This window comes from Acomys minous, assembly GCF_964271855.1.
Source record: "Acomys minous genome assembly, chromosome: 14".
Taxonomy (NCBI): Eukaryota; Metazoa; Chordata; class Mammalia; order Rodentia; family Muridae; genus Acomys; species Acomys minous.
The window spans coordinates 66,757,798-67,334,513 of NC_140496.1; the positions used below are offsets into that span (position 1 = coordinate 66,757,798).

At 39.3% G+C, this 576,716-nt stretch overlaps 3 protein-coding genes and 1 pseudogene across 16 annotated transcripts; 1 reads left to right on the forward strand and 3 right to left on the reverse strand.

The window, feature by feature from the left end:
• Window positions 1-46,012: 46,012 nt before the first annotated feature.
• Window positions 46,013-401,710, reverse strand: NTNG1 (netrin G1). 7 transcript variants are annotated; one of them, XM_084756029.1, is made up of 8 exons: window positions 400,136-401,710; window positions 392,594-393,339; window positions 198,300-198,940; window positions 133,545-133,717; window positions 118,590-118,616; window positions 98,885-99,052; window positions 94,151-94,285; window positions 46,013-47,289 (listed from the first exon to the last, which is right to left on the reverse strand). In XM_084756029.1, exons 2-8 carry the CDS (start codon window positions 392,837-392,839, stop codon window positions 47,060-47,062), a joined length of 1,620 nt encoding a protein of 539 aa, XP_084612155.1. In that variant the 5' UTR covers window positions 392,840-393,339; window positions 400,136-401,710; the 3' UTR covers window positions 46,013-47,059. The 7 variants fall into 7 exon arrangements, with proteins under 7 accessions (XP_084612155.1, XP_084612156.1, XP_084612159.1 ...); XM_084756030.1 differs by lacking the exon at window positions 98,885-99,052 and adding an exon at window positions 108,401-108,466 and having other exon boundaries at window positions 400,136-401,702; XM_084756033.1 differs by lacking the exons at window positions 94,151-94,285; window positions 98,885-99,052 and adding exons at window positions 105,751-105,810; window positions 108,401-108,466 and having other exon boundaries at window positions 400,136-401,697.
• On the forward strand, window positions 49,823-74,057 carry LOC311582781 (uncharacterized protein). 5 transcript variants are annotated; one of them, XM_084756036.1, is made up of 10 exons: window positions 49,823-50,214; window positions 50,663-50,733; window positions 51,463-52,176; window positions 53,724-53,842; window positions 54,776-54,958; window positions 62,477-62,576; window positions 67,276-67,366; window positions 69,971-70,052; window positions 70,633-70,696; window positions 72,426-74,057. In XM_084756036.1, exons 6-10 carry the CDS (start codon window positions 62,558-62,560, stop codon window positions 72,548-72,550), a joined length of 381 nt encoding a protein of 126 aa, XP_084612162.1. In that variant the 5' UTR covers window positions 49,823-50,214; window positions 50,663-50,733; window positions 51,463-52,176; window positions 53,724-53,842; window positions 54,776-54,958; window positions 62,477-62,557; the 3' UTR covers window positions 72,551-74,057. The 5 variants fall into 5 exon arrangements, 1 of the variants encoding a protein (XP_084612162.1); XR_014774231.1 differs by lacking the exons at window positions 50,663-50,733; window positions 51,463-52,176; window positions 53,724-53,842; window positions 62,477-62,576 and having other exon boundaries at window positions 67,276-70,054; XR_014774232.1 differs by lacking the exons at window positions 50,663-50,733; window positions 51,463-52,176; window positions 53,724-53,842; window positions 62,477-62,576 and having other exon boundaries at window positions 67,276-67,434; window positions 69,971-70,696.
• LOC311583072 (Y-box-binding protein 1-like) lies at window positions 138,877-140,789 on the reverse strand (annotated as a pseudogene). The gene is made up of 3 exons: window positions 140,741-140,789; window positions 139,253-139,852; window positions 138,877-139,075 (listed from the first exon to the last, which is right to left on the reverse strand). The product of its transcript is annotated as a Y-box-binding protein 1-like (transcript).
• A 73,192-nt stretch (window positions 401,711-474,902) lies between the features above and the next one.
• PRMT6 (protein arginine methyltransferase 6) lies at window positions 474,903-480,017 on the reverse strand. 3 transcript variants are annotated; one of them, XR_014774566.1, is made up of 2 exons: window positions 478,797-480,017; window positions 474,903-476,776 (listed from the first exon to the last, which is right to left on the reverse strand). XR_014774566.1 is itself a non-coding variant. In XM_084757258.1 (2 exons), exon 1 carries the CDS (start codon window positions 479,985-479,987, stop codon window positions 478,860-478,862), a length of 1,128 nt encoding a protein of 375 aa, XP_084613384.1. In that variant the 5' UTR covers window positions 479,988-480,017; the 3' UTR covers window positions 474,903-476,776; window positions 478,825-478,859. The 3 variants fall into 3 exon arrangements, 1 of the variants encoding a protein (XP_084613384.1); XR_014774567.1 differs by having other exon boundaries at window positions 478,697-480,017; XM_084757258.1 differs by having other exon boundaries at window positions 478,825-480,017.
• Window positions 480,018-576,716: the final 96,699 nt, after the last annotated feature.

A 576,716-nucleotide genomic window follows, 5' to 3' on the forward strand; every position in this document is an offset into this window, starting at 1 on the left:
GGAGGAATTGATTTTTTTTTTTTTGGTGAATTGCTTCATCAGAGTTGCTTTCCAGAGCAGGTGATTCAGGGCGCTCTCATGTTTCCCTTTGATTCAATGTATTTATTTGTCAGTTCTTATATAGAGCTGACAGAAACTCACGATGGCTTTAAAAAAAAAGACCATTAATTTACTAGAAGTTATGAAAAGCCCCTATGTTATTGAGGGAAGGCTCCAGCAACCATGCAGCACAATTCAAACTACAGTGGGTTCACAAGAGCTGCTGGCACCCTACTAAAGGGGTGCCCATCCTTGCTTTTCTCACAGCAGACACAGATAGGTCCTCAGCCCCACATCCCACAGTCCTCCACATAGGACAGGAATTGATTATGACTATTAGTTTAAAATGTTCAGAGAGCTGCTCAAATTGACCAGCCTCAAGACAGTTCACAAGAACTGCTTGGAGACAGTTTCCAAATGAAGAGTTTGCTCTGGCTTGACAAAACAGATACCCTTCCAAGATTTTGTGAGGAGCTAGAAATGTTCTCTTCTTGTATCCACAACATAGTTTTTGTTGAGATCTAAGGGCAAAAGTATCTACTTTCCAAGTGAAGACACCTTCAAATGTCTTCTTCCCACCTACCAGCTTAACAGGGGTGCCCTCTCTGCTTTTAACCCAGAGGATGCATGAGTGCATCTTGCCTTAATGGACAGTAGATTCATATTACTGGTAGGAGCACAAAACCTACTGGCCAGATTGGACCCTACTTTGAACACAGTGATGGCTGCTAATAAATCCCTTGGGGACTTCTCATGAGGAGGAAGAAGAGAGAGTCTGGACCAAGAATCCTGCCGAGGAGCCCCATGGTGCTCTGTAAGAATCAAGGCTGCCTAACCTGACCTTGGGGGTGGGCAGGTGGGCTGCCTGCATAATGCTCTTGATCTCTCAGAGGAGGAGTGAAGAGCTAATGAGGGGGTAGCCCCTGCCAGTCCCAATCAGCTGGTTGGCGGCTGCTTCTGAAGTGCTGGCTGCCGGCTGAGCTCTCACTCCCTCGCTCTTGCGGGACAGATGGGCCAGGCAGGGATCAACAAGGGAACATCTGGCGTAGCAGTGACTCAAACAGTCCCAATGACTAATTTAGGACTGTCACCTCTCCATTGTTCTTTTCTCAGCCCCATGCAAAGGTCACGCAGTGCAGCAGGTACAGAGGATCTGCCACCCTGCTTTCGGCGCATCTCAGGATCCAACATATTTTCCTAAAAGGGAGTCAATAGCTTCTTTGAGGGTAGACAGCGCAGCTCCCTGTCAGACCACTCTGCATTCTCTGTGCATGGTTAGTGCTTCCTTGCTAGCCCCTAGACACCCCGACTCCTTATTAGCCATTTATCATGTTGCTTCTGAAGTTTCTCTTTTTTAAAAAATCTACTAAATTCAAGTGCAACGTGTTCTATTTTCTGCAAGTGAGCCTTTTCTCCTTCTGCTTCGAATAAAAGAAATAGAAAATATTAAAGAGCATGAGAGAAAAGGCACAAATGCCTAGACCATTAACAGGCAAGATTGCCTGTGGTTCTGATTTTTGGTAGTTTATATAATAGCTTCAAATGCTGGTGAAGAAGGCTCAGTCTTGCCAGAAATGGTCTTCAATTAAGTTTCCATTTTCTTTTAAATTATCTATAATGGGACAGTAGAACCACATCATTTTCAGCCTAAAATGAGGGTTTTCAGGGATATTGGGTCCCCCTCATTTCCACTTTGGGGGTCAGGAGCTCATATAACATACGTTATTCCTGAAGCTCTCCACTGGAAATGACCCATCTTTCCTAGAGGACTTATTCTAAGGTGTTAAAGAGGCCCCATGGGGGTGGGTCAGGGCATCTGTGTTTAATGGTCTGCATCCTTGCTTGCTGATAACACACAGCTGGCTGCCATGATGCCTGCTCCACCACCTCGTTTGATGTCTCACACCGATGATGCTATGAGTGCCCCCAAATAATGGGATGAAAGGGGTGACATCTTACTACATCCTACTCCTGGCCAGTCAGAATGGTCTGTTCTTCAGAGACAACTAGGAATAGGTTCCCAGTTACTCCTGGAGTGAAGAGAATGTATTCTATCCTCTGCCCATTAGACTTGCAAAAGAAACATTACTCTTGCTTTTTGTGCAGCTGTGCCCTTAGATCCTAGAAGTGGTTCTGGCCTGCCTTCTACATTATCATGCCCAGATTTCTTCAGGATGGAGTTAGAGTATGCTGTCCTCCTTCACTAGCATGGGTGACATCCTTTAAAATACAGGCACCCTGGGCATCCAGGTAATCATTGGAATTATAGGAGACATGGCTTCTGGTCCTAGAATGGGCATAAATTTACTGCATGGTCGGCAGTGACCAACCCTCTGGCCCTCAGTATTGGTGCCAACTGTTAGAAGAGTGGGGACCAGACTCAGGGAAAAGGGAAATAGGGGGAAAGCCAGCCTCCCCATGCAGGGTCCTCACCATGATCCAGTGTGTGTTTGGAGACCTGTGAAACCAGTATGGAGAATATCCTCATGGCTCTTGCATAGAGTAAGCTTACTCATTCACATTTATGAATCGAGACTTCTGAAGAACTCCTGTGCAACCTGGCAAGAAGACAATGCAAAGAGATGGCTGGAGCCTGCTCTCTCTGCTTGCTTGAGTAACTAGCCATTCGGGCTGTCTCACAATGTGACCGTCCCTCTAGTAATTACAAAGCACTCTCGTTTTCTGCATCTTTTAATGTTCCAGTAACACTATGGAGTAAGTGTTTCCAAAGCTTTGTGGCTCGTGAGACAGTTGTGAGGTGATAAGCTAAGACGTCTAACTTCAGATATAACAGTTTGGGCTGCTGTGTCCTCAAAGCCAGAGTTTGGAGGACATATCATAGAAAGGGAAGGGAAGGTGAGCCACGGGAACTCAGCTCCCCTGCCTCACTCAAAGCACCTTTGTCCACCTTTCATTTTATACTTATGTGTTTCTATGCTAAATCTGGTTTTGAATAAAATGGGTTTGGTTCTAAAAGGGATTTTTTGAGCCATAACACTATTCCATAGCAATGGTGAAAGTGAGATTTTTTTTTTTCATCAGCCCCTCTGTCAAGACTGTGTCCCTACTCATTGTCCCAGCATTCCCTGCTAGAAACCACTGCTCTGAGCAGCTGCCCACAAATGCTCTTTCCTTGCTTGTTCCAGAATCTTTTTTGGGGGGTGGGTAGGGCCTTCACAAGATTGGTGTTCAGCAGCTAAGGTACCTGGAACTAAGCCAGATGCCATTCATCCCAGATCAAGGCCCTTCTTTTCTTTACAAGAATTGAACCACATGTTCCAACTTGTCTCATAAATATAAAAAGAAAAAGGCTAGCTTCCATTTTAATGAGTGGAAATAATTACATGTCACACACCACCTAAGCAGTTCTGTGTTTGCTCTGACTGTAATGCTGACATTAGCATTCAAAGACGCTGCCCACCCTGTGTACAGATGTGGGGTTCATAGGCTGTCATGTTCCTTGCGGCCACAAGATGTCAGGCAAATATGGTTATGGATTGTAGGTGCAGGAAGGTGTCTTGGCTCCTGAATGCCATTGATGAGTTCATTAGCTGATTAAAATCCTTCCAATAAGCTTGTTTGGAAGAGCCTAGGGAAAGTCTATGAAATGTGTCATATTGTTATCCTGTTGATGGAGACACTGAATACCACTAGCTGGTAATCAGATTAACATCAACAAATATTGATTGTACATGCTTGCACGATTAAATCTTGAATAATTAAAGGCCACTGAGTTTCTCAGATCTCATGCTAGTGTGTGTTACCATAAGCAACATGAGCTGTTTAGAGAGTGCTGGGCTCACTCACAGAAGCAGAGGTACCCTTGGAAGTCACTGCTTGAAAAGCTGATAAAATAAAGAAACGCAATTTAAGTTGACAACTATCATGTAAGGATGAGAATTTCTATCAGCTGGCATACATTCCAATAACAGAGCCACGGATCTAAACATGGGAGTGTACGTAATGCAGATTCAGTTACTCCGTGGTTAGGAAGACCTCGCAGTTGACAGTTGATGTGCCTTGCCATCCCTTGCTATGCCTTTTGTCTCCAGAATGACTTCCTATGGCAGCAGTTTCCTTGGGGGTCTGCTGGATGGAAGCAATAATGACAAGCAAAGGTTGGAGTCAATCAATACGTGGTTATTGAGTTCCTACAGAAGGCTGGGTGCTGGTGACAACCCAGCAGACCTGGAGGGCAAGGTCTCTGCCTGCCTCTTCCTTCCTCCTCATTTGTCTTCCTTTCCTGATTTTTTTTTGTTCTTCTTATTCTGTTTTTTAACCCTTCAAATCCTGCTTACTGCTAAGCTAGACAGTGAAGGTGGAGCTGTCATTCATTTGCACCTCAGAACACTTTGACCTCCCTTGGCTTGAAGATTCAAAGACAGAGTTAAAAAGATTGCTCATGTTTGTCAGGGACATTGTGGTTGTAGAGAACACAATCAAATATTCCACTTTTAAGATTATGTGTTGGTGACATAATCAGCTGTGCCATGGAGGGATTGAGTTTGCTCGGGACTGAGAACGTTGTGTGCTTTCCACAAGCCGGGAGGTAGAATCCACTAAGTGAATGGTAGAGGAGAAGTTTGTAGAGTTAGCATGTACGATGGTGAGTCTGTTAACACAAGGCAGCTCTACTGTACCAAATGCATATACAGTGCAGAAATAGTCAGGATAGATGCTTGTCTTACATACAACAATAAAAGGTGGACAGCTAGTCTGGATGGATGTTACCCTCTGTAAGGCTATTCAGGGATCACTTTCCCCAAAATTTATATTCCCAAGATCCTCTAGGCACTTATTTACATGGGTGGACCATTAGCTGGCTTGCTGCTATATGCAAGATTCAATCATTTTGAGATAGAGGTCCAGGGCACAGTTTAACATCTTGGTCAATTGACACAGAATATGCCCATTTCTCATATTCCATTTGATCTGAGAATAGACTCGTGGCCACATCTAGCTACAAAGCAGACAAAGAATCGTGTTTTGTTTTAAATAAGGTGGCTGTGTATTCATGGCAAAGGGATGACTGTACCGTGGGAAATAATGAGCAACTAGCTTTAGCAAAGGTTCATGGAAGGGGAAAGCCTGTGGCAGAACTTACATGCAGCACAGTGCAGCTGGATCACAGTTCCCAGGACTTGCAAAGCAGGGTAAGGGTGTGGATAAGTTTGAGTGTAACATTACTGAAAGAATTCAAATAAGGTTGGTGAGCTGAGCTTTGTGCTTGGAGTACCTGGAGTTGAGTTATAGTGGAATAACCACTCCACTACATAGGATAAACAGATGGTGGTGTGGCTCCAGGCGAGACAGCATGAGGTCACTTCTCAAAAGCGGAAGGGGGTCAAAGGTAAGAGTCATGTAGATCTGAGAGACATTTCTCTCATAATCAAGACTGAAATGGCTCGGGTCCCACTGGTCGCTTCAGCTGAAAACTGTTTACAAAGCACACTGACAGGGAATCTGCTTTCAGTGGCAGCTCGTCAACAGAAAACAACTACTTTCTCTGTCTTTGTTAAAGGTGCCACTCTTTAGAAACCACATTTACAGACTGAATCTTTTTTATTGTTGACCGTGGTTTGTTCTCATTCACTTTTTATGTAATTCTCCTGACAACTGTGTGTGTTCAAACCCAGGCTGGGTTGGTACATGGAAGGCAGGCTTCTAGTGATGGAAGCACACACAGCAAGTTCACAGAGACTGACATGAACCTAGAACCGTGTAGCCATCTGCAATGAGAAACAATATTGGCAAGCAGACAAATTCTAACTTTGGCTGGTATATAGAGGCACTCTACTCAGGAAGACAGATACAATATCACATTAAGAGTTGGGAATTGAGCGAGGGCTAATATGTATTTGGATACCACGTGGTTTTAAGCACTAATGCTTTGATACCTTCATTTCTAAGGTAGGAAAGTAGTGATCATGCGCACTGACTTCTTTGGTTGAACCTAGCAGGCAGCCTGCCCATGACAAATCTTGGCAGGATTTTCTAATCTTAGAAACTTTGGCTTTTCTATCAGTGTAACCACATTAGAAGACATTTGTAATTAAATGCTTCTTATGGAGTTTTTGATGATAAACAAGGGCCTCAGCTTCATCTGATGTACTGATGAGAATGTATTTTATCTTACAGATGAGCCAGGAATAATTAATGACTCATCAGTGGATAGCAAAGGGAAAGGCCTGGTAGCACATGCTTTGCACATTGTGGGTCAAAGGATTGCATCATAACAAATACCTGTCATTGTAGTGTGAAAACATGCATAGACAAGATGTAAGTATTCCTGGAAGCCAGTTGTGTTTCTTTCCATGATTGATAGTAGCACTTTTCTACCCATCTAATAGATGAGCAGCACCAGGGTGAGGCTAGTCCGTGGCACAGCTGAGATGAGAGACCAAATGGTCTAACTTCATGCTCAGCATTCTTCCATCCCTATCAGACTTGTGGAGTTGGGGACAAATGCATTGAGCTCCATATAGAGATTACAGGGCATGTGGTAACATGGCTATGGAAGATAGGACTGAAATGTAAGCCTTAGTTTGTTGCCTTGCATCGTTTTTATATCTACAGCAAATAATACTCATTTCAGAACAAAGAGTATGATTTAGTCATTGAAGCTGAAGCAGGTTCATGTTTCTGAGTGTGAGAATTTAATCTCTGCACTTAGTTACATTTACAGCAGCGAGCAGTGCCCCCTATTATACTGCTGAGGGGGTTGCAAGCAGAACCAGTCCGCAACTTGCTGCCGGTGGCATTTCCATGCTGCCAGGTCCAGTGCACAGGGTTCTGAACTGTTGGTTTCTATGTCCCTCATTGTTGCTGAAGTTGCATTTTCAATCACTGAACAATAGTCTGTTGTACTTCAAAGATATTCTTTGTGACCTTGAACCATACTCTGGTAGAAACCAAGTGCTCACTCTTGCCTGCCAATCTTGCTCTAAGGCTTACAACTCTTTATGGGCTTGTCTATTTATATGACTCACCCTCTATTTCCTTTGAAGGCAAAAACTAGGTTGACTCTCTGTGTTTGGAACAAGGTCTGGGCCTTAACAGTTGTTCTATAAATATTTGATAAGAGAAAAGGGTTTCTGATGCAGCCTTTTTTCCATGCATCCTCTAAATGATGGGTGTGTGGAAGAGCTTGCCTTCTCTTTCCTCCCCTCCTCTTGTGGCTTTCCTCTCTGCATGGATAGGATAGTTCTACCCTAGGATAGAACACATTTTAAGTGCTTTGTATGTCATAACTCTGTGCTGATGTTTACTGTAGGGTGCACTCACTGTATAGAAACTTTAGGTTAACTTGACTTGGATTCTGGGTTCTTCGCTACTCAGGAATGTAACTTCTTGTCTGATTCCCTCAATTCCTGTGTCCTTAGTCTGTGACATCATCACAAAACATGATGGTACTTAAGTTGGAGGCCTTATGGATTTTAAGCGAGTTGCTTAGTACAGTCCCATGTAAGGAAACAGAGCTGCATTAACATAAGCTGTTAGCTCTAGGCTCAGAAGATAGCATACTTATGTATGTATATATATGTATATATATTTATGTAGGTGTATGTGTGTGTTTGTGTACACATGTTTCTCTATGTGTGACAGCACATAAGTAGAAGTCAGAGGACAACCTACAGAAGTGGATTCTTTCCTTTTATCACATGAGTCTCTGGGATGAAACTTGGGTAAGTATCTTTACCTGCTTAGCCAACTCTGTGGCTGCTAAGATGGTACTAATAAGTAAGCATATTTCTCTTTTCAATGTGTCATAAAATATAATAATTATTTAATTATTTACCTTCACTAATTATTCACAATGGAGCCAGAACTGCGTCTAACCATCTTATATAATAAAGGGCCTCAGGTAGGTGGAGCTAGGTCCACAGGACACAGAGACATAAACAAAAAAAGGAAAGAATACGAATAATAGAAGATGCTCCACCATACGACAAGGGCACTTGCTCAGCTATGTTCATAGCAGCTTTATTCATAATAGCCAGAATCTGGAAACAACCTAGATGTCCTTCAACCACAGAACGGATAAAGAAACTGTGGGACATTTACACAATGGAACATTACTCAGCTATTAAAAACAAAGAAATCATGAAATTTGTAGGCAAATGGATGGAACTAGAAAATATCATCTGAGTAAAGTAACCCAGACCCAGAAAGAAAAACGTGGTATATATTCACTTATAAGTGAATTTTAGTCATGTAATACAGGATAAACATACAACAATGAACAGATCCAAGGGAGGATGCTTAAATCTCACTCAGGGAACACGGTAGGATAAGAGACAGAGAGATATGAGGGTGGATGCCAGACCTGAGGAGAGCAGGGGTGGGACGACAAAAGGAATGCAGAGAAAAGAGAAACTGTGGGTGGGGCATCTCTGTGACAAGCTGGAGACCTAAGTCAGGCTCCTGGGGGGGATATGAGAGCGACTCTAGCAGAGAGTCCTAGCAGTAGGGGTCATAAAGACTGAGGATACCCTTCTACTCAAAATTCACCTTGCCTGTAAGATGTGCAGGGAAAGGATAGAGTAGAGACCGAGGGAATGCCCAGCCAGTACCTGGCCCAACCCAAGACAAACCCTCTGAGAGAGAACCACACCCTGACACTATTAACAATATTCTGCTACGCTTGAAGACAGGGGCCTAACAGAGTGGTCCTCTGAGAGGCTCCACTCAGTAGTGCCTCAAAACAGATGCTGAGATTCAGAGCCAAACATTGGGCAAAGCATAAGGAGCCTAGTAGAAAAGTGGGGGGGAAGGAGAAAAGGACCCGCAGGTGACAGGAGCGTCACAAGAAGACCAACAGAGCCAACTGACCAGGGCTCAGAGGGCTTGCTGAGACTGAAGCACCAACCAAGGGCCTTCATGGACTGGACCTAGGCCTCCCACACAGATATAGCCAATGAATATCTGTAGCTCAGGCTTCATGTGAGTCCTCTATTGAGGGAAGCAGGGGCTTTCTCTCTCTCTGGAATGGATACTTTTGACAGTTTTCCAATTACTTCCCCCTGCTCGGACTGCCTTGCCAGGCCACAGGGGAAGAGGATGTGTTCAGTCCTGATGTGACTTGATAGGCTGGGGTCGTGGGTGGGGCCCCCCTTTTCTGTGGAGTAAGGGGAGTGAAGGGAGGGAGGGTGGGAATGGGAGCTAAGGAGGGATGAGGCTACCACCAGAATGTAAAAGTAATTAATAAATAATAGTATGAGCGGGACCCCTGGGCCCAAATCTGCCTATCATAATGTTCTACTTGTAAGTTTCTAGGACCCTCTGGATCCATCTACTTTGCTATTCTCCCATGCTTCTCTCATCTAGAGTCCCAATAGAATGTCCTCCCCTCTGTCCCAGTTTCCTGGTAAGTGAAGGCTTTCATGGGACATGCCCCTTGGGCTAATATGCAGATATAAATGAGTATATACCATTTGAGTCTTTCTGCTTCTGGGTTAACTCACTCATTATGATCATTTCTAGCTCAATCCATTTGTCCACAAATTTCAGGAATTCCTTGTTTTTAATAGCTGAATAGTATTCCATAGTGTATATGTACCACAGTTTCTTTATCCATTCTTTTACTGAGGGACACTTAGGCTGTTTCCATGCTCTGGCTAGACAGAACATTCTCCACAGTAGAGTGGAGAGTGGGGTATGACTTTCACATGTACTCTGGTGCCTCATATTTGACCATGTCTCCTGGAGGGGGAGACCTGGTGGCACTCAGAGGAAGGATAGCAGACTACCAAGAAGAGACTTGATACCCTATGAGCATATACAGGGGGAGGAAATCCCACTCAGTCACAGTCATAGGGGAGGGGAATAAGGGGAAAGTGGGAGGGAGGGAAGAATGGGAGGATACAAGGGATGGGATAACCATTGAGATGTAACAAGAATAAATTAATAAAAATTAAAAAAAAATAGTAGTAGTAGTAGCAGCAGCAGCAGCAGTAGTACTTCTTCTTGGAATTCAAAGGAGACCAACTTCTCCCATTTTCTGGACTCTAAACACGCATGTGACTGCCTAAGAGTGAAATTGGGTTCTCCCAGGTAATGGATGCTGTGGCCTTCCAGACACCGCACAACATAATGGCAAGATTACAAATGTCTTACTTAGTTGGTGAAGCAGTTGATCAATAATTATTTATTGGGTGCCTAGAAAATCATTGTCTTGAAGGACTATAGCCTCATCCCTTAAAAAAAAATGGTCACGCAACAGCTGTGCTATAAGGCTAACAAAAATGGACTAGGAAGTGCTTTCTGGCAGTGGAAGAAAGGACGCCTTCTTGCCAGAGTGACTCCAAGGTGTAGTTCACGGGCATGAGGCAGAGTGTGGAGAGAAAATGATGACAAGGGTAGGACATTTTACCACATGAAGGTCTACTGACACATACCATTCAAATGGAAATGAAAACCATGACTAATTAAAGAAAATTAAAGGCTCATCTTGCTCCTTCCCACTGTGGGATAAGTTCTGCCGTGCATGGCCCAGTCAGGCAGATCAGAGAGGTCAGCGTTTTCCAATTCCAAATATACATCAGAGTCACATTAAGAAGGAAGCATGCTGAGTGCCTTTAGGAGCCGAGGTGTGCTGAGCAGGCTCCACCAGGATATGGTTTAGCAACTACATCCTGATGGTGGGGCCTCCCCACCACCTTTTTGTCTGTTGCTCCCAGCTCTGCTTCCTGCAGAACACATTCCTTTCCTAGCTTGTGTCTTGCAAGTAGTAAAATCACCCTTAATATCATACGTGGGTATTGTTATAAAGAAGCGTTCTCCCCTCTTGGCTGTACAGTTGTCAGTTACAATATGCTATAAATAAATAATGTTTCTAAAAGAGCGATGAAGAGGGGAGGGCAATGTATATCAGCTAGAATCCCTGCCAGTTAGAAGAATCTGGATCAGAATGTTAACATGGATTAACCAGGAAAACATGCTGCTGGCAAGGAATGCTCAGGCGTAACCAGCTCGGAAGGGTTGCGGAAGGGGGCGTCTGCTAGGCAGGCTGCCTGTAGATTGAAGGTGTGTGCTGTGTCTGGCAGGGCTATGAACAAGCTCCAAATTAGCCCAACGCCTGCCCCCTTGCTGCTTTGACAATGCAGGTGGCCCTATCAGGAAATGTCTCCTGCAGGGAGACAACACAGGATTGAGGGAACTCTAGATATTACTGAAACTTACCCACAAGAGAAAAGAACAAGACATGTTTAGATAACATCTTTCACATCTCATAATAGTTTGAGAGATTTAGATCTTTGCACTTTTTTTCACTATAGAAACAAATCTACTCTGTCCTTATTTTTAAATCAGCTCTTGGTTTCTATTCAGAACTGTGTTCCTTCCTTAATTTGAGAAAAATATTAATATTTTTGTATTCCATTAGAAGTCTTTAAGGAAGACTGGCAAAATTTAAGGGGTGATGATAAGTAAAACACACATTAATAAGTATATACTCAAAAAATAAGCATTATGATAGAAATCAATAATGGAAGAATTGAAGTTATGGAACAGAAATGCAGGCACAGCTTATATTTTTAATATAGTGGATAGAAAAGGCCTGGTGGAAGAAGTGACATTTAATCAAGAATGTAAAGGCAATGTGAAGGTCAGACATGAAGCTATGTATAGAAAGAATATGCCAGGTATAGCAAGGCCTGGGAATGGAGGTACCTTGTTCTTAACACTGTACTGGACGTCTAAGATAATCCGTTTATAAGGAAAGTTTGACTTTGGTTCATAGCGTGGTAGGTTCCAAGCCCAGTGGTTCCACCGCTTTAGGCCTGTGCCAAGGCAACATCACTGTAAAAGAACTAGGTAGAGTAAAGCTTCTCACTTCACAGCCGGGAAGCCAGAAAGACAGCCATAGCCCACTTTAATGACATCTCAACTAATCTCCTTCATTCCTTCAAGCCCTTCTTCTTCTTCTTCTTCTTCTTCTTCTTCTTCTTCTTCTTCTTCTTCTTCTTCTTCTTCTTCTTCTGCTCCTCCTTCTCTTCCTCCTCCTTCTTCTCCTACTACTCATTTCTTCTTCTCTCATATGTATATCCTGATCAGAGTTTGCCCTTCCTCCACATCTCCCAGTCCCCCTCCCACACTTTCTCTCTCCCAGATCCACTTCTCCATTTCTCTTCAGAAAAGAGCAGACCGCCCAGGGTTGTCCACCAGACATGGCGTAACAAGTTTACAATAAGGCTAGGTAAAAACCCTTATATTAAGCCTAGATAAGGCAACAGGGTAGGAGGAAGAGGGTCCTAAGAGCAGGCAAAAGAGTCAGAGACAACTCCCACTCCCACTGTTAAGGAGTCCCACAGAACACCAAGCTACACAACCATAGTGTATATGCAGAAGACCTACCTTAGACCCATACAGGCTCTGTGACTGTTGTTTCAGTCTCTGTGAGCACCTATGAGCCCTGCTTAGTAGATGCTATTCGGCCCCACTTCTTAAAGTTTCCACAATGTTCTAACACCATGAAAATAGAAATTAAGCCTTTAGTGCCAAGTACTTTGGGGGTTGTTTAAGATGCAAATCATAGGGTCAGCGTGGCTACAGAGGGAGTGAGGGTATAGCAACATGGTAGAAGGTAGAGAGTTTGCTCACTTCTCCTTCTATGGGCTCTTAAGATGATAGGATGAAGATGACAGGAGTCAATGATTCTGTCAAGCACCCAACTAGCCAATATTCCTACGACTTCTGTAGTGGAAGAATCTGCTTGCTGCAGAGATCAAGGTCAATGTGAATTGGCAATGGTTGGCTATATTTTTTTTAAAGATTTATTTATTGTATATGAGTGCTCTATCTGCAGAAGAGGGCATCAGATAACATTATAGATGGTTGTGAGCCACCATGTGGTTGCTGGGGATTGAACTCAGGACCTCCTGAAGAGCAGGCGGTACCCTTAACCACTGAGCCATCTCTCCAACCTGGTTGACTATCTTTAAGTAGTTTTGGCAAAACCGCTAAGATGTGGCAATTTCTAGCTGACAAACTCCAAAATAATAATTTTCTTTTAAATTTAATTTTATGTGTATAATTTTATGTGTTGAGTATAAAGAATAGAAAAAAAACTGATTTAGGATAGATTAAGAGACATTTAGATGTATGATATCCAAAAGAACTGGTTAGATATGTCAGAATCAGTAGAAAATAAAAATTCATTGATATTTCTTGGAAGATGCAATAGGTCAATAATTTTTTTAAAAAGGTATTAGGAAGGGAGACAGAGGATAAAATGGTGGAAGAAGAAATAAAAGAGAAAGTGTGTTCAGGAACTCCTTAATGTCCTGTTGGGTTTTCCATGTTGTATTTCCCCCCTACCCTAAAAGCATATTAACACACTGTTCCAAACAAAGGACTGTCATCAACAGTTTGAAATATCATTATCTTCTCATTGGTGTCCACTTGACCTCAGCAATCTTAATTGCTTGGAGCAAAAGCTCTGTGAGACAACAGTGAGATTAAAGAATGCAGTTGTATGTTCCAATGTTAAGTATATTGGCTTTAGGGTAATTTGTACAATTTTAAGACACGTTGATTTATGAACTAATTAATGGCACACAATGAAAATACCTATAGAATTTATTCGGCTTCTAGCCTTGAAAACCTCCAAACAACAGGAAAATCGGTTTTGCATGTTAGAAAATTAAATTCAATATATATTTATGAGGCCATTCAAAATGTGGAGTCCTTTCCTCCTAAGTCCCGAGTAAGCAGAAACGTCCATGTATCAAAACCTAATTGTGCCAGAGAGCAAGGCTTGGGGAATAAATTAAGTCTTAAGCTACAAAAGACATTGGATATTAATTTTAAGGCTTATTATAGCTCTGATGATATGGGCATTAATAAATCCAGTGGGAAGAAAGAATACAGCAAAACAACAAATAAGACATACCTATTGGCTTTCCTTGGCAAATGCTGATTGTTGATAATTTATTTAAACTGACATAGATATTTCTATACTCTAGGGTCATTGTTCCAGCAGCTTGTTAATGGGGACGGAATGGGGTGCTGAATATTTCATGGAATCTTAGAAGTCCATTTCTTGTTTCTGAGGTGGGGAGGGAACGGAGAGAATTTGAGGCTATGCAAAACATTCAGTGTTCATCGTGCTAAGCTTTGTTGAGCACTTTGGATGATAAAGTATTATTGTAGGCCGTGGATGAAGCCTGGAGAGTAGAAGGACAGTTGTCTTCAGAACCAGCCTTTGAAATCTGTGTAGATCTTTGAAAAGTCTGTAGGACTTACAGATCGAAAACTGTAGTTACATAGGAATCCAGGGTAAGGATGAAATGAGAATAAGTGCAGAAGGATGGAAAAATGAACATGTAGTGATTACGATAATGTGGTTTTCTAATAAGGCACATAATAGGACTTAAAGCCGAGAGAGTGGTGTGCCTGAAATATTGTGAAACTTGAACTTCAAGCTGTAGACAATTATTGAATTTTTTTTTAATGAGCACATATTTTATTAGTGGCTTTTGAATAATACATTCTGTTTATCCTCCAAAATTTCTATTTTTTGGAGGGGGGGGGAGTACTATCTATCATAACTTAAAGAGCAATCTCATCTCCGAAAGAAAAGGATATCATTAAAAATATAAATTAAGTCTCTATGCAAACTCACTGTCAGGGATCAAAAAATATTTGTGAGCTGGTTATGGCTCTGCACACCTTTAATCCCAGTACTCAGGAGATGAAGGCAGGCTGATCTCTATGAGTTTGAAACCAGCATGTTGTGGAAAGTGAGTCCACGACAGTCATGCCTGTTACAAAGAGAAATTCTATCTCAAAAACAAAAACAAAAACAAAAACAAAACATAAAAACAAAAAACAAACAAAAAATGAACAAAACAAAAAAAGATATGTGGAATAGATAACCTTTGTTTTGAAGTCTGAGAATTTGAAAAAGACAATACAGAACCAAATGATCCTCTGTTTGTTAAATATAGAATTATCTCTAGTAGTATTTAGATTATAAAGTGGAGGTGAAAGTATCTAAAGATGAGTTTGGCTAAGTGAACAGGAAACAGACTAGACAGCTAGCAAGCATAGCAAACCTTAGCACCACTGTGTTGGTGTCTTTTAAGTACATGATAGGGGTCATATCTCCATACCCTTTGACACTGGACATAACCTTGGGATTTCTTTTGCCCAGCAAATATCTGTAAGAAGAAGTCTTTATCTGCTGCTATTCAACTTTACATTTGGAACCTCTATTGTCTTGAGATCAGGAAAACAGGAAATAAAATCAAGAAATATAAATCCAAGCCTTTGCATTTTGGAGAGTCATTGTGTCCCTCATTAAACTTTGGAGTTTTCATGAAAATTGAATGCATTTCTAGGACATTATGAGTTTTTAAAAATTGATTGTTACAATCCTTATCCTGTCCCAAATGAGACCCAAGCTGTGGTGAAGAATCTAGATTTTGCTACAGAGTTTGACTTTTTCAATAGTCATGCAATGAACTGTCCAACTAGCCTTCTGCACTTTCAGAATCTGCATCCAGATATTCAAATAGCCACAGACAAAAATACTAGGCAAACAAACTTAACTCTGTGTTAAACACGTAAAACATTTTTTGTCATCCCTAGGCAAAACAGTGTAACAACAATTTACATGTTCTTACGTTTCTTTGGGTATTAAATATGACTTAGACTAAATTGGGAGATGACACATACAGTTTACATGCCGATAATACATAATTTAATGTAAAGGACTTCAGCTTCTGTGGGTTTTGCTGTTCACTGGAAGGCAAGGTTGTGGTGTCCTAGAAACTTTGTCTTGCACAGATATCAGCGATCAGCTTATCTTACACTTAGAAATATTGCTCTCATATCAGTTTAAAGAAAAAAATAGAAAGATATGTTCAATAATAATGGTCAAGAGGCAATGAGAGTAAGGATTGGGTCAGTGCCAGTAAAATAAAAGAGAGTTGATACTTATGAGAAATAGTGTCATGAATGCATCAAAAAGAATCTTTAAAGGACTCAGCTAGGAAAGATGAAGAAAATGTCTAAGATGACTGTATTCCCAGCATTGAGTACTAGAACTCTCTTGTGATTGATATAAATAAAGAATGTAGTAGCACAAATGAGAAAATATGCATTTGGTCTATGAACCAAGTAGAAATTAAGAGTCCACTTGTAGTTTAGGTACAGGGATCACTCACACAAGGAGTTAAATAACACATCTTGGAGACACACATCTTGGAAGGAAGAGAGGTCAGAAAAGGTACAATAGATGGTCAAGGTCTGGAGAAGAAACTTTGTGGGAAGAAATGGCATATATTCAGTGGAGACACTGAAAATAATGACAACTAAGAAAAAACATCTTTAGAATTGAAAGTCAATATAACAACAGCACTGGGCCCCTTTGGGGAGACCTTATGAAATAAGTGTTGAAAAAGAACAAGCTGGTTGTCAGAGAGTGATAGGATGAAGAGAACGAAAGAATGGAAGTGTCAGGGTATAGGGTAATCTTTTAACAATTTTGCATATGTATGAAGAAGGGAAAAAAATTAGACTGAAAATAATGAGAATAAAATAAAAATAAAACAATGAAAGTTATTTAGCACATCACATATATCTCTAAGAATGCAATTAAGGAAGCATTATTATTGTTAAGAGTTTGGATGCTTGTCCTTGTGGGGTTTTTGTTTGTTTGATTGATTGATTTTTGTTTTGTTTTTTATTTTTTATTTTGTTGTTTTTGTTGTTGTTCTGCTCTACAAAAGCTAGAATCATCTGGGAAGAGGAACTTCACTTGTGAAAATGATTTTTTTGGTTGCCTGTAGGAAAATCTAAAGTCATTAAAATTTTTATTTATTGATTGATGTCGGGGCTCACTGGGAGCTTTGCCACTTTGGGGCATGGGGTTCCAGGTTGTATAATAAAATAGGCTGACCAAGGCAGGGGCATAAGGCTGTGAGCAACAGCATTTCTCCATGGTCTCTATTTCAGTTCCTGCCTCCATATTCCCCTCTTCAGTTCCTGCCTTGGCTTTCCATGACGACGGCAGGCTAAATAAACCCTTCGAGATTTGTTTTTTATCATGGTGCTTATGACAACAATAGAAACTTAACTAGGACATCACTGCCTTAGATGGCCTTAGATTCAGGCCCAGCTTCTACCTGTGACAAGCTCTGTGTTCTGTTGCAAGAAGACCTCGTGCTAGTCACACATCCTCTTCCTAAGTTTTCCTGCTGGAAAGCTTGTCTCCCTATTTGATATTATCTGACTCTTCGCTCACCTATTTAATAGAATTAGACCATGGGCAAATAAGAGAGGGCTCAGCAATCAGAGTTAACATCGCCTAGATGCCTTAAGAGTAAGTCAGGCGAGGGTTGGAGAATTCCCGTCCTTAGATTTCAAGGAAGCTGTGGAATTCTGAATTGCAGTTGATAACATACATGTGAGATGATGATGATGATGGGTGAAGAAGCACCAAGGATGCAGGAAGTCTTTCTCAAGATGAGGCTCTGTGTTAGTTACCATTGCACCTCTCCAGTAAAATACCTGACATAAATAACTTAAGGGAGGAAGGAATTACTTTGGCTCACAGTGTCAGAGGTCCCTTGACTCCATGTGTCTGGGCGTCTGGTGAAGCTGTACATCATGGGTTCAGGGCTGAAACCATGTCAGAGGCTGGTCACTTCATGGCGACCAGGTCACAGGCTTTCTTCTCTTTCTTTTTCTTCCCTGTGTGTTTCAACTATTCACGTTCATGGTGGGCATCCTGTTTAGTTAATCCTTCCCAGGAATGTCTTTACAGACACACTTTCCTGTTGTCCTGGGCATCTCTCAATTTTATTTGTTTGACAATCAAGACTAACAACTACTGGCTTGGGCATGGCCTGGGGGGCTGGGCTTTAGGACTGGCTTGCTCATGGGGAAAGGGTGAGCTCAGGTGACTAAATGTGTGCCGCCTCTCTCTTTATGGCTAGATAGAGTGCCATCCCATTCCCCTTATTTCCCAGCCTTGCCTGTGAGCACACAGAGGCCGTTCCCTGGTCAATGCTGGGCTTGCTAGGATTCCTTTCCAGCCGTGCGATTGATGAAAATACCTCCCAAAATTGAACCCGATTCGACTGGATTTAGAATCATGTGGGACATAAACCTTGGGTATATATATGAAGGTGCTTCCAGAGAGGTTCAACTGAGGCATGAAAACTCACCCTGAATATAGGCGTGGTATTACACAGACTAGACAAAAATGAGAAAGTGGCTCCAACAGCAGCATTCTGCTTTCTCTGTTCATGGTCTCTTCCTGTGGTGTGTGGGTACATTTTCATACTTTATTATGCGTCTAGGTTTGGGTCATACTGGGAATGGAGGGTCTCTTGTACTCCTCTGCACAAGACTCTTTGCTGAACCTCCTCCGTCCTCAGACAATCTGGAGAAACAGGAGAGATTTAGTGGTCATCAAAGCTGGATTGGGATAGAGCATAACCCTGGAAACGACCAGCTCATTACTCCTCTGATACATTCTCTCATTTACGTGTTTCACTGGGAAACATCTTTATATGAATGATTTGTAGGACATACGGGATAATGGCTTCAGGGCTCACTTCTTACTTATGTAAATCCTTAGTTCCATTTTTTTTTTTCCTGGGCAAAGGTGACTAGCTGGTGTCACTTTCACACTGTTTTTATCTTTATCATGTTGGAGCAGAGTGTGTAGTATTTGTGGCCTAAATATCACAAATGACTTCCCACAGGAACCCAGCTGTTACATTTTAAGACTCAGGCTTGCAGGCAAGGAGGAGGGAGATGTATGTGGTCATAGCAAGGACCTAATCGTCCGTGGAAGGACAGGATGTGTTGCTTGGAATCTCAATTTTGGACTCACAATGGTCCCCTCACAGAAGGGAAGGAGTTTATTTGACAAAAGGAAACATTGTTTTTCTTGTAGAAGTAGTCTTCTCTGGGAGCCTGAACAACTCTGCTTACAGATCTAGGCCTTTTCTGGAGTAACATGTGTACAGGGATTTGTAGTTACAGCCTATCTTGCTGTGCCTTCACAACACGAGGCCACACAGACGGCACATCTGCCGATTTACAGGTATTCACTCACAATATATCGAACACAAGAAAGAGAAGTGAAGGCGTGACATTTGCATTACAAACGGGGCACGAATGAGGGTTAAAAATTATGCTTTCGTGCACACATGCACACACACACACATATATACAGATTATGATAAATAACGATAAGTTCCATTAAGAAAAGGAAAACAAAGGGAAAATACAATGGCAAGTGGGGATGCACCTTGTTCAAGTCTCTTTAGGGAGATGGCCTAGCAGCAGAAACCTCAATGACGTGAGGAAGGAACCGTGAGAGCAGCTATGGAGAAAGTGCTCAAAACCGGGAAAACAGCAAATGTGAATGCAACGAGTCGAATGGCAAACAAGGAACCAGTGCAGAGGCCCGATTGACTGCAGAGAATAAGTGCAGGGCGAGAGCAGGGGGGAGGCACAGCTCTCAGTGGACCTGTTGTCCATGATTTTTGTCTTTGTTCCTTCTTCTCATCAATCTTCCCTCCAAAAGGCAGTGACTTTTCATTTTTTTTCCCCATCCCCTACATTGACTGTGACAATCACCATCCCAAGCACACAGTTAGGTCAAAACTGACAAAGAGTCAGAAAGTGGGTTGTTGTTGGTTTTTTGTTTGTTTGTTTGTTTTGTTTTGTTTTGTTTTCAAATGCTACCTTTCCACAGATCTGTTTCCCAGGCAAAGCATTAGGAACTTGTGTGGTGGTCTGAACAGAAATGACCCCCGTAGACTCAACGTGCTTGGCCCATAGAGAGTGGCACTATTCAGAGGTATAGTCTTCTTGGAGTAGGTGTGGCCTTGTTGGAGGAAGTGTGTCACTGTGGGTATGGGCCTTGGGGTCTCATATGCTCAAGCTATGCCAAGTGTGGCACACAGTCTCCTTCTACTGCCTGCAGATCAAGGTATAGAACTCCTCCTTCACCACCATGTCTGGACTCCGCCATGCTTCCCATCATGATGATAATGGACTAAGCCTCTGAAACTGTAAGCCAGCTCCAATGAAATATTTTCTTTATAAGAGCTGCAGGTCATGGAGTTTTCTCCCAGCAATAAAACCCAAACGAAGACAACTCCTTAGGCACTCATTTCCATATTTTTCACAGGACATTAAAAAGTCCCAACAAAAGGGATATCAAATGCATTAAATGTAGTACATCACATGAACTCCTTGGCTGGCCCAGAGCCAATTCATTGTAAATGCTTGATAAGTAGTGATTAAAGGTAGGTTGTAAATGGGTGGCAGGTTCCAGTCCCATGCATGCTTTCCTAGGGACAAGATTCTGATCTCTAACTCATATTGCTCAGAAAACCTCCTCAATCCTCAACAGCTGATTAAATTGGGAAGGCACTCTTCCTAGTTTACTGTGTTAAGCATCTAGCAAGACTCCATCACTAATTAGTTCCAATCTCTCCCTTGTTAGTAGCCACCATATGGATTATAAACTAAAATATTTCTCAACGTAGCATATAGCCTTTATAAAAGATCTTTTATCTGGTCCTAAAATGCTGGCTTGAGTGAACTGGAACTGGGTTTTACTGTTAATTAAACCAGTTCCTGCTTTGTGCCAAGACTGAGTGACATTGTCCTCTATGTGTTTCCATGGACAGTCCATATGCTTATCCTCTGTGTCAGCAAACAATTCATTGTGTGGCAGTTTCTGGTTTACTGGTTTGATTGAAAGCCATTTGACAGTAGAAACTGTCGGATGTTCCTTTTTACATCCCTGCTGCCTGGAGGGCATTTACCATAAAGCGGTCTGCCTCGCCGTGATTTTTGTCATCCTTACTTGGCAGGAAGTGGGAGATATTTAATAAAAGTCCACTCGGGTTCTTATTTTTTTGTGAAAATTGAATAAAAAAGTTGTTTTATTTTATTTTATTTTTATTAATTTATTCTTGTTACATCTCAATGGTTATCCCATCCCTTGTATCCTCCCATTCTTCCCTCCCTCCCATTTTCCCCTTATTCCCCTCCCCTATGACTGTTCCTGAGGGGGATTACCTCCCCCTGTATATGCTCATAGGGTATCAAGTCTCTCCTCGGTAACCTGCTGTCCTTCCTCTGAGTGCCACCAGATCTCCCTCTCCAGGGGACATGGTCAAATGTGAGGCACCAGAGTACGTGAGAAAGTCATATCCCACTCTCCACTCAATTGTGGAGACTGTTCTGACCATTGGCTAGATCTGGGTAGGGGTTTAAAGTTTACAACCTGTATTGTCCTTGGATTGTGCCTTAGTTTGAGCAGGACCCCTGGGCCCAAATCTGCCTACCATAATGTTCTACTTGTAGGTTTCTAGGACCCTCTGGATCCTTCTACTTTGCTATTCTCCCATGCTTCTCTCATGCAGAGTCTCAATGGGGTGTCCTCCCCTCTGTCCCAGTTTCCTGGTAAGTGAAGGCTCTCATGGGACATGCCCCTTGGGCTAGTATGCAGAATGGCTAAAATCAAAAAATTCAAGTGACACCACATGCTGGCGAGGATGTGGGGAGAGAGGAACACTCCTTCATTGCTGGTGGGAATGCAAACTAGTACAGCTACTTTGGAAATCTATCTGGTGCTGTCTCAGAAAACTGGGAATAGGGCTTCCTCAAGACCCAGCTATTCCACTCCTTGGAATATATCCAGAAGATGCTCCAGCACACAACAAGAAAATTTGCTCAACCATGTTCATAGCAGTCTTATTCATAATAGCCAGATTATGGAAACAGACTAAGTCCCTCAAGAGAAGAATGGATAAAGAAACTGTGGTACATATACACTATGGAATACTACTCAGCTATTAAAAACAAGGAATTCCCGAAATTTGTGGACAAATGGATTGAGCTAGAAATGAGCATAATGAGTGAGTTAAGCCAGAAGCAGAAAGACTCAAATGGTATACACTCACTTATATCTGCAAAAAAGTTATTTTAACTGCAACCAATTTAACTTTCTATACTTCATTCTCCTCTGTTGCAGTGTCCTTGTATTGAATCCTATGGGGATGACTTGTGGATCTAACTAAGAGAGGTATGGATGTTATACGGCACTCATGCTCATACACACACTCACACTCACGCTCATACGCACACTCACACTCATGCTCATACGCACACTCACACTCACTCTCATATGCACACTCACACTCACGCTCATAAGCACACTCACACTCACGCTCATATGCACACTCACACTCACTCTCATATGCACACTCACACTCACACTCATATGCACACTCACACTCACTCTCATACGCACACTCACACTCACGCTCATATGCACACTCACACTCACGCTCATATGCACACTCACACTCACGCTCATACGCACACTCACACTCATGCTCATACGCACACTTACACTCACTCTCATATGCACACTCACACTCATGCTCATAAGCACACTCACACTCACGCTCATATGCACACTCACACTCACGCTCATATGCACACTCACACTCACACTCATACGCACACTCACACTCACTCTCATACGCACACTCACACTCACGCTCATACGCGCATGCATGCATGCACACAATCACCTAAATTTATGTGGCTCATGGTTACAACTTGTAGTTAAGTTATTGTTGGCTGGTATAGTCCAAGCACAGGTTCCAGAAACAGCCCTTACTGCCTGTTTATCTTACATTAGGATGCAATAATGAAAGGCCGTTTGATGCAAATACATCACAATGGCTTCAGGCAAAGGAAATCCATGAACTTTCGAGAGGAGAAAGCATCTCAAGTGCTGTGGTGCTTGAAGTCAGCCCAGGGAAGACTCTTCCACTCATTAGCTATAGAAAAGTCACAGATGGTTTGGCTCTGTTGTGCTAACCAAACCCAAAGAGAGGGTCTTCTCTTGATAGTTTCCCAAAGCTTATGGGAATTGTCAAATTTATTTATTTTTTTCCTTTACTTTATATGGGTGCTCACTTTTGACCCATTGTTTTCATTAGGGTTTCTATTGTTATGAAGAATTACCATAATCATGGCAATCTTTTTGCCATTATGATTTTTATTATAATTTATTCACATTACATTTCAATTGTAATCCCTTTGCTTTTATCTTTCTGTTCCTACCCTCCCTCCATTTTCTACTCTATTCCCCTCCCCTAGACCTCTGACAGGTGGGGTCCTGTTCCCGCCCCCAACCCTGCCCCACCACTGTCTGACCACAGCCTTTCAGTTCTCTTCTGGATGACCTGCATCTCCTTCCTCTGGGTTCCCACAGGGGCAGTGATCACATCTATCACATTGCAGGCACCAGAGTTCATGTCAGAGGCAGCTCCCTACTCTCCCCTCCCCTTCTCCATGTGGAAAGTGAGCTGTTCATCAGCTACATCTGAACAGGGGAGTTTAGGTTCTCTGCTTGCAAAGTCAAGGAGACCCAGGGGGGCTGCACAAAATGATGCACCAATCATGACAACTCTTATAAAGGAAAACTCTTATGATTGGGGCTGCCTTACAGTTCAGAGGTTGAGTCCATTATCATCACCGTGGGAAGCATGGAGGCACGCAGGCAGACATAGTGCTGGAGAAGGGGCGGAGAGCTCTACATCTGGACTGTCAAGCAGCAGGAAGAGAGAAAGGCACTACGCCTGGCTTGAGCATCTGAAACCTCAAAGCCCAACCTCAGTGACACACTGTCAACAAAGGCACACCTACTCCAAGAAGGCCACACTTCCTAATTGTGTAACTCTCGGAGCCATTTTCATTCAAACCACCACAACCCTGTGCGTTCTTTTATATTTTTCTGAAAAAAATTTTTAACTGCAGAATCTGTAAACCAGGAGACACACACACACACACACACACACACACACACACACACACACACACTGTTTCACCCAATACAGGCTCATCATACAGGTTCATAAAATATTGACTGAAACTGTGACCAGGTATGTCTTTGGACTTGTTAGCTATATTTGCAAAATCATCTTGTCTCTACAGTGAGGGGATGGATAGGTGATGCTACAGCCTTTCCACCTGCACACATTCAGTGTTGATGTTTCTAACTGGGCTATTTTGACAGCTGGAGTCAAATCTCCATGTCCTAAATATTTTTAGTCTAGGCTTTGCCCTTGACTGAGTGTTGATGTGAATTTCAGCATTCCAACCTGACACCCAAATGACTTCTTTGTTGACTATATTCTATCAGTATTTGAATTACTACTGTACAGTGCAAGTAGAAAGGTCTCCTGCAGTCGCAGGATCAGATTGCAAGCTCTGTAATTCCCAGACACTTTTTTTTTTTTTGCACACCATTACCCTAGGACACTGCTTTATTTCCCGAAGGAGAATTTTAAAATAGCAACTGGCACCTCCCGTGTTATTCTCTTAAAGATGACCCCCAGGAACATGCTGGATGAATGAGGACTAACACGTCCATCCTATCCTATCTGCAATTGGCAAATTCAAAACAAAGACTCATTCTTCAGAGAAACTTGGCTGGAAGCTTTATTATTATTATTATTATTTTCAAGGATAGGATTTAAGTCACGGTGGAGGCCCTATAAGCAGAGCCTCCTACACACTCTGTTCAGAATATCTGTGGCAGTCTAAGATATTTTTTTCCTCCAGTGTTTAGCTTTATGGTTACTGTAAGTATCAGACACTTTCTCAGCTCCTGCGACGTCTCTTCACACAGTGTTAGGGGGTAGACGTAAGTTATGTGCGTATCCTGAATCGTGTCAATTGGAATTGAAAAGATGCCAGTTTTCTCACTACAGAGTACTTAATTCACAGGCAGATGGTGTCAATAAAGCTGCCCACTGGTTGTTCAAGAGGAAAAACTGAGAATATCTTCTTTTGCTACTTGTCTATAGTTTCTCTAGAACTAATTATCTCTCAAAGTAATTGAGAAATTCAAAAGGGGCGTGGACATGATTAAGTTTGGTCCTCACTATATAACTATTTTCCTTTTATTGATTTTAATTACATTAATTATTTATGGTAAAATTCTAGACAGTATTTGTCATTATCTGTATTCATGTCACACTTTCAGAAGGTAATGGTCAATTTTATTAGGAAATGTGGGGGGATGTAAAAATAGGGATCGGATCATGCTATGCCATATAATTTTAGACATATGTGTTCCCAAGAAAACTAGTATTTCTCTTAGTCTGACTTATTTAGAACATTATATGGCATTCATGGACTGATCTACAAAAACTTCCTTTGATACTAAACAAACTACAGAACTTTTAATCCAACATGCACTGAGCTGCAGTGGATCTTTCCCCTTGTCTGTTCCTTTCCTAATAACTTACCAAGCTTTGCCTAGTCTTCAGCCTAACTAGTGTACATTTGCCACAGGGGGAAAGGTAGGAAAAATGAGACAGCAGAAAGATATTTTGTCATTTAGCAAAGTAGAAACAGCAGGGACACATTGTATGAAGAACAACAACAAAGATGAAGTCCACACTTTAGTTAGATTGGAATAAACATTACAGGTCATTTGCTTTTACATAAAAAGTAAGAATGCTGCCTTGTCTACTGCCTCTTCTTTTCCTTCATTCTCCTGACTGGTGGTTTTATGGGGAGCATAGTGGAAGGCAGCACTGGCCACAAATACCAGTACCACAAATACCAGTACCACAAATACCAGTCTTGTTTATGGCTCTGTAAAATCAGCAAAGCAAGCATCAAATACATACCTATCTCCTAAGTATCTACAGAACACTTAGGTAGCAGTTTACATGGAGGATCAACAAAGGGTTGCATGAGCCAACAACATCCAGATATGCTTTCTTTTAAGTGGAATACTTGGCGAATATGCAGTAATATTTACTGAGTGAACCCACTGACTTAGAAATGGAGGTTAGAACTCTTTCTAGATGCTTGGTCACAGATATTTCCAACTACTCATGCTGAAACACATTTCTTAGAGTCTTTATTTTTTTCCTATGAGAAGGCCATGAACTCCCTTACTTCAAAATTTTATGATCAAATGATTCAAGCTGATTACTTCATGTGAATATAGAGATACTCTTCTTGTCCTGAGGAATGGTCATCCTTCTAACAGCTAATCTGTTTGACACATTTTCCTTTGGCTTTCTTTCTATCTCTCTGACAGTGGGTATATACGGTTCTGAGTCTTTGAGTCTTCTTTATGGGTTGAGGGGTAAAAACAGTAGCTCACAGGTGCTTCTAAACTTATCTTTTATGAGTATGAAGGATAGCAGATGTGTCTCATAGGTTCTGGGGACATCAGGCATGAAAGAGGGACTGAGTGTATATCATAAAAGTTGGGTTACAAAGATTTCTACTGTAGAGTTTTTGAAGGTCATAATTGATAAAGGAAGCTCCAAGTACTATCCAATTCCATAGCTTGAGCATATGTTTGGAATAAACACCTAATTCGTTTGTTGTGGTTAAACACCCAACCAGGGAGTCTCATTAGCAAACACATTAATTAGGATCCTGCTTACTTTTCTACTGTCAACGCCTGTTTGTTTGAGTTAACCTATTCTACCCCGCTTAAAGAAAAGTAGCTGTAGTTAGTGCATGAACCTGCACTTTAGTTTTACAAGAATTTTAGGATCCAGATAGGTTTTGTGTTTCTTTGTACACTTTTTGATCATCAAATATTTTAAAAATAAAACAAGTAAAAAAATAGGGTTCCATATATAAATAGTGGAACTAAAAATGGGAATGGGATTTAATGTAAAATGTAAAGCCAGGACATCCAGCCTATCATTTTCTGCATGCAAATGTCAGTATGATTATATGAATATCCTAAATCCAACACTCTAAGTAAGGGGTCCACAAACTACTACTAAAAGGTGGAATCCAGCCTGTCATGTGTGTTTATAAGACTTTATTGGAACACAGCCCCACCTATTTGCTTCCTTGGCCTCTGGTTATTTTTGTACTGCAGTGATAAAATTAAGTAGCTACAACAGAAGACACCAAAACCCATAAAGCCTAAAATATCAACTATGTGGCTCTTTATAGAAAATGTTTTCCTGAGCCTTATTCCCAAGTCTCCCGGATGCCTAGGATTTTCCTGTACTTCTGTCAGTTGTAGTCTTGGCTGAGGATTTCCCTGTTGAAGACCAGGGACTCCTTTGAGGCTAGGTTTACATACCAGACAACAATGGCCTCCCAACATAGGGCCACTACTACATCAGAACTATGGTGATTTGAATGAAAATGGCCCTCCTAGGTTCACATATTTAAATATTTGGTCCCCAACTGGTGGAATTATTTGGGAAAGATAGAGAGTTTGGCCTTGTTGGAGGAGGTGTGTTACCAGGAAGGGGATTTGAGATTTCAAGACTCATATGATTCCAGTGCATGTGCATGCATGCTCTCCTTCTGCCTTGGGAGATCAGTTGTTCCATCTCTCAGCCTTTGTGGACTCCACTTCTCTGAAACCATAAGCCAATTAAACTATTTCTTTTATAGGTTATCTTGGTCATTATGTCTTCTCATAGCAGTAGAAAAGTAGCTATGACTATCACTCCGGGTGGCTTTGGGTACCTTGAGGCCATAACTTTGCATTAAGTAGCAAAGCTTTTTTTTTTTTTTTTTTTTTTTTTTTTTTTTTTTTTGCCCTTTTGTGAAACAAGAAGCTTGCTAACATTTTAGGGTGCTTCCAGCCAAGAAAAAATAACTTGTGACAACCTCTCAAATATATTCCTAATCAAGCTATTTGGGTTGACTGTGGTGACAGCTCTCTGACTGACCCATTCAGCCAGTATCCAGGAGGAGAACGACATTTAATGATGCTACTCATTCTCTATTTGTCTCTGTGACTTGGCCAAACTTGTGCCCCTCTACCCCTGTCTTGGTTTACTTCTTGTGGCTCCTTAATAGATCATAAGCCTGGGCTCTTTGCCTTCTGGATCCCTCTGAGCTTGGCTTAGTGGCACAGATAAGAGCTGGAAGAGTGGAGGAGATTGGAGGTTATTCCCTAGGCTCTCTTCCTGCCAACATAAAGGCTGGCAGAGGCTGTCCCTGATGGATGCTCAGCTGCCTCATTCAGTTGCCAGACTCTTTTGTTTTATTGTGATGGCTGGCTCTTCCAGGCCTAGAGGATGAGGGTTGTTGCTCCAACCAAAAGATCTTAACATTTGTTTTTTGCCCATGTCTTTGAGCACAGCCCCTTCAAGTCATCATGGGCAGCATCTCCCTTTCAGACAGAGACCTGTCATTTCTTGCTGGAGTCCAGCTATCTCCTGCCTTATTTCACCAAGAACTCCCTCACAAGAGGACAACCATTTACATCCAAACTCTCCCCTGTGTCTTAGGCTGTAAGAATGTTTCCAAAGTCATTTCTGTCTTATGGCTCTTTAAAATCTTTCTTATAATTTGATTTTTGGTGTGAGCATCAACGCTGGTGTTCTTATAAGTCAGAGACTCAAAAAGAGATTGAGGATAAACAAATATGGAAAACATTGCCATCTTGCTATCCATGGTTTTGTATGAGCCCTGAGCAGTCTCAGTGAGTAGTTTCTATTCCAGTTCCAAGAGACACAAAGGGAGCCAGAGAGGAGGAGCTTACTGTTTTCCTGGGAACCTATGAGGGCCAGATCCCAGTTAGTCCTAATGTTGTATTTCAAAGTCAATATATCTGAGCATCATGCAGCTGTGAGCCTGTTTTATCTTTTCTCTTAACTCAGTGAATAGCTGGGAGGTACCTTCTAGGTACTGGTTCAGAGACAAAAACAAGCTGTAGTCACATTATCACATCACATCGCTGCATTTACAGAGACTCTGTGCAGAGGCAGAAGCATGAAGTAGAAGGGAAAGTTCAGTTGAGTAGCCACAGCCTGTCAGCAAGAGTTGACTTGGGGCAACTTGTGAATTCCTCTTCATTCCATGCTAACTGCTCTCTCAGGGGAACTTCAGTTCTGATAGATTTCCCAGACTCATCTTCTGGCCAGAGCCCCGGGTCTAACTCTGGAGGCAGCTCTTGAATTTCCTATATTGACTGATTTAATTTAAAGAATTTGTCTTCTTCACAAGGCAACAAAGGTCATGTGCCTTAACTCTTATATTCAGGAAACTTCTTCTTCTTCTCCTTCTCCTTCTCCTTCTCCTTCTTCTTCTTCTTCTTCTTGTTATTATTATTATTATCATCATCATCATCATCATCATCATAATCATCATCATCATAATCATCATCATGACCACCACCACCATTATTGATTTTACAGATCTGGTTCTTTTAATGTTGATTGAATTCTCCATTCTGCACTATATTTTCTTTTCTCTCTGATTCTTGGCCTTGTGATTATAACGCCTTACCAAATAGTTTACAGCCATATCTCAAAAGACAGTTCTTAAGTCTTTTAGTGCCAAAGGGGATAAGATTACAATAACTTATGTGCATAAGTCCACTCTTGTCTTTAGAGGCCAATTTCTTGTCAAAAGGGGTAGATCAGGTCTTGAACCACCCAGAGATGGAGACTTTGTGTAATCTACAGACAGCTGGACCAAAGGGAAAGACATCTTTATAAAAGAGGGGAAGGTTTGGAAATCAAAGAGCACAGGTGTCATTACTTATGACTTAGTGTCATTTACAAGAGTGAACTGCCTGTAACTGGGAAGTGAAAGCACTGTAGGAAACTCTCCTGCAGTCATGTTAAAGCTTTGTTTTGCCTTGTTTAATAGTATCCCTATGGGTCTAAGGTTTATCTAAATGGTAGAGATGGTAGAGTGCTTGCCTAGTATATACAAGGTCCTGGGTTCACCTCTCAGTTATACAAATGCATGTATACACACACACACACACACACACACACACACACACACACACACACACACACACACACACACTACACATAAGAAAAAGCAGATTCTACATTTGTGAATCCTAGGAGATGACATGTGGATTGTATATCAGCTTTCAAAGCAGAAGACCAGAGAATTTGAAGCACTGGTTAAAGACCCAGGACACCTTAGAGGAAGACCAGCTTAGATCAATAGATCTAATGGGCAGGTTAACAAAGGGCTTCCCTTGTGGCAACCCTGCACTCTTGAGCTGTTTGGTTTTTCAGAGTTTTGAAAGAAAATGGAATGTGGGTGATCTTAGGGAAGCTATGAAATCCTCATCCCACTTCTGGTCTTGCAACTGTGTGTCCACAGAAGGCATTTGAGTTCCTATTTCTCTGTCTTTCCTATACCCAACTTACTTATTCCCCATTACTTTTGGGTGGGATCTGCCCCCATCCACCAGATCACTTTTCTAATAGAGATTCAAATAAGTGCATGGAAGTGGGAATAACACACCTAGAGGATGTTCTCTTGCTCTGTTCTTTGGCAGCATCTGAATCTTCTTTCACGTGTATTCATGTAATTAGAGTAATCTTCTGATTAATGAAACTATCCAGCAACCATGGCATTTTAAATGAGAGTCCCTCTGTTAGCAAGCATTGCCTAATGATGTGTCTGAACAGGTTCTTTCCACCTGTTCCTGACACGTATTTCTTTTTGTCTCTGCTATGCTGTGACCAGAACTTAGTATTCACTATCTGCACGGTACTGCAACAGGGAGGCTGCTAAGTATAGGTTTATTTAGCCAATACCTAGACTTGCAGGTGGATATCAGGAAGTGGTAAGGCATATGGATTTCATTAAATATTAAAATGGGTATCTCCAAAGGTCTTCCTAAAAGGGCAGAATTGGCATTCGTAGAGCACAAAACATACATCTCCCCTGGCAGGAGGCAGCAGGGTGAACTGGTTATGGAAATTCCCAGAGGCAGGATTTTGTATCAGTTCAGGAGGTATGCAAAAAGATCCTGACACAAGTGAAATAGGTGCAGTAAGAGCTAAGGAGAGGAGGTCTAGACAAAACTATCCAATGGTGACCAAACCATTAGAAGGTGCTGATTGACAGCACCTGGGCAACTAACTGAGGGCAGGCAGCTAAAGGCACTGCTAATCTTGGAATCCCTGTGCCCAAGAACAAACCAAGCCCATTTGTGACATTCCCTCAGCCTCCCTTCTCCTTTCATAATCCCCTGTTATTTTGCATTTACTTGGCTCCCAAGTTTCTTTCTTTTTAAATTGTATTGGGTATTGTCTCATATTTAAACTCGAAAAGGGACATTTTCAGGACTACTTTGATTATTTGAAATGGTAAGATGAGGATGTGTGCACACCAATTTGCCTATTTGTGCTCCAGATTATATTGGAATTAGTCTGATTGACCTAATTCCTGCAGAGCCCTGGTCTCTGGCTCCTACCCAAACCTACTATTCCTGATATCTCTCAGGCAGGAGGTGGTTAAATAGACCAGAGAGATGGCAGGGTTCCCTGTAGAAGTAAGGTTAACACAATAGATGTAGGAACTGGAAAGATGGCTCATAGGTAAAGAGTAGTTACTGCTTTTGTAGAGGTCCTGGGTTCAGTTTTCAGAACCTACATGGTGGCTTATTGTCTGTCATTCCTATTCCAGGGCATCCAATACCTTCTTGTGGCTTCTGCTATCACAAGGAATGTGTGAACTATATAGACATACATGTATACAAAATACCTATACACCTAAAATAAAAACTAAAAAATAGCATTATTAGTAGATGAAGCCACTAAAGTAAGTTAATAGTAATATAAACAATAATTAGAATGCCCAATATTTATTAAGTGCTTCTGCAGTAATATGTTCAGTTCTTTTAAACAATATGAGCTAGATATTACTGAATTCATTTCAGTGTGAAGAAATTGAGGCACACTAAGGATAAATTGATAGCAACATGACATGCCTGTAACTAGAGAAACTGGGCTACAAATCAAGTCAGTTGGATCTTATACCATACAGATCCGACTTCTTCTCCAGAGAAGGATGAAAGCTTGGGACATTGAAGGGTAGTGGGAGCCTACTGGAATTGGGTGGGGCCATTATGTCTTTCCCTGGCATCTTCCTCTGACCTCACTAATGCCATGTCTCAAGCATACCCTGTGTATGTCTGGATAGATAAGGAATTGGAAATGCTAGAGGATGGAGATGTGTCCTGCCCTGGACTTGACAAAGTGCTGTGGGCCGGAGAAATAACATCAACTCTGAAGTTTAACTTCTAGCTCCTTCCTGCCTTAAGTCCCATTTCCTTCTTCTGCAAAGTGATGTGGGCTGGGGATGGAGATGCACACAGCACAGTGCCAGATGCATTCCTAGGACCCTGTAGACCTAGGGCCATGTTGGAACATATAGCCACTCTCTTACTTCCTCACAGTGACAGTGGTCATGAACGGCCTCCTCTGAGAGAAGAAATTCAAATCTGAAGGAAACTTCTTGTACTTGATATGATAGAGTGTTACCTTTTATTCCTCTCATGGGACGTGCCGATAATTTCATTGCATAAGTTGATGTTTCCAAATGTAACTCCATTTGGAAATTGTAACAGTCTAATACTAAAAAAAAAAAAAAAAAAAAAAAAAAAATCAAATGTTTCTCCCCTTTATGTAAAGTGAGGATAATAATTCCTCCTAATGTTTGGGTGGGGGCTCTAAGATCCTTGGCTGAAAGAGGTTCTGCAAATGCAGAGCCGGGCCCCTGTCTCCCCAGTCTCTGTTTAGCACCTACCCCAGCAGTGCCACTGGAGCACGGGACAGTACAGGAGGCTCTTGGGACCTGTCAGGCTCTCATGTCACTGGAGTGACTGCTAATTTTAGAAGACAGCAAATGTCAATTGTAAATTAAAGGCTCTTGTCACAAATACAGGCAAAAAAAAGATACTCTCTCCAAGAGTCTTGGGTAAGTACAGGCCAGAGCAAGCAGCCGTGTTACTTTAGGCCATCCTTCTGGAGGAGACGGGCAGAGGCTCCCCTGGTGTAGCTGGCTAATGTTGAGCCATGCCTTCCCTTTCCTTTCAAACCCTCAGAGGGGCCACAGAGGGCATAGGTGAGAACAGGGCGACTATTGAATGGAAATACTTTCAGAATGGAATTGAACCGCTGTACTGCTGCTTACTTCCACAAACCATGACCCTCACAGTCTTTCTCTACTTAAACTTGTCTGCTGAGCACAGGTTGAGCAAAGACTTGCCATACACATGTTTGTCCCAGACTTTCTCAGTTCATCTGACTAAGAGCACTACAAATGCTCTTTACTATAAAAACAATAAAAACCTTAGAGGCTTCCATAGTTTTGTGCAAAGATGGTATGCTGCTTTTGTTTTCTAGGTTGAAATAGTTTGAGACTGGTGATGGCCATGGGAACACAGCTTAGGAGGGGTCTCAAGGCCTCTTTCAGGTTCTGTAGGCAACTGCCCTGGCATCAAGGTCTCCTGGGCAAAAGTTCATATCCTTACTCTACAAGTATTTTGTATCTTCCATAATGCCAGATGTCATCCCAGCAGGAATAGAAAAGCCTTTCTAATGGAAAAGACAGACAACAAACAAACAAGCAGTGTAAAGTCAGTAGAGAGAAGGTGGTAGGAAAAAATGAAGATGAAACCAAACAAGACAAATAAGTAGAATATGGCTGGTGAGTAAGTGATATTTGAAGGAATTCCCAAATGAATTGCCAACATTTTCTAGGGACGAAGTCTCCAGGAATCAAGTGCAGAGCTCCAGTGCAGGGCATGCTGGAGAGACAGCAGGGAATGTGTCTGGATCCAAGGAGTGAGGGTTGGTTCACCAGGAAGACACGCTGAGATGTAGTAGACTGCCTTTTGACTTCACCTGTGAGGAGAAGAGACCAAGAAGATGCCGGTAGGGAAGCTACTACAACAGACCCCGTGGGAGATACAACTTTTAAAACTGAATGTGTGTGACAACAGATTTCAAACGCTGGGGGTGTGGGAAATAGGAAAACATGGGCTGAGATGGGAACAGAGGGAGTTTCGGGGAGCAGGCATATTGGTCTGGTGCATTAAGCATACTTGTTATTACTATTATTAGGCTCCTAGGTAAATGCCACAGAGGCCTTCCCACAAAGGAGACCGTATTCCAGGGAAAGGCCATATGTGTTGAGAGGAGGAGATTGCCAGGGACTCTCACAGCTCCGTGAAGGCTTGGGATTCTGCTGCATGAATGTTACACACTTCCTCAGGCATTTCCATGATTTGCACTTCTCCTTTAATTGCAGAATGCAGGCCAGCCTATAATATTTACTGGCCTTGTTTTCCCAGTTAAAACCTGGTATACTCTAATAGATATCAATTCTTCACAACTGAGACTATCTGGACACACTGTTACGGAATTGACTTATTCATGCATTTTTGAGTACATCTATTCTAGAAGCATCTATTGAACACTCCTTATTGCTACTTTTAGCATAATGTGGCACAGAAATAAGGTGAAAGAAGATGGACTCTCACAATGGGCTTACTTTCCTCATTTTCCCCAGAAACTTTCACTGCAATATTTGCATAAATTTCCATACCACTGTGAAGGACAGTGTGGACTCCCACTGTGTCGCCCTCATCTCCAGTCTTTCCTTTAGCTATCCTTCCTTCATCTTCTCCCTAAACCATATTCTTCTTTTCTGAATCCCCTCTTTGCTGTACTTCCCACCTTGGGAGTGCTCCCTCAAGATATCGGTAATATCAATATTTTCATTTAATTTTTTCAAAGATTTATTGATTAATTTAGTGTATGAATGGTTTATCTGCATGTACACTTGCAGGCCAGAAGAAGGCATCAGATCACATTATAGATGGTTGTGAGCCACCATGTGATTGCTGGGGACTGAACTCAGCCCCTCTGGAGGAACTGCCAGTGTTTTTTAACTGCTGAGCCACCACTCCAGCCCCATCTTCGTTTAATTTAATTTGTGTGCCCTCTGAAATGCTATTTTGTCATGAAATGATCTCAGTGCCATCTTAGATGGCATCATTACTCCCTGTCCACAGATTATGTGTCACTTTCCACATATTGTATCAATACTATGTCCATGCTTGTCTGGCACCCACAGATGTGCTAGGAACATAAATACAGAAGAGCTTTTCAGTATCTTTTGTTATATCTTGGCACTAGATTCTAAATCATATTGAATGCATATTCTCAAGTAGCCTTTTTTGATGAGACACATGGAACAGTCAGAAGAGAGTGTCATTAGAGATCACTGAATACAGTGGTGGGCAAAGAAGAAAGTATGGGAGGGTCAGTGGAGGAACACATTCCCCAAATTTTCCCCTTACAAGGAGAGGTAAAATGGACCGATCATGAATGTGGACTAACTCGGAACTTTGTTGAGCAGCAGAACATTACAGAAATACAACTATGAGTTCCAAAGCCAGATTGTAAAAGACATATTGGGTTGAGAGAGCTGGCAAGAGGGCTCAGCAGTTACAGAGGACACGAGTTCAGTTCTCAGCTGTAACTCTAGATCCAAGACTCTCTTCTGGTTTTCATGTACTAAACCCACATACAACTAATAAAAATTGATAGTTAAATGGAGTGTTGGTGTATAGATAAGATGCCTTTGGCCCTTTGCGCCAGTGAGACCATGTACAGACACTCTGGATGAGCTGTCGCTGCCTTCATCCACTTCTGTTAAGGCATGAATCATAAAAACAAAGTAATATGGAAGTGACTCCCGCAGTTGAAGCTATGTGCTGCTAGTCTTTGGGTCATCACAACTGAAAGAGCAGAGAGCGCAGTTGAGGGAAAAACCATCCTTGCTTGCTTAGTGTTATTCCATTTGACCTCTGAGTGATTTGTAATGCAGCAATTGTAATTAGAACAAAGACTCAAACTAAAGCATTTAAACTGGGTTTTCAGGGGTGAGAGCTTCAGATGGGCACAACCGGGGAGAGAACTATTGGGAAGAAGAGACGCAGATGCAGAATCGTCTCGTGCACCAAGGACTGCAGGATGAGGATGAAGAAATGCACAGCACCAGGAGATGAGGGAGTCTTTCATCCCTTGCAATAGCCCTCATGAAGCTTGTAGTTTGATGTATGCTAATCTAAACCAGCTGCTGTCCCCACACTTCCTGACAACTTGTCCATGTGCTGATGGCTTCTGAGTGAAGTAAGTGCTTGTTAAGCAATGGTCAGGATGCTGCCTATATTAGGAAAACTGTAAAAACTCTTTAGTACCAGTGTCTATGTCACTGACCATAGACAGCCAGCTTCACTGCATTAATTTTTTATATATGTGTTTTTTATTAATATATTCATATTACATCTCAATGGTTATCCCATCCTTTGTATCCTCCCATTCCTCCCTCTCTCCCATTTTCCCCTTACTCCCCTCCCCTATGACTGTGACTGAGGGGGATTACCTCCCCCTGTATATGCTCATAGGGTATCTAGTCTCTTCTTGGTAACCTGCTATCCTTCCTCTGAGTGCCACCAGGCCTCCCCATCCAGGGGTCAAATATGGGGCACCAGAGTTCGTGTGAAAGTCAGACCGCACTCTTCACTGCATTTCAACCAGGAGAATAAGCAGATAGCTGACCATATACATAATGTACAATATATTTGCCTCCAAAGAAAGAGAGGTGTTAGAGGTGTTGCCCTGCTGACCAGAGGACAGATGTAAGTGCCCTTTTACAATGTGTGTGTGTGTGTGTGTGTGTGTGTGTGTGTGTGTGTGTGTGTACACGCCCATACCTGTGAACTCTAGAAGAACACCATAAATGTCATTTATCGTGTGCTTGCTATCTATTTTTATCAGGACAGGGTCTCTCACTGGTCTGGCACTCATTGAGTTCTCCAGGCTGGCTGGCTAGCTATGCATCAGGGACCGGCCAGTTTCTGTGTCCTCAGACATGAGATTATAAGATCACAGCACCGTGATTTGGGGGAGGATCTGGCTTGGGCTTTCTAGCTTCCAAGCTTTACTGACTAAGCTTTCATCCCAGCCCCACACTTCTTTTTCCTATGCTTACCTTTATTTTTTTTTTGTGAGAAGAAGAGTCCTTTCCCTCCCTGGGAAAGGGGGCTCTAACTCCGTGCTCTTGTTGAGGCGAATTTAGAACTGCCATGCTCTGTGCCACAGGATATTGTAGTACGTTTTCACAACACACTTAAAGGCTCACTTCCTAAAATTGTCACGTCTGGAGAGCCCTAGATAAGTCGGCAAGGACAGAGACGTGATCACTCTCTCCTGCCCCTCGTATTTCAGGCAGCTATCAATTGCAGCTCATTTAGGCTGATCCATTCCCAGCACCAGAAGCCATTTTCATATTATTATACCAAACTGGAAATTACAGAGGCTGTGTATTTCTCTGCAAAGCCTCCAATTTGGGCTTGTAAGTTAGCACTGGATTATTGGTGACATGCGTCACTATTCTCAAGACACATTCTAGCTGCAGGATTTTGTCCTCAGATCCTCTGGAAGGCCCCGGCTCTGCAGATCAGCCCCCCTCCCCCCATAAGGCAGGAGGATGCTCAGTCCATGTTAATGTGCTCTTACCACAGGCTTTAAAATTAATTTTTGATCATTGATTCCTTGCATTAACAGCCCCCTGAGCCTTTCTAGTGGGTAGAGAAACTTCACAGAGTGAGGCCACAGAGTGAGTCAGTGGGCAAGCTGGAGTTAGAACGAACCAGGCTTTAATTAAGTGGGATCTCACAGGGCCTCAGAGAATCCGTGTGGAAGCTACAACCATGAGCTGACAAGAAAAATGAGAATTTGATTTCTCTTTTTCTTTTCTTTTCTTTTTTCCCCCCTCTCTGATGTAGTTTGTTCCAGTCAAATAATTCAATTTAGGAAAACTCAAATATTCAAGTTGAGGAATGGTACATGTAACCTGTTCGATTTTTCTGATTGCTTTATTGAATCAAAAAAGTAAACAAAAAGATTGGACTATTTACCTGTTCCAAAACATTAAACTTCTCACTCGGGGAACTCTCTAAGGTGTTGGCCAAGTGTATCATCCTATTTCATTGCTTCATCACTGAACATAGTTGAAAATTTAGAGACTCAAAATGTTAACAGGGAGCTAGAATTGCCTGAGTGGGAGGCTGGAGTGAAACGGATGGTGCAGCCACATCTTAGGGCTGCGGAGACACTGTCTGGTTGCAACCAACATTTTCTCAATGTGAAGCTTGGGTTGGAAGCTTCCATGTAAATTATCTCATTTTATTGTCACCTTCTCCTGTTGGATAAGAATCATGATGCCCGTTTTAATTTCAGGCAACTGAGCTTCAGGGGGCTTTGCATTTCATTGCAGTGAGGTTTTCTTAATTAGCTCATATTTAGGATCTTACTCCACAGTTTCATATTCTAATGTAAGTTTTCAACCCAAGGTCTCACTATAGTTTCTGAAGCTGGCCCCAGGGAAACGAGTCCAGTGGCTTCAAGGTTTTGAATGTGACAGGTGGCTTGAACCTGAAACTCATATTGGTTGCGGGCTCAACAAAGAAACTCTAATGGTGATGATACGAAAACTAATGGCAGGAAATGTGAAGACACAGCTAATGTTAGCTTAAGTCTTGGGATATGTACAATGTCAAGAATTTCCCCACTTTACAATTCACCAAGGCTTTCACACTTATTACCTTATTGTTATTTTCACATGAATTCTGGAGAATGAATATTATTAATCTCGTTTTACAGATAGGAAAATTTGTTGTTCGGAGCAATGCTGTTTAATAGAAATATAATGTTAGCCACTTGTGTAATTTAAAAGCTCCCAGGAGCCACATCAGAGGAGATAGGAACACAGTGAATTATAATAATATATTTATTTATCCAGTGTATCTAAAATATTATTACTCTAACATATCAATATAAAAATTATTTTTTAAAATGACTCATAAAATTCTTTGTTTTGCACTAAGATCCTGAAATCTGATGCTCTTAGTCATAGGACCTGCCAGATTGGACTAAGTATATTCATGTGCTCAATAGTTGTAGGCAGTTGTAACTATTGCTAGTGGTTAGTGCAGGTTTAGAGGAGTCAGTATGAAATAAGCGCTTTGTATATTCAGAGCACTGCCCGCACTCAAGGAAGTGTGAAGGTAATTAAGGAGACCTTTGCTCCTAATTTTATGCTTCTGAGCTAGAAGAACTATACAAATGGAACAAATTGGTCAAAAAGAAAATACCTTTGTGCTGTGCTATCCAAGTATGTTCTAGTGGCCCATGTGTTTTGTTTTTGTTTTTGTTTTTTTTTTTGTACATTTTATGTTGTTGAAGATCTTTCTAGTAAAATGTCTGCAACTAGAGCAAGTTGTAGTTTTCAGAGAACTGAACTGAAGCTGAACATATGTTATTTCAAGGCTTTTTTGAGCATGGTCATATTTCCAGAGACAGAATATGACCTAGAAAGAATTTTTTACATCTGCACGATATATTAGCATTCCTTGTGAGTGAGTCTCAGTTCAACTGAATACCATTTGCCTTTAGTTAAAGGTAGCCCTTAACACACAGGTTTGTAAATGTATATATGCCATGTGTATTAATGTGAGAACTTAACAAGAAAATGTACTTCTGTTGGGATTGGCTCAAGAATCTGATTGCTATAATCATTGTAAGAGATATGAGGGTCAGTGTGGGTTGTCAACCTGTCAGACTGTGAAGTCACCTAGGAGACACACATCTAAAAACACTTGCAGGGATTATCTTAATTGAGATGTGGACACCTACGATAAGGGAGGGTGGCAACATTCCTAGCATCTGGATCCTGGACTGTATAAAGAAAGAACCTGTCTAAGCATGGGCATTCATCCTTCTCTAGTTCCTGACAGCAGAAGGAATGTGACAATCTGCCAGAAATTCCTGCTGCCAAGGACTTCCCTGCTATGATGGCCTCTGTCATTGAACAATGAGCCAAAATTATCTTTCTCCTTTAAGTTGTTGTTGGCAGAATATTTTATCGCAGTAACAGGAAGAGAAACTAGGACAAGTGGCATGAAAATTTATTGATCAAATGTTAATGAGGTAGAGTATTCGTTTTCAACCTTCCTAATGCTGTGGCCCTTTAATTCAGTTCTTTTCTTGTGCTGTGATGACTATCAACCATAAAATTATTTTTATTTCTACTTAATAATTATAATCATGTTAATGTTACGAATTGTAATATAAAAGTCTGTGTTTTCTAATGGTCTTGGGCAATCCATGTGAAGGGGAGATTCAACCTCAAAGGGGGGGCTTAACTCACAGGTTGAGTACTGAAATAGAGCATATCTATCCCTCTTTAAATCCACCCATTTATTTTATTAAGTGTATAGTGATAAAGGGCAAATGGGCTGGGATGTAGGTAGAGTACCACCTGTGGGTCAAGATGAAGGGATGTCTTCCTATGCCGGGATGATGAAGTTTCTTCTTTTGTGAAGGAGGACAGTCAACCCATCAGTTGGTCCAAATGGGCTGGGGTATAGTTCTGTGGCTTTTATCTTCAAGAAGAAACTTCCTCCTGGCCTCCCTCCTGATTGCCTGGGGTGGTCAGTGGGCCCATCACACTTCCTTTTGTAGATATATTGCTCCATCTAGAAGTCAAGGTTGGTGCCATCTAAGTGGGTTCCTGAAGCAAGGAATTGAGAACATTCTCTTCCTTCATCAAGGGCTCTGGACATTGTGTGAGCTTCCCTTTCAGTTACAATAGGAATCAAGAACAACATCATATGGACCCATCCCTGGGCAGCGTGGAAAGTTGAAATGGAGCAGAGACTTGATACCCTATGAGCATATACAGGGGGAAGAGGCCCCCCTCAGTCACAGTCATAGGGGAGGGGAGTAAGGGGAAAATGGGAGGGAGGGAGGAATGGGAGGATACAAGGGATGGGACAACAACTGAGATGTAATATGAATAAATTAATAAAATATATTTTAAAAGAGTTCTATTTGAGACCTTTTGCTGAATCACATGCACAAACTCACAGAGTTTGTTAAAGAGAACTAGAAGATGTGACCCTCCATGTTCCCTACATGGTCCTATGAAAAATATACCAAACTTATTAAGATACTTACATATTTTAGTTAGTTGACCTCATACTGTAGTTCTCACCTGGACCATTTTTCATTTTAATTTATACTTGGCATCTAGAGTCATGAAATGAATATATATGAAAAGGAATTGGATAGGTGTAATAATTTAAAAAGGAGTTGACTGCTGGACCCTATTTTTTTTTCATGTGTCTCTATCATCCTCCCTTGTCAACAATGCATTATTTGATGGTACATATCTTCAAATGTCAGGGTGATTTGTAGCTCTTATACCAGTCCCATTTACATTTTATATCTTTTATTGTTTAGAGAAATATACTGTTTTAATTCCCAGAAAAAAAATCATTATATTTACATACAATCTAATTCACAATTTAAAACATTTTCCTGTTAAACCTCCCCCCTCCCCCTTCTTGAATTTATTTGAATTCTAGGTTTTAAAAGCCACTTGCTGTGCTGCGTTGTTGTGCTGGCTCTGCTTTGCAGCGTGAGAACCATCGATCAGAGTGCATTTAGATTTGACTGCTTTCCCAATTATGAATTGTAATTACACAGGATGTAAACACTAGTGTAAGTGGTTGTAAAGCTGCCTCAATATTTGTTACTCTATTAATTTAATAAACTGAATATTTAGCGGGGTCTTTTGTAATTACATATCAAAGGACAAATGTTCTTCACAAACCTTGTCACATCACATTGGGAGCCACCCGCTCCCCACAACACCTTTTCAAAGGGAGAGAAAAGGAGCTGGGGAGAGATGACAGTAATCTCTGCCTCTAGGCGTTTATCACACCAAGAAAGCCAAAACAATTACTCGGAGCTTCATGAGGGTAAATAGCAGAATGCTATTTCCTTGGAGGATGGTTTCTTGCAGTGTTCCTCATAGGCAGAGGGAAGACAGTCCCTCAACAGGAGAAGCCCTCCTTGGGAGCACAGATACAAACAAACAAAAAGGACATTATAGTGTTGCTTGCCTCAGGGCAGAAAAAAAAATCACCCATTTTTTAACAGGACTTCAGGTGTGTGCTTTTTTGTTGCTTTCTCTTATTCCATGAGGATGGCTGCTTTCCATGACAGCAAGCTCCACCATGGCACTCTCAGCATGGCATCAGGATGCATCCTTGGTGTATGGCATCAGGATGCATCCTTGGTGTATGCCTTTAAGGGACTTGACACATTTTTGCCACGAAGGAATTTCCATTTCCATTCACACAGGGGTAAGACATGTAGTAATTATTCTTTCCTCTTCTCAGTCAGTCTCCCCCCCCCCCCCCCCCCGTGAGAACATTTGAAATTCTAATTAAATAAAAATTAAAATGACACCTCTTTTAAAAAATGAAACTAAGTTAAGAAAATGGGGGTTATTTTTCACTTCGGATCCTCTATAGTTTGCCTCAGACAGTCTAGCTAAAGCTTTAGCACTAGCATAATTAGGTTTTGTAGACTAATGACTCATTTACCAGGTATCATTTTAGACTAATAAAAACATATAGCTTTAAATGTTACTGATCCATTTTAATTAATCAATCAATCAAAGGCAGCTTTTGGGTGATGGGAGAAGGCTGAGGGAAGTGGGATACCAGAAGTTACTAATGGTTCAAATGCTTTAAAGCCCCTTTCAAAATTATTTCAGAACACACTCTAAAACTGTAGTAAGGGTACCATTTTTCTTCTATAATAGAGCTTAAGTAACTATGTCTTAGTCAATATTTTTTTCACAATTTAAACTGTTTTTCACAGATGTTATTTTCCAATTTCTAGTTTAATGCATTAGTGTGACTTGTGCAAGGGGCGTGCCTGTGCCTTCTTTCCTTGGTTCTGCAAAGTGTAATGACGATGTCGCCTGTGAGTCACACGGCGCCAGGTGTTGAGAGGAGCTGAAGTTCTCTGTGTTCCGGAGACTGAGGAAAAATTCAAAATATGAAAGTTGGCATGCTTATGTCTTTTTTTGTCATCATCTTGTGTTTGTGTGCAGTTTATGTGAGGGGGTTGTTGGCATCTACTTTAGGTAACTAAAGAGAAAAGCTACTTTTAATGTAAGAAAGTAAAAATATAGTTTAAATAAAAAATGCTTTATGTGGAAATAACTCAGAACTTTTAGAATGTTTGCATCAGATGAATGTTTCATGTTCCTTAAAAAATAACAGCGAGAGGCTGGAGGGATGGCTCAGCGGTTAAGAGAACTGCTTGTTTTTGCAAAGGACCTGTGTTCAATTCCCAGAACCCACATGTTGGCTCACAACCATCAGTAACTGCAGCTTCATAGCATCTGATTGCCCCTCTGAGCCCTGGGGCACCAGTGTGGATGTGGTACATAGACACATCCAAGCACGGCATCCATACATAAAACAAGCAAATAAAGAGCATTGATTGCAATCTAGTATTGATTTCCTGAGACAAAAAGAATTTTTTATAATTAGACTTTTGTGTTAAAATCCCAGGGCTATATCTTATTTTTTTTTAATTCTTATATATAATAAACACTCCAGTTGGGTTTCCTTTACAAAACTTTCCCTGTTTAACCTGGAGGCCCCTTGTTGTCCCAACTCAAGGGTAAGTGGGAATCACCCCCTCCTTATCAATAAAGGCTGACAGTTAAGCAGGTAGGTAAAGAACTCACATTCAAATTTCTGAAGTGGAAATTTTAAATCATCCTGGATGTTAAATGCACGCAGACCGCTATATATGTTATGAATATACCACGTAACCCCAAGCTTCCTAGTGTCCTGTTCAGTGCTGTAAGCACAGAAACTGTTGTAGAGATATTTGACTTATAAATAAACCATAGGTGCGGTACAATAGACTATTTCGCAGGCCAAAGGACATCCCGTTTCAGAGCATGGGTTTTATATTCCCATATATTATTATTGGTGGTGGGGGACGTAGGTGGGGGATGTAGGAGATGGAAGTAAAGACTTGATTTCAGGACTTCCATCTAAAGATTCCTAGACTCTCGGAAAGTCACAGACCCCGGGCACAATAGAAACTAGTGGACTGTGGAATCTATGTCTTCTTCCAACTACGTGTTCAAGGGTGTGCACTGCCTTTGGGCTGCCTGCCTTCAGGAGCCCACTCTGTCCTGTGAGGACATCTAATTCAATTGGATGACTGAGGTGCACTCAGAGGAAGGTGAAAGTGGCCCTTAGGCTGTGTGATGCATCATTTCCACTTCCTGGTAGGTAAGACGGCTTACTTAACCTACCCTGAGCAGCAACACGTTCTGTATAGCTGACAGTTTAAGCCTCCCCCACCCTTTTGAGTTTTATACACATCAATAGTGGGAGGAAGGATGTTCCTACTTTGTAGGGCAGTTGACATGGCATGGAATAGCTTGTTAGTTCACATTAAGGAAGTTTCCAGGAAACAAATAAGAGCTCGAACCTCAGCCATGAGCACAAGTTTGTACACCCTATTTGCCTCAGGAGAGAGTATTACAGATTCAAAGAATTCTTCTAGAGAAAAATCCCGTAGGCTGACTTTTTTTTTTTCAAATGAATTGACTTTTTAAAGAACTCGAGAATCCAGATTAAAAAGAACATTTCATTTATATTTGTTATATACCTAAAAGTGAATTTTTATTAAAAGCAGATCACATCACTTCAAGAAATTCAGAGAACTATATCTAAATACACCGAATGCAAGATACTCCTCATCAATTTAGATTCTTATAGCCTCATAAAGATAAAATGCAGATGAGTTGATTTAAATCAGGCCTTCATTAAATTTCAGAATTAGCTTTTGGAATCCCACGTATTGAATTGTGCAGCGTCTGATTCCCGATCATTGTGACAAAGCTGTGAGTGGATAATGATAAAGTGCACCGTTGCCAGAAATAACACAGTCTGCCTTTGGTTTGTGCTAATAAACTATAAGACAACTTAAACTCCATTTTAATATCCGAAATCCACCTCATTAGAAGGAATCTCACACTCTGTATGCTATCTGAATTTTCATGTGTAGTCTTTGGTGAGCAGGAAATATAATTTTCTATTTATGCTTCTAATGTAAATCTGCCATTTCTGATTGGCCACTCTGGCACTAAGCCAAAGTGCTAATTTATTCCCATCTCCCCCTTTTTCTTATATCAAAAGAGGCTGTTGGTTTGAATAACAAACATTCAATCGACTTGGACGTGGGGTGGCAGGCAGAACAAGCATTACCTGCTTACCTTTTATTGCCTTCTTTGAATTGGCTTTTCTGGGAACAAAACCAATAAGACATGCTGTTCCTTCGTCTAGTTTTGACTCAGGTTATTTATCAGAAGACATTTCCTCCCCACCGGTTGAGCAAAGACAGGCAGTAGGGTGAAGAATTTAGCCTGCAAAGAAGCCTCTGACCTAATCCTGTCACAGGTTATTGTCCCAACAAGTCATGTAGGACTTCATTGTCCCTAAGCTTCTGGCTTAGTCTCATAATTATTTCTGATTTTGGGAGAGGTTGTTGTGGACACATTTGTCACCTGCAGGGTGGCAGTGTACTGGGACTGAATATGTGCCATTTCAATCCCTCCCAAACTTTGCAGTGTTCCTCCCCAGCCCAGCTCCCTTTGCTGTCTTGTGCAGTAATTGGCCTAATAAAAGGCAGAAACAAGAATTTATTACACCTTGGGCAGTACTTGAAACAGACTTTATTCTCAGGAACAGCAGTTATGTCTACTTGCTGCTGTATATTTTGATATTTCATTTAAATACTTAGAATATATTCAAAGTCAAATTGCTAATCACTCAGTTTCCCTGCTGCTGTTCTGGTTCCCCAGGTGGCCTCTTAGGATATTCCATGTAAACACTGTATTTGGAAGGATGCATAGATCTGCATCCCTAGAGTCACATGATCACCATAAATCTGTGAAAATAGCATGACTTAAAAATAAAAAGTCTCTTAGTACACTGCCAACAGGCTTTGGCATAATCTTGGCAATCACTTAGATTTTTCTTTCTTTCTGTTTTTGCGGTATAATTTTTTTCCCAGGTGGAAAATAGTCTCATATTTTGCAGACGTTGTCCAAGCTAGTGACCATCAACCCATCTTCCTGGGTTAAAGTTGTCAGCTGACTGTGGTCAGTCCACACAGAATCAGTGGAGTGAATGCGAAACTGTTGGGTGGTTGCTCCTTTCAGCTTAAGAAACGGCAATACAAATTCCTGATAGCATTTAGCAGGAATTTTTATTCTTTAAATCTTCCAGTGTTAAAGCAACAAGAAAACACTTAGAATGTCCTTTGGTGGAATCTTATTACACTTGCTATATATGTAAACTGATATTCTTTGATGCCAGCACGCTCCTTGCCCCTACAGAGAAGTCTCTGCACAATGAAACAAAACCAAACCGAAGAAGACACAAATCAAATGTCAGTCTTTGCTGATTCGAATTAGATACTTTAACAGATTGTCAGGTAACAGAAGTTGGCAATAATACAAAAAATCTACATATTACAGTATTTCAAGAAAAATAACTTCATTTGAATACAAAAGGATAGATACACTTTCTCTCTTCCTCTAGCCACTCACTCTCGTGAAGTGGGTGTGAGCTGGCACTGGGATCTCAGTGCTGCTGAAATATACAGGGGTATGACTGGCTTGCGCTTTGGAGGGGGCTGCTACACATGTATATCACTAACATCAGACAAAGAAATCTTTCAACCAACAAGGGTTACAGAGCAACGTTCACTAAAGCACAGGTTGGAAGGGATTCAGGGGGCTGAAGCAGGCCAATATGGCAGCTTGTACCAGATTTCCTTATACCCACAATGCACCTGACAGCAAAGAATGCTTCTATTTGGTTGGTCCACACACTGGGCAGAGCGGTACTAGGGTGCACCACGGTAGAGTAGCGAATGTTTTTAGGTTGGTTGACCAGTTTGTTTTCCGTCTTTCCTTTGGGGTGGGGGTGGGGGGGCGCTCTCACAGCCTTTCCAATCCGCAATCAGCTCTGCAGCTGGCAATGAGATTTGCAGTGATAATAGCAACAGCTGCCAATTCCTCTGGAGTCAGTGATAAACAGTCTTGACTCCCGTGTGTGATGATGCGCGATGTGCTGTCCGGGTCTGAGAGATATGGCTTAGTTCAGTTAGGCCCTCTTCCTTTGTACACTGTGTTGGAGTGGGTGTGCGTGTTTTCTATAGTAGTAGCAACTGCTTGGTTTGTGTTTGCTTCCCCCACAGCACAGGCCTGTCGGAGGGGCTGGGTGTGACCCCTAGAACACCATCGGACTGGCTATCCCCAGAAGCGCAGCCAGCAGCAGCAGAGCTGGGGAGCCCCGCGGGGGTGCTCCCTGGCCAGAGTCGGAGCCACAGCTGCCAGCCTCTTCGCATCGCAGCTTCTCACAGAGGATGCCGGTGTAGGCGGCCGGGCACAGGCAGCGCACGTTGTTGTAGCAGGTCCCTCCATTCTGGCAGTGCAGGAGCTCGTTGTCGCAGACATTAGCTGCAGAACGAGGGGAGGGGTGGGGAGGGGGAGAAGAGGCAGAATCAATTTAAGTTCATCTGGAACATCATGTTTTTCAGCTTTAAAAAGAAATTCTCTATCGATCCTGTGCTCCCCCCGCCCCCTTCCCCCCCGACAAACTAAGCACGTGACTCCAATTTCCAAACAAATGTAGTTGGCTGCCTTTGTTTTGATCATATTAGGCCTTTTCATATAGTTTCCCCCCTCCCCCCGCCCCGCGCCCGCCGCCCTTTCCCCTGCAATCTTGGATGTTCTCCAGGTCAAGCTATCTAATACTAAAAAATGCAATACTCCTGGTTTGGAAATTCTTCTGTACGTGGTGAGACCTGTTGTGACCTCCTAGGTTTTTAAAGGACAAAGTGCCTGATACAAGAACGCAGAACCTTGCAGCCAGATGAGTGCTGTTTAAGATGCAAAGCAGTGTTGCTAAAATGACCAGCAACCTCTAAGGTCAGGACATCCATTGTCTCTGCCGTTTAGTGCATGCAGAGAGGCCACAGGGAAGCGGGCGCGGGGTGGGGGTGGGGGTAGGTTGGGGGGTAGGGGTGCGGTGGGGTGCGGGCTTGGGATGTGAGGAAAGTAGCATGCTCCAGGCAGGCAACAGCCAGATGGGAAGAGGAAACGCTTGTTCCGTGGGAGGCATGTGAGGAAAAGCAGTCACATTTGTCCCTGACAGCCCATTAGAGTTTTTATCGCCTTGTAAATATGGGAAATAGAGCCCAAGGTTACCTTGATTTGGGAACAGTAATAAATGCAACGGTGAAACCCTGATTACCACAATTCCATTACATCCATCAAGGAATAGAATCAGGTTGGAAAATCAAGAAGCAGTTCCTGACTAAAATTCATTCGCAGCCTCTGTCACAGAACTTTCACCTCTAATAATTTCTCGTATCTTCAAAATTCCCGTTATCCTCATTAATTCAATGTCTTGTATTCTCTTAGATAATCAAGGTTTCACTGATTTAGCAGAATGTTAAATAGAACCCGGGGAAATTAACACAACAACAAAGAATAAGAGAGCCAGGAAGGAACGCTTTCCAGCAACAAATGCTGCTTAAGCACTTAACACACAGACCACTCTGGACAGGGGGCAGGTGGGCACAGAGCAGAAAAAGGAGCTTTTTATAAATTAGAACAGTTTCTCATTCAAAAAATGTCATGGCCCAATTTCTCCAAAGATGTCACATGGATTCACACACACACACACACACACACACACACACACACACACACACACCACAGCCTGGTTGTATTAAATACATATCATTTTTACAAACTAATCCCACCTTCCAAGTAATATCTCTAGATAACATTTACTTTGCCCATTAATCATGGTCAATCCTCATGTCACCTTCAAGAGGGGCTTTGTCCACACACACAAAGACAGGAGTTCTCTGGTGTGTGAATGGTTGAGGAAAGGGGAAAGGTGGCACTGGGCATCCTTGGAGCTAATAATAAAGTTTCCTAAACAAGGTCTAGTGTGACTATATTCCTCAACATTCCAGGGTGCCAGAGAAGACAGGTCCATTGATATAATTAGCATGAGTAAATCATTCATGTTCGAAATGCTGGTACACAAGGCAGTATCACATGGATTATGAACATCAACCGCACAAGCTGCCTCTTGGTGGGTGGCTTTGCTTGAATCCAAATTGTGGTATCTTGTCAGCCATTTTGTTTGTTTGTTTGTTTGTTTTTCATATGTCAAGACCTGTAGTTATGAAGCAAGGTTCCCAAGCACAGGATCATAGGGTAAAGCTCTGATGGGTTTTATTTTGTTTTGTTTTTGTCCATTTGAAAAGTATACATAGGTGTTTAGGATTTTGCTTTGCTTACACTTTAAGAAATATCTGTTTAATTGGGGCAGCATGGAATAAACAGATCCAAGTAAGCATTTCCATTCAAAGTTAAAGACTCTGAGCATTTCTTGTTTAAGGCAGCAGATTGCAGAATGGGATATTTCCTTGCATTTGGGCACTAGACACAGGGAAATATCTGCTCCATCAATATCGATGATTGCTTGCCTTGAATAATTGAGAAGAAATCAATAGTTAATTAAATATCACTCCCCTCTTTTTTTCAAAGCTATTTTTCTTCCTCTTGGACTTGAATGTAAAGCAGCTGTTCAGCAGAGGTTTCGTTTTTCTGAGAAGCCAGTGATTAAGTTAAAATTCAATACCTTTCCTACATGTAAATAATCTGCTAGTTAATTTGGATGGTTGTGAGAATTTAATAAATACACAAGGAACAGACGTAGCCCAGGATTAATTGTCTCATGGACTGGGGGGGAGGGGATATATCTTGGGTAATATATAAACAGGAAAAATTTGGAAACTAGCATACATTTTATTACTTTAGGATTCACTACAAAGCACATTACATTTGAGTTCCTGATGGTGCCCATCCTGTTAAAAGTCAACAAGTAGAGATTTTACCATGCATACAGTACCACCTAATGGCTGGAATCACATGCTAGAAACATACTTAAATCTACCTACTGTTCTTACCTGATGCTTATAACCTCATGATCCATCTTCATATCATTTAGTACCAAAATTCTGTTGGTTAATGAACAGACTAGATGGGTAAGTGCCAACAAGCTCTTCTTCATCATGTAAAACCTCGTACTAAACACCATGGAGACAGTAAGACAAATAGAAAGCACGGCCTCCTCTGTTTCCATAGAGTTCTAATTTACTTATGGAATGTATGAAACACATTCCAGAAGTGATCTACTGTTGCTCTTATTAGAATGTCCTTATCGGTTTCATCCCACTTAGCCAAGCATCCTGATACCGTTCATGGTTATCATTCTAGTTGTCACAGAGAAGCTCACAATTTTGTGGAAAATCAACAAACACCATCAGAGATATTCAGACAAGGTATAGAAAAGACCACAAAGTAAGTATTTGCAATGTTGGGCAAACACACATGGTGATATTCACGATTTAGAGATTAGGAAAACTTATAGAAAGTGAGTTGTTTTTGAACAAAGGTTGTATTTGGACAAAGGTGCATGAAAGGTAGATACTGGTCAAAGAGCATCATGGATGGGGAAACTGTGTGAGCCAAAGCAAAGAGATGCAAGGGGGCCATGAAGGTTACTTAAGAATTTATCTTTGAACACTGATCCCTGCTCTGAGGTTACACACTTCCTGCTGGATTCCACCAACAATTAATCCCAGAAGGAACAGAGAAAGAAGGAGGATGTGTATCAAGATATTTCCTTCTTCCTACTGCTTAATGGCTTGTGTTAACAGTACTGCCCTGCAATGGCCCTTTCTCTCAGCTTTGACATTTGGTCATCTTATCCAGTCTTATCCTTATTCCTTTCCCTGTCTTTACTCAGAACCAGGTTCTCACTGAGCCGTGGGGATCCCTTCATCATCCTGGTAGCATATCTTCAAAGGACAGCTACAGGTGTGTAGCCAGACATCATCCCTCCTCAGAGATTTGGTTTTAAGGTGAACTCTCTTCTTCACACTGTTAGTTTCTGGAACCTCCCTCTTCTTTCTTGTAATTTCTCAGCCCCGAGTGATAAGCCCTACCTCTATGAGTGTTTACTCTCCAGGAGTTACTTCAGTGCCCTGTTTTCATTTTCAGTCCCCAGATACCTATTATCCCATTTCCTTTAATAATGTTTATCTGTTGGAATACCTAAGATAGCTTGTTTTCTGACTGGAACCTGACTAGGAGACACTAAGATGGTCTCAGTGAATGATGAATCAGCTGTGGTTGGAAGGCTGGATGCAGAAAGGACAAAGGAGGCTAGAATGCTAGGGGACATTTCGTTTCTGGTTGTTTATATATACACTGCAAGAGTTTGGGAAACCGACAGTGCGAAACTGTCAAAGGTGAAGGAGTCAGCTAGAGTTCTAAAGGAAAAGGAAAGCTGAAGCTGGACAAAGATAGACTGGAGACAAGGACCAGGTACTCAACAGGACAGGCTAGGTTGTAGCAATGGAGAAGAGAAGGAAAGGCGCATACGAAAGCAGTTCACATAACAAGTGTGAATGATTTTAAGGTCGCATTTGAATATATGGATAAATCACAAAGATTTATTAAGAAAAGGAACTAAGAGAGGTATGAAGTCAGAAAAGCCAATGGATTGTTTTTGGACCTACTGACTTTGTTGGTAAATTCTCCTAGAAAGCTTTGTTACTACTTGGAGAAACTACTTCAAGGTTCAGGCGACGACGGTTCATTACGGAGATGCGGACATGGAACGTGGGTGGTGAAGGCCGTTGTTATCAAACACAAAGAACACAGTCTCACGGTGGGAGAATATCAGTCATGTCAAAATGAGGACTAGAAGCCTGAAGAGCACCAAGTCTCAGCCATATGCAGAGAGCGACCCCATGAAGAGTGGTTGGAAGAAGACCGTCAATGAAATGCAGTGGTCGTCATATGACAGTATGAAATCACTTTGGATTTATAGAAGACCATTTATGAATTAACACATGAAGTGGAAGAGTAGGAGAAGGATTGATTTGAATTAGACAGAGCAAATGTGTAATGTGAATCTCTACTGTCTGAATCAGCCAGATAGGGGTTTGGAATGATTAGAAAAACAAAACAAAACACTGGGGAAATTGGAGGAAATAACTTTTAGAATAGTTCAACATCAGCTGGTAGGAGTAAGTCCCAATATTTTGGAGATTATGACTCACAGAGGATATTAGGCAGTGGCTAGATTTATTTATTTATTTATTTATTTATTTATTTATTTATTTGTGTTTGGTTGTCACAACTGGGTAGGGATAGCATGCCATGGATGGGAAGTGGCCATGGATACTACCAAATGTCTTATCCTATCTGGGACAGCTTCCTCTTCCACCAAGAAGGAATTATTCTTCAATTAAGGTAAAGACTAAAATGATGATGTCTTGAGTCAGAGTGCAGTCATACCAACGAAAGTAAACAGCTGCCCCTAATGTACACTGGGACAAAGATCAGGAAGCAGGTTTGTCAGTTCTAGATCCAAACAACATCGAGTTCTCAGATGCACGGCCATTGGGATGAAAGAAAGCGGATGTAGGGAGCTCTAAAGCACTAGAGTGGATTGTCTCCTTAAAACTGCTTACAGTGGAAGAAAAGGACCCATACACATCCTTATCTTGTGATTTGCTCTTTACTCCCATTGAGGCAGTGACAGAGCACTACTGACCATGTTTCAAACCATTTAGACAAGATCTGGATTAGGGAACTCATATCAGTTTAGGGTAGAGCTTTGAATGGAAATCCAGGCACGTTGTACTTCCTGTGGAAGGGGGAAATCAGGAGTTCAGTGAATGGCATCAGACATCACAGTAGTCTGTGCTCTTAGATATGGCTGACATCAGGTCCAGGAGTTATAGAATCACTCCCTAGACAGTAAATTCCACACTACATGTCCTAACTAGTGTGATTTCAAATTGCACGGATGGGCGTGGAGATATCTGTTAATACTATTTTTGAATTGCTACAACTTCTTAGTGTTATACCGAAATAATGGAGGTCCAAGTGCAAATCAGCTGACATGAATATAAAAGTAGAAATTCCAAAGGTCTAAGCTGAGAGTGAGAAAAATGCTGACATCTCATTGTGTCATTGCTGTCTTCCCAGGCATAGGAGCCTGCTATGGTTTTGAAAGTTTGGCTTCTTAAAAACTCATGTTGAAGAGTAGCTCACAGTGTAACACTCTTAAAAAGTGAAAACTTTCAGAAGTATTATTAGGAATGAACAAAGTGCACATAATGGGATAATGGGAATTTCTGTCTGCCATGTAATACCTTCTAGTATTTTATGATAAAATACTGGGACTTTATGATAAAAACCCAGAGCTTTAGCTTATAAATAGCCATTTATTGTTATAAATTAGTCTGTGATGTCCTGTTATGATAACACAAAATTAACTAAAATGGAATGTTGCTGTTTAATAATGGAGCTCCTCTGCACTGAACTATAGACTTCCTTTCCATTGCAAAGTTCTAGGCATCCGTCATTAACTTGCGGTGCTGACATGAGGATGCGCACCTCAGTGCAATGTTCATGACCTTTCTGTTCTATACTGCACGAAGTCATGGATTAAAGAGATAGCAGGGATTTTCACCTAACATGTAACTTTCAGTCACATCTGTATTTGGTATTTTTCTGTATGGATCAGCTTCAAACCGGATTTAGTTGGTGACATTCATTTTTAAGTTTATCTAGACTTTATTGTTGTTGACTCTAAAGAGGCTTCTTAAGAAACAGGAATCTTCATTTTTAAATGTGAAGGGTTGGCTGTGAATAGTTACTTGGTAGCTACAACTCCTTTTGTTATGGTAAAGTCTAAGTCAGATGCAGGAGGGACTGATATTCCTTTGGTAGTAGACTGACTGTTTTTTGTAGGGTTCGCTTTATTGTATTTTCTTTTTCCTGCTGATAAGAATAATTTATTTATGCCATGGCCAATATAATACCATGTGACCGGCTACCTTCTGATGCTCTAGCACTTGGAATGCTTTCCAATAGTGTGCCTCCTAGGACATCCAGAAGACATCGGCAGGTGAGGTTATTGTATCAATGTGAGACTCAGGGTTGTGTGGCCGGAAGGTGAGGTGTGGAATCTTAGTGGAAAGACTGGAGTCAGCAGGGCATTAGGATAGCTCTGCTTCCAGCTTTGGTAGGCAAGCCACAAAAGAGGATAAAAAAGCTCTCAGAATTGCCATAATCTATAAAACTGAATTTCCCAGGGAGAAAGTCGGAATGAAGACTGCTTCCACTGTTACTTCTGTTTCTCTTGTACTGTGGATGAGGAAAACCAGAAGGACATCATGAAATTACACAGTCTTATTTTTTTTCCCTTTTTGTGGGGAATATCTGTTGTCTGTGTGTGTGTGTGTGTGTGTGTGTGTGTGTGTGTGTGTGTGTGTGTAGTTGTGCCTTGTATGTGTATTTGTGTGTAAATGCATGTGATGCATGTCTGTGTGTGCCTAAGTGTGTGATATGTAAGTTCATGTGATGTGTGTTTATGCATGCACATGTATGTGTGTATAAGTATGTGCATGTGTGTGTTAATGTGTGTATAGGTATGTGGGGGTTCTTAAACACATCTGTTCTTCTCAAATAACAAACTATTTTCAAGATACGAATTACAGAATCTTGATTTCTTTCCCTTCTATTAGTCTTGCCTGGAGCATGTCAAAAAGCAGACCTAGAAAATGCTCCCTTATATTCAAAGAGGGCAGCAAGCAGGACTTGGTGTCATGCCTTGTTCTATTCACGTTTCCCTCAGAAACTAAAAGGGTCACTTATTCCCACACGATCGCACTGATCCACCGCATTACTAAAGAGACTTTTCTCCCTCTATTTGTGTTTGGTTCAAAGCTATACATCTAGGCTGGCCCTGTCCATGAGCACTGCTATGCTTGAGCAATGCTGGGTCTGTATTTATAGACTTGAAAGTTTCTCTTTTTGGCTTTGTCTCCCGTACTTCAAGGAATTGATGCAACGTGTTACCATGACAGCTTTCCTTGATGGCTGTATTAATAAAGTGACCTCTACCTTCACCGCCTGAACCAAGCCCAGGATTGCTGAGGGAAAGATGTTCCAAATTGTTCCCATCCTTTGCAAAGAAACGTCAAAGAGCGAATAACCTCCACCAAACAGGGTAATAACAAAGGTATGCGAACCGCACTGAGGTCTCATTCAGGTGTTTGAGAGCTGGCAGCAGGGGACTGAAGACCCACGATTATGACCCATTTACACAGCCTTTGTGGCTGTTTTACTATATTGTGAGCAAGGCAGAAAATAGAGCATGCATTTAGATCCTGAGGTATGGAAAAAAACTTTACAGACTTTATAGACTGCAGTGGAGTTTGAGGGACAAGTTCTAGACACATCAACTATATTTCCCATTTTGTACCCACATGGGTTCCTGAGAGATGGTATGACATGGTAGGGAAATTGGTTAGGAGCCATTAATCCTGAATTCTGGTTCAGATTGTCACACTTTTACTTTGAGATGCTGACCTGATAATGAACTGGTTAGTGACATCTGTCCCTCTGTCTTTTGAATGACATACTGACTGTTTTGGAGGGAGGGAGGTTGTCGAGATAGGGTTATCTATGTAGCCATGGCTGTCCTGGACTCACTTTGTAGACCAGGCTGGCCTCAAACTCACAGAGATCCATCTGTCTCTGCCTCCCTGAGTGCTGGGATTACCGGCATATGCCACAGCGTTCAGCTCAAACACTTATTTTTCAGGTGGTGCGCATATATTGAGCCAGAGCAACAACGCTGATATATATGTGTTCGTGGCGTTTATTATTCGGTGACAACTATAACATTAGTAAGAAGTAGCTTTTCTACCACCCCCCCCCTTGGGTTTTATTTACATGATTAATTTTTAGATGTGTGTGTGTGTATGTGTGTGTGTGTGTGTGTGTGTGTGTGTGTGTGTGTGTGTGTGTGTACATGTATGCAGAGGATGGAGGAAAGCCTTGGCTGTTGTTGCTCAGGCATTATCCACAGTTTTTTTTTTTAAGATAGGGTCTCTCATTCTCCTGGAACTTTTCAAGTATGTACTGCTAATTGGCCAGGTAGCTCCAGGGTTATACTTGCCTCTGCCTTCCCAGCATCAATGTCAACAAGCATGTATCACCATGTCTGGCTCTTTTTTGGGGGTGGGGGTGGATTCTGGGGGTCATGGGTCATCAGGCAGGTAAAGCAAGCGCTTCATTAATGTATCCCTCTCCATAACCCTGCCTGACTATTATTAATAGAAAGGCTACCTCCACAAAAGAAAACAATTAAGAATTTCTTCCTCATTTGATAAGATATCTGAAGATGGCCAGACTTGTGTAATTCTATGAGGTTTTGTTGATAGATTTGGTAACCATTTTCATTTCATTTGTTTTGCCTGTCAGTCAAAGTTGGCATCCCAAGGAACAAGATAGTTTTTGTCTCCCACATGTACCACCAGCATAAAGTAGGATGAAGAGAATTAGACCCTGTGTCCGAGTCTCATCTCAGTAGTTAATGTGGTGGGTGACCTTGAGGAAGTCCCTTAACCTCTTGGTGTTCTCTTTCCTCACTCCTAAAGCAGAGATGTTAGCTCCTGTCCTGCTTTCCCATCTGGAGTTGCTGGGAGGTTTGAGATGGGTTATACAGAAATATTCTACAAAGGACCAAATATAACCCGAGTAGGCTTTGTTAGGGTTCAGGTCCTGCTTCAGTCTCCCGAAGGCAAGAAATTCGGGGTGGATGAGCAAGGTGCTCATTCTGCCAAGGTAACACGAGTCCCTTACATCTCCAACGCAGGAAACCTGAAGTGGGAAGGAACGTGGATGCCCTCCCTTGAAGGCAGCATCTGCATATGTTCTGTGGATATGAATCTTGAGAGAGCCTGGAGCCAAAGCATGTGGTTGGTGAACATTTGCATTCAACTGCTGTGTACTCCACGGAGTCTTGCAAGGTCACTTTGGAATGGCAGCGTCCTTTCTCTTAGAGGTGAAATTTATCCTCATTTAATGTGTGTTCATCTGTGTCTGCCAGCATACGGAAATGTGGTATGCTTCCAGAGGAGCAAGGGTGTGTGTGTGTGTGTGTGTGTGTGTGTTTGTGTGTGTGTGTGTGTGTGTGTGTGTGTGTTGGGGGTGGTGAGTGGGGAGTTACAAACCTGCTTCTCCTGCACCCCCCAACTCGCCGATGCCTTTTTACCATTGAAGGTTGGGGAGAATCAGGCGCAGACTCAAACAACAGACTGAACTCTGGAAGTCATCACGTGGACAGAATGCTGATTGCTCGCTTTTGACCTATGCTCCTGTCTGTGTCTGTACCCTTCAGGAACAGAGGTGGTGCAAGCGTGGCCATTCTGTGACAGCATCCAGTCTGCCCGATTTCAAAGTAACAAGCCCAGGGAACAGGGCTAGAGGGCCTGTCAGGAGCAGTGTGGAGGCTGTCGGCTCAGTGGTCAGATATGTCTCATCTCCTTAACCAGATGGAGCAGGTTCTGACCCAAGGGAGCAGCTATCCTATGGTTGTTCATCTGTTATCAAAGAACTTGTTATGAGAATGATGTTTTCTCTTGTGCAACCAAGGAAAATACTGCTTACAACATCATTTTTTAAAAAAGCCCTGTTTATTTTAAAGGAGTCACATCTACCCTCTGCAGTATCCCAGTAGGTGTGAAAGAAATGACAGGTGACTCCAATGTAGGAGGAAGAAGAACCATCCAAATCCCTTAAAGGGTTTGGCTTTACAACATATAAGAAGCCCCAACTGGTTTTGAGAAAGAATTAATTCACTGAAAATCCTACAAGCCTAAGACTGGGCACCATTCCCAAAGTGATCGTTAATGGTGTATTGAAATCCTATTTAGGCCAGCACCTTCAGACACAGATATAGGCAAGGTGCTCACAAAGACAGTACTGAGAAATCACAGATTTTCTCCTTTGGTATCACCAAAGACACTTTTCTCATTTATCGAAAAGGTGCAACCTCTACTCTGGGCTCAAGGTGAAAGATGGCTGTTATGGGAGGCATCTTCACACACAAGGGCAACACACATCCAGGAATAGATCATCCTTCCCAAGCACAAGTCATTATGTCAAGAGAAAAGCAGATGCGGGCTGTTTATCCACGATGAGAAGTTTCTCCATGACCGGCTCTATAAATGCAGATCCTGTGCCTTCCATGCCTTATATAATGAAAGCCTTAGCAAAGCCTTTGGGATAAATTGCAACCAAATAGGCCCTACGTTTATCTCTGGCTTGTTGAGAGTAGAATTGATTTTTATCAGCTTAAATTCTATCTTTACACTATATTTTTCTTTCCAAATTTCCCAGAAGAAATATACAATATTTTGAACATAAAAATGCACATGCGTGTTTCATCCATCTTTACAAATACAAAAGAATTTATTGCTTTTTGAGAAAAATATTTTTTACTGAAATGATAATACTGAAATGATAAAATCAATTAATTTCATAAATGAATCCCACCATCACATTCTACAAAATATTTGTTATATTAATATATACTTATAATAATGCTGCCAATTATCTTATATGTCCCAGAGCATCTCAGGAAATAAGTGATTCCAAAACTCATAACGAATATTGCAGACACTGGCTTCTTTTATCAAGCAGCATGCCACAGTATCTGGCAAGAAGGGAACCAGCACAACTTCCTGAATCCAATGGCATCTGAAGACAGACGTCCGTTTTTATTGGTAACTAGTGAAGGCAGAAGCAAATGCCTAGACTCTGTTGTCTTTGAAAATCAAGGCACAGTAATCCCCGCGATGGACTATTCCTCCCCTTTTCTGGGTAAAAAGAGTCACAGTTGAATATAAACCAACTTAAACTCCTTTTTATGAAGCTTGAGCCTAGAGGGTGTTAACCTTCTACCTTTATAAATGGTTTTTCTTTTTAACCACAGGTGAGCTCTTCCTGTTACCTGTCTCTTCCTCACTGGTTATATGAGGTTGTAGAGTTGTCTTCAAGCACTAACTTGATGCTCAATAAAAATTTATTAGCTAAAGGAGTAAAATTTGTCTAGTTTTTCTTCTGCCACTTTATGAATGGTGCATGCCTATCTGTTATTAGTAAACTCACAGCATGTTAGCTATTTGGACAGATAAGCAAGGAAGTGGACAGGTGCAGATTTCTGGATATGGAAAGCTTAAGGTTCAGAGGGCAGGAATTGGAAGGAATTTTTCCTTAAGGACATTATTTTAATTACCTAAAGTGAGAGTGAGGTGGTTTTGCTAAAGTAAGTGTGAGAAGGTAGTCCTTAGGTGTGTTTTGAAAGGAGGAACACGTGAAAGATTGAGAGGACATTGGAGGAGCAAACTAGTGGCACATGGGAAAATCACTTGGAGGTGTCTATCACTCCAGCTCAGGCTGGATACTGTGAAGTGATATAGGTTCCCGCCCATAGATTTTAAGGAGAAAACATTAACAAGGAGGGCAGAGATATGTATTAAAGTTTCCTCTTTAGAAAATTCAAAATATACCTGGGGAAAGGGTGGAAGAGAGACGAAGGAGCAAGGATGGCCAGTATTTAGAGACAAGGGACCAGAAGCGTTTCTCTCACTTTCTATTAAGCACATTTAGTTCTTATTATGTTCAGAGCATTATGAGTGAAAAGATGGGGAGAAGAGGTACCACTGAGGCCTCGAAGGGGTTTGGCAACACTTGTTTGTTTTTTTGTTTGTTTCAGTTGGGAAGGTGATTAGTTAAATTTGTAGCACAGGCTAAAAGTACAGATGGAGCAGCCTCATATTGGGGTAGGAGGGAGTTGCAGACCTCAGAAGCAGGAAGATTTCTGTATTAAAATGATGTAGGTATTATGCAAGGCAATCTATATAAGCCCATGCTGTGCTGAATACAAACTTGTAAGTTATTGTACATCCTGAGGAGGAGGCAGAGAACCTAGCATTAAGAAACGAAGTGTCTAGGACTGAAAGGAGATGCTGTGTCATTAGTTCCCGTGTGTGTGTGTGTGTGTGTGTGTGTGTGTGTGTGTGTGTGTGTGTGTGTGTGTGTGTTTGTGTGTGTGGTGTCATGTTTTAAAGACAGGTTTTCAATGCCTTTGATAACTTTATAAAGTAAAAAATATATTTTCATTTCCCATTTGTCAAGCTATAGCCAAATGTCTCCTTAGAGACTTAATTTCCCGATGTATACTTGGCAAGAGAGTTCTAAATATGGTCTAAGCCCTCTTAGGATTTATAAACAGCAGGGATATTTAAGTATGAAAAATAGTTACTGAAATCACACAGCAGTGCCTTTTCTTAATGATTTTTTTCCTCCAGGAATCACTGTAATACACTCTTGTCCACTTCCTGACAATGTCAACCTAAGTCTTGAGAGGTGATTTTATAATGTCAGGATGAAACAAAGCCATTTCCTTGTTAATGCCAATGTCAAAGCAAAATGAATTGGTGTCAATAAATTCAAGGTGAGGAAAACAACATCATGGAATCAAATGAATGTGCAAAATGATGACAGGACTCATTTAGGGACGCCTGACTCTGAGTGAAAATGATCGCTAATTTTCCAAAATGCATTCGCTGCTGAACTGGAGCTCCAACATCTAATTTTTATTTCTAAAATACTTTACTGAGGTTAAGAAAGGACAAAGAGGTGACAAGTATGGATGAGCCCAAAGCAAATCTCTCCAGTAATGTGAGTGGGGATCACGGCAGCTCACACTGTCGTTTTCCCATCTACAAATTCCAGTGACATTCAAAACTTGAAATGTAAAGTATAATATTTAATTGCTTATGTTGGTAGCATCCAGTGGTATAGGTTTAAATGTGAACATCATCACTTGGGGCTCTGTATTTGGGATTGCTGATGCCTCCTCCTTTCCAGCCACTTTGTATGGCTGTTGTGAATAGCAAGAGTCAATTAACTTGTGGCTGCCTGTAAGAACTTTGCAACCACCAGGCACAACTCTAAGACCTATCAGGAGAGACCCCAGAGCCTTAGGAACAGTGTGTGTTATGATTAGCGTGGGTCCTTCTGTCTAGGTATGTAAAGAAGCTTCATAGAGTACAGACTCTGTGCCTTCCAGCACACCTTTATCATTAATAAATTCTAGGTTCCTTGATGCCTGAGAAGTTCTTCCCAAATAGAAAAAAAAGAAAGAAAGAAAGAAAAGAAATTGCTTGTCACTCCTACAAGCCCTTCAGAGATAGAATAACTGTTTACCCACCGAAGATTGGGAGATTGTTCTTTTTTTTTCTCCCTGAGAGAGAACCTGACAAAAATCCCTCACTTAAAAAAAAAGTTTCATGGGATTTTAAACAAGTTGTGAGTCGTGCTACGACTTATTTCATGGAAGAGAACTTTCACAAAAACTGAGCTTCAAACAAGAAGTTGAAAAGCACGTAGCATCCTGTCCTGGTACCTACAGGAGAGGATTCTCAGCTGGGTAAGCAAAAGGTGTGTAAAGTATGACCTGAAAGGGGCAGCAAAGTCTCTGGCGGGTTCCAGAGCAGACATTTGAAAGCTCTTCCTAAGAAGAGCAAAGGTGTGGGGGTGTCAGGAGGTGGGGGAGATACTTCAGTGAAGAAAATGTGTCTGGCAAGAAGCGTGTAAAAACTGCGTCTTTCATGGACATCAGATCCAGATGTGCAGAGAGAAAGATCGAGGATTGTTTTGGATTCAATTGGGAGGCTGGGGGCGTTATTTAAAGTACAGAGAAAAGATGTTGCAGTTTTTGTCTAAAGCAGACGATGCTGTATCGAAGTTAGGTTAAGCATGAGTGAACAAAATTGGGTGGAGCCTGACAAGAGCCATCACAGGACATGTTTAAAATACCTTGTTCTACACCTTACACCTTATTCCTCATTTTTTTTTTAATGTTTTGGATTTATGCCCTTAATAAAACTAATGAGATTTTCCTAAACTGTGAACTGAATGAAGAAAAAGATTCTGCCTGTTTTGGGTTTTTGGTACGCAATGCCCAGAACAGCACTTTGTAACAGACTGTGCTCAATGAATATCTGAGTATTTTTGAGTGAATGAATAAATGAAATATATAGAAAAAAAATCACATATTCCATATCCATCGCTTCCTTTTTGCTTCTAAAATAGCTTCCCAACTGTGTCTGTTCTTTCGCCCCTAAATTAAATCTCACAGAAGTGCTATAGCCAGATTGCGTTTCTTCAGAAAGTGTTTTCACAGTACTCTCCACTCCTTCTCTCACTAGCAACCTTCAGTGGCCCCCCACTGCTAATTGGATAACAGTGTAGCCAGGGTCCCGCAGGACGTGATTAAAATCTTCCCATCATCTGCTTTGGCTCTACGAAACAGGCTTTCTTCTGCTAGCAAACACATATACACAGGCTTACACTGGTGTACGTATAACTAAAATTAAAGTATCAGAAAATTTACATACTCTATGTATGTCTTCTTTTTGAATACTCTAATATCCTGGACAAATAGGTATTATTAGTACTAATATTTATTAATATTATTATTGTTTCTACCTTATGGCAATCTATGAATCTTACCCAAGGATGCTGGAGGTAGAGCAAGCGATGCAAAACTAGTAGTAACACCTTTTTGAATCTTAAGCACTGTCCATGCTATTCTCCTGACCCTTTAGTGTCTCTAGTTTACCTGGACTTGGTGACTCTGCTATGGTGATGTTCCTTCCTAAATTTTTCTCCCATTCTTAAGGTCCAGTGTCCAGATCAGCTCCACCAAGAAAATTTCCCTGGCTGTCTCGACCCACAGATGTTACCCTGCCTTTGAAGCCACATGACAGATGGCCTAAATAGTGGGTGCTTATTGATTTGAATATAGATGGAGTTTGAACGGGCTGGATTATTCTTTGGGTCCTCCGAACACGAGCTGGATGGTTGTGTGTGTCATTCAACCAATGGTCGCTTAGTTCATAAAATGGTTAATTTCCTACCTGATGTCTACTGCAAAGGCTGTTATGTAGATTAAGTGAGTTAATGAGTATAACTAAAATAGAACATTTCCTGACATACAGTCAGTCTCCTGGGTTCTAAGCCTGTGACAAACATCCCTTCTCAATGGTCATTTCCTGTTTTCTCCATTACGGTACAGGCTATTAAAGCTAGGCTCTTGTTTTGCAGCTTTCATTGTCCACACTGGTGCCTGTCCCCAGGGAGGACATTAGCTGGCATTTTTCAGTGAGGGTGGTAGATATCTCTTTTATTATTTCTGTAATCTCAGGCCTATCTTTTACTTTTTGAAGCCTAAGCATCTATGTTTTTGTCTTGCACATCATAGGAAATTCTCAGTAACTTCTTCTGTTTCAAATCATGGTTTGTCAGACAACCTCTCCATTTCCAAGACTGTGGAGAGAAGACATCATTCCTGGAGCTTAAGAGAAGGTGACCTGAGTTTTCACTCCTGCCTCTGAGTGGTGTCTTCAGGGAAGTCTTTCCTTTGTGGCTTTCTATACATTTTGCTTCTATTTCTTGACTAGTGGGAAGAAGGAGAGTAGCTTAGAGGGAGGATTAGAGCAAACAGAGAAAGATTGGGGAAACAGGTTTGGGCTGAGTGACAGGGAATTACCCACTTGAAGCTGCCCAGAGTATGGTGTTTGTCTTACGGGGTAGGTGTCCCAGCTCTGTTTATCTGCAGATAGGAATCCTGTCCGCATGTTTACAAATTTTAAGGTCTTACACTGAATTGTATCTTGGATTTAGCCCCTATCTTGGCTACTGTACTCTAGGGATTAAAACCATGATTGACTGTCACATGATTCACAGGAAAAGGTACACAGGAAAAGAGAGGCAAATTCTCCACCTACTGTCCTTCCCCGAATGAGCATCTTGGCTTATTTTGGCAGCAGCTAAAGCCCAGCTCCCCACAGAACCAGACTGTGTTCTTGCCGTTGGAAGAACAGTTTCAGATTTGAGTGATCTCGTTCAGGTCTGCTTATCTGATTTCATCTTCCAGGACTCTGACTGTGCTTTTGCAGGGCCAGTGAGGGTAGGCCTCTTAGTTAATCTACAGCCCTCTGCTGCCATGCATCAGTATGTTCCTAGGGTGTCTGCCCTCATGGCTGCATCTGACCATGCACATGAATCCAGCTCATACCTTTCTGGACAGTGGTGCCTTTATACCCAGTGCTCCTAACTTGTTAATGATTTTGACTTTTCATTCTGGATTGAATCTGTTTGTGGTGTAAACCACGGTTTAAACAGGTGAACGAAGTTTCGGGTTAGAGCTCTATGCTCCTAAAGTCTACCTATAAAAAAAAAAAGAGTCTAAGCCATGGCTGCCTTGGATGGCTAGTTTATTTACTGACTGCAAAGAAAGGAAAGATTCCTATGAGCTTTAAAATTACTAGACTACTCGCAGCTCTCTGGCCAGAGTCCATCTGCAAGTCTCAGTACCTGTCCCAAACGCACAGTTCTCTCAGAAGACCTCTGTGTTGGCTTAATATCCACTTGTAAGTGAATATATACCGTGTGTATCTTTCTGGGTCAGGGTTACCTCACTCAGGATGATCTTTTTTAGTTCCATCTATTTGCCTACACATTTCAAGATTTCCTTGTGTTTTTTTTTTTGTTTTGTTTTGTTTTTTTGTTATGCTTTTTTTTCAAAACAGGGTCTCTCTGTGTAGCCTTGGCTGTCCTTGGCTTGCTTTGTAAACCAGGCTGGCCTCAAACTCACAGTGATCCACCTGCCTCTGCCTCCCAAGTGCTGGGATTAAAGGCATGCACCACCACGCCCGGCTTGATTTCTCTGTTTTTGATAACTGAATAGTATTCCACTGTGTAAACGTACCACAGTTTCATTATCCATTCTTCGGGTGAGGGATATCTAGGTTGTTTCCAGATTGAAAGAGTCGGGGGAGGGGATGAAAGGACCAGGAGCAGTCAGGAGCGCTACAGGGAGACCACCAAAGCCAGTGGACCTGGACCCAGGGGGAGGGGGCAGGCTTTCATAAACTGATGCACCAACCAAGGAGAATGCATGCAGAGTACCTAGACCCCTGTTCAGATGTAGCTGATGGACAGCTCATTTTCCGTGTGTGGAGAGGGGTCAAGAGGGGACTGCCTCTGACATGAACTGTGGAGCCTGCAATTTGATCACCCGCCTTTTGGCGGGGCAGCCTTGCAGGCACACAGAGAAAGGGGATGCAGGCTGCCCTGATGAGACTGTGATCAGACGGTGGGGGAGGAGAGCCTCCTTCCCAGTCAGAGGTCTAAGGGAGTGGAATAGGGCAGAAGAGACAGAGAGGGCGGAGCGGGAAGATAAGAGAAGGTCTTTCCTAAGCACTGAAACATTCCCTTATGGAGAGAAGGGAACGAGCTCTTGAAACTCACGAGAGTTATACAACTTACAAGACTCTCAAGACCCATTCCCAAGGTGTAGGCACTAAGCAATTGCTGCTAGGGAGGAGACTTCAGCGGAGCAGTCTGCAGGCTGGGCTTGGAATTCACGGATGCTGGTTTTGTGAGATGTTACCCATGTTGGCAGAGCTTTCATTGATGTGGGCCGAGTTTCCGTGATGTTGCCTTGTTGCCTCAAGCTTACGAAAGGAACCCTTCACCCACACTGGTCTAAGTAACCTCAGTCAATGCATTGGTTTATTGAACTAGACTGAAATGGAACCATACATTTGGTCTATCATTGGTGTCCTACAAGTGGCCAACAGGCATTTTGTTTTATCATCTCTGGAAATGTCATGCTACAGAAGCCACGGCTAGAGAGGTTACTTGTTACACGGGATCCTACAGTTTAAGGAGCCAAGGTATGCCTCTAGTTTGTGTGACTCTACAGCCAAAAAAAGTGCTCTAAAAGGCTATGTAAGAGGTTTCCCTGAACACAAAGCGGATGTTTCTAGTTGTGTTAATAAGGTAGAAAGAAAAATACACCTTAAAAGATAGTGAGTTGAGAGCAAGGCTACTGTGTAAACTGGAACATGGAAGTTTCACTTTGTCGACAATCATTTTGATTTTTAGAAAACCTTCTTGGAAGCTTCCTGTTTTGTAGTCTAACACAGTGGTTCTCAGCAATTGGGTCAAGACCCCTTTAGTTGTTCAAAGGACCCTTTAGTGGGGGTTTACTATGATCATCAGGAAACAAAGGTATTTACATTATGACTCATAACAGTAGAAAAATTCCAGTTATGAAGTACAATAAAAATAATTTTATAGCTGGGGGGTCACCACAACACAGGGAACTGTATTAAATAGTCACAGCATTAGGAAGGTTGAGAACCACTGGTCTAACAAGAAAAGTCCTTACTTTTAGAACTACTCCAAATCCAAACATAAAATTCTCCCCCATTATAGGTATCATTGCATTTTAGTCACTGATGATATGAATGATAAGGTTACCAACTTGATAAACATATGGCATTTACTCCCAACATTATCACCACGACCCTTGCTTGTCATGGACCAGGGAGTAAATTGTTTGAAAAATCAAGTCTTGCAAAATGCAAATGTATTTTTTTCACAACTTTCTGCTGAGAATCCTTGGATTTTGTTAGCTGTAATGCCTACACAGCTAAAACACTGTAATTAATATTATAGTTATCCACTTGCTATTTTAAATTCATCATCTTATTTGGAGGAGCAAGCAGAAAAAAAACAAAAGAATCATAAATTGAAATTGTGTCTTGTTCTTTCTAGAACTACATAACTCACACAACAAAACTTTATGACAAAGAATTCAGTCAGTAAAGAAGAATCATGCCCAAATTTCAAGATAAATGAATTTTTATGGCCAAGTGATAAACCATATAATATAGATTTAGCTTACAACGCTAACATCAATAGAGCCTAAACTACACTGCCAAGAGCAATAAAGTGAGAATAATGGGAAAAGATTGAATGACCATGTGAAAAAAAAAAAAGCTTTCCAGTGATTTCCAACCCATTTCAGTTTGTTTCTTGAGACGCCCGTAATGAATTCATATTGATGTGGGTGGCTTGACTAATGACATCAAAATGCATGATCAATACATGCTAACTAGGCTAAGAATTTAGCTCAGAACATTCTTAATTGGAAACTAGTCCAGACACAGTGAGAACTTGGGCTGGCATGGGGCTATGATAAGAGAGAAGTCTTTTTTTCCTGGTCGCTTTCATGATGGGTTTGAGAGTTGGAGGTAGCCTGGTGAAGCCTGCCTATTATCCACGATTAAGAAAAACTAGGAAAGATTGTGAGTCATACAGACCAAGAACCACATCCTAGATCACAAACTCACTAGCTTTGGATCTTGAGATAATAAGTGACCTTTCTGAGTCTTGGCTCCCAGGTGTGTGTAACGGGTACATCAGATTATTCCCTAGTATGATAGCTTTGGAGCTGAAAACAGATACCCATCTATTAAAAGTTGCCCACAGATGGTAACTATTTTGATTACAGAGATGCTTATAAGTGATAGAATTAAATATGATGCATCTAGCAAGTAACAAAGCTTAGTTCTTTCATTTAGAAGATGTATTTTAAAAATGATCTCCTTATATATTCCTTCTTAGGTTCAGTGATGAAAAGGAACCACGTTGATATATCACAATTCTGTCAAATGAAAAAGAACGTGAAAGCTGTCATTGGGTTTTGGATCACTTGGTCTGTACTAACCTTTATTCTAAGCACTTTTCATGCTTTGGTTTAGCTAATTCTGTTCATCTTATAAGGTAGGTACCCTCATCCTGGCAGTTTTATATGAAGAATCCAAAATTCAATGAAGGTTTATGAGCTGTCCCAGTTCACGTAGCTAATGAATGGCAGTGGTTGAGATCAATCTGCTCTGAGTAAATAGTCACTAGGTTCTTTTATCTGACTGACCACCACACTGGCTATCAATAAGGGATTCACAACTTTGAATGGTGTTGCCTGTGTCCCAATTCTCTCTTCATGAAGTAGAATCAGGTAGGAACAGTCAGGACAAAGTATCCACATGACAGGGGCAATACAAGCGAGCAAAAGCACACCTCTGTTCTAACCTACCAAGAAATTTAGATTTAGTACCGAGCACAAAGGCAGGCTCAGACTCCGGCAGTTCCTGGCACCTCCCACTTTCATTATCGGCTTTACCCCAAACACAGCACAAGCTGCTAATACCTTTTGCCTAGAAAACTGTGGTCTCACTACCTCTTATCTGGCCTTCCCACTGACACATGAAATCCACTGTTCACAGTGCCATAATTCTTATAATTATTATTTTTAAATGAAAATGCCCACGTCATGCCACTCCCCTGCTATATGCACTGGGATCAGAATCAAGGCCACACCTTTTACCCTGGCTTCATGGATATTGAGTGGTACCAATACCTGCCTCCCTCCTTCTCATTCCTGCCTCCCTTCATCACTCTCTAGCCATGACTGTTGCCTTCAGGAGGAGGTGAACACTATTTCTGGGATACTCATTTTCCAAAATCTTCTGGTCTATCTCTTTATAACTCCTTTGAATTCTCTGCTGAAGCAATACCCTGACACCAAATGATTCCCCACGTCCTCACACTGTCATATGAGTGGAGATCCTTGAGGATCTCAAGGTCTGAGTGTCTTTTTTTCTTACCATGCTAACTCCAGTATCTAGAACAGCGGCCAACACAGCTCGTGCTCCGTACATATTTACAGAATAAACAGAAGGTTTTTTTCCAATGCAGCACACATCCCTCATAGGCTTAAAAATAGCACAGAGATAATGGGCTTTGATGAGGCTCTTCTGATGGATTTTAATTGTGATTCTACCTCACACTTAGCTAAACTCTTCTGACCCTCTGGCTTTAAGACCTGATAGTAACTGGATGACACAATTAACACCCTGATGCATGGTGCTGCCCGGCCCTCTGGACTTAAACGTTTATCACAGAATGTGCCATAGTGGTGTTGCTGTATGAAGCCTTGCTCCAGGGGAATATTATGCACTTGGCAATCCAGCAGAAAATCCCCATTAGAGAAGAGATCATTCCTTGGTGATGGATGAACAACTTTCAGCACTCGTTTCTACATCTGAGCTGCCTCCTAATTTCTAGTTTGGCATAAAGTGGGGCTAAAGGGTGTTGTTATGGGGGCGGGGAGGGACTATCCAATAATCACAGCTATTATTTTCATACAGAGCTAAGTCTTCTCTCTCAGGCCTCATAGCTAAGATGCCAGGTATATAAATATTTGTAAGAAGTCAATATTATACCACTAGCCATGGAGAAAATAATTTCGTATTCCAAATAGGAAGCTATCTGATTTCTTTGTGTCATCTAATTGCTAAGCTTATTCCAAAGTGCAAAATTGGTCCTGGCTGCAGAAATTATCCCTTGGAAAGCAGATGTGAAGTCAGCTTGCTCTTCCCAAGATGAGAGCAGAGAAGCCATGTCTTATGGTAAACAAAGCTACTAATGACCCAAGTAGGTTGGGGACCAGAGTGAGGCCCTGGGGGCAAGAACGATGCAGTATCTTGGCACCAGACCACTCACACAGTCATGAAGCTTATGACAAGAACCCAAACTGACCATCTGTGAATTTGCAACCGCTTGCACTGGAAGCAGACTCTGCCGGCACCTGCCTGCAAGATCTTTGCACCGAGTATTGCTTTTAAAGGATTTTGTCTCCTGGCCTAGGACGGTGTTTTCTTCTCTTAATGTTCTAAAGCTATATAAAAGAACTGAGCAAAATCAGTGTGGAGGTGGCTGTGGCTGTGGCTGTGGAAGGTGTGCTAGGAGTTACACTTCTACTTCTTCCCAGCCATCATTTCACTTGACCTTCCCGAGTGTCCATCTGGATGTTTGGGGGGTGAGGGAGGTGTCTGATTTATGATTTTTCTTTTTTATGCCACCCCCAGGAGAAAACTCTTTAAGTAATGCATTTACTCTGCGAGGAGAAGCCAGCTGTTCAGCTCTGTGTTAAAATGCCACCCATCCAACCCCTGCCCTGGAACAGCTCTCTGTGCCACGTTCTTGGCTTCTGTCTCTTTTCCAGTGATGTTTTAACACTCACTTCCCTGTGAGAGTCACTGGATAATGGGTTTTGTCAGGAGCAATTGCTGGGGATGTTGCTGAGCCCCTCCCTCCACCTGTACAGAATCATTAATCTCGACTGTGAGTAATTCCCAACTACTTGACTGAATAGAAATGACCTCAAGCTAGAAATCCAGGTTTCTGTTTTCCGCTAGGCAACTTATTTTTTATCCTGCTTTGCTCCAAACTCAGCCCCTGCTCTCCTGTTTTTTAGGCTGACATCTCTGTTCGACAGCAAGGGTATTTTTGAAAGCCTCTCCAACAACTGTGGACTCAGAAAAGGAGACCTTCATAAAGTGTGTGTTCTATTTTGAGATTGAATAGCACAACCTGAAGCGAATGGCTTCTGTGTTAGGAAAGCAAAACACAAGACAACAGAACCTGGATTTTTTTTTTTTTTACAAAAGATATGTGAATAAAAGCCACCCTAAAGTAAAAGACTCAAATCAAATTAAAAGCATCTCCTGCTCTCTTTGAACAATACGCTTATGTCTTTGAAAAGTTGAAAAGGAAGACAAAGCAAAGAAACGGAACTTTTTCTTCTTTGATATGCTGCAGCAGTAAGAGGTAGCAGGAACACATATACAAAGGTCCAGTAATGACATTTCTCATATGTAGAAGAAAATAATAAATATAGAATAGGCATTGTGCATTGAAAAGGACTAAAAGAGCAGACACAAAGTTTGCTGTATTGTTTTGGTCCCTTCTAAGATGACAGACAGTAGAACAATATTAGGAAAAATTTAAACACTATTCCTCACTACCGAATAATGTTTCTAGTTTGAAAATAAAGTTTAAGGTTAAACATATAAAAACCAGAGAAAGTAGAATGATAACTCAGGTCCATAACTTTTTTTCCCCATTGGCTTTCAACAGTGTTATGCCATAAACCGTCATACAAAAACCAGTAACTATGGAAATGTGGCAATGATAATTAATGGTAAGACATGACATGTTCCTTTCTTTCTCCTCCGCCCCCACTCTCCCGAGTTATTCAGCTTCTAAAAGGCCATCGGGTCATTCCCGCCGCCCCCCGCCCCAGTAATTGCTTCATGAAGATTGTTAATATGTGAATTAACTGAATTTGCAGGACTTTAAAAAGGAAGCATTGGACACTGCTCATTTCTGTCCACGTCGCAAATGATACCTATTTTTTAGTCTTAAACCAGATGGCCAATGAAAGCAGTGACCTCAATAATAGCCAACATAATTACCTACTTTATTTTCACTGAAATTGAAACTTCATTGAAAATAATTTTCTCTCTCAGTTTATTTATGGTGAAAAGTGCTTTTTACCTTTTGAACTTCAAGACTACTGGGCTGAATACAATGGCTAGAAATCTCCTTTAATCACCTCTAACAGCTCCCGAGTAGGCTGGAGTTAAATTTAAAATGATATAGAGTTCTCCTGCTCCCCCTAGACTGGCAGTCCCTAATTTTAGAAGATTGCCACTGGAGAGATATAACAGTGGAACCAGTGTGTCGTCCCCATTAATCTGACTAATAGATTGAAAGTCGGGGGATTCTGAAACAGCTCTTTATTGTTTTATGTGTTTCACTCAAGACAGTGAGTGAAATAGATATATGGTGAAGAAAATTCCCAAAACATGTAGGAAAGAATACGCTGCAGTTGTGTAGACAAGCACTTGGGGTTTTTGAAAAACTGGATCTACTGTTAATAAGATAAAACCTATCCCACTGAGGATGCAGCCTTTTCAATAGATAAGGATTCTCTGATATAAAATGAAGAAGAAACTTCTTGAGAGAAAATTTCATCATAATACTTGTAACACACAAATGGCAGGAAAATAATGTTCTGCTTTTTGAGATATTATGGCAAAGTATGAGATTCATAATTTTCTAATACATTAGGAGGCAAACATATCTTTATGCAATAAAGTCATAAGTCTTCCAACATAAATAATTTATTCTGGCAGCTTATGTAAGATTCAAGCTGTAATAATTTTGAGAGAGTGTTGGGATTTTCTCACTGCAAAAGTTTTAATAAAAATAAATCATAAGAGGAAAAAATGAATAGCATTTTCTAGATCACTTGAAACAAGGAAACAAAATTTAGACAAATTCATGCTCTTATCAGATTATTACATGAATACCTTAGATACATGTGTATCTTATAGTTGATCATAATATTTTAAAAATGTTCCCAGATCATGTATGTATTAAGCTCAATGGGGCATCAAATATAAGAATGTGAGGCATGTACCCATAGATTTATATGCAGCAATTCCATAAAAGAATCATTTATTCATGCTTGCATTGATTTTACGATACAATACCACATTTGTAATTCCACACATCTATCACCTATCATTCCAGAATTATCATATGGAGGCTCGTTTTCACAGTGGACCTCTTAGAGCAATGGCCCAGTAAAACTTGAATGCCATCAAGGTTGGGATCCTTTTATGCTGCTAAGTAAGTAACAGTGTACATTGTAAAACAGAACCAAGTCATTTGCAGCCTGACATGAATCCGAAATAGAGTCACTATGCCTGGATTAGGAGGGTCCCTCTAGCTTCCACTCTCATTGAGGATGACAGACCAGATGAGGTGCAGTGTAGTAGTCAAAGAATTCCCCCAGTTTCAGCCTATGTTTCCAGTAAACAAACTGATTTAGCCCTTTTGTGTTTTCCCTTTCTTTTCTAAAGGAGGAGGAGGAGAAAGAGAAAAGAAGAAGAAGAAGAAAGGAAGAAGAAGAAGAAGAAGAAGAAGAAGAAGAAGAAGAAGAAGAAGAAGAAGAAGAAGTTTGTCTCATTTGTCTGAGCAAGAGTGATCCAATATATTCAGTCCCCAGAATTAGTCTACAACAAGACTGGCACTGCAGGTGTCCAAATTCCATTCTTCACACCAAAGTTTCTTACCTGGAACACAGAGAGAAATCTTCTTGATATTTAAGGAGTTTTAATTTTGTTAAACTCATGTGCCGGCATGTAACACTGTGGCTTATCCAACCATCCCATGGAGTAAGTCAGAAATTTGTGTGGGTCATCCTGTCATCTTAATCTTTTCTCATAAGGAGAGCCATTCATTCAACTCAAAAGTCACACATAGTTTCAGGATGGCTCCTGCTGTCCCACTTTATAGCCCTGTCTCTCATTAGTTATCCACCTCACATGAAGATGAAATGACCTGTCTCTCATCAGAATGAATCATGATTTTTAGTTTGAGGAAACTCCTATCCCTTCTCAAACTGGGCAATTCTTTATAAACCTGATAGAGGGCTAGTCCATATTTACAAAGATCCTGCTTTCAGAACTTGCAGCCAGCATATAAAACCGTGTCCATTCCTCACACACTGTTCTAGAACAGATGACAAGCATAGGACATGGAGCTGAGACAACGTGTCTGCTACCAGCAGCTAATGATTTGATGATGAAGAGAATTCTTGCCTTTTCTTGTCTCCAGGGCAACCGAGGGAGCCTGACCACGTAAGATGGACATGGCACTGTGAATGCTGCTACCACAATAAAGGCTCTTCCACATATTGTTCCTGCCACGCTATTCAGGGCTGTCACCTCATTTCACAGAAATGGCTGCAGTGCAACAGCAGTTAATTTCCATGTCACCACAGAGCTGCATCCTAGAGTCACTTTGCAGCTGCCCTGGCTGTCTGAGAATATTGGACCCTCAAAGTGAATCGGGAATTTATTACTTTCCACAAGCACTAACTCAGTTGTTGACAAAGAACAAGCCCATTGTTTTGGAAGATAAGGGGATCTTTCTGCCCAGCATCGAGTATTCAGTGCCATAGTACCGAGGACTTCCACACTAGGCTATTGGGCAACACTGCAGATACTGACAATTTAATCCTCCTGAAAATTACCATGGGAGTGTCTGATGCTCAGCGACCTCACTGCACCTCACTTCTTCCCTCCTTCTTTCCTAAGGCTTACCATAGTTGTCTTAGCACAGTCCTCTGAACACAGGACTTGAAGGATGAGTGAAGTTAATGTGGAATAGGAAGGGAGAGCACCGCTTTCTGAAGTTTACTCCTTGCTCTTGACTTCTCATGACTTTGCGCAAGTTTTTATACCTCTCCAGGCCTTAGTTTTGGTTTTTTTTTTCTTAAAATGCTGAACGTGATATCCTATATAGAGACATAATGAACACTAAATAAGATGATAAAAAAAAAGTCTGCCATAATGATGCTAGTAGATAGGGGCATCTTTATCCCTTACATCTGAATTTGTAATTAAATATATGCAACTGCTGACATGAGCTCTTTTCTTTTTTCCTTTGGTGTGTTGATTTCTGAAGGTCACTGTTGTAGGGTCTGCCCAATGGGCTACTGTTTGATATCAATAAATTTGAATTTTTGACAGATGTGAGTAATTGGTCGGAAAATTACAGTGATGTCTTCACGTGAATAGATGTTCGGGCTCGGGCTGATGTATCCTCAGAATGACAACTCGTCGTTTTAGCAGCTAAGCCTGTATGAACCCATTGCTGGCTTCTCAGTGGTATGTACCACTGTAGGAGCTCTTCTCTGCACATATCTGAGCACTGAGCAGAACCTCTGTGTTCCAAATGTGCACTGCAGTTGTTGTTGAGTTAGAGAAAAAAGTTCATTGCACATAAGGCGGTAAATAAACATTGGCTATTATTATTGGCAAGTGATGAAAAAGACATACAGACACATGCAAACAGAGAGAGAGAGAGAGAGAGAGAGAGAGAGAGAGAGAGAGAGAGAGAGAGAGAGAGAGATTTGTTAATATTTGTCATTAACGCTTGCTTTAAGCCAGAGAGTCCTTTCCCTCCTTTCTCTGCTGTGTGGTGCTTTTCGAGTTCATGGACACTAACACCAATGACCACTGAGAATAGTTTACACTCCACCAAAAGCAAACCAATGGAATGCCTGCATTGTGGTCAGACACTGTTTTCTCCTGTTCCTCTCTCAGCTGTCAAGGGCAGTTGTTTGACCCAGGTCTAGCTTGTAGCTCCTCTATTGAGTGTTCTTAGTATATAAGGCAAAGGGTCAGCTCTGTAGTTTGGGTCTATCACCTATGGTCTAAATGAATTAATCTCTCTAAATTTTGTATTTCTTACCTATGAAATAAATGTGTTATGATCTCCTTGCAGGGTTATTTGAAGAATAAATGACATAAATGCATGTGGCCTATCTAAGCTCACTGAGGGCCCATGACACGCTTGTTACTGGAATACTCTTAGTGTAATTTAATTTATAAGATGTTTATAGCATGAATGTTTTTCTATATATATAAAGAATTCCATTTTCCTGCATGACATTCATCTTTGCTATTTATTAGAGTCACGGCAGTTTGAAAAGAGAGACACAGTCAGCAGGAAAGTCTTAAGTACATTGAAAGGGGAAAAATAGGACTTTTGCTGTACTGAATTCTCCCTGGGGGAGCTTTGCTCATGATCTCTGCCAATGTTTTCAAATACGCTCTTCAGTGAATAATGATATTCTGTGGCTGGAAACTAGGACCATGCTGAGGGACAGAAAAGATCCCCAGTGAACTCCTGTCTTCTCATGAAAGCAAACATGCTTGCAGTGTCCTTTTTAACTGTCGGTTTCTGGATGAAGTTTTAGAAATTCATGCTCTAAAGGAATGTTATTTTTTTTGTACTGGTGTTAAATTTGGAGCTAGGACCAGGTGGTGCCTTTCTTCCTGATCATAGGGAAACAGCAGACTACTTTTAACTTCTACTAGATGAACAAACACAGTTGACTGTGGCATTTTTCTTTTTTTTTACAAAATAAAATCTGAATCTAAAATGGGACAGAGATGGGAACCGTTTTGCACCATGTAGATGGTTAGTGCTGGTCGTTGTTTTAGGATGTGCAGTTATACTTAGAGAAGTGAGTCATAGTGAGTGGAAGTTCTATTCTCACTCCAGGGACCCGGAGGGAAGAAGAACCAATCCAAAGTGAGGGTCAGTAGTCCAGTACTCTGTAGAAAATTGTTAAACTTCTTGGGGATAGAGGAGCAGACCAGTGATGACTGCCACCTCACGAGGGAAGGAAAAACAACCAAGTCCTTATTTCCATGACACTTCTGCATTAAGGAAGCTGTGTGAGGACACTGTTCATGACCGGCGTCCTCCTATATTCTTGCAATGGACACTCACAGTTAACTGTCTTGAAAATGCAGCTTAAATAACAGCATTTATGATTAGTATATACACTTATAGGTTTAATAATGATCACTGACAATCGCAAATCCTTCCCACCCCTCTGTTAAGCTTATCTACCGTCATCTGCTTATAGCAGAGTGATATTACTAATGATGTTTATTTATGGAGCTGGTTACCAGTAGTATGCAGGCATTTTTAGTATAAATTGGATGGATAACAGCTTTATGAGGTATAATTTTCATTTTGAGAAGTGAATTCTTTAGGACTGATCAGTCATAGTTTTTCCTCTACTGTATACATTGAATAAGGGGCAAGGGCAGGATTCCAATCGTTATGAGAAAGCTACACAGCTGGAGAAGACCTAGAATAGTGTCTAGTTTCCCTTACAGTTAGGGAAATTAGGATAGCCCATGTACTAGAGGCAGGGAATCTGTGCTTCACCCTATAGCTTCATGTGTGTTACTCTAATCTCTTCAGGATTAATGTCTCCTTGATATTAAAGGCATGTGTTAAACTGGCTTTCCTTCTTATATAGTATTTATGATAGGGCAGTGCAGGGTTCAAAGGGTCAATAGATGTTGTCTATTGATTGGCATATCTCCTCTATCTTGCTCTTACAGAGTGGTGCTCTTAATATTATTTTTCTATCCTTTGATGATTTTTTTTTTTACTTAACATGGTTTTGAGTCACTTAGTACATTTATTCTCTCTAGTCAAACTGAGAATGACTCCCAAAATACGTTTGAATGCTTGCTGTGCAGTTGGTAGGCGTATTTGAGATGGATTAGGAGATGTGGTGTTGTTGGAGGAGGTCTGACCCTTGGGGAAAGCTTTAACGTTTCAAAAGACTCATTTCATCTTCCTCCACTGCTATGCCTGTCTGTCTTCCACCATGCTCCTCCCACTGATGGTCACAAACCCTAACCCTCTGAAACCGTAAGGCCCCAAAAATTAATTTGTTTTCTTTTTATACGTTGCATTGGCCGTGGTGCTTTATCTCAGTAACAGAAGAGAAAACAAAACATAAAAGACAACCTAAAGCATAAAATGGAATGGCAATAGCGGAAAGTACAGGAAGAGAGCAATTAGGTCTCAACACAGTTGGCTGATCCCTGACAGTGAGAACCATACAAGCATGCGGCAGGTGACAGCACCACCACTCGCCCTCCTCTTTAGAATTTATGTTTCCATTTCACGTTTACATTCTGTGGTGAGAGCGGCACTGTTAAGGCTAGAGTATTAACTTATACTCCATCACTAATGTTTTTTGATTCACTATGAAAATTCAACTTCACTTCAAGGACAGCATGACATGTGGTTAAGTTGTTACACCTGCTATTTTTTAAAAAAGATCTATAAGAATAAACAACCTTATTCTCTTCAAAATAAGAGTCTCAATTTGAGGCTCTTTCTAGTATAAGATGAGAAACCTCAACTCTGCTTAAAAAAAAATAGCACATAGTGTGAACTTGCTAAGACTAGCCAAATAACCCTTTAAAACCTCCCCTGAGGAATTCTGGAAAAAAAAATGAAGAGACCGAATGCATTTCTGACATACAAATCATGAAGGGTGTCAATAGTCGCTGAGCTGAAAATAGCATGTGTTCAATAGGTCTGATGGTGGCTCAAAGGATTGCAACTGTCCCACAATCACTCCTGAGAAATTGGTTTATGTCCCAGAGGTGAGCTGAGTCTAGTTTTGGTATGTTTAGGGATCTTTATAATTCAAGACATGTCTGGCGGGCAGTCATTTTAGCATTAAAGTGTAATTTCTAGGATTCAGGATGATGCGAAAATTGATAAAAGAATTGCTGCTAAGGTTAGGGTATATTTCAGTAGATAAAAATTTATAATAAAAGGTTTTATTTACTTATTTGATACTGAAGGACACTTGTTTTAGACAAAATATTAGACAAAATGCTGCATTTATAGGTGACAATGACAGCTTAAAGTAACCACAGACAAAGCATAATGGCCGTTAAGTCTCACACACTTTTTAGATTTTCATTTTTTTTTTCAGAAATAAGCATGGCTAACATACATTTCATCTTGTTTTCATTTCTTTGTAATTTGATTGCTTCTTTAAATGTGTTAACCCGAACCATTGTGGATGAATCTGCAAAGGTGGATATCATTTCGTATAGCTAGACTGTCTCACTAAATGTTCTAGTGGTGTGTCAGGAAACAGGCTAAACATTCGGATGCATTGTGCATTTTAACAGTCTCAGATGTTCACATGTGTACCAATTCCACTTTTCATTTTAATGAGCAAATTGAGGTAAGTAAAGCCTCAATTTTTTTCCCACATGAAGTATTCAAGTATGCAACAATAATAAATTATGATGTTCCTTGATTTTCTAAGAATTTAGGCTTATTAACCAAAGTGCAAATTCTATATCTTGTTTATCATTTTAAAAGTTATGCTGTAGTCTAGGCTTTACTTTTTTAATCCTCAAAAACCAGGAATCCATGCATTGTATAACACTATTGATTTATAAAATAAACTGAAAAATAAATTGTGAAGAATGGAAGCTAGCCAGTAGCAGGAATAAAGGAGTTGTATATTATACTTTTTCTTTATAGGTCTTGTCTTCTCTCTTTCATAGAGAGATTTTATCAAGGTAAGTATATAACCAAGAAGTTGACTTTTAAATGGTAATTGAGAGTCTGGTAACATATATATTTATAATAACAGTAATCATATGTGTTAAAATAAAAGAAATTTGATAGCATAACTTTTCAATTCCCTTCAGAAAAATCAGTGATAAATCAGTTATGCAGTTATAGCACTTCAGGTATTGACACTAAACAATAAATCCCTGGGTTTACTTAATGAAAAAAATCCAGTTTTGAAATTTTTAAATTAATACCACAGAAGATATACATATATATATCTGATATATATATATATATATATATATATATATATATATATATATATATATATATATATCAGTGAATTCTGAGAAAGAAAAGGCTAATTAAATCAGATATCTTAAAATACAGACACAGTCAGCATCTTATCCTGCTTGGCTGACCAGCCTTTTGCCATCTAGGAAAAGAACTTTCAGGAGCTGCCCACAGTTTGTGAGATGGCACTGGCATCCAGTGGGTTGTGACTTTTCTTATCCTCAGCTCAATATCTTGGCAAGTTAAAGGCCACATTGCATTTCATTTTGGGTTCTGTTTATCATGAGCTGATTCATGGCTGAGAATGTATAAACACTAAATCTTCCATCCTGGCAGGTAGGTTTAGTAAAACTCAGTTGCCTGGGGTTTGCTGCCAGAGACCACACTTAGGTATGGTAGAGTGGGACCAGTAGTAACTATTTCATTTCAGTCTTGATTAACCTTTGCTTAGTTACTGAGATGTTCAGTATCTTGTCACTTTCTAGTTTGGGGAGAAAAGAACCTTATTTTCATTCTTTTACCCTTTGTTCTAAAGCCAATGATGGAAAGGTTAAAGCCACCGAGAAGGAAAGATTTTCCACAAGTAGAGTCTTGCTCATTGCTTTTCAGATGAGCAGTTAATAATTCATAACAATTAACTGAGTTATGTGTTTCTCTTTCAATATGTTTCTAAACATGAATAGATTAGATGATAATTGCCATCAAATTTTATGTCCTATTTCATGTTCTCAATAAAAGTTTATCTTTGGTAGCTCACTTTGTATTTCCTTTGATATATTCATAACCAAACGCAATATACTATATTAAAATATTTATTATTAACCTATCAAATATTAAACACACTTAAATTATATGGATGAAAGAAAACAAATAGGCTACTTGTTTAAGTTTTCATGGTTTTCCTTGTTTTAATATGGTTTGGATTTGTAAAACACATGCTGATAAAATCTGATGAGGTGAGAAGTAGACGAGCCCTTGACCTTTATCTGAAGTTTTCCAAGCATATATGTCCTCTCAACTTTCAAAATATCATTATTCTGTGAGCACAAAGTGATTAAAAAAAAAAGTGTACAAAACACCGGCAATGGCAGCAGAAAACACGTTAGGCTTAAAAGTCAGTCTACGTGAGGTTACTTGTCAATTTTTAATATGATTCGGAATCGCCCGCAAATCTTATTATTATTTTTTTTTGTGTGTAGTTAAGGCTGTGGTTCTGTGTTTCTAAATATTTCCCCAGCAATGCATATGCTACTGGTTGAAGGGTCATATCCTTATTTCAGGTGTTTCATTATTTATTGTGCATGTGTGTGCACACCTGAGTATATGTATGTTCACCGCGTGAATGGAGGTACCTCACGGAAGCCAGAAGAAGCTGCCAGATTACTTGAAACTAGAGTTAAAGGTGGTTGTGGGCAGCTGGATCTGGGGGCTAAGAACCAAACCTGGGGGCTGGGCAGGAGCAGCCAGTGTTCTGACATGTTGACCCAGCTTTCCAGCCTAAGAGTAATTTCAAATACCAAGGTGTATGCAGCTTCTCTGAGCCTCCTATCACTAGTGAATAAAATGAGGGTGACTACGAAGAGTATTTTACATACCTTACACAAGATTATAAATGCTTTGCATATAGGAAACAGAGAAAAAAATTATGGCCATTATCAATATTATTGTATGCTAATAAGGAGATTGAGCATATAACTTAAAAAGAATGGCTAATATGAACTCTGTAAGGTTCCAGTACACATAAACTTTTAAACATATATGCCAGAGCTGCCTATGGCCAGAGGACCATCTAGAAGGTTATCCTACAACTTCATCTTCTTTGACTGGGACCAGGCAAAATGAAATGCTCTTTGACTGAAATTCTCCTCAATTTGCCAGCCTTGGTGAGCAGGACTCACCTTTTATTTGTTTTTGGTTGCCAAAAGTTATCATAATTCATGTACACAAGAGGACTTCAATAGTTGGTAAACAGGTGACATTATGAAAAAGTGAACACATATATAAATTATTGCTTTAACTTCCTCTAAGCAGAACTTTTGGCTGATAATCAAGGTGATGTTATTTTTTTTTCCCTACAGAATGCAAGAGCCAACAGGTAAAAAGATTTGAGTAACTCAATAAGTAGATGAGTTTGCCAGAGAGGAGAATTAAAATACTGCAGGATATTCTGTCAGAAATTCTTCCTATCACCCTGTTTAAATGCACTCGCTTCCTATATACTGTGATCAAACTTTTGCTGTGTATGAGGAGATGTGTTAATATGGCTTCGTGGGATGCTTCTATCAGGTGGAACCTAATTTTCTCCATCCTAAGAATGGAGGCACCTTAGAAAAATGAAGGAGGGAAAGAGAATTGAAGGAGGAGGTTATAATGGGAGGGTGAAGAGAGCTTGGGAAAGCATAGGGAGGGGAGATGGGGAAGGCCAGACAGACACTTAACATTTTATAAGCTTCCACGTATGCTTACTTTGAGCTACCATACAAGGGGTCTAATGCTCCTTTCAGAAGCTATAGATTGCCAAAAAAAAAAAAAATCTCAACGCCAGGTGTGGGATACCTCACATTGTGTTATTGCTTGGGGGTGTTAGCAGAGACCCTTAAAACTGATCAGTGTTCTTGGTTGACTACCACGACTTGATATGAGATCCCTATTGCTGAATACTCCACACACTTTGGGCACAGGACTGGGAGAAATACGTCCTGGAAGCCTCTACCCCAATACCTAACTTAATCATCCTGTAAGGCTCTATATAGGCTGCTGGGAAAGAAAAGGCATAGACAGTCATATCTAGATGTGTTCCTCATGAACTTTCTAAAAAAGCTTTGAATAATCAGCTTTATTAGATATGAAAATAATAGCATGAGGGTCTTGGGGTAACCAACTGCATTTGATTGGACTCAAGACCCAGAAGCTAAGAAGAAACTCCTATCCTGTATACTAAGTCTGTCTAAGAACCAATGGGTAGGAAGCTCCTAGATCCTAGAGGTGAGCCTACTACACATTTTGCTAAATAAATATAATATTGAGCTTCCTGCTAAATATACATCTCTAAAAGCATTTATTTCTGCAGCTATCAGTCATTATCAGAGAAGCATCTTCAAGTAGTGGACAACAATTATTAAAGACACTCACTACTGTCCAAGAGCAGGGAGAACATGTATATGGAGTGCCCAGATACAAAGGCGACATACGTAGTACACTCTATCCCCTTAGTTCAGAGAAGAGTGGATGGGGGGTGGAAAGAAGGTAAGAACAGAGGTTAGAGAGGACTGGGGTGAAAGTGTTCTGAATGTGACAGGGCCATTGTATTCGTGAACTCACAGCAGCTGTGGCTGCGCCCATGAGATTAAGCCAATCAACGTTCTAGCATGGGATAAAAATGGAGGCACATGAGATCTGAATCCTGGATAAGGATCAATTGACAATTGATGGCTGGTAGGAAAGAGAGAGTTGGTTTTGTTTTGGGGTATGCTCTCTGGTATGTTGACTATGTGCTCTAGTGGCTACCCCTACAATCATGTGTTTATGTAAAACACCAATTGGATGATCATCTTTTTAAAAAGAGGATACAAGGAATTGAGGGAGACACATTAGGGGTTATGGGAGAAGTTGGAGAAGGTAAATATGATTAAACAGTCTGCCTCTGTATATGCATATATGTATGCAAATGTATGTATTTACATGAAGTTCTCAAAGAATGAATTCACAATATACTAATAAATTTCAAAGCCTCATATAATCAAATAGAAATCTTACTTTATATACATACACACCTGATCATCTTTTAGAAATCTTTAAGTTTTGTTTTAGTTAGAAGGTACAGAAGTGTAATATTAAAAAAAAAAAGACTGCCCTTTGGTTCCCCCAAAAACATGGAGCAGGGCGTGACAGTGGCCTCAATCACTGGGTTGCTTTGGAGCAGACACTCCACAAAAGTTTGTGGTGTTGTGTTTGAATTCCATGTGAGCAATGTAATTGTTCATGGTACTGATTTCATGATAAAAGAACTGAAACTAACATGTGAACTAAGTTCACAAAGTTTACAGTAGTGTTTTGAAGGGTTTGATTGTAACTTTAAAAAATAATTACATCAACATTTCACTATTTTGTGTTATTTCACACCTCTTTACTGTTAGAAAAAAGTAAGTGCATTGTACTAGTTTAACACTACAATGTTATGAAATACAGGAAGATTTAAAATATATCATTAACATATTTCTTAGAAATTATTTCTAATTTACTATGACAGCACAAGTGATCTTTTTGGCAATCTGCATAATGCCTGCTGCCACAATCCACTGTGTATTGACACAGGCTTCTGCCCCTTTCAGCAAAGGATAAGTAAATATTTAACATACTTCTTAAAAACAGGAAATTTGGAAATGATGAGGTGAAAAGCATCTGTGCATTTGAATATGGAGGGGTCATGACTTTGTTTCTGTGGGCAATTCTAAAGGTCTGGGGTTTAATAGGCTCAGTCCCACTCCAAACGGACTCTGAGCAGAAAGAGCACGCGGGTTCGCAGCACTGACATGCACTGGATTAGGGATAATTACTGGCAATATTAAAGGTGATGGCAAAAAAAAAAATCCTACATCCTCTTCATGTTATAAATGTGTTTTTCCTGTGCCATTGGCATTGGGGCATTGTATTACTAGTGTAATTCTGTCTTAGTGGTGCTTTCTGCTGATATTCAGGGTGATGAGCTCTTCCTGCAGTATGCAGCACAATAATCCTTCCCTCTGACATGAACAGTCCTGATTATATTATGGCCACCCTGACTTCTCTTTCATTAGTTGCTGATTGTACTAAATTGATGCTAAATTGGCTTGGCTGGCTCTTAAGGCCTTTAAACAGTTGGTATCGACCAATGTCTGTGATCTCGTCCTGGAAATTAAATGGTCAAAGCTTTCATGTTTCTGGGAATCCTAACATTTTTTTTTCTTAAGGTCAATTAGGGCCTGGTAAATATGAATCTGCTAGATCCGCCAACCTCTGTGCTATCCATGTCCAGGTTTTAATGAGAAGTCTTTCTTCTTACGATCTCTTCTGACCCCTGCTTTGCATTCTCTCCATTTATTGGCTAGCACCTCTCTCTCTTTGTTTGCAATTGTGTTGAGTTTGGAACAAATCAAGCTGTGGCTGAAAGGCAAAGCCCAGCTGCTTTCTTTTTACTTGGATGATGAACAAAGAATTCTTTTTACACGTTTAAAATAACTGAGATAAAATGAGAATGACTAGTAGTTTTGACTGAGTGATCTGTACAAGAGTCAAATTTCAGCTCAATGAACAGTGTTTCTCTGGGACATCGTCACCTTCCGTGAGTGTAGTTGATGTGTCTATTGGCAGCAGGGTTAGTAGTTGTGACCCAGCTGTATGACCCATGGAGCTTAGCATAGGGGTTACTTAGGTCTTTAGAGAAGAAGTTTGCTGATCCCTGGAAGAACTCATCAAAGTTCCTCTCTCAATCTGTGAAGTAAAAAAATGGCAAAGTCTTATAAAAAGACAAAATAAACATGACCACCAGGAAACAGTCACTGGCGGCTGCTGTGCTATTTAAAGTGCTTCAGTTGAAAAAATGACCCCTTTAATTCTCAGCTTTGTCATCTACAAAAAATGAAGAAAAATACTGATGTCCCTTATAGAAGGAGAGAATGTGTAAGCGCCTACACACAGAGATGGCTTCATATAATTTTATTATCTTAAAATAACCATTTTTCTTATCAGAAATGGATGTGTGTGCACACAAGAGAGTTCGTACCATTTGTGAGATTTCATGACCAGAACAGAAAGGTGCTTTGGCTATTGAGGCCCCAGTGAGAGTGTTGTCATGGGTGGCACTGAGAAGCGTGAGGTGCATACAGGCATATTCTGTGGAGAGACAGCAGCAGTTACACCCAGACACAACAGTCTCAATTCCAATGTTTGGCATGCAAGCTAGATGACCTCAGTTGAAATCCCTAGAACCCATTTAAATCAGAATATAGTAGCACGGACCTATAATCTCAGTACTCTTACCCACTTGTACTGCAACCTGGGGGAAGGGACACACAGGAGAACTCCAAGAAGGTCTCCAGCCAGTTAGCCTGGCCTCTGTTGTCATGACCAAGGAGACCCCTGTCTTAAACAAGGGTGCACTGGCACCTAAAGATCTCTGAACTTTGAATTTCTGAACCTCTCTCTCTCTGTGTCTCTGTGTCTCTGTCTCTGTCTCTGTCTCTGTCTCTGTCTCTGTCTCTCTGTCTCTCTGTCTCTCTCTCTGTCTCTCTCTCTGTCTCTCTGTCTCTCTCTCTGTCTCTGTCTCTCTCTCTCTCTCTCTCTCTCTCTCTCTCTCTCTCTCTCTCTCTCTCTCTCTCACACACACACACACACACACACACACACATACACACACACACAGCATTAAAAAAACATATCCTGACTTCAAATGTAAACTTCATTTTTATGCGTTATTTTGACTCTTAGAATCTGAGTAGCAAGAACCCTCCCACCACTGGCTTGTAGCAACTTTGCCGTTCTGCACTTGGGAGTGAGTGCTGAGGACTGACTCTTCAATGACAGTTTTCTTTTGTAGGTTTCAATTTGCATGACCATGTGGTTGTTGGGCTGATTCTTCCCACTCTTTAGCTCTTATCTTTGTCTGTGCAGCTTTATAAGACTTCGATACTGTCTGTCTCTGTCTCTCTTTCTCTTTCTCTCTCTCTCTCTCTCTCTCTCTCTCTCTCTCTCTCTCTCTCTCTCACACACACACACACACACACACACACACACTTAAAAATGCATTCTCTAGTGTGTAAAGAAAGGTCCAAGGTGAAACCCTATACTTGTTCTACGTACAATAAAGGCAGAGCTACGATCTTCATTTCTACTCGGCCTTCTGGCCACATGGCAGTTGCATTTTTTCCCATGCAACTGAGCCTGCACTTAATGAGGAGCACTGGCATGGGAACTCACAGAACTGTTATTGTAACACTTGGAGAGTTTGGTGGTATAGAGTGGTTAAGTTTAGACATACTTGGTACTCTCAATATTCCCTTCCTACAAAGATAAAGGCCAGCGTGGATTTCCAAGTCAGCATTTTAACGTCCACTTTGCAGATGAGAACTGAGGGCTCTTTTTGATTTGAGAACAAGCTACAGAGGCGCTGGCCAGCAGGCGTGTTTTTGCAATATTGAAAATGCCTGAAATTACTTTCTCAAATGTGTACTATCTGTATTTTCCACATGTGGAGCTTTGGCAATTCAGGAATTGTCTGTTTTGAATCCATTTAGCATAGAAACCTATACCAAGTACATTCTGAACCACTCACTCCCACCAAGCTGGCTGTGTCAGTATTTGCCTCTCATGGCTCCTCTGAATGGAGCCATTAGTATGTGGAGAGTTCCAGAAGTTTCCACAGCATAATCCCTGACATCCTAGCCCCATCACTCAAAGGTGGCACTAGGTCTCTGATATGGTAGAGGTAGGTGGGCTTTGTCTGACAATTCCAAATCAAAGTTAGGTATCAGGGGGAAACAAGAGCTGCAGCTAGAAAGCAATGGTTCTTAGCATGAGTGCTGAATCAGGGGAAATTTCACAACTGGGGGTATCCCTGAGCTTTCTCTTCTAGCTGATAAAGCGACTGTGGTTCCCCAGGAGGACAACACAGCATATTTGTAATGCTTACACATTGCGACTTTCTATCTTCTGTGTTCCTAATATTTTCTCTCTTCAATTACCTCTGGGAAGCTCTGAATGGCTGTTTGAACAGCGCTGTTTTCCTATCCAGGGAAGTTGGACAGCAGGAGTAGCAAGAGCCTTCCCAGGGTGTTTACTCTTCATCGTTCTTACGTATGTGGTGCTCAGCAAGGGAAATGATTCCGGCGTTCAAGTTAGTGGGAAGGATATGAAAAGTTTGGATCCAATGAGCCATTCACTTTATTGACAAAAATGAAACTTCTGGTGATAGAGACCAAAGAGTTAAATAAGTAGAATCTGGTGTCTGGGACTGTAAATGCTCTCAAGCATGACAGGCACATCGTCGTTTAGGTGACATGCTTCCTGTCAACAGATTCACCGTGTGAGGTCGTCTGGTGCAATGTGAACTGGACATTTTAATGTAACACGGCAAATAGGAAGAGGCAGCAACCAGAGGCAATTGAAAAATTACAACTTAGGTCCAAGGTTCTTGGGACGTGTAATCTTCATCTCACAGAACCAATTGGAAACATCGTCTTAAAATCTCCGTGATCACAAGTTGTCAGGCCTACAGATGTTAATCTCTATGAGATTAAAAAAAATGAAAGAAAAAGAAGAAATAAAACCTCCTGAATTATTGCAGCAGCAGAAGAACTGTGATTAAAAAAAAAAACCCCTATCTGTAGAATAAAGGGAGCTTTATAAATTGCTGCGTTTCAAAGGATTAAGGACACTAGCAGTCTGCAAGGCAATTTTTCTGTTTGTTTTGATTTTCCTTTTATTTTGGTTTTGATAAAGAGAGTGAAAGAATGTAAAGTTGGGTGTGAATGGAGGTGTGGAAGATCTGAAAGGAGTTGCTAGAGGGAAAGAGATTTGATCAAAATATATTGTATAAAAAAATAATAGATAAAATGTGAGTAGTGTGAAAGTGTGGGATCATGAGTGAGGAATGATTAGAACGTGGAAGACAGTGGAGTGGTCCACCCACGGCTCCTAAAGACAGCTGCACCAACATTCTCGGCATACCTGTCCTCTGCCCAATGGGCTTGGTCTGATGTCCAAGTCCAAAAGCTGGAAGTATCTTCACTATAATCTCTATTGACACAAGAGCACCATCCCTAGAAATGGCATGCTCCTCATCGGTTTTAACTTTCCCACAGACTGGGGAGTAAGTGATTTCTCTGTGTCTGTCTCTGTCTCCTCAGACAGCTAGACATAGCTGTTATTGGAAAATGCTAAGTTGAAGGCAGTCTCTTTCATTTTTACCCACATTTCTTGGTCTATCTCCATTAACCAACTGGTCTTCTTCATACATCGCAGACCTCCATGTGCTGTGTTGTAGTTTGAATGTGAGATACCCCACATAGGCTCATGTGTTTGAAAACTAACAGCTGGTGGCACCGTGTGGAAAGGTTATGGGACCACTAAGAGGTAGAGCCAAACTCCGGGAAGGTGTGGGCCTTGAGGTTTTGTAGTCTGCTCACACTTCCTGTTGGCTCTCTGATTGCTAAATGCAGATGTAATGTAACTGGCTGGCTTCCTGTCCCTACTGCGTGTCTTCCCCATGATGAGAAAATATTTCTCCTTGAACTATAAACCAGGACGAAGCCTTCATTCCTTAAATTGCTTCCTGCCAGGTATTTTGTCATAGTAATGAGAAAAGTCATAAACACTGGCTGACATCTATAATCTGCCAAATTACATGTTTGCAGATATGCTTTAGCTCTTTACATAAAAATGAAAACACCTTCATCAAGAGAGCATCCATCTGTCCTGCATCTCTGCCTCGCTATGACTGAAGTGTTATAAAGGCTAGATTTACACAATATGCTTTAGTGGGATCGTGACATTTGTCCTCTAGTCAACCGAAACTGTGCTAACCTTTTGTCATATATAGCATCCTCTATTTAGGGTAAGACAGCATCATCAAGGATCTCTGCATCTTTACCATTTAACTGAGTGTTCACACAGTTCCCTACCACTTAGGTTTTTACAATGTATTCTTTAAGCCTAAATATGCAGCACAGTGTCAACATATAGTATGGAGTAAAGGAACACTCATTGGAAGCATGTGTGTGTGTGTGTGTGTGTGTGTGTGTATGTGTGTGTGTGTGTGTGTGTGTCTTAATTGTTAAAAATTGTTATATTTTTAAAGATGTTTCTTTTTTCATGCATTTTTAAAAGGTCTTAACAGTTTTGTCAAAAATATCATGAAATGTTTCCAATGTCTTGGACGTCAGCTCATGAGAATTTAGAAGTCTTTGCCCCTTTGTGCGACAGTGTCTCGCTGTACTCTTATCTTCTGTGTGTTACTCTGTGCGCTGGTTCAGTGACCTCCTGGAGTTTTTACCCCATTGTAGTCTAGTTTACCTTTGGGAGCAATGTTCTTATAGATCAGAAGTTTTCATTCAGGTGCAGTGGATCCAACATGGCTGCCAATTTTATCAGATAGCTTGACATTTTAATTCACTTGTATGGGAAGAGTAGAGAGCATTTAAAAGTTGTTCTTGCTTTAGGTAGTCCATTGTATATATGGGTAATAATATAACTGTATATGTAAAAAATAAAAAATGTTTAATTAATTTAAAAAAATTTCTAAATTTATGTAAAGCAGTGTGCCTTTTATCTTTTATTGATAATACACTCTTATTCTCAAAATGCACTTACCATAAAGTCTTTTATCTCAATTAAAAACCATTTTACTGTCTAGTCTTTCTAATTTATACTCCAAGTCTACATCATCTTGCTCTATACTTTTTCTTTCAAATCAAAGTAAGTATTTTATTAATGTAGGTCTTATTCTTGTGTATCTGTGTTTCAGGCAAAAGCTGGATTCTATCCCCAAGATTTCATTGTAGTTATCATTTGCATTGAAAACTAATAGTCTTGATTATAATTGTATTAGGACCTATAAAATGGGTCTCCCCCAGGTGCCCATACCCTCCCAGAAACTATTTTCTTATGTGGCATGTGATTTCACCTAACACAAGCTATGTACAAGTGAGTACTGGTAGCTTAAGTTAGCAATGTGGGATTTTAATGTATTTTAATGTCTCTTGTATGTGGCTTTGTGGAGCATGACATATCTCTCACTAGAGCCAGTCATTCTAATGTGGAGATTCACATTCCACTTATCAGAAAAAAAAATTACAAAACTGTATCCAGTCTTTTTGGTGCTGGTGTTGAATTAAACCCTTCATTTTTCAGTTTATGCTAAACTAATCTTTATCCTCCTCCTCCTCTTCTTCTCCATTTTTTGTGCTTGTTTTGTTTCGATTTGATTGTTTTGTCATGAAGAAATGAGCTCATGTAGCCAGGACTGCTCTTGAACTCTCTATGAACGTTGGACAAAACTGAATTCTTTATCCTCCTGCATCTTCTTCCCAAGAACTGGGATAACAGTTGTATGCCGCCATACTTGGTTGAAATCTTCCTGCTAATATTTTTTGGTTTGGGATCATTTGTTTCAGGCTCTCTAAACTCCATTCAGTCTTGTGTTTTCTAAGCTTTTCACCTTCTTAATAGAGAATAGACACACAATATGGGGGTACAGAACTGATGGGCAGTTCTTTGGTAGAAAGTTTAGGATGAAACTGGAGATCTTTCACTTCCACAGAAGATACACAATGACTTTTGGAATCAGTTTTGCATCAGCCTCCTGTATCAGCCTTATCTCTAATTAAAGGCCTTTTAGAAGCCCCTACACCACCCTTGTAATCCATTAGTAGTGGTTAGTCTGGCTGTGACCTGTACACTGAAATTGTACACTGTAGTTTTGGATATGAAGTTTTGTGAAGTTCTTCCCAACACGTGATGGGAACTAAATGAAAACAACGAAATGCCTGCTTTGCATCATGAGGTTCACACTCATCATTTCCCTTGAATTATCACAATTGCCTTACATGTGTGGTCCTATTACTGTCCTTATTGTTACATGCAGATTCAGGCTTAGGAAATATAAGTGGTTTCTAAGGGATTCAAAGTGGTCTGTAGGATTCAAGAATTCACCCAGAAAGTACATTTTGTTTCATTGATTGGAAGTAAGTGACATTGTCATGATTTCATTCCTATCTTGCTTTTTCCCCCTGTTTATCTCTGTTCTAAAGTTCATTCCTTTTGGACTTAAGCTCTAAGTTTAAAGTTTAAGTTTTCTGGGGCTTATGAGAACTAGAGCCTTGGATCACACACACACACACACACACACACACACACACACACACACATACACACACATGTGGTATATCTACCGTGTGTGTGTGTGTGTGTGTGTATGTGTGTGTTCATGATAGGTGCATATACATGATGAATAAACACACACACATACATACACACATACACACACATACACACATACACACACATGTGGTATATCTACCGTGTGTGTGTGTTTATGATAGGTGCATATACATGATGAATAAACACACACACACACACACACACACACACACACACACACACACACTTATTTACTCTCAGCTCATCATTGCCAATGTCATGGAAAGCTCTACTCTACCCCTCTTTCCTTCTTACTATTGATTTCTTGTCAGGTTAATTTCTCTGCCACTAATACTGTGTCTAATACTGGACTAGGAAAAAAGCTTTCAGAGTGAGCTAAAAAAAATAAAAAAACTAAAAGCTTGTGTTCTCAAAGGTAAATTTGAAATATTTTAAATGTATATGTCAAATCAAGTCTTGAACTGTTCCACTTCTTTCTTTGATAAAGAGCAAGATATATATATATATATATATATATATATATATATATATATATATATATATATATATATACATACATACACACATACATACATACATACATACATACATATCCCCCTTACACATCTTTTCCTTAACAGCATATGTTGGATTCCATACCTCTCCTACATGATACTTTCAGTTCTTTTCCATGATGACATGAAACTGCTTGGTTAGAATTCAAGAAACCACCTAATCTACTTTCTATTTTTCTTTTCTTTCTTTAAAAATATTCTCAGTCATACACAGACACACTCATATTCACACACACACACACACACACACACACACACACACACACACACACGAAAGCATGAGAGAGAGGTGGGAGAGAGACACACACACATACATGCAAATACACATACTTTCCAAGTCACATGAAAATTGTCTGATGTTTCTGATGCAATACATTGGCTCATGCGCCTCTGCTCACATCACAGGCTACTTTGAAAAGTTCCTACTAATTTCTCAGTAGTTAAACTCACATGTTTCTTATTTCAAGCGTCTCATTCCCAAGTGAGCCTTAGTAATAAGTCTCTGTGGGCACATCTCCTTTTGTCCTGATTTCATTCTGTCATAATTGTTAATTAACCCTATGACCTTATGTCACAGCCGTTATCTGTTTACGTCCTGGAAGCTTCTAAACTAGCCCCAATGACTGCACTTTAGGGTATGTACCATACCTACTCCATCATTTTCAAAGCCCCGTGATCCACATAAAACCATTGGACTTGATGGGTTCTGTGGCACAAAGAGTTTTGTTAATTGTATATTAGAGACTCAAGTCCAGCCCTCTGTTTCCAGAAAAAAATCTTAGGTGACAGGACTTCATATGATAGTCCAATCACTAATGTAGAATAATTGAGTTATGGATTATATTGCCTTATGATAGGATTAATTTGTATCCTCACCAATGCCTTACTCTTATTACATTCCAGGGCTTGCGCTCTCTCTCTCTCTCTCTCTCTCTCTCTCTCTCTCTCTCTCTCTCTCTCTCTCTCTCATTAGACTTTACATTGGGCACCAGACTTAGTGACATAGGCTTCTAATACCTGCATTCAGGAAGCTGAGGCAGAAGTGTCATGAGTTCAAGACCAGTCTGGGTGACAGAGTGAGGCCCTGCCTCAAACAAAAGCAGACACATTTTTTTCCATGAAACTTTATCTTGGAGGAGTTTATGTCAACTACAAGCTCTCTATTATTTGTAGGTTAAATCTTGGTACTTGTTTTTACCTTGGCTTCTCTCTCTTTCTCCTTTGCTGCTTTTGCCTGATGGCCAGCCCTGGGACTCATGTCCATTGGGTTTAGGACTGATGACTGCCTTCTGAGTCCTATCTCTTCACGTGGTCTTCGAAATCTACCCTTAAGGATAAGTGCTTTCTGGAAAATTACAGCACACAGGACTTTTAATCCTTCTCCTTATCCTGAGCTCCTGTTCAAGTGCGGTGCTTGTTTTCTGGCTATCTGAGTGGCTTTCAGTGTTCCTCTCAGTTTTCAGCTCTTGATACACATTATAATATTGACGTGCCCAATGCCAAACATCTCTGCTTATTGTTCCAGTCCTTCTTCTCATGCCATATCATTTTATGTTACATATGACAGATACCTAGCAATTGCATGAGTGGTGGACAGAAAATTAGATCAATTCCTATAAATATGTCTAGTAAAAATCTAATGCGATTAGTTGTTTTCATAGTACTTATCTTTAATTTCATATAGAAAATAAAATGATTGTATTAGAGAGATAACATAATTTCTCATATAAATTGTCTCTACAGTTCCTGCATGTTACTGTTTTATTCAAATGAGAAACAAGCACACAGAATTATAGCTGTACTGTCCAGTATGGCAGACACAGAGCTATTGGGTCTTGTCACATGGTTAGTTTTGAATTGAGATTTTTTTTAACTGCAGAACATCCAGCTGCTTCCAAAGGCCCTAAAGATCAAAATATCCATCCTTAGTAACTTTTATATTAATTATATGTTTAAATGACAATACCCTTCATACTTAAGGTTAAAAAAGATCAACTGCTCAAGTCTCTTTCGCATATTTCTTTTTCTTTTATTTTCTGATGGGGCAGTAACACAACTGAAATGACCTCCATGTCCTGCTCTGCTTTTACTCAGGAATCTCTGCTTCAGAGGACACGGCTTCTGGGCATTTCCCTTTAGTGAGTTTATAAACATGGAAAGTGAGTGCAGATTTGTAAAGCAGAAAGAGGTACAATGGTGGGAGGAAGTTTCTGCTCAGATTTAAATGTTTTCAGTTTCATGCGCACACTGACATGACATCCACTCGACAAGCTTCTAAAAAGACTTGATAGTCTCCAGAGGGACCAAGGCTAAACCAGACAGCAACTGCCTAAGGCTCACTACATGGCACCTAACCCCAATGTCTTAAAATCAATATTGGCTTTCATCACTTCTTTTACCACAGCATTTCAATATGCCTTAGATTTATTACATTCAGGATCTGGGTTAAGAGTCAGTGATGGGATGATAGCAAGGGTGGTTATAAGTTATGTAGATATTGTTGAATTTATGAACTCTGCAGTTTCGAGGTAGCTTTCAGTTGAGGAAATATATTAGCCACATACATATCACACTTCATTTTTTGTGGTGAGGATTTCCAAGCTAGGTTTCCCATTGTGCCACTTAATTTATGGTCTGGCCAGGTATATGCATTACAATACAATATTTCAGTATAAGTTGCTCTAGCCATCAGAGGAGATGAAGGTGAGTTTCAGGGAAGCCAGCTGGACAGCTGATGGATCACTCTCCTGCACGCAGGCTGGGCCGCTAAGTAGCCTTTGTAGCTTGTCAGCTGGATGGGTCTTTTTCTGCTCTGAGAGGCTGCTGCATACACCAGCTTAGACAAGCAGAATCAGCCATGCTGCAGCAGGCAGAGGGCAGCTCCCAGAGTTACTTACGTTGACAGCCGTAGTGCCAGGAATTTCCTGGCAGACACTCATCACATTTAGGCCCTGTTGTTCCAGTCTTACACTCACAAAATCCTGAGCCATTACAACGATCATGGATTGAGCCCAAAGGGTTACAATAACACTCTGTAGAAACAAGACAACACACAGGCTGGAGACACTTCACATGGCTTAGAGGTTATCAACACAGGAGAGTCACTTACTTAGACGAACTCACTTACTTAAAGGAAGATGTCCATTAATGAAATGCTTTGGCAAATATGACTATTTCAAGGCCATTAATTTACTTGCTCAGCCTTCCATGGCATCACTTTTATGATATGGGAGGAAAAGAGCTGAACCCTTCAAAAGAAGTAAGACATCATGCTTTTACCAGTAACGGATCATAATGGAGATTCCATTTGTTAGGGCATTTTTAGATGGTTTAATGAATGCCATGAGAAGTGTGTATATCAAGAATAAATCAATATTCCATCAGTGTAAAATCTGTTTTAAATTATTCAAATGGGTTTATTTGCTACACTCAATATCTGGGAATGGCTGAGCGTCTTAAAGTGCAATCTGGATGCACTTTACTCATTTAAAGGTAGTTTTGCTTTATGCTTTGGGATGGTGCCTTAACTTATTTATGTCTATCCTGCTTTGAGATGAGCCTTTGGACTTTGTATTTGCTGGTCATGATCACATAGCTTTTATGTACCTTAGATGAACAGCCATGAAAGACAAAAATAAACTTCACACTCCCAAATAAATCTCAACAAAGATAAACTTTGAGATGCGTATTTTTATTGCAACTTGTTGGCAGGACAAGGCAATGTTTTTGCATAATAAAAAGCCAATGGGATGTTTACTCAAGTCCTCACACACACTTAGACATGGCAGTTCAAGGTCAGGAGCTCTAGAATGTTCAAAGCTTAAGCTGGAACTGGGAAACCTGTTTTGTCCCCAGCTAGAGGTACACAGGTGATTTGTGGTAAGGGATTTCTGTATCACAGTTCTTTCCCTGCTACCCTGCTATGTGATCTTGAGTGGGGTATTATCATTTCAGATTCTTGGTTTTCTTCATCTTGAATTATGAGGTTTTCTTGCTAAAAATTTGAGTAAAATCATGTAGCCAACCAATGGACTAAAGCCCTGAGGAGTTCAGCTTAATTATAACTGGATTTGTGTCACTAGGAATGAAAATATATATGGGCTATCATTACGAGGAGACCTGGAGATTTTGCTTAAACTTTGTCATTAGGACAAATGAAAATTTCTTTAAATAATATGGAATACCTTAGAATTATGATTTATTTTCTGTCGGGTTAGTTTTTAGAGCTCAGCGTTCTCATGAAACAAACGCAAAAGTAACAATGGTATGTGTGTGTGCGTATGCATGTGTGTGTGAGTGCGTGTGTGTGTGTGTGTGTATGTGTTTGTGTGTATGTGTAACTAAAAACATTTCTACTTTTCCTGGCTTGGCTTGTATTTAATAAGCATGTCTTTTAAGCGACATCTTCTATTCTAATGTGTGTCTATGTATGTATAGGAATAGTTTAAAATCATTACTTTGTTGTTGTTTTTAATGTGTGTTTGTACATTTTTACTCACTAAGTTGTGCCTAGATCATGCTGGAAGGATTTTCACTTCATAAAGTGTATATGTTGACAATGCGTCGTCAGTATTTTACAAGCCAGTTGGAGTGACGCCTGGACATCATGAATCCATATGCTGTTTCAATTAGTCTGTAACAATCAATGTGATAGGTTTTAAAATATTGAAAACGCACTGCTCAGCACCTAACCCATCATAAATTCCAGTCTTTTTGGTAAGAACAACGACAAACATAATCTTAGTCGTGGAAATAAGTGGGAAAGAGACATAAGGTTTCCCCTTCTTTACCTTGTATACAAATAATTCAATAAATCTCCCTGAGTCTCCTTTGTTCTGTGTAAGGTACCTCTGATTACCTGACTGTAGGTTTCAAGGAGAATTAAAAATAATGCATCATAACTTTGGGATATGTTGAGCAGCAACTGCTGAGCCCCCTGTTTCTCTCTGATGCAAGGTTTGTTAGGGGAAATTATTAACTGTGATTACTCAAGGTCAGAAAGCATGCATCCTCTAGCTTTTTGCTTAACACTCAAGTTTATAGGAAGCAGAAGCATGCACAGAGACCATTTTCATGTAATTGTTGCATCATCATGGGGGAATGGCATGTACCTCTGAAGACATGGCCGTGTTTAGAATATGTATGAAAATCGAAAACTCACCGGTAACCACAAAGCAACAATCACCGTGGCAACATGAACTAGCCAGCTGTGTTGTACATTTGCTATAATGTAAAGTGACTTTAAAACATCTTCACAGAGCCTACCCAGATCAGAGATGTGAGCTAATTCTTCAAAGCCAGAAGGGTAAGTTTAAATTGCCAATTCCTAAAAAAATATTTGCAAGGAATTTTTTGAAAAAGTTTTTTTTTTTAATTTAGAGATGATGCAGATAGAATTCAAAGTGTCTGAGACTACTTGCCAATGCTGTGAGAATGAGTTAAGCAAATATCTATTCAATTTCATTAGTACTTTCCAGACTAAATAGCATTAAAATTAGTTTTCAATCGCTGTGGTAGGGCCTTGCAAATTAAATATTCAATCTTTCCCTGTAAGGTCTTTTTGCTTTGCTTTATTTAAAGTATTTAAATGTAAAACACTTTAATTTCATGTGTTTTGTATATAAAATGGGTTAGGGTTTATTCTAGTGGTCCTATTCACTTTACCTTTTCTGTTCTTTCTATATTTATAGCAAGATATTTATATAGTTTCACAAGTGGCATTCAGCATAATATATTCTGCATTCAAAATTCAGACAGCTGTGCATCTTTTTGCTTTTATTAATATCCTCAAGTCTTTGTAATCCAAGTGTTAGGAAGGCAATTGGACTTCTTTTCATAAGATGGTAGTGGGGTGGCTGCTGTCACACAGAAGCATGAGAGGTAACTCTAGACATCTTTAGCTTTGCTATCTGTGCTCTAGTGGTAAGGAAACACTGCTCAAGCTATGAAGTCAGGATGCTATTTGCTAAGTTGGGTGTGCAAGTTGAGTTAATCTATTTTTTCTCAAGTATAAATGAGGAAAAATCATTATTGTAATACTTACCCTAGTGTTTTGTTAATGAAAATTAGTTTTTTTAAAGTGAAGGTCAGCACATACTTTACCAAGTGTTTCCTGTCCACTTACAAATAAGCCAAGAGGTTTTAATGACTTACCTAAGGCACACTGATAGGGAATAGCAAATTGGGACTTGAACCCAGCTTTCCAGCATCTAATTCCAGTACTTTCTCCACTAATTCACAAATAATAAATAAGGAAGCATTTTGAAAAATAGAAAATACTGCAAACATAAACAGTATTGTGCATAGTTGGCCCAAATAAATTTGAAATAACCGTATAACTATTTAAAGACACTTGGCAAGAATCTCTATGACTGTCACACCACAGGAGGAAAGCAGGGATCTTAGACACACAGTTGAATTGAAAAACTGTTTCTTTTCTTTCTTTCTTTCTTTCTTTCTTTCTTTCTTTCTTTCTTTCTTGATAAAAATGTTCATTTGCCATCTTCTGTCTTATTTCCCAACTTACATATTCTACTGGACTTTGTCTCTGTGGAAAACTCTGTCTTTAAGAATGGTGACCTATATAAATACTGGTGTGGTAACAGAAATCAAACTTCAAATAAATGCATTTTTAGAGCAAATTATAGAATGAAATTCCATTTATTGTTCTTGTATCAGGCTTTCTCACTTTACTGCTTTTGAAACAGTTTCAGGTAGAGTGGGCTGGTCTCCATTCTCTATCTAGCCAAAGCACGCCTTAAAAATCCTGAATTTTTGCATTCACCCAACACTTGTGCACATTACAAGTGTGTCCCATCATGCCTTGCTCCAGATTCCCTTCATTAGAATCAGGCTCCTCATATAGAAGATAGGAGCTATTCAAAAAGGAAAGGAACACCTGATTCGCCCCAGGTGAGCAGAATCAGTCATGGGGGAGGGGTGATGCTTAAGGGGTCTACCATCCTCAGACACTATTTTCCAAGACTCATGTACCTTATTGTCTGACAGAATTTGTAACCTGAAGAAGTTTTGAGAAATTACTCTTCCTTTAGAGGAACAATAAGAAAATCCAATAAATGGAATTTCTGTACTGTAGGTGGGGAAAGTAGGCAAACTTCTGCATTAGAACTTTCTATTAACTTTCAATTCTTAATGGCAATAGTTTTTATGTACCAATAGTTGTAGACCATCAATTATGTACAAGGCTTTACCCCAACATTTCATATATAATATAGTTAAAGGTTGAATGTACAATTTGAGGTGATAAAATCAGGTCAAAATTTATCAGATTTTAAGATTTCATGCAAAAACAAATTAGAAAGGCAAAATAAAGAGAGAGAAAATAAAAGCCCAGAGGGAAAAAATATAATATTCTTCATTTCCTAAATATGAGTTCTCATGACATCATCTTTAATATAACAATATACGAATTCAATTCTACACGCCCCACCCCCACCCCACCCCAACCAAGTATGGCTTTATCCAAATGCAAGCGAACCAAGGATATTTGCTCCATTGAGGATATTCATTCTGGCTCAGCTGTCGTGCAGATTCACCAGCCTCTTCACCCTAACCAGCTCCCCACAGCTCCAAAGGCACAGAACAAAAGCTGAAATCGTAATGGAACTGACCTATGCACACATTCTCATCGTCCAGCTGTGCAGAAGCATTTCTGAAGTAGCCCAGCCTGCATAACTCACAGTGCTGCCCTCTAGTGTTGTGTTTACAGCTCACGCAAATGACTGTGTTTAGCAGATCGATATAACTGCACCGATTGGAGTGGCCGAAGCATTCACAGTCTTGCAAGGAAGAACAGAAATGTATACAGAGTGTATACAGCAGCAGAGAAATAGCACGCTACATGCTTGGGTGAAATGAGGGATGGAGAAAAGATGGTGGAATGGCATTATATATACATATATATATTATGGGAACCAACACAGCACATGGTGACAACAGGTGGTCATGACCAGCATGAAAGCAGTGGCTGTTTCAAGCAGGATTGAAAGGTCGGACAAACACCACCGAAGATTGTTAATTCTTGGCAGACAGGATGAACAGAAGCATTTGCAGGTGTACACCTTTTAAAATTTGGGAAGACTCAGTTTCAACGGGTGCCAAAGTCTAATTTTGCACATGGAAAACTTTACTGACTTTGCATCATTTCCCCCACGTCCTTTCCATCTTTGCAGCCCTAAGAGGAGGGAAGGAAGCATATGAGCAGCGGATGTGTGGATCTGCTGACTCCCCTGGCTCTTTTGTCTCACTATTTTCCTTTTAGCTTATGACTTGGGTGGAGTGCTATAGACATCATGGGCAAGTTCATAAGGATTGAGACAATGACATAATTTTTAATTTTTGTTTTTCAGCAGTGATAAAGGATATATCTTTCTTGTCTCTTTCCAGCCGAACATACATGATTATGTGTTACAATAAATACAAAATACAGGGAGATTATTCCTATGGAAAAACCCCTAAAATTTCCTTCTCTCAAGCTTTTGATTATGTCCGGTACCAAAGGGGGCTGTTTCAGAGACCTACTGTACCCTAAATTTCTTTTCCTTTTTCTGTTTAAAATGTCAGAGATGCCCATGAGGCTACAGTAGTGGTATAGTATGAACTATAGAGACGTTAAGAGGCTGGGAGCTGGTGGTCGGCTGGAGAGTTATTAAGTTTTCTCTCTTGCATCTCAATCAACACAAGAAATTGTTTTAACATAATTCAAACTTCAGAAAGAAATGGTAAAGATAATGCCTTTGTTGGTATAAATAGATGTTCACTAATTCACAAAAAATTGGGAGGGACAGTTTGCTGGGAATCAAAATATAGGCATTGGCCAGCTGACATTTATAAGGAAAGTGAACTATGATTCTGCAAGCTGTGTTTGTCTATAATTACTTATCTAATTAATGTCTTTTATTTTGTTGTACTCTGAAAGGAAGCCAAGCAAAGTCACTATTTGAACTCATTTCTTCAATCATTCTTTCATTCCTTCGGTATTTTACTGAAACAGCCTCATCAGAACTATTGCAGGTACTCACTCTTTTTTAGCTTACATAAATCTTCTTTTGGAAATATAACATCAGTACCAGAGTAAACATGTGTATATAAATTAAGATAAAATAAGGGTAGGTGATATATACATATAAATATGCCATTACATACTATATTTACGAAGTCTCCATTTATAAGAACAGTGTGGATTCATTGATCAGAAATCTAGTTACTGCTATAGACACTGAAATTAAGGTCAAGATCCTGATGAAGAGAAATCCAGTTTGTCTGGAAGCAGAGAAAGACACAGGGAATGGTGAAAAGTAATAAAGAGCCATGCACTGTCAGCAACTTCTTGGATCTAGTTGCTTAAAAGAGAAGCAAGAACAAGGCAGGAATGTGGAAGCCACATGACTTCCTTTCCAGGAGATTAGTTCTGTAGATGTGCAGGGAGTAGGGCTTTGGATGACAACAGGGAAGGACCAAGTAGAAGGAAAGGATCAAGAGGCTTTGGTACTGGAGCATGAGAGTGAAAGGATGAAAACTAACTAAGTAAGTCATCAATAAAGTAAGCAAGCCACGTCAATAGCAACACTACCAATAAATAGCAGCATTCAAGTTGCAAGCTTGAATTGAGTTACTTTGGAAAACAAGTCACCCAGCCCACAATGCCTTCATTTCTGTGATGGCACTATTTGTGCGTCCTGTTTGAAAATCAAATTATCCATTTGAAAGGAGAATTTATAATAGTTATTTAAGAAAGCATGCGCTGCTACACATGTGTGACTATACACATATTTCCAAAGGTAAGTGGATATTAAAAATCAAAGGTGTTCTTGCAAGTAAGCTGATGACAACTTGATTTTTTAAAAGATTTTTCTGGAATGTTTCCGAGACCTTGGCAAAGCTGTCTTCTCTGGCAATAATATATTTGAGAATATAAAGTTAAAAAAGAATATGAAACTTAATTGGAAGGCATTAGAAGAATATGTAGATTAAAATACTTTATATATCAATTATAACTGTATATAAGTTCATTAAGTTGTGTAACATTTGAGTCTATTTAATTTTTGTGTATTGTTTTAATTTACTTGGAAGTATTTTTATGATAAAGTTTAATAACATTATACAAATGGAGATAATTCATACATAATTATTATACTGTCTTATTATTTTTTTCAGGCGATTAATTTACCATCTCTTACTATCTAGTTTTGCACTCAAGCTCTGAGTCCATGAATGATCCTTAGTGATACAATTTAAGTTGTACTGTCATATTAAAAGTCCCAAGGTATGATATTAACTGATGGATTCTTTAGTTCTTCACTTCACTGAGCAGCCACATCTTCTCTTCTTGTGAACATAGAGTCTATGGTGCTTTCTTTTACCCTCACTTTCTTCTATAATTTCCACTACCCGGTTACCTCCACTCAGTCTCCTGGGAAAAACTGTTCATGATTAAATTCAATTATCTACCTCACCATGATGAAATGTTAACAGCCACACTCAGGTGGGAATATATTTCCCAACTATTTTGAAACAAACCTCATTTGAAGTTTATTCTCATACACAACACTTGAGTCCTCTGCGTTACCCTCCCCAAAGAGTCACCTGATTACCACTCGACAATGAAGCTCATCCATACTCACTGTTTTGGTTGTTATATTATATATTTGCTTTTTGTCTTCACACTTTATATGTTTCAGAGTTTAGTTCTTAGACCTTTGTTTTCTTTAGATTCACACTTGATATTCTGAAGAGTTTAAAAAGCCATCTATATGCAGACTTCAAGACCATCTGTTTGTAGAACATTCCAAAATACTATTTTCCAACCTGAACCAACTCCCTAGTTAGTAAGACTCCATTCAAATGCATGTCTTGCACTTTCAGCTTTCTCACCACCTCCACTAGTATATTTAAATAACACCCTAACTTTAAGATATTTGAAACTGAGATGTTGGGGTCCCTAACTAACCCTGCTGCTCCACAGGTGGCTACATGATAAGAAATAGCAATTCTATCTTTTCCACTGCTTAGAATGCAATCCCAGCGTTGTTCTTGACATCTCTTCTTTTCTCAGCCTGCAACCAACCAGTGAATCAATCCGCCTGACTATGCCTTTATATTTGTGCCAAAGCTGACCTCTTCTTACCATCTCCAGTATCTCATCCTTAGCTACAGATAACATTACCCTCCCTTCACCCACATTAATGTCATCATCTCTAAGCTGTTTTTCCTTGCAGTGGAAATGATCCAATAAAAACTCATATTAGACCTAGATACCTCACTCTTCACAGCCCTAATGGTTTCCCATCTCACTCATGTTAGAAAGTTCACTGATACTTAAGTTTACCAGCCCTTGGTTTCTTCTGGACTCTTTCCACTCTCTTCCTCACTTGTTGCCGGACCCCTCCTTATTGCTCTTGAAACACACCAAACACATCTCAGTGACTATATTGTCCGTCAACTAGGTTGGATGTATTCCTGTCCAAATATCTCTTCAAACACTGTTCAGTAGTACTTTTTTCCCCACTTTCTGAGTCAAGTTCCAGGTCAAGGAAAATTCTTAGAGCATTTTATCTGAAAGAATACCCCTTCTACTTAAACCCACCAATCTTCTAATATCTTAGCCATTTTAATGTTTTATTAGCATTTGTAATGTCTGAAAATTGCATTTTAAGAAGTCCTGCTCTATATCCAGAGTAAACGACCAGGCCTGCTTTGTTCCCAGCTATCCCATAGAACTTAAAGCCTGACATATGCTAATCACTCAGAAATTCTATTGAATGAGAAAATAAATGAATGAATGATGATCCTAAAGCATTCTCCTTTGGGAGACAGAGGAAGACACAGAGGAAAGTTATGTTTAAATTTATTCTTCTACCATTCAAATCTCAAGAGAGGCTGTCCATGTCCTACACACTATACAGTTTAGAAAAACAGCACCGCACAATAAGATACAATTGAGTTGGTCATTATATTAGCTGAGTGAATTCATCTATGTACAGATCAGTTTAGGAAGAGAAAAACCAGGTTTCTGCAAATTGTTGTGCCTTTATATTTTTACATTTCAAATCACATTGTAGTATATAACAGGCGTGTGTTAATACATCTGTAAACAGAGCTGAAGTCTCTAAAGCACACATACATGAGTACATGATGTGACAAAGCAAGCACAGGCAACAAAATCATCAAGATTCTCCTGTACCAGGCACCTTATGTAAAATGGTGGTAAAATGAAAGAGGTCATGTCATGCATGAGTGTGATTGACATTTAGAGCCAAATACTTTGTTGGGTTCGGCTTTCCTGAACACTGTAGGAAAATTTGAAGCATTACCAGTCTTAGAAATAGTAGAAAACCCCAATGTGCAACAATCAAATATGTCTTCAGCCATGGACTAGTGATCTACTTGGAAGATATTCACATTTACAACTATGTCTAAGTCTATAATATATGTGACATATGTTCCATCATGCAAAGTGCTCATGATAATGAGGTACTTATTAGTGGCCAGCTAAATGTGAGGCAGGCTCTAGAGATGCTTTAGAGGGTGAAAGAGACCATGGTTGGCTCTTTAATTTATTCCTTAATTGGCTTTCCATGGCAACCAAAGCCCATGCTCCTTTCAGATTTTTCACAAAGTTTCTTCTGACTGAAACTAGCTGTGAAAAACCTCAACATATAAGAATCACAGGAAATCAAAAGGTTGGAGAAAACAACAATTGAAGAAAAATAATATCAGGAAGAAGAGACAATTTAATTTCTCTTCTATGTCTTTTTTCCTATTGTCCTCCTTTTGTTCGCAATTATATTATTACATCACTCTCTTGACTACAACAATATACACTATAGGTGTCAAAAAGATTTTTCCAAGCAAAGAAAGCCTATTCAAATTCAAAGCCGATGAAAATTCATTTCCGTCATTCACACAGAAAGGGTTTGGAAAAGCCATTTGAGAAAGGAATACAAATTGTGGGAATTCTTTTCCAGTCATTGAATTTATGATGTGACATTTTCTCTGAGATTTTTCCCAAGATGAGAATGGAGAATCTGTAGAATTCTCTCCTTTTTTTTTTTTCATTCACTCCACTCTGCTCTCTTGACTCCTCATGGAGCTACTGAGCATCTTCTGTATATTTTTATTGATAAGTCTCCTTTGTTAGCTGGCTTCTTCCTGCTTCTGAAATGTGTTTGCAACTAATTAGTGTCTGACTCAAGAAACTAGAGGACACGGGGCTGGCCTTATGTGAAGAGGCCTTTTGTATATTGGGCATAAAAGTGAATAAAAGGGCATTAGTTCCTTCTGTCTCCTTTCTCCTTCATCTCTTTGAATCAGTTCCATAGATTTGCATATCATGGGTGGGGAAGCTTCTTACCAAAGCTATAGGGACTGGTGTCACATGAATAATGAGCCCAGATCACCTTCTGACCTTCTAAACCCACAGGATGTCTATTCTCACTTCTTTCTCCAATTTCACAGCCCAGATGGAATTCCCTCCAAAGAGTATCCTCAATATTCCTTAATTCAAAGTACACCATGCGGCAAAAATACATAGTTTAAATACTATCATTTTCCATTTTCCATCTCCTGCCCAACTTTCTCTTTTTCTCTTCATGCTCCAAATATAAATTCAGCATTGACTGCAATCTTGAAAACAGCTAAATTCATTAAGCAAGAAGAAAGCTCTTCTGATATTTCGCCAAGAAGATTAAACCAAGTTCATATTTTCTCAAGAGGTGTCTCATGGAAAATAAAATAAGAAACGAGGAGGAAGACATAAGCCCAACAGTGATGAACGGAAAAACAAGACACACCTGTGACAGAGGACATTTAAAGGAAATTGGTGAAGAAATAAAAACTGGTCTTCATGTTTCCTGAAAAATCTTCATTTTGTGAATGACAGATGCTAGCTGTATTGGGCCATTCATGAGTCACATAAAATGAGCTACTGCCCATTTTAATGTAAAGTGACAGGACTGTTACATTAGAACATGATCAATACTTAATCCAGAACACATCTTCAGGGATAGTTTTCACATTTATTCAAAAAACACGTTTGGAATTATAACTCTAAGACACTTCCTTTGTTCCAAAGTGAAATGGGCACCATATAAAGAGCCTGCCCTTCTGGCTTCATAAAACGTATCCTTGAGATTCACCGCCAGTGACTTTTCTTATTTCCAATAGAAAGGAGCCTAAATGTTAGTGTTCTCAAATCCATGGTGTACCTGAGAACCTAACTGTCATAATTCCTGCTCATACATTAGTTTTTCAGAAAACAAATCTTGTGGCATCTTTACTTGCAGCTGAGTTTCTGAGTGAAGCCAATTTTCACATACATAACATTCTCGCTACTCGTTGATGCATTGCCTGGTATCAGTCAACATGCCTCACCAATAAGCTGATGGGTTACACTTCACAGATATTCCAGATTCATACAGTGCAATGTCTCACAACACATAACACCATGGGATCACTGTATGAATCCAAGAATTCCTACCTCGCTTGTGGTTTGCAACTTGAACAGAAGAAACTGTTGACAAAGCTAATTTGGGAGCAACTGCATAGGTTTAAAAAAATGAACAGCAAATTAGAGACAACAGTGAAACGTTCAAACTGTAATTAATACCTTATTACCAACCCACTCTGTGGAGCCCTAAATGAAGAGATTATTCGTATCTGTTCTTCCTGGAAATCTGTTGCAGTTACAAAGGAAGGCTTCTATTTGGCTGAAAATGGTTCAACACTGTCATTAGTACTAGGGCTTTCTTTTTAGATGTAGGAAGAAATAGAAATGAAATCAAGAGTCCTGTGACCAAAGCTTATCCTCATCAAAACATGGGTGTTAGGATCCCTGTTTGTCCCACTTCACAAGTAGCTGTTGCATTGTTGAGGTGCCAAGCAATATCAGTGCCTCAGTTTACCACACCACTCTGCTTGTGTCATCACAAGTGTGTTTATTTATGAACCAGTCAGACCATTTGTTGTTGTTGTTGTTGAACTGACTAGACATCACAGAGTCACATGGCCAACTATTCAGCAGTATTGGATTCAGAGTCAGCTTGAACATGGGTCCCTCTAAAAAGTGTGTTTCTTTTCTCAGTGTGTATTGCTTCTGTACTGCTGTCCTTTGTTAAGGACAGTGTTGTTTTTCTAAGCTATCTTGGGGTCTCTTTCCCAATTATTCATGATGAGTTGCTTGTATAAATAACAAAATTAAAATAGAGTCTGGGGAGGTCTTTGCAGATGTTAGCAAGATGAATTATGGATCTACAGAACTGGCCTGTGCTAGACAGTATACCTTTCATTAGTATTTTGAGTTTAAGCACTCAATCCAGCTGTGTTACATTTTTAGTAGATTAATTTGAGCTCTTTACCCATATTCTAAAAAATATGCAATTGGCCTTCCCTAATGGTGTTTCTGAACTCATTTTTTTCCCCATGACACCAAAAGCATAGAAAATAACCAAAGGAGTCCATTTCAGGATTTGAACGAAGCATAATCTTATTCAGCTCCAGAGTCACTGTGGAGAAGAATTAAGCCTTAGGTCCTTTCTTTTATATCTGTTGTACTTCAGTGGGAAATACTGTGTGCCATTTCAAAGATACCCTCAGTGAACTTGCCAAGGAACAAAACTGCTAAACCTCCCCCCCCATTCCTCAGAGAATTGCATTAGCAAGGATGAGCTTGATCTGTATTTCTTCCTCCACATATATACCCAGAAACCTGAAGAAATTCATTTAGAGCAGATGATTAAGGTAATTCTATTTGCTAGTAATATATGTATCTAGGACAGTCTCGATTTCATCACTCAGAGAGTGGACTGAAAATGCAGCCCTTCCAATTTGACTCCTCAACAAATTGCTAATATATTTTGTTTTGCTTAGTAGCTATTTCCTGGTTCCTCCTTTTGTTCATTTCCTCCTCCATCTGTATTCATTAGGGTTCAAAAGGAACATCCTGTCTATAACTAAGGAAGGCAGATTTCAGTGATGAATGTTTTATTTTTGGAGAAAGAAGGCAAAAGAACACTGCTTTTCTACTGAGATAAGTTCCTATTTCTATACAAACCCATGTATGCATAGGCGAGATATCAGTGCAAATCTAACATTACCTTGCAGCTGCAGGAGGTCGTCATCCATTTAAAGCAATTTTATTTCTTGCTATGTAATCCTACTGTCAGTTTCCTCTCTCCCACTGTCATGCTCCCCACTCTTTCTCCCTCTGCTTTTCCTTCCTTCCTTCCTTCCTTCCTTCCTTCCTTCCTTCCTTCTTCCCTTCTTTCCTTCCTTCTTATGACACTAGCAACCACAAAATAATTACTGTTATTTTTTTTAAGCTGGTAAAAATGACTGGCCATTGGGAAAGGGGATGGAGGAATAATCCCAATAAGAAAATGTATTAGAAGGTGTGAACATGCATCAGCGTAGATATGTGAAAAGAGGAGAAAAGGAAGGCGGAGGCAGAAGCAGAGAGAGGGAGAGGTGGGAGGGGAGGGGGAGGGCAGAGGGAGAGGGGTGAGAGAGAGAGAGGCAGAGGCAGAAGCAGAGAGAGGGAGAGGTGGGAGGGGAGGGGGAGGGCAGAGGGAGAGGGGTGAGAGAGAGAGAGGCAGAGGCAGAAGTAGAGAAAGGGAGAGGTGGAAGGGAGGAGAAGGGAAGAGGGAGAGAACGGGGCGGGGTGGGGGGAGACCCCAAAGTTTTTAAAGTCAATATGGAGCAGTAGTAAAGGCATACAGGTCTGCTGGGAGTTTCAGTGCCACCCTCATCTGTTCACCTCGACCCTTAGAACAATGGTGGAACCAGAGAATTTATTTAAGAAAAGTAAAAAGGGAAGGAAGGAGTTTGTGGTTCCACAAATTTTTAAAATTTACTTCCATGCTCTGATGACAACTAAACTCTAGGCTTCTCTTGGGGCTCTCTAAATGTAAATTTGTTCAAGACATATAAATTCTGTTCCCTCCTATTTTTCTCCCAGTCCTCTTTTACTCCAATATTTCTGGGTCAATCTTCATATTAGAAAAAAAATAAAGATTCAAATTATGATTTGTTCAAAGACAAGGCAACCACAGTAATGCAGGGTTAAGATAGGATATAGGATTTTTCCCCAAGCATGGGAATTTTATATCAGTAGGAATTTTAGACGCTCCTACCTTGTTTTGGGTTAGAAACCTCAAGGGAAGAAATATTCGGCCATATCCTATTAAACTTTGGAGGAGCTGCATGCATCGAGAAAAACCAGGGAATGTTATTTTCAGCTATGATGTCATTTGGTCTAAACAACAAAAATTATATATATATATGTATATATGTACACACACATATTATACATATATACCAACCACACACCTGTTTTTTTTTTAACTTTTCTATGATGCACTTAAATAGAACATGACTTCCACACCAAACAAGAGCAAGCAATTGATGACTCCCAAAACATTGAATGGACATTATTTGTATAGCTACTTCTTTAACGAAGCTCTGCCTTCACTTTGGAAACAAGTAGAGTGCCCTTACACAAATAGCCAGATAGGGACTTGAGCAATCCAAACTGATATGTAAAGCTGGGGCCTGAAGGGAGACGATAACACTAAAGAAATAATTTCTCACTTGAAGGTTCCATTCTACCCAATTTATATTTACAGATATGAGCTGGTTGTATTAGTCTTCCATGAGAGATTCTCTGTGCTATGTTTTAAGTGTGAGCCATTATCTCTGACAGGAAGTGGATCTATTTGCTGTTTTTATGGATGCATGTCCCAGAGAAGGAAAGAGGGGTTACTGGTGGTTCTTGTTAAAGAGTAGCCCAAGGGTCTTCCAATAGCATCTAACCCTTGTATGTATGAATATATTTTCATTATGTTTTTGCCTTGAAATGCATTTCTAAAGTTACTTGTTATAAACCAGAAGTAATCAAGGGCATGGTTTTGTTTATTACCATGAATTCTGTTCTAGCTACAAAGCCCAAGGTACTACAGAAGGCAACAAACCCTCTGTGTTTAAGACCCAATGGTCGGAATCTGGTAGCTTTGTCAAGTGCAAAGCTTGGACTTCAATCTCATTCATTAAAGCTAGCTCAGACACACAGCTCTCATGTGTCATTCTCTGTGATCATCCATTTCTCGGGGTGGCTAAGACTCTGGCCTGCCTCAGTGCATTACTGCAGATGCTCTTGACTTCTTGTTGGTAATGTGGACTAGCATGAGTTTTAGTATTGCTAATTATAATTTCTTAGGTCTACTTTTCATCTCTCTGATTAGATTGCGTTTCTTCAAAGAAGGACAAAGCCTTTGTTGGACCTTCACTAAGTATCTGATAATTAAGAAATTGATATCAAGTGGCTGGGCTACTGTAAACAGGTATTATTAGATTGTTTCCTCAACCATTAGATTATAGCCAATGAAGTTCTCACAAGGCATGGAACTTTCATATTACTTTGAATAACTTTTTGGAAAAGCTAATCTCACAAAAACCATTGGTACCACTACCCAGTTCTCCTTTGCTTTCATATATGTAAATGCACAAGCAAAGAAAAGTTTAATATTAATATTGCTACAGCTATAAAAATTTATGAGGAGAACAAAAAGATCATATTTTCTGCATTTGTGTCTGGGCATTGTTAAATAAACAAATACTTGGCAACACACTGCTAAATGTATAGGTGATTCACAGGATGTTGAGTTTTCATCTTACCATTATGATAGTGTGAAAGTACTGACTAGTGGAATAAGTCTAATTGTTTTTTGATGATCATCTTTGAGAAGTTGCTCATTTACATTTTGAAAGAATTAGGCCAAATTTGTTTATTTAAAAATATTTAAATTAATTAGCTTGATTTTTGTTACATATATTGTTAGCACCATATTAAGATAGTATTAGTTTAGTGAGAGGCAAATAAAGGTCCTAAGTTAGGGTATGTTTGATAACTGTAATGTTAAGCATTTAATGACTTTATACTAATGAAATAAACACAATCATATGATTTATTATTCTGTTAATACATTTTAATCAATGTTGCGAGATATGGTGGTGCAGTCTTCTAATCTGAGCACTTGGGAGGTGAAGAGCACAAAATTCTCATGAGTTAAATCTCAGCCTGGATGGCACACTCAGTTCTAGGCCAGATACAGGCCATGAAGTGGAAGTCTGTTTTACATAATAAAAAGCTTTTAAGCAATTTTATAATAGTTCATAAATAAATTTTAGTAATTAACTCCATGAATTAAATTTTATTCCCTATTCCAATATATTAAACACCTATCATTATATTTTAGGGTAGGTCCTTTTTTGGTTTTTATTTTTTTTCTGGCAATTTGATATTCCAGGTTATTGATCTTTCTAGAACTTAAAATATAGTGTACACCATTTAGCTGTCCTGCATGAGATCCTCTAGGTGGGCACTAGTTATTATGTGTTCCCTACATAGAATATTATTTTCCTCTGTATTGTCTCACTACATTAGTTTCTTGGGGAAGGGAAACACTTGTTTTTGCCTAAGAATATAAATTTTCCTAGTAGTTCTTGTTATGTGGTGTTGCTAATATTCCTGAACAAGAAACAAGTACTTAACTCATCTTTCAATAGAGCAAATAATTATATGCTATATTTTTTAGGGAGTGAAAACATCCTGAGAAATGGGTATTAGCATCTGTAGTTTCCAAACCCCACATCTGGCTACTGTCTATTCATATATGCTCAGATATTTGGCCAAATATGAGTTTTCTTTAAACTTGGTATCTCCCCTTGAATTAAAAAATATTTTGTTTCATATTTACAAGGCCAACTTAGAAAACAATAAAAATTATCATATTACTCTCTCATTATTTTGCTCATCTTAAGACTCTGGAATTAAGTTAAATATTCAATATATACAAACAAATACTTAATTCTCTGAGGTAAATTATGAACATTGGAAAGTATACAGATAGCATAATTGAAACCTGTTCTGTCTTATGAAATCCAAATGGAGTGAAGCCACTGAGACTCCTCAGCCACTGGACTACTTGTTACAAGCAGATATGGAGTGCAGATAGGGCACTCTTAGACTTATACCAAAAGAACTTAATTATATTGGGAAGACTGCTGCAAATGTATTGATTTCATTTTATTCCCCAATTAGCTAGGAGAATCTCCAAGTCTCTTAGTGGTGTTTTGTTATGAGGCAAATGGCCCCTGAGAGTCATAAGATGAGGAAACTGGTCTCAGATGTACCACTTAGGAGCTGCCTGGCTGTTAATTTCCTCTGAACTTCAGTTTCCTTATGCTTTTTAAGACAAAGATGCTGGACAAGTGATCTCCAAAATTTCTTTCAGCTGACAAGTTCTGTCACTCCAGTGGTTCCCTTGTGGCTTACCCAGATTACAGTGAAGTCTCTGAAGCACACAGCCTATTGAGATGACACAGTTGCCCTTTAGAGCTCCCTCTGTGATAGGGAATGCTTTGTCGGTTACATGGTTTGGTTGTGGGGCCTTTTCACTACCACGGTTACTTTTTCATCCTTCATCAGAGCTGAAAGGGCACTGCTGGGAAGGGATCACCACTTGCAGACAGTCAAACACTTAGGAATGGTCTTCAGTGACACTGGCTCAAAAGAGAAAAATGGACTGATGTCTCGTTATCTCCTTAACTGGACATCATAGACTGCCTACATACGTGATAAAGAAAACATAAGGTATATGCCATAAATATATCCTTAAAAATAAGTAATATGTTAATATCTTCAATATCCATAGATTACAATTATCCCAATGTTATTTTAGAATTCAAATTTTGTCTATTAAGAGCCTAGAAAATACCTATTTAGGGGAACTATATTTAAAATATAGCACACATGAACAGAGCTCAGACCAGAACTCAAATTCCTGCACTTTACAAGTTCTTACATTGTCTAAGCCTAAGTTTTCTCATTGGTAAAATGGAGACTATGGGAAAACTGTATTGCAGTGAGTGTCTTTTCTACTTGTGGTTACTGTGGCTTTGGAGGTCAAATAATATAGTATTCTTCCAGGTTCAAAAATAAGGAGAAGAGTGGGCTTCTTACTTTTTTCAGTCTTAATTTTTCCCAAAGCAGGTGACTCTGACCCCTAATGAGCGCTTTGAGATGGAGCTTGCTCTAGGGAATAGGAGGGTCCGAGACTATATTAATTAGTAAGTTCTACTGTTTAGAATGAAACTGTGATAACATCAGATTTCAACCTTTCACAATATAGGGATGGTAATTTCCACATTTCTATCTGGAAAGAGAGTAGCTTAGCATAAGATTCAAATATGTGGTTTCTCTGGACTGCTTTTGTTTTAAAAAAATCTTATGAAAAACAATAAAACAATTTGTAACACTTGAAATTCATTTTCATGAATTAGAAAAATTGAGATCCACATTACAAAAATGAGAATCTGGAAAAACATTATTTTTTCTCCTTTGTGCTCCAAGGAAAGGTTTCTGCACCGTAAATTGAAAAGAACCATGTTAGAATCGCTATGAACTGACCATATAGTTTCAGCACCATGGTGAATCAAGCTGAAAAGCAATCTTGAAGCAGGGACTAAAGACTTTTGATTTATATAAGCAAGCTTTGAAGGTAAGATTGTCTTAGAATATTCCATCAGATGGCATTCACTAAGCAGAAATAAAAAGCTGGTTTCATTTGTGGACAGTCTTTAAAGACTGAATAAACAGACTTTTCTTTCCCACCAAGGAGAAAATATACTGATTTTTTCCTAGAATATTCATCACATACTATCTCGTACTATGGTGTTTTAAATAACCATGAGGCTATTTCTTAAGCCGTAGTGGAAGACTTAAGGTAGGCCTTGGAAACTAGACAATATCTGGAATTTTAACTCTGCTTTTGTGTGTAAGATGAAGTTAGAAGAGTTGTTCTTCAAATCCATTAAAGCACTAATGTCACTTTCATAATTTGGTTCTAAAAGGCCACAATGACATAAGCTTGTACTGGAAAGACGCCAGTGAACCTTCCTTAAAAACACGTACAAGAGACTATGGTGTAAAAACTGGGTGAAAATAGTATCGAGTCTTTTGTATTTATATAATCATTGTGAGTGTTCCTTGGGCAATCTTGAAATAGCACTATTGATGCAGCTAGAAGGGATCTATAGAAGATCCTAAAGCTCTTCAGGAGAAATCCCCTTCAAAATATTCTTGTCATCTTCACCGATCCCAGCCTACTTTTGAGAAGTGCATCATCATTAAGCTGATGGGAGAGGTGAGTTTAATGTCATAGTAGGAGGTCTATCCATGGGATGACACCGTTAACTGTTTATTCTCAAATGGTATGTGTAAGCATCTTTTGCAACTTTCATAGCTCACATGCTGCTTTGTGTTATATAATAATCCAACATATATGTATTTCCTCCATGCTTAGTATATCCGGGGACTGTTTTAAGGTAGAGGAACCACATGTTCTGATAAGGTAATGAGTCATGATTTTTTTTTCAGTTACTGTACTTATAAGTTTTTCTGACAACACAGTAAATTGCTAGCAAAATGACTTCCCTATTTCTCCAAAATCTGTGATTCTCTGAATAGAAATGGGTCAACTCAGGAAACATGGAGTTTCTTAACTACATATAAAGAGTCTTGGCAGGAGTCAATGAATACAGCTTTTTTTCCCCTTTGTGTAATCTCCTATACTTCATTTAATGCTATGAAGACACATAGGCACTTCAGCTCATAGTACATTGGGAAAGTTACATGGCCACTCTGTGCCTCAAGCTTACAACTTGTAAAAGAGAATTCTGTACAAACCTGGGGTACGTGGCCCTAAAATTCAGAGGACAGTTCTTTGTATAACTTTTCCCAAGAAGTGGAATGGTCAATAGGTTGGCTGCTCATTGGTACCCCCAAGAAGACTTGAATTGACACACCCTAGAAAGGGCTACTTCAGGGTAGAAGTTCACAGCAGCTGTGTATGAGGGTTCATTATAGGAACTTTAATGTATTTTCCATCTAGAAAACAACCTATCTTACAAAGACAACTAGCAAAGTAGAGATTTTAGCTCACACTTAAAAAGTAGATTGACATTCTAAAATTAACTAGGTAAAGGTTAAAGCCTAAAAAAGTCAATTTGCTCAAGATGAGCACTTATTGTCTGTAAAGACTGGTAAGGCTCTCAATTTTTTTTCTCTTAAGTGGGAGATTCTTCCCCACCCCCTCTGGAATAAGGCAGCTATGTCCTAATGTTCATTCAATTTTAGGATAACAACAAAGGTTTCATGAATATGAAATGCTAGTTACACAAATATGAAATGGATCTGTGATGAGATACTGGGTACATGATAAAATAGTCCCAAAAGGCATTGCACCTGAGACCTTAGCTTTCTTTCTAGAACATCAGCAAACAGTTCAAAATTAATGTAGCACACCATGCAATTTGCCATGTTGCTACACTAGCCTGATGATTTTTCCTTCATTATATAAAATCTAATTAGTTAAAGGGCAATTCAATGTAACTTTTATTTGGGGGGATTTAGAAGTATTAAAACAAAGGGGGAAATCAAACAGACACTGCAGCTCTCCAAATAGATTGAACATGATTATTAATAACCCTTGGGTGGGTAAGTGATTAACCTTGTTATTTTTCCTTCTCACCATTTAAGTTTCTACAACAAATCAGCACTGCACAAAAATATTTGGATACTGTACGGAAAACCACTTTTACAAGATCTCCAACTGGCATCAAATGTTCTCAAGTATGAAAACATCTCTGGGCTTTCTCAACAGGCTGATGGATCCCTGCAGGTAGCATTTCCCTTGTTTAATAGTCCTGCCAATTAAATCAAATTAGAGATGAATTTTTAACTCCGTGATGAAGGCAATGCTCATTATAAGAGAAAACAGGAAAATGAGATATTTCCCTTAAGTAAATTGTTGTTTCAAATTTAATAATTAGGGCATAGGGGAAGGAGACTGTTAAACAGTTCCATCACTGTTGTGTGCTTTGTATACCATCACGTCAGTCAGTGAAAGTTATTTAGGAGAATAATCTGTAGTGAGGATTGCAAACAATCGATATCCCTATTTTTCTTTTGTTTATTTAAAAACTCCAAGTGTTTTTTTTTAACAGACTTTCTTTATGTCATATTTCATTCTCTGGAGGATTTACCTTTCACATCTGACTCATTTGTCATCTGCCTTTGTAAGAAATAATAACCACCCCCACAAAGCTATTAAACATTAGGACAGCTCTTGCTACCCTAATTATACTCTTTGTAATATATTGTTTACCATGATTAATGCAACTCTTTGCACTGCTGGACTGAGAATTAGATAATATATGTTAGGAGGTAATGATTAGGTTCTCACTATAAACAAAAACACCCACAACAAACCATCTATTAATTTAGATCATCAGCATCAACAAATGTTCACTTAAATAAAATTGTGAATTATATGTGTATCTCATATAAAGTGAGACCTGAGAGAGCTGCTATCAGAGGAGATTAAATAGAAACCATTGTCACAAGGCTCAAATGGCTACAGATATACTTTGGGATTCATTAATTACTGATAATATCATGAGTATATTTTTCAGTCATGGGTCAAAGCACATCAGAATGACTGGGTTTTAGATCGAATGCTCGTGAGATGTTTGAGAAGCTTATTCCCTAGTAGGTGGACAGCAGCAGGAACAAATGACCTTAATGGGAAATTTGTTTCTTTAAGTACTTTTAGCAGATGATGGGAAAGGATAGCCACTCTCTCCATCCATTGAATCTTCATACCGATGTTGATAATATGAGATCTATACTGAAGTCTATTAGAGCTAAATCCTCCAGCCATTGTAAAATATAGCATATGCATGTAAACTTATGGTTGCATACATCAATAGTTTACATCGATAATATACATCATTTATTTACCACCAAAACCACTCTGGTGATCAGAGCCTCATGGGTGTTTCATTTGTTAGCGTGGAATCTTCCTACATAGCTGTTGGGGTTGTATTCATTGATTCCTTCTTTACAGTGAAGAGAAAAGCCCTGGGAAATGCCCAGACTTAGCTCAGTGTCATAGCAGCTTCCTCTTCTCTGTCTTGCACCTTGAGACTTTCTGCACCTTCTAGGCCTGCCAACAAATCATCTACATGGAAATTCTTGCTCTGTGGAGTGGGAAGGAATTCAGCAGTGCACACAAGAGGCACCATATAGGCCACAAAGAGGGAATGCATTAATGCCATTAGAGATACCTGAAGGATAGCATCACGTTAATGGTGTTATCCTGAATCTATGTATCTTAAAAGCCAGGCAACAGGTGGGCTGGTCATGGATGATACTGAGTGAGCCCTGAATGCTCTCCCATCTTGCTTATTACAAAGTAAAGGAGGAAGGAAAGAAACAACAAAACAAAACCAAAAAACCCTCAAAACACCCATTGTGCTCTATGATGAATAGCCAGAGGCATTCAGACTACAGCTTATAATTTTGAATCATAGGAGTTTTGTCACAGATATTAGCAGTAAATTTTTTCTTAGGTTCCTGATAACAATGATTAGGACATTTTCCAAAGGCATAACACAGCATCCTTTCGGGTCACCACTGATTTCAAAAGGTAACTGTGCAAAACAAAATTGGAAATTCTTGATTCAATGTGTAAAAGGTCAACATCTGCTGATGCTCAGAGATGGAGATGGGGTGGAGGCGGCCAGATGAGATGGCAGTGAGCAGGTACAGTCGGAGGTCCATGCAACACACAACTGGCTCTTGGAACATAGATAACCTAGCACCAAAGAACTACTTTTCCATTCATCCATTTCTGAAACTCCGGGCATGCCAGATCATGAGAGGCTTTCTGGTTTCCTCTGCTCTAAAATTGCTCAAAAACAATTGCCAAGGCCTGAAAGGAGCACTTTGGGGGTATATACGTAGGCAAATGCGAAGAGCTAAAGCAGGTATATTAGGTTATGAGAGCTGAATGTTCTCATTGGCAGGGTGGTAGCCCTAGCACCGCTTTCATAAGATCACAGACAATGCTGCAAGCGTTGGCTTGTGTCAGAATGAATGTAAATGTTGCTTCTGATACGGAGCAACTGGTTTTCATGGCGTTCAACGTATCGAATGCTTAACAAGTAACTACCTGGGCTCATTCAAAAGCTTAAGTAAGCTGGGCTGATTTACAATTTAGAAGAGCTGGCCTTTGCATGTATAACAAGTGGCAAGTGTCTTTATCCAAACTATTAGAGTATTGCTCTAATAATTAGAAGGGTGTTTGGTTTGGCAATGCTTCCATTGCTGTTATTTATACTGTGAACATTATCCCTGGCACAGCTCTTATGACACAAGCCCTTGACGAGTGGCCATCTTGGGAACCATCCTTCTTTCCATTTATAGTCCAGAACTGAGGTTTCCTTGGTATTTTATTTCTAAATCAGTTACTCAGTAGTTGCTCTAAGTTTTTTTTTGACATTGGACATAGAGGTCATGCTGTAAAAACTGTAAAATTATGCTTTGGAACAGTAGTGTTCACTTCAGTAATGAACACTTCCAGCATTGGGCAAGGCTATGCTAACTGATACAGGAATAGGAGTTGCATCCCGAGTCTCTTGTCATAGCTGGAGATGCTCAAAGCTGGGATGCTGGGAAGAATGATCAAGAGAGTGGAAGGAAAGGTTCCTCTCTAATTGCTTGGGTTTCTACTAAGAGATTTCTTTAAGAAATCTTGATCCTAAGCTTGTATTTTATACATATACCCCTTTCTTACCAAAGATTGAATGAAGGACACCAGAAAGAATGGGACCACTGTAATTTAGGAGAGAGGAGTGGGTCATGCACCAACTGACTGATGTTAATTCCTTAGGATGATTAGTGATCATAATTCTACATCTTTCAGGCCTTCACAAAGCCTACATTTTGGTGCATTAAAGGTTTCCTCCCTGTATTTATGGTGTCTTCCCTGAATTTCTTTATTTTTTCCTTCCTTGAATTTCAATGAACACACCTAAGGCATTCATGGATACCCGTTCTCTCTTTCTCTTAGTTACATTATCAGTCCACACTAGGTCCTACAGTCATTGTGTACCGAATGTAATAAAACAGGACAGTAAATATAGATGAGCTATGACTGTCTAAGTAATTGTTCTGTTCAAGTGGCCTTTATGAATCCAAAACCATCAGGAAAATCAGCACAGCACATCTACAGAAGAGCTGTGTGCAAGTCACTGTTATGCCTGTGTTCCCGGCACACCTATGCCTACAACCAGCAGGAAGCTTGAATTCCCATAGATCACGCTCTATTGCATCAGAAATGGACATGAGAAAAGAGTTCTGAGGAGCCGAACAACAAAGCAAAGCTAGCTTAGATTTGGTTTGGTGATTGTTTTACTTACTACCAATACTGGAGATGCTGGGGATACCTGCAGAGAGAAAAGACAAAACAATAGAGAATTCTTAGCTATTTATGTGACATCTTTAGCTTATTACAGAAGTCTTAGAAATGTGACACTTGGTAACTAAGACTATTAGAAATTACTACTGAAAATTTTACACAAAATGTGTGTGTTTGTATTTACACACACACACACACACACACACACACACACACACACACACACACACTGAAACCATTCCTATTTATTCTTGAACTCCTCAGCTCATCAGAATTGAAAAGTTAATGTTTGCCACCAATCAGTGTTGCAAAGATGCCTGGGGACATCATAACCTTTGTGTTTATTTATAAAATTAGTGGGTTAATTCTATGTGGTTCAGAGCAGATACAGAACTAGGTCTTTGTTCTGACCACACTACTAATATATACCATGTGCACCTGTGCAACTGTACCCGCACAGGCAGCAGGTCTCTTTAAACGCATTACGAGGTGCATACATTAACAGCTAAAAAGCCATCTGACAGTTTGTTTGATTAATTTCACATAGTTATCCTTTTTTATTCCTCTTTTACTTGTCAGATATGTGGATTAAACTCTGTAATAGAAACTTAATTGAGCAGAATAATTCAAGAATACATTACATTGTTCATATTGATCATGGATTCACCAATGATTCAGCTTCGCCTTGATTCACAAATCGTGCCAAGTTAGTGAGACCGTTTCAGAGTCTGACCTGATATGCTAGAAATGCAGACATGCATTTAGTCTGCATCCACATTATAACTCATACCAAGCGATATAGTACTTTGGCCAAATGAAGCTTCTCAGCAGCCAGGACATCTGAGTCCAAAGGGTGGCTCCAACTTGTAAGCTTAACTTGGTGGTCTTGGGCAAGTTCCTTATGATCTCAGTGTTTGCTTGGTTTCCTATATTTCTATCTGTTGTGGAGATGATATAAATTGATAGATGGAAATCACATAGACCATTAGTTCATAAGTACATTCTTTCAGCAGTTGCTATTCCTGTCTTAGTGTGCTCATGAATCAGCTCTGTGGCAGAAGTTGCTGATTAAATATCAGATATCTGTCTCTTGTCACCAAGCTTATGGTTGCTGTGTGGATGACAATGAGACAGGGATCAGGCAGTCCTGTGTGAGGGTCCAGCGTTGCTACTATTGACTAGTTAGGTAATTTTATTTTAACCTACCTCAAGGCTTTTTCCTTATCTGCAAAGGGGCCAGTCATATCTCTTTTATTGGGGTGTTGTGAAGATTGAGCAAGATAGCACTGAGAAGCATGCCTAGTATAGGGTATGCAGCCAATAAGAAAGAGCTCTCAACGAGTTGGTCAGATGGATTCTTCACAGGTAGGGACTGTAAGTATCAATAAGCGTCTGTTCCGGTATTAATCTAACAACTGCCTTCTGCTTAGTTGAACTTTTCTCTGAGATATCTAGCTTTGGAGCTATTTAGATAAAGCTTTACTTTTCTGTGTCCAGGAGAAAGGAGAGAATAAAGAATAAAGGATTGTTATGATGTATTGAAAACCTGGAAAGAGGAAAGATAGAATCTTATCTTCAGTTATTAGGTACATAAAATATGCCTTGATTTTAGATGCTTGGAGTTTACTTATTTTGTTATTGGTGATTATTGCATGTGTTTGTGTGAAGAGGGTAAACTCACATCAGCCTGTATATGTAGAGGGCAAAGATCAATGCTAAGCATCTTCCTCTATTCTTTTCCATTGAATTTTTAAAGACAGGGTTTCTCACTTAGCTTGGATCTCACAGTTTAGCCTGGCAGGGTTGACAGTGAGTCCCTGTGATCTGTCTGTCTTGCTCCTGCCCTCAGGGCTGGGTTTATAAGCTTGTGCCACTGGGCCAGTCTTTTATGTGAGCACTGGGGATCCAAACTCAGATTTTCATGGTTGTGTAGCCAGCACCTTACCCACTGAGATATGTCCTCAGCCCCTAAATGCTTGGAGTTTATAATACTTGAGCTTAATTACTGATCTCTATTTAATCAAAATTGGAAAACTAAATTTCCACCTTTCAACTCTCTCCTACAAACTGAATTTTAAGTGGATTGTGATTTCTGCAAGGGACAGCTAGGCTTCAGGTCCAACACTTTAGTCAGTCAACTATCTTTACTGCAATGTGACATTGCCTCAGTCCTGAATCTTTTTTTTCCTTCATTTTTTTTTTTGCAAATTCCCCATTGAGTGAGGTACAGTGGCAGCATCATAATTTTAGTCTCAATGGAAAAAACTCAGAGTTTCCTCATGATTGAAAACTCTTCTTTCATGCAAGGCACTGCTTGCCTGTTGCAATCCATCAAAGAGAATGGAAGTTAAGATAGCAGGGAGAGACTCTTCATGTGTTTTCAAACTTTCACGGAGGCAGAGGGCCATGCATAAATGCAAGGTGAACTGCTAAGGGAGTCCTACCAGACACAATAATAAACAATCTTTCAAGGCAGCTCACTGCAGTGCTTTCTCCTGTAGAATGCTTCAGAAAGATGCAGAAGTGTTTCTGTTCCTCTGGGGATAAAAGGGTAGGAAAGCCCTGTTCATCCCAAGTGCACACACAGTGCCAACCATGACTGCTCTGAGACTCTATTTTCTTCATGAAGATTCTATTACCTCACACTGAATGCTTAGAATGTAGGCTCTTCTTCATTCTGTGGGTTGTGGGATTTTTGAGTTATTGCCAGATGAGTCACTCTTTATTCCACGTCTGTAAAAATGGTAATTGCTCAGAAAAGATTTTTAAACTGCTCATTTGAATATACAGTTTTGAAATTGAATATATCTGAACATCAACGGAAGTCCATTAATTCATTTCCAAATGTTATTTTCTCCTAGTGGATCCTATTTTAATGTCAAAAGTGACTTACTTTGGGTTGTCTGTGGACAACTGGAGAACTTGGAAAACCCACTGCTCCACTATAAAGGCAAAACATAAGCTTGAGAAATGCTTTAAAAACTCAAGAAAATAATACAGGAAAAATGGCAAGGAAGGTGCCTTCAGGCTCCATAAAACTGAATCAAAGGATCTGGTCCCATCTTACAATGGCCACTGCAATCATGAGTGATAGCATGACCAAGATGTGCTTGGGGAAATTGCCTAGGCACATGTTAGCAGTTCTTTTTTCTTTGTTCCCTGCAATGTGGTGTGTGTGTGTGTGTGTGTGTGTGTGTGTGTGGGTGTGTGTGTGTGGGTGTGGGTGTGTGGGTGTGTGTGTATAGAATATTGTTTTATCTCTGAAACTGAGCTCATAAATGTTTTCTTCCTTTCTTCCTCAATATCCTTAATGTTGGCTGTTTCTCTCCACAGTCTCACAGCTCTTTGTGTAGGCTTCCATGGTTGATTGAGCTACTTATCTGTGTTTCAGTTGTGCCTCTCTAAGGACACTGGGGGAGCAAGTCCATGGCCTTTTCTTTTTTGTGACTCTCATATTGTTTTGGGATAAAGTATGATACAGCCAAGTTTCACTAAGTATCGAAGTATTGGTTTGGGGATTGAATATATGTTTTCGCACATGATTGGCAAGTGCTGTTGCAGCCCTCTTTCTACTTTATGTTTTATGATAGGGTCTCACTAAGTTGTTCAGTCTAACCTACAACCCACTCCATGTTCCAGGAAGATCTTTATGCTGTGATTCCCTCACCTTCCAAGTGTCTGGGATTAAATGTTTGATAAGAAGAAATATTAAATGTACAGATTCCTCTTACCAGTTTGCCTTCAATGAAACTCATTGCACCAAACCCACCTTGGTGCTCAACTGGAGAATTTGTCTCACATTGAATGTCTGGCCTATTTTCTTTCTAACACTTTGATCATCTCTTTTCTTTTAATTCCAGTTTTGATGCATTTATTTATATATTTCCTTAAATAACCCATGAACTAATACAAGGTTTTTGGGACATATAGCATAAAAAATTTGAGAATTCTCTTTAAGAATAAGCATCTATCCCAATTCCCTGCTGGGTGGAGTCTTTGAGAGAACATCTATTTTGTGCTAATATTCACTTATAAGTGAGTTTATACCATGCATGTCCTTCTGGGTCTGGGTTATCTCAGTCAGGATAATTGTTTCCAGCTCCACCCATTTGCTTGAAATTTTCAAGATTTTCTTGTTTTTAATAGATGAGTAGTATTCGATAGTATAAACGTGCCATGCTTTCTTTATCCATTTTTCAGTTGAGGGACATCTAAGTTGTTTCCAGATTCTAGCTACTAAGAATAATGCTGCTGTGAACATGGTTGAGCAAATGTCCTTGTTGTATGGTCAAACATCTTTTGGGTATATGCCGAGGAGTGGTATAGCTGGGTCTTGAGGTATCACTATTCCGAATTTTCTGAGAAAGTGACAGATAGATTTCCAAAGTGGTTGTATAAGTTTGCACTTTCACCAGCAATGGGAAAGGGTTCCCCTTTCTCCACCAGCATGTGCTATCACTTGAATTTTTGATATTAGGCATTTTGATATGTATAAGATGGATTCTCAGAGTCATTTTGATTTGCATTTCTCTGATGACTAAGGATGTTGAACATTTCTTTTTTTTAATTTATTATTTTTATCTGATACTATGCCATAATCTTTTGATTCATCCTCGTCTTGAGTCACCATTACTTCCTCCTTTCTATTTCTTAATTAATGAAACATTTATATTTTACATATACATTAATATTATTACACAATATACAATAAACTACCTATAGCAAGAAAAACCATGGCACAATCAGGAATTATATAAATGTTGCATTCTTAGTGTTTTGGCTATTTGTATTTGACAGCCTTGAAGAAAACATTTTTACTATCTTGGTGCGTCTAAAATTCTGAATGTAAATAAATCTCCATCACATCTTGTCATTATCAACTTAAAATATCTATCTAGACCTAAAAACATTTCTTTAAAAAAATACATTTATTTTATTACACATGTATAAAACAAGCTACCTACAGCCGAGAGAACAATGTGACAATTGTGAGAATCATGAGTTCTATAAATGTTACATTCATAGTGGTTTGGATATTTGTATTTGCCCAGCTTTAAGTAAACGTCTTTCCTGTCTTGTTGGGTCTAAATTTCTTTAAATGTTTCTTGGCCATTTGATATTCCTCTGTTGAGAAATTTCTGTTTAGCCCAGTATCCCATTTTTTTAATTGGATTATTTGGTTTTTGGTTTTTAATTTCTTGAGTCCTTTATATATTTTGGATATTATCCCTTTGCTGGATGTAGGATTGGTGAAGATCTTTTCTCAGTCTGTAGGCTGTCACTTTGTTCTGCTAACAGTGCTCTTTGCCTTACAGAAGCTTTTCAGTTTCACGAGGTCCCATTGGGCAGAGCACTGAAAGTTGTAGGGAAGAGTGGTGGTGGGGCACGCAGGGGATGGGAGGTCTGGGAGTGAGCAGGAGCTCCACTGGAAGACCATTAAGGCCTGTGGATGTGGACACAGGGGCACCTGCGCAAACTGAGGCACCAACCAAGGACAATGCATGCAACCAAGACCCCCTATTCAGATGTAGCCAATGGAAAGCTGATTCTCCATGTGTGTGTGTGAGGGGGTGGGGAGGCAGGGAATTCTGCTGAACCTCTGGCGTGCATTCTGGTGCCCATGATTTGGTCACTGCTTCTTGGCAAGAAGGCCTTTTGGGGCACACAGAGAAAGGGGATGTACAATATCATGGTGAGACCTGATGGGCTGTGGCCAGACAGTGGGGTAGGATGCCTCTCCATCAGAGGTCTAGGGGAGGGGAATAGGGTGGGAGAGAAAGGGAGGGTAGGAATGGGAAAATAAGAGTGAGGATAGCAATCAGCATATAATGTGAATAGATTATAATAAATAAAATATACATAAAAAAGAATAAGCATATAACCTTAAGGTCTAAAGTTAGACATGAAGCTGAATGTTTTTATTTAGAAGGCATCCAGGGAAGGGCCAGAAATTTAGATTTCATTAGCTTAAATCTCTCTCTGGAACAACCTCAAAGGTACTTCAGAAAGATATGCAGATACGGTACAAAATAAGAATACACTAACAACAGAAGAAAGAGGGCAAACGTGAACCAGTTTTCAAAAAGTTGGCAAAAGTTTGATATGTTAAGGGATTTAAGAAATCATCTATTCAGCCTTTCATTTCATGGAGTGGCAGAAGGAGCCACAGGCATCCAAACTGACCCCTTTGTATGTGGCACGGGAGCTTGTGACTCCCAGTTCCTGTCTGCGCAGTGCAAACTCATCCAGGGAGAAGCAAACACAAGTGTTGGTGATCTCTAGTGAGATGCTCTGCAGTACAGAATATGATTTCAGCACTGGCACTTCTAGCATTAAAATGTCACTTTATTAAAGAAATGCACGCAAGTAAACCAAAGGGGCATTATGCCACAATGTGCCACAAGAAAAAGAAGGCAGGAAGATGCCATGAATTGTTTATCCCTTCGTATACACACAGGAATTTTAATATTTACTATAATGGAATTCTGCTGAAGGCCAAGAAAAAAATGTAATATAGAATGTTACCGTGTGATTTTTTTCCTTTTTTTTTTTTTTTTTTTTTTTTTTTTTTTTTTGCCTAGCACTCTCTCCATCAAGCAAATGAATAGAGGGTGTGTACCTAAGCTTAAAGAAGTCAATATAGTGGAGATCTCCGAAATAAATACTCAATCTGCCGAAGCAGATTAAGACAGGGCTAAAGTTCTAAGTCCTTTGAGAACCAGTGGCAAGGCTGCAGCTTTCCATCATGAGGGAAGCAACATAAGGATTTGGTGTGCTTTGGAATGCAAGGAGAAATGACCACTATTGTGATAGATAGTTTGAAAACCCCATCAAGTAGGTAAGTAGATCATCTCCCAGTCAGACTGCAGCCATTGGGGACACTTAGTCCTAGAACACCATAAAGAAGAGGTCAGGAATAGTGGGAAACTATTTTGCAGACTTATTTATATCCTAGAGGAATTGCTTCAGGGTCTTCCAGTCTGGGTTGCTAGTCTAAGCTCTTGTTGCTAGGAGGTGTGGTGTGTTGTCGTCCAGACACTTGAAAATGAGGGAAATAAGGTTGCCTTCACAAAATCACACTATAGAATCCTCATGTAAATTATCCAAATTGAGAGAGTCAATGTCACCTTCCTGTCATATAAGGGTTCTGGGGATGAAGTATACGTGACAAAATGGCATGAGTGACCTGACTTTCTGTTTTCATGTATCTGACAAATGGGCAAATAAATTCATCAAAGGTGGGAAGTCTAGGAAAAGAGATCACTTGAAAAGTTAATGCCAGAGGGTGCCACGAAGGTGTCATTACTGCCTCAGGAAGAGGGCTGGCGACCCGGATACTCTCAGACTCTCCCTTCTCCTTTAGAGGAAGTCTGACTCTGGTGGGATGTGCACGTCAGGATGTTTCAGGCTGATATTATTAACATGAAAGCCATTTAAATGTCCTGCTCTTGCATTTACAATGCAGATTGTGGACTATTATCTGATGCCGTAGGCAGCCGTAGTTGCAGGAAAGAGGATCCACTGGTCATAAGGTTTTGAGTGTTTTTCATGTCATAGCAGCTATTTTGTATTATGGATAACAACATGGTATTTCACCAGGGGAAGACTTTGCTGGTTCTGTGCTCATATCCCAGTATGCAATAACCATAGCAACTAAATTCAGTGTAGTATGTCTTCAGCCCTACCTTACATATATTAGTTAATTTAATTTTTATGTCAGCTGTATGAATGTCAGACTAATTTTATACATGGGGAAAGAGTAAATAGAAGAGAATGTGTCACTTGCCCAAGATCAACCCAGTCAACTGAGAAGAAAACTTAACTTTGAACTCAGAACTAGCTTTCTAATTGTAGCCCATAACCACCACTTTATGCAGTCATTCTATTTACTACAGACCAAAATCTCTTACCTACCATTTTCAAATTTAAACAGAAAATGTGAAAATGAAAAGCTTTTCCCAAAGTACCCCTGAAGCACAACCTAATGTAATATAAAGTAATTTGGAGGGGAAGCCAGTAACTATTATGTATTGTCTCCTCTTATTCCCTTGGAGAGAATAATCATATAAAATGCTTGATTGAGTAAAGCTGTTGATGGTCTGTCTTGGGTGCTATAACAACATAATATATTTGAACTGTCTTACCATTCAAAATTCCTGAAAGTATTGCAATCAACATCGTAACTGTCCCCATGAGCTTCAGATGAGGGCGTACAGGCTGGAATTTATGTGTGAAGAGCTTGGAATTCTGCTTGTATATTTGGGTTTAGAAGCTTGTTGCATGCACAGTTGGCCCTGCACGTTTCATACCATGGTGATTTAATAGGAATTCTCAGCTTCAAGAGCTGAGGTCAGAGGCTGGAAGTGGTCCAGTCACCCAGACATGGAAGGCTCAGGGAGGCCTGTGAAAACCAGCTTGCCAGGATGTCATTTCTAGATGGTTGCATGAGTAGTGAGTACCAAAGAGCCTGTTTTACTATTGAATTTCGTCCAAAATCTCAGATGGCCTCTCCCTGTTGGAGACCAAACACTCTTGTATTAAAGCTTGCGGACTGTGAAGGCCAAATATTCCAGAAGACATAATAAGATGGATGTGAAGCCAATCTAGCCATGCATATGTTATAGGATTACTTAGGATTACTCAATAATTTACCAAAATAACTCTTCCGTAAACACTTAAAAGGACCAAGAATAAAGCATAGCCATGTTATTAAATAGCTAATGTTTCTAATCCTGTAGCTAGGCAGAACTGAGTTTAAATCTGGCTTTGAAAGCCAGTCCCCACTCTCCACTCAGCTGTGGAGAATGTTCTGTCCATTGGCTAGATCTGGGTAGGGGTTCAAAGTTTATTGCATGTATTGTCTTTGGCTGGTGCCATAGTTTGAGCAGGACCCCTGGGCCCAGATTCGCCCATTATAACGTTCTTCTTGTAGGTTTCTAGGGCCTTCTGGATCCTTCTATTTCCTCATTCTCCCTTGCTTCTCTCACCTAGAGTCCCAATAGGAAGTCTTCCCCTCTGTCCCACTTTCCTGGTAATGTCCGTTGGATGGGGAGGCCTGGCAGAACTCCAAGGAAGGATAGCAGGCTACCAAGAAGAGACTTGATACCCTATGAGCGTATACAGGGGGAGGAGGTCCTCCTCAGTCACAGTCATAGGAGAGGGGAGTAAGGGGAAAATGGGAGGGAGGGAGGGAGGAATGGGAGGATACAAGAGATGGGATAACAACTGAGATGTAATATGAAAAAATTAATGAAATATATTTTTTAAAAATCTGGCTTTAACATGCATTAGCTGTGATATGTTAGGATATCTTGTTCATTCTGTGTCTATGTTCACCTATATTTCAAATGGGTTGATAGTTTACACTAAACGTAGATATTGTGGGGGAATTTAATCCTCTAATGAACACAGAGTTTTTAATGAAGTTCAAAGGCCTAATTAAGCAGAAGTAGCTCTCATTTGTTGTTAGAAATAGTCAAGCCATTCCATTAAATCCAGACACACTATCACAAACTGAGTGAAGGGGAAAGAAAGTTTAGGAAGGCTTCATTGATGAGTTAGCATTGAGGTATAGACTTAAAGGAATGAGTAGAATTTCAATAAAGAGAGAAGAGAAGAGAGAAGGTGCTCTTGGAGAAAGAAGTACATTTTCTATGGTGGTGTGATCTTTACAGACAGCTGGTAAAGTTGGTCTTGTACTCACTAAGAAGTCTGAACTAGAATTGGTAGGTGATTGCTAAACCAAGAACTAAAACATGGGGACAGATTGAGATGCTAAAAGGGGAAAACCCTGCAGAACGATGGTAGACAGGGCTGCAGAATGGTGAAGAGACGCAGGAGGGAATGTTTCAGAGACAGGAGTAACTCTCAGAACTCTGTGGTGCCAGGAGACTTAGAGAAAGGCCACTCGTTTGAATGGATGTGAAAGTAGAACTGAAGTCCCAGAGGAAACAAACAACCATTCAAATAACCCAAGGAGTAAACATGTGAAATGTATAGTCATTAGGGGAAAGAATAAACCTGGGTATAGTCTTCATCTCATTGCTTCTACCTATGCAAACCTGAAACACAGGAATCATAACCATATGTTTCCATACTTGAAAATTAAAAACCATAGTATCGATCTTTTAACATCTGTGTGAGTCTAGAAGGGACTAATGTGTTTAAAGTGCTTAGGAAACTGACTGGATAATGACACACCAATCTGTACATCTAGGACTATAGAAACTTGTCAATGAAAATTGAATATCAGGGAAAATAATGGCATAGTCATCAAATTACTTCCCATTGCTCAGAGGAGTAGGAGATATTGCACAACAATTCAAGTTGTGTGTCTGAAGAGACAAATAATGTCAGTGTCAGATCAATTTAATTTTCCTTATCTGAAGAACATTTGGCTAGGTGTTTTAGAGAAAGGTAAAAACATAAAATACAACTGTCTTGACTATGCTTTTGTCTGTTTCTATAATGTTCTTAAGGCCAGGCTTCAAGAATTTGTTTAGTGCAGCATGCTTCTCAAGAATCTTTTGTTGAAAACTGTTAAGTGATCAATTAAATAAATAAGCTTGGTAAGTAGTGAGACAAATAGGCTACTTTATGGCAGACATTCTTATGTATTTCTAATAATGTGATGTGAGTAAGTAAAAATCAGCACAATAGAATTTTCTAAGTTTTATTTTTCCATAGACTTTAAGAAAAAGGTGTGTGTATGGTGTGCATAGGCAAGTGTTTACATCTATAAATCTAGTCTATATCTGCCATGTTACATGTGTACAGGTCAGAAGACAGCCTCAAGTGGCAGAAGTTGCCTTTCACCTTCTGCGAGAGAGGAGTTCTTGTTTGCTGCTGCCCATCCTAGTCTACCTGGCTCATGGGCTTCTAGAGCAGTGGTTCTCAACCTTCTTAATGCGATGACACTACAATACAGTTCCTTATGATGTGGTGAGCCCCAACCATAAATTTATTTTTGTTGTTATTTCATTACTGTAATTTTGTTAGTGTTATGAATCATTATGTAAATATCAGTGTCTTCTGATGGTCTTTGGCAACTCCTGTGGATGAGCCTAGAGTGGTCGTGACTCACAAGTTGAGAAGCACTGTTCTACATTCTCCTGTCTCCACTCTTATCTCTATGTAGGGGTACTGGGATTACAGATGTTCACTCTCACATCTGGCTTTAAGTGGGTTCTATGTATCCAAACTAAGGTCCATATACTTGCATATAAAGTGCTTTACTCATCTCCGAAGCCTGTCATAGAGTTTTACTAAGGGTAGTAAATGTCCAGACATTATATTTTGTTGGAGGTATGGCTTTTATAGGTAAATTATTCAATTGCATGTAGAAAAACATCATGCTATTTCACAAGGGTAAGACTTTGAGGATTACTACCCAATACCTTTATGATCTGGACAATAGGAATCAAGAGAATCATGATAAGGCATTATGTTAGGCAGAGCTTCTCTCTACTTGGAAAATAAAAAATAAAATTCAGAGGACATTTAAAAATACATTAAAGAAGAAATAATGATCATTAGGGAGACAAAAAGGAAATGCCTTTTCTACGATTCATAAGCTTTCTCAGAGCAAGGAGAAAGATCTTGATGAACATGCATTTGTCTTTAAAGGCACCAAACCTTAAATACAAACATAATGAAAAACAATCATCAGAGAAGTTCTTACATGGCATTGGCCAAGGTTATCATAGTAAAAATCACAGAGTAGTGTGATATATTCAGCTGACTTGGATGATTTTATTTTCGAGTGTTGGTACCCTGTATACTTCTTCCTTTATGCTATATGTGTCATGCAAAAGAGGCTTTGAGTTGCTCTAAAATGCAGTGACCTCAAAGCCCAAGGATGCTCAGCAATGTCCCAGTTTGAGTTGTTCCTAAATGGTAGTGCGAGCATCCTTAAAGTAGATCTTATAGCAAACTTTTCCCGCCCTTCTAGCTCATACTTGTGAAGGTATACAGAGCCTGACACTGTCCTGGCTACTTTTGATTCTAAGTATAGCAATCCCTTGTGATCAGCAGCATCTCAGGCCATTGAGGTAGATGTTGAAGGTTGCAGTTCCCTTCTTTTTCATTCCAATGACTTACAGTTTTTTTTTTAAATGCAGATACACCATCCTAAGAATGTCTCTTAGTCAGTTGACTCACAATGCATTGACTAAAGTCTTGCAAGGATCTGTGTGCATGTGTAGGTGCATGTGTTAACATATGCATGCATGTGAGGACAAACGCTATGGAAGGACAGCCATGAAAGCACAGGAGGTACTGGAGAACAAAAGGAAATTCCAAGGACATTTTTTTTGGAATAACATTTTATATATATATAAAAAAAATAAAGTAGAAATCATTAGGAAGACAAGGAAATGCCCTTTGTATAAGCTTTGTAGAAGAGAACGTGGTACTTAGGCTTAAGAATGATGGTAACGAACTAGGAGGATTTCTAGGACAGGCAACCAAGTGGGAGAGATATGGAAACATTTTCACATAAAGATGGGGTGTGTGTTGGAAGATTGTTAACCCAGAATAAATAAAACTAGGATAAGTAGAGTTCTTATACTACTTAGAAAGATATAAAGGGTCAAGATTAGGAGAAAGCCAACATTGAAGGTAAGAAATAATTACATTAACAAAGCTTCCCAACAGAGGGCAAGACTGTCTTCTATAGAAGAATCTTAAAAATAAAATTATTTGTACACTTTGTGACAAGTGTTATGCAAAGCATATTGTGTGAATTAGCTTCTTAATCTCCTCAAAATCCCTGTGAGGGGAGAACTGTTATCCTCACAGTAAGAATGGGAAACAGGATCTTGGAAAGGTTAGATTATTAGCAAAGAGAGGAGTGTGTATTTAATCTTGTAACACACTGCCAAATTGTGAAAGTGTTTATTGCCATTTGGGGGCATTTTAATCACAGCCTGAACTATTATAAAATGTGTTGATTTCAAGAATTTTCTGTATCATTTCTAAAGTCTTTCACCAAGATTTTGCTATACTGATTGACTGGAACGTTGAGTTGACCCTTTAGCCATTGTTAGCCATAGGTCTATTTGACATTTTTCAGCTTGAACACAGCTGTGAAAGAATTACAGTAGTCCATAGTAGGCTAGTGAAATCAGCAGAAGGTATAGTTAAACATCAGTGCTATAGGGAAAACCAAATGAGATTATGGTCACTTGACCAGGACTAACTTGGTGGTATTTAATATGCAAAGGGTTAAGGGAGTAAAATATTATCCCTTGGAGACTATAGCAAAAGCTCATTTCAGGGAGGGAATTTCTCAGAAACAAGGTCTTCCTAGAGAAAATATTCTGAAAAACCAATTATTTGAGGCACAGTGTGTAGAACTCACAGCACTAGGGCGAAGCCAATGTCTTTAATAGTAGTCTATCCATTGCCCTTCTAGTGACCTTGGCAAGGCTCGGCCCTAAACAGGAACCAGAATGCGAGAAAGTATGTGTGCATTTGGCCCTCGTTCATACTTTCCCATTAAAGGATCATCCGAACTTGAAGGTGAAAGCTGAGCCGTTTTCACTTAGGGAAAGCTTTAAACTAAGTTTGACAACTGTGATGATGGGAGTTCTCAGGTAGCCAGACACAGGAGACTGCAATAGATAACCCCAGGAGATGCCTTCCAAAGTCAGGAGCCCATGTCTCTCAGTGACTGCAGAAAGATCACAGTGTCCATCAATAAAATCACTTGGGGAAAAGAGTCAACATTTTTTTTTTTTGCCTCACAGAGCTTTAATATATTAATTTTAATAGCAAGACGTTAGTTTCTCCTTTAATACAGAAAGAAAGTGAACATTCTTACAAAGGGATTCGTTTTAACCTCTGGGAGGGCTCTTTTCTGCTTCATAGAAATGTATCCTAATTTCATGCTCCCACATTTCATAGCTTGTTACCTGGTCCATTACTCTGACATGTAACTCAATAAAGCTCAGGTTCATGTGATATTGGTTTTCAGCTCTGGCTTCTACAAGCTGCTGCTTTGAAGTACCAGATAACATTCTTAGCCTTGCATGGAGCCCGTGGCTTGCTGTTCAACTGCTCAGCTCATGGTCCTGTGGCTCTTCTGACTTCTTGCAGTGCGGTTCTATGGTAATCTTGCCCTTTCTCTGCTTTTTATAGAGGCTAGTCCTTAGGCTTTTCCGGGTGGCTAATCTTTGCACCTGCAGAATTGTGCAGAGTATTCAGGAAATAGTTCTTTTACTCTTTAAGCATGTACAGTTTGGTTTATACATATGCAGGGATTTCACTGGGCTACACACATGAGTCTTAATGGGGCATCTCGTGTGGTCCCCTGTTAACCCAGATATTGCCTATGCTCTATGCTCTTTCACAGACAAAAGTCTCTTTTCTTCATGTGGCACCCTGAAGCTTGCAGTCATGCTTTTTATTAAAGGCATCCCATGCTCAAAGAATCTAAAGTAGGCATGGCTCAGAGGCTGGCATTTGGGAAATGCCAGCTATCTCACTAGGCAACATTACAGGATACCTAGAACTGGATGGGCCAGCCTTCTTTGGACAAAGCTTTTGGGTTTTTTGTTTGTTTGTTTGTTTGTTTTGGCTCGCTGAGAGGAATGGAACTGTCAATACCAAAAGTTTTCTGAGACTTGTTTATAGCTAGTCAGTATTGAGAATTCTCATGGCCTATGCTATTTTAATAGGATATTAATTTGGGAGAGAAAACTTAACTTCCTGTTTTTACCTGCTTAGAACAAGATTGCTTCTAGGATTTTTAAATAATCATTTCTGCAGCACATTTAACAAGAAGGTGAGAGGGGAACTACAGTGCTAACACATGCTTAAAAACGGTAAAATCAGGGATAAGTCTTATGCGGCATTTTGAAATTGAAAGAGGCAAAAGTCACAGTTGCCAAGTGGAACCAAGGAAGAATCGACTCAATACACAGAGAATGTGCTGAAACGGATCATAGCTACTCACAGGTGTTTGCAGTGCCTTTGGGGATGGGGAGGTAGGAGCCTGGACTCCAAGGTCGGCCCTGATAATTCTTCTTGCATTTTCCACAGTCTGGACCTGTAGTGTTGTGCTCACACTCACATGTCAGTTTGCTGTTGTCGTACACACACACAGTGGCATGCAGATTGCACTTGCACCTAGACAGAGGAGAGACAAAGGGTTCGCTGTCAGTCAAGTTGGTCTTAGCAGTCTAGCTATTGGGGTGGGGCGGGTTCTCAAACCATGCAGCGTTTTTGTGCTATACAAAAAAAAAAAAAAAAAAAAAAAAAAAAAAAAACAAAAAACAAATGGTGAAACAATGGGGGCCCATAGGCTCAGCCATAAGGATCTCTTCAACAAAGGCCTTTTGGAGAAGGGGTTGTAAGACGTAATCATCTTCACTGTACGTTCTGAGGAAGCCTAATACTAGTCCATTCTGTATAGACCTGAAGCTTTCCTTGAACAGCTCTTCTGCTAAAGACTTTCCTCCAAAGCCATCCAAAAATACTGTCTCTGGTGGATGGTTCATCTGTGATATCAAAAGCAGAACAATGTCACGAGTTTCTCTGGCTTTAAAGAAAGATGCTGTCTTTTTCATCTCATTAAGACGGTTCTCATTTGTTGAAAAATATGACAGCCAGTAAAACAACTTGCTACTCAGTATTTTTCTAAGGACTCAACAACTTATAATCCGGGTTTCCCATCCTGGGACTAAATAAAGACAGGAACTTTTGCATCGAGTCCTCCCCCATGACCCTAGGGGAGGAAAGACTGCTATCTTCATACTTTCCATTCACAACATATATGGCGACTGCAAGGTCTTTAAGAAACAGGTCAACTGACTCTAGCAAGAGCTGCTTAGAATCCTAGAAAATACAAAGCAAATGAACATACACGTGACAGTGATTTGTGGCCACTGTGATGTATTACAGCTGTGACGTATTAGAAATTACAACGGAACGCATGATTTCCCTAACCCATTCCCAGATTCAAAGTCTTTGACCAAAATGTGAAGACTAAGTTGCTGTTGTCTCGCATCCTTTTTAGTCCATGCCCTCTGGAAAGGCAAAAGCTGCACTGCCGGAGTGACCATGAAGAGGAATGTGCCCACACAGAGTAAAATGGCCATGAATAGAGACGTGCGCCCACACAGAGAGGACCAGGGATAAAATACCAACATTACGTCAGACTCAGAAACTGAAATGTCACCTGTGTGTAGGTGTGCTAAAATGAGACTCTTCTGTGAACTAGGTAAGAATAATAACCAGTCCCAGGTTTCAAAATGACAAATACTGTGGTGTTTTGTGTATTCTCGTTGGAGGAAGACGTCATAAGCCAGAAAAAAAAAATAACAGAATTACCTTTTGATAGGTGGGAAATGGAATTGTTTAACTACTGATGCTGTTTCTATGATACCTGCACGGCAATAGCTATTCTCTTTTGATACAAATAGGCTCATGTTCATGACAGGGAAGAAAAGGAATGGATATGGCTGTCACCTGGCGATCCTTAGTTCTCGTCTAAGAAGAGACACAGTGGCTCTTCAGTCAGATCCCTCGGAAGAGCAAGCCTCAGTTTCCCAAGGGATCTCCCATAATGAATTATACTTCTAGCCATATTTCTTCCTCTGTGTACTTATGATTATTTATGATAAGATGGAATGGTCACGTTAACATAATAGTAATCGAGCTTAAATATATAAGTAGCATTTTTGGAGGTTCACGTTTTCACTGTCTGCCTGACCCAAAAAAAAAAAAAAAAAAAAAAAAAAAAAAAAGGAGAAACATAATTCATCTAAACAGACAGTGCTTAATTGTGAACCAGGCCCCAGAACAATCACTGATATGCAGGCAGTTACGTATGCTAGTGTATTTTATTAAAAGAGCTGCTTTTTTCCTGACATTAGCACCTTTATTTATGGATGTGTTTATACATATGGAGGATGTTTGAAGCCCAAGTGAGAGAAGCACAAGCTCGTACTGATTTAACATCCTACTGGTGTTAAAAATTTCAAATGAGGAAATGAACAATGTGACCCCAAAGAATATGCTTGTTTCCTGTTTGAAGACTGAGAATGCAAACAGTCAGTACGAACTAGATTATATATCTTGCAGTTTTTAATGTGTGCATACTCATAGCTGTTCTTTGAGGTCCAGGCAATTTCCATTCTAAAGACATTATATTAGCTGAGAAAGATAGTCTTTGAATAACAAAAGGAGAATAGATGGATTGTTGGTACTATTTTCTTTTTTCTCTTAGTTTTCTGGCAGTGAAGGATTCACTCTTACCAGTCTAAAATCTTCTATTGAAGGCTCAATTCAGGGCATAACCCTTACCTAAAACTCATATACCTGCAGCATTACTTTTCTGAGTAATTAAGTTACTTCCACGTGTCGTCTTGTTTAATTGTTAATTAAGGTTCTTTGTAGTTTTCAAAATTACTAACTCAGTGTACGATCCCTTTTGTTCTCTGGAAAGAGTAGTGTCTGCCTTGTACCTAGCCTTCTCCCACTACTTCCTTGTCTTAGCTAGGGCTTTCTGTTGCTGTGATAAAAATCTCATGAACAAAAACATCTTACGGATTATAATATATATCTTACCTTGAGTCCTCCCTGTTACTTATTTTCTTTGGGTCTGTGCGCTGCAGTTGTTTATCATGTGCTATTTGGCTAAAATCCACTTATAAGTGAGTATATAACATGTGTGTCTTTCTGAGTCTGGGTTACCTCACTTGGGATGATCTTTTCTAGTTCCATCCATTTGCCTGCAAATTTCATGATGTCTTTGTTTTTAATAGCTGAGTGGTATTCCTTTGTTTAAAGATACCACAGGTTGTTTGCTGTTGTTTTGTTTTGATCTATTCTTTTAAGTTAAGGGGCATCTAGGTTGTTTCCAGATTAAAATAAAGCTGCTAAAAAATAAAAAATAATAAAATAAAATAAAATAAAGCTGCTATGAACATAGTTGAGCAAATGTCCTTGTTGTATGGTGAAATATTTTTTGGGTATAACCTAGGAGTGGTATAGCTCAGTCTTGAGATGGAGCTGCCCCCAATTTTCTGAGAAACCCCCAGATTGATTTCCAAAATGGTTGTACAAGTTTGCACCCCCACCAGTAATGGAGGAGTGTTCCCTTTCTTTACATCCTCACTAGCAAGTGCCGTCACTTGAGATTTTGACCTTAACCATTCTGACAGGTGGAATCTCAAAGTTGTTTTGATTTGCATTTCCCTGATGATGAAGGACAATGAACATTTCTTTAAGTGCTTCTCAGCCATTCTATGTTCCTCTGTTGAGAATTCTCTGTTTAGCTCTTTGTCCCATATTTTAATTAGGTTATTCTGTTTGTTGGTGTTTAATGTTTTGAGTTCTTTATATATTTTGGATGTTAGCCCTTTGTTAGATGTAGGATTGGTGAAGATCTTTTACTGATCTGTAGGCTGTCGTTTTGTTCTAGTAACAATATCCTTTGCTTTACAGAAGCCACCAGGAAAGTGATTAATTTTTAAAAATCAGTAGCCCTCCTTTATCCAAATGACTGAGAAAGAAATTAAGAAAACTATACCCTACAAATAATATAAAGTATCTTGATGTAACTCTAACCAAACAAGTCAAAGACCTGTATGACAAGAACATCAAGTCCCCGAAGAAAGAAAATGAAGAAGGTATCAGAAGATGGAAAGTTGTCCCATGCTCATGGATTGGTAGGATTAACATAGTAGAAATGACCATCTTGCCAAAAGCAATCCACAAATTCAATGCAATCTCCATCAAAATCCCAACAAAATTCTTTACAGACCTTGAAAGATCAATTATAAGCTTTATAAAGAAAAATAAAACAGAATAGCTAAAACAATCTTATACAATAAAAGAACTTCTGGAGGTATCTTATCTTTATCCCTGACTTCAAGCTATACTACAGAGCAATAATAATAAAAACTGCATGGTACTGGCATAGAAATAGACTGATTCATTAATGGACTCAAATCAAAGACCCAGAAATAAACTCACACACCTATGGACACTCGAGTTTTGACAAAGAAGCTAAAACCATACAATGGAAAAAAGACAGCATCTTCAACAAAAGGTGCTGGTCTAACTGGATATCTACATGTAGAAGAATGTGAATAGGTCCATATTTATTACCTTGCATAAAACTCAAGTTCAATGGCATCAAAGACCTCAACATAATATCAGACACAATAAATATGTTAGAAGGAAAGTGGAAAAGACCTTTGAACTCATTGGCACAGCAGACAACTTCCTGAACAGAACCCCAAGAGGTCAGGCTCTAACATCAACAATTAATAAGTGGGACTTTTTCAGTTTGCTTTTTTGGTTACTCTTGAGCCACCTGCTCAGGTGTGGTACCACCTACGGTGAACTAGGCTGTCCCACATCAATTATTACTCAAGAAAACGCCCCCTTTACTTGCTTACAAGCCAACCCTACGGAAGCATTTTCTCAACTGGGGTCCCCTCTTTCCAGATAACTCTAGCTATGTAAAATGGACAAAAACAAAAACAAAACAGAAAACCTAACCAGAAGACTCCTTCACTCTTCTTCTTGACTTTAGTATACTGTATCTTCATTAACTCACTGCTTGCTCACTCTTTCCAAGGACCAAGCTTCTCTTATTAGAACCATGCATGTCTTTTTTACTGAAAATCCAATGGATATTCTCCACTTGCCTTGACTTTGTCAGATGTATTGATTGTGGAATGCTCATTTTACTTCCCAGCTGTCCTTACCGGATGCCTAAACTCAATTTCAGGACCCTGTTCACTTTTCACACTCTGTACAGCCTTACAAGGCTCTAATCTAACATTAGCCTTGGACACTCTTGTCCAGATTTTTCCTTTATTGTCTTCTGTGATCCTACATTTTCTTGACATACAGAATTATTTTTTTAAATTTAAGACCTTTATTAACAAGCACTCGCAGTTTAACTTTTTTAAAATCAAGTTATAATCTTTTCTTACAAATTAAAAATGAAGTTCTTAAAAATCTCAACTTGACTAGATATGAAACAATTTTAAAAAACATTAAAGGTGTATTGAGAAAAAACAGGCCTTTTTTTTTTCCTTAAAAAACACGTGTGTAATTACCTAAAAGAGAAATCCTTAGGCAAAAATAATAAAAACCCGATGCTGCATAGATAATCCACATAGTTCTAGTGTATCTGGTCAACGGGCAAAAATCAAGCACTTCAGGTCATCAGCTCCAATTTTTATTCATTTCTTCTTGCTTGAATTTCATGTTCGTTTTTTCTTGTTGGATGATCAAATCAGATGATAGTAGAGATGGTTAGCCAGCGTTTACTCGGCCCTGCCCTGCTTAGCCTATGGAGTGGATGAATTCTCTGCTGGTGGATTGGCTGCTTTTGTCTCTACCATCTTGTGGTTTAGGGTTCTCTGGGCATCTGTGTCAGTAATTGAAGCTGCAGAGACACCGAAGTTGAGGTGGCTGCAGACCTTGGATCTCATCTTCTTGATTTTCATTGTCTTCATTGCCATCCTCTTTAGGTGAGGAAGGCCCCTGCGGAATCGTGGTCTGTAAACCCGATAATACATCTTCTGTCTCACTGGTCTACCTTGCTCTCCTGCACTCTATTTGTCAGCATGCTCCATCACTTCTCCTCTCACAGGCTGGTTGGAATACTGTGGTCGATGCTCATTGGGTCTCTGCATGTACCTCTCTAGGCTGTCTTTAGTGAGGTGGGCCCCTGGGGAATCGTGGTCTGTAAACCCAATGCATATTCTGTCTCACTGGTCTACCTTGCTCTTCTGAATCCTGTTTGTCAGCATCCTCCATCACTTCTTGCACAGGCGGGTTGGGATTCTGTGGTCGCTGCTCATAGGGTCTCCACATGTAGTAAGGTGGGAACCTTCGCCTATGATAGGGTCGGTCTTCAGGAGCGCTTCCTGATCCCTCATTCTTTCTCCCACTCTCATTATTCTGGTAGTTTTGCTGGTAATTGCATAGAGGGCCCCTATGACATGGATAGAGTCTACAATGGTTAAGGTCTGCTGCGTAATTTACTGCCTTGAGCTGGAACTCCATCAGTGCCTGTAACGTTTGCTGCCTCCGCACCCTTTTCTCCTTCAACAACATCAAACTCCATAGTCTCTCCATCCCCTACGCTGTGAAGGTACTTCCTGGGACTATTCTTTACGGCAGTCTGGTGAACAAATATGTCTTACTTGGTGTCTTTGCCGTTGAAGTACACATATCTGTTCCTTACATTGAACCATTTTATTGTTCCCAAAACCTTGTCCACACTGGCGGGCAGCACTGATGTGAAGCCGTCTGGGCCTCAACTACCCACGCAGCTGTTTGGTGGAGCCATGGAACAGCGCTGAGGGCTGAGGCTGGGTCTAGGCCTTGTTGCTCCTCCTGACAGTGGTGGGGCTCTCAGGGCTTTCCGGGGTCCACTCTCAGTTCCCGCTACTGATCCAACTGGTATATAGACTTTTAATGACCAATTTATCTTTACGATCAACCATAATATGTAAAAATTATCTTGAAAATATGAAGACACTCCAGGAGACTCAGACTCTCTGTTTTTTATACGGGAAGAGAAACTTCTCCTACTACCATCAGGTAAGACTTTATGATGGGTGTATTGTTGATCCCTGCATCCTTATGCTCTTCACAGGTCTCTCACCTGCTGGCCTCAGATGGATTTACCAAAATGTTTCATGGACATAAGTCTGAAAGGTCCCAAACCAAACTTTTGGGCTTTCCTCCCCTGTGTACATGCCTTTCTGAGTTTTCTGTGTCAAGAAGTATTATCTTGGTCAACAGGCATCCTTCATCTCAGTTTATCAAGAATGGTTCCACCATATTACGTCCGTGCCCCACTTAATTGCTCATCACTCCGTATCCCACATCCTCAGATGCTTGCTCCTTCAGCATCCCTTCACCCATAGTTTCAGCAGAGGTTGTGTCCTTGGTAGCGATTGTTACTATATGTGACTTAGTCCGTTGCACCCACTTCTAAACAGAAGTGAATGGTGCAGTTACATTTCTCTCTGCCCAACCCCAGTACTACATTTCAGTCAGTCTCTTACTCAAATACCTGTGGCTCATCCCTGGTTTAGAACTGTTAGAAGATTTTGTATTCTTATCAGAATAGGGTCTAAACTCTATGGCATGTCTTCAAATCCCTCTGCAATTTACCTCTTTTCTCTTTTCCAGCTTTATTGTTTGTTAAAACTCTTAACTCCATCCTTGGTTCTTCGAACTTTACACTCAGGTCCTCTTGAAAATTACGTATATTTAGTGCAACATTTTATTCTCCACCCCACATCCTTTTCATCATTTGTTCCTTTAGATGTAAACCTTGAAAGCTCAGAGTTTGGTTTCTAGATGACTTTCAAATAGCACTTGTCAATCAGCTAATTGAACCGCCCCTCCCCCCTGCAGAATGCTTATCTTCTGTGCATCTCCACGAATCCCATGATATCTCTACAACAGATACCAGTTGCGTTTCAGTTGCTTTTCTGCTGTTGCCTTCACTGAGAGGCAGCAGTCATGTCTACCTATTTACTGCAAGAGACTCAGCATACGGCAAGTTGCTTGACGCATTATAGGTGCGCAAATGGCATTAGATGATTAAACAATTGACTAGAAACTAAGGAAACTCCATGAAGGTAGAAACTTCACGTGCCTGTCCTACCATGTATAGCACAGCAAAGGCATTGGGTCAGATCAAATGCTTTATATGACGTATCCTAAAAAACTGCCACATGCCTTGTTATTAGTTGCAAAAAAATAAATAATAAAAATATAACCTCACTCCTTATTTGGCAAAAAGAATTATTTCTTATAAACCCTATTTAATTTTAATGGAAACCCTTGAGGATTTGCCAGATGACTGAAATTGAACCTGAGAGCTATTCTATAATGTTCCTGAAAGATATAGGGAGAGGAAAGCCAGTATGGTATAGGGCAATCATTGTTGAGCCTACGCATTTTATCTTCAAGTCTTCATTTTGGGAAGGCAACCCTGGTTTGGCTGGAGCTTGGTAGAGTCTTATTTTGGCACTGGATAACACTTATATGTCCCCAGAAGTAAATCTGATGACCCTGGGGTGCATTTCCAGCTGTCCTTTCCAGTCTTTGTGACAGTGATGTTCAAGAGCCGAGTGTTGGAAGTGCATGCAGTGACACAGTGGCTCTGGCCATATTTGGAACCAGCCCCCTTTCCATTTCCACAGCTTACTTTATTCTCATCACTCCCATTCCAATAAGAAGCTAAACTCCTTTATTTAGAGCCCCTGACAACCAGAGTGACTTTTCCTCTAAAGGTAAAAAAAATAAAAAATAAAAATAAAAATGGATTTCAGTGTTGGGAGATTGCTCTCAATTCTTGATGTCATGACCTCTGGCCTTGTGATGGGTGGAGGGCAGATTTCTGATCCATCCCGCTTGTCTCTGACAGATTGCTTATTCATTTCCATGGTCATCCAGCTCCCACTTGCACTGTCACAGGCACAAGACGGACTGTAGAGGTGGAGATCTAAGTCTTCGCTAATAGTCAACATCTGATTCTCTGAAGCACTGAGCCCATTCACTGGTGCTGTTTACATGTAGAGAACTCACGTAATGGTGCCACAGATAGAACTAATGGACTTGCATCACCTTCAAGGTCTATTTGTTTGCAAGTGACAAATACCAGACGCCGTCAAATAAGAGCTTCTCTTTCAGACTTTTAAACAAAAATAAGCTCTACTCTGTGCTCCAAACTTAATGAACGCCAGCGTGTTCTTGCTTTCAACCAGGTCTGTACTTCCTGTATTTTAGTGACCAGCTGTCCTGAGTCAATTTAATCTTGCTTATAAAATCGCTCCAACGTTTAGTTCTGTGCCACCTGCCAGTAGGTATGAAAAACCCATGCAGTCTGCCCATTTTTTTTTTATAACTTAATATATCTATTCTGGGCCAGAATTTCCTGCCAGCCAGAGGTCTGTATAGTCTATTAGAAATGTTTCCAGTAGAGACATTGGGACAAGGGAGAAACTTTCTATCTAAAAGGTAAAACAGAAAGCAGGGCTAGGTTCTGTCTTGCAGGTTGTGAGTTTATCTGTATTTTCCTCTGGAAGGATTCATTATGAAGTAAACAGAGTTCACACTTCACAGGTATTCCAGACATAGAGTAGGGCCCTAGCAATGTGGGGTTCTACAGAAGATCATATGCTTTTGTATAATTTCCACATATAAGACTTTATTTACATGTGAGATTTTGCTTCATGAACTCAGCCTCAACTCCGCTCCCTGAAAGCTATACAAAGGTGTGATTCAGCCATTCCAGACCTGACCTGGATCTGCCTTTCATTACAATTTCTACTTTGGATTGCCCTTGGTTATATAAATGGTTTAAGAAAATATGTCAGCATTGATATTGGGGGAATTATAAATATATTTTAAAATAGATAAATAATCAGAGACAATGAGTCAATTATGCTTTTTTTTTTCCCTCTGCAGCTCCTTATCTCTTCTCCCTTTTCCATGTGAATTTCTGACTCTCATCTCAGTAGGTTGTTTGGAATGGCACTTGTAACACAGGAACTTCTAGATTCTGTTTTCTTGTGTTCACATTTGAAAATGTGAATCCACAGGCTGACTTTGTCACCTACTTGCTATGAAGCCATAGATGAATTGATGGTACATCCTGATTATTAGCTTGATGGGATTTAAAAGTCACAATGAAAACAAGCCTTTGCCCATGTTTGGTGAGGAAGTCTCTAGACCAAAAGAGCCACCTTAAATGTGGGTGGCAGCATCTCATGGGCTGAGGTCCTTGTCTGACTGTAACAGAAGAATGGGGCTGAGTGTCACCATACCCACTCTCTGCTTCCTGTCTTGTTGTAATGTGATGAACTGCCACACACCCCTGTCATGTGATGGAATGTACTTTCAAATTTTGACCCAAAATAAACTCTCTTTCCAAGTTGCTTTCATTTGGTATTTTGTCACAGAAAACAAAAACAAAATAATACAGATGATTAATTTAACACATAAACAACAATATGGAGCTAATGTAGACGGAATACTCCCAAACCTACGGCATTGTAGATGCCACACCACTTTATACACACCTCATCATAATCCCAAGAGTTTGGCACTAACAACTACAGGTGATGTAATTGAATAGTAAGGGGTTATAAAAAAAACCTCAGGCCAAAAGGAGCAGTAATTCTGAGCATGGACAGCCTGCCTCCAGGGCCTTGCTCTTAATTATACGAGGGCTTCTTTCTTCAAAGTATAGTCCAGTATCCGTTATTTCATCAGTAAATCACAGACAGCAAATAGATGTGTTACAAAGAACTCTTGTGGAGACTAAACAAAATATTGCATGCTAGCTATTACCACTGACCACAAAAGCCCTAGTGAGTGCCTTTTAAATATTAATATTTCTATATTTACTATGCCTACTACCGATTGGGCCATCAACTCATTCTGTAAGTATTATGACACCATGTGTGAAGCAATCTGGGGAAGCCTAAGGTATTAAAAAAAGAGGTATATATAATCTATTGAGTAGGGAATAGGAGACATACATAGAACACAGACTGTAAATTGATAATATGGGTCTATTTAACCATGATGGAATTGTGTCTTAGGCTAATGACTGCATATTGTCTCTATGTGTCAGATGATGAGTTCACTTTCGGCCATCAGAGGAACAACCTCTACTGTTAAAGGAAAGTGAAGAAAAGATAAAGCTGCAGTGGTGCTTTGGTTCTCTCTCCCTCCCTGTGTCTGAGACATCCCTTCTTCCTGCCTCCTGCTTGCTTTTGGTTGTTTTCCCATTGTCTCTGTGTCTCTGTCTCTGCCTCTGCCTCTCCCTCTCTGTCTGTGTCTGTCTCTCTCTGTCTCTGTCTGTTTCTCTCTCTCTCTCTCTCTCTCTCTCTCTCTCTCTCTCTCTCTCTCTCTCTCCTCCATACAAAAACAATCTCTTCCTACCAACGAAACAACAACAACAAAAAACAAAAACAAAACGCTGCTGTGGTAAGTGTCTTCCATAGGTCCTTATGATAAAAGCTTTCTCAGGTTTGTATTACTGGAAAGCTGAAAAATCAGGGATGAGGTTAGGGTAGGGTAGGGTAGGGTAGGGTAGGGTAGGGTAGGGTAAGGTAGGGTAAGGAACCCTGGATCTCTGATAGGCTCAACTACAATGAGAGAAAATTGATGAAGCCTGGAACAACTGCCTGTCAACTGAAAGAAGTAAGAAAGAAACATCTGACTTGTTACAGGCATGCTTATCCTAAGCACATGCCGGCCTATCTCTGCACGTGTAAGCGGCAAGCACTTAATAAACATAAAATATTGTTACCACCACCACCACTACCATCATTAATCACTTGTCTGCATGGATCATGCTCCTAAGGGACACAAATCATCTGGGATCTTCCTATTCATTTCTCAGTTTAATAACAGACTTGAGCGTAGCTTATCATTGGATGTAACTTTTCCAAATTATATAATATCTAAAGTGCAAGTTGAAGTAGGAAGTTGTTAGTAATAACCTTTTTGAAATCAGCTGCATATGAATGAAACACCAAAAGACACTGGAACAATGGGTTTGTATTTGGATACCTGAACCATAGCAGGAGCCAGGAATGTAGGTATTACTTCTGAACGTCACGGGCACTGCTTTCCATCCAGTTCTAAAAGGTTCTTCTGCCACAAGGTTCTTGAGTGCTAATCAGGGCCCTGGCTAATGGGGCCACTCATCTTCTCAGCTCTATTTCTTAGAGAATAAGTTTTACAAAATGATTTTCAGAGGCTTGCTTTAGAAGCAAAAGTGATGGCAGCTATAGTCTTCTTTGGGGGATATAAAACAAAACTGAAGCTCTAGATTAGTTCTTCACAGACACTTTGATTTTTTACCATCTATATATTTGCTTGCCTCCAGAGTGACAGAACAAGGACAAGCCTTCTTTGTACTTACTAAGTAAAGTGAGTTAGCCACCTTGTATCTTAAAAACCTTTTACAACTTTTATTTAAGTCTTACTTGAGGCCCTAAACTTGCTTACAGTGAATTATCTGATTACATGATTCACTAAGCTGCTGGTTATTTTAAGTGATATTAAAAATAGCCCTTTTCTTTTTTTTTAAATATTTCTAAGCTAGCTAGCAAGGGTAAAGTGCCATGACTGTAAAATTAAAAATAGGAGCTTATATATTTCAGATAATGCACTGTCTGAGACTGGTGCAGAGAAATGATGGTACAGTGTGACCTGTTACTAAACTCATGAGCATATAGCTAAAGGTTATCCCAAAGAAAAAGATAAGACAAGTCCTATGGTCTAGGTTGACACTTTGTTCTGGACTGGCAAGTAAACACCTTGTTAAATTAAAACAAATTGTAATTAATAGATGACCCCTGGTGCTTGATTTATTCACAGAGATGGTGTACCTAATACTGGGCCTCCAGTTCCAGAGATACAGATGCCAGCATTCAAGCAGTTAGGCTTTGCAAGAGGTAAGGCAGTGTGGTACCAGGTGCTTGGACTCTGGAGAAAGAGGAGTATGAACTCACATTCTTGTTTTGCTATGAACCTGCTGGTTACCCCATGGGCCTACTTACAACCTGTAAGACAGGTTTGCTGTGAAGACCACATTCAACAGTCGTAGCAGCTAGAAGGACGTCTGATGCATTCGGGATGTTTCTCCACATAATCAACTCCTACATCATTTTGTATTCTTTTCATAGAATCACACTGGGAATACCTAGGTGTAGGCAGCTCTTTAATGTGTGTGCTTGTTCTCCAAAAACAAGATTTATCCAAGTGGTTATATGAGTGTTAGATTATATGGAGCAGGCTAGATAAATAGCTGTACGGGAAAAAGTCTAAAAAGCCAGTTCTGTGTGCAAGACTAGCACCCACTTCATCAGCCTTATTCTGTACTTTAGTTTTGACTGAAATTTTTGAGAGGAAATTGAATTAGATTCCCATGGGTGGTATGGAAAATTGGGGGAAATAGGTTTCTTCTAATTCTTCCTTCCTGAAAAATAAAATAATATCCAGTTTTTTTTTAAAAGTGTGTACCTGGCAGAGACTGTTTTTTAGTCCTTGTATTTGGTGGCCTAGTTTTATTAAAGTCTAGAAAAGGTAAAGCTGTAAAAGCAAAAATAAATTACCAAACAAAAGATAAAAACAAAACCAAATAATCAAATAAGTCAAACACAAAGAGAGGGGGCAGATCCTGTACCAATAAGAACCTGATCCTACTTTGCAATTGATGTTTCAACTCCAGCTATAAGAAACTCATCTTACCTCATGACCAATGACCCAAACTGTGACAAAATTAGAATCAAAGATTATAAAGCAAAGGAACAAACACAGTTGTGACAGAATCAAGAATAGCAATGAAAGAAACACTTAAAGAAATGCTCAACCTCCTTAATCATCAGGGAAATGCAAATCAAAACAATTCTGAGATTCCATCTTACACCCATCAGAATGGCTAAGATCAAAAATTCAAGCGACACCACATGCTGGCGAGGATGTGGGGAGAGAGGAACACTCCTTCATTGCTGATGGGAATGCAAACTAGTACAACCACTTTGGAAATCTATCTGGTGCTATCTCAGAAAAATGGGAATAGGGCTTCCTCAAGACCCAGCTATTCCACTCCTTGGAATATACCCAGAAGATGCTCCAGCACACAACAAGAAAATTTGCTCAACCATGTTCATAGCAGCCTTATTCATAATAGCCAGAACATGGAAACAACCTAAGTGTCCATCAGTAGAAGAATGGATAAAAAAACTGTGGTACATATACACTATGGAATACTACTCAGCTATTAAAAACAAGGAATTCTGAAATTTGTGGATAAATGCATTGAGCTAGAAATGATCATAATGAGTGAGTTAAGCCAGAAGCAGAAAGACTCAGATGATATATACTCACTTATATCTGCATATTAGCCCAAGGGGCATGTCCCACGAAAGCCTTCACTTACCAGGAAACTGAGACAGAGGGGAGGACATTCTAGTGGGACTCTAGATGAGAGAATCATGGGAGAATGGCAAAGTAGAAGGATCCAGAGGGTCCTAGAAGCCTACAAGTAGAACATTATGATAGGCAGATTTGGGCCCAGGGGTCCCGCTCAAACTAAGGCACCAGCCAAGGACAATACAGGTGGTAAACCTTAAACCCCTACCCAGATCTAGCCAATGGACAGAACATTCTCCACAGTAGAGTGGAGAGTGGGATATTACTTTCTCACATACTCTGGTGCCTCACCTTTGACCATGTCCCCTGGAGGGGGAGACCCGGTGGCACTCAGAGGAAGGACAGCAGGTTACCAAGAAGAGACTTGATACCCTATGAGCATATATACAGGGGGAGGTAATCCCCCTCAGGAACAGTCATAGGGGAGGGGAAAAAGGGGAAAAGAGGAGGGAGGGAAGAATGGGAGGATACAAGGGATGGGATAATCATTGAGATGTAACAAGAATAAGTTAATAAAGAAAATATGCAAAAAATAAAATAAAATAAAAATAAAAATGCTCCCTTGCAAAGGAAAAAAAAGAATAGCAATGAACTATGAAATAGTTCAAGAAAACACAACTAGTATATGGCCACTGTGTTTATCAGATCACTGTAATCCATCAGTCCCTCTCATAGCTAAGTACTCAGAAGAGGAGTCAACACTACATGTGTGGGAATATTTTAGTGTATAGAACAGTTTTATCTAATTTAACATGGGTCAAAGTCAGACTTCAGATTCAAGTGAAATATGACCGAAGTCCTGAAGTGGGATGAAGGTCTTGGAGCTGTACCTGGGTCAACAGTCACAGAGTAGGATCAAAGTCTTCTTGGCGCGGGTTTGTTTTTCAATCTCTTTGTTTATATTTTTCCCAAAAATTTCTTTGTTCTAAAATTGAACCTGGGTTCAATTGCTAACACAGGCTAATTCTGTTTGGGCAAGTCTACTTGAATGCTGTCTACAGGCTCATGTAAGACTTATCTTTAGGATATGAGTGTTGAAAAGTGGGTGTATTCTTTAGGAAGAGACCATCAACACCATACCTTCAAACGGAGTAGAGGGACATTGGCCTTTCCTTCTTTCCTTCTTTCCTTCCTTCCTTCCTTCCTTCCTTCCTTCCTTCCTCCCTTCTTTCCTTCCTTCCTTCCTTTCGTCCCTTCTTTGTTATAGACAAGAGGTAAAAAGTCTCTTCTTATACACACTCATCCATGATGAACTACCTCCTCATCTTAGGACAATACAATAGAGACAATTGATCTAGAACAGCAAAGTCTAAAACTATTACTGCAAATAAAGGTGGAGTGGTGGCTCACACCTTTGATTCCCCACACTCAGGAGGCAGAGGCAGGCATACTTCTGAGTTTGTGGCCAGCCTAGTCTACAAAGCAAGTTCCAGGATAGCCATGGCTACACAGAGAGACACTGTCCTGAAAACAAACCACAACCAAGCAACAAACCAACCAAATACATTCTCTTTTTAAGTTAACTCTACTGGGCATTTTGTTATGATAATGGAAAGATGGTTAAAATAGCTGCTAGGCAAACTTTCTGGGAATAATTTCTTTGAGGTATGAAGGATTTGTTCCAAGTTTGACAAATATCCCATACTGACTGCTTCAATGACCTTACCTTATGGCAACATTTTAGCCATAATTCATGTATAAACTATAGATAAGTCTTCAGCTCCCTCTTTGTAACAAAAACTTTTGGCCCAACCTTTTCTTGTTATCATGGTACATTTAGGTAGAAAATTCCAACCTCTAGCTCCAGAGAACAGCAGAAAATCCAGGTTTACCCAACAAACTTGTTTCATCTCCTTGTGAAAAATACTAACTGAAGCATGAAAATAATGTTCAAGTCGCTGTTGGCGTTGACCCTGGCGTCCTTGCTGATGTCATTGGACAGTGTCTCTCTTTTTTTTTTTTTCTTCTTACTCTAGTATTACATTTGTGGAAGGTAAATTTGGAAGTTCTCCAGGGCACTGGGAAATCCTAGCAGAAAGTAAAGCTAGATGAGACAGCAAAACAAGAGTCGGGACCATGTGCTGTAAACTCCACGTTTCATGAGTGCCGGCCTGCCCGAACCTAGCACAGTCTTGGATTTCTGCTTTTGTGAATCAGACTGCTTCCTGTCTATTTTGTTTAAAACACCTTAATTTGCTTTTCCAGCAACCAAACGATTCTGACAAGCACAGGGAAGAGTAAGTCATGTCATTTCTCTGGGTCCCTACCAGCTCTAGACAGACTAAGCTAGGCTGGTTACACTACTTGGGAGCACTGACGCCAGAGCGGGCAGGGACAGGGACCTGAAGAAAAGTGTGATGGACAACCAGGCTGTTCTGGGAAGGGTTTGGCATCAGTGAACAGAGAAACATTGATCAGTAGGAGGCAGTCATCAGATGAGCTAGACAGTTTCTAAGCCTTCCTTAGCCTGATGTTAGGTGACACTTAGATTTCCTGTCTTTTTCCTCTTTTTCCTTTGTGGAATGAAATGACCATTTAAAGGTAAAGATTGAGATGCTGATTTGGAGTTGGGAAGCCTTCAATTGGAGTTCACCCTTCATCATTTTTAAAGCATTTACTCTTCAGGCTGTGGCTATGTTTCTCTGAAACTAGACCCTCACCTGTAAGAGAGACAAAGAGAAACTGCTGGCTTGTGTCTTCTGACTGAAGTTAAGTGTCACATGCCACCACAAATAACTCATAAGCAAGTGCTCAATACGTTGTCGTATCCACAAGTTATCACCAGGAGTTGTTCTGAACACTTGTCAGACATTTATCATCTATGAGACTGTGATTGTAGGATGCTCACAAAACAGAGGGCCTTATTGCTTTTAATCAAACAGCATATCTTAGAGAAAAGAGATATGAACTCTGATGTTCAGGCCTAAACTTGCATCTCATGAGCAGGGGTTTCATTGATGCCTGGTGGGAAGAACTCCTAAACATTTATTGGAAGAATTACCTAAATCCACTCCTTTACTGTGGAAATACAAAAATTCAAGTTGAGAGAAATAATTACAAGAAATTATGCCATTCTGTTATTTCGGTGTATTTTGAAAACTCCATTTGTAAGAATACATTTCCTAATGGTTGCCCATTTCATAACTACAACAGCTTTATAAAAAAAAAACAGACAGGCAAGGATAACTGATCCATTTTATGGGTAAGTAAACAGAAAATCAGCAATAGAATAGCCCCAAACCCCAAACTTAAGCCCTAAGGGTCTGCATGCTGGGGAAACAAAACCAGACTCCACTTCCTAAGGAGGCTTGGTGCTCAGCAGCACCACCAGTCTCCCCTCCCCTTCTCTTCCATTAACTACATTAAAGTAAGACAACTTTTTTTTTCTTTCCTCCAAGAACATAAAAATTGATTTTATTTTGGTCCTGTGCTTGTTGCCAAACATTTCTATTCTGGATTTAAAGGGTTATCAAAACCGTTTAGTAAAAGAGGAGGGAGATGAAGGATTTTTTTTTTTTGGCTTGAAGAAAATCAAGTGTTCTGCAGAATCATGGTTCCCTTTTATTGTTGCTCTATCCACTTGGATCTCTGTTTTCTTATCTGCAAAACCGGGCAATCTCATAATCATATAAGGCAGAACAATTGTTCTCCTTGAGTCATTTCAAACAACGTCTTCCATCTTTAGCATCCCTGCCGTTAACTTGATCTTCACTGTTCTGTCATTATTTTAGTTATAAGATGAATGGCTAACAAAGTCCTAGAAAACATCAAGGCTTCCAAAATCTTGACATGCAGAAGTTTCCATAACACCTTTGCTTTCAGAGGGACAGTTTCCTGACACAGGAGTTCTATATCCCTGTCAGCTCTAGTACTGTTGTTCACACACTGTGTCTAACACCATTTTTAACTCTATTTCCATCAGCTCTAATACTTTTCTGCACACACATTGTAAGTCAGACACAATAGTAAAATTGAACCAAATCTGAAAGATGCTATTGATCTCAGATCCCCAGAAGTGACCATAACTCATATGAAACTAAGACAGAAGGTTCTGGAAGTCCAAAAGACCCACAGTCTTTAGGAGTATACTGACATGACCATACAAAGGAAGTAACCTGAGGTTTTCCTAATAAAAGCCATATGATGGTGCCAATAATGGTCACAATGCAGTTCTGGGCCTTGAGGTTCGCCTTCACTTGAGGGCCCTCCAGAAGAGCAGTCTATAACAAAAGCAAATGGAAATTGCTTCTCCTGCAGGACTGGAAATATCAAATGCAGAGCTCAGTGTAGCCTTTTAATCCACAGGGTAGCAAAGTAAAGGTCAATTACCTCACTTAGAGAAATGAAAGGCATGTAGTAAAAGTCAAATAGATACGGCTATTAGATAATGTATTTCAAGCATGAAAATGAGGGTTTTTCTATTGCAGGGTTATATTTAATGCCCTGGTAAACACAAGAGCTTTATGACAAAGAGGGAAATGTGAGGCTGATAGGGAACCTGCCCGACAGAGCGGCCTCTGCTCAATGTGTGGGTCTGTGTGGTCATCATTGATTGGTGTCAGGACCCTGCCAGGAAACAGGCAGACTGTCCACACAGCCATCAGACAGAGCCCGTGGAACAGGTGCTGCTGTGGGTTTAAAGCTATCAAGACACCTTCCACAGTACCGTCCCAGTCTCTCTATCTCTGGGCGGTCTGACCTATGATCCTTGTCAGCTAGGCTTTACTCCCCTTCTGACACTCTTTTTGTGTCTCTGACATTGGCCAACCATCAGTGCTGGCTCCCATTTAAAGGCCTTATGCATCCCACCCCGAGTTGTGACTCTAGTCCAAGGTTGTTTCTCCATCTTTTCTATTCCGGAATTGAATTTTCCCTTCAAACAGAATTAAATGTATATTCTTCCTGGTTTCTGAATCTGTGGATAATCATATTTGGATTATTAGGTTTTTCATTCTGATCACCCCTGCAGGAAGGACTTTTTGCCTTAAAGCACTCACCCAGCTTAATCTCTGGACATGTCCTCTCTGGTTATGCCCTCTGTTTTTCACTTCATTAGAAGCCTTCCCTAAGGTCACAGGCAGTGTTCTGGGCTTGGATTGTGGTATGGTTCCGCTGTTAATTTGTGTTATTTTACCTGGAGAAGCATTGTGGGTTTCTAGGCCGCTATATCAGAAGCCACAGCACTTCAGGCATGGTTTTCCATTTCCTTTGGTTGCACCCACTCATCCTTGTTTCTCACATTATAAGCATGCAAAATCATTCACTTTCTGTTTGTATTTTCAAAGTAAGCATTAACATTCAATGAGGATATTCACTTAGTTAATAAACTATTTAATATTACTTAATGCTATAAAAGCCACCTGCTAGCTCTGTCGGAAATAGCAACAAAGGATCTGATATGTGGGATAGAATTGTTCTAGAAAAGATGCTTTGGTGAAATTCTCATCCATGTGATAATACAAACCAGTATTCCTTCTTCTTAGGAAAGCCCCACCTATGGGAATAACCCAGAGGCAGATGAAATCTTTCTGTTTGAACTGGTTAGTTTTCTCATTAGTCATATAAATTCTCTCTCCCTGTTCTCTCTCTCTCTCTCTCTCTCTCTCTCTCTCTCTCTCTCTCTCTCTCTCTCTCCCTCCCTCCCCCTCCCTCCCTCCCTCTCTCTTTCTCTCTCTCTCTCTCTCTCTCTCTCTCTCTCTCTCTCTCTCTCTCTGGCGGTGGTTTGCAGATGTGAATTTCTGAGGATCCCAAACATTCCCACCCACCAATGGGAAATAAACACACATAATTTCCCTATAGCACTTGATCATAGGAAATTGGGAGAGACTGTGACAAAAAGAGTATGACTGCGTTGTCTCTTCTTCTTGGGAAAAATGTTTGGAAGAGGAGTCAGGCTGAGCTTCGTGCCTACTGCCTGTCCTAGACGTTGGAGCCGGTGTGATGGAGGGAGGGAAAGAGTTGGATAGAGCAATTCTATTCATATACGAATGTCTCATGCTCTGGATAGGAGGGAGACTATTCCTTGCAGAAACACAATTTTCCCAACAATCTGGGTGCTGGACATTTGGTGGACTTTGGCAGTATCACAGAGGTTTTATTGTGTCTCTGTAGCTGAAGAGTAAGGAAGCCATTGCGTGTCAAGTGGTAGTGCCTGGAAAGCTCCCCAGGTGTTCAGAGAGAAGCCTCTCCACATTGGTACTGGACAAAGCTTCCTGGGAAATATGCACTGCGTAGTAATATTCATCACTTTTTTTTTCTGTGTAGTTCTTCAACGTCCCTCACACTTCCAACTAAGTGCTGTACAGTTCAGTTACTTACTTTAGGGAACTCTCAATTGCGAGAGCAAGTGTGTAACTAGAAGATCGATCAGCGCCTTCTAATATAGCAGAGTGGGCTGGGGGACAGGTTCTACTTATCTCCAGGGTCCCCTGGCAGAGCTGAAGACCCAGGTCTCTTGCCCTACATCTTGTTCTGATTGAGGATATGCTAAACGTGGGCAAATGGGCAGTAGTTATAATAATTTAAGGGTAGGTAAGGCATTTCTCAGGTAGTTCGGGATGGACAGACATGGGGCCATGAAGAAAGAGTAGAGAACAATCCTCACACGTGTTCACGATGAAATCTGAGAAACAGCAAGACAGGATGGGAGGTTTCAAGGAAGAAGAAAACCCAGAACTTACTTAGTAGATTTCACTCTAGGTATCATGCATATAATCACATTAAATTTTTTTCACACAGGGACAGATGTAGTGGCACTCGCCTTTACTTCCAGTAAGGGGGAGTCAGAGATAGGTAACTAGCTGTGAGTTCAAAGACAGTCTGGTCTACATATTGAGTTCTGGGCCATCCAGGGACACACAGAGAGCCTCCATCTAGAACAGAAAAGTCCCATGTAACATAAATTGAAAATCACAATAAAACTTAAGGGAAAAAAATTCAAGACAGATGAAAACTTTATTAGAAAGAAACAAAATAAAATAAAAGTGAAATTATAGGCATCACAATAGAAACTCTTTAAAATGAAATAGATAGAGAAATGAGGAAATGGTCAGTAAAATGTGAGCCAGCTCAAGGGACCCAGGGTACATACTTATGAAAACCTGTAGGGACAAAGAGAACAACAGGCCAAAAAAAAAAAAATCTAATTTTTATCAGGTGCAAGAAATGTGATAAGCTGCAAGTATTAGAAATGTCAAACATAACGAGCTCCAAATGTAGAGAATATTACACCAAAACTCTGTAGACAAACCACCTCAAACGTGTCCTGAACATCTCCCGAAATGCAAGAAAGGAAAGAAACGACACACTGTGCTCAGGTACCTCCTTAGAATATTACAGCCGAGAAGGCAGTGAAGCAAAAGAAAATCAAGTAAAAAAAGTAAATGTGTCAACTGGGAGATCTTGACTCAATAAATTATCTTTTTTTTTAATGAGGGAAAATAAAAAAATATGTTCAAAAACTTAAAAGTTTCAATATTTCACTCCATACTAAGGAAGATTAGTGGAAGTTTTCTAAGTTCTGAGGCAGGAGAAAGAGGAAGAGGTGGAACATGAGATGGACACATACACATCAAGTTCGCTGAATGTGCGAACCATGGCGGCTACCGTGTGATATAAGACGTGAAGATGAGAGAAATCACGTATGTGGTGGGTTACCTGCTAGCCTACAGCCTACCTTGGTATGGCGGCACCTGGATTTAGTCTAGGAAATGACAGGTTTGGTGACACACTGTAAAGCAATCCCCAAATGTCAAAACAAAAAGGAAGAAGCTAAAGAACACAGAGCAGTGTCTCAAAAAGTTCACTACTGCAAAGAATGTGAAAGGGCGCGTGGTGGAGAGCAGGAGTGGAACTAATAGTAAACAAATAAGATGCGAGTTTTATACTTAATCATATTAATAGTCATATTAAGTGTTAATTCTGTGAATACTCTAGTTAAGACACGTATCAGAAAGGAAGATTGCTGTATGTTGTCCAAAGGGTCAGGTCATATTAAAATGGAAAAGGAAGCTGAAATGGGATGGTGAGGCAGATACAGCAGGTTTCCACACCATAAAAAGATAATCGAGGAAAAGTGGTTAATTTAACAATGATAAAGGATTTAATGGATCAAGGAAACAAAACAAAGAATGGAATGTAGACACGTTTCTTAAAACTCATGCTTCTCTGTCTCTGTCTCTCTCTGTCTCTCTCTCTTAGAAATTGACAATCATGCTAGAATTGTAACATCCACATAGACATATGAGGCCTAAAATGGCCAAGGTAATTCTGCAAAAAGAAGCAAAGTTTGGAGACTAACACTCCATCGATCCATGACTCATAGCTGCGTTAGCTAAAACAGTGTGATATTGGTGTAAAGACAGATGAGAGAACAGAAGTGTCCAGAAACACACATACACACACACACACACACACACACACACACACACACACACACACACACACACACACGGACAACTGATTTTTCACAAAAATGCAAAGGCATTTCAGTAGATGAAGAGTAATTGTTTTCCCCAACACTAATTGGGTGTAAAACAGTTGATCACATAAAAATGGACTTCTGTCTATACCATTTGAATAATGAATTAAAAGTTAGTCATATAATTAAATATGAAAACCCCAAACCATTAATTTATCAGAAGAAAACATAGATAGCACTGAGTTAGGAAATAATTTGCAAATATATTATCAATAACATAATCAACCCATAAGGAACAAATTGATAACATTATAGTAATCTTTTCTCCAAAAGAAGATTATATTCCACACATGTGCCAAACACATTCAAACACACACACACACACACACACACACACACACACACACACACACACACACAAACAGAAAAAGAAAAAAAAGAACCATGTTTACAGAAAGAAACGTCAAATTATAGTCTGGACGGAAGTATTTGCAAGACCCACAGTTGACAAAGTACATTCAAAATACAGGGCTCAGTCGAAGAAGACAAACAATCCAAGTCATACAGTATGTTTCCTTTTTCATGTTTATGTGTTGTGTGTGTGCATGCATGATCATACAGGTGAGTTCACATGTTTATGGGGGTGCACGTGTGTGTATGTATGTGGAGGCATCAGGAATTTTCCTCAATTGCTTTTCCCCTTTCTAATGAAGCAAGTTCTCTCACCTGACCCCAGAGCTTGCCTAGATGCTCTGGTCTCTCTAATCCAGCTTTCTAATGTGCTAGAATTACAGGCAACTCTCTCCTTCCACCCTCCATCTAAGTAGTTTCTGAAGATGTGAAGCTCAGCCTTCACACTTGCATGGCAAGTGTTTTAGTCACTGAGCTATCGCCCTAGCCCTAATTTACTTAAAACTAAATGAAAAAAATCTGATTTTTAACAATTGTTAAAGATTTTTAAAATGATACTTAATCAAGACACTACATGGAAACTCAGAAAATGAATCATTTAATCATTTTGGTGGTTTTTTTGTTTTGTTTTGTTTTGTTTTTTGAGACAAGGTTTTTCTGTGTAGCTTTGGCTGTCCTGGAACTCTCCTCCCGAGTACTGGGAATAAAGGCATGCACCAACTCTGTCCAGGACCATTAGTCACTTTTAAAGTGTTAATAGAAACCACAGTGTGGGACCAGCAAGATGACCAACTTAGGAAAATACACGTAGTGTCTGATGAGTTGGGTACCATCCCTGAGACCCTCATGCTTGGCAGGAGAGAGTTCTCGTTTGGAAGTTATCCTTGGACCTCCACATTCACAATGTGGCCTGTGACTGTATGTCCATGCGTGCACTCACATGCACAAACACAAAATAAAAATGTAATTATAAAAACACATATATTGGTGGGAGCACAATTTATCATAGTTAATTTGGTTGAAAATCTTGGTTAGCTGAATCTGAAGAAAGCATATACTGGCCTAGAAGTTTCATCCCAACTTTCATAGTACTCGAAGATGCAATGGGAGCTACCAGAGGAGAAACAATCATTAATCTTACCCAATGTTACATCCTTTATATCTTTCTATCTGCCAGCTTTAACAAGTACCAGCTTGCCAGGATTATGCCCACTGGTACAATAGTGTCACGAATGTCATGGGACTAGCCAACAGCTTTCTGATGGGACTTAAGGCTCTCATCACAAGATGGAGCATGTTCCTGGCACTGTTATTGGATGAATAACATGTGGGTAGACAGGTCAAAGGCCCTAGAGGATAATCTACTACGATTATGCTATTAAATAGACAGTATTATAACATTTCATAATGATTTATCACTATACCATTGATTAATGAGTCTTTCTTTTTATATTATTGTAATTTATTAACATTGCATCCAGATTGTACTCCCCTCGCTCTTATCTTCCTGTTCCCACCCTCTCTCCCTCTTCAGCCCTATTCCCCTCCCCTAGACCTCTGACAGATTGGGTCCTCCTCCCCCACTGTCTCCACAGCCTATCAGGTCTCATCTGGGTAGCCTGCATCCCCTTCCTCTGTATTCCCACAGGGCATCTCTGCCCGAAGGCAGTGAGCCAAGATGGCAATGCTGAACTAACACCTTGCTTGATCAGCAGGACAGCAGTGACTGCACAGCGACCTAAGAACCGAACTGAGAACTACAAAATACCAGTGCTGGTGATCCCCAGCTGTGAGGAGTCCAAACTGTGTGGAGCACAAGTGGGTCTATCCTTGAGCCATCCAGCTAATCCACAGAAAAGTCCCTGGGTCCTTACAGGCAAGGGTGTGGGCTCCAAGGACTAGTTAATGCATCTTTCAATCCTGATCAGAGAAGCTCTTTTTTTTTTTTTTTTTGCAGTAGACAGTGATTGGCACAGAATCCCACAACTGGTTAATGTGTAGCGAATAAGAGACTTGGAAGACTCAGCATTACAGGGGATGTCTACATCACACCTCCACCACCCAAGCGCAGGGATCAGTGCACAATATGGGGTGGAAAGACTGGAAAAGCCACAGTAGATGGATGACCACAAGGAAATGGTGTTTTCCAGATGCAACAGGGCAGCTGCACACATGAATTCGTAGCAGTTGTGACAGCGTGCACAAGATCTACTCAAGATTAAGCTACACAAAGTCCCAGAATGGAGGGAGGAATTGCACATCAGGTCCCCCCCTTAGCTAAGGAGCTATTGGAAACTGCTAGATGATGGGAGAGAAAGAAATAGTTGGTTTTTGTTTGTTTTTTTAATGGCATGAACCTCTGGTAGGTCAGGCATGCAGTCATGCCTCAGTGGATAGCCCCACACTAAGAAGTACGTGAGCAGCAAAAATTTGACTGTGTATTAGTTTTGAAAGGGTAAAAGGAGGACATGAAACTGGAAGACTTGGGGAGAAGGGGGAAGATCTGAGAGGAGTTAAGGGAGAGAGTGGGAATACGGTCAAAGTATTTTGTTTGAAATTCTCAAAGAATCAATGAGATAGTTTTTTTTTTTAAATAAAAGCACAAAAGTTAAAGAACTTATATAAAACTGTAGGAAACTTAATGTAAACTAGAAAGCTGATCAGGAGTACGAAGATACTTTAGGCATAAAAGCAGCTCAAATGATAATTTCACTGGGGCGTACATAAGTCAAAAACTTCACATTGTAGATTGCAAACATGCAGTTTATTGCCTGTCAATTACATCTCAATAAACCGTTTATGCATGTTTCCAGGCTGCCGGGAGCTGAGTCCTGACACGACTGTATACCAGCTGTCTGACTGTGGGCAATTTGCTTAACCTTTCGCATCACAATTTTCTCATTCATCAGGCTGAGATGATGATCATACAGGTCTCAGGAATAGTGTGGAACAAAACAGCCAAAGAAAGAACACTCAGTGAGTTTCACCACTACTCAGTCACTTCTGTTGCCTTGTGGGATTGATTCAAGAACCTATTTTGACATCCAGTCATCAGTACCAATATGCATATTCAATACAGAAACTTAGCAGATTTTACTTTATGTTCATATGTCAAGGTGTCACCACCAGTCTGCATGTTTTGTCTCTACTTCCATTTACGTACTATTGTTAATTACCTTTAGTTTATGTGTGTGTGAGTGTGTGTGTGTGCATGTGTGTGTGTGTGTGTGTGTGTGTGTGTGTGTGTGTGTCTGGAGGACAGAGGAGGACTTCTGATTCTTGGAACTAGAGTTAACGGGCAATTGTGGGTCACTTGACAATTTGATGTGAGTACTAACAACCGACTCTGGTCCTCTGCCAGAGCATCAAGCAGTTTTAAATGGTGAGCCATTTCTCCTGCCCCCTTCCTCCATTTCTTAAGGGTCTCTTAAAAAAATAAAAAGAAAATCAATGTGAGGCAGTTAAGATGTATGCTTCCTGTTTGGGACAGGAACCAGTCTAGAATAGCCAAGTTCCATTCAGTGTGCAGCTCTTTCCCCATTATGTCTGTGTGACAGGACTGATCTATCATGGGGACTTGAGGTCATTAAAATTTATTAAGCACCCATAGCGTGCTAGACACAGAGAAAAACAGATAAAAGTCATCATTTCTGCTTAGCAGCCCTTTGTAAAGAAGACTAATGAATATATATGTATTCAATAGATCAAGGGAACAACATACATTTTAGGAAATTTATAAATATTTAATCAAGATTTTATACAGTAACTTACTGAGAAACAGACTTCTTGGAATACTAAAATTGGATTCTAAATGACTGAAAATTACAGGTTCATGACTTTCATGGGCAAAATGAAGTGAAGCGTCTTAAATTGGGTATAACTCTTATGTTATATTATTTCTTGGGAAAAAGTTTTAAAAATTAGAAAGTATTCTTAAGACATGATGTGTTAATTTTATCATTTCAAGCTCTACATAAAGTGTGGGAGGGTTTCATTTTATCCTAGTAGTTTTTGTGTCAATATTTTGGGAAGAATTTGAAGTATAAATCCATCCTTTTGTTTTAAATGCTTTTATATATAAAACACCCCTCTCTCCTTCCCTCCCTCTCTCTCTCCTTCTCTCTCTCTCTCTCTCTCTCTCTGTCTCTGTGTGTGTGTGTGTGTGTGTGTGTGTGTGAGAGAGAGAGAGAGAGAGAGAGAGAGAGAGAGAGAGAGAGAGAGAGAGAGAGAGAGCACTCTTTGTACAAAGGGACAAAGGGAAGCTGTGTCTACAGACCTGACTCCATCATGTTAATGTTTTGTCCTTTGAAACATCACCCGTGACTGTGCACCCCTTTGTTCTTAAGTTAATTTTAGCTCTGAATTCCCAGGTCTCTGGAGAGAATATGTCATAGCAAACTTTGCAACAGATTTTTTGGGTCTATGTTTAATTAAAAGTGCCCTTACATCTGCTCAGATGCCATCCTGAAAACCGTCTTCTGAGATATAAGTGATGACCTGCAACTTCAAATCCATTTCTGTAGGTAGTGTTCCATAGAAATAGCTGCCAGCTGGTGCCCTGCACGTTCCTCCCTACTGTGCCTCTAAAAGGGAACGATTTGTCCTGTGGGAGGTATAAAATCCCAGGGATTAAATTACCATCTGAGTGGACGTGGTTTCAATACCATTCAAAAAATATTACTTAACTCCCTGCTACATTTCTATTTCTCCCTACACTAACAGAATTATCCAGGCGAGTTGCAAAAGATCTTGTGTCAACTGTTTTTGTTACACAGAATAGACAAGGGTAGCAGACTCTTTATCTGTCATCAGCTTACTGGAGAGAAAAACTAGAAGGTACTTTGACACAGTGGGGAACACACTGCATGTGTGAACTGAAAGAAAGCTGAGTGTCTGTTGAATTGTTTATGGCTACTGGAGAAACAAGAAAGGTTAATTTCACATTGGTTAATTCTTTGGAAGGATGCAAAATAAAGTAATATTTGAACATACTGTTGGTGTGCTAAAATTCTACCCTCCCCCAAGCCAAATAAACTGAATGTAGTTTTAGATCTTTAAAATAGATTTTGAATTTGTATGAATTCAGATCCCAAGGGATTATGTTAAGTGGTTGTTACAAATTATATCTCATGCCAAGTGGCATATACAAAAATATGCAAAAAATATGACAGTTCATTGAAGATTCCATCTATCCTATATTATGGTTAAATTTGAATTTGTATATTTATAGGCGTCACTATATCATACATGGTAATTGACTGTAAAAGATGCATATGTAAAAACTATGTTGGTTTACCTATATGCAAATGAATATACATATCCTGTGAGCATTTTTTTTTATTATTATCCCTTAACTTCTTGAAAATTCTGGAATCTAGCTGTTTCTCATGGGCCCTGTGCTCCAAAAAGTTATTGATGTGCACCATCAGAACTTCATTCCCAGAGTGGCAATCCTTTGAGTATATTTCATTGCAAGGGAACATTAATTTTCTTTGTTGTGGAAAGCATTTTTTTCTACTTCAAGACTAGCATTTTGAGACAAAAAGTGGGTGAAGACGAGATACTGGAGTTGACTTAAACCATTCTAAGTGACTTTTATAGAAGAACTCCACTCCAGGAGTCCAGACAGTACCAGGAGTCTCAGTGGTCTTTCATATGATCATTTTGTAGTACAAATGTAATCCATGCCACAGGTCTAACACACACCCTGTAGATAAGTTTAAATATTCTACCTATCACCATTAAAAATCAGTAGGTTAAAAAAAGTTTTAGCAATGTTTTAAATCTAATATATCTAAAACAAATGTTTCTATATTTGTTCTAATGCTTTTTAATAAGCATGCATAGCTGTGCATGGTATAAAGTCAGTTTGTAACCCATTGATCCTTACAGGTGCTGTATTTAGAAAATTGCCTTTCTACAATGGACAGAAGGCTTAGGGAATATGATGATGCCTGTCAGATTCTATAAGCATTCAAAACAATTAGCACTTGTCAGGTGTGGTACAGTGGCTCAATAAATATGAGGAGGGAGAAGGGGTTATGATGATTTTTTGGGATGAAAATAGAGGAATTTTTTGCCCAGCTTTCTACACTCACTTGAGTGTTGATCTCCACCCTGCTGGAGATTGCCAATAGTCACTCACTGCCATTACAAATGTGTAGGTGCAACTTAGTAAGACAATGAAATGTAGTTTCAACCCATTAAATTATTTCTTCAATGGATTTGAATGAAATATTTCAAGTGGAACAAAAAGATTTTGTCATTGGAGGTTTTCATGGCAAAGCTATCTATGAAGAAAATGGGAAATGACCAAAAGTTTAATAATGAGCTAATAGAGCTGAGGTAACTATAGTAAATGAAAATGAAAATTCGGAACACAAAATGATGTGTGCCATAGTAACAATATTATAATATATGTGTGGATGCGATGATGGTACTTTTTCAAAAAATAAATTATTAGTGTTCGGTGAGTTCAAACATACTTTAATGTTGTTAAATAACATTTTAAATTAAATAAATGGGGCAGTTTGTTTCAGAAGCATGTACAGAATCCTCTTGTTTCATGATCAAATGTTTGTAATCTATTGTATCTTATTTTCTTCATTGGACATTACGTGGGTGCAAAAATAAGGGAAGGGCTACACTTTTCCCCCCCTAAGATATTTCCAACAACACAAGATATCGGTGAGTAAAAGCGTTAGCAATTATTATCTTATTTCATAATAAAAGTCATGTGATGTCCCAGGAAATATGGATGTGTAACTGTACAAGATGACTGCTGCGTGCAACTGGGCTGAGTGAGGTTAAGAGGAAAGAGAGAAAATGATGATCACTATGAAATGGTGCCTCGTGGTGGAGATTAGCTTTTGCTTTGAAAGACAGGCAATTTTGTATAAGTAGCAACAGAGGATCCATATTTCAGAAAGTGGAAGAAGTGGAAGAGTGAATGAAAATATGAGGTACATGGAATTAATCATGAAAGAGACCTGGATCATTAGCAAATGTCCTTTTTAAATTTTTTTTGCAGGAAAAAAGGGATAATTATTCATTCTACTTAATTACAGTTTATTAAGTGCCAACTGTAGTTCATTAAGGAGATGAAATTTGGCATGGCATTGTAAGGAGTTTCTGGTGCAAATCAAATCTCCTGTGTCCTGAATGGTGGCTGGAATGAACTGGATGCTGGTCCTTCTGAACATCTTCTTTTCAGGGCTTTCTTAACACTACAATGAAGCTCTCCTCCCTTAACGCACTGAGGGGCAAGTCTATGTATCTGTACCCTCAGCGCGGGCTTTCTTTTCCTCTAGAAAATAACACACACACAAAAATAAACCTTTCCTTTACCATTGTTTTGTTGAAATTGAAATTCATTAAATGTTATTTTGAAATTTTTTGTTATAGTAACTTGTATTTACAAAGCAAAACAGAAAGTGTTATTCTCATTGGTTGGACAATTCTAAAGAAGCAGCAGTATGGCATTCTCACAATGGATTTGACAAATGCCCTTCAGGACTCCATTAAAACAAACTTTTGTGTGACAAAGGGAAACATCAGAGATGATCAGTGACTGAATTGAGAGAGAAGAAGAGTCCCTAAGACCAGACCCAGACATTTACTAAGAAAGTGTGGAGCTCCTCCTCAGGAGACCAAACCAAATTGAAACAGACTGCTAAAAGAGGTCGAGAAGCAAACAAACCTAACAGGCCTTGAGATTTCATCTGCCCTTATTCTATTTTTTGCTCAAAATGAAAATGGCATCATTTGCCTTGTGATTTACAGTTTGCAAAGTGTTTTAACATATACCCTATGTTTAAATTTCACGACGCTGAGATTTTTAAAAATATATTTTATTAACCCCGAATTGTATACAACACATTTTGATCGTGTGAGGTTTTGTAAATGATCTAAGAGTCTCAGCGACAGAGGGACCCACTTGTACTGCTCCCCTCTTCACCCAACCAGTAGAGAAGATAACTTGGGTTTCCAGACTCAAATCTCTTGTATTGGTTTATTTTCTGTTGCTAGGATAAACACCATGACCCAAAGCCACTGAGAATAGATTACTTTCATCTTATACATACTGATCACAGGCCATTATTGAAGGAAGTCAGGCAGGACCTCACCAGTGGCAAAGATAGGGACCTCGAAAGAAAGGGAACTGCTCTCTTGGTATCTCCTCATGGCTCGGCCTGCTCCCTTACACAACCCAGAACCACCCCCCAAGGGGTGGCAGTGTCCACAGTTAGGTCCACTCACAGCAAACATTATTCAATAAAATGTCCCCACACTTGCATATAGGTCAATCTGATGGAAGCGTTTTCTCAACTAAGGGCCCCATCTTGCCAGACGGCTCCAACTTGTGTCAAGTTGATGAAAAACCAACAGAGTTCCTGCTCTTTTCACTGCACAGGGTCATGTGTCTGCCTTCATGTGCCCAAAGGTAACACACATGTGGGTTCATTTTTTTTTCTACTAAGGTATGCAGAGAAGTAATGGTGGCAGATAAGTAATTGATGAGCATCCAGCTTCCTTGTCATGAAATCATCAAGAGAACTCTAGAGACACAGCAGGTTTTAGGCAATAATGTGCACCCCACAACGTATGTTTCACCAGCCTCAGTTCAGGCATGGAGTGCTGGTATTCCAAAGGGAACTTGGGACCGTTCTGCAAAACTCTTCAGATCTACCTCCCGACACACTTGGACTCTGCACCATTCCAGTTATTCCTGTGAGTAAGATAATAGCTTTTTTTTTTTTTTTTTGGTAAACATTACTGATGTAGAATATCATGACACACAGATTTTGTACAACCTGAAAGATCAGGGAGGAGAAAGAGGCAGAGGGTAAAGGAGTGGAGAGTGCTCTGAGGAAAATGGAGAGAGCTAAGTCCGATGAGTAGACTTTGTGGGCTCTCCAAGGAGTCTGTGATGAACATGCAAGAGTCCTGGGTAAAAGAGGAGTGGAGGTGAGGTGAGCCTTCATCTTCTTGTAACTGTGCTCAGGGCTCCCCTGAGCATAGCCATGCTGCTACCATAGTCACACCAGCCTGTTCTTGTTGAATGTTCCATAGGCCCACCAGTCACACCCTAAGATTCGACTAAACGTCTTTCTCAGAAGCCAACATGCTAACTTGATATGAATTTATAATTATTAAAATGGTAAGCAGTCTTTGATGGGGTTATTATAGCTGAATGGTTCCTGGTTTGTTTTCTTCTACACAGTCATTGCTTCCTGAATATCAAAAATGATATTTGCTTTCAACAGAGTGAAGAAGTGTTGGTAGGGACTAAAACTTTGTTTTTCATACTCATTTCCAGGACCTTTCAACTCTTCCTTCCTGGAGCTGTGAACTCCCATAATGCAGCATAAAAATGTAATTATCTTTTTAAATGACGTAAGGAATAAAAGTTACAGAATTGAGCCAGAATTTTCACTAAAAGTAGACATATGCACAATGTATATTAATTGCTCACACAACTAATGTTCTTAGGCCCTTTTGACCATCATGGCAAGAAAAAAAATACTTACTGGTGCTCAGATCTTAAGGAAATTCCTTGAGCAAAAACTCTTATTAATTGAGCCTTAGACCTTAAACAAATTAGCACAGGACTTTATATATACTACATATAAAGCAAATGTTATCCAGCCTATACTGATAATCTGAGCATGTTAGTAATGCAAACTAAATTTGAGGAGCATTATTTATTTTGCAAATACTTTAAAAATTAAAATATTTATGCATTGCTTATGAATTAGAATTTACCTGTCTATTATCATATAAATTAAATTGCTTTACTTCTCTGCCCCAAATCTGCCAGTAGATTTTCAATCCCTCAATTTAGTCTATAAAATGTAATAATTCATGGCCAGCATGGTCTATTGAGTGAGTTCCAGGACAGCCAGGGTTACACAGAGAAACCCTGTCTCAAAAAACCAAAATCCAAAACCAAAATAATAATAATTTAAAAAGATGTTATAGTATGGCATTTATCCAACACTCCAGCTCAATGTCTACTCAGCGCACCTTGAGATCATCTCACTGTGTTTTTTGTTTTGCTTTAGGATCATGCCCTTGTTATTTATCCTTTAAAACCATTTCCCCCAGATATTTGCACAGTTTCTTTATTCACACCATCTGCGTCTTGACATGAGAGTTCACCCTTAGAGGAGCCTTTCCTTGCCACTCCTTCTGAAGTGGCTAGAGCCTAGATCTTTTTCTCTTGTCCTGATTTGTATTTATGCTATCACTGGTTAAAATGATAGTATTTGCTTTTGATTGTATCAGCGCCTGACATGTGTTATACCCGGTAAATTGTCTGAGAATCCTGGGGAGACTCAGTGTTTTCTTTTCAGTCTTCTGTGTAGTGCAGACCAAGAGGTTATAACTAAGATGCTCTCAGGGTGGGATTTACAACCATGTGGATGATCAGATCCCCATGAGAAAGAATTTAAACAAAAGTATTATTAAACCACCACGTAGACCAATTAAAATTAATCTAAGAACCAGGTCACATCCAATTACTTCTGATTTGCATGAACTGTATAAAAGGCAATGGCCATCTGAGGAGAATTTTGGGAAAAGTACTTTCAGTCATTAGTTATTCCCATTTCTTTCCTTTCTTTCCTTCTTCCCTTGCATCCTCAACAGTTCTATATAAGATCCAAGGTGCATTAACAGGCATGTATTCAATTCTGAACCTTTAGTACCTTAGTGATGGGAATAGAGAGTATAAAAAAAACAAAACAAGCAAACAAACAAACACACACCTCATCTCTGCTCAGACACAAGAAATGTCAAATGTATGAAGATAAAACTAGTGGTGAGACGAACTCTGGTGCCTCATATTTGACCATGTCCCCTGGATGGGAAGACCTGGTGGCACTCAGAGGAAGGATAGCAGGCTACAAAGAAGAGACTTGATACCCTATGAGCATATACAGGGGGAGGAAGTCCTCTTAGTCACAGTCATAAGGGAGGGGAGTAAGGGGAAAATGGGAGGGAGGGAGGGAGGAATGGGAGGATACAAGGGATGGGATAACCATTGAGATGTAATATGAATAAACTAATAAAATAAAAAAAAAACTAGTGGTGAGCATGGGTGACAGGATGAGTTGCTAAGGACAGAAAAAAACCTACATAGACAGTGCTAGCCTTCTCTTCTGATGTTGACTGGCATCTGCAGAGGGGTGGATTCCAGATGTGTACATTCTGGACAAGGTGAGCAAGGTAACAACACCTTTATTTGCTCATTGCACCTGTGCTTTCTTCCTGTGGTTGGTCTTATGCAATTCTCTGATCCCAGTGTCCTAACTGGTCTGTGACAGGGTTTAGAGTCAGTCAATATATTACCACCCACTATTTAGATTTCTGTGCAATCAATGTCCATGCCGCGTTGCTTCAGGCTGTGATTCACAGTCATAAACTGCAGTTTATATTTATCAATTTCAGTTCCGAGAAAAATTGGGCAGGCAGGATGTAATTACATTGTCATGAGTTACTAGGAAACAAACCCTGAGCCTCACACATCAGTGACCACAGAAGTCAGGAACGTTCTCCCCAGTGGCTCCCTATGTGAGCTTCAACTTCTCAAGTCGGAGATTTTTTTTTTATTTTCTTAGTTACCTTATTCAGATTGCTGCTAAATTGCAGGAACAGTTTGTGATAGAGATGTCAGCATTTTCAACAGAACTTTATGAGACAATGATCATCCTTGAAGAAGCTTGCCATAATTTAGATTAATTTATGGTTGAGCTGTCAAGCCTGGAATTAACAGAGAAAACCTAGCAAAAGTAATCTGTCAGTTCAAGGCAGAGACTCGAATCCTTTAATCACAGCTAAACTCTTTTACTTCTGGGGCAACAAAGCTGTCCTCACAGCAGGGTGCTATGGCATGTTTGCAATGTCTAAAGGGTGGAAATATGTTCAAATTGCAGTTCAAATAGTGTTCTCTTAAGCAACAGCAGCTTGTAGAGGCTGTTAAATTCTCTGCCTCCTCTCCACCTCATGCTGGGATGATTTGACTAGTGCCTTAAGGTGTTCATGGAATTGATTACTTTCAAAACAGATATCATAATTTAGGCTTGGAAAAATAAAATACCAGCTTAAGACAAGTGGCCCCCAAAAATCAGTGGGTTAAATTAGGGCTGGTATGCAGCCAACACATTCATGACTGAAAAAAAAATGGTCTCTGAGACTCATGCAGATAAAAGCAAAACAAAACAAAACAGGACAGAAAAGCCCTCATGTGTGGCCTAACTTATGTGTAAGTAGTCATATGCTGTTGGTTAATTCTACGGTCTTCAAATGGGGAACCATAATGTGAAGAGCAAAACCACTGCATGCCATCTCCTCATTTTGCATACTGGTTTTATATAAAACATCTCCCTATTCCATTCATAGGATGTGCGAACATTTTTATCGTAAACATTTTCTCATGGGCCAAGCGTGAGGATTCATGCCTCTGACCCCAGCATTTAGGAGGTTAAAGTAGGAGGAATGCCTTGGACTTAGGGCCAGCCTCAGCTACATGGTGGCATCTAGGCCAGCCTAGGCTACAGAGTGAAACCCTGTTTTCAAACGTGGTAGCATAATACAAGCATTATGGAATCGGATGCGTTTCAACATCTTAATTATATATTTGAATAGAATAAGCAATGATTTAAGAGTATATAAAAACGCCTCCACCTACAATTTCTCTTTTCTTTGCTGCCCTTCTGTCATCCCATCTCCATTCTCCCCAGGTCAGATCTCCACCCTTATCTCTCTCTGTACTCTCTCTTATACCTTGTTCTCTCTTCTACCACTACCTCTGTATTTTCTATTTCCCCTACTGAGTGATATTTGAGCATCCTCCCTTGGGTCTTCCTTGCTACTTATCTTTGGGTCTGTGCATTATAGTATGTTCATCTTGTATTATCTGGCTTGCCCACTTATAAGTGAGTACACACTATGTGTGTCTTTCTCGGTCTGGGTTACCTCATTCAAGTCAGAGTAGGCTCCTGGGAGAATATGACAGGGACTCTGGCACAGACTCCTGGTAAGAATGGCCACAGTAACTGAAGAGACACCCTCTAAGCAGACAAGACTCCTAGTAGAGAGAAGGGAACCCACTCACAAAAACTTTGACCCAAAATTTACCCTGTCTATAAGATGTGCAGAGATAAAGATTGAGCAAAGATTGAGGGAATGTTCAACCAATGCCTGGCCCAATCCAAGACACACCCTATGAGAGAGAACCAATCACTGACACTACTAAGGATACTCTGCTATGCTTGGAGAAAGGAGCCCAGCAGAGTTGTCCTTTCTAAGAGGCTCCACATAGCAGTGGATCTAAACAGATGCTGAGACTCATAGCCAAAGATTGGGTGATGCATAGGGAGTCATATGGAAAAGTAGGGGGGAAAAGAAAAGGACCTGGAGGTGACAGGAACTCCACAAGAAGACCAACATAACCAACTAGCCAGGGCCCAGAGGGTCTTGCTGAGATTAAAGCACCAACCAAGGCCCAAGCATAGACTGGACCTAGGCTCCCTACACAGATGTAGCCAATGGGCAGCTCAGGATTCATATGGGTCCTCTAGTAAGGGGAGTGGGGGCTGCCTCTGACATGGATTCTGTGGCCATCTTTTTTATCATGCCCCTCGGGCAGAACTACCTTGCCAGGCCACAGGGGAAGAGGACATGCTCAGTCCTGAAGTGACTTGATGAGCTGGTGTGGATGAGCTGAGGAATAGGAGAGAGGAGAAGGGGCAGAGCAAGGGAGGAGAGGAGGGATGGGTCTATGAGCAGGATGTAGAGTGATTAAAGAAAAATGAGAGTGCTTAGAAATTTTAAGGAAGTAATTTGACTTATATAGTCAAGAAGGATGGGCTGCCCTAATTCCTGCTAGAGTTTCTAAATGGTCCCTGAATATCCAAAACGAAGTGCAATGCCATCAAGATTTCAAATGTTTCTAAATAGTGCCTTCCCTTCTCACCCACCTACTATTGTAGCCAAGGGTAACTGAAGAGATATGTGCCCTACAACTCATTATAAATGAGTTACAACTGTAGTTGAAAAATGTATTGTTGAATACCACTGACTGAGTAGTGTTGATGTTCTTATGTTTAAAATCTATGTTATCCTTGATTCTCCCTTACTTACTTAACTTAACAATCCATCCCAACTTTTTTTTTCTTTCAGTGCTAATTTTAGAATTCATAATTTCTGGTCAGTCAAGTTAAAGATGAAATTATATCCACCTTAAAAGGAATTATGAACTATTTTTGGAAGAAATGAACCAGTTAAAACTAAAACAAGGGTTTCACATATCTGTGAGTGACTCAGGGGCTTTGCCTTTAACACAGAGATGTTAGGATCAGGGTAGCCAAAAAAAGGAATGGCCTTCTGAGTTAATCACTGCTTAGTTTCTCTTTCTTTCCTCACTCTTTTTCTTGCTGTCTCTTTTTCTCCAGATCACATAATTACAAATATAAGTATTTGCTTCAGTTGAGATCAATACTCAATAAAAGCAATTTCTGTGGCAGATTCCTCAGTACTTCATATTGGCCTTTTATACCTGCACTCAGAGACCAAACACAGTGACATAACTCCATTCAAGAAATAGCCCATTCATCCTTAAAATAATTTTATATTTTTAAAAAGTCAGTAAATCATTCTTTAGTATTTGCTGAAGATATTTTGTCCACCCAGCATGTAGTAAGTCAATATTTTTCTCTCTTAGTTATTCACTAAAGTTTCTTAAAGGGATTTAAAAATACACCTAGTGTGTGCCACATGCCAGACGCACAGTTGTTGAATGGGATTCCTGGTATGAGCAGGGGGACAAGGAAGGCTCTTCACAGGCAGTTAGAGTCCTACTCTCAGGGAACTCATATTTCGGCGAAAGAAACAACCTAAACATGCAAGCATTTGTTTCCACCTTTATGGCAATCTAGAACACTTAGAACCTTGTTATAACACAGTATTTAATGAACATTTACCAAGGTCAGTAACAACCCACACAACCAGAGAAGTGGGTAAAAAGAATACACTGATTACTCAATGTCTGTGGCTCGCAGATTGAAGTAGAGGTACTGGACTAAGCAGTATTTCAGAAAGGGTTAAAGCAAAGGTTAACTTAATGTGGGTGTGCACATATATACACACATTCATCTCCACAAACCCACTGTCTGCAAATCCTCTAGGGATGCTTGTCAGCTGGAGAGGTTTTCCTCTTGTTTTAGTTATAATAGAATAAAGAAGCGTTGTTATTGTTGGTGGTTACTGCCTAGCCCCCATGGGCTCCAAATTTAATATACCTAGTACTTTTGTGTTACTTAATACTACAGTCTATGAGTTATCATTTTAAGTAGAATCAATTTATGTTTCCCTTAGATACAAGAGAGAAAAACATTTTAATGCATTCCATTATTTTAAAAGTTGGTACAAGGAAAGCCCTATCATTTTAGATAAGAATTGAAACAAAACAAAACAAAACAACTCACAAACCAAATGGTAATCCAAATAATAAGTCACATTTGAGAATCCAGGAAAAAAGGTAAAAGGAGTCATATGAATTAAAAGAACTAAGTTGCCAATTAAACAAACAAACAAAGTTAAAAAAAAAAAAGAATCAGAACTGCAAAGATTTCGGAAACAGAAATAATCAGAGGAAGTATAAAATGCTCACACTGAAGACTGGTGAGATGGCAGAGTGGGCAAAGGTGCCTGCTGCCAAGCCTGATGACCTGAGTTCTATCCTTAGGGCACACGTGGTAGAAGGAGAGAACCAACTCCCACAAATTGCTCTACGGCCTTCACACATGCACCATGGAGTACGTGTGCCCTCACAATAAAGAAGCACAATGCAATATAAAAGTACATATATTGATAATTTTAAGAAATAAAGAAAAAAAATGAAGACAGTCAGTTCTTGTCCAAAGTGTGTGGTGTCTTCAGCAACAGGAACTTGCCTTTATCCTGGAAGTTATCCGAGAACAACTGCAGTGCCCTCCATTGTTTTGGGAGATGCTTGGACTCCCTTTCAACAGCAACTCGAAAGGAGTGTCTTTGTGGGCCTGTATGTGTATGTGAGTGGGGAGGAGTCACAGCTACTCTCCTCATAATTTTAAGCTTACAATACAGTATTCTCACTAATTGTACATTAGACCCTCAGGCCTCATTCATTCATAATAACTGAGGCCTCATCTTTTCACTGCTTTCTTCTCCCCATTTCACTCTCTGCTCCTATGATAAATGTAGTACTTATTGGTCATGGACCACTGTCCTCTGAACATAACACAGCCTTTTACCATATTAGTCAGAGCAGCACTGATTATACAAAGACACTTTCAACCCAACAAGGTTATCCCTGATGGCATTTCTTCATGGAAAAAGAGGTGTGTGGAGGATGACAAGACACTCACTTGAGATTCCAGCCACCCAGTCTCTGATGCCCTTTTTTATTTGCATGTAATTCTGCCCCTGTTGTAAAGCTCTCTACAGGTGCTAGTAGTTAAAAAGAGAACATCATCTCTCTTGTCATCCAATCTGGTCAGGAGTTTTGGTGATATACCTATTCTAGAAAGATACACTCTCTTATAGGTAACATCTCACCAATGTCCTGTAAGTAAGCCCAATAAACCTGTTGACTTACTGAGACAGACTTGGATGTAATAATTTATTAGTTCTGTTACTGGCATCTTGTCTGAAATAAGTAGACATTTGCTCACATCTCCCTGGGACTTATTTTTACTTAGAAAAATGTTTTTACTGGATCATTTGTGTTTTTGCAGATGATGGAATTTCTGTATTTTAAAGGCAGAATAATTATTCTGTTATGTGTAGTATGATACGCATACGTGTTTATGTGTATGAGTATATTTTCTTGATTCATTCACTGCTGTTAGACACGATGGTTGGTTCAGTATTTTAGAAATGTGTTATGCCTCGACAAACAATGCAGTGTTGTTTATTGAAATACTGATTTCATTTACTTGGATTGCATTCTCATAAGTGGTATTGCTTGGTCAAACGTGAGTTAAAGATTGAACTTCTTAAGTGAAATGCAAAATGGTGCCAATCATAAAGGAAACTCTTTGATGTATTTGATTCATTAAAATTTATGAACATGTGATCATTAAAAGTCACTATAAAGGGAATGAAAGTTCCAGCCATAAATTGGGGCAGGAAAAGCAAAACTGAGGGAAGATTATAATCATGAGTATATATTTCCACAAGTCAATTAAAAATAAAAGAAAATTATTTCATAAAATTAATCAAAACACAGCAAAAGGCATTTCCCCAAATAAATGTGAGTGATAAACATTTGGGGTGATGCTTATCTTCATTCGTAAAAAAACCTGTTAATTAAAAGCACAACTTACCACTTACATTCAAGACATGGAAAAAAATCAGTAAGTTTGAAAATATCTGGTGTTTATGAGGCTGTAAAACTTTTAGCCTGCCAGAAGAGATATAAATTAGTGTGCCTATTCAGAGCAAAATGGAGTTTGTCTTATTCTATTGACTCTGGGCTATGTATTCTATGGTTAATCACTCTGCTCCAAGGCACTCCCTAGATACCTTTGGCATCATTGTACCAGAATGTTCTTAACAAAAACATCAGTAAAAGCTGTAGTTGGAAACAATCAAGTGTCCGTTGATGGGAGAGCAGACCGAAAAGTGGTGGTGGCTTTACACAGTGGAGTATTATTTCAGTGTTTATAAATCTCAAGAACAAGTGAAAAGAGTATCTCAGAAGTATTGGTTCACAATGGCACTTGAAACTAACTGAACCCGGCATTGTCTGGGATACATATTTATGTTCCCAAATACAGACCAAGGCAAGAATATGAGAAGGTAATAGTTCAAGAAAGCTCTTGCTCAGAGGCATAGACCTCTCTTGCTGCTATTGGAAGGCCAAGATGAAGGTTGCAAACAACATTGCTAGTGTTTGATCTTTCAGATTCTGTGGATGCTTCACAGGCAACTACTTTCCTTATTCATACACCCAATTTAGTTGCATTTTGCATATATTCTCTGTATGTGGTCATTATTGAGCATTTTCTATACATTTTCAGTTAAGTAAAGATACAACATCTAGAATAGACTTCATTGTGACCCAGGGAATAGATACTTCCTTAAAACACAGCAGATAAGAGGGCACAGTTTTACTTGCCATTTGTGACCGTATTGTTGGGCTGGCGACTTTCTCTATAGAGCATTTGCATGTGCCATTATAGCAGTTTAAAATCACATTTGAGACAGGCAGGGTGGTTCACATCTGTAATTGCAGCGACTCAGGTGGCCGAGACAGCAACATCTCAAGTTCAAAGGTTTTTCTGAACAACTTAATGAGACTCTGTCCCAAAAGAAAAAGCAAAAAGAGAGCTGGAGGGAAAGTTCAATGGTAGAGTGCAAGTAGGAGGCCCTCAATTAAATCTTTGTACTGAAAACAAACGTCCCTTTAACATTTGATGTAGGAAAACGGTAATGGGTATTTTATAGTGGAAACCACAGAAAATACTTACTATATTTCTTTACAGACTGATATTAGGTAGTGTCACAGTTTCATTAAGTATTTGCATTTATTAAATATGTGCCTATATGGCTGATCAATAATGGCTAAAATTTGGTTTTCAGTTTTTTGTTTTTGTTTTTTTTTTTAATGCTTGGTACTGTTGATAAAAATGAGATTTTTTTTTAATGCATTAAGTTAAATTACATTATCATGAAAGGGTCAAAATAAATAAAGAACAAAAGCAAATAATGAAAATCATTACTATCTAAGTAGCACCCTGAGGATGGCGCCGCTCCTGGGGATGTGTCTCTGCTCTGATGGTATCTGGTCGATGGAAACTCTTCCGTGAAGTATAGGAGGTGAGGGGCTCGAGAGGAATCCTGAAGAAGAGCGAGCTCGGCATTTGGGAAATAGTTATAAGATTCTCTGACTTGAGCTAAGGAGTTAGAGGATAAATACCATTGGAAGAGGCCAGAAGTGAGAGGCAGGGATCCAGTTCTGGAGGTCAGAGGTCAATGTGTATTATTTCAGAGGGGTGGGGCACTGGAGGGTGTTAAGCATGAACACATTATGGTTTAAATTTCTAAGAGAGAACCCTGGCTGCAGAGCGGAAGACTTATTTTAGGGAGATCTAAGCCCTACTGTCAGAGATAACAAAGGCATGCAGGTTTTGTTGTGAGCTTTCCATGCACTGGACAGGTCACACTACCCCAAATCCTTCCGGGGAAACAAAGTTTATCTTTGTTACCATGCCAGAAACTGGTATGCTTGAATGATGTCGTTAGATTACGATATCACCTGTTGCCCTCAGCTGACACAATGAGAGTAAGGTGGATTCAGTGAACAGAGGTGGAAGGAGGGAGGTCACTTGGATGGCAGGAGGCAGTGGAGCACATCTGACAATGGAGGGACACAACGGCCTTTGGTAATAAGAACTTGGTCCTACTTAGAACCTGGGGAAATTGAGATATTAATAAGGCATTTAATAAGAGTCTCTGTTAAGGGATAGACGACGTTGGGAAATCAGAGGGCAAGCATGACCCAGCACAAAGCTGTAAGGGATATGACACCCCCTGAACCCTTCTAAGATCTATACTAACTCTCTCATGTGAGAGATAGAGACATCTTCCTAAGATGCACTGATACTAAATGATGGAGAGGCAGGTCAAGGCCACTCTGTCTGACCACGACGGTTCCTGGCAGAGACTGAGATGCTGACTTTTCTGTGTTCCCTTACTGGCTCTTCTTCATTGTCCTCTGTCTTCCATCCCCAGATGATGCTACACCTGCTCCTTCTGCCATGCTTTTCCAAGATCAGTGCAACTCCCCAAAACAAAACTCATCTTTTCCAAGATAAGAAAGAGATTATGCCTGTGGAGACAGGGGACTGAAATGGAATTGTCTTTCCCCCACTATTATTTTTTTAATCTGACTATGTTTTGGTTCTTTCTAAATAAACACTCCTAGCTATCATGGAGCAATGTTAAAGGGATCTTTTAGCAATTTTTGAGGGAATGTGTGAAAACTTGGGTGCTTGCGATCGCTCCCTAAACGCTACTCTATTTCCCTATGCCAGATCAGCTGCTTCTTAAACCTGCTACTGAACATTTATCTCGGATATAAATATTTCACTTGTTTTGACATCTCTGAAGAGCCTTTTTTTTTTTTTATAAACTCACCAAAGGGGGAAAAAATCTAAATATACATAATGTATTTGTGAGACTACCTTGAAAGAAATGTGTTTGAGATGCAGAGCAGACTCCACAGCCTGTGTAGTCAGGATGGCAAGCAGGGAAAGACCACAGGTCATGTCTGGGCCAGGGCCTGGAACAATCTTCAGGGGAGGACTCTTAGTCAGTGTCAGGCTTGCTCTCAAATGATCTCCTTGACTAGCCTACATGGTCCCCAAATATCTTGCCGAATCACCTTCATGGCCCTGGCCAGACCATCTTATCAAAGTCCTATTCCACTAAAAGAATTTCCTTAGAGGACTAAAGTGTCCAGGGAGCAATCTCCCTCCAAAGCCACATTCTCCGTGGAGGAAAAAAAAGGTCTTCATTCATTTCCGGTTGGCTGTAGGTCTCTACTGTGCAGTTCCATACATTCTTTTTTCATGCCCATCGCCAAGCAAATGCAAGACCCTGGCAAATCAGGGTGGAGCACGTCAGTCATACAGAGACACTGGAGACTGCAGCCCCGGTCAAGGCTCTGTGGCTTGCTACTTGTGTTAAAACTACTTTTTCCGAGGTATAAGGTGCGCTGTGAAGACCCGTGAAGCTCATTTTCAGAGAACAGATACGTAAGTTATGCAAGCCAGACTAGTGAATTGGTGAACATCCCCTGTCTTGAAAAGACTCTACCTCTGGTCTTAGTAGCAGATAGATAGTGAGGAATGAAACGCTTCCTGGATGTTTTCAGAGCAAAAGAAACAACAGCAAAAGTCCAAAACAAGTTGTGCAGTTTTCATGTGAGGTTTCCCTGGGCACAAGGGCTCTCTCTAAGGTGCTCTGAAGGTTGCATACAAAACAGACCGGATGACATTCAGGATAAGAGCCGTTATCAGTCTTCAGGAGGGTTTTCTAGAACAAAAGATAGGGACGGATGGGCTGCGCTCATGAATAACATGAAATACCACCTGATTTCCTGCCCCCCAGGGAAAGCAATGCCTTTTCCGTGAAGAGAGCCGAACAACCATGCTTCCCCAGGACGGGGAAACTTCTGCGCCACAGCTGCTCACATGTGTGTATCTGCCGCTGAGCACTCTGCCTTCCAGCACAGTCTACAGACTTTGAAAGTCATCCTCTGGGTTCTTCAATAGTCACACAAAGAACAATAGGCGCATGCGTGCTAGTTGGAGCATTTGCTAGTGAGTGGTTCTCGCCTAAAGCCTGCTTCAATATGTTAACTTCTTTCCATTTTAATAATGTATTGTGGCACCCAGCAGTGAGGGCCTAAGATATCTGATACTAGCTCGGTTTTTCATATAACTTTTGAACATTAGGCTTTAGTTCTCAGGTAAATACATGAGACTAAGTCAAACATATGGAGGGGGTTTCCTGATAAGACCTTCAACTCAATGGCATCCCAGTTCTCTCTTGGAATTATTAAGTCTTATCCTTCTTAGAAAGAATCAACATGTTTATTTGTAAATGATATTTTAAAACTACTCTACCAGGGTCAATGTTTGACTATGTAAGGCAGATTTTTCCAGACAGTAAAAAAAAAAAATAAATAAATAAAGTACGTCCTTTTTTATTCGTGTTGAAGGAGGAAATGGTATTTTATCCATAGGTCAAACTTATGCTTTAAAGTGTTTCCTTGAAGAAGCCAAGATCTTTTAAAATATTATCTTTATATTTAAGCTAGGGATAAAACTCAATGGTTTAGTATTTTCTCAATAATCAGCACTGAAAATAATCATTTTTGTCTTTGTGTATTTGTGTGTGCATGTATGTTTGTATTGTGTCTAATGTCTTTCTCAACTGGTTTCCCCCTCATTTTTTGAGATGAGGTCTCTCCCTGAACCTGGATCTTGAGAATTCAGCTAGACTAGCTGGCCAGCAAGGGGTCTTTCTGTTTCTGCCCCTCTGGCACTGGGATTACAGGTACACTCCATCACATCTAGATTTTACAAAATGGCTTCTGGGCAATTGAATTCTGGTCCTATTGCTTATGTGTTAAGTATTTTGCTAACTATCTCCACAGAACCTCCCTCAAATTCTTCTTATATTTGGCAATAAGTACATGCCTGCCTTTGTTTAATGACACAGCTGGAACTTTAAGACACAGAGGCGTTTCAGAACAGAGATGAGGCAAGTGTTCTGGAATTAAGGCCACTGACATAATGCACACATTTTAAAGGGGTGGTTTGAAGGTCTTCATATCACTGGGCTATCATTGGGCATAAGACAGTGGTCCAATCCTCAAAAAAATGCAGCAGACCAACAGTTTTGCCGACAAGAGACTCATCAAATGGATTTGAAACAAAAGTTAACACACCAACAGATGGGATATGTTTGATTTCTCTCCCTGCTGGTGTTGTGTGTGTCACTAAATATCAGCAGAGTGCACCAAGGAGCCCCCACAGGATCCTGCCAGGACAGCAGTGATCCCAGGGAGCCTCCTTCTACAGAGGGATCAAGGCTGATGAATGCAGCTGGCTTCTGTTGGCTTTTCATATCTCTCTAGGTGGTCTGTCCTATTATTAGAAAAAAAAATCAAACCATAATTTTAGGTCAAAGAAACTATCCATTTATATTTCCATAAATACTTAAGAAATTCCATCTATAGGGTCTAAGAACCAACCCTCCTGTTCCTTGTAATTAAGTGGGAAAATGAATTAGTGAGTGTTTCCAAACAGAAACATTAAAAACAATAAATATGCCTCTATGGTGAAGATATACTTTTGGAGGGGAATAAGTAACAAAATCTAAATTAAATTAAGATGGTGTTATGGGAGACAGAGTGGTAATACAGCTCAATAAACGTAATTAGACAATGTAAGATTTTTTTCCAAGGTACAATTTAAAACATAGGCTCCATCCTTGGTCGGGATCACTGTTAGAAACCAATTCAATATTCGAGCTCAAACTCACAGCTAGCATGTTCTGCCTTTTAGGCATTGCTTGTCTGATTAGGCTGCCAGCCTCTCCATCTCTGAATGGTTTTGTGTAACTTTCAAGTGAAGCAGCCCCGTTTGGAAACAGACAAGTGTTCATTTTGAAATGGAGTCATCAAATGCTAGCAGCCTTCAGGAGGCTCCTCTTTTCATGAGAACAAACAAAGGGAAATGTTTTTAGTACAAAATCCCTTTTTAACAAATGCAGAGCTTGTATTGCACTGCGGGGCTGCCCACCTCCACAAAGCCCTGGCTTTTTTTTTTTTTTTTTTTTTTGGTGGCCCTCAGAAGCAGCTTTTCATTGTATAATTCGTCCAGGGATAGAGCATCTGCTGGGCTAATGAGCTCTCCTGCAGCCTCTTCTCCCGCAGGCGAATCCCCAAAAGCCTAGTCTTAAATCAGATACTGTAGAAGCAGAACAAAAAGGGAGGTGGAATGAAAGAGAAAAAAGCAAGGTCAAGAAAGCCAAGTTAGCAATGTGCCAACAATCATACCTGTGCCTGGCTTTGGAGAAGTTGCGTGCCTGAAGATTTTCATCCACACGGTTAATTTCTAAGCTTGTTCTTTTGTGGCCAAGATTCTGTTTCCCGATTACATCACTTGAGCTCACTTCCAATGGGGATTAATATAATAGATCATCATGGCTCCTTGGTCTTAAATATCTGGATAGTGACCTTGGCCGGGGGCTCATTAGAGAGGGCGGGATTGAGGTTTGCTTCCTCTAACAGCAAACTGGAACATGACATTGGGAACCCGAAGGCTTTGATTCCTGTCCTATCACTAATGTCCCCATGTTTTTACACTGTCACCGGTGAATCCGATGGACATTATTAGGATGTTCTGTGACAGCATCTAATAAAGCATGTTGGGAGAGAAATCATTGCTCCCCTGTGCACTGATGATCTTTTGGAGAAATACAGTATTGTAGATTACAGGAGGTGGAGGTTGCAAACACTGATGATGCCCGTGGTAATTCATCATGCGCCAGCAGCATGCCAGTGATCTACAGCTTTAAATGAGTAGCTTCCAGGAAGGACGTGGATGGAGAGGTTGTGTTATTCATGATAGCAGGGATGCTTTGGAGAGGACAGTTCGATTATTTATTGGTTGTTCTAAATTTCCGAGCACAATTTTAAGACATTGCAAGTGTCTGTGTCGTGTGATACACCGATGAGGTACGCTGCCTTTAGAAGTAGCCTGTGGGGCTTTTTTAAACAGCACAGACTGAGAGGAGTTGTTTGGGGGATGCATCTGTAGAACTTGAAAGGCCAGGGGAGTATTAGTAATGTTGGGGTTAACAGAGGCAGCTCATTTTAGAAATTTGATATTTGAGTTTTTCAACATTATCCAAAGTAGGCTCGCCACATTCTTTTGAACAAACTCTCCGGCACGGAGCAGATGGTTCCTCTATTAACAGCCATTTGCATTTAACATATTGCAGTGATTTATGTACCACATGCCACTGAGCAAAGCAAAAACATTCAGTAGCAACTAATTAGTTGAGTGTAAAGACACATATCTCAATGTGCAGAGCCCTCCTCTAACTATGTTTTACAGTTTTTATAGTTTAGCATTTTATTTGTGCAAAGCAGTTAAATCTGAACTGTGACATTCCTCTTATGATTATGGTAATGCCTCTGCAATTATGGTTCTATTAATGCTTCAGTCAGCCTTGTTCCTTTATTCACCCAGGAAGCTAACACTGCCATGTTAGAATTTCCCAAGCGCTGATGGGTCAATCATGTTTAGTTTTCAGTGGCTAGATCGCTTGTAACTTATCACCAAGCCCTCAAAAGTGCATGTTTACAAGCAGTCCACTGCACCTGTAAAATGGTCTATCCTCCACAGAAAATGGAAATGAAATAAGACCACTAATGAAAACACCATTTAAAAGAATGACTCATTTTAATTGGGTTCTGAATGCCACATTTATTAACAGCATAATTCCTTTTTAATCTTATCAGTTGTGCACTTTAATGGACTCATAGAATTGTACCCTGTCACCTGCTTGAACCCTGTTCCAATTCTCTCACACCTCATGAATTCCCCTCTACCCTGAACTTACTTCTCAAGCTAGTAACCTCTGAGTCTCCCTTAGACACTGGGGTTTTGTTGCCTTTTACAAGCATCTTTGCTAAAGCCAAAGGGGGGGTGGGGAAAGGAACTAAAAATTGCCTTAGTTATTGCATCCTATGGGAAAGCAATCCCAAACTCTTTTTCTCTCTTAGAGGGAGCCTGAGACATTTTCCCCTCCTTTGAAATGACCATCAGGGTCAATGCATATCATGATACTGTCACTGTGAGTCAAGGTGACAATGTAAGGACTGTAGAATGAACCAATGAATCTTTTATAAGTATGATTTTCATTCTCAAGAGCTATCCATGCAAAATGTCAAAGAAGCCCATCCATCATCCGTGAGGACAAATGCAGGCCTGTGACCCAGAGGAAATAGGATATGACTTAACTGCATTTACTTAGGACTCCAGAAGCCATCTTACGAAAGTGACTGCTCTTCTCTCTTTGTGCCTGAAAATTTTAATTTCACAGGAATTTCTACCAATTGAATAATCTGAGTCAGTAGTAATTAACCTAAGACACATAAGATGATATTAATGATGATGAAGTATATAATATAAGTTAGTATATATTAGTATATATAGGCCTACAGTGGTGAAGAAAATATAATCATCTGGTGGAGATAAAGACAATATATTGCTATAAATCTTGGGAGAAATAATATTAAAAACAAACCACAGCTTCTTTCAAAGTGACAATATTGTATTCTAGCTGCATTCCTGGGTATTATGGAAAAATAAAATATGTATTTAGTATATATTGCTACTTCATTTATATTAATATCAATATTATATCAATCCAGGTAGCCTTTTTCATCTTACAGTTGAAGGGACTAAGACAGTAAAATAAAATTAAGCTCATGTTTTTCTACATTCTATCAGTGAATTGAGCATTTACTTAACAAAAAGCCACCCACTGCACTCTTTTCATGTGAACCAGAGCTGGTTAACAAACATGGTACACTGTAGGGTATTTTCTTATTTTAGTGTGTGTCAAAAATTTACCGGTGGCACATAATTTCCTTTGGCATCTTATTTTGGAAGTAAAACAATATAGGAATTTTTACCTTTGCAATTGCTGGTAGAAAAATGTAATAGAATAATCAATATCAAGGACAGGAGGATTGTAGAGAAGCTTCCTGTTTTAAACTCATTGATTCTAAACAAAGACACAACACGTAACCCCGAGAGAGATCCCTCTGCTTCTGAAGGACGCTGTTTTCCATAAAGAACATTTATATTTAATGAAAACAGGATTAACTTTGTATTGAAAACTGAGCCTGTCATTCAGTGTGGTTAAACAGCACACATGCTTGCCAACCCACAGTTTACTCAATACTTCCCTATATCTGAGACAACCTTACTGTGAACTAATTTTTTAGGTATGCTTATGTCAGGGAAATGGGAACAAAACTTCACCTCACTATAGTGTGATTTAATTGTGACAGCCTTAATGCGGACAAGAATATCAAGTTGTCCTATGGCCAGCCTCTCTCATCCCACAGGTATGAGCTGGGACCCTTCGTCCTGTCCACTGTTACCACAGAAACCTTATCACAGACCAGGCCATGTTGCCTTATAATTTTCCATTTGAACTATCTGTTAGTCCATGCAGATGCTAACATCTTGAAGACAGGAACTGTGGCCATTCGTCTTTCTCTGTAGGAAATGGCACATTGCCATAAACTAGCAGGCTCAAACTATGCAAGCACTTATATCTGATTTTTCTTTCTTTCTGTTTTTTACATTTAAATTTGAAAAAATTCATCTAAGTTACATTGGGAAGATATTATTATTTTCCACATTACAGTTCTGGCATTAGATGTCACGGAGTCTGAGTCCCAGCTTACTGCTCCTTTGTAATCCACCAGCTGCTGTGTTCTCACATAATTTATAATATAATTTCAAGTAAACTAAATGTAATGGGTTACTTTTTTGCTTCTTAATCCAAAACCAAGTTATACTCTTTTGTATGTATGTGTGGTATGCATGTGTGTATATAGGTATGTTTGAATGCATGTGAGTTTTTGTGTGTGTGTGTGTCAGAACATATACATGTGAAACGCCCAAGGTTGACTTCAAGTGTTTTCTTCAACCCAGTTCCTCATGATACACTGCGATAGGTTCTCTTATTGAACTATTTTGGTTCTTTTATATAGCCAGCTTGCTTCTGGGACTCTCTGTCTCCTCTACCAGAAAACTGGTACAGGCTGGCTACTACATTTACCTGCCTTGTATATCGGCTCTAGGAATCCAAACTGGTCTTCCAGTTTGTGGCATAAGTACTTGATCCATCTTACCACCCTCCCCCTAAAGTTATTCTTAAGATAGAAAAAAATGTCTATAATAGCTTTAATCAAATTATTATTGCAATGTGAAAAATGGATCCCATTCTTTTTATAATTACAGAAATTTCTGACTTCTAATTCGTGTGTGTGTGTGTGTGTGTGTGTGTGTGTGTGTGTGTTTCTATTACATATTTACACATTTCAGGATTTAACCTATTTTAAATCCTCAGTGCTGAGGTAATAATATGCTCATCATATTATTTGTTATCAACACTACACACCTTAATGGGTTTGATCTTGTCACAGAAAAGCTTCATCTCAAGTCTGTGACCTTATGACTTCCCAAATCTTCAGTGGCTGAAGCAATGGGCAAGTGTCCTGGGAGAACTGGAGATCCACTTCTGCAGCAAGACTTTGCAACTCACCCACTCTGAAGCCTGCAGTAAACTGTTTAGGACTTCCTCTGCATCTCTAAATTTTCCCCCAAAAATCTCTTCCCCCATCCCTCCCTCTGTGCCTCTCCCACTCCCTTTCTATTCCCTCTCTTCTTCCTTTCCCCCTTCCTTCATTCCAAACACTTTTTCAGATGACTAAAACATTTCCATCTCCCAAGTCTTATTTTCAAGCTTACCCTGCTGCTATGCTTCCCCTCGTCCGCAGTCACCCCACAGACTGATATTCTACTCTATTCATTATGTCGTTTGACACTCACAGGTTCTTAATTTGACAAAATTCAAACCAATTGTTTTCTTTTTGCTGACCGTTTAGTGCCCTATTCAGGACATTTTTTTGTTGTTGTTGGATTAGATTCCATGATATTTTACCCTGTGTTTTTCTCTAAATGCTTAATAGCTTTAGCACTCATCTCTAAATCATTGATTCACTTTAAATTAATTTTGGTATGTGGTATAAGACTAAGGTACAAACTTCCCTCTCTTTCTCTCTCTCTCTCTCTCTCTCTCTCTCTCTCTCTCTCTCTCTCTCCATCCCTTTCTTCTTTCTTCCCTCACCTTCATCTTTTCTTCCTCCTCCTTCTTCCTTGTCTTCTTCATATTCTTGTTCTCCTATTTGTTATTATCTAGTTTTCCAAACACCATTTGTTGAAGATGACCCATCCTCATGGAATAGTTTGGAAAAAAAAACCAGAAACACAAATATTGTGTAGCTGTGTGTTATGGTATTCACTTACCCATGTATCTGGCATATACATCGATACCTGAGGTCATTAAATTGTATTCCTTATGTTTGAACTATGGATTGAAATATGAAGCTTTGTGTGTCTGGTGTAGTTGGGTGAAATATTATTACCAAACAAACAACCCCCCCAAAAAAACCCCAAACAAACAAACAAACAAACAAATACCAAAGAAGTTTTTCTCCTATTCACTTGGTCTTATGTGTGTAATAAACAAAGGATGCCACAGGGCAGAGTACTAATATGCCCAATGATTATTTATGTGTTGCACAGAAGAACGTTCCACAGAATTTTAATCAGGCCTTTAATACTCACTTAGTGAATTTGCAAAATGTGCAAGGCCCAGTCTACTCACAGGTCAGCCAGTAAAACACCAGTGCATTCTGGGTCTGCATTCTACTTATACAACAATATTATTCTTGGCCAATTCACTTAACTATATTCTGTTTCAGTCTGAAAAGGGAGTTAGATAAAATTATTTCTGTGATCTCTTTCAGTTCTAAAATAAATGATTTTGTGGTGTTACAACTCCCTATCTGGCACACGCACTGCCTATATAAATCCAGTACAGGAGTTCATCATGCTGTCTCTCCCCAACCTGCCAAATCTCTGACCTCTTAAACTCCCCCTCCCGTTCTTTCTTGGCCCACCCTCCCCCCATCTGTTCCCTGTTCCCAGCAGCCCTGAAGGATCTATAATTATACATGGATGTCACCAATATGTTGTAACAGCCTTGCTTCTCTGATATTCTGGTAGCCTCGAATGAGTAAAAGCAACCAGGACAGCAATGTGATTCTGAGACAAGGTGATGCCTTAGCTCTGTCTTGCTGGGCTTGGATTTGTGCATTAAAATAAAATTAGCTTGCGATCTTAAGACTATCATCCAAAGGAAGTGGAAATATGTATTAATTATTAGCTAATCTTAATCTCCTTTAAATACATGATTTTAACTTACTGCTGCAGAGTGCGAGGAGTTCATACCCAGAGAGATCAAAAGCCATTAGCATCGCTATTTATCTCAGAACACACCAGATTGCACCACTTGGGAGTTCATATTTTATATCTATGCCAAGGCTCCCATCATAATTTATCTAGCCTATGCCAAAAAAAAAAAAAAAAAAAGAACAAACAAACAAACAAACAAAACCCTTCTCCTTACCTGTTCCAGTTTGGTACTTAGTTTCTTAGGATTTTTAAGAGATAACTGGTACTTCACAAGGTAAAAATTAAATGTAGCAAAAATTGATGAAAGTTTGTATCAAAGCTAGCCTTTCACTTAATGTACTAACAATATAGAAAGAATGATAGCTAAAATTAGTTTGTTCTGAAAAGCAATCTGTTCTTATCACAATTTAAACACACAGACATGTGCATGCACACACACACATACATACATACACACACATGCACAATCACACAGTCCATAGATGCTTTCATTTACTTTCTTTTATCACAATAAAAGTTTAATGATGTAAGTTCTAGGAAGAATTTTGCTAGTATTCACATGACTTCTGTGAATACTAGTTCTTTGATTATATTAATACACACCCATGCATGTGCATGTACAAGAACAGACAGATAGACAGACAGACAGACAGACAGACAGACAGACAGACACACACACACACACACACACACACACACACACACACTTCAGCTAAGTATGTTTTGAAGGCTCTGACTTAAATAAACTGGTAATGTTTACTATAGTACATCTCAGAGCCTTTAACCTCAGTATTGTGATTTTTCAGAAGGAAATACGTGTGAGGTTTCTCAAATGTATTTGAGCATTAGAATATCTGTAGATTAAATCTGAGGAATATGGGAAAATACTCATTTTATAGAATGGAGACACTGTTTCTGTTTCTCTCAACTGACTCTGAGTTCTCCAGGAGTTATTAATACCAGACATACGTCTTTTGATTCATAACCAATGTTTCATTAAAAGAAATAATGATTTTGAAGCCTTAATAGTTTCTCTTATTTACTCTCATTCTGTTTCCAGCAGGATACCTATTATCGCAGGATCAACTGTGGTATGAGAAACAACCATCAGGATATCTATCTCAATTTTTTTCTCCTTTATTAATGTATTCTTGTTACATCTCAATGGTTATCCCATCCCTTGTATCCTCCCATTCTTCCCTCCCTCCCATTTTCCCCTTATTCCCCTCCCCTATGACTGTTCCTGAGGGGGATTACCTCCACCTGTATATGTTCATAGGGTATCAAGTCTCTTTTAATGCTTTGGGTTGGGATCTTTGGATCAATGTGGTTTTTTGAGGGTGTCATACCATTTATTTTAAGCATGTCTCTCAAGTCAACAACTGCTTTTAATTTTGGAAATAAATCATAAGTCAACAAAATGATTTCTAAATCCTCTCCCCTTTGCCACATACTGTTAAATTCATTTCAATGAAGTTTCCTTATATATAAAATGAAGGCAGGAACCAGCAACCATGAGATTATATGCACTGGGTTAACTCCTGATTAAACTAACATATTATTTCTAAGGGTAACTTGGTGACTTGACATATATAGACCTCTGCTGCCATGAAATCAATATATTAACTCCCAGAATCAAATTGCAACAATAAATTTCTATCTTGCATTTGGAGGCTAATGGAAAAGATCTTTTTTTTTTTTTTTACAAAGGCATTTTATATATATATAGATCTACAAAAATATTATAGTAAATATTAGGCTGTGACCAACATTTCTGAATGTATCTGTAAATGCTTCTGGACACACACACACACACACACATACACACACACACACACACACACACACACACACACACACCCTTTCGCAGCCAGACAGTTGAGGGATATGACAACTAAATTAACAAATAGGACATAGAACATGGCTCCACACACTAGACAGGATTTCTAAGTTCATCCGTGTTCTGTTGTTTAGCCCTGCCGATGTAATTGTATCTTCCCATACAAATGTTAAGTGAGATGGAGAGGAACATTCTTTCACTTCTACATTATATGGTATTTTCTTCAAATATCGCTGTTGCTTTATTTTAAGAAGACATTTTTTTATGATCTACTAGCTAAAAGAGCATCTTTAGCACTTGAGAATGAAGAATAAAGAGACAACTTCCTACACTGAGTTGTGTTCCTGAATGCTATAGAGGTCCATAGTTTAAATAAAGGAATTATTAGATTCATCCTCTGGTTTAATGTCAAAAATTTCAAAAAAGAAAAATAAGATGCTTATGTATATATATAGATGCTCCTTAAATTTCAATTTTTTTCAAATATTTAAAAGATGTGTGCCTGAAACCAGAATGGCTCACCAGTTGTCTCCCAAAATGAGTGCTTAAACTAATGTTTATCCCTAGTGTTTTCACTGCCTGAGTAATAGGTAGGTTCAGTGCTGCTCTTTACTTTTAATTCACGGTCATTAAATCTTTACTTTGAATATTCTTAATTACAGGACTTCATCCTCCCTTTTACAACAAAATCAAATGATTTTCTTAATCTCTTGGTGTATGCCTTTATTCTGTTTGCAGGTATTTTGCTGAGTATTATTATTATTATTATTATTTATTTGCCTTACATCCTGGTTGTTGCCCTGTCCCTCTTCACCTCCCAATCCTTTCCCATTCCTCAGATAAGGGGAGCTCCCCTTCCTATCCACCCCAGTTTATCAAGTCGCATCAGGACTGAGCGTGTCCTCTTCCCCTGTGGCCTGGCAAGGCTGTCCTACCAGGAGGAAGTGATCAAAAAGCTGGCAACAGAGTCCATGTCAGAGACAGAACCTCCTTCTCTTACTAGAGGACTCACATGAAGCCTGAGCTGCTTATTAGCTACATCTTTGCAAGGGACCTAGCTCCAGGCCATGCATGATCTTTGGTTGGTGCTTCTATCTGAGCAAGCCCTTCTGGGCCCTGCTTAGGTGGCTCTTTTGGTCTTCTTGTGGAGTTCCTGTCACCTCTGGGTCCTTTTCTTCTTACCCTCACTTTTCCATAAGACTCCCTATGCATTGCCCAATGTTTGGCTGTGAGACGGAAAGATGTCCCATGCTCATAGGTCCATAGTAAAAGTGGCCATCTTACCAAAGGCAATCTACAAATTCAATGAAATCCCCATCAAAATACCAACACAACTCTTTACAGACCTTTAAAGAACAGTTCTAAGCTTCATATAGAAAAAATAAAAAACCAGAATAGCTTAAACAGTCATATACAATAATAGAACTTGTGGAGACATCTCCATACATGACTATAAGCTATACTCAGAGAAAGAGTAATAAAAACTGTATGGTCCTAGCATAGAAACAGACTGATTGATCAATGGAAACAAATCAAAGACCCAGAAATAAATCCACACACTTGCAGACACTTGATTTTTGACATAGGAGCCAAAACCATACAATGGAAAAAAGATAGCATCTTCAACAAATGGTGCTGGTCTAACTGGATGTCTACATGTAGAAAAATGCAAATAGATCCATATTTATCACACTTCACAAAACTCAAGTTCAAGTGGATCAAAGACCTCAACATAACACCAGATACATTAAAACTATTAGAAGAAAAATTGGGCCTTGAACTCTTTGGCACAGGAGACAACTTCTTAAACAGAACCCCATCAGGTCAGGCTGTAAGATCAACAATTAATAAGTGGGACCTCTTGAAACCAAAAAGCTGCTGTAAGGCAAAGAATACTGTCACTAGAACAAAAGGACGGTCCACAGATTGGGAAAAGATCTCTACCAATCATACATCTGGCAAAGGCCTAATATCCAAAAACTATACAGAACTCAAAACATTAAACATCAACAAACAAAACAACCCAATAAAAAAATTGAGCAATTTAAAAGTTTGATAATAGAATGGTCAAAAATCCAGTTAGCCTGGAAAAAACCACCCATGTGATAGGATCAGTTGATATAACTCTGTAAAACTGCGCGCTACAAAACAAAGTGCATTTAGTCACTTACAAAAGACAGAATGGATACTGTTACATGATATCAAAAGGGAAAGCAAAGGACATCATGTGAAGGGTGAAATTCCTCTAAAAAGGCTAGCATGACTCACCATTTCCACATTTATTCATTAATATCAGTTACCTGTTGTATTTTTGATGACTTGATTATGCTGTGTTTTTATTTTAATGAAATACAGTTACAAGTACTTAAATTTTCAGAGAAATGTGAAAGAAGATGTTCAGAAAATTCAATTCATTTCTTCTCTCAGGAAATAGGACCGTATCACCATAATTTGGGTTTTGCAGTAAAATCCCTATATTCTATATAGTAAAGTAATTTGGCTCATCCACATCTTTAAAGTTGATAAAAAAAATAAAATCAAGACAATAGAAAGAAAATAAGTGAGAGCCACCTGGTGCAGTGAAAGAACAAGGTGAAAAATCATGGAGCCTGTGACCCTTGCACACACCGAGAACAGCAGAGACATCATGGTTTGCTGTTCACAAGTAGATGCTTTAGGGGGCTTCAGAGCATCCCGTGTCTATCAAGCTCCATTCAGGCTACCATGAATGCAAAAGCTTGGACCAAAGACCACATTGGTCAGGAGGGTGACTTTACGCTTTATCGTGTGAGTGACGTTAAAAAAAAAAAAGTCATGAAGCATCCCTAGTCCTCAGTTTTCTCACCTGTAAAACAAAGTTAAGTCCACCTGTCTTTCTCTTCTTTTGTGAGAATCAATCTACAAGAATCTTAAAAGCTGAAGGGTATACAAATGGTAAGGGTTACTGCTCGCACATTGATGAGAGGTGGCACATTTGCCTCTAGCATGAGTTTCTCAGGTTATATCTCAGTTTCCGTTGAAAAGCATATTTTAAACACTAGTATTCTGTACACCTCCATGAAAAATTAATAAATAATCCTCTGCTTATAGATATGATTCATTCCTTACCCAAGTTTTACCCACTCCATGTAGTGTGAGAATTTCTACTCCAGTGTTCTTTGGAACAATACAGTACCCGTTAAGAGATTTAAGAGTCTGAACTCGAGCCAGGTAGTGGTGGGGCTCACCTTTAATCCCAGCAGTCAAGAGGCAGAGGCAGGTGAATCTATGAGTTAGAGGCCAGCCTGGTCTACAGAGTAAGTTTCAGGACAGCCAGAGATGCACAGAGAAACCCTGTCTCCAAAAAAACAAAACAAAATAAAACAAAACAAAAAAGAGAAGGGAAAAAGAAGAGTCTGAACTGGAATTGCAAATTTGTTTCCTACTACCAAATATGGAGTGATACAACACAAATACCTAGATAAACTAATAATTGCCTAAAATCCTGCTTCAGTATTTATTCTCCACTTTAAGACAGCATCTACCAGCTCTACTTTCCCTTCAGCCGACTAAGGAATCTCTCCCTCAGTCTTTGCTCAGATTGTAATTGGTTCTCTAGACCTACTGAGAATCTCAAACCATCGCTCTGGCTCTGTGTTGGCTTTGGAGGATTTGAAAAGCCTTTCTTGACTCTCAACTTGAGCACAAGGCCCGAGAGTCATAATTGCTCCTAAGCTAAGCAATGCTACAGCTCTCAGTATTCACAGAACAGGATATTTTCTACTACTGCCTTAAAGTGTTCCTCCTCTGTATTCAACTCACATGTGAAATGTTATAAATTTAGATGTATTATCACATGAGCAATTGCAAGAGCAAGATGTAGAAATTCCTTGGCGCTTCTTAGAGATGATGACGGTCCTTTGGGAGAAGATGGGTCAGAGCCTCTTAGGATTCCACACTTCATTTCTTATCTGGAATTCTTTAACAAGCTGTGCTGTTTCATGCATAATTTGTCTGCCTAGAATATCCATTCTACCCTGGCTGCCTGGCACACTACACCACACATTTCAAGACACCATACAAATGTCAGATCCTATCAAACTCTTTACTAGCCTCCTCTCATTAAGTTAGTAGTTCTTTTATCTGAAAAGAATTCACGCGGTGCTATGAATTACATATGGTTTGAATGTCTCTCCAGGGATTCCATGTACTGAACTCTAACCTACTGTGCAGTGTTAAGAAGATAGAAATGACTTAATGATGGCTTTTAATGATAATAATAATTAAATAACTTAATGAGGCTTTGGAAGTAGTTAGGATTAGATGAGGTTATCACAGTGAATGCCCTCAATTGAATACCAGTGGCTTTACAAAATAGCAAGAAAAGAAGTTATGCACTTGCCATGTTCCACACCATATGATGTCCTGGGCTGCCTTGGGACCCTGTCCACAGAGGGAAGTCATCAGATGTATCTCCATGAACCCTCAGAGCAGAGATACAAGTAAGTCTGTTTTCTCTGAATGTTGCCCAATTTCAAATTTGTTGCAATAGTGAAAACCATAAGAGGGAAATAATTAGAGCACTCAGCCCATCGTCTATGCCTTTCCAGGCTATGAGCTCTTTGAAAGCAGAGGCCGTGCCTTCTGCATTGCCGTGTGTCTACCGCTAAGCCCAGCATCTGCCTCATGATGGAAGATAAATGTCAATTCATAACAGAGGAAAGGGAGACACTACAAAAACAGAACCTTATTAAGGGATGCAAAGCCCAGCTTCAATAATGAAGACTAACTGAGGATGAGAAGACACAAAAGGCACACTTGCTCTCCAACGCGTGTTGCAGTTTGCTTCCTACATGAAAAGTGAAATGTAAAAATCTTAGCAACTTCATTTTAATTTTGTCTATGAATCACATTTAGAGAATCCGCATGAAAGCTCACACACCTTTTGTAGCTAGCAAGTCAACTTAGGATGATACCATGTTTTCCAAATATTTTTAAAATTCAAAATTTTCTACGGACTTTTACATTTTTACAAAATTTTGTTTTTAAATGGGTGTGTTTTGCTGCATCCATGTCTGTGCACCATGTGTGTTCGTGGTGTGCATAGAGATGAAAAAAAGAGGGCACAGATCTGCTATGGATACCTGAGCTGTGTTGTAGGAATCAAACCCAAGGTTCTCTGGGGGAAGAGCCAGTGCTCTTAAGTCCTGAGTCATCTATCCAGCTCCATTCACAAATGTTCTTGCTTACTCAAGATTATGTATTTTGGTACTAACTTCTTCATCTTGTCCTAATTAGCAAAAAATCCCAAGATGGTGACATTCAAACAGTCAGGGTTATGAATATTGCTGGATTCCTGAGAGTGAGAAAGAATGTGGAGGACTTTTCTCACTCTCATGCAGAACACAGGGGCCTTTTCTCACTCTAAGACCCTGGTAAAGTAGCTCTGTCACTATCCCGCTTTATACCCTGTATTCTGGCAAAGGGGACTGGGTTGGAAAGTTCTGGTCCAGGCCCTCGGAGGCACATATGTTACAACTGTGTAGCTTAGTCTTCTTGTGGGATTCCTAAGAATGGGAGCTGGATCTGCCTCTGACTCTGTTGCCTGCCTTTGGGACACTTTCCCTGCTACTGGGTTGCCTTCTCCAGCTTTAATAGAAGAGTGTTCAATATTACTGCAACTTAATATGCCTTGGCTTGTTGATATACATCACTGGCCTTTTTCTGAAGAGAGACAGAAGAGGAGGTTGGAGGTGGGGCACAGTGGGGAAGGTGGACTGGGAGGAGAGGAAACTGAGGTCAGGATGTAAAAAAAAATTTTTAATGCTCAAAACAAAAAAAAAATAGAGCTTCTGTTCCAATGTTCTCAGATTCTTTTCTTAGAGGATAGTAATGAAACTAGGAAAGACTTTTAAAAAAGTAAATAAGAATAAATGAATCTATAAATAAATAAACTGCTGGGGCAAACTTCAAGGCCTCCAAGGTGTGTGTGAATTCAAACAGAGCACCAAGTCCCATGCATACTATGTTAGTCTCTTATGTGTACATACCTATAAAGTTTAAGTTAGAAATTTCTCACAGTACGGGTCTAACAACTATAATCCACAGTGAATATAACTATATTCTATAACAAAATCCATTCGAAACTAATTAATTACTTACTTGTGGAATTTTCTACCTAACATCTTTGCCCCTGACTTAATGAAAACGTGAGAAAGCCACGGATAAGCTAAACAGACTATTTGTTATTTTGACAGCTAGCCTGTAAAGGAAGGGGTGTAGGCACTGCATGGGATAAGAAATGAATGAATACCATTGAAAAAGTATGAATTACCTTTAGGAATGTGCTTTAAAAGACAAGCAATTGAGATGCTGATCAGATTTGAATATGTCTTTCAACTCTACCTTCCTGTTTATGTTGTTAAAAGAGAAATTCTATTACCTAATGTCTAAAGCCAGTAGTTTGATACATTGTGGATAATACATCTCAAAAAACAAATGAGCTTATTACCAAATGCTCATTTATCTTTCAGATTAAAAAGAACTATTATAATAAATCACACTACTTCCTCAATCTTACCTCCAAGAAACAAAAAAGAATGTTGAGTTTATTTTCTGATAAAACCCATGCATCTGACAAGTGTTCAGGTTTTAATTAACTTAATTGTGGAAAGAAAGCTCAGAAGGAAACATGGTATTTGAAAAATCTCAACCTCCCACCGCATAACTGAGAAACATTTTGGACATTATATATTTAATGACTTTTGGATTTAACCCCCTCCCCCCCTCCGTCTGTATAAAAAAAAAAGTTCAGACCAAACATGTAGTCTCATTTCTCCTCTCACCTTTCATCTGGGTACGTTTTATTTATGCACTAGAAGAACTTTTGGCCATTAGAACCATCTTGCTTCAGCAGTTAATTAACACAAGTACCATAATTTAATACAGTTAATGCTACTTGATGCCCTTTAATGTACCTTCCATTAGTGATATTATTGTAGTATTACCCTGTAAATTAAAATGAGATCAAGACTAAGAGAGTGGCTCTTTAATTAAGGTACTGGCACACTGCACTCCTCTATTATTCACTAGAGAAAATCACCCTGATTTACTGAAGCAGGACAGCCATAAGTCAGAATTAGTCTGTGGAGATTATTAGGTTTATTGAACAATATAAGTGCTATGGAGTGCTGAAATTGCCAATAGCACTGCTCCCTCTTTTCCTCCATTATCTTAATAAATACTCAACGAGAAGAAGTAATGAAAGCAAAATAAGCATGTAGCAAAAGAGAAATACATTTTATGATAATATTATAGTTTTGTCATCAGCTCAGTAGATACTGGATATATCGCATGGTAAAAAAAAAGAGCCTAAACGATCCATTAATCTAACGATAGTCAAAACATTCCTGTGAGGTTAAATAACACTAGTCAGTATAAAATCTACATGTATATATGTACATTGTATCTTCAACTACTTCCATTTTGTAGTTTAATATTCAAGATATAAAATATATTTTCTGTTGACTGTTTTTCAAGTATGTATATCGGGTCTCCATACAAATTTTAAATAATAATTCATATAAATTCTCACATTTTGCTTGGATGGTAGTGGAAGTGGCAAGCAGAAAAATATCATTATTATTTTTGGATACAGACATGTATAAACATATAAGGTTCTGTGATTGTGTGAGCCTGGGATGATGGTAAAGGCAAGGTGTGGGAAACAATGATGCCTTTGCTTATATTTTGGAAATTTAGAACTTTCTCTTAGAGATCATTAACTACTTAATAGACAATCTTTCTTTTTAAAATATATTTTATTAATTTATTCATATTGCATCTCAGTTGTTATCCCATCCCTTGTATCCTCCCATTCCTCCCTCCCTCCCATTTTCCTCTTACTCCCCTCCCCTATGACTGTGACAGAGGGGGACCTCCTCCCCCTGTATATGCTCATAGGGTATCAAGTCTCTTCTTGGTAGCCTACTATAGATGATATGTTGTTTAAGGGAGGGTAACTAAGGACATTGATCCTGAAAATTTCAAGGTAAAATATTCACAACAGCTTCTGGGCTGGGAGGCCTCATGGCCCATTATTGCTCAGATTTCTGTTTAGTGGTTCCATCATGAGCAAATATTCCTTACATAACTTGAAAGCTGGAGACATGCCGGAGCCATCAGGCCTTGCTTCTTTAGTCCCTCCCCCAGGACTAAAAATACTCCAGCCATCTGGTGCCTAGTACAGTACACGCCAGCATCAGTTTGCCCTGAGGAATTTGGACAGAGTGCGGAGGTGACAGAGCAGTACCGTGTGGAAGTGCCTCACCTCTACTGGACCTTTTCTCTTTTGCCCAGGTGCTTCTCACCAGCTTGCAGCTAACTAGTGAACAGCAGTGACAGCAGAGGTGAGACTGAGGGAAGGCAGCTTCATAGAATCTGGGTCTTGCTCCTGTGAGGCAGTGAAAAGCAGCTGGAGGTCATTGCTAAGGTGAGGCTTAAGAAAAAGGTGAGAAGTCTGCCCAGAGGGATTCGGTGTTCTTGGCTTGCCACCTTTAGGAGATGTCCTGTCTAAGTCCAATGGAGCATGCATAAAGCTGTCCTTAGCTCTAAAACGTGTTTCACACCTTTTCCAAAGAATCAGAAGAAAGACAAGCGGACCTCCATTAGCAAAAAAATAAGCTCCAACACTGGTTATTTTATAACTGAAACCCTCTGAAAAGTTTTCAGGCAAGATCAGAGCTTTGGGGGGGTACAATGGTCTACAGAAACACATGTTCATGTTAAGGAGTCCTCCCAGTGCCAGAAGCTGAACTACCTGAGTTTAATATTATAAAATCACACAAATCTCAGGTGATTGATTTAGAGCTTTGTACTTTTAGCCATTTGTCATTTGGCCATTTGATGTTGGTGCCCTACAGTTAAAAATATCAAATATTTTCATATAATATATGCACTCGAGAATGAATAAGGTGACATTTTAAGTTGGTAGCCTTTTATTCAGTTGTTCCTGAATATAATGGGGGTGTTTTTGGTATGACCCACACTCAAGTCTGAGAAGACAGCTAGCATCCCATTGCCCTGGTATAGTCTTTTGCTAATTCGGGCACTCCTTTCTTAACATTAGAGGTCAATATAGCAGGACACAAATCTCTCAGAAATATGAATTAGTTTTCAAGATGTTGACATAATCTGTTACTAAGACCTTGGTTGAAAGTTGACAATAAGTTCGATACCTAAGGATTCTTCACTGGTCACGACGAACACAACACCAAGTAGAGGAGACAGCCAAAAAGTCATGCTGTTTTTCCATAGTTAAAATCCTGAAACCTTAGACACTACTCTCAACAGTAAAGCTTAACATTCTATCTTTTTCCCCACTATCTGTGACTCTCAACAGCAGCAAATGACTATTCAGTCACAAGTGGCAGGCATGTGACAATGAGGGGCCAGAATGCCACCACCTTCAGTTTTTCAAGACTGGGCAGACCTAAGACAATCTGAAAGCCAGTCAACAGAATGAACTGTGCTTTCTATGTATAAATTTACATGTATCCATATCCACATGCGAGGTGTACCATTTACACACTCGTTCTTATACATTTTCACATTTTAGGAATAATTATTTCTTTTCTTATGCTTTCTTGTTTTCCACTCACTAGCTCATGCTTCCACTCCCATCATGCCTTGCTGACTGAAAATCTCTATGTTGGTAGTTTTTGTTCTTATTACTGGAGTTTTTAATTCAAACATCTTCAAATTCTTTGTAACTCAATTGTAGTTTTGGTATACTATTAAAACGAGGTCTCCCAGATGCTAACCTCTGACATTGCAACCCTTGTCCATCTGTACTTGACCTACAAAGAGTCCCTGGTCTATATTTTACTTGTGAAATCCTGTTTTTTTAAAAAAAAATTTTATTAATTTATTCTTGTTACATCTCAGTGGTTATCCCATCCCTTGTGTCCTCCCATTCTTCCCTCCCTCCCATTTTCCCCTTATTCCCCTCCCCTACGACATTTAGTGGAATCCTGTTTTAATACAAAAGCATGCAGAACCTTTAAAAAGGGAAGCTTACCACTCTTCAGTAAATGCATCTTATTGTCCAGACAGTTTTGATTCTTACAAGGTAAGAGATCACAGCATGGTGATTCTTGTTTGCATTGGGAAATGCAAGATAGACGTTTGGTTCCCCTGCAGTCTAACAGGACAACCAGCTTTACTATGTTGATGACTTTAGCATCACCTCACCTAGAGAGCTCCTTTGCTTCAACAAGATACTTTTTTAATGTTTTTGTTTTTTTGAATTCTAAAGACTGCCTGAAGACTGACAGCCAGTGAGGGTGCTGAGCCAAAGGGTCTCAAATGCCTTTAGAACCTACCTGCATATTGGTGCCATTCTGAAAATATTGAAATAAAAATTGACCGTCGTCACTTTATAACTTTGGTCATAATTTTTTTCCCATTCAAGATGGGCAAGGGTTCTCTTACCTTCCTCGCACCTTTATGTCTGAGATTGCATAAAAGTAACGAGCCAAGTGTAGTTCATCCACAAATATTTCCCCAACAGCCGGTCTCAACAGCCTGATCCTCAGGTCTGTGACTGTGAAGAAATCTCTGAGTTTCTTAGTTGTATCCAGCTGTCCATAGAGGGAAGCCATATTTCGTAGTCGAGGTCCAGCAAAGAACGCAAACCTATCTTTGATCTCAAAGTGGATTATTTTGCTATTTGTGGAGTACCCAGTGGAGTATTCCTCTGTGCAGATGATTTCTAAGACGGTGTGCTGGGATAAATCCCTCACGGACTTCGGGTCCATGTGAAATGCATCTAGGCAGTCTGTGGCGTAATACTGATAGGGCTGCCAGGTTCGTCCATAATCAAGAGACTTCTCCAGGATCATTTGGTCTGGACGCCCTGATTCAAAGGTCATAACTATGTTGTCTGTGAGCTCAATGGTTTTGCTCCAAGACAGAGTGATATTAACCTGGAGAGGTTTAGGGTACTCCTTCCAAGTAGCAGACTGCCAAAACGTGGAGGGATGTCTTCCTTCAAAATCAAACATCAGCTCTGGAGGGTGGGCCAGTTCAGGCGTACTTGCATCACACTCATTATTGCACATGTAAGGGTTGCCCTGTGAAAGAAGAAGAAAGGAGGGTGCATTAAATGCTGGCTCAACACCATCTTACCTCCTTATAGTTAATTGCTAACAAACTAGGACAAAAAAAAAAAAAAACCAACAACAACAACAAAACAACAACAACAACAAAAAAAAAACCCACCAAGAACAGGATCACTAAACATTTCAAGTTCCCTAACTGGATTATCCTGTAAAATAAATAGCCTTTTAAAACATACTATGGAATGATGAAGAGATGAATTAGCAGCTGAGAACACTGCCTTGTACTTTAAGAAGACCCAGGTTCAATTCCTGGCACCCACCTGGCAGCTCACAATTGTCTCTAATTCCAGTTCCAGGACATCAGATGCCCCTCTTGTGATCTCCTCAGGCACTAGGCATCCAAGTGGTACACAGACATACAAAACACTCATACACGTAACATATAAAAAATCTTGTAAAATTATTATAATAATTCTCTTGTGTTCCCCTGGGCTTCAAAGTATGAGAACAGCTTATTTATCCCATGTGTGTTAGACCCATAATGTGATCATAGAGACACAGAATTCAGAACTTCTTAATAGCTCAAGCCTTCCATTTTCTCCTAAGAAGGTCTTGCTGGGAACCAAGAAAGGCAGAAGGGAATCCCTTTCTGACGTGACATCTCTTAGAACATGGTTCCTTTTTATTGTAAAATTTTTTAAATTAAAATATAGGCTGGGTGTGGTGGCACTCGCCTTTAATCCCAGCACTTGAGGCAGAGGCAGAGACAGGTGGATCACTCACTGTGAGTTCGAGGCCAGCCTGGTCTACAAAGTGAGTCTAGGTCAGCCAAGGCTACAGATGGAAACTCTGTCTCAAAAAACCAAGAGAGAGAGAGAGAGAGAGAGAGAGAGAGAGAGAGAGAGAGAGAGAGATTACAATATAATTACAGAATTTCTCTCCCTTTCTTTCCTTCAATTCCTCCCATGTATCCATGTATTATTCTCTTGTAAAACTCATGGCTTAAAAGAGAAATTGTGTGTGTGTGTGTATGTGTGTGTGTGTGTGTGTGTGTGTGTGTGTGTGTGTGTGTGTGTTTGTGTACTCCTAAATATATATAAATACAATCTTCTCAGTACATAATGTTACTTGTATGTATGTTTTCAGGGCTGATCCTCTGGTATTGGATAGTCACTTGATATGCTCTTCCCTGGGGATGACTAGTTCTCTCATTCTCAGGATACATTAGTTGCCCATAGCTCTTTGTCTAAGGTTAAGGTCTCCTAAGCTTCCCCCTTTCCACTCGGCATATCTACCAATGCCATCCTTGTTCAAGTATTATTTGGGTGTGGTTATTTAACAATTCCCTTTCAAGCAGAGCTTTAGAAGTACCCACGAATGGCAGGTGCATAAACCCACATCCTACATAGCCAAGGGTACCCTCATTAACATTCAGCTTCCTCCTGGCTTTGCCTCTGGTCTGTCATACCTCACCCGGTCCCTGCTTCATAAAAATCTACTTTTAAAACGGTTACTTTATTCACCATAAATCATTAAAATGTGGAACACTGCAGGCTCTAGGGCTTGGTCCAAACATCTGGCATCCTAATAGCTAGATATGGGAAGAGCGCTCTGGAATGTCTTGGACTGAGGATGTGTTCCAAGTAATGGGACACGGAAGCCCACTGTAGTTATGCCCCAGTATCCTTGAGGGATTGGTTCCAGGCCCTCCATGGATACCCAAATCTGCCTAATCTAAAATGGCATAACATTTGCATAGAAGCTCCACATACTTTAAATCATCTGGAGATGATTTAAATGTAAATGTTATGTAAATAGTTACTACAGCGCATTCTTCTGGGAGCATTGACAAGGAATAATCAGTACATTTGCAGCGCAGAGTCAACCACCCTGGGCTTGACTATACAGCATGAAAACCATCAGACAAGGAACGCTGACAACGGAATGAGGACCTGTGAATGGCAGGAGGCTGCAACACAGTGTGCCTTCACGTTGTTTATTCTAGTAAGGTGAACACAGCACTCTGAATGGAGCAGAAGCACTTTTGCTGTTGGCAGCTTTCTGCATCCCTGCCCCCCCCCCCCTTTTCAGTCCACGGTTGGTTGACTGCACATGTGGAGTCTTCAGGCTGAGGGGAACCAGCTCTCTAGGTGATGAAGAAGAAGCTGTACCAAACCAGACACTTATGTGTTCGTTTCTTTGCACCTGCCCATAGGCATCTCTCAGAGGACGTTATTATTTTTTCCCCTTTCAAAGGCTACTTCCCCTACTCCCCAGTCAAACAAGGTGATGTAGAAATAAACCGCCCCGTCATGTCACAAGTTGTAAAACTGTTTCTGCTACACTAACTGGCTCTCCTCAGCTTCCACTAGTAGAATCTGGAAGGAATGACTCAGTATTTTTTTTAAATTTTTCTTTAAAAAGAAAAGCAAATAATAACATTAAAGTCTGCTGTTCAGGTATAGTGAACAGTTTCCCTTCATTTCCTGGAGTTAGGTTACAAGACCCTCAGGAAATATTTCAAAACCCCTAGTTACAGTACACCCAGTATATATATATATATTCTACATCTAATTAACCTACACAAATATTTATTTATAATTTTGCACAATACAAAAATTAACAACGACTCATAATTAGACAGAACAATGTGTTATAATAAACACTGCATGAATGAGGTCACTCTCAAACTATTTTTATAGGCTCCTCCTTTTTGACTGATAAGGACTGTACAGTGTCTATGTAATGTAATAAGTGGGTGATACAGGAGGATGCTCTTTACATAGTGCTGGCTAATAGAATATGAATCCCATGATGCTGGAGGTTGCTGTTCTGAGGACCGGAGCTGCTACCCAGTGACTAATCAGTGGGCAGTATCCACGGTGTGAACACAAAGATAAAGTGTTATCATTTCCACAAAGGGTGGAATGGAGTCAAACAGTAAGATTTCTTCATGTTACTTACAACAGGGCACAAGGTAAAGGTCAAACAAAGTAACTATTTCTATGTTTTCCCATCTTAAAATTTTGGACCGCAGTTGGCCATGAATAGCTAGCTGACACTAAGCAAAAGTACACTACAGATCGGAGGAATTACTATGTTTCCCTCACCCTGTTTTGGCTATTTTTGAGTATGGTTGTCAGGAAAAATCTACCTTCTCATAGTGTCCTCAGTCATTCTCTTGGAATTACACTTAGAATTCTTTTTTTCACTCTTTTCATGAACTGCAAGCTCTTGATGATATCATCTGTTAGATGCGTGAGATGGATCTTGAGCAATTAATTTACACCATAGATATCGGCTCTCAGTTACCTGCTGACTCTTGTGAAATACAAGATGGGCACTGAAGAACTGCTCTGTCCTCCCTAGAGGCAGCTTGCTCCTACCTAGTCAGCCAATACTCTCTCCCTCTTCCCCATTAAAAGCAATTGAATCCGGTCATTGGCAACAGGTTTGGGAGACTCAGGTATAATTGAGATGAGGCAGGAGAAAGGAGAGAAGGGATATTATGTGAGAAACAGAACTGTTTTAAAAATATACTCAAGAAATCAGTGATAATGGGAATGTTGCTGTACGTTTCTCTCAAATTTCAATTCCCTATTCCTGATCCCGGCGTCTGTGGGTGCTATTTATAGACATTCCCTTCAAAAAACGAGCTGGGGCGGGGGCGGGGGTGGGGGTGGGTAACTTTCTGTTCCAGGTGGAATAAATCACCAAATTTATTATTATTTAAACTCTCTTAAGCATACCGGAGCGCCAAATGCAAAGCTCTGCAAACTGGCAAAGGCTTTTTATGGAGGGCTATAAATATTGTGGAATCTGTCAGGATTTATAAATTCCAAATAGATGTAAATGCACATTTTACCGGAAGGGGTCAGATTTACAGAGATCATACCTTCATTTGAAATTTACTTCTAAAATACGGTCACTTCGAAACCTGTCAGCAGGCAGCCGTGTGCTTAACCTCTAAGTTGGGTGCAACCACCTTCCTTCTAACTGGAGCGTTGTCACCTGTGGCCAGGAGTGTGGGAACAAAGGAAGTTGCCTTTGTTGGATACAATGAAGGGAATTATCATGCATTTATTTTAACTCTTGGTGGAAGACAGTATCTGCTCACCTTTAGCTTTGGTGTGCAAAGATTCTCAGATAGGGGACAAGATACTGGGACCAAAGCAAGTGGAGGCACATCAGGCTGAGTCTGATGCATCAATAAAAACAACAACAACAAAAAATCTTGAAGAAATCTGTTTAAAAGGTATTCACCCATTCATGGAATAAAAGGAGATGTCAATGAATATCCCCCCCCCCCCCACCTCCATTCAGTCTGCGCTTAGACACTTTACATATCCTGAGCAATCTCTGTCAGCCCTCCTTCAGAGAAGAGGGATTCTAGCATATAAATGTTAGGAAACTTGCCAAAGTCCCTAAAAGCATGTGGGAAGCCGAGCCAGCATAAATATCTGATGTGTTCTATGCCCACCCAGTGGAAGTTCCTGTTGTACGCCTTGCTTTAGGAGCGCTGTTGACCCATCATGAGAAAATGCCTAAGATCCAATGAGGATTTTTTTCTTTTTAATTTTAAAAAGCAGCTTAAGTTAGGCCTGATGAGCCCCATGTGCACCTGAGATGCCTTGAAATAAGAAACCTTTCCTAACGTCTGAAGATATACCTACTTTCACTCACTTGAGCCCCTCTTAAACTTGGAAACCCCTGTTTATAGCCTGTAGAACTGGTGCCGGGGCCAGAACTCTTTGAGATCCTCTGCTTCATGCTATTCTGAGAATTGTACCTATGTGAGTTTCGGAGGGCACCTCATGCCTCTACTTTAGTCCTGTCATAAAGATACAGCCACAGAAAACCCGGGTCTGTGATTTGTCTTTTGGGAAGAGGTGTCCTTCACCCCTTGGTCTCAGCAGGACAGCCAGCTCTGTGTTTCTCACAGTTTCTCACAGGTTCACACAGATTTAGTGTTTCAGGTGCCTGAAAGATGTGAGAAAAGTTTCATACATCGAACAATTTCTATTGATTGCCCACTATATACGACTGTATTAAAGGGATTGTCTTGACCTGGCTGTGGGGCTTCCATTCCAGGCAGAGGCCATGCACTAAGTAAATAAATACACAATGCTCTATAATGCTATTCAGTGATGGGTGCTATGGGAAAATAAAGCTGACTTGGGGAGCGGATTTGGGAGAGGGCAGCTTATTGTAATTTCATACTGCGAGGTCAGGGAAGGTCTCCCTGATAACATGACATTTGAGCAGATTAAGAACAATTTGTAATTTACACAGGGGATCATCAGAGGAGGTGGCAAGAATGACAGGGTTGTCCTTCAGCCGACTCTACTGTTAGGGGTATTTCAGCAGCACAGCAATTTATTGCAATCGATGGGTAAACAAATCATCTGAAATGAGAATCTACACCAAATGAGTGCTGATACCAAAAAGGGGGAAAAAAAATCAATCCACTGTTTCCCTTATTTCATGGCACTCATGCTCCTGCAGGAGATTGATGATTTGATAGCCATTAACATAATTTACCAAAAGACAGTGACGCTGGGAGAGAATTAGCAGAGGATGAAATAAAGGGAGGTAGGAGACTATTTCATTCCCGTCCTATATATAGGTGAGAGAGAAAGAAAACAAAGGACGCTAAAGGAATCAAAAATCTTACCATTCCCAATAGAGCTGAAGGAAAGATTACATGCTAAAATATTTAGTGTAAATATTTCACGTGGATGTGATCTGCAATACTGTTGTTACAGAGTATTATCAGTAGGAAACAATTCTTGTTCAAGGGATTAGGTTAATTAAATTTTAGACTACTCCAACTCCGCCCTAATCCTTTCTAATAACATCAAGAATGAAATTTGTATAAGAAAATGCAACTTTTCCCCATTTGTGAAAACAAAGAGTGTTTCTTGCTATTGACACTCACAGATGTGCCATAAACATTGTGGGTAGTTGCTCCGTGGCCCAGCAGGCATCCTTAAGTAGTTCTTAATTTAAGATCCTGTGTCTACGGGAAAGTAGAAAAAAATATATGACTACGTAGAGAGTATTTACACCATATGAGATATCTAAATAATTAAACTTATATTACTATTAAATATTTTTATAACAATTATAACATCACATGTGATGCTTTCTTTCACTTAAAAATATTAATATTTTTACCTCCGGGAGAACTGAAATTACTTATTAATTATCAATGTGTTAGCACAGTGTAATGTTATTATTTCTTAATGTGCTTTCAGAAATCAAAGGATGAGTACAACGGACTATATGTGTTCTCTGTTTCAGTGGATGGAGGCCTTTTTCTTCTGCCAATTGGTACTTTGAAAGACCACCCTTTCACCTAAACTCTGCGAGGCCTTTCAGAGTTAACGAGAAATCTTATGCGCCCAGTATTGCTGTAAAACACGAGGTACTATCAGTTTGACCCTGTCTTTCAGAGATTTACCTATCATCAAACAACAGGGAATTAAAACAGCTGGAAACGGAAAGAGGACTCAGGGCACATTTGTTGGTTTATGTTACCATAAGTTACGTGACAAACAGCGTGTGCTAGCAGGAGGCTGTGTGAAACATTTGGGTTTGCACTCAGACCCATCTTGGAAAACACAGAGAGCTACTGACATTTGTGTCTGGCTAATCTCTACTCATATTGATCAGAGAAGGAGGAAGAACACACAAAGGCAGGAAGAAGCCCTGAGGGATGGCCCTTCCACACTGTGGCTGCCTTGTTTCAGAAATAAACATGACTATGGATTTGCCAACTCAAGGCCTTTAAAAGGATTCCAAAGCTGGCAGATCCAGGGAGGAACTGTGATCCTAGAAAATTCTCTAACTGCTAGGCTAAGGCACCTTCTTGTGCAGAAGTCTTCTTTTCTACTTTCACTGTCTCCCTGAGAACCCTCCAAACTCCCACTTTCATAGAGGCTGGCAGCTGACAACTTTATCTGAGAGTTGTAATTGTTGTAATTTTCCCTAGCCCCTCCTTAGAACTGCTTTGTCTCAACACTCTACCTCTGATGCTTTCCTGGCTCACACATTGGAGGACTCAGGCTTCATGGCTTTTGTGATGACATTAAGACATCCTTGAAATGGGAGGTGGGACTTAGGCTGTTCTGAGCTTTCCATATTTCGTCTAGCAGCTCTGTTACTGGCACTGGGAAGAGAAGCAAAAGGAAATTAGAAGCAGAGTAGTAAGACCCAAGACAGAGGATATCTTTTTCAAAGGCCTGAAGGACACCAACGTGGGCACACATGCAAGTGCTGGAGGGCGCAGTCCTCAGAGAGGAAAGGCCCATAAGGCAGCATGTTCCCTTAGCTCCAAGGTTGTTAAGAAATCCTGTGAGTCTTCCCAACATAAGATATGGAAAACCTTTGGGACAAAATCATCTATGTATTTGTGAGTGCATGAATCTCAGATTATAGTTTTGAAAATATAGCTCTCCTAGAATAATAGGGGACAAAAGGATTTGGGTTTTTTTTTGTAAGATTATTTGTTGAGAAAGGGCCTTACTATGTAGCACAGGCTATCCTGAAAATCTCTATGTAGATTAGGCTGGCCTCAAACTCATGATCCTTCTGCCTCAGCCTCTGAAACCCTTGGGTTTTGTTTGTTTGTTTGTTTGTTTGTTTGTTTTTGTTTTTTAAAATAACTTTGGAGTTATAAAGCGATTGCTCCATTTTCTAAGAAACCCCTCTGTTCATTGTGGAGTTTCCTCTCCCGGGCAGGCAGAGGCTTAACGTCTGATTGAAGTTACAGCTTGTTTCACTCTCTTCTCTGACAGTCCTAACACCTTGTGGACATTTTCACTCAAAAAACTAAAGTCAGGATAGCTTAACCTTTCCACAGTGAGAATCCTGGAAGCCACATCACAGATTGCGGGTCATAATAGACACCTGCACAAATCCCCACAGAAGATTTATGTTCAGGACTTTCAAACCGGTGAAGGCCATGGGGGTCAAGAACACAACATTTCGAAAAAGGACCCAAACATGCCCTTCTGCCACAAGCCATGCAAATGCAGTCCTGGATGGCAATCTATACCAGTGCTTTCTGTGTTCTGGGCAGGAGAGAACTATCAACAGAACCAAGCCAAACAGAAAAGGGATGTCTATAGACAAATATTGTAATAAGGCAGCATGATGATGTATGGGGTTGGGAAGTAGCTTTTCAAAAATTACTGTCCTAGAAATGCACAAATATTGGGTGAAGTATTTTGCTCCATACATAACTAGAACAGAGACGCAAGATAGAAACAGCTCAGAACTGAAGAGGGCAGCGGCCATTTAAGTTAAAGCAGTTTGAGGGAAACAGGGGTGGTAATATATCCCAGAGCGGGAGCTGCGGTGCGGGAGGCATTGGAAGAGGCAGCCTGAGCTGAAAGCTCTGGTGTGATGCTCAAAACCATGGTCCTTCTTTTCACGCATGAGGACATAGGTCCACGTCCACCTGACACACATATTCCTGGGGTCACCAGATGTGAAGGAATTTGCGAAGATCAATACTCTCCTTTGCTGAAGGGCTCCCCGGATCCTAAGAAGACGGAAGTGATTCCTACTTTATGGGATTCCAAAACGATCGACCTGTGGAGCCTCAAGACCACCACACTTGTCATGTATTGCAATCTCTTCCAAACTTATTCCTTGCTTATTGGATACTGATAAAATGAGGATAATCACTCTTAGAGGATGATTGTGAAAAATGTGGGACTAAGAACATGGCAAGAGGGGGAGGAAAAGACAGGACATAAGCAGCAAACATTACTATACTCCCAGAAACAGTGCTGTGTACCTGCAGGTAAATATAGAGGTTTGGACACCACAGCACAGCTCCTAGGAGTGTCTGTATCACTTCCTGGTATATAGTTGAGCACAGTTTTATGTAACAATGGGTATTTCATCCAGTAATATACAAAAATTTAATTTAAGTACTCTCAGGAAAAATCCCAAAGGGATTTCATCCTTGGGATAGTTTGGAAGTTTGTATGTAGATCCACCCAACAAGAGTACGGAGGAGGGGGGGGACTCGGAGGCTCCATCACAGCATGCCCCTTTGCAGCACACTTCTGCCTCTGTTGCTCTATCCAAATCACCTTCAGAATTTACATCACTAGTCAGAAAAAAACTGCTGCACTGAACCTTTTAACAATCCTGGTAGCTCTCCACAGAGGAAGGCAGGAAACCCCAAGCCCAGCCATGACCTGACTTTGCCCTTTGACTCCCATTTCTCTCTCTGGTGTTCATCATCATGGTAATGAGATTTGATGTTATAATCATAATGTCAACTCCTACATCCAGTCCCCAGGACCTCTGGATATTTTGTCTCTGAGGAGAGGAATTGGGATTTTTAAGACAGACATTAGAGAAAACTGTTTATTAAAACACCTTTACTTCAGTCACCTTATAGAAAGAGAGGATCTCTTTGATCTTCAGTTTCTAAGGACACTTTAAAGAGGCTCAAAGTAGTTGTGTGTCTATATGCCTGTCTTTTGCCCTCTCACTCATTCTGAGTGTATGTTTGCATGTGTCAAACACTGTACTATACATCAAGAAAGAAACACAGTCCTCACTTCAACTATGCTTGCAGTTTTGTTGGAAACATAGGCTCTAAAAAAATAAATAACTATACTTTATAAATGAAACTAATCACTTCAAAGGGGGATAATACAGTTTCATTGGAGAAAATAGGTGCAAGGTCACTTGAACAAGACGGCATAGGTAGAGATCTTTTGGAGCACATTATGGTGACCCCATTCATTACTCTGCCACTACTTTATAACTGTAATTTACTAGTTATGATTTTTAATGTAAATATCTGATATTCAGAATATCTGGTGTGTGACCCTCAAAGAGGTCATGATGAACAGGATGAGAACTGCCATTTTAGAGGATCACAATTAACCCAAAACTTGAAAGGACAAACTTCAGAGAGAGAGAGAGAGAGAGAGAGAGAGAGAGAGAGAGAGAGAGAGAGAGAGAGAGAGAGAGAGAGAGAGAGAGAGAGAGAGAGAGAGAGAGAGAGAGAGAGAGAGAGAGAGAGAGAGAGAGAGAGAGATCTTTGCAAACAGAGAGAGAGAGAGAGCAAATACCATGCCTGAGCTTGGATGGTACATGGAGATCTATAGCAACCAACCTGAAATGATTGTTGTAACCAGAGATTTTGGCAGTACTTTTTACTGAGCTGTGAAATACTAGATTTGAAGTTGTAAGGTGATCAGGATGTATAAATTCAGAAATGCAGGATTTGATATTCTCACTGGACACATGGTAGAGTTAAGCCTACATATAGCTTACTGTGTGTCCAAAACATTTCTAAACGCTTGCTCTCACTAACACATTGGGATCTTCATAACTGTAATCGGAGGTAGATACTGTATTTACCTTGTTTTGAGGATACTGAAACAGAAGCACAATTATTTAGATAGCTCTGTCAGAATCACGTAACTACTAAACATCACAGTCCTTCTATAACATAGTCAGTTGATAAAGTCAAACATGTTGTGTTGTGTGCTGTCATCTCTGTCTCTGTCTCCATCTCTGTCTCTCTGTCTCTGTCTCTCTCTCTGTCTCTCTCTCTCTTTCTCTCCCTCCCTCCATCGTCATGATCCTGGGTCAATATGGGTGTAGACACTAAGAGCAGAGATGGCCAATGTATGAGACATTAGCTTAAGAAGATCTTCAAAACTGAGGATGGATGAGAAGGCTAGAAGTGGGCAGATTGGGAAGATGATTTTGTCCCAGTCATATAAATGGCCAATGCTTGTTTGTTAGGTTCAAGGATACTATTACCCTGGAAAACCATCTCCTAAACAAATGCATATGGCTCCTTCTTTAGCTTTTAAGTAGAACTGAGTGGAATGATTCTGGATTACATGAAATGTTAAAATACACACAAAAAAGTAAATTTTAATTTTTAAAACATTGGAATTTCTTTGGTATTGGAAGATACTCTCTGGCAGACCACTAATGCTGTGTCTTACTGGCTTTTGTTTAACTTCAGTCCTACCATTTTCCCACTATGTAATGCTTCATAAGCTAGTGTTTCAAACCCTGATTTTGTCCCTTTTTTTAAAAAGTCAATAGCAGTATGTAGTTTATGATGTCAATTTGACAAAACAGTACGTCATGCATATTAAGTGCTTACCATCATCAAATGTTGCTTTCCTCAATAAATAGTATTTAGCATTAATATACTTCACACATTTCCCTTGGCTAACAGAATAGCGTCTGTTTGACAGATTCCAAAGACCTGGCCCACTGTCCAACTGTGTATACCTCCACGGCCTCCTTTCATTTTTAAACAGATAATAACCTTAAAATTATTTCCCTCTGTAGAGTTTTGGCATTTAATAACCTGTTGTCTGCAGAGCTGTTAGGTAAATCTTTTAAAAACAGAAATCTGCCTGTGTATTATGCTCCCTCTGAAAGCTATGCAGTAAACTGTCATTACATTCAAAGGAAGTTGAAATTCCTTAGCTACATGTGATCTCTTTCCAGGCACAGCTCCCGGAAGCCAATGAAAGCATCTTTCATCTTGTCCACTCTTGTACATGGTCCATGCATGAGTCATCCCAACCTGGGAACATGTACTGTAGACCAAAGAATGGACCATATGCATAGAAATGCAGCTAATATTAAATTGCACTTAGTTTTTATGTCTCTCCACACATAGAAGACTCATTGGCACATATATGTACAGAAAAATATTTACTCATTTAAAAAAATAAAAAGACAAACCGGAAAGCAGAATGAACATATGATAAAACATGCACATTTGCTAGTAAAGGATGAAATGGATCATTATTAAGAGTTAAAGAGAAAATCAAGTTTAAAGAATTAATTGGCCTCCCTAAGTTGCATGTGGAATTTATGTGAGGGAATATACCTTGTAAATAGAAAAAAAAAAAAGACTCTTGTGCCAAGTGCAGAGTGTCTATATGTGATTGATATAGTCACTCAAGTTTCTGGTGAGGTTAGAGGACAATGACAAATTATAGAAGCTTCAGCTGTATCCCAGTCATTTCCTGGTGTTCATTTTATCTTCATTTTTTCTCCATCAGTCAAAGAAGTGTTTCTCCTATTGGTCTTAGAGTGGAACATCTCTTTTCCTGATCCCATCTTGGAGCTGAACTCCAAGAACTTTACTTGTTCTTAGGCAGTTGTAAGCTAAACCATGCTGAAGCAGCAGTGATTGGGGGTGTTTGGAGCTTTCTGGTGCTGAAGGGGCTCAGCAGAGATTTCTATGGAAAGCTGGGTGTGAGTGGGCGGGGCATGAGTGATAGGTCAGGTATGGTTTGCTGTAGAAGAGGAAGGTGGACTTTGTTTCCCGTGTCTAATTAGAGGGATATTAAAAGTTCTACTGAGGTCCAGAATTTGGTTCTCTATGAGTTAAATTTAAGTCTCGGGGCCGCTAAATTACACACGCAGCTTTGCAAGCTTGTATGTGGGATTCTATACATACTTTTGTTTTTATTTTTACTTTTTGAAAGAGAACTATATAGATCAAGGCATAGAACTCTTGGTCTTGCCACTGCCTGGTACATAGACAGCATCCTGCAGGGACCCTTGAGTTTAAGAACTCTTCCTTCATTGTAGTCCCTCTCTACACATCTTTTTAAATTTTCTGTTTGTTTGTTCAGTTTTTTAAATAGAGCACCACTATGTAACCCAACCTGGCTTCAAATTCAGAGTAGTCTTTGTGCCTCAGCCTCCTTAGTGATGCAATTACAGGCATGTACCACCAAACCTAACCTACTCATTCTTTTTTATTGTAGCCATTGCTCCCTGTGGAGGTTTGAATAGGAATGGTCCCCATAGACTCATGTTTGAATATTTGGCCCATACAGAGTGGCACTATAGGAGATGTGGCCTTGTTAGAGTAGGTGTGGCCTTGTTGGAGGAAGTGTGTCCCTGTGGAGGAAGGCTTTGAGGTCTCCTATGCTCAATATGTGTTCAACGTGGCATGCAATCTCCTCATGCTGCTTTCAGATCAAGACATATAGAACTTTCAGCTCCTTCTCTAGCACCATTTCTGCCTGCTTGCAACCCATCATGGCAATTATGGACTAAATCTTAGAACTGTAAAGTAGCCCCAAATAACTCCTTTGTAAGAGTTGCTGAGGCCATAGTGTCTCATAATAGAAATAAAACCCGAAGACACTCCCTAAATACTCCATTCTGAACATTTCTGACAGAGAAACAAAATTTCTCTAAACCCACTACTTGCTCTACATACACTTTTCTAAATTTTACTTTCCAAAAATGTATTTATAATTCATAATACACTAATGTTAAAACATGGGCATATTTGATACAAATCAACGTACATATGTACACAAATGTTGATCAACAGCAATAAATACCACATTCACCAATTTGTAAAGGCAATGTGGTTGTTATTTTACCAGGGCCACTGTCATGAACCAGAGTAAATACAGTGACAAGCAGAATTAAGCAGCTGACATGTGCCAGACACATTCAGCATTGTAGATTAATTTAAGATAAGGTTAATTCATCCTTAGCAGTTGTGGTGCAGTAGCAAGGCAGGATGGAGAGAATATATCATCTTGAAAATTAGGAAAACAGGTCTGAGAGGCCACTGGGTTAAATGGAAATAAAATAATAAGACAACCTCTATTAGCTGGCCATATGTTCAAATAGCCACAATTAAAAGAAATTTAAAGGTTAGACAGCCACTGTGAAGTGTATAGATGAGGTAAAGCCTGGGTTTTGTAAACTGTCTGTGCTTCATCTAGGTAAAGAGGACACATTCTGTACTGAGAGTAGAGAGCGAACTCCATCATCACTCAACACCGTATATTGTAAGGAATCTGGGATAGCTGTTACGTTTGTCAGTTTAATATGGCTCCTTAAAAGTCAAGTCTTATCTTTCTGAGAAGTGTTGTGAAACGTAGTTAGGCTAAGTTACAGAAACAAGTGTAGTTTTGGGGAGGAAGGGGAGGTTCAAACCATGCTGCGATGAAGTGGGACATCAGTTTAAACATACACAACATACACTGGAAGCTGGTTTTAGACTGCACAGGAAGCTAGGTAGAAGTTCTAGAGTTTAACGAGCTAGAGAAAAATTAAATCAGCAGTCTTTTAGTAGCAGGCATATCACACATGGTTAGCCTAAAGATTAGTTTCCCAAATTTTCTTCCAGAGAGAGAAAAAGAAGTCATTCAAGTTGAATTGAATGTTAGGAGTAACCTCAACTAAGTTATGGAAAAATAATCAGAAGTGAGATTTCGATAGAATTCTAATTGTCGACATGTATATAAGTCAAGATACCATCTTCGTATCTATCCTAATTCCTACCATACAAATAAAAACAAATGATGAACAATGAATGAATGCAATATATTTTGTGACTAAGTATTCTATGTAATAGAATATGAAAATTCTACAATGTTATAGAAGCAATTAAACATCTTCTATACTTAACTGTCTATTTGCTGTGCTGATTCCATAATATCACACAAATATAAAGCATGAACGTTGATATCTCTTCTTTATTAGTCTTCAAATGTTAGATGAAGTTAAAATCATGTATATATCAATTACACATTAATGATATATTAATGTGGGCTGAGAATGGGTGGAAAAAATGGCTAGGAGCTGGTAACTAGCTCTACCAAAGCCTAACACAGCAACCGGGGCATCTTTATAATAGCAGAACATCATGGCAACTGGTTCACATGCAGGAGGGGTAGAATGAAGGCAGGAAGGCTAACTAGGAAATGGTTTTTACTAATTAGGTATCAGAACAGGTGGCTGAGATGTGTTGATTAACAAGGTGACAGACATTCAGTAAGAATTAAATTGATTGGAAGTAGAGAACAAAGAAAAAGCAAGAATCAGTGATATCTAAAGGATGTAATGTCTGAAAAGCATCAAAAATGGTGGTGATGAAGCTTCTGTTTGAGCCTAGTATGAAACTGGGACTCATTGCCCCATCCCAGCAGTTCTATTTGAGAAACATTAGTTTGGCATCCGGTGTAATTGAAAATCAAGAAAACGCCACAGAGATTCAATTTATAATGCACAACAAAGCAGTTTAAAATTCTCCATCCTCTGTTTCTCTCTAAATATCCCACATGCATAATTACTGACCTCTAAATCTTCCCTCCCTCACTCAGAGCTCCCATTAGCTCAGCACCAGGATCAGCTTGCACAAGCTCACATCTGTCTCCTGCTTTCTTCATCTTCCTCTTTTTTTTTTTTTTATAAATCTCCTTTTAGTCTGCTCACTCATTTTATTACAAATCCAATTGGTCCCTTCTGTTTCTTCAGATAGTCTCATTACACATTACTTGAGTTTATTAAAATATGGCTCAGGAGCCTGAGAGGCAAAGCAAAACCTCCAGAAATTAGAGCAAACAGCTACACATATTTTTTTTTAAGGAGACAAGTGAGCATAGTGATATTTTCAAGGTGAAGCTGGAGCTAGACATTAAAATCCAAGGAAGGGCCAAGATGTGTGTCCTTCCCTAAAGTAGTTACAAGAAGGTAGAAGAGGCCAAGAACGAATAACAAATAAGAAGAGCTCAAGTGAGAGCATGTAGGAACCAGGCTAAGAGGTAAAAGGCAAACAGAAACCAGTAAAAGACACAAGTAGGCTAGGAAGAAGCTGAGCAGGAGCCACGGAGGAGGGAACTAGTCATGCTTGTGTGTGGACATTGGCTGTGGGCCAAAATGGAGCTCTTTTTATGTAAGCCCGGTCAACTGGAACAACTGGTGATTCTATTAAGGACTGCAATTCTCACCTTTACTCAACATATACTGACAATGCCCTTCTCAAGGGTAATATTCCTACCCTGCCTGCATCACTTCTTATGCCTCATTTTTTCCCCATCCATAAAGGAGAACCAGTAAAAGCTCAGATTTCAGAAAAGTTTTGAAGGATCTGAATGAATTAACTAGTAAAAAGAACTTAATGTAATGCCTCAAATATGATCAAATCCCCAAATAAGTGCCCGTGATTATTTCCATCCGGGTCACTGTTGTCATTTCGATTTGTGCAGCTATGATTTTTCTAACTTTTCATCTCATGAGGGCCTCCCTTTCAGGGACCAGTGTACCACTTAATAGCTCAGAACACAGTTCTTCATGTGGCTTCCTTTCTCCGGGAGGCTGGGCTGAGAATCTGGTCACAGACTTTTCTTTAGCCTTCTCTTGGCTAGCTGAGGAAGGCTCTGTCCTGAGAACTGGCCACTAGGAAGGCCTCCTCGGCTGTGAGAGAGCTTTCTGGTCAGATCCCCTAGCTCGAGGGAAAACGCGGGGTGGCTGCACGCTTAGTCAGGAGTCCAGTGTCCCTTCCAGCTAGGAAGGCTCGGACTTGTGAAAAGGCCAGATAACTGAGGGCGCTTGGTTAAAATACAGTTGAGAGTTAAAGAGCTAGATTTTAGTTCACTAAGCTTAATGATAAATAAATAAATAAATAAATAAATAAAAAAGAAAGACAAAGACAGGGAGATAAGGAGGGAATGCTCCCACAGCAGATCTCTGGGTTTTTAAACCAAGGGTATATGAATTGCAGGAGCCACACCCAGGACATCTCCTGGGCCTTGTCTCCAAGGTAACTTTGATATATGTTTCTTCAAAGAGCCAGCTTTCCACACCTTTTGGCCTAAAGTCTGTACAATTTGCTTTGGAAGTGCCCCTGCAAGGAACTAGCCTTTAAACATATTTTGTTCTTGTGGACTGTTGCCAGCAGGGGGAACACCTGCCTAGGCAGGAGGCTTACCATGAGGAGGCGTTTCCCCCACCGACAGACAAAGGCCCACATTTCACACTGGAGAAGTGAAATGGATATGTGACAACAGCTGATTAAAATAAAGACTGACTTTCACACAAACTCTGGTGCCCCATATTTGACCATGTCCCTTGGATGGAGACACCTGGTGGCACTCAGAGGAAGGATAATAGGTCACCAAGGAGAGACTTGATACCCTATGAGCATATACAGGGGGAGGAGGTCCCTCTCAGACACAGACATAGGGGAGGGGAGTAGGGGGGAAGTGGGAGGAAGGGAGGAGTGGGAGGATACAAGGGATGGGCTAACAACTGAGTGTAATATGAATAAATTAATTTAAAAAAATAAAATAAAATAAAGACTAGTAGCTTGCTATCCTTCCTCTGAGTGCCCCCAGGTCTCCCCATTCAGGGGACTTGGTCAAATATGAGGCACCAGCGTATGTGTGAAAGTCAGACTCCACTCTCCACTCTACTGTGGAGAATGTCCTGTCCATTGGCTAGATCTGGGTAGGGGTTTGAAGTTTATGGCCTGTATTGTCCTTAGCTGGTGCCATAGTTTGAGTGGGACCCCTGGGCCCAAATCTGCTTATCATAATGCATATACAGGGGGAGGAAGTCCCCCTCAGTCACAGTCATAGGGGAGGGGAGTAAGGGGAAAATGGGAGGGAGGGAGGAATGGGAGGATACAAGGGAGGGGATAACCATTGAGATGTAATATGAATAAATTAATAAAATTTAAAAAAGAAAAAAAAATAAAGACTAGTATGAGAAACAGAAAGAGAGGGAGTCTATTAAGATTCCTTGAGCACGATGGTTTTCACGGCTGGAAATAGTAAATGTATGTATTTAAAACTATATATGTGTGTAGTGTGTGTGTGAGCGTGTGTGTGTGTGTGTGTGTGTGTGTGTGTGTGAACTTCAAAGACCAAAATTTTACATAATTCCAAGAAAATGGGCAAAATTCAAGCTCCTACGAGGAGGAGTACTATTTGCATTTAAACATTAATTAGAGATTCCGCAACCACGATATTAATGAACTAAAGTAGAAAAGGGCCATCCTAGGCGTGCCTTTCTTAGATCCACTCTATGAAGAGTTGGTCATGGTCAGCTGTTCTAGAAGAAGGAGTCTGTGCACCTAGTCATAAATGTGAAAATGCCAAACTTCGTTATAGCAGACCTTATTGGCAGCTAACAGCCAATGTCTGAGCTACTGTATATAATAATCTAGGACGCTCTAGATAGTTTGAACGTCTGTACACAGAGAGAAATAAAAATTTAATCTGACCTCTGAAAGAATGAAAAGGCAATTCACATACTAGAGAATGGAGGAAAAAAATTCTTTTGAAATGTCAGAAGGGAAAAAAACTATGTGTGTGATCAATAGTGCCAGATATTTGAGAAAAGATAAGGAGTAAGAAAAATCTCTCTATTTGTCTTGAAAGTGGGTGTTAAAGTCCAAGAAGTATGTGTTATAATAGGGTGCTGAGGCAGAAGCCAATTTCCCAGAGAATGGTGTAATGATCTCTTTTTGAAAGGGAAAGTAAGGGTTCAACACACTCATTAGAGAAGCGTGAAAAAGAAGGCAGGAGATGGGACAGCAGTTTCAACCGGGCACTGGGTGAAGCAGTGTGCTGTCAGACTGATCAATGTCTGATGACAATGCAAAGAAATGCCAAGAGAAAGGAGAAACGCGCTCATGACAGAAGGGTTAAGTGTGTGGTTAAGTTGGTAGGATCTACATTTGTAACTGGAAACACAGGATGCATTTCTAATATAAAAACCTCTCTTATTTACTGGCTAAATCATTTTAGTTAGGAGCAAGAATGCTCTCTGGCTGAAATTATTGGGTAAATGTCCCCGGGTTCCTCACCTTCTAATCTCATTAATCTGCTCTGGTTAACTCTCACTAATGGGAACCAATATAAGGATTGATTTTAGGCAATTTTAAATCTTCCTCAATATTAGTTCAGGTCCATACCAGGAGAAAATCCACTTGTCCTGAATGGATGGCACAAGGCTACTCAAGTGATTTCAAAAGTGGGAAATCAGAAGATATTGAATTTTAAATATTAGATTATTTTATATTGGACTTTGGATCTAATATTAGATATTAAAGTGTAAAATCACATTGCCCTTATTGCCAGCTTCTCTTCTTTATCTTGCTGCAGGATCAGTATTGTTTTAGTACAGTATTTGATAGCTCATGAGCCTACAGCACAAGGGAAAAAAATATTTGCACTACTTATTGAATGGCGGACAGCCCAAGTGTTAAAACAAATGTTGCCAAACTTTAAATACTGTCATTTACTAGCCGTGTGACGGCAAAAACATATTTTACTACGGTAGCAAAAGAAAGCTAAAGCAAAACCAAATGAAGAAAAAATACTAAGCTCATCTGCGAAGAAGTAAGGAATTCTGTTTGTGAGTTGCCTGCAATCCTGTCTTCAAAAGAGACAAGTCCTCCAAGGAGGACGCCTCTGTTGAGTTGGGTGAGCTGATACCACAGTGAAAGGCAGCAGGAAACAAAGCAAGCAGAGAGGAGGACTGTGGGGACTCACCCCTTGGCTCATCACCACTTTTCAACTGTACTATTTCTATATAGGTTACTTTAGTCATAATTTGAGTAAATCTTTGAAAACTTTTAAAAACCAGAAACAACATTCATGTCACTGAGCCCTTCAATGAAGCACACTTTGTCCCCAGGAACCCCCTCTTGCTATTCCACACCATGGATGCTCTATCACCCCCTTGAGTTACAAGATGGTTTGTTTCCAAGTAGCTTCTCTATGTAGACGTCCCTCGGTTGAAGCTTTCGCCTGGCCCCTCCTTTCCTCATCTCTGTCAGTCCACCTCTTTGCATCTCTCTGTGGCCAGTATTTCTCCTTCTCCACTTCTATTACATCTAAGTTCCTCTATTCTTCCCAAATGCAGCCTGTTCAGCGATGGCCTGGTTCTAGTCCACAAGTGCCCTTATGTATTCCATGTTAAGCATATGAAACACAAGATTTCAAGCTAAGAACCTTATATGAGAGAAAACATGTGGCATTTGTTTGGGGGCACCTGTGTAGCCTTCCGAAGCATGCTGTTTTCCAGGTCCATCCATTTACCTGACAATTTAATGGTTTTAGTTTTCTTTACAGCTCAGTAATATTCCAACATTTATATATACTACATTTTCATTATCTGTACGTAGTTGATGGAAATCTAAGTTGATTTCATTTACGAGGCATTGTGAGTAAAGCTTCAGTGAATGGAGGTGTAAGTATCTCTGTAGTAAGATACAGTGTTATTTGCATATACGCCCAGGAATGGTATAGCTACATCATATGTTAGACCTATTTCTAGGTTCTTGTGAAAAGTTTTGACTTTTTTTTTTCCAGAGTGGCCTCACTACTTTACATCCCCAGCAGCAGTATGGAAATGTGTCTTTCCCAGATACCCAAAACAGCATTTATTCAGATTTTTTTTTTTTATTCCTGAGGATGACCACTCTGGTAGAAGTGTTGTGGAGTATTACTGTAGTTTTAACACGCTTTTCCCTGAAGGCTTACTGGCCATTTGTATTTCTCCTTCTGAGAACTTTCTGTTCAGTTCCGCATCTCATTAAAAAGCTTTCTTGCGAACTCGGTTTTCTGGGTTCTTTGTATATTTTAGACTCTTACCCATTGTTAGATGTTGTCTTCATTTGGGTTACTATTGTTATGCTGAAACATGATGACCAAAAGCAAGTTGGAGAGGAAAGGCTTTATTTAGCTTACACTCCCACATCATAGTCCATCACCGAAGGAAGCTGGGACAGGAACTCAGACAGAACAATAATCTGGAGGCAGGAGCTGATGCACATGTCACAGGAGAGTGCTGCTTACTGGATTGCTCTCCATGGTTTGTAAAGCCTGATTTTTCTATAGAATCCAGGACCACCTTCCCAGTGGAAACCCCACCCACAATTGGCTGGACACTCACACATCAGTCAGTAACTAAGAAAATGCTCCACCAGCCTGCCTACAGCCCAGTCTTACAGATTCTTTTTCTCAGTGGAAGCTCCCTAACCTCTAGCTCGCATCACCCTAACCTCTGATGCCTCTAGCTTGCATCAAATTGACATCAGCATAATCAGGACAGATATGTAACTACCAAAGATTTCTCTCCCCCTGTGTAAGCTGTTTGTTCACTTTGACGGTTTCCTTTTCTGTATAGATGTTTTTCAGTTTCATGAGATCCAATTTTTTAATTGTTCTTCTTATTCTCTGAAATCCAGATGTTCTATTTAGAATATGTTTTACATGTGCCATACTTTTTCTACAATTTTAGGATACCAGGTTTTAGGTTGATGTCCTTAATCCTGTTGGAGTTGAATTTTGTGCAAAGTAAAGGATAAAGATCTCATTTCACTTTTCTGAATGCTGAAATCCAACTTTACCAGCACTAGCACCATTTGTTGAAGATGCTATTTATTCTCCATAGTATTAGGTAGGGTTGTGGGTAGGGGAACGCTGGCATAAGGTGTAGGTTAGCCAAAGCTAAGGATGTAGGCTATAAAGAAACCTTATGAAAGCTTACCAGTTTATAAGCTAATTAAAATATAACTTGGTTTTTTTTAAAGTATGAACAGATGTACTGCATATTAGGGAATGATGTGACTCCTAGAAGACATGGAATGTTAAGTGACTATCTCACTGTTGGGCAAAGGTTAACTCCTTATAAAGTGTTAGACAAAGAGGACCCTGAGGTCCCCTGAGGCATCATTGGCTCTGTAGCTACTGCTTCTGGTTTCCCACCGTAACTAGATGGTAAAGATCCTATTGCTGAAGATACCACACACTTTTGTTGCACATACAGAGAAATTAATCTTGAACTAACTAACCAGCTCCCTACTGGAGCACTTTCCTGGTGCTAGAAGATACTATACAGGATATTGGAAGAGAAAAATCTCTCAGTGGTCCTCTCTAGAGCTGGTCCCTGCCTACTACAATAATGAAGAGAAATACTAAGCTCATCTACAAAGAAGTAAGGAATTCTGCTTGTGAGCTGTCTGCCTTCAAAACAAACAATCCGCTGAAGAGGAGGGCTCCTATGTGCAGTTGGTTGTGCTGACATCACAGAAAAGGCAGTAAGAAGCAAAATAAAATGCCAAGGAAGATTATGGTGATTCATACTCATTGGCTCATTTGTCAGGCAAGATATGCCCATTGGAACAATAGTGGCAAGACTCTTTATAGAGGCAACGAACTCTGCTATTGATTGTGTTGGAGGGAAAGAAAGAAGAAAGGAAGGAAGGAAGGAAGGAAACTCATGCCCAGTACTGTAAATGTGATCAAAAGCCATGGCTAGAAAAGTCATAGATATAGGGAAGAACCTGTAGATGTTTTCTCTAAAAGGTCATTTTTTTTTCAAATTGTCTTCTGAGTATCCGTCATCTCCACCATTCCCACTAGTCCCACCACCGTGAAGGCTCATGGAACACTGTGAAGGGGGAGACTGAAAGTATGAAAGAGCTGGAGGATGAGGAAGAGTCTTGGGAGATTCTGTCCTGTGGATAAGACATGGCTTTTGTATACATGAATCTACAGCCACTGCGGTTATTGAGACAACATATGCAGAAGATCAAACTAGCCAAGGATTTCAAAATGGAGAAGGGAGGGGCTCCTAAGGCCCTACCTCAAGCTCAGGAACAATTGGCAGTTGATGGCTACTGGAGGAAAGAGTCACTTTTTATGGGTGTGGCTACTGACATTTCCCACTGCCCAGTAGATGACACCACACCCATGTGCATATGGACAGCACTAATTGGAACAGAGAGTTAACAATAATCGAGTAACTAATCAATTTTAAAGGGAAAAACCCTACACATTTAATTTCATTGATTTATAAAAATAGGTCCAACGTTTTAAAGAAAAAGACCCAGTGCTTTTATTTAAGACAGCAATATTAATAACTATAAACAACAGTAAAATAAAATTTTTTTACCTTCTATGTATTGAGACCGTTCTAAATCCTTTTCCTCCAAGTACTTTTTCCAATATTAAATAATTTAAATCTCAAAACAAGCAAAAACCACAATGAGGGGTATACTGCATACTACGTCTTCTCTCTAGACATATGTGTGAGGAAAAATGGCTTTAAATGATGGTCAAGACCCCAAACTTTACAAGACGCAGGATATAAAGGTCCTGATCTGACTTTCTTTCATGGATTAAATTCAAATGGTTCACTACAGTGGACGGGTGCAGCACCTAGCTGAGGCTTTAATATGCGTATCCTCTGAAGAGCAGAAGCTTAGTGTTCTTAGAGTGGCCAGATGTTAGAAACATGATTAATAATCTGGTCACTAACACCCGAGTGTAAACTGGAGACTGCTAACTAGGAATGGGAAGGTTATTGGAATTAAGGTGTTAGTACATGGTCAAAATGAAACAGGAAGACTCATTTTCTGTTGGGTTCCACATTAGGTACCTACTGACTGAGTCCATGTAACATAAGAGTGGTATTTATTCTAAATACTGTAGCAAAAAGCAGTTGGGAAGGTTTTATCTAATTTCAAAATATCCTAATTACATGGCACCAGAAAGCTTAGATAGAACTTATTCATAAAGATCGTAGGTTCTGGATGGAGGGGAATGAACACAGGTCCTAAGAAAGAAAGAGAAAGGTCAGTGAGCTGGAAGCTGTGATACAGCCAGGGAGGGCTTCTGGGCAGGCCTTCGCCAGGATTACGCAGTCACCCCCTGGAAATAAGTGATAAACATCAAGAGAAGATGACATTCAGAGAAATCTGGTGGAGCAGGGTTTGCCAAATTGATCTCAGAGAAATATTAGTCACCAGGATCCTCTCCCTCAAAGGAGTTCGCAACAGGATTCTGAGTTAAAAAATGAGAAGTCACATGGTGAGGACACTTGCCTCATTACAACCTAGTATTTCTCAAGCTCTCTTGATAAATTAAGCCCTTTGTCATGCAATGGTTATTTAAATGGCATTGATCTGACAGTCATTGCCCAGAATAAACTCTGGGAAATAACAGCTGGGTAAGAAACAATGAAAAAGAACTACAAAGAAACCCTCTGGGGGAAGTGAAGAAAACATCAAAACATCTATTTTTGCTTTTGTTATCTCACCCTATAAAATTCATTATTTCAATACTTTTACAAGAATGTACCAATGAACAATAACATTCATTTCTATAAGTAGATGTGAATGTACTGATGAACTGCCTATCAAACACATTTGGAAATAATTGGGGCAGAAAGGTGATTATTTGGGGGGTACACATTCCCAGAGAGAATGCAGCCTGCCCTAATCTTTAGAAACCTCAAGGCTATTTCTTAGTTCTCCTCTGCTTTAGTTTCTTTGATGTATTTCCAAGATTAATTTTAGCTCCTGTAGTACCGTGCTAGCTGCCACCAAGAACTATTCATTGTGAGCAACAGCAATAGTTGGAACAATGGTATACAAAGATTTTCAAAGTTAGTTCAAGTGCTTTCCACTTTGGAGTAAATAGAAAAACAAATCTAGGCATTATAGGATATTTTTATTTCTATCAAAAAACATATACTACATATATTTCAAAAACATATACTACAATTCACACATAGGTCTTTGATGTGTAAATCAACAATTATTTTCTTTCTAATATTGATATACACTTGGTGTCAAATAGAGGATTTTTATAAGCGCCCCCAGCTACCATCCCCAAAGAATTGATTTCACAAAGCCCTCAGCTTTTAGGTAGAAGAAAATGAAAAAAGAAAAGAGGAGAAAATCCATTCAGTCACTGTAGTTATTTGGATTTATAAAATCCTTTTTCCCCAAAGCCCTTAAAATTCTCTCTAAATAAGTTTGCTGGTGTGTATTTAAAAATACAATCTGGATTTGCCAAAATATTATTAACCATGAAATATCCAATCTTGCTTAAGTTCCTAAGTCTTACAATTTAAACACTACAGGGTTTTAATAAGATGTGAAGGACTGAGATATCGCTTGGTTAGTAAAATGCCTGCTGTGTAAGTACCAAGAGCTGAGTTCACATCTCCAGAACCCAGATCAAAAGCAAGGCACAGTGGCTGTGGCTGTGATCTCAGTGCCGGGGGCACAGAAACAGAAGGATCCCTGGGCCGATAGGCTCATTGAAATCTGTGTCTCAAAGATAAGGTAGAGACATGATTGAGGAGGACATTCCTGTGTCAACTTTGGTCCCTCCACACCCTTCGTAAGTGAGCACATACACACATATACACAAATGTGAAAGTAAAATGTAAAATTTGGTAAGTTTTGAGGCACAAATACAACTCCTAAACTTAGGAAGTGAGGAGCCAGTATTTTTTTTTTTTAATTTATTCAGGTTACACATGGATTCCTAGGCCCTGACTTGTATCTTCCCCTTCCCAACCTCTCTTCTTCTTCCACCCTATTCCCCTCCTCAGACCTCTGACAGAAGGGGACCTCCTCCTCCCCCACATGACCACAGCCTGTCAGATCTCATAGGGATTGCCTGCTTCTCCTCTTCTGAGTGACACCGGTATGGGTTTTCTTCTAACAGACAGTGACATTTAATTATGATCAGAACAGATCAAAAGCTCCTGCCAACTTTAACATTCTCACAGTGGTCTGTAATGAGCACATCTTACTGTTCTTGAGTCCAAGTCATTGTCTTAATGATAACACCCATTTAAGAACCGAAGCTGTAGATTTGAAGCTTGAATGAACCATCCAGGCAGTGGTGTTTAGTGTGTGAATGGGATGGACAGAGGGCATCTAGAAGAAATCCCTGAGTTCAGGCACCAGACAAGGGAACAAGAGGTACCTAGTAAAATTCATATCCATTTCTCACAAATACTCTGTATTTTCAAGAGAAAGCTTGAAAGTCCGAAGTTTAGGTGACATCTCAGTACTTGAAAAGTGACATGGGAGAAGCCATTGTATGTAGCTAACGCTGGCTACCTAATCATATTGCCAATGGAACTTATCCCGTGGCAACAATCTTCCCTTCGATTATTAGTAGTTGTGTTTTATTATCGTTGGAACAACCAGAGTCTAGGCATCCTGGACAAACATGCCTATGTTTTCTACTCTCCTTTTGTCACCTAAGAAAGCTAACATTGGTACTAAGTTCTCCATCTTCTCAAGACTTCATTTTTTTTTAGCTGTTACACAGAGGAAAATGGCACTAGCCTTGAAGCATTGTTGTGATGTTCAATGACATAAACAGAGAGCCAGGCTCCCATCTAAAAATAACTACATGTGTTCTTGACTTCTATTGCCAATATGATGAAAATAAAAGCAATTGTGTGACGTTGGGGCCGTGTCTGTAAGCCCCGTGTGCCCTCATAGTATGTTTTCTTGGGTTTGATTTCTGTTTTGTGACAAATATCAGACGGAAGGAATATAGAGCAGGAAACGGCTGCGGACTGTCTGCACCTCCATGCATGCTTCTTGTGAAGTGTGTTTACTTCTCCAGCTTCCTAATGTCATCCTGAGGAATGGATGAGCGGCTAGAGTTGAAGGCCGTGGTTGGAATCCCTACTGGGGCTCTCATGGAATGGGACATATAATACCTTAATGAAGTAGAGAAAATAAGACCTACTTTATAGGGTTCTAATAAATAAATGACATAAACCCTTAACACTATATCCAGAACATGAAAACTGTATACTAAATGATGGCTATTTCACTAGTCCAGGCTCTGATAAACAATTTATTATGCAAAGCGTTCTACTCTGGAAAGAAAAACTACTTCAAATCATAATGCTTTGTAGAAAAATCTATTTTATTAATAAATAAAAAAGTCTCCAGGCTTTCATATAAAATTGCATTAGAAACCATTCATGTACATATATAAAAAGGACATGCATCTTTAATTGATTATATTATTTTTGCTGAATCACTTTGCAGCTTTGAGCTATCTATGCCACTACATAGCTATCTAATATGAGCCAAACAATCAGGAGGGTTGGAAACACATCATGACCTTTCCCCTTTCTCTCTTCCTCCTCCTCTCTCTTTCAGTTAAAAAGGGGGACATTTAATTTCAAAAAATTTAAAGACAAATATTAATATAGAAAGCAATACAGTATCCCTATAACCCAAGGTGACCCTTTCCTTGAATACACAAAATCTAGGGCATGAATCTTCATAAAGGGTGTTTTTGCCATCTGCAGGATTTTTTTTTCTCCCAAGCTGCTAACATAATTTTATACGTTTTGATGCTTAGATTTTCTTTATTTTAAGGTTTTTTAGGAAGGTTTTTAGGCAAGGATCTGGATTTCTGTTTTTTTTTTCCCAATCACCTTGGTATGGTGTGGTTTTTCAAACATCAAGGAAAACTGTCCTTGTCCCAGCTAGGCTCGAGCATGGGTAGGGAATGACAAAGAGCCACCCTGCACCTGTCAAGCAGCAACCATAGGGCACCAGGGTTGGGAAGGAACATCTTCCCCCAGCAATGTTGAAATGAGGGGGAAGGCTGTACCTTCAGCTTGACACAATAGAGTAACATCATAAGACAACCCAGGAGACTTAAGGCCTTCTTCTCTTTCAATGTCCATAACTGTATTTAAAAATGACTTTGCCAAAACAAACTCTTGAATGATATATTCTCTGCTCAGTGATATTCCAGGATGCTTCCTCTCATATAGCAATTAAAAAAAAAATCTCACCTCCAAATACTTCTAGAGTCTAGAAGTCTTTGAGCCTAGAATGATGTAACAACAACAAAACAACAACAACAACAACAACAACAACAACAACATGGTAACCAGTAAAGACAAGGCCCTATTGAAGGAACCAGATTTTTCTCTTAAAGATGGAATTCGTTGTTACTATGCTGTATAATTTAGAAATAATAACAGGGGCATTCTGTGCCACAAATTTATTAGTAATGATAAATATTAGGCTATATGGTAGCTTTTTAGTCTCCCAAATTTAGATTTTCTTTTATTGTGTCTTTACTGAGTATTTAAAAACAATTTGTTGAGTTTATTGCTTTGATCTTCGTGACTAACCTCTGCTCATTATATTTGGGATAATTTTTAATCTATGATTTCATTGTCTCAGTATCCTGGGTATGGGTTATTTGATTAGCTGCAATGTCGGGTCTGCTGTTTACTATTTTCAAATGAGATTTTTATTTCGGTTATTGTCATTTGTTATTGTGCAGCTTGCTCTTTTTCCCCAGGTCTGCTTTTGCTCAGTGAAGACACTGGCTGCTCTTATTTCATTAGGAGTACAGCATAGGTAATTTCTGAAAGCATAGTCTCTAGCTCATGAAACAGCCAGCCACGTCTCTAAGCATTTTCAGCTGACTCTGTTGTGATACAGAATTACTGCTGCATTTTTGTTTGTTTGTTTTTTGTTTTTTTGTTTTCAACTTTGAGGCTGATGTCTTGATAGTTTTGCCCTTGGAGTTAAGTTTTTCTTAGGCACCTTAAACAGTAACACTTGTTATTTTGGGGAGAGAGGGATTTATTAGAGAATTGATCCTGCCACCTTAAATCTCAGCTGTTAGTGCTCAAACCTCAGAACAGAGAAGAATCGCCCGGGGAAATGCTTTTAAGGGTCTAGACTGTAGGACCTATTCCCCTCTGCTCAGAATTCAGTGCAATGCTAATCATGTATCCAGAATCATTTTTATATGTTTAATGTGAAAATTCCAGACATACACAAAATTAAAGCTGTAATATAGCGAGCCACTCTCCATTTATCACTCTTTTAGAAAACATCCATATTTTGTTCATCTGGATTCTTCCTTCACCATAGCCCCTGTTTTTCTTCATTTTTATAAGAAAATATTTGGGTGTAGTATTATAAAATATACTTCACGATATATATCATTCATCTTTAAATCTGTAAAGCATTCTCCATCTGAGCCCTTTTTCTTTAGACAATTGCAATTGATAGTATCACGTACTATAAACTTAAAAGTAATTTCTAATTTCTTACAAGGAACAGTCCTTTTCTACCATCTCCCAGTAATCCAAGAGTTCTGCAGTTTGACTGTCGACTCACACCATGCAGTGTTCATGTGTATGGCTGAATACCGTGGTATTGCTCATCTGTATATAGTTCTATTGCTTATGTCAAATTAGCTTTTTAAAGTGTTGTTTTCTATGTTCTCAGTTATATTTTGGCTTCTGATCCTTTCCAGAGTGAAGCTGTCTTACCCACATATGCTAAAACAGTACTATCTTCTAGCACCAATGGAGCTGATGCAATTGTGTTGTTGCAAGCACAGGAGAGATTGAGTTTAATTTCCATTAATTTTTAATTCTTCCTCACATTTCTTATTTACCTTACACAGATAAAATACAATAAAAATAGAATAATGTAATTAATATGCATAGCTTTGTACTTTCTAGGCTCTGTGTTAGAAATGAATTATGGAAGAACAATGAGATGAAATTCATGTTTTCCAAACTCTAACGGCCTGGTGAGGAGTGAGAGTTTGTGAAATAATGAACATTTAAAGAATTAGAGATACAAAGGAGATAGGGATGTTCCAATTTGGTCTGGGAACAAATAAGATGACTGTAGAACATTATCCAATCCTTTCAGAAGGAAAGGCATCATTCCTAACACAGAAGGGCGCCAGGTGTGAGGCGTCCAGAACAAACTAGGATGTACGGGCAGCTAGGTCATGCCAGGTCATACCAAGGGATATCTCTCTAACACAGGTGTGACATATGACTCCTGAAGGAAAGGCCTGCAACTGCCAGGTGAGAACATGTTTCCAAAGACAGGAATATATATGGCAGAGGGTGTCAGAATCTTGAGAGTGTATGGATTTAAGTAAAAGTTTAGAAATGGCCTACCATAGAGCAAAGAGTATAAGAAGGACAATGCCAAGAAGGCATCTAAATAAAGTCATGAGGGATCCGCTTTGCTAAACATGTAAGGTCACATTAGGAAAGTGAGTAGGAAAGCAATGCTGTCAGTGTTTTACAGAAAATAATTGTAGGTAATTTAGTTGACGTCACTTTCTAGTACATGCATTTTCAAATCGAATGTTTCCAACAGTGCATCGCACAAAAGTGTTATCTGCATTTTACAGTAAGAACTTAAGGTGTTTTCCCATAGGAGACAGAAATGGTACTTAAACATAGGCACATCTCATTTTAACTCTTGCTATTCCGTTTGTGACAGTAACACTGAGAACAGTTTAGCACAGACGCAGTGCTAAGAATAAAGACTATGGAAACCCATGGACCAAATACAAAAGAAATAGAAGGCTGCAGAGTCAGGGTAATAATCAAGAAAGAATAGATATGCCATATCATGAGAAATAACTAAATTGTCAGGCATCATTGACTAAAAGGCTGATAAAAGTAGATAAATAGATTTCAGACTATAGATGTCTGGTTCATATATAAGAGTAAATGGTGATAACAACATCAGCAGAGATAACCAAAATTTTACGAAGACTCAATGACTTTTCTTTGAGAATATTGGAATAGAATCGTGATATAATCATGTGCTATGTGAATCCTGTGTTTATCAGCGTATTTATAGGCAAATTCACAAAGGACAATAAAAAACAGTCAGATCAGATAGTTGTGGATAGAGCCTGAATAATACTGCCACTAACAAGGTAAATATAGATGAAAAAGGCATAGAGATAAGGGGCTAAACAAGTGAGAGGCAAATGGGAGTGGATGAAGGGGATAGTTCCAATAGTCAAAAAGGACCACTAAATAGTACAGCCAAGTGAAACAAATATGTTAGAGAGAATAGCTACTGAACTCAGCAATTAATCTGAATCTTCTGGAAGCTTAAATTGAATATTTGTTAAACATCACAGTGTTTGGAAGTTATGGATCTGTAGGTTGCTTTTGGTAAGATGACCAGTTTTTACTATGTCAATTCTACCAGTCAATGAGTTTGAGAGAGCTTTCCATCTTCTGATATCTTCTTCAGAGACTTGAAGTTCTGGTCATATAGGTCTTTCACTTGCCTGGTTAGAGTTATAGCAAGATATTTTATCTTATTTATGGCTATTGTGAAGGGTGTACTTTCTCTGCTTTCTTCTCAGCCCATATATTGTTTGCATAAAGGAGGGCTACTGATTTTTTTTTTATTAATTTTGTATCTATCTATTTTGTAGAAGGTGTTTATCAGCTGAAGGAGTTCCATGGTGTACTTCTGGGGGTGGTCACTTATATATACACTATAATATTGTCTGCGAATAAAGAGTCCTTCACTTCTTACTTTCCAATTTGTATGACCTTGATCTCCTTTTTGTTGTCTTATTGCACTAGCTAAAACTTCAAGTACTATGTTGAATAGATATGGAGAGAGTGTCTTGCCCCTGATTTTAGTAGAATTTATTTAAGTTTCTCAATGGACATCTTCCCAAAAGCAATCTACAGATTCAATGCAATTCACATCAAGATACCAACACAATTTTTTTACAGACCTTGAAAGAACTATTCTCAACTTCATATGGAAAAAAAATACCAGAATAGCTAAAACAATCCTATACAATAAAAGCACTTCTGGAGGTATCTTCATGCTTGATTTCAAGCTGTACTACAGAGCAATAGTAATAAAAGCTGCATGAAACTGCTATAGAAACAGACTGGTTGATCAATGAAAACAAATCAAAGACCCAGGAATAAACCTACACACTTACTAGCATTTGATTTTTGACAAAGAAGCCAAACCATACAATGGAAAAAAGATAGCATCTTCTTCAACAAATGGTCCTAATTTAACTGTATGTCCAAATATAGAAAAATGCAAATAGATCCATACTTGTGACCCAAGTTCAAGTGGATCAAAGACCTCAACATTAAACCAGATACATTAAATCTACTAGACAAGAAAGTGGGGATAAGCCTTGAACTCATTGGCACGGAAGATAACTTCCTGAACTGAACACCAACAGCTCAGGCTTTAAGCTCAATAATTAATAAATGAGACCTCATGAAACTGTAAAGCTTCTATAAGGCAAAGGACCCTGTCCATAGAACAAAATGGCAGCCTACAGTTTGAAAAAGATCTTCACCAATTCTACATCCAACAAAGGGTTACTATCTAAAATAGATAAAGAATTCAAGAAATTAAACAACAACAAACCAAATAATCTAATTGAAAACAGAGATAAACAGATAAACAGAATTTTCAACAGAGGCATCTTGAATGGCCAAGAAGCACTTAAAGAAATGCTTAATGCCCTTAGTCATCTGGGAAATGGAAATCAAAACAACTCTGAGATTCCAGCTTACATCTGTCAGAATGGCTAAGATCAAACACTCAAGTGACAGCACATACTGGTGAGGATGTGGAGCAAGGGGAACACGCCTCCATTGATAGTGGGAGTGCAAACTTGTACAACCACTTTGGAAATCAGTCTGTCTCTTTCTCAGACTATAGGGAATAGCTCTGCATCAAGTCCCAGTTTTACCACTCTTGAGTATATATCCAAAAGTTGTTCCACCTTCCCAACAAGGAAATATGCTCACTTATGTTCATAGCAATATTATCTATAATAGCTGGAAACTGGAAACAACCCAGATGTCCCTCAACCTAAGAATGAATAAAGAAAACGTGATACATTTACACAATGAAATATGACTCATCTGTTAAAAACAAGGAAATCACAAAAGTTGCAGACATAGATTTTGTATAGAACTAGAAAAGATAATTCTGAGTGAGGTCGCCCAGACCCAGAAAGACGCACATGGTATACACTCACTTATAAGTGGATATTAGTCATATAGTATAGAATAACCATATGACAATTCATGGACCCAAAGAAGTTGCATAACAGGAAGGGCCCAAAGGAATTTTCTTGACTCCTACTCAGAATGGGAAATAGAATAGACATTGGAGGTAGATGAAAAGGGTGAACAAGATGGGAGAGTGTATGTGGAAGGGAACAGGGTGGGGATCAAATATGGAGAGAGTGGGAGCTGGAGGCAAGAGAGGTGGGAGGGAAAAGGGAAACCAAGGGAGTGGGTCATCTCTGGGATAATCTTGAGGCCAGTGACAGGATAGGCACCTGAGAGTATATGGCATGACTCTAATGAGACACCCGGCAGCGGAGGACATTCAGACTGAAGTGGTCACTTCCTAGTTAGCAGAACTTCCAGTGAAGGGAGGGAGACACCAACCCACCCATAAAGCATTCTACTCAAAATTTACTCTGCCTAAAAGATGTTCAGGGATTAAGATTGAGCAGAGATTGAGGAAATGGCCAACCAATGCCTGGACCAGCCTGAGACCCACACCAAGGGAAAGAGCCAACCCCTGACACTAGTAATGATGTTGTGATATGCTTGCAAACAGAAGCCTAGCATGTCATCTGACAAGGCTCCACCCAGCAAGGGATGGAACAAAGATGCTGAGGCCCACAGCCAAACATTAGTCAGAGCTCCAGAGTCTTGTGAAAGAGTGAGGGAAAGAACAGAAGAACCCAGAGGGGACAGGAACTCCACAAGAAGACCAACAGAGGCAACAAAATTAGGCCCAAGGGAACTTACAGAGAATGAAACACCAACCAAAGAGCATACATGGACTAGCTCTAAGCCCCCTATACATATGCAACTGATGGGCAGTTTGGTTTTCATGTGGGTCCCTAGCAAGTGGAGTAAGGGCTGTCTCTGACATGGACTCTATTGTCTGCTTTTGGATCGACTTTCACCTGGTGACCTGATGTGCTGGGATGGGTTGTGGGGAAGGGGGGCTTTTCTGAGGAGAAGTGGAGGGGGAAAACAGGGAGAGCAGGGCAGAGAGAAAATTAAGGAGAGGTTGGGATTGGGATATAAAGTGAAAAAATGAAAACATTAATATAGCAAAACAATAGAAAAAAGGGTGAATATAATCATATCATATTGAAAATACTGGGATAAAAGGATAGATTATTGAATATGCTCTTAAAGTATAAAAATATTGTCATTCTCAAATATTTTAATTCATTGATGTAGAATTCTCTATATTGATACAGAAATAAGGTTATTTTGATACATGGGTATGAAATTTCATATATTAATTCAAAATTAAGGGTTTTTGATACACATATGTATACATGCTTCTATACTAGTATGAAGTATTGGACCTATACAACTCATTTACAAATGTAAAGTTTATTTATTTACAGTCCTGTTAAAGCTGATATTTACAAACTCTTTAGGATAGTTAACTTATATAAGTTAATGGTTAATCAATAAGACTCATGATCATGTCAGATACTAGTCTAGTTTACCACAGGAATATACATCCAAGGTTGAACAGATAGTAAATATCTAGAAACAAACAACGTTTGCCTATTCAGATTTACTATAGATAGATAAATATGGTTATATGCTATATAAATATAAATAGAGAGATGGTCCTCAAAAATTTCATAGACCTACAGAATATGGCATTTAAAATATTTTTTTTATTATTTTAAGGCCTTTTTGACTTGAGATGTGACAGATCCTGGAAACACCCCTAGCCTACCCTCAACAAAGATGACGAGCATCATAAAAATTTCCTTTTGGAGATAGCTTCATTAATGGCAAGCTAGCCACAGGATAAAAATGCCCCAGCTCACTCTACAGACAATATGCTGTCCAAAATGGACAAGACTTGGGCACAGGCTGAGTTGACTGTCAAGCTCTACCATGATAAGGTAAGCAAGTTACATCATATTTCCTGCTTCACAGTTATGTCTGCCATATATACTGTACAGATATGCTCCAACATTATATAGAGAGAACAGGTTACGGACCAGCCAGTCAACTGTCTCTGTCTTCTCTTAGTTTTGGAACCTCTTTGCCTGCACTTCCAGCTTTATTCCTTCTTGTCTCTGATGTGGTTGAATACTAGATAGTTAGAGTTTCACTTAGGCTAAAGTTACTTAGGATTTAAGAAAATGTTTTAAGGTCTAAAAAGTTGTTTTTTTCAGTTGATAAATACAAGATATGACAGAGAATGATTTCAGTACAAAACTTTAGACTCACCTGGAAAGGATAGATAGTATTTTTTTTCAAGGTTGCCAAAAGCAAATGAGTAAGCAGTTTGAATACAACTCTTAAATATGGCTTTCTTGATTATTTTATAACTTCTTACTATACATAGTATATTGTAAATAAATAAATTTCATATAGAAAAGGAAAGTTATGAACCTTTTCTGTGTTACTTTGTATAGTTCTGGGCATTGAGCCCAGGGCCTTCCACATATTATGTAGGAACTTTACAGTAAGCTCCGCCCATGCTGCCCCACCTGCTTTTTGGTTTGTAATTTGAAACAAAGTTTAAGTGGCTCAAGTTGACCTCATACTACCTCTGTAGCCAGAGCTGGCCTTGCACTTGCAGCCCTTCTGCCCTAGCCTCCTGAACAGCTGAGATTACAGCTCATCTTGTTCCTGCCATGTCTTACACTAGCTACCATTGCCCGCTCACATCACCTGCATACTTTATACATATGTGTATTTTTTTTACATTTATAGCAATATCTATAATGACAGCCCTGAGTTTTTACATATGTCGTATACATAAATCATCCATTTACAAACCTGTAAAGTCTGAATGATCTTTTTTGTTTTAAAAACAGAGAAACAGTGTTTCCTTAGTTGTGATGAAATAAGGATCTGAGCCTCATTCACTTTCCACTAACACCACAAACGCAAAGAGGGGGTGGACATCTGTAGGGAAGTCGGGGATGTAACTCACTGTAACTCACAGCGCAGGAACACAAATGATGCTTCCCACACTCCCCCACCAACTCTAATGCAACCATTTTCTGACATTGAAAAACTGAACACGGTATAAAATCCTGAGGATGATTTTAGTTAGAAAGTATCTTCAAAAGCAAACATACATGGAATTTGCATAAGCCCCAGTGAAAATCAGATGTCTGAGTGTTGCAATGATTGCATCCTTGGTGCTCTTAAGTTGGCATTAATTTGGGTACAAGGACTTTTGACGTAAACCTGGTCAATTGACTTAAATCTGGTCTTATGTGTTGGGACATCCTGGACTTCAGATGAATTCAGAATTCCAAATATTCAGTATATTTAAGGTAATGTTATACATAATATATAACTAGGTTGAACTAACATACTGGGACTGCTGAGGGAGATTATATACAAAAATTAAGTGTCCGTGGACTTTCACCAATACCTATAAGCACCTCTAGAAAAAGCCAAACTACTCTGCCCTCTCAAACATCAATCCCACCACACTGACCAGCTTTTTCAGATTATCTGCTTTCAGAATAAGTCTCTATATGGCCTGGCAAAGACGCTGGGATGGAATTGCTGACAGCAGTCCTTATATCTTTAGATATTGATTTAGTAGAGTGGAGAAAGTTATGGAGAGGAGGAGAATAACCACTTTCCCTTTCATGCTCTAACCTGGCTCTGGCGTGGTGAGACATACGGCGGTAAACAGGCAGGCCTGCATCCTTCAGGCACTCCAACAAGCTCCTTGTGGAAGTCCCTTGGGGATGCAAAAACAGGACTCTGGCTGCATTTGTAGCACACTGTAGCCCAGGGGTCTTTAAATTTTGGTATGCTTTAGAATCACAGATGGAGGTGTTATTAAAAACTAAAGTTCTTGGATTCCATTTTAGTCTCACCATATGAAAAAAATCCCTGGAGAAGGGCCCCTGGCATTCCCGTTGCCCTCAGCTCTGGTCTTGGTTCTAATGCCAATCACAAATACAGAACCACTGATCTAGCCATCACTGCCCCCACCCTCAGCTTGGACGGTAGTCATTTGCAGGGTGACAGGTGGAGTTGATGATGGAGGCTTTGGCCTGGTAGCCCCAGTGCTGGCCGTGGCTGCTGCCTGCCGCCTGCCGCATTTACTCTTTCTTGCTAAAATCCTCTGTCTCTCTTCCACTTGGAAACAAAACAAAACTAAAAGCCAAACCAACAAATATACTTTTAAAATCATAGAGATAGAAAAATCTGAAAAACATAATCAAGAAAGCTAGTCACGGATTGTCGCACAGGTCTATGGCAGCTACTGTTAGGTTTTTAGTATGTGATTTGCATTTTGTTTTTAAACAGTTATAACAACCATGTACCACATAAATGATGTACCCTATAAAATAGTTAATTCTTGTTGAATATGTGCCTATGAATTAATTAATGAAATTATGTAATTTCTACATTACTACATTCTTTTATGGAATAAATAATTTTGTACTATTATGAGGCTGGAGGTTGGAGGGGCCGTAGGGATAAATGACTGAGTCCTGGTTTGGCCACAAGAATGTTGACTTTCCTTCCTACTCTTATGTTCAACATATGCATATTTCCAAGATTTTAAGAGATGTCACAGGGAGCTCTCATGGTGATCACATATTCTCACACTTAAGGATCTATCATTTGTTCACCAAAGGCTCATAATGCAACAGTGGATTACAAATTGTTCTAACATTTGGATGGATATCTCTATGAATTTCCTTTATATGTATTCTCATTCAGCTCTGTGGGAGAAAGTTCGAGAAAATGAACCAATATGCCAAAGAACATAAATATGTTTAAAATGTATTTTAAGGTAATTCTTGATGTACTGTGGAAAAATTACTATTTTTTAAGGCTATAGAAGTTACTTTACTTCTTAAACTTATCCTGGCTAAAATGTTTAGGTAGTCAACTTTCATTTTTCCCTAACTGTCACATAATTACCAATAACCATATCCACTCATGTATTTGTGGCAACATTTCTTATTGTTTTCTGGGGGTAATTCCTAAAGGGATTGTTGGGTCAATGGATACAGACATTTTTCAAAGCCGTTAATATTTAAGAATATTTCTCAACTTTCTGTTAGAAAGGTCACCTTTTCACTCCCACCAGCAGAAACCGTGAATAGTGTTTCTGTATACCATTGTCAACAGGAAACATCTTGTTCCCATCTACACATTTAACAGCTGACTGGTCAGCTTTTCATGTTTGCTGACCCATTGCTTCTCATTCTCATTTTTCAAACTTCTTGTGGTGTTTTACCATTATTTAAAAACATTTTAGATATAAAGCTTTTCTCACTAATTAATCAAAGGAGTTGTTTATATTAAGATCATTAACTTATACATGTTGCTAAATGTCTCTAGTTTGTAACCTCTGTGCTTCTAGATGGGTCTGAAGTAGAAATGTTCAGTTTTTAAATTTATTTTTTATTTTTTCAAATTTTAATACGGTTATGTCTATAAGTATTTTTCTTTCAGCTTCTAATTTTGGTTTTAGATAGAATTTAGAAAATTTATTCTCATTCTAAAATATAAGTATTCATATGTATTTTCCAATATCATTTGTGTATGTGGCATCACTTTTTTTGTACATTTGCAGCATAACCTAGGGTAGCTAATAATACAAAAATATTTTATATTTGTTCCCTCTTTCACACAATCAACTAAGTCAGCAATATTTCTTGAATAATTCATTTTTCCTCTGTGAAAGGATGCCCTTGAATAGATGTATTGTGTAACTCTGAAAGGTTTTTAAATATCCCTTCAAGTGCAATCAATAAACAATCTAACTTATTGATTGATTCATCTGGTCTCATTCATTCAGTCTATGCATATTCATAAACACATAGTTAGATTATTTTCTCAGTTTTTCACCATTCACACAACTTCTGCTTTGTTCGCATATGTAGAGCATGGATGGACTTTTCTCTTTGTTAAGCACTTAATCATCTCATATACAAAAGTATGTTTTTGTGAAACTTTAGAACTAGTTAATTTGTGTGCATATAAGGAACATAAGCTGTTGATACATACAGATTGTGTCTCTTCATAGCAACACCTTTCACAACACTTAACAAATTATGTATCCAAGTCATAAAACAAATCAGTGACTCTTTGGATCATGTCCAAGATCTCCCCATCATCCTTTCAAGGCTGTAACTAGCATCACAGTTTTCCCCTAACAGTGTTCCATTGGAATCTGCTTTGCTAGCTATGTATCTTGATACTAAGGTGGGTCCTTAGGGCACTTGACCCAAAGTTGAGTAAGCTAGGAAACAATAGACAAACTCAGTTTGAGAAACACGTCCTCATATAATTTCTTAAAAGTCTGGCTGGTAGTAAGTGGTATAGAAGAGTTAAATATGGAAAATGAAAAAAATCAAACACATATGGCAAAGAGATAATGCTCACTGAGTTAAATACACAAATGTTAAGGATTGTTTTTACTAAATGTTGAGGTCAACACTTTTTCAGTGGGGACATATTTGCAGTTATAATTGTTTTCCATTGGAATGTGCTTTCATGTAAAATATTCTTTGCTTTACTGTTAAATCAATGTATGAAACTCAATTAGTGTAAAAATCAATTGAGTACAACAAATCTATTCTTTAGGCAAATTACATCGTAATATATGAGTTAGAGAGCCTATCTACTAGTATGATTGTGCAATGAACATCAGCAAAACATTTTTAAGAAGTTAGTCTCTGCCAGGCTGTATATAGCATCCATCATATAAGAATGAACAAGAAAAAGGAGAGAGGGCTTTAGCATGGAGAGTAGAACATATGTGTTATAAAAGTGGAGTGCAGTGCTAAAGAGGGTAGAAAGCTTCAAGTGGGTTAGGAAAAGGAAGAGAGGGTGAAGAGAAAATGGGGAAAGGGTTAATCAAAACTGACAATATTTGAAAAGACAAGAAAAACTACTACTTTGCAAACACACACACACACACACATTTAAAGGAGTTAAACACAAATATGAGTGGGTGATGTGGCTCCTCAGAGCTATGATGGGTTATTTAAAAAAAATCACAGTACCAGGCATGGAATGTTGATAATGAGTGTTGATAATAAAGGCTCCATAAGCCCTTCTCCCCAAACAATGCAGGTGTTGCCAGTGCTGGTTTACCCACCCATAACTAGACGGTAAGACCAGTATTGTTGAAGACACTACACCCTTTGATTACTGGATAAAGAGAAACTTCTTCCCTGATACTTTCCATAGTACTGGAAGGAGGAGGAAAAAAAATCATCACTTGTCTTACTCTGTGAAAGATCCTGCATGCTACACTATTGACCTTCATGGCAAGAGGTCCCCATTCGTGCAGTAATGAAATTAATGGTATGTGGGCAACCAACCCCTTGTTGATTGTATTTGAGGTTTGCTCTGCAGGGAAGAATTCATTTCTGGTAGTATAAATCTAGTCCAGTGCTAGTCATAAGCCCTAGGGAGAACCTACTACTATGGTTTTTTTGCCAACAGGGCACATTGTCAAGCTGTCTCAGTATTTATGTTTATATCCATAGATCAGCGCTGTTCTCTGCCTTGGTCAGGGAAGGTTTTGTTCGCACTGGACAATGGTTAATGCAGAGACACATAACCGAACAAAGCGCTGAGAATCAATGACCGTTGAGTGTTCAGTGCCAAATAGAACATCTGTATTCCCCTTCCTCCCCCACCAGCAAGGCTCAATGAACATCATGGAAAGGTGCAAAAAGAATTCCGAAACCAAAGGATGGGCAAAGTGCTGCCAACTGCTGCTTTCTGAACATGGTATGGCTGTCGTATTCAAGAACTCCTAGTGGCCAAGCTAACCTACACAAGACCTGTATGAGAGCAGGCTTTTCAATGTTTCAGCATGAGCGCGGATGTGGGATACTAAGTCTCACCCCTAGCTGAGGAACATTGAGAAGTAATGGCTGCTAGCAGAGGAAGAGCCATTCTTCTTTCTCAGGGGTATAGCAACTTCTAAGTTACTAATGACCCAGCAAATTACACCACACACATGCACGTGCAGCAAGCTTAATTTTCCTCCATGGCTTTTTTTTTAAGATGTAAAAATAGGAAAAATAATATGTTTGGAAGAAAAAGAGTTCCAGGAGAAGTTAGCATACATTAATCATTACATAACTCACCATAGCACTGTGTGTGTGTATGTGTGTGTGTGTGTGTGTGTGTGTGTGTGTGTGTGTGTGTGAAAATTTCAAAGAGAAAATGAAAATTATCTTAAAAAGAAAGAAGAAAAATAAGGAGACATCATTTCTCCACCAAGGAATTCGACTTTTAGTTAAGGAATAGAAAACGTAATAAGATCTTTAGCATTTCACTCTTGGTTACACAAAAACTAAAATTATCATAGATGAGGTGTTAAGACTTCATTATAGATTACTAAAAATTTATGTTCCTTATAGACTGACTCTAATATTCCTACCACCTTATAGATTATATATGATGCTCCCACCCCATAAATTATAATGTTTAAAGTTTTGAAAATTGATTGTAGGTATTTTTAAGTCCCAATACTTAAAGTATTTCCTGTATTTATTTGGTATTATATATCATTCTAATAGAGATTGTTTGCTTAAAAAAAAAAAAAGAAAGAAAGAAATGTCAAAGACAAAAGTGCAGAAAAGAGGCCCCTGAGGAAAGTTATCCCACAGAAATGACATCTAAGTGACACTGAAAAGATGAGAGAAGCTTAAGAGGGAAGAAGCACACGAGAGAAACCCGTCAATGTATGGGAACAGGAGGTAAAGAGAAGTACGTGTGTCAAAAATTGCCTATATCTCTATAAAGGCATGGAACTAACATTTTCACTGTAAAAGAAGGTGGAGTAGAAAAGATTGTGAGAGGAGGATTCCCACAAGTTTGCCTGAGGGTTGAGCCTACTTGGTTACTGATAAGATGAAGTCAGTGACAAAACAGAAGGGTAAAAATGAGGAGAGGTGTGGTAGCGGTGTGACAGTGCAGAGTTCTTAGGAAAGAGAGAGAGAGAGAGAGCCAAAAATACCAGTCAAAGAGATTGAAGTCCTCCATTGTACAAGGACATGGGAAACGCTGCATATGTAAACAACACACATTCTGTAGACCCATGGTACAAAGATGGAAGGATCATCACATCTGGTGGTTTGTGTTTTCTCACTGAGTAGAGATGGATGGGAGCTGTCTGAGAGAATAAGATGTTTTTGAAATCATCATTGAAGACGGTGGAAGAAACATCTGACATTTTGTTAATAAAACCAGGTCTCTTATGTGACTTATATAACTTGGATTATGTAAACCTCACCTTAAATTTTGTACATGAAATCACTTGACAAATTAGAGAGGAGAGAACCTAGGACAAAGAAAATCATTGAAGCTTTGTGCAAATAAGACTTCAATTAAAACCATTAGTCCAATAGGATCAAATGGTTAACATGTCAGGAACTTCAGTTCTTAGCAATACAAACTGAGGGTTCTGAGGACTAAGATTTTTACCACAAATTCCCTGGCTTCATCTTGTTTCACCTTTGCTCTGAACGCATCATCTTTGGAGGCTCTTCTTGAAAGGACCAGACATCCATTTTGAAAAAGAAACTCCATTTTGTGTTAAACCTGGCCAAGGGTTGAACCCCAATTCCAGAAAAACCAGGAATTAGCCTAAACAGAAAAATATTCTTTAGCAACACAATCAGCTCACCTTGGGAAAGTCAAATATACCCTCTGCTGGTCAAGCTGACCAGCAGGTCGACACATAGCAACAACCAATTAGGAGAAGCCAGGCCAAAGTTCCAAATGCCCCATGACAGCTTCCACCAATCTTTTCTATAGGCCATCTTATCCCTATAGCTATTACCCTACCATGAAACGCCAAGGCTTGTAACTCTGTGCTTGCAGCTTTTCTGCCCAAATGCCATTCAGTCAGAAACTGTAAAATACATTTCTTTGTCTAAAACCTATAAAAACTCTCTCAATTGAAACTCAAGGCTACTTCCCTGCATCTGCTGTGCCAGTGCATGGTGGGGGGGGGGCGGCGGGGGTCCTGGGTTCGAACTTGTGATAAAGACTTCCTTGCCATTGCATTTGGACTTGGCTCTTGGGTAATCTGTTCGTGGAATCTCTCAAAATTTGGGCATAACATTCTCTCCTCCTCTCTTAACATGTTTTCATTGACTCTTGGGAAAACTGCCATTTCTTTTTAATTCACTTCCTACCCCACCACAAATGTTGACGTATTTCACTGTTGTGATTTGGGAATTTTTCCTTTTCCCGTACCGTTTCAAGTATTCATTTTATAAATTCTGTCTTTCGTTGTAGATTCCTCCCAAATAAAGCACTCAAAAATGTAAGCTTGTCAAGTTCTATAGGGTTTTGTTTCTTAATAGCCCATTGAGACAGCCTGCTGGGCTCAAGCCTATAAAATTTCCAAGCCTCACTTCTTTTTATTTGACTTTGTGTATTAATTTGTGTTATCAACATTTTCCTAATTTCTTAAGTTTATATGCCCTTATACCATGCATCCTGATCTCGTTGCCACAATTTAAGACAGGAGCATCATTACTGTTTTACTGCTGAGTGCTGAAGGTCTCAGAGATCCATAAGTGGTACATCCATGACTCACACAGGGTACCTGGTTAGTGTCTCTCACTGAGTGTCTTCAAGTTGTATGTCAAGTATTCATCTATAACATTTTGCCCTACCACCAGTGCTCCAAGTTATAATGAGAGTTACTTCATTTCTGAAACAATGATTAGAAAGTCTTGGACGTGCTAACACTACAAAGAACATAGCCTTAACTTTCCAAGGTCTTTGTGGCTTTTATGGACTGTGCAGCATCTGATTAACTAACTAGCCATGGCTTGGCAACACACTGTACTGTTTAATAACTTTTAAAGTTATTTTATGTGTGTGAGTATTTTGACTGCATATATGTTTATATACCACTTTCATGCATGGTGCCTGTGAAAACCAGGAGGGAGTATCAGATACCTTCAAACTGAACTTGAAGAAAATCGTGAGCTGCCATGTCAGTGCTAGGAATCAAATCTTAATCCTCAGTAAGAAGAACCAGTACTCTGAGCCATCACTCTAGCCACAAAATAGCCTCGTTTTTAGGCCATCCTTTTAGTAAACTATCTCTAATCTATTTGAGGGGAGGTGAAGAAAATATTTCAAAATATATTGTGAGTAATTTACTGACATACCTCATGTAAAGCCACATGCTCACTGTTTATAACTATTTGGGGGCTTTGACTTCACAATTAGTACAAATTATTTTTGTTGTTGTTGTTTATGAATGGCTCCGTGATTCCTTTGAGTTCCAACATTAGAGGAATGATTGAAGTACAAAAGAAAGGGGTCTTCAGAAGCACTCAGAAAGCCAAAGACAACTATGAATGGATGTCTACAGAGCTTCGTGTATTATTTTGAATGTCTAAATGTATAAAAAAAATTTTGTTTTATGTTATTGAATACAGTATTAGTGTTACTATAATGCTTCAAATTGCTATTGGTCTGAGAAGTGTGGTGACGTATTTCCCCAGTTTCATGATAAGAATTATCCTCTCTTAGGAAAACCTTTGGAGTTGGAGTACAGGAGCTCTTGGGCATCACAATGACTCCCATACCTTACCTGGAAATAATATTTCATAAGTACATTTTTAATGCAGAGAAATCTGCTAATAGCAGAAAATGCCAGCGTATTTTCAGAGGTGGATACTTAGTTGAAGCATTCTAAAGGGGTGAGTTTCAACTCATTCCATTCTTACTTTCCCCTGCTTATTAAAAATAACCCTATTTGCTTCCCTGAAGATACAGCTACAACAAATATTCACACAAGGCCTCAGTATAGTGTTCTGATAACCAGGTATAAATGACAGACACACATGACAGGGGAGCCTGAGCTCCTCAATGCTGTTCATTAGTTCCTGTTTCAGACAAGATTCTGTCAGCTTCCATTTACTAAGTTTTCCTTGAAAGGCTCTTGTTTTCAGGGCAGAAGACTTAGGGATCACTAGGAGATCTTACCACTGGAATCAACAGTGACGTGGTTCACTTGTCAAACATGCTGCAAAGCATGGAGTCATGTCTGGGAAATACAAATGAGGTCCTCAGGTTTAATCATTTAGTGAGGACATGAAAATTACCACATCGAATTAGATGAGATTCCCCCTTTACACTTTCAACCACTTGTAAATCATTGAGGGCTCGGTCCTTTTCCCATGGCATCTGGATAATTAAGGAACTAAGTGTTTAGGGGTGGCTTCCAGATGAATTTAGATATGGGAACTAAAATATAAATAGCTCTCTCAACCTTATACACCTGCTTAAGGGAATTCGTAGCAAACACCTTCACAAATGACAAAGTGACTGCAGGTCTCCCACAGCTGCTTCAGAGCCTCTTTGATGTGTTTCCTTCTTTGCAGAGAAAGGCTGGCATTTATTTTTTATTTTTAATTCTATTGCTAATTCCACAGCATCGAGTGAGGAGCCACACATCCAGGTAAAAAAAAAAAAAAAGACCAAAGGCCAAAACAACACATGAAGACTCCTTTCTCATTTGGGGTGTCTGGAAAGTACTGCCAGGAGTGCCCACAATTGTGAGCATTATTCATCAGCTATTGATTCCACACCTGTGAGTTCCATGCAAAAAACAGATTTCCACAACAATCACAATTTCAAGGCTGATCATAATGCCTTCATTGTGTTTGACAGCTTCTGACCTGCTTCTAGGCTGCCAATGTGTTTGCTGCCATTTTTCATAAGCTTGAGAGTTGGTGGATTAACTGAAAGTCAAGCACCACAATTAGAATTTCTGATTGTATGTAAGAGATGCTGCGTTATATTTTAAAACTATGTTTTCTTTGTGCCAGTAAAATTTTACCCCCACTTCTGTTGTAGTCTGTTGTTTTCCCATGCATCTTTTAGCTCTCAGTCCTTGTGAATAGGAGCCTTTGAAAGACAGAAGGTTAACATTCAATACAAATGAAAATTTTATCTGGAGCCCAACTTTTTGCTTTTGTAAGAAAATGAACTTAGCTGTTTGTTTATGCAGTGGTACATAAACAACAATTACAGTGTTGAAAAACCTATGACAGAGAACGTTAAAACTCTGGACACAACAGAGTAAAAGGTACCTCCCAAGCCTGGGTTGATGTTAGTCTTTCTTGTGTTCTCAAATTATGAAAGCAAAATCTTTAGGAAGAAACTATATTATTATCTACTCTTCTTCGTATTATATTAGATAGTTATGAAGAACCATCCTAAATTTAGTTTGCATTTTCCTACAGGATCAAGTAGTACAAACCAATTTTTAAAGAAAAGTCAGTACTTCCCAAATAGCCCACAAAAATATAAGATATGTCAAAATATTTTTATGTGTATGAGTAGTAATCAATGAGATACAAACGACTCACTGAGATGTACCTATGACTAACTTAATTAAAATTACGTTCTATAAAGAATCTTCTGCTACTTCTAGAATTGACACCATTGGCTAATTCTCTATTCCAAGCCAAAGGGCCAATCAGGCACCAAGAATTACTAGTGAGTTAGACTTCATTCTAGTAGGTATTTTTCTTTCCATTTTTTATTTATTGTTTTGTGTACTTTGTCTACTTATTCAGCACATAAAATGTAGAATGTGTAAAATGCTGTTACAGAGAATACGGGAATCATAGTTACAGCCAAGTAACTATGGTTCTCTACCATTTTACAGATGAGTCAATTAGTCCATCAACCCTTATCATATGTGCATTATTTTTAAAACTGCAGGCTACCAAAAGAGGAACCTGAACACCAGCCCAGCCACAAAACCCTTGACCTACAACTGTCCTGCTTGCAAGATGGTGGTACAGAACTTGTGGGAGTGGCCAACCAATGTCTGGTTTAACTTGAGGCCAACACTAAGAGAGGGAGCCTGTGCCCTACATTGCCTGAAGGGCCAAGAATGGGAGACCTTATCAAAAGACCTAGTGTAGTACCAACTATGACTAAACAGTTAAATAAATAACTCCTAATGGTATTCTGCAATACTTATAGATTAATGTCTTGTTCAGTCATCATCAGAGAGAGTTTCTCCATCAGCATATGAGAGTGGGTGCAGAGACCCAGAGCTGGACATGAAATGAGAAATCTAAGTTGAAGGTCTTTATTACTTCCCTCCCCTTGGAACTTGGGGAACCCTTCAGAAGAGGGGGGAGAAAAACATAGGAATCAGAGGAAATGGTAGACACCAGGAGAATATGGCTCACTGAATCAGATTCAAGAAAGCAGAGTGTACACTGTCTTACAGAGAGTAGCACAGAGCCTGCATGGGCCTATACCAGGTCCTCTGCTTTGATGTATAGCTGTTAGTTTGGTGGTTCTGTGTGACTTCTAACAGTGGGAGTGGGTATATCTCTGATTCTTTTATCTGCTCTCAGGACTCTTTTCCTCCTATTGGGTTGCCTTGTTCAGCCTTCATATCAGGGCTTTTGCCTTGTGTTATTGTAAATCGTTTTGTCCTTTTTGTTTAGTTGTTGTCTCTTGGAGGCCTGCTCTTTTCTAAAGGGAAATGGAGAAGTAGTAGATCTGAGGGAGACAGGAGATATGATGAGATCAAGTGGTCATGATGATTTATATTAGAAAATAATCTATTTTCAGCAAAAACGAAACAGCAACAAGCTGGTGGTGGTGGCATACACCTTTAATCCCAGCACACAGGGGGCAGAGTCAGGCAGATCCTTGAGTTCCAGGCCAGCCTTATCAACAGATTGAGTTCTATACATAGAAACCTTGTCTTGAAAAACCTAACTAAAACAAAACACATAGTCACTTTATAGTACTCAGAGAAAATTTAAATGTATTTTAAAACTGGTATTACATATTTTACATGTCACTAGAAACTATAAAGTAAATTTTAAAAATTTATATTTGTACTAATTTTATTGTATTTGTGAACACAAGGGCCATGACACACCTGTAGAGGTCGAGACCACTTGAGAAATCCATTATTCATTCCACATGTAAATCCCAGGATTGATTTAAATTGTCAAGCTTATTGGTAGGTGCCTTTACCCACTGAACTATCTCATTGGCTCAAAGTATAATTGTTCATAAAGTGACTCAGTCATCAAGCCAATCTTCTTAAGTATATTTAATGAAAATTTATGAACAAAACATACAGTTTTTACATCTAGTTCAAACACTGCTATTTGCGTATTGTAAAGAGTCTTTCTAGAGGTATCTGTAACTCAATCAATATGCTAAGATACACTATTAGAGAGATGCCAAAATGTAAATATCGTAAAGATGAGGTTTGAATCATCAAAAGTGGTTCCATCCTTTCTTGCGGAAGTCCTTCTAACACTTTTATTAATCAACTTCATGAAGCAGCCTCTATATGCTTTCTTGGCCCTTCCTTAGTATATAATACTATTTTATTTGCTGTCTGCTATATGAAAACTTTGTTTTAATGTCTATGGTAGAACAACTAATGATAAAGGTAGAGCATCAAAAGAATGAAGGTCATATTTGGCTTTGATTATTAAGGTGTCCCAATGATAGCATATTATTGGAATTTTAGAAAATAAAAATTGAAACAAAAATACAATAAGACATATCTAACAATTAGAACAAAGTCAAAGCAATAATTAATGATATATTACTGGATAATCGAAAGATAGCTAAAAGTCAATATCTTAAATAATGACATGGGTTAATGAACAGGAGGAAATTCTTAGACAGTAACCTTTTTTTCTCTAAGAGTTCACTATAGAGCCTTCAATACTGTTATGAGGATTTATCCAGAAAATTAAAGAACCAAATTATCACATTTTATGAATTAAATTGGCTGAGAGTGAGTTACAAGATATCTGGGTCAGAGCTACTGAAATGGTCTAGCCCAGACAAGCATAACCCATTGAAATAGCAGTATAGCAATAAATTTGACATGTTCATTCCAAAGCATTATTGCATATAGAAAAATAATATTGATGCAATGAGGTTACCTCACAAACATGAGCCAGGAATACTGGTGGACATTGTCTTAGGGCTTGGGTAAGGTGATATTTGTAGGTAAAGCCCAACAGAGCCTTAATAGCCTCCCAAGACATCCTAACACAAGATCATCCGATGAAAGAAGAGCAAGGAGCTCATGAGAGAACTGTGTTGGGTGTGGAAGGCTGTGGAGATTCTGGGTAAGCTGTTACTGGAGTAGCCTCCCCAGTGCAAAGGTTATCTCTATGGCAGTGGATTGGATGCTCATCTTGGAGTTTGAAAATAAAAGAGGATCACAACCCTGCTGTGGTCTACATGTTTATGCTCCTCCAAATTACAATGTGAAAACAACTTCTTGTCTGATGCCTCTTGTACATGGGGGCTTTGGAAAGTGAGGGAGGAGGCCTCAGTAACATAATCAGAACACTTAAAAAAGGAGGCCCAGAAAGAGTTGCCTTGATTTCACACCACCTAGAGTTATGATAACAGAAAGTAACTGATGAACCAAAAAGTGGCCCCTCACCAGATACCAAATCTGCTGGCAGCTAGATTGGGGATTTTCAGTCTCCAGAAGTGTGAAAAATAGGTTTCTGGATTTTTTTGTAAAGATATTCAGTTTTGGTATGTATGTATGTATGTATGTATGTATGTATGTATGTGTGTGTATGATTTAGTATGTATTTATTTATTTATTTTACAGTACCCTGAAGAGACTAAAGCAAACTTCATCTGAAAACTCATCTGTTATATAAGGAAGCTGTTCTAAACGAGATTGAAGAACAAAGTTATTCCATGACCTACGGAATCAGGAGCTAGCTGGAATCAATGGATAATTGGAAAAAGACACTGAAGGAAGGTTAAGACCTTATCCTGAGGTATAATACTAAGGAAAGAAAATGAAGAATACAGATCATCATTAAAAGGGTGGTTAACAATGGCTTCATAGGCCACAGGGCAGAGTTAGGAGATAACATCTTAGAAACCATTGCCTAAACATTTTTGTTTTTCACCAAAAACCAGTTGAAGATGTCATTTCCTTTTTTTTTTTTTTTTTTTTTTTTTTTTTTGGGTGGAGGTGTTGTTATGGAAAATAAATGTTGGTATATTTATTCACTACCCATCTTGATAGCAAATATACACCTGTTTACAGACTCCAGGATATTAATTGGAATCAGCTGGCATGAAGTCTGAGTATGACTACTCTCAGGAAGGGAGCTAGCATAGACAGGCAAGGGTTGGCAAGGAGCAGACATCTGAAACAGTTTTGGCTGTTGTTTCCTTGGCAACTGAGATTGTTTTCTATTGAATAAACCAAGAGGGTTTCTGGAATATTTTTTTTTTACCACATTAAAGAACAGGAAAACAAACAAATATTCCACTGTAGAAAATTAGTCAAATTTCTTTTACTACTTTAGGAATAAAAGGAAACAACCCGCAAACAATCATCCTGTGTTTTCAACGGTCATTTTCAATATAAGTACAGAATAACAAGAGTTTTACCCAACTAACATTTTAACCAGCATTTTCTCTGACATTTCTCATGCTAAATGATATCTTCCAGTATTCTCAAAGTGTGATTTAAAGGTTGTAGTGATCTGCACACCTTTACCTATCTACAGTATGGTATGTAACTTTTGTCAAAATGTTAATTAATTCGCTATTTCTTTCATTGTGAGGGTTTCACTAGGAAAAAAAGTCAGCCAACAACACAGTGTGCTTAGTACCTTAACCTGATTTGCAAATTTCTTATCTTATGGATGGAACAGCTCAATAAATACAACATGTACAGATCATATTTTAGGCAAAATAGTTTTACACTGATATGTAGCTGAAAGAAATGGATATTTTAAGATTGGCTTACCACACTGTCCTATATTACCAATTTGAAAATTCCATAACTCCAAACATTTGTGAAATGTCTCTAAATCCTTGCCTTGAAAATTCTTGACCAAAGCCATCAAGATGTATGGAAAATAGGCACACACACACACACACACACACACACACACACACACACACACACACAAACACCCACATTTTTCTTCTGTTTGAGAAAGACTTAGTTATATGTGCACAAGTATAGGCTATTTAGTGTATATGTCTTCATAATACTCATATATATGTAAATATATGCATATTATTTTATTTTGTTTTTATCTTTACTCAATATAAATTTCAAAGTCACCAAATGGGCTCTTGAGGCAAACAAAACAAAACAAAACCCCAAAACAAAACAAAACAGGCTGAGAATAGTCATTCATCTCTAAGTTTCACTGGGGACTCTATAACAATGGTACTTTATTCATTTATCATTTATGGTAGGAAAAAAATCTCTACAACTCTAGGTATATCAATTATATGGAACTGCAAAAATGGCATACATAACAACATGGGTAGAGAATTTCAGCATCATTAAGGAAGACAATAAAAGGAAGTTATCAGAGACAAGAGAAAGACAGGAAGGCCACAGTTCAAGGGAGTTAAGCAGGTGGGAATGTTTAAAGCACAATGGCTGCAGGCTCAGAGCTAGAGGGTTAGATGAGGGTAAAGGTAAGAATTGGGGCTTGAAATTAGGAAAAAAGTAAATGCTTCATAAGGAGATCATCAAGGCTCTGGACTCTGAAGGGAAGGGGTGCTGAACAAACTGTGGCACCAACCAAAGACAATGCATACAGCAAACCTAGACTCCCTGTTCAGATCTAGCCAATAGACAGCTCATGATTGTGGGGAGAGTGGGGACTGTCTCTGATATGAACTCTGACGGCCCCAATTTGATCTCTTCCCGTTGGCAGGGAAGCCTAGCTTCACACAGAAGGGGAAATAGGCTATCTGGATAAGACCTGATGGGCTGTGGTCATATGGTGGGGGAAGAGGTCCTCTTCTATTAGAGGTCTGGAGGAGCAGAACAGGGTGAAAGAGGTGGGGGTGTGAACAGGAAGATACAAGTAAGGGAATAACAATTGGGATGTAATCTGAATAAACTATAATTAAAAAAAAAGAATAACTGGACACAGCATGAAGCCTCTGGTATTGGCCAATAATAACATTTTATTTATTTATTTACTGAAATATGTATGTATTTGAGACAGGTTTTCTATAGGTAGCCCTGGATGTCCTGGAACTCATTCTGTAGATCTGGCTTGCTTTGATCTCACGGAGATACACCTGCCTCTGCCTCCCTGGTGCTGGGATTAAAGGCATATATCACCACTACCCCTCTCCTAATTGCATTTTAAAAATAACATAATAAATAAACAAAATAAAAAAGCTTCATTTTAATTAAATAAACCATCTAGGGATGCTTTAATATGCTGACTGTTAACACTAAAGTAAAAATCCCTTCTAACTTTGGCATTTATAGTCTTGAGGATTGAAGACTGCAGTTCAGTGTTGATTGTTTATCAAGTCAGCCTAAACAAAAGGCTACCAGTTGGGAATATCTGTCCAAACCAGAGAGAGCTCCAAATTAGATGTCTTAAGAAATATATAGGGTAATATATTCATCAAGCAGACAAAGGAAACAATGACAACTCCCCAAATCTTGGTTTTATATAAGAATGAGCAACCAAAAATCAGGAGACATTATAAAAAAATAATTAGAGAATTCAAGATAAACAAAAAGACAACTGACATTTAAGGACACTGAAATAATTCAGGGAGCAGAGAACAGGATAAAAATTGTAATTAAGAAGGATCCAAAATGGCTGCTCCAAGTGCACACAGTATCGGAATAGAAGGACAGTAGTGAGAGTAAAGCGACCCACATCTGTCTTTCCTAGTGAGAAGGGAGGCCACAGTGAGGGAAACTCTCAGGTACAACCTCAGGTCACCTAGCTAAACCTGGGAGAAGTTCCTGGGCTCCTACCTGGGTAGTCTCAGCCTCAGGCCAGATGCCCATTACCACCATCTGTAGATACCTTCTGGTACCTGAGGGCTCATGGCTCCAACCTCGGGCCTCCTGACTCTCAAGACTCACAGAAACAACTCCAGCCACCACTGCTCCAAAGCTCAGCCCTTCCTCTGAGCTCACAGGTACTCCAAAATAGCTGTATCCAGCAAGAACAGTGTTGAGCACAGTGTCTGGGCAGCTGGAGCTCACTAACTTAGTGACAGAAAGGTTCCTGAGGCCCTTCCACTTGGTCCCCAGGATCATACATCTGAGGAGAGCCTTGGGCAAGTCCCTAAGAACTATTGCAGAGTCTGAGACTGTTTCCACAAATCTGATGTAGACGCCTACAGGAATATCTGGTTCCCTGTCCAGGGATCTTCCTGCATCCCCAGAACTCCAGTGGGCAACAGGCCCTACCAAACAACACCATAGACAACCAGATGGCTAAAGGGCAGTGTAAAAACACAATCAACAAAAACCAGAGCAATGTGGCATCTTCAGAACCCAGCTATCCTACAGCAAGCAGTCCTGGATCCTGTAACACAACTGAAACATGAGAAAATGATATTAAATCTATGCTTATGCAAATGAAAGGAAAAGAAATGGATAAAATTCTTAAGGAAATACACAAAGGTGAAAGCAAACAGTTCGAGGCCTTTAGAGAGGAAGTGAATAAATCTCTCGAAGAATTACAGTTAAATACAAACAAATGGGTGAAAGAATTGAACGAATCATTTAAATAAATGCAGGGAAACACAAACAAACAGGTGAAGAACATCAATAAAATGGTTTCAGATCTTAAAATGGAAATAGAAACAATAAAGAAAACATAAACTCAGGAAATCCTGGAGAGGGAAAACTTAGGGAAGAAAGCAGGAACTATAGAGGTAAACATCACTAACAGATTACAAGAGATGGAGGAAAGAATCTCAGGTGCAAAAAGTATAGTGGAAGAAATAGATCCATCCATCAATGAAAATGTTAAATCTAAAAAATTCCTGACATTCAAGATATCAAGGATACCATAAAAAGATGAAACCCAAAAATAACTGGAATAAAAGAAAGAGAAGATTCCCAGCTCCAAGGCCCAGAAAATATTTTCAACAAAACCATAGAAGAAAAATTTCTCAATCTTGAGAAAGAGATGCCTACAAAGCATACGAGAGACCTATAAAACACCAAAAAGATTAGACCAGAAAAGAAAATTTTCCAGCCACTTAATAATCAAAATACTAAATATATAGAAAAAGGAAGAAATATTAAAAGCTACAAGGGAAAAAGGCCAAGTAACATATAATGGCAAGCCTATGAGAATGACACCTGACTTCTCAGCAGAGACCATAAAAGTTAGAAGGTCAAGGGCCTTGCAAATCCTAAGAGACCACAAATACCAGAGTACTATAACCAGAAAGGCTTTCAATCACCATATATAGAGAAAAGAAGATATTCCATGACAGAATCAAATTTAAACAATATCTTTGCAGAGACCAAGCCCTACAGAAAATACTAGAAGGAAAACTCCCACCTGAGGAGATTAACTACACACAAAAAAAACCCCACAGGATATAAATAACTTTACTATAGCAAAACTAAAAGTAGACAAGCAAACAAACATACTTCCACACTAAACAATAAAATAAAAGGTTCTAAAAGTCACTGGTCATTAACATATCTCAACATCAATGCACTCAACTCTCTAATAAAATGACACAGAAGAACAGAATGGATGTATAAACAAGATCCATCATTCTGCTGTATACAAGAAATACACCTCAGCCACAAAGATAGACATCACCTGAAAGTAAAGGGCTAGACAAAAGTTTTCCAAGCAAATGGACCCAAGAAGCAAGCTGGAGTACCATTCTAAAAATCTAATAAAATAGACTTCCACCAAATTTAATTAGATGAGGAAGGACACTTCATACTCATTAAAGGAAAAATAGTCTTCAGCAAAGTAGCTGGACACAAGGTCAACTAAAAAAAAAAAAAATCAGTCACCCTGCTGTATACAAAAGGCAAACAGGCTGAGAAAGATTAGGGAAAAACATCTTTCACAACAGCCACAAAAACAACATAAAGTATCTTTTTGTAATTCTAACTAGGCAAATGAAAGAATTATATGAAAAAATCTTCATGTATCTGAAGAAAGAAATTGAAGACGGTATCAGCAAGTGGAAAGATCTCCCATGCTCATGGATCAGTAGGATTAACATAGTAAATGTGACCATCTTACCAAAAACAATCTAAAGATTCTATTCAATTCCCACCAAAAGGCCAACACAATTCTTTACTGACCTTGAAATAAAAATTCTAAATTTCATATGGAAAAACAAACAAACAAACATAAACCCAGGATGGCTAAAGTAATCCTGTACAATAAAAGATCTTCTGGAGGTATCTCCATCCCTGATCTCAAGCTGTACTATAGAGCAACAGTAATAAAAACTGCATGGTACTGGCATACAAACAGACTGCTTGATCAATGGAATCAAACTGAAAACCCAGAATAAACACAAACACCTATGGATACTTGATTTAAAAAAAAAAAGATAGTATCTTCAAAATATGGTGCTGTTCTTATGGGAAATCTACTTGTAGATAAATACAAATAGAGCTATATTTATCATGGTGCATAAAACTCAAGTCCAAATGTATTAAGGACCTCAACATAAAATAAGACACACTAAATCTCTTAGAAGAAAAAGTGGGGGAAAACCTTGAACTCATTGGCACAGAAGACAACTTCTTGAACAGGATTCCAACATCTCAGGCTCTACGATCAACAATTAATGAATGGGACCTCATAAAACAGAAAAGCTTCTGTAAGGCAAAGGACCCTGTCAATAGAACAAAATGGCAGTCTACAGTTTGGAAAAAGACCTTTACCAAACCTACATCTCAGAGAGGACTAATATCTAAAATATATAAAGAACTCAAGAAATTAAACACCAACAAACCAAATAATCCAATTAAAAATGGGGTACATTGGCTAGATCTGGGTAGGGGTTTAAGGTTTACCGCCTGTATTGTCCTTGGCTGGTGCCTTAGTTTGAGTGGGACCCCTGTGCCCAAATCTGCCTATCATAATGTTCTACTTACAGAACACTCTCCACAGTAGAGTGGAGAGTGGGATATTACTTTCTCACATACTCTGGTACCTCACCTTTGACCATGTCCCCTGGAGGGGGAGACCTGGTGGCACTCAGAGGAAGGACAGCAGGTTACCAAGAAGAGACTTGATACCCTATGAACATATACAGGGGGAGGTAATCCTCCTCAGGAACAGTCATAGGGGAGGGGAATAAGGGGAAAATGGGAGGGAGGGAAGAATGGGAGGATACAAGGGATGGGATAACCATTGAGATGTAACAAGAATAAATTAATAAAGGAGAAAAAAAAGAAAAGAAAAAAATGGGGTACAGAGCTAAACAGAGAATTCTCAACAGAGGAATCTTGAACGTCTGAGGAGGAATTAAAGAAATGCTTAATGACCTTACTCATCTAGGAAATGGAATTCAAAATGACTCTGAGGTTCCATTTTACACCCATCAGAACGGCTAAGATCAAAAACTCAGGTGACTGCACATGCTGGTGAAGATGTTGAGAAAAGGGAACATTCTTCCATTGTTGGTGGAAGTGTAAACTCATACAACCACTTTGGAAATCAATCTCTCACTTTCTCAGAAAATTGGGAATAGTGCTACCTCAGGACCCAGCTATACCACTCCTGGGCATATATCCGAAGGAAACTACACCATACAATAAGGACGTTTGCTCAACTATGTTCATAGCAGCTTTATTCATAATAGCCAGACTCTGAAAACAACCTACATGTCCCTCAACTGAAGAATAGATAAAGAAATAGTGATACATATATACAGTGGAATACTACTCAGCTGTTAAAAACAAGGATATCATGCAATTTGCAGGATGGAACTAGAAATGATCATGCTGAGTGAGGTAACCTAGACCCAGTAAAAGACTTATGGTATATACTCACTTATAAGCAGATATTATCCGTAAGATACAGGATAACTATACTATATAATTCACAGACCTAAAGAAGCTAAATAACAAGGAGGACCCTACAGAGGATGCTAAACTCTCATTCAGAAGTGCAAATAGAACAGATTTCTGAAATGGTTAAGAAGGGAACAGGATGGGACCCTACCGTAGAGGTCCTCTGAAAGACTCCATCCAGGAGGGAATCAAAGCAGAGGCTTAGTTTCACAGCCAAACATTTTGCAGAAAGCAGGGAGTCTTATGAAGAGTTGAGGGATTGAAAGAGCCAGAGGGGGCAGGAACTCCACAAGGAGACCAACAAAGCCAAGAAATCTGGGCATAGTGGGACCTATAGAGACTGATGCACAAACCAAGGACCATTCATGGAGAGGACCTAGACCCCCCTGGTCAGATGTAGTCAATAGACAGCTCAGTCTCCGTGTCACTCCCCTAATATGAGGAACAGGGGCTGTCTCTGACATGAACTCTCTTGTCTGCTGGTTGATCACTTCCCCCTGGTGAGACAGCCTTGTCAGACCACAGAGGAAGAGGATGGAGGCAGTCCTGATGAAACTTGATAGGCTGGGGTTAGGTGGTAGTGGAAGAGAGCTTCCCTTTTCTGAGGACTAGGGAGGGGGTTAGGGGACAAGAAAGAGGGAGGGTGGAACCCATGGAGGATATGCTTCCATTTGCTTTACTCATCAGTCAGTGAACTCTGCAGTGATTGGTAAGCAATGACATCTTACTTATTTATAATTTCACTTCAATGTGAATGCAAGAAGAAGTTAGCAGATAAAAAGAAAGAAAGAATAACAATGTTCAATAGATTTTATAATTGAGTAGAGAGAACCTTAGCTTATGGTGAATATACATTCCATTATCAATAAGAAAACAAAAAAAGAAAGGTATTTTAAAGTTTAGAATTTTTATATTAAATGGATATGCCTCCCCCCCAAAAAAACTTATATGGAATGTTTTAAATCAGCTAAAGGTTATATTAGACTAATCAATTTTACCTTTAGGATTTTGAGTGATTACAGAGTCATGGTATTGGTAGTATATATAATAAAATATAACCTTAATATTCAATTCCACCCTAGCCACAAAGTTGACACTGTTACAGTGAAACAGTTGAGGGGGGCCTGCCACTTCATGGGGCATTTGGAAAGCATTCAATATTGTTACCAAGGCATTATAAAATCTCCTTAAGTCACTTATTGTTTGTGGAAGTTCCTTATGTTTTTTGTTTTGTTTTTTGTTTTGTTTTGTTTTGGGGTGGTTTTTTTGTTGTTTGGGTTTTTTGTTTTGTTTTTGTTTTTGTGTGTGTGTGTGTGTGTGTGTGTGTGTGTGTGTGTGTGTGTGTGTGTGTTTTGAGACAGGGTCTCTCTGTGGTAGGCTTGGTTGTCCTGAACTCGCTTTGTAGACCAGGCTGCCTTCGAACTCACATTGATTCTCCTGCCTCTGCCTACTGGGATTAAAGGCATGCACCACCATGCCTGGCATCCTTATGTTTTTATTGTAGATATGTCTGATGATTATTTATTGTAAGTAAACAAAAGTTCTGGGAAATAGCACAAATTGACTTCCTAATTTCCTGCTGCATATGGCTCTGCCTAGTTGCCCCAGGACTCTCAGTTATGCAGCAAAGCAGACTACTACTGACAATGACCGCTACAAATATTTTTCGAGACACACTCAGACAACTGTACAACCATTCCAGCTAATTATTCCAGCTCCTGAAGGCACACCTTCAATTAGGACTATTTTTAACAACTTATTTTTAAACTAGACTTTTTGCTGCCATGCCTCAGTGAAATCTAGATAACTCTGCAATCACTTTTATCTCAGTCAGAGGCAGAATGCTGCCCTTGGTGGCATGGGTCGGGGGACTGTTGTGGCTGGCCCTAAAGGGACAAAGTTTTTGATTGGGTGAATCACAAACCTTCATTTGCATGTGAGATTTCCCATGATTGGTACAAATGTCTCTTCTCTGGCTGTGTAAGCAGGCTGCTTCCTCATTTGGCCAGGAAGCTGAGAGACACTTTTCTATGCTTCTTTTCCCTAGTATTTGAACATTAAGCCCAATTAAAGGCTTCCCTGGAGTTGGCTTTTCATGCATTTTTTTCTAGCAATGCCTCCCAAGCTGAAGGAAGAAGCTGCAGAAACAGCAAAGTGGCAGTGGGGCAAGTAGCAGCAGGCAGTAGTGACAGTATGCCAAGACGAGGATGCTGCAGACAGGCTGGATTTTTGGAAGCTGAAGGAGAGGTGAAGCTGAACAGATGGCAGGCCACGCTGTGTAAGTGTCAGAGTGGCTAACTACACAGACAGCTGCAAAAGAGGTCAAGCTAAAAGAAAGTGCAGAAACAAAAAAAAATTGGCAGTAGCTGCCTCTCACTGGCAGCAACTGTGACAGAGGCTATAGCAACAGTTAAAGAAGTTAGAACAGGAACAAGGGTGTGTGGGAAGGAGTAGAGAGAACATAAGGAAGGAAGCACAGAAGGCTACAAAGAGCCACCAGAAGAAAAACTACAAGGCCTGGTCACTAGAGTTCCAGAATCACCAACCATTCAGTGTCAAGGTGCTCAGACATGCCAGGCCTGAGAGCTGTGCCACTCTCCACTAGGTAGGACTGGGGACCCTGATTACCGAGACCTTCCCAGAGAAAACTGCTGTACCAAATGCTGTCAAGGGCTAAGGAATTCTGCCACCGCAGGTCTGTACCAGTGGCATAACATATTTAAGGGGCTTGCTGCTAGAGGCCTGAAAGAGAGATCCGAACACTAAATGGGGGCTCCTAGCAGCTGCTCCTTATTTGCTGCCGCTAATCACTAGAAGTTACAAAAAGATGCCAAAAACAGTACCTGCAGACCTACTCCCTGCCTACCTATGATTCTTCCCCATGTAGAGAAAAAGATAAAGCGTGGAGGCCTTAGCTTTAGCTAAGGCATACATTGATTTTTTTTTAAAGCCATTCTTGACAACATAAACATAATTGAGAAGCTAGACAGTGAAATGAAGAAAGGGAAAGAAAAATGTATGGGCATAAAACTTTTTTTGTAAGGAAATCACATTCGCTGAAATTCATAGAGCAAGAAATCAGGGGCAATTTCTTTTAATGCTACAAAACCATTAGTGGGACACTTAATGTCTGTAATGATCAAGTAGTAAGGAAAGGAGAATTAGTCAAAATAGTAGCATGTTCTTATTTCTTTCCCTCATATTTCATAGTAGAGAGCCAGCAGATATTATGTAAAAGTTCTAATAAAGAAAGCAAGGTGAATGCACATTAGGATGAAAATGCCATAAAACCAAAGCCCACAAATGATTAAGAGGTTGGCTCTGGGCAGCGAGAATGAATAAATAAAAAGTCCCTCACGTTTGCAGTTTCTTTTCTTGAGCACTTACTTGGATTTTTAAAAGAGATCATAGAACAAGCAGGAAGGCACAACTCTTGTAAATCACTGCCTGTATGTGAATGAGCAGAAGGAAAAAAGTAATTGATTTTCCCCAAAATACTCCCTCTTCAACTTCAGAAAAAGGTAACAGGTGAACACAGAGCCAGCACAGTGTGCTCGCTGCACCTGTGGAGGACCTGGGGGAACCGAGACGGCACCATCTCATCCTGTTCCTGCAACCGCTAAGAGAAAATTAGAAAATAGTTCTTCAAGAAAGAGGGTAGTCTTTACCAGCTCAAGGGATCCTCAAGGACATAATGGATTCACAGAGGAGGGGAAAGAAATGAAGAGGGTCTTGTCAACAAGATGAAACCCACGAGAAAAATATCAAAGAGGTAAACGGTGGTCAAGTCCAGGGATGGCAGGCTGTGGATGCTGAGCAGAGAACTTGGCTAAATAGCTTCCTGCCCAGCTGACTTCTGCAAGTTATACCATGTGCTACCTTGAACCGTTTATTTCTGGTATGAAAGTTGCTGTACGGAATAACTGTTGGGCTTTTACTTATTTATCAGACTTAAGGTTGCTTCTAAAAGAAACTGGTTTGCTTATAAGAATGGAAATTTCAAAAACCTTATGCAATTTAGGGAAGGCCTGTCATTTAACCCCCTATAAATTAGACATGGACTGTGTCACACAACATTTCTTCATGTCCTTTCTCACAAAATATGCACCATCTACAGTTTGTGTTCCCTTTGAAGAAGTCATTTGAATTTAACCTCCCTCTAAGATTAAAAAATACATGACCTCAGTCAAATTCTACTCATAAGAAAGTGAACGTTAGAACAGAAACCCTTGATTATTTCTCCAACATTATCCTTGCTGTATTTTAATTTTATTCAATATTGTATTTCTTTTTGCAAAATGTCAGAATTAGCTGATAGCTAAAGCTCACCTAGAACCCCAGGTGCTTTCAAATGCATTTAATAACCCTATCCACACCACGTAAAGTGTCTCGTGTATTTGAGAAATGTGTAGGCGCTCCTTTGTAGAAGGTGAAACAAAACAAAACAAAACAAAACAAAACATTCCTGCCTCAAGACATTCAAGTTATTGTAGCCCCATGCTATTGTGACCTCTCAGGTATCTAACTACAGAGACTCTCACTGGCCAGGGACTGCCGGAACCAGAGGGGTGGACAGGAAGCTTCCTGAAGCAGTCTCTAAACTGACAGGATGGTAAGTAGCTGAGACTTCACAGTCCTTCCATGCCCACACAGAAAGCCAAGTGTTGGTACCTTAGCTGGCACTTAGGACCCCTCTACAGAGTGCTGGCCATGGGAGATGACTGGTTTCCAGAGCTTTCCGGCTAACTGCTTAGAATGAAGGGCCATACAGTCAGTACAGTGTGCTTGGTTCTTCATAGAGTTCATAAAACACCCCTCTCTGCATCTAGACATCGTGTGGCCGCTCTGCTGCTTGGGCTAGCCTTCACTAGCAGGGTGGCCCAGGCAGGCTATGTAAGCACTGTGCTTCAGAGTTCTCCTCTGTAAAGTGCAAGGATGGTCGGTGCCACCTGCACGTCTCTGTTTTGAGGGATACATGACTGAGTTACGAACAAGTAAATGGCCACAACTCAAGCTAAATGCTCCTCAAGAATTTGCAGTCATTCCCCAGGCTTGTAGAGGTTAAAACTCAAGCTCTATCCACTCTGTCAATCCTTTTAAAGCAGCACCCTTGTAGAAATCCCTCAGGTCCCGGTATGTGACAACCCACTTTAAACTTTCTGTGGGTGCACAGCATAGACCCTCTTGCCACTCTCCTAGTTGGTGTCCCAGAATGGCCTCCAAAGAAAGCTCACCTATGAATCTGGAGAACCATGATCCCCAAAGTTTAACCCCCCTGATCTGTAACTTATGATTAATTAATAGCTATCTTTCTGTGCTCTTGTAAAACCTCAGTGATAGAAGTGTTGGGGAGGCACAGGAGGGAGGGAGGCAGTCCTGGGGAAGGATGTGGCACTTAGCAAGTGCTAGCTAAATGTTTGATATTGGTAGGTTTTAAGCTTCTAGGGCACAGACAGAGCTTTGACAGAGTTCTCATATCCACAGCACGTAATCCAGTTACCAGACCTTAATGATAAATCACGGTAAAAAACTGTAAGAGAAGAAAACACCAGGAAATAAAATATCACCGCAGAGTAAATCTACAAAGCCGGGGAGTCTTCGACTGCCTGCTCTCAGTTTGCTGAACACATACCCATGGGGTAGTAACTTCATACTAATGTACTTGACTATGACAGACATGCCCTCACTAAGAAGATCACATCAGGAGCAGTGACAAACGTAGCACAACCATTATAAGTAAGGATGGAATTCATGGTGCCAGGTGTAGAAGAGGAAGAAAGGTTTTTGTTCATTCTCTTAACATGTATTGCACACCTTAGGTATGCAATAGTGAGTTAAGCATTTCCATGCAAGCTCAGGAAGACAGAGGAAAGAAGCAGAGAAGGGACCGGAAACCTAACCCTTCTACAAGAGACAGCAACAATCAGCTGTTGCTTTGCATCTCATCCAACTTCCTCAACAGTTCTCAGAGGCTGAGGTGTGTGCATGCATATGTGTATGTGTGTACATGTATGTGTGGAGGAGCATGTGTATGCATGTATGTGTGAGGTAATGCTCTTAAGAAGACATCACCCTTGCTTTTAAGACATGGCCTTTCATGAACCCAGAGTTCCCCTAGTAGCTAAGCTGGCGGGCCAGTGATTCTCCAGGATACATCTCCCTCCCCGAGCCTGTGATTACAAGCACATGCCCCCACAATGCACTTCATTATTGTGAGTTCTGAAGACTGATCCATGGTCCATAGGCTTGTGTGTCGACCACTTTGCAGATTCAACTATTTCTGTAGCCCAAGAGGCTGAAAAATTGGCCATTCATAAAGGTGATAAAATTTCACTTTGTTTCACAAACCAACAAATTCTTCTACCAGGATTTAAATGCCTAGGTGCCCAGCGCCTTCTAGCTCCACTAAGTTTTTGCCACACAGCTCAGCTGCTTTCTTCTTGCTGGGCCGCACCTTGTTATGGATGTCAGGAATGCTTTACCTTGCATGTAGCAAGGCTTGATACTGTTCCCTGAATAAATACCGTACACAAAACTAACAGCCTTCACAGAGGAGGAAAGTACATCCATGTTTGCTTTTCTTTACTAGTAAAGAGGAAAGACACTGATGTTTGCAGAAATGATTGCTCACCTAAAAGACACGTATATAAAAAACAATGCTAGGAAGAGTATGCAAAGTAATTGTTAAGTATTTATGATGCTTCAGAATAGCTTGTAGGACAGACAACTTTACTAGGACTCCTAAGTGCTTCTGGCTTTAGTGCTTTAAACTACATAAGCTTTTATACTTAATGGTTACACCATGATAAAGCCTGCTTTCTTAATACATCAGCACTACAAGCCAAATGTATATACTACACACGATTTTAAAGGCTTTTTTTTTCTTTCCCCAGATGACTTGCTAAACACTATCAAACCTCAGCTCTGTCCCTCAATAACTTCCCCATAGCTCCATATCACATTATACTTGCTCAACTGTGTATATATACATATGGGAGCGTGGGTTCATTGAGGGCTGATGGCTGCCTCTGAGGGTTTTCAGCTCTTCTCTCCAGCTAGGCTGAGACACATAAATAACCTTCCCAAGGGAGCTTTTTCACCATCCAGCTCCACATACCTGAAGGAACTCATTGGAACAAAACACCCTGGAGGTCTGGTTCGAGTATCATTGTCCTAGTGGATTTTTTTTTCCTTAAAATGCTCATTTATTAACTGCTAAAGGTTCTAATACCTGAATCAGCCCAGCAGAGAGCTAAAAAGTCATTGCTTACATGCAAAGGGTCATTAATTCATAAGATAAACTCAGAGGAGGAAGGCTGCTTATTATTCTGTGTTCTTAAACACTTTGACACAAAGCAAAAGAAATGCTGGCAAAGAGGACTGCGTGAGCCTTTTGTAACCCATTGTTACAAAATGTTATTAGTCACATTGTTAATGACACTATTCAGAACTACCAGCACTGTTGTTATTGAGTCGTTCGAAAAGCAGGACACTGTTTCACGATGGTGTTTATTAAGTATTTGTCAGACAGTCACTGAGAAACTCAAAGATACTTCAGCAAAGCTGACTTCCATTTGACTTTTAAATGTTCTTTGCATCTCTGTTTGGTCAAAAGGAAATTTTAACTAGAAGAGACTGTTTTAGCTTAAAATCTGGAATCATTGTTTTTGGAAGAGGTACTAAACTTGACAGAACAAGGTCTTACCTCCCCATAATTCCTTCTTTTTATTAATGTCAGGTTTTTTTCCCAATGTATTTAAAAGACAGCGCATGCCCTAGATTCTAGAGTCACTAATATATATTCATGAGGTAAACACAACTGGGAGTGTTATCTGTAGCGCTACTGTGCCTTGTCTTATTCTTGTCATAGATTAGCATAATTTTTGACCTAAAGATGAGGATATATCTATCTAACAAAAATCTGAGAGTCGGCAAGTCTTCTCCATGCGGTGCACTTTTATATAAGCCCATCTCTGTTATCTCCTTTGATTTAAAGAGTATGCAAAGAAGAAGGCAACAATACAGTGTATCACTTTGGTACTACATTCGGTTGTTTGAATGCCCATTCATACACTCATTGGGTTTCCTGAAGTGTGTCATGTCTAGCAGTTAGTGACATGCTGTTGCTGTTTAATATACCACTTCTGAGTATATAATGTTAATTATTCAAAAGCTTGATCTGGAACAAAGTGTGAAATAAAAAACATAGAGGTCATAAACAAACAAACAGATGCCTGAAGAGTATATATTTGTTGAGGCTGGATTTATTGACCCTAACTAGAATGTACTTGGGGCTGATTATATCACCTGGAACCCAAAAATCACAATCTCTATAGAATTTTAGATTGACTTTTAGTACTTGAAAGTTCAGAATTTCAAGAGATATTTTTGACAAAGCTATTGTAACTAAAATTCTTTATCCTTACAGTTTGTGTCCAAACACTTTTGCCTACATTTTGTGGTAATGGATCTGCTTTTCATATCTTTGGGTCAGGCATTCTTACATTTGCTGTTGACATTTTCATAATTCTTTCATTACTGACTGTAGGTAGTCTAATTTCCTTAGTATTGAAACCAACGAAACATTGTATATATCTAATCTAATTTGGACAAATAATGTTTGAGCAATATGAGCATTGTTTCTTAAAATTCATGTAATGTTAGGGGCTGGGATTTAGCTCAGTGGTAAAGCTCTTTCCTGACATGCTCAAAGTTCTATTTATTTCAGCCCTAGTACTGTAAACTTAATAACAATACTGGCAACAACAGCAATACGCATTAAACTCTATATCATACTAACTTGTCTTCTGTCTATAATGTGCTATCACTGAAAAAAAAATCCACTATTTTAGTTTAAGGAAATATGCCACACCTCCACTAGGAGAAAGCAGAAACACTTCAATTTTGGGAGCTAATTCTACAGACTCAGAATCATAGGTTTTACTTACAATGTGAATAGGATGATTGTGTCCTGCAGATGAATCCAGGCCCCAATTAAGGACCAATAGTGAATAGCTCTAATTACAGTATAATAGAACCATTAATAATAACAGAATGCTAGTAAATGCATATTGGATGGTAAATGTGAACTGCTTATTTCAATTACCATAAAAACATTATTATCCCTGTCTCCCAAATTCTGAAGTTACAATAATAAGTGAATAAATAAGCCTGGGAATACAGATTTGTGGTAAGACCCTGGGTTCAATCATCAGTTAATGAGAAAAAGGAGAGTAGCAGACAAGGGAGGAGAAGAGAGGGCAGAAGAGGAAAGGGGAGGAAAAGGGGAGGAGAGGGGAAGAGAAGGGAAGAGAAGGGAGGAGAGGAGAGAGAAGCATCCTAGGTCAACTATGACTATCTAAAATGAACTTATTTTATTTATTATTAAAATATTTTTAATTTTTCAGAAATTGTAACACAGTTTAACTACCAGAAGCTCAAACCAGCTGATGACTCACAAAATACCTTGAAGACACTGGGAGAATATGGGGCTTCCACTGCCGAACACTGTTTTCTGTTTCTAAAAGTCAGTGTTTTTGTGTCTGTCTTTCTGCTTTAAGGTGACTTAGATTTGCTTTTCACCAAACTTGGAACAGCCTGCTGTGCAGAAGCCCAGTTGGAAATGAAATGGCAGTCGATGATACTTCTCTCACTGGCATACTTTGTGTAATATTCAGTGTCTTTTCAATGGCATTTGGAACATAAATAGAAATTCCCAAGCCAGCTATACTAAAAGCAAAACAATTGCTTAGGCCGCCATTGTGAGACCATCAGGATGGAACCATGCAGATGCCATGTGTCTGATTAAGTGTGTGATACTTAAAAGCAATGTTTGAATATAAAATAAAAATAAGTCAGAAAAATTGTCTTCTAAAACCACAGTAGAGTGCACATAGTTCACGAGCACACCTTCATCTAAGCTAGTACATTTGTGCTAGTACATTTGTTAAGGGCTGTAAGGGATGACCCTGTCTTAGCTGTCCATGGCCAATGTATGGGCTCATTCATTCATCTGATTACTCAACACACATTTTCCTAAGCATGTTCTCTGTAAAGACAAGTGGAAGCAGAGAGTCCTGGGGTGTATGTGCTGTCCCAGAGCTACTGTCATGCAGCTAGTGGTGGCCGATAAGCAAATAGAGAATAGCTACATTAGAAAGGAGTCAGTGTTACAATATGAAAAAAACACAGGAGAGCAAGCAGTACTGAAAATGCCAAAGGTGGGGCAGGGGTACTGTTTTTCTTGGGAACTAAAGCCAAGTTTCATTGAAATGGTGGGAAATCAGCAGAGAATTTAGAAAAATTAGTGTGAATGATTTAGATTTAGGAACAATATTTTCAGATAGAAGCGCAAACATAAGGTTTATAATAAAAGCCTACCCCCATAAAAGAGGTTATAAAATTCGTAAAGTAAGCAAATGAGATAATGGAAGAGCACAAAGTCAGAGTAGGTTCTGGTTAGTTTTTGGTCAATGACAGAAACTATAGTTATCTGGGACTGAGAATTGCTTCCAGTTGAGGAGATTTGACCCTCAGATTGGCCTGTGGGAAAGTGTGTGGGTCACTTTGTTGATTACTGATTGAAGTGAGAGGCCCCAGACAATGGTGGGCACTTGCACCCCTAGAAAGGTAGCCTTGGGTTATAAAAATGTAGCCTGAGGCAGCCATGTCCACAAACTCGTAGACAGTATTCTTCCATAACGTCTACTTCTGCTCCTGCTTCCATGTCTCTGCCTTGAGTTCCAGCTTTGACTTCCTCTCATGATGGACTGTAAGCTGTAAGATGAAATAAACCCTTTCTTCCCCGAGTTGCTTTTGCTCATGGTGTTTCCCAGAGCAGTAGAAGCCTAACTAAGCATGGTAGAAAGCTCCCTAAAGGATTAATTCTCATATTAGTGATTCTAAATACTGGAAAGCATCTTAACAAAGGAACAACACAGTATGATTCATTTTAAGAAGAATTACTCTGAACCTATGTATGGTGAAAGTCTACAGGAAACAGGAGTAGAAATGGAAACTACCTCTTTCTGAACATACAAAAATGGGAGATTGCAATAGCCTGGATGCCTGGACTTGTAATACATTGCATGATATGCGGAGGAGATGCCAGGCCACTTACTTTGGATGTTTAATAAAGATCAAGGTGAAGGACTGCAGTTCAACAGTAGAGCACTTGCCTAGCCTGCACAAGGGTTTGGGTTTCATGAGCTTGTGTGTGTGTGTGTATGTGTGTGTTTGTGTGTGTGTGTGTGTGTGTGTGTGTGTGTGTGTGTGTGTGAGAGAGAGAGAGAGAGAGAGAGAGAGAGAGAGAGAGAGACAGAAACACCATGATTTTTTTTCCTAAGCAGCAAGTAGAATCGAATCAGATGGCGTGGGAGTGTCAGTGAATGAGATGATTTTGGGTAGACTGTGGGAATTAATTTGCTTTTAGGTAAGTTAGTCTTGAAATATTTACTACATAGTGATCAAAATGAGTTCAGTAGTAAGAAGTTAGACAGAATTATCAACGCACAGTTCACTTTTGAAGTTAGGAGACTAGTTTGCTAGAAATACAAGTAGTAAGGGGAAAGCAATTCTTCTTAAAAGCCTCAGTGATGTCAGTAAAAGACAGAAAAGAGGGACTGGAAAGAATCAAGACAGGAGGCGACCAAAGCACAAGTTCAGAGTAGTCTAACAACGAAGAGAAAACAACATGGCACACCGTGTCAACCAAAAAGATGAAATTTTATCTCTCGCCAAAGCATTTGCTACTATGAAGACAAGAGATGTTTTGGCAAGAATTGTTTTCTTATTCTTTGGGAATAAAAGCAAGGTTAAATTATTGAGCGACAGGTTTGAATTATAGGCAGCAGAAAAAGCAGGTGTAGGCAATTCCTTCAAGAATTTTCTTATGATGACTAGAGAAATAGAGAAGCAGAGGGCTCTTGAGAGGATGTGAAGTGACAAAAAATTTTGGCTTTTCTTAAATCATAAGGGTTATATATTTTGCCTTTTGCATAAATTGCATATTTAAGAAGAGAAATGATATGAGAAAAAAGGAAGATGTCTTCAACAATAAAGATCACTTTGGTGAGGAGTGGTATTCAGCACAAGGTAAAAAAAAATCAGCAGGCTGGTCTCAGAAAGGGGACAGAAGAACCAGTCGTGTGAGTTTCGTACAGGAAGGCTCCAGGCAACGCAGGAATTGGTAGTAACTGGGGGTCTTTGGACGGAGAGAAACAGGCAAGGCAAGTTTGGGCTAAATGATGCATGGCCAGGAAAGGCCTTACAGGGTAAAAGGAGGCCAAGGGTTAATACACATGTGCTTGCGACAGAAGGAAAGCCAGTCACACTCTAAGTGTGTGCCATCTTCAAACACCTCAGGGCAAGCAGTGAATGCCTGTAGGGGGAGAGAGTCGCTGGGGGCAGGGGGCGGTAGCTGGAGAAAAGTGCTGGGAGAAGTACAGTGAGAAGTGAGCTATTTATGTAGGTTTGAAAGCCATTTGGAAGTCACAGTGAAGAGAAATGGGCAGGGAAATGGAGGTGAACGGTAACTATGGGGCTAAGGACCATTCTACAGTTGATAGAAGCTTCTGGTGTGAGCTAGAGGATTTATGTTGTTTTCAGAGTCTTTATTCATTCTTGACCTCTACGCAAGTTTGATTTGTTTTTCGTGTGTATACATGTATGATGTGTGCAGTGCTGGGGGGCATTTACACATGCCCACATGTGTAAGCATGCACACGTGGGGGCCTAAAGTCAATGTCAGGAATTTTTCTCAATGGCTCATTCATCTTATTCTTTCAGGCATCATGTCTCAGTGATGCCCTGAGCTCACCAATATGGGGAGGCATCTTCCAGAGTACCGCATTTTCTCCTTCTGAAGCTGACAACCAGGTGATGTGTTTATGATGTTTAAAATGTATCATCTTGCGAATCTCCAAAATATAGGTAGGGTCCTACCTTTGTTATTATTAATTAATTACAAAATATTTTTATTAATTTATTCATATTACATCTAAATGGTTATCCTATCCTTTGTATCCTCCCATTCTTCCCTCCCTCCCATTTTCCCCTTACTCCCCTCCCCTATGACTGTTCCTGAGGGGGACCTCCTCCCCCTGTATATGCTCATAGAGTATCAAGTCTCTTCTTGGTAGCCTGCTATCCTTTGGAGGCTCGGTGTAGACATTTTCACATCTATGCATGTTGATAATGCAAATGAGGGACAGTTTCTGAACTTCTCCCCTTACTGTGTTTTCTTACTATATGTGTTGTGATCTGGTTGCACTGTAATTTCTAATGGTATAATCAGTAGCTTTTGACTCCTTAATCCTTTGGTGTTTTAAACACACAAAGAAAGACAAATAATGTTAGTATAAAATGAAAGAAAGCTGTAGATGAGACCCATAACTTGAAACTTGAGGTAAACAATGTTTTCCACTAGACATGCCTAGGAAGGGAGGGAGACCAAAGAGTCCTCCCATGGGCTAAAATGCCAACATAATATAGTACAAGTAGTGGAACAGCCCTTTATAGATGGCAGGCAGCCCACACACCACCTCTGATTTTTATTTGTGACTTTTCTCATATCTTATGAATAAAAAACTAGTTCAGGGGCCTAAATGACTTCATCAGTGTCACTCTCTTGGAACATCGACTCTAAAGTAAGGGGAAAATAGAAAGTCTTGCTTGTTCTCCCAACATCACTGTTAAAGAGGGTGTTTCTCGCCTTCCCCATTTCTGCTCACACATGCAGTTTCATTAGATGTTTATGAAAATAAGATGAATGAGGCAGATGGCTCCTCTGGGGTCTTGTAAAAAGAAAGGAAGGCAAGCAATGGAGATGCTCGGGAATGGGGCCTGAATGCGTTTATAACCGTGAGGGCAAATGCTGAGGGAGCTTAGTGGTCGGGATGATTAAATATAAATAAGGAGAGAGTGGAGAAAGTAGAGAGATTTCAATATTTAAATTTAGGTTATGTTTCTGAAGTAAGTCAGTTATTAGTGGATGTTAAATTAAGTAGAAGCACCCACTCACAATAGCATACAGTGTCCTCTTGCCCTTGCTGTGCTCTGGCTGGTCTGCTTAATTCCTTCCAGTTTTTTAAACAACCCATTTCTTATACTTCTAACATCAACAAGAAAAAGAGATATAACTCAAGTGTTATATTAGTGTAGGTTTTGGACCCATAATTCTTAGTCCTAAGATTTGGAATTTAGCAGACTATGTAATTTAGAGTAAGTAAACATATGGTTTCAAAATTAGTCAAAAAGAAAGAACTCATTGCTTTTCAGAAATCTCAATGTAACATCGATCTCCTTGCCTAGGCTTTGTGGAGTTGCAAATCTTAATCCGAATGGAAAATTTTCAGTACCTATAATTATCCTATTAATCATAGTTGACTATTATTTGATTTCCCAGCTCCACCTTTTCTCACCATTGCACCCCATCGCCTGACAGAATCAAAGATGAAGTAGTACTGTGGTTGAATTTCATTAGTGGAAATCTTTTCTTTCCTAGAAAAGAACCAGGAGGGATGAATTTATTATAACTGTGTGCCAGAGTTTCTGGATTTCCTTTCTTACTCCACTATGTATTTATTATGATTTTTTTTCTGTTTCCTCTGTTCCATAATTCTTGAGAGAAATCAAGGATCCATTTTCCCAACAAAGTCTACCGACTTAGAATACCGGAGCAATGAGAAAAACAAGACAGGACCGCCAAGATTAGTCCTTCAAGCAACATCCATTCATTTACACACTGGCTTACTCAGCAGATACCTAGTGTCTGCTGCAAAAAGTGTTAGAAGATAGAGCAGTGACTAAAGACACAGGCAAGAGGTTCAACATCAGGTGTGGAAGACAAACAGTCTGAGTTCATTACTGTACCCAAATCCTAGAGAGCAAGCATCCTCTCTGTGTCCTCTCTCCCCCCATCCTCCCCCCCCCACCCCCCGCCAGAGACATGTGTCTTTGAGGTACGAATGCTTGACAAAACTCACAGTAGAGAAAGTGACCAAGAACACTGGGATCAGCTTCTGCCTTAACCCTTGCTAACAGGCAGAGTGGTCCAAAGGTATGCTCATCCAATGTAAATACATAAAATGTTGATATCAGTTGTAAATCTTAAAACATGCTTTATTTGTTTTAAATTGCCAAATGTATAAGGATACAAGAACAAGGAAATATAGTGAAGAATTCTTCTCAGAGATACAGGATTATATAAAAGCCCTCTAAGAGGCACTCACAAAAAATCAAAGAAAAATCCATATATAGGCTTTTCTCTTCATAGGAAGGATAGAAAACATCGATTGTCATAAGCTTGCAAAGGATTTGACTCTGTGGCTAAATGGCTTAATCCACTAGAAGCACGGAGTTGCTTTTTTAATGAAGCCATCTCTATAATGAATGGACCCTTCAGCCTCCACAAAAGGAAAAAAAATGGCAGGGAGTGTGTCACCTCCAATAAATTGTGTGGGAGGTAGGATGATCAATAAAATGTCTCCCTCACTGTCACCTTAAGGAGTGACCAACTTCAGAAATGTGTAACAGGGTGGAAAGCTGTGGAGGTGAAGGAGAATGTGGTTAAGGATTCTGATAAAAGGGAAGACTGTGTGTGTGTGTGTGTGTGTGTGTGTGTGTGCGCGCGCGCGCGTGAACACTCTACAGACAGAAAAACAGTAACATGAATATGTTTAAGCAAATTCTAAGAAAGCTCAGACAATATTTTGTCACCTACTGAAAGCTATTAGTTAGAAGGCAGCCTAGTATCTTTAATTCCTTCAGATGTGGCAATGAATTTTGACATCCTTGTCTCTAAGACTATATATATATATAAGATTTATTTAAGAATACTTAATCAATGTTAATCAAAATACATCTGAGTCATGGTTTGTGATCTTGTACTTTATATTTGTGGTCTTACAATTATTTGTAAAATAAAGTATGACCAAATTTAAAGCCAAACACCAAATTCGTGACTCTCAAAATATAAAAATGAATGCTAAAATTGTGGTGTTTTTCCCATAAAATTAATAAAGGCAAGCGCTGTAAGCATAGCTTTCAAATTCATTTTTCCCACGGGGAGTATCGTGGATTGCCTCAGGTTATATGGCTTGTAAAGAGACAGGAAATGCTAAGTGGGAAGTTACTCAGTACAAGACTTGGAAAGATTTTTTTTTTTTAACTTGCCTTGTTAAGGCTAATTACCCAGGATGAAAAGAGGAGGGTAACTTAGAGTGTTCATTACCTCTTTCCCTCCACCGAGCAGCTGTCCCCTAAGTGCTAATATCTTTCCTGTTCCATTCTTAAAATGCTTCATATCCACTATTCAGGATTCACGCTTCTAAAAGACCAACTTCCTGACTAATGCCTAAATGGAAAGAATACAAAATGTGTCCTGAGCATTAGCACAGGCCTTAGGATTTCAGCTTGCCTAGCTTAAGATTTTTTTAGAAGGCATACAAAGAAAGAAAGGAAGAGACAGAGGCAAAGAAGGGACGGGGGTGGGGCATGTGAGGGAAGGGGAAGGGAAGGGAGGGGGAGGGCTGGGGGGGGGGGGGAAGAGAAGGAAAGTGCCAGACCTAGAATTCTGATTAGCTTCCCCTTCACATTCCTTCCCTTCCGAGCATCCTTTCTCTGAAGAGCTGTGACAGTGCAGTTACATATCCAGAGTGAGCTCCTGGGATTTGCCATGTCTGACCTCCTTGGGGTTCTATGCTTTCCCATTTCCCTTCACAGAAAGACAGTATAGAGTCTATAGGTCTTCCCATCGTCCGCAATATTATCTGCACCGTGATCCACACATGCGCAAGCAGCCCACACTGCACCATTTTGTGGTACAGAGTGAGTTCATTTCTTTGCCTCCAGACCCCTCAAGCTTCACACTTAATACAGCAGTGTTTCTAACGATAAACATCCCTGGATACAGTTAAACTTGTACGCCAGGAAAACAAAACAAATCAAAACAATGTTTTAGCTTTGTTGACCACACACACATAGCAAAAAATCGACCACAAATGACCATCTTTGTCTACTTCCCTTTCCAAAATTTGGTGGGTGAAGGAAGGCATGATTTCTGTTTATGTTTATTCTCAAATACCAGGAAGTATGCATGCCATTGTTATGATACAGCAACGTAAGCGATCACAACTCTCTGTTTTATGCATTTATTTTCTCAACTACCAGCAACTACTTTTAGTAACTTACTGTCACCACAGTGAGGCCAGACTGGTTTCTATTTTGATCTAGCAACCACTTGCCTCCAAGCCTTCACTGGCATAAACTAGCAAATAAAACCTAAACCCCATTCAAAACCCACACTGTGCTTATTGCCCCTCCCCCCCCTTTTTTTTTTACAATAAATGATATCTCTCTTTAGCCAAATAACCTACTTCTTGCCTTCCACACACACATGATTCTTTTGTATTTAAAACACCTGTTTGGGTGCCCTCTCCTCTCTCAGGTGGCCCCATCACTCCATGCATACCATGAAGTTCCATTATTTCCTCCCAGCCAGCCTGTGCTCTCTCCCGCCCACTCGGCTATCCTAGGCTATGAACATTCTGAAAACATTCAGATTTCAGTGGACTTGCTACTTGTATTACAAACATATATGGTAGCTTTTGAAAATCTTTCTAGAAATCCCTTTTGGAAAATTATAGTTCAGAATAAACTAATACATCAGTTATAATTCTTAACCTGAAAATATGTAAAAAAAAAAAAAACCACTCAGATGTGTTAATTTCCATGTACCTCACTTTATTTTCTTACATATTTACTATATATCTTATTTTTCCTCCATTCAGTTAAATGCCTAAGATGAAATTTGTATGTCATTCACTTTGTCCTAGCAGAGGGCTAATTAAAGCTGGGTTTACCTTACATTTTGGATTATTGAATTATGAGTGATACATTGTTATCCATTTGTTATTAAATGACATAGATAGATGATAGTAAATCTGACATCTAAAGTCAAGAACAAAGAATATAAAAAATATAAAAAAGAACAAAGAATAATATTATATGAATTTTAATGTTTATTTGAACATACATAGAGAAGAATTTTAACCACCACTGTTTTCCATCTGATACTACCTTACTCACTTCTTGCCATCATGCTTGCTCCTGAGAGTCAGCTGGTCACTCTAATAAAACCTTACATGCATACATATATAACATTTATCATGTGAATAATTAAATAATCATTCCATATTTGTTTGATGTCCTTATTCCCTGTTAAGCTCTCAGTTTCCTGAGTGCAGATAATTGGATTAAGTAAGTATCTGCCACATGGCAAGAGTTTGGCAAAAATTTATTTGATCAATGAATTAAAGGTTTAATACCTTATAAATAAATGAAGTAAACACCTAAAAAAGGATCACTTCTTCCACCTCTTTGGCCTCTGACCCATCACAACTGTACAGTGCTTTGGAGATAATTACCTGAGCTAAAGCTTTAATGTACTGAAGATTTCTCTAGAACACTTCCTTGATTTTCCTTAAGTCATTAATTATGCATTGTATTATTAATTGAAATCTCCTTTCTCTATGCAAGGACTATCTTTGAATCAGTGTCTTCTATCTGTCAGGCTTGCTAACAAAGAAGGCAGAGAGGGTCCAGGAAAACAGAAAAAAACTTCACTCTGTGAGTGTGTGTGTGTGTGTGTGTGGTGTGGTGTGTGTGTGTGTTGTAGAATGTGTGTGTGGTGTGTACAGTGTGTTGAGGGTGTGTGTGTGTGTGTGTGTGGTGTTTGTATGTGTGGTATGGTGTGTGTATATTTATGTGTGTAGTGTGTACAATGTGTTGAGGGTGTGTGTGTGTGTGTGTGTGTGTGTGCGCGTGTGCATGCAAAGGGAATAACTGATTCCTTGAGACACTGACTATCAGTATCATGATAATGGTATTTCCTGATGATAATGGTGGAGCTGCTGTTGGTTCGGAGCTCACAGGTAAAAGTGTCAAAACAAGAATGTGCAGTCCTAAAATTATTGGAAGTAATATGTTCTGGAAAAAGAAAAACTGACTTGTAGTGACTGCTGTGAAAGACCCTGGTGGAAAGCTACATGCCAACTCTGCCATGTATCATGGCTGCAGCTGCACGTGTTTCTGCCTTACAACTGAGCTTTACACTGCAGTAGCCATTGTTCCTGGTGTTGGAGGGAGGACAGCAACATTTCCCTGCTGAAGAGGGGAGGCAGGCTATCATCTCACTTAGCTTCTGAGATAGGTATGAAAAGAAGATACAAAAAAAAAAAGTCTCAGAAAATAGCTAGCTCAAAAGAATCAGCTCTTTATGGTCTTTATTAGCAGAACTCACTTGTCAGGACCAGTTCAACTAGGGTGTCGGCAAAGCCAAGTAGACCAGGGAGCTAACTGGTTTTTATATGTGATGTGGTCATAGACAACTACAGTTGTAAGGGGAAGCAAATGAGTGTTTTCACTTTTCAATCATTGTTTGCCATCCTGGAGGCAGAGACAACATGCTAATCTGTATTGTGTTTCTCCTCCTTCATCCAGAATCCTTTTATACATAACCTATAATTTGCATTCAAACAGAGAAAATGCAGTGCTGGCACCATCCTAGCTCTGTGCTGTCCCTTTCACCTGGCTCAGTATTTATAGTGAGCTTCTGACCTAAATAGCAAATTTCCATTATTCTGGAGTTCGAATCAACAGGATGATATTAAAATGATAGAGTGCTGAATTACATTTACGACTCAAGGTATAAAGAAAACCGTAAAAATATTGAAGCTCTGTTAAAGATGAAAATAGATACCCAGTAAAAAAATAAAAAATTCTGTGGCTTAGACCTAACACACACCTCTCACAGTCTAGAGAGAAGTAGTTAAAATGTGAATGAAGTAAATAGGAGGTCTAGATTTTTTTATTTTGAGGAAAAGAACACAAAATGATGATAAAACAAAAGTACAAAGTGTAAATTATTCATGGCAAGCAGAATAATATTTTGGATAGGAAAAAACAAAGAGAATAGCTTGAGGAAATCATAGTAGAAATGAGTTCCGGTAAGTTTTGTATATTTGAAAGTTATCCAAAACAAGTTCAGAGTTGAACTAAATAAGTTCTAAGGTATTTTGTGTGTGTGATTCCGGTTGTTATGGGGCCTATTAACTCTAACTTACCCATTCCTAATTCTTTCGAGAGCCTGCTTCCTACTAGTAATGATACTTTCAGAGAGTCTTGCTGGCACTTTCCTGTTACTTACTGAACTTTGTCCAGTGAACATGTTTGCTAGACAGTATGTAAGAGGCAGCAAAGCAGATGGGAAGAACTTAGAAATGTTAGTTTCAGACTGCTTTAGAGATTTAAATGCATAAAAAAAGTAGCAAGAAAATAACATAGAAAAAAAAGAAGACAGAAATTGTAACAATGAAATTAATACAATAATATTGATCCACACAGTAGGATTTATACATGATAATCATCGAATACGTATGTTTCATTGGTTCACTTAAAAAGATGACATAATTTTGTATTGTGGGGAGGGCTTTCTATTTTTGTGTATTTTGTTTTATGACTTTAGATATATGAACTGAAAGTTTTCTCTTTTTTCTTGTTTAAAGCTCTGTTGAATCATACTTAGCAACACACAAACACACACACCACTACCACCATCACCACTAACAACAGTAGCAACAACAACAACAACAACAACAACAACAACAACAACAACCATCCACAATAAATTTAGATGTATATTATGGGTACATAGAATAAAGTATGTTTTTAAAATAAAATTGTTGAAATGTATAGAAACTGATGTTAGCAATCTTGATGGTTTTCTGATTTCCACTCGGCCATTTCAAAGGTCCATTTAAAAAAATTTTTTTTATTTAAGTAATTTATTCAGATTATATCTCAATTGTTATTCCCTCACTTGTATCTTCCCCTTCCCTCCTCCCTCCCCCTTTTAACCTATTCCCCTCCCCTAGGTGTGTCACAGAAGGGGACCCTCTCTGGTACCCTATGATCATAGCCTATTAAGTCTCATCCTGGTAGTCTGCTTACCCTTCCTCTGAGTGCCACCAGGCCTCCCCACCAAGGGCGAGTGGTCAGAGAGGGGTCACCAGAATTCATGTCAGAATCAGTTCCCACTCTCCACAGAACTATGGATAATGTCCTGTCCATTAGCTAGAGATTCTAGGTTTACTGCATGCATTGTCCTTGGTTGGTACAGTAGTTTGAGCAGACCCTCCTGGGTCCAGATCCGCCAGCCTTGGTGTTTGTCTTGTAGGTTTCTAGGACCCTCTGGATCCTTCTATTTCCCTATTCTCCCATACTTCTCTCACTTGGAGTCCCAATAGGAAGACCCAGCATCTATAGCAGTCCCTGCTAAGTGAAGACTTTCAGGGACATCCCCGTTGGGCTCGTGTCCAATTCTGGGTCTGGGTTACCTCACTCAGGATGATCATTTCTAGTTCCATCCATTTGCCTCCAAATTTCAGGCTTTTCTTGTTTTTAATAGATGGGTAGTATTCTATAGTGTAAATGTACTATAGTTTCTTTATCCATTCTTCGACTCAAGGACATCTAGATTATTTCCAGATTCTGGCTATTATGAAGAAGGCTGCTACGAACATGGTTGACTGTATTTTTAGATCAATATTTCCTTTACGTGGTTTTGGATCCATCAAATTAGGATGCCTTTCAAATATTATATTACTTAGTTTGTTTTCTGTTTTCCTTGTGAACATTTCACATGAACTATATTGTAGTCTCTGTAATCCTAATTTTCCTTCTTCCAAAAATTAAAATAAATAAAAACAAAATGTGGTATTCTCCCAGGCACACTGCAGGACTAAAGTTTCTTCCTTCTGAGACTGGGCTGTCAAAATGCATACACTGATAGGACCCCAAACCCCTCTTTCGAAAAAGGCGTTTTGGATGGTAACCACTCAAACTCTATGGTGAGCAACAGCTTATGGGGGCATTTGCATAATTATAAATTCAAGCGGGGGTACTACATGTCTCATTTTTATAGTTTGGAAAAGAAGATACTATTATCCTTAAAAGAACAAACACATACATGGACAGTACTTGACACACAACATTTTCTCTCAGAGTGTTTGCCATATTTATGAACCACCCAGGAATGAATGTGCAGGCCCCTGAGAAAGTCTACGTTGGTGCTGGAGAGATGCTGAGTGGTTGAGTCCTGTTAGCTCTTCTAGAGAATCTAATTCTGGTTTCCAATAACCACGTTGTGTAGCTCACAACTGCCTGTAACCTCAATGCCAGATGATCTAACGCCTCCTTTCTGGACCCTGTGGATACCTGGACTGCTGCTGCACCTCTATATTTGCGCAGACACACATGCTTAAACATAAAATACAAATACATTTTTAAATATTAGATTGATGTTCCATTTCCTTTTTCTCTTTCAACAGAATGAATTATACACAGCCTGTTATGAAGTGAGGCTTTCTTTTCTTTTCTTTTTGTTTTGTCTGGTTCAAGTGAGACTTATTAACAGAGGGACATCCTGCATTATTTGACCTTAATGACACTTTCCCCCAGCAATATCATATGATTTTTCCCCCCTCAACCTCTATTAAAGTGAAATATCTTTTTTGAACCATTAAAGTGCTTATTAAGAATAACCCTGGGCAAACATTAAATAAAAGAACATATAATCCTCGCAAGAGCATTCAAATTGATGGATTTTATCCTATAAGCTCAATGTAGATGATCCTATCTGCACGGGCTAAGATGCCAGTGTCATGGGTAGGTAAGGGATTAACCTAAAAGTCTCATTTTATAATGTTTTAATCTCATTTGTTCAAAAATTTAAATGAGATAAGAGGTCCTGTTATCACTGACAGTGCTCCCAGTAATAAAATGATACTGAATAAAGAATGTTCCCTGGCTTTCTGTAGGCTGGAAACTACTAACACAGAAAGAAAGCACGGAAAGAGATATGCACTGGTTGAGGTAGGCACCTAAAGTACTTGCTCACTGCTAAGGTCACAAGAAAATGCCCTTTAGGTTACCTTGCATCGCCTCAACTAAGCCACACAAAGCCTTCTCCCATCTAGGTCCAGGTGGAGAGGGCGCTAATTCTCCCTATATTATGTCTGTCCTTTGACTAGGTTGACCCACAAGGATCACACTAGCTATGCAAAGTCAAACATGTATTTTTAAAATATATCCTCAATTGATTCCAAACCAAGTGACTAGAAAATATGTGTAGCATTTCAAATCATTTAATCTTTAAAAATTATTACATTCTCAGCTTTTCATCCCTTGATCATCTTAAATTAAAATGACATGGGTGCTGTCGAGATTGCCACCAGTAATGTGTCTGTCAGGCAACCATAAGAGCCTGAATTTGATTCCCCCAAATCCACATAAAAAGCTGGTAGCTGGTGGAGGACATAGGCACATCACTAAGCAAGTGATCCAGAAAGTTAGCTAAGGGTGAGCCAGAGAGCAAGGCAACACACAGTGCTCTTCCGTGGCTTTGCTTCAAGTTCCTGGCCTGGCTGCCCTCTGTGATGGAATATGGCCTGAAATCTTCAGGAAAATAAATCCTTTCCTTACATGAGTTGCTTTAGGTCAGAGTTTTAAAAATTATTTTATTTTTGTACATATACATTTATATTATTACACATTTTTACAATAGATTACCTATGGCAAGAACAACTGTGACACAATCAGGAATTATATAAACATTACATCCTTAGTGTTTTGGCTATTTCTATTTGACAGCCTTGAAGAAGACATCTTTCCTATCGGTGCATCTAAATTTCTGAATGTGAGTCAATCTCCATCACATATTGTCATTATCAGCTTAGAACACCTATCTAGACCTAAAAACATCTTAACCCCTAAATAATTAAGCTTCATTGTAAAGCTAAGCTACTTAATCTTCCACTCCCTCAGAGACTTGAGAAGGAGTAAACTTGATTATTTGAGTATGTCAGGAGTACAGGTTAGTAGCTTTCCAAATAAAAAGATGACAGAGACAGCTTTCTACCTGAATAGTCCCCCAAAACTTTCTATAACATTGGAACATCTTCTTCAGCATTCTGGCCCAATGTATCTGACAGACATACTTGTGAGGCAGAGTGTTTTATCACAACCACAGAAAAGAAACCAGAGTAGACACACACTATGTCTTCAGCATCAGATTTTTCCCTTCTCTCTGTTTCCTGAGCAGCTTTGCCACAGCACAAGCCGCCAGATAGGATGTTTTGCTTTGCTGTAGATGAAAGAAAACATCACCTTCACTTCTTAGACTGTAAACCAATATAAACATTTTCTCCTTTTGGAGGTAGTGTACTCAGGTGTTTTGTCACAGCAATGGGATGCCAACTCATGCCATGGATTTCAACAGCACTCTCACAGTGAATTCATAAAGTATGTTTTAGTTTTGATGTGATAAAAGATGACCTACAGTTGCTTCTATGCTGTCTCTTTGATCCAAGCACCAGGTGTTTTATGAATAGTGTTTTATCTTATCTTAACTAATGTACAGTTATAATTCGAGGCAGATTTACCTTCGAATTGAGTATGGAAAACTGATGTCTAACAGGTAGTTCCGGAAGGTAGAGGTGAGAAACCCAGACCAGAGAAACAAATCTCTGCATCTTTCTGGTGACTCAAAACATTTCAGTCAAGTCTGTCATAAATGGAAGCTAGCTCAGAGTAGACAATGAAGAAGATAACAGCTCGGACATGTTGACAGGTATAGAGAAGCCATAGTGTGGCTGATTGCGTCTGTTAGAACATGACACTAATTACACAGAAAGCTGTTCTCTTGATTAAACCCTTCATTTACACTCCAGACTACTTTTTCTGTTTTTTTTTTATTTACTTACATTTTTTTTTCAAGGAAAAGCCACAAGTATGGCTTGCAGAGCCTGCCCAAGGGCCTCTTTTACCTGCGTTCCTTCTCTTCTCCCTCTCTATGCTTGAGGGAAGATGTGGAGAGCAGCATTTCTCCAGATGTTTGCCAATGAAGCTGTTCCAGCCTGGATACCCTCTCAGCCCTTTGTTCAGTCTCCCCTTGAGAAAGATTTCTAACCCACCTCTGATACCTTAGCCTTAGATGTGCTTTTCTCATTTACTTATTTATTCATTTATTATTTATTTGTGTGTTTACTGTAGTATATGTGTAGGGTTTATGTGTGTAGTATGGTGTGTGTTATGGATGTATATGGTGGGGTGTGTATTGTGTGTGGTATGGTATGTTTGTCCAGTGTATGTGATGTGTGTATGTGTGGTGTGGGGTGTGTGTGTGTGTGTGGTGTGTGTGTGTGTGTGTGAGCTATATGTGTTTGTATGGTATGGTATGGTGTGTGTGTGTGTGTGTGTGTGTGTGTGTGTGTGTGTGTGTGTGAGCTATATGTGTTTGTATGGTATGGTGTGTGTGTGTGTGTGTGTGTGTGTGTGTGTGTGTGTGTGTGTGAGCTATATGTGTTTGTATGGTATGGTGTGTGTTTGTGTGTGTGTGTGTGGTATGGTGTGGTAGGTGTGCTGTGGATGTGGGTTAATGCTGTATGTGTGTATAGTGTGGTTGTTTGGTGTTGTGTGTATAGTGTATGTGATGTGGTGTGCCTGTCATGGTGGTGATGGTGGTAGTAATGGTAGTAGTAGTGCTGGTGGTGGTGGTGGTGGTAGTGTATGCTTGTGTGTGTGTGTGTGTGTGTGTGTGTGTGTGTGTGTGTGTGTGTTTCCAGGTATTGAGCCTTGAGCTTTACAAGGACATGGTGAGTGGTCTACCACTGAGATATATCCTCTAGTTTCAAGCATTCTTAATGTTAATTATTAATCCTTTGTAGGTTCTCTCACAAAAACCTTAAGGTCTTTGGAAGCTTGGAGGGTGTAAGTGTTTCATTCATACAAATAAATAAAAATAAAAACTTGGAATGTAGAGTCTAGAAATAGTCAATACACAGAGCAAATGCATCTATTCTGTGAATTACAGTGGATGAGAATAGTTAACAGCTTGTGGCTTTAGAAAATTCCCAGTACCATTCAACCATGACAATTCTGTGGATACAAGATGAACCTGATTATGGGCCAATGGAAAAGAAAAGGTACTTAAGCTAAGTTTGGGTTGGGAGTGACAATGACTTAACAATGCCTTCTCCTTTATGAAGGACAGCCACATTGTGCTATGAAATACAAGGACCTTTAGATGTTAATAAATACCACATGAAAGCCAGTTTTATTAATTTTAAGTTACATTGTCACAGATAGATTCAGTATGCTGCTTTTACAATTAGACAATAGCAGGTTGTAAAGAAGCCAATGACTTCCTAGATGTGTTTTTATTTTCTCAAAAATTAATTATATTTTAGGAGAAACATTATAGGCTATTTATTTCATCATAATCTATCCATTTTAGCAAATGTGTTTTAGTAAAAAAAAAAAAACGACACAATCATGTATGAAAAGGCCAAGGAAAGTAAGAATCTGTGATATTTTGCTAAACCAAGTTCATTTTTCCGGGTTCTATGGTAATTCTAAATGTGCTGAACTGAACATTTCAAGCCACAGAAAACTTTATTGTCACACGAGTCTCAGCTTAGCTTGAGGTACAGCTTAGCTTAAAAAATTTGAGGTACTAGAACTTCACATTGGGGTTGAACTCAGGCCAAAAGCCTCAACCAGACAACAACACAGTTAATGAGAGAGAAAGCTATTTAGAGAATTCATCCCAGCCTAGTTCTAGCTTTCCAGTCACACAGGAAAAAGAGAATTTAATCAAAAAGCCCTAAATTTTTTTTTCAGCTGGGTAATGCACTTTCTTTTATTTCTGCTCTTTGCACAACCAGAGAGAAACAGCTACCTCAGAAGCAAATGTCATATCTCTGTCATCCTCTCATTTTTCACTGTTCCAGTGCCAATGATAGGGGCTGTTTTCTCTTGGGAAATACATGTATTGTTATGGCACAGTGGTCATTCCTTTTGAATAATCTAAATGCAAAATTATTTTAAATACTAAAGAGTATGTTTGGCTTTGTGACTGTAAATGGTTTTTCTTTCAGGCATCTTTGTCTTTACAGGGAAGACTAGCTAAAAAGTCAATTTATTTCAGTTTCACCATTTTATTTTTGGCTTATTTTCTTATGTTGGTGGGGAAGAATAGAAGTTAAAATGCTCTCTTAGTTTAATCCATAATGTTAAAAGCCTAAATGGTTCCACCGGTCTACTTCTAAATATCTAATATTTATGTTGTCATTTTTGGCTTTGATTAATGGGCCTAACTGACAATGGGTCAAATGTCTGAAAACACCGAAATGTTCTTCAGCCTTTCTCTTGTGGGTGAAAGTATAGTATTTTTTCCCTTAGCAATGTATGAAACTTCTTCAAGTCTCCAATATATTCCTCTAACAACCACCCATATTTAGGGTCACAGAATTATGCTTAAGCAGTCGAATTTCTGTGGCTCATCATTGACAGCTCAATCTAGTCTTTCACAAAAGGCATTTCTAACCCATAACTCACGTATTTCTCTCAAAAGTGTTCTTCATTTAACTTTGCAGGATTCCTACTATTGTGAGCCTCTCCCCACTAATGGCCACGAGGCGTTGCACACAACAGATAATGCAGGAGTTTGCACCTACTACAACCCTCACTGGGATGTCCTGTGAGCTCCTCAGAAGGACCCTGTGGCTCTAAAGCCCCTTTTACAGCACTTACAGGAAGAGCATTAGCGCCAGCCGTCCTTTGGAGGCTGACTGTCACCAGGAAGTGGGTACCCAACAGGGAAAAGATTAAAAAAAAAAAGTTGCTGTGGGTTTGTTATTTTTGCCTTCCTGTACACTGAGGCAATCCCAAGTGCTTATTCACCTCAGCCTCACAGTGTGCTGGGGGTTCAAACTGTTCGCCTCACATTAAGTCAATTTTCTCATTGATTGTTTCTGCTGATGTTAAACAGATGTGATGGCTACTTCAGCCACCACTGTAGGTGTGTATTTAAAGAACTCATTTCCCCCAGCCAGTTCTCCATTTTACAGCTCTACTGCAGCACTCTTATATCAACCAAGCCTCCCCCCTGGGCTTTCAGAAGTGATGAATCCTTAAAAAGATGTTTTCCCCACAGAAACCACAAGGTACATGTAACAAGTAATCAGTCTTCCAGGCAGCAATCAGGCGAGCACTTAACAAACATACCCCACAAACATTATAATTAATCTAAGCACTGTCCTGAAAAGTAATTAATCTAATCTGCTCCAAGAGATGTGTTTGTTTGCTGTACACTACTTTGTTTCATAGTTGTCATAGTTAAGGGTGTCAGAGACGCTACAAATGTGTTAACCAGCCTAAAAGAATACTAATTTCAAGAGGGAAGTGTGACACAAATGTTTCTGCAGTGCGGGGTGTTTGTTCTTTGTTTGCAGAGGGGAACAGCACAGATCAATGTCAGAGTGAAACAGAAGAACACTCTAGAATATGAAAGGAACACTAGAAAACATCATGTGAGACATTACAGGCCTGAGAAAAGTATATGAGCTAGGCCAGTATTTGCCTTCAGGGAACGGCAGGTGAAGTTAGCCACAAATATGGCCATGAATGAAACTAAAATTGGGAGTAGAGTCAGAAGACAGTGGCCGCCTGAGCCCTGTGCCATGCAAGTTGAGGAGAGTCAGCTGACTGTCGAAAGCGGGTATAAGGAAACTAATTCTAGGTATTTTCAATCAGCCCCCCCTAAGCTGGCTCTGTTTGGGGATTCCACATTCAATAATGCTTTCAGTTTCATCCCACCCAGAAACTTCACGCCACAGAGGCCAGACCTTCGTGTTGGTGACTACACATAAGAAGACTGGAAGGCTCTTATATCTAAAGGGTGGCTCATGAGTGACACAGACAGTGACAGTCAGCCTATCTCAGGTCAGAACTTACTGGCTACTTTCTGGGACTGAATTTTACGTCTGCAGAAACTAGGTGAGAGCACTGATTGGAGAAGTATCCCTGAAATTTAGACACAGTGTTTCAAAATGCTTAAAGATAGAATATTTTCGTTCTTGCTTGGGAACGGATTATAAGCAAAACAGATGTGCTCTTGAAGGAAAGATTAAGCTATGTCTGATATATCTTGCAGCAGCGACTGTGACAGCATGCATAGCTGCTTTGTCTGCACTTCACTCACCTCCTTGTCCTTCTAAATGATGTTCCACACACCCCGGGCTTTACAGGAGGGCTTTTCCAGGCAGTCACATTGATAACCAAATATAATCTTCTACAATAGCTGATCAGAATTGGAGTGGATACATGACTATTAATTATTAGGCTTAAAAAAAATGCCTGCAGTCAGGTATGATAGTACAGGATAATTCTACAGTTTCCCTGTCTCTAGGATCTGTACTTTCCATCTATTCCCTGGCTTGAATGAAAGTCCATTAAAACTCTACCCAAATTAGGATGTTGATAACACAATCAGCATACATAGTAGAGGCTGTCTCCATACACCAAAATCCTATAATTAAAACCTGATATTGTCCTCATAGTCCTTACTGTGACTAAATAAGTAAATAAATAAATAGCCATTTATCCTCTTTGCTCCTCCTACTGTTCTCTCCTGGTTTCTAACCAAAACTGGCCTGACCTTACTATTCCTTGAAGACAGGTTACACTTCTCCATCTTTGTTGTTTCCCTGCCCTGTCTTAAGGACAAAAGCATGTGTTTAGAAAGATGACTAAGGAACGGCTTCCATACCTCACTTCTGCTTATTGCTTAGTTGTGTAACTGATTAATCATTTATCTATCAGATATTTATTTGCAAAGTGGGACTAATATCATTGGTACTAAATGGAGTACAAATGGAAATTGTATGGTTCTAAAATAAAATTGTTTAAAGATTGAAGTAACTGACGGCTCACAGTATGTGTATCAAAGCAGCTTTCCATTGCTGGAACTAGTACCTGAGGTAGACAGCTTCAAAGGAGAAAATATTCATTTGGTTGAACTTTAGAGGTTGATGTACATGGCTAGTTGGCCATGATGCTGTGGTCCTGTGTTGACACTGCCATCTGGAGAGAGTGTCTGTCAGAGGAACTTCTCCTAATGTATCCAGGAAGTGAAAAGAGACCAAGGACCAGTACCTTGATATCTGGAGGACGCAAGGTGTTAGGTGGAAATCAGACATATAAGGTGCTGTAATTCAATATTTCTAATTGCCCTTTCTTCTTTCTACTTCCCAGTGTCTATCAGACTTCCTTCATTGCTTGCTTCCATGTTTCTTTATTTCCACCCTCCCCTTTCATTTTTCCCTGTTTGCTAACTTTTGTTTTGTTTTGTTTCATTTTGTTTGTGGAGGAAAAGTCTTACTGTGAATCCCAGGCTAAGCTATAACTCTCTACAAAGCCCAGGGTGGTCTCAAACTCATAACAAACTTCCTGTTCCATTTTCCTAAGCACTGGGATTATGGATCAACTAAGAAATCTTGTCTTTCAAAGGGGACCTTCTTGTGAAGATTTCACGTCTTTGTGAGTTATGTCCTAGTCATTCCTCCTTCCCTCCCTCCCACCCTCCTTCCCAAAACTAATCATCATCCGAAATTTGGTGTTTCAAGCTCCCACACAATCCATTATGTTCTTATTACTATAAGAAGTTTCTGTTTTTACATATTGGCATAGGAGACAACTTCCTAAACAGAACATCAACAGCCTAGGCCTTAAGGTCAACAATTAATAAATGGGACCTCATGAGGCTGAGAAGCTTCTGTAAGGCAGGAGACACTGTCAACAGAACAAAGGGACAGCCTACAGACTGGGAAAAGATCTTCACCAACCCTATATCTGACAAAGGTCTAATGTCTAAAATATATAAAGAACTCAAGAAATTAAACATCACCAAACCAAATCACCCAATGGGAGGCCTGGTGGCACTCAGAGAAAGAATAAGCAGGCTACCAAAATAAGACTTGATAGCCTATGGCCATATAGTGGAGGGAGGAGGTCCCCCTCTGTCATAGACCTAGGGGAGGGGAATAGGGTGAAAGTGGGAAGGAGGGAGGAATGGGATGGGATAACAATTGAGTTGTAATCTGAATAAATTAATAAAATTTTTAAAAAGAGAGAAATGGGGCTCAGAACTAAACAGAGAATTCTCAACAGAGGAACATCGGATAGCTGAGAAACACTTAAAGAAATGCTCAACGTCTTTAGTCATCAGAGAAATGCAAATCAAAATGACTCTGAAATTCCATCTTATACCCATCAAAATGACTAAGATAAAAAATTCAAGTCATACCACATGCTGGCAAGGATGTGGAGAAAGAGGAACACTCCTTCATTTCTGGTAGGAATGCAAACTTGTACAACCACTTTGGAAATCTATCTGGTGCTTTCTCAGAAAACAGGGAATAGGGCTTCCTCAAGACCCAGCTATTCCACTCCTTGGAATGTACCCAGAAGATGCTCTACCACACAACACAACAAGGACATATGCTCAACCATGTTCATAGCAGCCTTATTCATAATAGCCAGAACATGGAAGCAGCCTAAATGTCCTTCAGTTGAAGAATGGATAAAGAAACTGTGATACATTTACACTATGGAATACTACTCAGCTATTAAAAACAAGAAAATCTCGAAATTTGTGGATAAGTGGACGGGACTAGAAATTATCATAATAAGTGAGTTGACCCAGAAGCAGAAAGATTCACATGGTATATACTCACTTATAATTGGGCACTAGCCCAAAAGGGATGACCCATGAAAGTCTTCAGTTAACAGGAGATTGGGGTAGATGTGAGGACATCCTACTGAGACTCTAGGTAAGAGAAATATAGGAGATGGGGAAATAGAAGGACCTAGAAACCTACAAGAAGAACATCATTATGGGTAGATCAGGGCCCACGGGGATCTGCTCAAACTATTGCACTAACCAAGGACAATACAAGTGTAAACATCAAACCCCTACTCTGATCTACCCAATGGACAGGACATTCTCCACAGTTATGTGGGGAGCAGGGACTGACTCTGACATGAACTCTGTTGCTCCATATGTGACCACCTCCCCTTGGTGGGAAGGCCTGATGGCACTCAAAGAAAGAATAAGCAGCCTACCAAGATGAGACTTGATAGCCTATGATGGTAGAATGGGGGAGGAGGTCCCCCTCGGTCATAGACCTAGCGGAGGAGAATAGGGTGAAAGTGGGAGGGAGGGAGGAATGGGAGGATACAAGTGTTAGGATAGCAATTGAGTTGTAATCTGAATAGATTAATAAAATTAAAAAAAGAAATTTCTATTTTTTATAATACTTTTAAAGCCAACATCCTCAACATGCCATAAATTTGGAAATTCCCATTGTTACCATAATTGTTGAATTAAATCTACAGAGCAAGCAACAACCTGAGTATAGGTCTCAAGCATAAGTTGAGCTAAGGAACATTTACTCAAAGATGGTAGAGCAGCAAATTTCTGGAACCTATATACAATAAGAAAGGAATTTCTTGTGCTTCCCCATCATCAGAACTTCTCACTGTAAGAAAAGACTACTGGAATGAATTGACTCATGAAGAAATATCTCTTGGGTTTGATTTCCCACAGAAACACAGGGCACTTAAGGTTGAAAGTGGGAGATATAAAGAAAATGTCATAGGAATATATATCACAATAACATCTCCCAAAGTGTATCTCATGCACCATTAGTTTCTAGGAGATGCTTGTGGGTGGCTTTAGCTTTTGACAATTAGATACATTTATAAAATTCTACATCAAAAAATGTAAAATAAGCTTGGTTTCTCAGTATTATACAAAGCCATTCATGTGTTAACATGGAGCACAGATTTTAAAGAGGAAGTATTTTATATAGTTCTCTCAACCCCATTTGAATATAGTGGCCCCATTAAAATAACAGACTTGTCTTAGATATAGGATATAATCAGAATAAGATTAATAAATAATACTTAATGGATTACTAAAATTGTTGATATATTTGTTGTTATAGATTCAAAGAATTCAGCTTGATGGCCAAACGCTTGGCCTTTGCTTTAAGTCACAGACTTGAGAACTCGAGAAGTAAAGGTATCCATAGTGAAGGGTTCCACAATCTGAGCTCCTTGGGGAGGCTAAGTCTATGACTTCCCATATCCTCTATACTGAATAAACAATTGTTACAGCTGAGAACCCCAAGCTTTTCAAAAACAAAAGCTAGCTTCTCCATGTGTTCTCAAGTCTTGACAGTGAAAAAAACAAAAACAAAAACAAAAACAGAAACAAAACAAAACAAAAACAAACAAACAAACAAAAAACCATGGTATTCTAAAGTCAATTCCTCTCTTAGAACATGACACAATCATTGACCTTGAAAGAAGTAATCGTGATTGACTCCTCACCATTCTTACTTTGCAGTCAATACCAAACAACAACCCTCATTAACAAAGTCAGCATCCCAGACTGGCTCTAGGCCTGCCAAGAGGGCTTGGAAAGTCTTGGTTCCTATCCTTAACTCCTTAACTTAATATGCAGAGACAAGGGACTATATTTTTCACCTTATACTACATGGTGTTTCTCTTTAAATGGAAAATCACACTATAGCAAAGTAGGATGATCACAGTGTAAGGACCAGACAAACTCCATTTTGAAAAAGAAACTCCATTTTGTATTAAACCTGGCCAAGGGCTGAAGCCAGATTCAAAAAAACAAAAAACAAAAAACAAAAAACAAAAACAAAAACAAAACCAACAACAATAAAAAACCCACAAAGTAGTCTAAACAGAAAAATATTCCCTAGCAACACAATCAGCTCACCTTGTGAAAGTCCAAATACATTCTCTGCTGGTCAAGCTGACTAGCAAGTGGTCTGGGACATAGCAAGAAGCAATTAGGAGAAGCCAGGCCAACGTTCCTAATGCCCCCATGACTGCTTCAACCAATCTTTTCTATAGACCAACTTGCACCCACCCCTATTACCCAACCATGAAACTCCAAGGCTTGTAATTCCCTGCTTGCAGCTTTTCTGGGCAAACGCCATCAAATCATATACTATAAATCCCATTTCTTTGTCTAACCTCTATAAAAAACCATCTCAATTGAGATTTGAGGCCACTTTCCTGCATCTGTTATGCCAGTGCTCTGGAGGTATGTCCCGGGTTAGAACCTGCGATAAAGACTTCCTTGCCATTGCATTTGGACTCGGCTGTTGGGTGGTCTGTTTGGAGAGTCTCTCAAAATTTGGACATAACAGCAGTACTTGGGAGGTAAAGGCAAAAGAAACAGGAGTTCAAAGTCAGTCTAGACTGCATAGTGAGTTTGAGACGCTATCACAGAAACAGGAAGAAAGAGAGAGGGAGGAGAGGGAGAGGGGAAGAGGAGAGGGGAGGGGGAGAAGGAAGGAGGTGAGGTGAGGGAGGGAGGGAGCAATGCTCTCTGAGATTTAGAGAACCAATGGAGCCATGGGGATGACCCTCGTTCAACTGTTTCTCTTGTAAGAGGAGCTGTTTGTCGGAAGTAAGATCCTCTCAAGGCAGATGCTTCCAATTGACTTTGACATTTCAGAACTTGAGGTAGAACTGCGGACCATGATTCCAAACCCACAATTTGTGGGCAGAAATGAGAAGACACAGTTCATGTTCCTTGTGTAGGCCAGTCCAGAAGTCACTAAGATACACAGAGAAAGGTACTAACTAGGATAGAAGGCACAAAGTGGCTCACACGACCCTTCTAGTACTCAAAGAAGGGGGCATTGCTTAACTCGCTCCACAGAGGAAATGCCATCTTCAGTATTTCTTAGAGTTCGGGAGCTATAGAGGATCCTGGTCTCTCTAACTGTGAACTCTGTTGGCCATGGTATGATGAGATGGTCCACTTTAGTTGTTTCTAAAGCACTAATTGGAAGGCTTTGTGACATCACTTTTAACATGACTGAAAATGATGCAGGGCGGGGGGTGAGGAGATGAAAGACCAGCAATTGAAGTGGAGCTTGATGTTTCTCCCTCCCAGGATTCGCAGTACTACCTCAGCATGAATAATGGCTCAGAATCTCCTACTTGGTATTCAGGACCTGAACAGCCTCATGTGCAGACGGGAAGCCTCAGAGTCACAGCCTTGTTCTTGTGGAGAAGTCACCTTTTGGCTTTCTTTACCAATGCCACCCCATGCTCTCCTGAAATGTACCTCAGTGAGTAGGTGAGCAGAAAGCCAGCCTCGTTTTCCAACTCGCTAGGTTTCTAGGGTGACAGGCACATCAATAAAGCCAGAGAGAAGTGGCAGGGAAAGTGACATGCCTTGCTAGAAACCACCCCGTGCCTGGATGAAAGCTGTAATTCTCACCAAAAGAAACACAGAATGGATTTTACAATCTACCCCTGGGTGCTGTGGGATATGAAAACATTAGATTCACTATAGAGATATGTTTACCTCTGTTACAAAAAGATAAGGGATTTGATAAAATTCACTGAAGAGCTGCAAGTAGCCAATTTGCTATATTTAAATGTATTCATAATATTATACAGTGGTTCTGAGGCAGGGAACTCTGGGATATTAGCATTTAGTATCTACTGCAATCAAATTTGAGCATAAATAAAAATAATTTTAAATTGTAATAAATTAGAGAAAAGAGGATAGATAAGAAAATCAAATTTAAACTCAGCCTCTTGAAATTATGTTTATTATATTAATTGAAGGCTAGATTTGTTTCTCCATTTGTGAAACAGGGACTAAAAATTTGAAATGCTATGCTCTTATAAACAATTGCATTTGTCCTTTTATTTCCCAGAAGAGCTCTACTTTTTCCTTAAAGAAAGAGGATATAACCATGGTGGATTATGAGATGGAGTTGACACATATAATATCACTCAGGTTACCTCCCTATTATGAATGTGTATATGTCAAAGAGTCACAGGCAAAAACTGCTATGGAAATAGATTTTTTTCTGGATGCTTTGAGCTCAGTGGCCAAGAATTGAACATATTTGCATATAGCAAGAAAGATACAGGACTATTAATTTAAATACTTAGAATTTGTTGCAAACATATACAAATATTTTTGCCTTAATGAGACAGTTAAAATGTATATCATTCATTATTTACTTGGTTTTTCCCACCTCTAATTAAATTTTATTTTTACACCTATCTTACGTACATGAGATGTGAACCATTATGGGGTACAATTATTATTACCAGTTTATAGATGGGAAAGTAGGGACTTCACGTTGATAACTGATTTACCCAAAGCACATTCATGTTAACATGTGACAAGATATTATAAACCTGGTGTCTTTCTCTGATGATTTTTTTTCCTCCTTGAGTGCGCCTCACCTTTTTCTACATAAAACAACCACAATGAAAGTATTTACCCAGATTAATATTCCACTAATCATTGAAATTAGAACAAAAAAAAGTATTGACTACACACAATTGTAAAAATCAACACAATATGTGTTAATGAAACGAAATACATACAGATGGCAAAACCCAAATTGAACTTGAAAAATCATTTCAATTGAAAAATTGAGCACTGGTGGTAAGTGTGGAGATTTTTCCCCCCTCTCACTCTCATAATAGCCAAATAGGCTGATGGCTCATTTCACTGTGCAGCAATATTCTGACTTTTCTCCGAGAGCTGAAAATGCCTATTTACCAGAATGAGAAAAATACTTACACTCATGTAAACTGCAGTGGTAAATTATGCATGCTCAATTAATCCACAAGTACAGCCTTGGGTTTGCTTAAAGTTCCTGAGGCATAAGATGCAGGTGCTGTGATGATAATTTATCAACCTCTGGATTTGGAGGCGTCTGTTCAGATCAGGCCGATTGTGGAGGGAATGTTCACCATTTAGAGGGAATTGTGGAGATGAATTCCTCAGCTTTCCTTCCCCGAACATGCTATTCATTACTGAGCTCCCAGGATGTGAAAGACGAACACTTCTGGGTCTTTTTTGATATAGTTCTGAGAAAGTACTGTTAGCTAACAAATCCAGCCCATAATAAATCTTCTTTATTTACTGCCCACCTGGCTGTAGCTCTATCAGGATCAGCAGGAGAAAAAGATAAAATCTTATCAGTGAACCGCGCTGACACCACATGCAATTTCCTTTTCAGGACTTGGGGGACGTGAATTGCACACTAGTTCTTTTGGACTCCGAAATGACAGGAGCATTTTCCAGGGTGAGGTGCAATGGCCAGCAAGTGCTATTTAACTAAGGTCATAGACTCTACCTGATTCAGAAAAAATATGAGTGACATGTAAGAAAGGGGACAGAGAGACAAACAGAGAACAGCTTGGCTAAATGGGGAAGGGACAAAGTAAGAAACCTCAGAAATATCACAATACCCAGAACCACCCAAAATAAATGCATAGTTTATTCCACATGAGAAACTGAAAACAGGGAGTGGAGAAGCCCCATACTCTACCACAAGCTCACATAATGGTAGTCTTTATAAGAGGATGAAAAGGAGCCTATTATTTCCAAGAAGCAGCCCTGGTTTGTTTGGTAGCAGATGTGGGAACACAATACAAGACACATCATGAGGCCCACTGCTGGGGGAATCACTCTGAAAACCAAATTCACATATTCCTAAATCACAAGCTTTGGAAGTTACAGCAACCGGGAGGCAGAAAGTCCAAACTCATAAATTTGATCTATTTGGAAAATGGTGATAGTGCCAAAGCTTTTCTTTGTTGGTTTGTTCCTTAAAAAGCCAATCATCAAATTCATACAGGAGGTTAGCAACCTGACTGTAAGTTGCAATAGTAAGTTAATTTTCAAATTAACTCTTGTGCCAAACTGTTTTTTCATCTTTTATAGACGTGAGTTCAAAAGTGGCCAACGGATAAATGGTTACTCCAAGTTTGTTAGTGAATGCAAATAATTTTATTTCAAAATAAAGGCAAGGTTTAATAATATATTACATATTCTCCTTACATCTCACTGATCAAAATGTGTAGCTTAGGTAGAAACTAGAATATGAGTGACATATTTAAACAAATTAAGGAATTCAATGGCGCTTTTATTTGGTCTCTTATCTAGCCTTATGCTGAAATGATTTGAATAGAAACAATCATATAGAGAAAAACAAATCTCTCAAACTCTGTAATTTATCAAAGCTTTTATCTCTCAACTTCATTAATTACTGTCTCATTGCTACGACAAAATGCCCAACCCAAATAACCAAAGGAAAGGAGGTTTATTTTTGTCTCATGGGTTGAAGAGACCGAGACAATTATAGCAGGGAAAGCCATAGCGGAGTCCATGGTGGCAGGAACATGGGGCTCACATCTCAGTAGTCTGGAAAGGCCACAGGTGGGTGTAAAAATTAGTGCTGGCACCTGGGGAACCTCTCTTCCTAGTTAAATCTGTCTGAGGTCCCAGCCTTTGGGATAGTTCCATCCACATTTAGGGTTGGTCGTTCCTACTCAGTCAGCCCTCTCCCAGATTGCCCTAAAGATTCTCTCAGAATTGTATCTCTTGGCGATCCCAAATCCAGTGAGGCTAACGATAATACCAACTGATCATCACCCTCCTTTCCTGTGCAATGCTTCCAAATGTTTTCTCTGTATGGGGGCATGAAAATAATGTAACCAATGTGCTTATCCATGAAAGCTCCTTATTTTGAATGATTTTAACTCTATCAATTTTTTAAAACAAAAAATAAATTTATAGCTGGATCTTGATGTATAACTATTCCTAATTATTTGAGAAAGCACCAGATTGATTTCCAAAGTGGTTGCATAAGTTTGTACTTCCACCAAAATGGAAGAGTGTTGCCCTTTCTCCATATCCTTGCTTGCATATGTTGTCACTTGAGTTTTTTATTTGAGCTACTCTGACTAGTGTAAGGTAGTATCTCAGAGTCATTTTGAATTTTATTTCCCTGTTGGCTAGGGACATTGAGCATTTGTTTACATGTTTCTTGGCCATTTGATATTCCTCTGTTGAGAATTCTCTATTTAGCTCTGTACTCCATTTTTAATTGAATTATTTGGTCTGGTAGTGTTTAGTTTCTTGAGTTCTTTATACATTTTAGATATTAACCAGCTCTACCCCTCCTGGGAATATACCCAAAAGATCTTCCACCATACAAACAAGGACATTTGCTCAACTATATTCATAGGAGCTTTATTTGTAATAGCCAGAATCTGAAAACAACCTAGATGTCCCTCAACCGAAGAATGGATAAAGAAACTGTGGTACATTTACACAATAGAACACTCTTCAACTATTAAACACAGGGAAATGTTGAAATTTGCAGGCAAATTGATAGAATTAGGAAAGATCATCCTGAATGAGGTAGCCCAGACCCAGAAAGACACACATGGTATACACCCACTTGTAAGCAGATATTAGCCACATAATACAGGCTAACCACATTACAATACACAGATGTAAAGAAGCAAAAAGAAAAATGAGGAGGATCCTAGGGAGGATGCTTAATTCTCATTCAGAAGAGCAAATAAAACAGATACCAGAAGATGTTGAAGACAAGGAACACAACAGAAGCCTACCATAGTCCTCTGAAATACTCCACGCAGTGGGGGATCGAAGCGGATGCTGAGACTCACAGACAAACTTTAGGGTGGAGCACAGGGAGTCTTATGGAAGAGTTGGGGGATAGTAGGACCTGGAGGAGACAGGAGCCTTACAAGGAGACCAATGGAGCCAATGAATTCAGGCAAGGGCATGAGGGAAAGTACTGTAGAGACTGATGCCTCAAACAAGGACCATGCACGGTGAGGACCTTAACCACCTGCTCAGATGTAGTCAATAGGCAGTGTAGTCTCCTTATAGGTCCCATAATATGGGTAGTAGGGGCTACATGGGACATGGACTCAGTTGCCCACTCCTTGATCACTTTCCCATGGTAGGGCAGCCTTGCCAGACTCCAGAAGGAGAGGACACAGGCAGTCCAGATGAGACTGGGTAGGCTGAGGTCAGATGAGGACTAGGGGAGAGGGAGGGGGTGGGACAGGGAGGAGATAAGGGAGGGGGATACAATCAGGATGTAAAGCAAACAAATTAAAAATAAAAAATTAAAACTATATATATTTTTTATTAATTAATTTATTTATTCACTTTATACCCCGGTCGTAGTACTGAAGTCTCAGCATCTGTTTCAAACCTCTGCTGGGTGGAGCCTCTCAGAGGGCAACTCTGATAGATTCCTGTTTGCAAGCATAGCAGAGTACTATTAATGGTGTCTGGGTTAGCTCTCTTCCATGGTATGGGTCTTGGGTTGGGCCAGGTAGTGGTCGGACATTCCCTCACTCTCTGCTCTATCTGTTCTATCTTTATCCACGCATGTCTTGTAGACAGGTTAAGTTTTGGATCAAAGTTTTTGTGGATGGCTCAGATAAAAAACTCAAGTGATAGCACATGGGAGAGGATGTGGGGAGAGAGGAACACTCCTTCATTGCTGGTGGGAATGCAAACTTGTACAACCACTTTGGAAATCTATCTGTCACTATCTCAGAAAACTGGGAATAGGGCTTCCTCAAGACCCAGCTATTCTACTCCTTGGAATATACCCAGAAGATGCTCCACCACACAACAAGGACATATGCTCAACCACGTTCATAGTGGCCTTATTCATAATAGGCAGAACCTGGAAACAACATAAATGTCCTTCAGTCGAAGAATGGATAAAGAAACTATGGTACATTTACACTACTGGAATACTACTCAGCTATTAAAAACAAGAAAATACTGAATGTTGTGGGCAAATGGATTGAGCTAAAAATGATCATAATGAGTGAGTTAACCCAGAAGCAGAAAGACTCAAATGGTATATACTCACTTATATCTGCATATTAGCCCAAGGGGCATGTCCCACGAAAGCCTTCACTTACCAGGAAACTGGGACAGAGGGGAGGACATTCTAGTGGGACTATAGATGAGAGAATCATGGGAGAATGGCAAAGTAGAAGGATCCAGAGGGTCCTAGAAGCCTACAAGTAGAACATTATGATAGGCAGATTGGGCTCAAACTATGGCACCAGCCAAGGACAATACAAGCCATAAACTTCAAATCCCTACCCAGATCTAGCCAATGGACAGGACACTCTTTACAGTTGAGTGGAGAGTGGGGTATGACTTTCACAGGTACTCTGGTGCCTCATATTTGACCAAGTCCCCTAGTTGGGGAGACCTGGTGGCACTCAGAGGAAGGATAGCAGGCTATCAAGGAGAGACTTGATATCTTATGAACATATACAGGGGTAGGAGGTCCCCCTCAGTCACAGACATAGGGGAGGGGGGAATGAGGTGAAAGCGGGAGGGAGGGAGGAACGGGAAGATACAAGAGATGGGATAACAATTTAGATGTAATCTGAATAAATTAATTACATTTTAAAAATTTGTAGATGGGTTGGTGTTTTTCTCACTCTACTAAGAGTCTTGTCTTAGTTAGAGGCTGTCCTCTTCAGTCTTCATGGATCCTGCTACTAGGAGTCCCACCTATAATTCTTCTCATATCCTCCTAGAGGTCTATTGTGATTTAGGTCTCCAGCTTGTCACAGAGATGCCCCCCACCCATAATTTCTCTTTTCTCTACAGGCTTTTTGACCTCTCCAACCCACCTCTGCACTCTCCCCAGGTCTGATCTCTATGCTTTTTTGTCTCCATACTCCCTTTCCTAGAAAAGATCATTCTGAGAGAGGAAATCCAGACCCAGAAAGACACACATAGTATGTACCCACTTGTAAGTAGATTTTAGCCAGTTAGTACAAGAAAACATGCTGCAATGCAGAGACCCAGAGAAGATAAGTAACAAGGAGCACCCAAGGAGGAGTGCTTAAATCTCACTCAATCTATCTTGACTATGATCTTGTAAATGGGTAACTGGAATTCCACTTTATGGTTGAGCCATGCTTCAGTCAAATACTCTTCTTCTTGCTTGTTTTGATTATTCATACTCATTTTCAAGCTTTAAACATTTCTAGGCCTAACTTTTGAGGCCACTTTTTCTCTCCCCCCAAGACTTAGTGCTTTCTCAGAAATGTCCAAGTTCACCTCAGCCACTGACATTACCACATACAAAACCTGCACAGGAATAGCTACAAAGTCTATAGAAAGTGATATGGCACATGGAATATAAATGTGGGCAAAAAAAATATTTCATATGATTTTCAAAGGAATAAAAGTCAAGATCACAAGTTATGAGAATTTTCAACAAACCCCTTGATGCAGCGATCAAGCCTCAGAAATTTAAATCAGAAGCCCTCTGGCAACCTTGCCTCTAAGTAATCAAAAGCTCAGTTTCTCTGTCTATGACATATTGACATATAGTAGCCTCTTATTCCAAAAAGTTATTTCTTCTCAAATAAGGCTTTTCATTATTTCATTCCCTGGCTGCATTTAATCCTTCAATACGAAACCCACCTTCTCTCCTTTCATTCAGAACTGAGCAAAACAAAGGTGATGTGGAGCAGAGCGTCCTCCCTGTAGCATCTCTGAGATCTGTCTCTGAGGAGGAGAGGTGGGCAAGTAGCAATGAACTGTTGGATTTTGCATCAAGTTAACCACTTTTCTCTTCACTTTTAATAGAAAAGTACAGCGACTACTTTGTGGGCACAGTGCAACGGTTCTCAATCTGTGGGTCATGAACCTCACAGAAGTCACACAGAAGATAATCTGCATATCAGGGATTTACATTATGATTCATAACAGTAGAAAAAGTACAGTTATGAAGTAGCAATGAAATGATTTTATGGTTGGGAGTCATCACAACATGAGGAACTGTGTTAAAAGGGTCACACCATTAGGAAGGTTGAGAACTACTGGTATAGAGGAATGTTAGGACCAGTCTTGAGTTTTAGGTGCCATCACTTTGTTAACCTTAAACAGAGGTACATGGGTTGTCTTGTTGTTTTTGCTCACTGTATCTCATGTGGTCCTCCGATAATACGTAAATAACTCTGGAGGGGTTGATTTGCATTTATCACACTATTAACTACAACCACGTCAGAGAAAGAGCTCATCTTATGACTAAACTTTAATATCTTTAAGTCTTAGCATTTTCATATTCTTAAAGAATTTCTTTTGCCATACATGCATATACACACTAACGTTTGTGGTTGTTTGAATGAGAATGCTGCCCCCACCCCCTGCCTCCCCATTTCCCCCCATAGGGCATGTTTGAATGTTTAGTTCCTAGGTGGACTGCTAGGAAGGATTAGGAGGTGTGGCCTTGTTGGAGAAGGCTAGGCTTTGAAGTGCATCCTAAGTCCAGTCTCTCTGTGTCTCCTGCTTATGGGTCAGATAGATAGTTATAAACTCTCAGCTTCTGCCTGCCATGTCTGCCTGCCTCCTGCCCTGCTTCCCACCATGATGGCCAAAGATTTACCATCTGAAACTGTAAGCAAGGACCCAGTTAAATGCTTTCTTGTCTAAGTTGCCTCAGTCATGATGTCTCTTCACAGTGATGGGATAGTGACCTAAGTGAATACATTTGTCAAATGTATTCACATAATCAAAGTTTCACTACCAAGCCAATGGACATTGGTATATGGACTACCTCCATGTTTGCTCTAAGATACACTTATTGTGTCATGCTGTCCCCAAATCAAGTTAAGTGAGCAGCGAAGTTTGTTTAAATGTGATGCAGTATCGATGCCTTTCAACATTTCCTGAGTAAATGGGTTTTCTAGGGAGAGTTAGGTACAATACAGTAATCATCAGTTCATTTGACTTAGACCACTGCACACTGGGCCTTTTCTGAGTTTTCACACTTACTGTACATGAGAGTCGACCAAATTTTCATAGTTCCAAAGAGCAGGATTACAGCTTTTCTCTGACATCTGCTAATGTCCTTTCACAAGTAAAATGTACTTACAGTTTTTACATAGTGTGTATTGAACATTAACTGAGGCTCTTTTTTTGTGCTGTAAACATCACGGCTTCCTCCTTCCCATTTCTGCCCAGATCCAGCTTTTCCAGGCAGCCTCTTGTCCAAGAACCCATTAGTAATTTATCAAAAGAGCAAATGTCATTATGCAGGAAGCCAGGGGAACTATTTTGCATTGGATATCTGGTTTTGATAGCATTACTATTGATTTAGTATTCCCCGGCATGACTTATCTAGACACAACAACAGATCATTGTACTTTTGAACTGTCAATCAAATGACCCAAGATTTCCCAAGATATTTAAGATCATGATGATAGAACATCCATCTCATAGCCTGAAATTTTCCATGAGATGCTCTGATGTCAAAATATTCAGTAGGAAGTGGCTAATTTGTCACTAAATAAGGAAGATTTTTAATGAAGAAATTTTGCTAGTTCTTTCTAAAAGCCTTTGAAGTAAATTATGAAAAAGGGAGGAAAGCTGTACAAAAAATCATGTAATGTAATTAACACTTAAAAAATCAAATCCAAGTGACTTTGAGGAATGTTTTAGATCTGTCATCTGCCAAAAGAAGAAAATAAGAACCAACACAGAGGATAAAGATAATGGCCCTGAAAGTTGTAATCATCGAGAAAGTGAGAGATGTTTTAAAAATTATCTTAATTGCTTAAATCTTCTTCATCAGTTTCCATTACGCAGTGTGTTTATATTATGCAAGATTTACTCTACTGTTTTTCACTAATTGATTAAAAGAAGATCAATTGGACAATGAAAACCAAATAGTTATCTGATTATTAATGAGAGGCGCTGAAAGCACATGATGTTTTGCCAGAATGCTTGATGGCACAAGCCTAACGAATTATAGATTTGAAGCCTCCCTGAGAAACTCAGGAAAACCCATAAAAGAATGTCATAAAAAGGTTTGGTCTGTTTGCTTAGTGGGAGAGTGCTTGCCTAGGACAAGCAATTCCCTGAGTTTAATGCCAAGCACAAGAGATGCCGAAGACAGCAGCATAAATGTTTGAGCAGAAGGAATATCACAAAGACATCTAACAATGGCAGGGCACTTTCACAGGCAGTCAGGCCAAATTGGCCACCACCAGCCAGAGGTGCCTACCATCCAACTTTCTGGGAGAGCTCTTAGTCCTGGCAATGGCCTTCTGGGATGCTTGGCACAGAAGGTTAAATAGATATGTTTTGAAGATAAGCACGCTGACTTTACCACTCTTTACTACTAGTGTAATACATGTGACTAAAACTAAATTTCCTCATCTGTATAAATGAGAATATTTCATTCTATCTGAAAGGATAGAGAAACCCCTCTTCAGGTCAATGTTAGCAAAGTTGGGTCATAATGTTGAAAGAGGCTTATTGTTCTCACTGCAATACATGAGTCAAATATTTTCCCAAAGCTGATCTGTGGTTGTTTCTGGAAGAGATGAATTATACTTTTGTACTGTGTCGTCTGGTCTCATACACTACAGGGTATAAATACCTTACAGAACTCTGCATTGGTGGGGTTGTTCTGTTTCTATGGTACCTAGCATGGTAGCCACCAGCTATGTGACTAGGGCCACAGAAGACTCCAGTTTTTGGAATTTTTGTAATTCAGTTAAGTCAAATGTAAATTTAAATAGCATGTAGCTCATTTGGTAGGATGCCTACTCAGCATGCATGATGATGGTACCCAGTACAACATAGACACTCAGGAGGTGGAGGCAGGAGCATCCACACTTTAAGATCTTCAGGGTAGATATTTAACCTCCAAATAAAATGCTGGATACTAGCTTACCCTTTAACCCTATCCCAGCACAGTATTTAACAGTCTCATCTGACTCTTGGGCCTTGAGTGACATGATCCATGGCCCTGGGTTGAGACAAAGAAGTTTGCATTCATCAAAGATCCAATTCTGTTCTAGGAAGTGAGTGCTTTCTTTCTGCCACTTATAGGTGTTCCTTCCCCCAGCCTGGGTTGCTGGGTAGGTTTTTAATCTGAAATGTCCTGTGTCTTCTTGTCTGACTGTCCTTTGTAAAACTCTCCTTTATTCAACATTGGTAGCTTTTCTTCACAACCCTAGATGCTGTTATTTGCTCTCTCATTTGTGGCTTCATATCTTCTCTCTTTACTTTTGCTATCTGTATATTGCTTTCTCTAAGATGCTCAGTAAGTACATACTAAATACATGAATGAGCTGGATTATAGTAGTTTATTGTTTATGCCATATGTATTACAATTTAAGTATTCATTTTACCACTAATTATAAAACACTCCTGATATAGAGGAAGCATTCAAAATCATCTCTTCTCATAGAAGACCTGCTGAGGCTTTCAGCACTTTTTATTCTGCCCATACCCTGACTAGATCTCTCAAGCTCTGGGTATCTCATTTATCAACTTATCTGTGGCTATATATTTGTTCCTTATGCTTGTACTCCTTGGCCCTGAGGGCTAATAACTTGCATGCCCTAAGTGTATCTGATGATCAGATTTCTGACCTGTCATGTGACATAATTAAAAAGTATATTTTATTTTAGTGCCATTTAAATAAAATCACATTTTTATTTTCACATAATAATTGTGTCTATTCATGAGCTACATTGTAGTTTTTTTTCAAAACATGTATACAATGTATTAGCATTTCTCTTTACCATTCTTTTGTGGTTGGACACTTAAAATTTGTTTTTTTTTCTGGTTCTTTATACAAATGTGATAGATTTTTTTGAACTACAGATGACCACACTCTTTTCGTACCCATTACCCCATCCTATACTGCCTTCAAATAGAGTGTTCTTTCTCTACTAGTTCAGTGAGTCTATTTATTACTTATTAATTTGCATGTTTATGTATTGTACTAGGGGTGGAAACTATGGTCTCCTCATGCTGGGCTAGGGGAGGCACAACTCTACTGCTGAGTACATCTCACACCTTTCTACCTTTCAATGAGGCAGGTTCTGCCTAAGCTGCCTAAGCTGGTTTTGAACTTCTTCTCTAACCCAGACTGACCTTGAAGCTGTAATCTTTCTGCCACAACATCTCAAACAGTGGAGGTGATTGGCCTGTGCCAGCAGGCTAAGCTCATCAAATATTCATGATGTGCCTGTTTTATGCCAGGTTACATGCTGGGCTTTGGCTTACAAGCAGATCAACCTATTTCAACCAGCAAGAGTTTACAAGAATGTTTGATTTAATTTGGTATACTGTCTCTGTCTTAATCATGAGTTTCTGGGCAAATAAAATATAGAGCAAGTGCTCCTGGGATGAAGATGTGTCCTCAGCTCCTGCTTGACCCTCCTTCCTTTTGCTCATCAACTTGTGCTTTCTCTGTTGTTAAGGGAAACTATTTCTCTGATCATACCTTCTACCATTTCAACATACTAGTTATGCATATTTTAAATGAATTTAATGATTGCCCTGGTCTTTATGACACACATTTTAAAATGATCTAAGTTATCTTTAAACCAAACTGGCCAGCTTCATACACAGCGTGGGAGCCGTATCACAGTGTTCCTCCTTGCCCACTTCCTTCCCCGTTACTGCAGTCATTCACCTCACTGACCTATGGGCTTCATGTCCTCACCCTGTACACTGCTACTACTGTGGCCTTAAAGAGTTATCCCATAGCAGTTAGGTGCAAGGGAAAAAAAAACCGTATTCACCTTCTGTCTTGTTTATGGTTACTACTGCTATGATGAAACACCATGATCAAAGCAACATGTGGAGGAAAGTGTTTGTTTCTCTCACAATGCAAAAGCAATAAGGGGAGAAACTTACCCAGAGAAGAAACCTGGAGACAGGAGCTGAGGCCAAGACCATGGAGGGGTGCTGCTTACTGACTTGTTCTCCATGGCTTGCTCAGGCTGCTTTCTTATGGAATCTAGGATCACTAGCCCAGGGGATGGCACCACTCACAATGGGCTATACCTCCTCACAGTGATCACTAAGAAAATTCCTTATACCTGGACCTTATAAAAGCATCTTCTCTACTAAGGCCTCTTCCTCTCTGAAGACTCCAGTTTCAGTCAATTTGGTATAAAACTATCCAGCACATCTACTTTTTTGTGCTTTGGTGTTTTTCATACACGCGCATGTGTGCACACACACACACTTCTAATCAAATCCTTTTCCTTCTGCCTAGGGAATTTATATCTTTAGTTTTGAGACACAGTGATGAAGAACACTGAATTCTAGGCTGGTTTCCTTTTCACTCAACATTTTGAATATTTCACTCTATCATTTTGATGTTTGGTCCTAATCCTAAAATCAATATAATTATCATATATATTATATGTTTCTCTGTGAATATGGCATTTCCCTTTTGTGGATTTCTTCAATTTTAGGTTTGTTAATGATTTTATAAAATATGAACGTGTTGTACCTTTAGTTCTCAATGTGTGTGTTGGTGGGAGGCACGGTATAAAATGCTTTTGTTTTGACTTCAAGATTCTGTATCCTGCAGCCTTTTAAACTAGAACTCTCTCGGTGGGGGACAAGCCAAGAGAAATAGGATAATTCTATGGGCTTATGGTTAAATCTTAGTATTTTTATGGGTTCTTCTTTTCTACTTATACACTTCTCAAAGTTGTTTCTAGGCAGAACTAATCGCCCCCTGTGCACATTTTCTTGTTGACAACATTCCTAATGCATTTCCTTAGATACCAGATTCCTGCACCCCACTTTTCCCCACTTGGTGAGGTGGGCAGATGGAAGTTGGTGATGATGGTAGATGTGGACTGGAAGATATGTGTTTTCCTTATCTGATGATAGAACCAAGTAGAGAGCCTAGAGAATAAGTCCATATTCTAGAGAAGGTAACTCTTTTTACCTGTGAAAGTGTGTGTGTGTGTGTGTGTGTGTGTGTGTGTGTGTGTGTGTGTGTGTGTGTGTGTCCTCTGAAGTTGCTGTTTTTCTAAATTTCTCTCACCTGTGTGATTTTATACTGACTGGATTAACAGCAGCTCATCAAAATCTATCTTGATATGTTTCTACTAGTTCATGGCCAGCAGCATGGGCTCTGTGTACACAGCCCCTGACTGCTTCTCTGAGTGTCTATCTCTGCGTATCTCTGGGTTGCAGATTTGCCCTATAATAGCTCTGAGAGGCCCAGTGAAAGGCATAGATTTTCTTCTATAAAGGACAGGGACGATGACTTCAAAGCTCTTCCCACATCGGAACTGAAACCAGAAGGCTCAGAACAGGCCCTGTGAGTTCAACAGAGTTTGAATTCTGCTGCTGTCATTAGTAGCTATGCAACCCTGGGAAAATTACCTAACCTTTTAAACCCCAGAAGCACACTGGTAAACTTAGAATAATTATAAGAAGCTTAAATTAAACAAGGCATTGCCTTGCATTGGATCTAGCACACGCAAAGTGCTTAACAAAAGTTAGCTGATGTTATTTCCCAAAGGTGATTTTCATTTCTCCTTCTGCCTGGTCCTCAGCTGGAGGCTTGCCCAGATCTCTGAGCCTTCCTCTGTGCTGCATTTGTCCCACATCTGAGCTTGATACTGCATGAGAAGTTCTAATATTAAAACGTTGGAAGCCATAGGCATAACGGCACCTGTCCATTTTAATAACTGACCTTTTTTCAATGGAAGATAAGAATTTTGGCGTGACAGTGTTTTTCCCATGGGATCAGCTAAACCTGGACTCGTGTGAGAGCAAGTGCATTGAGACTGGGTAGAAGAGAACTTAGATGATGTTTCTTTCATTTCTCACCTGTGCCACCTCAAGTACATTACTTTCCCCATCCATGCAACAGTTTTCTTGCTCAGACAGGAAGTGCGGCATGTTTTCCACCTCATGGAATAGCTGTGCAGATGAAAAGAGGGACCCCGTTCAAATGGGACAGTGCTCAGGACAGAAGCACTCAGTGACAGTTAAGCATGATTACTGTTGTTCACAGAGATCTGAAAGCAGGAGTAAAGTTTCCTTGACCATTTCAGCAATAGCAGGACCTTTGAGGTATATAATTATTCTTTCTCTGTTAACAAACTTTTATCCATGAAGATGCAAAATATGTCAATTGGGCAAAGTGCCTGTCCCCAAAGTACGAAGTTACAGAACAAGCCAGCCAAATGAATGCAGGTCAACCTTTGTCTTCCCTTCCTTCTAGTAAACCTCAGGCTTAAAGTAAGTACTCTGTCCAATCTTAGAGTGGGAATGAGGGAACACAGACATAAAAGGAGAGTGGCACATAGCATTACATGGATTCCAGTAATACAAACCTAGGATAGAGGATAAAATATTATTAGATAAAATATTAAAGGCCAATGGCTACTAAATATCTTTAAAAGTCAAGCAACAAATATTTCACAGTTCAAATCTTCAAATTAAATTCCATTCCTAGACACACAGCTAATCACTGTATCAGCAAAGGAAATCTGATTTCCGGGTATAGGGGATGGTAAATGACCATGGTTGTCAGGATATCTACCGAAAGACCTGACTACTATCCTGAATGTTTTCCAAAATGCCATGAGCACATTTCTTTCTCAGTAGAGGATACAATTCATCAATTGCTAAGATTGATTTTCTAAACATAGTGCTCTGGATGGGTTTTGAAATTGTACAGATTGCATATCCTTTTTAGAGCCCTAATGAACGGTGCTTACTTAAGGGCCTAAAAGTGTGGGCATCCTTGAATGACTCAAAAGACCCGAAATGTTCCCCAATGAGTGCTGAACAGACTTCCCTAGAAATATTTAAGTTCAATAAAATTACTTTATGAGAAATACAAAAGCTTAAAACAGTTAACTAAAGCTCTGATTGTCTAGTAATATATGCTCTGTGTGTATATGTATGTGTGTATGTGTGTGTGTGGTTTTGTCTGTGTGTGTGTATGTATGTATGTGTGTACATATATATGTGTCCTCATGTGTGTGCATGTGTGTGTGTATGTGTGTGTATGTGTAACTCTGCATCTTCATGGGTTAGCTTCCCAAGTTTTAGCATTATATATCTTTACTACCACACTTAGTTTTAGCTGGTAATATTTTTTGACTTTTTTTTCAAGGCTTTTCTGATTTATGTTGATCTGAAGTTGTAAACTAGTCTTCTCAGCACAGGACTATGAGTTTTAATGTTTCTGTGCTCTTATATTAATGAATGTTAAACAATACATTAGTTATATCAGAGACAAGCTTGAAACAAATGTAAGCCAGTGTTCATAGTCTATGAAAGGAAGAACAATTAAAATGATAAAGAGTTAATAAAGTTATCCATAAAGAGCAAAAACATTCTATGATATTAAAAAATAAAGCCTGTCTTACATTAAGTCCAAAATTTAAGTTTCCAGCTTAATTTTTCTCATTGTAGTCTGAATTATACACACTATCATTACCAGATAATACTTATGAAGCTGAATGCTCTGTTTTGACTAGACTCATACTATAAAACACAAGATCAGATAATTTTTACATCTACTCTTTTTATTGATTCTAACTATAGTAGCTAGGCAATCAATGGTGATTACAAGATGCAAGAATTCTAGAGGAGAATAAAAATGAAATTTGGCTCATCACTTCCCTTAACTTTATAAATACAATAACCTCAAGATGAACAGCAGGCAGAGTTTAATGTAAATAAATATATAATTTATGATCTCAAATAAATAACAAAATTCATGAGACCACTTCAGAATCATGACACATTTAAAGGGAGACTGTTTTTTCAAAGGAACTACTCTACTTGTGCTATTGGTATATTAGTGGGTGAATAGTGACAAGGAATATCTATTTCAAAAACAAAGAAAATATCATAGGTACAATGTGGAGAGTTTCCAGTTTCTATGAAAATATGAAAGATACACAGAGGAGAATGTGGTGCAACAACTGTCTCATCTGTGCTTTCTCTAATAATGGGTGAGAGCCAGTATTTTGTTGGATATTTTTCAGCTGCAAAGAACTCTGTTCTCTGTTAAGTGACCTTTATACATTGTTATTCTGGATTTGTACTTGTCTTTGCTTGAACAAATACTATGATAGTAAAAATAGACATGATCTTGAAACATTTTTGTTTCTAGAAAAGGAAGGTTACACATTGTGTTGGCTAGTCTTATGTCAACTTGACACAAAAACTAAAGGTATCTAAAAAGAAGGGATATTAATTGAGAAAACGCCTAAAGAGCTCTGGTTGTAAGACATTTTCTTAATTAGTTATTGATGAGGAAGGGCCCAACCCGTTGTGGGTGGTTATAACCCTCTGCTGGTGGGCCTGGGTTCTCTAAGAGAGCAGGCTCAGCAAGCCATGGGGAGGACGCAAATAAGCAGTATCCCTCCATGGCCTCTACATCCGCTCCTGCCTCCAGATTCCTGCTCTGTTTGAGTTTCTGATCTGACTTCTTTGATGATAAACAGCAATACGGGAGACAAATAAACACTTTCCTCCAAAACTTGCTTTTTTTTCATGATATTTTGTTGCAGCAATGGACACCCTAACTAAGACACATATTGATTCCTTTATTCCATTCATGTTACAGAAAAAAAAAAAAGGACAAAATGCATTAACCCTGGAATTTGGGCTTAAATTTTAAGTCGCATAACACTAGACTTTTATTTAGACTGTCTGATACATAGGACTTCACTATTCTTTTCCTCTGGGAAAACAGAACAAAGAAAATGACAAACATTATCCAAACTATGAATTCCCATAGTTGTAAGGGATCTTCATAAACACACACACACACACACACACACACACACACACACACACACACACACACACACACACACATACACACACACACACACACACACACACACCAGACATACACATAGAAAATAAAAATTTCAAAGTATGTATTCCCCACAGGTACATCTGAAAAACCTGGTGAGTTTCCAGTCTAGTTTTATTTGAGAGTTATTAATTAGATAGATTAATATATGGGTGAAGCTTGTTTTCTTATCACATCCATACAATAATTTCTTCCCATCCTTTCTGCCTAGTCTTCCATAGCCCAGCATTGTTTGTGACGGTGAAGAAGAACTAGCTGCCACTGTGGACCAACTCAAAAACACTGAGATTTTGCTCCACTGAATCTGAAGCCCCCATTGAGCTGAATTTGACAGTTATAATTCCAAATTAATTCACTTTTTTTTGTCATTTTCTGCAACACAATGTGATTTAACAAAGAATCAAGGTTTCAGAAAGAAGTAAACCTCAGGGCTGGCGAGATGGCTCAGTTGTTAACAGCACGTAGTGTTCTTCCAGAGAAGTTCAATTACCGTTTCCCACATGAGGAAGCTTACAATCACCTGTAGTACCAGAGCCAAGTGGATCTGACTCCTTTGTTTTCTGTGGAAACTTACATGCATGTGGACATACTGCCCTTCTTACCACACACATAATTTAAATAACAACAACAACAGCAATGCTAACAATGAAAAGGAGACGATGAGAATTCAGTTTTAAGATATTTGATTGAAAATGGGAGGTGGGGAGGAATGGGAGGATACAGGGGATGGGATAGCCATTGAGATGTAACAAAAATAAGTTAATAAAAAAAAGATATTTGATTGATTACTCAAAGAAGAAACATCACTTTTAAAATGTAATGTCACTTCTTTTATGTTTAGAAAACACCTAGCTTGTTTCCTGCCTTTGGACTGTTCATTTACTCTTGAGCTGCTAAAAGCCCACTGGCATTTCATTCTCTGTCTCCCTCTCTCTCTCTCTCTCTGTCTGTCTTTGTGTGTCTCAACTCTGGCTTTATTCCTTTCCTCTTTCCTCTACTCTCATCATTACGGTCCTAATTTGGAGGTTGGTGTGAAAGGCCTGGGATACTGCATCAGGAAGGGGTGGGGGGTGGGGGAGCAAACTACTTTGAATAAAATACAATTGCAACTGACACCAACAACCAGTGTAGTTTCTCTTGCTTTGTCAAAGCCAAACCTCACAGTGACATGACTCTGAAGACAATCTCTGCATTACCAAATACTGTGATGACTTGGCTGATGGCCTGCTTCTTCCAGCCATTCCAGTTGAGCAGACCAAAATTTAACAGTGTGGTAGAACTTGTAGAGTCTAGCGGAAGTGCTACAGTTCATTTGTGTAAAAGACACTTTCTAAAGGGTCTCTTGAGCTGTATTTTAAAATCCTGCTTATGCTGTGTCTGTTATTGGTTTTTTATCTTGTTATACATTATGAATTTTCATTAACCTTTTTGTTTTTATTAAAATTTTTATTTCTTAAAAAATATATTTGATTGACTAATGCATTGATTAAGTAATCAGACTCTACTTGTTCAATCAGGATTCTGTAGAAACTCTCTGGTCCAGCTTCTAGATGGCCAGTACAATATTTTCAAGCTGTTCTCTAGAGCCCTCTGGGAACAAATTCTTTTAGGGATACAAATGGTCTAGTGATACGATTCAGCTGCCAGACTGAAAAGAATCTGTACTACAGAGTATCACAGGTGCCCTCTCCTTCACCCGGTCCTAGGATGTCCAGGACACAAAACGTCTTATGACAATCCTGATTTTTAAAGATATGATTTCAAAGGTATCTTAATTACTTATAAAATTACTACAATAAGCATACAATATAATGGCAAATAATGAAGTATTCCCAGTTTAGGCAGAGGACCATGCTTTCACTTATTCATGTCACACTCAGTTTCCTCCTTTTATCATTTGTGCTTTGCATCAGTGATGATTTAAGACAAGTATTCTCCATCCCTAAATCAAAATAATAATAATAATAATAATAATAATAATAATAATAATAATAATAATAATAATAAATAAAAATTAAAAATTCCCAGGGACCATAGAGCACCGTATCTAGAGAAATGAATTCCATTGTCAGGGTGATTAGTATATTCCCATGACTCCAGAGAATGCAGCAACTATGAGGAGAGATGGATTTGTGCTTTTTGTTTATTTGTTTATTTGGTTTTTGTTTTGTTTTTTTCAGGAAAGAAACCACCATATTTTTCCATCCCTTCCCAGAGGATCACCATCATTTCCAATAGAACTCAAAGTAAATGTAGAACTCAACAATGTGCCTTGAGTAAAGGAATCACTTGGGACTCTGGGAAGAATATTTTAAGCCAAGCAAACATCCCCAAAAGTTTCTGCAAACTGTCATGACATTGCAAACATTTTAGAAATGGGAAGGGAAAATAATACATTACTGATTCCCCATAGGGCAGCCTGACATATCAATATCTCTACCTCTAAGTCTTTTTCCAAATTGTATCTTTTCCATAGCAAAACTTTCTCAGAAATACTCATTTAAGACATGTAAAAGCAACTTGAAGAAACACTAAATACATCGTAAATTCTTGTGGTGTAAACGAAGTGCTCTAGACAGACAGGAGTCCAGAGCCTGCAAAGGCAGAGAAGACCTTTCCATCGTGTTCTGTCTCGAGTTTTTGTGAAACCATTTCCAATGTGAAAACTATAGCAAAAGTATGTGATGTGACTATTAAAGACTGATATGGGATCAACTAAGGACATGCGTGTAGTAAACAACAAACTGAATGTCCTTCAGTTGATTAGTATGCAAGTTACCATGCAAGGAGGCTCTGTCTCTTTATGACGTCCTGATTTCCAAGTACTGCAATAGCTCAAGTATGTGTTTGGTATGAGTAGTTCCAACCTGCTCGTTTATACACTAGGCTGGGCTTCTGCTTCTGCTCCCTAGGAAGGTATCTCTAGCGAATACACTCTGGAATTCTCTTTCATGTATACTCATGACATTCTTATCCATTTCCTGTTTGAGAGGAAGGTCATTGGTCCACTGAGATGAGTCATGGCAATGTCCTTAGTCATAGTCACAGCAACAGTGGCAGGGAGAGCTGATACTATGCTTAGAAGAAGGACCACAGCACATGTCTTCGTTCCCTACAATCTTGCCTTGGTGTTTACATTCACAGTAGTGATTTGTCCTAGATATAGACTAGGATACCTGACTGACTAATGTTGGTGAGCATGTGTATGTGTGTTCGTGAATGAGTGAGTGTGTGTGTGCGTGCGTGCGTGCATGCGTGTGTGTGTGTGTGTGTATGTGTGTATGTGTGTGTGTGTGTGTGCGTGCGTGCGTGCATGCGTGTGTGTGTGTGTATGTGTGTGTGTATGTGTGTGTGTGTATGTGTGTGTGTGTGTGTGTGTATGTGTGTGTGTGTGTGTGTGTGTGTGTGTGTGTGTGTATGTGTGTGTATGTGTGTTATTGATCTAGGTCTTATAGTCTCATCAGAGTGACAGAACACTAGTTCCGGACATTAAGCCATATTAGTGCCATGTATAATTTCCGTAAAGTTCAGTGTTCTTATTTGTAAAACTGAAATAACAATAGGAACTTGTGAAGTTATTCTAAGTTACATAGACTAGAGGCTGCCATGTCCTCATCACTTAGTCAGGATTACTGATTGACAGCATTGGTTTTTTGGCTTCTTAAAGGATGTGTTGGCCTTAAGCCTCTGAGATGCCTCAACACAGAAGTAACTGACTGCCATGCTTTATTCTGAAGGGAACATTTGGCTGTTATAAACATGAAAGACATTTACATTAGGCTAGGAATTTTCTGATAAATTAATTGATTTTAAAGAAAAGGATTATATGTGTGAATTTTAGAGTGCACAGTTTACTACTTGGGGCTGACATTGTAGGCTTAAATTTTCCTGCCATGGAACAAGTGAGTTCCAAGAAGCTTTTCAATATTGAGAGAAATCAAGAAAGAAGAGAACAAATAGATATTTCAGTCCATATGAGTTATGAGTGAAAAGATAATGCATTTGTTTCTATCTTGGGGGTGTTTTTTCAATTTTTCCTTTCTAAAAGAATCTGAGTGATTTATTGCACATCTAGGAAAATAAAGTAAATCTCTTAAAGTTGATAAAAGAATGGATTCATTTGGGTTTCTTGGTGCTTCTATAGTGACTGACTGAGTTCAGAAGGCTCATAGATGATTCACTGTGTGGAGCTAAGAGAAGTAGATATTCTTTAATAAATAAAGTGAATATGTTCACTAGGCAACACTTCTTGAATTCTGGCTTCAGTAAAGGAAACAGTTAATAATATGGACAGATTACTTGGGAAGTTTCATGTAAAATATCAACACCTCATAGTAATGCTTCGCTGAAGCTTCAGGAACAGAAATATCTTGGAGTAGGATTTAATAAGTTGCCGTGGGTGGGTAGGAGGCCTCCCCTTATCTGAAGATTAAGGGAGTGGGATGGGGGAAGGCAGAGGAAGAGTGGGACAGGGAGGAGAGATGGGAAGGGGCTATGATTGGGATGTAAAGTAAATAAATAAATTAACTAATTTAAAAAAAGAAATCAAGAATAGCTAAGTTGATATGACAGCAAATGTATCAGCAATGATGATGAGAGGCTTTGGGTGCTAAAATATGAAGTGTGTGTGTATGAGAGAGAGAGAGAGAGAGAGAGAGAGAGAGAGAGAGAGAGAGAGAGAGAGAGAGAAAGGGGCAGGGCAAAGAAAGAGGAAGAAAAAGAAAGGTGGGAAAGAGATGTGAATGCTTGTTTATAGCTTGAGGTAGAATTGCAACTTCAGATATCTTGGTGTTTTGGATGCTTTAGGGTACTTGCTAGACAATTCCAATAGGAATGTTTTGCTCAAGGAACTAGGGAACAAGCAAGGCAAGAGTAAATCCCAAGCAAGGAATATTTAAAGCACACAAATGTGATTTAAAGTTAGAGATGAGCCGGGTGGGGTGGCACATGCCTTTAATCCCAGCATCCTGGAGGCAGAGGCTGGTAGATCTCTGTAAGTTTGAGACCAGCCTGGTCTACAAATCGAGTCCAGGACAGCTAAGGCTACACAAAGAAACCATGTTTCAGAAAATCAAAAAATCAAAAGGTAAAATAAAATTAATAAAGTTAGAGATGAAGAGTTGGAGAGAGGCTATTTCTAAAAAAAAATGCTACAAGTATGTGCAGCCCTGTGTGTGCAGGTACATGCACAGTCTCTCTACAGTCTCTCCCTCCTTCTCTCTCTCTCTCTCTCTCTCTCTCTCTCTCTTTCTCTCTTTCTCTCTCTCTCACACACAGGCACACACACACTCATACACACACATCTAGCTCATCGTAAGTACTATGGACAATAGCTATAAATACAATTCCAAAGAATGTAAAAGCAACCTCTTCATGCTCTCCTGAAGGCCCTGAGAGCTCTGGATCCCAAATAGTACCAACAATAGTCAATGCAGACCAAGCCTCACTGTTAACTAGGGGAGTGTTTTCATTAATCCCAGCTTACAGGCCAGAACCCCATCGATGAACAAAAGAGAGATTAAGAGGGGAAGACCTGGTGGCACTCAGAGGAAGGACAGCAGGTTACCAAGAAGAGACTTGATACCCTATGAACATATACAGGGGGAGGTAATCCCCCTCAGGAACAGTCATAGGGGAGGGGAATAAGGGGAAAAGAGGAGGGAGGGAAGAATGGGAGGACACAGGGATGGGATAACCACTGAGATGTAACAAGAATAAATTAATAAAGAAAAAAAAACAGTTGTCCAAGGTTACACTGCAGCCAGAAAGACTGAGGCAAGGGTGCACAGAGGCACGGATAAGAGGGCTGACCGCACTCTAATGCTGACCCACAACTGTTTATGAAGTACAGTGTTCAGGTGGAGAAATTGATTTTCTACCATGATTTGAAGCATGCAAAAAAAAAAAAAAGAGAGAGATAAGGCTTCAAAAATTCCAGAGCACACTGCAAGCTACTGGAGGACCATGTCGTTATGTGTTTATTTATTTATGGCACTAAGAGTAGAGAACAAATCGAAGATCTCATATGTCCAAGTTGTGGAAATTAGTACATGCCAGAAGGAGCAGCAGTTTTATCTGGGAAGATTCTGTGTGTGTGTGAATCTCCCCGGAATAGCTCAGGAAATCTTTACATAAGGGTGGGCTGAGCACACTAAGTAACGAATGGGCAATCAAAGACAGATTGCTTGCTCCCACCATCGTATCAGTCTGTCCCTGCGGGCTGATGTGGCTTGAGGAAACCTCCTGAGGTTCTGAGGAGACTAGACTACTGGAAATGGAAGTTGGATAGGAACCTGCCATTAGGTACCTGCTGGGTGATAAGGTCTGCACCTGTGCACAATTGCCCTGGAGGCATGTGAATCTACATGTGTTTTATTCCCAGGAGAAATAAAACTTCTGTCACATTAGTCCCCAAACTCTTCTCCTACACAATGGCAGAGAGAGGAGAGATGTTACAGGGACGCAGCCTTTATCTCTGCTACAGCACTTTGCTTTCTGACTGTGTGAATGGCTGCCTGTGAGTAGCAGGGAGGAAGAGAAAGAACCGAAGCAGGGGGCTCACATTGAGCATTTAACATCTGGGATCAATTCAGTCAAATTAAGATTCACACGACTGCACCAGTGCATGCCGGGAGTCCTGCTGTTGTTTTTCTAGACCACAGTCATAATGATATGACAAGTCTGTATACTACACAGACAACACTGGACACAAAGTTGCTTTGGAAAGAGTAGAACAGGGTCTAAGTCCTGCCTCCTCCCAGGAGCTGGGAAGGTTTCACCAAGGTGCTTTAAGCTTTCTGAGTCCTGTCTTATTTGTCTGTCAGTCCAGATGATTGACAGCTGCCTATTGAGAGCACTAACACAAGGTTTTGCATAACAAATTATTTTCTGGACGCCTGCTGGGTGCACAGACCTTGTGCTTCTAAGGCTTGTGCTCCACACACTGATTTAGTGGCCAGTTCAACAATTTAGACTCTGGCTATTTGGAAAAGGTCTAGAGAAAATAATTGTTTAAAACTCTTGATTATTCCAGTTTCTATATTAGTAGCATAATTGAGGGCTGAGAAAAATATTCTCCACTTCATCTTCACCCACGTGAGAATTTTCTCAGTATAAAAAGGTTTTTATCTACCTGGATATACTCCAAGGTCATGTTCTCATATATATAGTAAATATAACATTTATCGATTACTTAGCTCGTGCCATGCTCTCTGTTAATTTGCTTTCAGCATCTAAATTAATTCCCACAAAAGGAAGAAGATATGGTTTGTTGAAGGTTATATATCTTGCCCATGTGCCCCTAGCTGTAAAGTGACTTATCTGGGATTCAACCCAAAAATCTATCCAGTCCCAAAGCAACATTTAAACTGCCGATTCACACTGTTTCAACTATGCAGAAAATTTTGCAGAGATGTTTTATATAGTTGTGAGCATCATTCACTGCTGAAGATAAGCAAGATTTTTTAATACACACCCCAGTTTTCTTTGTCCTATGAAAACATACCTTTATCGACTAAAGCAAAGCACACAGTACTGATTGTGATATCTGACAACCCGACAGAGCATCTTTCCAATGTCAGGTTTTTAGCCTAGAGTCCTGAGCCCCAGAAGGAATGTGCTGCTTCGTCCAGTCCCATCCCACCTAATTCTTATGTTCTGGTTGAATGGTACATTCATGTGTTCTTTGAGACAAACGTTTAATCCCTGAAACTGTGGTGTGAGTGTGTGTACTAGAAGCAGCAGGAGCAGCAGCAGCAAAAGTGATTAGGAGTCACTAACTTTTATTAAGTTTTATGTGCTAGATATTAGATTAAGTAACAAATGTGCTTTGTTTCATTGGCTTTATACAGGAAACAGTGGAGATGCCAATGGCTTGCAGGGTGGATTTTAAATTAGGTTCTCACATACCAACATAGGTTGAACACATATGTATATTTGCATGTGCATGCATGTGCATGTGTGTGTGTACATATGTGTGCATGTTCACACATTTTGTGTTTGTGTGTACATGTGGAAGACAGAAGACAGCCTCGAATGTAATTCTCAGAAAGGTATTCATTGGCCTAGAGGTCATCAATTAGGCAAGACTGGCTGGCCAGAGCTTCATGCCTCCTCCTATCTTCACCTCTCAAGCCTTGGGGTCACAAAGGCTCCAGGTCTGTCACTGCTTTGTGGGTTCTGGGGCTCAAAGTCACACACTTGTGCTTACTAAGGCAAACCCTGTACAAAAGGAGCTGTACCCCACCCCATTCCCCCACGTCTTGAATCCACCGAAGATTACTTCTGTAAGCACTGTTCAGCCCCAGGAGTAAAATAAGAATGCAAATGTAATTTAATTGTATTAGTTCTAATAATTAATCCAAATAAATGAATATATTGAAATCCTACAGCTTCTGTTGAATGCCACATGCTGTTTCAGAATAAAAACAGACAGTAATCCAGGAGGGGGCATTCCCATGTAGGAGAACGGAATCAAATTCCATTTAGGAAAATCTTTGTGGACCAAGAAATGTGTAACCACAGAAACTATCCAAATAGCACTTACACAGGGGTGTGTACTCTGAGATCCTCTTGGGGGGGGGCTGCACAGTGAGGATATAGACAGGGAGAACAGCCTGAATATCCAGAAAAACTGGAGATCATTACATGAGAGACCATGTCACAGATCACTAGTCTTATAGTTCAGTGACCAATGCACTTGAATGTCAGATAAGCATCCATCTTCTTGAAAATGTATTTCTTAGGTTTCCATGGGCAAATATTTTTAGTTTAACCCCTTTCAGTGAAAGAAATTTCCAGAATATAGAATGAATTTGAATCCTCCAGCCCAGATCTTCAAGTGAAACTAACTTACTTCCCCATCAATGGATACACACAAACGTTTCTCTGCAAAATTCCAATCAGCTTGAAGTGGCCCACTCATCCTTTCATCCAGGCATCTTTTGTGGCCCTTGGCATCTTCTTTCAAAGCAGGTGTATTGTGGTTTAATAGCCCCCGAAGGCTCATGCGTTATCAGGCTCAGTTGCAAGCTCAAAGGTTTTCAGGAACTCATTGGATCATCAGGGATCTAACTTGATCGGTGGGTTAATGCATTGATGAGTTCATCCATTGATGGCATCTTCGGAAAGCCAGACAAACCAGAGACTAGATGGTAGTTGGCAGAAGTTGGTCACTAGAGACCAACCCTGTGTGGTTCTATCTTGTCCTGGGCCCTTTCTCTCTTGATCTATGTCTTGTCCACCACGAAGTGAATTGCTACATACTATACATCATGATATTCTGCCTCACCATAAGCCCACAGGGATGGGGCCAAGTAACCAGTATCAGAGCGAGAGGCAGTAAATCTGTATTGCCATAGTTAAGATGACTTTATCGGATATTTAGTTACAGTGACAGAAAAGAGACTAATACAAGGTATGGTTTCCTAGAGTGAGTTCTACAGCCTATAAGAATGACAAATCCAGTTGGTAAGGAAATCAAATCTATCACTTCTTTCTCTAATAAAAAATCTTAAAATAATATTTCAGACTAAATTTTTCAAAATTCCCAAGAAGGGGATAATATCATTTATTCCTCAAACTGCTGATAGTTATTGTCATCAAGTCTTTGTCCAGCCTTTATAAAATATCTCCTTTTCCAAATCTAAGGTCTGCTCTGCAATCAGACATAATTCCAAAATTGATCTTCCCATCAGCTTTCTTAATAAATCATCAGAAATATTCTATCACCAAAACAAACAAGCAAACAAAAACAGAAAACTTTCCAGGTTCTTATTATCTTTCTATCCTTTTAAAGAATTCATATTCCAAAGACTATATAGAAAATCTGACAAATACAATTAAGCAAATGAATGAAATGAAAAGTGACTATGATGATGCCACAAAAGGGTCATTCTAATATACTTTAATTTAAAATATTATTGAAGTTTTCTATATCATTATATATTCTCCTTTTCTGAAAATCCTAAGGGACTAGTGTTTCTGGCCTCAGTCTTCCTGTGCCCTAATGTCTTGCCCATGAGCACAATCTACTTCTCTGTGGTTTCTCTTTATCACACTTATTTGCTTGTTTCATGCCTTCTTTTATGTTCTTTTATGAACATGATACCCCATGGACTAGTATGTAATAACCATACTTCCTTCCAGAGATTCTTCACTCACTCATCTCACCACACACATACATGATCACACACATATACATACAACAAACAAATAAAATCAAATAAAAAATAAAGAACATGCAAGTAAATATTACTTTCTTAAAGTCTGACACAGAACGGTGATCTTTCTATTAGACCCATAACTCCTAAGTGACTCCAAATTAATCCTATCTCTTCACCACATCTATTTGTATTTTAAAAGTCATGACTCATCCATCCTCCTGTCTCATGGGCCAGGTCAATAGTTGGAGGCTTCCCCGGCTTCTTTGCCCACTCTTTAAATTAGGTAAGTTTTTGAGTTCCATGAGCTTTCATTGCTAAAGCATTTTTCACATCAACATCTTTATTCAACAGGCACTTTTTCATGCATCTGGCAGTATCTGGCACAAGTTCCATGCCTAGTAGTGTGTGGCTTCAGAGCCTACTGGGATACAATTATGACTATTGGCAACAATGTTTTAATGAGTACTTACAACACTTTAGTTTTATTCCAAGTATTGTCCTAGGAATTTGCCTGTTATACCACACTTAAGTCCAACATCAACCTTAGATGTTAGGTCCTGGTGTGATCCCCAAGGTATACATGAACATCAGCCTTTCAAGTACCTGGTGGCAGAATCAATATGCAGAGTCAGCTTTTTACTGTCTATATTGCCTGAATCTTGATTTCTTTATTTTATTATTTTGTGGTCGTGTGTGTGTGTGTGTGTGTGTGTGTGTGTGTGTGTGTGTGTGTAGAAGCTAAAGAACAACCATGACTGCCATTCATTAGAATCTGTCAACATTTGAGGAGAGATTTAATTGCACATGTGTTTGAGAGTGTATGCACACATAAACATATGAGTGCACGTGCCTGTGTGTGCATGGAGGCAAGAAGAAAGCCTTGGATCCAGTTACATATATTTGCAGGACTTCTAACTTCTGAGACAGAATTCTTCATTGGCCACTTAGTTACCAAGTAGGCTAGGAAGTGTGGTTAGCTAGTGAGTGCTGAGGGGTCTTCCTGTCTCTGTCTTCCCGCTATCTCGTTACGCATGACTTTCTTTTTCACATAAATATTCTGCATCAAATTCAGGTCTTCATGGAAGTCAAAACCTGAGATATCCCTGTAGCCCCCATTTTAAAAAGAATATGTAGTGCAGAGTATGACCAAGCTTGTATCTATAGTAGTCACGAGATAGCTATAAAGCAACAGAAATTCAGATTATGTGCATAAAGTTAAGCACATGGAAGAATAGAGCACAACAAAAGTCCCAAGAAGGATGCAATCTAAACTTTTCAAGTAAAATTAAGTGATAGATATTCTGCAAGAAAGTGATAGAACCATGAGAGGAACCACATGAGCAGGAGAATCAAGTCAGATGCAGTAATACCAATACCTGTGAAGGTTTAACTTAAGAAGATTAGCAGAACAATATGTACAATCACAGAAGTTAGGGATCTAGTAAGAGATGAGTAAGGAAGGGAAGGATTTCCTGAGGAAATGGAAATATGATATTTAGTCATGGAGAGACAAGGCAGGGAGACCAGAACAAGAGAAATAAATGGAGAAGAGGGTGTTAGAAAGGAAACATTGGGAGGGACAGATAAAACTGAGGACCCTCTGAGGGAAATCTACTGCAGTAGGGGCTTCTTTACACACACACACACACACACACACACACACACACACACACACACACACACACACACACACACACCCCTAATGGAGTTACATCTAATGGAGTTGTTGGCCAAAGTGGCCCCATGGAAACTCCAAAACAACTAAGGCTATTGACAAAGCTATTCGTTGCTCTTCACACATTGAAGGTAGGATCCTATTGCTGAAGAAAACACCTACATATCTCATTGAGCATGGAGAAGTCATTGCTAGGGCCTTCACTCCTACTTAACAGTGTTCATGGTACTGGAAAGGTGCTCTGCATGCTACAAAAGGAAAAAGATAAACACCAACCCATCTACAAAACCTTCAATGTACAGTGGTGACTTGCCTACATGATACACTGGTAAAACAGTGGCATAGAAGTTTGGGGAGTAAACCAACCACTATTTGTTTATATTGAAGGCCCTATCTATGAGACAGAACTTGGGGACAAGTTCTGGGGGCTCTGGGGACAAATAATCTAGACCAAGATAAGCCATGGACCTAAGGGAAGATCAAATACTATTGTTCTGCTAAAGAAATGTAGCAATAAAATAAGTCCTAATGGCATCCTGCTATACTCATAGATCAGTGACTTGCTCAGCTGTCAGAGAAGCAATCCACCTGCAGTAGATGGGGACAATGACAGAGAATCACCACTAGAAAATGCATAGAGGGTATCTTAGTTAAGGTTCCTTGCTGTGAAGAGACACTGTTACCATGGAAAAAAATCTTAAAAGAAAAACATTTCATTACAGCTGGCTTATGTTTCAGAGGTTTAGTTCATTATCATCATGGGGGTGAGTATGCCAGCACTCTTGGTCCACAGGCGATAGCAGGAGATTGAGACACCCTGGGCATGGATGGAGCCTATGAGACCTCAAAGCCTAATCACGAGTGGCACATTTCTTCCAACAAGGCCACACATGTTAAGAGTGCCTCTCCTTATGTCCAGTCATTCAAAAACTTGTGTGTATGGGAGCCATTGCTATTTAACCCACCACAGAAGGTGAGAGGTTTTGTTATGCTTCATTGTAAATGAGATGCTTGAATCAAACCTTTTCCTTCAGGGCTCAGGGAGGTTTTCAGAAGAGAGGGCAGAAAGATTGTAAGAGCCAGTGGGGATGGAAAATAGCAAAGAAACAAAGTCTTTTATATACAACAAGACTGAAGCACATATGAACTCACGGAGATGGTAGCAGTACGCACGAGGCCTACACAGGTCCAAGCCAGATGGGGTCCCAGCCCTGAGATATAGGAGCATACATGATTTCCCACACCTAAGCAAGAAGATATCTCTCACCAACAACCAATTGTAAAGGAAACATTAATTTTTTTTCTAGTAGAATCTCTTTGGGTATATAAACCACACCAGTGGGTACTACCCAACTATGGCCAACACAAAATGAACTCAACATTTTTGGAGGCTTTTTGGAGGGGGTCTCGTAGTGTTTTGGGAACTTTTTACTTTACTGATCTTTTCTTATATAGTGTGGTTTCTAATTTTGGGTCTTTGTAGGATTTCTGTGTGTGCATCTCTTCTTTAGTGTGTTCATCTCCTGCCTTTTTGTTGCTTTCCTCCCCTTTTGCTTCTTTATTTTGTTCTATTTTGATTTCTTTGGTTTTTTTGTTTGCCCGCTTACTTTCTAAAGAGAGAAAAAAAATTATGGAATTGCACGAGTGGGAATGCGGAGAGAATCTAAGAGGAGGTAGAGGAGAGGAAACAGTGACAAAAATATATTGTATTTAAAAAGAATATATTTCAACTTCATAAAAAGAAAGTCTGCACAAGAGTTAAACTGTACTGCAAGTACGAGTCTGTAGGGAAGGGGATAGAAGGGTTCGAGATGAGGCTCAAGTGCATCCATTGTCAGGAGTCTCACTGATCGCTTCCACTGAGGCACTGGCATCCCCTCAACTCAACTTTCCAAAGAGTGGCATAATAATTTCACTCACTTAGTTAGAGAAGCTCCCGTGTCTTTGCTTATAGGGCAGATCCCACACCTCTTATCGCACACTAGGCTGAGCATCACCAGAGCCAGCTACCATGCTGAGTGGTAACATGAGCCCAGAGATGGACATTGGCAGTGGATCTGGGAAAAGAAAGTCCTGAGAAGACAGGACGCCTGTTTGTATAGCCTGAGAAGATATAAGAAAACTCTTACTCCGGCTTTCACGGGAAAGCGTTGCTTTACCAACTAACAGACTGCCTCTACTTTGAACAGAAGAGGGTCTTAATTCATAGACAACCAAGGATATTAGTCCTTAGACATAAGGTTGTCTCTTAAAGAGAGTAGATACTGCAGCTGTAATTTGGGAGTTATGTGTGCTGGTGGCCAGGATGATCCTTTATACACCCGAGGTTGCACATAAACTCTTCCTTCTATATCAATGACGTTTTCCCACATGTGCCCCAGCGAAGGGTCTGTATCCTACAAAGACCTTGGCTTCACTGTATCATTTCCACTGTGCTTTGGACCCTCCTTTCTAGAGATGTACGGGAGGAAACACCCTAAAAGAGACCCACTTCACCATGATTTCAGAGGAAATCTGAAATGAAGAGAATAGGTCACCTTCCTCTGCGAACATGACCCCCAACTCATAAAAATTAACTTCAAATCCACAACATAAAGCTCACCACGTTGCTATTGTCCCCACCCCAACCCCCTTTGGGACATCCCATTTCAATCTCTCCTGCCCCTGCACTGATTTCGTTCCTGCAAGAAGACAAGTTCACAGATGGTCCAGCAATAGCAACTCATATGGAATTGAACTTATGATCCCATCTTCATGCACTCTGTATTATAGCCAAATACATTCCCAGTGTGTCTAATGCACTTTCTTTTATTTGAATACCGCCTGAACCTAGGTTGCCCTTTTACAAGATGTACCTCACAGTTGGGTCCAAATAGCACTCTGCTACAGCCACCATGACTCCTTCCGGATACTGGTAATCTACCTTTCCCTGCAATATTCCGACACTTTACCTTTTCCATTATTAGGGAGTGTCAGTTTTGTCTTTTAGGCATTTCAGGGCTGAGGACCCAAGCCAACTTCCTTTACAGCACTGCAGCCCTGCTTCGTCTTATCCTAAAATATACAGAGCTTTTTGCTCATTGATTTGCACTAAAGGAAAGATTCCACACTGGAGAGCACTGGCAATTTCATGTGGCTGAATCTAAATATATATGCCCACTATTGAGCTAGGAACTCAAGAGGGATATCTCAATCCTTGCAACAGCCCTGTGATGTAAGTGCTGTAATTACAAACGTTTTTATAGACACAGTGACTAAAGCGTGAAGAAGCTCAGTAATTTGTTCAAGGCTCCTTTGATAAAGAGGGAAGGTGTTTGAGTTTTGAAAAGTTCTTGATGTGAAATACATCAGAATGTAACAAAAATTGCCTCTCAGTGGTGAAATGAAGGAGAACATATTATTCTAACTAGTTTTTCTTTTTTCTTTTTTTCCATTTCTATCATCACATGTGCCATGCCTAGTTATGAATGAAATGCTGTTAAAATCACTGAGATGAATAACGCATGAAGAGTAAAGACTTATCAGGGGCTTACCTCAGTCCAACATTGTTCTAACGCCTTCAGATGACATAATGCTCATGGCAGAGGATGAAATATAACCCTGACAAGTGAGGAAACTGAGGCAAAGAGAGCTGAAAAGCATTGCCTAAGGCAATGAATGCAGTGCAGAACAAATACTGGAGTCGGCACTCGGCAAGTATCTTCGTTACAGACCCCTTTCTCTACTTTCACACTCTATATATTCACAAGGGCTGATACTACATATAAAGGATGTATTTTAAATGGTGAGAAATACACACATATGTTAATCTAAAGCAAAGAAGAACGCATGCAAAGATGTGAATGAATTTGGTACCTTGATACTTGTTCTGACTGCCATAAAAATCACAGGCTGGCTCTTTTTAAAATGCTGCATTTTCAAAGGCAGTTGTTTACAAGCTTGTTCAAAGAATAACGATTAGGAGAGCATGGGTGTAGAGCCCTACAGAAACACATGATGCTCCAGAAGAGAGATATCTTGAGTCTGTCACACAAATTGTTAGCTAGATCTAATTAGCTTCAAAACGTCACTGAGAAACCACTCGCAGTTACTTCAGTAGCTTGCTTCAGAAAAAAAACAGTCAGGGAGGTAGGGAGCAGCAACGCACAGATACCAAGAGAGAAATATATTTTGGGAAAAGCTATTCCCAAGTAGTGTTTAGGAGCTGCCTTCTGCGCATGCTGGAACCCTGTGGCTGCTCCCATCTGAGAATGCGGAAGCAGAGGCCACGTGACGGGAGTTGTAGAGCCAATGGTTAGTCAAGGTTTAATAATGTGTCCTCTTGCAGTATTTCTTGTGACAGTCTCTTTAGACAGGCAGCTTTGTTTTTCACCGCTTCCAGATGTTAAAGCCATGATGCAAAAAATTGAAACAAGTGTAATGGGCTTGATAGTACAAAATCAGATCAATGAGTTTACAGGAGATTAAAACTGAAAACTGCACTAACTACCTTATTTTATTACAGAACGAGGGATTTCTTATTGAAAATAGATTTTTTTTCATACAATATATCTTGATTATGGTACCCGCCTCCCCTCCTTTACTTCTCCCAGTTCCTCCCCATCACCCCACCGATCCAGATCCATACCCTCTCTGTCTCTCTTTAGAAAACAGACAACTCAGGAATAATAATAATATAAAATAAGATACAAACAAGAAAATCAAAATAGGACAAAACAGACAAAAGGAAAATAGCCTAAAAGGGGGGAGGGTGCACAAGAAATACATATAGACACACAGACATGTGTTAGCACACTCAGAAATCCCTTAAAACCCCAAACCAGAACCCATGATATATACATAAAAGACCTGTGATGTCAAGAAAAAAATAATGCCCTGAGTCAACCTTATGAGAAAAAGAACCTCCAGAGACGCAGTTGAGTTTCTTTTGTGTTGGCCATCAGAATGAGGAATTTAACACTAGAGTAAAAGTATTTCACGTAACTTTGATCTAGTACTCATTTTGAAATTTCCGTGGAATATGTTCAGTAGGAATGATGGCAGACACCACTGTCTCTTTAAAGCGGACTTCCAAGGGAATGGGCAGCACTGTTTGGAGGTGTTTCCAGTGGGCACTGTCCATAACATGTATGGCTTCCAAATTATCACTCCCATTACCATATAATTTCTCCCAAGTGAGTCAATATCTACACAAGCCTGAACATCAAGAGCACGTAGTAGGTATTCATCATGTGACATCATAAGATGTAAAGAATATTGTGCCTTGATTGCTGTAGGATCCAAGGGACATGGCAAGAATATTTTATGTGAAAGGGCCTTGGGCACAGCCGGAGTATAATGTGGGTCCTGGAGAAGGCACATGAGCTGCAACCATAAGTCCCCATGAATAATTCAATATACAAAACTCAATAATGTTGAGATTCTTCTAAGGAAACATGTTTTGTCTGGAGATTTTCATATGTTCAGCAACACTGATCTAACACGTAGAAAAACAGATTGACATTTCTGTGCATGTAACAAAATTAAATGAGCACAGATATTGGAGTCAACGACCTGGATTTGAATCCTAGTTTCAATATTCCCTAGCTATGTGACCTTGAGTAAATCCTGTAATCTCACTGGGAGTCATTTCAAATGAAATGTTACTTGCTTTAGAGTGTTATTATTGGGATTCAAACTAAAATATATAAAGTATAGACCGAGTCCCTGGAAAAAAGCTTTCCCTCACTAAATGATATAGTAGTGTTTCAATGGGTAGCAAGCACATAAATTCATTGTGATTAAAGTTTTTTTTTAAAATAGTACTATTGCTGTAGTAAAATTTTGTAACAATATGTGTGGTCACACTGCTGCAATGGAGAGCAAATAAGTTTCTTGCTCCATGGATTTGATTGATTCCCATAAGCCTTTGAGTTCCCATATAGTGCTCTCCTCCAGGAAAACACTAATATCTAGTTCTGAGTTCTCCTTGGAGATTTATGAGTATTAAATACATTTTAATGTATCTATAAAGAGATTTAAGCTCTTTTTGGAAATACAGCTGTAGGACCATTGATCAGAGTTTGACATGGGTATAATTTCACTGCTGGGCTACACAGTTCCAAACACATTCCTAACACATTCCTTCCCACAAACTGATGAGAAATTCAGCATTTCATTTTCTGAGTATTGCCCCCAATGAATTCCGGAAGTCCGGCATAAAGTGCTGATTGTACTTTCATTAGACTTCTTTTCCTTTAGGCCATACAGGTGCGATGAATGAAGAAAGAAAATTAATTAAATTTATGGGCATGTTTATACCCTCCAGGTGTCATAAAATGTACTGGCGCAGACATTTTTCAAGTAATTAAGCAGACATCCCTGTGTTTCCTAATGAGTTTCTGCCCTTACCTTTTTAATCTGGTGAGAGATCTCATCACCTGCTTGTGTCAGGTGATGGACTTATTCCCTTATGAGCTTGCCCTTCTCCTCCTGCTGCAGTGTGCTAATGGGACTCCGTGGATGCAGATGTGAACTCCTCTGCCCTGCAAAAGCTTTCCAAGAGTTGACTAATAATTATACCAGGCATGATGGGAGCTTAAGAATATTAAAATGACCCGCTCGCCTCCTTATAAGTATCACTGGAGATACATCTTTTTATTATTTCAGAAATGTTATGACTGGGTATGCCCAAATATTCAAATATGCAATATCTATACACACACACACACACACACACACACACACACACACACACACACACACACACACACACACTTGAAAGAATAAGAGGAGAGGGAGGCAAGAGGGAGGGAGAGAAAGAGAGAGAAGGGGAAATTAATTCAGTCTGGAGTTTAGCTTCACAAGCAGAATAAAATTCAAAGTTCTTTTTATAGGATGCGTCAATGAGATTTCCCCTGGATAAAGCAGGACTCAGGAAGCAAGCATCCACATAGAGGGGAGGACCACAGGTAACTTGTCTATATGATGCTCTAGAATTCAGCCACCACTATTCATGACATCAAAGTTCCCTGTGGGGTCCTAACTTCAACAGAAAGGCAAACTAACCTTTGTGAAATGTTCAGGCCAGTACATTATAGGGATAGGAACAACAGATTGTATTATATAGACAGTGCCAGTGGATGCTCAGAGAAGATAAGTGAAGTCTACAATTCGCAGCACACTCTGCAGAAAGAAGCCATCCCAAAGGAAGAGAGGACGAACTGAGGTTCACCAGCATAAAGAGAGGAAAAGAAGAAGAGATTTCAGATAAATTAATGAACCCAGCCTCTACAGGATCTTTGAAGGAACTCCCTTGTCTAGAGCAGGGAGTGTGGCGTGAGAATTATCTGTAAACAAGATTAGAGAGGTACAGGGAGGCCAAACTAAAATGGAAGGAGGCTTAAAAATCAGCAAGAAAGGTTGGAATTTTAACCTTTGGGTAGATTCTTTGGCAGTGACATATAATCAATTCTTCTCTAAAAATCACTTCAAATCTTAAAGAGACACTAATCTAAACCCATCCTCCCTACTGATCTTTTCATAGATGAAGAATCACATTAAAATGTTTTTTTTTTATTAAGAGCCATCTAGCAATGACATCAAGAAAGCTTAAGCTAGTGGCACTCTGGGAAAATAACCCACGTTCTTTCATATATACTCCTCCTTTTATTTCCATCTCAGGAAAATAATACCACTCATCCAAGGGTGGCTGTAGCTCCCCTGCCTCTTTCATCCTTTGACTCTCTCCTTAAGGTCCCCCTGTCTTCTGTATCCAAGACCATGACCTTAACTCAGGCCTTCATGATTTCTGAGTAAAAAAAAAATGCAGGAGTTCTTTAGGTTTTCTTCTTGTTTTCATTTTTTTTAATGACATTTGGGGTCAATTTTCAAACTAAGTCAACTGAAAAAGAGATTACCTTATCAAGGTCATCTTCCTAAAATACAGCATTTTATTTTATTTTTCTTCTTCAGGGCAAACCTTCAATGTCCTCTGTATGGTCTTGCCTTATAAAGGCTTTGCTGCATCCTTGCAAAGTTCAGTTCTCCTTCCCCACTTCATGGATGCCCTGACCATTTGGATTTCCTTGTCATTTATATCATTTGCCTATTATTTGCATGCCACCACAGTGTTGGCTCAATGTGCTCTTCATTCCTATTATGCCTTTCTTCTCCAGCACTCCACTCTTGCATTATCTCCTTTGGTGTGTATTTAAATCATATTGCTTAGTTGCGCTTGGCTGAAATCCTAACTGTTGACCTTGATCCGACTTCGTCGAAAGAGGGTCATAATGATGGGAAGAGCAGTGATGGAGTTGGGCTCAGATATTACCTGATCTAGTGGTACCACCTGTTTCGGGCTTCTCGGTATCCTCTTCTCCCCCTCCCCCCTCTTCCCACAGTTTAATGCATTGATTTATTCTTTCAGTAGTCAGGCTGCTTTTGTGTGCAGATAATTGACTCTATAGTGGAGGAAGGGACATTCACAGGAAAATTCCAGAAGAATGATTTTAGCTGGCCAACATTAAGCCAAATCTCTTTATGTGCCTGTACCATTATGGAAAAGCAGGACATAACGGACTCAATCAGGGTCACATGCCAGGGGTATGACTGAGAGAAGGCAGGGAATTAATGAGTGTCATCCAGCTAAGTGTCCAAAAACAATAGTTGATTAAGGACAAATTTCCTTAGCTGTGAACACTATCACGCCTCATGGATGCTGCTGCACTGGGATGCTTTACATTGCTGTCCCAAATCCCCATCACATCACCGTCTCCTTGGTTTTCTGTCTGTGAAGCCTGTCACCCTGCTCACAGTCATTGGCGGCAGAGATAGTGAAACTTTGAAAACATTCAGGGAACTGAACCCCCCCAAAGTCGCAATCTATGCCTGTCCAAAAGTGAATAGCACAATGACCAAAAGTGGTAGTGAAAACAGTGGGTAGATTTTCAAATGGGCATAAGACAGAGTACCAGAACAAGAACTCAGGACCCATGCCATGAGAATCTCTGCAGTAAGACAGTGCACAAAATACAAATGAATCCGAGGACGAAAGCAACAAGAAAGATGGGAAAATGGCAAAGGTGCTTGGAATCTTCAAAACAGAGTATTATGTGCACAAAACATAAATTTTATTTTTTTTGGGGGGGGGAGACACTGAGAATAAGGATTTTCTATATTTTTAAAATAAATATGCTTTCTACCAGTGATAGGAATCTGCAAGTAAATGTCATGTCATGTGGGCAGGTGTAGGAAGCAGTAGTTTGGCTGGGCACAGGGTGCCAGCAAAAGCAAGCCTGAGAAGCTGTGAACATGGTTAATAAGAGATCTGTCTGTCAGATAAATTGGAGGATGAGAGCTCTGGTAGCCAAGAATGACACCTTAAATATTAAAAAGGGGAGGTGGGGATAGCGTGGCATTGGTCAGTGACCTATGTCTCCAGTTGGAGGTCTAAGGACAGAGAGAACAGATGAGATTGCAAGTCTCCTTATTAGACCTTTAGCCAGGTCTCATTACATGTCCGTAGCTGCACACTAGAAGGAATGAAATAAGAGGATCCTAAGCTTGAGACTAGCCTAGGCTACCTAGGGAATCTCTGTCTCAAGACAAAGACAAAAACAAATGTGAAATAATTCAGTGAGACACCAAGGTCAGGTGTAAAGTGTGTCACTGCAGAGTATATTTGATGAAGGCTAACAATGAACTATAGTCTCTCAAGCTCCATATGAAGTAGATTCTGATATTGGTGAACTGAGTCCCCGGAAAGCAGAGTGCCATTTTGCTCCTAGATCATCTCAGACTCAGCTGTGTCTCCGGGACAAGGCAAAGTGATGGGTTAATGTCACCAGCAGTGACAACCACAGAGCTGCTGGAAACAGACCCAGGGTGCAAGAAGAAGTAACTTCAGCTGCAAGGCTGTGGAAAGACAGGTTCAAGGTGGGTTCAAGGCCATGCTGGTGGAAATCTCAAGGACTTCAGACTACAGCTGGCTTTGTGGGAAAGTCTATTATGCTCCAAAGTACAAAAGGAGTTAAGACATGCCAGATGCAATGAAGCGGGAGTCACAAAAGCATTACATCTCTATGGGACACAGGGTCAGACACTGGCATGAGGGTGGCTTTTGCAGTAGACATAATGCCTCATGTTCAACAGGTATAAGGTGTTAAAGCATTTGTAGAGTTCTCACATTAGACACATCAAAACAACAGCAGCAACAACAAGCATTCAGCAATCACAGGTTTCTCCATGAAACTGTTTTTTGTTGTTTTGTTTTTGTTTTTGTTTTCTTAATTTTTTGGAGAAGTTGACCAAAAGAAAGGCAAAATGAAGAGAATCCTTGAAAGGTTAGTGTGCAATGAAAACTCTCTAAGCAACAAATGGAATTTAAAAAATTTTAATGACACTCCCTCTTATTCCACCGTGTGTGTGTGTGTGTGTGTGTGTGTGTGTGAAGTTAGGAAACAGCCTAAGGGAGTTGTTCTTTCTTTTCACCATGTGGGATTGGAACCCAAGTCACTGGGCATGGCAGTAAGGACCTTTACCTACTGTGCCTTCTCTCTGGCCCAGAAATGGCTTTGTGCCTTCACCACCTTAGTCAGCCTTCAACTTTGTGGAAGTGGTTATGTGAGGTCTGAGAGTCTTTGGTTTCCAACCTGATACCTATTGGACAGCATATTCCAGAAAGCAGCTTGTCACAGATATGGAAAGAAGAATGGGAAGTTTTTTGAGGCAAAGCATCTCAGAATGTCACAATAGGCTCCATCAAGAGTGCCTCGTCAGGGTGAGGGTCTCAGCCCTTATGTGGCAGAGGGGAATAAAGCTGTCCCAGGTAAGAAAAGATTCTTTAATGAAGTGCACTCAGGCACTTGAGACTGGCTAAGGTACTTGAGGAGTTAGCGAGTGAGTAATTGGACGTCTTCATCGCCTAAAACACATACCACACTACTTTAAAAATGTAACTGAAGAATCTTTTTTTTTCCTCTTCTGAAAATTACTAGGCAGAAATTTTTTAAGACTAAATTTTAAAGTAGTCTCCATGTTCATATCCTTAAAATACCATACATTAGGTTTTTTGCTCATTCAATTGCACAGGAAGGCTAGAAGAATAGACCCCAAATTTCTACATTAAAAGAGGGCCATTAAAAACGAGCAGTCAATCAAGGCTGCCACAGTCCAGATGCTGCCTGAGGAAACGCATAGTGTCCGATTCGCCTCAAGTCCCTTTTCACATGTAGCCTCATGTAGTTATCACTAAATATTTATTACCACTTTGGCGCTTAAAAAATAAGTTGTACATACCTGATGCTCTAAGACGAACCCTTGCCACTTTTGATATCAAAATTGAACACCCTGTTACATATACTTCTTCCATTAAGCAGGTACCTATGCAACACCAACTGAAAGGTGCATCAGGAGAGGGATCCTATGGCATGTTTAGAGATATTCAAAGGGGGATGTCATTATCCTCATCTGTAAAGAATTCTCAGGTGACCTAAGAATATGGGCTTGATTAAAAATCCATCATAAAAAGTGGTACATTCAAATAGCTAGTAAACCTGAAGAGATGTTCAACCTCACTATATATACCAGGGGGAAGAAAATTTAAAACATAATGAAACCTCAGTCTAAACTGTGGACTAGCAAAGGAGAAAAGTGAATAGTGTCAAATGTTGAAAGAGACGTAAGACATCCAGGTGGTGGTGTTGGGCAACGGTATGAGGGCACTCAGGGAATGAAGGAAAACAAGTGGCCCAATTCAGAGCCGCTTTTTTTCATTATTATGAAAAGCAAAATTAGTTATGACCTAATAATTAGAACTCTCCGAGGTGTATATACCTAGCATAAAAAAAGAAAAATGTACAGGAACAACAAAAAAAGGATAATATTAGCTGAAAGACCTAGAAATTGGGCAAATCTTTATTGTAAGATAGACAATAAAGTGTCACAATGAGATTGAACACTTTAGCGATACAGATAATGCAACTTAATTTTAAAATTGCATTAAAGAGGCAAGTTAGACATAAAGAGCATATACCATGTAGTTTTACTTATATAGAGTTTAAGAAAGGAAATCAACCCAAACTATGCAGCCAAACCCCAGAATGCAGCTGTACTGGGGAATCCAGAGCAATGAGTGAGGTTGAAATGCATTACGAACGGCATGACAGCTACTTCCAGCTGTTACGATGTTCCTAATGTGAGTGCTACTTGTACAGGTGACTTTCAGCTTATGAAAATTCCTCCTCTGTACACTTGTGACTAAGACATCTTTCTGGGCGCGTGATGGAGCCACCAAACAGTGTGATGAAAAGATGGATTTGCATAAAGATGGATATTGAAGGAGAATATCAAGGGTCACCACAAGCCAGTGGCCCTAAGCTGATGGCACTATTTTGGGATGCGTTGGTTAATAGGTGGTAGGGCCTAGTGAAGGAAGCTGGTCAGTGGGCGCATGCCTTGGGAGGGCGTACTTTGCCCCTGTCTCATTCCCACCTCTCTTTCTGTTTTCCAGCTGCCATGTGATCAATAGCCCCCCTCCTCCCTTGAGCACTCCACCTTAGACCTGAAGCAACAGAGCCAGTCATCCAGAAAAACCCCTGCAGGTGTGAGCAAGAATAAACCTCTCCTCCCTAAGATCCCCTTAGGATGTTTGTTACGGTGGAAAGCTATCTAGCCGCTAGGGCAAACCACCATCCTTATCCAGAAGAGGAGCTTCTAGAGACAAAAACCGGTCAGAACATGTAGACGGGGTTCTTGATGAATTACTGGGCACGAAGTGTTAGCTAGTTTGAAACTGAGACGCAATCCTGGGGACAAAGTCTTAGTGGGGGTTCCACATTTCGTGGAATTGACTCCCAACAATCCCACAAGTTCTCACCATGGTGATTCCTAATGCTGCAGCAGAGCAAAAGATGATAGTGGGGGGGGCGGGGGAAGGGTACCACATGGAAGCCAGGACTGGGCCACGCTGCTGCTTTTCGCTCTGGGACTCCAGCCTGCACTTTTTGTAGTATCCCCTGAAGACATATCTATGGTGTATGTTTGGACTGGAGAATCTCAGGACCACCAACTAGGAGGGAGTATAAACAATGACTGGGTGTAGGGTTACGTACTTTGCAGGAAAATAGATTCAGGATTTTCTATGGAGGTATAGCAAAACACTCTAAAAATATTACTCACTTAAAGCAATGATTAATTAATAGTATCTTTGAGGCAAGAATTCAAGCAGGTCAGAACTGGCTGATTACTCTGCACCACTTGGTGTCACAGGATGATGTTCAGATGGTGGCAGGGTTGAATATGAAGGGTCAGAGAGCTTCGCTCACCTTCCTGATTCCTTAGACTCTAAGCGGGTTTCTCAACTTTCCGAATACTGCAAACCTTTAATACAATAACTGGAATTTTGTGTCTGTTATGAATCATAATGTAAATATCTGATATGTAGATTATCTGATATATGCCTCCCCCAAAAGGGATGGTGACCCACAAGTTGAGAACTGCTTAGTGGCATGTTTGCAAAGCTGGGAACAACCAGAACTACTCTGCACTCATGGTGTATAATGCCCTTCCCATACGGTCATGTGTGTGACAGCCAGGCTCAGGGCTCTCGGGGGACTGAGAGAGGAAACAGGGAGGTACCATTCCCACTGAAGTTTTTCTCTCATAGCATACAAATTACAGATATGAAAGAGTAAGGGGATCCAAGAATAGGAGTGGGCAAAAGAATTGGAAAACATTCTTGTCAAATTAATTCCATCCCCAAATATTGTTTTTTTTTAATGTAGAATTAAAATAGAGATAATAGGAACAAAAGCAATAAGAAGATGAGGATGAACTTTTTTTAAACAGAGTCATATTGAATAACATTTAATTTGGATCGAGTTGTTATTACTAGTATTTAATATATTGATTTCCACATAGCTCATGTCAAATAAATTATTTATCCTATGTAAAAGAAATCAGTCTCACAAAGCACAGATGAAAATCAAACTATTTTTGTGTTTGTTTTTTATTTTTTGTGTTGCCTTTGGGACAAGGTCTTGCTATGTAGCTGAGGCTGGTGGGAACTCATAATGTGCTCCCTCAGCTTCCTGTGTCTTGAGATGATAGGCATGTACCACCATACTTGGCTCCCAAAGCAAAATCTTTCGACATGGAAAACATCTGTAATTGCCAGAAGTTAGTGGTAAGAAAGAAGGTCTGTCTATGTAGGTAACCACGGGGATGATCTGTGAAACACTGGGAGCTCTTCAGAATTCTCATCACAATGCCTGTAGTAGTCTCTGTGTGTTCTAACACTGAGCACCAAATAGTGAAGCACAATTGCAAGTAAATAAAATGTAGAAAAGCAAAAAAATCATACAATAAAACACAACAAATAAAATATATAGTGTCAAACTAGTGGAAAGGTGAAATATATTTTAAAAACTAACCTGAGACAGTGCAGCTGGGTTCGGTGACTTTCTGTCTGTGGACCTTGCCTGTGCTTGCTTGACCACAGAGATGTACTTATAACAGAAAAGAAGTCAGAGTAGTCTTTCCAGGTAATGGAGTTTTGAATGGTTTTATCTTGATATTTTACAGTTCTACTTTAATGAATATGTATTACATTTCTACTCACTGAGGGGAATATGGACAATCAATAGCTTCTGGGAGTGAGAGAGAAAGTCAGTAATCTTTAAGGTATGGCCTCTGATCGCTTGGCCACATTCTAGTGGAAGACCACACATTCAAAAGTATATGAGCACCACAAATTAAACTTGATGTGTAGAAGAAGTAGAAGAGGAAGAGGAGGAGGAGGAGGATGGACACAAAGTCTTGTGGGTATGTACATGGGTGTTGGTCAGGGAGAAGTTGGGTAAGGAGGGTAATATGATCAAATATATCAGGAAAATTTTTATATTAAATAATACAATCAAGAGGCTTTTATGAAATAGAAGACACAGCAGTAACAGTGGTGGTAGTAAGAGTGTAGGCCAGGTGCTTACTATGCATTTTTACATGTTCAGAGTAATGTCACCTTCACAATAAGGAATGTATTATTATTATAAGAATTATTTTCCAGATAACAAAGCAAGGTACATGTGGGCTGAGCACAGAGCCTAAATTGCACTGTCTGTAAAGATTAGAAATGAGATTTTAGAATGGGAGAAGGGTGATACTGCTATGTCAGAGGTAACAATAAATTTTTAAAATGATTTAACCACCTCTCTGAGGCTGAACCTAACAAAAAGAAGACCATCTAAGAGGAAAATTACATGGAAAGGAAGAACAAAGAAACTATCGAACTTTTTTATTACAAAATATAAAGTAAGAAAATCAAAGTGTAACTGTACTAATACAAGATTCAGGAAAATGAAAAAAACAAGGTGTGGCCATCTTTGTCTGCCTTTGTCTAAGAGGAACTGGCCTGCTCCCTTAACACAGAGCAGGAGGGACCTACTGAAGACTAACATGATGGATGAGGCTCGCAGCTAAGAACAGGAGGGCTTCTAGACGAGACCACAGATGGGTGGAACTGGAGTGAGACTGGAAAACTGTGTTGAGAGTAACCTGAAGGACAACTTAGAATGTAGTCTAGAGATATATTCATAGAGTCTAGAAAAGTGATCCCGGAAAGAATCGTTGTCACATGTAAAAGAAAGGTGAAAGCTTGATGTGCTCATGGAGAAAGGCTGCCCCCGAAAGCCTACCTCACAAGTACCTGAGGAAATGAGAGAATAGTAAAGATACCTGAATAATGTATGATTAAACATACATATTCATTATATTAATATGATGATGATGAGTACATGAATCATTAGCTTTACTATAATGAACAAAGTATTAGAATGATTTGCACTTCCCAGAATTGACCTCTTTCCCTTAGAAGAGACACAATGAAATATTGTAAGGATTAATACATGTATATGACTCAAGAGAGAGAGAGAGACCCAAAACAAAAACAAAACAAAGCAAAAAAACAAAAACAAAAACTACTTGTCTGAGACAATGAGTTGGAGACATTAAGAAAAATCATCTTACGCCGGGCAGTGGTGGCGCACGCCTTTAATCCTAGCACTCAGGAGGCAGAGGCAGGCAGATCGCTGTGAGTTCAAGGCCAGCCTGGTCTACAAAGTGAGTCCAGGACAGCCAAGGCTACACAGAGAAACCCTGTCTCGAAAAACAAAAAAAAAAAACAAAAAAAAAAAAAGAAAGAAAAATCATCTTACTCATTTTTATATCAAGTCTCTGCTGTCACCAATGAGCATTTGAGAGGTATTGGTTGGATGAGTGATAAGAATCAGTTTGGATAGGGATAGCCAGGAAGAACCCATGGAAGAAAGGCAATTGTTTTTAAACTGGAAATAAACTCCTCTTCTCATGAACAGGTTATGTGAAGAATTAGAGAGCTATGTCAACAAAGAAATCAGTGATTCTAAATATTTTTAACTTACGAAAAAAGCTTTGAGATGTTCCTCACTGGAGGGGATTAAAAAGACAGTGAAGTTTACTGCATGTAAGGTCCTTGGCTGGTGCCATAGTTTGAGCAGGACCTGTTCAAACCCCTACCCAGATCTAGCCAATGGACAGGACATTCTCCACAGTTGAGTGGAGAGTGGGGTCTGACTTTTACAGGAACTCCAGTGCCCCATATTTGACCACATCCCCTGGATGAGGAGACTTGGTGGCACTCAGAGGAAGGACAGCAGGCTACCAAGAAGAGACTTGATACCCTATGAGCATATACAGGGGGAGGAGGTCCCCCTCAGTCACAGTCATAGGGGAGGGGAGTAAGGGGAAAATGGGAGGGAGGGAGGAATGGGAGGATACAAGGGATGGGATAACTGTTGAGATGTAATATGAATAAATTAATAAAATATAAAAAAAAGAAAAAAGACAGTGAAAAAAAGAAAGAAAGAAAAAGAAAAAGAAAACTCAGCAAAGGATAGACCAGGTAAGGCAATGATTTGCTCAAACTCTTTGTGTATTTTAATGCTCACCTGTAGCTTGATGGGAATCCTGATCAACACTGACAGAGACTCGAAAAGAAAGTAAGAAACTGTGAGCAGGGTGTTTAACACAACCATAAAACATGCAATTAGTTAGCAATCTATGAAACTGAAATAAAGAGAAATGTGATGTGTCATGTGCCTGGGACTGCTGAAGGCATTTCATCACATTTCTTGTTGGTAGTTTGTTCATTCGTTTGTTAGTTTTTTAAAACATTGGATTTTCAAGACAGGGTTTCTCTGTGTAGCCATGGCTGTCCTGAACTCACTTTGTAGACCAGGCTGGCCTCGAACTCACAGAAATCCACTTGCCTCTGCCTCCCAGAGTGCTAGGATGACAGGCACGGGTCTATTTCCATTAGTCACTTCCACTTCCTAAGGTTTCTATAACCTTTTAACACAGCAATAACAGCTGTCAGGGGTTGGCGTGAGATGCTCAAATACATGAGTCTATGGGGAATATTTTACACTTAAATAATAGTATTCCACTCCTAGCCTCCATGGCCATATTTCATAAAGTAAAACACATGAGGCCAATTTCAATAGTTCCACAGTCTTTGACAGTCCCAATAGTGTTCAAAAGTCCAAAGCCTATAGTGTCTCTTCTAAGGTTCATAATCTCTTGGAAAAGGTAAACTGCATACTTCTAATTATAATGACATAGACTAATTATTCCCACTCTAAAAGGAAAGAACAGGGAAAGGACTAGACCAAAAAAGGGCCGAATCCCAGGAAGACAAACACCATACCTGTACCCTCATGTCTAGCATCTGGAGTTTATGATGGCATCCTATGACCTCCAACAGGCTTAAGTAATCCCATCCCCAAAGCTCTGTTCCCAGAAGCACATGGGAACTCACTCTTGGGCCAACTCCAATGAATGTCTACAGTTTTCCCCTCAGTGGAAATGCCGCATTCTTAGCATCCCCAATATCCCGGTGTCTCCACTACAAATCAGTCTTCTCTTTTGCAACTCTATGCATGGTGTACTCAATATCTCTAGGGTGGGAATTTGAGCCTCCTATACCCTGTTCAGCCTAAGTGTCGATGACTCAATAACTTTTGCACCTTTCAGAAATCACTACTGTGTCAGGGATGATGCCAACATATATTACAAGCTCACGAAGTAACTTGGACCAGTTGGACCACAGCTACAGCAGCAGCCTCTGTATGCATTTGTGCTGAATTGGAAAAATACTTCTGTAGATGGTAGCTTTCCTGCTGCACATCCTGGAGGCTCAATCTTATCAGGTGCTCTCCTCTTAAATGAATTTTTTAAAAAGCATTTTTCAGTTTTAGTCCCTAGGATTGTCACTGGGAAGGATCTTGCCCCCCAAAATGCTTTTTCTATTGTGATGAATATGTCCAGCTTCTCCTTAAGGACTGAAGATGCTGCTAGGTCCCCATCAGCCTTGTTTGTCTGCTTACTCAGCTCAGTGCCCCTGTCCACACTCCCCTACACATTTCCCACAGTTTTCTGCACCACTTTCTGATTCTCCTCACTGTAATTCTAGCTAAAAGCACTGAGCACTAACCATGCCATGGGTTAATCACTATGCTGTCTTGACATTTTTCTCTGCAGAGAAAATAAGTTCATTAGTTTTTAATTCCACCACATTCAAGGTTTTAAGACAAAGACAGAATGGAGGCAGAGTCTTTGTAGGAATGTAATACAAATGCCCTCTGGCCCAACTCCTGATAAAGTCCCTATGCTCCTCTAAATCAATTGTTATCATGGCCCTTTAAATATTTCATTTCATTTTATTTTACTTTTTTAAAAATGGTTTTTTGTTTATTTGTTTTTGTTTTGTTTTGTTTTTTGTTTGTGTTTTTGTTTTGTTTTGGTTTGGGTTTTGTTTTGGTTTTTCGAGACAGGGTTTCTCTGTGTGTAGCCTTGGCTGTCCTGGACTCACTTTGTCGACCAGGCTGGCCTCGAACTCACAGCCATCTGCCTCCCTCTGCCTCCCGAGTGCTGGGATTAAAGGTGTGCGTCACCACCGCCCGGCTTTTATTTTACTTTTTTATAAGCTTTATTTACTTATTTAGTATATAGGCATGTCCTATCCACATGTGCAGCTACATGTGCCCCACCATGTGGTGGCTGGGAATTGAACTCAGCACCTCTGGAAGAACAGAGAGTGCTCTTAACCCCTGAGCCATCTCGCCAGCCCCTATATTTTCCTCTTTACATTATGTGTAACGTGTGTGTGTGTGGCAGGAGTGGGGATCTGTGCGCATGAGCTCAGGTGCCCATGGAGGCCAGAAGAGATCAGCAATTCCCCTAGAGCTGGGGTTACCGGAGACTGACTGTGAGCCATCCAACATGGATGCTGGGAAACACACTGAAGTCCTCTGCAAGAGCAGTATACACTTGCAACTCATGCCTATTAGCACAGGCTTTTGCTGTCTTCCCTTCTGCCTTCCCACCCATACAGCACAGCAAAGCCCGCCTCAGCATTCTCCAGGCTTCTTTAGCCAACAGCGCTACGCTTCTCCACGTTTCTCCAGTAAACCAAGTCTAAGCCTAGGCACTGTATCGTCAGTTTTGTCCCAGTGATGACCTCACACCAAGTACAAAATTTTCCGTATTGTCATTTTTCTTATTATAGTGACAGAATATGTAACAGAAACAACCCAGGGGACAAATTACTTATTTGAGCTCGTGTTCTGAAAGGGGATAATCCATCCTGTGAGGGAAAGCAGGGTGGCAGGTAGTACCATCTGTGGTGGCAGAAAGCTTGAAGCATGGCTAACTCACGCCTTGGAAGGCCAGAAAGCAAAAATAGCTGGACCTGTATCATGGTCAGATGGCAATGGCCAATTCCATCAATCTGCTTTGTGAAGCTAGGTCCCACTTCTTAAAATTCACACAACCTTTGAAAACAGTGCTAGCAGCCGTTTCAAATACATGAGCCCTTGATAGGCATTTTATAACCAAACCATAATAATCATTAAACACGGAGCAAAAGAATAAATCCATGCCCAGAAGGTTATTGATTAAAAGGAAAAAAAATATCACTATAATACTGAGTATGTAGAGATCTGTTTTGAAAAGTTAATAAAAAGTTTCCTAAGGATACTATTCCATTACAGCTTCCACTAAAATAGTTACTTTACTTTATGAGGGCCAGAGTTGGGACTCTGAATTAATTATGGTAATTTTGAAGTATTTATGCAAAAGGAGGTCTGTGTGTATGAATAAGTAAATGTCTCTTAGTAACATTTTCTGATGAATAAATCAATTTAAAATTGGAAATCTGTCCTCTGGTAATTTCTTCTAAGTCTTCTTTATTGTGAAATCCCCTCTCAAAATTAACACACCTAGAAGATATTCATTAAACAGTTGTCAAATTGATGAATTTTGATGTGACACTGAGATAATACTGTCAGTTTAGTATTACTGTGTAGTAGTGCTCAACACTTACTTTTCATAAGAAAATGTTTTTGCAGTGATTACAGAACTGCAAAGAAATCTAATACTTAAGTAGAAATTACAAAGACGTAGACCTGCCTGGTGTCAGGTAGGATTGTTTCACATATTCCAAAGCCCCACCTGTTTTTCAAAATGACATAAATACAACCTGCATTACATATACCAAACTATAGAAGGATGAATGAAGACAGTCTCCTATTAGATGAAAAAAAGGAAATAATTAACTTAAAAGGTTAGGGATATATAAAAGGATAAATGCTAGAGAAATATAGTACTGATGATAAGTTTGAAATAATAAATCTGAAATATTCTGAATCTGGAAATTATTTTATTCACATCAAAAATCACAATGTTTCAAAGTAAAAATTCTATAATTTCAGGAATAGTCAGTCATAGGGGAGGGGAATAAGGGGAAAATGGGAGGGAGGGAAGAATGGGAGGATACAAGGAATGGGATAACCATTGAGATGTAACAAGAATAAATTAATAAAAAATTAGAAAAAAAGAAAATTCTATAATTGATTGTTTATTAGACAATATCAGTAATTATAGCAAATTTGAGGTAAATAAATAATAACTTCATTGCACACAAACCCTATGGGAAACAAACAATATTTTGTTTTTTTTTTTTTTTGTTCCCGGTATCTTTGAGACAAATCTGCTGCTCCCAGACTTCAGCTCACTGCTCCTATAGTGGGATGGAATACAGGACCAAACACACAGAGAGACAGTTTTACAGTGGAGTTTTAACACCCAAGTGTGATGGCAAATTAAGTAATTTTAGAGATGAACCTCTATGCAGCTACATAATAGGATGCTCTCATCTTACGTAATGAGAAAACTGAGGCCCAAAGACATTATCTGGCCTGAGGTTTGCACAGTCACAAGGAACAGAAAGCCGCCTGGACTCATACACTGCATCACAGCTTCTAAGTCCCTGTTGTTACACACTGACCCTCACCAGGCAGAGGAAATGAGAAGACAGGGCTGGGACGGAAGCTCTTCCTATCTTTTCAATATGAACATCAACATCTTTTATTCTTATGCCATAATTGTATTGAAGCTTTGTTTAAACAGGCTGAAGTTTGGAGATCAGAATTTAGTTTTAACTGTTTGTGACAGAAATTTTTAAGCATATACAAAAGGAGGTGTTATAATATAATCGAACTGTCATGTATCTGCATTTATCAAGCTCAAGAATTTCATTCACAAGCTCAGGGTTAGGGTAAGTATAAGTACATGCACTTAACACACCTAAAGAATTAATAATGATCCTTCAAAGTTGCCGTCAAAGTCAATGCTTAAATTCTTACTTGTCTAATAAATATCACTACTTTTAGACTTAAAAATAATTTAAGTGGAACTAAATAATTGAAAATAAAGAAAAAACAAAGTAATTTGAGTCATGGAAGTCACATATAATCTGCTGCGGATATTGCCTCATGAAGAAATGGTGAGAAATTTGCAGGATGATGAATACCTGGGGATATAATCACTACTTTGGGATAATCACATTAGGTGACCCAATTTCAATGAGCATTTTAATAGAGATGAGTTTGTAATGAAAATGCATTGGCCAGGTAGACAGCAGTGTTTACCAAATTACCAATTATACGCACACATCCGAATGATCTGAGGTAAGGAGCTGCATGGAGAGTCTACAGGGAGCACCGGAGGGGAAACTGGAGAACAGCCAGCTGGACTGGAGTCAGGGGATCAAAGTCTAGCATTAGCTCAGCCACAGTGGAGATGTGCACACACCTGCTGGACTCTGGGTTTCAAGGTTCTCACTGCTTCAAAAACAGGATGGTTAAGGTGAGCTCTGACGTCCTTTCTATATTTAATAGTCAGTGGCTATAAATATTGATTAAACTTCAAAGGCATCCTTTTCATTGTGCTATGTCTCATCTGCCACACATATCTTCTGTAGAGCACAATTCCACAGTGGTGTCTGGTTGCTGTTTCTTACTACATTTTGTCTGATGGTGAGTCTCTGTGACTGTGTAGGCTGCACTGCAGAGGGCAGCATGTTGGGGCAAGAGAAAGCAGAGCCCTACTACAGGCTGCCTAAGCCCTCATTTCCAGCTTCACACTGAGATACACTAGTGCCCCCTGTAGGTTGGTCAGATTTAGCATGTTTAAATATGAGTTTTAAAGAATGGGTAATTTTATACTTAAAATGTTTAAATAGCAACATTTATTATTTATTAAAAATGCAAATTAACTAGATATCCTTCATAGCAATCCTAATCTTCTGTTTTTCAGTATGAACACACACACACATACACACACACACACACACACACACACACACACACACATTTACAGTGAAATTAGAGAGGGCTGGGGATAAAGACAGGAGCAAGAAAGTCACAGAGGAATCATCCACACTGTACAGTCTACAGGAATGCAGGTGGAGAAGGTAACTGGGAAAGATGAAGAAAAATTTTATTCTATATATATTTTGATGATAGAGAATACATGACTTACTAATAGCACTGATGTAAGATGCTTGAAAGTTGAATCTTCATTTAAATATGAACAATCTGAGATTCAGGAGATTTCCATCAGTTACACACACACACACACACACACACACACACACACACGACAAATGGTGTCAGGGAAATCAAAATCCAGATCACCCTAAATAAAATACATACATTTTTCATTTTGTTCTCATTATTCCCCAAACACATTTGGGAAACCCATTTAAATTTTCTTTAAATATACAATGATACTTTAACAAATTTGAATGTTACGACTCAAAGTAAGACAGCTATTTCAATTTTAGATATCAAATTTCTCTCTCCCCCAAACATGTTTAAAATGCTTTATTAGTTTCCCAGTTAATCTATAAATGCTTGTGTAGCCCATAGTCTATCTGAACCTTGAAGCGAATTTTAAATAAATTATAGCAAAGCCAAAGCAAATTGCCACAATGATGACCAACCGTCACAAACATATTGTCTATTTTTCCATAAGGTTATGGGTAATAAAGCAAACAATATTGAGAGAGATAGGAAACTGTGGAGAATTAGCACATTCTTCTAGAAATTTTTATGCACACTGAAAAGGTGTGCTACTGGTCTACTATGCTCATGCCTCTTATAACATTTGCCACCACTCGCCTTGGGGAATACTGTAAACTTGACTATTCAGATTGCCTCCAAAGAAAGAGTCAATGGAAATAGAGAAAGAACAGAAAGCAGAAAGTATGCATCTGCATGGTCAAGTCAATTGGAAATTAATTTAAAAGGATGGGGGGAAACATGTATTTTTGGATTTCTGGGAGGAGATGATGATTAAAGAGTGTAAGTAACAATAAAAAATATTCATTCCCTAATGATAAGGGAAACTCTGCTACAAATGGCAGAGAGAATGAAATTTCAATCTGGGGAATTATTTGCAGTTGGTCTGTTTCACATTTATGTCAGTGTCCTAAGCCTGGCATGTCACTATAATACAGTGGCCTGGAAAGTGAGAAAAGAGCATAGAGAGGTTGATTTATGTAGAGGGATGGGGATTGACCAGGAGAAGAGACATTCTAGGCAGATGAGAAAGTAAATGCAAGGACGCTGATACCAAGATGCAGGGCCAGTTATCAACCTAAAGCCACTTGGTATATATGGGGGTGAGCAGGAAAGAAACCAACAGGTCCATAGGGGGTCAGAATCCTGAGCAAGAATTTCAGAAAGTGAACATTACTGAACACTCGGCTTAAAACTAAGGAGTGCAGTTTTGACTAGAAAGAGAAGGGGGTGGGGGCTTTAAAAAGTTTAAGCAAGGAAGAAAAATGATTGATTGTGTTTATAATTATACAAAAGGAAGAAGGAAGGATGGGGATGGAAGAAAAGGAGGAAGGATGAGAGAGAAAAGGTGGAAAGAGAGAGCAGGAGGGTGCCAAGTTCAGTATTAGTTGATGTATTCCTACTAGTGCAGGGAAGAAGGGCTTTGGCAAGAGTTTTTAGGACACCTTAAGAATAGGTCATGTATATACAATAAACTACTTACAGCGAGAGGAACCATGAAATAATCAGGAATTATATAAATGTTACATTCATAGTGTTTTGGCTATTTGCATTTGGCAACCTTGAAGAAAACGTCTTTCCTATCTTGGTGAGTCTATATAAATGTATATGTAAAAAAAAGAAAAATAATAAAAAGAAATATTGGCAATCTATGTAAAAAAAGAAAAAAAGAAAAAAATTAGTAGGCCATGTGACAGAAAGGGCTAGGCTCCAGGGAATCGCTAAAATATCAAATTATTATGGTGGTGAAATGTTCATGCGGCAGCTAGTAATCCAGATTCGATTAACATGAAAAATGTTGAAGAAAATCTGAGTTAGATGGAACAGATAATTGTACTAAGACTATGAGGTATGATAAAAAAAAAAAAACAGTGAGAAAAACTATAGCCTCAAAAATGAAGACACCGTGGAAGGGCTTTGCCAGAGAGGTAGGAGACCTAAAAGCGTGGTGGGAGAAAGTTTTACTAAAGGCACAGCCAAGAGCCACCCACTAAAGCACCTTTGCTCTCATAACTTACCCAATACTCAGAAAGTATGTTCAAGGGCCTTTACTTCATTATCGTTCTAGTGTATTTTGAATTGTATTTCTACTGTAGCTTATCTCATTTTACCTATTTCTCTGTTTACTTTATGTATGAATACATGAAATTTAAGAGAAGGAAATTTTAATTATTTCCAACATTAGCCAATGATTCTTTTTTTTAATTAATTTATTCTTGTTACATCTCAGTGGTTATCCCATCTCTTGTATCCTCCCATTCCTCCCCCCTCCCATTTTCCCCTTATTCCCCTCCCCTATGACTGTTCCTGAGGGGGATTTCCTCCCCCTGTATATGCTCATAGGATATCAAGTCTCTTCTTGGTAACCTGCTGTCCTTCCTTCTTTTTGTTTTGTTTTGTTGTTGTTGTTGTTGTTGTTTTTTAAGGAAAGCAGTCATCTAACTTCTATCATTACTCAGAAACAGTCAGGTTTTATTGTATAATATGAGCCAACTGAATTAAAATGAGCATTAGAATTAAATCCTATGGCATCTCTGGTAATTTCCAAGCATGCCCAAGGTACACACACACATATGGAATGGTAATTGTAGCAAAGTCTACTTCACCTGCCCAGGGAAAGCTTTCTATTTTACAGTTTTTAACAACATAGGGAAGGATAGTTTCAAAACAAAGCAAGTATATGAAAAGAGAACAGGATCCCAGGGTGATATATGACACATGTATCTCTAGGGTGTGGTTGACTTCGAAAGAGGAAGGTGGGGACTATATTGGTAACAAAACAACAATAAAAATATCCTGACTCTCTCATTTCAGACTAACTGGGGTTCTGGGGCCATCAAGTTATGAGAAGGTTCTTGTCAGCCTTTGAGATAGAGATGATTAAAAAGTGCTCTCAGTTTCTGATAGGCAGCACTTTGAGCAAGCATGTCTGTCCAGGAGGCGTACGTTCAGGGGAAGCCAGCAGCATACAACAGAGGTCAAACACACAAAGCGTTACATGATACACAAAAACGCTCCTGGATTTCTGGCTTCTTCCATGACGTTTTGCTTTGACTGCTCTGTCGCATTGTTTTTCTTTGTGGTTAAGTGTATGCAACACAAAAGTTGAGGTAGATGGCTCAGTTGAATTAAGTACATTTGCACTATTATATAGCCATCAACAAGATCTCTCTCTAAGTTTCATTTGTAAAGCTTTCTCTTTTCTAATGGACTCTATACCCATTAAACAACACTCCTTGGGCCAGAGAGATGGTTCATTGGGTGAAGGCTTGCTACCATGCCAGATGATCTGAGTTTGATCCCTGGATGGAACCCACATGGTGAAAGGAAAGAAGCAACTACTGCAAGTCATCCTTTGAACTCACATGCTTGCATATGCACATGCATGCACACATATGTATATACACACATATACACACCATAAGTAAATGTAAAAAAACAAAATATAGCTTTAAAACGTTGCCTTAATCTACTTATTCCCTGATACTCAGCTTTTTATTCTTATAGATTTAATGACTGTAGAGTTTACATAAGTAGCACTACATAGTATTTATCTTGTGGCAAATAGTATGCTGAGCTTATGACCAGGATATGTTATAAATCTGTATCTGACTTTCACTCAAGGATTAATCACAGTCCATCCTGTGTACACATCACATTTTCCACTCATATTCAGATGAACTTTTTGGCTGTTCTTACCTTTAACTATTTTGAATAACATTGGTACCTGTTCACAGCATCTTGAAACATATGGAAGCCACCTTGGAACATAAGTAAGACATTTTTAACTTTTGGCTTGTTGGGCATACCTGTTTTTTTAATTTATTTTTATTTATTTAATATATTGTATTAATTTATTCATATTACATCTCAGTTGTTATCCCATCTCTTGTATTGGCTCATTCCTCCCTCCCCAATTTATTCAGATTACATCTCAATTGTTATTCAGTCACTTGTATCTTCCTGTCCCCCTCCTCCCTCTTTCATCCTATTCCCCTCCCCTAGGTCTGTGACAGAAGGGCACCTCCTCCCCTACCATGTGATCACAGCCTATTAGGTCTCATCCTGGTAGCCTGCTTCCCCTTCCTCTGAGGGCCACCAGGCCTCCCCACCAAGGGGAAGTGGTCAAATGAGGGTCACTAGAGTTGATGTCAGAGTCAGTCCCCGCTCTTTGTCTGTTTATTCCTTCTGTCTCAGAACACTGGGAACATCTTATTTTTAGGTGTATTTAAGCTAAAGCTATCTTCAAGAGTCCTCATGCCACATAGATGATGTCCAACTGACTAGCTGTATACTTAGAATAGTTTTTAGTGTAGATTTTTTTAATTACAAGTCTACCTGTACTATTATCTCAAAGGCTAATGAACAAAACTGAGCGGACTAAAGAATAATTTGACAGGGCTACAGATGATGACCCACACTTCCTTCATAAAAATGCTGGCTGCTTATGCTCATCTGACAAAGAAAAGAATCAACCAAATGAACTTCTGTTTATTTCTTTGTTTGTTTTGCATAAACCCTTTCAATGCACCCAAATATGGCCAGAAACTAACGCCTACACTTTCATACATTGATAGGTAGCCCCGCAAATGAGATAGAATTAATACTCTTGGAAATTCAATTGATTTATATGCCACTATTCAGAATGAGATTACCAGGAAGGAGTATTTTAAATTTAAATGAAGGCTGTCTTGGATGGAATAACTTACTCTTGATCCTCAGGTTTGTAATCAATAGGGAACTCTGGCTAAATCGGATTTTTTTTTTTTTTTTTTTGGTTTTTCAGCAAAGTCAGGAATCCTAATGCAAAAATCTGCTCTGCTGTGTGGATTTGTGAACTGTCTGGAGGGTTCTGGGTCCATTAACCAAAGGATAGATTACCCAGAGACACAAATGTAATGTTTTTGTCTCCCACTGAGACAGAGTCTTACTCCAATATTATTCATGTGATTTCAAGAAAAGTGGTTTCTGTTTTCTTTAGGCTCTCACCTGAACATTTATAAACAGGAAGGCATTCTCTTGGTGTTAATTTAAAATTCTACAGCACAATTAATTGCAGGTGCACTTTTAAAACTCTGGATTCGGGGAGCTGGCAGTGAGGACATTTTAGCATTTATTCATTCAAGTTCTCAGAGTGAATAACCACAATACAGCATTTTACTTATGCATAGTGTGAAGGGCTCCAGCACCTGTGGCCCAGGACTAGCCTTGTCAGTGAAATGAAAGACACTCTATCCCTTGGCCATGTCTGGAGCAAGACGTCCCTGACCTACCATCTTGGCGTTACAGCCAGCTGACACACGCTGGACTTTCATAACCAGTCTGGCAAATACAACCCTACTCATGGTGCTTCCATTTCTTATTTATGAGCTGTGTATGTGCTTGGTTCATGTGTGCATAGATGCACACGTGTATGTAGGTATATGTGTGTTTGCAAGTGTGTTTGCGAACTCCTGGAGGCAAAAGGATAAGGTTTGATCCTCAGGAACCCTGTCCACTCCCTTTGAGACAGACACTCTCACTGGCCTGTAGGTAACCAATTACATGAGACTGACTGGTCAGTGACCTTCGGGGATCTCCCTCAGTACTGAAATCACAAGCACATGTCAGAATACCCACACCTGGCTTTCCTTTAGAGGAGCTCTAGTGATTGAACTCAGGTCTTCTTCGTGCTTTAATACAAGCCAATTACTGGACCCTAAAATGGCTTTGATTTATGTTTTAGTGGTACATGGGATTGGAGCCATTGCTTTGTATGTGCTAAACAGATGTTCTCTACCACTGAGCTGCATTCTCGTGATAGTTAAATTCAATTGTCAAGAGGAACAGATTAATATCACAGGATAATGATGCAGCACACTCCTAGAGAGGGCTAACTGAGACTGAAAGACTGACTCCCCCCTCCCCGCCCCCTGAGGGTAAGAAGTACCATAGGCAGGAGTCCCAAACTGACCAGGAAAAGAGAGAAAATGAGCTGAGCACTGGGATTGTTTTTCTCTGATCCTTGCTCTGTACCATGGATCAAGTCACTCTTTCCTCCCATGCCCTCGCCACCGTGATAGACTGTCTTTCTCTGAACTGTGAACCAAAAATTACTTTTGCTAAGTATTTGATGGCTGTGATGAGAAAAGGAACTGACACACCCACCAAGTCCCTAAAGTTCATTCAGATTTATTGTTGGATCCACACAAATTAGAACTACAGGTATGTTGAAAAAGAAAACAAACCTATACTTTCATAATTAAGAACTGTTAAATAATATATTGTCAGGGATATTAAACAGCAAATGCTTTTTTTAAAAAAGTGTCTGTGATTCCCTATTATGCTCAGAGGTAAACAATCAGGGCACTTATAAATCAGCCCTTTGTCTGGAGGTGCAATAAAAACCCAACTAATATTCTCAAGGAAATTTTTTCCTCCTAGCCAGAGCTATAATCGAGCATTTTAGGCATAATATGAAATATTAATGGGTTTTCTTTCCCCTGCTCTCTTTTCATTCTTTCCTGCTCCAATCCTGTCCATCTTTTCTCTTTAAAGGGTAAAACAAAGTCATTCTGCCCTTGCTTCTGAATCATGTGTCCTCGCCAACACCTGAGGCAGTGAAAAAAAAAAAAAGATGAAGAAATGACAGTATCTGGTCTCGCTGACTCTCACTACATTGTTGGAGATATTTAGTAACTCAGCGACAGTGTTAACTCTTCCTTGTCCTTGTCAGCCTTTGTGATAGCTATGCTTTGGCCCTTCTCATCAACCTATGTGGTTTGGGCACTCAGAGGAAGGACAGCAGGTTACCAAGAAGAGACTTGATACCCTATGAACATTTACAGGGAGAGGTAATCCCCCTCAGGAACAGTCATAGGGAAGGGGAATAAGGGGGAAATGGGAGGGAGGGAAGAATGGGAGGAGACAAGGGATGGGATAACCATTGAGATGTAACAAGAATAAATTAATAAAGTAAAAAAAAATAGAACTAAAATTACAAGGACTAGTGAAGTAGCCCACCTCCTTGGAACCCAGTCACTGTAGATGAGCTGCGTCTATTCATTCATTTGTGCAGTGATAATGCTAGTATTTGATCCAGAAACCCTGTAATCTTGTTCAGCTGACTCCAGCTTAAAATGGAGTATGGGTGTAAAAATTCATAGAAGGTTTAAATCTCCTACCACCCCCATTCTTCCAATATTTATTGAATGCCTATTGTATGCTACAATACTCTGCTGAGTGTTGGGATGTAAAATAACATTCACTTTATTCTAGAGAAAATAATAGACAATAAATAAGTAATGCTTTTCCCCACCTAGAAGATAATGACACAGAGTGAAAAATAAAGTGGAGGAAAGAAGCAGATGCAGGCACAGGATAACACAGGAGGCAAACCTCTCTTAAAGGGCTGCCGACTACAGTGGTTTAGAGGGCAGTCTCCACAGTCAGACCGTCTAGGGTGTAATTCTGAACTCTTTGGCACATGCTATATGGTTGGTATACAGCCTGTGTGTTAGTGATTTGCCTTTGAAAACCTTGTTTAACATAACTAAACCTCTCTGAATAGATTCTTAGCTCCAGGACATGACATTTATTTTGACCTAATTCAAAAGAATGTTTATTGTTGTTGTTGTTGTTGTTGTTGTTGTTATTATTATTATTATTATTATTATTATTATTATTATTATTATATGTAAAAGTAGTATCTGGAGTATACCAAGCATAAAATGAATGAAAAAGCAAGAAAAGAGTTTTCTAGGTAAAAGACAATGTCTTTGAGTCACCAATGTTCTTGTTTCAATAACTGTTAGGAGGGTTAGGTGGCCAAAGAGTCAAATATAAGGGGAAAAAGGCTTTCTTAAAATAAAGTAAAAGGAAAGAGCTAGGAAGAGATCATGCTGTTGCCACTAAGGACACTGGAACTTACCTGGATTTTATTCTATAAGCATCTGGAAGACCCTTAAGAGAGTCAACCAGAGGAGTGATAATAAATGACTCGATTCGTGGTTTGAACAGTTCTCTCCTTTCAGTGTTGGTGGTGAATGGGCTAGAATAGCCAAACATAGGGGCTGAAAAGATGGAAAGATGGCTCAGTGGTTAAGAGCACTAGCTATTATTCTAGAAGACCTAGATTTGAGTACAGCTATAGTGGTCACAAGTGTCGGTGACTGCAGTTCCAGGGGCTCTGACACCCTCTGTAGCCTCTGCCATGGGCACCAGACTATATATATATATATATATATACATTCAGGAAAACCCTCATACATATAAAAAAGAATTGATGGTTTTAATAGGTATGGTACCTGTAGAATCATGTGTTTGAATGCTTGGCGATAGGGAGTAGTTCTATTAGGAGCTGTGGCCTTGCTGGAGGAAGTGTGCCACTGTGGAGGAAGACTTTGAGGTCTCTTATGCCCAGGCTATGCCCAGTGACACAGTCTGCCTCTGGCTGCCTGCAAATCATGATGTAGAACTCTCAGCTCCTTCTCCATATCTTCCTGGATGCTGCCATGTTTCTTGCCACGACAATAGTAGACTAAAGCGCAGAAACCATAAGCCAGTGCCAATTAAATGTCTTTCATAAGAGTTGCCTTGCTCATATTGTCTCTTCTCAGTCACACAAAAGAAAAAACATTTTAAGTCAAAAGCAGATATAGAAAAATCAAGTGCAGGCCGGGCGTGGTGGTGCACGCCTTTAATCCCAGCACTCGGGAGGCAGAGGCAGGCGGATCGCTGTGAGTTCGAGGCCAGCCTGGTCTACAAAGCGAGTCTAGGACAGCCAAGGCTACACAGAGAAACCTTGTCTCAAAAAACCAAAAAAAAAAAAAAAAAAAAAATCAAGTGCAATCGCTTACATGGAAGGTGGTAGTTCGCATGTCTAGCTATCAAGGAAAATAAGAGAACAGACCTCGAATATGTTTTCAAAGTAAAATAAATTGACTTTGATTATGAACTAGATAAAGATATGGTAAGCTGCATCTTTCAAAGATGACCATAACAGTTCATGTTTCCTAAATACGATCCTGGAAATCTCCCACCTACACATTCAGTTGAATTTTCCTCCTCTTAATGGTTGGTGTGACAGAAACTGCACCATGCTGTGCAAATCTTCAAGGTTTGGTTATGGGCTTCTGACCTTCGACTGCCGTGAATAATGTTCAAGAAAAATTCACATTTGCTTAAATCTCAGAATAAGACCTTATTTAGAAATAAGTTTTCTGTGGATGTAAATAGTTAATATGAGTGCACTGGATTAGGAAAAATGCAACTATAATCTGTCTGTGTGATTATAAGAAGAGGAAAGGGCACAATGACACAGATATGCCCAGAGGGAAGAATCCTCTATGATAAGAAAGACTGACATTGGAGGGTGAAGCTGCAAATCAAAGAATTCTGAGGATTATCAGGAAACCAGCAGATGCTAGGAACTTCAAGGAAGGATTCATCTCTGGAGCCTTTAGAAGGATTAGTCTTGAACTTGACATTGCTATATAGTGACAAAATGCTTAGCAACTTCACTGGTGTCATTGAAATGAAAACTGGTTGAGTTTTTTAAATTCTGTCTGTTGGGGTAGGGGTATTATGTGCAGGTATGTGCAGATGCCCATGGATCCCTGAAGGGGTCACTCTTTGAGTGCTAGGAGGACAGGACTCACATCTTCAGCAAGAGCAGATATGCTCTTAACAGCTGAGCCATCTCTGTCACCAAGCTAGTGAATTTTGTATAAGTACAGTTCTAAAGTGGACTACCAAAGGGCCAATCTGTTTCCTTTAGCACCTTATACATCATAGAAAGATGTATGAAAAAAATTAAAATTATTTAGTTTTTAGTCAAAATGTAAAGGGTCTGTTAAAATCCCTAATGGATTTGGAACAACAAAACAAAGAATAAAACGAAACAAGTGTTCGTTATATGTCCAGTGTCCAGGAGCAGAAGAACCTCAAAGAGAGAATGAGCCACAGAGCAAAATTCAAATGCAGGGTTTGTTAGGGGAACTGCCTCAGTGTCAGGATGAAGACAAGAGTATGACTGTAAAACCCACCACTAAACCATCAGAAAGATTTAAAGTGGCACCTCATAAACCCTTCAGACACACACAAACCCATCAGGATTTAAGAGTCTGCCCTTTAAATCAATAAGCAACCAAGCTTCTTAAGGGTTGATGCCCACAGCAGTACACAGGAAGCTTATGATTAAAAAAAAAAAAAAAAGGTTCACACTAAAAATATCTAAGGAGTGTCTTTTGTCTAAAAGAGTAGATTTATAAATAGACACATGTGAAGTCCAAATATTGTTGAGGGAATTTCATGAACTTGGATCAAAGGAACAAAGAAATCATACAATGAGGAGAGTGGGGTTTCTGAACACATAAACTACTTTGGACATGAAGCAGAATGGAAAAAAAATCCCAACTGAAAATCCAAGCAACTTGTGGAAAAGAAGCCAAGAAAGGAAGAGGAGTCCCCTAGCCAAGAAAAGCATCATCTGGGGAGCAGTTCTGAATGTTTAGTAAAGAGTGCCCAAAACCTGGATTTCGGAAGTGTGGAGGTGTGGTTTGACCATGGCTGTTGTATCTGCAGGATCTCCCTTTTTTTTTTTGAATGAGAAAGTGGTTATTCCACACTGTGCATGTTGGATATGTGGGAGACAGATAATTAGAATAGTTTGGTTGAAAATCTTGAAAGATTAAGAAGAGTCATGTTAAATATCTGAATGCAAACAGCTCCAGCAACACTGATCTCTTTTGAGTGGGAACTTTAAGATATGAGATGATACTTTGGGTATCCCTGAAAGATGGAGTGCATCTGGCACATGGAAAGGATGGGAAGAGTTGCAGACACAAGACAGATAGTGTGTTATTGTATTTGTTAAAGATGCATATGCTGATACCTTTCATACTGTATATTCTTCTTGGATTTATGACACTGTTATAGAGTGGTCTATTTATTTAAAAATAATAATGTGGTAATAAGAATGAGAGAAAGAGAGAGGCTACTAGGCTTACGGTTGACTTGTTCAGTGAATAGTGATACATAGTGGTGATACTATTTGCTAGGATGATCTATATTAGTTTGGAGATGGAAAGAAGAGGATAAGAGCCAGAAGTAGATATCGCAGTTGTCTTTGGCCAAGTTAATTTTGAAACATATATACACTATATATATACATAAATATGTATATAATACATGTATATATGTTTATATACAGATATAGTTTATATATATATTTGAGTTTCAATGCAATTTCCTCAGTTCATTCAGGATTCTAAAACTACAACATGCTCTTACCTCTCTTACCTTTCCTCTCTCTGATCTTCCTCTCTACACTCTCTCTTTACTCTACTCTCTCTCTCTCTCTTCCTCTCTCCTTCTCCCCCTCTTCCTCTCTTCCTCTCTGTCTCTGTCTCTGTCTCTGTCTCTGTCTCTGTCTCTGTCTCTGTCTGTCTCTCTCTTTCTCTGGGGTATCCCTCCCCCTTTTCATCTCCCTCCCATGCTCAGTTAATAAACTCCTCTTCAACATAAAAAAATAAAATAAAATAAAATAAAACTACAACTTCCGTAGAGGAAAAAGTTCACCAGTGACAGTTTTATGAAGCATGGCACTAGAAGCCCACTGTGACATTAACAAAAGCAGATTGATGGTCTTCAAATGGCAAAATCATCCAATACCAGCCCAACTTAGCATAAGCTGACCCAAAATTTAATGCTCCTATTTGTTACTTTGAAAGACCAGCATTTGACCCCCTTAAAATAAGGAAAAGGCAACTTTATTCTTTGAAAAGGTATGCGTGTTTGAAATATTTAAATGTGTGTGTGCGTCTCTCTCTCTCTCTCTCTCTCTCTCTCTCTCTCTGTCTCTCTCTCTCTCTCTCTGTGTGTGTGTGTGTGTGTGTGTGTGTGTGTGTGTGTGTGTGTGATTACTCTTGTAGGAAAAACTGAATTTGGATTTGAGCTGATCACTTGCCAAAAGTGAAATCTTGTTAGAGATTCCAGTTGCTGTCCAATGCAAATGAGGACTATTTCAAAATGGTGTTCCCAGGGACTGCCAAGAGACCTTAAACACCTCAGTGTGCCAGATACAGCCAGGAAAAGAAGAGGTAGTCATTTCACAAAACCATTGATGACAGGAAATGGTGAGAGCAGGCAGCATTTGGATGACAGATGCCCATGTAACAAATGTCTGCAGGGACCCCTTCTACCACTGAATTAAAGGCTTGGGGAGTCAGGACAAAGTAGAGGGAAAGAACCAATTTACTTTTCTGCGATCTATGTTGACAAAAGCATTGAGTGAATTTCAGGAAGTCTCTCCTCAAAACAAGCCCCATCTTAGCATGCCAGAGAGGATGATTCTGGGTAAAATATCACCTCTGTGTCATTGGAATTGCTTCTGTTTGGAATGCTGTCACTTTAGGAGACTGCCACTACATATTTAAGAAGCATCTGGGCAATACCCAAAAAAGGAGCAATCTCTGCCTCCTCTGTCCTCATTGCTCCTGAAAAAAGATGTGACATCTATGCTGTATCCTGCTTCTTTAGGCAAAAAGGTCTCTGGTTCCAACCAACATGTAATTATGGATCAGAATCTTTCATGCAGTTTACTTCTCAAAAACCCAGACACCTGATAGAAGACATTAATAAATCCCTTTGGACCTGGAAATGATAAGTGCTTAGAAGGCTGTTAATATACAGTTTGCATTCCACCAGCAATGAAGGAGTGTTCCGCTTTCTCCACATCATCGCCAGCATGTGGTGTCACTTGAATTTTTGATCTTAGCCATTCTGATGGGTATAAAATGGAATCTCAGGGTTGTTTTGATTTGCATTTCTCTGATGACTAAGGACGTTGAGCATTTCTTTAAATGTTTCTCAGCCATTTGATACTCCTCTGTTGAGAATTTTCTGTTTAGTTCTGAGCCCCATTTCTCAATTGGATTATTTGGTTTGGTGGTGTTTAATTTCTTGAGTTCTTTATATATTTTGGATATTAGACCCTTGTCAGATGTAGGGTTGGTGATCTTTTCCCAGTGTGTAGGCTGTCGCTTTGTTCTGTTGACAGTGTCTCCTGCCTAACAGAAGCTTCTCAGCCTTATGAGGTCCCATTTATTAAATGTTGACCTTAAGGCCTGGGCTGTTGGTGTTCTGTTCAGGAAGTTGTCTCCTATGCCAATGTGTTCCAGGCTCTTTCCCACTTTTTCTTCTAACTGATTTAGTGTCTCTGGTTTTATGTTGAGGTCTTTAATCTTTATTGTTTCATATTCAGCACAGGATCTCTAGGGGGCAGTACAGAGTTCTCCATTCAGTAGAAAAACAATGACTGTATCTTTATAGTGATACAGGTTACAAGAAATAACCTTAATTTGCAAAGCAATCAATAAAGTACGATACGGAGCAATCTTTCAACACTCAGGCATGACCATCAACAATGGTTTATTACTGGGGTACCTTCCAAATGGTGGTATTCTGTTGCTAGGAATGTCTCTCAAATGAAATTTAGAGACCCATAAATGCTGTACTTATGACTATACTTGTTTTTCCCACTTCCTCCTCCTTCCAATTCCTAATGTTAGATACATATCATAAATGTCTCATTTTGCATTTCAATAAAATATATTTATGCATTCAAATCTATCATCAAATGTTAAAGCTTCAAATATCTTAAACACAAAGAGGGGGGGAAACACATTGGTTTAGGAGTGTATAATGTTTAGAGCTCTGGATTTTTTTGTTTGCTTGTTTGTACTTAAACTACAAATGTACTGGACAAAATCAAAGACAACAGTCAAGCCTAACTCCCTTAATAATTATTACTAACATAAAACTTTGGGGAAATGAGAATTCTCTGGCACTTTTTCACCTAAAGAAGAAAATCAGAATGAGATGCAAATCAGTACTCTTATCTAATGAATAATGCAAATGAATGTTCTGCATATAGCAAGTCAGTCTGCAGGAATTCTCTCTGCCTCACCTCACATTTCTTGGGGGTTTAAGCACTGTGTGCCACAAGAAATTAGAGAAAGGATTGGCAAGTAATGGCAGAGTCTTGGAGCCCCAAATTAGTGTAGACAATGAAGACATTAGGGTGTACAGGACAGCAAAGAGGAAGTATTAAAACAAAAGTATTGCTATTTTTCTTTTGCCTAGTTAATGGAGTTATATGTCACTGTAATCTGTAATTATTTGTGTGGCTATTACTTAAAGGAACTCAACAAGACCTTTTTGCAAGATCTGAGACTAACTGTGAAAACCCAGCTTTCTCTCAACCCTTAGAGTATGGAAAAAGAATGCTACTGATAGTATTTATTTTCTCTTTCAAACTCTAACACTTAAGACTTTTTTCAGTAGCATGACAGAATCCACTTAAAACAGCACTTTATTCAACTTTCTAGCTCCATGAAAGATACTCAATTCTTCAAACAATAATTGCAAACAAATCCTCATTTATGCAACATATAATCAATTAGTATTAACATGGGTGTGCTCAGAGTTACTTTGCAGTCATGTGCTATTTCACTGAAATGTATTTTTTATTTAGAATCCATTGCTATTGTGTCTAGCTTTGTAAAAAAAAAGCAGCTTTGGATATAGAATTCTTTTTCTTGTGTAAAAAACTGTATGTGCCTTTTTTTTTTATTGTTGATGTTAAATGTTTTTGTTTTCTATTCCCATCTGAATTAGAGCCCAACTAACCTTATGATAGTGTGACAAACTCTGCATTTCGTCAAATACCTAGCTGACTTGTTACTTCTCTTGTTTCTATGAAAAACTACCTAGCAAAAGCATCAGAAGGAGGAAACTTGGCTCACAGTTTGAGGGTACATCGCATGGTGTGGATGGCATGGCAGCCGAAGCCCAAGATCTTAGTCAGAGGTCAGGGAGAAATGGATGCTAATAGTCAGCTCACGTTCATTCCCCTGGGTGTTTTGTCAGGACCCCAAGCCATGGAATTGTAGCACCCATTTCTAGGATAGGTCTTCCCATATCAACTTGCCTAATTTGTAAGTTCCTTCGCAGAGATGCTCAGCTGTTTCCATGGTGAGGCTTTTGGCATAGCTTAGCATCTGCTATCTCACTGCACTACTGTCCTGAAGATGTCTAGAGCCATCTTTAGAGATCTCTCTAAATACAGGGTGGATGAAGTCAATCTACAGAGGCTAATTTTTTTGAGGGGAGTCTTTGAAATATGTTTTAAATTTCCTTCCATAAAAACCAGGTGGTATTACCCACACAGTATTCAAATGAGAACAACAGTCAACAAAGATTTGTTATTATACTAAACAATCGTTGAATCAGTTCTATAGGTTGAGTTTTTGTGCTTTTCTTTTAAGTTTTCATTTTAAAGACAGCAAGTCCTGCTAAGATTTATGTTAAATACCCCTACATTGGTTCTTATTTTTAAAAGTAGTGCTAAAAAGTAAAGTTAATGCCTTTCACGTAGGGGTTTGATGACATTTATTTGAAAACCCAGAGCACATTCCTATTTCTTTCTCAAGACCAGGCTCTGCAGGACCTTTTATACCACGAAATTATCAGTAAATCACAAGATCAGTGGAGTAATACCTGATCAGAATGCAAAATCTGAAATGGAAATATATAGGTAGAGATAAAAGCCTAGGGTGTGGGCTGTATTCCAGTTAGATATTTATTTCTGTTTACATGTGTTTACTCAACCTTCACACTGTCTTGTATTTTCAATTAAAAAAAGCTTAGAAAGCTGAGCTCTAAGGCCTTTCATCAAATCATTTAATGCTCACAATGACATTGGAAAGGAGGGTACAAAAGCCAGCCCAATTTGATTATTACACTTACTAAGTAAAGGGTTGTCTGTGACTTCTCTTTCAATAGGAAACACAAGCTTTGTAAAATTTACAACCTTAAAAAAAATAAAAATACATTTTCATTTTCTAGAGAGAGAGGCATAGATTTTATTACAGTTTCTAGGTTATCGCCACAGGTGGGTAAAAATCAACAATTATGTCTTTAGACAGGAAACCATGAAGCACTCTCTGTCTATAGCTGGTACTAGGCTCTCATGAAAATAACAGGGTTTCAAAGTGCATCTTTCACATTCTTGTAGTTCAGATAGACCTCGCCTGACATGCTGCTCCAAAGCAAAGCTAGACTGTTCTCTCTTTGTATGACTTGTAAGAAACTCCTGGGAGCTGGAGACAAGGGTAGTAGTTAAGAGTGTTTATTGCGCTTGTTGAGGACCAGAGTTTGGGTCTCAGCACCTCAGCTCACAACCACCTGTAACTCCAGTCCCAGGGCGTCAGTGCCCTCTTTCCGGTTCCGGTTCCACTGTGTCCTGCATGTGTGTAGTACTCATAAATACACACGCACACACACCACTAAAATAATAATTTTTTAAAGGAAACTATTTTTTTCTTTCCCTTTCTCTCCTACTTTTTCATTCATTCTGACTGATGACTGATCCCGGGGCCTTGTGTATGCTAAGCATATACTCTACCACTGATCTACAGATGGCCCCAAAGGCAGGATTTTTAAAAGCAGTGCTGCTAGTTGAACCTAATGTCTCCTAGTCACCTAGCAAAACACAACACCACCAAACCACACCCCCCCACCCCACCCCCGTTCTAGTCAGAAACTCGTGTGAAGAGAATCAAAATAAACAAACAGAATACTTCATCTGGAGGGAAGCAGACAACTGAAAAACAAATAACCCAACTACGTAGCTGGGGATGTGGCTCAGTGGTTAAGTGGTTGTTTAGGATGTATAAGTCCTGGGGTTCAATCCCCAATATAAAGATATAACATTTGCCGGGTGTGTATAAAGCCCTGAGCTCAGTCTGAAGTACAGAAAAAAAAATTGACAATTATTCCTCTCCGAGAAGTTTAAGGACATTTTATATTCTTAAAACACAACACGTTCTGAGTAAAAATAACTAATATTTAAATTATACAAATATATCCAAGAATATATGCCTGGAAAAATGTCATACCATGAAACAATTAAAATAAAGCTTAGAATAGACATATAAAAACAATAGAAATGTTTTGACTTTTAGAAAAAAAGAAATTCTCTTTCTTTGATGGGTCTTTGTGTGGTTTAGGTATTCGTGTAACTGTGGCCTCATAGAATGAGTTTGGTAATGTTCCTTCTGTTTCTATTTTGTGGAATAGTCTGAGGAGTATTGGTTTTAAGTCTTCTTTGAAATTCTGGTAGAATTCTGCCCTGAAACCATCTGGCCCTGTGATTTTTTTAGTTGGTAGGCTTTTAATGACTGCTTCTATGTCTTTAGAGGTTAGGGACAAAGATGGAGCAAAGATTGGGGGAATGGCTAACCAAAGACTGGCCCATCTTAAGGTCCATCCCATGGGAGAGAACCAATCCGTGACACTATTAATGTTACTGTGCTCTGCTTGTAGACAGGAGCCTAGCATAACTCCTCTGAGAGGCTTCACCCAGCAGCTGATGGAAACAGATGCAAAGACTCAAAGCCAAACATTAAACAGATCTTGTAGAGTCCTAAGGAAGAGTTGGGGGAACAATTGAGGGATTTAGAGAGGTCAAGGACTCCACAAGAAGAACTGCAGAGTCAACTAACCTGGGCTGATGGGAGCTAACAGAGACTGAACCACGAACCAAAGAGCAATCATGGATTGGTCCTAGGCACTCTGCACATATGTAGCAGATGTGCACCTTGGTCTTCATGTGGATCCCCCAACAACTGGAGTGGGGACCCTCTCTGACTCTGATGGATACATTTAGATCCCGTTGCCCTAACAGAGCTGCCTTGTTTGGCCTCAGTGGGAGAGGATGCTCCTAGTTCTGCAGGACCTTAATGCTCCAGGGTGGATTGGTACCCATGGGGGATCCTCTTTTCTCTGAGGAGAAGGAGACAGGAGAATGGAGGAAGGGATATACAAAGGGGCTTTGGAATGAGAGGAAGGAGCTGCAATCAGGATGCAAAGTAAATAAGGAAAGAAATGTTAGAAAGAAAGGAAAAAGAAAGAAAGAAGTTATTTAAAAGGCAATCAGAAAATATTTCCTACAAGAAGCATTTGGAACTTTTGAGTTGAGAACAGCCAACAATATCCAGAGTACTGAGTGGATTAAAGAACTGTCTGCATAAAGCATCATAAATGTTCAAAAACAAAGAGTAAGGAAAAGCCCTTGAGTCTATACAGAATGCGGAGCGCTGTGTTGCTGATGCTAGTTATTCAGTGTTCCTCTCTATAAGGCTGGTTTCCAGGGCAACCACCTGGGTTTTGTTTGAGTGTAGAGGATAGAAGGTGACGAAGAGTCTGGACGGGACTGTTGACTGTTCCATTTGTGTTAAACCAGAACATGTGACTGATGTACTCAACGTCCAAGCAACTTTTTCTGCATTGGTTCCCCCATATTCCTTTCTTTTTTTTTTTTTTAGGGCTTAAATATTCTCAGGACAAACTACCCCATTAATCTGGACAAAGACTTCTAAAGACATAACTTGACAAGCTAGGGTCAGCCCATAGCTAATACACTGCAAGCCGCTAAGATTACAGGGTAGTATGTCATCATGACCTTACTCAGAAAACCTAATACAAAAGAATAAAAATTATCACTAGAAAAGAAGAAAGGAGGCATACATTTTTCTCAGTAGTATCAAGTCTAATTGTGCCTTTTGAAGTGTTAACATATATATTTTATATATATTTTGTATATATACATACACACAATAAACTACCTACACCAAGAAGAACCACAATCAGGAATTATATAAATGTTACATTCTTAGTGTTTTAGCTTTTTGTATTTTGTAGCCTTGAAGAAAACATCTTTCCTATCTTGATGCATCTAAAATTCTGAATATAAGTCAATATCTATCATATCTTATCATTATCAACTTAAAACATCTATCTAGACCTAAAAACATCTTAACCCCTAAACAACTAAGCTTACAACCAGATAGTTTAGTTTTATAAAACAAAAACCAAAAACATTTGTTTTAAGCTTAGAATTCTAGGACAAACTGTCAGTCAAGGTGTGGGTATAATAGAGACAGGTCTGTATTATACAAGGACCTGTGCAAATTCACCACCATTGTACTTTGTTAGTTACTTGAACAAATGCTTTAGGAAAATGAAGAAAGACCAAAATTACAAATGTACAGTATCCAGGAACCTGTGGATCCTATCTAGGAGAACAATGAGGAGAAGTCCCAGGTTGGGGGAGAGTTAAAATCTAAAAGAAGTGGTTGACAGGATGCATGTGAATCTGTAAAGGAGAAACATAGGCACGCAGAGCAAGACAAGGTGCACAGGCGCTTACAAGAAATGGCGGGTTATTTATGAATCAGTGGAAAATACCACGTGATGTTTCACAGCCAATAAGAATTAGTGAAAACGGAAGGCTTTCTGTTACTCATGCAAGGACAATGGCCTCGGACCTGGACACAAAATAACAGCTCTTTCCTAGACCTGATGGTGAAAAGTGTTTGCATAGTCATAACGATGAAAATTTGGTGTGACTAATAATAAAGCTCATAGGATTTGGTTGTATTTGTACAGAAGAATGAAAATCTCCAAACACTACAAATAAAAACATGATAGAGAATAAATGGATATAGAGGAAATTTACTAGGAAGGAGGGTTTAAAGATTAGCTCCTGAGTCTCTCGTCCTTTCCAGCTTCAGGAGTGTAAAAATCATCATCCAGAAAGTCAATTGACCAATAATAACTTGAAAAAAAATATTTCCCCAAGGGACTGAAGATAATCTAGACATCAAAAACAGAAAGATTAGAAGAAGACGAAGAAGGGCAAAATTACACAATTGTGTTACAATATCTTTCAAACACAGCAAGAATCAATACTGCCTAGATATTACCTATTGTTGGTAGGTCAAGTAAGTAAGTATAAGCATTTCTGTATTTTAGTAGGTCAAATAAATATAAGTATAAATATATCTGGATTTATGGAGGAAATTGCTGAAGATAAACCAAAAACATTTCAATAGGAAAGAGTAGAGAAGTGAGGTGGACAACTTGGTTTTCAAAGTTTTTCTGTCCTGCTTTGTACCTGTTAGTGCCTTATTAAAATAAAAACATTCAGAAAAGACAGGGTGGAGGAATCCCCCTCAGAAATAGTCATACGGGAGGGGAATAAGGGGAAAATGGGAAGGAAGGAAGAATGGGAGGATACAAGGGATGGGATAACCATTGAGATGTAACAAGAATAAATTAATAAAGAAAAAAATTTAAAAAAATAAAATAAAATAAAAATATTCCCATTAATGGGAAGAGTTAGTGAACATTTGTGAGTATAAGAGTTACATACAGACTTCACTAAAGGGATTTTTAAAAATTGTTTGCCTAGGACCCGTGAAGAGAGGGGAATTTGATGAACAGCATTAAGGTAGCTGACTTGGATGAAGGTCGCAAACAACGCCTTTTCCCAACAAGGAGTTAGTTGACAGTATCTAGAAGCATATTGTTACTTTACCAAAACTGTATATGTAGGCTCCTGGCTTCTCACCAGATGCACCAAGAGCACTGCTCCATACCTTGTGATGTACAAGGTGGCTCCCTACAGGAACCTACCCAGCGTGTCAATGTTCAGAAACCTTGCTTTATGCTGTTGATGAGGCACAAGAGGAAACAAACTGGCAACTGTCCAGACAGATTAAATGAAAGATTAGAGGAAGTGAATGAAATGGCACAAGATGATTAGGAAGAAATGCTAAGGGCAAAAGAGATACAGTAGGTAAAAATGAAAAGAAAACCTTGAAAATACAATTCATGAAGAATTATGCTGTGTTTACCTAGATCAGTGAATTTCCTAATGTGGTACAACAATGCATTTAACCTGTCAATTTTCCAGGCACTCCAGTTCAGAAAAACAATACAGCTTCCTGAAGTCCATTGTGAGTGCATCTGCAATTCATTCTTGCCAGCACATGCACTTAACAATGATGTTAATATTTGTGCTTTACTAGGCAATCCTTGAATTCCTCAGCTGGTGATCGATACAACTGACTTATTTATTAGGGTTAATGCAATGAATCTCTCCTATGCATCTCAAAATTGGAAAGAGTGGATTTTTTTTCTTCATGTCTATGGAAACAGATAGCAATTTTTACTAATTTCAGGGACAAATAAAGTACCCATATTCTTCCAGCTATATTTTCTATTAAATGAGCTGCTAATTGCAGTTGTAGGTAGTGGGAAAAAATGAATAAAGAAATTAGAATCAGTTAACTTTCCTTCCAACATTGTCTAAAATTGTGCTACTCTATAAACTTAGTTTCCTTTTAATAAGACCTTCTTTTTGTAATCTAAAGCTGCAGGACTCTTACTCAATGGTAAGTTCCTTGAAGGTAGGAACATTGTCCTGTTAAAGTTCCTTCCACTCTAAATGCCAAGTTCTTTTAAGTAACGAGATCCCCCTATGTATTTATATATAGTGGCTAGGTTTAACTTCAGAGAGCCTCCGGCAAGAATCTGTACTTGTCAATACTAAAATTTCTTAAGATCCTATACAAAGGTGTGTCCAATGTGTCAGTTGATAAATTATTACCATACAGCCCTTAATAGTCACTACATTTCCTGCCATGCTTATGCTAAATGAGATATGTGCCCTGTAGAATTTCTACCATTGGTCTCGTGTAAACATTTTCTTTATGTCTTTATGCCCTCAACCTTCTACTGTTATGAGAGACTGACTCCCTTTTTTTTTTTAGCAGATCTTGTAACAGCATTTCATATGACACCTATCTTCTTCTTCTTCTTCTTCTTCTTCTTCTTCTTCTTCTTCTTTTTTTTTTTTTTGGTTTTTCGAGACAGGGTCTCTCTGTGTAGCCTTGGCTGTCCTGGAGTCACTTTGTAGACCAGGCTGGCCTCGAACTCACAGCGATCCGCCTGCCTCTGCCTCCTGAGTGCTGGGATTAAAGGCGTGCGCCACCACTGCCCGGCCCATGGCACCTATCTTATAATTGCTTAACTTTTTTTAGTTAAAAAACAGAGAGCAAATGGAAAACAATATTTTGGTGGCATTAATTACAACAACATAACTTCCAGGACTTTGAAATGAGGAGTCAGCATTGACCTGCTATTAAAACTTGGCCTGAATATTTGACAGTCCTGACAACCCAGCTCACTATTCCTAGGGAGCGAAGAAATCTAGTAATAATCTGGCAGCTACCTAGGGAAAGAATCGATCTCTCCTACGAAGTTGCCCAAGGCCATAGCCTGCTGTGTGATGGTGCCAGGATTCTCTTCACAGCTTGTTGAACTCTAAAATGCCTCTTGTTCTCCGATACTAAATTTGGACATGATAAAAAATACCAGAAAGCAAAGGTCCTTCACATCCCAGATAAACATGCAAAAACCCTCCCATTCTGATTGCACTACTATTAAACAGAGTCCCCCGCCTCTCCCTAATAAATTATTTTTTCTTGAACTTGGGGGACGTTTTATGAAATATTACAAAAGGATGCCTGTGTCAAGTTCTAGTAGACAATTACAGGTTGCTTGTATAAGTCAGAAAGTAAATTAGTTTTATAAATGTTCAAATATTTGCTGATAACCTGCCATCCATATATACTCATTGACTCCATGTTGATCAGATAAATAGGTAAAAACATTTGGTTTGAAAAATATATGGCAAATTGACTTTTAATAGTTTTGGTTGTGAGTCTAGCCTTTAATGGCTGAGTCATCTCTCCAGCATCATGTAGCATCACTTTACTTCAAGTTTTAAATTAATATTTTTTAGAAATCACTAATTCACTTGTTCAACTATTTACTTATCAATTCAACTGAAAATTATTTATTAATCATTTGCTATAGTTATGAGAGAATCAAAGTTCCAAAAATATGGTTGCATACCCCCACATGAATAATGAACTAAATTCTTGATCTTAAATACTTTGTAATTACTTAGGTGATTAAGAAATCACGTGAACTTCATTCCTAATAGTAGGTCCCAAACATTGACATTAAAAAAAAAAAAAAGAACAATCTAGAAGGTTCTCACGTAGATCTAGAAATTAAAGCTCTTGTTCTCACAGGTGAACCGTATAACCAAACCAGAAAGCTCAGCAGTGTGTTCAAATGCTCCTGCAGTAATAGATGTAATTTAAACAGTTTGGAAAAGCATGAAACTATTTTTGAAGGCCATTTGTTAGGAAAAACTGATACCAATAAAAAAAAAACAAAAACAAAAAACAAAAAAACAAGTCTTACAGTTTCCATAGCAGAGCAAAATTAAAAGTGGCCTGGAAATAAGGATGAAGAAAAGAACATAATGTTCATGTAAGAAAGAATGTGTTGATATTTGAGCACCGTGAACTATTTGGCATGCATCTACCCAAAATGCTTTCACAGTGGTTCAACTATTCATCGTGTGTCCATGGAAAGGCTACTGACCTTCCTTGACTCTTATCTCCACTTACACATTCAGGATAATAATAAATACCTCAGCGATCACTTATAAAGAACAACAACAACAAAATGTGACATGAGCTAGCCCATTCATAGCCATCTCTCAGTCTGATTCTACCCCAGAAACTACTTAAATATGTCTCTGGAGTAGTGGTTGGGTGAGGTTGGTAGCTTCGGATTATCTAATACCAGAAGCGCTGACATATTTTTCTGCTATGGCACAGAGCATACATTCCTTTGCGTGCCACATTAGGCCCCTCACACTAGTGATACTGACTAATATAGAATTCTCTTTAATCAATGCCTGGAAATCCTGATGGAATTTAAATTCTTTTAGAAAAGAAAATCTGAAAACTCCAGTCTTTCTGCTAGGAGAAAGAAAACATTCTCAGAGTGGTCTTCCCCCCCCCCCTTCCCATAAAATCTTGTGGCACTTAACCTTTGCTTAATTGTTTGTGAATTATGGCCAGGGGAGAACAAAAGCTACATTTTTTTTTCTCCTCACCTCATTTTACTACTCCAATTAACTGTTGGTGCTTTCGGTTGCTTGAGTTTAGTCTTTTGTAAGAACAGAGAGCTGTGAAACTTCTCCTGCAAGATGTCAAATATGTACGGCCTCGTTGAGGGAAGCAAACTTTAGGATACAGATTGACAGACAAATCAAGAGATTCTGTGAGGATCATAGCTCGTCAGAGGAACTTTGACTCAACCTTTGTTTCTTCTCTGCTTCAAGTGGAAAAAAAAAGATAAAGTAAGGTTGTTCAACTTATCTGTCATTGAGAATGAGAAATGAGTTTGTGTGAAAGTCAGACTCTATTCTCCACTCAACTGTGGAGAATGTGCTGTCCATTGGCTAGACCTGGGTAGGGGTTCAAAGTTTACTGGACGTATTGTCCTTGACTGGTGCCATAGCTTGAGCAGGACCCCTGGGCCCAGATCCATCTGTCATAATATTCTTCTTGTAGGTTTCTAGGACCCTCTGGATCCTTCTATTTCCCCATTCTCCCTTGCTTCTCTCACCTAAAGTCCCAATAGGATGTCCTCCCCCTCTGACCCACTTTCCTGGTAAATGAAGACTATGAGCATGTACAGGGGGAGGAAATCCCCCTCAGTCACAGTCATATGGGAGGGGAGTAAGGGGAAAATAGGAGGGAGGGAGGAATGGGAGGATACAAGTGATGGGATAACCATTGAGATGTAACAAGAATAAATTAATAAAATATATTTTTAAAAGAAGGTTAAATTAATTTAAAAAACAAAAAAAGAAAATGAGAAATGAGAAATTCCAACCCAGGACATTGAGATGGGTTTTTGAAAGATGTGCCAGTTTTTCTGTAGCCTGGGTTAGTGTACATCTGACCATGAGCCGGTAAAAATAGAGCACAGAGGGGAAAAAAAATAACTCAAAATTAAAAGGAGCACTTAAAACAGTGAACCAGGAAGACATGTTAAAATGCACTGGGCAAAGCAAAGGTGGAGGGAGTGGCGGGGGATCTTGTCTGTGTATGCCTCAGTCCCTGAGATAGTGCTGTATGACTTTTAGACTCACATCACATCATGGCTTGGAAGTGAAGTATAATTTCAGTCTCTACTAGAGAGCCATTATGCTGCTCTTGTGGGCCGGTTAATTCATTACTGGGCTCTCCTGTATCAATCTAACACCAATTTGAAACAGAAAAGCCACCTGTCCTGAGTGGTGTGATTTCTCTAGAAATGGTAGCTATTCTTAAGCGTCAAGTTCAGGACATGATAATAGCAAAAAGGATACACCCAAATCCTCTATTCTAGAGTTTACTAGGAAAACTATTTTCTTATATCAAAGACGGTACCAGGCATGGACTGTTGTAAAATGCCAGGTACCTATTTCCAGTATAACTTAATGGGTTTACATTCAGAGACCCTCCCTCCAAAAAAACCAAAACAATTTTTAAAAAGCCAGTGACCTCATCAGCTAGACACCTGAAGGGGAAAACCCAAATCTCAAGTCTGAATGATAAGTCTGTGCTTCCTGCCATTGGCTTCCAGGAAAGGCTGTAAGGCTGGGAGAAAGAGAGTTCAAAAGCCCAGAAGCCATGACACGTGGACAAGCAATCTATAAACAAGGCAAACTCTTTTTTTTTTTTTTTAAATTTAATTAATTTATTTATTCGTTCACTTCACATCTTGGTCATAGCTCCCTCCCTTCTCTCCTCCCAGACCCACCCTCCCTTCCTCAGTCCTGCTCCTCTCCCATTCCTCAAAAGGGGAGAGGGGAAGCCCTCCTTCCTCCCACTCAGCCCTGCTCATAAAGTTGCATCAGGACTGAGTTCATCCTTTTTCCCTGCCTGACAAGGCAGTCCTGCTAGGTGTAAGTGATTGAAAAGCAGGCAAAATAGTCTATGTCAGAGACAACCCCTCTCTCCTTACTAGTGGACCCACATGAAGCCTTAGCTGCCCATCAGCTACATTTATGTAGAGGACCTAGGTCCAGTCTATGCATGGTCCTTCGTTGGTGCTTCAGACTCCATAGGCCCTTCTGGACCGTGGTTAGTTGGCTCTGTTGGTCTTCTTATGGAGCTCTTGTCACCTCTAGGTCCTTTTGTCCTCTCCTTGCTCTCACTTTTTCACTAGACTCCCTGTGCTTCACCCAGTGTTTGGCTGTGAGTCTCAGCATCTGTTACAAACCGCTGCTAGGTGGAGCCTTTCAGAGGACAACTGTCTGCAAGCATAGGGGATTATCTTTGGTGTCAGGGATGGGCTGTCTTCCCTGGCATCGTAGGTCTTGGGTTGGGCCAAGGCAAATTCTTAATCCATTTGATTTTCTAAAATTTTCACTTCCTTTTCAGACAACTTTTAAAGGTGAAGACGTTGTCAGTCACCATCTAAGAATGCCTTGACCAAGCCACACTTGTGTTGTTCCTAGTGACAGTGTCTACAGTGTCTACTCTCCTCATTAGACAGTACAGACAATAATACAATACTAAATTCTGAAACTTGGTTCCACACATTATGGCCCACCCATTAAATGTGACTTTTCTGAAAAAGATTGCCAAGAATTTTGCTAATTGTGTGATTTTGGACAAATTCCATAGCTCTCTCTCTCTCTCTCTCTCTCTCTCTCTCTCTCTCTCTCTCTCTCTCTCTCTCTTCTCTCTCTCTCTGTGTGTGTGTGTGTGTGTACTCTCCTCATTTAGACAGTAGAGACAATAACTCAGATATTGAGATTGTTGTGAATGAGCACATGTAGGTTTCCCGGTAGCTCCTGACACTGTGCTCAACAGAAATAAGCTATCAATGTGTTACTGTAGGGTTCCCAAGAGTGCCTTCAGCAGACTCTGTTTTGGACATGGATCCTTCTGTAGCTTTTTCAAATGCTGTGCCTTTGAACCATTCCATCTCTCTGAGCTTCAGTATTCTTAAATGGAAAACTACAGAAAATAACGCCAACACCGTACAACTGGTAAGAACAAGCAGGGAGGAGAATGCCTGGCATGTGCAGTCTAGTGGACATGGTGTGTGCTCTAACTTACAAACAGGAAGGTGGGCAAGTAGTATTTCATTCTAAAGAAAGTTAGAGCTGTCAATTTTACCTCCCCCGCCCCCACCCAAAAGCAAAACCTAAACTACAAAAAGTGGTTAAGAATATGACTATATGTTAATATAAATCTGACGTTAGGAAATTGGCAATGACAATGATTGAGATATGATTAACAATTTTCACTTCAGGTTCCAAGCACACTGTGAGTTCTTAGTGAGTGGATGAGCAGTTCTGCCTACAAGGGGTAGGAAATTGGGGTTTCTAGCAATAAACACAGCGGGTGCACAGCACCTGCACTGAGAATGGCTGCAGTTGAAGATTCCCTGCAGTTTACTGGGCACAGGGCAGCCAGGAAACCTGTTAAGCCCCTGCTGGGACACACAATGGCAGACCATTGCCGCCTAGGGGACCAAAAAAGGAACCCAGCATTTTAAACCGGAATACCAAGTCTGAAGCCTTTATTTCTCAGTACCTTCTGCCACTGGCTTCTAAACATGCTACACAGACAGAGAAGAGAACAAAAGCTGTTTGTTGAGAGATGCAGACTCCAAACTGCTATATTGGTGTGTGTATGTGTGTTCAGCTGTGTGTAATATATATTATGTATATACATTCACAAAACATATATATATATATATATATATTTGTGTGTGTGTAGAGAGAGAGAGAGATTGATCACCAGCAAAATGATGCTATAACCATATACACAAAGAAAGGGAATGAAAAAGAAAAATATTTTTTATGCATTTGTAAACACCAATAAGTTAGACATTAGTATTTTAAAGTAATAAAGAAATACAGTATTATATTGCATGAAAAATAGAAAATGCCATCATATTTTTTTGCATGCTAAGGGCCAGATTAAATACAGGAACATTTTGTCTTATCTAAAAATGGTTTGAAGCACTCCACTATGTGAACATACTTCAAGTAAAGATGGCCTCCATATTAAAACAAAGAGAATGAATTCCTTGACATAATCTCTTTCTTATTAAGGAGTAACAAAACAAATAATTGACATTAGAAAATATCCTTTAATATGAAAAATGGCTGATTATATTTGAGTCTGAATTCAACGGTGATAACTGTGAACTATAAGTTTTTCAAAGCCTGACCCATAGTAGCTACTGCTAAAACATTTAAATAGTGCCAAATAATGCATTCAATTGTTTAATTTTCAAATGTTTTAAACAATCAGAACCATTAATTATGCTTTGTTTGCCTCTGCTTACTAATCTTAATAATGGCAAATCTGCCATTTAAATAATAAGTTTTACTAATGTCACCAGTAATAGTACTTTTTGCTCATTATTAGTTGATTTATGATTTACAAAGGCAGTTAATCAATTTTGAAACTTTTCTTAAATTTAGTAAATTATCATGTATAAGATGATTAAATAATGCTAAATAAATATTGAGTAGATGCAGAAGTTTCTTTCTTGCTTGAAAACAGGACAAAGGTTTGGCTTAAGGAAAAAATAAGTACATGAATCCTCTTTTGGTCTCACTTCATTTCTTTAGATCTAACAGGTATTTTAAGTAAGAATCCTAAATAGTTAGCTGAATGGAAAAAACAGCTCAGTCAGTGCATGCTTTCTACCAAAGTGTGGGGATCTTTTTTTAGAAGCACAGAACCCATGTAAAAATCAAGGCACAATGGCATATACCTGTAGTCCTAGCACTAGTGAGGGAGGGATGAGAGCACCACCCAGGCTTGCCTGTTAATCTAGCTGAGTTGGTAAACCCCAGGTTTGATAAGAGATTAATGTAGGCTAAGGTGGAGAGATTGAGGAAGAACCCTATGTTGATTCCCGGCATCGACACACACAATGCATCCGTGAGAACACACACACACACACACACACACACACACACACACACACACACACACACACGCCACACATACACACATAGTAAAGCAAAAGAATCATAGTTAATCTCCTTTCAAAATAGTTTAGTACTCCTACAAAGCCGATGTGAAGGTCTATTTGACATATCAACACTCCTAGGCTACCACTTACTTAAATGCTAATCTAGCTGTTTCCATGACAGCATTACATTGAAGTGATTAAAGTCCACTGTCAGGTGACTTTAAGTAATAGAAATTATTCCAGGTTATGTAATGTTTGGTTCTTTGATGATGATGATTAATTGTTTTGGTTTTTCAAGACAGGCTTTTTTTTTGGGAGGTATGGTCCTGCCTATACTTGAACTCACTCTGCAGACAAGGCTGGCCTCGAACTCAGAGATCTGCCTGCCTCTGTCTTCTGAGTGCAGGTATTAAAGACATGCACCACCATCACCTGACTGAATCAGTTATTTTCATGGCTTTAAGAGCTTAATTGAGGCTTCAGTCAATAGGGTGGCTTTCCAGCTCTGGACAGCAGCTTCCATCATCCCATCTACCTTGTCTGACAGCTTGTCTTATCAAATTTGAACCATTCTAGCCAGTCCCACAATATTTTAAGCTGATTAAGATACTCTTAATATATTTCTATTTGTTACTAGTCCTGCTTTTCTACTTACAGAGAAAATAATCAGTTGAACGGGGGGGGGGGGGGGCGCTATTGAAGAATAGAGAAAGCAGAAAGCTGATATTTCTTGAAGTGAAATACACACCACAACATTTTAAATTTCATTATTGACTGTTCTTTCACCTTCTTTCGAGAACCTATAAAATTTCAATTTTTCTAAATGGAGCAATAGGCACCATTTGTAGCACTTCATGGCTCCTGCATGAAGGACAGGGAAAGTGGAACCCTCAAGGAAGAAACTCTAGACCAAGAGAAGAGGAGTCAGAAGACAACACCTGAGTTGTGCTCTCAAATTTTATTGGCTTTCTCCCTTTTCTCAAGAACAAACAGCAACCCAGTCAAAACCAATATTCTCCATCCAAATGTCATTGCAGCCCTGCTCATTATAATCTTGCCTTCTCTCAAGAGTTAAGACTTGATTAGAATGTGAACTTCATATGATTTCATTATGAAGAGTGGAACTCACATCACATCACAAAAGGGGCTCTACTTTCCATTCTTAGAAAAGACTACAAACTCAAGCAAACAGAATTTAGATTAGATAACTGATTTTATTTTTACAATCCCAATAAATGTATATACAAAAGTGTCTTATGAAGGAGAAAGGAAGAAAAATTTAGCCTATATATGAAGTTGGTCCCCACACTGTTCAGCCTATCAGAAGCAAGCATGGTTTATAATTTAAATAGAAATTCCATCAAAATTTCAAACACTCTGGAGATCTCCAGAAATATCCAATGATTTCCATGTGTTTCTGTAGATATTGTTGCCTTATTGTTTCTATAAGTCAGACTTCTGTGTCTGATAAACAGATAAACCCATTCTGAGCAGAAGAGACCAAGATAAACAGCCATAGTGTCACATACATGAAAACACTATAGAGTGATCTTGTCCTCCTGTTCATCTAAGCAGCATCTCAAATAACAATATTTTAAAACTGATCCTGCCTGCAAGATATGCTAGGGTAGTGATGTCACAAGCTTGTGGGAGTAGTCAGCTCTAACATTTGACTTGACTGAAGGCCCATTACACAAGATGGGATGCCTACCTGACACTGGTTGGGGGACCAAGAACAAAAGCAGAGACTGACAGGCAAATATTACATAGAGAGCTGGAGATCTTGAAACACTTAGTCCTAAATGGGATGTCTCCATCAAATTCCTCCCCTCAGGGCTTGAAGAACCCTATGGAAGAGGAGGCAGAAAGATTACAAGAGCCAAAAGGGATGGAGGATACCAAGAAAAGAAGGCACTCTTGATCAACAGGATCGCCACACATATGGACTCACAGAGACTGAGAGAGCATACACAGGACCTACATGGGTCTGTATCAGCTGTGGTGCTAGAGCCAAAGGATAAATGGACACATGCTCCCATCCATAACCCGGAAGCAATCTCCAATAGATAACCACTTGCAAATGAAAATTTAGTTTCTTCCAAAGGGATTCTTACTGGGGAAACAAACTATTCTTAGGGGTAGGCTGCATGCTCAGCAATAGAGGACCAACTGCAAATGAACTCTACAAATCCTTGTCTCATAATGTCATGTCAAAGATATTTTTAATGTTAGCTTTTATTTCATTTTATTTGTATATTTTTCTTCTCTCTTCTTACCCTTTAGGTCTTTTGTATATATATTTTGGCTTCCAGTTTAGTGCTTTTGTGGGATTCCTGAGGGTTTGAGTGAGTGGATCTCTGTTTCTTATGCCTTCTTTTGGGTTCTTTTCCTTGTTTGTTTGTTTTGTCCACTCGGTTTTTGTTTTGTCTCATTATATTTTATTATTATCCTATAGAAGGCTGTTTATTTTCTAATGAAAGACAGAAAGGGAATGTATCCAGGTGTGAGGAGAGGGGGAGAAGCTGGGAGGAATACAGGGAAGGGAAACTATTCAGGATGTATTATGTGAGAAAAAAAATCCATTTTTAGTAAAAGGAACACATGTTAAATAGAAAACAACCTTCCCACTGCTGGATGTATTCCATTGTTGTTGTTAAATGTCTTCTCAAAGTAGATGCATTCCTGTTTTTAAGGGAGTGAGTGCTGACGCTCATGAAAAAAAAATATGCTCTGGGCACAAGATACTGGAAATGTCTACTTAGAGAGAAATAATGCTGCCTAGCATATTAAAGGAAATTGGATTTACCTATCAGAAATATAATCTTATGGATGTAGTGTCTTATTATATAAGTTAATAACTATTTAATTATAAGCATGAATTTAAAGATTCCTGACATTATTTTTATTTGAAATTTGGCCTAACATCCTTTTTTGCCTGGGTTATTGTAAATGAATTGAGGATGCTGCCAATGATGTCCTATGTGCATAATAAAAAGAGTGAGGATGAGAGAGTACACAGTAGAGTCACATTTGCGAATCACCTTGCTCGTTTCAGGAGTATGGCCACATGAATCATCTTCTAGTTGCACAGTAAAGTTCCTGTTAGTTATGCTATAAAATTACATAGTGCTTTACCTCCAGAGATCTTGAGGTTCTTTTTTGGTATCCATTTGTCAATAGGCAAATGATCCTGATCCTTTGGTACCCAGAGGAGTCTGTTCTAGCATTATTTCGGTGGAAGCCTTCCATAAGCCTTATGACAACCCAAGGTAAAAAGCATCAATAATGACATCAACGCTCTTTTGCCAAGTGCTTACTTAGCTAATAAGCAATGTGTACATGAAAAGAACGAAGACTGTCTTTGAAGGAAATTGCAAACTCGGGGGTAATAAATTTACATCCTTCTGAAATCTAGTTAAGATTTCATTCAGAAACTAATTTAATCATGCTAGGTATTTAGTGCCCACTACAATATTCTCAATAAAGGTCAAAATAAGCTACAATGTATCTGTTAATCCAACAATACCCTTTATTAGTTATTGTGACTAAGAACAAACTGTTTATCTTCTCAATTATTGCTTTTTCTATTTAAAAAATAAAGATATTTCCACTTCTATATTTAGGATTAATGTATAATATATATATAAGGTGTTAACAATGTATCATATATTTTCATAGCTACTTAATAAACTAGATAAAATTAATACTGATGTCCAGTAAGTTATGGTTGGATATTTCTGCAGTAAAGTTCTTCATAGTGATAGTCCATAATGTTGCATCAATAAAAAGTATTGAAAGCAATCATAGAGTTATAAAGTTTTGACTTTGAATATTGTCCTATTTACTTTTATCCTATTGTGGTAAAAGCATTCACCAAAAGCAAGTTCAGGAAGAAAGGCTTTATTTTATCTTCTGGGTTACAGTCCTTCATCAAGGGAAGCAAGGACAGGGACTCAAGGCAGGAATCTTGAGGCAGTGAAAAAGAGATCACAAAGGAAAGCCACCTACTGACTTGCTCCCTCTGGCTTGCTCAGTAACTTTCTTTATATAGTCCAGGCCTGATTGCCCTGGAATGGCACTGTCCACAGTGGGATGTAATCTCCTACATCAATCAGCAACCAAGAAAATGCCCCCAAAGACAAGGCTGTCAGGTGAAGGCACTAACTAACTCAGTTGAGATTCCCTTTTCCTGGGTTTGCTTAATGTCAAGTTGAAAAAAAAAAAACCTAATCAGTACAAACACAATGGGGCAAACCAGGTAAAATGGTTTTTAAGTAGTTTTAGAAATGCTTCTTATTAGAAAGCAATAGGTATTAGAAGACAAATATCAAACTTGTGCTAACCAAATAATTTCATCCCTACTGGCTAGCATTCATAGAGATAGAAGGTTCTTTGTAAGCTGCAGTGGGGGAGGAAAGTCATCAATGCTATCAAGCTGTGCACTTTGCAATATATAACGATGACTAATTTGGTAAGATATGGTCACTAATGCAATAATTGCATATATGCTATAGAAGTAGCCAACTACTTTGTAATTGCATTTAAAGCTCATACTACAAGATAGAATACGTGCTTGGTACCATTAACTAGGCCAAAAACTTATGGCTGGCTAGGTAGAGGCCTTAGGAGAGAACTTAGTATTATCATTCTATTAAATATATATAACAATAAACTACCTCTAGATGTTTATCTTTATGCCCATATATTTGTACTTCAACGCTCACCAAAACCACTTTTTTACTCAATAGATGGTGATTAATAAAGAGACCTACTGTGGGCCAGTGTGCAGGTGACAAGAAGCTAAGGAGTACTCAATTTAAACCTGACATCTATATTACCAACCCTCCCCATAAGGCCCAGTAATTATTAAATTGAGAAAGATTTTAGGAACCAGAAGAGGCAGATGTCTGTAGCAAAACAGTACTTGCCAGAGATGATAGCACAGTTACACACACGGACTCACAATGACTGGGGCAGCATACCTTAGACTTGCACCAGGTCAAAGCCAACCAAATACAAGCATGAATAGGGGAGTGTTTCATGAAGTTTCACCCCTATCTAAGGATCTATAGGCAATTGATGGCTACTGGGGAATGGAAAGAGTCAGCTTTCTTTAGGAATACAGACCCTGAGGAGCTACTCATGTTCTAGTAGGTTGTTGCATACCAGGGACCCATAAATAATGCTAAATAGGGGTGGGGGTTGGAGTTGGGACAAGTAGAGGATGAGACACATGACTGAAGGGGAGACAATCATAGAGAAGTAGTATGTTTGACCCAGGCACATATATATATATGGATATTAAATAAAATATTTTAAAGGAACATACATTTTATAGAAACCTAACATTATGTAGCATTCCTTACATTTTATACAGTGTTTTGCAGTTTAGATAGTACCTTTAGCTACATTACTGTGGGTAATGGTTGATAGGTTATATAGTAGGGGAATATGCAAAGCCTGAGAAATGATGCTATTGCATTTATACACCAGAAAACATGATGATTGTAGATTAATTTGTGGATGGCAAAGACATAACACTTGCTCTTGTTGAGATAGATGAAGAAAGGGAAATAATCTTTAAAATAAAGTAAAAGGCAGTCCTTAGTAGCTTCCTTATGCTGGAATGTTCTGTGGTGTCTTCCATCTTTGAAAACAGTAACCTTTCCACAAAGCCCAGCTCAAAGATCTTTCATGAGTCTATCCTTGATCCTCTAGAGCTACGTTTTCATAGCTATATAGTTCCGTTCCTCATCTTTTTAAATATTTTATTAAGGTTCTTGAAGGCAGAACCTGGCCTATCATCACTATCTCCCATCATGCCCAGCACAGAGCTCTACAGAACAAAAGATTTCATAAGTGTATACAGAACTGGACGGATCTGTGGTGGCAACACCATTAAGTTAGAGAATATGCAACTAAGCAACTGTAAGCACATCCTCCAGCATTCTGTTAGCATAATGACATATCTCAGGCTTCATAATGAAGAAAATTAGTTGTATTTCATCACATTAATCAGAGTCCCATGATAGGATTCTTTATTGCTTTCAAGGGCAAGGCCATAATGGTCTGAAGACTTTCCTCCTTCCCTTGCCCCTTAAAAGTCCACATCATCTTCCAATATTGCCAATAGCATGGCACAAATCTCCAACATGTGGACCACTGGGGACATCCACATGATGTCTAAACTAGGACACAACACACACAAAATATTCCTGAATGCCCTTCCATAAGATTTTTTTATATTAAAAAATGTCAAGATAACAGAGAAAAGTGCAAAAATTAACAATGAAAGAATAAAGCTTGGTAAAGGAGAAGTTTAAGGAATCAGGCTGGTAGGATTTTTCATTCCATTGCCATGCATTAAGAGGCCCTATGTCCCAGATACTATATTTATTTCTAGGGACACAACAGAGAAAAGACCCCATTGTTATTGTTCCCATGGACAATATAATCTGCTCTGTTAGGCAGAGTAGAAACTGAAAATTTCAAAATGAGGTGGTAGTGGATGCATTGCTAAGGAAAATTGCCTACAATGACAGGGCAGTTTCATCCCTAAGAAACTTGTTGGGTAAGTATAGTTCACAAAGGAACAAGAGTCAGTGGACACATTTCTACTCATCAAAGTGAAGCTATTTTATTGTAGAAATTTCAGTTATAGAACTGTACATGTTAATAGCTTTAAGGATAAAAGTGAAAAATTAAAAGCACTCCTGAGTAAATTTAGCATTTGACAGCACGCAGACTTCCCTTAAGGTGAATGAATGCTCTTTCCTTTCCTGGCTTCCCTGTGTTATGCTTATGTGGTCACGTAGGCATTTCTATTTCTTCTCTATCATTGTATCTCCAGCTCCACGCAGTGCTCATAGCAGGTGTCCAGTGAGGTAAATTATGAACACTAGCTACTTGTAGTATCAATGTAGTATCAATGAAGTTTCTATATAGCCTGCCAAAGTATTTTGTCCTTTTATGATAATCATCCCAAAAGGCAGTGTTAAGTCCTGTCAAAGATCCAGTCTTAACTGAGAAGCCCTCATAATGCAAAGGGCCATTAAGCACAGTTGGGTATGTTGTGTCAAACCCAAGCATCCCCAGCTGAGCTGCAGATAGGATCTGGGTCTCTACACTACTTTCCCTTTCTAAGCCATAAGGTAAAGTTGTAAACAAAATACCAGCTCTTCTCAACTCATGTAGTTGTCTAATAGTACAAGTCACTGGTGTCTCTAATTGAACACATTATGCTTAAATAAGAATAATAAAGAAATAAAATTGGATGAAGTAGAATTTACAGAGCCAAGGATTGATTCAACAGTGTTTTGTTTTACAGATAGACATGTCAGTAGGGACCTGTGGATGCTTTGGATAAAAGGGAGAAGATGAACAGTACAATCCCCAAATATAACTGATTTGAGACCAAGCATTTCCATTTGCCATCTGGAATTTCTCGGACTTGCTGAGCTTCTGAGTCCATCGCAAATTGCTATCAACAAAATGAGCTTTTATTTATTTGCACAGTAGTTTATTTTGATAGCATTCTTGTATTTAGAAATAGTGGTGTTTATAGGCATCCCTAGTGCAGTTGCTAACACACGAAACCATTATAATCTCAGTGCAAATGCCATTGCATCCATGAATGATTATTTTAATGCTGTGTTATTTAGAATACATTTCATTTACTTTAAAACCACAGTTCTGAAATCATTCTGGTTTTAAAAACCTGGCTTGGAGCCTGAACCTCATAAGCAGTTAGTTATTAAATGCCATTAGCAACATCAGGGAAAGCCAAGCAGTTCATAGACAGGGAGCTACAAGAAAACATTCAGAAGACACTTTCAAATCAGAAATGGAGACTCCGAATAACCTGAATCTCTGAGCAAAAGCAGTGGTCATTACAATGATAAAAACAACTACTATGCACTGAACATTTGGAAATTCCCAGACACACCCTGTGAGCATACCATCATCTTATTCCTCGGAACAAAAAAAATGAAACGACTTCAGTAAGCTTTAATTTGAAGCTTCATGGCTATTTGAATACAAATAAAATATCCTTCAAGGCATGCATACACTTTTTCATGTTAGGACACCACTCTCCACAGTAGAGTGGAGAGTGGAATATTACTTTCTCACATACTCTGGTGCCTCAACTTTGACCATGTCCCCTGGAGGGGGAGACCTGGTGGCACTCAGAGGAAGGACAGCAGGTTACCAAGAAGAGACTTGATACCCTATGAACAGGGGGAGGTAATCCCCCTCAGGAACAGTCATAGGGGAGGGGAATAAGGGGAAAATGGGAGGGAGGGAAGAATGGGAGGATACAAGGGATGGGATAACCATTGAGATGTAACAAGAATAAATTAATAAAGTAAAAAAAAATCAGTTGAATAGATATCAATTTCTTTTTTCTTTTCTTTTGTTTTTGTTTTTGTTTTTGTTTTTGTTGAGACAAGATTTCTTTGTGTAGCCTTGGCGATCCTGGACTCACTTTGTAGACTAGGCTGGCCTCGAACTCACAGAGATCCACTTGCCTCTGCCTCCCAAGTGCTAGGGTTACAAGCGTTTGCCACTGCTCCTGGCTATGGATATCTATTTCTAAAGAGCCAAAATTCAAGAAGTTCCGAGAAGCAACTGGCCTTTTACAGGTGAGCACAGAGAAAGTGAAAGCTTTCCTGACGGTGTTGCTATCATGTCTCTAATCCCCCATCCCCAAACAAACCAGCAAATATTAAAAATACATGCTGGTCTACCTCGCTGTCAGGTTAAATGGAAACTTCCTGACTGCGGTTTTAATTGGAAATGGAACCTTCCCCTTGCTGCCAAATTTATTGCAGTTACATATCACCCTCGGATTGTCATCTAGGAGACAAGACATTCCAGTGACGGATGAGGTAATGTTTATATATCATCTTGCAGAGTAAGCAATAAGACTTCTAGTTTAAAATCTATTGTTAGACTCCAGGAGTGAAGACAGTGAATTTGGAAAAATAATTATGTATGGTTAACCACTAAACATGATTTAAAAACTGTAAATTTAAATTTTAAAGTTTTAAAACTGTAAGAATACATATATATATGTCAGAGCAGACCTTTCCATTCAGATGGTCAGCTCCGAGAGACTCTTAAAATTTGTTGCCCCTGAACAAAGAATTAGTTAAAGTTTCATGTGTTTGGGATAGATGCTTAGTTATACAAATACCACCCTTCTTGCCTGTTGAATTACATTTATGAATATTTATTAGATATGCTCATACAACCTCCAAGTGATTTACTGTTAAATAATTTAAACATATGAAAAATCAATAGCCATTGTACATACAGTTTTATCAAGAATTCCGAGTTGATTGTGTTTTCTGTGAGAGTTCATAAGCCCTGGCTATCAGTGCCCTCAGAGCTAAGGAAATACAAGAAACATAATTTTCTATATATTTGGAAAGGCATACTAGGGAGTAAAGAATGCAGAACAAAGCTTAGAATTTTTTGTTAAGGAAAACACATCATGGTACTACACATGATGAAAATATGCATAGTCTACAAACCAATACCCTAGGTTTAGGGTACATACATTAGAAAAAACAAACAAAACTAACCTCTTTCTAATATAACATCAAGAGACTGGTGAGGGTCTTTTTTATGTATGTGGAGTGGCTTATAACTGATATGGGGGAAGGAACTAAGAATTTAAAAAGGGAACTTCTTAAATTTCTACTCAGAAGTATTATATATATATATGTTAATAATAAATGTTAATATGAACAAACTAGATTATATAGATACCATGCATAATTTAAAACATAATGCTAATGACAAAAAACCAATTACTAGATAGCTTTTTAAAAAATTCAATGTTAAAACTATATATTGTTTATAAATATGTAAAGACAGTACAGAATGTATAAAATCATGGATGAGGAGGAAATACCAAATCAAGACATGGATTTTTCTATGATTGAAGGAGGCAAAGAATAGATCAAGGTTAGGGACAGAGACTCTAACTATATCTATCATATCTATTTTTTTACTCCAGAAAAAAAACCAGAATGTATTATCATTGCTAATTCTAAGTGGTGTTTGGACATGTACCAATTTTATTGGTTAGGTATTTTTAATTTAAAAATAAAATGTTCATGATTTTTTAAGATTAAGTATATTAAATTTTAATGACCCACAGCACAGCCAACTCTATTCCAATAAGCAGGTGTGTACTAAATAATAATGTTAGATATGCTTAAATTAGCAAGCCTACAGTTTAAGTCACTTCCTTTCCTCAACAAATGTTTATTAAAGCCACTGTGGACATATATGTGATGTGATTCCTACCATTAAAATTGTTTACTCTGGAAAAGAAAAATATATGAGCAAGGTGTTTAACACATGACATAATAAGTAGCTAGCCTCAGCTGGATTGACATCAGCCAGAAGTAAAAACATAATAATAATAAATAAAATATAGCCTCTAACCATCTTTCTGACTGACTGTACTGTCCTGAGTATTAAATGTTTGTATTTACATTCTGCAATAAAATAATGCAAAAAAAAAAAAATCAGGCATGCTTGGGAACTCGTAAAGGAGAAGGAGAAGAATGTTAGACATGAAGGTCAGACAGGCTCTGTCAAGAGGCTTTTAAAGAACTGACCCCGTGAATAGTGAGAACCAGCTAAGGGAAGGTGCTTAGAATGCAGAACCCATGGACATACCATCCTGAACACACCAGATCTCCTGTGATCTTGAAAAGTGAGCAGGCATCAACCTTATTGTTCCTAGGATGGGAGAATGTCCTCTTTGGAAACCGGGAGTTCTGGGACCACCTATGCTGAATTGGACCCCATCATGTAGTTTGGGGTGCAGGGAGATCCAAGTGGATCACCTGCCAATCCTGGCAACTCTCCTTGTGTCCCTAGATCCCACCCTCACCAACGAGGCAGGAATAAACTATTAGGAGTGAGGTTAGAGAGAAACAACCTCGTGAAGAGGGAACAGCGCTGAATATGGCAGAGCTCTAGGAGCTTAGGCAGAGCCTTCAAGGCAGCGCGAAGAGGCTGAGCACAATGTTGGAGGATAAAATTGAAAAAGGAAAGGATCAAAGGAATCAAAAAATTTAAAGTTGCAATCATCCCTCTAAACCCATAGGAACTGGTTCCAAGATTCCTTGTGGGTATCCAAATCTGTGGGTGCTCATATCCACTATATAAAATGGTGCAGTGTTGCATGTAACTATTCACAATCCTCTGTCTATTTAAATCTGCTTTAGATTAGCCACTACCACGTGAATACTTTGTGGGCAATTATTCTACACTCTTACTTGGAGAATAATGATGTGAAAATATCTGTACATATTTAGGACATGTTTTTTTAATCCCAATTGGTCAATTATTTAGATACACAGTCTTAAGATATGGAGAGACATATGTATGTATGTATGTATGTATGTGTGTATGTGTGTATGTCTGTGTGTGTATGTGTGTGTGTATGTGTGTGTATGTATTATGGCACACGTCATGGTATATTACAAAATGTATTATTTTCATTAATAGAACAAGAGGAGAAACCAAGGAGGACAATTAAAGATACTGCAGGTTCAGCCTAGATAGAGAAGTGATTAAGATTAGTTCTTGACACTAGGGATGGTGAAAATGGTCAGATTTGCAATATATCATGGGGCTTTTGTTCACAAGACTTTCTTGTATGTGCTATTCCAGAGGGAATGAGGGGGATTTCTAGACTGTTCACTCTGAGCAACAGATGAATATAAGCTGCCATTTACAGATATGGAACAAATGAGAGCAGAATCGATTTGGGGAGGAAAAAAAAATCAAGAATTTTATAGTAGACCTGTTAGATTTTAAGTGCCTACTAGACCAAACATCTAAACAGAGATGCCATGCAGGCAGTCTGCTCTAGGACACCAGTGTTTATTGAGACTGTAAAGCAGACAAAGAAGCCAACTACTTTCCTCAGCACCTTACCCACAGCAATATGATGTTGCTAACTAGTCAACAATTGCTGACTTATTTTTCTGGTGCAAAATGGTGTAGGGACTGCATGTTCTCAGCTCTTTGTGTTTTCTAGCAGCCTATTTCCATTTTTATGAACACATTAGTGGAAAAGAAAGTAAGAATGGAAACAAACTCTGTAGATTGTCTCTCTTATCCCTGAACGAAGGTTCTCATCACATTATATGCATTTCCAACATTCGGTGCACTCTGGTTACAGAATCCAATTTTCTATGTTTATTTCAGATAAAAGGTTTTTTTAAGTTACAAAATCATAGCATTGTAACTCACAGTCTGCATCATAAATGTAATTTTTTAAAAAGGTGTTTACAGTGGCTTTATCAAGTATGCTACAAATAAAATTAAGAGAGCCTAGAATAGTTTAAGAGGGTGGCATATGTGTCAGGGTACCTGCGTTTGTTGCATTCCCCCTCCCCAGATGAAGAAATTACTTAGCCTCCTACCTCAATTACTTTACCTGGCAAACAAGGGTAACAATATGATTGAAGAGTATAGGAACAAACCATCGTGAGTGTTTGAAACAAAATAAATCAGCAGTAAGTTCTTTATCAAATCAATATCAGCTATACACTGCATCGGCCATTTAAAAATCGCCAACTCTTATGACGCCCAAACGCAGCATTACTGTGAGCCAGATAACACCTAATCACTAGCTCATTTTATCTATGTCATGACAATGTCTTTCTCTGTAACATACATAGGCACCAAGTGGATTTGCTTCTCCTGACACAGAGACTTCAAGTGGTCCAAAGCTTAAATGACCTTAATCTACCTGATTTATCCAGCAATTTACTGCTGTAAATTTCATGTGACCTATGGACCTCAGCTCTCCATGTCTGGCAGACCAACTTTTAGTTCTAGACATGCCACACTCATGCCATCTGGCACCTATCCACACATTGAAACGCCTTTCTTTCTCTAGGATAGCATTCTGTCTTTTCAGCTGCTTTCATACTCCTCACACTTGAGCAATGTTTTTTGTTTTGTTTTGTTTTGTTTTACCAAAGTATTGATTCTTCCCTCATACCAAGCAGCACAGAGGACCCACAACAAAGCTGGGACACAAGATTAATTTCTAGAGCATGCTTGGAAGTGTGTTTGATTTCTTCATTTTATCATTTCCAAAAAGGAACAAGATCAACTCAACAGCAAGAAATAGACAGTTCCGTGTGGAGGTGGAAACTCATTGGCAGACATGACCTGATGATAATGTCAGAACCTGGGCCTCTCAATGGGCATTGACCTTCTGGAACAAAAGGGCTCTTTCTGTGCACTGGAGCAACGTCCAGCTCAACTCTTCATTTAATATTTTAGAAGTCAGCTTCAAAGTAGGGTCAAAGAGTGAAAACCAATTCTGGTTTCTTTCTCAGCTCACACCTTTAATTTCCATGGGATAGACACTGTGTGAAGCTATCTATTCCCAGCAAGATGAGAAGAAACTGACCACCTGCCAATCTCAGTAACTTGTTTTCAAATATGATGCTTGGCAAACAACTTTTGGTGTTTTTTTTCCCCAAGTGTATAAAAAGAAATTCTGAAAATTAAAAAGAAAAAAAATGTAACTTGAGAGAGTTCTGTATTGTCATCGGTGTGGCAAATTAAAACCTAAGCAAGTTTCACACCAGCAGCTTTATACAAAGAACATGTTATTGTTTGCACTTGCTTCCAACAACATGGATTCTAGGAGAAAATAAACTCTTTGCTTAAGGAAAATATCAATTATGCAAAGTTTTTACATTATGAACAGAGGAGACAGAGATACGGGTTTCTCAGAAGGCTGTTTATAGATTGAAAAGCATGAGAAAATCCCTGAAGTGAATTCTTGCCTTCAAGCAAAAAGGATGCTCACCTTTGGAACTGGTTAAGAAACTTGGTATTTATGTGAAAAGGCTCATATTTACACACACACACACACACAGACAGACACATCTTTTAAAATTGGCAGGTTCTGTAGAAAAAAGGTAATAATCATAGGCAACAAAACTACTATAGTTAGAAATGAAGATATGCAATGAACAAGAAACTTGCATCAGCCTTCACAATAGGAAAATAAATGCAATAAAAATGCGTGCTTCATAAAATGAGGTGCCACTTGCTCTCCAAAATATGTCCCTATCTCAGTGTGAGATTTTAAAACATTCTAACCCTAGCTGAAAGGTTGGAAGGAATCTGGATAATCATTTTCTTCGCTAATAGTATTTTCTCTTTTATCTGCTAAAGCCTTATAATAAAAGAATTTAAGAATATTTTCAAATATTGATTAGGACCTGGTGATTTGTACATTTTCATAGCATGTTGGTGATATTGATGATAGGCCTTAGATAACTTTCTGGTGGGCAACTTAGCAACATTTGTCAAGAGTGCTCAGGTATAAAATTCAACTCTCTAAAATGCCCATAAATAGAAGGATAAATTAAAAAATCCATAGAGTAAAAATACTTAACAATGATACATGTAAAAATATAAATGTTGAGTTAAAATAAGAACTTATGCAATTATGTATATATATGTAACATATATACATATATATGTATATATGTAATGTTTTTATAAGTACTTAAACCCATAAGTGAGTTCCAAAGACATACTCTGCGGCTCACATTCAGGATAAGAGATAGCATAGAACACAGAAAGGGTAAATTCCACATGGTAAAGCTTCTGTTCTGGCTATGATGTGGATAATGTATGTTTACTGAATTCTAATATAAAATGTGGTTATCATTGAGGGCTAGTTTAAAGCTACAGACACACAGTGTACATGGCATAAATTATTTGTCTTCAGCATTTTGTTTGGAAAGAGGTCTCCTGGCTTCATTCTTGACCAGGCACACAAGATCATCTTGCTGCTAACTAGGCAGGATCCTGAAGGCCAACAAAAGAGAAGCAGGCTTAGAGACAAGGGCTTATCTGATTCTCGGGATATATTCTTTCTTGTGACTGACATGTAAATTGCCTATTTAGTCAGTGACCATTTTGCCCTTGGGAACATAGGAAGACGGTTCTTCCATTTGATTTCAAACCAGTAACACACAAACACACTTTCATTTAACCCTGAAGTCTTTATATGTGGGAGAAAGTTCTTTTAAGTTAAAGTATACTGTTCTGATGAGAAGAGAAACAAGACTTTTTTTTTCCCTAGGAAGAAAAATACTCTATGGCAAAGCTCTATAATGGAATATCCGTATCTATTTAAATCACTTTTTGAAGAGTAGATGACAACCAAATGATAAAAATGTAATACATAAAAACACAGGTGGAAAAATAGATGTGATAGTATTCCAATTTTATAAAGTAAAATATGTGAAGTATCTGAGAAGAGAAGCAGAAATTTTTGAAAAAAGGATTTCAGTATTATATGTTATATTTTAGTGTCTCTTCCAAAGTAGCTATGATACCTAGCAAGTATTTATCTCAATTTTTTTAGTGGTGCTGGGGGATGAATCTACTGCTTTGTACACTCTAAAAAATGTGCTCAACCACTGAGCTACACAGCCTCAACCCTCTTCACACTTATGAAGAGGAAGGAAATTACTTCTCATTCCCCATGTCTCCTGGAGGATACAAGAAATTCTCATGTTGTTTACCATGCCACCAGATTGTCATTGAAATGCAACAGGTGCCTACATGTTGCCAGCCAGCATTTTTCCTCCTTCTTTTCTGATAGACTTAAGCATTAGGCACTAATAGTCTCTTCTAAGTGGTTCTTTGACATGTTGCAAAATTATATTCTGCCTTTAAATTCTGACTGCTGATTTCTCTGTCTTCCCTTCCCTGGGTTCCATACTATTTTGTGTTCATACTATTCTAGACCACTTCCTCTGAGCGTAGCATCCAAGTAGTGCTTGGTGTAATTCTCACCACTATCACTAGGGTTCGCATGTGCTATTTGTACCTCACTGTGCACCCAATGATGTGGACTAGTATGAGTGAGGTATTAACACGACAAAGACAAGAGCACTTATACAAGTAGAAAATATTAACCCAGCACTCGCCAGATGCCTCAGTGGGTAAAAGTACTCGCTGAAAAAGCCTGAGGACCTTCATTTAATCCCAGAAACCCATGGTGGAAGGAAAGGCTCAATTCTCAAAATTGTCCTCAGACCTCTACATGTATGCCCATGTGTTCTCCACCCCCCCACCGCCTGTTAATAATAGTAAGAATACTAAATAAGTGGATATACCTTTTTTTTTTCTGAAAAGGAGATGCAATTATGTGACGATGAATAACATGAGGTTATATTGGTTTTGCTATCTGGCCATGATCATTACTGTGTCTGTCTCATGACCCTCCTTCATCTCCATAAGCCTAACCAATGCAGCTTCAACTCAAGTGCAGACGTTCCTTGCCTACGAGTTTGCTAGGCTTAAGTCCACTAGAGCTGCTGTAAGGACCTAATGGGAAAGAGTGTATTCAGACAGAGTTATCAAACAAGTAGAGTACTTTAGACTTGATGCCCTACATTAATAGGGGCTCCTGTGAGCTCTTCGACCAAGGGTTACTTGATGAAGTGATGAATTAGAAAGACTGAGCTCTGCGGTACCTAACCATTTCAACATGAATTAGGCATCCTGGAGAAATGAGTCTAAGTTATGAACTAATAATAAAGAAGTGTTAATAATGAAAAAAAAAACCTGAAGTTTTTTTTTTTAGCACACTCTTTTGCCATAACTTAAGAGGTAAATCAGTTCAAATGAAAGATGTCACTGTTATTAAGACTTCATTCACTTATCAAATTATGATTCATGTGAACAGAGTGCATTCTTAAGGCTATTCAATTATTGTATAAGTCAACGTCACTCTCAGTTTTTGGAAAATCGATATTAATCTTTTGTCACTGAGAAATGTAATTGAGTTTACCAAATTAATTTCTGGTGGCCACCTGATAGCCACCAGATGGAGACCTGAGATGCTGTCACATCAGAAACTTAAGGTAAGGATAGCCCTGAAGACACTGCTTTGCCAACTGTTTCCCTCACTGTGTCCTTTGAAAGCACAAAAAATAAATGTATCCTGTTTTATAAATTTCACTTGACTCTAGTGAAATATGCTCTACTAACAACACTTACAATAATTATTGTAGTTTTGTTAATAGGAGCCTATCTGGAAATCATACAATATGGACTTATCATTAACAGAACTGTTAAGGTCCTTGAATGAATGCCTATCAAGAGCTAAGGCCCTCATTACTAAATTTTCTCCAGAAAATCCATTTCCATTTCAAGGTCTGACATTTTATTTAGAAAAATTATGCCCTTTCTTTTAATTATTCCAGTAAACATAATGAGGGTGTCGCTAAGTACACCTCAGAGGACTTTATTTTCTCCATTTTTTAAGTCATACGAGTGTATTTGTAATTAAAGGCATGCTGCATTAATGATGCTGAAAGTCTCTGTGGTAAACATTTAATGTCCACCTCATAACATTATGCCAAAATTACATGCACAAAAGACTTTTTAATAATCTTTGTTTTCTCATTTAGTTTTGATTGGCTCTGAAATCCATGGCAGCACTCGAGGGCTCCTATTTCCACAGCCATGAGTACTTCTGCCCATAAATTGTACAAACGTACATGGCATCTTTCATCTGTTAGGCTTTTTTTCAATGCTTCTGTTTAACTTATACAGAAAATTGGCTACACGCTGGAGATAATTGGAGATAATTTTTCCATTTTTAAGCCACTGGGGTGTTGCCTGGGGGACATGACAGCTATGTTTGTCTAAACACAAATTCCAAGTCACAGCTCTGTGTTGTCACTTCAGCTTTACATATAGGATCAGATCATCCTATCTGCTCCTTATGCAAATTAAATCATTGTCACTAGATGACCTGTGTCTTCTGACAGAAGCTCGCTTCCTGAAGCTTGTATTATGACTGAAAGGACAGGACAGACACAAATAGGTTATCTCTGCTGTAAAAGCAAAAGCAGTCAATCTGTGCCTTGGAGGTTCCTCCCCATTAGCAAAAACAGTGCTCATTTTAGCCACTGTCAATTTAAAAGAACTATATTAAATTAAAAAGAAAGCAAATAATTTTCAAAATAAATAATTGATATACATATATAAGTGTATATGGTATTTATACACACATATATGGTCTATATTCATATATAGTCTCTATTACTCTTTCATAGACAGACAAAATTTTCCAGTGCACTATTTATAAATGTTTATATAATTAATAAACAAACATTTTAGATTATTTGACATAGAAGATTTATTACATAGGACATGCAGGTTAGCAAGCAGAGATATATTATTAATTGGAATCATAAGCTGTTTTTAATCTTCAAAACTTACTCCAAGTTAAAATAAATGCAACATTCATGGGTGGTCTTAGGCACATACTGATAGAGCAAATATAGAAAGCAGCACCACACATTTTAGTGTAATCCCAATGAACCTCCTCTTTATACTAATGACATTCTCTGGGAATTACAGAACATTTCTAGGGCTGAATATATTCCAGTGTCCAGAATCCCCGGGAGTCATTGCTAATAAGGGTGTCACTGGCTGAGGAGGCAAAGCCATTTTACAGCAAACATTTACATATAGGTGCTAAGTAGTGCTTGTGTCTATTTGGCAGTTCCAGTGATGTAATAGACCATAATGACTCTGGAGGAGCTGAAATGCAAGCGAGTGTCAGCGACTGTAAGACCCGTAAGTCCTAGCATAAGTGACTTTATGGATTCCCATTAGACTTAGGGCTCAGGAGCTCCTCAACAAGCCTGATATGACAGCATCCAGAGATGCTTTTACAGCCTGTGTCAGGCACTCTTACACTAAGGCGTTTTACAGAAAATCCACAACTGCAGAGGGGAAGTTTTGCTGTATTGGGACATTGTCATTGACTTGGCATATGATATGCATACCAATAGTCCCAAAGTACACATTTAAAGTAGATTATTAAGTGTGTTATGCCAATCGTATGCACATTAAGAAATGCAAATGAATGACTGATAGGTAACTCAGAAATCATGCAGGCTGCTCCGTGATATGTTTAACTCTACGAAGGCTTCTGAGAGCCTCTTTTGTACTACACTGCAGCCTCTGTGGGGTTTTCTGTGAATACATAGGTATAACTTATGGCCAGCTGAGTGATTCTTTTAATTCTCTCTTCTCATGGTGCCTCTGCCATCATTTAGCCACTGAATTATTAGGAACTGGCTTACTTAAAAGCTTTAGACCATGTCGCTATGAAAGACCGGCCTGGAAAGTCCTGTAATGTGCCCTTCTCTTCTTCTACTAGGAGAAAATAAGTGTGCTGGAAATGGAAGCCTTTACGTGTTGGGCACAGAAGATGCTGAGCAAGTGTTCTCTGGCCACAGCTGAGGTCATGGAAGCAGCACACACAAATCATACCTTGAATTCGTCCTAGAGCACCTGTGTGAGTAGAAACTGCACCCCTGGCAAAGGACATCAGCTATTTCACTTACATCTGCAAATTATTAAGCAAGTGCAGAAGAGGCATATTGTTCACCGTGCCGCAGAAACCAGTGGATAGAACTAGAGTGCTCTTGATAAGAAATGCCAGCCCAGAACGCACCAATGCTCTGCTGAATGGAATCGAAGCTTGTATAACCTCTAACCAAAGAGTAATTTCATACCACACTTGCAATGAGATTTTAAATTCGACCTTTCATAAGAAGTCATTAAAGACCTTACATGAAGGAAACAAATGTTCCTTCTCTTTTACAGATTTATTGGAGGTTTTTACTGATACGTTTGAATAAACTGCACTGGAAGCCTGTGGTTTCTAAAATGCAACTTCTTTCAGGAGCACATACCTGTTACCCAGAGAGACGGGTCCTCTCTTTGAAATATTTAGTCATTTTAGGGCACTTTAGTCATAGTGACACCTAATAGCCAAGATCTTTTTCTCACTCACCACAAAACCAGGTTTAGACTATAATTCAAAGCAGTCCCCAAAGGCACTTCTGAAAAATGGCAAGCCCTTAGCTTTTAGGTGAAAACACTCTTTATTGCTCAAAATTGTTTCCTGTTACAAAACCCTTTCTATGGTGCTCCTTCGGAGACAATCTTATGTTAATTTAACTCGCTGGGGACTGAGAGCAGATGCTAGTTTGATTAATAGTTTCACTAGCTGGAAAATGCCAGGCCAGGTTCAAGATAATAAAGTCAGGTAAGATACCATTAAAATCTGCCACATGGTTATATCTGTTATGTAGAGAAAAATGGGGTCATGATTCTTATATCAAATAAAGACCGCCTACAATAAAAAGCCAACATAAACCAAATGAACACACTGTCGCACTTCCTTACCATGTTAACTGACACCACATTAACCACTCATCTCTTTAATAACGCTTTACAGGTATATTTGCTGCTATGATTTTAGTTGGAAATGCAACACGTCCCTCCAATACCACCTTTCTCCTAGTATGCTTTCCATCTGGAAAAGACCTTACATATACCCCAAGAATAATGAATGTTGTAACTTGTCTTGTTATTGTCTAAACTTAGATGTACCCACGTCACTGCTTTTCAGTAAATACGTTTTTAATGTTTCAACATCCACCTTCAAAGTTCCCATAGAGAATGCAATCCTTAGCCATAAGGAGATGCATGCATTGGTAAATAAGAATTCTGGAAAAGTCCCTCCAGAAAGTTTACTGTCTCTGCTTTTCTTCATGTTGGTCCCTTATCTGAGGCACCGCCACCATAGATGCTATCTGATACAGGACACAGGAGATCTCAACTTATCCTGAACTATACAAATTTGGGCCTGGCTCATTTACGTATAAGAAAAAACAACTTTGCCTTCTTAACATTGATTTACCAATGGATTTTCATGATTAACATATCCCAGCTTGCCAGGTGGTAGTGGCACACTCCTTTAATCCCAGTACTAAGGAGCCAGAGGCAAGTGGATCTCTGAGTTTGATGTTAACCTTGTCTACAGAGTGACTTCCAGGACAGTCAGGGCAACACAGAGAAACCTTGACTCAAAAACAAAACAAAACAAACAAACAAAACACAAAAAAATAATATCAAACAAACAAAAGACGTAAACTAGCTGACCCTAAGTTTCAGTTTCTATTTTAAAGTTTAACCATTAACTTGGCATTTTGATTTGTAATAGACACACAGTGCATCTGCCTCACTGAAACATTTGGCTTGCTGGCGTGCAGGAAGTGCTTGTACCTCAATGACATCACATATATTGTAATCCCAGATAGGCTAAGCCTCCACTGAGAATGGAGCTAAGCTCTCGACATAAATCTTCCGCCTGCAGATTTGGCTTTGCCAAACTGAGCCTTCACACTCACCACATCTGTTTGCCTATGAGACTTAATGCCATTTATGTGAAATACGCTGCTCAAAAGCACTGCCTCACCATTGCACAGAACGACTCTGGAGGGTCTCCACAGGTAATATCCGGAGGATCCAGTTTCACTTTCAGGTATTTTGTCATGTCCGTGGATTCCGGCTGGCAGGCCATGTAATCCCAAACTTTCCCTTCTTCTGTGTAAATCTGAGTCTTACATACATCGTAATGTCCCCACACTAAAGGGTAGGGCTGCATCACAGAGGACACCGTAACCCACAGGGCATGGATCGACAGGAATCTTGACAAATACATCTCTAAAATCTTGGCAATTGTCGTGTCTTATTTGCAATCAGTGTCTCTTTTACATATACATGAGCATATCATATATGCTTGTGTCTTTATGTAGGTAGGTTCTGTATATTTAAAAAAAAAAAAAAGGCTGAGGTCTCAAAGCAGATTCCAAAACCAGATGTGACAGATGGAACTATTGTGCGTGGTCAGGTATGCTGAGGACTTTGGTAGGAGCCTAACATGCTTCTGTGTCAGGCATTAACAGCTTGCAGCCCTTTCTCCTCCTACAACATATCTATTAGACTTTTGTGGAAGGTGTCCAGGAGCAGATAATAATTTAGCAAAGTGATGGCTCTCCCGTTGTACATCCGATAATCCTGAGTGGTCCTCAGCATTCAGGGTTCACCAGGGCTGCTGAGAGGTGCTGAAGTATCCAGTATCAGAAGCAGAGGGGTGTGTGTCTACGATCCTGTGTCTCTTTCCCATCAGCCATTTTTTTTTTCCTTCTGGCACCAACAACCCTTTGGAAACAATAAGAGTAAGAGTTATTGCTCAGAATCAATACATTAGGAAATGTATAGTATGCTGACATTTTGGTGGATCCGTAGCATATAAAGCAAATTGGTGTAATGTGGATAACTTCAGTTAGAAGCTTGGCTGGGAAGATTGGGGAGTGTTTTGATAGGAAGGACCTAACTCGTCCATAAGAAAGGTAGATGAATATGTTGTAGGGAGCTAAGAGGTGAGAACAAGACTCTGCATTTAAACGGCTCTCTTGGAGCTAGCTAAACATTCCTCTGAGAGAACAATAGGGATACAGAGAGCCTTTCTAACAATGACAACTACTTGGATGCCCTTTGTCTCTTGGCAAAGAGACCCTAAAAGTTTCTAAATTCCTTGTACATTTCCTTAGCTTTTGTAAGGGGCAGGTAAGTGAAAACTGGTCTTCTCGGCACAAGCCTGTCTCTAGATTTGTTCATTACACTGGGAGAATTTATCAACTTTTGCTTAGTTGCGTTTATTTAAAAAGACGATTAAGCTCTCTGGAAGCTCAAATATATGTATAAAACCAAAGGGGCAACTATTCCTCTCATAAGAATCTTCTATTTCCTTATATCGTTTTTATAGCCATCACATCTGCATTTGTGGTCTCTGTAACAGGAGAGAAGTTGTCCCCAAGGTGAATTTTATATGCTGGTTTAAAATCGAAAGCTCCATAGTAAAACACACAATTTAAAATGCACAAATAAAAATAGCTGGGGGTGAGTTAATAGGCCATGAAGCAGAATAACAGGGCACTAATTCTAAGAGAAAATAAAATTTTCCATTTCAAAGTACTTTGGGTAAACTGATACTGCAAACTATGTAATTGGTGAGCACTACTAACAGTATTTCAGCTATTCAAACCCAGGTGTGAAAATATCCTTTCTTAGTTATTAGGTTCATATTCCTAGTTCAAATTATTAAATGCTTTTCAGTTTTAAAAGGACAAAATAAAAGCCTACAGCTTTGGAAAATTCCATTATAGACTCTTCGATTCATATTAAACAGTTTAAATGAGGAAGTTCACTATCTTCAAGCAATCTTATAAAGGGAATTCACTATATTTAAATAATGCACCATCTTAAAATGAACTAAGCCACAGAGACTATGAAATGCCAACAGATGGTTGAATTGTGTTTCCATAGCAAAGTAATTTATAATAATTGCTTTATGGATGCAAGTGCAATTTTCATTATATTCAATTCATAAAATGTTATCATACAGCTGCAATTTGTGATATTTTCCATTAGGAAAAGTGTTGAATATTTGAGTTCCCATGAAGCAATAATTAGCAGTGTGTCTAAACATGTATAAACTACAGATTTAAATGTGGTTATTCTTTGTGACTTTGACACTGTTCAGTGGCATGCATTTTGAAACCTTCAGCTAAGAGGAAAAACAAATAAAACATTCCAGGAACATGTACTGTGGCTACTTGAGACTTTCTGCTTTTGTTTGTTTGTTTTCAAATTCATTAAGTTGGTATTTTCAGAAACGTTCAGCACATTGGCGATTAATAATCCGAAAACCTGTTAAGATGAAGGAAGTGTACATTCCCTACATTCATTTTTTAATTATGTTTACTACATCCACATAATAGGGAGCAGACACTATGGAAAGTGAGGAAAAAGCACATTAGAAATGAGGTTGTATAAAATCTACTGGTCCCAATTTGTTAATGTCACCTTCAAAAGCCAGCAATTCATATGGCAGGAACAATATAATCCTATATCATATCATCTTATATAATCTTACATGGCTTTGAGTTTGAAATGAATGAATATTTAGTTAATTTATAATATTATAATTTTCTAAAAGTCATTTCAAGTATATAGGCTTAAATGACTCTTGGGATTTGTCCTCACCTTTTTTTAACCAATACTATTCCCTCAACCATCTATTTTTTTGTTACCCTGTTTTCATGCTTTTTTTTTTTTTTTTTTTTTTTTACCTCAATGACCTCATTTGGTATATTTTTCACATGAAAACTGTGGACACTAAGGAACTACTTCGGAAATGCTCCTGACAACAGAACAGCATTTCCAATGCTAGGCATTCTCATTAAAACCTACCAGAACTATAATGATGGCCATTACACAGAATTACGGACTACATCATTGATTGAAGTTAGAGCATTGACAGGGGAAAAAATGCAGAGAGATGCAAGATATTTGAATATGAGGCAGTTGCAGGACTGTGCGACAGACATCCTTGACAAGAAGCAACCAATTATAGCATAAATTTCTGGCACCTAACCAGTTGTGATTAATAGTTTTCCATTACATTACAGACATATTATTAATGTATTAAAAATGTCAAGCTTTGGCAAGCACTACTAATATGGTGTGGCTCAGTTGGCCTGCAGAATTTGCATTTAATGAGCTCCCATTGACACAGAAAAGGGTATTGACCACAGCGTCATGCAAATGACTGCACAGTCATAAGCTGTTCTTTAGCTTAATTATTTTTTCCCTTCTAACTCTGAAGCATCCCCTCTTTTGGACTCTTCTTATCAAAGTCTCCTCTATCACACAGGCTACCACATAAATCCTTCTATTTTCATTTGAGAAGAAATTAAATCTATGAACTTTAGTGACAAAAATGAGGCCTTATGAGAATCAGGTGTTTGCTATGAAAGTATAATTATGGGATTTTCAAAGAAAATAAATGTTATACAAAGAGAACATTATTTACACCACTACCCTCAATACTTAGTGCGATTGGTTTCCAGCTGGCTGTTCTCTCAACCAGGTTAAAAAAATATCAATATCTTCTTAAAAGCTAGGCCATGACTGCAAATGACTAGACAAACTGATTAGGCAAAGGGCAGCCAATAACATGTTTGGGGACTTAGTATCCTGAATGCATCCTTTCCGGCACATAAGTGAACTAATTGCCAACTACTGTGAATTTGTCTCAAGTGTCTGCATCACTGGGATAAGGCAACTTCAGAAGGCTCTGGGCAGCACCAGCTCTGAATCTGCGATTTTCCCACCTTGGCAGAACAATCAGAGAGTGCCACCATGTCTACATATGAGCTGAGGTAGTAAGAAGTCCCTTCTGATTAAATTATTTCCCCATTAATATACTACAAGTCCATGGATCTCTGGTGTGTAAATTTTCAGAGCTAATAAAAGAAGCAAAATTACATAATGGATCTCAAGTTGGTAGGCATTATTGATCAGGGTTAAAATAGGCGAATGGCTTTGCCTCCATGGGACACACCATTTCCCCAGGATTCTGTAACTAAATCCCTTCCACATTGAATTAACTTTGCGGAGGCAATTTCACAAGCCCTCCCCTTCATCAGAAAAAGGGGAAAATGGCTCCAAAATATTACACAGAATAATGATTAAAATGATAAGCCATTATAGTCCCAAAGCAATTGCCAATTTCATCGATGGGGAGGAAAATACTGCCGGTAAATCTACCAACTCCCACTGGATGTTAGCATTCTTTTTGTTATATAATCCCACTAGGAAGTGGGGGTGTGGTAAAAGGCTAAATATTCCATAAATACACAGCTCATTGGGGCCACCTGAAATAGACAGCTATTGACTCACTCCTTACAGACAGTATCACTTTTATAAAACCACATGTTTCTGAATGGCTATGAACAGGAAGAAAATTGAAGATAAACATTTCATTGACTAAAAAAAATAAATAAATAAATAAAGGGTAAACAATATACAAACTCTGTAACCTGTCAAAATTAGCAGCTGTGAGCACAGTCACAGATCACGTGAGATGCATTCACGTGCATTTAATGCTTTTTGCACACGTCTGTTGGTTGTGGAAAGAGAATCTTTTGGTTTCTTCATGAGAAACAGGCTCCTGCCTTTTTATTAGCTATCTCAAAAACATAAGGAATCTAGCATGTAATTCAACAACTTGACAGGTCTTACTCGTAAGTGACTGGGTATTAGTAAAAAAAAAAAAATGGGAGTTAAAAAAAATAAGTACCACACATTAGTATTTTAAATATTTCTATTTTTATCAAGGGATCAATGATGCGAGTCAGTACACATTTTCTAGGATTTTTTTTGAGGGGGAGGTAAGAACTAAAATTACTTCAGAATCATGTAAGCCTAAAGGAAACCTGGCATTCCACTGCCGTATGGATGGATGATAGATCCTTCCTTCTAATATGGGGAAGTTCAGAAATACAAGCTTCCACATACACAGCTGAAAAATGCTACACCCACTTGAGGTTTGAGACAAAATTCCAGATTCTAAAATTAAAATCACTTTCTGAAACTATGCTGAACCACTTACTTCCCTATACACAGCATAATTCACTCATACACACGTGTGTGCAGTTTTCAATATTAACATATACTTGCTTTTCCAAGTTGTATGAAATTTTACTTCCTGCCCAGTGATTTGGTGCTCTTGTCATTCAAAAACTCCACATCCTTACCTACAAAATCTATGACCTAAAGGCACACTGGCTCAGTTGTTTAAACACACTGGAAGCTAACACAGACATTTGTTTCTCCTGGTAGCTACATGAAGGAAATATCCACATGCATCAGCTGCCTCCTAAAACAAAACAAAACAAATCAAATCAAATCAAAACAAAAGGTTAGCCTGGACCATTTGAACCCCATGTCCAGTGAAAGCTGATGGGATCATTGTTGTATGCCCAAATAAAATAGCTCCTCTTGAAATAGGTATGATTCCTCTTAAATACAACAACGAGAAATGCCAACAAATTAAAAGACAAATACAGGAAATACTGAATGCCCTCATGTTAGTATTTAGTGATGAAAGATATCTCATGTCATGGTTGGTACCTAGAAGGGAAAAGGCCCCCCCCTTGTATATGTAAGTGGAACCGCATGGCACGTGAAATGCCTGATGTATTTCTCTTTGCACCCTGATTCCAATGCAAAGATCCAGGTTTTAATAAAAGACTGAAAGTTTGTTATGTTTAAAGTATGTTCAAAAACACTGTTGGACAGTTACTGAGATGACTTCCCTCTGCCAAAGAGAAAAGCTTGTGGGTAGGGCATTCAAAGAGACAAAGTACAAACTGCCTATAGACTTCTCAGGTTAGAGACATTTACTCTTCAAGAACCACACAAATCAGAAAATCCTTGCCCCCACCAAACATCTACGCGAAAGTTTCTAGCAAGCTTAATCACTATGCATATTTGAACAAATTATTTTGAGGGAAACATCTTTGCTTGCTTGCTTTCTTTTTTTTTCTTTTTTCTTTTTTCTTTTCTTTCTTTTTTTTTTTTTTTTTTTTTTTTTTTTGCATTACTGTTAAGATAGGAAAACTTTTAGTATTTTCAGTCATAAAACTGAGGCCTGATTTCCAGAGCAAAGCTGCTGCCAGATTCACCATATGTTTAGTGAATTCTGAGTTTTGCTCAGAATTTTCCACTGCGAAGAGTGACAATGTGTTGTGATGTGAAGTTGCTGGATTATTCTTTAGGTAAGGAAAGGGGCACAGAAGATGAGACAGCTAGAGGACCTATTATCTAAAAACCTACACCTGGAGCAACAGAGGGAATTCGGCCTGCCACTTTTTCAAATAAAGTTGCTTTAAAATGCCCCCTGCCCCTGCCCTGATTTTCCTTCCATGCCCTGTTAACTGAAAGCTACTGGGGGTGGGGGGAGGATTGGGGGGGCCGGGGGGGGGGGCGGGGGGGGGGGAAGGGGAAAAGTGCCTGGATGAGGTTATCAAAATAAACACCAGAGGGCGCAGTTCCTTTTTTTAAAATCTAAGTTTCTCTCTTATGAATCACTTAATTGGTTATTTGGGACCCAATGATATTCGGTATTATTTGTATTATATATAGATATCCACAGATCCATAGCACAGAAAAACTCCATATCCCTACCCGATTCCATCAAATGATAACGCGAAACAGTATGGGAGGAAAGGCTCCCACCAGCTTTCTAAAGCTTTCCCTCCTTCTAACGTTCTCCCTCCCGCCCCGCAGCTGCACAATGTGTGGTAGTAACGCTTTAATCTCGCACCAATAAAGGAGATTAAAAGAGGGACTTCAAAAGCTCTCAACAGGGCGAGAGACAAGGCAAGTTTTCTATTTATTTTTTTTTCCCCAGATGCGAAGACTGGAAAAAAGAAAATTTAAATAAATAATTAAAAAAGAAAAAGAAAAAGCTTGTGCGACGCGTGTGGTCAGGTGTGTGTGTGGGAGACGGAAAGAGCGGCGCTTTGCGGGTGGGTAGATGGAGGCTGAGGATGCAACAGCCAGCGACCCGGTGCCGGGCGCACGCCAGGAATGTAGTGTGGGTGTGAGCGGTGCGGGCTCGGGAGTGCGCACAGGCTCTGCTCTGCCTCCTTAAGGCGCTTTCCAAAGTTCCTCGCCCACCCGGATCTCCCCTCCCGCCCTCGGCGGGCACCGGGGGTTGGCAGAGTGAGGGATAGCAGGAGGGAGGGAACTGGTGGAGAGGGGCCACCCAGAGAGGCGCGGGTCGCTGGAGGAGAGGGGAGCCAGCTACACTTACCCGGGCCCCCCGCTGGCTCTATCGCGGGGCGGGAGCCCAGCCGACGACGCGGGGCGATGGCCCTGCCCAGCTTAGTCCCGCGTGGGGCGGCGACCGCGGCTTCGGGGACCCGCTGGCGGTGCACGGGGCGCGGGTGGAATGGAAACGCGGCGGGTGTGGACCCGAGTCGCCGCCACCACAGCCCAGGGGTGCGTATCCCGCCCTGGTAGCGCCCTGCTGGCCGCGGGAAGGAGGAGTCCACAGCCCCAGACCCCACAGAGCCCAGCTTCCAGAGGCCCCCACCCCGGTTACCTTGGCCTCGCGCCCCTGGGGCAACCTCGTCGCGCGTCGCCCCCTCTCGGAATTGGGACCCTGAAGGGGGGAATTCCTTCCCTTGACGTCCTCTTCCAAAATGCAAAAGATCAGTGACTTTGACAGGTAGATGAGGGGGAGGGAGTGGGGTGGGCGGAGAGGAAGGGAGGATGAGAAAGGTGCCTCTCCCTCCAAAAATACTGTGGGATTAGGAATCAAATCGCCGCCTTCCGAGGTCTCGCCAGCTTCACCGCTCACAGCCTCCCCGCGTCGCCACCGCTGCCACTTCTTGCCTTAAACTTTTACTGTGGGTTTTTTCTCTCTTTCTCTTCTCTATCTCTATTTCTTTCTTTCTTTTCTTTTCTTTTTAAGCCGCAGAACGATTTTTTTTTCCTCCAGATCCCGAGGGATCAGAACCAGCAGCCAGGCGGTTCTATCCCGCTTGGCACCGCTTTCATTTTATTTCAGATGAAGACGTTAGGTCTTTTTTTTCCTCTTTTTTGTCAGAAGCGACATAAATCAGGACAATTAGCCTTGGCGCCAAGAAGATCCTCTCGAAGCAATTTCGCCCCGGTTTTCTTCGCGCATTCCTCCACTCAAGTCAGAAATGTCACTGCACATAGCGTTGATGGCTGCGAGACGCGACGCACCCAAAGTCCGTTTGATGAAATATACATGGCCCCAAGATGCTTCTGGATTGCGGTTCGCGGCTTCCCAGCCCCCGCCCGCGGCTCCCGACCGGGACCCTGCTCCCAGCCCGCAGCTAGCTCTCGGCAAACTTAGGGGCGCGGACGAATTAGAGAGTGAGCGCCAGGGGCCGGCAAAGCGACGAGCGACGAAACAGCCCCGGGAAGCCGCAGCCCTCGGAGGGGTGGCGTGTTCTTCTCACTTAAAAAGCAGATCGTCTGCAACTGCCAGCGAGTGGAAGGATTGCAAAAACCTTGTACTACCTCGAGACCTGGGCGCTCCGAGCGGTCCTAACTCCGTCCCGCTCGCTGCTTCTCCTGCTGCTGCTCTGACCACCACAGCCACCGCTGCTTTCCCTCAGGGACATCGGGGTACTGGAACAACAACAAGACCACCCTCATCCTTGTCTCCCACCTTTGTTGGTTCACAGAAACGCGGTTGCTACTGGTTCTCCCTCTATCCTTTACTCTTGCCCCCTCCCCTCGCTCCTGTGGTACCTCCCTGCAAGTTCCGAAGCACACCCCCTTGGCCCTAACTGGGAGCACAGTGGTTTTTTGTTTGGTTGTTGTTGTTTAACTTGAAATTAGTTTGCCTAGCCAGAGCCTCTAACCTCCTTGGTGTGAAGTGCATCCCACTTTAAAAAGTTGAAGTCCAAGAAGGAGCTCTGCATCACAGGCATCTTTGGTTTCCCCTGACAACAGACACAAGGCACCTGGCCCCAAGGCTTCCTTCCCCACTAAATGCCTCTCAGGCTCTCCTAGGATTCCCGTTAGCTATCTGCTAATGTAAAATGCAAACCGGTCCGACTTACATAAGTAGATAGAGATTTTAATTAAGGGGGGAAAAAATGACATTGCAATAGAGGAAACATTGATCTCAAAAACTCCCAACAATTCAGTGACAGCCCCAAAGCCAGGAATTTGCTATACAGCAAAAGGAATAATAGGCCATGTAAGAAAGTGGGCATGCAAGGGTGGGTAAGCTGGTGTCTTGACTAACACGGCATTTGACCTGACAAGAGACTAGTCTCTCCGTGGTTCAAGGATTTGAGGGAGGAGCTGACAAGAAGGTGCTTGATCAGGCTGGGGGAGGGGGGCGGGGGGCGGGGGGCGGGGCGTAGGAAAAGGTGCTACAAGTTAGTGAGACTGGAGTAGAGATGTATACTCCGTGTAAACAAAAGGTCAGAAATGGGTACTGATGAGCGCCAGGTCACTAGCTACATGCCCCATAATGAAGGCAGGGGGCGGGGACATTTTTCAGTCCTGGCCTGGAATGATGTTGGCAGAGGTTGTGTGGCCAGATGGCTACTAAATTGAGGGCTGGAAAGGAAGAACGCTGGGATAGCAAACACCAGGACCTGTCCTCCACCTTAACCTCCTCTCAACACTAGGGTGAGAGGTGGGGGTGGGGGGCGGGGAAAGACAAGGAATCCTCCAATGTTCCTCTTAGGGTTGAAGTCTGAACTTTCTCAGCTCTGTTCCTTTGTTCTTTGACCCTGAAATTTCAAGAAAAAGAGTCTCACCCTTGGGGGAATGAAGCTGCTGGCAAACCTGCGGCCATTGCTAGCTCTTTCTCCTCCAGGTTCAAAGCACACCGATGCTGTGGACTCACTACCCACCCACCAACCAAGGACCCTCCCTCTTAACGCCAGAACCTTGTCTTTTCTTGAAGTTCCTCTGTCAGCAACATCCACAGTGGCCTGCTCACTTCTTACTGACCACTGGCCCCAGGCCAGTGACAGTTATGAGCCTTTCTTCTTCCCAGTGCGCTTTGCAATCAGGCCAAAAGAATTCTGTGAGTTCTGTTTCATCATCACGTGAGGCTTCAAGGTGTTTCTCCAGCAAAAAGAAAACAGATTTGTTCAGAAATAAATGAATCCCTTCCCCTCCAGGCATGGTGGTGCACGCCTGCCTTCAATTTCAGCACTAAGGAGACAGAGGCAGGAGGATCTTTGTGAGTTCAAAGCCAGGCTGGTTTACAAAGCGAGCCCAGGACCACAAGGGTTCTTCTTACACAGAGAAACCTTGACTTAAAAAAAAAAAGCAAAACACAAAAATTTTCCTCCCAAGATATATTAGGATTTCAAAACATTAGCGTCTAAGCTAACCCCTCCCTTCCTTCTGAGGCAGGCTCTCATTTCCAGGATTCCAGGGTCCATTGAGAGGTCTTTTTGTGAGTTGCAGACATCTGGACATTCCTCGAAGCTAACAACAGCCCCACATAGATCTGCTGGGGGAGATGGAACCATTTCATGCCTTCCATGAAAGGAGTAGATCTTCCAAAGCTGAGCTTTCTCTCAACCATGTGCCTGACCTTTGCAGACTCAGAATACAACTAACTGAACACTCTGAGGAGCATGTCAGACTGGCTGGGGCCCTTTCAGCACCTAATTTGGCTCTCCTTCCATCCTGCTTCCTCCTGTCCTCCAGTTGGTGTAGAGGTGGGCAAAGTTTTGGCTCTAGGCAGTGATGGTATTTTTGTTTTCTGGTTCTCTAAAGCAGAACAACTTTGGGTGGATGTGACAAATGAAAACTGAGCATCTATGAACTAAGACTTGCATGCATTAAACTTGCTTTCCGGGATATGTCTTTTTGTGTTTGTATGTACTAAGAAGCCAGTCAGAAACTTACTTCAGGCTTTTCCTTGACATGATGGAGAATAATATAGGACATACTTTACTTTTTGCCTTTAGCAAGTGCACACACATATCTATATATCTAGCTTTCTTTAGACAGAATGATTTTCTGTTTTTATTTAACCTTTCAACTCTACTTTTCCTCTCTTCTTTTAGAGGTGAATAGTTTGATCTTTCAGCTGTCTGGCTTTGGCTCTCTGGATGGTTTCCATGCACCCCCCTTTCTTCTTCAATTTAGATATCCATTTATTTGTAATCCCGTTAGATCTCTGACTGTTGCTCATTTTTTTTTCTAGGTTCTTAGCTTCCTAAAATCACATTAGAGAGTTGGCAGGGTTGTGTGAATACTTGTAACTCCAATGTGCCAAACTGCTAGTGATGGCAGATTTGCAATGTACCTAGTCCAAGAAGACACACGTCTTTTTATAACTACTATATAGTACCAGATATAAAGTGGGTATAAGATAAATGTTCCCTGCTGGCGTGAATAAATTTTGGCCATTCTCGCAGTTCTGCTGAACTTGCTTGGGTATATGTTAACTGAGCCCCATGTATTAAATTAAGGCTTGGTTATAGAAACATCCAAATCAGGAGTGTCAGGAATTTCTAGTGGTTGTAAAAGAGATTCCACAGCACTGGTAGAGTGATGATGATGATGGTGGTGGTGGTGGTGGTAGTGTTGATAACAACAACAACAGTAATAATAATAATAATAATAATAATAATAATAATAATAATAACTTTCACTAACCTGGAGGACAAAAGAGATTGGCATGCCAGAATGTTGGGAGCCCTTGTATGTTGCAGACACCTAACTCTTTGAATTGTCCTGTGGTGAAAGGAGGGCTGGTGAGCTCTAGAGCATCTTTAATACATGAACGAATCTCATACATAAAGGCTCTACCCTTGTGACCTTGTTACCTCCCCAAAGCTCCACCTCCAAATGCCATCACAACACTAAGATGGGGATTAGAATTTAAGCATATCCTGGGAGAGGGACACAAAAATGTAGTCAGTAACGAGGGGCAAGATCTATCTGAATAAATATAAGCACTGTCTACTACTGCAGCTTGTGTCCAGTAAAAATATCTGCTCAGCAGTTATCAAGCCTTCGGCTCTTCTCCACCTCCCCCCTGTGCTCAGGGGCATGGTTTGTAACAGAGCCATTAGCAGTCTCTTTCACGGGTTTCAAAGATCTTTTACCTGAAGTTTTACATGCTTAAATATTTTGGCATTTAACCTTCAGGCAAGCTCAAAACATCTGACCTGGGCTCTGTCATTGGGGTGTGCTGGCATTCCCCTGCTATAGTATTGTAGATATACCCAGAAGCTTATCTTAAAGCTTTAAGTTTAGGGAACAGCCTTATTTAGTTTCTCTCAGGGCTGATGACAGACCAAAAAGAAGCATTCTGTAATATAAAGCAAACTTCATATACTCACAAGGCTCTGATACTGGAACACAAAGACTAAGCTAATGGTGGTTAATGGCTTCTGCAAGGACCATGACCCCCAGCAAGCATGTGCTTTTTTAACACATGGCACTGCACACAGAAGTTTGCAAATAACAAATTTTGTAATTTTGTGTTTGCCTTTCGTTTTTTCAAGACAGGGTCTCTCTATGTATCCGTAGCTGTCCTGGACTTGCTTTGTAGACAAGGCTGGCCTCAAACTCATAGTGATCCACTTGCCTCTGCCTCCCGAGTGCTGGGATTAAAGGCCTGGCTAATTTTGTAATTAAAAAAAAAAAAACAAAAACAAAACACAATAACATTGGATTTCTTTTAAGAAGAAACATGCTAACTTCCAAAGATGAGTTTCAGTCAAATATTTTATCAGTCATTTGTGTTCTAATCTAGGACAGTAGTACTGTTTTTTAAAGTGTTATTATTTTTGTTTACTCATTTCTCATCCATAAAAATCCTGTAACAATAATTTATTAATTAATATGACACTAGACCTTTCAGTTCAGCCAGTTAGTTTGTTGGAACCAGGACATACTGAAATTTCACTGCCCGCTTCTTCTTCTTCTTCTTCTTCTTCTTCTTCTTCTTCTTCTTCTTCTTCTTCTTCTTCTTCTTCTTTCTTTCTTTCTTTCTTCTTTTCTCACTCCTTTTCCTTCTTTCTTTCTTGTAGTAAGTTTTTCAACAGTTTATTTTTCTTTTAAGTATATAAACTAAGAATGCCACCAGCAGATTGGGATTATGCTAGGATCTGTACAAACTAAGTTGGATTGTGAGAACCATTCCGTTGTGTTTGCCTGCAGAAAGCCATTAACCTATTTCTTTAGAAAGTTGAGATCGCAACGTTAATTTGGTATATTGGCTGAAAACATTCACTAGCAAAAGTCAGAATCAATCCGTCTCATCATAGGAACGTTCCATACTTTCAGTTGCCCTACAATGACAGCAACAACAACAACAACAACAACAACAGGAAAGCAGCTTTATAAAATTGAGACAGAGAATGCATGGGTGACAGCTGAATAACTTCTCTTGTCTACTTTGGGTATCTTTCTATCACACTCATCCTCAGTGAACATTGGTGGAACTCACAGGTATTTCTGGGACATTCCTGGGTACTGAAGTAAATACGAAACTCAGTCACAGTGCTCAGAAATCACCGTGGAAGAAGGGTTGGACAATTATCAGTGTCGTGCCGTGTTAGTGTGGTTAGAGGTAACTTAAAGGAAGAACCATTGTGAAGCCTAGAGACTCATTTCATATCCAAAATGGGGTAAACACACACAAACAGCTCTAGCTGGCTAGTAGTCCAGACCAGGAGGGAGTGTAGCATAACGCCTTTGTAAGCTGCCGTGTAAATACTGAACAGAATGCAACTGTGGACCAGCTGCACTTCAACAAACCACAGCAGTGAGAGCATCCACGGTATGAACTAGGATTAAGCAAGTGTAGGGGAGAGAGCTGAGATCACAGGCCACCCCTTGGTTGGAGGCGTACTTTATCCAGATATGTCTTCCTTCTTTTCTTGACTTCTTATGCCTGAGTTTAGTTTGAGGTTTACTCTTGTCCGGTCATCACTTTTATTGCTTTTGGTGCATCCCCACTGCTCCGTCCTTTATCCTGCGTGGAAGCCGTGGATGGGAGCTGGCTTCCGGCTTCTGGTGAGTAAGGCCCGATTCATGCCAAGTGGCCTTTACTTCCTAGTGGGCTACCTTCTCCTTTTGCGATAAGGTTCCCACTGGTGAAAAAAAAATGACTAAGTCTCTTAAATCCTGCCTCCATTTGTAGGGCAGAGGAATGAAAGCAGAGGCATCGCGAAGCCTTCTTACTTCAATAAGCCGGCAAGACACCCAGTTGTCAGTTCTCTGAACAATGAAATCCTACAGAAAATAACATAATGGTCAGATCCCTATGATCTCACAGAATTTATTTCCTGTTCTCTTCTCCTGTTCTTATTCTTCTTCCTCAGACATGAATTTCACATTTACTCTGTACCAGAGACTCCACTAGAAATAAGATTACTGTGGCAGCCTCTTGAGTGGCTTATAACATGCTTAGGAGAACAGACTTGTGAACACAGACAACAGCACATTGCCACAGGAACTGAATAAGAACCCCACCAGAAACAAAGCCGTTCTAAAGGAAAAGATACATGACCCTTCTTGGAGATCTGGGACAAAGCTGGATGGATAGACTGGATGATTCACATAGCATACGCTAAAGGATAGTTACCCATTAAATGTCCTGACCAAGAACCAAGGAGGGGAAAGTCAGGAATGTAATCTGAGAGCAAATATTTTGAGATATCCGATTAGTTTGTTATGGCTACAGTTTACAACACATGTCCCTTGTAATGAACACGTGTAATCATTTAAATAACAAAAATACACAATAAGAATGGAAGGCAATCAAGGAAGATAGCAAGGAAACAAATTATCTTAGGCCATTTATAACAGGGGCTATACATACGGACACAATTTTCCATTAAGGATTTTTAAAATAGGGGCTTCATATGTCTCAACCTAACATGAACAAACACTTCCCACTCAGTTATTAATAGTTTGTATGGAGAACAGAATGACTTAAACCACAAAATAACCTTATTGATCCTATATTTGCCTTTAGAGCACATCATGTGCTTCTTTTTTTTTTTTTTAGGAGGAGATATGGCTTCCCAGTGAAGTTGTGGGCTTAGATTTATATTAAAATTAGTTTAATTTTTTTTTTCTGGAAAAACTCTGGCAGCACCAGAATGTGGCTGAAGGCAGACTGAGGACTAGAGAAGTGAATTCCAGGCATAAGCACAGTGGGCAATGGAGAGTTGGACAATCTGCATTCTCAGTGTCAGCTAAGCCATAGGCAAAATAGCCAGGTCCTCCTCCTCCCTCCCCCCCCCCTCTCTCTCTCTCATGCTTTTCATATTTGCCGCCTTAAGTCATTGCGCGTCCTTACAACTTCATCCTTAAAAATACTCTTAGCTGCTTGTGGTGGTGCACACCGAGTGCCAGCACTCAGGAGGCAGATTGTTGAGATGTTGAAGCCAGTCTGGCTTACATAGATAATTCCAGACTAGTCAGGAATGGATAGTGACCCCCTGTCTCAAAAACAAAATAAAACAATCAAACAAACAAAAACAAAACAGAAAACCCAATAAACAGTAATTTCCTAACATGTAAAATCATGTTTATTGTAACAAAAAAGAAAATATGAAAGTATAGAAATGATGTTAAAAACAAAAGAAAACTAGAAATAATTTGTAGTGGAAGGAAGTGGCAATTAATTGTGTAATATCAGTAACCAATGATTTTTAAATAAGAACAGAATTCAGAACTCTTTTCTTCTTTTGGGGGCAAGAAGTTAATCAGGATCTTCCACAGTTTCTGCCCTAAAGGTTGGGAGCAATACACATTGGGACTGTGGATAAAAATTGAGTCATCTTTTATATTTTTTACCCGTCCTTCCCACAAATTCCTGCTGCCTCCTGCATTTACAAATCAGTTTTTTTCATATACATTTATTTTTATTACACATGCATAAAACAAACTACATATAGGGGGGAGAACCATGTGACAATCATGAGTTCTATAAATGTTACCTTCATAGTGATTTAGCTATTTGTATTTGTCAGACTTGAAGTAAACATCTTTCCTGGCTCGTTGGGTCTAAACTTCTGAATGAAATTCAATATATATCATATCTCATCTCTATTAACTTAACTCCTTTATCTCCTAACCAACTAAACTATCTGGTCTTCAACACCCTTCAGCGATTTGAGAAGGAATAAAACTTAAATTCCTGCGTGAACCAGCAGTGCGGATTAGCAGCTTCCAAAATGAAGAAAATAAGTGAAGTGCCTAAACAGTCACCCAACCCTCTCTATGACGTTGGAGTCCAATATCTCTGCCAGACTTATTCACAAGGCAGGAACTATTGAGGACTTGTTTACCGTGTCTTGGCAGAGTTCGGCCATCGACTCTGCCTGCATCTAAGCTGCCCATTTTTAGGCAGAATTCTTTTTGTTGCAGGAATGAGGATGATGAGCATCAAGGAACCTCCTTATGGAGATGGCTTCAGTTTTTCTTGATAGCTATGAAAGATGAGACTTTGGAATCACCCATTCCATCAGCCTGAAATTATATGTAACTCTACTACCATAAAGGGCTGGGTCTGCAATACAGAAAGAGTGCTAGACTGTCAGTTGTGCTAGAGCATCACACACACACACACACACACACACACACACACACACACACACACACACACCTGTATTGCTTCTAGAGTCTCACACAAAAAAAAACCTTATGTTAAGAGCTGATGGGTAAAGAAAGCTGGATGTTCAAAGCTCCATGAAATAGAAGTATACCCTTTACTTCTAATAGAAAAATAACAGATTGGCATAACAACAAGCTTAGCTTGAAATCTATAAAACAGACAGACTGACAGACAGACAGACTGACAGACAAAAAGAATCTTTTTCCTGAAATTCCAACTTGATACAGTGAAAGCACACCTAAATTAGGAACTACAAGCTCTAGCCTGTCTTAGAAAATTTTTTTACTGTGTGCATTTGCATACATCATATAACTTCTTCCCGTTCTCAGTGGAAACATGAGGAGTTGAGTTTGATGGCTCCAAAGCAGTCCACAGGCATCCGGCCTGCCCTCAGGAGGACCCATGTGGCCTGTCACAACGCAGGTGGCTGGGCCCATCCCACACAGAGGAAGCAGGATCCACCTGAATGACTCCTACAGAATCACAGTAAGATTGAGGCACTGCAAACTTAAACTGCGCTTCATGCTTTTATGTCTTTAGTCTTGCTTTGAGGTTGAGATTAATGTAAATGAAAGCTAAGATAAAAAGAAATCTAGCCTTCGTATTCTTGGATCATGGATAGAATCTCTGATTTTTAAAGGTTGTATATAGACTTCTATATGTTAGAATTAAGTAGGATGTAAGTTTGAGTCCCTGAAAGATTAGTTAGAATAAAGGCCAAGGACTTTGAGATCATATTTTTAAGGGAAAAAGAAATCAGGTATTTGCCACATAATACAATTAATTTGTATCCATGCTCAATGAGGCCCAGTTTCTAGAATATGTGTATTAGCTATAAGCTGCCCTAATCTCTCCTAGAAATTTATTCCTAGACTAGTAAATACCAGCTCCCTGAAAACTACCTTATGATACAGTCAGGAGGTGTTAGAAGCTTTCTGAACATTTCATTCTGGTTGGATTTTCCAAAAACAATCAGTGGTTGTTGGTCTTTCTTTACCAGCATTAAATAATATGTGTATGTAAAGTGTCCCTGTCAATTACTACATAGACTGCCACACAGATCAGAGCCTCCAATGCATTTCAGACTAAAATATCAATAAACTATGTAGAAGCATGTGTGTATCTAACATATTAGGTGTACATTTATGAATATATTTTCATTTTTGAAGTTAACGGTGTAAAATGTATAATATACAGACAATTGTAAAAACTCAGAGTTCAAACTCTTGGGGCAAGGCTTTGAGAGGTAACACTTAGTTAACTGGCTTAACCTTTCTCAGCCCCACTTTCTCAGCTGCAAAACAGAAATAATGGGAATAAGGTGAAGAATCCTATGGGACTTTTGTGAGGATTAAATGTGATATTTGGTTTAAAAAAGGATGTTTTTGCTATGGTTTAGTTAATATATTATGCTACCAAACCGTCCATTAATGCTGGCATTAATCCTGACATTTATTAACTTTCTTAACAAACATTTTAGGTCATCTATTATGCAAATACTATATCAAGTACTCTGAAATATAGACTCAGAAGTCCCAAAATATTTTGGAGTCTCCATAACAACATCACACTGTGTAAGCATGAAGCTCATAAAAACAAATTCCATTTGTGTCATAAGATGGAGATTATGTCCCTGAAGAACATGGGGAAAGGAGTTAGCTGTTCTAGGAGGGAGTTTAGCAGGAACCAAGGCATCCTGGGAGGAGGTGGAGATGGCAAGCCATTCTCAGGAGAAAGCAGGCGAACTTCAGAGTGGTTGCAGCTAAACACTGTGTTAGAATGTGTGCAGCATAGATTTGAAAAAGTAAATAAGCCTGTAGAACCATGCTCCTTGGCCTTCCCAGTGCAGAGTTGGAAATGCATCCAGGAGATAGATAATACCGAGCAAATAAAGCTCCCAGTGAAATTCTCATACTTCTCCTTACAGCCGAGGACACTGGGTTGAGAAAAGCTAACCCAGTTAACCAAGGCTGTACATCCCTCTGTAAGACCTTGTGCCAAGAACTTTAATTATGCTCTTTGACAACTGCTGGTTCATTAGATAACAGTTCACAATAGCTTTGAATTAAACACATGGAAATATATTTATCAACGTGCACATAAAATAAAATATCACAAGACACATGATGAATCTTACAAATTTATCTGGAAATAATATTCGTAAAGAAATAAAGTAAAGAAACATTAGATGCAAGGAGATTTCTCATAAAAGTTGTTTACAGGAAAATAATTTTAAGCTAAGTATTCCCCCTTTTTTTTTGTTTTTTTGAGACAGGGTTTCTCTGTGTAATAGAGCCCTAGCTATCCTGGACTCACTTTGTAGATCAGGCTGGCCTTGAACTCAGAGAATTAAAGTCCTGCACTATCAAGCCCTGTTTTTGAGACAATGTTCTTTGCTTAGGACTGGCTATCTTGGAACTTGCTCTGTAGACCAAGCTGGCCTTGAACTCAGATCATTTGCCTCCACCTCCCAATTGCTAGGCTTACAGGCTTGCAGCAAGAGCACCTTGCTAAATATCCTTTTAAAATTAGGTGACAATAAAAACAGTCTCATGAAAGCCTAATGTTTTCACTTTTATTCAACTGTTCACAACATACAATGCTGTCGTTCATTTAATCAAGTGTGAATTGACTGCGTCGTGCATGTGCTGTTCTATCAAACTGATGTTTACCGATGAATAAGGTGGAGTCAGCTAGAAGAAGAAACAAAGAGCATAAAGTCTACCTATGAGTCACCGGGAGAAGAAGTCAGTGTGGATAGAGATTAAGAAACTTGTGTTAAAAATTGCTGGAAGTTTATTTAAAAATCACTTTTCAGATTCTTGTTTATATAATTTTTTTCAAGGTATAATCAAGCTTGGGCCTTGTGTACATATCATACAGCCATCTGAAAGACATGTCTTAGGCTTTAGGGAAAAGTATATATTTCCGAAAGACTCAAAAACACATACACATATACACACAACATTCACACACATGTACATGCAGAAACATAGGTAAGAACAAAGCATAGAGAACAGTGGTATTTTTTGTTTGTTTGTTTTTGTTTTTACTTGTGTTGTTGGTTTGTATTGTTGTGCTTATTAAGATCATTAACTTTATCTGGAGATTTCCTTTTTGTAATTTTCTGCTATTTTTCTTCCTTCTTTGTCTTTTATTTTGTGATACTATCATTAGCCATAATGTATTTTAAGCCACTTATAAGATACACATAAGACATGACTTCTACTAAGAAAGCAGCAGATATGAGATTGAGTTGGGAATAAAAGTTAAAATATTCACCATTATGTTTAAATACCACCAACTTTCCCCAGGTTTACTAGTAGATAATAAAAATGAATAATCATGTGAGATAATTGATAACATCTATTAGATTGAAAAAAATTCCTAGGTGTCTGCAGACAGTGTAGCAGCTAAGCACAGCAGAGCACCTCTGGAATCTCAGCACTTAGGAGACCGAGAGTTCCAGGCTACAGTGAGGTCCTGTCTGAAACAAGTGTAATTTTCAGTGTGGTATGCATAGAAGCAAGCTTTTCCCAGACCCCTTCAAAAGTGGCATGAGGAAGCAACATTTTTTACAACATTCCTGCAAACAGACATGCATATAAAGACAAACTGTTCTGTGGGGAAGACAGGTCAATTTTTTTTTTTGAAAAAAGAGTGACATAATGCTCACTTCTTTATATATATATATATATATATATATATATATATATATATATATATATTCCTTTATTAATTTATTCTTGTTACATCTCAATGGTTATCCCATCCCTTGTATCCTCCCATTCTTCCCTCCCTCCCATTTTCCCCTTATTCTCCTCCCCTATGACTGTTCCTGAGGGGGATTACCTCCCCCTGTATATGCTCATAGGTTATCAAGTCTCTTCTTGGTAACCTGCTGTCCTTCCTCTGAGTGCCACCAGGTCTCCCCCTCCAGGGGACATGGTCAAAGGTGAGGCACCAGAGTATGTGAGAAAGTAATATCCCACTTTCCACTCTACTGTGTAGAATGTTCTGTCCATTGGCTATATCTGGGTAGGGGTTTAAGGTTTACTGCCTGTATTGTCCACTCCTTGGAATATACCCAGAAGATGCTTCAGCACACAACAAGAAAATTTACTCAACCATGTTCATAGCAGCCTTATTCATAATAGCCAGAACATGGAAACAGCCTAAGTGTCCATCAGTAAAAGAATGGATAAAGAAACTGTGGTACATATACACTATGGAATACTACTCAGCTATTAAAAACAAGGAATTCCCGAAATTTGTGGATAAATGGATTGAGCTAGAAATGATCATAATGAGTGAGTTAACCCAGAAGCAGAAAGACTCAAATGGTATATACTCACTTATATCTGCATATTAGCCCAAGGGGCATGTCCCACGAAAGCCTTCACTTACCAGGAAACTGAGACAGAGGGGAGGACATTCTATTGGGACCCTAGATGAGAGAAGCATGGGAGAATGGCAAAGTAGAAGGATCCAGAGGGTCCTAGAAACCTACAAGTGGAACATTATGATAGGCAGATTTGGGCCCAGGGGTCCCGCTCAAACTAAGGCACCAGCCAATTTATAACTTCCCTTGATTACCTTGAGCACCCCTGGGAAAGGCATGACATGTAGAAGTAGTGTCTGTCTGAGCAAAAAGAATCATATGTTCTTGTTTACAGTGCCATAGACACACATGAGTACACGGTCGGTAAATTACAACTCTGTTCCTTGCTCTACAATTAGCTACAAGTCCAATCCAAGATTTCTCATTTTATTGCATGTCTATTAGGATGCCTGAGAATAAGAGACTATGGTTTGAAGCCCAGAAGCTTCTGAGCTTCCCAGCTTCTGTTCAGTGTGTTCCAGAGAATGATCAACAATAAATCACACTTTGAATTTTGAATGGGTGAGTTAATAAAGTATATAGCAAGCAAAGGTAAAAGAATAGGTTTACAAAAAAAAAAAAAAGGCAGATAAATACTGAAACAATATCAAATCAGTTCCAGGAAAACTCAGCTGCCTCTGCCTCGGAAGTGCTTGAGTTAAAGGCATATGCCACCATGGCTGGCTTATTATTTTTTTTCTTTCTCAAAGACAAGGTCTCATATTGCACAAGCTAGTATAGAACATCCAAGGATGACATTGAACCTCCGTTCTTCCTTTTCTTTTCTCTGGAGTCCTGGAATCACAGCTGTATACCATAATATCTGGTTTAAGCCATGACAGGTGTGGAACCCAGGACCTCAAGCATCCTAGGAAAGTTGTACCTTGATGCTGTGTATCTTCCTGGATTTGTGATCCATCTCAAATATTGGGGCAGAGTTTCTTATTTGAACCTAGGGATTGTTGATTCAGCTAATCTTGTCCACCTGTTCCTGAGACACGCCGCCCACCCATCTCTACTTCTCCCCTGCAGGGATTACAGGAATTTCATCATCTCTGCGTGGGATTCATGTGAGTACTAAGAATTCGAACCCTCTCCCCTGCTTACGTGACAAGCAATTTGCCCACTATGCCATCTCCCTAGTCCAGTGATTAATTTTCTTATATATAAAGATAATTGCTACTAATTAATTATATTTTTTTATATTTATTTAAATTTAAATATATTTAATTATATATTATAATTATATAATTAACAGTGCTGGTAGGATAGTTTTTTATTTTAATACCATATGTAGGCTGAAGAGATGATTTAATGTTTCAGAGCATTTGCTGATTTTGCAGAGGACACAGATTTATCTCCTTCTCCAGGATCCACATTTGGTGACTCACACCTGTAGTTCCAGTTTCAGGGGAATCTAAAACTTAATTCGATGTCTGTGGCTTTTAGGGGCACCTGCACTCATGTGCACATACCCCTACCCAGACAAACATATACAAATAATTAAAAATAACAGAAGTTAACATTGAAAATGTATTATTGACATTAAAAACAAAAAATACCCATATTTAACATAGTATCAATAGGTAGGTATTATTCCAAACTTGGTAAACTCTCTTTGGGGGGTATTATTTCCACTAGTGGCTTGATTTCTTCTGCTGTTACAGGTTAATGTTGCAAATAAGAAAATAAAAGTAATTTTCACCCTTTACCATGGCTTCTGATAAAATTTATTTGACACCACAATATGCTTAAAAGTGTGAAAAAGAAGATGCTCATTACAAGTGATTAAAATAGTACCAAGAGGGAAAGGAGGCAGATGTGACAGCTTCACACTTGGGACGACATTGTACACTTCCTTCCTCTTATGGAGTGCAGACACGTTGTAAGGGTTCTAATGGCTTTAAACTATATTATAAATGTTTCTGGGAAGGGGATCTAACTGTTGAGTCTTCTTACAGGTGACATAATTCTCCAGAGGCAGAAACGTTTGATATGACTCTCCAAGTTTCTTACTTAATATCCATGACAAAGCTGACTTAATTTCCCCCAACTTAAGTAGATAACTCACAGTTTTGATAATGCAAAACTCATATCGTTACTAGACAGGCTAAATATAACATCTGGGTGGCAGAGCCAGTTTTCCGTGGGGTCCCGGTAACTCTGGCTTTTGTCCAAGGCAACAACATCTTCCAACATCTGGAAGATCAACCCTTCACTTGATGCTTTCCTTAGTAAGCCCTCTCTTATTCTATTTGGTCCAGGGATGAACAAAGTCTCTATAAAATTCCCTCTATTTGATACTTGTGGTGCTCATTAAACACATAATTGCTCTCTTGCCAGAAACAAAAGAATAGAGAGATGAAAGAAACACAACCAGAAGAGTAAAAGTAAAGCTAAGCACACCATAAGTAGTGGTCATGTCAAACGTGCTGACATTGCTTCAGAGAAATGCTGGAGAAACCTCCAAAGGGGTCGGTAGAAACAGCCTAACAAAGCCACCAACAGCTTGATGACTCTCCTGTCTCCTTAGGGACCTCCTTTCAGGTGACTCTGGATCCCTGGGTATGCTGCTGAAATGGTTTTAGGAGAAGACACTGCATATAAGTGATTAGAAAGAATTTTATAGAAAAGGACAGTATCCAATTCCAAGACATGAGAGTAAGAATCAAGAATGTGTGTGTGTGTGTGTGTGTGTGTGTGTGTGTGTGTGTGTGTGTGTGTGATAGTCTACTTAATTATGTGATATACCACTTTGTATTGCTAAAAACCATGTGGTACATATATGACCCTATAAATGCACTAAATATTTCACAAACATTACATTTAATTATAGTATTAGAATCAAATTTGCCACATACTATTTTTTAAAAGAAGTATTACTTTTTTAAAAAATCTTTTTATTTTATTTTATTTTTTTGTAATTCAGTGCTTTTCCAGATAACCAGAGTACAGTTTCCAGTGCCCACCTAGAGGCTAAGAACTCCAGTTCCAGAGGATCCAACGCCGTTTTCTGACCTCCATTAACACTGCATGCACAAGGTGTTCAGTTGTACATGCAGATGAAACACTTATACACATAAATGAAACATAAAGAAAACTTTAAAAAAATAGCAATCTTAAGGGATTAATCTTTGCACGTCTGCAGTCGTGACGGTCTCAGTAAGAGGTGGAGACTGGTGCCACAGCTCTTTTGAAATGATGCATGGGGGTTTTCTAGCTGCTCTGGTCTTACCTTGTTTTATAACATTTTTCATTTGGGGTGCATGTCAGGAATATTTCCTGCTCAGTGGCAAATGAGTACTACTCATAAAACTAGTAAAAATTTTTACAACTTGGAAAAGCTTCTGATGGAGTGAGTTTGAATTTGTTCAGTTAAGATCCAGACCCTGAAGTGTTTCGTGCCTCTGTCACATCACACGTGCCCTCCTCACCAGTTCCTCTCTTCTGTTCTTCCAACACAAGTTTTTACTGATAATGTTTCCCAGACTTGAAAAAAAAACATACATATATACATACATACATACACTTTACAGGAAGTATCCTTAAAGGAAGAAATCTGTGTTCCTCCTTCTTATTCTCTTTCTAGTTAAATGCAGACATGACACCAGGAGCTAGAACAACTTTATTGAATTATCTTGGACGCCAGATGTGGAAGGTTTTTAAGTAAATGAAAAACAACCCTGTCTTACTGATGTAAAAGGCCACCAGTTCAACCCAGGGATGCTGTGCTTATATGGTAATGTCAAGTTATTTAAGGTCTTATTGAAGTTGGACAAATGTAGCTTAAGAGATACAACTTCTCTGACATCATTCCTGAATTTGAATAAATCATAATCAGACCCATCACCTCCCACCTGAATTAGGCCACATCTTGTCTCCACTACTGGTCGTGAAAAATAATAGTTTGGGAGCTGGGAGATGGTTCAGTGGCTAGCACGCAAAGTTGAGTACTGGAGTTTGGATGTCTTTACATCAATGCTGGAAGGAGATTTACCTATAACTGAGTGCTCAGAAGACAGAGACAGGGGGTCCCTAGAGCACGCTGACTAGCCAGAATAACTAATTTCAACAGAGAGATGCTGCCTCCAGTCAGCCCAGAACAAGCAGACTTCAAAGTCAACCTTGAGCCTTCACTCACATGTGCACACAAATAGAAACATAGCTGCACACAAATGTGTGCACACCCATGTGAGCATGCATACACGTATACCACAAGCACAAGAAGAAAATAAAAGAAAAAATAATTACTCTAATAATTATGGATTGATTTTTGGTATTTGGAATTCTAAATAGACCTTGCAGTATGATGTATTCTTTTTTACTCTCCAAGCTCTCTTACATTAATTTCTTTTTATCTAATTCTTATTCTTTAATAAAGTTATATGATAATGAAAGGAAAACTAACAGTAGCTCTGTGTAGTGACTTAATTTGAGATTCTGAATTAAGAAACTGATTACAGGGGTAGTAGTTTAGTCAGTAAAGTGCCTGTGATGCATGCTTGAGGACCTAACTTCAATTGCTCTCCTAGAACACAAAAAGCCAGATAAGGTGACATGTGCCCTTTTTTTTATGCAGATGCTGGAAGCTCAGAGACAGGTTTCCCTGAGACAGGTTTCCAGCCAGCCTAGACTCATTTTCAAGCTTCAGGACAAAATAAAGAAATAATATGGCTGATACCTAAGTCAGGATACTCAAGGTTGACATCTGACTCCCATGTGCAAACTACATGATCACCTGCACACACATGAACTGGTGCACACATAAGTATGCAAACACGCATGCACACATGAAAGTATTCACCTATGTATGAAGCTTACTAATGAGCTGCTTCTGTAGCCTTGTTCATTATATCCTTACCTACAGACATCTTCTCAGTGAAATTGTACCTGGGTGGTGGGTTGTAGAATACAATTGTACGGTATGTCTTTAACCACAGTGGCCACTGTCAATGAGCAGACTTCTATTACTGTACTTTCTTGGCTTCATTAGCATGTGTTAAGGTGAGCAGTCTGAGAAGCTGTGAGTGCAGAGAAACCAGCTAAAATGTAAGCTCTGAAGCCAGATGTCAATCTTCAAGTTCTCACACTGACACTATATATACATTGAGTATTTGAGCTGATCAACTGAAGGACACAATATGAAGTACTTACATTTTCTTAACAATTATCAGTAGTTGGGAGGTAGTTTAAAGTATATGGAAGAATATTTATGGGGATTTAAGTAAGTACTATACCATTTTATGTAGGGAGCTTCACCATCTGATTATTTTGGTGTGTGTGAGGTGTATTCAACCAGATTACACAGATGCTCAGAGTCAACTGAACAATGGGATGACTGGCAACAAGACAACAGCGTTCAGCATTCAAAGGCTGCGGTTTTAGCAGAGGACTGACTTCTGTCCTTCTCTCTCCACCCAGTCACCAGCTCTGTTGAATTTGGAAGAAGAATGCCTTTGAGTGAGCTGGTGGTGTAGTGGCGCAAGTCTGCAGTCCTGGACCATGGGAGGCAGGGCAGGAGAATTGCTACAAGTTCCACACCGGCTTGGTCTACACAGTGAGTTACATAATGAGACCCTCACAAACAAACCAACCAACAACAAAATGCACGGACTGGTGGGGTGGGGCCTTTGTGTTAGAAAAACCACAGTGCAGCCCATTCAGCCACTGATTAGGTGGGAATCGAAAGCCTCTATGATCCTTTTCATTCCTGCTTAGAGGTATAGACAAGGAACAGAGGCCACATGGTCTACAGTGGGGGCTCCCTAGGTACCTTGCCATGGTGGCATTGTGCAATACCAATCTTATGGCTTTATATTTGACCAAACAAGGCACTCCTGCCCTGTCACTTGCCTCGCCCTGCCTGGATCTGCTGTGTTCTGAATGATGGAGTCACACCTCACTGAGTCTGGCCCTGGCTGTCAGCAAAGCTCCGCCCTTACGGCTTGAAGAATGCTACCCCTTCAACCTGAAGGAGCCTCTTCCTTCCTTCAGCAAAGTGCTCTGGCATAGGTGTGCTCTAAGTCTCCTCATAATCATAAATTCTACAACTCCCTCTTTAAGTGTCCAAGTATAAAACTCACTATGATTTTTGAAAGGCATAATAAGCCTTCCCCACCCCCAACACACACAAACATTCACATTATGTTTGACTCATCATTGTAGGTCCTTTGAAAAATAGAATACATACAAGGAGTAAATACATATATAATTTGGGCTAAAGAGTGAGGAACTAGGTACTTATCACTTTCTATAAGCATTGTTATTTTTCTCCAGTAAATGGCTGCTTAAAAATCTAAATACTCTTATTGGTTTATTATTTTTTTCAAAATTCTGATTATACAACAGGACACAAATGAAACAATTGAGAATGCATGCTGTGTTGAAAGAAGAAAGAGATTCAACAAGCACAATTGAGCCCCACCGGAGACACAGTTACAGATGCGCCAGCACTGAAGAAGCCTCAAGTACCAACAATTATTAACTTAACTCCGTGTTAGTCATCCTGGGCTCGCTAGGCAATCAACACTGCGCTATCTAACACTCGCCGTCCTTCATATGTGGCACACACTTTAAGTTCAAAGACATGAGTCTCACATTGATGTGGAGGGAGATGGAGGAGAGACAGAGACAGAGAGGTGCTGAGACAGACAAAGACACACACACACACACACACACACACACACCACGGTAGGAAGATTACTTCGATTTCCTTGGTAACATCATTTGCCACTTCTTTGTCAGTTCATGCAGACTTCATGTGATAGGGCTAAGGCTCAGCTAGGGTAGCCTTCAAGTGCCAAACTCTACCTTCTAGTTAGCAGACACGGTTGCCTTAGTTATAATCAGCCAACCTCCTTCTGGATCACCAAGAAATGCTGTACTTGGTTAGGATTTATTATTTCTATTTTTTTTCCCTCTTTGGGTATGTATTTGAACAATAAAAAGAAACTACAAGCTTTTCTTTTCTTTTCTTTTTTTTATGATCACTAGGTCTGGACTTTTGTAAAGCATATTACAATTTTCATTTTGCCCCCTTTGCTAATATAACAATGCTAGAAGTGGCTGGGAATTAAACATCTAAATGATATGCAGAGGACATTTTCTCAGTGACTCAATAGACAGGCTCCTGAGAGGAAGGAACTTTAGGTAAAGTGACAGACGTGCATAGGTTCCAGCTTTAGAGGCAGATGTTCTCTGTAACTTGGTCCATTTTCCTGCAGTTTCTTTTTTATTAATTTTAATTTTATTAACTTATTCAGACTACAACTCAATTGTTATCCCATCACTTGTATCCTCCCATTCCTCCCTCCCTCCCGCTGTCACCCTATTCCCCTCCCCTAGGTCTATGACCAGGGGGACCTCCTCCCCCACTATATGGTCATAGGCCATCAAGTCTCATCTTGGTAGCCTGCTTATTCTTTCTTTGAGTGCCACCAGGCCTCCCCACCAAGAGGAGGTGGTCAAATGTGGGGCACCAGAGTTCATGTCAAAGTCAGTCCCAACTCTCCACATAACTATGGAGAATGTCCTGCTCATTGGGTAGATCAGAGTAGGGGTTTGATGTTTACTATTTTATTGTCCTTGGTTAATGCAATAGTTTGAGCAGACCCTCTTGGGCCCCGATCCACCCATCATGATGTTCTTCTTGTAGGTTTCTAGGACCCTCTGGGACCTTGATTTCCCCATCTCTTACCTAGAGTCTCAGTAGGATGTCCTCACATCTGTCCCAATCTGGTAAGTGAAAACTTTCGTGGCACATGCCTTTTGGGCTAGTGACCAATTATAAGTGAGCATATACCATGTAAGTCTTTCTGCTTCTGGGTTAACTCACTCAGTAGGGCCATCTCTAGTCCCATCCATTTGTTCACACATTTTGGGATTTCCTTGTTTTTAATAGCTGAGTAGTATTTCATAGTGTATGAGAAATCCTGCAGTTTCTTTAACTAAATATTCCTATTGAATCATTTATGGAACTGTATTTTTTCAAATGCAAAATCTACTTTGTGATTATATATTTTATTGCCAACTGGACTTCCGTGGCACAATGTACAGTTTTCATGTACACGAGGTTTCCAGCTAGCCTCTCCTGTGTTATGAATCTCAGACAAGAATATATGGCTCAACTAGCCCTACAAATGGAATTGTGCAGATCCTACCTCCCTTCCAAATCCCACTACAAATCAATCCCACAAGCGTGTTTGAGGTGTATTTTTTGTGCAAGAGTACAAACACTGTAGAATGCTTTCTTGGGTCACTCAATTTACTTGCAATCAATTTCAGTTCTTCCTAGTTTTCTCCCATGTTTTTATTTCGTTCCCGCTCCCTCACCCCCCGCTTTTTTTTGAGACAGGTTTTCTCTGGGTAGCCTTGGCTGTGCTGGACTCACTTTGTTGACCAGGCTGGCCTCGAACTCACAGTGATCCACCAGCCTCTGTCTCTCCCATGCTGGGATTAAAGGTTGCGCCATCATGTTCTGCTTAAGTTTTTATTTCATTACACATCTTTTAACACCTTGTTTGTGGGGGGTGGGGAGCAGGGGCATAGAAGGCACATTGAAAGATATGTGAGGAAATGGAGAGGTAAAAAAGGACAGGAATTTTCCTCCTGCTAGTCTATCATTCCTGCTTGGGCTATGGAAGGTTTCCACATACCACTCACTCAGACAGTTTTGTATGTGGGTAGAATCTCACACTGCTGCTGGCCTTCTAAAGATACTAGTTTTATTTTTATTTTTATTTTTTAATGATGAAGTCAAGTAGTTACAGAACTGAGATTTAAGCTTATCTTAACAACCGCCTACACCAGCAACATTGAGTGAGACTTTATACTATGCTAAGTGTAGTTCTAAGCCTTTTATTAACATCTTCATGCTTAATTCCCCTGGCAGCCCACACAGGGAGAGGCTGCGTGTGAGACGGCTTGAGCACGGCCTGTGTGGGAAGATCTACTTACCTTATTGCTACTACAAGGGGGTAATTGTAATCTGTCCCCTTTACAAATGTGGAAGTGGAGTAGGAGGTGCTACAATGGCAGCCGAGATCTCAGTTGTCTTCTGAAAGAAAGCCTCACGATTTGCCCCCAGCTCCCTGTCTCTGCCACCACAACCACAAATAGTTAATATCTCTAACCAAACCACCGAAATATCCATCATGCTCTTTGGTCCAAGCTCCTCTCATTATGACAAACAGGTTGATCTTTTGGGCATAAGTAGCCATAGGGGAGGTTTGACTTAACAACACTTGGGGCTCTGCCTTGTCCTGTATGTGAAAAGCAGAATCTTCAGTATGGTTTGTCAGGAAAGCAATATCCTAGCACCTGCCTCCCCAGTCAGATTGACCTCTTAACACTTTGCCTCTTAGTTTGTCTAACAAACAATATTTTGAAAAGGTAAGGAAAGGGAAGAATTGGGGACATCATGTCAACTGAGCCATTTTTCAAAGAGAAGCCTAATACAGACAGTCACAGATATAATTGATTCCTTGGGTCTGATCACACACTACTTGATTCAGACCGCCCCCCAACTGATAGAAATGTATGTCTTGAGACTGTCCAAAGCCTTTATTATATAAAAGTCTCTTAAGTTCCAAATCCACAAATGCCTATTTCTCCTAAAAAGTAGCAAGGCAATTTCATAGAATCACTATAGCTCCTCATTTGACAAAATGAAATACATGACTTAACAATATTTGATTGAATAATAATAATGAATATCTACTTACTTACCAAGCACCAGGTTTATAGTCAACATTTGAGGTATCCTATTTCCTGCCAGATTTATTAGGCGATTACTTTTTAAAAATTCCCACTGTACAAATTAAAATATGAGCCACATGTTGATTTCAGTGAGGAAAAATAATTCTAGTTGAGGTCAATTATCTATCCTAGCTTCTAAAAGGAGAGTCATGTTTTCATGCCTTGTATATTTTCTTTAACAAGAATAGCACACACACCCAAGTTTTAGTGACCAAAAATCCTTTGGACAATTTCTTGCTCCCTATTTCATCCTTTGAAAAACAACAACAACAACAAAAGAATCACCTTCTAAATAAAGATATGATGTTTGGAAATTATCCCATGATAATATGATAGTCCCAGCTTTTAACTGGGTTGTATTTTGTTATGTTGTGTGTAGTCAAAGATCTGAGCCTCCATTCTGCTCTATACATTCAACACTTTCTGCTGATGTTTGAATAGCTGATAACAAGTTTTTTAAAAAGCCACAAAATGTAGATCCCTGTACACTGTGATCATTTAAAACAGTTTCTCTGAGTGTCGCATAGAAGTGACATTTGTGCATCATGTGACAGCCATGTTTCTTCTCCTGGTATGCTGAAATTGAGCCTTATAATATGTGGCTAAATCTCTATTTAGCTTCTTTTGTTTTTTTAAAGACTTAAGCAGATCCCACGTGTTTAAAAAGATCAGAACGTGGGTTATTAATATTTGTGAAACTGCAAAAAAAAATTAAGCTAAACTTTCAAGCAGCTTTGGTGATACATTTTCATCTATTGCCTTTGTTGTTTCACACTTTGGGGAGTATTTGGCTGGGGTCTGTTTGACGTGGAAGAATTATTAAAAAGTGTTTTTATTGTCGACAATGATTTTCAATATTAGGTCAGCAAATGAAGGGATTTAAATACATGTTTTATTGAAAACAAAATATTTTAGATTCAAGGGAATTCTTGAATATATATGAAAATCTCTTAAAGTTGTAGAGGTTTAGGGCTATGAATTAATATAAGCAAGGTGAATGATTGTATATTGTTTGTGTACTCAGCATTCTGTGTGGATTGTAACCATGGAAACATACCACATAAGTCTTTTGTTCCACCTCTTGTCCTACTTCTTCTTCAACACCATTACCTCCATGGTGTCCTTCAAATAAATATTATAAGACATGTAAAGTATCATACTGAAAAAGAAATGTTAGTGTGTACTTAAAAACAAAGCCAATACACATCTGTGTAATATGTCATAATAATCAATAGTAAAGTGTAATTTTACTTTTTATTTTATTTTATACTGTTTCATTTGTTTGATTTTTATTTTGAGACATGGTTTCACTATGTGGGCCTTGTCTGGTCTGGAACTCACTATGTAGACTAGGTTGGTCTGAAACTCACAGAAACTCACAGCCTATACCTGCTGAATGGTGCGACTGAAGGGATATACTTTACATTTTTTTTTTGAGTGGACCTAATAGACTAAAATGTTTCAAAATATCCAAAAAGGTTAAACAACTGATACAGTCCAACTTTCCTAATCAGGACCAGGATGGTGGACTTCTTTTTGACCCTGTGCCTTTAGCTGTGTGACAGGACAGTAGTAAGCCTACCTCAAAGAGGATGATGAGCGTGGAAGAACCCCCTTGCGGAGATGGATTCAAATGTGGCAAACAAGACACTGAGCAAAATGTCCTCGTTTCTCCCACAGACAGAATTCTGCACACATTTTATTCATAATACTGACATTATGGAGGTTATAATACACCATACCAAAGATAGGAGGGAATATCTTTTCTGGATTCCATAAAGTGATAACACCTAAAAATCCCTACATAACCTATCATCTGAAAACTGGCTTGTATGCCAAGGACTATGGACTCAACTTGTCTCTGTCCTCTGCTGTTGGCAAGCCTAGTTAATTACATGTCTACCTACCCATTTGCTCATCCATACATGGACCTGCCTCTGTTTCCTGCTTGAGACCTGGTTCATCTCACCGCACATGAGCTCTGCAGCTTTGCTATCAAACCTGTCAGCAGCAGCTCCAGCCCCAGTCCCTTCCCAGTAGAGATCTGGTTTGTTATTTTATGTATACTGACTTGTTTTCAGCCCACTTCTGAAACCTCTTGAACCTTGTTGCTGTTGTTTTTATCCTGTATTCATTTTATAACTAATATACAGTATTCACATATGCATACAAAAATTTACTTACTGTTTTTCTGTGTAACATATGACATAAAAGCTCATATTAGCAATTAATATAGTAATTAGTTATTAATTAGTAATTAATCACTTCAACCAAAGTAAATGGGTTTTACATAAAAATTGCTATCATTTAAAGTGCTAAATTTAGTTAATGCATTGTTATTAAAAATTCTAAAGTTGTAGAAAGATATACACATATTCATCTTTGTTTCTGGCAAATGTGTTCATAATATGCATTATATGCTCCCATATATACACACAAATAAATGTAAATCTTAAAAAGAATGCAACCTTTTCTGAAGTTCTAGCATCTAAAAATGTTAAATTTAGTGTCTTGCTCTTAGTATTTTGTTTTTGACATCATGTGCTAAGGCATATGAATCTATTTATATTGCCAAAGTGAACATTGTGCTTTTATATTTACCACAAAGTTGCTGATTAACTACTCCTAGCCTTCTTTTTACTTTTTCCAAAGCATCAGATTTCACCATCAATTAACAAATGATTCCATTCTCCTTTAAGCCAGCCTACATTCCTCAGACATTCCATGTTCTACCCTCCACTACATCTCTTTCCACTGCATCAGTTCCGCTTCCTATCAGTGAATGGAACAATTTCACAGCTGCCAGGAGACTGAGGGGTGACCAGCCTCCGGTGCTCCCTTCAGCATCTGCCTTCTCTGCCCACACCTTCCCTGTTCTTAGACTAGTTCAGCATTTTACCTCACAACTTAACTCTGCAGCTTCACTGTCAAATCTGACACCAGCAGATCTAGCTACAGCCCGTTCTCAGCACTGATCTGGTTTGTTATCAAATCAGTATAGATGTCACCTGAGGCAAAAAAAAAAAAAAAAAAAAAAAATCTGAGACAGAGATTAGTTCTCAGGGCACACATCTTTAAAAAAGAAAGCAGGTACAACAAAGCGTGTAGTCTATTATACGTATCTGCAAAACTGCCTTGGCAGACCCACAAGCCGTCCTCAGAATCGGTCCTTTTAGGTCATTATAGGCTTGGATAAGAGGACGAAGACATAAGGCTTTGATCAAGGCAGTTGTGACTAGTTGAGGCCACCGATTCTCAAACTGAGCAGATGACACATATGCCCTTCAGGAGCACTTCATAAAACCTGCGCCCCGTTGCCAACATTTCTGATTGAGTGATGATGGGGCCAGGGAACTTGCCTTTTCAATAATTTCTCAAATGAGACTGATACCATTATCCAGGGGTTCCCCCCCCGCCCCGAGAATCACTTCCATCGTCATTTCTAGAAGGGCCTGCCAGCTGACATATCACTTTCAGCAGCTGAGAAAATAGGTTCATCCCTCCCGATGGTGTCTGGAAAGCATTTCAGGGCATCTGCCACCAGCAGAAGGTCTGAGTGAGTGGCCCATTACTATCTCATAGACTTCATCACTTATCCAATTTTTCTGTTTCACCTCTCAGAGCTCGTTTCTGAAATGGCCATAATAAATCCTAATTTGGGGCATATTGTGCGAGAAAGTTACCACTCCTTATTTGTTCCTTATTCTTATCTAATCAGTTGCTTAAGATAATGTGGGAAGCCACTGTTTTGGTGTCTTGTTACTACATGAAAGCTTGGTAAATCTACCATCGTAGAGTCTCCTGATCTGTCTAGTCCCTTTTAAGGCCATTAGAAATGTCTCATGAATGTTCTACCATCGCCTACCTATGAACTGGTCCTTCCCTCCCCATTGTTTCCTTTCATGTGATAATGTAGGCATCCCCAGTGATTTTCCTTAAAAAGTGATTTTGATCAGTCCCCCTCATACTTAGAAATCTTCAACGATCTCCTGTTGTTTCAGGATATAGAGCATACATACGTGGCTCTGCCTAGCGTAAAAGACCCTCCCCTTCTTTCTAGCCTCACATACTTATCTGCGCTGTGATGGTTTGTCTGCTTACAGCTTCTGTCAAAATTGCTTTAACTTTCACCTCATAGAATGCCTTTCTCCTTTGCAGTCCCAATTCAAACCTACCCTTCAGGTCCACCCCAACTGAAATCATTTCCTCTAACTCACGCACTTGTCTGCATGTCAATTCAATGACCTTCTGGGGCTATCTCTTCCTCCTGACTTTACTATCTTACCCATGTCTTTATTTTCTTCCCTTTATCTGTTTACAGGGTTGGGATGGTCTAGGGAACCAACCTTTGCAGTCCTACCAGAGAAAGTGCTTCTCGCTCACACAGCTCCTCACACCCAACCATTAGCAATGTAGTAAACACATGAAAATTACTCATGAGATTGCAATTAATTCCCTTGGAATTTGGAGAGAAATAAATATGGGGATAATGGAATATACAAGTGGCAATTTGTAAGTGAAAAATTAATGGCTGAGACATCGTCAATCATGCTTACCTACCAAAGGCAAAAGTGTTCCAAAAACTTCAACCTTTTCTAATATCCTCTTGACATTAATGTTGTTTGTAAAGATGTTAGTAGCTAAACTTAATTTCTTGTAACTTATAATGGCAATAAAATAATAAATGATAATTTAAGAACAACAATCTTTCTTTCTTACTGTAGTTCTGGGGGTTGAACCCAAGGCCTTGCATGTGCCATACAAGGCTGTACCACTAAGTTCTATTACCAGACTAAATTTCATGAATAACTTATCTTTTAAGTGTTGACATTGTGTTTTACAAAATGGAATACTTAGCAAAATCTCAGAAATGATATGTAGTTAAGCCTATTACTAATTTTTAGTGAAGTATTTATTTAGGAATACCTTATCAGAACAAACGAGGCAGAAACTAAAGTCCTTTTTAGCCACAGGATTGACATCGATTACCCACAAAATAAGGATAAAATACATTTTAGTCTGTGGAAAATAAGCATCACTTTAGTGAGATATCAATAAAAGTCAATGTGGTGCGATCAGGTGTAGTAATATAATCTGTGTTTTTGTTCACAGAAGCCCTTTACTCAGCCTACATTCACTGTTAAAGATAGTTGCTGTTTGGGTTTTAGTCCTTTTAGCTTCACAGAACTTCTTCTCAATTATCAAAAGCCTTCTAGACATATTCATAGGCCAGCCTGGAAAACATACCCAGACACCTCCCAGAAATTTTCTACCATCGTACTCAATTATATGGGGTTCTGAAAAAACAACAAAAACATTCTGTTGAATTAAGTTTCACTAAATTTTTTTCCTGTTTTTTTTTTTTATTAATAGTAAAAAAAGAATGATAGCTGCTTCTTTGAATCCTAGAGGACAGCAGTGAAGATGGCAGCTACTCTGGAACATGTGCCCATTGCTCATTTGCTTCTATACAGTGATGGCATGATGGAGTAGTGAGGCTTGCCACTGCTGCATCTGACCCTGGGAATGAACTGATGCCTAACTCCCTGAAAAGGGTTCTAGGAAAATGGTGCTTACGCCATACATAAAAGAGATAAAAGATAAGAAATGGGGCTCCAAGGAGAGATGGCTCAGAGGTTAAGAGCACTGGCTGTTCTTCCAAAGGTCCTGAGTTCAATTTCCAGCAACGCAGGGTGGCTCACAGCCATCTATAATGAGAACTGGTGTCCTCTTCTGGTGTGCAGGTGTACATGCAGGCAGAGAACTGTATATGAAAAAGGTCTGAAATGTCATATTTCATTATCAAAGGTTTTCTTAGCTACTCGTGGCCCAGCACTTGGGAAGTGGAATACGAGTTTAAGGCCATCCTAGGCTACATAATAAATTTTAGACTAGTCCCAGCTACATTGAAACCTTGTCTCAAACTTAAAATACAACAATAAATGTTTTCTTATATATATATATATATATATATATATATATATATATATATATATATATATGTTCTGACTTCTACAGGGTGCTCATGCAGTTAATCAGAGGCAGTGAGAAGTTCAGGCAGATCTGATTCCCATAAACTCTAGCTCACTGTCATAGATTACAATTTATGTTATGGGTTCTAACCTCTTATACTTCTAAATTTTATATCTGTATTTGCTATTAAACTGTAATTGCCCTGTAAACTTAAGGATCAGTCATCAAATGTGAAGAACAAACAAAATCGGCTTAATCTTCAATTTTCTTAATTGGATGGGACCAAATCTTGTAATCTTTCTATTGATCCATCTGTGATCTATCTATATATCTATATCTATATATTTATCTATTTATTTATATATCTGTCATCTGTTAACTATGTGCTATGCTTAAACTTGGTTGACTCTGATCTGATCAAGAGTGCTATCCATGGATGTGCTCAAAATTTAAATATGTTACTGGAAAGTTATGAAGTTGTGGAAGGGGATCAGACTGTTAAGAAGACTTTGGTCATTGTGCCTTCCATGGGAATATTGTCGAAGCTCCTTCGTGTGTTCTTCTTTTTGCTTCCTGAATGTCATGAGACACATGCTCCCTCTCCCTGGCAATGCCTTGCCATAGGATCAAAGTAATTAATCCAGCCAGCTGTGGACAGCAACCTTTGAAACTACTAGCCAAAACAAATATTTTCTCTCTTAAAGTATTCGTCTCATTAGTGAATATTATCTCCATGCATCTCCAGATGCTCTTATTTCTTCTGATAATCCTGAGGTACAACCACTCTTTAGTAGTGAAAATGGAGTAAATGCTGAACAACAAAATCTTAACACTGAGTTCTTTATATTGGTTCTAGGCTGCTGAAATAGATTTTTTGCTGTGATTAAGTTTAAAGGCATTGATGATAATGCACTCCATGTAAAAAAGACACTGGTAATTCATGTCATTTATGAACAACATAGTTATTCAATCTATAACCTGTGAAATCAAGTGTGTTTAGAAGGCAAGGCATGTCTACATATCTAAAGCCTCAGAATAGGTTAGTGAAAATGTATAGTATAATATGGTTTTCCAGCTGCTTCTAACTATGCTAGAGAATATGAATCAAGAAAACAAGCTTAGTGACTTAAATTCCCACCGTAAGGTCTGCATAAATGATTTGAAAACTTCATGACTGTTCTGAGAAAAATTAATTTACCTGTCATGGTGGGGCCATGGGTTCTTAAAGAACAAATCCAAAGACAAATGCTACAGATAAGTGAACTATTCTATAAATGAAATCCTCCAGCCATATAGAGTTTCTTTCTCATGCTTCCAATAGTCTTTAAGAATTAATGCAATCTTGAAAATTGAAATAAGCTATGTGATGAATTATTATGACTCAATATCCCTAAAGAAAAGAAAATCTTCATGATTTTTATGAAAACAACCCCTCCACTGTCCTTTGGTTAGGTCTCGCTCCTTTTCCCCAGAAAGAATCAGTGATGGCTTCTCCTGATGCATAGTTATCTTTCAAGGCATTGCTGCGCATCCTTCAGACTCCAGTCCACACTTGTAATCTTCCTAAATCTGTAACCAGCTGATTCCCATCAAGCATAAAAGTTATGGTGTAAATTATGACCTGAAATAGGTATAAAAGACACAAGATTGGCCTACTTATTTTAAAGAAACTTGGAGACTGAGAAGGGTATCTTAAGGATGTGAGAACGGAGTGGAAGTAATAAAGTTATATTAGACCTAATATAGTGCTAGAGACTAACTAATTAAAGGGTGCAGATTTCATATAAACTTGGTGACTCTTTAGAAGGTAGAGTGGTTTGAGACACAGCTAGCATCCCATATAAGTTGAAGGAAACATAACTGTATAAGGCCAGTAAGAAAGTTGCACACTGTTTAATGAAACCCTTTGGATTAGGAAGGACATATACTGGATCTGGGTATGACCCTTTCACTATTGAATGACTCCAAAACTGCAAATTTTGGGTCTTGTTCAGAACAAGAGACCACTCTCTTACAGCTGCAGACTCCTGTGGCAGGTCTCCATTGCTTAGATTGCACATCTTAAAAGATTCAGCAGAAATGTCAGTGGGAAGTAGGGATGTGACTCAAACCATTTTCAGAACCCTCTCACAGTATTTATTCTTAGGACGCTGGAATAAACCAATGTCATCCTCTATATTTGACTATTTTTCATGACAATCTCCTGCTTTAATTTAATATATTAATATTATTTTAAAATTATTGAAAGTTAAATAAATGTATGTAGTGAAAGATTATCATGTCTACCCCATTCCTATTCTACAGGACTTCCACCCTCCAAGCATATCTTCTCTATTACTTTTTCATAATCCATTAGTTTAATCAGTGTTTCCCATATATACATGGATATTAAGCATCCATGGGAGGGTATGTGCAACCCACCAGAAACATATCACCCCCAAAGAATGGTTTTTCATCCTCTAAAAGCTACCAAAAGCTCTTCAGTTAGGGGTGGATCATCACAAGCCCACTCACATCCATGCTGGAACTTTGAGTAGCTTGATCTTGTGTAGGCTTTGTGCAAGTAATGGTAGGAGATATGAATTCACAAGTGCAACAATCTGACTTCTCTTTAAAACTGAAAACAAAACTAAAGAACAACAACAAAAAACAACAACAACAACAACAAAAAAGCCAAATCAAAACAAACCAAAAACCCTTCTGGCTTTCTGTGGGTATATATTGACTATTAGATTACCATATAAACTGAAATTGTGAATCCCCTATCATGAACTATGTGTGACCCTCAACTATCAAGTGTAAAGTTGAATATACATAACTATATTCCATTAGCAAGTGAAAACAGTATATCAATGATCATATTTAAGCACTGAAAACAAAAGAAGCTATATGAGTAAACAGCCAAAATACAACTTTCCATTTTCCCATCCTCTAACCTTCCTTCGTTTTGTCTAAACTTCTTTTATTTGGGGGTATTGTAATATAATAAAGAGAAAACACATCTTCCCCCTCCCTTCTCTCTCCAAACTTTACATCATTGCTGTCTTTCAAAGTCATGGTTTCCTCCCTTCCCGATACCTAAATACCATCTGCTCTGTCTATGTAATGTCAATTCTGTGTACATTTTCAGGGCTGCCCATTTGATATTGGATAACCAGTTGGTATGCTCTTCCCTAAGGAAGACTTTTTTTTTTCTTCTTCTGTCAGCACTCCTTATCTTTCTTACTGCATGCATCTGTACCCTCAGAGGGAGTTCTGAGTAACCGTGTGATTTAGGAAGAAATATCTTGTACTTGTTTCACATATGGTTTCCCAACTGAAGTATCACAGTCCCACTTGGAAGGTCTTGAAAGGCTGTTGGTGGCAGGGAGTCCTCCCAGAAGTTGGAACTGCAGCTTTACCAAGGGCTGTTCATTTTTCCTGCGTGAAAGGTTAACATATGTGAGGATATATCAGTTTATGAACTGTGGCTTATAGTTTGGCTGCGTAGTCAAGGATGTCAGAGAAACACATTAGGAAACTTAATTGTTAGCATATCTGGGGATTATGCGAATGGCTGACTTTTACAAATAAGCAAACATTGACACTTTGTGTCCTTTGCGAATACTCAACAAAGAATGACCTCAGTGGGAAGTGGTTTTCATAATCACAGAATAGAAGGAATTATTCTGTTGGAAAAATTACCCTAGTTCTCCAACCTGTCCTATTGTTACCCAGAGTACTCATGAGCGAATGACCCTGATAGCAGAAATGTAGATACTACGTGGACTTGGAACTGTGGGCGTCTCTTCTTGGCTGATCTGGTTATACTCATTGTTTGTTACCAAGTAGAGTAAAGAACAGAAGCCGAAACCAACATGCAGCTATGAAACTCTTGTTCGGGCACTGTTGCCACAGAAGATCACGTCATACTATTTAAATTCAGCCACTTCCATCATAATAGGGTAACATTTACTTCTTACTAAAATAACCACTCCCTGTAGATACAGAGTTGCTTTCACCAATGTAAAGAAAAATTGACCGTTAGTTATTACATGATATGCCACTAATACGCAAAAGGACAGGAGCTTTACAGAGAATTCTTGACTTTCTTAAGTATACATATAGTGTGAAGTCACATCCTTGGAATAAAACTGTTGAAGTTATTTTTATATAGCTGTGTTTGTTTCTCTTAGCGTATTTCTTAACCCAGCTACCACACACATAGTTGAGACTCTTTTATAATACAAGGCTTCACAACATAATACTGAGCGGCTTAAGTCTGTTCCTAACCCTCTATGCTATTTTGTCTTACTCACAGCAAAAGGCCCAGTGATACTTTCACTTTGACGCTTTCCTCTGCTGACTCTAGTTCCTTCCTCCTGATCTTCCTTGGACCTCTACTCATTGCTCTATCCCTGATTAATTCCCTCCTTCCTCTTCTAAGTCCTCTTCCCATGGCTGGCAGGAAGTCCGGCCCTATTCCCTCCCCTGCTCATCAATTGACCACAAACTGCTATAGTGACATATCAGAGGAACATTTGGAGAGGAGAGTTTACACAACATTTAGAGAATAAATTCCCAGAATAAAACTTACGACTAGACATGGGGTGGGGTACAGAAATCAGCATTTAAACTATACAATAACTTTATGCCTAGATACATCTCTATTGTCTATCTATCATCTATCTACTCTCATCTATCTACCTAATCTATTTTCCATATATCTATGCACCTAACTATTGAGTTTAGCTCTGTACTTACCTATCTATTGTCTGTTATACCATTTATGTCTGTCTCTCTTGTTGAATCTTAACTGATGGTTTTACATATACAAATGACTTCAAATAAATTGGCTTTAAAAACATAAGGATTGAATCCTTAAAGTGAGAAATGCTTTCGGAAAGAAGCTTTGAGTTAAGTTACTACTAAGGTCAGATTATCAGAAAAAAACAGATGTTTACCCAGGAGCAACCAGCACATCTTTTCTAATGAAACAGTGTACATTAACTTAACAGCCCTGAAAACTTTATTTGTTAATGAGTAAAGATACTGCAGTGTAAGTAAGTCTCATTAATCTGATGGTACTAACTCTTAGGAAAGTATGTTCTGTGTCTTAAGAAATATATCTACTGTAGGACCTCTAATATGTTTCATTTCATATCAAGGATTGCTTTTCTGAAGTAATTTATGGAAACAACCAATATGGTGACTGTTTAATAGAATAATAAAATAAAAATGAGGAGGATGGGTTTTTTTCCTATTAGCCTGTATGTTAATATACTTTGGACTAAGTGAGGTTGTTTGTGTATATTCGTTTTCTAGGTCTATAAGTGATGTGTGTCATCAGTTATAATTACTTCATAAGCTAGACCTTCTTAAAATACTAATAATATAAAGAAATTTTTAGCTCTTCCCCATGTGTGTGAAAGTGTGTGCCCACATGAGGAGGCTGGAAGACAAGCTCAAGTGCCATCCTCAGAAACACTGTCCATCTTCTTTGGTATAAGGTCTCTCATTGGCTTTGCGCTCACCAACCAGGGTAAATCTGGAATGACAAAGGTGCATTAGCAAACCATGTACGTTTACGTGGTTCCAGGGAACCAAGCTCAGGTCTGTGCACTTGCAAGGAGAACAGTTATTGACAGAACAAGCCTTTCAGAGCTTGTAAGGAGTTTTAATCTACATTAGTGTGTCAGTGAGATGCATATGGTTTTTGCAGCAAAAGTCATATGACCATTGGAACAGTACATAAGGGATTTTTTAATAGTCTCATGGCCCTCAATTCCAGATGCTCTTCATTATATTAAATAAATGAGGACATCTAATTTCATCTCAGATTCACAGTCACTTTACAGATCTAGTTATTTTAACTGAAAATTCATTAAAAAAAAACAACTTATTTTTGTCATTTAACACATTAATGTTCAATTTTCAGACACCTAGTTTTATGGGTTTCTAGGGCATTTCTGCTCAAAATAGGAGCAGAGATGTACATTTGGCCTGTCTTCAGCAAGATGACCTTCCAATCAACATGCCAAGTCTGTGATTAGCATCGGGTGGTAGACTGCAAGATGCGTATAGGAGCTAAGAAGCAGGAAGCTTTGGATACATCAACACTTATGAACACAAAATAAAATAAATATATTTAGCCCTCTTCCTTTCACAACCTCCTTGAGTTGATGAAACTGCCAAAGCTCAAAAGCATCTGATAGAATAGTCAATAGGTATTCGTTGTCAAAGGATGCCAGAACGGTCTCCAACCTGAAGTAATTTCACCTTCAGAACTCTATTTCCAATAATAGTTTCAGCATTATTATTATTTATTTTTGCAAACCTTACCATATGTCTTTGAATACTGTATCCCCAGGTATTTTGCTTTCCACTCAATTCTGAGGAACAAATATATTTTCTTATTTGGTTGGTTGATTTTTACTCCAAGTTATTTGCACAGCAGTGAAGCTGCTTTGGTTGTTGACAAAAGTAGCTGCTGCTCTGAAAGAGGCATGAAAGCCTATTTGTTGAAAGAGAGAGCAGGAGTGTGTACAGACTTAGCAACAATGCTTGAGTGATTTGATATGAAGGAAATTTAGCTGTAAATTGCAGGAGCTGTAGTTCCTGAGGCAGCCATAATGTGTTCCTCTCACACCTGTCTTCTACTGACCGTCTTTCTCTCCCTCTTCCTAATTTAACATGTGACGTCACTGGAATTAAGCCGTACATAAAAACAAACGGAAACAGGGACACAAAGCCGTTCAAGATTCTGAAGCTTTTTCAGTTTGGAGGCTTTTGAACTCACTGCAGGCAAATTCCAAGCATGACTGACGTCTGTATATATATATATATTTTTTTTTTTACAAATTAATTATTAGTGTGTATGAGTGTTTTCTGTCCTTGCATGTCTGTGCACCATAAACATGTAAGTGACCATGGAAAAGCAGGAGTTAGAGACAGTTTGTGAGCTGTTGAGTAAGAGCTAGAGATCAAACCTTGGTCCCCTGAGAGAGAAACCAGTGCTGTTAAGACCAGAGCCATCCCTCCAGCCCCTCCTCTGCAAATTTTAAAGACTCAGGTGACTATATCAGCATGAAGGATCTAAAACACATTTGGGAATAAAGTCGTATTATTGTTTTCTAATATATCTTATAGCTTATCCATGCTGCACAGTGTTAAAAAAAAAAGATTACAGTGGAAAGAAAATTTAACGAAATGTCTTTATCCCCCAAGACTATATTGGTAATTAGAATATCATGAGGCTAGGGAACGATTTGAAGGGAAGCTGCCAGTTCCACGGCGGCCTGGCACAATACTGAGCAGTGAGGTGCTATTGTGTTTCTTTAAGTTACTAATTGGAATTGCAACTAGTGCCAGATAAAATATACATCACATGGCAGCTTAATGGCCAAAGTTAATCTCCAGGGGATCTAAGAGGGAATTAAAAAAAAAATACTTTTGGGTTGTCTTTTTCTCACCAACGGAAAAATGAATGTAATATAGCATGAAAAAAATGAGTAAAGACAAGATGATTTTGCTGTGAAGGAGACAAAAAAGATATTTCTGCCTCATTGGAACCCATTTGTCTGTTTGGAATCACAGTGATCTTCTGGGGAATTCACAAAATCAAAGACATTTCTGAATGGCAAACATCCTCTTCTCTGTTCTGCATTGCAATGTAAAAGATTGCTTGCCTCTGGCTTTACTCAGTTCACTTATCTAATAAATGAATTGTGAAATTGTGCTAAAATATTTTTTTTCTACGAGAGAAATTAATGGTGATTAGTGTGCTTCTTCAGAGCACAGGCCTTGATGAGAAACTCAACTCTCAGACTTTAAGGTGCTGCAAGTCAGCTAGATGACCCTGGGCCAATGGCTTGGTCTTTCTGTCCTTATCTGCTTGGTCTGAATAATGGGACAAAAACAACCAACTCTATTCATAAAGTTGCACAAAGCTAAGTGATGTAATACGTAAAATGCTTAGCATAGTGTCTGGCACATAATAAAAGCTCAATAAATGTTTTCTATTTTTGAAGTTGCAAGCTTTTACAACCTTGCAATATTCATAGTGAGCTTATCAGATTTGAATCTATAATAGGTTGGGTTTTTTTTTTTTATGTCGAGCGAAGATCCACAATTTTCGGTACACTATGACCACGGAAAGGAATTTCAGGCAGAGTTAAATGAAATGGTAGGGAACTTCCAGAATTATGCAGAGCAGTAGATCTGCTGACAACCTGAAGCCAGGTGGAGACAGTGGAGATGCATCTAAGCAGGAATTCCTTTTAAGGGCAATCAAGGAGATTGAGGGGTTGAAATGATGACACATGAAAAATAGATACAGACTCTCTAAGGGTTTTATAAGGAAGACCTTATTCTTGATCTACATGAATATTAAACCAGGGTCTAGAAGAATTCTGATGTCTGATCTTAATTGTCACTTGATACAAATTAGAACCACATAAGAGACGCCTAATACACACCTGGGAGTGTGTCTATGGTGATATTTCCAGGCAGGTCAGCCTAAGCTAAAGACCCACCCCGGGTATGGGAGCATCATTCCTTGGCCTGGGGTCCAGGACTGAATCAGAAGATGAGACAGCCTGGCACAAGATACAAATGGCTTCATTATTCTCTTGCCACTACCATATTATTCTTGCAATGATGAACTATTTTTTCTGGTTGTGAGCCAGAATAAATTTGTCCTCTCTTAAATTACTTCATATCAGGTATTTTGTCAAGGTAATGCTTAAACAACAACAATAAAAAGACCTATTGGTAGCCTGCTATCCTTCCTCTGAGTGCCACCAGGAAGAGATTTGATACCCTATGAGCATGTACAGGGGGAAAAGGTCCCCCTCAGTGACAGTCATAGGGGAGGGAAGTAAGGGGAAAATGGGAGGGAGGCAGAAATGGGAGGATACAAGGGATGGGATAACAATTGAGATGTAATATGAATAAGTTAATAAAATATATTTTTAAAAGACCTATTGGATAATTTTTGAAGAATACAAACAAATACTGGAGATAGATCAAAGGTCAGCTGAGCCATACCAAGAACTAAGGGACATAGGGAGGGTAAATTTTTACCTTATTCACCTGCTGTATGCTAAGATGTGAGTCGTGTGGATTTAAATAGTAAAGAGTAGGTGGAGAGAACGAACTGGACCTCAGAAGCAACTTTTTTTCTGATTATTCATTCATTGTTCAAAAATGTTGTATCCCACTTATACTGCGCAAAGCTCTACGCTAAGCAAAAATCCCTACTGTCATAGAGCTTTCGTTCTAATGCTACTGAGACAGTCAAGGAGATTGCCAGTCCATGACCAAGGCATACAGTAAATCATTGGCAAGGACCTTGAGTCATGGTGTCAGCTGGGCTAGAATTTTCTTTTCAGTCCCTTGTGTACCTGACAAATCCACAGGAGGCCATGTTGAGTACGTCTTCTTCTTCTAAGTCCATGCACTTGACCGGATTACTTTAGGAGAAAGAAGAACAGAAATGAATCTAGACCAATGAATACATTTATCTAAGAAACCTGAACCCCATAGAAGTCATCCCATGTCAAATTATGTAATTTGTTATACTTAGATTGTATTTGAATGTTGTTATTATTTGAATAATAAATATATTCTGTTAGTCTTTGACATACGTTTCCCAGGTAGGGATACTATTAGGGGTGCAGCCATGGCCTGCTCAGCTCCCACTACCTCACCTTCCACACCAAGATGGACTTAAGCTCTTTGAAAACGTGAGTCCAAATAAACCTCTCTCTTAAGTTGCCTGCCAGATTTTTGTCAATACTTTGAGAAAAGTTGCAAATGCAAATTCTGCAATTAGTAATGTATTCATATAAAATACCTATTTAATTTATTTTTTACATTTTTCCCATAAACCTACATCAGTGAGGAGCAGCTCAGAGGAAGACTTCTGGATTTTACCTGATTAAACCAGTGACTACTGTGTTTATAGCACCAAAGAAAAAAATATAGAGATATGTTTCTTTAGCTGCTACATTATAAAAACAGACACAAGTGAGTGAGTGTTCACATTTTTTGTGAGTTTGTTTTAATTGACTTTGTTTTCTTCCCCACTAGCAATTTATTATTTGACTACTTTTTTTCTGTTCTTGTGCCAAAATAATTTTTGAAAATGAGCTGTTCTAACAGCCGGTGTAAAGAACAAATATTACTTTATTCATCCATTACCTTCTACCGTTCTTCTGAGAAACTTTGCCTCCCAACTTCTGGTTATGTAATCCTAAGAGAAACTTCTATAGAGGCTGTAATCGTAATTCTAAAATACCATTGGGGGTGCCAATATTTTTTATCTTGACTTCTGGATGTTTTGGTAAGGGGATTTCTAGGTTGGGTTAGCCAAGGTGAAAAGACACAGCATAACGGTAGGTGGTCCTACTCCTTAGGTTGGAGTCCTGACTGCAACAAAAGAAAACAGTAACCCGAGCTTCAGAATAAATGTCTGTGCTTCCTGACAGCAGGTGCAGTGTGAGTAACTGCCTCATATTCCTGTTGCCATGACAAACTGTACACTTCAAGCACATATTTGGTCGCAATAAAAAAAAAGTATTAGATATTTTTTTGAATATTTTTTCTTTTTATTATTAATTTATTCAGATTACATCTAAATTTTTATCCCCTTGCTTGTCTCCTCCCATTCCTCCCTCCCTCTCCCTTTCACCCTATTCCTATCCCCTAGGTCTGTGACAGAAGGGGACCTCCTCCTCTCTCACCATATGGTCACAGCCTATCAAGTCTCATCTTGGTAGCCTTCCTATTCTTTCTCTGAGTGCTACCAGGCCTCCCCACCAAGGGGAAGTGGTCAAATATGGGGCACCAGAATTCATGTCAGAGTCAGTCCCTGTTCTCCACGTGACGGTGGACAATGTCCTGTCCCTTGGCTAGATCTGAGCAGGGGTTCAATATTTACTGCATATATTGTCTTTGGTTGGTGTAGTAGCTTGAGAAGACCACCCTGGGTCCAGATCTGCCCACCATCATGTTCTTCTTGTAGGTTTCTAGGACCCTCTGGATCCTTCTATTTCCCTATTCTCCTGTACTTCTCTCACCTAGAGCCCCAATAGGATGTTTTCTCAGAATACTGGGAATAGGGCTACCTTAAGACCCAGCTATACCACTCCCTGGAATATACCCAGAAGGTACTCCACCACTATACAACAAGGACATATGCTCAACCATGTTCATAGAAACCTTATTTGTAATAGCCCGAACCTGGAAACAATCTAAATGACCCTCAGTAGAAGAATGGATAAAGAAGCTGTGGTACATTTACACTATGGAATACTACTCAGCTATTAAAAACCAGAAAATCCTGAACATTGTGGGCAAATGGATGGAACTAGAAATGATCATACTGAGTGAGTTAACCCAGACCCAGAAAGACTCACATGGTATATACTCACTTATAATTGGACACTAGCCCAACATGGATGTCCCCTGAAAGTCTTCACTTACCAGGAGATTTTTGAATATTTAATTGAGGATTTAAATATGGAATCTGATTCTGTCCTGATCATATAATATGCAATTACTCAGTAGTAACAAAATCTCTGAGGCTGGGAACCATTTTTACAAATAGGGCAAGGGATACATATGCTGTAGCATCATGCTCTTATATCTCCTGGTCTATAGTAGTCACAGGTAAAGCAGATATAATATTTCCTTCCTTCCTGCTCTCTGTTGACTACAATGGAGACCATATGGCCATGCTACCTATATATTTTTTAATGGAGCTGGAAAGATTGAGAAACACAATAAGAGGAAGGACAGAAGTTGTTAACTGAGTTTGTGTTTTTTTTTTAATATAGCTGAAGTTTCCATTAAATATGAAGACTGAGATTTAGAAAATATACTCATGTTTTATCCTTCTGTTCCAGGCCTCCTCCTGTCTATGAACGTAATAGCATTCCTAATTTATACTATAAAGATCAAGTTGGATTTATGTTCTCATCTTGGTTTGTTTTCTGTTACTTTGATTAAAAAAAAAAACCAAACATTCTGGCCAACAGTAACTTGGGCAAGAAAAGCGTTTATTTCAGTTTACATTTTCAGGTACCAGTCCATCTCTAGAGGAAGTAAAGGCAGCAACTCAGGACAGACACCTAGAACAGGGGCCATAGAGGAAGGCTTTTCATTGTCTTGGTTTTTGGCTCATGTTTAGCTAGCTAGCTTTCTTATATTGCCCAGACCCACTTGCCTAAGGATGGTGCTCCCACAGTAGGCTGGACCCTCCAATATAGATCATCAACAAAGACAGTCTCTTAAAGACATGAATACACACCAATCTAATTGAGACAATTCTTCAACTGAGGCTCCTTCTTTCCAGATGTCACAAGATTCAGTCAAGCTTACAATTAAACAAAACAAAACAAAACAAAAACCAAGCACATATTCCTTGTACTTAAAGCCCTCATGAAATGCAAATGAAAAGTAAAGATTTAAGATGCTGTCAAATGGTGTCTTTGTTGAATATAATGACTGACAACAACGAGCCAATGACATCCGGGGTTTCAGATTTTTGGCTTTTAATACTAAGTTACATTTCAACATTTTTATTATTTCTTATAGTATCTATCTCTGGCTAGTTCTTAACTGTCAAGGTTTTAGTCACTATTTTTAGAAATAATAGAATTTGAAGTAACATAAACATTTTTCTTTACCTAAATCCATAGGAAACAATCTATCCTTCAAGGTATAACCCAAGAATGCTTTCAGTGAATAATTTTCTCTATGTCCTATAATTAGTTTCTTCTTCTTCTTCTTCTTCTTCTTCTTCTTCTTCTTCTTCTTCTTCTTGTCTTTTTTTTTTTTTTTTTACCTTAACACTATTTTGTATTGTGTTAATATAGTACTTACTAAATGATCATTTGGATAAATGTATAAAATGTACTTTGTAGCTTTTTGTCTTTGTTTTCCACAATTAGCATATAGTTAGCATTCTCTAGATGCTTACAATGCATTTATCAACCTAATTAAATAACAATTAAATTTAATGTAGGAAAGGAAACAGATACAATTTAAAAGGACAAAGAATCTTTAAAATAATCTAATATAAATTTCTTAGATTATAAAATTGTAAGCTGAGCCTCCGGGCACTGAAGAATTGCCACCCCAAAGTCTCATACCTAATTATAACAAAGTTGGACCTAAATCTTAGATGTCTAATCAAGTTTAGAGGCACTAAGTGCTAAGAAGGGGTTTTCTCAACGTAAAGTGTGTGCACGCTCAGTTGTTTAGAGGTTCAGTATAGTTATTTCAGCTCTCTTCACATGATCTCTTCTTTGCCTGGAGCTAATGAATTAAACTAGGCTAGCTGGAGAGCGAGACTCAAGAATCTGGCAGCCTCTAACTTGACAGTACTGGGATTATAAGCCCAGATGTACAGGTTACCACATGTAGATTTTTATTTTGCTTTATTTCTAGTTGTTTTTGTTTGTTTCATTTGTTTAGCATTTAAATATGAATTCTGGGTATTAAGTTTATATCCTCATCTGACTTTGTGTGTGGTTTCTTTTTATTGAACTAACGTTCTTGTGAGATAAGCACTTCATCAACTGAACCATTTCCCAGGCCCTTTGAATTCAATTTCTATTTTTTTTTAAAAAATTATTACTGAGAATTTCTTACATGTATACAATAAAATATTACCTATCTTCCCCTCTCCCCATAATTTCATATAATTCCTCTACCATATACCCTTCTAACTGTATGTGTTTCTTAAAGAATTCCTCTCCTGAGAGAGGAGAGTAGTTAAGAATGAGAAGCATGGCCCAGCTTCTATGAATTGCCACAAATGCTCCCTTCTCATCTTACTTGGGGAAAACTGCTTTGGTGTTTTAACTTTGGTAGGTGAACATTATTCAATGCATGTACCGTAAAATAATATTCTACTTTACATTTCATCTCTTTATGTTGGCACGTATGAAACCCTTATATGTCGTAGATGCTTAAGGCGTATATACTTATGCAGCAATTTTAGGTTGATTTAGATATTACTTTTGATCAACCTTCCTGGTGAGAGTCAGCATTTATTTTTCAGAAGACTGTGTGTTTACGGTTAGGATGGCAGCAGCAGGGATCCTGTTTTGTGTGTCATGTCAGATGCCTGAGGTCTTGGAACTCCCATGCCCTTTTTGGTGATGAGTAAGCATTCTGATAATGAAGTCCATTGTGGTTGTCCTGGTGGAGAGGGACGAGTGTTCTTTGTCTGCTGCTCTATCTCTTGAAGAGACCCAGGACTTTTGGGAGGAATTAAATGTATTTTTTTAAACATTCCACACCTTTAAACTGGGGAAGACTATAAAATAGATTGAAGTATTATGAAATGTGGGTTTGGGTGTAGGGTCAATGAGAAAGGTCTAATCTCAGAGTGAATTAGGAATAAGGTGGCAGTGAACAAATATAGCCTTTGCTTGCATGAACTTTCATGAAAACTTTCTCTTTTGAAATGGAATCAGGACAAGAACTGTAACTACCATGAGGCCATGTAAACCACAGGACTTTTCTTAGAGTGGCTAAATTGGAAGGGGCAGGATGGAACTTTTAGAAACTTCTTGGAGTCTACAGTTGCCACAGGAGATGATACAAGTTCTGGTATAAGTCATGCTGTGCTACAATCAATTTAGCTGCCCGACATCCTGTGGGCACTGACAGACAGACTTGTCCCTCTGTGTTGTCTGTGTCCTCTAAGACATTCATGTGAAAGCTGAACTCTCACAGCTATGCCACCACCACTCATCAAGCCAAAATTTTATTCTAAGATTTCCCTTTTCTCCTCTTTGAATGATCTGCTGTGTTATTTCAACCCATTAAAATATTTCTGCTCATGCATCAGCAATATATCTCTAGTACAGCTTTTATTAAATATTTATAAAAGGAAAAGCATTCTATTATTCTATACATAGTTATTAGATATTTTCTTGGTATATACTAAGTTATGAGGATTCAGACCTAAACTTATGCTAATGTTCTTGAAGGAGAGAGATTAAAACTCATATTCCAACTATGTTTGAGAAGACTGACATATTTTATGTTTCTTAATTATCTTTAAAGTTCCCAATTGCATTACTGTTGAAAAGACTCAATTTACTATGTGCTGATGAAAGAATAAAAGAACCTCCCAGACAACTGCTATTTCAGATGAGAAAGTATTTCACTCCTTTGTGCTGTCAGGATATAAAACTTTCACATGAAGGGCGGCTTTGACCTTCTTTTGTTCTGTTCAAAGTCATAGCCTCATCAGGTCAAGACTGACATTCAATACAAGTATAAAATATTAATTTAATAACAAAATTTAGTGTAAAGATTCTCTGTATTTATTAATTGGCAATGTCTTTGCTTCTTTTTGTCTCCTAAAATATTTTACAATATATGAGGGAAGTCTGCAAATGAGCTTGACAAAGCTGATCCATCCCTTGAGGTTTTTTTATTAGCCTACTGAGATTTTACTTTAACCCTTCTCCCAAATTTCCTGTTCTTTTTTTCCAAAGGGTCACTTCATTCAAAATCTTATTCTGTACCCTTTATGACCTTTTCGACTATGTGACTTTTGGAACTACCACGGAGAGGCCGGTCAATCGATAATAGCCTGAAGGAAAGAGGAAAGACTGTTGCATGCTTTGTTCATCTGAACAGAGCAGGAGCAGAAAGCCTGCCCCGTATAACACTTACATGTGCAGTACTCAGTCTTTCATAGCAACAGCTTTGGTAACCTACTTACTTATATGATTTTTGTGTGCACATGTACATGTGTGTGAATGTGTGATGTATGGGAGCACATGGCTACACATGTGGGAGCATATGGGTGCACATATTTATGGAAGCCAGTGGTGAAGCTCAAGTTTTGCTCCTCAGAGAGCATCCAGCTTGCTTTTTGAGATAGGGTGCTGCATCACTGTATATTTTTTTTAAAAAATAGTTGTTTATGACTTTCCTTAGTCTTGTTTAGATGGTAGTATCCAGATCTGTTTCAATCACAGGTTTAACTTCATGGTACGGCATTATCTACCAGTCCTCAGTGCACTTTATTTAATTTCCCTTTCTCAGAAGTCACTTGTACATTCTTTGTTTGCCCTGTCGTCTCACTAGATATTTTACGTATTGAAAAGGTACAGCAATTTGTATGTCCTAACTTTATAAAATATTATTTTTGTTGTTCTTTAAATTTTACATGCAAACCTTTTGTTTTATTTTTGTTATTATTTTATTATTATTATTATTATTATTATTATTATTATTATTATTAGTAGTAGTAGTAGTAGTAGTAGTAGTAGTAGTGAGCTTAAATTTTCTTTTAGAAGTTCATGTAAAATGTTATATGATCATATCAGGCCCCCATTCCTTACCTATTCCCCACAGACCATCCCTATCACGTTCCCTCACCAACATCATATCATTTTTAATAACCTACTAAGTTCAGTAAGTATTGTTTATAAATGCATGGGTGTAGAACCATCAAAACATTTTAAAATGTCAGAAAAAAACACTAACGTCCTTCCATGTCAGGAATGCCGTGGTGGTTTGAATGAGAGTGGCCCCAGAGGTTCATATAGTCAAATGTTTGGCACATAGTTGGTGGCCTGTTTGACAAAGTACTAGGAGGCGTGGCCTTGTTGAGGGACTTGTGTCACTGCGGATTGGCTTGGAGGTTTCAAAAGCCCATGATAGGCTGTCTTCCTTTTTCCCTGGCTACAACCGGTAGAGCAGATGTACGCTCTCAGTTGTTGCTCTGCTGCAATGCTTATCTGCCTGCTGCCATGCTCCCCACCATGAAGGTTATGGACTAACTCCCTAAAAGAGTTAGCAAGCCTCTACTTAAATGGTTTAATTTATAAGTTGTCTTGATCATGGTGTCTCTTCACTGAAAAAAAAAAGTAACAAAGATAAAAGCCCATCTAATTTGCTCCTCTTAACTATCTCACAGAATGATGACTCTGTGTGTCCACCATTATTAATCATCCACTCTCTTTTCCAGGTAGTTGTATGTGTGTACCATAACTCCTCAGTTGTTTAGGGAGAAGTAATAGAAAACCATGCAAAAGGAGGTTTTAGAAGCTAAACCGTCTGTCTGAGTGTATTGTTGTGTTCTTTGTAGCATATGTTTTTGAATGTTGCTGTTACAACTCTACTATCCTTTCCCTATTTTGCAGTTAAAAAAAAGAGAGAGAGAGACATTTTCCCAGAGATATCCTTTGGTCATTAATTTTCCAGTGAGAGATTTTATTTCACTCCTATGGCATATCAAACATTGGATTTCAGTAAAGACATGTAGCAACTTGTGTTAATTTTATTTTCAAGAGATGAAAATCTAGAGCTATTTTGAGAGATGTGCTCTTGTTTCTATGTGAAGATGATGTTGGGCATCTGGGAAATGCAAGCATGAGATCATACTTTCACTGGGCACATTTGACATACGTCGTGCTAAGCTGCTCTGTACACTAAATAAATATTTGACCTATTAACCACATTAAGAGCTACAGACATCACAGGAAATAATTAATGGCTCTACAAATGACCAAAGATTTATTTGAAGTTTTGTGGAAAAACAGTTACTCTGGGGAAAAATTTATCCACAGTATTGTGTAGATGTGTCCTCTGGTCATGTTCTCGCCTTTCAAGCCAAGTTTGATCTTTGTGATTTCTTTTTCTCTCATTGATCTCATTCTTTAAAATACCCCTCTCTCTCTCTCTCTCTCTTTTTTTTTTTCTTGGTGTGGGGAGCAGAATTTGACATACAAGCATTCTCCTTTCTCTGCTTGGTGAACCTTCTCAGACCCTTGAAACATGACTCAGGACCTTCCGCTGTAAACCAAGAATAAAAACACACATACAAAACCGGTGTAGAATAAACAGCTTTCCTTGACCCCGTGTCTCTCACCTCAGTTGATACCTTACATTCTTCCCAACAAGATTTGTACAAAGAGATGTTTTACCTTCCCTGTGCAACCCACCCTTAACATTGCACTGGAGCTAATGCTGTCCTGGGGGCTAAATTCAACACATTTGATTTTTTTTTTGTTGTTGTTGTTCAGCTTTTTCTCCTGTCATCAAATGACATGTAAACAACCGCTTCCATCACTTTTTGGCCTTTTGGCTGAGTTTCAAGCATAAACAACCTGCTCCACCTCAAAATCCCCTGTACCTGTTGTCTTGCTTGGTTTTCATTTTTAACTTCAGGAGACTTCTGTTTCCTTTGCTTATAACATGATAACTTTTAAATGTCCTTTCTTTAGCTCTATAAAAAGTTGCGCCCCGCCCTCCCCTCTCTCTCTCCCCCTCGCTCCTTCCCCTGTTCTTCTACTTTGCTAACTAGTTACAAGACTTCATTTACCAGGCATGAATTTATCACAGACTATCTAGCCTACATCTTTAGTACAGATGTCTTTCCCAGCCCCATCATAATCCCCACCTGTAACACCTTACTCAGCCTATGGATACCTCAGATATAATGTAGTCCAACTGCTGTTATGATTCTCCAAGCTTTCACTCCCACTAGGACCATCGCCCTACCTCTATTTTGTTTGGTTTGGGTTTCCTATTCATTTATTTTATAGTTTGACAGTTCCAGGCGTGCATGTAATGAATTCTGGCCATTTTCAGCTCTGCCATTTCCCTTCCTCATCTCTTCCATCTCCTACTGAAACCCCTCTTCTCAACAAGTCTGCTTCCTACTTTCATGGTCGGTTGGTTTGTGAATGTGCGTATTTGTGTGTTGGTGGAACCCACTGCATTTAATAAACTTGCTGTATGAACGTGGATAGGACACTACTGGCTGGAGCATGGATGGCTAATCAGTGGCTATATCACTGAAGAAAAAAACAACCTTTTCTCCTGTAACCATTAACTTACAATAGCTCCTTGAGGATTTGGGCTTCCTAATTCCAACTGGCCAAGGCTTGCTGGAATTCTGGATCTCAAACAAACAAACAAACAAAAACCTGTATAATTTGTCATGAACTCTGTTTCAATCCCTCCCCCCACCCCTCCCCACATCACTGTGAAAAAAAGAGGGTGGGAATAATTTTTACAATGTAGCTTACTGTAAAGATTAGATGACAATAACACACAGTAGGCTGAATAAATGTTACCACTATTACTAACTATGTAAACTATTTTGTATATCCTAGAATATAGTTTTGCAATAAATGATAAGGCAAATTGCCTAAGGTAGTAGAGGAAGAGAATGAGAAATGAAATTACAATTTAAATTAATCCATTTATTCTTTCATATAAAATATGTATTTATGTACCTATTTCTAGGTTCATTCCAATTCATCTTCCACACTGGAAGTAAAATTGTATTGTAAAATGCAAGCTCTCTTGCTACTTTCCTAATGAAAATTTCTCCAATGATTCCTTATCGCCTGTTGGAAAACATAGCCTAAAAGCTTTAGCATCCATGAGATGATCCATACAAGCTTTGTTGAATTTCCTCCCTGGATTCTTTGCTCCATTTTATTACTTTCATGCTTCAGCCATGCTTATCACAACAACAACAACAACAACAACAACAACAACAACAACAACAACAGTTGTCCAAAGTAATGGTCCAACATCTGAAACCTAGCAAAGGAAAGAGCATTATTTTGTGATTGACGGTTGTGTTTCACACTCAGTGAAACCATGATTACTTCATTATTGGCACATACTGGTAACTGACATCTTTAAATTTTGGAATGCCTTGCTGAACAGCAGAAAAACCATAACTCTAAATTAAATATTGCATTTATTATAGTTTAACAGTGTTTAATGAATAGACATAGAGGAAAAATATCCATTGGTTTATAGTGTGATGTTTGGTTTCCCTGAGTTGCCCCAAATCAGGAGTATCTCAGGAAACAATGCTGCCTGAGTAGTGTTCACTCAAGCACATGCTGGGTAAGAAATCCATTTGCACTGTGCAAACTTCAGTGATCTGATTTGTTTACTGTATAATTGGATTTATTTATCACTTAAGTTAAATATTGTTGAAAACATTTTCATTTTTTCTATTAGTTGTATCTGATTATGTTTAAATATAAATAAGCACAAATAATTCCAGTATAAAATGTATGCAAACACTAAAAATAGATAAAGTTCTACATGAGTGAGAGGCAGTCTAACATTCTTGAGTTCTTGTATCAAAGGAGGTAGGCATAGCACTTCAGTAAGGATTCTAAAGCAGTTCAAGATGATATTTGCTTAGTAGATATACTAGCTATGTGCTAAGTATAGAGAAAAGTTAATATTCTGCCAGAATCAGCTGGTGCATGTGTGCAGGCTGTCATTCTCATGCCTTCAGTCAAACACAAGATAGCTTGTCTGTTACACATTTTATCACCTCTGAAGACCAGTTGGAAGTTGTTTGACCTCCAAACAAGATTAAAGAAAGAAATCTCCCCAAACTTCTTTTACTTTCATTGCTATCTTGTAAGTTCTTCAGAAGTCTTGAGTTTACCTTAAACATAGAAAGGCTTGATTGATGCACTAACACTAGTTTATCAATGAATTCAGTTCTCAAGTCTACATGCTAGTATACTGAGGTGCCTGGCGATATGTACCCCAGTAGCGGCATGATAATTAAAGAGACAACCTACCACTTTCTGGTTCAATATGATGTCTGCTCTGCCAGGAGGATTTCATGCCTGGTGCTATAAAACTGCTTAAAAGCTCATAAGTGGGGAGATCATAGATCCTAACAGGAACTACTGTTTTATATGTGTTAAACAGTTATACTATCAAACTGCCTTCTAAATATTTGTTTATATCAATAGGTTTGAGTTACTCTCACCTTTTGTCAAAGAAGATTTCCTTCCTCCCCCCCTACAGTGGTTAGCAGTTAAGTCAAAGTCTCCTAACACTTCAAAGAGCTCAGTTGTATGTGAGTCATCTATTTTAAGAGCTTTCCATCCAAGACTCAGGAACCACCACGGAGGAATGGGCAGAAAGGATGGTAAAGACAGAAGATGAGGAGGATTCTATGGAAGGATGACTTTTGGATACGACAGCTGCTGCACGTCAACTCATAGAAACTGTCTATCTGCAAAAGAAATGCCCAATATCGAGTCAGTCAGAATTTGAATTTAAAAGAAGTCTTATCCTTGACCAAGTTATTGATAGTGGGTGGTTACTGAGATGAGAGTCATTGTTTATTGGAGTCATGACTAATATTTTACTCACTACACAGTGGATGGCCCCACCTATGTGCATTTAAGCAGCACTAATTGGACCCAGGGCCTTATCAATAACACACACACATACATACATACACACACACATACATACACATACACACACATACACACACACACACACACATACACACACACACATACACGCACACACACACACACACACACACACACACACACACACACGGACATGAAGTTGAGAGGGAAATGCGTTGGAGGACACTAACAAGAGTTGAATTAGGTAATGATCAATGGGTATGACCAAAATACATTGTACAAGTGTAAGAAATTTAGAATAAATAAAAATATTATTTTAAAAAGAAAGCCCTATTCACCTTTTAAAAAAGAAAACCTTTTAGGATTGATCTTCAAGTCATTTGTTTTGGGCATTATTATTGAGTAACCTGGCGAATTAGGTGTCACCTTTCGCTTTCATCTTTCTCTGAGAGGCAGTTTTCCATTTAGGTGAAGTGGGTAGCATTTGTTCTACCTTGATTTCGTATTGTGAGAGGCATAACTATATCTACGTTTACCAGCTGAAAGGGTATCATCATATATAAAACTCTCTCAGAAACACCAGAAGAGTATTTTGGCTATAGATAAAGAACCAAAGTCAGTGTAGGAAATAGCTCAGGTGTAAGGTACTTGCCTTGCAATTAGCAGGGCCTAACTTGGGTCCACAGAACATGTAAAAAACTGCACATGGTGGCATAGGCAGGTAATCTCAGCACTGGGAAGGAGGCATGGGCAGATCTCTGGGGCTCATTGGCCCTCCTGCTTAGCCTACTTGGTAAGCTCCAGTCTGGATGAGATATTCTGTGTTATAAACAAAATAGGCAGGGCTTGCAGAACAACAGCTGAGACCATACTGTGCCCTCCACACTGATGTACGCACATTAAACACTCCCACCACACACATCCCTAATGAAAAAAAAAAGAGCCAAAACCATTGTAATAAGAGCAGCAAGGGCTTTTCAAATTCACCTCTGGTTATTGATGCCGACTATATTATAATTGCCTATTAGTCTTTAATGGTTAACAGAAAAGTACTAAAAGAAAATTGAATAAGAGAAAACACTCTCAAGGTCAAACTACATCAAGGCTAGTCGTAAGGAAATGAGAGGTTCTTGAACACTGAGTCTGGAAGAAAAAAAAAGACAACATCTGTGTTCCACAGGACTAGGTGAGCCCCAGAGGCTGTGTACCCAAGTTTATCTTTCCATCATTGAATTAAGCACCCTGATGACATCATTGTGAAGTTCCTTTGTAATCTTTACTGTTCTCTTCTTCATTGATTCAGATATGAAGCAAGTTCACAGCAAACTTCCAATGAATTAAGCTGTGTAGTTTTCTGACCATAAGACTTTCTAGGCAAGAGCTGTTGCCTATTTTGACTCCTAACAACTTCTCAGCACAAAATTATAGTAGGTTATCAAATGGTAATTGCTCAACACTTGCTATACGTTTAAGTAAATATAAAGAAATAAAAAGTGGAAACACTTATATTGTTTATATAGTTTAGAGCTAAGAATTTTTGATGGCAATAAAAGATTAACATTGTCTTGGGCATCACGTGCTGATTGTGTTTAGAATGTTTTGAAAACATAAAGTTGACATTGGATCAGTTCTTTATATTTAAAAAAAACTCATATAGGCAATTACCATAAATTAAGTGGCTAAAACTTACACGTATTCATTATCTTATAGTTGTCCCATTCTAAAGTATAGGATGATTCTCGACGGGTCAAAATTAATATGTCATCAAAGTTGTATTCTTTCTAACTAGTTGGGGGAGTTTCTGTTTGCCTGATTTTTTTTTTACTAGAGCATGGCCACACCCAGTAGTTTGTACTGTTATCCCTATCCTTATAGCCTATAATAGCCACTTTACTCTACCCTAAGTAACTCACTTCCCTGCCCCACTCTGTCACGTTGAGGAGCCCTATGATTATATTGAGTCTACTCACATAATCCAGAGTGATCTCACTGCAAGGTCTGTTGATCAGCAATGCACTACTATGGGCAATCTAAAATTTATTTTTCTATATAACCAAACATATCCAAGTTCAGGGAAGGGGACTTCAGGCCTCTTTGTGGCAGCCTGATTCTTTCTATCAGAGACAACACAGATTAGAACTGGAAGTATTATTCTATAGTCCTGTCTCTGTCATATTGTCATTCACTGTCCCATCTGCCTCATGTGAAACATTTAGAGTTGGAGTCATATGCAAATGAATGTCAGAACCAGACTTGAATCTCTCTGTTTTCTACCTTTGGTTAAGAGATTTAGTCTTTCTCAGCGTTATTGTGCATCTTCAAAATGTCATGTTTCAGGATTTCTGTAAGGACAGAGACCATATAGTTAAAGACATATTAATATTATTAACTTATTCTCCCTGTCTTGAAATAATAGAAAAACATAGAGGAGGAGGTTGATTATCTTTGATCTTGCTTCTTTTGTACCAATGATGATGTTTAATAGGAATTCTAAATATCTATCTGAAACTACCTAAAACTTTTGTTAGGAAGGGAAATGAGGCTATTCAGGAAAGAGAAAATAAATTGGATTATCTGAGATGATAAATGTCTCCTAGCTTTGAGCCTAGAATTTGAACCATAAATATTGCTGGGCTAGCACAAGCATTATATTTTCCATTTGTACCAGAATGCTAAGGCCAGGTGTGAACCAAGTAGTGACAGTTGCTTATCTGGCACAAGATCTAGGTGTGGCAAAGCAGAAGGGTACTTTCCATACACTTGACCTCGAGTGTGAGGTGGATGGGATTACAGAAATAAAGACAGATGGAAATTTTTTGATTTACCAAAGTAAGAATATGTGACATTTCTTCCTTTTTAAAATCTTAAATGTAAGGAGCTGAAAAGCAGGATGGTTATTGTTCAGTTTTGAATGTGTGTAATGTTACTTGATCACAAAAACAATGTATGCTGAATAGAGGGTAATAAATCTCCGTATCAATTGTATAGTTTGTTTCAATGTACTACATAGATAAAGATTCATGAGGACCAAATGTCTATAGGTTTCAGATTCTTAACTCTCCATGGATGCAGTAAACTAACACTCTCTATTCATTGGAGAATATTTGCCCAGTTCCTAGCACTGGTTATTTCTGAAGCACTATTTTCTACTTGTAATAAAACGCAAAAGCAACTTTTCTGAAAGGCTCACTTGATATAATGAGAAATGTATTTGAATGGCCCAAAATACACTTATTCCATTTAACCAAAGTGCATATACATTTTGATATTATTTGTTTTAATTTTTCAATGTATCTCATCTAGCCAATTTGAACTATTCTAGGATTGCATTCACTTATGAATGCTTTTACATTTCCAAATGGCTCATAATAGCATGTTTGGAACTATAAGAGTTGATACTCTAAGTGGATGTTAAGACTCATAATACAAATGAAAAGCTGTTATTGCACAAAACTCAAGCAATTTCCTAGAGTATAATACCTCAGCAATTTAAACGACTTACTCAAAATATGAAGAGAAATTAGACAATATGGTGACAACTCCTTTGCAAACTTAGATTGCTGAAATCATTTTGGAATTAACCTTCTAGAAAAGATCAGCCAACTAAACACACAAACAATTGTGTATTGACAGTAAATAAAACTTTGACTACAGAAATTAAAAAAACCCGAATTACTACTAGCCAGAGAACACTGTCTTCCAATAGATCTCTTATATTGACTTAAATAAGCCAGTCACAGTTAATATGGACCATACACTGTTCCACTTGATATGGAACATGTTGTCGAGAATGGCATGGTTTTTGAAGCATCACATAGTTTGTTGGTTTTCTTCTACATAGAAAGTTACCTTATTTGACAGTATGAGTATTCTGTATACCAATTTACTTAACTTCCTTACTATACACTCTTTTTTTTTTTCTGCAATGCCTTTTCCTACACCTCCCCTTGATATTTGGCAATGTCCTGAAGACACTGTTGATTATAAACCTGAACTGAAGAGCTGCAACTGGGATTAAGTGTATAAAAAAGAGAAGTTTTGCTAAGTAGTCTATAATACACATAGACAGTCCTCTGCAGTAAGGAAATATCTAGACAAAACCAATCATAGTAGCACACATTTATAATCTCAATACTCATGAAGAAGAGGCAGGTTAATCTCTGTGAGTCTGAGGCCAGCTTGATTTTACATAGTGAGACCCCACTTTTCTTTTTTATTTAGAAAAAGAATACTGAGACAAAAGCTTGCTAATAATGGCAACATGGGGGAAGCCTTGCTCTAAATTAAACAATAATAGCAACACACGCATATTATTGGTTTTCTGGTAAAAGAAATATTTGATTGGTTATTAAATATTTATAGACTATCTCCTTTGATTAGAAGAAAATTTGAAAAATAAATGGCCTCTTCCCTTGACTAGTGTAGGATTTCAAAAAGATTGTTTACTTAAAATTTGGTCAATAAGTATATTTAACACACAAACACACAATTCAGACATTTGGTCACGCTGGTGAGAATATACATAGTGAGTATTTAGGAAAAATTTATTCAGCAGCCATTCCACTCTTAGCAGGATCAACGTTAAATAAGAACTCATGAAATTGAAGAATTTGACAGTTTAATACATAAATGAAATCTGAAGAAATCTGGAAAAGGAATAAAGTACGAAGCCAGAATGTGATGCAGAAGCTGGAGTTTTATTTAGAGATAATAGAAGTATCTGGGAGAGGTGTGGAGAATGGGCCTAGAGTGCTGGGTACAATTAAGGTTTAACACTCCAAGAGAAGTGTTTAACTCTCAAATTAAGAGTACCATAATTAGGAAGGAGAATGGGCAGGTAGTTAACTACCAATGAGATGGAGTTAAATGAGCCTGGTGATTGATAGGCAGACATGGGATTAGAAGATAAATGAGAAAGAGCAGATATACAGTATGTCATGGTTTGAATATGTTCCTCTATAATTCACATGTTAAAAACTAGATGCCAATTGATGACATTCAGAGATAAGGCCTTTATAAAGTGACATGATTGTGATGGCTTCTCCCTTATGGATGCATCAGGGCTTTTGTAAAGAAAGTTTCACACAGCATTTGGCCATTTTTCTCACCTACCTTCTTCCGTATGAGGAAACAGACTTTTTCTACCCACTTGAAATATTGCAACAAGGTGTCCATCTTGGCACTGTTGTGGGACTCTCTGGAATAAACATTCTGATACCCAATGAGAGTGGAAGAGAAGTGATCTAGCTGGAGGACCAAAGGCAGGAAAGCTCCTGAAAGTCTCTAATGCTGAGCCCAGTTTGCATTCTCGTTCAATGCTCTAGAACCAGAAGGTGGGGTAGGAAAGCAGGCCACCTTTGTTAGGAACATTGACCAGTTGTTCCAGCTGTTCCTCCAAGTCATTCAGTTCCAGGCAGGAAGTGAAGCCACATTTGGCCAATGGGCACTGCAAGCAGCACTTTAAGTAGATCAATAAACCAGTATCTAATAATTGGTCTTTCCTACCTTATTCTACTTCAGCATCGAAGAGCAGAGCTTACCAGATGCTGGAGCTGTCAATTCTTGACTTAAGTTTGTACAGTAGTTACAGCTAGTTTTCTCTGTGACAGGCAACTAGGCACACATTTTCTCAGCAGCTTGATCAGGGACTGTGGGACCTCAGGTCGAGGAAATGATCCTGACTATCAAACATTGGGCATTTATGCTCTTATATCTAACTGCTGATCTTCAAGAAAGAAAACTAAACTAAATTAAAACATTCACAACTTGAAGAAAATAAAATTATTCACACTTAGACAAAGAGAATAAAAGGACATCTACAAAATGCTTACAGATGAGTGAAAATGAGAGTATTACCAACCAAACATATAGACACAGCAAAAATACTCATGAATAGAAACATTAAAAAAAAAGTTCTCAAATGAAAAACTTCAAATTACACACTAAGGAGCTATAACAACAAACTAAACCAAAGCTAATACAAGGAAGGAAATAACATAATTTAGCAGAGAGAAACCAGAAATAATATTTAGAAAAATTAAAATCAATATATACAAAACAACAACAAAAGTTAGTTTTTTTTTTAACTAACTACATGGACTAAAGAAAAAAAAAGAGAATACTCAACTTACTGACGTTGTTAATGAAACTTAAGACATCCGCTCTATAGGAATAAACCAACTGTAAGAAAGGACAATGAAAAATTTCATAGTTGCATATCCAAATATTTTATAATCCATATAAAATGGACAAACATCTAGAATCAAGAAGCCCACCAAGACCAAATGGCAAAAGTAAAAATCTAACCAGACACAAAATTGTTAGTTTTTTTTTAATGAGTTGATAAAAAATTATCAGATTATAAACAAAGGCTTTTATCAGCTATTTATTCTTAATGACAATTCACACCCGGTGGACTTAAACAACAATCTGGTCTCTCTTATTAATGGGATTGACTGAGACATTCCTAAACTTGCTTTAACTGGGACTGCTCACGAATCTGCTGCCTGGCCACAGATCAAGAGGTGTCCCACACTCGATAGAGAAGTGGAATGACTATGGTTTAAACTCTGAAGTGGCTAAGATGGACTTCTTTTGAGTTTGGTGGCCCTGGGGTTTCAAAGAGGCAAAAGCAGAGACTGCAAGGTCTTTGAGGCCTTGCTCAAAAGTCACAGGGTCACTTCTACTTAACTCTACTAGCTGTGGCAAGTCACAAGGACTTTGGATTTCAAAATCCAGGCAGGAAAACGTAACAAGAGAAGCTGCCAAATTTATATTACCATCACAGGTGCAAATCCTTAAGGCTGATTTTGTCATTTTATCACATGAATTTTTTACATTTGTATTGCAATAAAGAAGACATAACAACTAGTCGCAAAGTGGTTAAAGAAATCCTCAGCATATCACTAGATGCTAGCATTTCTAACAGAAAGTATTCTAAAGTAAAGAAGAAAAGTAACAGGTTAAAAAGACAATATAGTATAAGCTAAATTATACTGACAATTGACACAATGAATGCCAAGACGGTGAAAATGGAGTGTTGTTTCCTGATCTATTTTAATTATGAAATTCATGGTAGAGTGCTGGAAATATTTTTATTCCTATAAATTGTAAAAATGTTAAGGTTTATGACTTTAGTGGGAGGTTATATGAAAAGAGGAAAACTTACATTTCCCATAAGAAATGTAAGTTTGAGTTTCCATTCAGAAAAACTTTGGATTCAACCAAGTCATTAAACTGTGCACATCTAATAGTTATTTGCAGCAAATTATCTTAAGAAATTGGACAAATAGATAAAAATAAATTAGGTTTTTCTTTACAAAGTTGACTACAATAATCCCAAATAACAAAACAGTTACCTTTTTATTTATTTATACATTCACTCAATACATATTAAGTTAGAGAATGCTATACGTAATTATTATTAGTAAACCAGATGTCCCTGCTGTCCTGATGGTCAAGTGATGTGGGAGAAAACAATAAAAATATGGTTACTATATTCAGAACAATATCAGGCAAAAGACTTTGAACTCAGTAGAAACATAATGTTTTCATTAAAAATCATCTGACTGAGTGACTTCACCAACCTTTCTACTAAAATTGTATATGTACAAATGTGTAAGTAGCAAGTGAAAACAAAGTTTCCTCAGGCCTTAAAGTCATTATCTCAGTATTATGTAGACTTAGTATTTTTGTGCAGCACAGACACTCAAAATACATACTTTGGTGCTATACCATTTTGTCCTTGTCTGGCTGGTTTCTGGGCTCAATCTTCGACCTTTCCTGGATAAAACTAAATGTGTTATATCATTGAAATGACTTGAAGAAAATCTCTCTGGGCTGTCATCTGGATTGTCATCTTCTGTCATCAGCGTTATTATCGGGTTACTCAGTAAATGATTTTGATATTTTGGACTCTTAGGAAGTATTAGTTTTGAGTAGTAAAGATTGCATTCTAGACCAACTCAAATAAACAGCCTTCTCTGATATAGCAAGGCTGCTTTCTCTAAAAGCAACCATTGTTTTGCTTCTTTTTTCCCCTTTAATTATCTTACCCTTAAATTTTCAATCTGCACCTGTGTGTGTGTGTGTGTGTGTTGTGTGTGTGTTTGTGTGTGTGCGTGTGTGTGTGTGCGTGCGCGCACGCGTACTTGGGTGGTAGTGCATGTGTGAGGCCATGCATGTGGAAGTCAGAGGTCTATCATGCATGGGGTGTCATCTTGTATTGCTGTCCACTTTAATCTTTGAGACAGGGCCTTTCCCTAAATCTGGACCTCGCTGATTTGCCTACTGCCCCTCACCAGCTGCACATATGTCTACACCTGGAAATCCTGTGAATGCTGATGCTCAGATTCAGTTTCTCATGCTTGCCAGGCAAGCTTTTGCCTAGTTAGCCACCTCTCCCCACCAGTTCTCTATTGGCCCTTTAAATTGTTTGATTGCCCACTCAATCAAATTCCTGCCTCTTATATAATTCTTATGTAATTAGAAATGTTAGAATTAAATAACTTCTAATTAATTGATATTTATTGAACACCTGGTACATCTAAGAAGTATAATAATTAGGGACATGCAGAAATGAAACAAGAATATTCATCAATCTGTAATTACCCACTATTAATTGAACATGTGTCAATGAAGAAAAAACCACTTTCATCATAAAAGGAATAAGAAATATTTTTATCCTAGAGACATTTTCCAATGACCATAGCCTGAGAACATAGATTTAAGGCATCCTAAACTCCATGTTCCAACTGGGAAACACTTTCATTAATTTTTATAGTTTTTCAGGAAAAATAAAATAATAAATCCAGCCAAGTTTAAAATACATTGTTCAGCTGCTATGATGACACAGGAGTGGGAAAGCGTGTCCTGCCCTGAGGATACAAGAGCTGGAAAGCCAGCCCTGCCATGAGGACACAGGAGCAGGAAGACTGGTCCTTCCCTGAGGACACAGGAGTGGGAGAGTGGGCTCTGCCCTGAGGACAAGGGAGCGGGCCCTGATTCAGGGCTCTGAGTGGACCTCACTCCAACATCTCCCCCATGAATGACCTGCTGGAACACATGAAGGGGTCGGACCTGCAGATTCAAAGATTAAGAATCTCCTTGATACACAGCAACAATGGCATGTCTGACAGCAGTCTGTGAGGATCTGGTAACAATAGTGTAGGCCTCCAACCAGACCCATGACTCATAACAACGAACATTTGAAAGTAAACATATGTGGACAAAAGGCTATACTCAGCTTCTGTGACAAGAAAACAAACAAACAAACATTGTTCGGTACACTAGAGAAGCAGGTATAGAAAGGTACCTCTCTACTAAACTTTGAAGGAATTTTCATTAAATAATGGCTCAGCAGTTAAGAGTAGTGCTACCTGCACCCATGTGGGGAAGCTCACAGTAACAAATAAGTCTAGCTCTGGGGGACCTTATTGCTCTCTTCTGGTCTCCACAGTGGTAACACCCAGCATGTGCGCGTGCTCACGCGCGCGCGCACACACACACACACACACACACACACACACACACACACACACAGAGAGAGAGAGAGAGAGAGAGAGAGAGAGAGAGAGAGAGAGAGAGAGAGAGAGGATACATTAAAACACCATGTCACTATTAGTGCAAAGGGACATTCACGATTCACACTTATAACAACTGAGTATCCCTCCCTTATATCACAATATTTAGGTTCCAGGAATCCCAGTGCTTCAGACACACTCTGTAACTCATTATCAGGACTCCATTAACTGCTGTGTGTGACCAAGGTTATCCCTCAAAAATAGGAACTTCATATTTCCAAAGTAGTCCCTGGGTCAGGCTAGGGGGGTAGCTCAGCAGTTAGAAGTGCTCACTTCTCTTGTAGAGGACCAGGGTTCGGTTCCCAGCACTCACATCAGCTGGATGATAACTGCTTGTTAATCCAGTTCCGGGGACCTGACACCCTCTAGCTTTTCTGAGCACATGTACAAATGCAGTGCACATAAATGCCAGTCCATGTACACAGATACTCATGAATAGAAATAAATAAATCTTAAGAACGATATCCCTTGGGTGTCTTCTCTGCAAGAAATATGCTTTGTTTTCTCAACTGTGAGAAACCATGATGAGTAAGAAGTGGAAAATGTCCTTGCAATATTTACTGGCCAGAACCTCTGCCTGAGCCATCAATTGCTAGAGCATCTTCTCATTGTTTGCCTCTCTTAAGTGGATATAGAGAGAAGGAATTTATAGTCTGGTGCTTTGTTTCTCTGACTGGCTTCTTCTTCATTGACATGGATACAGGTGGCAGAAATAGGAGGAAGGGGCATTGTCTGCCTGTCTTCCCTGGATCCCACAATTTCTGATCCTAACAGAACTGATGGTAACAATCCTAAAAGTGTCAGGGTTGGAGCTAGAACTACAGTGCTTGGCTGACAGACCCTATAAAAACAAAACCTGAAATCTATCCTGTGTGTGTGTGTGTGTGTGCATGTGCTATTTTGTAAGGCTATGTTTGAGACAAGGCATGTGTGTTCCAGAGCACGTGTGTAGGAGTCAGAGCTATGAGTCCCTGCCTTCACCTTGTTTGAGAGAGAGTCTCTTGTTCTCTAGCTGTGCTGGAATTTTCAGTTTATCCTATCTTTGCCTCCATCTTCCACAGGGGCTTCAGATTTGCTGCACTGGCTGGGGAATCCAAATGGTCATCAAGCACTTTATCTACTGAGCCATTTTTTCCAGCCTATGATAGTATTTTTTAAAAGCTTTTATTTATTAACTTTTATCTTATTTTTTAGATTTATGAATAGTTTGTCTGTTTCTCTGTGCACTATGTATGTTCCTGGTGCCTTAGAAACTAGACCAGTGTGTCAGATACCCAGGAGCTGGTGTTACGTATGGTGGTTGTAAGTCTCCATTGGGGTGCTGGGAATCAAACCCAGGTCCTCTGGGAAAACAGCCAGTGTTCTTAATTGCTGATCCACCTCCGCAGACCTAAAAGTAATACTTTTTCTTGAGTAAGGTCTCTCTCAATGTAGCCCCGGCTGACCTGGGGCTTATTAGATAGGCCAGGCTCACCTCAAAAGGTACACAGATCCTCCTGCCTGTCTCTCCCAAGTACTAGACTTACAGCTATGCACCACCCCCCTGGTTCTAACAGTATTTGTTAGTATCTGTGGTTTAACTTATTTTTCATGAAAAGAATCAAACTTATTTCTTCTAACAGAAAGGCTGTAGTAATGCTTTTTAAAGAGCTTTGTGTTATTCAGATGTAAAACATTTAGTGTTATTATTTGTGGTATGAAGCACGTGCAACCCCGTTTCTGAAAAGGAAACTCCATTTTTTTTAGGGAATAGGGAGTCTGACCAAGTCCACTCTGTTCAAAGGCCAGCCGACTCCGAAAAAGGCTTCAGTTTTTACTAAAGCAGCATAAGTTTTTACTAACACAGCACAAGCCTGAGTTTTTGTTTCCCAAGAAAAAGGAACTTCAGTTTCAAAGAAAACCACAGGATGTGGCCTGATCAGCCATTCCCTAGTAATTGCCCCTAGCAACAGCCTATCTGAAAATGTCAAGAAAGGCCTGAAGGCCAGATGGCTCAAAAGTCCCTGTGTGGCAAGGGACCATGTGTACTTTTGGATGACATTGTGACCTGTTGTGGCTCCTGAGTGGTCTTTGGGGATCTCAGGATCTGTGAGTTACCATGGCACATAGTCACAACAGCGAATACCCAGAAGGCAGAGAGTCAGTCAGGTATTATCAAACTTAAGTAAAATTAGTAAAACACCAACCTGCTGCTGAAGATATTAAGCAATTCTCAGTAGGTGTTGGGGGAGGTGCTTTACTAACACTCTTGGATCAAGTTATTTTTCTGGATTAAGATCAGAGCCTAAATTATTTCTGGGAATGTAATCAAAAATATTTCCTGAAAAACCCATGACATGATTGTTTGCACTGTACTAGAAGATTGCACTGTGCTTTCCCAGTGAGCTTGTTTTTTTTTTTTTTTTAATAAAACAACTATCCATACCCACTATTGCCAGATAAAAATCACTTGACATGCACATTCCTTCTAGGAGAAAATGTGGCTCTGTCCCTTGGGATGCAGATTCAGAGATAATCCCAGAGGCTTATGTTGCTAAGCCTTCATCATAGGCACTTGCAATTCCAAGTCTCAGCAGAGTCTTAACTCAGAACCAACAGAACCTTGTCCTTCCTAGTGCTCACAGAGGCAGAGATGTAAAATGTCAGCAGCCTTGTGCTCTCAGAGCCTGGGATTCAGCTTCAGAGAGAACGGGTAAAACGCTGTCCAGTCTGGGAAGCGAGGTTGGGAAGATTGGTGCTGTTTTCGTGAGGGCAGTTGCCTCAGAAGACAGGGGTGTTACTTCGTGCTAAAATTTAGAGTCAAAAGTTCAGTGCAGACACATCGCACTTCTTTTGATTCTACGGCCTATGTAACAATTCATTTACAGATGTGACGTAGAGGTGGGAACATCCATCGCTAGTTCAGAGGTAGTCTCAACTGCACAGTGAGTTATGTGAGACTCTCTCAGCAAACAAATATTTAAATCTGACTGCATGGTCAATCTCAGCCAAGGGAACATTCTCTTCCTCAGTTAGCTCACCGATCCACCATCATTCAATCCATGCTTGAAAACATCTTCCCGGGTGTCAGTCTTACAGAATTGGCCTCTTAGACACTCCTAGACACAACTGAAGGCTTCACTTCCCCTTAACTCCTCCCCCACCTTCCTTTTTTAGAGACGGGGTCTCACTATGCAGGCCTGGCTGGCCTGGAACTCTCAGTGTAAAGCCCTCGAATTTGTAGAGAGCTACAAGTGGTCAGACCTAAGAGAGAGAGGGGGTGGGAGAGGATGGCAGACAGACAGACAGACAGACAGACAGACAGACACACAGAGAGAATGAAAATAATGTAGAGCCCATTATTAAAAGCTTCTCACTTATAAACAGGTTAATAATGTCACCTATCATGCCAGATGGTAAAGATTAAAGGATTTAGACCAGAAAGCAGACACAATGGTAATTGGCACACAGCAAATGCTCAGCAAATATTAGCCATTATTAATCAGTGTTTCATAAAATCATCCCTGTAATTAGTGTTTATCAAATACCTTGCCAGACAAAAAGAAATACATTGTAAAGAAAATAAAATGTGTTTTATTGTGTGATGCTCAATGTTGTGTAAGGGAAAAAAGAAGTGAAATATTTGCTATTAAATGATATGAATTAAATGAATAACTTCCTTAGAATGTATGTATGTATACTTGGGTATACAGGCACCCAAAGTGTCACACCCTAGGCACTACTTGAAGACCATCATGGCTTCAGTGTTTCGTGAAGTGCTAAACTAATGAGGACCAATTGGGGCAGAACTGGAGGTTCTGATGAAAAGACTAAGATTTCATGTACCAGGGAACGGAGGCAGAGTTTTTGCTTTAAACTAGGAGACCGTTGGGAGGGGCTTAACTAGAGGTCAATCTGGTGAAACTAAAATGACAGCAATGATGATGAAGGAAGCATGGTGATTTCAAAATGCATTTTGGAAAAAAAAAATCTCTCAGTATTTACAGTGGATCCACTGTGAAGGAAGAAGTAATCCTGGGAATTAAGACTGGCATTTGGGTTTCTGGTTTAAAATAATGGGCAAATCAGGGACCTGTTCAGACAGGAAAGCTGTGGTGGTGGGGGGAACAGTCAAGAGAGCATGGGACAGCTGGGAGGGGGCAAGGAAAAGAGAAAGAAAAGGAGAGAGGGAAGGAAGGATAGGGGGAAATGGGTGGGGGAGAAGGGAGGAAGGAAGGACTTGCATGCATGTTCTCCACCACAATGTTTGAGAGAGAGAAAGAGTTTGCAAAGCACAAAATGAATTTATTTATTTTTTTAGAAACACAGAAACACAGGAAGATGTTTCAGCATGTCTCCATCAGTATTAGATCTGAAATGCCATGTGCAGCTCTATAGTTGAGCTGCTTCCGTGATTGCAGAGGCACCAGCAAATGTTATTACAACAGCATATTCGTTCTTCTCCAAGTTAAAGGTCTGTCAGTATTCCCATTATAAACTCCAATTTTCAGGGGGTTATAACTTGGATATTTTAAAATTACTTCAGGCTGAAACTTGCAGGCAATAAAACATTTTTTTAAAAATAGACTCAATGCATTTTTGTCTATCTAGTTAAAACATTGCCTAATTTTTTTCTGAGATAAAGTGCCTTTTAGGTAATATATTGTGAGAAAAATGTTTAATTAAAAATACTTTAAGTTTCTGAAGACAATTACACTGATAACAATGTCCCAGTTCATGTACAGATTAGACGTGAGGAATCGCAAATGCTGCAGCAATGTTAAGACATTATGGATAACTCAAAATATGCATTCCTGTTTTGGATGAATTTCTTACCCATAAAACCATCTGTAAGTTAGTTATGATATTTCTCAGAAACAAAACATGTTGAAAATTTCACCTTACAGAGAGAGATTTCATTACTTTATCTGACAGAATTCAGCTTCAACATTGTTGCTCAATTAACAATAAACCACCTTTAGCTTGGCTACAATACTTTGACTTCCTTTGAGACACGGTCCCATGTAACTCAGGCTGGCCTTTAACTCCCTATGTATCTGAACATGACCCTGATCTTGTAATCTTTCTGCCTGTACCTACCAAGTACTGAGATGACAGGAATGTTATACCATGTTTCCTTTGGGTAATAGAGTTAATTGGTCAGTTTCTGAGTGTCAACTTCACCTAAGACATTCAATAAAATCAGTATAGATAGTGCTATAATTTGAATTTAGCTTTATCCCAAAGGTCTGTGTGGTAAAGGCCTGCTCCCCAAAGTGTCCTCTGCACTATTACCCTTCCCTAGATCTCTGATTGGGGGGGGGGAGGGGGAGCTCCTCCACCACCATCTGATCACAGTCTATCAGGTCTCATCAGGGTAACCTCATCAGGGTATCCTCTTCCTCTGTGTGCCCACAAGGCTGACCCACAAAAGAGCAGTGATTAAATTACAGGCACCAGAGTTCCTGTCAGAGGCAGTCCTCTCTTGCCCCCCTGCCCACACACATGAAGAATAAGCTGTCCATCAGCTACATCTGATCAGGGGTCTAGGTACTCAGCATGCATTGCCCTTTGTTGGCGCATCAGTTTGTGCAGGACCCCTGGGTCCAGATCCTCTGGTCTTTGTGATCTCCCTGTGGAGCCCCTGACCCTTCCAGGTCCTTCCATCTGTCCCCCGCTTCCATACAACTCTCAATTTATCTTTGTGTGTGGGTCTTTTGCAGGCATTTAAATCTGTGCACGGTGAGTGCATAAAGAGGGTGTCAGAATCCCTGGGAGTGGAGCAATGGACAGTTGTGAGTGTTAGGAATCGAACCAGGGTCCCCTGTTAGAGTAGCAAGTGCTCTTAATTGCTGAACTAAAACTCTAGCCCCATTACAGAGGTGAGACCCACAGAAAGGTATTCAGGCCAGTGGGAGCATAGTCCTGAGGGGATAAGTCCCTTCCTCTTTCTTTTTTTCTTATTTTTTTCACATTTCATGAGGTGAGCAGATTTGTTTTGCTATATGCTGTTACAATGATATAGTAATGTGCCCAAAGCAAGACGGCCAAATGGCCATGGCCTGAGCTCTCAACCTTCAGGCAAAATAAGCCCTTTCCTCTTTGTAAGTTGATTATCTCAGTTATTTCTCCCGTGAACAGAAGGTGACTAACTCAGCCAGGAAATCTGACTGAAGTTACAAAAACACTCTCTTCCCTTGTGAGGAACATTAAGAAACACGGAAAATGCTACAGAATCAAAACAATCAAGTATTTCATGCCAGAGACGATGGGGATGTACTGCTGAGTAGGAAAGCACTCTTCCTCCAACAGATAACAAAGCCAAAGGAGATAGGAACACACCGCAGGATTAGAAGGGATGCAGGGCAGTGCACGCCTGTGAAGGCCTTCTATACAAGGTGAGGAGATGCTCAGTGTGAAAGCCAGCAAGAAGCAGGCTCTTTGGTGCCTGGACATGGAGAGGAAGAAGAGCAGATGGGTAATGGAGAATGACATTTATTAGGATGAAATCAGCACAACTTTCAGGACTTGAGTCAGAGCTCCTCTATAGATGACATTGTCAGGGCCCCTCTTAAGTGTTTCTCACAAGTATGCGAGCTGTGTATGTGTGCACATTTTTATAAATGTGAATAGTTAGTTAATATGGTTAAATTAGTTAGGTGCAATGCACACTATCCTGAATTAGCTCTTCATTAAGAAAATTCCTGTTGGGGGAATTGTTCATAGGGACTTCTCTGTAGTGATAAAAGTATTCTAGTCTAATACCATAAACAAAACAATGGATAGTATAAAGAAAGAAATTGTAAAAACAAACACAGCACTGGCAGTATAAGCTAAGTGACTTTTTGTATAAATTGCCTTTCCTGTTTTATTTGGATAACACATTCTTGATTATAATTAGATTGAAAGAAACTTCCATATATACCAATGGCCAAGACTAGTCGCTAAGACGATGCTCAGATTAATGTGGGTTCTAGGGAATCCAAGCACTCCTCCTCATGCTGGTGTGCTGAGTACTTCACCCACTAAGTTATTCCTCTAGCCCCACATACATAATTCCTTTTTTAAAAATTTAAAAGTTATTGTTATTATTATCATAGAGTGTGCATGTGAGTGTGATGTGATGTAATGTGGTGTGTGTGTGTGTGTGTGTGTGTGGTCTGTGCAGTCTGTGTCCGGGGGTATTGGCATGTATAGTATGTGTGTGTAGTGTGGTATGTGGTGTGAGTGTGTGTGTCAGTGTGTAGTGTGTGTGAGAGAGTCTGGGAGGTGGAAGTGAATGCCACTGTGTATGTATGTAGAGGTTTAAGGACAGCTGTTGAGAGCTGTTCTTTGTTTCTCGAGATCAAACTCTGATAGTCAGTCTCTCACAGCAAGCGTTCAGTCCCCTGTCTCTGCCTTTTCTCATATGCAGCATTGTTTTCCTCCTATCTTATCTGTTATTAAAATGTATGCTTCTGAAATGCTGCGATATCTTGTAAAGAACATAATCCAACTCATGCCAACAGGCAAAACCTGATTGTGGCCAATAAATGCATTCTATAATTTCATATTGAAAGTAAAAGAATCTTTACCTCAAAATGTTATATTTAGATATAGTTAATATTTACGTCCTATGGATTTAAATATTTAGGATTAAATCCTAAATTGTGGAATGTAGGATAAATTGAAGACGTTTCTCTTACACTTGACAAGTAAAGGTTTTATTTTAAAATTATTATTAAATCTTCAGGAATTTCTTACAATGTATTTTAATCGTATTCATTCCACACTCTTCCCAACTCCACCAGGTTCCATCTCCTCTTTTCACCTCCTCCGAGACGCTTGTTGCCTCTTCTATTACCTTCATTATAAATTGAATATAACCTACCAGTATAATCTCCAGGTACATTCTAAATACCTACCCTTATACTCATAGATAACTCCCACTCCACAACAAAGCCTTTTGGCTGCAGACAGAAACCTTTGTTGAAAGCCACAGGTGCTCAACATGCCGAGAGCGCCTGGCAGTGGGGTGCCCCGCCCTAACCGATACATGTTCAAATCAATTGTTATACTCACCCACACTCTTCTTTGAGTAACCCACCGAGGCAAGTTTCTGCTGCCTGGACACTCCTATGTGTCAGGACATCTACTGCAGCATGGTTGTCTTACCAGAAGTCCTTAACTATCACTTCCCAGAAAACATCAATTGGCAATAGACTCTCAGTTAGGGGTAGGGGCTTGTGGGAAATGGTTTCCTAACCAGAAAAGAAAGTTTAAAGAAATAGATTAATTCATTTCAAATAATAAAAGCACATTATTTCTTTGTTTGTTTGTTTGTTTGTTTTGAGACAGGTTATTGTTGGCTCTGTTTCTTAACAATTAAACTTTATTATACAACTATCTTACACAAGAGGGAAAAAAGGTTAAAGGGAAACAAGAGTGAACCTTCTGGTATCTGTTACAAGGGACAGGTCCCTAGGTGTTTTTGGCCTGCGCGCTGGTCCGGCCTGTTTGCTGATCCTTTTCCTGATCCACGTGTGCTCAAGCCCGGTCTGAACCTGCTGCTCCTCTTGACCTTTCTGTCTGTCTCTCACGTGCAAAGGCCGGTCTCCTCCTCCCATCAAGGGTTGTTGAGAAACACAATAGTCCAGGTGGAGTCCCTCGGTCCCCTTCCTGAATTCCAGGCCCAGGATGGCTCCACTCAGCCCATCTCAAGGTTAATCTCAGGGAGTATCTGTGGTGTGTCCAAGGGCAAAGCCTGACTAGACTGCTTTCACCTGTGACAAAGCTTACACTCCTTCCCACAGAGTATCTCTGTGCAGCCCTGGCTGTCCTGGACTTACTTGTAGACTAGTGTTGAACTCAAAGGTCTTCCTGCCTCTGCTTCCTGAATGCTGGGATTAAAGGCATGTGCCACTACACCTGCCTTGTATATTATTTCTTAATGGCCAAGAATTATGTGTTAAAATAGTATAATTAAATGAAGATTATATACCACAGATGATGGAAGGGCCCATACTCGGTAAAAACACAATGAGAATATATCTGTAGAAAAGGACTCAATAAAATCATCGAGATTGAGAGAAGAGGGAAGTATAGTTGGTGGTAGCAAAGATTGCAAATATTATCTACCAATAGAAACTTAGTTGAATAGGCGTATTATCAATTGCCATACTGCTTTCAGTAACAATAAGTTGTATGTGTATCTATTAACATCTTGTGATATTTAATATAAGTTCCTTAAACTGAACTATAACCCAACACAAATGACTGAATATATGTACATTTTTGTAGAATTTACATAAATATATACTTACCTATTAGAAGATAAACTTTGAATTGTAAAGAATAGAGTATAATTAATATTTCTCCTTCAAGTTTCATTTCTACTTGTACTTTATTACTATAGCTTAAAAATCATAGGTTTTGGGGAGATGGTTCAGTGGATAAAAATGTACAGTGGATAATGTTATACAAGCCCAGAGCCCATGTAAAAGCTGGGAAGATGTGACAACTGTCTATCATGGAGATGCAAGATCCCTGGAGAAAGCTGCCTAGTTAGACTAGCCTGAATTGTATTAAAGTAACTTTAATTCTCCTGATGTTATTGCCATCTCAGAGGTTTACTGCCTCTGTCTGCTGAAATAGGCCTACTCCTGGAAGCTTCTAGCCTTTGTACAATCTAATCTAGGCTTAGGCTCTTTTCAGCATCTGAGACTAAACTGCTGAATAAGCTCACCCTTTCTAGCTCTTTCTGAACTCTGGCTGGCTGGATCAACTCAGCTTTTTGGCTCAAACTCTTCTCCAAGACAACTGATTCCATCTGGCTTCTCTCTTGGTTTCTCACTGAATTGCTCTGCTTGGCCTCAAGCTAGCTCTAGTAATGTGGACTAATCTTTTGACTCTTTCTCATTCTCTTGCTTGTTCTGTCTTCACCTGTCTCTATAACTATCTCAGTAAAAGTGCCCCCTCTTTCTTTCTTTTCCTCTGAGCTGCTCTTAAATCACCTCTCTTTCCCCTCTGTTCTCCTAGAAGTTTGTCATCCTATTCTGTCAAATCTTTCTCTGATTTGTCACTTTTTTCTGTCTCTCAATTAGACATCACTTCAAAACTCTGTTACTTCCTTTTATGAACTAACTTTACCTTTATTGCTTAGAACTAAAGGTGTGTGCTAAGGGCAGTGTCCATATTCCTGACAAAGTAGCCATGTTGCTAGATTAAAATTCTTCTGTGGAGTTTCTAGCTCAGGCTCGGGGTGGGGTCAGAAAGAGACCCTGCCTTAATAAAATAAAGGGGAGAGTAATTGAAGAATATGCTTGACATCAATGTTTGGGCTCTACAAACATATGCATTACAAATGTTAACATACATATATGTATATAAACACACCACAATACATATATATTCAAAAATATAATAAAATTTCACACCATAAAGATTTGGTATAAAATAATGAAATGAATGAAAATTGAAAAATGATGTCCTATTAACAATCATAACCCATATATCTCTTAATAATTCTTAATACCACTTTAATATCTTGAAATTACTATTTACATGGATGGTAGAGTTAACATATAATTATGAGGTGAATTTTACTTTGTTTAACAGAATTTGGCAATTTTTTTATGTATAAGTACTTACCATTTGGAAGCTGTATCATGCTTTTCTTGGTCCCAGTATCATGGAATGAATTTATATACGATCTTTTTACAAAATAATTAAAATATTTAATAACTTTACATCCCAACTGAAGCTTCCCCTTTCTTCTCTTCTCCTAGTTCCTCCCTCTCAGCTCAGTTCCCCTGAAGCCATACCCCAACCTTCTCCTTAGAAAAGGGGAGGCCTCTCATGGATATCATCCAGCTTTCTCATGTCAAGTTGCAGTAGGACTACACACTATTGTGGCTAGACAATGCTGCCCAGTGAGGGGAAGGATCCAAAGTCAGAGACAGGCCCTGCTCCTGCTCTTAGGAGTCCCACTTGAGGGTCAAGTTGTACAACTGTTACATGTGTGTAGAAGGACTAGTTCTATCCCATTAATGCTCTCCATTTGGCAGTTCAGGTAGTTAGCTGATTCTGTGGGTTTTCTTGTGGTGTCCTTGACCTCTCTGTCTTCTTCAATCCTTCCTCCTTCTCTTCTATAGGATTCCCCAAGTTCTACTTAATGTTTGGCTGTGGGTTTCTGCATCTGTTTCCATCAGTTTGGGTGAATCCTCTCTCAAATGACTGTTAAACTAGGTATCTGTCTGCAAGTATTTCAGAATATGGTAATAGTGTCATGGATTCTCTCTCTTTCTTGCTATGGGTCTCCATCTGGGCCAACCATTGGTTGGCTATTTCCTCAATTTCTGTTCTGTCTTTGTCCCTGCACATTTTGTAGGTAGGACAAGTAGTGGGTTGAAGGATTTGTGGCTGGGTTGGTATCCCAATCCCTCCACTGGACATCTTTTCTAGTTACAGGAGATGGACATTTCAGGTCCCGTATCCCCCATTGCTAGGAGTCTTAACTAGGGTCACCCTTAAAGATTCCTGGGAGTTTTCATTATCCTAGGTTTCTAGCTTGTTCCTTATCAAAATGCCCAGACTCTGTAAAATCACCTTGGCTGAAGATTCAAGGAAAGAGAGATGATAATTTAATTCTATTACAAACAGCACATATCCTGGTGGTTTCTAATTCCATCTTGTATTCAAATCCCTTTGTTGTAATTGCTGTCATTCTCTCCTTGTTTTCTTCTAATTATTCTGACTAGAGAAATTTTTCAATTAATCATGGACTGCATATTTAATCTTAGGATTTCCCAAATCCTCTCTTTAAAATTCTATCTTTTACTATGTATTCATAACCACTTAAATGTTTCCTATTTTTGACTGGGTGATGAATGATGGTAGATTAAAAAGTTCCCATTAAAATAGACAGATTGGTATTTTAATAAAATTTTTGATGAAAAATCTTATCTTAATGCATATATAGGACACATTTTTTAATCATGTATGAATCTTAATCCTTTCTCTATCAGCATATATATCTAGAAGTAAAAGAATCTATAATTTGTTTTTATAAAGTCTTATATAATTACTATGTTAATGTTACATATAATTACAATATGTAATCTATGATAAATCTTGTGTTTTAAAATTAAAGCTTAATATTACTCTACTCTGTACCCCAAAATATTAATTGCACATATAGTGTTAAAATGTTTGTTTATTGACAAGAGAAGATTGAGTAGTTCTGATACATAAGAATCCTCAGTGTAGAAAATAAGCCTAAGAGGGCTTCCAACTTCTAGGCCAGCTTGACTATAAAGTATAGGAAGATGTTATCTCAAAAGATGAAAGAGAGAGAGAGAGAGAGAGAGAGAGAGAGAGAGAGAGAGAGAGAGAGAGAGAGGGAGGGAGAGGGAGAGACAGAGACAGAGACAGAGACAGAGACAGAGACAGAGAGAGCAACAGAGACACAGAGAGAGAAAATGATTGCTATATATCAAAATAAACAGCACTAGATTAAGGGTCTAAGTACAGATATTGTATAAACAGCTACTTTCAGGGGAACCTTAAGATAACAGTGACTGAGGGTAAACTGTGCAATGGGGATGCTAATCCTAACTTCAAGCTCCTCTGTCCCCAAGATGGTTTTAATGTCACTGGAAAAATGCTACTGCCATTGACTTCATCTGTCCACCTGCCTCCAAACTCAGCTATCTATACTCAACTATTTTCCTTCTGTGTTTCAGCACTCAAGAGCTTGTATTCTTCCTTCCTTAGTCTCTTCTCTGGAAAACAATGAAATGTAAAACTAGCTTTCCACTCCCCTTCCCTTCAAGAAACTTTACACTGACAAGCTCCAGAAACCCAATATAATTTCAAGTTAACTTTAGTTTTTGAAAATTGAACAAAACCAAGAATGCTTTGCTACAATATATGTTTACATAAAAATAGCCTAAAATCCATTGGTCATTAGAAACAGATCAGCAGAGGAAGTTGATTGAGGTGATATTATTTCCATCTTTAATATTTGAGGCTAAAAAGCAAAGACCACTGAACATAAACGTCCCTTGTGTCTCAATGCATAAAGCCTTAGCAGAAAGCACCTCATGCTATGTCCACAGCTTCTTTCCACTGTGTCTCTTCGGCCACAGTCTCATCTTAGAATTGCTTATTAGACCAAGTTCAATAAGTTTTATTTAACATCTCACTGGACAGCATGTTTCTTATCATATTGTTGTGGATTTCTTGGAACTGGAGTAACAAATGGTTGTGAACCAAAATGTGGATGCTGGGAATCAAATCTGGATCCTCTGCAAGAGCTCGTAACCACTGGGCCACCTCTGTAGTCTGTGATACGTCTTTAAAACTCTTTAGTTGACTGAACCATTTCACGTATCTTCCCCTACAGATTTTATGATGAATTTAATTATAAGAGGTTCCAAAAGATAAACATTGTATTACTGGTCATGGGCTAATGTTAAAAAGCCTTTTATTGTTAAATTCAATTTCCCTCAATATCTTTTTCTACAAATATATATATTTGTAATATATATATGGAGATGTAGTCTAATTATACCATATCTTTCTGATCTTTAAGATATTTTGATATATTTTTAAAAATGTTTAGAAATCTATACCTCTTCTTATTATGATGTGTAAGATTTATTAGGGTTTAGTTTAAGCTTAGGAAAAAACAGCTGAACAGTTTTCACATCTTTAGGAATTTTGATTCTACAAAATGTCAACATCTGTAAAACTGGCAAAATGTCAACATCTGTAAAACTGGCTTAAAGGATGGGATTGAACCAGCTACCCAAACCTTTGACAACCATGTGTTATTGGAAACAAAGAAGTCGTGCCTAGTCTTCAGGTCCTTTGTCTGAAAGAAACTTGGTAAAGTAACTTTTATTCGGCTGATTTAATTGTGGCTAACCTACATAGTCCTTGAAGCTTCTAACCTCTGTACAATCTAACCTAGGCCTAGAACGTTTTCAGCCTCTGAGATTTACTGCTGAATAAACTCACCCTTTCTAGTTCTTTCGGAACTCGGCTGGCTTGTTCAACTCAACTAGTCTAGCTCAAACTCCTCTCCAAGCTGACTGGTTCAATTTGGCTTCTCTTAGCATGTTTTTTCAAGACAGGGTCTATGTGTAGCCTTGGCTTTCATGGCTTCACTTTGTAACCAAGGCTGGCCTCGAACTCACAGAGACCCTCCTGCCTCTGCCTCTTGAGTGCTGGGATTAAAGGCGTGCACCACCATGTCAGGCTTCAGCTTCTCACTGAATGGCTAGCTCTGCTTGGCTTTAACCTAACTCTAGCATCAGTTTTAATCTTCTGGCCTCTTCTGTCTTCAACTTGTCTCTGTGAAACTCTCCCAGTAAAAACTGCCTCTGAATCCAACGATCTAAACTGCCATGATCTGCCTCTCAACTCACTCTCCATGAACTGCCCAAGCAGAACTGACTAGAACTCAGAGATAATGCAAGCCTCTGTCTCCTGAGTGCTGGGTTTAAAGGCATGTACCACCACGCCTGCACCTAAGCTTTTCTTTACCTGAAACTAGCGCTATACCAGGTTGACCTTGAACTCTGAGATCTGCTTACCAGTATCCTGGGATTAAAGGCATGTCTGCACTTCAGCCTGATCACATAAACCTAGAAGGTCTTTCTTTGCCTTCTTTGACAGAGAAGCCATGATATGAATTAAAATTCCTCTACAGAAACTTTTTCATCCTCAGAAGTTGTTACTCCAGAAAGCCTGTTGTTTTCTACAGTGCTAGTTCTCCCATTCATTCAGAGGCTTGCTTGGGCTACTTAGGAATTCAGCCAGAGTCACACTCCAGTCCTCCAAAAGTACTTTAATGCCCAAAAGAATATACTAGGTTACATAAATTTAAAAAATAATGTAATATTTATTACAAGTGAGAGCATAAATCATAAACAAACTGGAGCATGGAAATCACATAGAAAGGTGGGGAAGACACATACACACAGCTGAATATAGATTTAGCTTCGAATTATTTTAGTAGTTGAGGATCACCTATTGAACATGTTTTTGTCTATCATGGAATGGATGAACATTTTGAAGAATTCTGTCTAATTTTATTTTATTTTATTGTTTTTTGAAACAGAGTTTCCCTGTGTAGCCTTGGCTGTCCTAGACTCACTTTGTAGAGCAGGCTGGCCTCAAACTCAGTGATCTGTCTGTCTCTGCCTCCCCCAAATGCTGGGCGTGCGCCACCACGCCTGGCTGTCTAATTTTAGGATATAGGATGGGAAAGGTTCTTACATGTTCACAGTCTCCCTGAGATAGGAACAGGATTTTTGACTCTTGGAGAGGCTTAAGGGCTCACAGCTGCCTTTCCAATCTTGCTCAGCACAGCTGAGTAATGGGAAGGATTCCCAAGCCTGTGGACACATGCATATTACCAGTATCTTTTTATTGTCCCCAATGTATCCTAGTTCTCTGAGGGGTGAATGTGCTCAGATAACATGTTGCTGTTGATGAAATTAATGGAGAAACATATATAGAGGTGAGCATGTTGAAGGGGCGGGGCCTGTGTTAGTAAATGCTCCCTAGCAGCCATCTCTCCTCAGCACTGGGTGAACTGTGGGGCTAACAGCAGGGCTGGCAGTAAACAAAACGTTGGGCAGCTGTTGGCAGCAGGTACCTTTCACATTCACCTTCTTGACCTCTCTTACCATGTTAGATCCTTAAGATGCCACTCTGCCCAAATGACAAGTTAACTTGCCTTTGCTACGGCCAAAGTCTCGGTTTTCTGGGGACCCTAGAAAGTGTCACATTTGATTAACTGTTAAGGAAATAAATACAGGGACAGTCCAAATGAGTGCCACCTAAGTCAAACTCAGTTATACACTGAAGATGAGTCTTCCATGCAGGTCCAATGGACTTTCTAGTACTAAATGCTTTCCTCATCATCAAATAATAAAACCTTTGTTACTATTATGGTGGCACATAGTTTCCGGTTTTTAGCTGAAGTATGCAAGTGTCACAGAACGAACGTTAATTTCTGTTTAGGTTTAGGAAGTCAAAGAGTTGTGCTGTTGGGTCTGTGCCGGGCACAGTGGTACAGAGCAGTTAACTCCAGCACTTGGATGGTGGAGGCAGGAACATCAGGAGTTCAAAGTCATCCTCAATTACAGAGTGAGTTCCAGGCCAGCCTTGTACAACGTATGCTCCCATCTCACAGGACCAACAAGAGTTACGTATGTAACTTTAGGCAAGTCAACCAATACCTATAGTATCTTTCCACACAGTGTGTAACATAAATAATTCATCCTTCCCGACACGAAAACCACCAAAGGTTCTAGCCTACCATTAATCAGCACCTTTAGTTTCCCTGGTGACGGGGACCCACTGAAGGGCAGAGTTCACATGAGCTTGGAATCCCAAATACTTAGTAGAATACATTATAAGTAACTACGCTCATCGGTTTAATAAACTAATGAAAAAGGTGGAAACGTTTAGAGGGCTAAATAAATGTAAGCTGAGGGGGAGGCAGGTGAGACTTTACCATGACGCTTTCTCTAGGGTCTGATAGTGCAGACCTATAGTCCTAAGGGCTCTAGGTCACCAGTCCTAATCCTCGTAACACATCAGACAGTGCCCGGGTGTGCACACACCTCAGGCTTCCACCCCTCCCAGATGTCTTCATCCCAATGGCCACGGTGCTCCTTGGGAACCGTTCATTCCCAGTGGCATACATGGCTCTTCATGTACAGCCATGTTGATACTGTCACAGTGCCTGTAAAAAAAACCAAAGACAAAATGAGTATTTATTCTGTAGCAGTTTTGTACACAGCATCAAGACTGCTCTAGGTTCGCCTTTAACACGAATTCAGCACCATGGTGCTGAAAGCTCACTTCTAGGTTACTTAACTATGTCTATCCCCAACTACCTGTGGAGTAGGCGCTACTGTTATCTCCAGTTTGCAGGTGGGCTTTGGAAAGCAGTGGGGGCTGGGCTGGTTTGCCTGAAGACATACGGAAGGGCTTGTGTTTTCTGGCTCCAGAGACCTAGTTTGTTAGCACCATGTTGTGCTTCCTGTTTCAGCTCCTGCATTTGTCTGATTTGTTTTTGAGAAAAAAAAAAGTAACTAAAATTTTGAAATTTACTTTGCTTAGTCAGGAAAACCTAGTCTCTTCTCACACCCTCCCAAGTTTTAACTGGATTTTCTTTTTTGTGGGTTTTTTTTGGAGGGGGGGAATTTTTATTTCTTGTCCTTATATAAGTATGCAGAAAAGAGGGATCCTACACAATACTTTTAAATACTAAGGGGATTGGGATTGTTATAGAAAGGTCAGTCAAAATCATCAGCAATCACCCTAGGTGAGAGCTCGATTAAAAACTCAGATGATCCCAAAGGAACTACTTTTTAAACCTCTAATCCAAGCATTTATAAAAGACCTTAAGTATTCTGATATCAAAATGTGGGTTTTTACTATACTGCTTGATAGTTTTGTAAAAGTGATGGATTTATATTTGTATTTTTCCTTCAAAATAGAGACCAGCAAATTATTTTAATACGTCAGCAACGTAATATATTTTAGCAACTTAATATGAATTAAAAAAAAAAAACAAAAACAGAAGCAAGGTTGCAAAAAATAAAATTCAGGAGTACTTAAGAACAGTAATTGTTCACACCTGTTAGCTTTCCAAAGCTAGAATTCAAAACCATGTTAATCATGTGAGTTGTCCTGACCCTGTGTTCTGCAGGAGCTGTAACACTTAAGAACGGACACACGAGAAAGGTAACGGCATTATAATAAGCTCATATATAGTACACAAAAAGTCTTAACACCTCAGCTATAAAAAACGAGAATACCATTTTATTTGCCACAGAAATGAGGGAAGAAACGTCAGTGAAATAATTTTGATAACATGACTCACTCTTCATTATAAGCGGTTTCCCGAAATTCACAATGTTCACATTTGGCTGAACAACAAAAAAAACCTGAAGACAGGAACTTTTACTAGATGTAAGTAGGGCACACATGTTCCTACCAAATGAGCTTAAATAAAGCGAAAGCACAAGAGGTGAAGTGTCTGTCTTTGGGTTAGGTTCAGCAACCTTCTGTTATCAGGCTGCTTTGCAGGATTCATAAAAATATTTATTATAAAACATAGACTTTCTCTGCTCAGTCTTAAAAGTAAAAATAAAAATATTCAAAGCCCGTACTATGTCACTTTCAGACTTTGTCTCCTGTTACTTTTAGATTTGCCTAGACGATTAAGCCATTTTGCTGAGATAAATGCACATCAAATTCGGTACGCCATGGATTAGGAATACTGACAACAGGGTTGTTTAAAGTACTTCTCGTGTACTGACTAACGGGATGAATTTTATTTAGAACATAAGGAGGCACAGATTCCATATCCTACAGGCACCTTAGACTTGAAAGAATTTAGACTGAAAACAAACAAACAAACAAAAAACCAGCTCTAAAAATCATATTGGAAATTTCTGAAATCTAATTCCCAGTTTCATACTGAGAAGAGGGATGCAGTGTCCAATTGTATCGTGGACCAATTATAAATTTCCCGACCCCCATCCGAAGTTAAACAAAAGAAATGGAAATACATGAGTTGGATACTACATGCTTTCCAGGCTTAAAAGCCTATTAATAATGCACACCGCATCAGCCCTTGGACAGGGATGCTCACTTTTTAAATAAACATTGACAGAAGAATGTCCTAGAGTGAAGACTGAAGTCATTGCCTTCTCCAGAAAGGGTGAGGTAAAAGAGACAGATGTGTCCCCTACTTGCATAGATCTCCCTTTCTCTTCTGACCTTCCGAAGAAGGTGGATGGGAGAAAAAGCAACGCTCAGTCCTCCATGGCAAAGTCTTTGGTCTTTTCCTCATGGTCCCCCACTTTGTAACGCAGAAGTACGCGCAGACGCCGGGGGTTGTCCAGGGAGGGCAGCAGGGTGATCTCTCCCGCAATGTCCGTATCTTGTTCCACCGGTACTGGCTCATTCAAATAGAGGAGCGCCTGCTTCCAGTGCGTAGCCGGGTGGAAAGGCGAGGTGGACAGCACCAGGGGTTTCTCCGAGTCCCCTCCAGGAAAGGTCACCTGAAACCAGATGGCAAAACCGTGCAGAGGCGCAGAGCCATAGCAGCTGCAGCGGAAGCGCCCGCCTACACCGGTCTCCAGCTCCTGTTCCAGGCCAGCGCGGGCCAGCTCGAGCTGGGCAAAGCGCTGCGGCCGGGCCAGCACGTCCTCGCCGGACAGACCCTGCACCACGATCTCCGAGTGACCCATGAGGCAACGCGTGGCAAAGCTTTCCATGCAGCTCATATCCACGCCGTAGTGCTGCTTCACCTGGCTCCAGAAACCCAGACGCCATTCCAGCATCTGGTCGCTAATCGGGGCCACGAAGAGCTCCGCGGAAGCCGGCAGGAGGAGACCGCCCTCCTTCAGCCACTTGGTCCGCGCGTGGAGCACGGAGCTCAGCATGGACTCGTGCAGAAGTCCGTAGCCCATCCATTCGCTTACGATGGCGTCCACCTGCTCCGGCAGCTCCACCGTCTCCACCGGGCCCGGCAGGACTTGCACGCGGTCCTCCAAGCCGTTGAGCCGCACCACCTCCCGGGCCTGTTGCCAGATGGCGCTGGCCTCCACAGCGTACACCCGCCGGGCGCCGGCCTGGGCGCAGAAGATGCTCAGAATCCCGGTGCCCGCGCCCACGTCCAGCACCGTCTTGCCTCGCAGCGCGGCCCAGTTCCTCAGGATGCCCAGGCGGTAGGCGTCGGTGCGGACGCGGTCGGCGATCATCTCCTCGTGGACCGAGACGTCCGAGTAGCACGCGTAGTACAGCTGGTCTCGCTCGCGCTTAGTCCTCCGGGGTCGTGGCGGGGCTGCCTCCGGCTCCCCGCCATTTTCCTCCTCAGCTCCCTCCCCTTCTGCGCCGCCGCCCCCCGACTCAAGCTTTCTTTTCTTGACCAGCGACATCTTGGCCCCGGCAACCGGCACCCAGCAGGCCTTGCGTGATGTCGCGCGCGGGCTCAGGGTCCCGGGGGCTGCTGGGATTTGTAGTCCGCGCTCGCCATCAGACTGCACTCCTGAGTGTCTTTGGACTATAGGAAGGACTTCCTTCCTTCCTTCCTTCCTTCCTTCCTTCCTTCCTTCCTTCCTTCCTTCCTTCCTTCCTTCCTTCCTTCCTTCCTTCCTTCCTTCCTTCCTTCCTTCCTTCCTTCCTTCCTTCCTTCCTTCCTTCCTTCCTTCCTTCCTTCCTTCCTTCCTTCCTTCCTTCCTTCCTTCCTTCCTTCCTCTTTTTTTTCCCCCCCTCGAGACAGAATTTCTCTGTGTATACTTGGCTGTCCTGGAATCTCTTTGTAGACCAGGCTGGCCTTGAATTTACAGAGACCTGCCTGCTTCTGCCTCCTCTCAGCTAGTGCTGGGATTAAAGGTGTGAGCCTCCCTCCTCTACAGGGCACTTTTGTTGGGCTCATCTAAAGCCTTGACATACTATTTTCCTAGGGCCACACTATTATTCCTGGATTCTTTCAGTTCTTGCTCTTTTCTTTCGCCCCTCAGCCTCTTGTTTTCACCTATTCTTGAAGCAGACACATCCACGTACATGTGCCTGTCTCTGCTCCCCTCACAGAATCCCCACCACCTCTACTGAATTATGGTGACACAGTTCTTGTGCCTTTCCTGATACTTGTAACTCATCAAGCTCTCTTTTCTAACTGTACTTAGGCTACAGAGAGAGCGTGAGTGGAGCAAAGTGAAAGACTAACAATACAAAGTCTTGGTTCTGAGTCCAAAGTGATTCCCAATGCACTGAGAGATCCAGGCCAAGCAGATGAACTGGTGTGGCCATCAAATGTCCTTTAACCCACCATTGTGTTTCTTGAGAATAGTTTACTTGGCCTTGAGTCCTGTTCTGAAAATTCTGTGACTCAAACTAAAGAACAATTAACATCAGTGGTGTGATACTCTCAAACTCATTACCAACCAGTTTATATATTCACACATATGTAATCTATGTATCTATACATAAACATCTTCTGGGAGAAATGTTGGAATCATTATCTTTTTTGACTGCTTTCTACAATTCACATTTTAAACCCTAATATGACTCCTTGTAAAGGCAGAAGTGATGCCCATATCCTCAATTATTTTTTTTCTGTCAGATAAAAAGAAACGATTAATCTCTCCATTGTTTATAACAGAAAAACATTTTAATGTGTTCTGTCTGAAACTGGAGATATGCCTCAACAATTAAGAACACTGACTTCTCTTCCAGAAGACCCAGGTTAGATTACCAGCACCCACATGAAGGCTCACAACTGGCTTTAACCCCAGGCCCAGGGGATCAGTTGCTCTCTGTCCTGCAGGTATATCAAGTATGTATGTGATGCACAAACATGCAGACAAAAATACCCATACATATAAAATTAATAAATTAAAAGTTTTAAAAATATCTAAATGTTTTATTAAGAATAACATTTTTCCAAAGCTTAAAAACTGAGCACACAAAAGACAATGGGCCTTTATTTCCTTGTGTTAAAAATACTTGTTAACCATGCTAAGCTTCTTGACAATAAAGTTTCTTCAATATTTCTCTCTTGAAATGTCACTAGGGAAATAGTTTTATTGATGTGGCATCTTCAGGTTTACTTCTAAACTCAAGACTCTCACTACTGATGGCTCTTTAGAATCCTCCAAGTTGATTTATTGAAATACCTATGGCAGAGTCCACCTCAACCCAGTTAGAGAATCAAGCATATAGAGTTTTTTTTTCCTTTTGTTTTTTTTCAAGACAGGGTTTCTATGTGTAGCCTTGGCTGTCCTGGAATCCCTCTCTAAACCAGGCTGGCCTCCAACTCGCAGAGTTCTCAGGAGTGCAACCTGACTCTGCCTCCTATCCCCGAGGGCTGAGATTAAAGGTGTACACCACCATGCCCAGGCATTTAGTTTTTAAACCTCCTCAGGGAATCCTGATGTGAAGTCAGCTGAATATTGCTAATTTTTATTTAATTATCTTATTTAAATCTTATATCGTTATTTTCAATAGTTAGGGCTCAGCAAGCTAGAACTGAAAATCTTTAAAGCAGATATTCTTCCTTTTTGCTTAGGTTTAATACCTTATTTTAATTAAAAACTACCTACCAAGATATGTAACATAGTTATAAATGTGAGAATTTACTAAGACACATTGGGCTTTAACTTAGTATCAATTTCTCCCACTCTGTCCTCAAATTATCTTTTTTTCTCATTTGGATGTGTTTGATTTTTTTAAAAAGTTAACTAATTAAGTTAGTTATAGTGCATGTATGCATATACAGAAGTGCCATGCATGCTTGTAGAGGTCAAAGGACAACTAAGGCAGTTGGTTCTCTCCTTATCCTGTGGTACTTGGGTTCCAACTCCAGTCTTCAAGTGTGGCTGGAAATGTTTTTCTTCCTGAGTCATCTCCCTGACCCAGAATATGTTTATTGTTAGCCCAGTTTTAAATTCACTTCTTTGTAGTTTCTTGTAAAAATTCTCTAAATAAAATTTTTTTGTTGGTTCATCTGCTTTTCTCTATTTTTCGTTTTGTTACCAGAAAAATCTAATTCTACAGAAGACAGTGTCCTTCTAGGCTGGCAATCAGTCTCCAATGGAATCTCATTGCAGCCATCCACACCCACAACTGCACCACATATCTGCAAATGTGAGCTTTACAACCATCTATAAGCGATCACATCACCTGAGGTATTTACCTTTCTCTAACTGGGAGCATCAAGGTACATCAGATGATTTCCCATCTCATACCAGCATTCCTAACTCCTCTGGAATCAAGAAACACTGTCCTTCTTACACCAATTTCCTGGATCACATATTCGCTTTACATAGCCAAAGTCTGGAAAAGATTTCTTTATCACTTCATATCCATGACATCACTGAGAACGGCCTTCCTTGGCTACTGGAAGTAATATTGCCAATCTAAGATGTTATTTTTTTTCTTTCATAGCTGTTATTAACTGTTTATATTCAATTTATTTGTTTTCTAAGTAAGATAAATTTGATCAGTCTTGGACTTCAGTGAGTAGTCTTGACTAGATTGTTGTGGATGAACAATCCAGATAAAGAACCCAAGTTTTGCTATGTATGCAATGTCATTTTGGAAAACTCAGATAAATTCAAGTATAGATTGAACTCAAATTCTTTTCATAAATGAGAAATTTTTTTCTTTTACCTTCTCTTGTAGGTAAATGACAAAGCCACAGATACAAAATGTAGAGATGAAAAAAGCCCATGAAACTTCCCCTTGCTATATCTTGGCTTGGCTTGGCATAGAGTGGGAATTCGTTGCTTATTCTACCACATGGAGTACTTTGGAGTAGAAAAGGGAACCAGATCAGAGCTTCCTCAGCACTGAAGGTCAGCAGGAATTCTTATACCACATCCCTCCTCTCAATAGGAGGAGAGTTACAGCTGTGCTGGCAGAATATTCTCTGTGTTGCTTATGTAGTCGAAAGTTGTGTGCTGTTGTAAGATGACTCAGTAGGAAAACCACAGCCAAGCCTGTGGACTTGAGTTGGATCTCAAGTGCCACATGATAAAGAGAACAGCAACTTCCTTACATCCACCTAGTGATGCAACCCAATGTTTTTCAAACAAATGGACCTTGAAACAGTATATTTTGGCTAGCAATTTAAATAAAGATAGAATAGACTAGAAAATACTAAAACTATGAAATGATAAGGGCTAGGTATTGTCTCATGAAACTTATTTTAGTAGAGTATACTATATTTGTTTCTTGCTTTATGATAAAGTTAAAGACTATAGCATTCACAGCTTACTGTTGTCCCTGACTTTTGAACTTTAATATGTCCACTTCGGGGGTTGTGTGATGACTAATCTTGGTTGCCAACTTGATTTCATCTGGAATTACCTAAAATCCAAGCAGATGAGTGCATCTGTGAGGGCCTTTTTGTAAGTCAGATCACTGAGAAGACCTACACTAAGTCGGAATCATTTGGGGTTAGAAGACCCAACCTAAAATCTGGGCCACACCTTCTGGTGGCAGCCCACATAAAAGGCATGGACAATGGAAGGCTGTTCTTTGCCTCCTTGCCCTCAGTCTGGATAGAAAGTTCATCTATCTAGTTGCTGAACCATTCCTTCACTGACAGAATCTACTTCTTTAGGACTCCTTACATAGACCAAAGAGAACAGCTAAGATATCCAGCTTTGTGACCTGGACAACTACTGGATTCTAGGCTTTTCTAGGAGACAGCCGTTGTTGGACTAGTCAGACCACAGCCTCTGAGCCACTCTAATAAATGGCCCCCCCAGTGTGTGTGTGTGTGTGTGTGTGTGTGTGTGTGTGTGTGTTGTGAATCCTACCAATTATTTTCCTCTGGAGAACCCTGACCAACACAGGTTTCTATTCAATTATCCCTAACCTCGTATTTTTAGATGATGCTCAAACATTGTGTTTCCAGGCTACTCGGTCAGTCTGTAGCTCTAGGTTGTTTTTCCATGTTACGTCAGAGCATTTTATGTATATTTTCCCATGTCATATTGTAATGATTTGAATATTAAGATTTTGATTTTCACTTTTGTATTAAGAGCTTGGTGCTTCCAGTTGTTGATTCTGGAATCATGGGATTACTGCAGTGTTTCATATGACTGGAGAAGTCTTGATCTTCTGTGTCACACAATAGGTTTAGTCATCCAATTATTCAACAGGTATCCTGCATGTCTATTTTGCATTAGATATTATTCTAAAATCAGGAATCATCCCAAAAAACAAAGAGAGAGAAATCCTTACCTCTGTTAGAGGAGCTTATATTTTATTATGAATATTCATATGTTTTCTTGCTGGCAAATTAGTATGATTTTATATATATACTCTCTCTCCTGTACTATTTTAATCTTGGATTTCCTGATGTGGCTTCCCACAAAGGTTTATTTCTTATTTTTCCCTGATATAAGAATCTATAGTTTAAAAACGCATTTCAAACCTACTATAGAGATTGGAGTTATTTCCTCCAGGATTTAAAAAACTCATTGTAATTCTCAAAGTGTGTGCTGAAGAAGGGTAAAAGAACATTGATATGAAAAATGTTATAAACATCACTTTGATATGAATATTCATTAAGCGATGTAGTTCTTGCCACTCTGCAGCTACTACAAAGCTGCCAGCATCAAAAGAGGCACTTCTATCAAGAAAAAAGAAATCCTTTGTAGAAATAACAATAAAAGGTGGTGATTTTTGTGTTTGAATAAGAATGTCAAACATAAAAACCTAAGTATATGCTGTACTCTTGGTGTATATAGTGTCTTTTAGATCCATGGTGTATTGGCCTAGCTATTAAATGCAATAATAAAACAGATGAATAACAGATTCATAAGTCTCTAATGATGTTATTATGAGTGGATGTGATTCATTTCTTAAAAAATTTAATGAGCTTTATTCAGTAGTAGTATCAACAGGGATATTATAAACTTATTCCACATTTCAATTTAGTTCATATTTATTGACCTCTTAAGAGTATGGAATATAGCATTTTAACAATTTCAAGTGTCCATATTGAATAGGGCATTCTTACTATTTCTATTATAAATCAGACCACCAAAATGGACACAGTTGGATAATGGGAATGTACTTCACAACATGGGAAAAAGCAATATGCCTGTGCCTGCATGAAATAAGCAATGCACTCGAAAGCCCTAGGCATAATAAGGATGAGGCAGCTTAATGAAAATTAGGTATTAAGACTAATAAATATCACTTAATGAGATCACTCCCTCTCTTGTGAAAATCTTTACTATGAAAGAAAATAATTGTTAGTTTCTATCAGATGTTTATGCTCCTACTGTATTATAGTTTGTTGCTGAGGCCATTTAAAGAGCCTAGGCATAATGGTTAGGATGAGATACCGTGGTAGAGGGTTTCCTTACCAAAAGAAGAAAGGGTTCTCTCCATCACCCTGGAGAGAAAACAGGAGGAGGCTATAACAATAGTGAGCCAGTGGCTCTCAGTGTATGGTCCGTGCTCTCCAGATCAGCAGCAGCAGCAGCAGCAGCAGCAGCAGCAGCAGCAGCAGCAGCACATCATGGCTTATGATTTAGACCACTTAGGTGCTGTAATATAAACTATACTTTGAGAACCACCACCTAGACAATTGGAAAAGGACCAGAAGTGTCACTATGTTGCCACAGGCTATTAAAAATTAAGCAATCACCGCTGCCTCCACTAGCAGCAACAACAATACATTGAAGTCAGGTGTTGAGACCAGATAGTTTTTCTCCTCTGGAAGGCTGCAGCCAATTGATTTCTGGAGCAGAGAATTCTCTCTTCATCTCATGAGACTGTTGACAGAATTCAGTTTCTTGAAGTTGTATATCTGAAGTTCGCCTTTCATGAGGACATCTTTTCATAATCGGTGTTCTGTTGTGACTTTCTCATCATGTGACACTTTCCCCGGAGATTTCTCAGAATGGCTAGCTTATTTCTTCAAAGTCACCTCAAAGAGGCCTTCTGATCTTAGGAATTTTCTAGTTCTAGTCAGCCTCCCCCTACCTAAGGATAATCTCACATCTGATAAACTCCAAAGGAGATGATTTGGGGCCTCAATTGTACCCAAAAGTAAATGTTCATCTGGAGAAAATGGTTCAAGGTAAAGTGACAAAGGGATTGTTCCCACTGAAGGTGACAAGCACAAAATCTCTGTGCAGTGTCTTGGAGAAGTTTGAATGTAGCTCATGGCATGTGGAAATACAGGAAAATCAAACTAAGGTTTGACCAAGCTATGCAGCACCTCTGACAATGAAATTGTTGTACATCTAACTACTCAGTTTTCTCTGTCACCTTTGAATTTCTGAACTCTGCTAATGTGGAATGCGTGTTCCCAATAGTCACTCCTTTTCTAGCGTGGGTCCCAAAAGAAATGATTCCTGGAATGAAGCCAGACTGAGCTGAGGCCAAATTAACCTAGCAGAATATAACAGGCCAAAGCTCTCATGTAATAGAAACAAGGAACAGAAAAATGGTTGTTGTTTGAACACTGGGGTATTAAGGTTGTTACCATAGCAGAAACAAAGCTGACTAGTGCAAGGCTACATGCATAGTGAGTTATTAGAGAGCCATGACCAGGGCCAGACAAAACATTGCCAGCAGCAGCGTCTTCATCTTGTTCTTCCAATCCTAAACTCTTCCTCTATTACAGAGGTAAGGATCTCAAGAATAGCATAAAAGAACCAGTGACCTGGTTTATGGACTTGATATAGAGACATATAGTGTGTTCCCCCGTGTCTTGGTCCCTTTTCTCACCATTAGAGTTGTGTGATTTATCCGTGTAATTATGTAAAGTAATAATACTTTGTTTTATTTTACATTGTAAAAACACCAGCTTAATTAACCACATTTCTGCTGCACAGATCCTCATAGATGGATGCAGTTGTTCCTACCAGGAATTTCTTTTATATATTTTTTTTTTTGGTATTTTTGTCTGTATAGTTCTTTAAACTTTTAACATCTGATAATATGTTTACAAAGAAGATAACTGTATCATCATACTGTTTGTTTTATATTCTCTCGGTGTAAGGTATTACCTAAATTGCCTAAATTTTTCATGTACAAAATTCACTCACGTACATTTACTGAATACCTGATACTACAAAACCTCCAAAAGACCAAGCGAAGGCACAATGGATTAAAAAAAAAAGTCTTTGTTTCTATGGAGGTGATATTTCTTAAGAATTCTATCAGTTACTTTTCTGTTGCTGTGATGAAATGCCATGAGCAAGGCAACTTATGGAAGAGTTTATCTTGGGTTACAGTTCTAGAAGGTGAGTCCACACTGGTGGGGAAGGCATGGCAACAGGCAGTAAGAGAAGGAAGCTGCCTTATCATTTTCATCCACATACAAGGAGCAGAGAAAGTGGGAAGGATGTGGCCTGAGTCTATAAACTGTTAAACCCTGACTCCAGTGATGTACATTCTCCTGCAAGGCGGCATCATGTGATGGATTCATAAGCTCAGACAGGACAACTGGGAACCAAGGGTTCAAATACAGAAGCCTATGGGGACATTTCTCATTGAGGCTAGTACAAGAATAATCTTGTACTAATGAGAGTTGTTTTAGAACATAGAGCTAGTAGGGTGTACACATTGACTCAACTTGTTAATGTTTTTTAATTTCATGATGGTGATAGTGTAATGGCTCTTCAGCAGAAATTGTACTAAGAATTAAGATTTTTAAAATATTTTTTCTGGGTCTGAATGTACCCTATGATGCACTCCTGAGATGCTGGGTCATGGCAACCATCTGTAGCACTTAGGGGGTGACATGGTCATGAAAATCAACAGCAACTTTCTGCTATACAATGTTCCTAAATTGTGCAGGTCAGTACATTAAGTGTATTAAACGCCTGTTTGAATTATGATGCTTTTGACTTATGGACTTTACCAGGATGTAACCCCATTTTAAGTCAAAAGAGAATCTGGTTGGATGGACAGATATGAGGGAATTTAGTAGTGCATTTGCCTCACATGATTATGGAAACTTAGAAGTCCTATTACAAGTTAGTGCCAAAATCCTGAAGCCATCAGTTCACAAGCCTCAGGAGCAGGGAAGTTAATAGTTTCATTCTCAGTTTGAGACGCAAAGGTTGAGAAGTGAGGATACTGTTAATATAAGTCTGGAGTCCCAAGGACCTGTTATCCAAAGGCAGGATAGTGGACCCCAGCTTCAGGACAGAGAAAACAAATAATTTCTCTCTTTTATTCTATCTAGGTCCCCAGATGGATTGGATGACATCTGTCTATGCTGTGGGTGAATCTATCTTACCCAGTCTACTAACTCACAAACCAGTCCTCCTGGGAAACAATCTCATGAACGCAGCCATAAATAATGCACTCCTAGCTTTCTAGGTATGTCCGAATCCAGCTAAATTGATACCTAAACCCCATCACAATGCTTCTCTGAGCACCCGTTCAGCACTCTGCTTCCCTTCAGCAAGTGCCGCAGTTAGGCTATTTGGGTACTTTAGTGCAAAGACCTCTTGTGTGGTTGATTTAAATGGTGTGCCTAATAAGTGTTTATTGTTAGGCTATAATTATTATGGTGTTGGGGCTGGAGAGACAGCTCAGAGGTTAAGAGCGCACTGCCTGCTCTCCCCAAAGGTCCTGAGTTCAATTCCCAGCAACCACATGCTGGTTCACAGCCATCTCTAATGAGGTCTGATGCCCTCTTCTGGCCTGCTAGCTCACAGAATTCTGTATAAATAATAAACAAATCTTTAAAAAAATTATTATGATGTTATTCCTTAACCCACTATTAATCAAATAAAAACACAGGCACCTGCTGTAATTTTTAGAACAAACCTTTACCTGGGGCATGGCAGATATACTAACCTTCTAAAGTCACTTTATCTCCCAGCTCCATCTCAGGCTACCTCCCTTGCATGATCTCAAAATCGTTAATGCTCTCCATCTCCTCCGTCCACACTGACTCAGCCGCGTGCTCCTTTCCTACTATAACCCATGGTGCTGGTCTGTTTCCTTCTCCGATCCTATCTTGCTTCCTCCTTCCTTCCTTCTCTCTCTCATGGTTCTTCAATCCCAACCTGTGAAACCCCAAACTCCTCCTCCTCCCCCCTTTCTTCTGCCAAATCCCAAGCTTCAGCATTTTTTTGTTTTGTTTTGTTCTTTGAGATAGGATTTCTTTGTATAGCCCTGGCTATCCTAGAACTCACTCTATAGACCAGGCTGGTCTCGAACTCACCTCGACCCACTTGTCTCTGTCTCCAGAGTGCGGGATTAAAGGCACTCACCACCTCTGCCAGGCTTCAGCACTTTTTATTAACCAGTCACTCTAAATTAGGTGAAGCAAGGTTTACACAAGAGGGACAGGTATAAGTGAGAACGCGCCTGACTGAGCAGGGAATAGATCTTGGAGGCCAGTACATAGCATGAAAGTGCACATAGCATCAGACCAACCTCCAATTTTTGTTCCTATAGGATCTGAGCCATTCACGATCCTGCCGGAATTGAATTGTAATGTCACTGACTGACTGTCATCACAGTGAATGCTAATATTGAGATGCCTTTATATGTCTGCAATCCTTTGCGGAGTAGTACTCCACCTTTTCCATCTGACACTGTCTCAACTTTTCCCTGTTGAAAAGCAGTGTGGTGAGATAGCAGATCTTAACTTCTGGCTCAGTGGAATTGCTATTGTTTCTCCTGATAGCAACATTCCTGCCTGTGGAAGGGAATTTCAGTGAGTGACTGTCTACAGTGATTTGGCCCATGGGCACATCAGTGAGGGATTATCTTAATTAAGTTAATTGGTTTGGGAAGACCCAGTCCAGCGTGGGCAAATGCCATTCCCTAGGCAGGGAGTGCTGAACTGTTTTTAAGTGGAGAAGTGAAGCTGAGCACCAAGGAATAAGCAGTAATGAGTGCATTTCTCATAAAACTGAGGATCCTTCTTGTACTATGAAAACACCGTTCCCACCCAGCCTCGCAGACATTTAATTTTCAAGCCTCTTTGAACAGATACCCTGTTAGTTTTCTGACGAACTTTGTTATGTTTTCTAATTGATGGGCTTCAGGGTATTATTGGGATAATCTAATGATCATAAGTAAGAATTCAATTAATTTTCAGTTTCATGCATATAAACACATTGTAAAGTACTACAAAAGAACAGCACAATTTTTGCTGATAGTTGGGGCTTCTGTTTTGTCAGTACAAGCAACCTGAGGGAGGAAATACTGGAGGACTGAATTCCCTGCTCTGATCTTCTCATCCATGTTTACAGAGTTGTGGGCTTTCTCCAAGAATGGGAAGCTGACTTGACACATTTCTCCTTACATTCTAAGCTGTGGTTTATAGCCTCCAGTACAGATGTTTTTGTAGACAGAATTATCCATTTATCTTCTTTTTTTTTTTTTTTTTTTACAAGATAAGATCGATGTAAATTTTAAGGGAATATACGGCTGGCTTTATATCTTTGTTATCAGCTTCAGGATTAGATTAAAGCTTTTGTGGTGAATTATTTACTACTTAACTACGTTTAAAAGAAACAACTACCACCCTGAAAGGAGTAACTCTGGAGGAGTGGAAAAATGACAGTCTTCATACCCAGTTATATGAATGGCCCGCATTATATTAACATAAAAGTGATACTACTTATGTGTTATATGCTGAAGGAAAAAAAAAAAAGGAACATGGCACGCTAACATAAGCTTAGACTTTAAGTCAAGAAAAAAGAAGACAAATGACGAGAAGTCACAGTTAATAGCTCAAAGCATGTCCTATAAGCCCTTATTTCAGTGTCAACTCTTAGCAAAGGCAGACGAACTTGAATATCCATTTGATTAACTAGCTTTAAAAAGTGAAATTAGCTTTTATAGGCTTTGGAAAGAATTTCTGGCAAGAGGGATAAGAGGGTAGCTTTTAATGGAGGTAATCCCTTAAGAAATTACTCCTTAGCAGTTAAAAATATAGGAAAGCAAGATAACCTTGAAGTAAAGCCTGATAAATCCTATTTTTCTCATTGTCTTCAGATGAGTACCTTGCACAGATCTGGATAAAAGCTTGTTCAGCAGTCACCTGAGAAGTTTTAATCTTCATGTCGTTTTTCTTCATCCCTCTTCTCACAAGACATGACCGGTTACTTCCCTACCTATCACATGTTAACAAGTCACCCAATGGAACCACAGGGCAGAGTCCTAGTGTGGGAACTATGATAACTCCTTGCCCAGATTTCCTGTGTGCTGTGTGTGAATGGTGACTATCAGGCTTGCCTGGACATTCAGGTAGCTTGATAGACAAGTGTGACTGACTCTCTCCTACTGATGTTGTTGAGTCTATAGATCTGGGAGCGCCGGGGCCACACTAGCCAGTGATTATGATGACTAAAGAAAGTCGCGAACTCTACACCACTGTCAGTTCAAAATGTATTGGCTGTATATGTGAGGGCATCTGCTTCAAAAATTTAAGCTTGTTTCAATGTTTATTTCAATTCATACTATTGCACGTAAATATTACTTAATTTTCTAAATAACACCTCCATGCTTTATAGTAAGAATCACAAAACCATAGAAGCAAAAATGAAACGAATTAAAATATAACTGCTGTTAATTTAAAAAATGATAAATAAAAGCTTAGTTTGTTAGTGAATAATCATCCTTAATGGTTCTTCAATCTGATCCGCTGAGACAGTGTCTCTCAATTGAACCCTGAACACACAGGAGCTCCATAACCACTCCTCTCTGCATTCTGAGGCTGGAATTGCAGGCAGGCCCCAACACCCAGCAGATTTAGTTACTGTATTTTCAAGGCAAACAATGTGATTTTGAAGATCTCTGCTGTCTGTATAGTTTCTATCCCTATTGAGAAGCTTCAGCCTTTTTATTTTACTCTCTACCTTTCCAGGAAGACACTAGGCTGAAAACCCTTCTGTTCTCTTGCCTGGGGGATATAACTTGAGTTTTCAACCTCTGTTTAGTGCACAGGCTTGAGGAGGTGAGAGCTAAATGTTTAATAAGGAGACTCACCCAGCTTATCTGCTGCCCTTATGGTAGGACCGCCCATTCTGTGCTGTTTCTCCAGATCTTCAGGCACTGGCTTTCTTTTCACCCACACCTTGGGAGCAGAGCAGTTATAGGCTGCAAGTAGGGCTACTTATTGATTACCCCAATACCAGATTTGTCTTTTGCCTTCCTGTGGCTGCTGCCAGTTAACATCTGTCAATTGTCATTTGCTTTCTCGTTTGGAAACCGTGCTTGTTTTTCTCTACTCTTCTGTTCTCTTTGTCCTTGGGACTTTGTGCCTTGAAACAAAAGACGCATCAAACAAAATAACACAACTCCTAGATGGAATGGTTTCAAGGACGGAAAGGAAGTCTTGTCTTGCACTAAGTTAGCTATGTTACCTGCACTCAAGTCCCCATTGTTATAGACTCTGTGCCAACAGTCTAGTTCATAGGGATTCTGGGCTGCAGCATTATCATTATTCTGCTTTTAAGATTAGAGAGCTCAGTGGTGAATATGTTCAGTGGCCCAAGAGGTAGGAAGTGCTTGGACTCCAGCTATGGAGTTTGTAAGTTGGATTGCATAGGGTTTGAGGTCTATGGGGGTTAATGTTGCTTTGAAACCATGGTCCCTGTTTCTCTGCACTTGTCACAGCCAGTGCTAATTACAACTTAGCCTTGGTGGATTCCTCAGCAAGTGGCAAGAAAAGGAAAGGTGTCCATGTGGCATGATCTCTGCAGATTGGTCAGCAGAGCAGGGCTGGACAGCTCTGTCTCATTCGGCTGGATGCTGAAATCAGTTCCTTCTTTTAGGATCCTGAAAAACTTGCATTTTGATCTATTTTTGGTATTTGGTTAATTTTGAAATGTGAGCCACCTGCTTTCAAAGGAAGGTAGCAGAATTGAGACTAATAAAGATGTGAATATGATGACTTTTATGGGCAAAAACAGACTTGTAGCAGCACATTTTTAAAGCTTAAGTATTTGACAGCTGTTTTGTAAAAATAGGTGACATACTCACACTTTGTTAAGGAAGGCTCGCAGGTAATTAACTTTAATGTGGGAAAGTATCTGAGTGCACATTGCAGGACTAAATTAACTCTCTAATTTTATTATTGGCCAGTTCTAATTCTCTACTTTCTAAGTGTTTGTTCTGTTTCAGTTTTTTTCTTTCATTTATTCAAGAGAGAGCTTCTCTGTGTAGCCTTGGCTGTCTTGGACTCACTTTGTAGACCAGGCTGATGTTAAACTCACTGAGGAAGCCTGCTTCTGTCTCCAGAGTGCTGGGATTACATCGGTGGCACACCTTAGCCTGCTGTTAATTTCTACTTTCTAAAATATTATTTTGCATGAAAAATCAGTGTACATTACCATGTCCAATTTTCTTATGTAGATTGTGGAATTGCCTTCATAGATTTATATGTATTCAGTGAGTTAGGAATAGAATATATATATATATATTCTCTCTATATATAGATATAGATATATATTCCTAGGTGATACATAGGAATAATACAAGATAAAAAGTAAATATTTGAAGAAGAATTAATCTTTGTAAAGCTGAGGGTTAGATAGGAGTGGACAAAAGGTTATTAACTACATCAAATTTAAAATAGAAGAGCAGTATGAAATAACTTAAAAAAAAAAAAACCTAACAACACATCCCTTCTAACAAGGCTTTTATTAATATGTAAATCTGTGGCCCAGTGAGAAACTTAACAAAGCTGCTTGTTATGAAGTGAGTATTTGTGTTTCCCTCAGATTTATAGGATGGAGTCCTGAAACCCAGTGTGGTAGGGAGCTCATAGAGAGAAGTTGTGCCAAGAGTGCAGTTCTCGTGGTGGAATTAGGATCGGTGTAAGAAAAATGAGAGAATGAAAGGGAAGAGGAGAGAGTGATGCATAGATGAATAGATGGGGGGAGGGGGAGACAGAGACAGAGAAAGACAGAGGAACAGAGAGGTGCGAAGAAAGGAAGCAAGATAAGGAGAGAAAAGGGAGAAGGGTAGGAAAGGGCAGAGAGAGAGAGAGAGAGAGAGAGAGAGAGAGAGAGAGAGAGAGAGAGAGAGAGAGAGAGAGAGAGAGAAGCTGACTAGGAACCATCCTTTCATGGGAGGACCCAGTCAACTTGAGGCAAGGCAAAGATGGTGCTTACAACTTAATCTTCAAATTATGAGACGTGTATTTTAACTGTGTGAGCCAGTCAGGTTCTGGAACTGTGTTACAATCCCTAGCACTGAAAATACACCCGCACAGTGTACTTCCTCCTGTTCCTGAGATAAACCACAGGGTGCTTTCATTTCTGAGCATAAGGATCTCTCTGCATCCCACAATCATTTCTGTCCTACTTTATAAAGTTAAGCTGAATGTGCAGGGTCACCCACTGATCTTAATACTGATACAGCTTGGCATATTTTGAACACAGTTTTAAAAATCTGATATACCATGAAGTGACCAAAATACAGGCTTTATTTTAATGTATGTTTCCTATTTCACAAGCTCCTTGAAGGAAGAGTTTGTGTTGTTTTCTGCAGCCTGGACAGGTTGGTAGTCAAATGATATTTCTTCTTGCTGATCTTCCTTCTAGCCATTATTTTTCTTATCACCCTCTTTTAGATGAACCATCCCTGAGTCCATTTTATTCTTGTATCCTTCTTTTTTAGCTTATTAATTTGCCTTTTCTTGATCTCAAATTTGGTCTAGTGCTTTTTGAGGATCCACAGTGGAGAAATCTGTTTCTGTTATATCAATTTGCTTCAACTTAAAAAAAAAGTTTCACATTTTATTTTGCCTTCTGACTCTGGGATTCTACCTTCAATACTTCCACAATGATTTCCTGCTTTTAAGCAATGAACTCACAATGGATCCCTTCAGTGGGAACACAGGCCCCACTGACATGGCTTTTCATTTTAGATAATCTCATAAGGGTCCTAGGTCTCACAGCATGAACCCCTTGAAGTCAGCTTGAGTACATACCACATATAGATAGTGATGCACAGAGATAAAGACATAAGCTCTATTACTAGGGGTTAAGAACAGCCTAGTTTTGTTAGACTTCATTGTAGGAAAGCTTAAGATAGAATGTGAAATGCAGGACCATTGTGATTGCCTCTAAATGCTGTCCCTATTCACTGCATTTTAAAGGTGGGAACCCTGGAGCTGTTTGTTGGTCTTGAACTGTTTCTGGAAAGAAATTGTCAGACACTAAATGTAAAGATGTTTTCCTGTCTGCTTCCAATTTCTTTCTGCTTCTGTCATCTACTATCTTGATTGTTATTTCAACAATAGTACTGTGTTTATGCTCTGTGGTCCATTTGCTTTTGGTCTCAGAAGGAAGAATTCTCTTTTGTGTATCTATTCACGCCTATTATGTGGAAATGATGCTTACAGTGGCTACACCTGTTTACTCATTCTGCAAGTGGCATTGCCAACAGTTGGTTTTGATGCTTATTGTGCTGCATACTTTGTTTTATTTGGGATCCTGACAGGTTTGCAGGGCATCACTATCCAATAAATAAGAGTAAAAAATTTTTACCAATATCCATCCCTCTTTTTAACAAATCTTCCTGGAATAAATAAAAAAAATGGGTAAAAATTTTATTTTCCTTTTGTTTCATATTTCTTATATATAAGCTAGTCAATGAAAGAGCTTAAACAAAATTAACTGTGCTTTAGGAATGTAGTACTGATGTGATTTTTCTCTTGAACTCCTTTTCTGCATTGTATTTGATCCTTTAATTTTTAAGACAGGTGATTATCATTTTGAAATTTAGAAATAATACAAAAATGCACAGTGATAAGCAGTGAAGCATCTCATATGCATATGTCTATTTCTTTGGTTATCATTACTCAGCTCCCTTGGTAACTACTCTGATTTACTTTGAATATATCATCCAAGCATTTTTTTTTATGTATATGTGATATCATCTGGATGTTTGTGTACTCCAAAACTAGAAATCAGTTATACAAAGTGATGATATTAAGAACAAGGCCTTTGGAATGTGACTAGGCTAGACCTATGGGACATTTATCAATATAATTAACCTCTATTACTAATTCCACCTACTAATGGAACCAAGATTATAAGCGTCTAGAAGGTATTTCAGGGAAAGGATTCAAAAGAGGGATTATAATTATGTCCCAGCAACTCAAAGAAGACTAAAGACAAAGGACTGAGTGAAGTAAAGAAGACAATCCAAGAGATGGAATTGCTGAAGAAAAGTGAAACTGAAATCATGCCGGAAATAAAAACAAAAAACAAAAACCAACCAACCAACCAAACAAAAAACTGTCATAAAGTCAAGAATTTCAGCTGAAAGTTTTGCAAACAGAATTATTTAAAACAGAATCTCAGGGATAAAAGACAAGATATAGCAACTAGATCATTCAGTAAAAGAGAGGTTTAAAAATAGATATACTGTCAGAACATGGGAGAGTTTTGAGAAACATGGAAATATCTAAACTTTAAATTACGGGGGTCTGAGGAAAAAGAATACCAAAGGGCTTAAACCATTTCCCCTTGGTGGGGAGGCCTGGTCGCACTCAGAGGAAGGGGAAGCAGGCTGTCTGGATGAGACCTGATAGGCTGTGATCATATGGTGGGGGAGGAGGTTCCCCCCCCCAGGGGAGGGGAATAGGGTGAAAGAGGGAGGGAGTGTGGAAAGGAAGATGCAAATGAAGGGATAACAATTGGGATGTAATCTGAATAGTAAATTATTTTTTATTTTTTTATTTTTTATTTTTTAAAATTTTTTCTTGTTACATCTCAATGGTTATCCCATCCCTTGTATCCTCCCATTCTTTCCTCTCTCCCATTTTCCCCTTATTCCCCTTCCCTATGACTGTGCCTGAGGGGGACTTCCTCCCCCTTTATATGCTCATAGGGTATCAAGTCTCTTCTTGGTAGCCTGCTATCCTTCCTCTGAGTGCCACCAGGTCTCCCCCTCCAGGGGACATGGTCAAATATGAGGCACCAGAGTATGTGTGAAAGTCAGACCCTACTCTCCACTCAACTGTGGAGAATGCCCTGTCCATTGGCTAGATCTGGGTAGGGGTTTGAAGTTTATGGCCTGTATTGTCCTTGGCTGGTGTCATAGTTTGAGTGGGACCCTGAATAGTAAAATTTAATTTTAAAAAAACATAGGAAAAAAAGCCAAAAAACCCTAAACCTAGAGAAAGAGACACTTATCATGATACTAGAGGTCCACAGAAAGAGAAATAATTCACTACAACTTATTATAGATAAATATTAAAAGCAGAGTAAAAAAGGTTACTAAGGGTCTGAAGAAGTGGCTCAGCAATTAAGAGTTCTGGTTGCTTTTCCACAGGACTCTGCTTCGATTTCTATCAACCACATAGTAGCTCACAAACACGTCTAACTTCAGTTCTAAAAGATTGGTCATCCTCTTTTGACCTCTACAGGGCACCACGCATGCCCATAGTGCACAGACACACACGCAGGCAAAATACTCACATAAAATAAAATGAAATACCAAAAACAAACAGTAAAAACCCAGAAAGGGTTATTAAAAGCTGTAAGGGAAGCAAATGCCAAATCATTTATAAATGGAGGCCCCACGGAAAAGCTGAAATCCAAAAGGGCCTAAGAAGAAGTATTCCAAGGCCTCAAAGAATATAACTGCCAACCGAGACTATTATTCCAAGCCCCCTGCCCCAAATACTAAAATTGAAAGAGAAATACAAATTTTCAAGGAAGAAATCCATTAAAGGTAATTTTTGGCCACTCTATCAGTTCTCCAAAAGATACTAGAAAGAATCCTTTAGTTCGACTGGAAGGATAAACACAGTCAAGAAGTCACAGAAGAGAAATAAACCATATCAGGAAGTTGATCAAAACATGGCAAATAAAATGCCAGACTTTCAAGGACGAACTAACACCAATAATCCTCAAACTATTCTGTGACCTAAAAAAAGGAAGGGGTCTTAGGGTTTTCGTTGTTGTGATAAAATAGCATTAACAAAAGAAGCTTGAGAAGAAAGAAAAAAAATTCCAAATCACCTTTTCCAGATATGTCTGGATTTATGTCAAGTTTACAAAACCAATGACCATGGAAAAAAAATATTTCTGAATTCTTTTTTTCTAAATAGAAAGACAGAAACACTACGATATCCAATCCAGATAAAGACTCAACAAAAGGAATTTTAGGCTAATCTCTCTCCATAAGCAAAACACAAGCAAATAAACACAAACAAACAAAAACCCTCAATACAATGATTTTGAAATGAATTAAAAATCACAACAAAACAATGATCCATCAATGTCAAGCTTGCATCACTAAAGAAATGTAGGGAGGACTCCACATACACAAGTCAGTATGTGCAATCAACTGCATACATAGAATCAAGGGCATGGTCATCTTATTACATGTATGCTTTTGAAAAAGATCCAACAACCCTTCACCATAAAAGTCCTGGGGAATCTAGATACAGAGATAATATATTTAAATATAACAAAGTCATTATACAATAAGCTCACTGGCAACATAATGATAAGTGGAGAAAAACTCGAGGTATTTTCCACCAAAATTAGGAGCATGGCAAGGATATCCAATGTTTTCACTTCTGTTCAGTATAGTACTCAAAGTCATAGTTAAGGCAATAAAAATAAAGAAGATAAAATAAGAAAATAAAAAGGACAAATATAGGAAAAGAAGTAGTTAAACTATCCTTATTTGCAGACTTTAATGACTATCAGAAAGCTCCTATTTCTGAAAAAAAAATTCAGCCAAGTAGCAGAATGCAAAATTAACAAAAAATCAGTAGCTTTCTCATATACCAACAAACAAGCTTAATGAAAAAGAAATTAAGGAAACAATTTCATTCACCATAACATGAAAAGAAAAAAAAATCTTGGAATAAAATTAACCAAGGAAGTGAAAGGTTTATACAATAAATATGCTTAGGAGGTAGAAGAAGGAAACCGAAGAAAATATACTGCTCCCATGTTTTTCCACTGGCTCCCCTAGATGATAGAATACAAAAGGTAAGTTCAAATAAACCTCTTTCTCCCCAAGTTGCTTTTGTTCATGGTACTTCATCACAACAATAGAACCACCAACTAAGGCAAAATGGTAATGAAAATGCAGCTTATATACACAATGGAATATTATTTAGTTGTCAAGAAAAAAAAGAAAAAAAGAAACAAAAAAAAGAAAAAGAAACCCACAGGTAAATGGATAGATCTAGAAATAATCATTATGGATGAGATGACCTGGACTCAGAAAGCAAAACATCACATGTTCTGTCTTAAATAAAGATGTTAGCTTTCAATCTTTAGGTGTGTGTGTTTAAATTGGAGTCCTCATAGGAGGAAGGGAACTCATAAGGAGCCATGGGGGCAGGTCAAGGGAAGGGAGGCAGAGTGCAGTTGGTATGCAGGGAAGGTAACAGAGGAACAAGGGAACAGTTAGGGTAAGATAGAGTGGAGTATGGGAGAGCAGGATAGAAGAGTGAATACGGGAGGTATAACTAACACTGAAAGCCTTGAGACACAGGACATGGAAGTCTACGACCACAGAAACTTTCTAAACTATGTACATATATAAGTGATTTAAATGGAGTTACTCAAGGGCCAGCAATGCTTCCCCGAGACACAATATGATGTTAAATAAATAAGACACATTGGTCCGTAGGGTTCCACAGTCTTTCCCCTACATATCACAGACTATTGCCATTGCTCGTGGAACATAAATATATGGCAATACCCTATTGCTGAAGATACTACAACCATGATTTCTGGAGTAGGGAGGTAACAAAATGGTACTAACCTGGAAGCTTTCTTCCTATTAGCTAGATTTTTATAGTGCTACAGGGTTCTGTGAATACTACTGGGGGAAAAAGCCACCAACATGCCTGTTCACCTGTAAACCTTTCAGTCTTTAAATAACACCTGTCTTGGAAATACATACCCACTGATGCAATTGTAGCATGAATGTTAGGGGAGTTATCAACCACTTCCTGATGGAAACTCATGCCTGGTACTGCTAACTGTGCACAAACCCCATAATTGGCTGTTGTAGGCCCTACTATTATTCTGTTAAATGATCAGCAATAAACTACCCCCTAATTTCTTATCTTTTTACCCACAGATTAATGCATCTCTTAATGCTCATTAGAGAAGTTTCTTTTTGCAATATACTATGCTTCATACAGTGACCCACAAATGGACAATATGCAGTGAGTAACAGATTATGAAGTGCTCATCTCTAAATGGGATGACAATATTGTACACCTTGCAAGAAAGGACCAAATCACCACAGAAGAGGGACAGAAAGATTATAAGAACCAGAGATAGTAGATACCTGTCGTGAAAAAACATTGTTTAGATATGGAAACACATGGACACATGAACTCAGAGCAGCTGTGGGTGCATGCACAAGATCTGGACGAGATCAAGCCAGCCAAAATCTGAACATGGATAAGGAAGGGTCTCGTAAAGCTCAACACCTATTTGAGGCACTCCTGGCAATTGATGGCTTCTTGGAAAAGGAAAGTCAGCTTTCTTTAGGATTGTAGCCACTGAAAGGTTACTCATATTCTAGTTAGATGCTCTTACATTCCCATGCATACAGGTAGCACTAGCTGGACTCAATGGAATTTTTAAAAATCGGCATACATTTGGGAGGGGAAAGTGGTGGTGGCGAAGTATCAAGGAGAAGTTGGAGGGAATGGGGGAATGCATCTGATCACAACACATTATATTCATGTATAAAATTCTCAAACAATAAAGTATTTAAATTTTAGAATTCCTTGCTTAAGAAGGGAATAGGAGAGTATAGCTACTAATTGCTGGATATAACGATGTCTACTATTGAAATTTTTTTTATGTTATACAAGAGATACACAATCTGGGAGCAGTGGCACCCACCTGTAACCCTAGCACTCTGGAAAGAAGAGGCAGGTAGCTCTCTGTGAGTTCCAGGACAGCCAAGGCTACACAGAGAAACACTGTCTCTAAAAACAGAGAGAAATGAGAGAGAGAGAGAGAGAGAGAGAGAGAGAGAGAGAGAGAGAGAGAGAGAGAGAGATATCAAGTTATGAAAACAGCCTTCTTCATTATTTTCCTTGCCAAAGACTGCAATTCTGTATATGTTGGTTATTGTTTGTTCAGTGTTAGGGTGACTTTTCCCATCAAGCACACAGATACGTAGTGTAACTCCCAGGAGTAACAACACTAACTCAAATTACCATCTGCTGTAAGGCATGTTAATAATGCAAAGTTAGCATAACCTTCTCTAAAGCAGCAAGTGCATCCTATCAGGGTCATATAGTCTCATTTCATTTAGGCATAGGCTGGCATTGGGCATGTTGCTGCCAATGACTGGTTTGCTATTATAAGTAATAACAATGATGCTTTAAAAAAAAGTATTGACAATAACTAAGCAGGTAATTTTGTGCACCTTATCAAATGCCTGGTAATATGCCTGGGATTTTGATAGTATACATATAAAATGATTAAGAAATTAATATGTGAATTTTGTAGAAAGGCATACTAAGGCTCTGGGAAATTGAGAAAGATGCTATGGTCACACAGTAAGTGGAGGACCAGGATTTAACATAATGTGTGTTCCTTTGAAGTAAAAATCTATTTTATATGACCATAAAGCCAATACATGTATTATATTTGTACAATTGCTATCTATATCAACTACCATCTCTGTCTCTCTCCATCTCTCTCTTTCTCTTTGATCTAGTTATCATCTATTTATCACCTATCTATTTATCATCTATCAATCTATTATATATATATATATATAATCTGTCATCTATTATCTATCACCTATCATTTATCACCTATCTAACTATCTCTTGTCTATATCATCTATCTGTGTATCTATCTATCTATCTATCTATCTATCTATCTATCTATCTATTTATCTATCTATCTATCATCATCATGATATATTTTGATTGATATTCTTTTTATAGCCACCTATGTAATAAAATAGTATCTTTTACATGAATTTTCCAAATTCTTAGTAATCTTTATGCTTTACTTAATTTGTAAGAGTATGCAAAAACATTCATTAAAAGCCATAAGAATTATGTTGCTTCCTAGTAATCTTTGCATCATATATATTCCAGGAGTTATTGCACTACTGAATACATGCTGATATGAATAACACCATGTAACATTTTGTGGTACATTTTATATAGAAGATATTATTTCACTTAATATTTTAATTACCATTATTTACAAAGTCTTTAAAACCAACACAAGACATTCTATCTTTATTTTTAATGAGGCACATTAACTCATAAATATCCAAACAAAAATCATCAAAATTGATGTTCTAAAGGCATTTGAAATCATACAGTTAGCACAGCTAATTTGCTGGCATTTGATAGGAACTCATCACTAAATATTTAGACTTGAATCACAGGGAGAAGCATCCAGAGAGTAGGAGTCTTTTTATTGATATGTAGCCTGCCTCTACTGGGATGTGGTCTTCATGAAAAGTCATTTAGACCATTTAACAAGAGAGCAAACCCATTAAAAATATGCAAGCTCTTGGAAAACAAAATCCTGTATACTAATTAAGCCTATTAAGGCAATATCAGAGCACTATAAATGATGCAAAAGTTGTGTGGGGCTTCTAGTATCAATGACAGAAAGCTAAGGAGTCGCTATTTTTCTAAGTAGAGATAAAGAGTATGGGTGATTAATTTTAGCACTATTGAGTTAATTTGCAGTGAGTTAACAGGAGAAAACATTTCCATGGACACAGAATAATTGTAGAAGATGGCTGTTTTGCCACTCTGTGGTAATAGAGCTGCTTGTCATGGCACGTTTCAGTCATCCAGAGCAAACAAAAGTCACCTGTTGGCAAGAAACTGGAAGGAGAAAAGTTTTGCAAAATAATTTGTCCTCTTCAACTGTAGTTGAGTCTCTGAGGTTTCTCTGATTAGCCTGTAAAGTTGTGAAGCTACCTAACTGCTGCCTTTGTGGCTTTTGATGGGTGATCAAAACATTTTGACTTATGTTTTAGAAAACAACTGGAGGCTTTCTAGCTGGTAATAGGAATGTCAAATCTATTCTCTGAAAGGCACTGATTATGGTGTAGTCCTATTGGAAACCATATCATTTAGGAAAGATGGGAAAAATCAGGTGAAGGGCAATAAAATGTATATATGGATTTGGGAGAGACTCTTTCCTTATGCTTAGTAGTCACACAATCAATGTTTATAACCACTCAATGCAAAGGCTTCAATAGAATCAGCTATGTTCTACTCTTAGATGAATGATTGAAATAGAAAAGTTAAGAAATCATCCAAGGACCAGCTAGCAAAATAGGAACAGAAGTATTAGATCAGGACATAGCGTTCAATATCCTAGTTTGGTACAGCCACAAACAGGTAATTCATGACATAATGTCATTTCCCCTTTAAATCTAGGTGGTTCAATGATGTTTTAATTGTGTGTGACTTACAGTATCACTCATTATAGAAAATAGATTTTATATTATTTACCAAATTACAACAGATGTGCAAAGTCAGCCAGGGCACCACAAGCGTGAAGGAAGGACAAGGAACAGTGCATGTGCAGACACAACATCCACTAGAGTCTTCCTTGGCAGTTACACCAGGCATGGAAGCTGTCAACAGAACTGCTGGAGGCTGCAGGTTCCCATGCACTGTTCCCTTCCAGAGCTTGCCACAGCAGAACAACTTACCTGCTTTGGTATTGCTTTTGTGATTGCCATCCACGTTTAATGTGTTCATAAAGAAGTATATATGTTTTAATTGGCATTATGTCCCATGACAGAATGAAGTGGTACATAAAGATGAAAAACACTAACCAAAATTAATGGCCCGTTTTAACATCAAAAGGTCGAAGGTTTACATATTCCACTTGCAAAGACATAGAAATGCACTACTTTTTACAGTTTTTGAAACACATTTCTTCGAAGTTGGTATTTCTTAATGGATGTCTTATTAATAACAACTATTTCACCTGACAATGGATAGTTTAACAAAAATGTGGAATAAATTCTGTATGGTTGCCATTGTTGACTAAGTATTTAGTTCTTGTTTGTCTTCAGATTGTCTTTCCCATTGAGTTAATTTTTAAAATTTTTTATTGAAGATAATTTTTCATAAAGCATATTCTAATCATACTCTTTCCTCCCTCACTTTCCCCCAGCTGCTTCCCACCAAGCCAAATCCATATTTTCTTTCTCTATATATTTAGAAAGCAAATAGGTCAATGAAAATCAAACAAACAAATCAGAATAAAACACAGAGAAAAAGAAAACAAAAACCAAAGAGAAAGCATGAGAAACATATACACATGAAGAAATATACTCTCTCTCTCACACACAAAACCTATAAAACCACAAAATCAGAAACCTTAAAAGATAAGCAAAAGACAAGTAAGGCAAAATGCCCCCACAAAGCATTATGAGACAAAACATAACCAAAAGTACAGCTGAGCTCTTTTTGTGCTGCCTGTATCTTGCTGAGCATGGAGCCTCCCTTAAGGGTGGTTTGGATACTCAGTGAGACTTCATGAGAGAAAACTAAATTTTGCTTTGGGTGTGGTTGTCAATTGGAGGTTGCTTCTGGGGTTTGTGTCCACTTCCCTTCTAGGTGATGGAACTCTGTTGATTAGACCTGTGTAGGCTTTCCCTGCTGTCATTTAGTTTAGCTGTAAATTGCCTTAAGTATGTGCCTTGGATCCCTGATCCCTCCAAGACTTTTTATCATGAAACGTTAAATTCAGTCAAAGGCTTTTTCTACATCTAATGAGAGTATCATGTTTTTTTCTTTCAGTTTGTTGATATGGTGAATTACACTAATAGATTTTCAAATGTTGAACCACCCCTGGATCCTTGGGATGAAGGCTACTTAGTCATGGTGGATGATGAATTTGATATATTCTTGGATTTGTTTTGTGAGTATTTTATTGAGTACTTTGGTTTCAATGTTCATGAGGGCAGCTGGTCTGAGATTCTATTTTAGTGTTGAGTTCTGGTGTAGCATAGGTATCAGGGTGACTGTGGCTTCACAGAATGAGTTTGGCAATGTCCCTTCTGTTTCTATTCTGTGGAATAGTTTGAAGAGTATTTGTATTAGCTCTTTGAAAGTCTGGTAGAATTCTGTGCTAAGACCATTGGACTTTTGTTTTTTTGTTTTTTGTTATTTGTTTTTGTTTTGTTTTGTTTTTGTTTTTTTGGAGGCTTTTGATGATGGCTTCTGTTTCCTTCAGGAATATACGGTTGTTTAAGCTGTTTACTTGATCTTGATTTAATTTGGGTAAGTGAAATCTACCAGGAAAATCATCCATTTCATTTAGATTTTCCAGTTTTGTGGAGCACAGGTTTTTGAAGTAAGACATATTTCCTCAGTGTTTTTGTTATGTCCCTCCTTTCATTTCTGATTTTGTTAATTTGGATAACGTTCTCTGCCTTTTAGTTAGTTTGTCGATCTTGCTCATTTTCTCAAAGAACCAGCTCCTGGTTTCACTGACTCTTTGTATTATTCTCTTTATTTTTAAGTTATTGACTTCATCCCTGAGTTTGATTGTTTCCTACCATCTTGGGTGTGTTTGCTTCTGTTAGAGCTTCAGTTGTGCTTTTAAGTGCTAATTTTATATCTTTCCAATTTCTTTCTGAAGACAATGCTATGAAATTCCCCCTTGCCACTGCTTTCATTGTGTCCCATGAGTTCTGGTATGTTGTGCCTTCATTTTTCATTGAGTTCTAAAATATATTTAATTTCTTTATTTCTTTCCTGACCCAGTCGTCACTGAATAGAGAGTTGTTAAGTTTTCATGAGTTTGTAGATTTTCTTTTGTTTCTGTTGTTGTTGAAATCTAGTGTTAATCCATGGTAGTCTGATAAAATAAAAGGGGTTATTTGAATTTTCTTGTATCTGTTGATGTGTGCTTTGTATATTCTTTTGTGTTTGGGTGAAATGTTCTGAAGGCATCTGTTAGGTCTATTTGATTCCTGATGTCTGTTAGTTTCATTATTTTTCTGTTTAGTTTCTGTCTCTATGTTCTGTCCATTGGTGGGAGTGCAGTGCTAAAGATTGCCACTCTTAATGTGTGGAGTTTGATGTGTGATTTAATCCTTAGGGATGTTTCTTTTATAAATGTGGGTGATCTTGCATTTGGGACATGTTCAAAATTGAGGCATTATGTTGGTGGATTCTGCCTTTAAAAAGTATGGAGTGTCTTTCCCCTTTGTTTTGATTAATTTTGCTTGGAAGTCTGTTTTATTAGGTACTAGAATGGCTACTCCAGCTTGCTTCTTGGGCTTGGGGGTTCCATGCTTGGAAAACCTTTTTCCAGCCTTTTACTCTGAGATAATGTCCATATTTATTGCTGAGGTGTATTTCTTATAGGTAGGAGATTGATGGAACTTGCTTTCACATCCATTCTGTTAGCCTGTGTCTTTTTATTGAGAAAAGGAGTCCATTGATGTTTAGAGATGCTAATGGCCAATGATTGCTAATACCTGTTGTTTTCATGTTGGTGGTAATAGAGTGTATGTGTGTGGTATGTGTGAGATTCCCTTCTTTTGGTTTTGCTGTTGAGGGATTATTTATTTCCTGTGTTTTTCCTGGGTGGAGTTGGCTTCCTTGGGTTGGAATTTTTCTTCTAGTATCTTCTGTAGGGCTGGATTTGTGGATAGATATTGTTTAAATTTGTTTTTTGTCATGGAATATTTTGTTTTCTCCATATATGGTGATTAAAAGTTTGCTGAGTTTAGTAGGTAAGGCTGACATCTGTGTTTTCTTAGTGTTTCTAAGATATCTACTGAGGCTCTTTTGGCTTTTAGAGCCTCTGTTAAGAAGTCAGGAATAATTCTGATATGTCTGCCTTTATATGTGACTTGGCCTTTCCCCCTTGCAGCTTTTTTTCTTCTCCTTTATTAATTTATTCTTGTTACATCTCAATGGTTATCCCATCCCTTGTATCCTCCCATTCATCCCTCCCTCCCATTTTCCCCTTATCCCCTCCCCTATGACTGTTCCTGAGGGGGATTACCTCCCCCTGTATATGTTCATAGGGTATCAAGTCTCTTCTTGGTAACCTGCTGTCCTTCCTCTGATTGCCACCAGGTCTCCCCCTCCAGGGGACATGGTCAAAGGTGAGGCACCAGAGTATGTGAGAAAATAATATCCCACTCTCCACTCTACTGTGGAGAGTGTTCTGTCCATTGGCTAGATCTGGGTAGGGGTTTAAGGTTTACCGTCTGTATTGTCCTTGTCTGGTGCCTTAGTTTGAGCGGGAACCCTGTGCCCAAATCTGCCTATCATAATGCTCTACTTGTAGGCTTCTAGGACCCTCTGGATCCTTCTACTTTGCCATTCTCTCATGCTTCTCTCATCTAGAGTCCCACTAGAATGTCCTTCCCTCTGTCTCAGTTTCCTGGTAAATGAAGGCTTTCGTGGGACATGCCCCTTGGGCTAATATGCAGATATAAGTGAGTATATACCATTTGAGTCTTTCTGCTTCTGGGTTAACTCACTCATTATGATCATTTCTAGCTCAATCCATTTATCCACAAATTTCGGGAATTCCTTGTTTTTAATAGCTATGTAGTATTCCACAGTGTAAATGTACCACAGTTTATTTATCCATTCTTCTAACTGGGGGACACTTAGGCTGTTTCCATGTTCTGGCTATTATGAATAAGGCTGCTATGAACATGGTTGAGCAAATTTTCTTGTTGTGTGCTGGAGCATCTTCTGGGTATACTCCAAGGAGTGGAATAGCTGGGTCTTGAGGAAGCCCTATTCTTATTTTTCTGAGATAGCACCAGATAGATTTCCAAAGTGGTTGTACTAGTTTGCATTCCCACCAGCAATGAAGGAGTGTTCCTCTCTCCCCACATCCTCGCCAGCATGTGGTGTCGCTTGAATTTTTGATCTTAGCCATTCTGATGGGTGTAAGATGGAATCTCAGAGTTGTTTTGATTTGCATTTCCCTGATGATTAAGGAGGTTGAGCATTTCTTTAAGTGTTTCTCAGCCATTTGATATTCCTCTGTTGAGAATTCTCTGTTTAGTTCCGAGCCCCATTTCTCAATTGGGTTATTTGGTTTGGTGGTGTTTAATTTCTTAAGTTCTTTATATATTTTGGATATTAGACCTTTGTGAGATGTAGGGTTGGTGAAGATCTTTTCCCAGTTTGTAGGCTGTCGCTTTGTTCTCTTGACAGTGTCTCCTGCCTTACAGAAGCTTCTCAGCCTCATGAGGTCCCATTTATTAATTGTTGACATTAATGCCTGGGCTGTTGGTGTTCTGTTCAGGAAATTGTCTCCTGTGCCAATATGTTTCAGGCTCTTCCCCACTTTTTCTTCTAAGTGACTTAGTGTCTCTGGTTTTATGTTGAGGTCTTTAATCCACTTGGATTTGAGTTGTGTACAAGGTGACAAATATGGGTCCAGTAGCATTTTTTTACACATAGACATTCAGTTAGACCAGCAGCATTTGTTGAAGATGCTATCCCTTTTCCATCGAATGGATTTGGCTTCTTTGTTGAAAATCAAATGACCATATGTGTGGGATTCATATCTGGGTCTTCGATTCGATTCCACTGATCAACCAGCCTGTTGCTGTGCCAGTACCATGCTCTTTTAATTACTATTGCTTTATAGTACAGTTTGAGATCAGGTATGGAGACTCCTCCGGAGCACCTTTTATTGTACAAGATTGTTTTAGCTATTCTGGGTTTTTTGTTTTTCCATATGAAGTTCAGAATTGAACTTTCAATGTCTTTAAAAAATTGTGTAGGTATTTTGATAGGGATTGCATTGAATCTGTAGATTGCTTTTGGTAGGATGGCCATTTTTATTACGTTAATTCTTCTGATCCATGAGCAAGGAAGATCCTTCCATCTTCTCATGTCATCTTCAATCTCTTTCTTTAGAGTTTTGAAATTTTTTTCAAACAAGTCCTTCACTTGCTTAGTTAGAGTAACTCCTAAGTACTTTATATTGCTTTTGGCTAATGTGAAGGGTATAGTTTTCCTAATTTTTTCCTCTGCAAGCTTGTCATTTGTGTATAGGCAGGCTACAGACTTTTTTTGAGTTAGTTTTGTATCCAGCCAATTTGCTGAAAGTGTTTATCAGCTGTAGGAGTTCTCTGGTGGAATTTTGAGGGTCACTTATGTAGACTATCATATCATCTGCAAATAGGGATAATTTGACTTCCTCCTGTCCCATTTGAATACCCTTGATCTCCTTTTGTTGTCTTATTGCTCTGGCTAGAACTTCGAGTACTATATTGAAGAGATATGGAAAGAGTGGGCATCCTTGCCTTGTTCCTGATTTTAGAGGAATTTCCTTGAGTATCTCACCATTTACTTTGATTTTGGCTATTGGCTTCCTATATATAGCCTTTATTATGTTGAGGAAAGTGCCTTGTATTCCCGATCTCTCTAAAACTTTAAACATGAATGGGTGTTGGATTTTATCAAATGCTTTCTCTGCATCTAAAGAGATGATCATGTGGTTTTTTATTTTCAGTTTGTTTATGTGGTGGATTACATTGATGGATTTCCGTATATTAAACCATCCCTGCATGACTGGAATGAAGCCTACTTGGTCATGATGAATGATATCTTTGATGTGCTCTTGTATTCGTTTTGCAAGTATTTTGTTTAGTATTTTTGCATCGATGTTCATCAGAGAAATTGGTCTGAAATTCTCTTTCTTTGTTGAGTCTTTGTGAGGTTTAGGTATCAATGAGACTATGGCCTCATAGAATGAATTTGGTAATGTTCCATCCCTTTCTACCTTATGGAGTAGCTTGAAGAGTATCGGTATTAGCTCGCCCTTGAAGGTCTGGTAGAATTCTGCACTGAAACCATCTGGCCCTGGGGTTTTTTTTGGTTGGGAGACTCTCAATGATTACTTCAATTTCTGTAGGGGAAATGGGACTATTTAGCTTGTTTATTTGTTCTTCACTCAACTTTGGCAAGTGAAATTGATCAAGAAAATCGTCCATTTCCCTTAGATTTTCAAATTTTGTGGCATATATGCCTTCAAAGTAGGATCTTATGATTCTTTGTATTTCTTCAGTGTCTGTTATGTCTCCCTTTTCATTTCTGATTTTGTTGATTTCAATACTGTCTCTCTGCCTTTTAGTTAGTTTGGCTAATGGTCTGTCTATCTTGTTGACTTTCTCAAAGAACCAGCTCTTGGTTTTGTTGATTCTTTGGACTGTTTTCTTAGTTTCTAATTTGTTAATTTCACCCCTGAGTTTGATTATTTCCAGACGTCTACTCCTTTTGGGTGTTTCTGCTTCTTTTTTTTCTAGGGCTTCCAGTTGTGTCGTTAAGGTGCTTATGTGTGATGCTTCCAATTTCTTTTTAAAGGCACTTAGTGCTATGAATTTTCCTCTTAGCACTGCTTTCAATGTATCCCACAAATTTGGATATGTTGTTCCTTCATTTTCATTGAATTTCAGAAACTCCTTGATTTCTTTCTTTATTTCTTCCCTGACCCAGGAGTCATTTAGCAGAGAGTTGTTTAGTTTCCACATCCGTGTAGGCTTTTTGTTATTTCTGTTGTTGTTGAATTGCAGCCTAAGCCCATGATGATCTGATAGGATACAAGGTATTATTTCAATCCTCTTGTATCTGTTGAGGCTTTCTTTGTGAACTACGATGTGATCAATTTTGGAGAAGGTTCCATGGGGTGCAGAGAAGAAGGTATATTCTTTCTTGTTTGGGTGAAAGGTTCTATAGATATTTGTTAGATCCATTTGACCCATGGCATTGGTTATTGATGTTATTTCTCGGCTTAGTTTCTGTTTCAATGACTTGTCTTTCAGTGAGAGTGGGGTGTTGAAGTCTCCCACTATTATTGTGTGGGGATCGATGTGTGGTTTAAGCCTTTTTAGCAGATCTTTTACAAATGTGGGTGCCCTTGTATTGGGAGCATAGATGTTCAGAATTGTGATGTCATCTTGGTTGACTTTACCTTTGATGAGTATGAAGTGTCCATCCTCATCCCTTTTGATTAATCTTGGTTGAAAGTCTATTTTGTTTGATATTAAAATGGCTATACCTGTTTGCTTCTTGTGACCATTTGCTTGGAATATTTTTTTCCAACCTTTTATCCTGAGGTAATGCCTATCATTATGGGTGAGATGTGTTTCTTGAATGCAGAACAGGTTGGATCCTGTTTATGCACCCATTCAGTTAGTCTGTGTCTTTTTATTGGAGAATTGAGACCATTGATGTTGAGAGATATTAATGACCAGTTACTATTAAGAGTCTTAATTTTGATCTTGGTTCCAGTCGAGCATTTGTGTAGTTGTGTTTTTGCCATGGTATAGTTATCTATTTCCTGAGTAGTTTTGGTTGTAGCTTGACCCTTTGGGATGGAGTTTTCCTTCTAGTACCTTCTGTAAAGCTGGATTTGTGGATAGGTACTGTTTGAATTTGGTTTTGTCATGGAATATTTTGTTTTCTCCATCAATGGTTATTGATAGTTTTGCTGGGTAAAGTAATCTGGCCTGGCATCTGTGGTCTCTTAGGGTTTGCAGAATCTCTGTCCAGGCCCTTCTGGCTTTGATGGTCTCTGTTGAGAAGTCGGGTGTAATTCTGATAGGTTTGCCATTAAATGTTATTTGGCCCTTTTCCCTTCCAGCTTTTAATATTTTTTCTTTGTTCTGTATGTTTTGTGTTTTGATTATTATGTGACAGGCAGTTTTTCTTTTCTGGTCAATTCTATTTGGTGTTCTGTATGCCTCTTGTATGTTTATAGGCATCTCTTTCTTTAGATTGGGGAAATTTTCTTCTATGATTTTGTTGAGAATAGTTTCTGGGCCTTGGAGTCTGATATCTTCTCTTTCTTCAATGCCTATTATCCTCAGATTTCTTCTTTTCATGGTGTCCTTAATTTCTTGGATGTTTTGTGTCAGGAGTTTTCCAGATTTGGCATTTTCTTTAATGGTTGCTTTAAGATCTGTTATTGTATCTTCTAGACTTGAGATTTGTTCTTCCATCTCTTGGATTCTGTTAGAAAAGCTCAGCACTGTGTCATTCACCTTCTTCTCTGAGGCCTCACGTTCTCGTTTTTCTTCTGTCTGTGTGTTTATCATTGAATCCATTTTCATCTTCATATCTTGAACAGATTTTTTGATTTCTTTCATCTGGTTGTTTACATTTTCCTGAAAATTTTCCAGTTCCACTCTATGTGCTTCTTTTATGTCTCGCACCTGCTTGGCTGTGTCTTCCTGCATCTGATTTCGAATTTTATTTGTTTCCTCCGTTATCATCCTCATTACCAAGGATTTGAGGTCATTTTACTGTGTTTCCGTTGTATTTGAGTTCTCCGGGTTGTTTTCTTTGGGGTAGCTAGGAACTGGAGACGCCATGTTGTTTTGGCGCTTTTTATGTTTGCTTTTACGCTGTCCTTTAGACATCTGTTTTTGTTGGGTAACTTGCAGAGTTGGGTGGAGGGAGTCTGATGATAGATTCACTTGTTTTCTCACGATTTCTGTAGGCTGGAAGCCCTGATACTTCACTGGTGTGGATGTCAGGAGGTTAGCCCTATTGTTTTGGGCTCTCACAGCCAATGATCCTCAGCTCCCCTTTGCTGTGGGTCCTGCAATCATTCTGGGTCTCTGAATGAGCATTGGATCAGGCCAAGGTATCCATAGCCTTTTGGGTTCCCTGCCAAGTCCAGCCAGGGATACTGGGCCCGAACCACGCATTGAGCTCAGCTAGTTTCTCAGGGCCTGAACCGTCTGCCACAGCAGGAGAACTGTGACTGCGCTGAGCAAGCGCCTAGGGTGGAACTGAGCGCTCCGCCCAGCTTGCGTCACAACAGGAGAACTGTGCCTGCGCTGAGCAAGCATGTAGGGTGGAACTGAGCACTTGGCCCAGCCTGTGTCACAGCAGGGGAGCTGTGCCTCGGGCAGAATTGCTTGCTGAGCTGAGCCAGCTTCTCCACGGCACAGCTCACTGAGTAAACCCAGGACTCTGGGGCTGAACTCTCTGCTGAGTCCAGTTTGGGTCTCAAGGCACCACGGGACCCAAATCCTGACCAGAGTCCCCTCTCCCGCAGCAACTCCCAACGTCCACCACACCAATCGCCTCCACTGGAAGGCTCTGAGCTGTAAACCTCAGCCACCGCCACTGGTGCCGCTGGAGCCGCTGGTGCCGCTGGTGCCGCTGATGCCACTGGTGGCACTGCTGTCTCTGCCGCTGCTGCTCTGATCCAAGAAAGTCCTCGCCCCTCCCGTGTGCAGGTCCTCCGCACCCTGGTCCGTCTGAACCGTGGAGCACTTTTGCTGCCGTGGTGTGGGGACCTTGGTGTTCCTGGCTCAGAAATCTGTGCAATTCCCTGAATTGTTCACTGGAGCTTTCAAACACGGTCCACACTGATCGCCGCCATCTTGGATCTCTCCCCCTTGCAGCTTTTAATATTTATTCTTTGTTCTGTATACTTAGTGTTTTCATTATTATGTGGCAGGAGGATTTTCTTTTCTGGTACAATCTATTTGGCCTCTTCGTATGTTTATAGTCATCTCTTTCTTTAGGTTGGACATGTTTTCTTTTATGATTTTGTTGAAAATGTTTTCTGAGTCATGAAGCTGAGAGTCTTTCCTTTCTTCTATTCCTATTATTCTTAGGTTTAATCTTTTTATAGTGTTTCTTGAGTGCTTTGTGTCAGTAACTTTTTAGATTTAACATTTTCTTTGACTGATTTCTTCAATAGTATCTTCTACACTTGAGATTCTTTCTTCCATCTCTTGTTTTCTGTTAGTGATACTTTTGTTCTGTAATTCCTATTCTCCTCCCTAAGTTTTCCATTTCTAGAATTGCCTAAGATTATGTTTTCTTTATTGCTTCTATTTCCATTTTCAGGTCTTGAGAAATTTTATTCATTACTTCTCCTGTTTGAGTGTATTTTCCTGTATTTCCTTAAGGGATTGGCTAAATTCCTTCACCTACTTGCTTGTATTTCTTTATTTTTTTATTAAATTAATTTATTCAGATTACATCCCAATTGTTATCCTGTCTCTGGTATCCTTCTGTTCCTCCCTCCCTCCCACTTTTACCCTATTCCCCTCCCCTATGTCAGACCTGGTGGTACCTGATGGTACTAGGCTTCTGAGATTGTAGGTATAACTCCTGGATGGCAGCAGTTCTCTGGTTTTCCTGGGTAGTAGCAGGCCCCTGGGGATACAGGTGACCCTGTATGACTCTCTTCTCTGGGTTTGCAGGTGAACTTGGGGCCTAGGCAATGAGGTACACTTGGGAGCTAATGGTCCTTGATGGTTCCTGATGGTTGTTGGTCTCTGCTGCTCCCTGGTTGGCTGCTGGTCTTCAAGATTGCAGGTGGAAATAGAGTTAGGGAAACTGAGTGTGCCTAAGAGATGGAGTGCAGAAGGCCCTGGGGTAGGCTGTATCTCTCTCTCTCTGCTTGAGGGCTCTAGCAGGCCAGGAGCTGGGGAAGGGTTCTCACCTGATATTTACTGATGGCTGCAGGTCTCTGGGTTGCAAGTGGAGAGGGGCCTGTGAAATGGAGCATGCCTGGGAGATGGCGTGCAGAGGGCCAAGAATATTTTTAGAGAAGCACAAAAATACTTTATTCAGGAATCCAAGTCCTCTTAACATACTTATACAAGATCCTAAAGTGAATTATGAACTAACAGTTTATGAGCTTTAAAAAATAAAGCCAAATGGCTAAGAGACATGGTCCAGAGGTTAAGAGTGTTTGCTGCTCTTCAAGGTCCTCATTTCAGTTCTCTGCACCCCACGGAATAGCTGAAAGCCATTTGTGACTCCAGCTCAAGGTATTTGACACCCCATTTTCACCTCTATGGGATCCTGCACACATATGGACACACTCACAGAGACACACATGTGCACATAAATAAAAATAAATATTAAATAAAATAAAATTGAAGTTATCTGGAGTCTTTAGGAGGTCTTCAACTTTTCCTAGTATACCTGTAACTCTGAAGTATTAAAAAACCAAAACCCAAACCAAAAATAAATTTCTCCCCATACAGTCTCAGACAATTTAGTCACAATTTAGTCTTTGAGTGTTTCTAAATGATACTACAATAATTATATATACTTATATTTGTACATGCCTTTAAAACCTTTTATAGCGGAATTGCAGCACGAGTATTAATTAGATGATGAGGCTAATTACAAAAGGCAGATAAAAAAAACAAAACAACAACAGCAAACCCCAAAAAAAGTAAAGGGGAAAAAAAAGCTGGGGTGTAGTTCTCTGGCATATCCTATATTTTTCATGCCCAAGGAGCTGGGTTCAATGATACCACTGTACCTGCAAAACAAAACCCAGACCAACCAAAGAAGTGAGCTCTTCAAATAATTAAGATGTTCATGGAAAATAACTTCATGGTGTTTTCTCTCTGTTGATTAGATACATGTTGCTGTGGTTTAAATGGCCAAACAGGATGAATGGTGGGAACTATGGAAACTTTTATGCTGATTTGAAATTATTTTTCTCTTGTTAACTTAAAGACACAAATATGAGAGTTTTCTTTTTTTTTGCATCTTTGTAAGTATAGCATTATGATTAATATTCCTAGTATATTAATGATTGACAGGTCTCCAGACAGAACTCATAGACAAAAATATTCCATCTTATTTTTATTTTTGTGTTATTTTTAAACCCAGTTTAGACAATTTCACATCTTGTCAAAATATGAAGTTTTGTGAGCAATTTATAATATAGATTTTAGAGTGCTCACAAGTCCCCTTTCAATATTAAAATACAAATCTACTTTTAAATGACACACAATTCTCATACAGATCAAACAACAGCAGTTCTAATGGGATAAAAGTATGATTCTCATAGGTACATTTATATTCCGTATGGGCTAGGTCCATTGGTTCATCCTAAAGCTTATATTCTTGATATATTATGGTGGTGGTGGTGGCGGCAGCTATGGCAAATGAGAACCTGAGACTTGTTGCACATATTAGCATCTATTATTAATGCGGTGACCATGAAACCATTTGGGCAGAGTAAATTAAGGATGTATGTCATTAAGAAGGCTTAGATAATCTGCATCTCATCAGCACAAAACTAGGCTCAAGCCTGTGCCAGTGTCAGGACTATCTTTCAAGATCTCTATCAGCTGCAATCTGTCATCTTACCAATGCCTACTGGGGAACGTAGGGGAAGCCCCTTGCTACTCTTTAAGCTTCTTCTGAGACAGAGCACATGTAATGCAATAGAGCCTGACAGTAGGCATTCCAACAACTTCCCTCTCTCAGCCAGCGTTTTGGAGCTCATTCCTCTGGTGAAATACCGTTGAGCCATCAGGAAGGTCTTACTCTGTCAACACATTTCAGCTAATTAAATGTTTGTGTGCCTAGTCGACATATTAAACAGAGTGTGGGTCAGTTGTTTCCTTATTCACTTTCATAACTTTTTGTCGCGGCTCATTCCCTAATCAGCTTGTAGCAGCTTTCTTACATACGCAGAGGACTGCCGCTACTCAGAAGTGTGAGAAAGTGGGGCGGTCTGCTCAACAATGTGCCTAGCTAAAGGAAATGAACACAGCTGTCAATTCGAAAGTAACGTAAAGCACTCGGTATGGTTTATTTTATTCATTTGTTGCTACAGTTTAAATGTTTTTTTTTAATCAAATGTGTAGAAATGCCAGACTTTTAAACATTTATTTATTCTTCTTTTATATATAAATCCCAAATACAGTTTTCCCTTCCTTCACTCCTCCCAGTCCCCAACCTTGATGCTCCCTTGCCAGATCCCCTCCTCCTCCATTTCCCTTCAGAAAGAGGAGGTCTCCTAGGGATATTAGCCCAACAGGGCTTAACAAGTTTCAGTAAGACTAGGCCCATACCCTCATATCAAGACTGGAAGAGACAACACAAGACGAGAAAAATGGTCTTAAGACTGGCAAAGAGTCAGAGATTTTTTTAAGAATCAAGTTATTTACTAATAATCTTAATCAGTTTGGGAGTAGAAGGAGGCAAAGAGAGGGTTCAGGGAATGGTGGCTGGGAGGAACAGGAAGGAGAAAAGGGAACAGAGAAAGTGGTGTAATTATACTTCAATTAAAAACATTAATAGTTAACTAAGCTCATATTTTTATCACTAAGCAATACTTTTCCCTCCATTCCTTTATTTTTCATTGCTGTGCATTCACTGGCCTTCCTAAGGACTGTTTATTTTCTCTTTGGTGATAGAGACATAAAACACATGTTCATTCCTGCTTATTATTTTATTCATTTTTCTCTTTTCGAACAGAACACTTTTTATCTCTTTCAAATATTTATCACCTGTTTAGCCATCTAATCTATATGTTGACTGACCTACTAAGTTTCCCTTTGAATGCGTACCAGGTATTTATCATGATTCTAAATAATGTATTTAGTACCTTAAAAACTGACTTTATTTTTAACTAAGACATAAAGCCAAAGTTGTGCATACTTATGATCTATTGAGATATTTTCATGCTACTAGATGTCATATAATATTTAAATCAAGTTAAAAATTAATTCCTTGAACATTTTTCACTTCTATAACGTGAAAACACCTAAAACCATGTTTTAGCTTTTTGGAAATATGCAGCCCATTATTGTTACACACTAGTACCTCAGAATTTCTAATTTATATTTAACTACAGCTTGTTACCTCGGCTTTTCTCTACCGTACCCTCTGTTCTACTCTGCCCTGCCTCTTGTAACCATTACCCCTAAGCTGGCCAGATTCTACTTATGAGGACTATTATGTGCTACTTACCTTTCTGGATCTGGCATATTTTATTTCACATAGCTCTGTCCATGTTGTCACAAATCATTCCATTCTTTTCTAGGCCTGAGGGACATTGGTTTTGATGTAGGTGGAGCATGTTTTCTTTATCCATCAGTTGATAAACACTTAGGCTGTTCTTATTTCTGGATGATGATGAACAGAGATGCAATTAATAAGAAGTACAGGTGTCCCTTTGACATAGCGATTTCACTTCTTTTGGACATATACACAGTAGTAAAATATTTCAACCCGTGGCAGTTCTATATTTACTTTTTGAAGATTATGATGTCTGGTGTTGATAACTTAACAGATCTAGAATCAGCTGGGAGACAACTCCCTGGCTGCACCTGTGAGTGAATTATCTAGATTCATTTAGTTGAGGTTGGGTGAATCATCTTGGCTGTGAGTGCACTACTTCCTTGTTTGAGATTCTGGACTATGTAAAATAGAGAAAGGGAACTGAGAACTCAAAAGCACTCAACATTCTTTCTTTCTTTTTCTTTGTTTTTCCAGACAGGGTTTCTCTGTGTAGCCTTGCATGTCCTTGAACTAACTCTGTAGACCAGGCTGCCCTCAAACTCAGAGATCTGCCTGCCTCTGCCTTCTGAGTGCTGGGATTAAAGGCGTGCACTTCCCAGCACTCTGTTTCCTGAGTGTGGATGCAACGTGGCTTTCTATCTCAAGCTCCTGATGCTTTGACTTCTCCACACTGACCTATAAACAAGAATCCACTTTCTTCCTTAAGTTGTGTTTGTTTAAGTATCTTATTGCAGTAATAGTAGCAGAAGCTCAGCCAAGGATTCTCCATATTGCTTTTCATAATGGCTTTTCCAAAGTACATTCTCACTAAACAGCTTACAAAGATTCCCTTTTCTCCACACACTGACAACAACTGTATTTTTGTTTTTTTGATGGTAGTTATTCCCTCCTGGAGTGAAATATTATCTCCCTACAGTTTTGATTGTTATAATTATTAATGATGATAATTATATTTTCATAGTTTTTCTGTCATTTATGTCTTTCTTTGGAAAATGCTATCTTATATTTTTAAGTTTTGATTTTTCAGTTTGAAAGTATTATATACATACATGCATGCATACATACATACATACATACATACATAAATACATAATACATCCTCTTCTAAAGAGGATGAGAATATATCTGTCTTCTTTAGTGTCTGTGATCAACATATGTGCACATACACATAAACACACATTCATACTTAACATTGTCTGTGTATATTTAAATATAGATATCATCCTTTAGTATGGAGTAGACATCAACGATCATATTACTAAGACTTCAAGGCTTATTTCAAGGCTGGCCCTACAGGAAACAGATTTACCAGAATGATGCTGCTGGGAGATCAAGGGTCACTATAGTACCCATTTCTTTGTGTATGAGTCTTCGCTTCCATTTTCCATCAAAGTTTCAGGATCATTGCCTTTGGTATTTGGAAGTGGCAGCATGATGTTCTCTGCTGTGGTAGGGCTTTATCCCCCCTTTTCCTGAAATTGTCATGGGAAGTTTTCTCATAACATTTTTATGTGCCCCCATAATGTTTTGTTTTTGTTGTTCTCTTTTCTTTCACTTATTTTTTAACTTGGAGATTGGATCATCTGATAGAGCCTTTTTAAAATCCCTTTTTGTTCCTATTTGCCATTTCCCATTTTTCTCTCCAACTTCTGGTAGACAAACTCAACATTACCAATTGACTTTTGTGGATTTTACTTCCAATACAAGTTTTTGTTGTTGTTGTTTTGTTTGCTTTTTGGTTACTGTTCCCAATCTGCTTCTAAAAAATTCAATTCTTATTTCATTAGTAAAATAACTTTCTTTGTCTCTCTAAGGATAAAATATTTCTAAATTGTTGTCTTACTACATTTTTGCATACCCTTCATTGCAATATTTAAATATATAACGTTTTTACTTTTAAAATATATTTTTTAAAATGTTCTCTTCACTCCAATTGTCCACCAGGTTTCACTCTCTTTCTAATTATTTTTATCTCAGTTTACATTGGATATTTTCCTTAGATGTGTGGGGTGACCCATTTGTCTCTTATTCAAAGCTGGGGAAAGAAACGTTGACTAAAGTACAGGGACTTTTGAAAGGATTTCTCTGTGAGCTTCGTTGTGGGATAATCTGGCAGGGGTGGGATTAGGGAAACTGATCTTCATGGCTTTTGTATTGGGGTAGTTGAATTCCGCAGAGAAGAATCCACAGGCTGGAGTGGAGTGTGGATCTTCCCTATCCCATTTAATCCATTTATGATTGTTATATAATGACGTTACCTTCCGATTTCCAACTTACAAGCCTATTTGCTGTTTCCTTCCTCCAAGAGTCTTCATCACTGTGGAATGGCAGCTGGAAGAGGTCTGCTTGCCACGGCTTTGCTGAGGTGTCTGGAGACAATTAAGTGATTAGATATGTGCAACTTGATGCCTCTGTTTAACGTCTTAACCTTCCCCAACTTATTCTTCAGAGACAAAAGGAAATCCTGTGATTATCCTTTCAGACTTTCTGGGTGGGCTGATGCTATATTCATCTAGTCAGGTCGACATCTGTTAAGATTCAAACGTAGTCAAAGAGGAAAATAGACCTTGTGAAATTAGATAATGATCATATTTACTTTATCCTACACACATGCTATTGTGACACTTGAAGTTTCCTCTAATTGAAAGTATTTTGAAGAATCTATTCTACCCTTCAAAATGAGTATTTTTAAATCTGAAGATCAAAGATTTTTCTTAAACTTCAGTAGTATTCCATCACATTTTGTCTTCAAGCGGATTTAAATTATATGTGGCAAGAAAAACTATGGAATTAAGTCAAACTGTTGTAAGTCTTTTGAAATTAAAAGCCACATTATTTTGCCAATAATGAAGTGTACTTTTGATATTGAATTAGCTAGTCACCAAATAGCTTGACCAACTACTTAAAAATTTTTTTTTCTGCTAGCAATTTTATCTTAAAGCCATGTTCTTGGAGTTCAACCCAATGTACCTGTAGCACTTTGCCCCATGTGGCCAAATTTTCTTTTTTCTCTTTGACAGTTTTTCCCCATGTCAACCTACATACAAATTAAATAAATGATGCAGTTCAAAAGAATTTGGAGTCCTATAAACTTGTAATCTAATTGTTATTCTACAGGATGTCTCCAAAGGTAACTCTGGACAACAATACATCTGGCCAGATGTGTGAGAGTACTTCATGAAGATTATTAGGATATTGTGGATATTTGGTTAGGGGATTTTGGATATTCATAATATTTACTTTAGAACACAGAGATTAGAAGCAATCAAACAGAAATTGAAGATAATAACACAAGAGAGAAATGTCAAATCTCTGAAAATGTTCTGCACAGTAAGTCAGCACTATTAATAAATATTCAGTCCCTCAGGGGCACACAGAGCTTTGTTATCTATTGTTATGTTTTTAAATTTGTTTGGCTTATCAAAACATAAGTTACCTATAAAATGACATTCCTTCAACATTAGATCTCCAGGAACTTTGATGTCTCTGTTTGAGAAAACCATAAGAAAGTTCATTTTTTGAGTTAATTTTGTATCCAGCCAATTTGCTGAAGGTGTTTATCAGCTGTAGGAGTTCTCTGGTGGAATTTTGGGGGTCACTTATGTACACTATCATATCATCTGCAAATAGGGATAATTTGACTTCCTCCTTTCCCATTTGGATACCCTTGATCTCCTTTTGTTGTCTTATTGCCCTGTCTAGAACTTTCAGTACTATATTGAAACAGATATGGAGAGAGTGGCAGCCTTGCCTTGTTCCCGATTTCAGAGGAATTTCCTTGAGTATCTCACCATTTAATTTGATTTTGGCTATTGGCTTGCTGTATATAGCCTTTATTATGTTGAGGTATGTGACTTGTATCCCTGATCGCCCCAAAACTTTAAACATGAATAGATGCTGGATTTTATCAAATGCTTTCCCTGCATCTAAGGAGATGATCATGTGGTTTTTTTATTTTCAGTTTGTTTATATGGTGGGATCCAGCACACAGCAAGAACATTTGCTCAACCATGTTCATAGCAGCCTTATTCATAATAGCCAGATCATGGAAACAACCTAAGTGTCCCTCAGTAGAAGAATGGATAAAGAAACTGTGGTATATTTACACTATGGAATACTACCCAGCTATTAAAAAACAAGGAATTCCCAAAATTTGTGGACAAATGGATTGAACTAGAAATGATCATAATGAGTGAGTTAACACAGAAGCAGAAAGAGTCAAATGGCATATACTCACTTATATCTGGACACTAGCCCAAGGGGCATGTCCCATGAAAGTCTTCACTTAAAATGAAAGTGGGACAGAGAGGAGGACATCCTATTGGAACTCTAGGTGAGAGAAGCATGGGAGAATGGCAAAATAGAGCAATCTAGAGGGTCCTAGAAACCTACAAGAAGAACATTATGATGGGCAGATCTGGGCACATGTGTCCTGCTCAAACTATGGCACCAGCCAAGGACAATACATGCAGTTAACTTCGAACCCCTACCCAGATCTAGCCAATGGACAGGACAGTCTCTACAGTTGAGTGGAGAGTGGGGACCGACTTTCACACGAACACTGGTGTCCCATATTTGACCATGTCCCCATCCAGGGGGAGGCCTGGTGCTACTCAGAGAAAGGATAGCAGGCTACCAAGAAGAGACTTGATACCCTATGAGCATATACAGGGGGTAGAGGTCCCCTTCATTCACAGTCATAGGGGAAGGGAGTAAGGGAAAAATGGGAGGGAGGGAGGAATGGGAGGATACCAGGGTTGGGATAACAATTGAGATGTAATATGAATAAATTAATAAAATATATTTTAAAAAGTTCATTTTCTTTCTTTTCATTTTATTTTCTTCTTCGGGGTGAGGGATCAGTATTGGTACAAACATGGAAACATTTGTAATTTTCATTGAATAGAATTTCTTTTTACTCTTAATGAACAAAACAAAACAAAACAAATGGTTGGATGTGTTGGATTACACTTATTTTCCTTGCACTTCTGACTTTGAAGAAGGAAGATTACCATGATTGTAAATCAGCCTAGACTAATGGTGATTTCCAGGCCAGCCTCAGCCTTAGAACAAGACTATGCTTTAATAAACAAATAAACAAACAGACAAACAAGGAAACAAGTGCTTTCTTTTTAGACCGAAAAATGCAGAATATACAAAAGCACTGTTCTAGTTACTTTTCCTGCTGTTGAGGATTTTACTTGACAAGAAACAACTTAAGGGAGGGGGGATTTATTATGGCTTACTGTTTAAGAGGGACACAGTGCACCATGATGAGGAAGGCTCAGTGAAGGGAGCACAAGGTAGCTGGTTACACAGTATTTACAGTAAGGAGGCTGTGTGGATATGAAAGTGAGAGTGAGCTATAAAACCCCAAGTCTCATGTCCTTCTCGGCTATGGTGCTTGCTTTTTGATCACCTCCCTGGTGGGGCTGTCTGGTCAGACCTCAGTGAAAGAGGTTGTGTTCAGCCCTGACGCTACTTGATGTGTCTGGTTGGTTTGTAGGGGGGGCGTTCCCCATTTCTGAAGAGTAGGAGAGGTGCAATGGGGGAAGAAGGAGGGAAGTAGATACAGTTGAGATATAGAATAAATGTAGCGATCATATGGTAGGGGAGGAGGTCCCCATCTGTCAGAGGTCCAGGGGAGGGGAATAGGGTGAAAGAGGGAAGGAAGGTGGGAATGGGAAGATAGAGGTGAGGGGATAACAATTGGGGTGTAATCTGAATAAATTATAATTAAAAAACAAAAAGTACATGTAGTATGGAAAAACTATTTTCCATAGACAAACAAACAAACAAACAAACCCTCAAGGCTCATCTCTAGCTGTGTACTTGACTTCCTAAAAGCACCTCGACCTCCAAAACAGTGGCACGAGCTAGAGACAAACTGTTCCAACACATTTGAGTCCATGAGTGCACTTCTCATATTCAAGCCATAATAATAATTATTCTCAATTTTTTTTATGCCAAGGAATTATTATCATGGTTCAGATCAGGGTTTCTCAGTAGTGATGCTTTGAACACGTTTTGTTCTACACTTGATTGGTAGGTAGCTGTCTTGTGCATTACAGATGCCTTACCAGCATTTGTGTCCTCAACTTACCATATGCCAAAAGAAGTCATACATTTTGAAAAAAAAAAAAACTTCAGAGATTGTCAAGTGTTCCTCAGAGGCAAAAATTATTTCTTATTGAGAACTACTGGTTTAAGGGAGTATGTGTGTGTGTGTGTGTGTGTGTGTGTGTGTGTGTGTGTGTGTGTGTCTGTGTGTGTGTTTAAATATGTTGTCATCTTGGGTGGCATCGTAAATTCTAACCAGCTGGATATCACAGTATTTTAAATGTTTTTTACAGTTATTACTTTTTAGAATTTCTGGTATTCAATGGCTATATGAATTCTTTGCTGATCATAGTCTTTATCACTTTGTTCATTTTATATGTGAATCAATGCTTTAAGGATGATGATGTGTGTATGTAAGTCCCCTGGCCTCATCTGCTTGGAGAATATCTTGGTCTCACATTGTAGCTATTTGCGAGGTTGGTAGTGTTCCTTTTACTTTGTATCTCTCAGTTCTCAAAAGCATCTGTTTATTATTCTGGCTGGATATCATTCATAGTTGGATATGATTTTTTATACAATGCGAATGATACAAAGACTTTTAAAAAATACAGTAACATATGTTTTCTCCTGTGCTGTTTTGACAGTTGCTAGTTCATTTTTGTTGAAATTGGTCACTAGGCTGCCTGATGAAAAGTCATTCTTTGAAAAAGCATCATGACACTTGCCCATTTTCCCCAAATGAATCAGCCTAGAAATGCTATATTATGGTTTATTAAAACATAGAAACTATGCACTTGGAAGTAACAACATATAGTAGATTTACACTGGGACAGTCCAAACAAACACATCAAGAATATGTCTTCTTGTGCCTGCATAGAAACAGAATCGTGTGACAAATTTTTAGATAAACTAAGAAAACTCTTCCCAGGACTGGTTTCTACATCTCATTTCCCCTTTTCATGATAAAAAGTGGAAGCTAGCTTTCTACTGACTATCTCTCTGCCTTCAGCTTAATTTGAAAACTATTGGAGAGTGAATATTTACTAAAAATTGTTTTACCCAGTTTCTGGAAAACAAAGTAGTGTCAGAGCAGGAGTTGCTAATATTGCAATAAGGCTTCAAGAATGCTCTTTCATAAAATATGGCTGTTGGGCACATGCTTGTGATTCTAGGATTCAGGATGGACGCAGAGGTGGGAAGATCAGAATTTTAAGGTAATTCTTGGCTTAATAATAAGTTTGAGCCCAGCCAAGGCTGCATGAAACACAATGTCTTAGGGTTTCTATTGCTTCAACGCAACATCATGACCAGAAAACAAGTTGGTTGAGGAAAGGGCTTATTGGGCTTACACTACCATGTTGCTGTTTATTATTGCAGCCAGTCAAGACAAGAACTCAACAGGGTAGGAACCTGGAGGCAAGAGCTGATGCAAAGGCCATGGAGGGGATGCTACTTACTGGTTTTCTCTTCATGGCTTGCTCAGCCTGCCTTCTGTTAGAACTCAGGATCAGCAGACCAGGGATGGCACTCACAAAGGTCTGGGCCCTGCCCCATTAATCCCTAATTAAGAAAATGCCTTACAGCCCTATCTTATGGAGGTATTTTCTTAATTGTGGTTTCCTCCTTTCAGATAAAACTCTAGGTTTTGCCAAGTTGGCAGAAACTAGCCAGCACGCACTGTATCAAAACACAAAACCAAAGGAAACAAATATCAAAACTTGTCCTCTAATGCTAAACATATTTGTAGTACCAGACAAATCTCAGGTAAGGAGAGAGAACACGAATATATGCAGGCTTGCATAAGAAAGAATAGTGCTTATTAACTACCCATGTGTTCTTCTGCACTTTTCATTCTTTCTTATAGCTTATGACTCTAGATAATACAATCTGGATGTGCCCACTGCAGCCTGAAGAATTTAATTAAGCAACACTAGGCTGCCTCACGTATCTTTTCCAGTCATAGTGACTTAAGAACATTGCTGTTATAATTGGCTTGACTATACAATGGGGCAGTCTAGATATCCGAATTGCCACATAAAGGACTCTACAACTTCTGACCTAAACCTTAATAAAGACACATTAATACACCACAGCTTTTCCTAACCCCAAGACGTGAATTATCCTTAAATGACTGGAAAACGAGGAATAAATGTAAATGGAGACATAGATAAGTAAATGTAGGGGAGCAGAGATGAAATTGGGTCAACTGGAGATTTTCAGGGACATTTAAACAATGGACTTTGGACAAACAACATATGACTGTTCTGGCCATTTGCTTCTCTATGATTTCTGTGAGGAGAACATAATTGCACTGATATTTTTCTACTAATATATATTCCTAGTTGGAGATCTTTTCAGACTTTATCATTACATTTAACTCTTAGCTAAATGTAGGCAGTTGGTACACTGATAGCTCATTTTGTGAAGTACTTTACCAGAGGACTGACTGCTCTTATAGAAGGTGACTCTAAATAATTACAGAGACAATAAGAACTTGGCAAAAATTTAGATAATCAAATCTTTTATCTTAAAAACAAACCAAACCAAAACAAAAATATTTACAATATTTTTACAACTACAGGAGGAGAGATTCCCTTATTTTGTCCTTCTCAAATGATGACTGGGAGGAATTGGCAAATAAATTGTGTCTGGGAAGAGGGCCACCTGGCTTTTGTACACCAGACAAGAAGGAATAAGTCAAGCCAAAGGGTTTTCCCCATAAGGAGCCAGAAGGAGGAAGGAGGATTCTTGAGCCATGGGAAGAGATAGGGAGTCTGATTCTGGAATCCAGCCTATATCCACACATGATTTGGAAAGCTTGATTTTAAACTAAAAATGAGCCAAGGTTTAGTGGAAGGTTTAGACTTTAGCAAATGTCAATTGAGTTTCAGACATCAGAAAACTTAAAAGAAGAAGATAAAGAGCTTTAGTAGTGACAGTAGCTGGTTGGCAACTGCTACTAATGTGCTCTACACAGAACTACTCCCCTGTAACTCAGAACTGACCCAGCTTGGACAGGTAGAGTCTGTCTTTAATTTGTGAAAGTTTATAGTTCTTTGTATGTTCTTCATGTTGAAAATAGCCACAAGTTCATTAACAATTTAAGAAATATAGGAAAAAAATGTCTTTTTCCTTTTCAGTATCATGGTGGCTGATATCATATGCCACATTTGCTAAGAATAAGGAAATCAAGATAAGTTGCAAAACATTACATCTGAGTTTGTCCATGAGAATACATCCGGGAAAGTTTATCATTTGAACAATTGGGTTCTGTACACGATCAACCTGTATGGACATGTGCAGTTATTATCCAGTCCTTCCGAGGCTGTAGTGCAACAAAAGTGTAGCGAAAGGGTAAAATTTATTTCCTCTGAAGTTTGGAAATCCATCTTCTCTCCTTGGACTATGAAGCTGTTGCATCCCTGATGTAGGGCTATCCAGCCTGTCATAGTGGCCATGCTGGTACCAAGGCTTTGGAATCCGCACTGATTTACACCACTGAATTTTCTGGTTCTCCAGCTTGCATGCGGCATGATCTGTCTCAGCAACATCTAGAATCGCACACAAAACATCCCTCTCTTCCACTCTTTTGGTTCAATTCCTCTGGAGAACCATGGCTAATTCAAATAACTTATCACTTACTGTATTCAACATCTTATAGTCCACATTTGTACAATTAATTTAAACACCAACACATCTCATTATTGAGCATTGTCTATATTTTCCAGACAATAATAATAATAATAATCCAACCCTCATTAGGTTGGATACATTGGCTAATTAAGAGCTAGTCTAGGGGCTGTGGGGCTGATGATTTAGCTCAATAGGTAGAGTGATTGCCTAGTATACATAATGTTTTCATCCTCTAGCACCACATAAACTGTAATAGTGAGACATGCCTATAATTTGAAGGCTTAGGGTGGTGGTGGTAAAGGAGAATCAGAAATTCAAGTTCAACTTCAGATACATACTGGGTTTACATGCTAGCCAGAGACACACGAAATGCTGGCTCAAAGAAAGCAAAGCAAAGTAAAACAAGAACCTGTTTTTGGTAATTTCTGAGATGTTTTCGGTAATTAAGGAGTCAAAGAGTAGAGTAAGATAATACAAGGTCTGAATACAGGGCAGGAAGCCTGAGAGAGACCTGGGCAGATGACGGAAGAAAATGCTTTCAGGCTCATTTGCATCTAGGTAGAGCCATGATGATTACATGAGAAAATGGACAACTGCCTTCTTCTTCTCTATGTAGTAATGGATACTGAAACTCCAGACTCTTAATAGGTCAAAGGAAAAAAAAATCTCGGAGTGAGGTACTGCTTTGAGTGGAATGAAAGATTCATCATCTCTTTTTACCTTTAGTATTAGGTGTTTACATTCTAGTATTTAATTAAATAGTGAGCATTTAAGCTATTTATTATTTCTGTGTGTACATGAGTATGCAGCTGAGCATGTTCAGGTACCCATGTCATGGCACAAGTGTAAAGGTCAGAGAACAACTTTGTGGAGTTTGTCTTTTTCCTTCTACCTTTACATGAGTACTGGGGTGGGAGGTAGTCTAACCTAAGTGATCAGGTTTGTACCATCTGTCAACAAGCTTCATTACCTGCTGAGTCCTCTCCTTCTCTCTTGTTGAGTCTTTTGTGCATTAGACGAATAAATATTGACTCTGCCTAAAGTAACCACCTAGTCTGTTCTCTTCTGTGGGGGTCCCCGCAAACTCTCTGTCTGGCAGAGAAATGAACCATGAGAAAAAGGAAACTTGGTTTGGCACAACTTTGCCAGGCTGTTTCAAACTTCCGGAGTCTGATATCAGGCCAGTTTATTTTCCACATATTTAAGTAGGGTACAATTTTGGAACAAAGTTTCCTAGTCGCAATTATCCCAGTGTCATGTATGCAATAAAGCTTAAGGTGTGGCTACATCAAAACTCATTTGCAAAGTACATGTGACCTCTATCGTGAAGATGGGTTCTATAGCTTCAGGACCCAGGCTCTAGGTGAGACAGAGTAGAGGTCAGCAGGCTATAAAGGAGATGTGACAGGAGGGTCCCGCTGGCTGAAAAACTAAGCTAAAGATGGTCTATGGGATGGGGATAAACATTCTGTAGAATTTGGGTGAACACCCGCCCGGTCCTACAGGTAGCAAAGGTGACCAGGTTATTAAAAACATCCATGTCCAGTCTTCTGGGTGGAATACAGATATACATTTCCTTCACAGAGGAGAAATGCTGCATGATTAACATTTCTAGTTTCTCTGGTGCTTATATGTGAACACTCATGCTGTCTGCATTCTTCCTTCATCCAGCTCACTCTGTCTTTGATGATACAGGAAGTCCTTTATCCTCTTCCCCTGATTAAGATCTGTCAGCCCCTTCTCATGATTAATATAGGTTTCATATGTAAGAGAAAACATGGTATCTGTTTTTCCAGTCTGGCTTACTTTATTTAATGTAGTGATATTCTGTTTTACTTGTTTTTCTTTTGTGCAAATGTCATGATTTCATATTTATTCATGGCTCAATAGAATTCCATCATGTATATGTATAACACATCTTTATCCATTCTTCTATCAACATCAATAAACATTTAGACTTGGCTATTGTCGATTGTGTAGCCATAAGGACATGCAAATATCTCTGTGGTATGTTGAGTTAAAGTCAGTCTTTTAGTTATACGTCTAAGAGCATAGACAGAGCATATTGCTATTCTATTTTTTTAAGTGATTTTTGTTGTTGTCTGAGGAAACAACATTTACCTAGATGGAAAATACAAACAGGATAAAAAACTCCATAAATTATAATGATAAAATTATCTGATTAAATACAAACATCAAAATACATTATAAAGAGATTTTTATAGGTAACAATAGGAAGGTAAAAGTATAAGCTGAAGACTAGTAGAATCATTTTATTATATACAGCAGGAGAAGATTAGAATATGAATTTACAAAGAAGCCTTAAAACTACTATTTTAAAGATTAAAAGCCCAGTCTAAAGACATAAACAAGCGATTGAAATAGCTTCCCTCTGAAGAAGCTTAAAACACCAAAAATCAAGTGAAAAACACGATTTCAAAGCAAAATACACCATAGTTTTAGACTCAGTATATTTATAGAAATGAAATAAATTGCAACGTTATGAGCAATGAGAGCCCTAATAAATGATGCACCAAAGGTAATACTGGTAAATCCTTCTTGAGGGCCTATCTTATACTATGTGGTCAAGTTTAAGATACATGGCTCATATGAGGAAAAGGATAGACCATGAATTTCCCTATTTGTTTTTCTGATATTGCTTTCTATTAAAGCTTAAATGTAATATATATTAAATATATTCTATGCATTTACAGTTCTGGAAACAAATGGAGTCTATCAACCAGAGGTAGGTGATAACATAGTACAGGCGTGATCTCACACCTACTTCCCTATAGCTGATAGGGGAAGTGATGTCTCCATGGGGCAGAAGGAAGAGAGCATAGTTGTTTTGAGCTGCCATTTCTTGATATTGGAATCACAGCCACAGGTCTTGGTGATTATGTGTGAGACACAGCTTAAACTAAGCAAAGGCAAATATTATGCCTCATGTATCTATGTTTTATTATTACTTTTAACTTACAGAGATAGAATGGCTAAATTTTTTTTGTTTTTGTTTTTTTCCTTTTTTAAAATAATTTATTCTTGTTACATCTCAATGGTTATCCCATCCCTTGTATCCTCCCATTCTTCCCTCCCTCCCATTTTCCCCTTTTTCCCCTCCCCTATGACTGTTCCTGTGGGGGATTACCTCCCCCTGTATATACTCATAGGGTATCAAGTCTCTTCTTGGTAACCTGCTGTCCTTCCTCTGAGTGCCACCAGGTCTCCCCCTCCAGGGGACATGGTCAAAGGTGAGGTACCAGAGTATGTGAGAAAGTAATATCCCACTCTCCACTCTACTGTGGAGAATGTTCTGACCATTGGCTAGATCTGGGTAGGGGTTTAAAGTTTTATGGCCTGTATTGTCCTTGTCTGGTGCCTTAGTTTGAGCGGGACCCCTGGGCCCAAATCTGCCTATCATAATGTTCTACTTGTAGGCTTCTAGGACCCTCTGGATCCTTCTACTTTGCCATTCTCTCATGCTTCTCTCATCTAGAGTCCCAATAGAATGTCCTCTCCTCTGTCTCAGTTTCCTGGTAAGTGAAGGCTTTCGTGGGACATGCCCCTTGGGCTAATATGCAGATATAAGTGAGTATACACCATTTGAGTCTTTCTGCTTCTGGGTTAACTCACTCATTATGATCATTTCTAGCTCAATCCATTTATCCACAAATTTCGGGAATTCCTTGTTTTTAATAGCTGAGTAGTATTCCATAGTGTATATGTACCACAATTTCTTTATCCATTCTTCTACTGAGGGACACTTAGGCTGTTTCCATGCTCTGGCTATTATGAATAAGGCTGCTATGAACATGGTTGAGCAAATTTTCTTGTTGTGTGCTGGAGCATCTTCTGGGTATATTCTAAGGAGTAGAATAGCTGGGTCTTGAGGAAGTCCTATTCCCATTTTTCTGAGATAGCACCAGATAGATTTCCAAAGTGGCTGTACTAGTTTGCATTCCCACCAGCAATGAAGGAGTGTTCCTCTCTCCCCATATCCTCGCCAGCATAAAAATCTATATTCCCGTGAAGTTACATTTACTGTTAATGACATGTCTCCATAAGCATTCCAGAATATGTTGCTTGTGAACACATACAATAGTCTCCCAAATATGTATGTCTACAGACATGAACTCATCAGGCTTCAGTAGTATGAATAAGAAAACACCCAATCTATTTTAAACAGACAAATATCTCAGCCAGTATAAGAGTTAAAGGGACTCAACATCTGATATCAAGACACTCAGGAATAGTTCATAATGATGCCATCAAATGAGCTGCATAAAATTTGGCTCCAATAAGAATATGGAAAATTAAGAGGTCAACAGTGGATCTATTGTCTTGAAGAGCTTCCCTAAATATGGGGCCATAAAGAACAAGGGAATGATAGAACTTGAAAGAATGATATCAGTAGACAGCTATCAAAACCACAGAGGACTCTTTATTACAAGTCATGTTGAGGTCTGGTTGATAGTTACAGTGTTTCACTTCATTGTTTTATAGTCTGTAAGCCATTATGAAAGTTATAAGGCCACAGTCTGAAGTTGCTAAGAGAGCAATGGTCTATTGAACATCTAGTTCAACAGCTCAGTCTAACTCATTAATTTCTGATGATAATCTGCAGTTTCATTTTCCTTCAAACAACAGAGTTTTGTTCTTTATGGTATTATAAAATCCCATATGGGCCATATTTTCCATTGACACACAGCTGGTTGGTTTCCACAACTTAGGTCTTGTGACTAGTGCTGCAATACCCATTGCCATGCAAACGTCTTTTGTTGGATGTTGAGTTATTCCTCCCATGTTGTTATCCTTGGATATAGCTTTGGATACCTTGCATCTTTTTCTCCTCCATGCAAAGCTTTGAAATAAGTCACTAAAGTCCTTGGAGTAACATGCTGGGATTTTGATTGGGATTTCACTGAATCTATAGATAAAAAAGACAGCATCCTGACCACACTGAGTCTTTTCATTCATTATTGAGCTTGGGATGTCTCTAAATTTATTCAGTTCTTTGATTCCTTTTTATCAGAGTTTTGTAGTTTTCTGTAGGTAGATTTTGCCCGTGTTTTGCCTCAATAAATGGGGACAGTGTCATGCTTAAATTGGACATTTTCAAGATACAGCTAAATAGTAAATATGTAGTATTTAAAACGATTTTAGCTTAGGCCAGGCATTGGTTGGACATCCCCTCCATCTCTTCTCTAGCTACTCTATCTTTATCCCTGCACATGTTCTAGGCATGGTGAGTTTTGGATTGAAGTCTTGTGGGTGGGTTGGTGTTCCCCTCCCTCTACTGGAGTTTTGTCTAACAATACTCTGCTATGCTCACAGCAAGGAGCCTAGCAGAGTTGTCCTCTGAGAGGTTCACACAGCAGTAGTTGGAAACAGATGCTGCAACTCACATCCAATCATTGTGCAAAGAGTAAGGAGTCTTGTGTAAAAGTGTGGGGAAGGATAAAAGGACCAGAATGTGACAGGGGCTCCATAAGAAGACCAACAGAGCCCACTTACCAGGGCTCTGAGGGTTTGCTGAGACTGAAGCACCAGTCAAGGACCATGCATGGACTGGATGTAGGTCCCCTACACAGTTGTAACCAATGGGAAGCTCAGACTTCATGTGGGTCCACAGACAGGATCGGGGCCTGTGTGATATGGATTCTGTTGACAGTTTTTTTTTATCACTACCTCCTGCTGGGACTGTCTTGCCAGAGCACAGGAGAAGAGGATACACTCAGTCCTGATGTGATTTGATCAGCTGGGGTATATAGGAAGTTGGCTCCCCCTTTCTTAGGAATAGGGGAGGGAGGATTGGGGAGAAAAAGGGAGAATGGGACTGGGAGGAGAGGACGGATGGGGCTATGACCAAGATATAAAGTGAAAAAATTAAAAGTAAAATAAAATAAAAAAAGAATTTGAAGCAAAAAAGAAAAATCTTGGCATATAGTGACTAGGTAATACTTACAGCAGACTCTTTGTTAACAACCCTGCATAATACATTTAAAATAATGAAATTATCAGCAGTAAATAATAAATACAAGTTTATTTGGTAAATCAACTAATTTGTTAGTGTCTGGTGTTAAACAAAATAGGAGCTCTGACCAGCTAATGCTACACAGTGAGGTAGTCACAGACACACACACACACACACACACACACACACACACACACAAAGAATAAAAGATAGAAAAAATTGAATTACAGTTTTAGAGAGTGACATATTTAACCAGCTCTCTTATCTAGACTTTATTGTGAATGAAAAATTTCATACAGAGGCTCTGGTTGCTCGTGGCATGGGCATTCTCATCTCAGGACTTGTTTCTGTCCCCAAAAAGCACATCTTTATCATTTTTGTGCTCCATTTGGGCTCTCAGCTTTGTGCTTGCGGGTATCTCAAACTGGATCCTCAGGGCAGGAGGCAAGAAGCTTATGTGTGGCAGATACTGTAAGACCAGGCCATTACTTTGAGGCTACCTTGTTCTGAAGGGATGTCTCACCCACCTAGATAATCCTAGGTCATAGGAGCCATTTGCTCTCAGGGAAAGTGGAAGTGGCTTGGTCAAGACCACCAGTGTCTAGACACAGGACAGCCTTTGGGAGTCACATCTGGAATTACACCGTATACCTCACTGGGATGTGCCTGGCATTTTGAGATATGGCTGATAGGGGTTCAATGCATCTTTAGAATCAGCTCTAGCCAGGAACATTTATAATCCCAGCAATCTGGAGGCAGAGACAATATGATCCCTGATTCCAGGGCAGCCCAGATTACAGAGCTAGATGCCAACCCAATTTAAAATACGAAATCAAAAACAAAAGCAGAACGATCCCTGTATCCCTATGTTGCGTATAAACAGCAGTGAGTTGTATCACACTTGGGCTTACGATGCAGTCACTCTGGATTTGCTCCTGATTCAGTATACCAATTCCAAGAAATAGAACCACTGTCTACTGTCAAAAATATTATATGAAAGATTCCAACGTCCTATTTTTCAAGAGAACCCATTTATTTACCTATCGATGTTTTAGGATAGTACACAGAGTAACCAGTTTCATGGGATGTCTTTGCATGTAGGGTTCATTTTTTTTCAAAAGATTTCCTCCTTTTTATTACCTTCAACTCCCATCCAGTTATTTCTCTTTATTCTCCCCCATTAGGCTAAACTTCTGCTTGCATCTTTTTCTTTTAATTGATCTCTCTCTCTCTCTCTCTCTCTCTCTCTCTCTCTCTCTCTCTCTCTGTGTGTGTGTGTGTGTGTGTGTGTGTGTGTGTGTGTGTGTGTTTGTGTGCAGGAACATAAATGCCACAACATGAGTGTGGAGGGAGGTCAGAAGACAAGAAGACAATCCATGGGTGCTCACCATCACCTATCCTACTTAGGACAGGGTCTCTGATGTTCACTAATGTTGGCTTCCACACTTCTGAAGATTCCTGTCTTCATTTCTCATTTTAAAGCAGACATTCTCTCTCTACCATGTGAGGTTTTACTTGAGTTTTAGGGATGCAAATTCAAATCCACATGATTGTGCAGCAAGTGTTTTGCCCACTAAAACCTCCATGCACCCTGACTTTTCCTCCATGCTTTCTTATAATACATTTTCTGCTCCTTATGTCCTTTAAGACTTTTTATAAAAAACCCCTTTGAAGTCTCTGACAGTTGACTTTTCTATCTTCCTCTGAGAACCCTAGTTATCCATGTTGATTTCTTCCCTTGAGATTGTATGATCTGTTGTGGAACAATTCTGTGTTGCAGGACAGGTCCCCAGACGGCATTGCTCAACCGTGCCTTCCCCCTCTCACTTGTAGTTCTTGGAATGGCTGAAGAATGTCCTGGGAATGTAACATTTTCATCCAGATAGGAGAATGTGTTTTGAATAACCTGGGCTATATGTTTTTATTTGGGAGAACATCGTGTCCTGCAATGCTTGTGCTTAGCAAGTCAGCATGTACGCAGAATACATAAACCCAAAGTGTGCTGCTTTCAAGGTCCTTCAGCCCTGGTGCAATGACAGTGATGAGGAGATGTGAAGTCATATACTTTGGGACGATTCCCTGAGTCTTAAGGGACCAACTCATCAGAGACTTAGGTTTGAACATTTATTCTTGCTCCTGTCAGCTATAAACCTACTTTGGATGATATATTTTGCACATGTTCTGTCTCACCTGATCATAAACAGTTGTTAGACATATTGAGGTTTATTTTGATCCTTGCATCTCTCCTTATGATGACTGGACTGCTTTGACAGTGGGGTATATCGTGTAAAGTGTTCCCCCTTGGTCTTGCTCTGACAGATTCCTCTCCACTGTCATCAACTTTTTATGTTTTATGAATTTGTTAAATTTAAATAATTTAGAATAATTATAGACTTTTATAAATATTTAGAATTATACAGAGAGTACAGAGATTTCCTATACTCCTATACCTTCCTTGTTTATATTTCTATTGTTATTATTATTATTATTTAATGTTATGTCTCTTTTTGGAATGGTTAGTAAGCCCTGATGCAAGGGATGTATGTAGAGATGTGGCAGTCAATTGATGCAGAGTAAAAAACAAAGAAACCGAAGCATTATAAAACAAAAGGAGTACATTACTCACAGGTTCTAGAAAGGTTAGGGGTGGTAAGAGGTCAGCAGGAAGTTTAAAGGTATCAGAGATCTTAGGGTCTGAGTGTGGAGTGAGAGACGTGAGAGGCTGAAGACTGTACCTTTGTTATAAGGTATGCATGTTATCCTCCAGGCCTTCCTTTAGAGTTTTGTTACTGTGACAAGATACCCAGAGGAAAGTAACATAAGAGGAAAAAAAGAGTTTATTTTGGTTCACAGTTCTGAAGTTTAGTACATCATCATGGGAGGAAGTCATGCCAGTTAGAAATTGCAGAAGTTGGTCACACTGTATTTACTGTCAGGAATCAGAAGACCAAGGGTGGTACTCATTTCTTTTTATATTTTAACTTGGTCCAAGTTATCTGTTCACAAACTAGTACCATAACACCATTCACATTCAGAGTGAGCCTTCCCTTCTCAAAAATCCTAAGCTAGAAACTCATTCAGAGATAAACCCACAGGCTCATTTCCATGTTGATTCTGAATCCCATCAAGTTGACAATTGGAATTAATCATTACATTGGTTCTCATCAACCTAATAACCACATGAGTCTTCTAAACTTTAATGTTTCTTCATCCCTTAATGCAAAATGAATTCAATTGATCTTGAAAAGTCCCCAAAGTCTAAATATTCTAACACTGCTTTAATATTCAAAGTCTGAGTTTCTTCTGAGACTAAAAGCACTCTTTTTAACTGTGATCTCCTATGAAATAAAAAAGGCCAAGTAACACACAGCCAATATACAAAGTCAGAGAGTAAACATTTCAATTCCCAAAGAAATGAATACATATATAGGAGAAATCTATTGGGCTAAATCAAGACTGAGACCCATCAGAAGAGACACCAAATACTATGTTTGGCATTTGGAGCTTTTGATGGAATCTTCTGGGCTCTGAAAGGCTTGAGTAGTTCGTCCCCCACGTTTTACTGACTAGAACACACATATATTTCTTTTGGATACCTTTATTCCATTCCTCCAGCCTATTCTAGTGGTTATCTGTAGTGAATGTAACATATTTTTGTTTTGATCCCAAGTGTGGGATGAGAAACAGATTTGTGAGACAACAGGTAATATTTATCTACTAGTAGAGGAACCGCCTCTTGTGGGGCTTGGTCTTTGCCAGCTGAAAGAATCTTAATATGGATGCTGAAAGGATATATATTTGCCCCAAACAAGAGACTGGGTCTTTTGGTCTTGGCATCATTTCTATTTGTTGGTTATTCATTGCTCCACTTTGCGATGCTCCTAGAGAGAACCACTCCACAGAATGCTTTGAGTTTCTGGGTCCCGGCTGCTGCTACAGGTTCCAGCTACTGCAGTTGCAGTCACCTTTGCTGAATTGCTGGTTTGCTGTTTAACAGGTCTGCTAGAATCCTGCCTTCTACAAAGTGTGGAACTGAGTCTAAGAAGGTCTACTTCTCCTGTTCCCATTAACCTCTTTTCTCTCCTATCTCAGGTAGGTGGGTTGGAAGGGAGGTATAGACACTAAGGAAACCTAAATAAAGTGGGCATTAAAAAGTTCAAATCCTACAGACATCTCCATGGTCTTTGGCACCTTAAGCATCCTGTATTCTTACTGCAACTTGGGATTCATCTTCTCAGCTCTGTGTAGTGTTTTTTCAGGGGCTCTGCTCCATATTGACTTGCCTCAGCCACTGTCTGAACCTGTAGATAAAGACTGAAGGACTTCTTCAATCATCTTTTATGTATAGAAAAAAAACCCAGTAACACATGGATGAACCACCAAGTTTTGAGATGTAGCCTGTCACCCTTGAAATAGAGCTATAGCAGCCTCCTCTTTATGCTTTGGTGGCTCAACCTGCAACACCATTCTCCTAGGCTGTTGCTTTAGAGAAGCAAGAGAGCCCTTCTGTACACATTTCAGTTCAGGCCTTCTCCTTTCATATATATATATATATATATATATATATATATATATATATATATATATATATATATATATATATTACACGATAGAACCTTTGATGGGTGGCATCTTGCTTTAATTTTACCCTTTGTGTTGTTCCAAAGAAGAGAATGAGTTTCACCCTAACAGTTAAGGAAGTTCAGCTTCCTGCACTCTCCTTGTTTGCAATTTTAAACTTATTTATAAAGTGTTCCTTGATAAACTTTACATTTTTCATGTTTTTTTGCTCTCTCTCAGTTTAGATTAAATATATTTTATATTATGTGTATAAAGGTTTCATTTTCCTGTATATCTTTGTATCACTGATGCCAAAGAAGGCTGTCAAATCTTGTGAAACTGAAGTTATAGATGGTTGTTAGCCACTATGTGGGTGCTGCAAACTGAATTCAGATCCTCTCTGCAAGAGTAACAAATTTTCTGAGCCACTGAAACACTTCTTCTGTCTCTCACTTTAAATCTTAATGCAAGGAGTGAGCAGCAATCATGTCTGTCACAGCATGAAGCTGAGCTGTCTTCACATTTCCTGCACTAAAATGACCATCTACTAAATTTTTAGTTCCATCTCACACAAATTCTCTGGGCATAGGCAGAGGACAGGCACATTTTTTTTTTTTTGCCAATGTAACAAGAGTGGCCTCCAGCCAGTTCTTTATTTCTCTCAAAAATTTCATGACCTGTGTTTCATGAAGTCTACCTTTCCTTTTTGTCCAGTCTTCCAAGCTCCTACCAGAAGGGCACATTAAGTTCTGTTTATAGCATTTAAGTACTTTCCTAGCCTGCAGCGGCAAACTCTTCCACACTGCTGCTGCAATCCAGCCCAGAAAGTCTAAGACCACATACCCAGATTTATAATGGCAAAGATTTCTTGATACCACTTTTCTGTATTAGTAACTTTACTCAATATTGGGACAAATATTTTGAATAAAGAAATTTCAAGAAGGAAGGATTTATTTGGTTTACAGCTTGATGGGAAATTGCAGTCAAAATGCTTCTGCCATCACTAAGCAAGGGGAGATAACCCTGACACTCAGTTAGTACCCACAGTTCATGAGTCTTCCCACCCCAGTTAACATAATACATAAATTCCGTCACATAAGACCCATAGACTCATGCCGAAGTGATTTCAAGTCTCCACTAAGTTGGCAGTTGAGATTAACCATCGTGTTGGTTAAAGGTTTGTTGTTATTCAGAAGCCATGGCATACACTGACTTTCTGACCACTGGGCTGAGGAACAAGTGATGGGAGTTGCAAAGGGTGAGGGTTATTAACCCAACCAAAGTGACCAGATATGACTCTTTCAAATAATTCGTTGGTCTTAACAATATTAAACAATTTACCGTTAAAAAACCCCTACAATTTCCACCATTAAGGATATCTCATCCTAGCAGTTCATGAGCAAATCTTGATACATTCTCACTGACTAAATTCATTAATTTTATTCAGATTTTTTCTTACCTTTTTTTCTGTACCAAGATCACCAGGATATTGTTTCACAATGGATTATCACTCCTCTTTAGGTGTCTCATGGTTTTGATAGTTTCTTAGACTTTTCATGTTTTTGACAATTTAAAAATATTTTTTTTAGGCTTATTGAACAGACATAGTGTGGAGTGCCACTCCTTTCAGTGGCTTGACTCACACATCAGTGATTATACTAGCGTTATTAGACTGTGGCTCCCCAGAAATGCTTTAATTAATTTTTTTTTACTTTCCCCCACTCCAATTTCTCTTCTATTGCCCTTATCACATTTTCTCCCAAACTTATGCTCTTTTTGTATAAAACACCCTATAGCCTACTTGGTAGTACCTGTATGCACATGAGAATAAGGTTATCTTCTGAAGAATGGATAGTCTCAAAGAGTCTGCATCCCTGGAGAAAACTGACTTTCCATAAGATGCTATCAACCGCCAGTCATTCCTCTTCTGGTGGGAGAATTTCATGAACCTCTCTGTCATCTGTACTGGGTTTTCAACCAGCTGTGTCTTATAGTAGCATTACCAGAAGTTGTGAATCAAAGTTGGGGACAATTTCTTCCTTTGGTTAAGGCTCTCAGGCATGTGGAGAGTCCTACAGCTCATAGTGAAAAATGAGGACTCAGTTAGAAACTCTAAGCTGAGGAAAAACAATATCTGATCCTCAGAAAAAATCTTGAGGTGGAGTCTTTGGCTATAAAAACAAGTCCCCCAGAAGAAAATGATACCTCCATCCTACAACTACTTACTACTGCACATTTCAATGCACCACTTAAAGAAAAATGTGGACCTGATTTAAAAAATATATAAAATTATAAAAGGAAGAAAGATTAAAAATTAATTCAAGAACAGAAAGAACTGAAAAAAAAAAAACCTCATACAATTTGTCTCCTCCACAAATTAGTAATCTCATAATAATGGACCTCAATGAAAAGGACATGAAAAAGCTTACAGATAAAGAGTTCAAGGCAATTGGTCTAAATATGTTCAATTCAAAGGTAAAACAAACAACAACAACAACAAAAACAAGGATAAATGAAGTAAGGAACTTGATGTAAGATTTGAATATAGAATTAAGTAGGTAAAGTTACTGAAGAAAAGGAAAGCTCCTCAAGACCCAGCTATTCCACTCCTTGGAATATACCCAGAGGATGTACTACCACACAACAGAGACATATGCTCAACCATGTTCATAGCTGCCTTATTCATAATAGCCAGAACTTGGAAACAACCTACGTGTCCCTCAATAGAAGAATGGATAAAGAAACTGTGGTACATTTACACTATGGAATACTACTCAGCTATTAAAAACAAGGAATTTCCAAAATTTGTGGACAAATGGATTGAACTAGAAATTGTCATAATGAGTGAGTTCACACAGAAGCAAAAAGAGCTAAATGGTATATACTCACTTATATCGAGACACTAGTCCAAGGTGTACGTCCCCATGAAAAACTGTACCTACCAGAATAGTGGGTAAGAGGGGAGGACATCCTATTGAAACTTTAGGTGGGAGAAGCCTGGGAGAAAGAGGAAATGGAAGGATCCAGTGGGTCCTGGAAAACTATAGGCGAGTCTGGGCCCTGGGGTCCTCTGCAAACTGTGGCGACAGCCAAGGAAAAAATAGGCAGTAAAAACCTTGAACCCCTACCCGGACTAGCCGATGGACATTCTCCACTGTTGAGTGGAGAAGGAGATCTAACTTTCACACAAACTCTGGTGCCCCATATTTGAACATGTCCCTTGGACGGAGATGCCTGGTGGCACTCAGAGGAAAGATAATAGGTCACCAAGGAGAGACTTGATACCGTATGAGCATATTCAGGGGGAGGAGGTCCCCCTCAGACACAGACTTAGGGGAGGGGAGTAGTAGGGGGGAAGTGGGAGGAAGGGAGGAATGGGAGGATACATGGGATGGGCTAACAACTGAGATGTAATATGTATAAATTAATAAAAATGTATTAAAAAAAAGAAATAAAACAAGAAATGAAACTGAAAAAAAAATAATTCTGGAAATGAAAATGCCAATTTGTCACATAAAAACCTGAGTGAAAGGCTTCACTAATAACATATGTGGAAAACCAGGAACCAGGCCTGTAAACTAAAATGCTAGAACTATATCACCCAGTAGATTAGTTTATAAAAATCCATGAATGAGATATTTGAGAACTTTTGTAGAATATGATAAGAGTTAACCTTCAGATAATGGGCATATAAGAAGAATCACATACCCAAGGCATAAAGAAATTTTCAGGAAAATCATAGTAGAAAAGTGTACACACATAAAAAAATAAATGCTAATCAAGATACAACAAGCCCACAACAAGACTCCCCATAGACCCAAAAAAGAAACTGTCCATAACATATTACAGTTACATTTAAAACATAGCCTACAGAAAATGAATTGAAAACTGCAAAAGAGAAAAGTGAAATCACTTATAAAGGCAAGCTTACAAGATTAACATCTGATTACTCAATGAAAACTTTTAAAGTTTCTGAAAGTCCTGGTAAAATGTATTCCATGTTCTGAAAAACCACAAGTTTCAATCAGATTGTTATACCTAGCAAAACTATCACTTAATGTCAAAAGAGAAATGAGAATATTCACAAGGAATAAGCAATACCAGGACAACTGACCAAAAGAAGTAAAATAAAACACTACAAAATTAACAAAATGACAAGAATTAACAAACATGTTTCAGTTATAATATTGAATATTGATGATCTCAATTCCCCAGCAAAGTGACAGAGATTAGCAAATTCGAAATCAATTTTTCTATTTTATTCTTCTTCAATTGTCATTTTGAAATATTTTGTTCTTCAATACAGTCATATATTCTGCCACTGATGTCTTCTTTCATGCTTTTAATTTTGCTTAGTGTATTTTAGACCCAGGATTTCTGCATGAGTTTTAAGAATTTCTTTTACTTTGTCAAATTCATTGATAGAGTCTTCAACACTGCTACTCTAAATTCTGTCAGAGAACTTATATGATCTTCCAAGTCTAGGTTTTCTGTTATTTTACTCTTAACATGCTTTTTGGTTGTTTCAATTTTATTGCTGTTGTTGTTTATTTATGTTTGTATTTTTGTTTTCTTTCTTTCTTTCTTTCTTTTTTTTTTTTTTTTGGCCTTTTTTTTCTGCTTTGACAATAGTGGGTGACCCAGGTCCATGCTTTATTTTTTTTTCTGACTTACTCAGCACAAAAATGGAGAGTACCAAGAGAGAATATTGCTTACCATTTGTTTGGGTAGGCACACACACTTTGTCCACAGTCACCATTACTCTGTGTTCAGGTGCTGGGAGACCAATTCCTAGGCTGTATTCCCGGGCACTAAAATCAAAACATGAAATCCACAACCTGATGAGACAGATCATATAATACTGAATAGCACTAAGGTTTATACTTTCATGCGATTCCTAATTCTGACTTTGATTCATGGCCCAAGAGCACTACAACCACCTGATGAGATGTTGGTTAGAATGAATCTGATAGCCTTGTTTGAACATGTCTGGTTGGCACTGAGAATGTTTCAGAGGCTTCACACACAAATACTCATCTTGAGATAGAGGTGAAAAGATCTACCCAGTGCTCTATTTAACTAGCCTGCCCCTTGGTTCTGGTGTAAAGTCTTACGTTATCATCCCATCATATATCAAGCTAATAGAGTCTGACTCCATGTCATGTCACCCACCAATGATACAGATATTGATGAAGAAACTTCCTTGGCAACCAAATTTTTTATTATTGAACACTTTTTATTTTTTACTTATACATTTATATTACCACACATACATACAATAAAGTACCTATAAGAAGATGAACCAATACACAATCAAGAATTATACATATTACTTTGGAGTTTTGGCTATTTGTATTTGACAGCCTTGAAGAAAACATCTTTCCTATCTTGGTGAGTCTAAAATTCTGAATGTAAATCAATATCTGTCATATCTCATCATTATCAACTTAAAACAGCTATCTAGACCTAAAAACGTCTTAACCCCTAAGCAACTAAGCTTCATTGTATAACTGAACTATCTGGTGTTCAACCCCCTCAGAGACTTGAAAAGGAACAAAATTGATTATCTGAGTACATTGGGAGTGCAGGTCAGTAGCTTTCCAAATGAGAAGATGACAGAGACAGTCTGCTACTTGAACAGTTACGGAAAGCTTGCTATAACATTGGAACATCATCTGACAGAAAAATTTGTGAGGCAGGAACTATTGAAGACCTGCTTACCCAGTCTTGGCAGAGTTTGGCCGTGCACTCTGTCTGCATCGAAGATTGCCCTTTTTTGGCAGAATTCTGTCTGTGGTAGAAATGAGGACATTTTGCTCAGTGGCTTACTCGCCACCTTTGAAGCCATCTCCATAAGGAGTTTCTTTGATGGTCATCATCTTCTTTTAGGTAGGCTGTGTGTTGCCAGGAGTTAACTTGTCTCATTGTCAGTGAATCTTTAAAATAATACAAACATTTTAAAATGCCATATTCTGTATGTTTCTGAGGTTTTTGAAGAACTTTTCTAACAATTTTACCTTATCTTTCTATAGAATCATATCTATCTGTTGTGCTTCAGATGTATAGTCTTGTGACAAAAATAGACTAGTAATTGATATAACCATTATTTGATCAACTAACAATTAAAGTATATAACTTACTTATCCTAAACAGCCTGCAATAGCACTTTCAAAGTACTGGAAATAAACCTTGTATTATAATGGAGTTATAGGATTAAAATACCTCATATTAAAGTAGAGGTATATCTAATATGTGAAGAATAATCTTACATATGAATTCTATACCACTATATCTAAAATTAAACTCATTTTGCATATACATACAAAACTCTATTAAAAATAACCTTGTGAGTGACAATTGAGGCATTAAGTTGAGGAGTAGACTCACTAATCTACTTTTTCTTCTATCTTTCCTATATATTTCTATATTTGCTTTTCTTTCTTTTCAACTCTTATCTCCAAACCTAAGAATGGGAGATAAAGGAAAAGAGAGACATCCCTGAGTCCAATCTTGTTTTCTCTCTAAATAAGACCAATAATGACTTATAGCCAGCTCCCATTGAAGATAACCCTCTATAGCCCAAGAAATCAACCAAAAACCTACCTAATCCCACTTAAAGGAAATGGAGCATGGTTCTCTTAAGGTTTCTTATGCCTGATTTGGGACAAATAATACCTTTGTAGGTGCCCAAATAAAATTGGAGAAAAGGTTAAACAAGCTAGCAATAGCATTTGTCATCTAGTTTTTAAATGTTGAAAAATCCCAGGCTGAATTAGAATCCTGTGTGAGACAGTCTGAAGTACTGGACCAATTGGGATTGGAAGTTTTCTTTGAACGTGTCCTGAGAACTGTCTTGTTCTTGTGAGGAACAGCAAGTGAAGCACTTGCTGCTGGAACATGAAGGATGCAGGATGTCAGTGTCCAGCATGCTGAGAGGAATGAATACTGTCAGGTCTGATACAGTGTCAGTGTCGGGTTCTTTGGTTCTGAAAGCATATAATTTCTCACAAGCATTATACAGTCCTAAAATTATAAATGTATAAGGTGTGCATGATGCACAGAACAATTAGAACTGTTTTTCTGTTTTTTGTATGTGCAGAAGAAAAGACATCTGTAAATCTTCATTCATGTCGCACAAAGAATGGCATCTAAAAAGAATTCGTAGGGGTTCTGTAGACAACAAGAAGCATTGTCTATGTCTAGACATTCATGTCTCAGCCAGTCTCAGAGCTAATCCCATATAGTAGGATTATCAATATAAGTTACCTGCTTGTTCTGCAGTTTAAATTCTTCACATCCTACTTGTATCCCCTTACATTACCCTCTCTCAACACCCTTTCCCTTCTTTATCCCCTCTCCCTCCCTCCCCTAGTCCTCAGAAAGGGGAGCCCTCCTCCCCTAACATCTGACCTCAAACATACCACTCCTGGGAATATACTCAAAAGATGCTCCACCATACAATAAGGACACTTACTTGCTCAACTATGTTCATAGCAGTTTTATTTGTAATATCAAGAATCTGGAAACAACCAAGATGTCCCTCTTCTGAAGAATGGATAAAGAAACTGTGGTACATTTACACCACAGAGTACTATTCAGCTATTAAAAACAAGAAATCTTGAAAATTTCAGGCAAATAGATGGAACTAGAAGTGATCATCCTGAGTGAGGTAACTCAGACCCACAAAGACACACATGGTATACACTCACTCATAAGCAGATATTAACCACTACAATACAGAGACTGAACCCATCAACCAAGGACCATGTATTATGTGGACCTAGACCCTCTGCTCAGATTTAGTAGCATAGGCTCCTTGTGGGTCACACAATGTGAAGAATAGGGATTACTTCAAACATGTACATGTTCACTTCCCCCTGGCAGGGCAGCCTTGCTAGGCTACAGAGGAAGAGATTACACGTAGGACAGGTGAGACTTGATTGGCAACCAAGTTTAATGCCAAGACTCAATACATCTCAGTTTCATAGCCAGAAGTCTCTGAACAGTGTCAGGATGGCATTCAGGTTTGTGACAGTACTTGATGAAGTCTGAGTTTGTTCCACAGTAAAACAGGTATTTTTATTGATGACATGGGGGAATAAAGTTTGTCTGTGAATAGTATCCTTGAAATAGATGTGACACATGGCAATAGGAGAGGGATGTGGAGTCAGTCCCTTAATCGCCAAGGTTGTTGCTAAGCTGGGTTTTACCTGAACTTCATAGCAACAGGAACCGTGCAGTCTGAGAGAAGTTAAGAGTGGTATACTAAAGTACTGGCCTACAATTGGGCTGAACATCCATCTGTCCAACCAGAACACACGATTTTCCAGAATACCATCAAGTCTACTACTGGATTTCACCAAAGCAGCTGTGTCTATCATTGCTTTCCAAGATAAAGCCCTGCGCTATTTGTGTGTGTGTGTGTGTGTGTGTGTGTGTGTGTGTGTGTGTGTGTGTGTGTATGTGCGCACGCACGCTCGTCCTGGTTTCCAAAGAATAGTCTTCTAAATCCATTTGCATGAGGTCAAGGAATGTGTGGTGTGGCTGTTCTTTGACTACCTGTCTGAAGCAGATACAGAGATGGGTCAGCCGGTACTGGTGTTGGGAAGGGAGTTGTAAAGCTCTGCTCGGTGCTAGGTTCCACCTTGGTAGTGGATGACACAGACAGCTTCTCTCTACCTTCTCAGTGCATCTTTTCTTACTCTTATATAAAACTTATGGTCTGTGACCTGCTTACTTTAGCTTTTGTTCATATTGTTCATGTCATGCTGTTCAAATTGCAGCCATGTGGAGATGATCTCTGTAGGATGGTGCTCATTGACCATTTTATTTCACCTCTATTTTATTGTTTATTTAGTTGTTGTTGTTTGTTTGTTTGTTTTGAGACAGGTTTCTCTGTGTAGACTTGGCTGTCCTGGACTCGCTTTGTAGACCACGCTGGTCTCAAACTCACAAAGATTTGCCTGCCTCTGCATCCCAGAGTGCTGGCATTAAAGAATTAAAGATGTGTGCCACCTCACCCAGCTCACCTGTATTTTTAAATGCTAATGTTTTCTAAGTTCTCCCTTCAGCGATTTTTACTTTCTCCTATCCTTCTTATGTGACTTCCTCTGATCTTCTTACTTCAATTATACTTTAATCAGTTTTTCTGGGCATGTAGGCTCCTACCTGTGCTCCTAGCACTTGGGAAATGGCAGGGGGAGGTTTAGGCCCTCCAAGTCCAACTTTGACTATGTAGTGAGTTTGAGTTTGACGCCAGCTGGGCTGCAGACTACCCTGTGTACATCACAAAGAAACAAACAAGCAGAAATAAAATAAAAACTTTGACAATTTTAAAAACCTCTTTTGTTTTAGGGTGATTAATTTTAAATGTCAACGTGATTGGCTTTGGAATGTCCGACATGTGTAAAACTGTAAAACCTGAAGAAACATTATTGTGCATATGCCTGTGAGGTTTCTAGGCATAGTCAAATGCACCTGTGTGCACTGGGTGCGGAAGACCAGCTTTCAGTGTGTGCCTGCACCATCTACGTTACTGGGCTCCTGAGGTGGTAAGGATTGGTCAGCTTATATCACTCTCAGGGAGCTAGAATGTAACATGATCTGTCATGAACATTAGAATTTCAAATTTCTGGACTTTAGACTCTTGGGCATGGGCCACTGGCTTGCTTTCCAAGTTTCAGCTTTGAACTGGGCTCTATGCCTTTGGCTTCCTGGCTCTCTGAGGTGCTCAGACTTAAGCTCAGCTGTGTTACTGACATCTCAGGGTCTTCAACTTGAAGGTGACCAAGTTTCAGACTTTCATCTACCATAACAATATGAAATGATTTTATTAATAAATCTTCATTCATATATTTAGATACATAGTCCATTAATTTTGTCTTTCTAGAGAACTTTGACTATTAAACACTAGAATCCTTTTCTTGTGATATCTCTATTGAACTATTATTTTGGACATATCTGTATACTGAATACATTTTTATTTAAAATTAACACACATTTCTAGCAAACCCTACTATACCTGATATATTTTCTATCATTATATCTCTGAGATACTATACTAGATGTGATTCTCACTAATCATAAACTTCAAGATATATTTCATTTTTTTTGTTATGAAAACAGTTATCATTTCTACTACTTTCAAAACATCTGGAAATGCTTCCTGTTCTGGGAACTCACTACCGCTAGCCTTGTCACTCACCAGTGACCTTTCAGGTTAGTGCTTCACAGCGTGTCATGTGCCTTAGCTATCACATAGAAGGGTTGCTAAAATTAAAATTATTTTGATAGAGCCTACAGCTTGTGATTTAGTAGGTCTGAAAAGGGACATGAAAATTTGCATTTTGAACAAGTGTTCAGATGATGCTGATTTTGTTGGTTTGAGGACCACACTTGGACAATCACTATCCTAGCTTATTACAGCAGTCCTCTAATGGACCTGCCTGACGCAGCTCGGGATTTCTTCCAAGCCATACTTCATGCCATTGTCTCCATTCGAAAGCACAAATCTACTTAAAACCTGTAATTGCTTTTTGGGGGCATTTTGGGCAGATCAAGAACCTGGAACATGCTTTGTGTTCAGTGTTTGCAAAAAACAAACAAACAAACAAAACCTCCCCCCAAAAAAACAAAAACAAAAAAAAACCCCCATAAAAAAACCTCATCAAGCATTGAAGACCAAGTAGGATTGTATAGAAGAGTTGTTCTCACATGTGGGTGAAGATACCTGGGGGGAGGGAATGGGACGGATGAACAATTAGTCAAAATAACATTGTTATTGTTGTTATCATTATTAGGAAGCAACGCTTTTCATGGAGGAATATTGCCAAGTAACTAACACACACACACACACACACACACACACACACACACACAGAGAGAGAGAGAGAGAGAGAGAGAGAGAGAGAGAGAGAGAGAGAGAGAGAGAGAGAGACAGAGAGAGAGAGAGACAGAGAGAGACAGAGAGACAGAGACAGAGAGAGACAGAGACAGAGACAGAGACAGAGACAGAGAGAGACAGACAGACAGACACACAGACATGCAGACACACAGACACAACCTGTACATAGTTAGGAAATCACCTTAGTTGGAATAAAATAGATTTTAATCTCTACGAAGTTTGAAAGAAATTCAGTATTTTAAACTGCTCCCTCCCCGCCCCCCTCTCTCTCTCTGTGTGTGTGTATGTGTGTAAAACACAAGTGTGGTTCATGTGGAGGCCAAAGGATGATGTTTGATTTTCCTAGATTGCTTTTGAGACAATGTCACTCAATATTGAACCTGGCATTAGCTGATCTGCTTGACTGCCTGGCCAATGAAGTTAATGGATCCAGCTGTGTCTACTCCCCTGTGCTAGTTTTCCAGATGAATGTGATCATTTCTATTGTGTTGTGTGGGTGCTGAGGATTTCAAACACACACCCTCATGCTTGAGTGGCATGCATTTTACCAACTGAGCCATCTTCTTGTGCCAATATCTTAAATATTTATTTTTTAAATTAATTAACTTATTTAAGTAATTATTTTCAGATTACATCTCAATTGTTATCCCTTCACTTGTATCTTCCTGTCCCCTCCCTCCATCTTTCACCCTATTCCCCTCCCCTAGGTCTGTGACAGAAGAGGACCTCCTCCTCCACCACATGATCACAGCCCGATCAGGTCTCATTCTGGTAGCCTGTGTATTCTTCCTCTGAGTGCCTCCAGGTCTCCCCATCAAGGGAAAATAGTCAAATAAGGGGCAACAGAATTCATGTCAGAGTCAGTCCCTGCTCTCCACACAGTTATGGAGAATGTGCTGTCCATTGGCTAGATCTGGATCGGGGTTCTGAGTTTACCGCATGCATTGTCCTTGGTTGATACAGTAGTTTGAGAAGATCCCCCTGGGTCCAGATCTGCCAAATTTAACCACTTTAAAGAGCGCTAGGTTTGCTTTTACATATTCATCCATTTCATATAGTTTGAGTATTGGTTTTTGCATTTCTCCACATAGCTCTTGAGAGCTCAAGGAATATGTATTTATAGATTATGCCTACTTACTTAGTTTGTGTGTAGAAACTTTTCTATTAGAATTAGCTAAAGGATTTTATTTAGCTTTGTAGTCAAGAATATATTTGTTATATCCCTAGAGTCTGAATATTATGATTTCTTCATGAAAAGAACTGTCATCTGCTTGAAGTTTCTCCTTCAAAGGATCTTTTTTTTTTAATGTGGAGCACAGAAACTTGTCTCCTGAAATATTATTCATATCATCTTGCAAAACCGATTATAAACTACTTCTCTCCTGTCCACAAAGGTGAATATATTCAAGAAAAAAATATAAAATAAAATAAAGGTTTGGGTCTTACAAGGCTGATACCTGGCTATTCCCTATGGAGAGTTGTGGTGTCAACTAAGGTCTATAGCAGAGTCTTGTTTTAACCTACACATCTTCTTCCCTTCCGTCTGTGTTTCTTCTTGAGAACTCATGATGAAGAGAATGTACAGTATCTATCTTGAAACTGCTTTCGCCTCCTCGGAGAGAACTGACAGATTGCTGGGTCTCAGACTTTTGTATTCAGGGGTCAGAACATTTTTCATTTCTGTGTGTGAGACAACCCAGAATTGCTGGCCTTTAATGTGATCAGTAGGAGTAAAGAACCACAAATAGGAAGCAACAAAGAGGGATCATATATTGTCACCATTTCTTTCAAAGAGGATATTTTAAGAAAACAAACATGCAGATGCAACACACTATTAGAAGAAGGGATATATCTATAAGTCGAATAAATTAAGTTTAATGGAAAAAGTCATCACTTTGTCCTCACTTTGCAGGGGACTATTAAATATGATTCAACCAGCTGCTTTTCCAGCATCCAGTGATATTGCCCTAGATAAGTTAGCAGCTACCAGAAAAGACAGTTTTACATTCATCTTCCTCACTCTTAATTTTAATTTGTCATTTGAAAGCTTTGATTTTCGTGTATGTCATAGCAACTTATTTTGGTTCAATTAAGCATTTCCTTTCCTGTTTCCCTCTGTTCTGCTCCAGGGCAGCCATCCTAACAGCTAAGGATTCACAACGCCAGGTCAGATGGTTCTTTCTTTCTGTCCTTCATTAACCCAGTGGCAGGTTTAAAAGCCTTTGATGATTCAGCTCTATAATATTTAAAGTTCTGTCTCAAACCCTTCCTATTTATGGTTTTAAGAAAGAGCTAGCTGTGCAGGCAGGAAAAGAGAGGAGTCTATTAAAATCTACAATCCTCTTAGTGACCCAGCAACTCAGTTTCTCAACAAATCTCTTTGAGTTCTTCCCACTGCTGGAAAACAAAGAGAAAGTGAACGGCTAACAAAAAAAAATCCACTAAGAAAAATCCAAGGAGAGACCCCTGATATAAGGCTTTGAAAGAGGGCTTGCTTTAAGGGCTTCTTCTTAGTTTTCACATTCTCAGCACTAGAATAGCAAATCCAATGGTGGAGTGGGGTCTAGTCAGTTCAATCAATAATTCTCCTCAACAATACTCGAAGGGATGCTTTCATTTAGGATTCTGTTTATGAATAAAAAAATCAACCAACACTGCATTCTATACTGAGAGCTCTATATGCTTTACAAACATACAGCCAACTTTCAAGACTATATAGGTTTGTAGAGTCATCTTTTCCTTTGTCAGTCATTGGTTATTGAGGACTTTGACCACAGCTACCCAAGAGAACCTCGTGTTTCTGTGGAGTTCTGCTTGTAATGCTCATCACATTCATCCATGTCATTCAGGACTACTTCATCCACTTTTAGTTTTCTAATGTACTTACTCCAAGACTAATTATCAGCAACTGACTGATAGGTATGTGTGCGCATCTATATGAGTGTATGTTATGTATATACAGGTACTAAAGGAGGCCAGGAGAGGGTGTTGAGTCTTCTGGAGCTAGAATTACAGGGAGTTGGGAGTCTCCTAGTGTAGGTATTGGAACTGAAATCCTCTGAAAGAGCAGCAACCCTCTTATTTATGAACTGTTTCTCTTGCCCAGGCACTGACATTTAACAAATGATTTTTATTGAAGACATTACTTCCATTAAGGACTTTTGCTTCCTGCTAGTTATATCTATGTAGTCTACATTTGTCTGCATCTCCAACCTGAGCAATTTAAATGTTTCACACCTTTTTTTCTTTCTTTCTTTCTTTCTTTCTTTCTTTCCTTCTTTCTTTCTTAAAAAAGATTTATTTATTTATTTATTTGTTTGTTTATTACCTATACGGTGCTCTGCTTGCACGTATCTCTGCACAGCAGGAGAGGTCACCGGATCTCATTACAGATGGTTGTAAACCACCATGTGGTTGCTGGGAATGGAACTCAAGACCTTTGGAAAAGCAGCCAGTGCTCTTAACCTCTGATCTATCTCTCCAGCCCCTCACATTTCTCTTTCAATCCTCCTCCAAACCTCCCATGTATCATCAGCATCATTGTTGTCACCATAATCTTCCTCCTCATTATCATCTTCATCATCACCACCAACACCAACACCATTACCAACAACAGCAGTAACGACAGTATATAAGAATATTACTATAGAACACCCTATGTCCCAGTGCTTTCTTTGTATTAATTGATTTAACACTTAAATAATCCTATGAGTTAGTTTCTGTTGTGCCTGTTTATAGAAGATACAACTGAGGCATAAAGTAATTGAGCCCAGGTCAACCACACAGTGGTACTGGTGACACTATGAACACAGACAGTCTGTCTGATTTGTAAACTGATGTTCTTTGCAGAATGAAGGAAAAGCCATAGGGATTCATCTCCAATTGCATTGGTTCGAAATCAGAATTTTATTTTTGCACATTATGAGCTTTGTGACTAAGACATATTTTTCTTTATGGTTTTAAATTATTTTTTTTACATTTACATGTATATTATTACACATATGTACATTAAGTGACTAATAGATTTAAGAGTAAGGTAGTAACAAAGCTGTGAAATCAGCAGAGATCTCAGAGAGTTAGAATTCAAAAATCACAGTCCTGAAATCAGTTGCAGAAGGACTTAAATAGTGGTAGTACTTGGTGAGAATTTTTTCCATAGCCGTATAGAACAAAATCCACTTCTCTAGCTATTATTATTATAAGATAGAGTGAAAAAAAAAACACAAATGAGGATGGCAAAGAACCAAATTGTTACTAAGTTGTAACTCATAAACTTCCCTAATATGCAATTATTTAATACATATATGGATCGTATTTTCTGCTCTGTGTTAAGTGGTTTTATACACACATGCATAGTCAAGCACATAAACACACTCATGTAATAACTGTGTGGAAAAAATACCATTATTATCACTCTTATTTTACAGGAAAACTGAGGCACAAAGTCGCTAAGTCACTTGCCCAGGGTCACACAGAGCTGGGATCAGCAGAGCTGAGATTCAAATCCAAGCTCACGGATACCAGTCTGTGGTTTTTAATTGCTATGCCACTCTGCTTAATCCTGCTTAAGCCATGGAATGAGAGGGCTGTCTGGCGCTTTAGCTCATGATTCTGCAGAAAGAGGGGCGTGGATTGTCACCATAGGCTTCACAGACCTCTCATGGCACACACAGAATGCAACTAGGTATGCTTTTTTTTTTTTTTTTTTTACCCATGCATAAGTCTTTTGTTATTGTTTATGGCCACAATGATCATAACTTGGAAATCTAACCTGGCATTGATAAATAGGAATGTGGGGATTCCCCAGAAATTTTGGGACCTAGGTGAAACATGACTATACCACACTGAAGTAAGTCACCACGTCGTTCTCTCTGTACAGTGATGAGTAGGCTATCCACATTGCATTACACTGTTCAGGCAGAGAGAGAGAGAGAGAGAGAGAGAGAGAGAGAGAGAGAGAGAGAGAGAGAAGCAATGTGGAAGACTGAAATGGAATTTTCTACTTGGTTTGTTAATGAAACATCTGAAAGCAGTTTCCACAACAACAAAGCGTTCCAGCTCCAGTAACACAAATTCCAGCTGAGCGATCAAATTCCTCCTAATTAAAAATTCCTCCTCCAATTTCAGATTCTCTTTGTTTATGATCCTCTCTACCTTCTGTTCTAAATCGTTGTTCACTGTATTTCTGGCTGCTAAGTTCTTTATTGTGTTTCTCCCTGGAGGTAGCTATATACTGATAATGGCTAAAATAATTTCATATGTAAATATGCATGGAATATGTAAATATGTGTACATTAATTCTGGAATAAATCTAAATTAAAATGTATAAATACATTCTTTTCAGAACTTCTCTGAAATTCTTATGTAATCACAACTCCTTTTGAATGTGAGGTGGAGATTAGACAGGGTTGTGATTATTTATTAATCATATATTTAATATTCCCCATGCTGCTGTAAACTGTCTGGGGAGACATGCTGCTAAGAATAAACTTTCTCAGCACTGCAGTATGGTGCAGACAGTTTTCTACAGGGAAAAGAAAGAAAGAAACATATCTGCTCACCTATTTAGAAGTAAATTGCTAATGATTTTGCCCATTTGAGCTGAGAAGTAATTAGTGGTTTGGGATAGAGTCCAAGAATACCAAGAACTTGAAGTTGTGTTCTACTTGGATACCAAAATGCTCATTTTGGATTTTGCTATGATTTTTGTATATGTTGCAAATTTCCTTTCCTTTGGCCACAGTTTTAATAGCAGACACTGGATTTTCTGAATAGAAGGATCTGGATTTTAAGAATACAATAATTTAAAAGCTATAGGTATATTTTATAAAGATATGTTAAAATTATATGAGTTTTTATTTTTATTTTTTGCATACACATATTTTTATTTTTTAATTTTTTGTTTTTTTAAACAATATTTTATTAATTTATTGATATTACATCTCAATTGTTAGCCCATCCCTTGTAACCTCCCATTCCTCCCTCCCTCCTGCTTTCCCCCTACTCCCCTCCCCTATGTCTGTGACTGAGGGGGACCTCCTCCCCCTGTATATGCTCATAGGGTATCAAGTCTCTTCTTGGTAGGCTGCTATCCTTCCTCTGAGTGCCGCCAGGGGACATGGTCAAAAATGGAGCATCAGAGTTTGTGTGAAAGTCAGTCCCCACTCTCCACTCAACGGTGGAGAATATCCTGTCCATTGGCTAGATCTGGGTAGGGGTTCCACGTTTACTTCCCATATTGTCCTTGGCTGATATCATAGTTTGATCAGGACTCTGGGCCCAGATCTGCCTGTCATAATGTTCTTCTTGTAGGTTTCTAGGACCCTCTGGATCCTTTTATTTCCCCACTCTCCCATGCTTCTCTCACTTAAAGTCCGTATAGGACTTTCCTGGTAAGTGAAGACTTTCATTGCTGGTGGGAATGCAAACTGGAACAACCACTTTGGAAATCTATCTGGCATTTTCTCAGAAAAATGGGAATAGGCCTCCTCAAGCCCCAACTATTCTACTCCTTGGAATATACCCAAAAAATGCTCCACCACACATCAGGGACATATGCTCAACCATGTTCATAGCACCCTTATTAGCTAGAACATGGAAACAACCTAAGTGTCCCTCAGTAGAAGAATGGATAAAGAAACTGTGGCACATTTATACTATGGAATACTACTCAGCTACTAAAAACAAGGAATTCCCAAAATTTGTGGACAAATGGATTGAACTAGAAATGATCATAATGGGTGAGTTCACCAGAAGCAGAAAGACTCAAATGGTATATATTTACCTATATACTAGCCCAAGGGGCAAGTCCCATGAAAGTCTTCACTTACCAGGAAAGTGGAATAGAGGTGAGGACATCCTATTGGGACTCTAGGTAGTTGAGAGTACTCACTTATATCAGAAACTAGCCCAAGGAGTATATGAGTTTTTAAAAAGTCACTTATGCCAGTTAGGTGCACTTGCTGAGATTAGTTTATTTTTTGAACGGTGGCTTAAGATGTCATTCTGTCCTCTGAAGCAGCTAAGCCAGAGGTATCAAGAAGCTTGTATCAGCCTCTGAGGACGAAACTAGCAGCAAATGGCCTTGGCTTCATAATTGAACCATTACTTTCATAGACCAGGCATTTTTGAAAAGACTTAAAAAAGCTTGGAGGTCACCTGATTTTCCTTCCTCCCTTCATGTACAAATGCTCAGATCATGGTGTAGTTTCATCTTTCCAATCTCTAAGACAGATTAGTATACAGTCTGTTTGGGCAAAATTTCTACTGTCGGACTACCCAGAAAGTAGAGTGAATCCATAATCCAAAGTCTCCTCCCATCCATCCTTGCAGACACTGGCCACCTAGTCATCATACAGCCTGGGACTTGGGGCTAGAGGTTAGTGATTCTGGATAGGCAAGGGGTAGTTAGTGAGCCTGATGGAAGTGACTCAGGTGTGTGATGGAGTCCTTCATCAGAGTCTCACCTGTCAGTATCGCTGCCAGGTTCTTGTACTGCTCAGGATGTGTCAACTTGACATGAGCCAGAGTCATGTGAAAGGAGTGAACCTCGATTGAGAATATATCTCCATAAGATCTGGCTGTGGTTATGTTTTTAGGATATTTTATTAATTGGTGATTGATGGGGGAAGGCCCCCCATCCCTGAGCTTGTGGCCCTGGTCTGTAAGAAGGCAAGCTGAGCAATCCAGTAAGCAGTATTCCTTCATAGCCTTTGCATCAGCTCCGTTATCCAGGTTCCTGCCTGGTTTGAGTTCCTGTCTTGTCTTCCCTCAATAAACTGTGACTTCGGGTATATAAGTCAAATAAACCTTTTCCTCCTTAAGTTGCTTTTGACCATGGTGTTCCATCACAGCAATTGTAACCCAACTTACATGCTTATAGCTCTGTCTTCTTGGTTCAATATATTGCTAATAGTGAGACATCTTTCTAAGGAAAAAAAAAAAAAGAACTAAGTATAATTGCAAGATACATCACACTAAACTTATAAGAGTTTGTTATCAGTTATTTTATTGATATATCTGATGCATGTTGAGGTGTGAACATTTTGATAGATAAAACATACAGGCAAAGATCATTACAAAAACCATGACTAGTCAAATGCAGAAATCAATTAACCTTAGGGTGCCCACCCAACTAATAAATTTATAACACAACCATTATGTTTAGGGAATACGACAGTAGAGGGGTCAGAAGATTCTAAGATCCAAAGTACTAGGACATCTGTTGTGAGAAAGTGCCAAAAACCCCTAATAAACCTAGGGTGTGGCTAGGGAGGAGTTTAGAGAAGGAGTGTAGGGTGAATGTGATCAAGATAATATTGTATTATAATAAGGGGGTAATTCTTAAAAAGGATAACAAATATATTAATTTTAAAATGTACACCTGATTTTTTTCATTGGTATTCATCTCCTTAACAAATCTAAGTCAGAAGAATAAATATATCTAAGGTTCTATAAAGTTTATTTTCAATTTGAATTCTAAACCCTTCCTGATAAACAACAACAACAACAATAATAATAATAATTGTGTGCATGCATTTATGTATAGGAAATTTTGCTCATAACATGGCTGTTCTGGAAAGAGATCACATCCAAAGACCTTCTAAGTCTGTGTGATATGGTGGAATACAGACATGTCTTTAATCCCAGATGGCAAGCAGATCTCTGAGTTCCAGACCAACCTGGTATGGAGCAAGTCTCAGGTAAAGAAAAGCTTAGGTCCAGGCATGGTGGTACATGCCTTTAATCCCAGCACTCAGGAGCCAGAGGCATGCAGATCTGAGTTCTAGTCAATTCTCTTCAGTTCTGTTGAGTCAGAAAGTTGAGAGGCAGTGCAATGAGTTCATGGTGGTTAAGTTCATGGAATTCAGATGCTGTTTTTACCAGGAGAGTTTTACAGAAAGGTTGAAGACAAAACAAACAAACAAACAAACAAACAAACAAACAAAACTAGACAGAATCAACAAGAGAACAAGAATGAACGAGAAGATTAAAACTGACTGTAGAGTTAGTTTGAGAGACACTGAGAGATGTTAGGTTGAGGCATGTGAGCTAGAATAGCTGAGTTGAACCAGCCAGCCAGACTTTAGAAAGAAGTAGAAAGGGTGAGTTTATTGAGGCTAAAAACATTCTAGTCCTAGATCAGATTGTACAGAAGCTAGAAGCTTTCAGGATTAGGCCTAATTTAAAAGCAGAGACAGTAAGCCTCCAAGAGGACATTTAAAACAGGCAAACAAAAGTAACAAGGAGGACCCTAGAGAGGATGCCTAATTCTCAATCAGAAGAGCAAATAGAATAGACACTGGAAGTAGTTGAAGAGAGAGAACAGGACAAGAACCTACCATAAGTGTCCTCAGAAAGACCTCACCCAGCAGGGGATGAAAACAGATGCTTTAGACTCTTAGCAGAACTGTGGGCAGAGCTCAGGGAGTCTTATGGAAGAGTCAGGCTGATAGAAGGTTCTAGAGGGGACAGGAGTTCCACAAGATCAACAGAACCAACAAATCTGGGCCCAGGGGTCCCTATGGAGACTGATGCACCAACCAAGGACCATGCACAGAGAGGATCTAGGCCACCCACTCAGATATAACATCTCAGTCTCCATGTGGGTTCCCTAGTGAGGGGAGCAAGAGTTGTCTCTGCCATGGACTGAGTCTGTTGCTTGCTCTTTGCTCTTCTCTCTTCTCTCTTTGATCATTTCCCTCTGGCAGGCGGACTTGCCAGGCCACAATGGAAGAGGATGCAGGCAGTCCTAATGAAACATGCTCGGCCGGGATCAGTTAGTAGGGGAGGAGGGCTCCCTCTTTCTGAGGACTAGAGAGGGACATGGGGGCAAGAGGAAGGGAAGGTGGGAACAGGAGGAGATGAAAGATGAACATGAATAAGTTAAAAAAAAAAAGAAAAGAAAGACATTACCTTCTCTCTCTCTCTCTCATAGAAATCTGAGGATAACTTGTGGGAACATGTTATCTCCTTTCACCCTGTGTATTTTAGGGATCAAATTCACTGGGCTTGGCTGTAACTACCTTAGCCCACAGAGCTATCTCACTGGCCCAGTAAACATCTTTTACAAATGTAATTGTAGGATGGCCTTCATGAAAACATACTAGCTCAGTACTGAGTGGGTCGTGTATGGTGGCTGTTCAGTAGTTCACACCTGCGATCCTAGCCCTTAGGAAGGAGGGTGAAGTAGAGACCTTATATTTAAGGCTACTCAAGGCCGACATAATATCCCATTTTAAAATAAGAAAACAAGCTAACCAAATGAAGAGGACTTCAGGTTCTGAGGATGAGTGGACAGTGGCTTTAAGATGGCTGTCCTCACTTCTGGTTTCTGTTTTGTTGAGATAAGTATGCAGCCTGGGTTTGTATTGAACTGTAGCTTCCTCTCTCTCTGCCTTCTATGTGGTGGGGTTATAGGAGTGGACCAGCATGAACACCCTTGCTTTAACTATTTCTAACAAAAAAGTAATAATTTTAGGTTGGCTGCTTCCAGAACCTTCCTTATTACCTGATTTGATGGATATCTTTTTGGTGGGTTGAAAGACATTCCAGTATTTTCTCAAGTTGTTTTAAATGTAATTTTAAATATGAACACTTGTTAGCTGGTCTCGAGTCTATGGAGGGTCTAATTTCTCTACATTGATTGTGATACTATTTTCCTGATGAACGTTCAGTTTTCCATAGAGTATATATTCAATAGCCACTTTGTGATGGACTTTCTGATTTGCATCCTTGTGCACACATGTGTGTACGCATGCTCCTCCTTTAAGACTTCTGCCTTTCTACCCACAGAAATCCACCTAGCCAATGCCTCTTTCCATCTCAGCCACAGATGTGAGCCCTATCGCAGCCGCAGTGATGTCCTTGTCCTCTGACAAGTTAGTAGCATGATGGGAATGCTGAGAAGGCATTTATAACAGGACAGACATCCCGTCCAAACAGCCTTTCCAAAGTCTATAACTTAATTGAATGTTTTAACAGCCACCCCTTTCCCAGCACAACAGAAACATCACAGAGTGTTAATTGCCTTTTGTTGATCTGGGATTAAGGTCGACCTTTTCTGTGAGTAGTAACTACATACATATATAGTAATCAGACATTTGTAGAAATCACTGTTATCTGTAAAAATCTATAATTAATTCAATGCTTTAAAGAAAAACACACACACACACATACAAGCCTTTGCGTATTTTTCCTCTATTCGTATCCTAACTGTGGTGGTTGAGTTTACTTTCAGAAAATATAAGATAGCTATTCATAAGTACTGAGAGAGATATGTGATGAGTATCGGATAAGCCGTCCTTTGACTGACACTACGTGTCATTCTCCCACACATTTAATCCTGACAATAACACTTGAGAAATGTATGGCATCATTATGATCGTGTTGGTATTACATGTGACAAGTGAAGTCAGAAAGGGAGTCGGAAAAGCAAGCTGTAACATCAGGACCCCATTCAAGTACTTTTGTTCTTCTTTCCCTAGTGCAGAACAGCAGAGCTGACAAGTTATAAGAGTGGATTGAATCGGAAATGGGGAGATAGAAGTGAAAAGCTAGGGTTGCTGGTTGGTGCTTTGGAAACAGCTTTGGAGGGCCTCGTCCTTCTTATAGAGTACAGGACTGTGATTTAAATGGTGCCTGCCGCCCTCTCCGTAGATCCCTGCTTTGTCTGTTACTTCCAGAATTCTGAAATGAGACTTTTTAAAATATCGTATCTTTCACAGCACATCATGAAGAAACCTTATTATGATGGTTGGTTTTGACTGTCAAGTTAATGGGATTTAGAATCACCATGGAAACAAATCTCTGGGGCATGTCTTTGTGAGAATTTCTAGATTAGACTAACTAGGGTGAGAAGACCCATCATGGGTGTTGGAAACTGTATTCCATGTGCTGGGACCCAGGACTGCACGAGAGGCAGAGAAGGAGCCGAGCTGCAGCATTCCTTCTTCTCTGACTCGTGACTGTGGAAGCAATGTGGCCAGCTGCCTCCTGTTCCTGCCACAGTACCTCCCCCACCACGATGAGCTATAGGGCAGAGTAAATCCTCCCTTCCTTAAGTTCCTTTTGCCAGGTATTTTGTTGTAGCAATGAGGTAAACTGCTAGCCTCACGCATATGATGGAAGCAAAGGAAATTAAATTGCAGAGACTTCACCCTAGAATAATGGCCTCCATTGTAAACACAAAGCCACTAATAAGATAGTCTTCTCACTAGAGGAAAAATGCTTCTGTTTGTCATATGACATGTGCGATGCACATAGTTAGTAAAACTGATAGTATTAATAAAAATCTTAATAGGCTTCCTGATTAGAATAAAATTATATTTTGAGCCAAATCCCTAATTAGAACAGTACATTTACCAACTGTTCTCCTGGGAAAAGAAGCCAGGATTCATCATTTGAAGTAATACCTAATTAATCCTTCTCCATAACAGATGTCAGCCTTATTTTCAAATCTTGTGTAGACAATGACATGCAATATCAGTCCTTTAATTGTGTATCCTGGCTTATTTAATTTATTTATTTTTAGCACATTATTATATGAGTAAATAAAGAGAATGTAGAGAGTCTTGCTAAGGTTTTCGTCTGTTTACTTACTCCAACAGTGGAGATGATAGAAGGCTATAGAGCAAAAACACACCCAGGGTTTCGTCAGAAATGGTTTACAGTGAATTGCAGAAGTGAATCTGCTAACCATGTAAACGTTGGACCGAGGGAAGAGCGCTGATCTGTGGGATACTTAGGGGACCTTCCATAAGGAAGTCCCCTCCCCCCAAGTTGGTATGTATAATTCACATTTCATTTGAATTCATTCTTGCGTGTGCGTGTGTATACGTTTGTAAACTCAACAGACTCTATTTCTGTCTCTCCTTAATGTTCAGACTCCATGTCATGGTGTCTTGCTGTGGAAGTAAGGAAGCAAGATAGCACAAACAGGTGTCTCAGTTATTCTACAGTGTCTGCAATAAAAAACACCAACAACAGCAGCATAAGGGAGAAAAGGTGTATTTCAGACCTTGTTTAGTTCTCCATTGAGAGGATGGCTCTACAGCAAGTGCTTGGTCCTGTAGGCCACATTGTATCCATGGTGAAGAAGCATCCTCACAGCTCACTGTCTTATTTCTATACAGTCCAAGATTCCATCCCAGGGAATGATGCCATCCACAGTGAATGGGGCTTCCTATCTTAATTAGTGTAATCAACATGGCTCCTTGAAGGAATGCCCAGAGCCCAAGTCTCTTGGGTGATTATAAAACTAATGAAGATTAGATTAACTATCTTAGCTGCTAGAGTTGTTTATGTTTGTAGACATGTAGCATGTGTTATTGGTAAAAGGGAAACACAATTTGAGGGGGATTCCAATGTATACCTGCATGCTTTGGGTTCCCTTTCATTGTTAATTAGAAAAACAATTATGACAAATAGTAGATATGCACCTTTAAATCCTATCACGGCTTCTGTACTAAAGTCGGGTATGTTGTATCCAGGTAATTGCTTGTCAAAGTGACAGAAGTATATTATAAACAACTGAAAAAATATGGAATTTATATGTAAAAACATGGTGTCAATACCTGCTGTAGCAATGAAAGGCAGTATCTTAAAAATAGAAACCTCATGCAATCTGAATTTAGACACAGATGGCAGTAGTTTAACCTGTGAGAGTGTTGGCTTTGAATGATCTATTGATCTATTCACTGTTTAACACAACCCCATGGGTTTGGAAACCTTTATAAATGCTAACGTGGTTAATGTGAGTTGGTGGTAGCTAACATTTTATTAAAGGCACCAGTCTACCCAGGCTATGTTAACGAATCTTACTGCTTTTCTACATTATCTTTAGAAGAACTCCATGTAGACACTTTAATTACCTTAACCTCTGGGTGGGAAAACAAAGACCTGGAGATGTCCAATAGCTTGGCTAAGACTTCTCAAGAAGAGTAGAACTGAGTCAGGATTCCAACTCAGGAAGTTTGACTATGGAGTCATACTGATACACAATGATGATGAAACTGAGCCACTGAACAGCTGTAGTGGAAATCATTCCTAAAAAACCCATCATTATCCTTACCTTCAGACAACAATATCAGCTGCCCTCTGGACTTAGAATTCGCTGCGACTCATGTAGCTAAACTGAACTGTCACCTGTGCACAGAAACTTCTTGTGGTCCAGCGACTTTCTTGCTTAGGCAGTCCCTCCATCGCCCACCTAAGGCCCATGCTTAGGTATCATGTAGGCTCACTTCTTCTCACTTGCTAGATGGAGTTACTGCATCAATTCAATTCTGTCACTTACGTGTTTGTAAAGTCAAATGGGTCTTCTCTATTGCTAAGGCCTTCACCTTGGCCTAACATGTCATTTCTCTCGTGTACAACTGTGAAACTTCTGAATAATGGCTCCCTGTCTCCCAGCTAGACTCAATCTTGGAACTTAGTAACTTTTGGGTTTGTTACAACTTCCTTAACACACTTTCTGGTTCAGCTCTCAGCTTATCTACCTTAGACTCTAAGTTTAGATAGCTCCTGAAATTATTGCCTTTCATATTAAATCACAGTATTTTTTTTTCTTTTGGAGATTTGTTTTTTACTTCTTTAAGACCCTTCCAAATTTATTTTAAAGTTATTTTTGAATCACTTCTTAAATGACAACCACTATTCTAAGTGCTTGTGTAGAGGGGGTCTGCAAAACCAGTGATGACTTTGTCATCAGGGAGACATACCATAAACAACCCAAAATGCTGCATTTAGAAATGACGATCACTTCTTTGAGGGGAGCCAGATAACGGGCTAGAGAATGAGGGAATGCAAAGCAAGGAGTGTGGAGTAAATGTGTTTCTACATGCCTGCAACATCCTTTTCTTGTTTTTGTTTTGTTGTTGTTGAATTTTTAGGTTTTTTTTCCCAGACACAGCTTCTCTGTGTAACAACCCTGGCTATCCTATCTCTGCCTCCAGAGTGTGGGATTAAAGGCATGTACCACCATGCCCTGTGCCTGCAGCATTCTTATATCTTACATTTGCTGTGTGACCTCATATTCATACCTGATTTTGCTTCACCTTATATTTTGGAGCCTGGCTTGATCAGTCCCTGGTGGAGAGGTTTTCTCTGACTTCTTTACTCTGTCTGGAAGAGGGCCTTGTATATTCTGTAAATGTCAACTTATCTGTTTGCTCTTTACTAATGTTCACCAGACGCTCACTTCATTACTTAAAAATCCATCATATACTATAAGTAACATAACAAAGAATGACTTATCTTTGGGAAATATTCCCTTGAAATAAAACCCACCCATAACAGCCCTATCCTGTAGCACTTACATTTATATTAATGTTTATGGAAAATCATATAGAGTAAATAAAATAATAGTAGTCACTTACAAGAGTTACATTTAATTACACACACTTCACAACAAGTGATTATTTAACTTTACAATCAAAGGATCTCGCCTCTCTAAAATTTTTGGGATGATTTTTCTAAGGACGTTATATCCAGGCTGCAGCCTGTGTCTTAGTCCGTTTCCTGCTGCTATTACTGAACACCAAAGACTGGGTAATTTATAAAGAATAGTAGTTAATTTCATAGTTGTGGTGACAGAAAGCACTGGTCTTACTTCCTAATAAGGTCTCCAAGTTCATCTGAGTCTAGACACTATCTAATCCTATCAGTCTCCCAAAGCCCAACATCTATTTTCCATTAATACATGTATTGAAGGAACAAGTTTCCAACACAGAAATTTGAATTAGGTATGACATGGATAGATGAGAAAATTTGTGAGAATAACACAGGAGGGCTTGCTAGCCATTGCAAAGGAGTTTATTCTAAGTGTATTGACAAACCTGAGAGAGTCTTGTCAGGAGAGAGGCATTGCCCAGTTCCTTTGTCCCTTACAGTTACACCAGCTGTTGTATAAAGATGGTATTTTAGCAGGAGGAAAGGCAAGCCATGAGACCGTAAGTAGCATAGCAACTCATGATTGAAATGATTCAAATGAAGCATCTGAAAGAAATTTATGCATTCTATATCAGTAATTGTCTATCTTAGGAGTAAGGTGACTGAACAGAGGAGTTAGACAAACTTATTTAAACCCAGCCTAGAGAAGGGACAATGAAAAATCTATTAGTAAGGCTACTGTTCTTCCTCCCAGGTTTACTGATACTCTTAGGTGAGGAAGGCCAATAGACATGACACCCCAGTTGCTGTGTAAATCACAAGCGTCTCAAGTAGATAGCACTACCTTAAGTTGCCATTGATCACCAGTGATAAACATTAACACCATCTAGGTACTGTGCCACAGAAAGATGCTAGATCAAGTTCTTTTTCCTAGTCCACTTATAGAGCAGTTGGAAAGGTAAATACCAGGCACAATTAATATTCGGCTCAATTTCACAGTTATGTAACAACTTTAAGCCTAAGTCTTGCTAAGGAGAAAGTTTTTCAAACCAAGACACCATTCAATAGCAAGGCTATTCTGGGATGGCATTTAGAGACACATTAGGCAAACTTAAACTACACTTTTTTTTTCTTGATCGGTCTTTTCAAAGATGATAGCTTGAAGACTGCTTTTCAATAAGGGCTCTCAAAAGAAACCAACGCAGAGTCAGATTGGAGGAGGTAGAGAGAGTTCAGTGTTTTAGAGCCTTGCGTTCAATTCCCAGTATTTACGCGGTGACTCCTAACCATCTATAACTCCAGTTCCAGCATGTCATACATGCAGGCAGAACACTCATACATATAAAATAAGACAAATGTCTAAGGAAAAAAAAGGAGAACCTTGTTAGAGCTGAGGAGTGTTTTGATGGAAGTCAGAGTGCTGGAGTGTGGGGTTGCGTTATTTTTTATGAGAAAGAGGTTTGCAGGTTCAAAGCTAAGCCTGGACAATGAACAGCATGCCTTACAAAGGTAGAAGAAAGTATTCCATTCATAACTGCACGCTCACCCTCCTGCTTCCAGGATGCTGAATGCAAACGGGGAGGGGGGCTAGGCATATGGGAGTTCAGTTAGACAGCTAACGAATCTAGGCAGATCTTTTAGGAAGAGTGGACTGAGCAGGCCCAGATTTAAATAATCAAATAAAATTCTTCTGGCTGTGACTCATAAGTAGCTCACTATCTCTTCAGGACCCATCTACAACCTTTTAAATTATATTATCAACATCAAACTATAAACCATAAGCTCCAACCTGAAATTTTTTGTGAGTAAAAGAGCTCAAGTGATATTTGTAATATTTTACCTATTTCCATAATTTTCTAAAACAATGCACTTGAAAACATGGAAGTTTAAGGATGATAGATATCTACAATGCATGAAGGCTAGATCTATGCCACCATTTTTTTTTCTGCAAATGTTTAGATTGAAATGAATCTAGAAAGTGCTTAACACAAAGTCTGTGGCTAAGTTCTTTTACGTCTTAGCAAAATAATATTAAAAGGAAACCACAAAGTCTGCACATTCACTGATAAATCCATGTGAATGCATTAAAAATACCAAACAAAGGCAGGCCAAAGTCCAAACTTAAGAACTTTATTTTTGTATTCAAAAGCTGCTCACCGGGAAGGACTTTCCACTAAGTACATTCAGTTTCTGTCCCTGCCCATTGCATTTCTAAGTGGGTGAGTTGACAGTGTTCCTTCCTGTGTGTGCTGATGAGGCTGCAACTCCCAGCAGCCAATCAGCAGATTTTTTTTTGTACTCTGATTTCCAGTGCAGTGTCCTTTGAGCAAGGATTCTAAGAGCGAAGTGCCAGGCAGGCTCTGTGGGTGGTCTTGGCCTCAAAGCCAGAGTCATGTCACACTGAATTGCTTCACCTCTGATCACAGAACTCCTCCTGTCCTACAGGCTGCAGTGTCTTCTCAGTGCTCTGCAAGGTTATAGTCCCTTAAATTGGGTCATTGGAAACATTTTTCTTGCCTGCTGTAACACAAGCCGAATTGCCTTAAGTCTCTTCTAGCTCTGTTTCTGATCACCTGGAATATTCCATTCTAATTTAGCTTTTTTTTTTTTTTTTTTTTTTTTTTTTTAAATCAACAACCAGATGGAGCCATGCCATTTGAAGATTCTGGGCTTGGACTTGAACGGAGAGCCAGCTGTGAGAGCACTTTCCTTCATTGAGGCCATTCTCATTGGGGGTTGTAAATCACTGCAAAATTATGGCTTGCTTGACTCCGCAAGTGGCTCATCTTTCTTATGCACTTTCCTAGGAGGGCAGTTGGAGGCTCTCTGTCTGCAGACATGGTGCAAACATCTGTGAACCTACAAAACAGGCAAGGGTGTTTCCCAGAGGCAGTAGTGGGTTTTACTCCAGTATAGGACTTTTTTCCTTTACTCATCTCTTTTCATAATACAACTTCTTGGGACATCAGATTCAAGTGGAGAAATTTTCTTAAGTGCAGCACATGAACATAAATTGCTTATAAAACTGCTTGACTTGTCAAGATGCTGATTAAATAGTGACTTTTCTTATTCTGATTCATTTGTCTTTTAAAATAATTAGTATGTTTTAATCTTCATGATTCCTGTATTATGGGAACTGTAGGCTGTTTACTTTTCTCCTTATTTTAAAGAAGTGAATTAAAGTAGCATCCTTCATCACTTGCATTAAGAAGGCATTAAGTTCAGTCTCTCCAGTGGAAGTCAAATACTATGCAGACTGCTTAATAAAGAAAGATCTGGCTGGGTGGTGGTAGTGCAGGCCTTCAATCCCAGCACTCAGGAGGCAGAGGCTGGCAGATCTCTGTGAGTTTGAGGCTAGCTTGGTCTACAAAGGGAGTCCAGGACAGCCAAAGCTACACAGAGAAACCCTGTCTCAACACACACACAGAAAGAAAGAAAGAAAGAAAGAAAGAAAGAAAGAAAGAAAGAAAGAAAGAAAGATCTGGAATTTATCAGAAAGGGAATTGGTTTGTATATATTTTTGTACAGTTTTTATAAGGATAGTGTTCTATTAAGAGTTTCTGTTGCTGTGGTAAAACACCATGAATGAAAGCACCTCTGGGAGGAATAAGTATAGTTGAGGTTACATGTGCCTGTCACAGTCCATCATAAAAGAAAGACAGAGCAAAGGCTCAAAGTAGGAACCTGGAGCCAGGGAATTGAAGCAGAGGACACAGAAAGTCATTGTTTACTGTCATGGTCTTCATGTATTACCAGACCAAGCATGAATTTCCTACAGTGTGCTGGGCTCTCTCATGTCAATCAATCAATCAATCAATCAGCCAATCAAGAAGATATATCATGGGTTTGTCCACAGGCCAATCTGGTGGGCTCATTTTCTCAATTGATGTCCCCTCTTCTAAAATGATACCAGCTAGTGTCAAGTTGATAAAAATCTAGACAGTACAGATAGAAAAATAAACATTTATAAGAATGAATCCATCCTTTGTTATTAAGAATAAGAATTATAAAATAAAGTATTAAGGTTTTCTTCTACTACCCATTCTAGCTCCCAAATAATGACACAAGAGACCTATTACACTTATTAATAAGCTTTAGAGTATGAAGCTGGGCAGATACTCATTTACACTAACTGGTCTACACTGGTCTAGATTATTTCCCAGCCATGTGCCCTGTTACCTGCCATCTTGTCTTGCCCTGGCTGTTCCTGCTCCATGTTTGGACTCATGGCAACCTCCTCATGGCAACCTCCTCATAGTGACCTCCTCATGACTTCCTTTTTCTCGGCATTCTCCTTCCAATTTCTCTCACTTGGAACCCTCTTCCTGGGATTGAAAGTCCAGTCCTAACTCTCCTTCTTAGCTATTGACTGATCAACTTCTTTATTAGCCCATTAGAGATGATGGAGAACATTTTTTACACAACATTGAGACAGTAGATTCCTCAGAGAAATGACAATGCCCGTGTCTAGACTGCAACCAGATCTCTGGGCACATATAAAGAGGCTGAACAGTCTCTTTATATCAGTGGCTTTAGGCAGTGAATACTTTGCTCTCCTTGCCACAGATTTTACTATAGACACTAAGAGACAAATTCTGATAATTTTAGCTAGTATAGATGTCCTACATCTTCTGATAGTGTGATAGTGTTGCAGACTTTAGAAAAATTCCTGACAAACAAGTATTTGGTTTTAGACATCCCTCGATCCCTGCCTGCTGCAGGGCACAGCTGGTATTTTCAGCTTTCTACCCTGAACTTTCCAGCCCAGGAGAAGTGACTTCCCTTCACTATAGAATCCAGACATTTTGGTTCCTCTCTCCTCTGCTCTCCTCTCTCTTTCCGTGCCTCTCTCCCTCTTGTAGCCACCCCCTCCTCTCCCCTCCCTCCCTCCCTCCCCCTGCACAGCATCGGAGAGAGCTGCTTCCAATAAACTGGAATTTATATATTATAACTTCTGCTTGCAATTAGCTCATTCTGCCATTTCAGTCAACAAGGGATAAATGAGTTTTAATGGATTAAGAATGTACAGAACAAAATCAGGAAAAAAGAAGTGTCAGGCCTTGTGTGGTGATGCCAGCCTGTCTGTAGTGCCAGAGCTCCAGAGGCCTAGGCAGGAGGAACACTGGGCTGGGATATACAGTTCATTGAAGGCCAGCACAAGCAACTTAGTGAGAAATCATCACAAAGTAGATAAATAGACAAACGATAACAAGTAAAAATTCAAGCTAGCACTGGGATATAACTCAGTGGTAGAGACCTTGCCTAAAACGTGGAGGCCTTAGGTTACACCCCACTTTAAGACAAAAGATAAGTGGAAAGAAAGAAAATCAAAACAAAAGAACGAACTTAAGGAAAGAGGTTTACTGTGGTTTATTCTGGTCCAAATTTACCAGAGTCCCAATGCCTTTCTCATGAAAGGCATCTATTTAGAAGCAGGGAGGAATATAAAAATAATATTTTTAAAGCTTTAAACATCAGAGATTATCGAAACTCAATATACTCATAGAAAATTTGTATATATAAAGAAGATTTATTTTCATTGTGAGCATGAAAACGGAAAAAAAAGTTTCTATAATCTTAAAAAAGCAGAAATGATTTTGTTCTATAAAAAGTGTGTTCTCAAGTTTCATAGCCTTGTGCCAGTTTTCAGCCCAGAGTGATTCTTTTTATGGTTGAGTCATAAACCTCTAAAAATCATACCACTCATTTCTAGAGGAAGGCTGACACCTCTATAATTGCAGTTATTGCTAGGTCTGTTGCCGTAGGTGTGGGTTAACTTCCTCACTCATGTCGAACTTTGCTTGCTGACATGGTGGTTCAATTCTGAAAAATGTTTACCTCAAAGTCATCAAGTTTGCACATGGTTTTGTCGTATTTAAATTTCCTGTCCCTTTCCAAAAAAAAAAGTCTCTTTAGTTTTGTAGCAAATGCTTTGATTCCTCAGATTGAGATCAAAGCCATCTGTTATCTGAGAACAAACCAACTTCCCCAGGCCCCTGGGATGGATGTTTCAGACCTGAGAGTGTGAAGTGCATTTGAGGACTAATTTTGTGGGAATCTGCATTTGGCTGATACACTAAAGTGGAGGAGAGGGGCTTCTAACTTGAAACTGACAAATGCCTTGAAGATTCATCTGCTGCAACAAGGAAACCAGGGATTCTGGCTAGAACTGCCTCTTTGGCAACCTTGTCCATATTTTGACGAACAAGAAAATGATGAAGCAACTGTTTAAGAGGATCAATGAAGCATAAGTGGCTGAAAATAACTGACTCATGAAGGCAGCAAGGCTTTTCACAGGCATCTTAGGGATCTTGGAGACAGAGGCTGTTTTGTGTGCACCGGTAGAGCATATTTAGAATAGAAACTGCTGAGGAATTGCAACTGTGTGCTCTACGGTACTCAGGACATTGTGAACCTTTGACAAACATAAATCAATTATAATGACATGTGGAGGGAAGAGGAGAAAAGGAAGACAGACGCTTTCTTTGTAGTTAGATACCTAGGAAATTTTATCCTAAAATGTCCGAGGGCAGAGCTGTAATGAAATAAGCAAAGCTGGGACAGATCCATCAAGTCAATAACTACATTAGCAATTACATCCTTTTAGTGAAAAAGCAATCTGGGCCATGTCTCCACAGCTATTGAGGGGATGTCTCCTCCGTTGTACTGTTACTGGGAGAGTCCAGTGCTTTTGGCTGCCTCAGCTCTCCAGGGCTTTCAGCTTAAGGACTTGATGGATTAAGTTGGCAGATAACAAGGGCCAGCTACCAGTGTGTGCTGGGACTGGGTCTGGAAACCTATGGAAAAATTTAAGTCACCCTATATTCTGTCAAAGCATAAAAATGGATTCGATGACCCCTGAGAAGTGTCTATTTCCTCTTTTAAGGTTTTGAAGAAAACATATTTATCATCTTGTTTTCTATTGAAGAGTAGGAATGACAGTGTAAACAGGTACAGGGTTTCTGGCTTGGTGATGTCAATAAGCTAGATTTTCAAGATGTCCTTCACAGAAGTATAGTATAGTCTTGCTGAGAAGGATCTTAGAGAAATGTTTTAACAGTAGCCATCAGATGAATGTCTTCTATGGATTCCAAGTTGCTTATTTACTATGGGTGTTGTTTCCTTCATCCATTTCCCCTCCAATGTCTTAGCCTTATCCTTTCACTTTTCTCTTCTCTGCCCCTTACCTCCACTTTTGTTTCTCTGAAACAAACAAGTCTGCAAGTTTCAAGGATCTTTTCCATTTTTCCAACAGGTACAACACAGTGGAAGATGCATGATAGTACTGGCTATCAAAAAAGTTTTAGTTTTGCATTGTAGTTTTGCATTCTATTCCAGGATGGAGTTCCTTAGGTATCTTATGGTAAACAATTCTTGTCTTCAAACCTCTGGATTTTTTTCCTCATACATATTTAAATTTCATTTGTGTTATTAAGGACTCACAGTGTACTATGTAATGTGTAATACAGGGAAAGTTATTGAATGATCACAAGGTATTGCAAGGTATAGCAAGGTGTGTCTTTGAGTGTTAGTCTGGTCCTTTTGGATTATGTAACATTGAGTGTGTTTTTACTACATTTTCAAATACTTTTTTTTTCCAGTCAGGGTCTCACTATGTAGCACTGGCTGGTCTCAGACTCACAAGTCAATCTCATAGGAGAAGAGCATGGAAGAGTGGTGACTACAGACTGTGAAGAGCAGAGGTGGAGGGGACACACAGAGGTGAGGCTGGAGCACAGCTCAGTGGTAGAGCATTTGCTTTGCTTGAGCAAGGAGACCAGCCTATGTAAAAGCAGAAGCAGCAGCAGCAGCAGCAACAACAACAACAACAACAACAACAACAACAACAACAACGACAACAAAAGACAGAGGAGGTTTAATTCTGGTATTTCTTTACCACGGCATTTAATTTTACAATAATTAATAACAATCAGTATTTCAAAAGAATTGGAAATTAAGCACACAGAATTCCCAGTGCAAAATGATTCCTGCTTGAATGCGTAGATGTGCTTGCTGCTCTGATGTGATTATTACACATTGCTTTTGTGTATCAATCAAATTACAGAATTACTCTGTAAAAATTTAGAACTATTATGTCTCAGTAGAAAAGGATTAAAAAAAAAAAACCAGTGCCATGAGTGTGTTTACCACTGTCTTGTGCAAGTTTTCTATCTCAGTTATTCCATTTCTTGCCTTTAGCTGGTGTGTGTGTGTGTGTGTGTGTGTTACAACTCATCAGAATTAAGCTCAATTTTTTTTAGTCAAGGTTGTTTAATTGAAGGGATTATAAATTTTAAATCTCATAATATATGAGTTGAAGTCAATATGAGCAGCAGGGTTGAAAATAAAATTGGCTGGTTGGTTTTTATGAAAAGTAAATCAGCCTTGGCTAAAAGTGGATGCATCTCGTCCCTGTACATCCAGCCCTTTTAAAATGACTGGATTAGCAGTCATTTCATGCACAGAATTCCCTGTCCTTTTCCTGATAATCTGAGTGGGTGGATCTGAGGCTTCTGAGCACTAATCCTTTCCCTGAACTGAAAACTGCCTTCTGTTGGAAGGCCTAGAAGCAGCCTAGAATTCCTTACGCTGCTGCCCTTCCTTTTATAAAATGTAGCCTCTGGATAGCATGGAAATCTTGAAAGCATTAAGAACACTGCACAACACAGAGACTGATTTTGTCATTGTTTTATTTTAAGAAAAAGGCTGTATCATTTGGAAAAAATTTACTCTGATACAATAAACTTGACAGAGCAAGGCTGTTCACCCTTTTTCTAGGACTGCATTCCTCCCCTCTCTCCCACCCTCCTTCCCTCCCTCCCTCCCTTCCTTCTCATTCCACATCCCCATCTCCCTTCTTTGCCCCCTTCCCCCTCCCTCCCTTCCTCTTCTACCGTACTTCCAGAGTTTCTTTCCTATTCCACTGAAGGCCTAAAGCTGATTTTCTACTAACACACGGAATGAACAAATTAATATGTTTCTGACCCAGTACATTGGAGAAAGCAGCAGCCTACTGGCATCTGTGTTCCTTTGGAGACAAAAAAATATCTGCTTACTTAAATTGCAATACCTAGAGAGTTGGATTATGAGGTACAGATGTAGGCACATAAGCAGTTGCAATGCATTAGCCAGGGTATTTTCTAGCAGGAGGTGGCGACAACGTTTTCTGGATTACGTCATTTATAATTTAGTACACATAGCAGCACACTCACAGATAGGAGCATCTCACAGGGAAAAGTAATTAAAATTTATATGACTTAATTTTACGTTTCTGGCTTTTACAGTTTCCCAGTGCTTCCTATAATGGTTTTATTCCACAGTCAAATGGCAGGAAATGCACATTGCTTCTAATATAAATAATATACCCCAAATATTCAAAGATGGTTTCTTAGAGGTTATTGTAACAGGGGTGAAATTGTGAAGGAAAGGGGAGTAATTAAAAAAAATACCCAGCAGAGAAAAGAGTAAGTAAGCCCCAAACCTCAGTTAACATAGTTAATACCACGTTGGATAATGCACAAACAGCTTCAATTCCCTTTAATTAGTTCAGAGTTAGGTGACAACACATTTAATCAGTGAGCTAACAAGTTCAGCGGCTGATTGCTCTCACCACCCTTGCATGTGTGTTAACTGAAAAAGTAAATAAAATTACTTCCACTGCAATAATAAAGTGACATCCTAATTTTATTATAGAAGCAACCTTTTAGAAGTACCATACAGCAGTGAAAATTAATTATTTCCTCGGTATTTTTTAATTCCCTTCAACATGTCACTACTGATTAACCCTTTGAATGGCTCTGTCAGAATTTGTCCGTCAAGAAGACGGACTGTACTTTCCCCACGCTCTGTGCCTTTTCCTCAAAGTACTGAAGTACATCTGCTCTCCCTGCCTGAATTCACATTAGCAGCTATATTCCTGGGTGTCAAAATATGGCCCTGGGCGGACAGAGCAATCTACTCAATATTCAGTGTTGTTCCAATTAGCTAAACACACCTAGAAGCCAGCAGTGTTCTTGTTACTTCTGCTTTTTTTTTCTCTTAAGTGCCTTCATCAGTTTGATAGAGGATAAGTAACATTTTCTCACCCCTTTCATGACCTATATGGAGATATTCATTAATTTATTTTACATTAATTAGCTTGGATTTTGCTCTGACTTTCCTAGGGTTACAAAGAACTCTCAAAAGCAACGTTTGTCACTCAGAAAATGTTTCCTCATATGTTTCTGGTCCTTAGGGTGCCTCTGTGTTTAGAATAGTCTGTTCATCAAGTAGTTGTGCTATTTAAATCACCTGCTCCTTTTGCTGTCATCACATACATAATGTAAGAAGATATTAACTTTGTTAGATTTTCATGCTGTGATGGTTAGCATTGACTATCTACTTGACAAGATGCAGAATTACATAAGACACAGGGTCCTGGCTTGCCTGTGAGGGATTACCTGGGTTCTGTTAGCTGCCTGGGAAGATGCACCCTTAACTTCTGGGTACCATATTTTGTGATCTGGAGTCTTGGACAGATGAGGAAAGATAATATGAGCTCAGCATTGGCATTCATTTTTCTCTGCTTCTTGATGGTGAACTCAGTGTGACCAAATTTCCAGAAGACCCACATTCTACTGCCACGCCTCCTCTGCCAAGATGGACCGTACTCTGGAACTATGCGATCTGGTAATCCTTCTGTTCTTCAGTCGCCTTGTTAGGGTTGTTTTGCCACAGCACTGATGAATGTAACTGTACATTTGCCTTTAGGCATCACCTAAAACACTGAAGCAAAAGTCACACTGGAAAGCCTTATGCTTCCCATGTACAAAGATCCAGAATCTGGCATAGCAGGTGGGGACTCTTATTAGAATACAGCAATACCTACAAAAGTCATGCTTTGGCTTAGTTACTGCAACTTCCCAGAAGGCTTTGTACAGGGCCTCAAAAGCAGTTTGGTTATTTTAGCTGCAGGGTGATTTGGTCTACCATTCTCTTTTTAACTGGCTTTAGTTTACATGCAGATACCAGACAATCTGTCTGTGTTGTCTGCTAAATTCTCATAAGTCTAAGAAGTAGACACCATGCTGACGTCATCTTTTAGATGAAGAAATGGAGACACACAGACGTGATTGCTGCTTTGTGGCCACAACCCAGGCCAGAAGTTTGAACCAGTGACCCTCAACATGGTTTCACTGCACTGTTGTAGCCTACCTGCCCTGCAGGTAGTTAGGGCTGACCTAGCTTGTTTGGTGATCCCCAGGTATTAAAGAGCCTCTAAATTCTCTTCTTCAGCTGCCTACTCAGGATCCTAGGGTTTTTTTTTTTTTCAGAAGACAAGTATGTAGAATGCCCTCTTACACAGACCAGTTTCTTCTCACCACCTGAGAGAGTGACTTAGTGGTAAATTGTTGTTTTTCTTTCTTTCTTTTTCCCCTTCTCCTTTGTGCTCATTCAAAAGTCATAAGAACCAAAGGCCACAGAACCAGGCAGGCTTGGGCCCAACTTCTGCTCTTAATAACAATGTGATTCTGAAGTTGATTTTGAAACCACATTTTAAAATCTTTAAAGTAATGTACAAATGCCTACCGACTGGACTACTGTAGACTTCAAAGAGACCAGAGAGTGACTTTTCTATTATTCAAGGAAAAAGTCTTGATTTACTACCCAAGGCAAAAGATAATAGACAACCTTCAGATATGAGCAGAGTCCACAAAACGTTCTGTGATGGACATTTTTCTTCCCATGTATGTGGTCCACATGACTTGACTTGACGTAACCAATATGCAGAAGAAACATATTGCAATGAAAAGCAGTTCAGAATGCTTGCATGACCTGTAGCATAAATTACGTCTGAGTACCCTGGCTTTTGAAAGTCTGTTTCCATTTCTACAGGGTGACTCAGATAGTGT

Excerpts from the sequence above, each read along its gene's own strand:
- LOC311582781 (XM_084756036.1), top strand. Across the intron at positions 70,053-70,632 it reads GAAAAGGAGACCTTCATAAA|TGTTATGCCATAAACCGTCA; the intron begins GTGTGTGTTCTA and ends GGCTTTCAACAG. Across the intron at positions 70,697-72,425 it reads TGTGGCAATGATAATTAATG|GAGGAGGAGGAGAAAGAGAA; the intron begins GTAAGACATGAC and ends TCTTTTCTAAAG.
- NTNG1 (XM_084756029.1), bottom strand. The coding sequence starts at position 392,839 with ATGTATTTGTCAAGATTCCTGTCGATCCATGCCCTGTGGGTTACGGTG. Across the intron at positions 198,941-392,593 it reads CAGAGTCGTTCTGTGCAATG|GGCAACCCTTACATGTGCAA; the intron begins GTGAGGCAGTGC and ends CTTCTTTCACAG. Across the intron at positions 99,053-118,589 it reads CAGCATCTCCAGTATTGGTA|ACTGTGAATGCTTCGGCCAC; the intron begins GTAAGTAAAACA and ends CTTCCTTGCAAG.
- PRMT6 (XM_084757258.1), bottom strand. The coding sequence starts at position 479,987 with ATGTCGCTGGTCAAGAAAAGAAAGCTTGAGTCGGGGGGCGGCGGCGCA.